This window comes from Mustela putorius, unplaced genomic scaffold (assembly GCF_011764305.1).
Source record: "Mustela putorius furo isolate JIRA1106 unplaced genomic scaffold, ASM1176430v1.1 tig00000407_pilon_pilon_pilon, whole genome shotgun sequence".
Classification (NCBI taxonomy): Eukaryota; Metazoa; Chordata; class Mammalia; order Carnivora; family Mustelidae; genus Mustela; species Mustela putorius.
The window spans coordinates 20,356,358-20,918,302 of NW_025421373.1; the positions used below are offsets into that span (position 1 = coordinate 20,356,358).

Sequence of the window (561,945 nt, forward strand, 5' to 3'; positions counted from 1 at the left end):
CTAAGACTTCTGTCTCAGTCTGCACAAAACTGTAAAGATACTTGATGTCAAGTAGGATTATACCCATTTCACAGATAATGAAAGGGGTCAGTAAGTTTCTCGACATCTAGCAGGTCAATCAAAAATGTCCAGAGGGGTGTCCTTCGCCAGCCCATGTAAGGACTTTGCTCTCAATAGCATCTGTGATCCGGAATTTCAAAATTTATTAAAATACAAACCTTTAAATAGCAAAGCTGTGCTAATCCAAAAAAATTAGTGGGAAAGGAAATGTTGCTGTCAGAGCCTGCAGAAAATTTCCAAACTTTCCTGCAGGACACTGTTTTTCAATGAACTGTGTCTTTTTATTCCGAGTTAGATTTTCTATGGCAGTGTTCTGGGCTGCATATCAAATAATAAACATTTCCTCCAAAAATTAACTAAAAATGGATCACAGATCTAAATGTTAGAGCTAAAAGTATAAACTTTCTGGAAGAAAATAAAGGAGAAAAATCCTTATGACCTTGGATTAGGCAAAAAAAATAAATAAATAAATAAGGAAAGGAAGGCAGAGGGTAGAAAAGAAAATGTTGATAAACTGGACTTCAACAAAATTTAAAATTTCTGCTCTTTAAAACATATTATGGAATAAATGAAAAGAGAAGCCACAGACTGGGAGAAAATATTTATAAACCACAGTTGGTAAAGGACGTATCTAGAATGTATAAAAAATATGCATACGTATATATTATATTGCATATTATATTCATTATATTATATACTTATTAACATATTATATAATATGTAAACGTATTTTATATTTACTATGGATATAAAAGAGAAAGAGAGAGATGGGGGGGAGAGAGCCCCCCACAAATAATAATAAGAAAATAAAATATAATTATAAGAAAAACCCAATGTTTAAAAATGTGTAAAAGAACTGGACACTTCACCAAGGACATACTAATGGCAAATTAGCATAGTAAGACATGCTGAATGTTTGTAGGAAGAGAAATGCAAATTTAAATTAAAATGAGATACTACCATATATCTACTGGAATTAAATTTAAATGATTGATAATATCAAGTTCTGGCAAGGATGCTAAGCACCCAGAAATCTCTTACTTTGTTGGTGGGAATGCCAAAATGATACAGCTACTCTGGGAAACAATTTGCTAGTTTCTTATAAAGTTAAACATATACTTACCATACAACCCAACAGTCCTACTCCTAGGTATTTACCCAAGAGAAGTGAAACATGTGTCCACATGAAGACCTGTATGTGGACATTTATAGTAAAGACCTGGTCATGAATGTTCATGTTAGCCTTATTTATAACAGTTCCAAGTTAGAAATGCCCACCCACTAGTGAATGGATAAACAGACCATGGGATAACACACATAGGAACAGATTACTGATTCATACAACAATATAGATGAATCCTGCAACCATCATGCTATGTGAAAGAAGCCAGACACAAAAGACTGTATATGGTTTGACTGCATTTAGATGACATTCTGGAAAAGCCAAAACTATAAGGGCAGAAATCAGATCAGCTGTTGCCAGTGGTAGGTTCCTCTATGTAGGGGTAGAGGAAGAAATTGACTGTAGAAGGGCACAAGGGAACCTTCTGAGGTGAAGGTCATGTTCCAGATCTTGATTGTGGTGGCAATTACACAACTAGATGCATTTGCAAATACCACTTTGAATGGTACAATCAAAAGAGTGAATATTAAAATATGTAAATTATTCCTCCATAAACATCACCAAAGAAAAGCACTTGTTAAACATCAAATGCAGTGTACTATGTAAGGTACAAGAGAAAAGTCAATCAATTAGAGAAGTGACCTTGTGAACTGAGGGATCAGTGGTTTTGGTAGGAGTATACAAATAATGTTTAAAAAATACTGAGCACTGCCAAGCTCAGGAGAATGAGCAGTAAGTGCTGGGGTGGTATATTTGTTTTGTGTGGCTGCTGTAACAAATGACCACAAACAACAGAAATGTATTCTCTCACAGTTCCAGAAGCCAGAAGTTCAACACCAGATTCACTGGGCCAACCCCCACCCCCACCCCCATGCTGGCAAGGCCATGACCCTTCCAAAGGCTCTGGTTAGACTCCCCTCCTTGCTCCTCAGCTGCCGGTGGCTGCATCCGTCCAGTCTGCCCCTGTGTTTATCATGCCGTCTCCTACGTGTGGAATCTCTCTCTGCCTCTCTCCCATGAAGATACTTTCTGGACTAAGGGTCCACCTGGCTAATCCCTTGTCAGAATTCTTCACCTAGTTACATCTGCAAAGATCCTCTTTCCATATTAGGCAATATTTACAGGCTCCTGGGAACAGAACTTGGTTTCACGGGGTGGCCATTATCCAGACATCTACAAACAGTTACAATGACATTACTGTGGGTTGGGGTGGTCAAGAGTGTTTCATGGGAGAGGTAAACTCTGGCTTTGAGGATTGGACTGGAGTTCAACAGAGGCTGGATTCTTGACACAGGGAGTAGTTTTGGAAAACTGTTGGTATTAGCAAGCTTTTTGGCAATACCTTGGCTTGGCTTGACTGGATGAATCGGGATGGAGGTCAAGGGTACGGGAGGAAAGAAAGTTAACAAGTTAGCTTAAGGTCGGAATGTGGAAGGCACTGAGTTTTGTGATAAAGAATTTGAGCCTATAAGCAGTGAGGCACCACAGAAGAACTAAAGCAGTGGGCGGTGTGGAAGTATTGCTTTAGGGAAATGAAACTGGCAACAATTTATAGGATGGGTTAGAAGAGAAGAAAGCTAGAGTCAGGAAACCAGTTTTGAAACCCATCAATCTCTGAATTGTGAGGTAAGGAGAGTTGGAATTAGAGTAGTGGCTGAGGGAGTGGAAAGCAAGGGACAGAGTCAGCAACAGGGCTGGCTTCATGGGTGTGTGAACTCCATGGTCACATGGGGCCCGACAATCCGAAGAGTCCTACATTTGGTTTATGCTCTTCTATCTCTGTCTTGAAAATTTTAATAATTTTTTTAAAAGATTTTATTTATTTATTTGACAGAGAGAAGCAGGCAGAGAGAGAGAGAGGGAAGGAAGCAGGCTCCCTGCTCAGGGAGCCTGCTGAGCAGGGAGCCTGATGTGGGGCTTGATCCCAGGACCCTAAGATCATGGCCTAAGCCGAAGGCAGAGGCTTTAACTCACTGAGCCATCCAGGTGCCCCCAAAATTTTAATAATTTTATCTTCAAACTGTGTTTCATAAGTCAAGTCCAGTTGGACAATGGACCATATGCAGGAACATAGCACACAGGCACAATATCCACCATTCTTACCACTCTTGTGTCCTCATGTGCATAGAACATTCGAGACGAGCTATGAGCACAGACTTCCAGTAGACACAAAATGCATATGAGTTCAGTGAGATGCAAACTGAGTATAAGGCAAGTGGATTACCTCGGTAACTGGGCAACCAGAGGCCTTAACGACCCCAAGAGGCCATGCTTCTTTGTTTAAATTTAGTTAGAACACAGAAAGAGGGCAATCACATTCTAAGAAACACAAGCAACCAAGAAATCCTGTTACATACTTTCTGCCTGTGTTACTCCCCTGTATGTGCAGAGTGTTCGCTGTTCTAGTGACAATGACATGGAAGTGCACATGTGAGCTATGAAACATGAACTCTCATATTGGCAATTCAGCATACAAGGTAAATGTTCCAATATTTGCATTTAAAGCTGGTATGGCAGGGATGCCTGGGTGTCTCAGTCGGTTTAGCAACTGTATTCGGCTCAGGTCCTGATGTCAGGTCCTAGGATCGAGCCCTGTGTCTGGCTCCCTACTCAGTGGGGAGCCTGCTTCTCCCTCTCCTTCTGTTGCTCTCTCCATCTACCTCTCAAATAAATAAAAGAAATCTCAAAACAAAACAAAACAAACAAAAAACCCCCTGTTATGGCACAATATAAAAATGAATGGATATATTTTGAATTTTAACTTTTCTTTAGAATGATCATAAATAGCAAATAAAAAACCATCATGACAAATTAAGAGAGTCCACAGAAGAAAGGAAAAGCTTCACCAACAGCACTCCTCTTTGAATAGGCGGCCCTTCATCAGTATTTTTTAAATTAATTTATTTATTTTCAGAAAAACAGTATTCATTATTTTTTCACCACACCCAGTGCTCCATGCAATCCATGCCCTCTATAATACCCACCACCTGGTACCCCAACCTCCCACCCCCCCGCCACTTCAAACTCCTCAGATTGTTTTTCAGAGTCCATAGTCTCTCATGATTCACCTCCCCTTCCAATTTGCCCCAACTCCCTTCTCCTCTCTAACACCCCTTGTCCTCCATGATATTTGTTATGCTCCACAAATAAGTGAAAGCATATGATAATTGACTCTCTCTGCTTGACTTATTTCACTCAGCATAATCTCTTCCAGTTCCGTCCATGTTGCTACAAAAGTTGGGTATTCATCCTTTCTGATGGAGGCACAATACTCCATAGTGTATATGGACCACATCTTCCTTATCCATTCATCCATTGAAGGGCATCTTGGTTCTTTCCATAGTTTGGCGACCGTGGCCATTGCTGTTATAAACATTGGGGTTGCACTAGATTGCACTGACTACATAGCCAGTCACGGTCAAAAGGCACCATGCAGGACGAACCAATGCAAAAAGCAGTTTAAGCAGTTCAAGCAATCTATCCTCCACACCTGACCACAGCATCAGCATGTCAGCCAACACCATAAACAAAGCTTCTGTTCAGAGTAAATAATCTCACTTTCAGTAAAAAGGGTTCTATTAAAAAATTGTGGTAAATACATAAAACATAATATTTACCATCTTAACTAGTTTTTAATATATAGTTCAGTAGCATTAAGTATATTCACATTGTGCACAGCCAATTTCCAGAACTTTTTCATCTTGGAAAAGTATAACTTCCCACTTTCTCTTTCCTACCAACCCCTGGCAACCACCATTCTACTCTGTCTCTGTGACTTGAAATACTTGATATAAGTAGAACCAGACAGTATTTATCTTTTCCTGCCTAGCTTATTTCACTTAACACAAGGTCTTCAAGGTCCATCCATATTGTAGCACGAGACAGGATTTCCTTCTTTTTTAAGGCTCAGTAACATTTCCTTGTGCATATATATTAAGATTTTGTTTTTCCATTTATCCATTAATGGACATTCCTCCTAACCACACTTATTTTAATTGCAGTCAAAATCTGCCTCAATTCCTTTTGACTTTGGTAGTTTATCTTCCACCTATTCATCTTTGACTCACTCCACAAAGTGGAGGTCATTCAGAGACAACTCCAAGAAAGAAAGAGAAAGAGAGAGAGAAAGAAAGAAAGGGAAAAAAGAAAGAGAGAAAGACAAGACAAGAAAAGAAGAGATATTCAGGAAAAGGGGAAATGCAGGGGAGAAAATAGTAAATCAGGGTCCATTAGAAAATGGCTTACAATGTTTTCTAAAAACTATGCTCCCATAAAGTTTCTAGATTGATCTGGAACCACTGCTTCTCACCCAGGGCTTCTCTTTTTCAGGCCATGGAACATGTAGGACACAATAATATTTGTATGTCATTCAGGGGTAAACTGATGAAGTTGCTCTCTACCAAAGGGGGCTGCCCCCAGCCCACACTCCAACCCCAAGGACGGAAGAAATCAGAATCTTGGGCCCAAGTGGGATCTACTCCTGGTAGGTCAGGCGCTGTCCACACCCTGCAAGAGCTGCACTGCCAGCTTACTGCCTTGTAGGGGCCCTGCTCTGACACAAGCTGCATGTTTCAATTGTCTGTAAATGACCCAAGCTGTAATTCCTCCAGCAAAAAAAATCTGTGAAGCAGAGGAGAGCACCTGGGCTTGGGAGTTAGTACAAGCGTAGCTTTTTCTGTTTCCATTACTTACTAATTCTGTGACTGGGCGAGATACTAAGACTAAAAATACGTGCCTTGTAGGAATGCATGATAAGTAGACAGAATGCTCCTTAGGCACCTAACACATGCCAGACCCACAGTTGATGCCACAAGATACTTGTGTTCACAGTAATGGAAGTACTAAACTAGATACTATGCCATAGAGCTAAGTAGCTCAAGGGAACTGTCAGTCTGCGCCTCCTTCCTTCATTGCTTTATTCATATGAACAAATACAGATTGAGAACTAAGTTTGTGCCAGACACTACCGGGTTCCAGGGAGACAACCAGTAAGCTAAAGCGTAGAAGAAAACTTCCAATGGGGATATTTGGAATGGAGCCCAGGGTTTGTAACAAAGGGTCCATGTGACTTTGGGTGAATCACTTCCACTTCTCGAGTCACTGTATTAGTCTGCTCTCACAAGCAACTCTAATACTTAAGGAATTTAGAAAACCATTTCTTGCTCTTCTTAGAGAGGAATATAAATTGGCTACTGTTCTGCTTTGCTCCAAAAGTCAGAGTCAAGTTGCAGCCAGGATGTGCTGTTATGGGGAAGGGCTGAAACAAGAAGACCCCAGCCAAACTAAGCACTGCATTTAATGGTTCTGCTCTGAAGCAAATGCTGCATCCACCCATATCCCATTGGCCAGGGCAGGTCACCTGGCCGAGCCCATGGGGCATGGTGATGGTGGGGAGGAAAAAATAATCAGAAGCAAAGAACACAATCTACCACTACCAGTTTTCTTACTTCTGGATTGAAGATACCAGGCTAGAGCTCTCTATTCCTTCAATTCTATATTTAGTAATTCTATGATGCAACAGAGGAGAGAAGTAGAATTGCTAATTACTGTTATGTAATTGAAACCAAGAGAGCCACACTGCCATACTGCCACATGAAACACAGAATGTTCTGGACAGGGACCTACACTATCTGAGAATCCCAATTCATCTTCTACAGGGAAACAAAAGGATAAAAGTAATTTTACTAAATATGCTGTTGAAACTGTTTTTCATTTTGAACCCTGAGGTCTTCGTGAACTTCACTATACTCCTTGGTGTTAGTTTTGAGTTTGAGACAACAGGTGTATGCTAAGAACTGGGCCCTGACTTTGTCTCAATAAACTAATATTAAAATTGTAAGGCACTAGAGGAGGGGCTTGCTACTTCAAAAACCCTCTTTAGTGAATCTTTTAGGGAGGTACAGAATTGTTTTTAACAATTGAGCTTCCATAATCGGTTGTTTGCAAATGTAGATTTTAATTTACTGTCAATCTGAAAAAAGGGCTGGAATGAGATAACCCTCCTCAAATACACTGGCCATTAGGCCAATCAGATTCTGTGTTACGGATCCTGTGTCAGCCTGCAAATATAGCTTCTAGATGTTCAGATTCCTACAGGCTCATTAATGACTAGCTTCGTGTATTGTGTACTGAACTAGAAGGAAAAAATGATTTCCTTTAAGCTCTTACAAATGGCTATCAACTTGGAGGACCTATTTACATGCCAAGTATTACACTGTGGCTTTTCGTTTGTGATCTTTGCTCTCATCGTATCTCTGCAAGGTTGAGTATTACTCCAGTTTTGCGGAAGATGAAACCAAATTTTCTAGAGGTTCAATAACTTGCCTAAATACTTAACAAAGCCTATTGTCAACCAATGCTACTGTGATGCCAAAGTTCAGTCCATCCTGCTGAAGACGAAGACCAGAAAACTCTTTTACTACCTTATCTGCAAGAAGATGGAAGGCTAAAGAGCTCTTTCTCATGTTTTTATTTCCAATTGTCATTTTCCTCCCTGGAGTTCGAGAGCTATTGTGCTCTAAGATTGCCGTATGCAGGATGTGACAGGATAAACTATATAGTTCACTGTAAGGAACATGGGTGCCTTGCTCTGTGTGCCTGGGAGGAAAGTTTGATTAAACAGGTTAATTGCAATATAGTCTTCTATACATGAACAGCATGCACTGTACAAGAACAGCCTCTAGCTCTCCTTGGCATTAGCTTTATTTTGACTCCACTGGGGCTCCTGGCTACATGCTCAATGGATAGGAATGAGAGCCCCAGACCCCAGTTTCAAGTGCTGATATATGCTAATTATATGGTCTTCTTGAAGTGGGAATGAACTAAGGACTCAACAGAAGAAGATAGCTTTTCCTTCTGGCTAATAGATGAGAAGAGTCACCCCATCACTTCAAAGGTACCCATGTTCATCCGCCTACCATGGACTGTGGCCATCCATCTGCAATGTCACTGACTCGGCAGCCCTTCCAGCCACATCTGGAAAAGTTAAGTGAATTACAGAGTTGACATGTGTTGGGGAATGCTTTCAGCACAGCATACTGACAATAGGCTAACACACTTTTCCTCCCCCGGTTTACATCAAACCTAGTATGTTACGTGAAAGTTAAAGCTTCAAGGTTTCAGGTAAGTCAGTGAAAACATGTATAGTCTGATATGTACTACAACCAATGGCAAGTCTTTGGAAAGTAAGATGCGATGGACCCAGAAGGGCTAATGAGATCTATAAAAAGGGTGACCTGTCCAGGGGAAGCTAGCGGGACCCATGACAGACCCAGGAGTTGCACCCTCAGAGGACAGGTGTGTTTTGGTGCCCCTCACACACACTACACAACTGTCTCTTTTCCACAGAGTCTGAGAACCCTCTGAAGAATGGAGCACGCACTCTGTCTGAAGGACCTCACAGCTCCCCTAAAGATGGCTCAGCAGCTTTGTGGACTGCCTTGGATGGTTTCAGTTTTCTATGTGTAAATTCCCAACAAGCCCCTCAAATCAGGAGCTATGTCTTAAGTTTTTATTTATTTTTTTTTTTGAAGCTTGACAGCCTTGAGCTCAGCCACATGGAAGACACTTCATAGCAAATCCCTCTTGTCCTAATTTGGCACGAGATATGGCAGCCCAGTACAGGGACACCGGAAGTAGTAGGATAATCTTGTGGATCTTTTAATCATTCTCTTCTACAAGCTCCTCAGCTAAGGAGAAAATTCTCCTTATTTCTAAACATTTTAAAATGGTGTTCTCACTCACCATACATCCATATAGGCTTTCTATTGAAATACTGATTTTTATCTTTTCTCCAAAGTCCATGGCATCTCCTTCCTGATATAGCTTCTTGGAGAATTTGAGGAAAAGAAGAGGAGGTGTGTGGCTGGGGAAAGTGGGCAAAGAAATTCCTTAGCCTTGTGACAGATGCTTTGGACTGTAGGGGTGGTTCCACGGTGGATCTGGATCTTGTACTGGCTCCCCTTAAGTTCCTGATTTCCCCAGTTTCTCACTGCTGCTCCAGATCTCCATTAGAAAGAGTCATTTGGAGAATCTTTGCCATGGCCTCCCTCATTGCCATTGAGATTCAGAGAGGCCATTTTCAGAGATGAAAACTCATCTTGAGGATTGGCTGTTTACACCAACTCAAGACAGGGATGTGTGGTGAGAAGTCCGGTAAGGCAAGGCTTTCTGCTTTGTACAAATGGACTGCGAGAATATTCCTTTTAGGAAAGCTCAATAGAATCCACTTTAATTTTCTAGAGAACTTGGGGGGAAGCACAGCTACCTGACAGGAGCAGTGACTACATGAAGGTTTGGTGGAGCTCACGTTGAGTGCAAGGGGCAGAAGGAGAATTCAAATTTGGATCTCCTAACACAGCTCACCAGGAGCTCCACAATACTCTGAGTGCCCAATGGGCTGTGTGTGGTGTCTTAGGGCCACAGACACCCCAGAGATGGATGAGCTCGTGGAGGTCAGAGCAGTTCACCTTTGAATATTTATTATATATATTTTAAAGAATTTATTTATTTATTTATTTGAGAGAGAAAGAGAGAAAGAGAAAGAGATCACAAGTAGGCAGAGAGGCGGGGGGGGGGGGGGGGGCAGGCTCCCTGCTGAGCACAGAGCCTGATGCAGGGCTCCATGCCAGGACCCTGAGATCATGTCCTGAGCCGAAGGCAGAGGCTTAACACACTGAGCCACCCAGGTGCCCTCATAGAGACATTCTTATCTAAAATGTATTACGGTAATACCGTATTAGTGAACCTTAACATTTGGGTCGAACACACACACACACTCACACACACTCTCTCTCTCTCCGCCCCCCCCCCCCCCCCGCCCCGGCACCCTGAATTACGGAAGACATTCCAACTCACCATTTTGCTACTTCTGATGAACACCACCGAGGTGTTAGTACTGCTTCTCCACAAGAACAGCGGAGGGGTTCTAAGCGCGAGCTCTCGTCAGGCGGCCTTATTATGTAACCTTGGACAACTGGAAAAACAGAAAACAAAAACAGAACAAAACCAAAAACCCTTTATGGCACACGGGGTCGAAGAGTAAGATGACGTATTTGGAGCCCATAGTAAGTACTCAGTAAATATTGGCTATTATTATTACTATTATTATTACTGTTGTTGTTGTTGTGACGTGAGGGACCCACGGTGAGGCCTGGCACCAGCTTCCGGACACCACAAACGCCCTCAGCCTCCTAAAGGAAACGCTTTAAATTCTTGGCAGAGATGAATAAGCTGTTACCTTAAAAAAGGCTGTTTGGGCAGAGCAGACCCCGCAGTGGAATTAAGGGGGGTCTTCACCTCTGGAGAGGAGGAAGGGGTCCCGGAGCTCCCGCGCCCCGGGCTGGGGGTGGGGCGCATCATGGCCGCCAGCCGCCCTCTTCTCCAACCACCAGGAAACCGCAGTCTTTGGATCTGTTGGCTCAGCCCAAACCCACACTTCCAATTTTCACACTATCTGTAAACGTTGAATTCTAAAGTCTTTCCTATTTAATATCAAACAAGTGAGGGAGGGAAAAAAAAAAATCTCATCCTCTCATTAGCGCGGTGCCAGACTCGCGCGGGGACAGGGCGGCGACCGGGGCTCCGCGGCGCCGAGACCGCAGGAGCGTTTCTCAAATGGCCGAACGGAGAGCCATGCATCAGCCTACCGAAACCTCCCGTGCCATTTGGTTTAAATATTCAAGTTCCTTTGAGGTGAAGTAGGGATTAGAACCAGAAGGAAGGCAGTTTACAGTCTGTTAGCCTGGGCTCCACATGCTGCAAGTGTCACACACGTACCTCCTTTCGGCAAGAGGGGTCACGTCAGCCCCGAACCCGCCCAGCTCGGTTTATTGTTCGGAACTGGACTTCCGCCTTCCCCTCAGCCTCTGCCCAAGGCTGCTCGGCCCTCGGTCTGCACCGACAGACCAACAGAAATACAGTGCAGGCCACAAAAACGGAGCGCGCATGTCATTTTAAAATTTTCTAGTAGCCACGCTAAAAAAAAACACCCCAAAAAACAAAAAACAAACAAAAAAACCCCATAAACCAGGGAGATGAATTCTAATAATATATTTCGTCTAACCCAGTATATCCCAAATTGTAGAATTTCAACACGTAATCCCTATAAAAGTTGTCAAGGAGATATTTGACATTTTTTCTGGTACCAGGTCTTCGTTGAAATCGGGTGTGTATTTTATACTTACAACACACCTCGATTGGACCTGCCACCTTCCAAAGGCTAAATTGCTACAGCATTGGACAGCACAGGTCTAGACGAATTCCACACACTGCACTGCATCCTAAAGCAGCAGGCTGGTGGTGAAAACACGCAGCAGAGTCTGAGGAAGGTTCTCGGGAGCCGAAGAATTGGAACGACCCTGTGAAACAGAATCTGTCACCACAGCTCCTTTTGAAGTGCATTTGTTTGCAATAACTTCTATAAACATCACCAGTTCCCTCTCCTTTGTTTCACAGTTTGGGGACCCAATTTATCTCTGATGGAGGAGAGTATTATTTTCTCAGCTGCAAATCATGTTAATTGGGCAGCAAATACATAGGAATGTGGAGTAAACACTCCTAATACCTTTAACGCTTTGATGACTTTTCCAGCCCCATACTGTAGGTACTGTATTGAAGGGGGGTAGCAGCCCGTGTTCCTTCTAAGGACAAGCCGCTGCATACTGCAGGGAAAGGGGCTCCTGGACAAGTTAGAAAGGGGACGCATTTCAAAGTTCTGGTCTCGGGTTACTTGCCTTTGTTTGACACTCAGCTCATATCATTTGACCACAGTAAGTGCAAAAAGGCAAGTTATCAGGGGTCTTCTGACAAGTTTGGGAGGGTGTTGCAGGGTCTAGAGGCATTTGTTTAAAGCACTGATGTCTTTCTGGGGCAGGGGGACGGTGTCCCAGATGCTTTTGCTTCTCTAACACTGCCCTTCTCTCAGCTCATGGGTCAGTGCATGCCTAACCAACTCTACTGGACCACGAGGGGTCTGCCTTCCTATCCTGAAGTGGGAGGAGCAGTTGTGGAACAGAGAAAAGCAGCAGAATGGAGAAGCAGAATGCTGACCTAATCTTGGGCAGATGAGTTGTAGTGATGAATGTATATGTCAGCTGAAGATCTAGACGTTGGTTTCCATAAAACCATCCAACTTGTGCCCACTGGAACGTCTTGCTGTTTGACACCTGCGGACTTGGAGCACACAAAAACCTCAGGCAAATCTTCAAATGCTTTTTCTTCAGAGTCCTCAATATGACCCTGTTTCTCTTTCTCAGATCCCAATCCTCGTTCTGCTTCCCATGGGTCCCTTTATATCTCAACAGGGATGACATACCACTTGGTACTCAGAGCCCCAACACCACAGAGGACCTGTAGGCTCGCACGTCTTTGCCCAACCACAACTTCAGGAAGAACATGGCTGATGTAGGTTAAGTTTAACAGCTCCTGGAAAAATGAACTTCCTCATTCCTAATTTATCTTCATCATTGTTCACCCACAAATGCCTAGATGGATATGGTTAGAATCACCTGGGCAGCCTACTAAAATACAGATTTCTGGGCCTTCCACTTATAGATAATCTGATTCAGTAGCTCTAGGAGCAAGGCCTGGGAATCTACATTCACAGCTGTACTCTGGGTTCCTTTTATGCCATCTACAGCCCATACCCTCGGGAGCCCTGCCGGATATCTGTGGGAGTAATGCTTTCAATGGCAAGAGTTCATGTCAATATCAATGTATAATTCTTTCCTCTGCATTCAAAAGATAGGATGATGATTTCAGCATTGCATTCTGCCAAAGGAAATGTACTTATGCATCTTTCTGATCCCTCCTGGACAACCAAATCATTAAAAAGACCTATTCCCCCCCCCCCCCCGACCCCCTTAGTTTCAGAGAATACCTTATAGGGCAGCCAGACTTTGTTCCTAAGGGGAAACACAAGGTGCCTACTCATTACATTGCCACAACCTGCGAAGCATCAAAGGGGTTACCATACCCCATGGCCTCCTATTGGGAGTCTCTTATGCTTTTTAACATGTGATCCTGTTATCCTGGCCATAGGTAATGAGACTAAGGATGGGGGCCCCATTTGGAGTCAGCCATCCATATGACGGCAGTGACTTATGAGTGACAACATCACGGAAGTGCCCCCACACTGAAGGACAGGCATAGCTCCCCAGATGAGCTTGCTTATGCCACTGAGAGAGAGACTAAGAGGAAGGCAAGTGGATAGAGTAAAGCACACACAGCAATGCTGTGGTAGCATCACCACTTGCGTGGGACACTAGTGCCCGTGATTGCAGTAACTAACAATTTACCCCCTGAAAGAACTAAGTTACACTGACTGTAAGAGCTAATATTTATGAAGCATGTGCTCTGCCGCAGACAAGGTACTACTTACATGTAATAGCTCATGTAATCCTTACAAGAGACTTTATGGTTAAATGATATGAGCTGTTAATATCCTGATTTTACATTTGAGTAAATTGAGCTTTGGAAAGGACAATTTGCCCAAGATCAGCAAGTGCTAATGCTGGAAATCAAACCCAGTTAATTTGTCTCGGAGCGCATATGTGTCTTGTGGGTAGGGATAGCTCCATAATTTGCAGGGGCCCAGTGCAAGACAAAAATATGGAGCCCCTTGTCCACGAAAAAGAAAAAAGAAATGCCATTAATATAAAGCTTTTTCTTTTATTGCACGATCTTCTTGGTGATTTGGATTTATTTTTTTAATGACAGTTTAAGTAAAAAAATTTTTTTAAAAAATCGCCGTTCAGGGACGCCTGGGTGGCTCAGTGGGTTAAGCCACTGCCTTCGGCTCGGGTCATGATCTCAGGGTCCTGGGATCGAGCCCCACATCGGGCTCTTTGCTCAGCGGGGAGCCTGCTTCCTCCTCTCTCTCTGCCTGCCTCTCTGCCTGCTTGTGATCTCTCTCTGTCAAATAAATAAATAAAATCTTAAAAAAATCGCCGTTCATCTTTGTATTGTGCAATGCCAGTTTACTTCATATGCAGAATCACTGAAGTTCTACAATTCATATTTTGTACTTTGTACAATGCACACAAAATGAACTCATCTGTTTTTATTTCACTTCTTGATGCGTTCACATTCACCAACTCACTACCTTTGGCTACTGAAGTGTAAGGATGGACAGAAAAGATCTGGAACTATGGGTTCCTCTTCCTTTCCCCTCTTTTTCCTTGTTTTAGATGTGAGTGGTTGGCTAAAACAGAGAAGGAACACACATAAGAAAGAATATGATACAGTTCCTTGCTTGTTGGTGTTTCTTAGAATACCATTTGCCTTTTCCTTGCATTTGATGCAAAGTCAGTTTTGGACGCAATGCATGGCCTCAGGCAGATACCAGGGCTCCCTCTTACCTAGTCATCAACCAAAAACGATTACCTTCCGGTTCGTTTGAAACCACCTGCACCGTGGGTTCACCAGGGATGTGTGCTGAGGGGGCATCTGAGGTGCTATGTATGACAGGTGGGCAGAGACACACATACTTTGGCAGTCCCTCTAGTCATATGCAGCCTCCATCATCCCATCGGACTTCACTCACAAAACGTAAGTGGAAGGGTAGAATTATTAAGAATTTCAAGACGGTGCCAGCAGAGCATTAAATCAAGAACAGGGCTCTTTTGAGTGTGGCCTGCCGTGTGAATGCACTGGTTGCATTGTCTGTGAAGGTAGGCCTGAATGGAGGAACAATCTGTAGTTTTTGTCTTTAAGCGGTTGTTGGATGATGTAGAGCGCTACAGCATCTGGAAAAATGTTCCAGCCATGCAGCCTCAGAAGTGGATTCCTGCCTTGGAGATTTGTTAAAACTGCTTGTGTTGGTGAGATTTGTTAAAACTGCTTGTGTTCAATGAAGCCCTTTCTGGGGGGCCTGTGGGACTTCTTGGACCTTTGGAATTCTTCCACAGGCAGCAGGTGGGAGAGGAGCAGCAGCCTACAGAACCTCCACTCACCCACCTGGATCATGGGAGTTCACCCAGTCCATCTTTGGAGGCAGTCCAATCCTGTCTTCATTGTTCTGGACAGTGGGGCTCTGGAGTGACAGGCAGGTAATAAAGGTAAGGAGGCTGGTTTCAAACTTCTCATTACCTCAAGTCCCTCAGTTGGCCCTAACTGCTGTTTCCACTAAAATGTTTTCCTGCTAAGTCACCACATTTATTTTCTTTTGTTACCTCCAACCACCCTATAGCTCCCCTCTTCCAACCCATCCCCTTCCCAGGTTCCTTGTCCTAAATAACTGTTTTGATTATACTACTCTTCTTAAAAATATTCATTGGCTCCCCACTGACCACTGGATTTCATCCAATTTCTTTGTCTTGTCATTCAAGGCCCTCCCCAATCTGACCTCAACTTACCTTTCCATCTGTGTTCTCATTCTTTCCTTCCGGGCAAAAGAGCAGGAGCACATGTGATCCTTGCCTTCTTTGTGCCTTAACTATGTCTTTCCAACTTCCCATCCTTTCACACTTACCATCTACACAGTGTACTCATCACAAGTGCATGGTGTTTATTTATAAATCTTTCCTCCCCAGAGAAACATATATGGTTGACCCTTGAATGACATGGGTTTGAACTGTGAGGGTCCACCTAGACATGGATTTTTTTTTTTAAATACAGTACTGTAAATATATTTTCTTTTCTTCATGATTTTTATAACATTCTTTAGCTTATTTTATTGTTAAGGATATAGTTTATAACACATATAATATTCAAAAATTTCTAGTCTTTTTTATTGAAAGAATAGTTTATAATACATTTAACGTACAGAATGTAATACATACTACATATACAAGCTTATGTTATGGGTAAGACTTCCAGCCAACACTAGGTTATGAGTAGTTAAGTTTTGGGGGATACAAAACCTGGGGAGTCATGAATTTTTGACTGTGAAGGGGTTGGTACCACTAAACTCCACATTGTTCAAGGGTCAACTGTACAAATATATTGTGTATCTATGCTGTGGTCAACACCATGTAAGAAAAAATGGGAAGTGTTTGAGTTCTGCAATTTAGCACATAGAATTAAATATGGTCACTTCTTCTACTTCTGCAGAAGATGATTGACCAAAGCTGTTCTCTTTGTTTAAAGTCTAGCTACAATGTAAATTATCACACAAGCAAATTGAAACAGGATTTCATCTTCTAACTATTAAGCCAGGGTAGATTAAAATCATTCAATAGCCTGGGTTCACGAGATAATGGGCAAGTAGGAACCGGCCTCTAGTCACTGGTGGGAGCTGTGAATCAGTACAGCTTGGGAGGGCAAGTGGAGAATATGTTTTAAAAACCTTAAAAGTGTTTATGTCTTTTGACCCTGTAATTCCACTTCGAACCCTGTAATTCTATGTTAGTATTTATTTTATGGAAATCATCAAGAAATGTGCACAAATATTCTTCTACAAAGACTTTTAAAACAGAAATCCAAATAAACAACAGGGAACAAGTTAGATTAGCCCTGGGCAGCCATTAACAATTAAGTTTTAGGAAGAAATCCAACAACATAGAAAAATGCTAATATATTAGTAATATAAACGCATGTTCTAAAACAGTGTGCATGGGGCACCTGGGTGGCTCAGTTGGTTCAGCGTCTGCCTTAAGCTCAGGTCATGATCCCAGGATCCTTGGATGGAGCCCCACATGGGGAAATCCCTGCTCAGCGGGGAGTCTGCTTCTCCCTTTTTCTCTGCCCTTTAGCCTGCTCCTGCATGCTCATTCTCTCTTGCTTTCTCTCTCAAATAAATAAATAAAATCTTAAAAAAAAAAAAAAAGTGTGCACAGCATGACCCCAGTTCTGTAAAATTATATATGAAAAGACATTAAAAGGACAGACATCAGTTAATGTGATTCTTTTTAGGATACAGTTATTTTCTATTTTCTCCTTTATATAATTTTTACAATTTCTGCAATGAATGTGAATCACTTTTATGATCCTTGGTGACAAAGCTCATCTTTATGCACTCCCAGCCCTATGAAAAAGATGTTAGGCTTGAAACCCATGTCCCCAACTTGAAGTTGTTAGCCAATCAGCAATATTCAGGAAATATCCTGTATTAAGGGCTATAAAGATTTAAAAAGGCAACAGAGGTCATAAGTGCTGCCTTTCTGTGATTTATAAACTAATGATGATATGGAAAGTACTAGAAAGAATGATCGACTTTAGAAATAAACATAAAATTAGTTAAATAGCAAATATTTAGTCTTGAGCACTTTATCAGTTTATATTTTTAATTGGTTTTTCACTTTCTCTGAGATATATATATGGCCTGATGCCTTGCACCTAATACATATTCAATGTTGAATGAATACATAAATGGATGGATGGTTGAATGACAAAAGACAGACACTATGGAGGTCACAGGAACTGTGTTATCAAATCTAGAAAAGCTCCATGACCAGGTGAGAACAGGCTTCCCAGACTGATGTCCTAGTCATTATGTAACTTCATTGGTTATAAAACCTCACCATTTGTGCCCTTCGACCTGCCTAGCTCTGGTAGAGCTTTCTACCTAAGAAATGCAAAAGGAGAGTTGCTTCAAACATTACTGGAATCATCGTTGTCACCCTTAATTGTATGTTTCCTGTGTGCTGAGTGTGAGAAGCAGTTTACATGCATGATTTTTTTCAAACCCTCTTGGTAAATTTTTGAAGTGGATGTATTGTCTCCACCATGGACAGGAAACTAAAACACAATTAAATGATTTGTCCAGCGTGATGTGACTAGCAAAGCATGGAGCCAAACTCTAAACCAGTTCTGGTTTGCCTCTGAAACTGTGGGACCAGCCATCGTGCGACACACTTTCTCCTTAGAATTAGGTCACCGGTTTTTAGTGGTGATGAATATGCCAGACTGATACTGCTTTTCTCTTATTTCTTCTTCTTGGTATTGTCTTGAATTTTAGCTCTTCCAGTGAGTGTGGAGTGCTTGTCTCATAGTAGCGCCTCACTAGTTACGTGCACCTGTTAAAAAGTTATTTAAATTGAAGTTATTGGCCACTTGGAGATGATCTTCCTTGGTGCAGTGCCTGTTCAAGGTTCTTGCTAATTGTTCCATTCAGTTGATTGCTTTTCTCTTTTTACAGATTCGAGCAACTCTAAATCTATTCTGGCAACAGACTTGGTTTTTCTTGCAGTTATCTCTTATTCCATGGCTTTCCACCAAGCTCCCCTCACTTTTACTTCATTCTCTCTTTCAAAACCTTCTTCCTGGGGGGAAAATGTCAGTTATACATACAGAGGCAGACCACAAGATATTGTGAACCTACACATCACCATCATTGGCCTTGGCAGTTGTCACCTGTGGCCAATCTCGTTTCAATAACATCCCCAAGTACTTATCCCCAAGTTCCTTTCTCTACCTCATTAATTTGAACTAAATCTCAAGCATCATAATATTTCATCCATAAATACCTCTGTGTCAGCAACAGGTAAGGGCTCCTTTAAAAAATACACAACGACAATTCTACAATCACACCTAGGATAAAGTTGCCTGGCTAGCAATGACTATTTAATTCATAAAACGTTCATTAAGTGCTTAGATTTCTTCAGTTATCTCAATTTTTTTTCTTTTCATTGGTAGTTTGAATCAGAATACAAATAAGGTCCACACTTTGCATTTGTTTGATAGAGCTTTTAAGACTTTTTTGCTAAGTGGGCTCTATGCCCATCTCTGGGCTTGCTCTCACAACCCTAAGAGCAAGAGTCACATGCTCCACTGACCGAACCAGCCCAGGAGTTCTTTAGAGCTCTTTAAGACTTTACAATGTATAGGCTTCCTTGCTCTATTTCTTCTTTCCTTCCTGCCATCTAAGAAACCAGCTCTAGGGGCTCCTGAGTGCTGCAGTTAAGTGTCTGACTCTTGGTTGTTGGCTCAGGTAGTGATCTCAGGGTCGTGAGTCAAGCCCTGCGTGGGACTCTGTGCTAGGCATGAAGTTTGCTGGAGATTCTTCTCTCTCTCTCTCTGTAACCTCCTGCTCGTGCTCTCTATCCAAAATGGAAAAATCTTAAAAAAAAAAAACCCAACTCATTTGTCCAGTCGAGTCTCCCATAATCTGGATTTTATATTCTGCATCATCCCGTATCATTTACATATACCTCTATTCTTGTACTTCCTGCAAATCAGTACTTAGAGCCAGAGGCTTGATCAGACTCAGAGTCAATTTTTTTTTTTTTTGGCAAGAAGAATACTTCATAGGTTGTATTTCACACTTCTGTCAGGAAGCATTTGATGCCTGGTTGTTTCTCTCTTTGTGACATTAGCAGATGCTGATGATCATTGCTCAGATCCATTATTTCATTAGGGGCAGAACTTCAAAGTATAAACCACACAACCGGCCTCTGGTATTATGTGACTTTTCATTGGATCCTGCTATTTTACCTAAAAATTAGGAATGACTTGAAATTAACAAACTGAACAGAAGTAGCGAAGTTTACTTCAGTTTATTTTGTGATATTTTATGATCCTACTGGAGCCCAGGCCAGTAAACTGTAGAGGGCTATGTTGTGGTTCTGAGAGACACATCCATTGTGGGGTTTGGGGCTGGTGAGGAGAAGAGTCCAGACTTGAGCTGTTCAGGAAATGAGAATGGCACTGGTATAAATTCTGCAGAAGTGTTCTAAAACCTAAAATGCATTAACTCCTGCTAGAAGAACAACTCCAACCAAGTACTCTCTTGGATCTCTTGGACTAGATAATGGGCTTAAGAGGGTCTCTCTAAGTTTCCAACCTTCAGTGAGGGTAAAAATAAAGCAGCCTCCTGCAACCCCGTTGAAACTCACAGCTCTGACTTGATTAAAACCAAAATCAATCAATCAATCAATCAACCCAGGGGGTTATATAGCTTACAGGTTACTGCCTCTGTCTGGGCATGTGAACTGTGGCATGCCTTTTTACATAGCAGCCTTCACTGTTTGGTGGAATAAATCAAGAGACGGCCACAGAATTAGAATGTTGCTCTTAGAGAATCAAAATTCAACATTTCAAATATAGATCATTTGTTGGATCCACGGACAGAAAGATGAGACCAAACTAATTCCAGAGAAGAAGGAGGTAAATCCCTGTGAATCCAGAGAAGATGGAAAGAACAGCAGGTGACTGACAGAGTTTGATTTTGCACTTTGGAAGCACTTTTGTGTGCTAGACACATGCTTCATTGTTGCCACAGTTAAAAAAAAAAAAAAAGAAAGAAAAGAAAAACAAAACCCAAAAAACCCCCAAACACGACCAAATAAAAGGTGCTATCTCCAGAGAGTTCTATTTAGAAAGATGCTAAAAAGAGTGATTAGCCATGTCTGTCTCATTTGTTTAGATTTCTAGTTTTATTAATGGTCTCAAAAGAAACTAAACTGCACTCAAAGACAATCTGAAATTAGGAGGGCTGAAAACCAAGACTTAGGACCAAGAAATAATATTTTAAAATCTAGAGACTCACACTGGAATTTTAACATACCCAAATCCACCCTCACCCCATACCGCAGTACAAAAATTGTCTAGGATCATAGAAAGAATCCAACATAACCAATGTTCCAGGGATTAAAGTCCTACAGAGACAGGGGCCGAGTTTGTCCTATTTACTCTGTGTCCCAAGCATCTAACACAGTGCCTGGTACAGAATAGGTGTCCACAAAAACATGCCAAATTAATGAGGAGATGAAACCCCTTAAAACTATTGAAACCGAAAGTTCCAAATGTGACGTTAAACCTGAACCTGTAAAAAGGACAACGGTTAAGTTAACTCTTGACAAGCAGTCATCTGAAAATCCTGTCAAGATTGCTTAAGAAAAGCGTTGGGTTGATACACGCCATGTCTAGAAAGTTGTAAAACAACTGGAGAAGGTCCAGAGCCGAGCCTGACTTGCTCCAGATTAGAGAGAATGACAGCCAGACTTACTGTTTGCATTCCTGTCTCTGCCTTTTGCTGAGTAGTTTCCGTTCCAACCAAATCTTCTTATTTTTAATTTACTCTGATATTTATATGTCTACTGACTTAACATCATATCGTACCAGTCTGGGCTTCAAGGTGCCCTTGACATGCATTTTTCTAACTGATCTTCACATACATTATGCACAGACCGGCCAGGAATCTTTCTTCTTGACGTGAGCCTCTCAGGTGAGAATCGTGGCTTCACTTGTCTCCAGAAACAGCTTTCTTCACAGACTCCATTTAGAAACAGCTCCCCTGCCCCCTCCCCACCACCTATGTCTTCTGTAAGCTTGTCCAGACATGGAGTACCTCATCAGGCCAGGCCTTCCAGTCATTCCATTGCTTGCAAAGCAATCATTTATAGGCATTTGGTGTTTTGTCTTGACATCTGTTTGATGCTGGAGCTCCAGCCTTTGTCTCAATGAATCACTTGTCAGAAAAGGTTGTGGCATTTTAGGCTGAATTTCACACCTACAAAGAAGGGTTGCCTGGGATGTAAGTGATCTGAGGCTTTTTTGAGACAACCATCTTGTCTACCTCCCACGAGGAAGATCCCATGAGGACACAGTGACATCAGGGAGCTGGGGAGCATGATGCTTATTAAAGGCTTATTTTCATTGTCAGTGTGTGCCCTGTCCCCATGCCCTTAAGCCAGGCTTTCCTCTCTGGGGACAAGCCTGCCAACTGACCTCCATGGTTGGAATGTCACGCCTGGAAAGACCCGTGCTGAAATATCTGGGTAGAATATTCTAAGAGCATCAGAATAAGAGGGAGTGACTTCTAAACGAGAAAAGGGAAAAAAGGAATTAATCATTCTTTGCAGTTTACAGAAGACCCTATCCATAGCTGTTCTCAAGTCGGTGCACGGATGTGGGAATGTCTGCCTCAGCAGCGGGTGACTGGGGGTCACTCTGGGTCCTAAGCCAGGTTGATCTTAGCAAGGCACAAAATCAATGAGTCCCTTTCCTTATTCTCCAAACAGGGTACCAGTGACCTCACAACACTGTACATGGTAAACGAGGTTACTTTAAACCACCAAGCCTGAACTATTTCCTTGTAAAAAGTCATCATTCATACAAAGTATCCCATGACAACTCCCATTAGATCCGAGGACCAGAGGGGAACGTGAAAGGGTGGGGCAAGCCAAGCCCCAGAATACCACAGGTGGCCTTCCTAAACCTGCATCCAGTGACTAGAGCACGCGGAGAGCAGAGATGGATGGCAGTATGGGAAGACAGTGAAAATCCGATTGAAAAGTCATGCACTTTTTCCTTCACTTCGTTCTGTAAGGAAAGAAGGACGCGAGGCAAGGCCTATGTTGGAGATTCTTCTTGGTGCCTTTAAAACTCTTTGGTTTCACAGAAAGTCACTTCATGAAGAGTCTGTCACAAACAGATGAACCCCCCAGGATGAGAGGTCAGAATTTCTAGCTTCGATGAAACAGTAGGTGGAAGGCCAGTTTTTCGTTTAGGTTTTAATTTAAAGAGAATGGGGAAGGGGAGCAGAAACTGATACCCCATCTGAGGCTTCTGGGTCTCACAGGGGATCCTTTTCATGTTCCTGTATCAGTGTGAGGGGGGTGGGGTAGGGTGCCAAAACACTAGCCCATCAGTCACCTCATGCATCCGAATTGGAAAACATTTAACCCTGAGATGCAAATCATTTAATCATGCTGAGTCAGTGGTGACCACAAGTTGTGAACTCTTGGGAGTCAGGAATTCCTAACACGATGTGATAATGCATTTCACAGCACGGACTTCAGATCTCCAGAATCCGGGGTAGGGTAAAAGCAAGGCAGGGAGTGCATCTATATTCTCCTAAAGTTTCTGCATAACAAAGACAGATCCTCCTTCCCAAATTCAATGAAAATGAGGGCTCCCAAAGGGTAGTTCCCACTCCCCCCATCCCCCTCCACATACTTTCGCTTTTCTGTTTGCACCATTAGGTCAGAAGGTTAATGAAAATGCACTCAAAAATGATAAAGAAGATGAAGCCAGGCATGAATATGAGATTTCCACTTGAGTTTGAATATTCCATCTGGACGTTAGGCAAACCCACTTGCTTCAAAAGTCATACAGTTCTGTCCACGTTTGCCTGGATGGGTCTGAGATGCTGAGGAACTTGATACCTACTAACTGCCTACCTTGGAAATAAAACTAGGAATGCAGCTTGGATCCCAGCTTAGAAGGGAAGGGTTGCGAGCTTTCGGTGTGATCAAACGATGTGTCAGGATAATGCTGCATCTGGGACCAAACAAGAGCTGGGATTTGAATTTTGCATCTTTTTCTGTTTCTTTTTCTTCTTCCATCCATCTATCCCTTTAGTTTTTTTTTTTCTCACTTTTTCTCTTTTACAGAATACTCTCCTTCTTTAGAGTTGGACCTGTAAATACACAGCATTTCCTTGAGTCACTTAAAAATCTTTACTTCCTTGGCGTTGATCACCACTGAAGGAGACAGCTCATTGCACCAGTTACTCTTAGAACATTGCTTTTACGGCAGATATTAAAAGATGCTGCTTTGACTGAAAGGTGACATTTTACATTAACATCTCGACTCTGCTCACTCATTCTGAAGGAACAGCTCCAGTGAAAGTAAATTGCTGGTGAGGACAAACCAACTGGAAAAGATACCAGCTCTTTTTTTTTTTTTTTTTTGGTCTTTTAAGTTTTCACAATGGCCTTAAAGGAAATGTGAATTAATCATTTGTTTTGACCCAAGAGCAGCAGAACTTATTTTGAAGACTTAAACAGGCAACACAAATGTAAACAGAAATCTGGGACTCCCAAATGCTAAAAAGCTTGAAAGGAGTAAGTCCGAAAACATCAATTCTACTCAGCGTTTATTTTCATTTGAAGATAGGGAAATCATATATAAATCACGGACAATACAAGTTCTTCTTGTCTGGCAATTGTCCACATAAATCTGTTACCCTTTAAGTATAGATACAGATTTTTTTTTTTAATAGAAAGACAGGGCAAGATGGCAGTTAATTAGCAACCAATAACTATAAACTACAGTAGGTACAAAGTTTTGTCATATAAATTAATTGCCATTACAAAAAGGCAACTGCTTTAGCTAAGAAGGTACAAAATGGGTAACTTCCATAAATATAACAAGAAACTAAGTGGAGAAATACATAACAGACTGTTTTTCCTACATAATATTTGAATATGCAAACTAAGACACCTGTGGCACTTTACATGGAAGTAGGAAGAGCGGTACACACACACCACCCACCCGCCACCCACCCACACTGGCCCATCCAAGCCCCCTCCCCGCCCCCCCCAAGTGGATTTCCAAAACTAGGGTTACAAGGACAGGATGCTGCTCGCTCGGAAGCAGCAAGACTGCGAGCTCCGAACTGCCAGACAAAGAAGGAGCCTTATTGACAGTTGTAAAGCATTAGGCGTCAGACAGAAACTTGTCAAAAACAGCTGTTGTTGGGTACTGATTGATAATGTTTTCATTCTGACGGCTGAGACACTGCAGACAGTCGTGGGTCTGAGAAGAAGCCCATCACTGGCGCACACATGAACACACACACACACAGACAACGGGAAGTCATTTAACAGATGGCCTAGGAGCACTCAGCCACAGTATCTTAAAAAGACAACATTCTCCATTTAATGAACTTGCAGAGAAAGCAATGCCTAAGAATCATTTATTTTTCACAGAAGATGAGCACAGCAAAACAAAAATGCAAGCAGGGACTGTGTAACTGGTCATCGGAATAAAAGTTTTGTGCTGCTCACGGATTACGCAGTGAAAAATATTCAAGGACACTGGAGACAAGATTGAATACGAATCTTTTTGGATCCATTCCATCGGGGGCGGGGGAAGCTTAAAGAAGTGGTCGATGTTTCAAAGGTAATGATTTCATTAAAATCCACCTACAAGATGAAACCACAAAAGCTATATCTGAATGATGTATATCTTCTGGAGAATTACAAGGTATTACATCACTGTGTAATACAGTGCGAGTCTGTGGTATCTGAGAACCAGTCTGTGCTACCTAAAAATTACAAACATGTTTTTATTGCTCAGGTGAAAGGAGCAGTTTTCTAACCTTTGGCCATTTTGTGTTTGAAGCGGTCAAAAATCTACAAAATGTGCCAAAGAGGATTACATCCATAAACTTCAATATCTATAGATTATTCTTGATTTAAAAAAGGTCAAAGGTGCCAAACCTTAGTAAAACTGCACATTAATCTCTACATAATTTTATCATTTAAATTAAATGGAAAAAAAAAAAAAAAGAGTTCCAAAGACTGAATCTAGGCCCTAAAATGATTTGCTGCAGCCCCAGCACATTTTTTTTTTAAGGGCACACTGAAACCCCTGAAAATAGAGGTTTATAATAGGAATACTGACAGACCTTTAATTACTCGTCGGAGACAATCAGCGACTCCGTTAAACTCCATTAGCACTTAATGAATGAATATCCAGATGATTTTGTCTTTGTTTTCTTTGTCAAATCCATGCCAGCTTAAACCCTAGCCAGTATAAACTATACTTCATTTGGCTCTTTTTAAAATTTTTATCTATTATTTAAAAAATTATCTTCTCTCTTTCAATCAGACACTTTTAAGATTTTTAGAGAAAGATACCTCTGTCATGTTGCAGCTTGACTTTATGCAGGGGACTCTTTCCATTAAAAAAATATTGGAGGACTCGATGAAATAGTCATCAGTGAGGCACACCCGCATTGTGCCTACATTCTCGCTCGTCTCAAAAGCGGAAAGTTTCTGCTCTTAAGACAGGGGAGTGAGACTTCAGATGGAATCAAGGAAATTCTGGATCTTGTCTTTAAAGTTCTTCCACGTTAATTTTATCTTGGTAGGATATTCCTCTCTGATAAGGTGATTCATTGAAGTTTTTGGTGCTCATTTTTTTCTCATAATCTATGAGGCCCATATACAAAAAAACTCAAGAATAAAATATGATAAAATAAAATAAACACCCCAAGAGATCTTGGAAACAATAGACATAAAATGAGGAGCCCCAGTCGTTTCACGCTCCACCCCCAAACCCAGGGAAAAGGAGTCAAGGTTCTGAGTCTCCCTGAGTCCTTCGTAAGGGATTTGATTTCTGTGAGCCACGAATTCCATCCATTTTAACACAGAGTACAGAAGAGCTGCTTAGAACAACAGAAGGAAGAGACATGCGGCGAAGATAATTAGTGGTAAACAGAGAATAAATTCTCTCTCAGTAGTGTGTACTTGACATTAATGCCGATGATGATTCACCCGATTTACAGAATATTCACTTTAATAGAGAGATGAGAGTCGGGAGATAACTAGAGGAAAAGAGACACTGAAGCCACAAAAGTCTTGATACCAAAATAAAATTAAAATGAGAAACTAACATGATAGGTTCAAGGCCTTTGGGAACCCGTGTTCTTTGCCAGATTTCACATTCTTACAGCTTCATGGTCTTTCTCTTCTAACAAATTTATCAGTTGAGAGAAGCTGTCTTTCAGTGCCTCCATGTCGTCCAGTGAGCAGGGCTGCAGAATCCAGCGTTTCCCACGTGCAAGGGGTTCAAGTTCAAAATATTTTTTGACCTTAAGGGGGGGGAGAAGATAAATATGTTATTAGTTATATCAGGACCTCTCTAAGTCCAGAAGTTTGTGAGTGACGAAATAGGGGGGATTTCAAGGAGAACGCTTATACTGTGATGCCTAGGACTTTCTAGAATTCCATCCACTGCTGCTGTTATAATGTGGGTCCTACGTTGTGACCCAGGACTGTTTTCTTTAGGGGTGAGTGACCTGCTTACAAACCCACACACTTATCTGCATGGGAGGTGACGGAGTATAAGAAAGAATTACGTGCACCGGGGCACCTGGGTGGCTCAGTGGGTTACGCCACTGCCTTCGGCTCAGGTCCTGGGATGGAGTCCCACATGGGGCTCTCTGCTCAGTGGGGGCCCTGCTTCCCTCTCTCTCTCTGCGCCTGCCTCTCTGTCTACTTGTGATCTCTGTCTGTCAAATAAACAAATAAAATCTTAAAAAAAAAAAAAAAAGAATTACATGTACCAGCACACAGTGCAGAGTACACTGCAGGCACCAGGAAGATTCAGTTCCATCAAAACCACCAGCAGAGCAGCTTTTGCTACACCCCCTTGCTAACATACTCAATTGGTGGCAAACTACAGTACGTACTGGATCAATTACTCAAAATTATTTTGACTACCAAGTGCATATTTTGACTACCAAATGCATATATGACAAAAACTGGTAGTTTAAATAATCTTTTTTCTCTCTCCCCCTTAAACTTCTAGTATCCATTTTTGAGACCTGGGAAAGCACTTTTTAGGAAAGAGGTTAGAAACTGAGTATGCGTGTGTATATGCATATTTAAACTGTTATACAGATACATATATATACAAAGCACCCTGTTTGTTTCTCCTAGTCCTGAATTTTCAGGGAGGCAAAAATCATGACCTTTAAACTGGTATGTGAGTGGAGAATTTGCTATCTTAAGAACCTGTTTGGTAAATATTCAGTCACAAGTCATTCTTAGCACAGAGGCTAATAGGTTACTGACTAATAGTGTCCAAGATTACCAACTCAAGACCGAGAGGAAACATCAAATTGTGACATCTTCTGGAAGTACTGATGACCTCTCAAAGGGTATGATAAAACACAAAGCTTGCAAAGCTATGGTCCTGCCCACACTCCGTCACATAAGAACTGAACACCGTATGTACAGCCTAGTGAGGTTTTAATAACATAAAATACAGTGAGTAGCAACACCAGAAGAACCACTGTTTGAAGACATTCTTGGTCAACAGATTTCATTAAATCCCATGTGCCAGGGCAAATTCTAAGGTCTTACCTTAGTCAATACTCGAGACCTAGAAAAAAAAAAGGGTCTCAACCACATGCCATTCCCAATGTGGTTTCATTTTGTCTCTATCACGGCAAGGACCAGAGTACAGCAGAGGTACATCATCCAAAAGTGGCATTAAAATATGTGTACATTATTTTCATGTGAGCAAGTAGACATAAGAAATACTAAGGCTTTATGCTAGTGTAGGAACCACAATTACGCTAACATTCTAGAGTTCAAGTGTGTCTCCAAAATCCTTCTGTAAATGTCTGCAAATTAGCAATAAATACTACTACTTTAAAAAAAAAGCCTGTGAAAATGGAAGGACGCTCATCAGCTGATTCTGGAAAGTAATGAAAATCTCCTTTCAGATCAGAAAGCGGGTATACAACTTCAGAACAGTGTTTGCCCAAGGTATTTTATAAATCACGTTGTTAAGAGAATTCTCCCTTATGGAAAATGTAAACTCCCTTCTTTTAGTTTCTTTTCTTTAGAGCACTGAAAGCAACCCACTTCCAAGAGAAACTGAAATCTGCTTGTGCAACAACCGGCACTAGACGGGCTCTGCCCCACCAAGGGAGGCCAGCAGCCAGCAGGGGGAGAGCAGAGCTGGCAGGGGGGACAGGTGGGGACTGTGTTTAAGGCCACAGCTTGGCGGAGGAGCTGGCTGCTCTGGAGAGTATAAAATCAGAGATGTCAGGCTCCTTGCTTCTCCCACAAAGTGGGGCTTCAGAATGCACAAACAGAATCTGGTATTTGATCAATAATGCCTCCCACCAAGAGGGGATGGCACGGAACGCCCAAAATCTGGTACATGAAGGAAGTTTTACCCTTGCCCCATTTCACAACCTCACATCATTTTAAGTCTTGCCGATAACAGAAGAGGACTGGTGGCAAGAAATTCAGGAATATTAGGATAAAGAGAAAGACTAACACAGTAAGTGCACGTTACCAACAATACCTTCAAACGGTTGACTTAAAAATTCACAGAATTGATCCTGGTGGCATACTGACAGCTAATTTGAAAACGAAGTTAGATTTAAGCAATCACAGAATAGAACTTGTGATATTTTACAATATGGACCAGACACAGAAAGCCAGGTTTTAAGTACCCATTAGGTTGGTCTCTAGGCAACTGAAAATACAGACTATCGCGTGGACACACTTGGAAGATAATAAAGATGTCTGAAGGTAGTTTCTGAAGTTGTTCCTGCTGAATATGAAACCTGAGGAGGAAATGGAAGGTTCCATTACAGGGTGGTCACCAGATAAAGGAGCCTAATGGTGTTAAGCTGACAACTATGGCTGCGTAACCCGAGATTTTCCGATCTGCAACCTAAGTAGGTATCTCCCTCACCCTGCTATACTCCCCCAACTGTATCCAAATGATTCCACACCATCCTTCATTTATAACATCAACTGTAAAACTAGTCTGGCGTTTCAGTGAGTTTCAAGTACAGTGAGTGACCGGTTGTTGCCAGAACACAGCTTTTCATTACCCAGAGTTTCATGTTTCTAAAAACAAAGCAGGTAATACAAGAGAGGGGACGATGGAGACCTCATGCTCTGACTTGAACTTCTCCCATTGGGTTAACATTTTCATTTGGTTTGCTTTAATATATTTTTATTTACTTATTCGAAAGAGACAGCATGAGTGTGAGAACACACGAGAAACTGTGGGGTCAAGGAAGGAGAGAGAGTGAAATCTCAGGTAGACTCTGCACCTAGTGTGGAGCCCCACGTGGGGCTCGATCCCACGACCCTGAGACCAGACCTGAGACAAAACCAAGAGTCAGATGCCTAACCGACTGTGCCACCCAGGCGTTCCTTCGTTTAGTTTTCTGTCAACTTGAACTTCAAATTTCACCTCCTCTGTATTATTAAGATACAAATTACAGTCACATTTGACTTGTTCACTTTATCTTTTTTTTTTGTCCTTTCATAATGCTGCTGTATAATTTTAAAGAACAAGGCGTTTAAGTTTGACCAACATAAATCACATGTTTTGAATACTTAATCAGCCACTTAAATACTATGCCTCAATGGAAGCTGCAGGGATGAGGAGGAGGGGACTGCTTCTCACTGGCTTCGGGAGACGGCACTTGGGGCAGTGACGTCAGATTCCAGCTGCCTGGCAACCTGTAGTCAGCTGGCTATTTATGGGTTAGCCGCAGAGAGTGGGCATTTGTTAGTGGCCATGTGTCCACCCTAGAGATGGGAAAACAAAGCTGCCGTAAGCAGCCAACTTATTTTAGCTATGCTGTCAGAGCCCTCCTTCATTCACGCCACTGTGGGGTGACGCACATGACTGCATTCTGTTGATTCCCACCACGCACTTACTGTAGAGTCCTAACGGACAACTCGGCTCACGTTTGTAACAGCTGCGAAATCGGGTAGGAGATGTCCTCTATGTTTCTTTGAGAAGAGGAATAATCACCCTTTCCAACTTGCAGGACCTCTAACAAGGTTATGTAATAATACCGACTTCCCTATCTTGCCCTCACTTCACGAGCAAAAATTTCTTTTTAATTCTTGCAAACCCGCTGTGACTACATTTCTGGAAGTCATGTAAATAGTTTCTGAACTGCAATAATAGGTCTTCCGTTTTAAAAGCCTGCAAATCTCATTTTATTTATAACAATAACTGCTTGTTTCTCCTATTTTTGTTATTAGAGCATGTAAGGACTGTGTGCCCAGAGTTGGCCTCATTTTCCTTTAAACACTCTGGGGAGCAGGGGAGAGAACAGTCCAAAAGGGATGACTTAGTGTTTTTATGTGACATCGAATTAAGTTCTAAGCTCAGATACTTATAAACAGTGCTTTGACCCACATGAATGTGTTGTAAGACATTGAAAAGGGGGTTAGTTCTTTACTCCATGGGACTGTGCTGTGCATCTTTCAGGAGGTCACCCCTAGTCCTAGTGAACTCAATGCCATTACCCTGTACCAGTCACAGCAGTAACTAAAAATCCCTCCCCTGTCTCATGTGCAGAATGCCACCTGGGGTGGTACTGTAGGTATTTCTCCACCTGTCTGGGGCAATTTAGCTTGCTTTCTCAGTGGAGATAGAAGCTGGATATCTTTTCTGCACGTTACTTCTCTAGATCCCCACCTACCCACGACACACCTATTCCCTCTGAGGAAAAAAACTAGCCGGTTATAATGGACCTTTCTTAACTTGAGGGTGGTTGTGGTGCATTGTCATAGGGTGAAGATTAGTACGAGAAGCTTTGAACACGTGGGTCCTGAAAGTTCACTCCCTGTAACTTCATTCATTCGACCACCACTTTCTGAACAAGACTGGCGAGTGTGTGAAGGCGGTGTGAGTGTGCCCTGTGCCAGCGCTCCACCGGCTAATGTGTGGGATTCCAATGCTGAGAGCGGAACACTAGAAAACAAAAAACAGACAACAGCCGGAAGAGGAGGCTGTCCTCATCATCTGTATTAAAAGATTACAAGCCCCATTGCCCCTGGCTTTTCAGTGACCATAAAAGACAGTTTAATACCGCACAGTTTACTAAAGGCTTTTTCACTCATTTATGGCACCCTGATTATACAACTGGAAGAAAAGCAATGGATTCAAATCGAGAGAGGGAGGAATATTAAAATAATTCAAGTCAAAGTGAAAAAGAAATATCTTGGTAGAAGACTGCCCAGAGAAACTTTCGAAATATAGGCTCATTCCTTCTTCATCTCTGGCACAGGAATCAGAGATTCAGCTCCTTCAATGCAACAGTAATCAGTCAGCAGGTAAGACAAGACAACAGGGATGCTGGGTGAGGAACACAAGCAAAACACAGAAAGCCAGCAAAGAGAGCTGCGGCTGGGGGTCTGGTAGGCAGAGCTCAGGTCAGATGCACAATGCATCTTGCAAGAACCCACGACTCAGTAACCACCTTGAGCCAGTTATGGGTTTCTTGTCATTTTAAGTCCACAGCGTGTCCATCGCATGCCTGTATTTTTCCAACAACTAGATGAATAATGTTTTCTGACATAGGTTCATATGGGTCTTGAACTCTTTGGTAGAACTATGGTCTACATGATACATGTACTCCAGGGCTCCAATTAATAGGCTGTTAAGAGAGCCTCAGCGATGAGTGAAACTTGTAGGATATTGACCGTGACTGTCCGAAAGGGAGCAGAACTTGCCTCATCCTCACCTACTCCTTACTTTCATCATTAGAGGAGATGCCCCGTTATAGTCCCTTATCAAAGTGGGGGAAACATTCGTACTGAAATGCTGGTTGTGAGCCTTCTCTTTCCGCCCCCAGACAAGGACATCAAATTCTAGGAGCCACAAAACTGCTCAGGGTCTGAATTATTTAAGCCATGGAAATCTGCAAGTGCAACAAACCAAGACTTCCTTCTTTCTAGAGAGTCGGGTGCCAAGCACTCACCGGCACGCACAGTATGTACATCTCGCCTGGGAGTATGCCAAGGGCCTTCCAGCCTTGTGGTCTTAACTGCAGAAACTCACGGAGCAGGCTTCGCTTGGTAACCTTCACCAAAGTCAGAGAGAACTTTGCCCACACCGTGGCTCCAGGATGGGGTCTGGAGATAAAGTGGCAGGGCATCATTAAGATTCTTCAGAGTGCATTCTTGGCAGCTTGTTCAAAGAAGTTTAGTCCAGAGAGAGCAGCACCAGCTGTTCCCCTTTTCATTGTGCTGCTTGCAGGATTTTGAAATCCTTAGAAAGGTACTAAATATGTCATTAAAGGCAGAAATAAAGAATATAAGCAAAATCAATTTACCATAGTCCCAAAGATACTACAACACAGAACAGGTATCGTTTACTTTTTACTGTATTAAGAGGGACCAGAAAACAACACCTTGATATTAACCAAGACCACAATATTACTTTGGGAGCGCAGATTTATAATGGATGATTGGTTTCAAGAATGTTAGGTGTAACATAAAAGTGTAGTTTCGGTAAGATCGCTTCTTTCTTAAGCAAAGTGCAGCCCACCTGACTTTGGGATAATTAAAAAGCTAGACGAATGCCAGCAGGTTATGACCGGTGACTGAGCCCCACCTTTATTAGAAGTCTTCCTGCCTGATCAGTAATCTCTGAAGTGTGGCGAATGTTATATATTGTGACAATAATTATATAGAAACCCCATCTTCCACTGCACAGGAGAAGTCAGTGTGTTCCAGAAGAGCTAAATAAAATGATCCCACTGCTTTGGTGGTAGGAGCTAGAATCTGAAAAGCATTCCTGTTTTTTTGCTTACTCTGCTAACCTAGAATTACAGAACAGATTACATCTATTTTCTCTTTTTGATATACCTAGAAGGTTTGTTTTATTCACCTATCCAAAAAGCCTGTGAATCAGACAACCACTGTGAGAGGCAGAAATGAGGTATGGATGCTTCCTGTCTTCAAGGAACAATGAAAGTTACCCAGGACTCCTGCAGAAGATCTCTTCTACTCTGGGGATTCCACCTGACCCTCCCGAGCCTGGAGTGATTCCCACATGTAGGTCTTTGCTCCAACTTCTGCATCCAAACTAAGGTGTCTCCCTCTACAAGTAGAAAGAATCGGCTTAAAAATATTCATATTTTTAGACCCAGCTGACGTCCTCCTATCATCTCAAGAGGAAGCCTTAATGTAGAAGAAATGTTAAAAGTAGAAGGGACATTAATCACAGTAGCCACTGTTGGTTACCTCCCAGCACCCAGGCAAATAAAGTTTTATTGGAACACAGCCATACTTACTCACGTGTCTATGGCTACTTTCATGCTTCAATCAATGAGACAAAATCTAGAATTACTGTTTAGACCTTTAAAAACAAACAACCAAACAAACAAAATTGCCAATCCCCGGCTAACGCTGTTTGCAGCTTCCCACTTTGTCCAGCAGGGACACAAGCAGTGCCCTGGAGGTGTCTGGGGAGCTAGCCTCTCTTGCTAGACCAGCTCGTCCCCACTCATACTGTAGGGGGCCAGAGAAGTTGGCTTTTCCAACCTCTCCAGGCTCCACTTATAATTTCAGAGGCTCTGGATTGTGGTCTAGCAGGCAGAAGGGTCATAAAGCCATATTTTGACCCCTCTATGTTCAGCCTGGGTTTCTTTTATGTGGAGACTACCTAACAGCAGTGAGAACTAGCCAAGGCACAGGGTCCATGTCCTGTCTGTTTAAAGCTTATGTTGTCCTTAAGGATGGTTCTTAGTGCAGAGCAATACTAGTTATTGTTACTTTGCAGTTTTAAAAAGGAACATACAATTTACTAAATATACTGTGTCTAAAACCCAGTTTTCCCTGAAGCTATTATATTCAATTTAAAAATCTTACCATTCTGTCTATATATCTGGTAAGTTTTAACAACACATTCAGGAAGTTGGATACAGTTTAGGTCCTTTTATAAACTTAGTTTAATTAACCACTTTTAAACATTTCAAAACTCCATTTATAAATTTAATATATTCAATCTTCTTTTTCAGCATTTAGACTGTAATAATCAAAATATCCTCAAGTAGTTAAGAAGTCTTTTCTTCCCTAGCAAGAATTTGTGAGCATTTCTTCAATTAAATTTATAAATTCAATGACTCTCAAGCTCTGGTATTTCTTCTTCTTATTTTTTAAAAAAGATTTATTTATCTGAGAGGAGGAGGAGGAGAGAGAGAGAGCGCGAGCATGAGTGCACGTGCACAGGAGTGGGAGGGGCAGAGGGAGAGAATCTTCAAGCAGCCTCCCTGCTGGGCGTGGAGCCCCATACAGGGCTTGATCTCATGACCCACGAGATAAGGACCTGAGCTGAGGTGGAGAGTCAGTTGCTTACTGACTGAGCCACCCGGGTGCCCCCTCCTGCATTTCTATATAGGGAATCATTTCTGAAATAATTTATACATCTTAAATGATAATTACAAAGTGACTCTACCAGGTTGACCTAAATGTAATATATACTTGAAATGAAAGTATTAATATTGTAGATGTTATTTTATCATTTTTATACTATTAATGTTAAATTTTCCAGGTTTAAAAAGACTTTCCCACTAAGGAAACAACTTTTCATCCCCAACAAAAAGAGTTATCATTCCATACGTGGTTCTCACCTCACTGAACTTGAGTTGCTTTTCAAAAAGAGTTTTTAGACTGAAACAGAATTGGAGCCACAGATGTCCAGGGCAAAATTTTTGGGGTCACTCATGGTCAGGTTAGGGTCTTTATAAGAATAGTTGCCACAACAAAAAGAAACTCCTGGCCTTTAAAGGGGATTGTTTGCTCCTGGATTTAAGTTATCACTACCTATTCCACAGGTCTACTCTCAGAAGCAGACACTCCCTCCTAAGATTCTAAAGAATTTTCTTTACTGTTTGCCTGGATTTCCCATTTCTCTAGCACACACTTTAACATCTTTTCATTTGGCTCTATAGACATTACTTTTCATTTTTTGAGCTATAATTTGCAGACTGTAAAATTCACCCTTCTAAAAATGTACATGTTAGGGATATTTAGTATATTCAGGGACACCTGCAATTATCACGGCTATCGAACTTCAGGACATTTGCACCACTCCAGAAAGAAACTCCCCACCCATTAGCAGTCACACCCCATCTGCCCTTTCCTCCAGCCCTCGGCACTCACTAATTTACTTTCTGTCTCTAAGGATTTGCCTATTCTGGACATTTCATATAAATGGAATTATATAATACATAGCCTTTAGTACCTGGTTTCTCTCACTTAGCATAAAGTTCTGTGTAAGTACTTCTTTTTATGGCCAAGTGATATTCTGCTGTACGGACCTAACACAATTTGTCCACTCATGTTCATCAGTTGCTGGATGTTTGGGCTGTTTCCACTTTTCGGCTATTATGAATTCGGTTGTATAAGCCATGACTGTCTCCTTCAAACAGGCTTTATAAATAATCATTGTATAAGTTAATGAGTTAGAGGATATCAAGACTCAATGGGAATGAAGCATCTTCACAAGCCTGGGGTGAACTCTTTTCATTCAGATTTATGAGGATATCCTCGTTTCACTTGAGGAAATTCAGAGATTTGGATAATTAGCCTTAATTTTTTCATGTGTAAGAGACCTCAGTTCCTGGAAGGCATAGACGATGAAAAAAATTCTTTTGTATTCCCTGATGTACCCAATTCCAGACACAAAGAGGATACTCATTATTTTTAAACAAATGTAAAGAGCTGAAACTATAATGAAAAGGGCAACAAAGTATGTACCGTATTTCATCTCAGATTAAAATGTTAGGAAAGGAAGGAAATTGAATATTGGAGAGTAGTTGCCACTCCTTTTAATTAAGCAGGCCAAGGTTTCATGCAGGAGGTGGGATTTCATGAACAGTTTCAAAACCATAGGTCTAATTGGCTTAAACTCTATTATACATATGCCTACAGGCAGCTGCAATGGATTGTTTTGCAAACAGAAAAGTAAGCAACTCCTCATGGAAAATAGACCCACTCCAGAAATCTCAAGACCCAAAGGACACATATGTTTTGAGCTATTCCTTTAATCTGTGTCCAAACAAAGCATCTAATTCTTATCTCAGAGAATGGAAAGCATTGACATATGTAAAAAAGAGAAGCATCGGCACACTTGTCTTTGCATGCAGGTGCAGGCCTCAGACTTTTCAATAACATCTATAACATAGTCATTAATTACACAGGCAGCCAGGTTTCAAAAGCCTATCATTTTCTTTTGCCCTCCTCTCTTTCCCTTCAGTAATCAATTCTATTCCATGCCTTCCAAAGGGCTTTCATTTATGGTACCAATATGTTTTGGGTGTTACACTTGATTCTGCACCTTCCACGTCTGCGGTAATACTAGGTTATGATTTACCTTTATTTCAAAAAAGCAAACGTTGTAAGCAGGAAGAGGCTTATCTATGAAAAACTTCTTCCTGGCAATAGAATATGGCTGTTTAAACAGTTCTACCTTTATGTACGAGAGCCAGTCAAGTATGTACTAGACAGGAAGGAGAGTTAATGAGTGAAAGCCCCAAACACATCAGAGACAACCAATTAGCTTGTCTGAAACACAGGCTTGTAAAGCTATCAGTAACTTATAAAATGGTCTGCTACACACGAGTAAAATGTTGTTTAAATGGCTTGCTTAACTAGATGCATTCACCATGAAATTGATTCTTTTAAGGTTATCTTTTTAAACTCAATACTCATTAACTGTGCATATGGAAATGGCTGGCTGGGTGGAAGCGTGGGTAGATATCTTGGTACTGTCAAGTTCAGGCTGAAGATATGAATTCCATACTTTTTGAGGTTAGCAGGTATTGGAGAAGAAATCCCATCAATTACCAACAGTTGTATCTGCCTCAGTCACTGAAAAGGATCAACACACTTAGATCATTCCTCCCCTGCCTTGTGAAATGCTTAGCTTGGGGTTGGTAGATGGGCTCCAAGGACCTTCCAGTGTTGAGAACACATGCTTTTGTATTACAGAACAGCACCGGTTTTCACCACAGCCTGTGATTCTGCAAAATGGCATGACAGCAAGAAGACCCAGAGCCTGGTAGTTTTCAAATCCAACATTTGTCTCAACAGTGATTGGCTTTCATCCCCCAAAGACTTACTTTACTAAAACATTTAAGGTAACTTGATGTTAGCTAACACATGAACAACAATCATGATACTATTTCCTATTCTGATTTATCTTTTGTTGTTGTTGTTGTTCTTTTAGAGATAGAGAGAGACCACAAGTAGGCATAGCAGCAGGCAGAAGAAGAGGGAGAAGCAGGCTCTCCGCTGAGCAGGGAGCCCAATGTGGGGCTCGATCCCAGGATTCCGGGATCATGACCTGAGCCGAAGGCAGCCACTTAACCAAATGAGCCATCCAGGTGCCCCCTATTCTGAGTTATCTTAAAACACTACTGTATATTTTGGAAAAAAAATTTTTTTTTTTGGCTGTGTCTCATATTAGCCTTTTTCTGTTACACAAGGCTCCCTGCCACAGATACACTTTAGTAAGTTGCAACCTGATCAGATAATCAGAAGAGCGAGCTTTGATTTTGACGTGATTAACTCTTCTTGCGTGCTCATTCAATGTTGGTACCCTTCATGGAACCACTATGAGCTGGTCAACTCAAGGGAGTCTTTGACTTAACAAAATACTAGGAAAAAAATAACTTGCAACAATGTGTTAAAGCTGGTTAAAAACAACAACAAAAAAAATCTGTTAAAAATAGTTTATATATTCCAGCTTATTTGGCTTTTGTAATGCACTATATGTCCCCTCTCTCAGTCTTGCAGCTGGAAGGTGTGGGGAAGGCAGCAGGGGCCGTAACAAATCAAAATATGAATATATGGAACCCAAATAAACATGTTTAATACTCGCTAGTGGTACTATGGCAGCACTCTGTCCTAACAACGACAACATTTAGATGTTGGGGCGGATTCAAATTCTTGGGCCTTGAACAGGAGACAAATATGGCAAGCCACGCGTTGCTGAGCCGCCAATGGACGGTGCCAATGGCCCTGTCCAGATGCAGAGATATTCAAGGGATGTTCCTGTCAGCAGTTTGTCCTCTGGCTCCAGCAAGGAGCCACCACCATGGAAACACGGGGAGGAAAAGGAAAAACAGCAAGGCGTGGAGGGAAGCGGGTAGGGGGGGAAAGGCAGAAAAAACTGACAGCCACCTCAGTAACACATCTGAGCAAGGGGAACAGGTAACAAATGGCCTTCGGACAAACTGCCATGCTGTTAGTCACAGGGAGAGAATTTCTTTTCCTACTGGCAATACGGCCAGGAGCCTAATATCCTGGCAACTGAGAAATAATGAGCTTGGAAGAGGCTTGCAGGCAGTCTGAGAAAAGAAAAGCTGAGTGGTAATCCGTCCTGCGGAATTTTAGCCAAAAAACCCCACACAGGACTAGTTGAACTCAGAATAAAGCCCGTGAAAGACAAGTCTGGAGAACATTACAATCAGACATAAAGAGAACACCAGAAATGAAGGTTCCAAAAGCCACTGACTGGATTTAGCACAGCACTGTTAGTGTGGCCTTGCGTCCTAGCTGTCCAACCGGGACTAGTCCGCAGCATTAGTTCTCCGCGGAGGGCAAAGGTGACCATACCCCTCAGGGGACATTTGGCAATGTCTGGAGATATTTCCGGTTGTCAGAGTTGGGGGGCAGGGGGCACAGTGTCTGCCGCAGGTATCTTGTGGGTAATGGTCAGGGATGCTGCCAAACATCCTACAAGGCACAGGATAGCTCCCCCGCGCGCCCCACCCCCAACAAAGAACCGTCTAGCCTGAAAGGTGAATAATGCTGAGGTTGAGAAACTGTTCTGAACTGATCTTTTAAGGCAAAACCAAAGAACAAAGGTCCCCATTAATGCTTCAGTCTATGGTTTATCAGCGTGAACCATCAGGCTCCCTCGCTGAAATCAGGAGATTTAGAAACCGGATTAACAAAGTAGACCAGGAGCTTTGTCAGGGTACAACTATGTCCTCTCTTCTTTCTCAAAGCAGAAATCATTTGTTCTTGGTGGGGATGAATCAAAACATTCAACTGGGCTGAAACAAGTGCACCTGATAAATAGCCACCTTTTCCTCTTTCTACTGTTATCTCTATTCATTGTCTCAGACTCTGGGGATACGCAGGTGAACCTAAGTCCCAGTCCTCACGAGCTTACTTGGAAAAGACTGACAGGTTATCAAGTAGGTGTGTCAGTGACTAAATGAAGTCAAATGGAGTAAGCACAGTGAAAAATTAGACGGTACCACGGCACTAATAACATTTGCCATTGAGGTGATCCGAAGATGGACTGAGGGCATGATGGGAATTAAGTATCAAGGAGTGGCAGGTAAGGACAACTCTTTAGCTGGTTTCAAAACCAAATTTCATACAGTGACAACAAAGTCTCCTTCAATTCACCTCCACTTAGTCACCTAGGCTTCATGACCCGGTTCAAGATAATGATGGACGATTGCCTGCCCTATGAATGCCCAGGACCTGCGGGGACAAGCCCCGGATGAAGCTAGCCGCTCACCTGATGCTCACACCATGGCACCAATCTCTGGCACGTCTGCTCACTCTGCCACAGGCTCTTTCACAATTCTCACTCAGGCAACCACACTTGTTACTACAGCAAGTCATTCAATTAAATATGGCATCAACGGATGAAACAGGAATTGGAGAAGACAATTTCTACTACTATGAAAAACTGAGTGGAATGTGTTCAAAGAACTCAATAAAGGTAAGTCATTAAAACAACTGCTGTCGAATCAGATTTAGGGGAGACAACTATCAAGAACTATCGTGTGAACTGCTTTAATGTCTTTACACACGTCTTTAACTTACCCCCTTATTTTATCTTATAGTGCTATTTTAAAGAAATGGGAACTGAAAATCATGGATGATGCCTGTATTTTGTGCTAAAAATATGACATAGAACTCTGATAAGTGGCCATGTACTCAGAGAAAAGCCACTGGCCCAGTATCAAAAGATTAGCACCATTTTAATGTTTTAAGTTAAATGACTTAAGGTATACATTTATTTTATGTTTTTAATGACAAGACACTAGCCAGCTCTTCATGAACTGTTCAACTACCAGTTCAGATCAGGTTAGATAAGTGGGCTTCTAACAGTCTCCAATCCCACTTTTTATTCTGCCTGAATCGAAAGCCTTCTCAGGGGGACGTCATTAACACCTACTTCAGTCGGAAGTTGAGAGTGTTACATAAAATCATGTCCACTGTCAGAATCAATACTAGTGTCTATCACCTCAAATCCTGCTGTGAAAGAAAGCAGAGTATAAATAAAGAAAACACTCAAATCCATATTGATACCCACAACCCTGCAGTCTCAGGTAGAGAATATGCACTGTTCACATCATGGTAAAAACTGGATACTTTTTTGTTAAATACCATGTCCTTTAACAAAATAAACATTACATTATTTTGAATGTATTTGTGAAATATTTTCTAAGTAGAACTTATTCCTACTTTCTAGACTCAGGAACACAAACAGAATCATACAATACTTTTCTTAGTGGATGCGCTCAAGTTCTACTTCCCTGCACTTACATCTCTCAAAGAACACTCTGATTTTACCTTGAAGTTATTATCTGTTTCTTTATACCTTTATCACATATCCATGAGTGAGATGGCAATTCTATCAGAGTACTTAAAAATAAAAATTATATAATGCCAAGACCTGACAAATGATTGCTTGGGCTGTCTATTTTTAACTACAGTGTCAATAATAAAATAAAATGATGTCTGTAAATGGTGTTTACCTCTGTATGCCATAGATTTATATTAGTGAATGAAGTACCCGATACCCTTGTTTTTACCGTTTAACATAAGAGGATCTAGACTTCAAAGCCCTTGAACAGGGTTTGTAAATTTTAGGTGTGAGTTCATGACATCTAATCTTTCACACAGAAAGATGTGGTCCTAGAGAAGAAAAAAAAAGGATAGGAAAAATAAATTCTTGCTTATTTGACTCCAGCTTCTCATTCAGACATACAACATATATAACCTGTGCACTTCTTAGCAGGTTAAATACAGCACACGGTTTTCGTAAAACATTCGGGGGAGCTCAAATCTCTTACAGCTGCTGAAATATTCGAATCCTGACTTCTTATAGGAAGTCACAGACACCCAGTTTGTAGTAACCTGGTCACAGGTTGAACTGCTTTTTGGTGCTATCAGAAGGGGCAAGCTGGTGTGATCAACTGTAGGGATGTCTAGAATGACCTATGGGCTGCAAGGCTTGGATCGGTAACCAGGAGCGTTGTGTTCTGGAGTGGAATTCGCCTGGTTTTGATGTGATCACTGACCCTGTGAGGCACAAAGACACAGGATATTTCCTGTACAACCTGAGGAAAGAGAAGGAAATGGAACAAGTGTGAACAGTATAATGGGCAGAAGTTCTGAACAGGAGACTGGAGACAGAAGTGAATGGACTAGCTGTTCTAGGTTCTTAAGCCAAAGACTTATTTAAAGCACTGAGCGATGTAATTTCTTACCTAACACTCATGGAGGAACTAAGAGAGTTCTCTCAATGAGCAGACCATCGTCCTCTTGCAGGCAAGAATCTGGAATGGCTTGGATCACTCTCTTAATGGTTTTTAGATTCTTATGAAATATTGTAAATTAAGACTCTTACGGTTCAGGTTTAAGAAATTCATTTGCGCTGTATCATAGATGTTTAAAAATATTCCTGTATCTGCACAAAGCATTAAAAAAAAAAAAAGCTCTCTGGAAAATGATGTACCCCTTGCACACCCAATATTCCCCTCCCCACTCCCTCCAACCCCCAGAATCCTTCCCATCTGCCAGCTGGGTTTCATTTTAAGAATTTCACACTGAATATAAAGTGCTATTTTGGCCATGTGGCTCCAGAAATGTGAATTTATAGTCTATTCAGATTGTACGCCAATGATTGACAGAGAGGGGATTAACCAACTGGATGCGATGAAGCCGTTGCCTCTTCCTTCAGGTTGCTTTAAGTTTCCAGGAAAGGATGGTCACCCTCACACTGCTTCACGGAGGCTGGCAAGAAGTTGTCTCCTTAGCAGGGCACTTGTTTCTCACTTTGCTAGTCGATGGCTGCTCTACCTTGGAATTCCACTCCCCCACCCATACCCCCCTCCCCCACCCCGTGTTCCCAAATTCCGTCCATTTCCCCACATGGAAAATGCGAACACTAAAGCTGGCTTTCTTAGACATTCCTTGCAACAGTGTTCTGTTTATTCACACTTAACACATATTTATAATCACCGGTCTTCAGGAACAAGAGTCAAATATTGGAAAAGTACGTGTGTGTATCTGTATCTGCTTTTTTTAGGTAAGGGCTCGCAATGCCCAAGAAATTACACATGGGGAAGACTCTCTCCATGTTTTTAGTATTTCAGAGATTGTTGGCAAGTCCTGGCCATCTAGAAATGTTTCAAATACCATCGCTATTTAAGTTTTTCCAAAAGTAGTTCTGTTTTTTCAATGGTGTTCCATCTTGTTTCACACTTACCATCCTCAAGTATTGTCCTAGGCATGAAAGTGTAACTATATATTCAGATTTTCTAAATCTTTCTTTTTGCAACTTGAGGATCATGCTGTTCCTAGGACTCCGTACACTCAATGCATAGTAACACTATAAAAGAGATGACTTCTCTGTTTAACAGATGATCAATGAAAGGGTATGTAAGTGCTGAATTTCGAGAAGGCTGTGCAGAACGTATTTAGATCTGATACTGTGATACTGAAGCCAGCCTCAAAATGAATGAGCATATCCACACTTGTATTACACATACACATAAAAGTTGATGTCAGAGGGGAGGTCGACATCATCAGAAAAGCACATCAGGTCCTGTTCAGAACAGGAAAGGCTGCGCTCAAGATGGGGGCTTTAGTCTCTAAGTTATTTGAGAGAGGTAACAGTGCCTTGCTCCCTTCCTTCAAGACAAAATAAACAAGAACACTACAGAACATGGATTAGAGTTAAGGGAAAATTTCTCCTCCCTGACAGCATAATAAATACACCTCCACTAAAAACAAAACAAACCCCGAAACACCTACCAATCTTGCACATTTAAGTTTTAGACATATTATCTGACAGTTAAGAAAGTGATCTGAGAACGGAGGAAAGCACCGAGGGAGCCACATCACACTGGTAACCACGAATGGTAACACAGGGGCTGGGGTGTGGGAAGAAGGGCAGATTTTAAATTGTCTTTAATGTGCTTCTGAATTACTGGACTTGAAATGATAAGCTCCTGTAGTCTTTACACTTCAGAACATGGACAAAACCATACATATGTACAAATCAAAGAGCAGAAATTTAGAAAGAAATTAAAAAGATGCCTATATGTAGAGACACATAAAAGAAGGTAAGTGGCTCACAGGAGGGCTCAGTAAACAGTTGCTATATGACTGTGAAACAACACTAAAAATTATCCTTATATGGTACTATCGACTTCAAGCCTATAAGCGTGCTCACTTCAGGCAGGCGGGGGGACGAGACGACCACTCAGGACTAACTTTCACAACTGAAAATCTGACCCCCTCTCACCAGCCTGTGAAGTTCCTGTGTGGGTCTTGTAGTCAGCAGGACCAGAACTTCAGGTTCCGGGTGGGAAACCAGTCTGCTTCTTCATCAGGCCCCCTTCAGAGAGCAGATCGAAGCCTTCCTCCACTGGATGTCTGATGCTATTTTTGAATGAACTATACCCTGAGGAAGGCTATCAAATCTCCTCCTCAATTTTCTTTTAAGATTTTATTTATTTGACAGATAGAGAGAGCGACAGAGGGAACACAAGCAGGGGGAGTGGGAGAGGGAGAAGCAGGGGTCCCGCTGAGCAGGGAGCCCGATTCCAGGCTTGATCCCAGGACCTGGGATCGTGACCTGAGCTGAAGGCAGACGCTTAATGACTGAGCCACCCAGGTGCCCCTCTTCCTCAATTTTAATACTAGGGTCTTAATTTGATGCCGGCACAAGAAAAAGCCACAAAAAATTGCAAACCACATTTACCTTAAAAGTGCTGTCAGGGGTTATTCATTAATTCATTTGGTATCTATCTTATCAAGTCTTTTAGAACTGTGGAAGACAGTTCATTCCTTTGGAAGACATAGCCTCCTCTTTTCCAATAACAAGAAATACATCACAGATCACGATTCTGCCACTTTTTTTCAGAAACTCAGAATGCTAAATATGAAACCAAATCCCAGCACTGATTCAACCCACAGGATCGATGTTCTTCTACTCTCTTCCTCTTTGTCCTTATCTCCTGCTTTAATTTTTTATTATTATTTTCATGTGAGTCACTTTAAATTGACAAATGAAAATACAGAAATATCTCCATCTGGAGTGAATAATGACACTCCGTCTCTTTGCTCGGCATTATTACTTAACAGAACACACCAAGCTTCATTGAAAGTCACCGGGTCTTGAGTCATTCTTACTATTTTAGGGGTTCTTAAAAGTGCTTGTCAACACTATTACCAAGGAGTATGGGCTCCGATCTTTCAGAATTGTCTCAGTAGAAGAAGCTTCAGCTGAAGTTAATTCATTTTAAGAATGGATTTCTGGTACTACGGGAGGAAGAAATTCTTCAGTACATCAGATCCCTGACAGAGAAATCCAAGGGACTGTTTTACTGTATAGAACACATGATGCTTAAAATGTAATTTTTCTGATTTTTTTCCTCTCCTTTTTTAGGTAGTACTAGTAGTGTTTACCTAGAATCCCCCCCCCCCAACCCCGTGGTGTTTCTGGGTGAATTCTCTGGTTTAATTCTCTGCTTTACCACTGTCCACCACTTACTATCTTCTAGGGCAGATATCAGATGTCATATGGCATTTTTAAATGCCACGTGATCAAACCTAACAACATCCTCCAAAATAATCTTCCAGGGACCGGGTGGGGGTGGAGTGGCAGCAGCATCTAAAATCAGCAAAAATTACCTTTAGCTACAGGACTTTGGCCAAACTCTGTGAGATAAATAAAATCTGCCTTTATTCTTCTTTTTCCACCTTCCTTTCTAGTAAATCCTTTCTGCAATCCTAGGGACCCCAGGCCTCTGTGTATCTTACTATGTGTCAGGTACTCTTTAAATAATTTTTTTAAAAATAGGGGCGTCTGGGTGGCTCAGTCATTTAAGCCTTTGCCTTTGACTCCGGTCATGATCTTGGGGTCCTAGGATGGAGCCCTGCATTGGGCTTTCTGCTCAACAGGGAGTCTGCTTCTCCCTCTCCTGCCTGCCAGTCTGCCTGCTTGCACTCTCTCTATCAAGTAATAAATAAATTAAAAAAAAATTTTTTTAAATATACTACCTCATTAACCCTTGTGTCAACCCACTGAGGGAGGTACTCTGAGGACACTGAGACCGGAGAGGTTAAGCAGTGTGTCTGGGCCTTGGGGGCAGGATGTGAGGGTGGTGGTCGGTAAGCACAATGCAGCAGAACTCTGCCGCCTAGAAGACAGCACCTCCGCTGACGAGGGGGGACTGTGTGAAAGACCAGTGACCATGAAAGGAAATGCAATCCAATAGAATGTCACTTCAGGCACCCCAAGTAAGGCTAGGATAAGACCTGGTTATGGTGCCTCCTGATGCTCCTTAAAAATCAGTCCACGTAGGGACGCCTGGGTGGCTCAGTTGGTTAAGCAGCTGCCTTCGGCTCAGGTCATGATCCCAGGATCCTGGGATAGAGTCTCACATCGGGCTCCTTGCTCGGCAGGGAGCCTGCTTCTCCCTCTGCCTCTGCCTGCCTCTGTATCTGCCTGTGCTCACTCGCTCTCTCTCCCTCTGTCTCTGGCAAATAAATAAATAAAATCCTAAAAAAAAAAAAAAAATCAGTCCACGTAGATAGCCACTCTTCCATATAAACTGACTCTTGAGTCCCCAAGTTAACTAGCCAAACTGGGCTTACAGTCACTCCCTAAATCTGTGTAGCCCTTCCCATCGATAAGCCCTTTGCTCAAGGCATGACTTTCTCCTAGAAGGCTCTGTCTCCACATGGGTGGTAACTTCCTGTCAGAGTTCACTCGACTGGACTCAGAACTATGGAGGTTTAATTCTCTGCTTTACCACTTACTTGGTGTTTTAGGAAATGAGTGTAATAATTTTAATAATACCTCCATCACAGGAAGGCCCCACTGAACTAGGCGACAGGAAACACAAAGAGGAGTGTCCAGCACTATTTCATGACCATTTCCAACACCCCTCCGATTCTGCTTTCCCTTGTGCTCAGTACCCAATTCCAATGCCTTTCTTTTGAGATTCTCCTCCTCTGAGATCCTGTAGTCCCTTGGTTTTATCATTTCAGTGGTATTTACCCTGTATCACTGCAAGTATTCACATGGTCTTGAAGTGCGATTATTTATATGTATGTTTATAAACAAGCCCTCCCCTGATGAAATCATAACCCCAGAGGTTTAGACTAAACAAACTTTTCTTCTTTCTCTTTATCTCCTTCTCTTCCCTTCTGCTGAGTGTTTTAATCAGTTCATTATTCATATACCCCAGAGAGTGGGTCGAACAAGGAAATGGGAGAGAAATGAGAACACACACTATTTATAGTTCCCTATTAGATCATTTAATTTCAATCTACCAACATTCCTGATCTCCTTCTCTGAGCAAAGCTTTCCTGGGCTGCAGGGAAGGTGGAATATGGTCCCTGTCCTCTTAGGACTCACAGTCTAGCTCAGGTGAGAAAACATGCCTCTAACTATACAACCTGAATCCCAATACTACTTAAACCTATGTCTCGTAGTGCTGGCTCCTGCTCTAAAGACATCAGATACCAATCTTCACTTCTCAGGGCTGCTACGTATCAACTCATCCATTTTGGAACCTCCATCCCCTTATCTGGTCACCTCTCTGTTTCTTGTTGTTGTTGTTGTTTGTTTGTTTATTTGTTTTGGGATGCCTCCTCCCCCAAGAATTGACTGCTCCCTCAGCAATATATTCATTCATTCATTGACTGAATATTTAAGGTCTTCATCTCTCCTGCTAGAGAACAAATTCTCCAGGAAGAAGACATGACTCAGGGCACTTGGCCCAAGCAGGCCCTATGGCTCATCTTGGTGAATCCCACATCCAGAGCAGTGTCTGTTGGGGACAGATGCTCGGGAAACATTCCTTTCTCACCCTTGCCTTCTGGGCAGAGATGCTGCGGCAGGGAACGGCTGGAGAGAGGGAAGAACCACCAACACTTCGCAGACATGGCAGCCAGGATTACCTGTAGCTCATATGTATTCATTTGGTAGGGGGCTCTACTGTGGGACAGAGAGACAAGCCAGGTGGGCTCCAGGGAGAGAAAGACAACAATTAGGAGGTGTTTCCGTGTGTAAAAATGGCAGTGTGCAGAGAGGAGGGTGTGAAGGTCACTTGTCTTGACAGTTGCTAACCCATTTGAGACTTTATCGTATTTATAAATTATGTGAAAATAACATAAAGGACCATTAAAACTAGAGTCCTCACGTCCAGCATTAAACAACATCGACATATTTTATTTTGCAGAGAATATGCTTGATGGGGTTTTTGATAGCTCCTACTTTTATAACGCAATCAATAAGAGATCCCTATTTCAGCTGCCACACTACTCATTTATTTTAGTTGTTAAATTTGAGGGAGTGAAAGGAAGACACTTTAAATATGCATCCCCATCACAGTCACTGTCTTTTTTTTTTTTTTTTTTTTTAAAGAATGACGATCCAAAAACAATAGGTTCAACCATGGCATCATATATTTTGTATTTATGCACTGAGTAAGAAAGATAAACTACTTTATTCTTAAGTTGGCTTCTGACTTGTCAGGTGACTTTATGTGGTTCACCTACTGCTTCCCAATTTGGCTTCTCCTATTCTAAAGGAGGAATTCTAAAACTTGCTCAATAAAAGAAAAAAAAAACAGATTTAATTAAGAAAATACCTTAAACTCAACTGGGGTGTATTGTACGCACAGAGTCAAAACGCAATACAGAAAGAAAAACAAAATTAGGTTCCAGAACACAGCGTACTATTTTCTCAGAAATTTTTACTATGACAGAAGTGGGATGATACATTTTTTAAGGTATCTGTACTAAGACTGCCCAGCAAATACACAGCTAAAGGAGAATGTTCCAATAAAAATATAAAGGTATATTTATATAGGAAAGGGCTATATGGTTTTGGTAAAGACCCAACATAATCTCCTCCTGAGGCTGTTAACATCACAAAGAGTGACAAAGCATTACACTGAGCAAATTAAGTCCTAACTGGTCATTAAGGAAACTCACACAGCCCAACATGGTTGGACAATGATGTCCTACCATTTCATTTTGCTCTGCACATCAAAGGGATGTGGATCCCTAACCCAAGCTTCTGATATTCAGTAATCGCCCATTTATATTTATATGACAGAGACCACTACAAAAGATATCCATAAGGCTTCAGTTTGCTCTGGATTCAACATCTAAGGGAAGAGACAACAGTTTCGTTTTCTTTTCTTTCTGGGAAACAAAAGCATCAGATAGGAAAACCTGTCCCTTTGGAAAAGGACTAGCCATTTGTTGTCTAAAAGGAAAGCAGGCAGATAAGGGAAAGCGGATATCTGGACTTGTCTGAGAAAAGCCTTTCAGGTCCAACCGCAGCAACTTCTGTGAGAGCTGTAAGTCATTAAATGTGTCTCTGATATCACTTCACGTATGAAGATTAGTGGAACATACCAAGAGATTGAATCATCGAACAATTCTCTTAGGAATTTCAACATAACTGATTTGATACAGAATTACTCCAAAGGCCCAAGCCTGGATGGGATCCTGGTAGAGATAAGATACAGACCCCTTTCAGACCAGGGCTTCATTCTTCAGAAACGGAAGCTCAAACCAAGGACTCTGCATCAACAGCATCCCCTGTGTTTATTAGGGGTCTACACATTCCCTGTGGGCACTAAGCGATCACAAAAACGTCTGAATAAAGTCTTTGCCTTCACAGAGCGTACAAAAGAAGGTGGCACCCCCATCCCCTTTCCCATTCCTGAGATCACTCTTCAGGAGACAGGTCTCCCTTAAAAAAAAAAAAGCAAGTAGTTTATATCCTCAAAGCCTTACTGATCCAGAAAATAGCGCTCTTCCAATTTCTGGCTTGAGAAGAGCAGCTACAATGAACCTCTTCTGATACAGAGAGGAGTTGCTGGATGGCTTCTCTGCATTGCCTCTAGAAGGACTTAACATTGCTCTAATCCCTCATTTATCACACTCCTTCACCAGAGGAGTGAAGGGGGGCCCTTTTGCTTCTTATTTTACGAGTCTGCCAGGAGTGAATTGGCAATCAAAACTGAAGCTAAATTCCTCAAAACACTTTTGGTAAATAGACATAAGACAGAACTGTGCTTACACATATTGCCTATTCTAAGCTATCAATCTTAAACCGAGACTGGGAAGAGGCTCTGCATTTCTCATTCTTAGAAATCACATGGCATATGCAATAAGAACATATGGCCACGAGATAGCTGAGGCTTCGATCTGTCCCACAGCCAAGAAAGCTAGATGCCCAAGTGTATCACTACTAATGAATTAGGGAATAATGCGGAGAATTTGCCGAGAGAAGGGAAATATAGACAGAGTTGGAAAAAAGCAGACATTTTAAAGGTATCTGGCAATGGGGCTATATCAAAAATATTTACATAAATGTGATAATGAGAGTGATTTAGATTGGGGGGGGGTGGATCCTGTAGAAGAGAGGTTTCTCAAACTCAGTGAAATTTCAACAAGTATCAAAAATGAGAGTAAGGTTTTTTTAAAATGCAAATGAGGGGGGCACCTGGGGGGCTCAGTGGGTTAAAGCCTCTGCCTTCAGCTCAGGTCATGATCCCAGGGTCCTGGGATCGAGCCCCACGTCGGGCTCTCTGAGCAGTGGGGAGCCTGCTTCCCTTCCTCTCTCTGCCTGCCTTTCTGCCTACTTGTGATCTCTGTCAAATAAATAAATAAAATCTAAAAAAAAAATGCAAATAGGGGGTTGCATATTAATAAATACACGAAGCTCTTAAAATCTGGTTCTAAAGTAACAACAAGCAACAGCAGCCCCTGGCAAAGGTTTAGCAAATGAAATCAAAGAGTGAGTATCTAAATGACGAGTATACCAGGCAGATGAGATTTTGAAATGCAATTTTCATTTGAGGAACCGACGGAACTCATACTTTCAAGGGTGAGAGGTATAACGTTGCGAGCCTCACAGGAAAAAAAAATTTTTTTGTATTTCTTTCGAAGGTCTGATACACTTTGAAAGTGTCAATACAAATCTATAATTGCACAGTTAAATTAGTCCAAGTACCTGTGCAATCAATTTTATAACTTTTGGATTTCTATTGGGTGTTTTATTTCTTTGGTTTTGTCCTTAGTTGGAAGGAACACTTCAGTGGTTTATCTTAAAAGTACCAGGTGTGGTGAACGCTCACTGGGCAACTGTAGAGGACATAATATGCACCCTAAAGCACCTTCCCGTCTGGGCTTTTTGTAATGGAGCACCACCAATCTCTGTGAAAACAGAAACCACATTGCCAAGATCAGCAGTCCTGTAGTTCTCTTTAACAACTTCAAGGACTAAATTGTAAGTCTGCAACATTGTGTGCAAAGGTGTTATACAATGTACTGAGTAGTAAATAGCATAAGTCCTTCCCTCACGGCTCCCTCAACTTGAAAGGAATCAGGGAAGCCACTGAAATGAACGGGGAATGGTTTGCAGAACCTTTGAGTGTCCACAGCACATTCTACAAATGTAAGGCTAGCTCCCCCTTGTAAAAAGAAGTGCACCCCTCCTGCCCCTGGGACTCACTCCAGTGGAGTGCAGAACAGCAGGAACGTATTTATTTTTCTTAGAAGGAAGAAAAGAAAAAAGAAAAAGCTAGCACTTGTACAAATGGTAACATGAGGGAGAAGAAAGCAGTGGTCGAGGGACACGAGAGGATGGGAAAGAATAGAAGGTCTGAGCAGCATACCTCTGTGCGTCGTTTTTATAAACAAGCTAAGATTTCCAGATGAAAGATCTGTGGCAGGCAGACTCCTTCACTTTTTTTTTTTTTGAAGATTTTATTTGTTTATTTGACACACAGAGAGAGAGATCACAAGCACACAGCGAGGCAGGCAGAGAGAGAGGAGGAAGCAGGCTCCCTGCTGAGCAGAGAACCCGACATGGGGCTTGATTCCAGGACCCTCAGATCATGACCTGAGCCAAAGGCAGAGGCTTAACCCTCTGAGCCACCCAGGCACCCCCAGGCAGACTACTTCTATGGAAAAGCATCAGGGAGGGGAGCAGGAGAGGCAAATGGGCTGACACTGGCCTTGGAAGCCACCTGTCTGAACCACCCCACCTGCAACAGGCATGTAAGTTACTACCTTTGTTCCCCATACCAGTGCTCTGCTCCTTGAACCAGACAGATTGCTGACCTGCTGCTTTCTAACCATGTACTCTTGGACAAGTTATTTCACTTCTTTCAATTTTAGTTTCCTAATTTTTAAAACAGATAAAGGAAACCTGTCCTTCAAGGGCTCTGGTACAGACAGGGCACAAAAACAGGTAAGGTCCTTAGCACAATGACTGCCAAGAGATGGTCCTCAAAAAGGGATACTTCTATCAACAAAATTTATATTCACTTAACTAGAAAGCTGGGATTCAAATCAAGGTTGTCTAACTCTAAAACCCCTTTCCCCCTTCCACTTAGATTTTCAGCCTCCCCCCGACCCCCAAGCAGAATTTAAAAATAAATAAATCTCATGCCAAAGCCCCACAACATCTTGACTTTCCTGTAAGTTCTTATCATTAAGATTTTTTGGGGCTATTTTACCAAAAATAGCCCACCTTGATAAACCTTTCCCTCCTTCTATATTCAAAGTTGGAATGCAGCTGTGAACATGATGAAATGTCTCACATCTTGTTTTGTGTTCTTAGCTTCAACTCCGTGTGTACCTCTGCCTGGTTGGCTTCCTGAATTTAGGTTTTTGTCATTGTACGCAGAAATGGCTCTCTGAAACAAAGCAGGTGTTTCTAGGGGCTTGTGCTCATTTGCATACGTCTCTGAGCAACTGACAAAATGGTGGGCAGCATTGTAGCATACCCTGGGTGCTCCTGGAATTAAAAAAAATACTGGGGCGCCTGGGTGGCTCAGTGGGTTAAGCCTCTGCCTTTGGCTCAGGTCATGATCCCAGGGTCCTGGGATTGAGCCCCACATCGGGCTCTCTGCTCAGCAGGGAGCCTGCTCCCACCTCTCTCTCTCTGCCTGCCTCTCTGCCTACTTATGATCTCTGTCTGTCAAATAAATAAATAAAATCTTTAAAAAAAAAATACTACCAGACGACTTACTACACACCAGGCACTGTGGTAAGTGCCTTAGATGTGGTGGCAATTGCTCGTGCACAAGTTTCCGAGCGCTCGTCCCAGTGCCAGGGGCCAGACAACACAGTAAGGCCTCTCCCGTGGCTGGGTGATGAGTGGAGCACATCCCTGCCCCTGCCCGGAAGAAACAAGACCTTTGTGATCCTCCCTTCTATTGTGGACCATCCTTGCTGTCTTTCTCTGTGAGATGTTGAACAAAGTAGTCCTGAGGACCTAGAGGGCAGAGATGGAAGGCATCAAGATCCTTGATTAATTACAAGGAGCAGTGTGTCCCCTTTGACCCGTTCAGGACTGTGAGGTGACGGAGAAATAAACAAGCCACTGAGACCTAATAAAGCAGTTCACAGTACTTTCCCCATCCAATACAGAGACGATCTCATTTACTCTCCTTATAACTCTGTCAGGTAGTAGTATCACCTACGTGAAATTCCGATGGAACAGTGGCTCAGAGAGGTTAAGTAACTGGTCTAAGGGCAAACAGCAAACAAGTGATAAAGCTGACATTCACCCCTGGGTCAGATTAATTTCTTCCAAGTTCTTACCCATGGAAGTCTACTACCTCCCTCATAGCTATCATAAATATGAAAGTAGAGACCCACGTTATCACGTTTCCAGTTTTAACCTTGATCTTATGTTCCATAACAGAAGCATTTTATTTTCTCATTAATTACAACAGAGACTAGTAAAAGTTAACATGGACTAAATTTTGTAGGTGATCTCACTCAGGGAGTGTCTGATTAATGTACATAAAACATTAAAAGCAGGACTTCTTTAATGAAGCAAGGGTAGGGCAGTCCTTTGAAAACCACTACATCACGTCATACTGCTTCTCAATACTGTCCTATTAGGTTTCTTTCTTTCTTTCTTTTTTTTAATATTTTGTTTATTTGACCAGAGGGAGAGAGAGTGCACGTGAGCACACCAGCAGGTAGAGGCAGAGGGAGAGGGAGAGGCAGACTCCTCGTGGAGTGGAGAGCCTGATGTGGGCTTAATCCCTGGATCATGACCTGAGCCAAAGACAAAGGTTTCACAAAGGCTGAGGGAGAGACAGACTCTCAAGCACGCTCCATGCTGAGCACAGAGCGCAGTGCCACCTCGATCCCATAACCCTGACTGAGACCATGACCTGAGCCACCTAGGCATCCTACTTTTTTTTTTTTTTAAAGATTTTACTGATTTATTTTAGAGAGAGAACTAGCACACTCATGTGTACAAGTGTGGGGAGGGACAAAGGGGGAAGGAGAAGAAGAGGGAAAGAATTTCAAGCAGGCTCCCTCCGGGCTGAGCACTGAGCATGACGGGGGCTCGATCTCATGTCCCTGAGATTACACCTTAAACTGAAACCAAGGATCTGAGCTGAAACCAAGAGTTAGATGCTTAACAGGTTGAGCCATCCAGGTGCCCCGAACCACTTTCTGTTTTACTTAACTGTAGAGGAGAAACATTTGGTGTCACAGCTAGCCACTTCTCTAACTAAGAAGACTAATTCTTCTAATGTGTTGTCATAGCTTGAGTTTCCGTATGGCTTTCTCCAAATTTTAGTCTTTTCCTTCTTTAAGTCTGAAGTCTACAACAGCTCTGTTTAGTACCATTAATGTTTTCTGGTATCTTGCCTGTATTTTGTAACAAGGATGGAACATGGTTCACACCTCATCCCTGCCCTAGAATCAGGAGAAGAATCTGATATGGTACTATAAAGGGATCATTGTTCTGTACTAGTTCATGGATTGTTGTTGTTGTTTCGTTTTGTTTTCTTAAGACTTTATTTTACTGAGAGAGAGAGACGGAGGACAGGGAGAAAGAGAGAGAAGGTGGCGAGTACGAGCAGGTGAGGGGCAGGGGCGGAGGGAGAGAAGCAGAGTACGAGCAGGTGAGGGGCAGGGGCGGAGGGAGAGAAGCAGAGGCTGAGGGAGAGACAGACTCTCAAGCACGCTCCATGTTGAGCACAGAGCGCAGTGCCACCTCGATCCCATAACCCTGACTGAGACCATGACCTGAGCCGAAACCAAGAGTCACACACTTAACCAACTGAGCCATCCAGATGTCTTTTTTTTTTTTTTTTTTAGTGACAACAACTATAATAACTTCGAGCAATCATTCTTGAATGTTCCCTTTCTGTACAAGGGGAATATCTGAAATAGTCAGGAAGGGGTATGGCATGGACACTCACCAAGGAGCTGGTGGTAGTGCTATATGGTAGAGCTAGAGGCTCCCAGCTGAACCAGGCTTTCTCCCCTTGGTTATGGAATTGGGGGACAGCTCCAGAGGTCGTGAGGGAAGGACCAATGCACTTACTTATAGGGATGGGACAGTACTTGACTATTTTAACTGGCTCCTGTGTAGTGATGCATACTGACAGAATATGGCCTTGACCCAGAAAAGGTGATGGAAACTCATACTTGTAAACACCAACTCCGTAGGACAGTTACTTTTCCAATTGTGTTGACAATGGAGCTGCACAGGTTCTGAGCCAGACATACCAGAGAAAGACAACCTGAAAACTACTCCCTTGAGTAGTTCATTTTCCTTTATAAGCATCTGAAGTCGGGCAGCACCCAATAAATGTTACTGACTGACTGACATTTATTGAATGCCCAGTGTATACAGAGCATGTCCTGGGAAATTTATAGGAAGAAAATACAAATGACCTAAATTAAACCTGCTGTTATTGTAATGATTGATGGAAAGAGCAGCCTTTTGGAAAAGTGTATATAATCATAACTATACCCTAATGAAGTCTTGTGAAGAGATAGGTAACCCAAACTTAGGATCAAATATGTTTTACAGAGTGCTTCCCTCCTTCATTATTCAAGTTCTGGTCTTCGTCAGCTGCCACTGGTAAGGGTCAGGAAGAATGAAACTCCTGTAACTCAAAACAAACAAATAACCATCCCCACACCTAAACAAACAAACAAACAAAAATCCCTCACATGTCCCCAGCTTAAAACTCAAGTTTGCATTCCTGATCTGATTTTGACAATCACTGAACTTCACATTTGCATAAAATACGATGCAGCTGCTTTTCAGGGCTGAGATGCTTCCCTCAAAGGGTACTTGGTAAAATGATCTTTGAGTGCTAGGGATGAATTATACACCCTAAAAGTTGTTAAATGCACAAAGCTGCCTTCAGTAGGGATGACTGACCTAAAAGCAACTCATTTACTAGTAGCTTAGGCCATGACATTCCTTCATTTTTCATATTTGCTTGAGCAAGTAAAAAAAAAAAAAAGGTCTTGCACTATCCAAAAGTTGATTTGAGTTTTATTGTTTAAACAATATTTTAAAAATTGGATTATCAGAAACCAGGTAAACACAGAATTAAAATGACATAAACACTTGCAACTAAAGCTTAAGATCTTACTTGGGGGGAAAAATGCATGAATGAAAATTTTCAATTAGAAAGCAGGGCGTTGGAGATAAATGAGACACAATGATGAGTTCTCTTCCTGGTGTTAGATTATGACTTTCAGGAAAAGGCAGTAATAAAAGTGTCGGGAGAAAGGTATTTGTCTGACATTGTGTCAGATTTCGTAAGGCCCAGGAGCACCTTGAGAAGTACAGCTGGAAGGAGCAGACTGAGAGCTTTAGCAGGATTTGGAAAGTTGCCATTACGTCTCCTTAGCTTTCTTAAAAAGCATTCATTTGGTATTTGTCTCTTACTTTTATTAGCTTAAAAAATTTTAGCAGATTGTCACACAAATGACATTATGGGAGATATTCACAATTTTGTTGATTACTTTTCAAGCCGTTCTTAGTGTTACTTTAATTATTCTAAACAGCATTTTGAAACTGTTTAGATGAATTGAAAATAAGATTCATTCCAAAGAAGTGATTTGGAAAAGATATTCTTAGAGTCAGAATTTTAGAGCCAGAAGGGGACCTACAAATCTTCTAATTCAGTCCTCTCATTTTACAGATAAGGAGACCAAGACCCAGTTGGGGGAAAGGGCTAAAACCAGAGTCAGCTGAGGTGATTCTGGGCCTGGACCAGGCTTTCTTCCTACTAATGGCCAAGTCCACACGGCTTGTCCTCTTCTCATTCCCACTCAAGGCTGCTCATGTAACTGGCCCACTCGTCTTCCCTGACAGAGGACAGCAACCAAACTGTCTGGCTGATGGCCACACGTGGCAGGCAGCAAGGAACTTTATCTGAGAGAGAGAACGAGCAGTGGAGAGAGGCAGAGGGAGGGGCAGAGAGAGAAGATGCAGGCCTTGATCCCAGGACCCCGAGATGGTGACCTGAGCCGAAGGCAGACACTTAACAGACTGAGCCACCCAGGCACCTTACTTGCCTCTCCTTCCCCTTTGTCTGCTGCTTTTCTTTCTTCCAATTCTTACCAAATCCGATATACCTTGTGAGCACCCAAACGAATGTTCATGAAATCTGTGGAGAAGACAGTCGATCTATTCAAGTCAGGAAACTGATAGACACGATAAAGAATTCGAATCATTCAAAAAATGCTTCTAAATGCCTTTTAGTATTTGCACACAAGTCTTCTGCAGCCTTTAATCCGTTTCTTCTCTCAGGCACTGGTTTTGAAGATTTTTCTGGTCTTAGTCTCTCAACGACTTATCTGCCAGACATGACAGATGCTTCCACTTTTTTCTGGAACCTTTTGTTTGGTTCTTGAGCTTACTGATGTTGGGACTTCAGGCAAGTCACTGAACCAGCTGCTCTGAGGGGAAGTGACGGCATGGGTTCTTCTGAACATCAGTAAGCACTGACCACACACGGTTTAGGTGCCCAGAACCACGTGTCGCTCCTGGAAACTGAGCAGGGACAAGGAGCTTTGGGTCTTGCTGGTTGCATTTGGAAGCTCAAAATCAAAAGCATGTAACAGAGAGAGCACGTAGGACCAAGCAGAGGAGGCGAAAGCTGAGCAGGGGCGAACCTCCCACCCCTACCCCCAATTTGTGATTTGGATGAGGCTGTCGCAACTCAAGATGGCCTCTGGAACCTGACAGCCTGGGTCTTTGCCCTTTACTAACCACCTGACGTGGGATACATCTCTTCAACTACCTGAGCTGCAGTGCCCTCATTTGTAAGGTAGTGAGAAGAGCACGCCTTCAGGCTCTCCTGCGGACTGGGTGAAAGCACTCAGCTCAGTGCCCGGTGCCCGGCGCCGCAGAAACGTCAGCTGGTAACAGCGTGCGCCCTGCTCACTGTCCGCACCGACACAGGCTGATGTGGTTCACACTCCCTGTGTCTTAATGGAGGAGGCAGGGTTTGAGAGGCGCTCTGATTACAGCTGAGATATGAATAGAGGACCCTGACTGCCGGGAAAGTTTTCAGGAGACAGAGAGCCATCTATGGTTCCTTGAGTATATACATCAGATAATGAGATATAAATGAGAGCAGTAGTTTAGGATCAGCACTGGGTTTTTGTTTTGTTTTTTTGAAGATTTAAAATTTTTTCCTAAAAGATTTTACTTATTTATTTGACCCAGAAAGAGCACGCACAAGCAGGGGAAGTGGGAGAGGGAGAAGCAGGCTTCCTGCTGAGCAAGGAACCTGATGCAGGACTCCATCCCAGGACCCTGGGATCATGACCTGAGCTGAAGACAGACACTTAACTGACTGAACCACCCAGGTGCCCTGAAGATTCTTCATTTTTAACTTATCTCTATGTACCAACATGGGGCTTAAACTTACAAACCCAAGATCAAGAGTTGCACGTTCCACTGCATGAGCCAGCCGGATGCCTCTAATTTTTTTTTTTTTTTTTTTAAGTAGCAAAGTAAACGTAAACATTTAGGTAGAAAAGCAATGTTTCTCTTCTGACCATGATCTTTCTTTCTGTAAAGGATCCCTTGGCTCCTCAGATCTTTTTTCTTCACTTCGAATGCTCCAAGCTCATTAAGAAGTATAGATAAAGGATTAATATCCAGCAAATCATTTCGGATTAAAGGAAGGAAGAGGCTTTGCTAAATTCCCTTTATAAATGTGAGACATAAATTGACGCTCAGCTTGGAGGACTTTCTAAACAAATACAGCCAGGTACCCCAATTCTATAAAATTTCACTGGAATTCATCTGTATATTCTTGCTCTTTGTAAATGTATGGATGTAATTATGCGCCAAATATGAAACAACTATCCCAAGGACCTTGTTATTCCAGGAAATGCCAGCATGACTGGTTAAAGAAGAACATCATAGAATGCTCAGTGCAGTTCACGCAAAGCTCTGCACTGCTTCTCCCCTCGCTCGAAGTATCTACATCACATAGAACTCACTGCCGAACCAAAGCCCAGCGCACATGCAGAATGAAAGGATAGCGTACTTGAAACACCCACAAGAGCTTGGATGTCTGCTTTAAGACTAACGAATTCTCCAGTTTGGATAGCGCCACATACTTATACTTTAGCAAAAGCACTATAGTTTTATTTCTGAAATTTTGTTCCCCCCTAAACAGAAATACTGAGTACCCATGGAAGATCATCTTTGAAGTTTTTATTCAGTTAAAGGGAAGCAATTCTCTTCATCTTACTTAGCCGGGTTATCTAATTCTTTATTTAACCAAGCGTTACAGATAGGGGAAGAAGTTAAAAAAAAAAAAACCCCTAAAACAGCATGCAGATTAGTTAGACAGAAGGGAAGAGGGACGGAAGAAGGAAGTAGTGGTAGATATTATTGTTCCTTTGATGGCAGTATTCCCCCATTCCACCCTTGGGAGTATTTTTTTTTTTAAAGGTACTTTAAAAATGCCTTGCCTTGGAAAGTCAGGAGTCATGTAAAATATTGGTGGCTGTAATCAATTAGGAAAAGCAGAACCAAAACGCAGACTTCTTTTTTGGGTCAAACAGAAGTCAAGATAATTGTGAGTGCCCTTTACATCACTCAGAAGTTTGTTATAAAAAAGGAACACGATGAAAAGTATAAAACTGTAATATGGAGACACCTGGCTGGCTCAGAGGGTCAAGCATGTGACTCTTAATCTCAGGGTCGTGAGTTTGAGCCCCACACTGGGTGTGGAGATTACCTTCTCTCTCTTTTTTTTTTTTTTTAAAGATTTTATTTATTTGTCAGAGAGAGAGAGGGAGAGAGAGCGAGCACAGGCAGACAGAATGGCAGGCAGAGGCAGAGGGAGAAGCAGGCTCCCTGCTGAGCAAGGAGCCCGAATGGAGATACCTTCTTAAAGAAGAAAATCTTAAGGATAATTCTCTTCTTGAGAGTACTCCATACACATTTTATGGAGAGCAGAGTTGAGGAACCTGATTATGGGAGGTGGGGTGGAAGACACAGCAGGCTACGGTAAGCGGGTGGGGTGTAAGCGGACAGACCCCACCATCAGGAGCTGATACACATGCTGGTTTGGCTTCTGGATCAAAGTGCGCCTATGATGCACGCATGTGACAGCGGCAAATGGAAGAGAAAGGCACAGCAGACTCACTCTCCCACTGCAGAAAAGGAAAAAAGCACAGGAGAGTTGGGCATGGGCACAGTTGCTGCTAACCCAAAACGTTCTTTTTCTTTACACCCCAATCTTAGGACAGGCTGATGCATGCACTTTGAATTCTTCTTACATTAAACATTAATGGGTCGCCTAATAGTTTCACAGGGAATTTCAGATGAAAGCCCAAGGGTATTCAAAACCTTGAGAACCTGGCCCAAGGAAAAGATGGGAGTACCAGCACTGCTCAAATTAAATTTTTAATAATAAAATAAACAATAAAATGTTTTCATAATGAATCTAAACATCTCAGAGCCATACAGGCTGCCTCTCACCACCCAAGGTATACTGTGTCGGCTGCTAGGGAAAAAGAAAAAAGGAAAAAAAACAAGGCAAGGGGTAGGGGGAGAAAGAGAGAGAGACAGAGAGACATCTTTGATTGGTACAGCTCTTAAAACTTGAACATTATCTAGAGACCTCCATCTTAATCAAGCAGCCATGGTATCTCTTCCTGTTACTAAAAAAGCCTGTTGATGTTGCCTGGTCAACTGAGAGATATCTTCAGGGCTGCTTGGATTTGGCCTCCCCAAAGAGCCTGAGAAGGAAAGGGTCACTTGAGATGGAATCCACCATCCTTTGGTAAATCTTTTCGATGAGCCTAATTAATATTCCATAAAAATGGACATTATTTCTTCTAAATGCCAGAGATACATGTTAGAAAAGAGGCAAAAGATGCTGCTTTTGGAATTAAAGAATTCATTTCAAAACTAAGGAAAACACACATTCTAAGTTGCTGAACCTTTCAGAGGAAATATTTTTGTAGGTCAATGAATGCACATGCTGACCACAAAAGACATTTCTGTGAATACAGCAACTATGGAAGAAACCACGGTCTCCTTTAAATTACGCAGAATCATGCAGTATCATGCAAACTTCTAACATTCAAGCGGTTTCCCCATAGAAAAGACACAAATTGGTCTGGGAAATTAAGCCGTATTTATGCCAGTTTAATTCAATGAAAGCCGCTTGAAATACCAGCAATTTAAGGATGTGGAAAGACTGTGTCACAGATTCCTTCAGGAATTCTGGGCACGAGTTTTGCCCTCCATGTGTTTATTTATTTCCACCTAAACAGGATTCCATGAGAAAAAATGATGACTGCCTAAAACTAAAAATGTGGACTACTTTACACCTTTTGTAAATTAATGATGCCATAAATCATAAATTGTGACTATGAATGTCTCAAAATGAAGTCCTTATGAAGTATAAGTATATAGAGTCCCAGGTTTATTTGGTTTACGTAGAGGAAGAAAAATTTATGCTCGCTATATGCTATTAATCTGCGCTACAGACAAACAGGCATACATTAAAATGAAAAACTTGGGGGGATATTTCTCCCAAATCAATCCTTTCTCCAACTAGAGTTGCTGCTTCCAGCCCAGCAGACCTTGCACTGGGTGAAGCCAGGATGCCGCTCACACCAGTCAGCACGTCAACGCTGCTCCCCCCATGGCAACAAAGCACACACTGTATATGCTTTGTTCTGTTGAAAGAAATGATTTAAGATTTAATGAAAAAACTGAATAATTTCATCCAGGTAGATGATACGTTTGATGTAATCCCTTACTAGTCTTTAGGGGGTTTACTTTTTTTTTGTAAGATATTTATCTATCTATCAATCAGCTAGAGGAGAGAGAGAGATAGAGAGACAGACAGACAGAAAGCACACAAACAGCAGGCAGAGGAAGCAGCAGGCTTGCCACTGAGTAGGGAGCCCGATTCGGGACTTAATCCCAGGACCCTGGGATCATGACCTGCGCTGAAGGTAGACACTTAACCGACTGAACCACCCAGGTGTCCCACTTTTGCTTTTATATTATATTTTAGCTCTGAGAGCAGTTTCAGCATTAGGCAGGCATGCTCAAACTGGCTCTTCATTTCTTCTAACTGTAGCCCACCACCTGTTCTTTTTTTCAACTACACTAGGTGCGCTTTGCTTCTTTCTTCTTAATAAACCTGCAGGCTGGAAGACTGGGATCCCGACACTGTCTGTACACTGCACACTTGGTGCAGTAGCTACCGAGCTGAAAAAATACTATTTGATGGGTGAGGCTTACCTAAAGCACCAACTGGCTTTAGGTCGCCACTCAGTGTTATGATTATTTTACGTAAAGCACATGGTTTTTGGAGATCAGTCTACACTTTGCTGGATCTCAAAATTTAGTTCTGTAAATTGGTGTTTATATTCACTTGATAAACTATCATTGGGGCCCGGGTATTGCTATGTTACAAAAAAAAAATTTATAACCATGAACATTTTCAAACAAATCTAAACCTTATAAGGAAGGGAACGTCCACTTATTAAGAGAGTATCAGGATAAAAAAGGCAGAAAACACATGCTTTGAGGGAGGGAGAAAGGAGGCAGCAGAAAAGTAAACTTAAAATGCTTTGGGTACAAGTTCCTCTAAGCGAGTATAAACCAAACGGAACTGCCCCTGGCCCTGCAAACAGCTCCTCCTTCTTTGAAGAGCTTTGCCAGTGGCTTTTATCTCTGGCACAGAGAGCAGTTACAGAATGGACCCACTATTCCTAATCCCAGGCTTCCTAAATAACAAATAAGCAAGGAAGAAAAACCTTCATAAGCAGATCACCATCTGGGTTGAGGAACGAATTTACGCCAATGAAGTGGTGCTGCAAAATTATAAACATTCTGGAAGACTCTGTGCCTTGATCAAAAGTACTGGGTGAGAGCCAAATCTGGAAGCTGAAAGCGGGATGCAGCCAATGTTTGTGGTCTTTATCATTCACTGTTATATTGGTTATAGATAATGCTGGACACAGTGTCAACGTGAAGTTAATGAAGACTCTGCAAGATTTACTGTCTAAATGTGAGATTTTCAAAGATGAAGGAGCTCAAGGAATGGCATTTCAAATGCCACCTTGCTGGGGCAAAGGACCAGTAAAGCCCTATTGGAAGATCCATTTCTAGCAGAGAGAGCCCATTCTCTAAGAATGTCGCTCACCTCCCAAATGTCTCCAAGTTTGGATACGGTTGGATTTATTTGAAAGGATTTCTGTAAAGCACAGAAAACTAAGGTCATAGTCATCACAGGGTCAATGCTGTAGGCTGTAACAAAAAAGCAACTGAAAAACTTCTATGACATTACTTCTTGGTACAAACTTCAGAGCCTTTTCCAAAAACAATAACCTACCTTTGCTTCATGTTCTCCAAGAATCTTGCCCTGAGTAGAGTTACCCTGAGAAAAGGGGCTAACTGACTCTAAAAGGAAAAGACATAGGGCATAGGTAGGCTATAGCTTGTATTCCTCCTCACAGGTCTTGAACATCAGAAGAAAGCTTTCCTTTTATCAGTAAAGATTAAGAAAAGGCATTCAAACATATTAGGATAAACCCTTGAAAAGGTTGTCTCAACAGACATCAAATTTAGGAATTTCTCCCAATTAGAATCCATTCTGTTTTCTAAGTTGCTTAGTTCAGTCTTAAAGATGATGGTTCACCTAGCATGTTTTCACAATAACATTTGCAGGATACTTCCAGTATCTGGCTTAAAAAGCAAAGCCAAAGGCAGACTTGAGATCTTGAAGATTCCCGAAGTTATGAAAATGAGTGTTGTGTGGGCAGAACCTCTAAAACTCTAACTCAAAATCCATCAGGTTTGGTAAAATGATTTCACTTTCTTTTACTCTGACAATTTTCATGAAAGAAAATCATTCAAGATTTCACCTGGGGTTCTAAATAAACACTGAAATTATTATAGGTATTTAATTAAAGCCTCTTTGATAGACACTCATACGTATGGTTCCTCCAATCTGTATGCGCACTCAGTTGATCTATGAAAATATTTCCTCTGGAGTGTCGCCGGACCCTCCTCCGTTAGATCTTTAGTTATTTGTTACAACAGGAGAGACGGAGACGAGCCGCTTTTAGACGCCACCGCACCTGGCAGTGGACATGTCTGCAGACTCTATAAAGACAAATGCAGAATTCCTGGAAGCCGGGGAAGCTGCCATTTAGCTCAAGGCTTTCTTACTGTCATTCCATGAGACATCTCAAGTATGCAACCGCACATCGACTTAAAAGTATAATTATTTATTGTTTGACTGAAATTCCAGGGAGGACAGCATATATAAATGGAGAAAAAAAAAAAAAAAGGAAACCTGGCTGCACAGAGCTCTTAAATAAATTTAACAGCTGCCCAAAGACAGGAGACTTAAATACATGTATAGTAAACTCTCACTACTCGACACATACATCTTTTCCCTCTCGTTTGTAGGAAGCCCAGTTCCAACAGAAGAAGGCCTTGAAGGATGTCATTCCCCATTCCCCATCTATTAATAGAATAATGCGGTAGTCAAAAGACTTTCAAAAGATAAAAGCATCATTCTCTCTAAAGTTGCTGGCCTCCTGCCGAAATCACAGTCATATTTTCATATTTGTCAGCTCAAAGAGACTCTTTTATAATAGCAAATAAAAATTAAGTGTTCGCACTGGGCTTCAAAGCAAAATTCTTTCAGCAATGATGCATGAAGCACAGTATACATCTTTCTTTAGGAAGGTTTAGTGCCTCAAATTCAATATTCAAACTGGTAACATTGCAGAGTTAAAACATACTGGGACAATGACTGCTATGATCCGATAGAAAAAAAAAATTAGACTAATTATGCAGAAAAGAGTTCTCACATGGGGGAATCCAGAGCCCTTTCCCAGAGGTGGCATTTTCCAGAAGTGTCTTGAATAAAGACAAGAAATTAAAGAATGAACGGGGATAAATGGAGAGAGTGGCTCACAGTTAGGACTCGAATTACCACTTAGTGGGTACAGAGCAGTGTCTGGGTAGAGAAAGAAACTATTTACTACATGAATGTAAAAAAAAAGAAAAGAAAGAAATAAAAAGCTATTGAATACTAGTTAGCCCCTTGGGTGTTGTTTGTTTCTTGGTAAACATACTCACGTTCTAACACTTTTTCTTGGATTACTTTCCCACTTAACCAAAGGAGTTGTTTTCTTTACACCTACTCCCAACCAGGAATGGTGTCTGCTAAAAAGCCGATCCACGTTTGTGTGGAAAAGAAAGTGGTGATAAGTTGTCGATTTAAACAGTTTCAAGGTATTGATAAAGAAGATAAATACTGGATGAATCCTTTTCAGCTACTAGCCACCTTGAGAGTACAAAGCAAGCCTGCCTGTTTAGAGGCTTCTAAGCACACACTATTCCTTTGGGTTAGCACAGTTGGTGGATTTTTATATTGGAAATAGCCAAAATGTCAGCTCCTGGGATAGTGCCCAGCACATAGAAACGCTCAACAACAGTGCAGGGAATTTATTCATGTCTGATTTGCACTTTGATAGCCACATTCCTCCAAAGCAAATACCAACACCACCACAGATTCTAGATAATCGCAGTCATTCACATGGCATCTCAAAGAGAAAGAAAAGGAATATATAAGAAATCTTCTATGAAAGAATTAGCGTATAGAAAGGGGTGCATTTAGAGACCCAACAAAAGAATCTTTCTTGATATTTATTTAAAATACAAATGATCACACCCCAAATTTCTTGGTGTAACTGTCTTCATGTTAGGCCTCTTAGAAATAATGATCATAAGCATCGGGGGCAAAAGCTATGATTTGCTTCCCAGCCCTGTTTAGTGCTTTACTTGGTTGTGTGTATTTGCCCGTGGCAACTTTGAGGATTTCAATCTGATTTTGCTCCTGTTATGGTGTAGCAATGCTCACAGAAAGGGTAAACAGTTGGCCCAAGGTCACACAGTCAGAAAGCCGGAAAACCTGGCTTTGATCCCAGAACTGATTGCAGAACTCCTATGCGTGACTACTACACTAGTGTCTAGCCTGGCAAGCCAGGGCATCAGGGCTACTGCAGGGGGTTGGACCAACCTGAGTTGCAATCTTGGTTGTGCCATTTGCTGCCTGTAGGATACCAAACTGTGTATCCTTACCTGAATATAGACCTATCTTTCAGGACTGCTGCTGGAGTTACAATGTCTATAAAATACTGGATAGCTGCTACTGCTGCTGTTACTACCATCCCAGCATTCTGAAATTCACGCGAGGCTGAACACCCAGTGCTCTCAATGGTGGGTGCGTTTTATCTGCCTAGAACCTGACACTGGAACTCAGTTCAGCCATCAGAGTTCCTCTGCCAGGGGTAGTTAGTGGAAAAGCTGGGCCCAGAGCTCTGCTTCCTTGCTCAGTGCTATTTCCACCACCCTCTGCTACCTCTCACTTGTTTTACTTTAAAAAGACTAAACGAATCCCAAACATTGCTAATCAAATCCAAACCAAATAAGGAAAGAAACTGTTCCTCCTTAGCGGGGGAGCCATAAAATAGGAATGCAGAAAACACAGGCTTTTGGAAAAAAAATCAACAGAATAAACTCAATACTCTTTGGGTACAAATTCCCCCAAGGGAACACAGACCTGACAGAACTGAAAAAAACACCCACTGAAAACACCCTGCCAAGAGTTCTCCTTCCCCAGAGGCCCAGTGTCAATGGCTTTCACCTCTGGCATGGTGACCAGTTACAAAATGGGCCTTCTATGCCTAACCACAGATGTCCTAAATGACAAATTAAGTGTCTAGGAGATAAAAGGTTATCATGGAATAAGTACTGCTCGAGAGTGTGTACACACACACAGCTTGACACAGGCTTGAAAAAAAGTCTCATTTGGTTTTTAGCACATTTACACTGGTTTTTGTTTTGTTTTTGTTTTTTTTGTTTTTGTTTTTTTCTTCTCTAGGATAACTCCTGGGTCAAGAATTTAAACAACTTTTAATACTTAAGAGAAAAGTCCCTCATGGAAGTGCAAAGAAAGTATCAAAATATCCAGGACCCCAACAACGATGGGCGCAGTCTGCTCAGTCAGGGCTGGCTCAAGTCTATAAGGGCAAAGAGAGCAGAGGAGCTGGAAGGACCTTCCCAGTACCACCAGTGCACAACAGGGACAAGAGGAGTATCACCACTACGGAGGGTAAACATCCCAGGGCTGTTCATTTCAAGGTCAGTCCTGTGCCTGTGTTTGAGTTCATGAACGTAGAGGTAATGTCAGTGCTCATGATCAGAGATACACGTCATACTAAAAAGTGCTAAAATAATTTTCTCTTGATCCAGAGGACTGTTAAACACCCTCTAATCATATGGCATTAGGAATTTAGGAGCCTAGAAACACGCAAAATGTCTTATTTTTCTGGCATTTGTACATCTCTTCTAACTTTTTTCCTTTTCTTTTAGTTACAAAAGGCAGTTTATTCATATTTCCTCTTGGTTAACAGTCTGCAAAAAAAATAAATAAAAATTTTAGGCCGGTGTATGATGCCTAGGACACTGAGAACATGTGGTGAGCAACAGAACTACAATACCACGTCCTGACTTTTGGAGATGTCCCTACTACACTCATGGGTCAATACTCTTACTTTCTTGTAAAAAGGATTACAAAATCAAATCCTATTCCAAAGTAGCCTGCATGTATTTTCTTCTGGCTAATCATCACATTATTTTGTATACATTAATCTTTTGTCTAAGATGTCCCAACCATTCTGAACATTTTCTTAACCAGGTTGTTTAAACATTTAAAAAAAGTTCTTATTGGTGTTTGTAGTATTCATCACTATCTGGTCTGACCACATAAGCCTCAGGTTACCATTTGTATTTAATCAGAATGAATTAGAATTATTTGTTTTACGGTTACAAGACTCTTTCCTGTTTATCCACACAGGTTTCTCAGCATCATAAAACTACACAAAAATTCTTTAAGGTATTAGAGATTTCCTCTAGGCCACTCACTGTGATGACTCTTAGACTCCCACCCAAATGCTATCTTCGTTGCATTTCTTCTAGAATATACTTCCCTCAACTACCTAAATCAAGTGTATTTCAAGCATCATTAATTGGATTAGGTTTAGGAAGCGCTCCAAATGCATTCATTGTCATGGTGAATAAAAAGGCAATTGTTATTTTTCTTCAAGTACCTTGACCCTTCCTTTCACTTAGAGAACTACTGTTTTCCAGTAATTTCCTTATGAAGGTATTTCCTATCTTCTGTATCTTCCCATAATCTCATATTTCATGTTAGTGCTTGTATTTCAGATTCCATCTTACTGACATTACAGTTAGTAATGTCATTAAGGTTCTTCTCTTGTGTAAAGTTGCCTTCCTTCCTGTGTTTTCTTGTGTTATAAGTTATATTGGATGAAATAGTGCATATATTTACCTTAGAAAATTTACAATGCATTACTTGATCTTTGCAATTTTTTCTTTTTGTATTATGGACAATATTCTGCTTAAAAGTTATGAGAATGGACTACTTAAATATATTTACTTCCTACCAATATCCTGTCTCTCACAGTCATTTATGCAAAGATAAAACGCCTTTGGGAAATTAATATTGGCTGGATAGAGATCATCCCAACTAAAGACATCTCAGCCCTTTAAGATTCTAGTTCTCTCAAAGATTAAGAAAAATACCAACTGCATTTTGAGATATTTTAAATGTGAACTGAGGGTTTCTTAGGATGTCTATCTTCTGTATCACTTAATTTTCTTTCTAGAATATGTGTTGGCTATACTGCAGGTAATAAGGGTTTTCTACAACATAAATGATGGAAAGGAAGCCAGCATGGCATTTGGACTAAGAAAAATATTCATTCATAATACTTCAGTTTTGCAAATAAAAAGTTTGAATCCTAGTGTTCCTTCCATTTGAAGTCTGTGGGTTAATAATCATAAAAGACTAGAATTAAGCACTATAGGATTCTAATGAATATGCACAAAAATCTGTAATTTAAATGTGTTACCCAGAGATTTAACCAGAAAAAAACCAAGAAACATTTGCGCTTTGCTTGAAAGTAAAACAAAGGCCTGAATTTTTTAAAACCAGACCATCCAATGCTATAGTAGTGCTTAATTCCACAGGGACACAGCAGATTTGCATTTTCTTAACTTGTTTAAAGAAAAACAAAATCCATAAACTTTTCTCTCTACCTTTGAGCAATTTAACAAAATCAAACTTTGAAAGAGATCAAGAGTAGAAATCAAAGTGCCAAAGATGGTTAAGAAAAAGTCAGCTACTCTGGTGGGAGTTACTTATACATATCTGAAGAATTTTTCCTCAACACCAAATGAAATTAACAGGAATTCACTCATTATGCATGGTCTAGTATAATATTAAAGGCCCATAGGTTATTTCTCAACTTTTACAGACACAGAAGTTAGACGTCATGTTTTTACATTTAACAGAGAACAATTTAAGGATTAAAACAAAACAAAACAAAATGGAAAGAAAGAGACATGCCCACTTCACCTATGCCCATAACTTCTGGAACTTTTATGTTTAATATGAAAAATAGAAAAACCATTTCTAATGTGATGTCAATTCTTTTGAACTTCCAATAATTTGAATGTACATTTAACAGCAAATAGTTTAATAATCACATCACGCAGCTGACTTAATTCTCAAAATGTCTTTGTAGTTTTATTGTTCTGTAAAAGCAAACTGTTTCATCGAAAACTGTACTAGGTTGGGTTTTTACAAGAGAAGTTTATTATATTGCTCATTAAAGCTTACTGATTAATTACCAAGTTTAGTCAATGAGGTTCCTTTGAACTGCCTGTGAGATGAATATTTTATTACTTATTTTCATAATAATGAGTAGATTTGACAGATTTTCACCTTACTAAACCTCAATGGCTTATTTCACAATGTTATTTTTTTGTTTGACCAAAGTATTAGTCATTCTTTTCCTCTCCTCCTCATTCTCCTTTCTCTTTACTTCTGTATGGTTTTTTAAAAGTATGAAGAAATCTAACATTACACATCGTTACACAATAAAATGTGCCTGCAATCCTTAAATAAAGGATTATGTATACAGAAATACATGAAAACTTGCTGTTCTTAGAAAAGAACGGAATGGAACAGATAAATAAATTTCCACATCTGAGGAAGAATTTTCTTTTTTAAGGAGGTTGGGTAACTTCATGCAGAAAAACCCTACCAAAGTGGCTTGTCATTAAAAATAAATGAAGCAAGGATTATTGGGTTTAAATTGCTTTCCTATGAGTTAAAGTTTTTCAAGGTTTTGGCCAAGTACATGAAGGTAAGTGATGCCTTCTGGTTTTGCCAAAGAACACCAGAACCTACAAACTTGAATGGCTCTAGAAGGATGAATCTTGAACTGGGTCAATTCTCCGTAACAGGCAACCAGAGAATATTTGCCAGTCCAAGTCCACTTGACGTAAACTATTAGGTAACAGCAGGCCAGATGCATGTTCCCGATGAGGCATAGGTTATGTGTTTGGTGGTTTCTTCCTCTCTTTCGTCCCTCCCTTTCTTAGCTCCCCTGCACCCAGCAACAGCCTCTTAGTGCCTAACTGTGGCTGATGCTGAAGAGAGAATTGTACAGATACCATCCGTAGCTTGAACAGGCATATAAATAATACATGCAGGGGTGCTGGGATACAGTAAATGGTCAAAGAAGTTAGAATATTCTTGGTTGCCCAGAGATCAGTTTAGGAATAAGAAGTGGAAGTTGTGGTAACTTCACACAAAGAAATCACTTATGTAACATTTCAGAAGTGTGAACTAAGGGCACCTGGCTGTCTCAGTCCCTTAAGTATCAGACTCTTGGGTTCATCTTGGGTCATGGGTCTCAGGGTTGTGGGGTAGAGACCTGCGTTGGGCCCCTCACTCCGTACTGCCCTCTCTCCCCCCTCCCCTCCCCCACTCGAGGTCTTTCTCACTCTCTAAAATAAATAAAATCTTTAAAAAAAAAAAAAGAAAAGGAAAAGAAATATATAAAAATAATCACTGAGTTTATATCCAGATTAGATGGTAATGAATTCCCCCCCCCCTTTAGATTTCAAAATTTTTCACAGTACGATCGTAGTTGTCAATCCCTGAAATTTCTATGGAAGTGTGCTGCCCTGTGCCCTGCAGTTAGCTGGGACCACGTGCCGAGTACTGAAGAAATTGTGAATGGAGGTGAAAAGTGGAGGGTTTAATCGCCAGGGCAAAACCCCATCCCCACCCTAGCTCTCTTTTCCCTCTGCCATTGCAAATGGCCATGTTCAAGATGGTGGTCATCCTCTGGGCCTGAGTCTGTGATTACAGACCAACAAAGGGCCTCTCCCATTTGGCCTGTAATGGGAAGGTAGCATGAATGAGAAAGAAACCTTTGTTGCTTTAAGACGTGAGTTTTGGGGGTTTGTGATTACAGTGTATTTCTGCCTAAATATGCGTGTGTGTGTGTGTGTGTGTGTATTTTTTTTTTTTAAACCTTTCAAGTGGGAGAAGACAGAATTACTAATTCTCTAAGCAAAGATTTCTTGAGACCCAACTGTGTGGCCAGAATAGAAGATGCGCGGCGGGCCTGGAGTTAACATTCTAATGGCCTGACCGAATGAATGTATGCAAACAGATCAACCTTGAAAAGGAATATATATAAAATATCATTTCAGATGATGGAAAGTGCCCCGAAGAAAATTAAAGCACAGTGAGAAAGCAGAGCATTTTTGGAGGCAGGAAGGGTGGGGACAGCTATTTTTGATAGGGTATCAAGGAAGCCTTCTCTGCGTAGGAGTGAGCAAGAGTCTCACAGGAAGATTTGGTTAAGAGCGTTCCTTTTAAGTCAGTTTTTCTTCTTTATTACAATGAAATTTTATCTATCAAAGCATTCTGACCAAAATATGTTAGAGTCAATGCAACTAGAAGCTAGCAAACGATGCAGAAAGCAGAAGAAAAGGAAGTCAAGGAGTTAAGGAAGGGCTACATCATTGAAGGCTGAATCAAGGGAGCTTTTTATTTTTCTTCTACTGAAGGTTCCCAGAAAGGAAGTGGCAAGATCTAATTTCATATTGTAAGATCACGGGCTTCTGTGTTTAGAATACAGGCCAGCAGGAGTGGGGACAAAGAACGGGTAGGAAGTAGTCACAAGGGTCCAGGTGGGAATGGTGGCAATTCTGTAGACAGGTTTAAGATACATCTGAGATAAAGCCCAGTGGTCTTGCTCCTGTGGAGGGATGAGGAAGACTAGTGTCCAGGAATTGGGTAACAGGGGTGGGGCGTGGAAAGTACGCTACTTTTACTGAAATAGAAAACACTGGAAGAGGAGTTGGGCTGGATTAGGAGAGACGGTGGAGAGGGAAGACCAGAAATCTTTTGGCCTTAAATGTAAGATGCCACCAGACATACGCTGGGAAGTTGAGGAAAGATGGGAATAGTGTGGAGGGTGTGGCTAGAGATATAAATGTATGAGTCATCAGCGCATTTCAAACCACTGGAAAGGGATCACCCTAGGATATGCATGTGGATGGAGAAGAGGTCTAAGAAATGAGGCCGCCCAACATTTAGAGGTAGAGAAAGTGCTTCAGGAAAGGATGGGTCTGCTATGGACTGCTCAGGAGTCCACTCACAGGATGCCTGCCTGCTGTGGCTTGAAGAGAAAATGAAGGCAACATATCAACAGTAAGTTCTCTCTCCATGAGTCTTACTGTAGAGGCTGCCTGCAGAGTCAAGAAAGGAGCTGGCTGGAGTAAGGACAGAGGGGTGGAAAAGACAGACTTTAAAAAAAAAGTTTTTTTTGAAATAGGTCACATAATAGCATCTTGTATCCTGACTGGAACAATCCACTAGTGAGAAGCAAAAACTGACGGGGCAGGTAAATGAAGCAATTAGGTTTGGTCACAGGAAGATGAAGGTTCTTTTCTGATGGTGTCTATTTTCTCAGGGAGATAGGCAGCAAGGTCATCCACTGAGAAAGGGGAGGGTTGTGGGAGGTCTGTGGTAGGAGGGAAGGTATGACCTGGTTCTCCTCTGAGCACCCACCAGGGAAATGCAGTAGGATTGCCGGGAAATTCTGGGCTCCTGGGGCCTTATGGTTGTCAGTCAGGAATGCGGTCCATTCTTCCTCCAGTCATGTTCAGCTATTCTGATGCAGGTGTGGAGGGAGTTGGAAAATGGAATGTGGTTGTCAAAGTTATAGGGATTGAAAATGAGGTGTTACAGGTGGAGCGGCTACTCTTACTGACAGGGGCTAGTGGACAGTGGCCTCAGAGAGAATGGCTGAGGAAGAAGGCAGTAAAGAGCACATGGAACTGAGAGGCCGGGGAGCTGGATGAATTTTCTACCTGGAGGCTACAGTCTCCCAGAAGGACTGACTAAGCCACGGGAAGAAGAGGGAAACCCAGTGCTTACAAGTATCAGTGAATGATGGGAGGACTCAAGAGGAGGTTATAGAGAATGTACGAGGCCAGGAAGGTGGCAGGTACAATGGTATGTGGGCTTATGACACAAAGGAACTGGGATTTTTTAATTGGAAGAGAAATGGTCTGCATGTGGCAGCAGAGCAAGAGGGTAGCACAACTACCCTGGCTCCTGGTCCTGGGTATGTGGGCTACTGGAGGGAAGAGCCATGAAGACAGAAGCGCAGTAAGTGAAGGTCAATGAACTTGGGTCTCTGCGATGACCTTATGGAGTCTCTGATCTACGTGGGAACCACCACCGTGCCTGGCACAGAGCCAAACATACAACAGGGTTTCAACGAATACTTGGGTTTTAACTAAAAGGAGTTTGAAAACATTATCAATTCCACAGACAGCCTAGATATGAGGCTTTAGGAAAAGTCCAGAAGGGAGTAGTCAAAGAATTTGAGCAAGAGACTTGGAACATAGGAGGAAAGGGCTGAAGCAGAGGAATGACCTGATCCCCTCGTGGCCGGCTCCCCACCGTACCCTCAGCCAGTAGATGTGCTGGCACCAGAGCCTTGATTTTCGTGTGTAATACTTGTATTGCTTTCTAGGCTTTCAAATTCTCTCATCCACTCACTAGAAATTCATCTGCTTCAGTACCACTGCTTTTGTTCATCATTGCATACCTAAGGCCTAGCGAAGCATCTGGCAGAGAGAAGGTACTCAAACAACAGAGAATGAAAACAGAGAGGAGAAAAGCATGGTTAGGAGCCCAATGATGCTGCATTCCCCAGAGGAAGGCTGGGGTGTGTTCAATACCCATGGATCCTTTCTTTGGGACGGACCTGATACTCAGGAAAGGAGTGGTGAGGAAGGACTGTTGAGTGTTGACAGCTGGGCCCCATTGAGGGAGGCGGCAGGGCCCCAGTGAGGGAGGCGGCAGGCCCGTGGCCCCAGGGCTAAGCAGCACTTGACTGTGGGTGAGGTCAGGAGATGTGGGGGCAGCTCTCTCTTTTCTACTCAGCCAGCTTTGAATTCTTTCCTCAAGCCCAGACGACCTGGGACCTTCTCTCTAAGGAACTCCATTTTGTCCCTTGTGTCGCCCCCATGTTCTCCACTACCTTATTCCAATAGACCACTACTGTGTCCGCTCTAATCCTCACTTCAGCGCTGCTATTACTTTGCAGCTGTGAACATGGACATATGCACTGTTTACTGAGTATGCACATGTAAGTCAGACGTACACTGACATCAGTCAGTTTATCTTTTAGATGATAAACTCTTAGAACCGGGGATTTGCAGTCTCCTTAGTGTAATCTTTGGCTAGCTAACTCAGTTTGTTTAGGTCAAGGTTAAGGATTTAACCTCCAAATGGATTATTTAATTTTGCTTTGCTTCTCTGCCTCAGACTACCCCCGATTCAAGCATTGCCAGCACACTGAGAAGTGTTAAACAGAGAGAAAATAATATAGGGGAAAAAAAATTAACATTTGAATACAAATTTCCCACTTTACTATGGCAAACACCATAAGTTAAAAAGAACAGCAGTGAAATTCCAAAGCACCTGAAAAATGAGTTGAGAAAACAAAAAGGTTTACATAATCTAAAATTCCTGACTGCAGAAATATGTAAATATATATTTAAACTTGAAATATATGGCCATTCCTATTAAATGTAAAGTCAAATAAATTTATGTTAAAGTAAAATGTAGTCTCCTCATTCCACTAACCATAAACACAGAAAAACTTCAGATCTGGGAAGGCCCTTGCAGGCCAACCCCCTCATTTTGTAGGTGAAGTAACAAAAGCCCTGGGAGAGGTTACCGATGTACTCGGCATCAGACAGCCACGTGAGGAGGCACCGGGAAGCAGGCACACCGGAGGCTTTTGGCACACACAAGTCTGCATTTGACCCTGACCTTGCACTCTTTTAACTGCATGACATTGGGAGACTGTACTGTGTCAAAGATGGGAAAATTTGTGGACAAAATCCTTAAAACTATCATTGGCAGTGCCCAATTTTGGAAAACTGGATCTGAGGTAGTATTCAGGCAACCTAGGGAAAAGATGGAAAGACCCATCCACAGTATAAGCCCCTGAGCCCCTCCCAGTTACCACAGGATCTCCTCAGACATAGAAAAGCAAATCGGGGTTCACCATTTTGGTTTTCCATGCCTGGGAGAAAAGGAGAAGAGGACTATGAGTCATAATCAAGCAAAGCTAATTAACTACCGCCCAACTTCATTACAACACTACATACAGAAGTCTAACAAATTCAATCATGTATGTGGGATCTCATTACTGTGAGGTTAATGAAATAAGGACAAAGGTTGGGATGAAGGAAAGAGGACATGCAGTGTTAAACCGGACTTTGGGTTAACATCGGTGCACTAGTCTCTATCAGAGTTTACTGTATCTTAAGCAGTAAGCCAGGGCTTAGCCAAAGAAAAGAAGAAAAAAAATAGGAATATGTGTGTGTGTGTGTGTGTGTGTGAGTGTCTGAACTGATAATGGGGAGAGAATGGGAATGAGGTGTAAAGCAGCACAGGTAAAACTCCCTCTTTTTCATGGATTAAGGAGACCATTGCTAAAGCACACCGGTTTCCTGTTTTCTCCGCTAGTTGAGAAAGGACAGAAACACCTTCTGGAAAGAAGCAGAATTTTGTAAGGGAAGGAAACACCAGGGGCTGGTCTTCTTGGTAATAAAAAACTAAAAAATAACAATAAAAAAAATACTTGCTATCACCTCCTTTTTTTTTTTCCCCAAGATTTTATTTATTTATTTAACAGAGGGAGAGAGAGAGATCACAAGTAGGTAGAGAGGCAGGCGGGGTGGGGGGGGTGGGAAGCAGGCTCCCTGCTGAGGAGAGAGCCCAATGCGGGGCTCGATCTCAGGACGCTGAACCGAAGGCAGAGGCTTAACCCACTGAACCACCCAGGTGCCCCTTGCTATCATCTCCTTAAGTTGGAGGGATAATCAAAAGTCAGAAAGAAGACCCCCGCCCCCAATATCCTCGTTTCCTCAAAGAGAGAGAACACCTAGATCAAAACCTGCTGCAGAGGGGCACCTGGGTGGCTCAGTGGGTTAAAGCCACTGCCTTCGGCTCAGCGAAGGCAGAACTCAGAACTCCTCGCGTTCTTTGCTCGGCAGGAAGCCTGCTTCCTTCTATCTCTCTGCCTACTTGTGATCTCTGTCTGTCAAATAAATAAATAAAATCTTTAAAACAAAACAAAAAAAACCCTGCTGCAGAGCATTTCAACAACGACTGAGGGAGAGCGAAGGCCAAATCCCGCACCCAACCGTACAAGCCCCAGCTCAACTCAGTGCACCCCTCCCCTAGCATGTGGCCTCAGGTCCTCAAATCCCAAAGAATCAAGTGCCAAGGACAAGGCATGAAGATCTCATCAGAGAAGGCAAAAGGAAATCAAGACCAATCCACCAACTCTATAGAGCAAAGACATTCTTAACTGGGTTGTTCAAATTAAATAAAGTCAAAAAAAGAGAAGAGTACGACAATGAAGCAGGATGGCCAGAACAAAGGCATACTGAAAGACGGTAAGAAGAGTGGGAAGGAAACAGGAAGCCATTTTGGAAGAAACTATAAGCCCCACACTCCACCCCCATCTCTGTGAGTGCCTTACACTGCAGGCTAAAGAAAATATGCATTAAATGAGACATCAGTAATATGTTAAAAATGAGATAAAAAGCAAGACTGCAGAAGGAAATGATAAATGAACACAAAACCATCACAAAATTAAAAAACTAGAAAAGCAACAGAAAAAGTGCAAGTGAAAGAATTATTGATGTACCACAAAATCCTGGAAAGCCAAGATAAGGACGGAGAATGCACAAGATAATGATGGAGAGATTAAGACAGTTCAGGAATGGAGGACAGATTTTGACAAACCAGTGACAGTGTCCTATATACAAGCAGAATTTAATAGGAGATCCCTTAGCAAATATTAGTGAGCTTTTCCCCACCTAATTCCTAACACTATTTATGTAAAAACAATGTTTTATGGTTCTTTTGGTCTTACAGTAAAAACAAATAAACCATAGGTTTTGTAAAATTTGCTCTGATATCTATTTCGTACACAAATAAGATCTGGTATTTGCCTAGTAGCGGCTCTCCTGGAAGAAGACTGGAAATGCAGTCCTATACACTATTTCCATTCAGTGAATAGAAAAGAGAAATCTGGAAGCAATCCGGTAACATAAAACTATTAGTTTATCTGTAGGAGCCTTCATCTAATAGATTTCCAAAGCAGCTGTAGTGATCAAGACAGAGTAGTTCTTATTTCCAAGTGGACATATTTTTACTAAGACAATACTTAAGATAGTTCATTTGTTTGTATACATTTTCACTTTTTAAAAAATTACCTAAGGGTCACATGCTTGTTAAAATACTTTCCTACGAGCACAGAGTAGGTAATAGTCAGATCAAATGAGCCACAATTATGCCCATTCATTATTCTCTTACATTGATCAGAACTCAATTCATTGAGAAGCATGGACTAAAGGCTTGACTGAGCTGTGTTACCAGAATATAAATGCACAGAGCCTGGAATTCAAGGACTTTAACAACAACAACAACAACAATAACACATACACACACACAGTTACCTTTTACCACCACTCAGAAGATGACAGGCTCTTTTAAAGTTCTCCTTTAAATTAAGAACTGTCTCTGACTACAAATAATACTCAAATGAAAAAACATTTTTTCATCTGCAAAAACTTTGCTAAATGAAATAAAAGCTACAGAACGCCTGCCACACAGAAGACGCTCAGTAAACATCGGTTGGAAGGATAACCCTCCACGCAGGCAAAGCAACAATAATCTGAGTCCCACTGGAATAAAGTCCACCTCATGGTGGTTACAGACTTACCTCTATTCAATATACAGATTTCTAAAGAACAAGGCATTTTATCCATGAACACATTAAAATGATAAGGAAAAAGGGCATTATGTGATTCAATGTGATTAATGATGAAAGTACTTATAACAAGTCTGATTTTCGGGAGAAATAGGAAGTTGCCTATTTAAAAAGCTGCTGTGTTTGGAAATAGAACTTTTTATGGATTTATAATACAATCAGGGAACCAACTTTTGCAGCCTGTTCTCAAAGAACAGGAGGTAGAGTCTCTTCCTCTCTTAAAATGCTGACATGGAAGACAGCATGCAAGACAGCATGCATTTGATCAAACATACTTTACTCAAAATCCAGCTTTAATGGGCTTGCTTGTATTCCAAGGATATGTCTCCTTGAGCGCTGGTTTGTTTCACAGTTCTCACTTTTTTGGAGGACTCGACTTAGTCCAGAAATGCCGTAGCACACATACAAAAGTTAACCTCTTATATTGTGAAACAGAACAACAACAAAAAAAGTACATAGTTTCTGACAGGAGATTCTACCATATTAGCTCAGAACACTGAACTTTATCAACTTGATGAAAGGTTTCCCCAAGTCTGAAAAACTATAAGGAACTCTCTTTCCAAAAGAGAGTTTCCCGCTGCATATGGGAAGACGGGAAAAAAAAAAAAGACCCAAAATCTTAAGTTAGGGCTTAAGACTAAAAAAACAAATAATAAAGAAGGTTAGTGCATTTGCTCAACACTGACATGCTCATGGAGTGCAGAGTTCATGGGCAGAATGCGATGGTGAACTCTGTTCAAAATGGAGAAAAGGTGCTACATTTTGAAAAATTAAGTAAAGGCAAAACCCATCGCAAACATTAATATTATAGTTGGATAGTTGTGTGAAAGGTCAACCAAGTAACAAAATGATATAGTACTCAAACATATAAAAGTATGTAGCACTCAAGATAGTGAGAAACGAACCACTTCTCATAAGCCAAATATGGAGAAATCTGATGGCCTCAGGATGGTTGGTGAGCTGTGGGAGCAGCTAGGGGCTGGGGTTCTCTTAACAGTGGGAGAGGCAAAGGGCCTCAGGGAGACCCGAGGACTCTGAGCAATTCCCCATTCTGGATGTTAAGCTCACATCTACTTACAGCTTTTTGTAATTTGATTATCATCCAAACAGATTACTTCTCCATTTCAGGATAAGAACTGTGCAGGATTTCAACCTATGCTCTATCATCACCTATTCCAAGCAACAAATTAAAAAAAAAAAACACTACTATGCTAAATGCACCCGATAAAGGGATCTTCCATCCCACTCTTGTCAGATTTATTATTATTTTTTTAAGCAAAGTTCATGGAAGCCAGTAGGTCATACAGAATCCTAAAATTTATTCCCACAGTGATACTTGGAACATTTTCCTTCTGGACTTTATTAAACATAATGTTCTAAGCATTATGAGTGCTCTAAGGTATTCCTGAATAATAACCCAAACTGCAGAGTGAAAGTAAGTGGCAATTAAAATTGCAGAGAAGGAGGGGAGCGCAGATACAAGAAAATAGCCTCCGTTACTGAAGATTGCTGCTCTGGTCATCTAGCTCTGGGGTCAGCAAGCTGGACCTGAGGCCCAAATCCAGCCCACCGCTTGTTTTAGTGAAGCCTGCATGAGCTAAGAACGGTTTTTATGCTTTTCAATGGTTGAGGGGAAAAAACCCAAATCGTATTTTGTGGTGTGTAAAAATTCGATGAACTTCAAGTTTCAATGTCTCTAACTAACATTTAATTGGCACAGAGCCACACTTACTTGTTTAATGTGCTCTGTGGCCCTGGTGTGCTGCGCAGTTGCAGAGCTGAAACTTTGCGGATGGTCCCGAAAGTCTGAAATATTCACTATCTGACTCTTGACGTAAAAAGTCTGTGGCTCCAGGCTATCTCAGAGCTTCTAAAACCCCAAGTCACGAAGGATCTGGTTTTGTATTTGATTTTTAATCCATCATGGATCGAGCTATGCTTTTGTAGAACATGAAACTATGCACTTGGATGTTGCAGCAATGTCAAATTGCTATCAGTTTCTTAAATGCTTTTTCTCACTTTTCTGTAATCATCTTGCTGCAGACTGGTGCAAACATTTTGGGGACTAGTACCAGTCTATGGTCTGTATTCTGAGCAGCACTGGTCTAGAAAATGAAAGAATATCTTAATACAACTTTTGGAAAACCTCACGCCTTACTTACATACTTTTGAACACTAGAAAGATCAGTACATAAATATACATGCACCTGGATAAAATCAGTGTTTCCATGGATCATTTCCCTGTGAGTGTTAGGCTTTAAAATTCTAACAACTGTTTCTCCCCTACCCATTGCCCCACGATATAAAATTTTACTATTCTAAAAGAAAAAAAAAAATTCATTTGCATTTCATGCTTTTGGGAATGATAACTCACATTTCATAAGCAAAACAATTAGTACAAATGTTTTTTGAACAATCTGTGCTGTGATTTTGGAAACTGTGTGAAAGAACCAGAGTCCTTGCACAGATAAAAACAGTTTCTTATGTTTAAATTTTTAGAAGGTTGAAGAGATATTTTTTTCTTATGCTTGCTTTATAATAGCAGCCCCTTGATATGTCAAAGGCCACAAAAGTAATTTTTAGTTTAGGTACAAAAAGTGCTTTGGGCTTGTTTTATATGACACTCCCTGGTTTTAGTATTACACTTAAAAAAAAAAAAAAAAGAACACGAAAAATCATCTCCATGAAACTTTTTTTATTGGCCCAAAGTTAGCAGTAATTTACTTTTAAATTTCAATCTTTATCTCCTGAGGGAAATGCTTATTTAATTCTACTGTGATTTTTGTTTAAGAAAGGAAATAACTTCTAAATGTTTTTAAACATGAAGAAAGATGAAGCTCCATTATAGGACCAATGAATTTTTTATTATTAGGTGTCAGATGATCAAGTATTCAAATAAGCAGCAGTATCTTCACGGTGAGTTCATGGTGTAAGGAGAAAAGAAAGTCTACAAAAATTAACTCCAGGTGTGTTAACCACGTGAGAAGAGCATTTAGATGACAACAGGAAAATGTTTTCTTCATTGTCACAGAAGTATGTTGTTGCTAGCAAAAGATGAAAATTTCAAAGCAGAGGGAATATAAAACTGCTGTAGACTGAACTTCTGCAAATGTCCATCCACTTTGTTACAACAGCTCCAGTCATAAAACAGTCAAAACAGTAAGATGTACTAGTTCAGAACAATGACATAAGGTTTATAAATATTTAAGTGTACACTGAGCTAGAACCTTCCCAGGAGATGCAGCTGTGATAGGGAAAGAAAATTGGGACTCCACTAGAGCCCCCATTCTGTCCATTACTGGGCTCCAAGATCCTGTGCAAGTTGCTCAACTTCCCCAAGCCTTGGTTTCTTATCTGTACAATAAAAGAGATATTACCCATTTCAGAGGAATGAAGGAAGCTAACATCATCTTGCAAATGATGAGGCACTATAAAATGAAAGTGGTTATTATTATTGATTAGAGAGCTAAAAGAACTTTATATATGTACTTAAAATTTGCTTAAATAAAATGAGATTTTCATATAAGAAGGACTCTGGGTTGCTTGTATACTATAATGCCCTTTTCTCATGATTTCACTACTTCCTGAAGCAGAATATAGTGAGGGATACCCTTATTAGACAAATTACTACATGAACTTTAATTAGGTATTAGTCACGGTCAGTGCCTTTGGTATCAAGGAGCTTCGACAGCGTGAAACTTTTATAGTATGAGAGAGGGTGAGGTGTGAGAAGTGGGCATGGACAGGGGGAACTTTTTTTCCCTTCACACTGACAACCTGAAGGAAGGGGAGACACCGGCCAAGGGAAGGTGAAAGCAAAGTTAATATCCCACATATTATTATATTTTCCTCATTTAAAGAGATAGCCAGCTTATATAATCAGTTAATATGGACATGTCCAAAGTCTCGGTCCATCATAATATGCCTATTTATGGATTCAAAAGCCACGAGCAACACTTATTACTATGCATGTGTCTTATGCTTTAATGTGTTATCTATGAACCCTTGGAAACACTATGTTTTTTTTCTAGGGCTGAAATTAAGTCATGAGATGGTATTGGACTTTTTGTACCTTATTGTATATGCACGTTAAACATATGAAAATAGCATTCTACTTTCAAAATGTAAGATAATTTACTTTCAGATCTTTAGTACTAGCTCAGAGACATCTCTGCTCTACATGAGGTATTTCTCATCCTCCATTTTTTTCAAAATGCCAAAAGACAGGAGAGCTGTAGTTAAGATTTCCAAGTGGTAGAATTATCCTGATGTTAAGGAAACCAGTGCTGGGATTTTTTAGAGTTTGGATTTAAGGGAGTTAAAGGATGATGGTATGAAAAGAGTTGAGGAAGACTCAGTTACTTCAGAAATGTCCGTATATATATTCTTTACACCTGTCATCTTGTAATACATTAAGTAAATTCTTCTCTCTTGGGACCCAAGCTGTCTGCTACAGGCATAGAACTGTACACTAATTTCATTATTTATACACTATATTCCATTTATTGTACACTATATTTAATTATTACAAAGTGAGTAAGTTGATTCTTCAATGATAGGAAAAGAATAAGGTAATTATTTTCTAATAAATTGGTCCATAAGCCTAATTTCAGGGCACCTAGGTGGCTCAGTTGGTTAAGCAACTGCCTTCAGCTCAGGTCATGATCCTGGAGACCTCTCTCCTTTCATACTCTCTCTCTCTCTCTCTCACATAAATAAATAAATAAAATATTTAAAAAACCAAAAAAATAAAAACCAAAGAACCTCCCAAAAGAATAAAAACCATAAGCATAAGCCAAATTCCACACCAGATCACTGACCACTCCTTACATATCATGTCCTGCTTCCCCTACTTCCCAACTATTACACTTTTGTCCCAGAATAGCTTTCCAATCATACCAAACACTGGTATCCTGGAAAGTGAGGATAAACTCATCATCCCCTTTAAGGACCCAGTTAAAGAGGTTGTGTGATTGAGAATCTACACTGTGCTAGACTTTCAGGTCAAGATTTTCACATACATGGCCTTGTTTAATACTCAAGAAGGTCAGGCAATGTAGGCATTGTTATTTGAAGTTTGCCTCCCACATACTGTCGCCCCACTCATCATTCCTTGGATAGGATACAATGTATGTCTTTTTAAAAGGATTGTTTGTGAAGTGGTTAACTATTTTATAGAAAGACTGTCAGTCTAATTTCTGACTACGCTCCATCATTTCTTTTTTTTTTTTTTTTAAAGATTTTATTTATTTATTTGACAGAGATCACAAGTAGGCAGAGAGGCAGGCAGAGAGAGTGAGAGGGAAGCAGGCTCCCTGCTGAGCAGAGAGCCTGATGCGGGACTCGATCCCAGGACCCTGAGATCATGACCTGAGCTGAAGGCAGCGGCTTAACCCACTGAGCCACCCAGGCACCCCACTCCATCATTTCCACTGTACCTATTCTTGGGTAACACTCCAAATGGAGCATACCTATGAAATAGTTCTTTGGGTGAAAGTCTCTATATTCCCTTCCAGCAAGGAAATGCTTATCTCTTGCCTGTGTTCAACACAGTGGCAATGTCTGAGGTAACCTGAAGTGCATCTAATAAATATTTATTGAGCGCATCTCATTTGACACAATGGGCCAGGGTCTGAATACAGACCCCGAAGAACCTGTCTTCAACTGGGGATTATAATACAAAGGGAGATATCAGCAAAGCTGGAGAAGAGTCTATAGCCCTGTATTCTGTCCTAATATCCCAATGATTTCCTTTATTGAACAATTAGGTTACTTCTAAAAAGGATGAAATTTTTTGTCTAATCATTTCAGTGCCAAGCTAATATACTGTGATTCACCATTTCCCCTTTAAAGAGCTTTATAAAATATGTAAATGCTTTGCAAGGCCTCCTTTGTGAGCCTACAGCAATATTCTATGATATTAGGATTAAAGCTGCAATTAAAATTTCTAATACTGGAAAGTATTTTACAGTTTAAGAAAGACTGTTCTTTTTTTTTTTTTAAAGATTTTATTTATTTATTTGACAGACAGAGATCACAAGTAGGCAGAGAGGCAGGCAGAGAGAGAGGAGAAAGCAGGCTCCCCACGGAGCAGAGAGCCTGATGTGGGGCTCCATCCCAGGACCCCGGGATCATGACCTTAGCTGAAGGCAGAGACTTTAACCCACTGAACCACCAGGTGCCCCAAGAAAGACTGTTCTAATAAAACACCTATCTAAAACTTACATTTTAAAGTGGGGCAGGAAAATGGCATCAGCAAAAATGGTAGAGTAGACAGCTCCAAGGTCCCTGTCTCCCAAGGAAACATTGACAAATCAAGTAAAAATCAAGCAAAAATGTCAGAATTAACTTTGTCAGCACTTTGGAAAACAAAGCTTTATATCAACCAAGCGAACAATGAATGAGCAGAAAGGCAATTGGTAAGTGAGGTACGCATTGTGGTTTTGCATGTCCTGGGCCAATGTTTCTCCCTGGCTCAGCAGTGGTCTTGAGAATGACAGTCCATGTTATCAGCAGGGGACCCTGGTTTCAGTTTTGGATGGAGCAGAGTGGACCTTATTTGTAAAGAATTATGTTGGTCTGTTCTAATCTATCTGGTGTCCACCTGAAGGATTGACAGAAGATGCCTGTCTTTTTTCACCTAATTCAGAACTGACTCTGGCTGGAACTCCTGAAAAACCAAACAAAAACCCTGCAGTCATCTGGGGCAGAAGTTGATGTTGAAGCATATGATAGACTGCCAAAAGTGTACAAGAAAAGATAAAGAGAGTTTCTATAAAAAATCAGGGAATTCAAAAGCACTTGTATATACAGGGGAATGCAGAGAGTCATACTTGTGCTCAGGGCAGAATATAAGCTAAGCAAAGACAGGAGAGGGGTCCCTCCTGCACCCCCACCATCACTCTCCTATCTTTTTTCTCTCTCATTTGGCTCCTGGCATTCAAAGAAATCTCTGTCAAAAGAGTAGCTGACCACAAACCAAAGGAACAGAAAATTCAGAGACCACATATGACTAAGAACACAGACCTTACAAGAATAGTTTAGAAAAGTTATCTAACAAACATCTATAGCCTACAAAAAAACACAAAAACAAACCTGAGAAGGAGGGAGCCTCTGGTTTCCAGAGTTACCACATATAATATTCAAAATATCCAGATTTCAACTAACGATTACAAAGCATGTAATGAAACAGTAAAGTATGACCCTTTCACAGTTGAGTTAAAAAAACTCACTCTGAGAAACAGACACTGAACTTACTAGGCAAAGACTTTAAGTTACCTGTCCTAAACATACAGAGCTAAAGGAAATCATGGACAAATTGCTAGGGGAAACCAGGAGAATGATGTATGAACAAATAATATCAATAAAGAGACAAATTATAGAAAGAAATCACACAGAATTTGGTAGCTGAGAAGTACAGCAATAGAAATGAAAACCTTACTAGAGGGTTTCAATATCACATCTGAACAGGCTAAGAAAAGGAACCAGTGAACTTGAAGACAGGTCAATATGAAATCTAGTCTGAGGAACAGAAAGAAAACAGAATGATGAAAAAATGAGCAGAAGCTAAGAGACCTGTGTATCATACAGGTCCATACACCATAGTAGTGTATCAACATACACAATGGGAAGAAGAGGGGAGTGAAGAGAAGAAAATTTGAAGAAAAAATACTTGAAATAATGTTTGAAAACTCCAGAATATGAGAAAAGATATGAATCTATACAGTCAAGAAGTGAAACAAACTCCAGGAAAGATCAATATGCACACAATAATCAAATAATGGGAAGCCAAGAACAAAGAGAAAATCCTAAGAGAAGCAAGGGAAAAAGCAACTTGTCACATACAAGAGATCTTCAATAAGATTAACAGAAAATTTCTCATTAGAAACTATAAAGACCACAAAGGAGTGAGATGCCATTTTTAAAGTGCTGAAAAGAAAACTACAACCAAAAATTTTATACCTGATAAAATGATCCTTCACAAATGAAGGTGAAGTATGATGTTCCTCAGATAAACCCTGAGGAGGTGTGTTGTCAGTAAGACTTGCCCTATAAGAAATGCTAAAGGAAGTCCTTCAGGCTGTAATGAAAGGTTACTAGATAGTAACTCGAAGCCTTTACAGAAAAATAAAGAATTTTGGTAAAAGTAACTACATACATGACTATAAAAGTGAGTGTTGTACTTTTGGATCGTAACTCCTTCTTTTTATCTCCTATGTGATTTAAAAGACAACTGCGTAAAAGAATAATTTAAAATCTCTGTTAATGGTCACACCATGTATAAATGTATTGTGAGAACAACATCATAACTGGGGAGAGGACAGAGCTGCATAGGAGCAGATTTTTTATGTGTTATTGAGACTAAGTTGGTATCAATTCAAAGATTATTAAAAATGTAGGATCCCAATTATAATCCCCATGGTAACCACGAAGAAAATACCTAAAAACTACACATAAAAGGAAGCATAATGTATTTTACTTCATCTTGTTTACTATCTGTCTCTGTTAAGACACTGAAAGTTCAAGAGGTAAGGAATTCAACTTGTCTTGTTCCTCACTGCATCCCTCATGCCTGGAGTAGTGCCTGACACATTACATGCTTGGTAAATTTCTGCAGGGGGGTGGGGGAGGAAAGAAGGAACGTAAGTAGGTAGATATGAAATACACGAGTGGTGGGATGAATTTAGAATTTAAGGAAAAGGGCCTGAAGTGGAGACATAAGTCTGAAGTAAAAGTAGATTACAATGTGTGGAAATTGGTTCAGACAGGATAAAATGAGAATATGTAAAGTACACACCATCTTCTCATTATCTCATAAGCTTAAGTGAACCTAGCTGGCAGGAAAGATAAACATTTTCCTGGTGCAAATTCTAAAGGGAATTTACTATCTGGACACTTCTTAGAAAGCACACTGAAAAATGTTGAAATGATATACCCTTAACAATGATTTTCTTATTGTGGTCCTTGCTGACAGCTCAAGGTCAATACAAAAGTCAATGTACTTCAACAAAAGCATTTTTTAGTCCAAAACAATGAGGCTGGGACACAAAGATTTCTCATGATCTAACTCAATCGAAGGATAGAATCTGGAATACCTAATGAAAAAGAAATAGCTTGTTCTTTCTTCTGTTTGGACCAGAGCATTAGTGCAAGGTTGACCTCTCTTGTAGCAATTTTATATTGCTGAATGAAGGGAGAGCAAGATGATTTTTACACGAGGCGATAAATTGCAAGGCCTGAACTGTTTCATAAATATCACTATATTTGATTTATTTTATCACCAAGATACGTGATACCACGATACAAGATACCACCCTACCTCTTCATAGGGGTGAGACTGAAGTGACTTGTCCAAGGTCAAAAGGCTAGTGGTAGAGTTGGAACTTAACCACAAGCCTCCAAACACCCAGCTCAGAGAGTATTCCACTGTTTCCAATCCTCTTTGCCTTTTATGCACATAATAAAAGATGTCAGGTTACATTTTAAGAAATGTGTATATAGGATCCTAGAGGTCTTTTGAACCTCCCTGAAAACACACATGATTGCAGGAATTAGAGGAGGCTTGCTCTCGTTAGGGTCCCTTGTATTTTGTCATGTACCATTTGGCCTAAATGTTAGGGCTTTAGGCATCTGCCCTATGCTCATTCTCCATCTACATCGAGTCAAGGACTGGGGATTATCAAAGACAGGCAATAAGATAATTGCCTTTATATAAAATAACATTTTGGACAGGCTTGAAATTTTTTCAATTAATGTTTGGACTAGGGGAAAATAGCAATGAGTAGAGTCAGACTTCAGCAATCATTGTATCTTCAAGGATCAAGTATGATCTTCAAAACAACAAAAAAAATCCTTTCATTGATTTTACCACATATTAAATAACATTTACTAATACTATGTAAAGCACAAAAGATTAGAAGAGAAAAATATTGTGCCCAGATCCATTATCCAAATGACTGAAAGAAAACATACGCACAAGTTGAGAAAACTCCAACGGTACGAAAGGCAGGAAACAGAAAGTAAAATCCTCATGATCATTTACCATCCCCATCCCACTCTGCCAAATCAGTGACTCTTAATTTATTTCTGTGTATCCTTCTGGAAAAAAAAATTTTTTTATGAGTCTGTGTGTGTGTGTGTGTGTTAATTTAATGTGTGTACATTTTCAGAAAACTATCCACAGACCAGCATATACTGTTCAGTCTTCTCAAACTTGCTTTCTCATTTAATTTGTCCTGAAGGTCTTTCAACAGCAGCATATAGATAGTGACCACATTTTTTTCAGGACTCATAGGGTGTTCTATTGCAGAGAAGAAATGGGATTCATTTAAGCAGTTCCCTCCTGATGGATATTGAGGTCGTACGCAGTTTATTAATATTATCAACAACACTTCAACAAACATCTTTGTATACATAGCTCAGCGTACTTTTATAAGTCTATCTCTGGGGAAAATTGCTGGTGAGGGTATGAAGTCAAAGGGAATATGCATGTATAATTTTGATAGGTATTACCACATTGTCTCCTAATTATGCTTGTGTAATTTGTATTGTGGCAAATAATCTGGGGACCAAGACATCCATAATATTTTTCATCAAAAGATACAAGAAAAGCCATGATGTAGACAACCTATACTTTTTATAGGTTTGTATAGACTATGTATTCTAGTCCATGGACCTAGTCTTTGGAGAGACCTCTACGATCTACATAACCACCATTAACTACAACACAATAAATTTGGAATTCCATGTTATGAAACATTAATTCACTGAGAAAGCAAGTCATACTCTTCACTATAGAACCCTCCATAAGAATGATCCTGGCGGTTGGAGACCAGCCCAGTATCCATAATTGGAACCATACAAGAGTGTGTTGCATATGTCAGTTTTTAAATAGTAGGTTTCATTTTGGAATCCATCTGAATCAGCTTATAGAAATCTCAAAAACCAAAACATCCATGTATTGTCTCCATGCAAGGGCTGATCAGAAAGAAATGGATCTTAAACGTATATTTTGTTTTCCTCAAAAGTAATGAGAGAGAGTTCACGGAAGTGTTCAAGTTAAGCAAAGTGAAGAGATTCCATCATTTACCTTTGGTTCATTTAAACCGGATCAAAGCTCAAAATGATAAATTAAAGTTTTAAGATAAATTATAAGTTATGAATTAAATAACTGCCCTAGGGTTATCATAAGAGAGGATACAACAGAAGGTGATGAGTGGTTGAGAGAAAGTTATCAAAGTGAAGTTAAAAAACAGATAGAGGACCAGAGAGGCCCGTGAGGCTGCATTACAGTTTCTTTTTTTTGGAAGTCGTGTGACTTTAGACAAATTACTTAACTCTATATTTTAAAGGCAATAATATAAAGAAAGCTTCAGCCAATGTCCGGTGCTTAGAGAGTGTTCCACACATGTGGGCGGTTACTAACCTATAGCCACTATTACCCAAGTAATAGTGGGGGCATATTGGGGTATTACCAAGTAATAGTGGGGGTGCTGGGGTGGCTCAGATGGTTAAATGGCTGACTTCTGCTCAGGTCATGATCCCAGGGTCCTGGGATCGACTCTATGCTCAGACTCTATGCTCAGCTGAGAGCCTGCTTCTCCCTCTCCCTCTGCCTGCTGCTCTGCCTACTTGTGCTCTTTCTCCATCTCTCCAATAAAATAAATAAAATCTTTTTAAAAAATTAAAAAATTAGATCTTAAATATAGGAAGGAGCACTACTTCTCTTGGGGTTTAGAGGGGGAAAAGGTAATAAAATGATGGTAAGAATCTAACAGTGGAAATTCGTGACCTAATTAGCACATTTATCCCCTCCCTCGAATGAAAAATGAACATGTTATCTCCAAAGAAGCAGATCACAGTGCAAGCTTGTCAGATTTCCACATTATGGTTTTGGTTTTCCAAGACTTTTGCAGACTTTGGCATGGTAAAAATACATCTTGAAACCCTTATTCTAGAACTGAAGTATTGAAGTTAACCTTTTTGCTTTGGGTGAAAAATTGAATTTTCCCATAGGAGCCAGAACAGAAACTCATAGGGGTTTCTAGACATGAGAGGCAAGATTCAGCTTTATTTCTTCCCCCAATTATGTAAATTTCACAGAAAGAAACTTAAAAAAAAAAAAAAGGAAAATTCAAGGACATAAAATTGACTCTAAACTGTAACCGGAATTTTTCACATCCTTGATAACTGATTGCCAGGTAAATTCTAGACATAGATGGTTATTTCTTCGTAACCAGACAGTTGCTTTATTTTTTAAAGTTTCTAACAACTAGCCTCCTCCAGATTTGATCATGCAATTTCTCTTATTATCTGAAGATTGCAGATGAGGGTGGAAGAGCACAGGAGCCGCATGTTATGACAGCCGGAGCCAACTCTGCAGAGGCCTTCTTCCCCAACAAGCCTGGCTGTGCCCTTAGAATCCCACCACTTGGACAAGAGTTGAAACTTACTTGTGTCTTCTATAGTTGTTCATTTCACAAGGCCCCTACCAAAATCAATTAGTATTCCATTGTAAAGTCATTTTCTGCTTTCCTTAAAAAAATACACACACACACACAATTTGTATATGTGTGTGTGTGTATGTATATATATATATATATATAATTGTATATATATATATATATATGTTATATTTTTCTCCTTGAGATAGCTGCCTAAAGGTATTTCTAAACTGTTTTTTTTTTAAATTTTTATTTATTTGGCAGAGAGAGAAAGATCACAGGTAGGCAGAGGCCCAGGCAGAGAGAGAGGGGGAAGCAGGCTCCCCGCTCAGCAGAAAGCCTGATGCAGGGCTCAATTCCAGGATGCTGAGGTCATGACCTGAGCCGAAGTCAGCCACTTAACCCACTGAGCCACCTAGGTGCCCCCCTATACTGGTTTTAAACAGTCACTTAAAACAAAACTAATGGGATCTATGAATTAGTAGGGATTTCCATGGTCCTCTAATCTTACTTCTTCCTAATGCAGAAATCCTTTCTACAACACCTTTGACAAGGAGACTGAACACTCCAGCAATGTACAACTTGCTGTGAGGGGCACCTTGTTCTCGTAAGAAAACAAACACTGCATGCAAAGCTGGGAGTCAGGGATGCACTCCACTCACTGCAGTGAGCCCGTAACCCCATATTGGGAGTTTTGGGTTTTTTTTTTAATCTATAAAACATGGGGGATTGTTATTTATAAATCACTGCGATTCCTTTGAGGTCTAACAGTCTGTCAAACCTAAGAAAAACTCTGATGGAATTAAAAAGTCCTAATTGTTAGAAGTCTGCCTTCCTTTAACTTCTGCCAATGCCATCCACTCTCTAGATACAAGTAAGTATATTTTCCCATGGCAGTTCCTTAAAACTGAAAGCAGAGTATCAGGTCTGCCAGAAGCATTCTCCTCTTCACGCTGGGAAGATTCCTTAGAATATATTTCTTGTTTACATATTATTAGCGTATCCTTCAGTGTTTTAGCAAATGACCTAATGGTTAAAAAGACAAAACTTAGCTAGTGTATTTCAGTGGAAGAGTTTAAGTGGAGAGTCGCAATTTTGCAACTGATAGTGCAAGCATTTTAAAAGCTTTATTTTTGTAGGAGGCTAAACACAGAATATTATTTTAGCAATCTGCAACTGATTGACAACAGTTGACATTTAATTAATTACTATTGCTATGAGCCAAGACTTTACTGTCTTTGTAGGATTTCAAAATGCTGAGATGGGGGACATTGTGTTGAAATATGGTGAAAGCCTTAGAGACCACAGAGGGGCGTTGGGCTGTTGGGCCTTGAAGTAAATGGGCCATGCACTGTGCAGTTTGGGATTCTAGTTCTGTTTTTTTTTTTTCCCTCCCAGTCTTCTTGTATCCGTCCTCACTGTTCGTCTGTCTGCTATTACTTCACACTGCTGCCAATGCATCTGACTATAGCAACTCATCATTCTTCTTCCAATTTCCTGCTTCTGATCTATTGTGGGTTTGGCAACCAGATAACCAAACATTGTAGATATTTGTCTAAAATTAGAGTAAATGGCCTGGAGTATCATTTTTCATTTATCAAATCAGTTAAAAATATAAAAGAAGAACTATAGTGGGTGTGGGGAATATAGACAAACTCATGCTCTAAGGACAGTATATACATTAGTATAAGCCCACTGTACAGCTATCTAATGAACTGTTTTAAAAGATCTAAAACAGTGCATTTCCTGAATCTCACAAATCTCACTAGCAGGAATCTGTCCTCAGAAAATAGGCAAGACAATAAGAGAAGGATGTATGAGTAAAGCTTTATTTATAATAAAGTTAGAAATGCGCTATACATCTACCAGTAGAGCACTGGCTCAAGAAGCCATGCTGCTGTCATAGAATAATGCCATGAAAAAATGATATTATAGATCTGTAATCACCTAGAGAGAAGTATGCGATGCTGTGTTGGAATAATATAAATCAATTTGTATAATATCATCTCCTTTAAAAAAAGATTATTATATATATTCAAATGGAAGGGTCTGCAACGTTATAGACAAATTATTAACAAGCTGTCTTCAGTACATAATTTCAATTTATTTGGTTTTAAAATTTTGCTTATTTATTTTTCAAAAGATTAATAATTTAAAAGTTGGCTTGGATTGTTGCTTAAATATGATTCACTACACGAGCTTTATGCTAGATATCACATTAGTAAGAGAAAGGATAAAACCATATGATCATTTCAATAGATGCAGAAAAAGCATTTGACAAAGCATTAACATCTATTCATGATAAAAACCCTCAAGAAAGTACATTTAGAGGGAATATACCTTAGCACAACAAAGTCCTCATATGAAAAGCCCACAGCTAATATACTCAAGGGGAAAAAATAACAAACTCAAGGGGAAAAAAATCAGAGCTTTTCCCCTAAAAAGAAATAAGACAGTGATGACCACTCTCACCACTTTTATTCAACATAGTATTGGAAGTCTTAGCCACAGTAATTAGATAACAAAAGAAATAAAAGGCATCCAAGTTGATAAGGAAGAAGTAAAACTTTCACTACCTCCAGATGATATGATACTATATACAGAAATCCCTAAAGACCACCAAAAAATTGCTAGAACTGATAAAGGAATTCGGCAAATGCATAGGACACAAAATAAACATAAAGAAATCTGTTGGATTTCTATACATTAATAATGAAGCAGCAGAAAGGGTTAGTATCCAAAATATATAAAGAACTTCTATAACTCATCACCAAAAAACCCAAATAATCCAATTAAAACATGGGCAGAAGACATGAACAGATGCTTCTCCAAAGAAGAAAGACACCCAGATGGCCAATACACACATGAAAAGATGCTCAACATCACTTGTCATTAGGGAAATGCAAATCAAAACTACAATGGGATATCACCTCACACGTGCTAAAAACACAAGAAGTAACAAGTGCAGGTGACGATGTGGAGAAAAAGGAGCCACTGTGCACTGCTCGTGGGCAAGCAAACTGGTGCAGCCACTGTGGAAGACAGTATGGAGGCTCCTCAAAAAACTAAAAATAGAACTACTGTATGATCCAATAATCATATTACTGAGTATTTATCCAAAAAATACTAAAATACTAATCCAAAAGGATACATATAGTTCACTGCAGCATTATTCATCATAACCAAATTATGGAAGCAGCCCAAGTATCCACCAATAGGAGAAGAAGATGTGGTAAACACACACACACACACACACACACACACACACACACACACACAGAGGAATATTATTCAGGCATAAAAAAGAATGAAATCTTGCCATTTGCAACAACATGGTTGGAGGTAGAGAGTAGATGATAAACGAAACAAGTCAGAGAAAAACAAATACTTCACTCATATGTGGAATTTAAGAAACAAAACAAGTGAGCAGAGGAAAAGAAAATAACAGAGGGCCAACCAAGAAGCAGATTCTTTTTTTTTTTTTAAAAAAAAAAAAGCAGATTCTTAACTACAGAAAATAAACTGGTGTTGTCAGAGAGAAGAGAGGTGGGGGGGATGGGTGAAATCGGTCATGAGGATTAAGGAATGCACTTGTTATGATGAGCACTGAGTATAGAAGTCTTGACCACTATACTGTACACCTGAAACTAACATAAAACTGTATGTTAACTCTACTGGAATTAGAATACTTAAGAAAGAAATTTAAAATACTCCCCTTTCTGAAAGATTGTCAGGTAACATTGTGTATACAATAAATCCTGCACATTAAAAAAAAAAAAAGATGGGAGATATAGAACGATAAGGTCAAACCAAGTGACCTCATCAAACAAATCAGGGAGAGTTCAGAAATGAAAATGGAGAGAAAAGTGGTTAGTTTGAGGATATTAAGGCTATAGGTGACTTGGTAAGATTTAGTAGCTGGATATAGAGGGAGACAAAGGTATCCAGAATCAAAGAGAGTTTGGGTTGGTGCGTTCCTGAAGGTGTTCACAGAATCTGTTAAGAGAATTAGGTAGAACAACAGTAGAAAAAATATTCAGCCTTGTGTATCTACCTTTGAGAAACCAGTGAGATCCACAGGCACTGGATATACATACCCACCAAGCAGAAAACTGATCTGAGGATCCTCTGCATGAGGGACAACTGATGCCAGGATAGACCATGTGGTCAGGTGGTGAAACTGGCCTAGTGATAAGAAGCCAAGGGATGCAAACCTGGGGAACGACAACATGTAAGAAACACTGAAGAAGAACGAGCCTTGGAGGAGACCCAAAGCAAGTAACCAGGGAGGCTGTGGAACACGGTGTCTCACAGAAGCCAAAAAAGGAGAATAGGGAAGTAGGGATTTAACAATGACAAAAAAGGAACAAAAGATTAAAAAAACAACAACAACCACGAAACAAAAATATAAGCACTAGCAAGTGCCACTGAATCTGGTAACAAAGAAGTGAGCCTGTAAAAAGCACTTACTGGGCAGTGGTTGGGATGGAGGTGAAGTGAGGATGTGATAAAGGAGTTAAGAAGCTGGGTTAGAGGCAGCCAGCATAGACCGTGTTTTCCAGAAGTTTGGCTATGACTAGAGAAATGAGAGATATGAGTGCCTAGTTGGGGACCGAGGTCAGCATTCCAGTTTTATCTCTTTGAGAAGGGACAGAATCAAGCACACGGTGGTAGGATGACAGGTCATAGGAGATGAACGCTGACTTTCCAAAAAGAAATCTAGTTGTCCGAAGGAATAAATGCAACTCTCAAGTTATTACTTAACATCTCAATAAAACAGCAGCAAAACCTGCCATATCTGATCTTCTGCTCTTATTTCTATCTTATGATGATCTAAAATCTCACATATTAAAACACAGAAGTTTGTTTATTTATTTATTTATTTAAAGAGAGAAAGTGACTTTTTTTTTTTTAAAGATTTTATTTATTTGCCAGAGAGAGAGAGAGAGAGAGAGAGAGAGAACACACAAGCAGGCAGAGAGGCAGGCAGAAGCATCGAGAGAAGCAGGCTCCCTGCCGAGCAAGGAGCCCCATGTGGGACTCGATCCCAGGATCCTGGGATCAAGACGTGAGTCGAAGGCAGTGGCCTAACCAACCAAGCCACCCAGGCATCCCAAAACACAGAAGTTTAAAATACCAAGCCAATTTTGAACATTTTAGGGAAGACAGGGGCAAAAAACAAATCCAAATTACAAAAATATCTTCGCTGAGACTAGTTATACACCTTAAAATGCAATGATATAATTTCATAGCCAAATCAAACAGACACTTATTATCTTGACAAATTAGACAGAATTTAACTGTAGTAAGAAAGTACCCAGAAGTCAGTCACTAAGGCAGGCTGCTGTGTCTTACTCCACTTCCAGCATCCCACCGACCTGAAGGAGTCTGCAGTTTTCAAAGGGCCTAACCTCTTGATATGGAACATTTAAACATGCTTCAATTTTGTTATCCAAGTACATGTTATGTCTTTTAAAATACTCACATATGTCCCAGTGTCTGTAGTAACTATATGTTTACATAACAGTCATGCTTTGTCCACCACAGCATATTTTTTGAAAACTGAAATCCTTACAAAAGCACTATTAGGTATTCAACAATTTGAATTCCCTAGCTAGGGAGATGAGGCCAAATAGTATCATACTTTTCTTCTTCTTCTTCGTCTTCTTCTTCTTCTTCTTTTTTTTTTTTTTTTGGTAACTATTCATGGCAGAACTTCAACTACTTTCCTCTTAATGTGGTGTTCTGTGCAGTTAGCTTTTCTTTCCACGTCTATCTCAGAAAGATGGATTTTCAAAAATTAAAACCATGTGACAACAGTGATTCCAGCACATTTTGCCAGGAGCAAATACAACGTGAACAAAGAGAAAGATTAATTAATTTAGGTACACAGATCAGGTAGAATTATCAAGCAGATAAGAGCAGGCCCGTTCCTATTTCCAGTCATCTCCTTTATACTTGATCTGATTTTTAAATAATGACTTTTGCTTTGACAGTAATCATCTGAAAACTCACAATGAAACACAAAATGGGAGGATGATCTTTGAATTTTGAGTTGACACGTTTCCTCAAGTGCCGAAAATATTCTAGAATAAAAAAACAGAAGAACTTCCTTTTGTTCCGGTAATAAAAAATATGAAAGTTTAAACGTTATTGTTAGAAATGATTCATATTTGTTCACCAAGTTGTGATGGTAACGCGGGCTGAGACATTTAAAACACCGTAAGTTAAGATAAACTTTGCATGTATTACACAAGCATGTGGAAATGAAAATGGGGTTTGCTGTCCCAAACTCGTGGTGCATCTCCTGGCATAATTACAGGTGGCTGCACGCTAGAGACGAGGGAGAACCTGGGAAGAGGGAGGTCCAAGTGTGGTACATGACCAACGGTGCATCTACTGTGCCATGTCACAGGCAACAGAGGCAGCTTGAGGGGAAATGCCCTCCAAACGCTCTGAAATGTGTCAAAAATTCTGAAATACATTTCCATTTTTAAGTTCAAAAGGAAAAAGACAAAAGAGAATGAAAACAAAATGAACGGTTAAACGCAAGTCATGGAGTTTTGACTTTAACAACCACTGAAATGTTTCATTGTATTTTGAATGGTTTTCTGGCACCATGATCTTTGTGCCAGTTTCAGGTGGGTACACAGGTGGGTGTAAATGTCCACATAACTCAGCTTCCAGGACACATTTAAAATGGAAATCACTTTCCTTTTGAATGGCAGCTTGAACAAAGTGCCAGGTTTTCTATAGCTGACTTCTGTGCCCCCACTCCTTATGGATGAAATAGCATGATGTCTGGGACTGGGTTCAGAATAATCCAGGGAGGGGTAGGGAATTATGTGGGAGGACAGATGAAAGGAGACTGTGGGTTGTTGACCACTGAGCCTTGGGTGTTTGGTACATGGGGTTCATTATACTGTTCTCTCTCCTTTTGCAAATGCTTGAAATTTTCTATATGTTTTAAACTTGACAACAGGGTGTGTGTGTGTGTGTGTGTGTGTGTGCACGTGCACACATTTGCTGAAATTTGGTCTGTGACTCTGGAATCCATTCTTATTGACACAGTTGCTTTGTTTCTACCTTCTTGCCCTGACCTACTCATCAAATGTTATTAACGGTTATAAAGACAACTCAAAGCAACAGATGATTTCGTGTAGATAGGCTGGAGGACAAGTTGACTTTTGTTAATTGGGTCCTGAAAGTTTTCCATCCCACCCTGGGCAGTTTATTGCACAGCTTGCCAAACTTTAAAGTTATTATAACTAGTTTCACACAAAGGCCAGGCAAAACAGACAAGGGATTAATTGGAATGATCACAAATGCATTCCTTCTGAATAAATTGAAACACACTGGTCAGTGCCAAAAGACATTTAAAATAGAAAACCCGAAACTAATCAATCAAACCAAGTTTAGTTCTTTTTGATGTTATAGTTGGGAGATATTTTATGCTATAAATAATAGAAAAATTACCCAGGGAGAAAAAAAAAGGAGAGAAGTTTGATAGCAGTAGTAAGAAGGAATTTTGTATTGTCAAAGAGAAATACCTAGGGAGACAAGATCTCTTGCTGCTTTTTTTTTTTTTTTAAAACATCTTATTGTTATTTTTTTTAAGTGATAAGAGTTAAAAGTCTTAAAGAAAGAAGTGAAGACTCACACTATTGGCTCAGTTTTAAAATTATAACATTGAACAAATCAAAGTGTAAAAGCCCAGAACAATGCTGGGAGATGAGGATTTTGGTCAGATGTTAGACAGACTATCCAAACAGCTGGAAAAGATGTTGATTCTCCTTGGGAAATTTGTAATGTATTTGACTCATGTTTTCATGGAGCTGTGGACTGTCCTAGGGGGTTTGAAAGAGAGAAAACTTGCCAAGAACTTTATCTGGACAATGATAGTATTTTACCAGTTTTCCAATTAGACAACAAAAGAATTTAAAGAACTATAACAAATATTCATAATTGATGAACGCTATCTCCATAGCAAGACTGTTAGGTTATACACCCAGAAGCCACCAAGGAAACTAATTCATTTGTGCATTTTTTTTCTTTAAAATGCATTCACACACAAATAAAACATGAAATGATTAAAAAAAAAACAAAACCAAAAGCCTTTCATTCTTGAGTTGGAGGACAGGTCAGATCTCATGTTCGGTACGCACACTTTCTAAACAACGTGTTCAATGACAAGTCTCCTTATGCATGCCTTGGCATACCTACAGCTAGTATCTGAGGCAGAGAGGCCAGAAAGGGAAGATTTGGTAACTGAATTCTTGCTGATGTGATGCAATTTTAAGTTCCAAACAACCCTTGCATGGGCTCTGCTCAATTCCGTAAAGGTTTTTAATTGTTTGCTTATCAACAATTATGATATTCATTTCCCCAAATCAGCCTCCAAGATGGACTGTGAATTATTTATTATATAATACTGAAATATTTATAGAAGAAATAGCATGATGTTTGGAACTGGCTTCAAAAATAATCCAGTGTAGGGGAGGAAAGTATGTGCAAGGACAGAGGGAAGGAGGCTGGGAGTGGTTGACTGTCGAGCCTGCGGGATGGGTATGTGGGCTTCATTATATTGTTCCCTCAACTTTTGTCAATACCTGAAGTCTTCTATATGTATTATTTTAAAGTTAAAAGAAAAAAGTGGAAACATAAAAAAAAAAAAATGACCACTTGGCTTGCAAATGTAAATAATCAGATGAAGCACTCTTCTCCCTTACTAATTTCCCAGTGATTAATTGCCTGAGTATATTGACAGTCTTGTTCTTGTTTTTTTACTTTTTATGCCCCCCACCCCCGCCCCGAAGAAACGCAGCTCACTTATTTTGGATCACACTTTCAATACCGCTATTGTTCTGGTCATTTTAACTCATTCCCCAGATGCACAGCATGGAATAGTAGAAAGTATACTGAACTGGGAGTCAGAAAACTCAAGTTCTCAAATCCCTGTTGTATTTTTTTTCCAGTCACATTACCCAGAACAAGTCATTCACTACCCAGAACAAGTCATTTCATCTTTGCTTGTTTCACAAAGTGTTATGCAAAGACTAGGTTGAACCAGAACATGTTTCATCTTTTATAATGTCACAAACAGTTGAACTGTGGCAATCTTCTATGGGTTCAATCTGCTGTCAGCCATCCTAATTATAATTTATTTCTTCTAGAGATGTTAGAACCAAGGATCAATGCTAGATAACTCATTATAAATGAGAATTGGTCATGTTCTCTAATATCAGGATTATATTGGTATTTCAAAGGCAAAAGGGTACGTAGGAATGAAAGCTATATGAAGGTGTGTGTCCCCTTCTTAGCTGGGACCTACCGAAACTAATTTCAATGACCATTCCACATGACCACTTTTCCTTGTTATTTTTACTTTGTGACGACCTGAAAATAGTTGAAGTAAAATATTTAGAAATATTAATTGCTTTTTAATTGATCACATTCAGCTTGCTTGGGCAATTGTGATGTTACTGGGAGAACAGCTATAGAAAAAGCAAGTGTGCACTCAATAAATATTATTTACTAGTGATGAAAATGACAGTGATGGCTAAGGAACTGAAATTTACAAGCACAGCCGAGTGCAAAAAACGAAGCATAAAGATTGAAGAGATAAATAGAATATGAAAATTTATAGTGAATATAAACTTGCTTTTAAAAATGTTAGTATCAAAAAATACTCATGGACTTAAGTTAACTGATGTTTAATTATGTTTTAGTTTCTATGAGGGGGCATTTTTAATTTTTTTTTTTGAGGGGGCATATTTTAAAAAGGCAATAAAATTGAAAGAACATAGTCATTTATAATATGAATAAACAACTAAGGAATGATTTCTCCTTTCTGTATTTATGAACAAATAACAAATTCTTGACATTTTAGGATGATTTTGAAATTTTAAGTTAAGCTTCAATTTTCTGAATAAGCCACAGTTACTTCCCCAATGCCACAAACTGCTTTACTTTGAAACATGCTATATAATTCTAAGGTTAAACAGAACACACTTCCATTCCTCCAAAAAGCATCCTCTAGGGGATTATTAATGGAAAAGAAGCATAGTTTAAAAGATATGGCTGAAAATAGAAGTTCAAAATGCCCCTCACTGTCCAAATTTTAACAGCAAAAGAAATATTCTGATAATTCCAAAGCTACTGAGACAATTCTTAAAAACAATCACAGCCTTGACACCGATAAAACTGTACAGAAGACTCAATTTTTGAGTCTAACTCTTTCTCTTTGTAAATTTCCTAAACCGCTCAATTTTTAAATTAAAACCATGCATTCCTCTTTATGCTATGAGCTGGGGCTGAACTTGAGAGCCCCATTTTCAATATAAAATGCAAATATTTAGAGAAAATACACTGTGTATAAGGAATGAATTATATCTTCACTCCTTAGAAAGTTCATTATTTTCCAGAATTAATAAAATTAGTTCAGAAGCCAGACTCATCAGGTAACACGGAACTATTTAGTGTTCGTAGTGAAGTTAACAATTCGCAATCCAACACAAGTTATTTTAGCCGTCTTCCTGACAGACATGACACTAACAGAAAGAAGAATTTGGGCTCTAAAATATCCGGTCACTTACTCCATTCGTGATGAGATTGTTATAAGGCATTTTTCAGTCAGTAAAGTCATCTAATATCTTAACATAAAACTGAGTCATAATTATTTACATACTCTAGCTCAGCTTTGTCCAAATACACATTCAAGTATTCTGATAGCAATGAGAACAGAAGCCAAAGTGCCCTCATATGTCCTGTGAAGCCCCGTTCCCCCTCCCCTTACCTCCCACACATGCTCTCCTACCCTCCCCTGTGCACTCTTCCCAGCCATGGTGGCCTTGTCGTTCTTCAAACACTTCAGGCACACTAGCACCTCACGGTTTGGCAACTGACTCTCATGTTTCTTGACAAGCGTCCCCTCAGCCCTCCATCACTGAGATTCCTGTCCTATCATCCTTGCTTTCTTGAACCATCTCCTTCTGACTTATGTGATGTCATTAAAAAAAAAAAAAGTTTTTATTTATTTGAGAGAGAGAGAGATTGAGAGAATGAGTGGGAAGAGGGCAGAGGGAGAAGCAGACTCCCTGCAGAGCAGGGAGCCCGATGCGGGACTCGATCCCAGGACGCTGGGATCCTGACCTGAGCTGAAGGCAAACACTTAACCCATTGAGCCACCCAGGGGCCTGTGATCAACCCTGAGATCAAGACCTGAGCAGAGATGGAGTCAGATGCTTAACTGAATGAGCCACCCAGGTGCCCCTAGACATAAATAATTTTCAAAGGAAACAAAAGTTCTTCTTTTTTTTTGGCTTGGAAATAAGATATCTATGAGCAGATGTCAAAGAAGACATGGTAGAGAAAACGGCAGCATTGTGAAGGGCACTGTATCAGGCACCAGACATATTAAGCCCATCCTCTTGCCTACACTTGTCTTAGCAGAATAAGTTACAAAGTAGTAGATTTTATGCATTTGAGTATTCACTTATAAATTTAATTACCTAACAAATACTTAAGTGAATAAACATGACAGATATTGTTCTGATAATGAACAAAATAACAAACAAAATGCTATGTCTTTACGGACCGTGAGTGTCCAGTTTAGTAATGGATTTAATGACTTAGTCTTTGCCTTCTCACACAGAATTTGAGGCAACTATAATTCTACCATGGGTGAAAGTCTGATTGAACCCGAGAGAGCTCTTCACAATCACTGGGCATGCATTCTAGATTCAGGAGAAAAAAAGCTCTTCTGCCCTCTTTATTGAAATGAAGCCCTCCCCTAGTTTCCTTCCATCTATGTGATGGTAACGAGCCACAAGAAGATGAGAGGCAACTGCGAGGACAGTCATCTGGTTCTGCGTACCTCAGAGAGGACAGAGGCAGAGGCGCTGTGAAGGAGGCATCAGGGGAGCCTTGGGGTTTGCCTGGCTTGGGAAAGGGAACTGTATGGGCCTGATGCCCAGAGAGGCAAAATCCTCTCCGCCAACCTGAAAATGTAATTTTTTCCCTTCTTCTTCCTACAATGTCAGCCTTTCCTCCTTCCCACTCTGTATTTCCTTCTCCTTCTCTAACTTGTCTCCCATACGAATTCATCAGAGAAGAATAAGAAACAAGGCAGGCAGAAATGCTGCGCCGGTAGCTAGCTTCCAGTTTACCTAGTCACTAAGAACACCTCTAGCCTCAGCCAGCTAGGGTTTGATCTGGTGACTGCCCAAGGGCCAGCAGCTCTTACACAAAGCTCACCTACAGAACACCCTACAAAGTTTCCTGTGGAATTTCTCAAGGATCTTGTCCTTTGTGGCACCCTAAGTCTCCGGTTAGTGTCTGACATGGTCATGATGGAGGGCTGTAAGAATAAGCATGCTAAGGACTGTGAAATATTTACCATCTAGTTCTGTGCCCTCCCATGGCAATACTGACAAGTGACTTTATAATACTGAACAGAAGGACATCAGGGGCAACCAGGCTCATGAAGCATGGCAAAGAAAAGGGTCCTAATAACAAAGAGTTTAAATGGAATTAAAGAAAAAGTGTCCATGTCACTTCTCTGGGGAAGGACCAAAGCCAGATGAGACAAAACTACCACAGGGCTTGCAAGTGGGTGGGTGAGGAGAGTAGACCTCGCCTGTCTAAGGCTGCAGATAGGTCTAGGAATATCAGTACAGCTGTTTGGTCACAAGCCCTGACTCTGCACAGGTCATCTGGTTGTGGAGCTGTAACAATAAAGATGGCAAAAGGAAAATTAGAAGTTAAACCATTCTATCAAGGAAAGCTACCTACCGTCACAGACGCATGATTCCCTTTGGCATTAAATATTCAGATGTCCTGGCCCTACCCTGGGTACCATCAAGGTTCTGTTTAATAGAAACTTCCTTTGTTCACTCATCCATTCATAAACATTATTTGAACACCTTTCACATCTCAGGTACTGGGCTAATACAGAGGTAAGAGAAATAAGACATAATGCCTTCCTGGAGGGTCTCCTGGGATAGAATGGCAGAGGAGATAGACAAAGCCAAGAGCAACAAAGAAGCTGGAGTCCATGTTAAAGGTACCCCTGAGCTGAATGTAGGTTATTAAGGGAGAATTTGCAAATGCTCCAAGAGCAGAGTGGTGACATGACCCATTTAGGAAACTATATACATCATAGGAAACTGTCCCACATTATCAGATAGACTGGCCAAAAACAGGTGAGAAGAGGGCTGAGGGCCCTATGTGCTGTGTCAAAGAATGCGAACTTTGATACTGATGAAGAGGAGGAGCCATCGAACTGTTCCAAGTGGAAGACTGATCTGATCGCCTTTCCATATTGAGAGGAATGAGTTGGGCAAATGTGAAGGGGCCAAGACTATCAAGCCACCCCAAAGAATACACTGGCAACTGTCCCAAGTGACCAGCTGGCAGGCTGAAGTGTCATTGGCTGAAATGGAACAAATAGGAAAAGAAAGGCAGAGCAGAGGAGGTCAATTTTTCGCATATTAAGTTTGAAGTAGTGATGGCGCTTCAGAAATGTCGGCATCCAGAAAGAAAGTTATACATGTAGGTACAGAGCTGATGGGAGATGCATGTGGGGATCCTCATCATATGGGTACTGCTCAGTTAGGAAGAAGCCTGACAGCCCCGTTTAGATGATGGATTTCAATAACGATTAACTATGGGGATTTTTTTTTCCTCCTCCGGGAATATTCCTACCCAGCAGGAAGTTGATTGATCTCTGGTCTATAGTATTTCATTTGTTCTTGTTTCTATCTATCTGTCTGTCTACCTATCTACCTATCTATCTATAACTTTTTAAGTAAGCTCCATGCCCAGCATGGGGCTTGAACTCATGACCTCAGTATCAAGTCTCATGCTCTACCAGCTTAGCCAGCCAGGTACCCTTCATTTGTCCTTCTAACAAATACAAACTAATTAGCAAGAGATTTACAAAAGAATTTTGGCATTTTTTAAAAAGATTTTATTTATTTATTTATTTATTTATTTATTTATTTATTTGACAGGCAGAGGTTGCAAGTGGGCAGAGAGGCAGGGAGAGAGAGAGAGAGAGAGAGAGGTGGAAGCAGGCTCCCTCTATGCAGAGAGTCCGATGAGGGGCTTGATCCCAGGACCCTGGGATCATTTACCTGAGCCGAAGGCAGAGGCTTTAACCCACTGGGCCACTCAGGCGCCCCAAGTTTTCCCAGCGTGAATATTGGGAAATTTTGAGATATAGGCAAGGAAATACTTCATAGTAGCTGTTGTTAATTTGGAATAGGATTCTTTTGCATAGTGATTTTTTCCCACTTGAGAAACTAAAAAGCTGTCAGTAATAACTTCACTTTTAAGGTTAATTCCTATTTAACCTGAAAGTTTCTCCATCAAATCTGTGTCATGAATACCTGGTGTGAGTTTATGGAATATAGATCAATATAACCTCAGACCTTCAGTGCACACAATTTTGCCAAAATAAACTAACCCAAATGATTGACCCCACTGATAGAAGATATCATATTTTGAAAGATACCAGCGCAAAATATAAGTATTTCAAACTCAACTTTGTTGACGAAATTAGAGCAGAGAAGTCTTATCAAGTCTCTGGAAACAGGGTCTGAGAACAATGAATCTAAGTCAGGAGAATCTAGTTCTCTCTACCCAGTGCTTCCACCGGTGCCCTGTGTGACCTTGGGCAGGGCTCTCCCACACCCCTCCCTCTCATTTTCTTCCCCTATCACCATGTGGAATTTTAAAAAGTATTTTATGCTCTTTAGATGAAAGATACAAGGTACCACTTAAGTGGAAAGTCTGGGGCTTTTTACTCAGAATAGGTGTAAAGACTCACTAGCATATAACCATCCCACAGACAAAAACTACCCAGCTAACCCTTAAATCAACAAAGCCTAGGTCATGAGTTCCCAAACATTTTAATGTGAAGGGGGGGCTAAAGAAACCTAGTGAACTATCACATCTTATGATAAGCTGCTAAGTATCTATGACCCGGGCATTCTACAGAATGTTCAAAAGTTACTGCCCTTTCAATTCAGGAATGCTTGCAAATAAATTTCCATTTTTTGTGCATGCTATTCACTTAGGAAAAAAATTAGAATGTTACTTTTTTAGAGCAGTTTTTTTCACAACAAAACTAAGGGTAAGGTACAGAGATTTCCCATATACCCACTGTGCCCACACACATACAGTTTCTTCCACGATCAATATCCCCCACCAGAGTGGTACACTGGTTACAGCTGGTGAACCTACACCAACACATCATAACCAAAGTCCAGAGTTCACAGTAGACTTACTCTTGGTCTTGTATATTCTATTTAGATAAATGTATAGTAATGTGTATTCATCACAATGGTATCAGAATATTTGCACTACCATAAAAATCCGATTCATCCTACCTCTCTACTCTCAACTCCTAACCTTTTTACTGTCTTCATAATTTTACCTTTCCAGAATGTCATATAGTTATAAACAAATAGTAAGTAGCCCTTTCAGATTGGCTTCTTTCACTGAGTAATAGGCATTTAAGATTCCTCCTATCTTTTCACAGTTTATAGCTCATTTCTTTTTAGCCCTGAATAATATTCCGTTAACTGATGTACTACACTTTATCCATTCATCTACGGAAGGGCATCTTGGTTGCTTTCAAATTTTGGAAATTATGAATTAAGTGGCTATAAACATCCCTATGCAGGTTTCTGTGTGCACATAAGTAAATATCAAAGAATTATGTACTCCACTCTACAACTGTTGGATCATATGTTACAAGTACGTTTAGTTTTGTAAGAAATCATCAAACTGTCCTCTTAAATGGCCATACCACTTTACATTCCCATCAGCAATGAATGAAAATTTCCATTGTTCCATGACTTGCCCTCATGAGGTATTGTTAGTGTTCTGGATTTTGGCCATTGTAATAGGTATTTAGCGGTATTTTGTGGCTGTTTCAATTTGCATTTCCCTGATGACACAGGATGTGGACCATCTTCTCATATGCTATTTGCCATTTGTATATCTTCCTTGGTGAGGTGTCTACTAAGATATTTGGCCTATTTTTTATTGGATTGTTTTCTCGTTGTTGAGTTTAAAGAGCCCTTTGTACAATCTGGGTGACAGTATTGTACCAAATGTGTCTTTTGCAAATATTTTCTCCCATGAGAATTAATAATCACATGGTATTTACATATATTTGAAAAATAGTGGCATAACATGTGAGACCTAATTTTTCTCAGTGACAGGCAACCACTTGGTTTGCAATAACAATAAGAAATTCCTGTCATTAAATCTTTTTTTTTTTTTTTTTAAGATCTTATTTGACAGACAGAGATCACAAGTAGGCAGAGGCAGGCAGAGACAGAAGCGGGGGTGGGGGGTGGGGCGGGGAGAAGGAGAAGCAGGCTCCCTGCTGAGCAGAGAGCCTGATGCACGGCTCAATCCCAGGACCCTGAGATCATGACCTGAACCGAAGTCAGAGGCTTAACACTGAGCCACCCAGGCACCCCTCCTGACATTGAATCTTAACACCCACCCTACCTGGTGTTCTATAGACTGAAGACTGGAAATATGTCCAAAGCTTCACAAAAACTTGGGTTTTACTATTTTCTATTTTATCCATGCACTGCAGCAATTAAAAGAAAAATCTCAGGCATGAGGAGTGTTAAAGTCCAGTATTCAAACACGAATTTCCATGCAAGAAAATAGATCCCACAGAAAGAAAGGAACAAAGTAACCCAAGATACAAATCATGTAGAAAATGGACTGAGGCAGAAGCACAATGAATTGCGGTGAAGTTTTTATACTTCCCTCAAAAGGAATAAACAAGTGTTTTCATATCAATTTTTCTCTTAAATCCCTATAGAAGTAGTAAGTTGTTAATCTTTGTAGGGGGAGAATGTTAATTTCCAGGATTACAGAGGCATGGTTGTGTTAAGAGTTTTCGCCTCCCTATTAAGGGAATCAGGAATCTCACTTTCCTGTGGGGTCAGGTCAGCCCTTAACACTGTCATTCTGAGTCCAGACTTTCAGAAAATCTATAACATCTAGAGGTGGGCAGACCTGCCCTGTCAACAGAGGAAGAGAACACGGGTGATTTCACGTAACAACTGTTACGACTCACTGATCACTTCCGGGGAGCCAGGCATTGTTCCAGAACTTAGTATACATGACGGCCAAGCCTCACAGTGCAACCTACCTCTTTTCATGTCTATTTTTAGCAGGGGAGCCTCTGAGAGCACAGAGAACAAGGGAGAATTCTGGTTGGCCTGATTCCAAAGCCCACTCCCTTACTATACCAACACTGCCTCTGAGGAAGTTATATGCACATAAAGGTGGAGAAGTATCCCCAGCGAGAGATGCTAAAATTATCTGTTCAGTATCCACCTGGCAAGTCCACCTCTGCACCATAGTTTTACGGCTTGATTCTAGTTTAACTGCTGTTTAGAACCTACAAGCCACCCTTTGGGCACTACTGATTTCATTAGTTAATAAATACAGAATTCCTAAATTATCCTACATACTGCCTTTCCCTGTTTAACTTCTCTAACACCCATTTTGCAAAAATAAAAAAACAAGAGGTGCCTGGGTGGCTCAGTGGGTTAAGCCTCTGCCTTCGGCTCAGGTTATGATCTCAGGGTCTTGGAATGGAGCCCTGAATCGGGCTCTCTGCTCAGCGGGAAGCCTGCTTCTCCCCCTCTCTCTGCCTGCCTTTCTGCCTACTTGTGATCTCTGACAAATAAATAATAAATAAAAATCTTTAAAAACAAGAAACAAAAAAACTACATAAGCAACTTATATACAAGCTATGACATCTTCCACTTCTCTCCATTTTCTAGTAGTTTGAAAGCAATCTGCAGCCATTTTATTTTTTATTTAAATTCAATTAATGGACATATAATGTATTATTAGTTTCAGAGGCGGGGGTCACTGATTCATCCGTCTTTTATAATACCCAGTGCTCATTACATCACGTGCCCTCAATAATGTCCATCACCCAGCTACCTCATCCCCCCACATCACTCCCTTCCGGCAAGCCTCAGTTTATCTCCTGTGATTAAGAGTTTCTTATGGTTTGTCTCCCTCTCTGGCTTTGTCTTGTCTTATTTGTTCCTCTCTTCTCCTATGATCCTCTATTTCGTTTCTTAAATTCCATATTTGAGTGAGATAGTATGATACTTGTCTTTCTCTGACTGACTTATTTCACTTGGCATAACACCCTCCAGTTCCATCCATGTCACTGCAAATGGTAATATTTCATTTTTTTGATGGCTGAGTAGTATTCCATCATATACATATACCACATCTTCTTAATCCATCTGTCAATGGACATCTGGGTTCGTTCCACAGTCTGCCTATTGTGGATATTGCTGCTATGAGCATTGGTGTGCAGGTGCCCCTTCAGATCACTACATTTGTTTCTTTGGGGTAAATACAAAGTAGTACAATTGCTGGGTTGCAGGGTAGCTCTATTTTCAACTTTCTGAGGAACCTTCATACTATTTTCCAGAGTGGCTGCACCAGCTTGCATTCTCACCAATAATGTAGGAGGGTTCCCCTTTCTCCGCAACCTCGCCAACACTTGTTGTTTCCTGAATTGTTAATTTTAGACATTTTTACTAGTGTGAGGTGGTATCTCACTGTGGTCTTGATTTGTATTTCCCTGGTGACCAGTGATGTTGAGCACTTTTTCATGTGTTTGTTGGCCATTTTGATGTGTTCTTTGGAGAAATGTCTGTTCATATCTTCTGCCCATTTTTTGACTGGATTATTTCTTCTTTGGGTGTTGAGTTTGACAAGATCTTTGAAGATTTTGGATACTAGCCCTTTATCTGATAAGACATTTGCAAATATCTTCTTCCATTCTGTTGGCTGTCTTTTGATTTTGTCGACTTGTTTCCTTTGCAAAAGCTTTTTATCTTGGTGAAGTCCCAACATCTCATTTTTGCCTTTGTTTCCCTTGCCTTTGAAGACATATCTAGCAAGAAGTTGCTGCGGCTGAGATCAAAGAAGTTACTGCCTGTGTTCTCCTCTGGGGTTTTGATGGATTCCTGACTCATATTTATGTCTTTCATCCATTTTGAGTCTATTTTTTGTGTATGGCATAAGGAAATGGTTCAGTTCATCCTTCTTCATGTGTCTGTCCAATTTTCCCAAAACCATTTCTTAAAGAGACTGTCTTTTCTCCACTGGATATTCTCTCTTGCTTTGTTGAAGATTAGTTGATCATATAGTCGAGGGTCCATTTCTGGGTTCTCTACTCTGTTCCATTGATCTATGAGTCTGTTTTTTTGTGCCCATACCATACCGTCTTGATGATGACAGCTTTGTAATAGAGCCCAAAGTCAGGATTAGTGATGCCACCAGCTTTGGTTTTCTTTTTCACCATTTCTTTGGCTATTCGGGGTCTTTCTGGTTTCATATAAATTGTAAATTCATATACTTGTTCCAATTCTGTGAAAAAAAGTTGCTGGTATTTTGATAGGGATTGCATTGAATGTGTAGATTGTTCTAGGCAGTGGATTTTCACAACATTTGTTCTTCCCATCCATGTGCATGGAATGTTTTTCCATTTCTTTGTGTCTTCCTCAATTACTTTCATGAGTGTTCTATAGTTTTCTGAGCACAGATCCCTTGCCTCTTTGGTTAGGTTTATTCCTAGTTGTCTTACCTTGGCTGCAATTGTAAATGGGATTGACTCCTTAATTTCTTTCTTCTGTCTCATTGTTAGTGTACAGAAATGCAATTGATTTCTGTGCACTGATTTTTATATCCCGCCACATTGCTGAATTCCTGTATGAGTTCAAGCAATTTTGGGGTGGAGTTTTGGGTTTTCCACATAGAATATCATGTCATCTGCAAAGAGTGAGTTTGACTTCTTTGCTCATTCAGATGCTTTTACTTCTTTTTGTTGTCTGACAACTGAGGCCAGGACTTCTAGTACTATGTTGAATAGCAGTGGTGAGAATGGACATCCCTGCTCTGTTCCTGACTTTAAGAGAAAAGCTCTCAGTTTTTCCTCATTGAGAACGACATTCACTGTGCGTTTTTCATAGATGGCTTTTATGATATTGAGATATGTACCCTCTATTGCTACACTGTTAAGAGTAGTTTTTTTTTTTAAGATTTTATTTATTTATTTATTTGACAGGCAGAGATTGAAAGTGGGCAGAGAGGCAGGCAGAGAGAGTGGGGGGAAGCAGGCTCCCTGCTGAGCAGAGAGCCCAATGTGGGGCTCTATCCCAGGACCCTGAGGTCATGACTTGAGCCGAAGGCAGAGGCTTAACTCACTGAGCCACCCAGGTGCCCCACGCTGTTAAGAGTTTTAATCAAGAAAGCATGGTGTACTGGGTGCCTGGGTCATGATCTCAGGGTCCTGGGATTGAGTCCCGCATCGGGCTCTCTGCTCAGCAGGGGGCCTGCTTCCCTCTCTCTCTCTACCTGCCTCTCAGTCTACTTGTGATCTCTCTGTCAAATAAATAAATAAAATCTTTAAAAAAAAATAAATAAAGAAAGCATGGTGTACTTTTGTAAAGACTTTTTCTGCATCTATTGAGAGGATCAGATGGTTCTCGTCCTTTCTTTTACTAATGTAGTGTATCATGTCAATTGGCTTGCGGATGTTGAACCACCCTTGCGGCCCAGGAGTAAATCCCACTTGGTCATGGTGAATAATCCTTTTAATGTACTGTTGGATCCTGTTGGCTAGTATCTTGGTGAAAATTTTGGCATTTGTGTTCATCAGGGATAATGATCTGTTATTCTTTTTGGTAAGGTGTTAGTCTGGTTTGGGGATCAAGGTAATGCTGGCTTCATAGAAAGGATTTGGAAGTGTTCCTTGCATTTCTATTTTCTTGAAACAGATTCAGAAGACTAGGTATTAATAGAATTCCCCCAGGAAATGATCCAGCCCTGGGCTCTTGTTTTTTGGGAGATTTTTGTTTACTTCTTCAATTTCCTTTCTGGTTATGGGTCTGCTCAGGTTTTCTCTTTCTTCCTATTTCAGTTTTGGTAGTTTATACAGCTCTAGGAATGCATCCATTTCTTCCAGATTGCTTAGTTAGTTGGCATACAGTTGCTCATAATATGTTCTTATACTTGTCTGCATCTTTTTCAGTGTTGGTTGGGATCCCTCCTCTTTCATTCATGATTTTATTTATTTGGAGCCTTTTTGTTTTCTTTTTGGTAAGTCTGGCCAGGGGTTTATCAATCTTATTAATTCTTTCAAAAATGAGCTCTTGGTTTCATTGATTTGCACTACTGTTCTTTTGGTTTCTATCTCATTGATTTCTGCTCTAATCTTTCTTACTCCTCTTCTTCTGCTGGATTTAGGTTTTATTTGTCCTTTCTCCAGTTCCTTTAGGTCTAAGGTTAGGTCATGTATTTGAGACCTTTCTTGTTTCTTGAGAAAGACTTGTATTGCTATATACTTTCCTCTTAGGACTGCCTTTGCTGTGCCCCAAAGGTTTTGAACAGTTGTTTTCATCTTCACTTGTTTCCATGAATTTTAATTCTTTAATTTCCTGCTTGAACCATTCCTTCTTTAGTAGGATGCTCTTTAGCCTGCATGTATTCGAGTTCTTTCCAAATTTCCTTTCCTGATTGAGTTCCAGTTTCAAGGCATTGTGGTCCAAAAATATGCAGGGAATGATCCCAATCTTTTGGTACTGATTGAGACCTGATTTGCGACCGAGTAGGTGATCTATTCTGGAGAATGTTCCATGTGCACTTGAGAAGAATGTGTTTTCTGTTGCTTTAGGATGGAATGCTCTGAATATATCTGTGAAGTCCATCTGGTCCAGTGTATCATTCAAAGCCCTTGTTTCCTTGTTGATCTTCTGCTTAGATGATCTGTCCATTGCAGTGAGGGAGATGTTAAAGTCCCCTACTATTACTGTATTTCTATCAATGTGTTTCTTTAATATTGTTATTAATTGGTTTATGTAATTGGTTGCTCTCACTTCAGGGGCATAAATATTTACAACTGTTAGATCTTCTTGTTGGATAGACCCTTTAATTATGATAGTGTCCTTCCGCATCTCTTATTACAGTCTTTGGTTTCAAATCTAATTTGTCTGATGTAAGCAGTGCCATCCCAGCTTTCTTCTGATGTCCATTAGCATGATAAATGGATTTCCATCCCCTCATTTTCAACCTGAAGGTATCTTTGGGTCTAAAATGAGTCCATTGCAAGCAGCATATTGAAGGGTCTTGTGTTTTTTTTTTTTTTTTAATCCAATCTGATATCCTGTGTGTTTTGATTGGGGCATTTAGTCCATTTACATTCAGAATAACTACTGAAAGATATGAATTTAGTGCCATTGTATTACCTGTAAAGTACCTGTTTCTGTAGATTGTCTCTCTTCCCTTCTCATCTATGTTACTTTTGGGCTCTTTGCTTAAAGGATCCCTTTTAATATTTCTCGTAGGGCTGGTTTGGTGATCACAAATTCTTTCAGATTCCTTTTGTCCTGGAAGCCTTTTATCACTCTTATTCTGAATGACATCCTAGCTAGTCTTCCTGGCTGCATATATTTCTCATTGAGCTCCCTGAATGTGTATCATGCCTGTCCTTTCTAATCTGCTAGGTCTCTGTGGATAGGTCTGCTGCCAATCTAATTTTTCTACCATTGTAGGTTACAGACCTCTTGTCCGGAGCTGCTTTCAGGATTTTCTCATTGTCTCTGAGATTTGCAAGTTTCACTGTTATATGTTGGGGTGTTGACCTATTTTTATTGATTTTGAGGGGGGACTCTCTCCCTCCTAGACTTGGATGCCTGTTTCCTGCCCCAGTTTAGGGATGTTCTCCACTATAATTTGCTCCAATACACTTTCTGTCCCCCCCCCCCAACTTCCTCTTCCTCTGGGATCCCAATAATTCTAATACTGTTTCACTTTATGGTATCACTTAATCTCTCAAATTCTCCTCTCGTGGTCCACTAGTTATTTCTCTCTTTTTCTCAGTTTCTTTATTCTCCATCATTTTGTCTGCTGTATCACTAATGCTCTCCCACCACATTTATCCTAGCAGTCAGAACCTCCTTTTTTAATTGCATCTCATTAATAGTCTTTCTGATTTCAACTTGGTTAGATTTTAGTTTTTATTTCTCCAGAAAGATATTCTCTAGTGTCTTCTATGCTTTTTTCAAGCCCCTGCTAGTATCTTCATAATAATTATTCTGAACTCTAGTTCTAATATCTTACTTATGTCCATACTGATTACGTTCCTGGCAGCCAGTACCACCCCTTTTCTCTTTTTTGAAGTGAGATTTTCTGTCTTGTCATTCTTGCAGAAAGCGGTGGCTTTTCTATTTGTAGAGTTGCAGCTATTCTTTTCTTAGATCTCTAGCTGAGTTCACAGGTGTTGACAAAGATTTGAATAGCTATCTAGCTGAATTCCCAGGACCAGACAAAAACTAAAGTCTCCAACTCCTCAGCCATCTTGAACTATGTTCTGTTGCAGTCACTTTTTCAACTGGCATCTAAGCACTGCCAGCCATATTACTTTTTTTTATTCCTTATGACAAAGCTATTAAGTTATTGCCGGGTCTGCATTTCCTGGATGAGGAGAAAGTTCTAAGGTGGGGTTCAAATGAAGGTTTGTTAGATGCTTAAACCCTGGTTTTAAGCCCCAATTTTAAGTACCATGCCATGCTTCCCTGGAACACATTTTTTTTCTTGTCAGAAGAAATTAATGGTTAAGATAAAGGAGCTGGATGCAGAGATATAAGAATTTATCAGAATTTGCTGCTCTACAGCTGCTCAACTCCAGGTGTCTTCACTTGAATTCACTTTCAATTCCACGGTATAAAGAATTTAAGAATTGGGAGTTACTCATAAAGCCTTCAGACTTAAGGAAGAAGCAATAACAATGAACTAAGACAAGAGCAGTGGATCTCCTTTCCTAAAACAAAGGTATGTTTGCTTCCAATGTTTAAGGAAAAGAAAGCTCCAAATCAAGGCACTGATTTGGCATCAAAATCACTTCCCCTGCTAACACATTGAAAGGCTTCCCCCAAAGCACCCTGCATCCTTGGCCAGAAGGAATGAATGAAGGGAATGAGCTGCTTGGAGGAGTGGTCTAGACTCCAGTGGACCTCTGCTCACAGCCCAAAGATGACCCTTGCTGGGTGACAGTGACAGAGGAGAATCTCATAGACCAAGAACCTGGAGATTTAATGGCTGTATCCACAGAGGAAAAAAAAAAAAAAAAGTACCCCTATGGCTGGTCCTTGCACAAGGCTGAGAACAAGTGGAAATTCTACTGCCTGAATCTTTCTGGGGCACTCTGATAACACCGTCTCCAAGCAACAGATGCTCTATGAGAAGTGGTCCATCTATTTCAGTACAACCCTGATGAAAACCATCACTCTGTACTCAGGACTCCTTCCTAGTTTAAAAACTCAAACAACATTAATTTGTCCTATGTATAAGAACTCTCGGAAGAAAAATAGAATTTTCAAAGCTAGGCTAGAAGCTTGAACTTACCCTGTAGGAAAGAAGAAACAACTTGAGGTACATGAGTTGGATGGAGTTTTGAAGGGGAATCTTGGAACCAGGGAAGCTGAGAGGAGGTGAGGATATGCCAAAGGCAGCAGAACTGGAACAAGAGTTAGGTGAACACTGGATGCTCTTAGGGTAAGGGTCTTACCCACTGCTTTATGTCCCCAGGTTTTCAAACACTCCTTTTTTTTTTTTTTTTTTTTTTTAATGGGACCAGATGGTCAGTGGGCAAAAACATTTTAATGAGCCGGGGCTATTTCACATGGAGTGCATAAGAGCTATGTTTGAGGGATATCTGAGATATATGAGTGGGGCAGGAGCAAGAGTAGGATCCTCTGAAAAGAGGACCTCATTTTGTAGGATTGCTGGCAAATATGGCCAAGCTATTACAAACGAAGGACTTAATAACTCCTAATTGGTCTCTGCAGATAATAATGCATCTCCCTGAGTTCTCAGTTTCTTCTTCTATAAACTGCCAGTTTTAAAATTGGTTGGCTCTTACTCTTTTCGGGATGGTACGGCATGTGGTGGACAGTATTTCTTAAGATAGAGACTTCCGTAAACATTTGTTAATTCAGTGTTGATTATGCAATTTTTAATGTTCTTAGAAGAGAAACTTCTAAACTGGCCTTGAGTTTTTGGGGTGTCTTACTGGATTTAAGTATATTTCAAAAATAAATCCTTTTAAAAAGATCATTTATCAACTAAACCTTTTCACCTTCAAGGAATACAATAACTCATTGTTTAGATCCACACTCCAAATTTATGTCTCAGATTTACAAATTGACTTCTGAATTTTCAGTCTGATGACTCTGGTCTCTACAGCAGACAAAGGAAAACTGCTTAAATCAGCGTTCCAGAAACTTCCCTTTTGGGGACATGTCTTTCTCTCGAAAGAATGCCAGGATGTGCTCTGGTACACTCCTGTTTTCCTACAATGGCCCAATTTCGACAATTTGCATTTTATTTTGGGCCAGGGCAACTGTAACTGTAAATTGGTCCTTCTTTAATCTGGGACTAGCAGCAAATCATTTTTAATAGCCTTTAATTCCCCCTTTTAATGAGATATCTGAGTTCAGGAATGACTCAACCATGTACTGCTGCAGGCTAAGGGGGGTGATTCACAGAAAACAGACGGAAGAGACCCATTAGTTAACCTCACACAGCTCTCTGCCAGACTTAGGATGATTCCCAACAATTAACTTCTAGGACCAGTTCAGCACACTTTTTATTTGCCCCCAAGGATGGAACTGCTAACAATTGCACTATCGGCTGTTCTAGAATTCAGACAGCCCACACTCCGACAGTGGTCCCCCTGCTGTTCTACTTAAAACCAACCCCTCATCCTCACTTCTCTTCACCTCACTAGAAAACTCTGGGTCCACCCCTTATGGGCACAAACTTTCCTTCCTGTCTGTTTGCAAGCACTCACATACTTGGAGAATGACTATCTTGCCTATCAAGGGGAAACTGAACTATACAGTAAAGAACTTCTGATACTTCTTAACCCTTGCCATAAAAATTAGAAAAAGGATTCCTACCAAGGACCTCATTCGCAAAGGCTGCCTTTTATATGCTTTCCAGTTCTTTGTTCCGTCTAAGTCTTTTCTCACTGCTTTCCTCTGAACTGTCTCCAGCTGTTCCACATCTGGAATCGAGCTGCTCATATTGAACAAACTGTCTTTGGTGTGGTCTTACTTCAGGAAGATCAACTCTGGGTCTTATTTTCCTACGTTCTCTTTACCCTGCATCTTCCTTTTCCTTCTCTTTTTCTCTCATTCTGTAAACTCATCTTTGGACATGATGTTCTGCAGAGCGGTCATTCAGGTTAGTGGCCTCAGGAATAATGGCAATGACAAAAAGCTCTTGTGAGGGCCCAAAGCCTATTTTAGTTCACTTAGCGATGCCTTTTAGGATTTCTGTTTCCCAGTTCTCAACAACTAACATTATCATCCTCTAACACCATCTCCACCTTTTTGTTTTTCCCTTAAGGCCAATAGATTATATTCTTTCTAATTAGTCCACATAGCTACCATGGGTTAACTGGCTTTTTCCCATTTCCAGCCAAATGCATTATTTTACCTACCTTTCAATTATGACTAATTGCCTATGTATTAACTTATATTTCCTTCCCTTTGCTAAAGTTATATTATTCTTCCTTCAGTTTACTGAGAAAGCTTATTTAGATCTTCAGTCTAACCTCCCTAAACAGTTATTTCTTCATTGTCAAAGTGATTCTTGCATTCTCTGCAAGATCCAGCACTGGAAAGGACTGAATTCAAAGCTAGGCCACTTCCTTTGACCTTTAATTATGGCTACTCGTCCTGCCAGTTTTCCCGCGCACGTGGAAATCCAGCTTCCTTTATAGTGGGCCCCGGGTAAGGAAACCTCCTTTTAAATATAAGACTTTTTACTTATTTACGTTAAAAACTCCCTAAGTTACTGGCAAGACTGGAACAACTATGTGGCCAGATTTTAGCCCATCTGTTTACACAGGGTGTGTGTGACACGCAAATATCACCCTCACAATAAGCAAGGGTGCTCCCAATGCTGCATGAATCAACCCTCTCCACCCCTCCCCTCCTCCGAGAACAGCAGGTCTTCCCCTACATCCACCCCTCAGCCCCAATCTCTAATTAGGCTGGGCTCAGATCATTCTTTTTTATGGTATTTTCAAACATATACAAAAGTAGAGTAATTGGTACAATTGACCCCCCATATACTCCACAAGATCAATCTTTTACATGTCATCCCCTGATCCAAAGAAACCCAGATTTCAATTTCTCTTCTTCAGAGATTCAAAGGCAGTCCCTGGTGTCTGTCATAGGAATTTTCCAGTGTGCCTTGGGGATGACCCCCAGCGTGACGAGTCTTTGGATCTCATCACCACTAATCCCCTGTAACCGCAGAACTAAGAGAACACATGTCCTCATCCAATTTGCCTGTGTTTTCTTTTTCCTCTCCCCTCATTTAAAATTCCGCCAGAGTTCCAAATAAAAAGATTAGAATACCTACCTTCTTTCAAGCGCAACTCTAAAACAGTTATTTTTACCTTGAATGATTTTTTTTTTTTCTTGGCCCATGTTCTGGAATTCTTACAAGTGGTCATGACTTCAACTTCCAAATGGTTTGAGGCAAGATTTGGAACAAACAAACAAACAAGATACTGCTAGGGAGAAAATGAAAACCAGCAAAAATAAACAAAAAAGGTAACTAATAATTATTTGGGGAGAGAACATTTTTCTATTTTGACAATCATTTGCTATTTTACTTCTTCATCAGCACTTCTAAGAGAGCTAAGAGCACAGTTCAGAGGTCTTCAAATTTTCATGTCCACTACAATGAGTGCTAAAACTGTGGACTGCCAGGCCCCACTCTGGAGATTTTGATTCCGCAGGTCTGGAGTGGAGCCTGGGAACCTGCATTTTGTCAAGCGCGCCAGAGGTTTCTAATGCAGGTGGTCTCTAACTGCGTTTCGAGAAACACTGAAGGCTTACATGAGGAACACAAAGTTCTTACGGGAGTTCTGACGAGAGTGTGCTGTTTGTATTTGAGGGTAAGGAGGAAACAGCTTCATAGAGCTGGAATTTGACCTTCCTTTTGTAATTTTCATCTAACTGTTTGATTACTATAAAACAATGATTAGGCATTTGCTATGTACCAAGTTCTGCTTTGGGTCCTAGAGCTATAGTGGTGACCAAGTCTGACAAAGGCCTGCCTCACTGGGGTGGAAAGTCGACATGAGCAGGATTTCAAAAGCAAAAGGAGGGGCCATCATACTCTGGAGAGATGATAATAAGGAATCCAGTTCAATGTCCATTTCAATGCTGGGCACCATGTTGAACACAAAATAAGTTTACAGAGTCTTGTCCAAAAAACTATTTCCGTGATTACCTGCAGATTTTCTTTAGACAGACTTGTGTCACTGACTGAACTCTCAACATGAATAGGAAGACAACACATGAGAACCAATAATGAATTACTGAGTGTATAAAATCTTAATTGCGGACTCCAGACTAAAAGGCCCATGCAAGTGAATTTTATCTTGAGGTTCGTGTAACTTAAAAGGGCTTCTTGAAAAAGGTAGACCTTGACATTCTGGGATGCGAACAGAGAAGCTGAGAAAGGAACCTTCCTGTGGTCATTTTCAGACACATAAATGCTACCTTGCTACCCCAGATGTGGTTCGTGGATCAACATCAGTGGTAGCATGTGGCAGTACCACTGTGGGAAAAATGCAGGATCTCGGGCCTCGATGTCCAGAATGAGAATCTCTATTTTAACGAAACCACCAGATAATTCCCATGTACGGTAATATGTGGCAAGCACTGTGCTGTAACAGATCTGAAATGAGATGGGCTACACATAGTAAAGAACGGAGTTGGAGGGATAGAGTGGAGAGACTAGAGCTGGTGATACGGCTGTGAGGTAAGCCCACAGAGACAATAACCTTTACCACAAAAGTGGAAGAGCTTATGGAGCATAAAGAAAAAAGAAATCATACGAAACCAGGGCCTACAGCCTGGGCATCTCTCATAGTAACAGCAGTGCACACCCAGTACTGAGGAGGAGAAAGAACCAGATCAGACAAAAAAAAAAAAAAAGAGATCAGAAGGGACAGAGACTATAACAGAAATTAGTGAAAGGCGGAATGGCCAAGTCTTCAGTGACAGACACACCGAAGAGGGGAACAAAGAATGAACACTGGAGAGGACCAGAAAAAAAGTCAGCAGTTATCCCCAGGGAGGCCTTCTACGGTGTTTAAGCAAGAATAGGACACAATTCCAAGATATGATCCAAAACACAGATTACAGGGTCTTTTTCTCAAAAGGTAGGTTAAAAGTGAACTCTACTAGAGATTACGTGTAAAACTCTAAATGTAGAAATGGACACTGAAAGTTTCCAGAACTATGTGGTCAGGCTGGCAATTTTTTAATTAAGTCCATCTGGTGTGAGCTACTTGTATCCCTGTCTTCCCTTCATTTAGATCTAGCCTCTTCCTGACATCCAATCTGAGGAAAAGGTGGGTACACACACACACACACACACACACACACACACACACCATATTCCTTTCAGACCCAGTGCTTCTAGGCTTTATTTGGGCTCCTAACTCAACACTTTTTTTCACTTATCTTCTGAGAACCCACTCCTAACCTCTGGATCTTTTTGAGCATCTTACCGTCTTTAAAGAGAATAAGAAAATGAAAGATTTTGTGGCTAATGAATCTTTTAAGAAGAAAGTTTGCTCACAGCTGGTCGAAGTCAAGTTTACTTCCATTTAGAAGACAGCTTTGTACCGTTTCACAAATTATTTAACTTCTCTGAGCCCAAGTTTTTTTCAAATATAAAACTGAAGACCTAAGAGCTACCACTTCATGTTCTCAGAATATCTACATGAGTATTAGTTTGCTTTGCTGTAGTGCCTGATGCATGATAGTTGCTCAGTTAACGTTAGCTCCTAAAGGATTAGGAATACACACATCAGAAATAGGAGGAAAAGGGGCACCTGGGTGACTCAGTGGTTGAGCCTCTGCCTTTGGCTCGGGTTGTGATCCCAGGGTGCTGGGATCGAGCCCCACATCGGGCTCTCTGCTGAGCGGGGAGCCTGCTTCCTCCTCTCTCTTTGCCTGCCTCTCTGCCTGCTTGTGATCTCTCTGTCCAATAAATAAATAAAATCTTTAAAGAAATAGGAGGAAAAGAATGAAGAAATAATTAAATTTTTACTTGGTGGTAACTTACACTTAGTACTGAACCAAGATTCTAAGTTTATTAACAGATGCATTCTGCACACCTCAACCAGGATAATCTTCCCAAAGACAGTTTTATAGTGCTAATACCCTGTCGCTGTGGATTTGGGTTTTAATGGTAGACTGTAGCAGGGACATGAAGTCAAAATTGAAGAGAAGTGAGTAAGGATAAAGAGGTTGAGAGAGAATCCCGATGTCAACCCTGAGGTGCTACTTGATAGATGAATTTCCTAGAATTCCAGAAATACTGCCAAATATAATGGTTGGCATCTCAGCCTTTGGGAGGAGTAGTTGATTTTTGAAAGGCTCCAATCAGCTGAGATAAATATGGAATGTTTACTGAACATGGTTCAAGGTTATTTAGAAGTATCAACAAGAACTGAATACAAGGTGACCTTGTACAAGTTACTTGTCTCTCTAAATTTTAGTTTGCTTGTCCCCAAAGTTGATGGGCTAGATAACCTTTAAATGGCCCTTGCAGCTCTAACAAGATCTGCGAAGGGGAAGGGATGACTGAAAGAGAGCCCAGGCTGTACAATGAGTCAGACCTGGACTGGAATTCTGGTTCTATTGCCTGCCAGGCAAGGCACTTAACACTCTTGGTTCTCACTCTCCCCTGTAAAATGGGGAATATAAAACATACATTGCAGAACTACTGAAGGATGAAAGAAAATGTTTCTAAATGACCTGGCACATAATAATTAATAAAATACTCCGATCCGACTCTGTGTGTTAAATATATCTATTGCCAAGCTTTGCCAAACTTAAGGTATCACTATCCCACAACCCGCTGAAAGGCAATTCTTCTGATTTCAAAAATGATTTTGTTTTACAAAAAAGATTCCTCCGGGCACCTCTCAGAATGTGAGTCAAGTTCATCCTAGTCTTCTAGAACACTTAGACCTATCTACCGACTACTGAAAATGAAGTGGGACATCTTCATCTTCCACAAAATCTCACTGAAGAAATGTGTGTGTGTGTGTGTGTATTCCCTATTGTTTACAAAGCGGGACGGTGTGTAATGTGGGGTTTACAAAGTTGTATGTGGCTAGATTCTCCGCTTCCGAAAAACCAGTAATAACGTGTCTCTGTAGGAAGAGAGGCACACAATGGCCAAAGATCAAAAGTGTTATTTTTGAGAAGGAAAATGAGATCGACTCCTTTCACAGAAGTATATAAATTAATTAATGTTTATAAGGAACTTTCATATACTCGTACCAAGGACACTGTACATGTAAATGTTTTTAAAGGCTCTTGGCTGTGTAAGACTACATCAGGAACAGGGCGTGATTAGTATGCTGAGAGGCAAGGAAGGATGTTAAAGAAAGCAAAAATAGAGACATACTCTACTAAAAAGCCAATACAGATGACCCACTGCAATCACTATGTAAAAGGATGCTTTTAGGGGACATTTTCTGTACAGATAAGCCAGGTGAAATCTGGAAATAAATTTTTTAGCTCAAGGAAAGCCAAGTTTTTCAGTATAAGTAAGTTTTGAATAAGCTTTTAAAAATACCAAATCAATTTAAAGTGCTAACAGCCTTACCAGGACGTAAATTCTTAAACAATTAGCCTCATTCCCAACAGGATCAAACATAAGCAAGCAGCCAAGACAGTTTAGCTCCTAAGCTTGGTGTGTTCAAAGAGATTCTTGATTTGAGCCGAGTGTGATCTCCAGATGCAGTACAAGCCTTTCACACACAGCTCCATGGGAAAGCATTTTCTGGACACAGATGCACCTTGTTTAAAACCAATGTTTTGTTTCTGAAAAAATTGGGTACAAATAGAATTTTTAAAAATTGAATCATATTTCAAATGCCCGGGGGAGGCTCATATCACAGGGAACTCTGTCATGAATGTTTTTGCAAGTGAAGAATTAGTTTCTGAATTGAAAAAGCACCTCTAATTTATATGCCGCATTGATTTCTTGGTTTTGTTTTATAATTACGTGCTTGCTTTTTGTGGCTTATTTTGAACAACTTTTTGAAAAACAAAACCATTTTTTCTCTTTGAATATTTAACCTTGTGATATTTTCTTTTCTTTCTAAGTGTAACTTTTAACAAATTCTGGGATTAATGCCCTTCACCTCCACCCCTGAACCCCACTCCCATCCTATGAACATAACTCCATTTTTGAAATGGAAGCCAGTGGAGTAATATAACTGAATTTACTGAAACTTATTTTAATGTCAAGTTTTAGGAACTCAATCTGTTTCTGGGGCATGGCGTTCCTACTTGCTGTTTGACAGCGGATTTAAAAGGAACTGAAGTGAAGGGATAGAAACAGCCTGGCTTTGTAGCTCACCCTTGATCAACGCCAAGAAATGCAGTAATGATTCAGTTGAGCAGAGGTTCCCAAACTTTGATGAAGGAATCCTTTTGTTTCTTAGTATTTTTTTTTTTTAAATACTGCCACTCAGCCAAAAGAAATACCTGACAGTTCATTTATTAAGTAGTTAGACTCAAATAACCTATTAAGTATGTATGTCTTAACAACGTAGTAGCAGCTTGAAAAAGAAATGGTACTCATAAACTGGAAGAAGCAAGGTCTATTTTTATTTCATCCTTTAATAACCAAACTTTCTTACTTAAGGGCATATACACCTGTTGGGAACTATATACTTTCTCAAGTCCTGGAATTAACTGTATACTGCTACATTCATCCACTTTAACTGCCACACAGCATTCACTTTCCTCACCTGTCTCCAAAAACCAAGCTTTAGAAAGATATGACATCATCAAAAGGAATGTAGCGCCATCTAATGTTAAAACTGAACTACTTCAGCTAGTAGCTCATTGGGTGTCTGACAGATCAAATATTACTGTTTTCCTCAAAAATAAGGAATACCCCCCAAAATATCTTCTATAAGTTGACTGTGTGGCACCCTGGGGTGCCTTGACACACAGTTTGGGAACCACAAATTCACCACCAAGATGGAAGCTATTTCCTTTTTTTTGAAATGACTGAACCGCATCTCAAGGTTTCACTACCTTTTTCAACACACATACATACCTGAGACCTGAAATCTGTAGTTGTTTCTATGCACATCTTATCCCCAGTTAAAGATACTGCCATCCCAGGCAGGTCACATTTAATACCTTCATGGCAATACCTACCCCAATTCATTTAAAGAAAATATACTATTAAATTTCAGCTTTACTTCCACGAATTTGTATCTGGCTAGTGATTTAATTTAGCTTATACTAGGGGAGGAAAAAAAAGGGCGATTTTCCTCATATAACTAAAGTTTTGTGTTGTAGTATAACCTAATATTGAGTGTCAAAAATGTTTCTGAACCTACTGCTACGGGTGCCCATCCTTCTCTAAGATGGAAGATATTACATATTCAGGTATAATGGCTGAAAGGCGTGGCTACATCATATGAAAAGGTTGCAAAAGGGGTCAACTGCTTTGTGAAGATGGTGTTAAAAGCATGAATTCAGGATGATAAGTCGAAATCTTCCATGTCAGCTGAGACGCATTTTTCTGCAGTAAACCCAAGTACAAGTTAATGACAAAATGATGTCATTTCTGGTCTACTCCTGGAACCAAAATGTTGACCCTCTTCCATCCTTTGCATACAGCCCACTGACTTCCATTTGCTGCTGAGGATAAACCACTGATTCAATCATGTCCTGCTACTGCTGCTGTCATCACACGACGATGCCTTTGCAATCAAACTCCGTCCTTACATTCGACGGCCACCCTGCCTGGTTCAGCCCTCAGCCCTGCCACTTCAGACTGCTTCTGCCCTGAGATTGCCCTCTCTCCTGTGAATTTTATCTGTCTGTGCCCTTCCTTTCCTCTCTCTGCTACTTTGCAAAAGCCTCCCACACAATCCTGGGTAAAAGCAGTTTAAAAGAATGCCCTTGGGTGGAATAATCAGCCCCCGTGATTAGTTAGTTAGGTCCTGGCTGAATCTGAACTTTAGTGATGGCTGACTCAGGACCCAGGCAGTCTGCAGCCTCTGAAGAGCCAATTTGAAGGAAAACTCCATTCAGTTTTGTTAAGTGTGGCATTTTTTGATCGGCAAGGCATAGAACCTTAGTAACCAAAGTGGATTGAAACTAACTGGATTCTAATGGCTGTGTGTCCACCGTGGAGATACCTATGCTTCTCTGAGGCAAGGAATTTCACAGATCTTAAGCTGGGGCGGGGCTGGGGTGGGGGGACTAAAGTGTGCTGAAGAAGTCAGGAATAATCACACAGCTAAGGACACCCCAGTATGTCACCGAGAAGACTGTGGCTTAGAGGCCCTTACTCCTTTCTTCAGCAAGATTTGTGTTTTGTTGGGGCAGTGGCTCAGTGGGTTAAGCCTCTGCCTTCAGCTCAGGTCATGATCTCAGGGTCCTGGGATGGAGGCCCACATCGGGCTCCCTGCTCGGCAGGGAGCCTGCTTCCCCCCCATCCCTGCCTTCCTCACTACCTACTTGTGATCTCTCTGTCAAATAAATAAATAAAATCTTTAAAAAACAAAACTGTATTTTGTTCCTTCTTAATGTTTGGTCATACAGCATTCTATCTCAGAAATACTTTAGCTCATATAATGACATTTAAGAAAAAAAAAATAGCAAAAAACCTAGAAGCCTTTTCCAGTGCCAGGCTCATTTAGAAAGTTTAGCTTCTGACTAAGGCAATGATGCAATGTAACAATACCAAATTCTTTCATAATATTTAGGAGTAAGTGATTACTTGTGGAAACTGTAATGTTTCCTAACAAACCAAGGGTTTCAGGGACAGACCACCCAAATGTATTATTATATAAAGATGTCAGTTACATAATTACATGAGAAAACAACACATTTTCCTTTTTTGTTTTTTAACAACAATTATCCTCTCTAGGGAAGATGGGCTGAATTAGCTGCTTAGCAAAGTGCCTCCTAGGAGCTCCAATTATCCTGGACATATTTAAACTGGAACCTTGATAATGTACATTTAACATGAGGAAAAAGAAATGTCTTTTCTTCCCTCCATCCCCCACTCCTGTCATGTCTGAAGTGACTTTCTGGAGACCACCAACAGTGAAGATGCATTTAAAAACTCTAACTCAAATTTAAACACAGACCATACACCAGTTCCCTTGTTGTAGAAATTTTTAGAATTACCTACTGAAAAGGTATCATTCTTTAAAAATAAGCAGAAGTATTTTTAAAATGAGTATTCATTTGCATTTAATTCAAATGGTATTCATCAACACCTGTGTACAATGGGGGTGTCCAATAAATGGTTTTTAAAATGAGGATATTCTTTATGTATAAAACAAAAATATTTGCTTTAAATATTTAATGCTTCATTATTCATATTTTTAGTATTTTGGCAGGCATGCCAGCTGAGTGTCTAATGGCAGAGCAAGGGCTCTGTTGGTGATGTCTATGTTAGCAAAATAGCTACGGTCCACATCTTCGAGAGTAGTTTGTCATAGCTTACTAACAAAGATGGCAAAGGAATAGGATGTTTTCATCAAAAAGCTCAGTGGTTCTCAAAGGTGATACTGGTCTTTCAGATAGAATATTCTTCCCTGTATGGAAGGACTCCTGTGTTTTCTGGCTGGTACCCCAGCCCCTCCCCATGAAACACCAGTAGGGCTGCCGGGTCACAGTGATCACCAAAACATCCCCAGACATTTCCAGAAGTCCCCTAGGCAGCACAAGTAGGACCTCCCGTTGGAAACCACTGATCCAGAGTCCCCACTCACCACAGAAACAGAGTCACCGTGAAGTCTACTAAAAACCTCCTTCATGCAGTTAACAGGGAGACAGGGTGGTTCCCTATTAACTGTGTGTAACTTCACTTCCTCGTCCTTCAGTGTATTTCTCAGGGGCTCACACATTATGAATGATTCTCATAAACTTCCTCAGACGAGAACCTTCAGGTCAGTGGGCTGTTGTGAGAATACACCTACAGGAATGTGCCAAGAACCCACTTCACTTATACTCTTGGTTGACCTCAGCCCTGCCTGCTAGCTGAGGGACTGGGCCGGGGAGATGGGATTAGAGAAGACTCTCTTGAGACTAATTTTGCCATCTACGAGAGGAAGCCTCGGGGTGAAGAAACCTAAGTACCCTCACAGAGCTGACGCATGTGTGAGCAGAGCTGATCCAACACGGCAGCACTCCATCCGCTTGTGACTGGCAGCTAGATCTAGGTCTGTCCTGCCGAGACTAGAAATGGCAGGTTGGCCTTCCGGGAAAGAGGCTGGGGAAGCACAAGCCCAACTTCTCGAACACAACTAATTTCATACTCAACTCTTGACCTTTCTGCACTACTTTCTTCACACTGAACCCTCTCCCAGGACTCAGACACCTCGTGTAGCCAACTGGCTACCCAATGTCCCTTGTAGTGGTATCCCACCCAGGACACCCTGGGTGGGTAGAGTCACAAGAGAGACTCCATCTCTAAAGGTACCCCTCGTTTCTAATCTTGTCCCACTAATGTTTCTGTTGCAGGTTAAATATTAGAAAAGCAATCCGATTAAGTCAAATCATATATTCTGAAAACTTGGTATTTCCCTTGCTTCCATCCTCCCTTTGGTATTTTTCATTGACCCTAAACAATTTCTACTGCATGTACTTTCAAGGCAGGGTGGATGCTAAGAAGATGGAAAGGAAAACACTTAGAATTTTCTATGTTAGGTATAGGTAAATGTACCTTGGGGAAAAGAAAGATAAAGAACCATTTGTAGTACCCAGTATTTACCTTCAACAAAAGAAAGTCAAGGATCAACTAATAGATTGGACTGGAAGGAAAAAAATTTCTGCAGCCTTTCCAAAAATTGCTATATAAGCCAAGGACACCAAAATAGCTAAACTATCGATTTCCGTGTCCTAGAGATAATCCCGGTGAAGGATACGTATTAAAGGATATGCAAATGATGCTTTGGCTCTTACAAGTTTTCTGCACACTCCTATCTCATGTAGTCCTTACCGCAGTGAAGCAACAAACATTACTATCCCTTGAGCACAGTGGAGGAAAACAAAACTCAAAAAGCCTGAACTAGTAGTAAACAGTTGGCAAACTTCAATGAAACAGAAGAGCTTATTTTATCAAGGACTTCTGGAATCACACTCTCATCTTTCCCCACTGCCCAGGAAAAAGCAGGTGGCAGGATGGGTCACCTGACTTAATGCAGAGTCGTCCCTTTAATGGTTGCTGATGGTGGGGAGGCAAAGCAGACAGTAATGGACACTTGCCCAAGGAGGGTGGGGATCGCACGTGGCCACATTAGTGTCACTGACTTCTATTGGAGTCTCAACTCAACTCTTCATTTAGTGAGGTCTCTCGATCATTACCTTGCTTGGGAATTTGTAAATAACTTCTTCAGAAACTTTCCTGATCTGCCTCATTCCTCTTTCCTTACCTACCTGGCTGATTCCAGAAGTGTATGATTTTATTGTATAAGAGGGATGTTAATGAACTGCTTGCCATTTGTGCCCAAAAGGTGTCTTATGTGAATGCACAGCTTTCCCACCTAAGAATCGCCTTCAGATGAAAAAAAAAAAAAAAAAATTCCAGACACCATTCTGGGGGCTAAGGGCATCTACAGGTACGCAACCCAAGGTTCCTATCCTTAACAAGGATATCCTAGCCCTTGGGATAACTATAACCTGGTGAGACAGGCAGACAGCTTTTAATCTTCTCATTTTTGCAGGTGGAAATGTTGAGTGATTTGCACATATTCTGTGCAGTTCAACCAACATTTATTAAGCACCGGCTACGTGTCAGACACCTGTCCTAGGTGCTGGGGGAAAAGGCAAGCAAACAGATCATTTTACAACTGTGCTGCAAATGCTATAGACCACAGAGTGTCCAGAGATCTCTGGGGTACAGGGAAGTCTGATCTCAGGGTCTAAGAAAGGCCCCCCGTGAGAGAAGGCACTTGAAAAGAGTTGAGGTTGAATATATGTGTCAGATTAACTTTGCTATACATTTTATTTAGTTGTAATACAAAATTTATACCAATAACTTAACATTTACTAGAAGACCTTACACTTACTACAATGATTTAGGAAGAAATTTTGGCTATTCAAAAAGCCCTCAAATAAACCAAACTTTTAAACCAACCGAGATTTTCATTCTCCTGAATGTACAACAAGCTCTCTTTCCAATATAACCACCTTGATGTGGTGAACAATAAACCTCTCTTCTACTATTTAGCCAATTTCTGTTATAATACAATTATTTTTGTACACTCGGAAGCCGAGTGTACAAAATTCTGCCTTTTACACTGGAAAGCCCTTTCACAAACTCCTTCCTCCAAATAATCTGCCCCCCACCCGGCCCGTCGAGCTCAGAAGATCTCCTTAATTTGGGCTCCCCAAGTCTGGCACCTCATTCCTCAACTCTCGCTATGTCCCCATTGCCAACGGTCATCTTACCACTCTGGCCACCGCATTCAAAGATCTCCAGATGCTGCCGCATCAGCCTTTGCCTCTTCAAAGTTCCCTCCCCTGATGATCTCTTCAGAACCAAACAGCAGGTGCTATTTCCTTCCAGACAACTAGCATGCCTTCCCACACCACTTCTGTTTCTCTCTCTCAACCTTCTTTGCCGTAGGATTTTCGGTGAAGATCCAAATGGCACCAGACTACATACAATCATAGCACGGCAGCCTGTGAGAAGCTGAAGGGACAGTGGATCATCTAAGCCAACAGCTCTTCAGATTCTTCCGCCATCCTTTGTAGGTGGAAGGAGGCTGATGGAGAAGGGGGCAACAGGCAGGACCTACCACTCATCCTCCTCACCTCCAGCTTAACCATTATAATTCATGTCAATCTCGTTTCCTAGTTATGTACAGTACAATTAAAAAAATGGGAGGGGGGGAGAAAAACACAAATGGTGTGCAAATAAATCTCCGCTTAAAAAAGGCAATGTAAAACCACCAGTCTATTTCCAAACACGCTGAATCACTTTTACAGAGAGTATGCATGATGTGAACCTTGCAAATATCTGTGATTAACAAGGGTCTCTAAATGCCTAGCCCCTTACGAAGTCTAATCCTTCACTTTAAAAACTGGCCTGAACTACCCAGAAAAGAGGAAATGTGATTTATTGATGGATGTGCTTGAAGAATAAAGGGACTGGCATTTTACGGCTGTTTTTCCCATTAGCTAGCTGATAAGCCACTTCGCTTTCCTGTGCCTCAGTTTCCTTGTCTGTAGAATGACAACTTTCGTCTATGAAGGCATTTTCTGGCTTCAAAGTTCTGTTCTATAAAGAAGACTTTGTAAGTATTTGCAAGTGGGGGACTGAGCCACTTTTTCCCTTCGTTCCCCATGTCTTGAATAATGTAGCTTTCTTTTCCAAAGGGTTGGGGGAAGTGTCCCGGGACGTGGGCAACAAAACACCAGCTTTCATTCAGTCTAACACCAAGACTAATGGAATGTTTACAGACAGACTGGCTGGCCTCGGCCCTTCAGTTTCTCCCCTTTCATCTTTCTAATCCTCCTTTCAATCTGTCACCCCCTCACATCTCTTTCCTTCCTTCTTATCTCTGCTCCAGTTAAGTTGAACATACCTTTAAGTGGCTACTGTGTACAAGGCACTGTGGGTCAGCACTCAGCTTACGTGAAGACATGGGACCCACAGCCCCGTGTGGCAACGCCTTCTGTCCTAGGAGAGCAGCTCTGGTGCAGCACAAAGGACAGATTACAGATGCAAAGATCAGATTGGCACACTGACCTAAGAGATGAGGCATGAAATTCTTTGACTTCAAGTCAGTTAAGCTGGAGACCTAACTGGCAAGTGAGAGAGCAGCTGCCCATTCATTATTAAGTAACTAAGCCCACAAGCACACACTGAGTCACCGGTGGTCCAGGCACTGTACTAGACACCACAGCTAGGAAATGGAAAGACTTCATGCCTGCACGTGCTCCGAAAGGAGAGACAGACTTGGGGAGTGGGTCTGGTGCCTAAGAGGACACAAGGAGAGGGGGTTTTTGTTAGAAACACCCGGCATGGGGTGGGGGTGGGATAGAATGATTGAACTCCAGCTGGAATCATGAATATTTAAGAGGATGATGTTAAGGGGATGTTGGGAGCAAAGGGTTCCTGGGCAGTTCCTGTAAGCACCTGGATCCGGGGTCGGGAGAGAGTGAGCGACACGGAGAGGTGGACATCTTCATGGGTGGAGTCACGAAGGGGAAGCATGTTCCTGGGGAAACACAGGGAGCGAAACGCTGATGGAAGGGACAACATCTGACGTGGGTCTACATTCAAGGGGTCGAGAGGCCAAGAAAACTCAGTGAAGAGGACAGTGAACGGAATCAGGAAAAGAAACGTAAGGGCCAACGTAAGGGCGGAGAGAGCTCAGGAGGAGGTACTCAAACACGACCGGGAGCAGGGTAGTCAAGTAGGATAGGAAGAGGAAAGTTGCCGTGGGATTTGGGCATCAGTTAATGAAGACCTTTGAGAGAAGAGCATCGTTTCCTATCTTCACAGAGTTGTTGAGATTCTCCTTCCAGCAAATCGGCACTTGAGGGAATGAAGAACTGCACAGTAGACTGAAGTACAGACTCAAAAATGCCATTCTTTTTTCTTTCCTTTGGAGTCTGGAGGGGGCCGGAGCAGGCTCATGGGCCAAGGGAAAAAAAGGAGCCTTCTAGAAGGTCTCCTCATTGTGTCTATCTCCCCAACAAAAAATGATGAGGTCAACTGTAAGGTAAGGGTTTCTGATCTTTTGCATAACTTTCCCCTGGTCACTGAGCTACCTGTGGTGGTGGTGGTGACGGCAACAGTGATCTAGATCAACCCGATAGGGCCTCCTGGATGGACCGTCCCCACAACTGGGACACATCTGGGATGATTAGTCAGGCTGTGGCTGAAAGAGGAAAATAGCTGTCTTCTAGGACAGCTAGACCCCAGGGAGAGGCAATGGGACTGTCAATGGAGAAAAATGTACAATAATAGGAACACACCTCAGGTTAAAAAAAAAACAAACAAACAGCAGATCGGTTTCAAATGTGTGCCTTGAATCCAAGTCTTAAGCGCAGATGAGTGGTGATAGAGACAAAGCTGCTTCTCAAATGAACAACTCGGGGTCATAGGCTACAAGTTACTCTGAGGCAGGAATTTGTGCAGAGATAAATATTGCTAAGTACTGGTGGGAAAGCAAGCTAACAGTGGCAGTAGTAGTAAGCAGAAGGGAATAAACAGCATTGTTTCCAAAACCTGCAGTAAAGGTTAAGACACAAATATGTGTATTTCTATGTATGTATATATCTAGAGTGATGTAGTCACTCATTTTCCATGTCTTAGTTCCTTTTCCATGTACTAATTCATTTAATCCCAACTCTAGGTGGCAAGGCCAGCAATTATTTCTATTTTACACAGAAAGGGAGACAGACCCAGAGAGAGGTAGAGTAACACCCACCAGATCATCCAGCCAGTGAATGGGACAACAGGGACGTAAAACCAGTTCTGCCCCCTCCCTGGTCCACACCGAACTGCAGGCAAGATACTGTGCCAGGACGTGGACACGGCTCTGATCTATACCCCACTTGGGAGAGACCCAGATGGGAGCTGACTGGCCATTTCGTCCCTCTCCTTAGTTCTTCTCTCAAGCAAAAGCAGAGAGAGCACACTTTCTATAACATGTTTAACATATTTTTAAAATAAATCAAGCCATTAGTGGGGGGGTGGGGTGGGGGGAGAAGTCCTCCTAAAAATGGCTGACCATGTTCCTATGTGTGAAGATTCCAGATGGCAAGCCCTGCGGCTCAAGTCTAGCCAATGAGCTGGGTCTCCCTGCAGGGTACACACTCTGATCACTGTATTTCCAAGGCTACTTCCTCTGTGTCTCTTACAGCCTGTTCTCTGTTCTCCCATAAGGGAAACAAAACCTCCTCTGCCCCATCCTAACAACAAAACCCCAAACACACATCCATCTTGATTTGTCCAAACTTACTCAGACTTCTCCACATAAACCCTTCCTTGAAAACAGGTTTAGTCCCGATATGCTAGATTTCACAGTACTCACACTGCACCCAGGTCCGCTTCACAGACGTGTGACCCGGGGCCGTGGCCCAGGGCCTGGCTTATGACAGGGGCCCAGGCTCAGAAGGGTTCTGTGCTTCAAGCTTAATGCCCTGTGGCCACCATGTTGACATATTCAACAATTTTATCTCTGAACTTGTGTTACGTAAGTGAAGTCTAACAGAACTATGACACACGTGCAGGAGCAGAGGGGACACACGGATGAGAGGAAATAGCTCTGTATTTTAGTGCTTCGAGGGTACCATTTTGCTTGCTTTTTGAACGAGAAGAGATTTTCGTTTCCACTGGGCCCCACAGCCCATGTGGGCAGCCTTCCCGGTCACCTTCCCCTCCCCTGCCCCCATGCAGTTTGTGTGCTTGGGTCCTTTACTCACTTCTGCACCATCCCCATTATTTATTTCCTTGTATTTGGGCCTTAATAGATTATATGCACGTCTGAAGGGAGAGTCACTATCTTCTCCCTCTCTCTCACAAGCTGCGCATGTCCAAGGGCCTAATGAAGTTCTAAGGGCACAGAGGTAGTTGGCAAGTATTTGCACAGTCAACACACCACTCCAGTGAGATAATTCTTCAATTTTCCATGATGAGCACAACTGCATCTTTTCTAAATTATAGACTCTGGTTCCCAGAACATGATAAAGTGAGCAAGCCCCACTTTCCAGAGAGGGCTGCGAAAAGAATGACTTCTTCCCTATTTGTTTGCAAGAAAAAACACTTCATATTAATAAAACAATGATAAGTGGCTGGGTATTAGGTTTGTTTTTTAAGGGCTTTATTTCCTTTTAACTTTTTGCTAAATCTGAGCATCAAAGCATTTTTGAAAGTTTACTGTTCCAGCATCTAAGATTCCAAAACATGGCAACTGACTTTTCCTAAGGGTTGAGTGCTGCTTCATGCAATGCTTAATTTGAATCAACAAATGGCTGAGGGAACATCCCCAGTGCTTATCTCTTGGAGAGAGTAAATGTAACCACCAGCCTCTGGCGGTCCAGAGGCAAATAACTGAGGTCAAGTTTCCATCTCAGATTCCCAGCATCGTTACACCTTGTACTACTGCTAGATTCTCATGTTGGCCCAGTTAAGGCACTTTATGAGAATATGATTTCTATCCAACATTTCCAGTTCATTACAGATAACTATGCTCAACATAAATGTCACAAGGAGCAAACTACTCTTCACACACTCCACAGTGCCCATGGTTGGGAGTCGCTAGATGAGAAAAAGTCATTTACATGAAAACTATGGATTAAACTGGTTAATATCTCACAAGACTCCAGGTTCAACATTTTTCTCTTTCCCATCTTGGCAAGCATAGAGATAAAGAGCTCAGAAATGTGTCCTTGGCTACTAAGAGGGGAGGGAGATCCAGGACACACATGGAATAAAGCAAAAGCCAACTTAATAATGATGTCCTTTATCCAAAAATGTAGGGGAGACATCGGTCGTCCTCCAAATATTAACGGAGGGACACAAAGCTGAATGGCAATATTGAGGGACAAAAGAAGTGAGCCAGGAAGAACAGCATGGGTACTGGGGCATTCAGAAGAACAGGGGAGAAGCGACAGATGAGCTGGAGTTTAGGGGGTGTCATAAGTGTACTGAGAGGCTACGTTACAACGTTTCATTAGCAAAAAGAAGTTGTTGATGTTTAATGTTAGTTGTGATAATCAAAAAAGGACTAAACGTATACTGTGTTGAGATATTTTAGGCAGAGTAATCAAGACAAGGGGCGCATACTTTATTCACACTGTGACTAAACCTAGCACACTGCCAAAAAAATAGATTTGGAACAAATTTTGGAATAAAAACTACTCATCTGTTTTGCAAAAAGAAATCAGAAGCACATCAGCGTAATCAGTAATTTTAAACTTGCCTATTAAGTCAGGACATTGATCGCTAACAGATGCATATATTTGCAAATTTCTTCAACAAAGTTGACAAGCTGTGCATCACAGGTCTCTTCTTCCTGGCCTGGAATACAGGTTTCTGAATTTCTAACTATGCTCATTACGAATGATTCTGGGTCTCTTTGTCAGTTTCTACTGACCAGGTACTGGTCTGTACAAAAGCCCCAAGACTGGCCTTGATAGTCATTTTCCAGATTCAGGGTAAACTGAGGAAAATGGATGGATAGTAGTTGCCCTGCTTTTGAAATGCCCTTGATCTGTCAACACTCTGGGCTTGCACGGGAAGCACTGGACAGCCGGCATGAGTTTTAAAACATACCCTGAACGTGTGAATGGGCTTCCAGACTAACTCAGAACCATCCATCAGATGAGAGCCTTCCAGAGACCTCCAGGCACAGCCGGCCACATTCTCAAACTGGTTACATTCCTCAGCCAGACCTTTCTCAGGAGTGCACACTTCTACATGGGAGTCATAAAAAGAATATGCATATAATGAAGGTCCACAATCACGCTGAGAGTCTTGTCTAAGAATTTTGAAAATCCCCTTCCAAATCAAACTGTTTTCCCCCAACATGCCTGAGCTGTGGAAACAGGTGTAAGGTAATCACACCTTACCTTACCTGACCCTACCTTACCTGTGTAAGGTAACAGGTGTAACGGAAATCACCGGAGAGGTTTGTATCCTGTTCTAAGGAGACTGGGATGTCAGTCAGGACATATGTCCTGCCCTTGGCCTGAACTGTAAAATTCAAAGACATTTTTGTTGTTCCCCTCCCCTTAAAAAAGAAAACGACAGGAAAAAAAAAAAAAAGAAGAAGAAGAAGAAGAAGAGCTAGTGAGACTGTTGCAGGAAAAGCCATAACCAAAAGCAAATATAAAAACACTGCCCAACTGAAGGGTGTCAGTCAGGAACTTTAAACACAAGAAACATACAGGGTTCTGGACCTAAAAATGAAAAGGAGCTATCAAAATGAATCCATAAACAATACAGCCTGAATCTGAATAAAACAATCTCTCCTTTTCTGCCAGTCTCTTTTTAGCCCCACTGCGAATCTTATCAAAAAAGCCTTACTTTTGTACCTGTGCAGATATCTTTCTCCGGTAACCAACTGACCACTCCTCCCTGTCATCCCTTTGGCATTCTTAAGTGATTCAAAAGAACTCTGTATATTATATAATTACATACATTAACTTCGTATGTATTCACTCATTTTAAACTCACTGACAGAAAAACCTGTAAAGGTAGTTCTTTCACTATCACTGCCTTAGAGACAAAGAAACTGAGGACCAGTGAGGCTGAGTGACTTGCCCAGTGGTCAGGATGAAAGACCTCCAAGGCCCAAGCTGTTAACTACTCAAGTATCATGGTCTCTCCTTTGCAGTCACTTGCATTTACTGATACACTTTTTTCAACTTACAAAAAATTTTTTATTTATTTGAGAGAGAGCAAGTGGGACAAGGGGCACCAGGAGAGGAACAGGGGGAATATCTCAAGCAGATTCCCTGCTGAGCTCAGAGTCTGATGAGGGGCTCAGCTCGCAACCCTGAGATCATGACCTTCATGACATGAGCTGCAACCTGAGAGTTGGAGGCTTCACTGAGTCACCCAGGTGCTCCAATAAACTGTTTTTTAAAAATAAAGTTTTATGTAAGTAATCTCTACCCCCAACATGGACCTCAATGAGCCAGCCAGGAGCCCTTACTGATAAACTATTTTGAAAGTTTCATGGTTCTTTATTTAGAGGACATTCAATCAATGTTGCTGGGTGATTAAGATAATTCTGTTAGTGGGTGGGTATGTGTGCCTCTGAGTGTGTGTATAGTACAGGTTCTACCAGAAGCTTCTTTCAATGAGTTTATGCATGGGGGGAAGAAATTCCCACCTAATGAAGGCCTACAATGTGCTTGTCAGACTGCAAGGTCATCTGTAACCTAACCTTCACAATGCCCCTGAGACACAGGTGTTCTTATTCTAGTTTTTATTTCTAAAGTAGGATTGTTTTAAGAATAGCTATGGGAACTGAGGCTCAGCAAGGCTAAATGACCACAGGTAGGGACCAGAGGTAGGCTAAGTGACCACAGGCAGAAGACAAAATTCTGCTGCTCTGGTCATTCATTTGGCTACCTAACACTAGTTGTCCTTTTGTCATCTTCTTTAGTTTCCAAAGACTCAGAGAACTCAACTATCCTCATGGTCCACAATGATCCCAGATTGTTTTCTGCCCAAGACTTCCCACGGTAGAGCATGTAACAGACTTTCCTTGTGTTTTATCACTTTTAAGAACACTTCATTGGTTGTTTTAGACCGTATCTCCCAAGTACAGACAACCCCTCTAAATTTAGAGGCTAATGAATCCAGAAGCCTGGTGCCATCAATGGGCTTCATGTCCATGCTCTTTCATAACTGTGGCCACAGCTGTTTCTGGGCTAGAACTGAAGGGACAAGTCACACATCAGGCCCTAGATATGAATCTCTAAATAGTTTTACACTCAAACTGAAGAGCTATTTCAGAGAGACTGAAATAAAAGTAAAGTCATGAATTTCAAACTTTGATCATGACTCACTCTAAGTACTTTTGATACTGAGACTCAATACACATGTACACATGTGAGTGAATACATCTGCACCAGAAAAAAAATTTTACAGAACGTGTTCTCTTACCACAACACATTGTGATAGTTTCTATCAATTCATTTTTTTTTTAAAACACAAAACCACAAAAGTCTTTACACGTCTCCCTAATCACATTGCAACCAACAGCTTGAAAAACAGAGCCTGAGAACACACTGTTCCAATTTTAATTAATATTTTGTGCATAACTGAATCAAAAAGATTTGTTCAGGCAAAATGAATAGCATTTATTGATTTCATAAAATGAAATCATTTATGTCGCCTAAACTTCCCTAAAAGGAGACTGTCATTGTTGTCTATGAGGTGGGGAGCAGACAGGTTCCCAAGTCTGCCCTTTTGTGCTTTTTAAATTGTGTACCAGCTGAGTACATCACCCATTTGAAAGTTAAATGAAATGAAATGAAATTTTACCCCTTCTGAAAATCAGATTTCTAATTAGGGCTGTTTTTTGCTCTGCATGATTTCTTTTGTTCTGAGTGTTGTAAGGCTGATTTCTTAAAAATAGGTTTTTTTCTGGTTCTCCCCCCTCCCCACCCTCGGTAGAGAAGCTCAACTTCTCAGGTCTCTTTCTAGGTCATAATTCTCCCTCTTAATATATTGGTCCACTTTGGGCTCTGGTCTAATCTTTCATACTTCTGTCACCTTCCCGTAGTTTTCAAACTAGATAACCAAGGTGTTTCAAGAAACTTGGCCAACTTCTTTACTACCCTGGAATGTAAGTAACAGGACCTTCTAGATTGGAATAGATTAATCTTATTCATACAGTTTTCAATCAACTTTTCCCCTACTTCATTGTAGATTTCCATACCCTCTAAAATGACATTTGATCTTGGCCTCAGAGGAAGAATTTTTCACCTTTATATCTTAAAAGAAAAAAAAAGGTAAAGCTCATCTTTTTTTGGTTTGTTATCAATTTTACTTTTAAAAACAGGGATAACGCAACTAGGTTTCTCCTTAGATGTGTTACACTCAGTTTCTTCCTTTTAATGTTTAGTCTTTAGAAATATGAAAAAAAGAAATCAGGAACATGTTTTAGCGTAGAAACAAGATACCGCGCTTTATAGATAACCCTTCTGAGAAACATCTATGAACTAAAAGAACATAGAAGAGTCAGGGGCCTCTATTCACATTTCTTTAAAGCAAAAGCAAAAGCAGCTAGCTCACAGTGCTGGGGATCTTATCTGCCTTCACCATTTGAAAGGGAAAATGCAGGTTACATGGAAATATGTTGTCCTGCTCGGGAGACTGAGGGTTAAATTCTGTAGGAGACCTAGCTTTCAGTACCCCAGTGAGTCACAGAAAAGCTGACCCTGGCTCCTGCTTTCCTTCTGCTGTCTCCCAAACCAGCTATATTTGGTTGTCCTGCCACTGATGTAGCCCTTATGTGTCAGAGGAACTAAAGAACTTCCGTAACTCAGCAATGGGTTTTTTTTTTGTTTTTTTTTTAATGTTGAAAAGCTAGTTTAAATGTCAAACGACCTCTGGACAAAGATGCAAAATTTTAGAAACACTTCTTTTAAGAGTGAGGAGGAATGAGTAACCTAAAATAGAAACAGTGAGAAAAGGTATCTAAGGAAAGGAAGGTGTGTCCTAGTAAGCATCCAGTACGCAGCGAAATGTGTAAGTAAGCAGACTGCATTTTTAAATTCGCTCAGTTAGAAGCTAATGTACTGCTGCTAGTATGTGCCTTCTTAAAACTGTGCTGCTGGTTCAAACTTCTGTACCCCTGTACAAGCATGGGGCTAGCTCATCCTAAATTTTAAAAAAAGAAAACAAACCCCCTTCGTAACGAAAGTTCTCTCGGACTTTTGGACCTCTGCTTCTGGCTTCGTGCAAACCCCTAGAACTTGTTTTAGGGGTTTGGGGAATGTGGCCTCTGATCACTCACCAGGGTTTTCTCTTTATACTGTCTTGTCTACTCCTTTCTTCACCGAAGCCAGAGATCATCTCTTCAGCTACTGCAGCATTTCTACCAGATGCAACAAATCACAAGGGTGTATTTTGACTTTAGCTCTGTCATGTGAACAAGAGTAACACTGAAACCTTTTACCAGTCCCTGTGCTCCATCTTTTTTTTCTGTTTCGCCCAATGTTTGTAACCTGCTCCCAAGAGTTCCTCTTTTAATATTTTAAGTCTTTCCTCCTCCTAGATGAAAACGTTAAAGCTTATGTTAATAAAGTGATGTCATCATGAATTAGGAGTCATTTGCCACAACTTATTCTAACACTGTCCTTTCAGTATTGTGGCTGGTTGGAGGTCTGAGGGACTCTTCTAACATAAGAGGACGAAACAGAAGACATGATTTCTACCGAAGGTATTTTAAGGTTCTGAAAATGACCTGGTCATTCTCATTAGTGTAGCCTTACAATAGCACTCCTCTTTCATTATAAATAAAACTTGTATCAGAAATTGTGAAGTATCAACAGAAGGTACTTCATACATGTACACATCTCAATTCCCACAAACCTTAGCTGAAATTCAAGTTCTCGTTATACTTCTCTGTTCACCATCACTGTTAAATTACTTGATCACAAGCCTCAGACACTTGGCAGAAGACAGCAGTACCAGTGTGAAGTTCAGACCAAGTGACTTATAAACTGATCTCATTTTCCTCCACTGATCAACCTAAAAGTACCAGTCATCAGCTTTCCATAGAAACTGTAAATTTAATAGTCACTTCAAACATAGATTTGCAGGTTAAAAAAAAAAAAATTATACTATTTCCCCACTACCGATCTGTTTAGTTATGCAATGTCCCACATTCGAAAGCCAGTAACAGTTAAGGCTCTGTATTATATTTGCTGGATAACGGTTTCAGGTCAAAAAAGATAGCCTTCAGCTTTCTCGGCACTACTGCTTACAACTCAATGGGGCTGTGGACCTTCAGCACAGACGGCTCTGTATGCAGCCCAAGAGATGGAATTCAGCATGCACGAAGTTGACTTTGGCTATAAGAACAATAATTGCATTACTACTAAATCTTGCAACTTTTATATTAAGTAAAACTTGATGAAAAATGGGTCAAAATTTGAGGCTCAATATCAGCCTTGTTTGGCAGAAGAGCCAATGCTCAGTAATCCGTGGAGATGGCAGGCAAGGAGCATGGGGAAGCTATCCAAAACTCATTTTAGCAATGTTCCAACAGTTTTCGTCATCAGAACTCCTAACAAAGGGCAGGGCTGAAGGTTTCCTCCTTAGTTCTCAGCCCACCCTCCACCATAGGGAGAGAAAGGGAGGGCGGGCTGCTCTTCTCTTTATTCTCCCTTAACAGAGGGGGGAAAGACAAAAACAAAAAGGGAGGGGGAGATTAGGACAAAAACACAGAACCACAAAGGGGAGGGAGAGTGATGACTGTTTTGAAATGATCTGCATCCTTGTTGAGGACCTGGAGTAAATGGGAAAGCCCTCCAGAAAAGCACAGAACACTGTCCCACCTCATTTCTTCCTGAAGGATCGACTAACTAACCATGACGGAAAACTAGCCTGAAAAGGAGACTTCTCGTTAAACAATCCATGCAGAATCATAATAATCATCACCTCGAATTTAACAATTACCCTGAGTGTCAAAGCATATATTTCTAAAATACAAGATGGATTTTTCAAAAAACGAGCTGCAAATTTAAGACATCAAAAATACGGCCTTTAAAAACTGTCAAAAAGTTTCAAGAAAAGCCTATTTCAATTGATACTGTCATGGCTAAACATTTTTATTTTCTATTAAAAAATATTCTTCACTGTAAATACCTACAGGGTTAGTCTGTAAGACACACAAGAAAATCAGCCTCAGGCGCACCTCCTTTGGCTCAGGTCATGATCTCAGGGTCCTGGGATCAAGCCCCACATCGCTCAGCAGGGAGCCTGCTCCCTCCCTCCTGCCTACTTTTGATCTCTCTGTCAAATCAATAAATAAAATCTTACAAAAAAAAAAAAAAAAAAAGAAAGGATATCAGCCTCAATACCTGATAGATTTGGTCTCATTTCTAACTCATTCTGGAAGGGATCCCACATAATTCAATGTCTTCACCCAAGTTAGAGCTGAATAACCTCAGGCTAATAAAAACTAATACCTGCTATGTAAGGCCCAAGACTGTCCAATACTAAGGAAACCAAAAGATGATGCTGGCTTCTGTAAGAGTTCTCTCAGTCACTATTTTATTGATCTCTAAAATGACTCCATGGAATCGGTAAAATAATTTTTAAAATTACCTTTAACAAAAACTGTAGTTAATATAAAAAAAAAATCTCAGAGACAGGCCAGCTCATAAGACAAATATCTATATAAAGAGTTGAAAAAGCCCTCTGTGGGCACAGCAAATGGTACAAGATCAGGTCTCTGGCTCTTAAAGAAATGTGGTCCTGTCAGAAGTTGCCATATAAAATATTCAATCTCTAGAAATAAAGACTGTGAATTTGGTACCCCCAGAGTACTGTTGCTTTATAGATTATAAAATGTTTCCCCAAACTCCACCATCATTACCTCTGGGAAGTCAGATCACAGAGAACTTCCGTTTCCTATGTTCCCTATCTCTGTAACGAGTACATTTAAAAAATAAGCACATTTCTTTTGTTGTCAGAAAAGAGTTGTGTGTGTGTGTGTGTGTGTGTGTCTTTTTAAATAAAGAACAACAACAACAACAAAAGTGTAGTTTTGAGAAACATTCTTCTTCTTGAGTGGAAGAAAATGGATCTGGTGATTAGAATGAGGAAGAAATTCCAGGAGCTCCATTTTCAACTTCACTTCTAAGAAACCAACCATTTAACCGTTGTCTTAACAACCTAAGATGCAGATGGTAACTGACTTGCCCAGTTAGAGCACCAGGGAAGCGAAGCTTGAGCAGTCACTCCACCAAAGGCAGGGAGGGTAATGGTGCTGCCTCTGCTGTGCCCTGGAAGGAGCAGCTACAGACCAGACTAACCTCTCCTCTTCCTGTAATTATACATACATGATCTATGTGTGTGCCTGAAAGGACATGCATATATGACAAGATCCTTACCTGTAATATTTCAGTGCGAATTAGAGCTCTGGAAGACATACAAGGGAAGATGTTGTCCATTCCTTTATATAAGTAAATACCAAAGAGGCACCTGGGTCTTTCAATAGGTTAAGCATCTGCCTTTGGCTCAGGTCATGATCCCAGAGTCCTGGGATCGAGTCCTGCATCAGGCTCCTTGCTCAGCGGGGAACCTGCTTCTCCCTCTCCCTCTGCCCCCTCCCTGCTTGTGCTCTGTCTCTACCCAGTAAATACAATTTTTTTAAAAGAGGAAATATTGAAATCTTCCAGAAATAAAGATTCTATAACTTGTCCATATACCTTGTCATAGTATTTTGTTTTGTAGGCTCCCTAATTCTAAAGACCCAGCAGAAGTCTCTCTTGCTTTGTTTCAGTTCATCGACTCATTTGGCCACTCTCTGTCAGAACACATCAGAGCACTGGGATTGTCATTAAGTCTTGCCTTAAATGGTTGCGGACATGTATTAATACTCACTTGGTGGCACTGACCCCCAGGATATAAGTAAAAAAGTAAAATAAAATAAAAGCTAACATCTTTCTTTTGAATGGTTGAGGACTGACATTAATACTCACTGGTGGTACTGACCCCAGGCTGTAAGTTCTAAAAAAAAAAAAAAACCCAACAAAGCAATAATAATAAAAGCTAAGATTTTTCTTTTTCTTACTTTCTTTTATTCAATTTTAAAACATTTCTGTTCGTTCTGAAAACTGACTCTAGAAAGCCAACTCATTCCATCTTCATTTTCTCAAATACATATACGCAAGCCACAAAATTCAAAAGTGTTATCTAATACTAATTGGTTTAAGCATCCCCGTCACATCCATGTGGGTTACTTTTATTAAAACATTATTTTCTGTTATATATTATTTTATTAAAATGAAACATTAGCTAGGATTTTAAATTATGTCTTCATATACATGACTATGCATGTTGTTAGAATCAGAGAACATTAGAGTTGGGAGAATTTTTATTAATGTTGCATGAGTCCTTTTACAGTTGACATGGTCAAGTTCGCGATGTATTTCGTTTTCCTTCCACTTGGACCCAGATCTTCACTTTACTAATTTAGAGAATTACGTGTATTTGAAGAAAAAACAAAAAAAAGCTTGGTGTGTATATGCATAGAAATCTTGCTTTCATCAAGCTTCTTCCAAGGATACGATAAGCCGTCAGTGGATGAGGAGGTGAGGTGCTTAAGTAAGGAGCCAAGCACAGAGCTGTTTGGCTTCACGGGTGTGCCACGTGTGCAGCTGTACAGGGCTGGCAAGCGGAAGGGTTGCAAGCTTGGTTTAATGACTGGCTGCTGCGGTCTTGAAATTTTTAAATTTCTGAATAAGAGGGCCCCCACTTTCATGTTGCCCTGGCCAGCAAATGACGCAGCCATTCCACCACCTATCCATACGCGCTCCCACCGTTTCCACGTCAATTAATCCCTAGAAGCGCTGCAAACACAATAAAATCAGGGCCCTAGGTCCTTCCTCAGGCCTCTTTTCACTGACTGCTGCTTGCTGGGAAGCTTATCACAGCCCACTCCAGACCCCACTCAACGGCACTCTGATTTCCTCATGTCATTATTTTTCGTGTGACCTACACTTTTCAGGTAGATTATCTTCTCCCTGCTTTTCTGATGAGTCAAATGCCTTTTATTATCTCTTAAAGTAGCTTATCAAAATATATTCCACAATGTTTTGCATTTTTTGCCACCAACCTCTCCCTATTCTGTTTAAAACAAGTTATTTAGAAGGAAGAGTTCTGTTTTATGGTTGAAAGAGCCAGCCCTTTCAATGACTATAGACCAAAGAAAAACAAAGATGACAGCAAAGGGTGAACTTGCCAGCACCTCAGTCCCGCTATGTCTCCCCTACTTTTGCCCTGAAGTCTAGCATTTGATCTGATGAGTCTCTGTCCCACTGCCCCATCTTGCCTCTAGCTCTCTGCTAGGACCAAAACAACATCACAACAGCGAAGGTAGTAACTACAGGGAATTTTCAACCACGCATTTGACCTTAGAATCACACCCTTGAGGGTAAGGGAGAGCTTAGGTTTGATATATTTTTCCCAAACGGTGTGTGGGCACTCACTCACATGCAAGCTTGCACACCCCCAACCAGTTTTGTTTTGTGGGGTTTTTTTTCCCCCCAATTAACTTAAAGTGAACCGAAATTAAGTGAGATCTGGGTGTGCCTCAATGTTTTCAGTCTGGTACACATCCGCAGGGCTCTCCTTCTGGTGAGAAGCACTGGGGAAGCAGCGGGATAACCTCCCGGACAGCAGGCACTGCTCCTCAGAATCATGGGGGGCAGTGGCGCCGGGACTCCCTCTGCTATTAAGATGATAGCTTCACTACCTGCTGCACTGTCACCAGCCCAGGGTGACATTCTCACACTACTACCCAGAAGGAACAAGTCCTCTCAGAGTTTAAGGGGGACTCAGCGCCTCTGTGAAAGAAACCCTCCTGAAGGGAAGGCTGGAAAAACAAGCGAGAAGCAGTAACTGGGGTCTTTAGAAAACTAGTTTTTTAAAAGGCTTCCTTTTCCTTCCCATTCCATCTGTTCTCTCACCCTTCCATTAACCCCCGGAGCCTCTTGTTCTTGCTCCCTTCCCCTAAGCAAGAGACAAAAGACACTCTCTTACTTTCTTACAAGTCAAGAAAATTGGAATGGGCTTGAGTACGGTGAGGCAAACCTGAGGAAGGAAATTAATAAATCACCACATCAGCCAGGCAGACTGATACCGTCAATGAGCATATGATGTTCAGAGTAATTCCTAAATGAGAAAAGGACACAGATATTTATCAACTGGGCAGAATTTAGCAATGCTCAAATACCACAGAATAACTAGGCCCGTTACCTACTGAAGAAGCACATTTCCCGTGTTTATCACTGTGTTTTTAAAATCTAGATTCGAACCCAACTGTAACACTAAGTTTACCTCTTGCCCAATTGCCAAAATGCTCAACTACACACACACACACACACACACACACACGCGCGCGCGCGTGCGCGCGATAGATGGGTATCTATCTATCTATCTATCTATCACAAATTTTTCCCTGTGAATTTCACTTTAGAGGTTTAGTGGACTGATTTCTAATTGTCATCTTTTGTCTTTTTCAGCAGTGTGTCATTAAGTCTTTAATTTGGTGTTTCCTGTGGTCTGCAGTAGGATATGTGTTATTTTAAATCCAAGGATTGCAGACATAGATGGTGGGTAAGATCTGTGAACCATAAGTAAATTCTTATAAGGAACATACAAAAAAGATTGTTCTTCAGTCAGACTTAAGCCATTACTTTTTTCTAAAGAAGAAAAGGCACAAGTTAAGAAAAAGGCACCGTCAAAGACCTTCTGCCCAAATGTGCGTCTCCATGAAGTTTCCTGCTGAGTGCGTGTGAATGCACCGTGATCTGGGAAAAGGATCCAAATAGGATTTCAAACATCCAAAAATTTTAACTCAAACATTTAGGTATTTCACCATGCTGCTATTCATTCATTCACTGATTTTTTTTGTCTTAGTTTAAAGAGATGCTAAACAAAAGGAGGCAAGCTCTACATGTATTTACATTCCAAAACTAAGCCCCCTCCCCCTCCCCCCAAGTCTGTCATCCCTTCACAGCTAAACAAACCGTAAAGTCTAGCCCTAAGTTGGCAAAGAGAAACAACAAACATGCTAAGAAAGTTTCTCTCTTTTCTCTAACAAAACACAACTAAACACCCAGTGTGATTAACCCATTCCAGTGCCCGATGTTATTATTTTTTTTTTCTATGATTAACCCACTTCTCAGCTCATGTACGTATGCTGAATTAAGAAATGAGATCAGATTCTTTACTATTTTGGCACTACTGCATCCTTTCATCTTTAACAGTTTTGGGCCAATGAAATGCTTCTGGCATCTTTGCTATGAAAGTTAATTGTAAATGTGTATATCACCTTAACTTAATAAAATAATTAATATTATTAATAAAATTAATTTATGAGTATAAACAATAAAACACATTCTGAAACTCTCTTGAAAGGATAAACATTTTTAGTTTTTGAAGCTATAACCCAATGGAGAAATACATAAATTTGTCATCTAACAACGATTTTACATTGAGCAAGTAATTTTATTTATGACTGCATCCATTTTTGTGAAACATGGGTAAATTAAGTACTGTGTAAGCACACTTGCATTGGCTTAGAGGCAGGGTGAAACTAATTCCCAGGTTTTCCTTGTTTTTCAGAGGCTCTGTAGTTATTTCTAGAAGCTTTATCTCAGCAATTTATTTGAGAATCTTTAAAGCAACAAGAAGTACTGTTGAGTTAATCTGCCAAAGACTATACCTATTATCTACTATTTTGGGGGAAGGATTTCTTCATACACCCTCAATTAATATCATATTGAACGACTGTTGAGTATATTGGGGCCAGAAAACCACTAAATTATCTAAATCCATGAGAGTATTTACAAATTCTTAAACTTCAAATTCAGATATTCCATATACACAGAATTCTGGAAATACAATAATCTTTATCTAAAATGTGAAAAAGATTTGAATATTAGGACATTCCACAGCTCATGCCAGCACATTCTTAAATAAATATATACACTTAATTCTGTCATAAATCCAGAACAAAAACTAATACTTCTAGTAAGACTGTCATAAACTGAAGAATAAAGAATTTAAGCACTATCCGCCTCGTTTAAAAAAATACTTAATACTTCCCGGTTTTCCACAAAATACCTAGAAAAGCATTAAACTCTCTCATCTACAGCACACTTTGCAATTATTCTCTTCTTCTCACATCTGAAAAGCAAATTAGCAGTTCTCAAATGTGATGCTACAACACCAGTTAAAAATGTAAGCTTTAAGCTTTGTTAAAACCAGTCTGACAAAAACTAAATATATACTGATCTTTAGATCTAAAAGAAACATAAAAGAAAAAAAATCTTAAGCAAATATAGGAATTATTCAAGTTACTTAGAATCATGCATCTTTAAAAAGATCCGTGGTGCCTCCTCTTCCATCCAGGTCAGTAGAGACTGCATGGGGTATCTGGACTTCCACCAGATGTAATGAGGAGCCCCTCCCCCCATCACTGGAGTCAGAACTTTCACCCCCACCCAGCAGTGACAGGGTCAACCCCCTGCAATGGAGACCACACGCTGAGCAGGAAGAAGCAATCCCCACCTCTCTCAGCCAGGGTGGTATCAGCAGAGGTCTCCCAGGAAGCCTGAACTCCCACCCTTGCCAAGCAATAATGAGGCATTCATACCTCTAGGTGACAATGAAACCCTAGTAGTGAAACTGGATTTCTAACATCTAGCAGTGAAGAGGCACAATAGTATCAGAGGATGTCTACTAAACGGAAATTTAATAAAATCCAGAGTCTCACATGATAATAGATAAAATGTCAAACATCCATGGAAAACCACTTGTCCTACCAAGAACCAGGAAAAGTATCAACTGGAATGAGAAAAAAACCAAGAATCTCTAACACCAAGATGATACAGATGTTAGTTAGAATTACCTGAATTACCTGTACTTTATTTATTTATATTATTTATTTGAGAGAGAGTGCACATGTAAGCATGTGAGTGGGGGGAGAGGAAAAGAGAGAATCTTAAGCAGTCGTCACACAGGACGGAGCCCGACATCGGGCTGGATCTCAGGACCCTGAGATCATGACCTGAGCAGAAAGCAGAGATGCTTCCTCGACTGAGCCACCTAGGTGTCCCACCTGACAAGTATGTTAAATCAGCTACTGTGAAAATGCATTAATAAGCAATTATAAAGATGCTTGAAACAAATGAAAAAATAGAAATTATCATTGAATATAAGCTAGAAGAACCAATCAGAGATTTTAGATCTGAAAATTATAATAACTGAAGTTAAAAACCTCAGTAGATTCAACAGAATAAAGAGAACAGAGAAAAGAAACTATAAACTCAAAGAGAACAACAGAAATTTGCCAACCAGGAAAACAAAGAACATGGGCTGAAAGCAATGAATAGAAATCTCAGGGAAGCCGGAGACAGTAACAGAACAATCTCATTTGTGTCACTACCATTTCATAGGAAAAAAAGAGGACGGGGCTGGATGGTCTTTTTTTCTAAGAATGGTTTTTTCCCTAAGACATAATGGCTGAAATTTCCCCAATCAGGCAAAAGACAGATTCAAGAAGCTGAGAGAACCCCAAACAATTGATAAACACAAAGAAATTCATGCCAAGACACAACATAATCGAACTTCTGAAAAATAAAGATGAAGTTGAAAGCAGTGAGAGAAATGAGACCTTAACTAAAGGAGCAAAGTAAATGGCAAAAGGCAGCAGATTTATCATGGGAAACCAGGGAGGCCAGAAGAAAGTGACGCAACATTTTCAAAGTGCTTGAAAGGTAAGATCTGTGAAGCCAGAATCTTCTACCTAGCAAAAAGATCCCTTAGAAATGAAAGGGAAATCAAGATAGTCTCAAAAAAGGAAAACTAAGAGAATCTGAAGACTCAACAACAGAAATTACTAAGTTTGAACAACAAAGAAATTAGACAAAGTAGGTAATTATGTTATCAATGGGGAGAGTAAAGGGACACAGGGGGACAGTATCTACAGTGGACTAATAAAATGCTGACGCCAGGGCAACGGCCTATGGATACAGGATGTAACACTTAGAGCAACCACTAAGAAGTGCACACTTAAAAACACTACAGAAAAATCAAAATGGAATTGTAAACAATGCTCAAATAACCCACAAGAAGACAGGAAAAACAAAACAGTGAGTTTTAAATGGCAGACTTAAACCCCTAACACATCAAAGGTGGGAAATTGGGGGTGACCCTAAAGGGGCAGCATCAGGGTGATCTTAGTCGTGATGGAATAGTTCACAATCTTGACTGAGGTGGTGGTTAACATAAATTTACACGTGTGTGTGTGTGGGGGGTGACAGAAGTATATACACACGTAATGCTAATGTCAACTTCTTAATTTTGCTGCTAAACTAAATTTTATAAAACATAACCATCAGGGGTAACTGGGTGAAGGGTACACAGGACCTCTCGGTCCCATAATCTGTATTCAATTATTTTGAAATAAAATTCAATAGGAAGGGACGCCTGGGTGGCTCAGTCAGTTAAGCAGTTGTGTTGGGCTAAGGTCATGATCCCAGGGTCCTGGGATTGAGTCCTGCATCAAGCTCCTTGCTCAGCAGGAAGTCTGCTTCTCTCTCCACCTCTGCCTGCCACTCTGCCTGCTTGTGCTCTCTTTCTGTCTCTGACAAATAAATAAATAAAATCTTAAAAAAAAAAATCAATGGGAAATACACAATATCATGCTTTAAGAAGGTCACGGTACCCTTGTAGATACATGAAGAAAAAGCCACGCATGACTAACATGTAAAGTTGGATGTACCCAGAATTTATGACTTTGAATTCTGTAAGACATTAAAATGATACATTTTTAAAATATTTGATATAGAGGAAGGCTGGCTGGCTCTGTCGGTAGAGCATGCCACTCTTGAACTCGGGGTTGTGAGTTTGAGCCCCATGGTGAGTGCAGAGATTATTTAAAAAAGAAATAAAATCTTTTTTTAAAAAAGTCTGCTATAATTATTATGTCTCCATGTATAAAATATAATAGGAATTCCTAAGCCAGTTCTATGAGTTACTTTGTAAATATTAAAAAATGTATTTATGTTCACTGAAACATTTTGCCATATCTGAACAATATATCGTTACTCATATTTAACTAGAACAGCCAACAATAACACTCCATTACGCAATCTGGATAGAGTTTGCAGTCTCAAGAAAAAAAAAACTATAAACACACACATATTTACATCTATAGCAAATATAAACACGGTTGATCCTTAAACAATGCAGGGTTCAGTGGCACCAACCTCTTGCATAGTTGAAAATCTGTACCTTTTGACTCCCCCAAAACATAACAGCCTAGCATTGACCAGAAGCCTTACCGAAAAGTTAATACATATTTTATACGTTATATTACATACTGTATTCTAAAAATAAAGTATCCTAGAGAAAAGAAAATGTTATTAAGAAAAATCACAAGGAAAATACATATACTGTACTTTAGCAAAAACAAAACAAAACAAAAAAACACAACCCTCCATGTATTAGTAGACTGGTGGGGTTCAAACCCATATTGTTCAATGGTCAGTTATACTCCATAAAGTATAACATTAATTCCAGAGCCTTCTGAGAAGTCCATTTAAGAGGGAAAAACTATTTTTATATGTATTTATTAAATAAATAGACGAACTAACATTTCCTGAAGGGCTCAACATGAAGTTATAGAGAAACTGAAAAAGGTAGATTATACACGCAAATTTGTAGCAAGCATGTAGGTTACATATACATGTTCTTGAAAGCAAATTTTTGTTTTCCTCCCTGTTCCCCCAACTCACCTCCCCCCCCCTTTTTTTTTAAAACTTAGAACCAATAAAGATAAAGGGAAAAGAAAGGCTAAGTCCCAGGCTGATTTAATATCTACAGAAAAACATGATAGCACTTTCCTGCCACTAAATGGAAATGATCCTTGGATGAAAGAATCCTTTCTTTGTGAAGTAAATGGAAATTAAGGCTAGCAACTGAAAACTTAAGTTCACCTTCACCTGAGTTTTCTCATATCTGCTAGCTGAATACACACATATGAGATGATTATAGAGAGACAATTGGGGCAAAAAGAACAAACAATAGTCATGTATTGAAAGCATTCCCCCTGCCAAGAACAGCAAACCTAATACCATGGCTTATGAAGAAGGAGATTCTGTAAGGAAAGAGAATTTAATTCAATTTCTTAAAATTAATTGGAACCTTGAACATAAGATGTTAAGTTGATATAGAACCTGAGGCAAATTTCTAATATAGCATGATCACATTTTCATGAACAAGGACTGAGAAATTGGAAAGTGCTATGTACCATATCACATGGGGTTCTTTTTGGATAAAAGCAATGCAAAGTGATAATCACTCTTTTTCTTTCCTCATGTTAGTGTGAAAAAGATCCTACACTCCAGGCAGGTTTTTTGTTTGGGTAATTACAAACTCAGATCACATCAGTAAGAAAGCCATTTCCCAAGGATAAACTGACAAGGATGAGAGTTTTGAATATTTTAAGCTAACTGGTGCCATCTTCTAAGAGTAATTCATTTCTAGGAATATTTTACTTGCCCTAAAAACTAGAATAGTGTGAATCTTCTTGGCACTTTTTCTTAGAAATATTTTTAGAAGTTTTCAAACTATAGGTCTGTTTGTTTCTTAACATCCTTTTTTTTTGGCAAGAATATATTAGAAATGCCATCTTCTGATGATATCTCAGCATCTACCAAGAAGCGGGGAGCCTGATAGGATAATTTCCCCAAAACATAAGAAAACCCCAGGTAAACAAAATTAATACCTGGGTTACAGCCATTTATCAGACAAGCCATTAGTTTTCTAGATTAAATAATTTACTTACACTTTTTATTGGTTACAGAGCCATGCTGAATTTTTGGATTCACTAACTGGTTCCAAGTTGGCTTGATACATAGAAGGTGCTCAGCAAGTAATTACAGAGTAAATAAAAGGGTCATATTCAGCAAATGCTACACATCGCAGTCTATCTAATAAATATTACCTTAAGTTGTAATGTCATTCTCTTTGGAATATACACCTGTTCTTCAAGAACTAGGAGACAGACACAAATGTCTATGCCATCTTGGAGGAAAAAACTGGGTTGTGACCACACATGGCCTGTGTTACCAGAAGATTACCCAAAAGAATCTTCTGAAGTTCCTACTGACAGATTTATCTTACCACTGGATGCAACAGGCCATATAAACCATAAGCTATGGAAGGCACAGAAATCAAATTGGACGTTTTTCTTCTGGATATATTAGATGACCTCACTTGTGACTAAAGCGCATTTTATTATTATTCTTTGCTTCCTATTCAGTTCATACAAATTGGTTTGTGGTATTTTAAAAAATTCTCTTGAGTACCTTTGGCTTGTGGCACTCTAAACTGGAAACAGGAGGGATGGATAAAGAAAACGGGTCATCCCATATTTACAGACAGCAGGATCATTGTTGAAAGTCAATAGGACCACATATTTTGCCATTAAAAAATAAGCAATAAAGCTGTGGTTCTAGGAAGTTTGGGAAAAAACCGTATCTCATCTTGTCTCAACCAGTTGAAGGCAATTGTGAATGGTGAGATTCCTCTGTATATTAATTAAACTTCCTTAATGAAATTCAGGTGTAATCCCTGAGGCTCTGCAGCTCAGTTAACTAACCTGCAGAATACAGTATTTGCCAAAGGGAAATCAATTATGTTGAGAGAGGTCGACCATGACTACCAGGAAGTCTAAATTCACTGTCTCCTGGTTAGAAAAGTTAAATGCTTAAGTAGAATTGCAGAATACTGTCAACTACCAAAGCATGGCTCATCACTGGAGAGCATGACATTTTTTAGTTTGCTTCGTTTTTGCTTTTACCGATTTGATCTAAGCTTGTGCCAGCTGCCATATCTAATTCGACTATCTGTAGCAAAAGGGGCAATTCCTATCCTCTGCCCATCCCAATGTTCTACATGACCTATTTCTTGATCAGAGCACCAAATACTAGCCCCTTAGGTTAAACAAGAACAAACATCCTCTGCATTGTGGACTGAACATTTTGAGAAAAGAACAAGCCATTTTTCATATCCATATTAAAAATACATTCATTCCAATATTAACCCATTAGTAATAACCAGTGTGTCTATTTTAGGGGCACAATAGTAATTTATATAAATGATGACGAATCATTCCAAATTTCACAACTGTCCTCAGCCAAAAATTAAATTATTTGCAATTTATCTCTTAGACATGTGTATTCTAATTTCAGTCCTTTTCTAATACTAAGCCCCAAGACAAGCCCAGTGTCTTAAAGTCTCTTTCACTCAGTTGGGTATGTTTTCTCTTTTCCAATTAGAAATTTGCCTCTTCAATTCACTCTCATGAGAACAGACTGGATTGAGGGGCCTCTTCTTTCTTAGTAGTTTAAATACATAAATAAACATTAAATGCATTAATGTTTTCCAGGTTCCTAATAAATTATCAGTTTGCTTCTTTAGATTTTCAGAAATGTGCCAAGTTGATTTTTAAGTATTTGGTACTACTCAATGCTTAGTTGGCTCTCAGTCCATTGGAAGCAAAGAGCAGGACTGGATGCCTCTCTATAGATACACTGATAGAGCCAGTGAAAATTACTAAGAATTTATAGGGCATGGAGTCGGTTGTATCAAATAGTTGTTTTATAATGTAAGCTTCCAAGCCAACTGCATGGATTCAAGTCTCAGCTCTGTCTCTTACTTGCTGTATAACCTTGGACAATTTCCTTAAGGAATTTTCTTGGATGTAAAATGGAGATAATAAAAGTAACTAGTTCATTGTGTTGTCAGGATTAAATGAGATCATGTTTGTTAAGCAACTGGCACAATGCCTAGAAAAAAGTTAATTTATAAAAATAGTTACTACCAAACTCAGAGGAGTCATAGTCCAGTTCTCAAGTAGCTAACAATGTCACTCTGGCTGCACTGAAAGCCCCCAGCCATCAGAAACATGGGGTGACACAGAAGCACATACAGCATATGGGACTGACATACATACAAAGGATTTTTAAATCACACATTCAGTAACATGAGCAATAGAGTACTCCCTTTTTTTTTTTTTTAAGATTTTATTTATTTGACGGAGACAGAAAGAGGAAGAGAGAGGAGAACACAAGCAGAGAGGAAGGGCAGAGGGAGAGGGAGAAGCAGGCTCCCCACTGTGCAGGGATCCTGATGTAGGGCTCAATCCCAGGACCCTGGGAACATGACCTGAGCCAAAGGCAGACACTTAACCGACTGGCCACATGGGCACCCCAATGGAGTACTCCTATTAAAAAAGATTTTGGAAAATGGTAAAGAATATAACTGGAAAAGCACATCAATGCAGAAAGGAAGGCTGAAAAGGTAGGTATACATCAGACACATAAGGGCTTCAGCACTTCTTTTTCTGAGGGGAATATCACTTTTTGAAGTCAGAAGAAAATTTAAAAGTTGGGGACTGACTCAGAGACACAACGGATTACCACATATAACTACTATTTCAGAGAAAGGACTTCAACAAAAACTTTGGGAGGGCAGAAACTTCAAATAAAAACAGCATCTCAAGTTGCCCGTCTTTGGTTTTTTTCATCTTGAAAACATACAAAAAGAGTGGTGTGATAGGAACTGACCGTTACATGGGAGAAGCGACCTGAGAGATGAAGCAGACATACTACATATCTGAGGAAAGACAAGTCCAAGAAGAATTGTCAGCAAACTCAAAATCCTGATGCAACGAGCTTGACTTCTGTGAGGAACGGAGGGGGAGCCAGTGCGATGGGGAACAGGGGGGTGGGGTGGGGGTGGGGAGCCGGGGTGGGGATAACACACGAGTGGGAATAAGTTATATAAAACTGGTAAGAACTTTGGAATGGACTCCAAGGACAATATGAAGTCTTGAGATAGGCTTAAGCAGGGATACGATAGGCTATCAGGACAAGAATTAGAATTACCAGGATAATCTGCCTGGGAAAAGGGAAAGAACACTAAGACAGAAGTAAAATCAATTCAGATCTCTGAACCACAGTAAGTGGTTGAAAGTGCGATTCAAGGTAATGAGAAAAGTAGGAAGTGTTGAAAATTAGAATGATTTGAGACATTTTAAATTTAAGACGAGAGTGTGACACAAAAGGGCAGCCATCCAGAAATTATGTGAACTGCAAATGGGGGCTACAGAGAAACAGCATCAGTCTATAGCTAGGGAAGCTACCGTGTCACCTGATGTGATGAGATGAAGTCCCTGGAACAAGGGTACAGAATCAGTCTGGGACCGTGGTAAGAAGAAATGACCCATCTTATGATAACAAGGGTTTAAGCTTTATTATAAAGGCACTCATAATAATAATAATAATAATAATAATAAAGCTTTTGTGCCACACAAAGAATTTTTCAATAATCATGAGTCACTGAAACAGACATTTAAGACTATCTAGCCTAAAATTAATGTCTGTGAAGCTCTTTTATGCACCACGTGGGAAAGATAACCTCACGCTGAGACCATTAAGGTAATACCATCTAGTTCCTGAAACTGCCAGCTCAAATGTCCTCTTGGCCATTCATTCAAAGGAGATGAATAGACGACATTCTATTTCATGATGGGAAGATCTGGGAAGAGGTCTTAAAGAAAACACTGAAGGAACATTGTAGGTAGAATACATGGCATTTGTGAGAAAAGAGGATTGTCCTTCCATCCTTAATAACATTCGCCAAGCTCTACAGGCTATGTTCCAGGGAGAATATATCACGTAACTTGTTGCTTTGGTGATATTACTCATTCAAGAAAAAATTATTTTATGGAAAGCTTATTTAAGAGCTATAACATTTCAAAGCCCATGTGAATTCCCCATTTCTCCACAAAACAAACTCCAAAATATGCCACCATTCATGGAAACAGTGATTGACATGCTCTTGAGGTCATAGATGTTTAAGAAATAACAGTTTTCCCCTCCAGACTTTGAAGAATGCAAAAGTAAAAGGAATTTTCCCTATTATGCATTTACTTCCTCCACCACTGTCTGCAACACACATAACAGATTTACAACACCAATGACAGAGCTTTTCTTGGGCTAGTCATATTAGAGGGAAGAAGAAGTTTGGAGAATTTCAAAGTTGTGAAACGTAATTTCTAAAGAAATCTATAAATCAAAATTCCATCACTTATCATTTGAGTTATAGAATATATGACTGGCATTACTAAGGTAGAAGGGTCTTTCTGCTTGCTAAGAGCAAAGACACTGTCCACATTACACTGATTATATATGAATAGACAAGTGCTAGAATTTACTACTCTTTCCTTCATAAGTCTGGGGACTGATCATGTGAAAATGGAAGAAATTTAAAAGGCAATATCCTGGCTTTTAATTTTTTTTAGGGATTATTAAGCACTGTTTATTCTTTACTTCTTTATTCCTTTTTTTAATTTTGGGGGAAGTATTTATTTATTTATTTATTTGTCAGAGAGAGAGAGAGAGAGAGAGCGCGAGCGTGCACAAGCAGGACAAAGAGCAGGCAGAGGGAGAAGCAGGCTCCCTGCTGAGCAAAGAACCCAATGTGGGACTCGACCCCATGACCCAGGATCATGACCCAAGCCCAAGGCAGGTGCTTAACTGACTGAGCCGCCCAGGGATCCCTATTCCTTATTTCTTTTGGTATTATCTATATTGAACAAGAAATACGAGGATTAGGGACAAAAATTAAAAAAAAAAAAAAAAAAGGACGAACTGATACACAACAGAAAAATTTCTAACAATTCATATAAGACCACAGGATAAAAGAAAAAAATCGCTTAAATTGGGTAATAATTAATGTTTCACTAAAATTCAACTTAAGGGATGTAGAAGTGTATTATTATTACTTTAATCAGACACAATGAGCTATTCAAATTATTCTTGACCCTTAAGTTAAAATTAAAGTAAAACTGGGGCACCTGGGTGGCTCAGTGGGTTAAGCCTCTGCCTTTGGTTCAGGCCATGATCCCAGGGTCCTGGGATCAAGCCCCGCATCAGGCTCTCTGCTCAGCGGGGAGCCTGCTTCCCTAGTCCTACTGCCCACCTCCCTGCCTACTTGTGATCTCTGTATGACAAATAAATAAATAAAATCCTTAAAAAAAATAGAATAACTCTTGTAGCTCTTTACTTTTTTTGGATGGTCAATATTTTCAATTCTTTTTTTTTTTTTTTTTTTATTGTACTCTCTTTCTGGGTTGACTGGGTAAACTGAATGAATTATTTTGGTTAACATTTTACTTGACCACCTTATTTTGATTCGGATATGTAGGTTTGTTACATGCCTACATTGGTGTGTGTTTTTTATGTATGTGGAAGTTGAAATCTACATCATTACAGGTAAGAGAGTCTGTACTAACAGTGCTCAGAAAACACCTAACAATTGAAAAAAAGTACTTTAAACTTGTATTGGGCTTGTTGAATAATTTATTAAAATATCTTAGAGATAATAGTTTAGAGCAGTATCTTGGAGCAGTTATCCTAATTACGGTATTCTATTTTTATAGACAAATAGGTTTGACGTCTATTTTTGCTTGTTTTGGCATTATTCTCCCAGAATATTGCGATAAAGGGAAGGAAAATGAAGTCAGTGCTTTATTAATAGTGAAGATATCCTGATATTCATTAAAGCTGGAGGACTGATACATTTCATTTGCTCCCAGGATGAGTGTGACAAAGAATAAGTCAGTATTATAAGAAATGTCTATATCATGTATAACTCCTGCTATAACAAATTAATGGGTTACAAAAATAATACCCAAACTAAAGACCTGTTAAGGTCTTTCGTTTAATCTCTTAACCTCTACTAATCTTCAAACTGACTACAGACCAAGAGAGCAAATATTAAACTATTTAGAGTCAGTCCCTTCTATCACCATGAAAAAGATCTATTATTCAAACCAAAGTTATTTGTTCAAGTAAAAAGTGGTCTAAGAAACTGCTACCTAAAATAATCTTGAAAATTATTCTATTCTGTAGGCAGGTATAACAAATTTCTTAAGTGAAACATAATTTGGTGGGCCTCAAAATATACTACTTTATAAAAAGCAACTTGTGGAGTAATGTACTTTTTGAATGATTTAACCTAAATACTAAAATTCTAATAAGTCAAAACATATGATTCCTTAAAAGAAAACAAATTTATATACCAAATGAAACAGATGAATTAAAAAGAAAAAATGCCATATCAATTTTAAAGCATGTATTTTAAATTCTGAGACCTACTGAATCATATGTTCCTCGGTTATGAGCAAGTGCTTTTGATAGCTTTATAAAATCAGTTCACAGTTTTGTTAAATTCACAATGGCAAAACATTAAGAATTCAATCCCAGATGAGTAGTTACATATCCAATAAAGGAACTGTCTGGAGGAAAAACTGTACAGACATAGTAATCAAATTCCCATATAGGATTAATGGATGACATGTAAGCCAAAAGATGATTCATTTTATCTTAAAATTAATTACAAAAGCCCTTGATTATTTTAGAATGAATTACATATCCTTATAGTGTGTCTCCTTAGGCAATAGCAAAATTAATTAAAATATAACTATGATATACTTGGTCATCAGAAATGTAACAGAAGGGAAAACATGAAAACATGACTCTTTTGAAGGGTATATACCTGATTTTCTCCTCAACAAGATAAGTCTAATGAAATTTGCATTCATTTTGTAAATAAAGGAATATCCAGAATCTACCACATCATTAATAAACTTGTATATCTTTAAGAAATATGTTAAGACAATGGAACAATAAAGCCCATTTTTAAATATTTGTGAGATGATGTCTAGTCCCAATAAATTTGCTTATTTAAGAAAGGCATCATAAGTCCATTAAATGTTGAATAAAGAAAAATTACTTGAAAAAAATTAACTGGATGGAGTCCCTCCAACCTATTACCTATAGAGAAATAAAAATAATACTGATCAAGTAAAAGATTCTAAGAATCAAAGAACATCAAATTATTCAAAATGAAATATGCCCTGTGTAAATTACACATTTTGAAGTGATGACACATTACATGCAACATTTTTAAATAAAATTCAACCAATAAATTACTTTACAGTCTTATATCTGGCATTAGAAAATTTCTACTGCCACTTTTTCACATACTCCAATACTGACTGAAGACAGACATTTTTTTCCTGATTTTCTCCCACTGTTTACCCAGATATGAGAGCTCTGAAGGTATACCCAAGTGTAGAATTCTGTTTTCAAATCTATACTTTGTGGAAGCTGAGTAAGAAGCACCTGTTAAAGTTCTCATATGATTTATGTGACAGATGGGTAAAAGATTGGGATGAGCTCTATTTTCAGGCTAATAAAAACCTAATTATTTCAGAATCAGAAATTTTTTACTATTTTTTAAAGTAGTCCAAAAAATGTAATGGCACTATGCCATTACAAATTTCAGTCTCAAAATTAAAAATGAATTTAATGTTTGACTTTATGAGCAGAATACTTATAAAAAAGGATTTTAGATGGGATTTTATAGATAATTACAGCACATCCTAATAGATTAAAAGACACAAAGTTCAAAGTGACAATTTTATATTTAAATGGAAATTTATACAAAAGATTTCATCATATATAAAAATATATTTTCTTATTATGCCTCTTATAATTAAAACTGGAAGTAAAACCATAAGGAATGTAAATGCCTTGTACATAACTATTTTCATTTGGCAGAAAATGAAATGGTCCACTCTTAAGTTACTGAATTTCTAAATCTAAAACGACACTGAGCCTACAATATAATAAAAAAAGATGTGCAAACACAGTATTATCCAAGTTTTTATTCTTGACATAAAACACATTAGTTTTGCAATTGCAAATAAAGTACTAAATGTGTATTTCTCTCAATCACCTTAAAGTAATAAAATTTCACATAAAAGTATACATTTATTAAGTTTCAAGGAAGTTGAAACTTATCCTTTCTACTTTTTATTTTTCTATTTAAAATACACTGAACTTGGAAGTATCTCCCAAAATAAAGAAAAAGTTTACACAATATTTTATGAAGAATGATGATCAATTAGAGAAATTTAGTTAATACTTCTGTGAATGAAATGTAGAATATAACAATCCATTTTTAACATCTACACAGATTAAGTCGCTTTATCTCTCTGGACACTAAAAACTAACTTCTGAACGAAAAAAGAGACTACCTGGAAATAACCTATATGATGTCTAATGCCTCCACTCTAATTGTCATTAGGTTTCACCTGTCAAGTAAAAATAGTATACACTCCAGGAGATACTTAAAAGATTTTAGCATATCTGAACCAGGAATCTTGGCAGCCATTGTGAGCTTAAGGACAATAATGGTATTTAATATTGAGAAGCTAAAGTAGACTTTTAATATGGATGACAGATACTTAAAACACTACATTTATACTTACCTCCAAATCATCACAGCTGTTACAGTCTTTGCAGTTCAAGGGGACATCATAGTATGGCAACAAACTAAAATAAACCTATCATTTCTCCCCATGGCTTTTTGGTAGCAATGCAAACATTTTTATTAGAGGTTTTTCATACATCATAAATATTATATACCATTCATCAAGGGATTAAATTATCTACCATAATCCTTCAACTTATGTATCTTAGAAATACATTTTTTAAAACAATCTATTTTATTTAATCAATGTCTCAAAATGCAAATAATCAGACTTTAGTAGCCAACTCAACATGTAATATCTATGTAATTAATACCAAGCAATTTGTGGCTGATTATAGCAATGGATATTTTGATGAGACCATGTATGAGGCTCTCATGTGAAAGTAATGAAATTGATACCATTCCTGAAGTTATGTTTATTTATAACTTGCTTAGCGATATCAGGAATATTTTATTTTATCCAAATACTATGTACTGCAAATAATGGCATAATCAAGATATAGGACTCTCCTGGCCTAATGTCATTCTCAGCAGAGCAGATGTAGTTCGTACTTAGTAGTCTAGACAAAATACAAGGAGATTTATTTAAAGTCTATCTTTGCCAATACTCCTGTGATGGCTTGGCAAAGGATTTACAAATTGACAACTGAAATGTCCCAAGCTGAACTCAAGTTTACTTGATTATAATAACAAACCATTAAAACATACATAAAATCCCTGACAGAAGTACTACCAAATCCATCAAGAGCCTATCAAATTCAAGTAAAAACCAATATAGTCATTGAAGAAAACCAACAAAATACTTACAGGCAATTGAATTATTAAACTATTGAGTAAACCAAAATGAAAATCACATAAACAAGACTTCTATTTTTTTTTTTTGTCTCACGCCATGAATTTATACACAAGATTAGTGCTAAACTAATATTTATAATTATCACCTTTGTTAAACAAAATAGATTGGTTTATGAAAAAAAAATGTAAATCATAGCCAAAGGGACATTTGTTGTCTCTGCAGAAATCATTACTACTGCCATAAAGTCACACCCCATTACTAAATTATAACTTCATTTGGGAAAAATCAAAGACTTTCTATTGACGCAAATTAACAGTACTAGTCTAAGTTTCATTAGTATTTCTTTTATGATGTTAAAATATTCCAGATTCTTCCTCCATGCCCTGTAGTTTCAAAACATACTCCAAGTGGCAATAAACTTCTTTGAGAACCCCCTGAAGATCCAAGATTGTCACAGATTATAGACCAACCATTAGGTCTCTAGGATTCCAGTAATTATGGTAGTAGGGAAGAGGTGCCACCTGTCTACTCTCCAATCCATTCATTTACCTACCCACTTACTCATCCATGGGGTCTATTACCCACCTACCTACCTAATCAAACACATTCAACTGTATCCTGTGATATGTGATGGGGATAGTAAGATAGACCTAGTCTCTAAAGTTCACACTTTTGAGTCTGGGAGAAATACCTGGCAGATTTGTTGTTCATTCTTATACATATTATATTTCCATTTTTCATTCAAGTCTTGTACATGAGGAACCTACTAGACAAAATATGAAATGATGTGGGTTTTTTTTTTAAAGGATAGCATTACTTTAGGAGAATTGTAAAATTGTTTGAGAGTAAATAAATTAGTAAATATAATTAGGAATGGATAGAAACTTATTTTGAAAGTCTATTTTCTAACTTTTGCATTTTACCATTCACAAGGCTATTCTCCACTGGATAGGAAACCACAACAGGGTATAAACCACAATAGGGTATAAAACGTAATAGGGTATAAACACAATAGGGTATAGGTTTATACCACAATAGGGTATAAACCATGCAACCATATTATAGGATAATATGGTTGAGACTGTAACCCATTTATTCCAACTTCAAACAAGAAATACAAGTTATTAAAGTAGAGGCTTAACTCATTGGTAAAACATCAGCTTTAGCCCTCTTTGTATTTATTCTCCTGTGATTCACAGAAAAGTTTTGACAAAATTTTAATTTTTTTAATATTTCTTATCTGTAAATTTCATCTTAAATCAAAATCTTATTTAGGCTTATCAGGCAATAATGGCACATTTTTCATGGCTAATGGCATTATGCAGATACTAATCATGTTTTAGAAGTGGCCAAGCATGGTAGATTAGTAATACACTTTGTTCTCTTAAGCAAAGTTCATACTTGACCAAATGAAACACCGAAAATCCCAGTGAGAGGAGGAAATCGAGAAAATCAGGTCCGTCAACAGAGAAGAAATAACAGGATCTTAAAACCATTGCCATAATTTTCAGAAAGTACCTATAACTTTTGTCAGAGAATCACATGTTTCTTATTTTATGATAAGAAATTATAGCTAACAACTTGGATTCTATGTCCATTGTCCTCCTAATGTATGAGGACACAAGAAACAGGGTTTGGCTGAGGTTGATCACAGAAGAGCCGATGACTGTAGGTGCCATGGTTTTGAAGTCCCAGAGCCACACAGTTTACCAACATCCAACGGAGAGAGCTTAGATGTTATGATTAGCTTAGGAACTGCTTTAGACTAACTGTGAAGGATACAATGTAGCTTCTAAAAGCTTTTGGATGTCACTGATATAATACAAAGTGGGGAGGGTCTTATCTGAAGCAGGGAGGGAGACTGTTCCGTTTTAGAAAATGCACCAGCATGTGATTGTGAGAGCGATCAGCTCCAAGCATGTAAGGGCTAACAGTAAGGATCTGTGTTTGTTTTTACCTTGTAACTCCTATTGTCTGAGCCAGATTCTCCCAGAGACCTTACTTTATTCCGATAACTGCAACATCACTGCCAATGAATGTAGAGCTGACTTGGTCACTCCTCTGCTCAAGTCAGCCAAGAGAATATTCTGTTGCAGAAAGCAGCATTTGCCTCAAAGGCATGGAAGCCAAGGGAAAAACTGAGACACATACAAGACAATAATATATAAACCAATTAACTTGGCCTCTCAGGAAAAGCATCTTCACTCTCATCAGATTGTGTATCATCTGGCAATATAAATTGAAAATCTATTTATAGAGTAGTCCAGCTAAATGTTTTATTGCTAAAACAGAAGTAGTAAGGGTCACAGAATGCAAAATCCTAGGAAACACGTCTTTTTTTTTTTTTTTCCTGGGGGCCGTTTAGTATGCTCTTGACATAGATTACTTTCTTGTCAATGGTTCTTTTGTCTTTCTTAAAACTACATCTGTACAACAACTAGGTCACCTTGAATTTCAAGTACAACACTGCCTGTAAATTTAATTTTACATCATATTATCCATAATTACCATAAACAGGAGGCAGGTGTGACCCTACTGTCATGCTGGAGGGCTTGAGGACTGGATGGGCTAAGACTCGCTGAAGGCTACAGAGTCTGAGTTGACAAGAGGCTGTAAGAATAACCTGGCTATTAAAATATTATTGCAATCACATGCTTCTTTAAGAAGTAGTACTTCCAAATCAAGAGGAGGAATAGCCCATTCCTCTGAAGAACTTACTTCATCTCCAGATTCCATCTTTCACAGCACACAGAATACAGACTATGTACAGAGGGCACACAAGAAAGCAAGCAACCAATCTGAAATTTATGTCCCATGAATTCTGGAATGACTTCCTTGGAGAACAAATGCCATAGAAAGGCTTACAGTCTGTGTATAAATATTCAAAGGTCATCTAGTAAAATCTCCAACAGAAGACTTGCTCTAGGTAAAAGGGAAAAGGTTTTTGGTTTTGGTTTTTTAGGTTTTTAAATATCATTGGGGTTACCAAGAAAGAATGGGATTCTTTCTAATGTAGTGTGATTCATATCATGTCAGTGGTCTAGGCTACACAATGGCCTCATCATTTACCAGTTGCATTGTTAAAGGGACATCCTCCCTGTTTCTAAAAGCCATCTTTGTTTTCATCTTTTTTCCATGTGGCATTCCATGTAAGAGTTTCATTTTAAAAAGGTGTCGCTTTAAAACACCACCCTTCTAGATACACATGACCCTGACCATGTGGTTTAACATCACTATTTCTAGTGCTTCCAGGCCTGACTGCCTTTACATGCCACCCACCCTCATCTTCCCCGTACCCCCTCCTGGCAATTGCCAGTTCACCTTTCATGGCTCTCCAACAACTGCATCCTTCTTCCATGAGGGCGTCTTCAATTCCTAAGGCTGTATCATTTGCTCTCTACGTGCTCCCATTCTATCAATGCCTCTCTTCTAGCACTTATACCTCTAAAATAGTTAACACTCAACAAGCCGCCCCATATATGGTGAGCTCCCCAGGGCCAGGTGTATCCTGCTTTATCTTTCTAACTCCTGCACTGAGCGCAGTCTCAACTCAAAAGTTGGAGTGAATGAAGCCACTGGTTTTCGATTTGTAATCTATACCTTCTAGTATTGTATTCAAGACTCAGGAGAATTCTGTAATAGTAACCATGTCTGATATTGTCCCTATGTTTCTGAGCACATTTTTTCATGACTCTTCAATTAGAAATATCAGTTTTTGTGATCAAGGAGAGAATTAAAAGGAGGGAAATTTTCTTTAGGAAGTGATCACTACAGACATGATGATAAAAGTCATGGAATAAGGAATTGCCAATTAGACGGGCCGCTCCAAATGTCTGACAGCAAAGAGACTCTTATTATTATTTTTTTAAATTAAGACTACATTTTGGGGGCACCTGGCTGGCTCAGTTGAAGACCATGCAATTCTTGATCTTTGGGGTGCGAGTTTGAGCCTCATGTTGGGTGTAAAGATTACATAAATAAACTTCTAAAAAAAGATGACATTTTCATCATAAAGAAAAGGTACCATGGGCAATGCACTGTATACTGTGTGTACTGCTGCATTTAATATGACACTGCAAATTAAGGTTGATCTATTATTTCCACTTCACAAACAATGACTGAAAAGTGGAAATATTAAAATCACTGAGTCTCTCAGGACCAGTAAATCTGATAGTCACCCCTGTTGCATCTTGACTGGTCCATTCATTCTTTTTTTCTTTACCTTCTATTTACTGATTTGCTTGTATCAGCATACAGTATATGCCTTTAACATACAAAAGTTTCCTGCATGTTCCTAACTTGGACAAACTGCGGATATGCAATTTCTAATTCCAAGATGTTTGGATTTTGAATTTAGAAACAAGTCACCTTAGATCAAGCCACATTTTGACTTCAAAAGAAGATAGAATTGCATTTGGAAAAAACATCCTATCCCTCCTGATTGTGTTAAATACAATGTGCCCACAACAGGAGGCGTACTCAAATCATTTTCTTGGGCTATTTTAAATAACATTATTGTAATATATTTTAAAATATTGGTTTATATTTTGGTTGCAAAATCTTTAAGTTCTGAAAAATCTCCAAAAACATTAACCGATATCACGTAATAAAATGTGACAATTTCAAATTTCTATTCTTTTTAGTTTGATATAATTTTATTTCAAACTACTTCTAACACATTTAAGGCAATTTTGGATTTCAAATTTCCTTTTTGGTTTTGTTTGTTTTAAAATGTACCTCTCTAGCCAAGATTTTGGTAAGCCAAATTTCAGACTAAGAACACATTTTAGAAGTTTCCTCAATAATTCAGAATGACTGCAGTAACCCCAGTAATATCACTACTTGTTAGCTCAAGGATTTGGCTATACCGCAAGTTACATCATGTTCCTGGAAACGTAATTGCTGGGAAACAGTCAAACCTGGGTCACTACAGCTTTGCCTGCACCGATGATGGTATTGCTACCCCCAACACTGGTTCTATAAAGTAGTTCCTTGGACACAGAACGGGAAGTAGATCGTTATTAATTACAATTGCCTAACAAAACAAATTGCTTGAAAGGTTCGCTAGGAAGAATGTTGTGGCTAGAAACCATCCCCACCTCTCTTGACAACATTTATCTAAATTTGTCAAACCAAACTCCAACATTCTCCCGAAGTTTGCAATTCTGTGTCCTCTTCATTTACTCCAGGTGTTCAACTGCGATTTGCACATTCTATCAGATACAGATTAGGGCAATATATCATGGCAACTTTATTCTACATCATCAAATACAGGTTATTTAACTTTAGAGTAAGTAGGTTAGGAGCCAAGGAGGAAAAAAACCACCATAACTAGGTCATTATTTCTGTTCTGGGTAGTCTTCACATTGCAGAAGTAATAATATGGGAGCTGAGCAGAACCTGCCAAGGTTGTACGTTCAGAAAGTGTTCTCCATCTGCCTCTTGGACAGGGAGAGAGAGACTGAGTCACTGTTTCTCTGTAATTCCTCACTGGGATACAGAGGACCAGCTCACCTGAAGGAAATGTTCAAATCAGAATAAAAGAAGAGTCATCTCTCCAAGTCCAAACGATTTCTACAGTTCTTTCCGTCCTATTTGATTGATATTTCCTGCATAACGTAGGACGGACTCACACAGAGGCGCATATGAGACCACGATTACATGTGTCATAAAAACAACAGTTCAAAATATCTACATTTTCACATAGTTCATGGTTTCCATGGGGACTGAGAATAAACAAGCCTATAAAGAAGGACTAACTCCAGTATTCTTATTGTGTAACCATTCGGTAGTAAGCACTCCGAGACCAAAAAAAATAAAAGTAGCGCTCGCCCACATGGAACATACAATTACATTAAAAATAGCATAAAAACGTTTGATCACAAAAGGCAACGTGAAATATACGGCAGTTTGAATGAAAAACAGGAAAGACCCCGACACAGGACTAATTGCTAGATAAAAGAAAGACACGGGCAATAGGATGTTTTAGCGATTTGGAGAAGGAAGTGATCACTTTAGACCAGTTAGTCAAAAATAAAACAAAACAAAAGTCAAAGAACAGATGAGAGATGGGATGGGTTTTAGTGATTTTTGAAAAACAGGCTAAATTTGCATAGACGGATAAACAGCAGGAAGCAAACAGGAGCTAAACGTGCAGTTTACTGGAGAACGACAAGTAAGCCAGGCTGATACGACAGCTGAGTGAGGAGAGGAGTGGACAGGGAGGCCGCAAGGCTGGCAGCCTACCTGCGGGAGGGCCTGGACAGCCACGCGGCACAGGAGGCTGAACCCGGTCAGGGCCGCAGGTTGGCTCCGGGGCTTCACGTTTCTATGAACTCAACCCAGAGAACTAGGTATTTGGATCGGGACACTCAGAGGTGAGGAGACCTGCTTATTAGTGGAGGCACCACAACCGCTGGCTCTTGCCGAGTAAAGTCACTGCTATTGCCAGTTGGGGGTTCGGAACAGGGATTTTTTAAAGAAGGGAGTGATGTAAATGATTTAGTATCATGGGAAGCATCGTGGAGCCAGCTGGTGTTGAGATACTGACAACTGGCCTTTTATTAGGGTGACTGTGTAATGGGGAAAAGGAAATATGAGGCCTTTCAGAGATTACTGGACTGTGGCTCTGAGCTAACACTAGTTGTAAGACATCGAAACCATCTCTGTAGCCCACTGGAGACTTTGGGGGGGGGGGTCAGGCAATCAATGGAATTTTACCTCAAGCTGTTTTACACATGGTATAATGGGTCTCCAAACCCAATCTGAAGTTATTTTCCCATTTCTAGAATACATAACTGGAATAAACATATTTAGTAAATGGCAGAATCCCCATATTGGTTGGGATATAAAATCTATTTGGTGTTCTTACCTTTTCTTGCCTTCCATTTTGAGTGACAGACGTTCTGTATCTGTATATTCAGAAGAGTCTTTGATTTTACAGGTAAGTGCCTATGTCTACATGCACATCTAGAGATACAGACATAAAGAAGCAAATGCTGTGCTGCTTCAACAATAAGGATCTTAGAGGCGCCTGGGTGGCTCAGTGGGTTAAAGCCTCTGCCTTTGGCTCGGGTCATGATCCCACAGTCATGGGATCAAGTCCCGCATCAGGCTCTCTGCTTGGTGGGGAGCCTGCCTCCTCCTCTCTCTCCTTCTCTCTGCCTGCCTCTCTGCCTACTTGTGATCTCTGTCAAATAAATAAATAAATAAAATCTTAAAAAAAAAAAGGATCTTAAATAATATTGTAATACTAGAGATACCAAGAAACCAGGTATTCCATGTTTTCCTAAGCTTATTTCATAAGCGAATGGAGGCTAATTTGATTGAAGCAGCAGCAAGTATTTTGAGATTCTATAATGGCAGATAAACTGTTCGATAAAATACAGTTCCTATTTTTATTTTTATTTATTTTTTTAATTTAAAATACAGTTTTTAAACTGTGGCTTGAATACTGCCCTTGTGAACAACTTGATCCCAATAAGAATGAGGAGACAAGTTGAAGCCAGCGATTACCGAAACGGACCCCTCACTGGTGTGTTCAGACAGCACTGTACTACCTTTTCTCTTCCCCTCTGCCCCTCCAGCCATGTGTGGGCAATTTTCTCCTTGTGTCGGTTAACACTCTTCCTCATCTGGATTGCCTTCAACTATGTGACAACAAAGAACTCCAGCACTGAAATAGCAGCAGCTACATATCCTCTGCATGACAGTGTAATTTCTTCTGCCTTAAGGCTGTGTCTAGCACTGAAATCAGAGTCTGTTTACTTCGATCTGGTGCTACATTACACTGGGAGGGATTTAACTCTTCCTTATAAACACACAGGGGAATTATCTCTCAGCTCTGTTTAGCTTAGAACTGGAGATGAAATTGTGCAGTTCTTTCTGCTGCTGAGCCAGTCATGCCATTGAAAAAAACTTACCTTCCTACTTCATTAGACAAGCAAGAATACTGTGCTGTCTCTTAAAATGCTCAGCAACCCAATTATGAGAACCAGCGCAGAACATTTTTGGTGGCAATGAGTCCAGGAAATGAGTCTTGCAGGTTTCCCATTTGACTTGGGTGTTTAGTTCTCTCTTCAGATGTTTCTGCTAGGGAATCAGCACTTCTGAATTAAAGAGTTTTACCAAAGAAAAGTTGGCTAGGGACAGTATGTATGTGTAAAGCTGTGTTGATTATCAAAACATTCTAAGTGACTCTGCTCCTTTATAAACCAGTGTTCTATAATCTCCCATTCAGAAGAAGCCAGTCATCTTTAACACCACTTTCCGTCTTACCCATAATCAGCTAGTAATCTCTGTGTCTACTGGATTCTGCCTCTGAGACCTTCTCTCAGCTGTCCCGTCCTCTCCATGCCCAGTTCTAACTTTTAGTTTCTTATAATCTCTTGCCCAAATCTTTAGAAGAGTCTACTAATTTAATTCTCAACTTCCGTTCCCCCCCACCCAAGTTCATTTTCTAAATTATGAGTAAATATCACAATCCGGTTTTAAAGACTTCTATAAATCCCACCACACAGAGGCTCACGGATATATTCCCCACACAGAGAACAGCTCCTGGCACAGAATAGGTACCTAATGTTTGTTTAATGAATGAGTACACTCTCCATTGTTGGGGATATGAGAAGCCACTATTTATTGAGTATCTCTAATGGGGTACACATGTGAAGTCTTCAGCACCTGCTTGATCTCTACCTACCCCTGTTGTTTAATTCTCATAAAAACAAGTTAGAGATTAACATTCTCATTTTAAGTATGAAGAAATTGAGGCTCTGAGCAATGATATAACTTTCCCAAAGTCACAAGACTAGTAAATAGCAAGGCTGAAGTCTGAAGCCTGAATTTTTTTTTTAGCCTGAACTCTTAATCTAATCTACCCTGAAACCTACAGCATGAAGTTTAAAGTTTTTTTCTTGCCCCCTTGAACTGTTTTAGTGTTTTACAATATTATTTGATATAAACAAAAGAATACAAGCAACATCTAAATTACAGAGTTGGAAGGCTGGAAGGAAGGTAGGAAGAAAGGGAGTGAGCAGGGAAGGGAAGCAAAGGTGAGAGAAGGAGGAAGGAAAGAAATGAACGAACAAGCAAGCAACACGGTTTTAAAAGTAGGGGGAGGTCCTGTATGGACACCTTACAAATAGGAAATAGGAAAATAAACATAGTAAAAATGTTCAACATCATTTGACATTAGAGAATTGCAAATTAAAACAACAAGGAGATGGGACGCCTGGGTGGCTCAGTTGGTTGGACGACTGCTTTCGGCTCAGGTCATGATCCCGGAGTCCCGGGATCGAGTCCCACATCAGGCTCTCAGCTCCATGGGGAGTCTGCTTCGCTCTCTGACCTTCTCCTCGCTCATGCTCTCTCTCACTGTCTCTCTCTCAAATAAATAAATAAATAAATCTTTAAAAATAAATAAATAAATAAATAAAACAAGGAGGTATCACTACGCATTTAATAAAATGCCTAAAGTCCAAAACACCACCACCACCAATTCCTGGTAAGGATGCGAAACAACAGGAACTCTCATTCATTGCTGGTGAGAATGTAAAAGTGGTACAACCACTTTGGAAGACAGTTTGGCAATTTGTTACAGAACTAAATACAGTCTTAACATAGGACCCAGCAGTCATGCTTCTAGGTAATTACTCAAGTGATGTGACAACTTGTGTTCTTAGTAGAGCCTACACCTACATGCGAATGTTTACAGCAACTTTATGTATTATTGTAAAAACTGGAAGCAACCAAGATGCCCTTCAATAGGTGAACTGATAACAGATATGGCCATACAGTGGGCTATCACTGAGCGATAAAAAGAAATGAGAGCTATCAAACCATTAAAAAACATGGACCCATCTTAAATGCATAGTGCTTAGTAAAATAAGCCAGTCTGAAAAAGCTACATATTGTAGGATTCCAATTAGGTAATATTTTGGAGAAGGTAAAAATCCATAGGCAGCAAAGATCAGTGGTTGTCTCCTTCAGAGTGGGAGGATTAAGGAAAACATGGGGATTTTTTAAGGAGGTGAAATTATTCTGGAGGATATTATAAAGGTAGATATAAGATATTAGGCATTTGTCAAAATCCATAGAGCTTTACAGCACAGAGTAAAATTCTGATATATGCAAATAAAAAAAACAACCAGAAGATTGAGGGTCCCAGGATGGAATACAGAAAGTGAGTCTGTGACTCACTTTTGATTTATCTGTCAAACTGTACTAAAAGTATATGAAACAACCTCACCAAAGGGTGTAAAGGCGTAAGATGTTGACCTAAGTGACTTTGGAAATAAGCAGTTTGGAAGACCAAAACCAGTTAATTACATTGTTTCTCACAGGGTATAGAGGAACAACTGTGAAAACACTATAATACATGTATACTGAAACTGAACAATTATATCAATGGGTGGGGAGAGCCAGGTCTCACTGCTGGAAAACGAAGTTACAATACAAGCAAGGGTAAAAGGCTAAAATGATTCATAGAGAAATGAATTAGAGCTGAATTAGTGTGAACTCATATCTAGCTTAACAGAGATATCAAAGGTTATATATAAAAATATTTACAGATATATGTATATATATGTTGGTTAGTATATATACAAGTATTTCCTCACTCTGTCAAGAGAGAGGACCTAGCAGCAACTATGTTTCGATAGCAAGGAGCACAACAACCCCAGAATCCAGTGTCCTCACATCTACTCTCCAATAAAAGGAACCAGGGCTCCTTCGAGAAATGGTTCATTCTAGGGCTGGGTAGGAATTATACCAGATGAGTCTGGAGCACCTTGGAGTGCCAGACATTTAGGAAGTGCCCCTCTAAAAAAGCCCTAAATTATAAAAAGTACTGCAACCCCCAAAACCTGACAATGACAAGGGTATGTTGAAAGAACATCCTACCAACTAAAAACTATAACAAATCAAGCAACAAAATAGGGTTATATTATAATCCAAAGTATGAAATAAATATCCAAGTCCATATTCATATAACTGAATAGATAAAATAAAAGGGGGCGGGGAGAAATGTTCCATGCAAAAGAATTCCAAATAAATTATGCAGATACTCCCTTCTTAAGATGCTTCTCCTTAAGGAGGTAGAGCGTGACTCCTCACTCTTACAGCATGGCTCTGCACAGTGATGTCCTTCCAAAGAGGAGAGTATGAAAAGGGGAAAGAGAGTAACTACCATGGAAAAACCTGACAAACACTACCTCCGGCGGTCGGTGGATCAAAGTCAGTACCAACAGTGATAAGACATGTTGATAGGATATGGCCTTGATAGGATGAGATGTGGCCCTTCTGCCACTGTGATGGTTGGTCCTCCTAAGTCTAATCATGAAATAAAAACATCAGACGAGTTCCTACTAAAGGACATTCTATAAAATACCTGGCCATATAAAGACTGTCAAGGTCATCAAAAACAAGGAAAAAAAAACCAACATAAAACAAAAAGAAGAGGCACCTGGGTGGCCCAGGGGGTTAAAGCCTCTGCCTTCAGCTTAGGTCAGGATCCCAGGAGGATCAAGCCCCACATCAGGCTCTCTGCTCAGAGGGGAGCCTGCTTCCTCCTCTGTCTCTCTCTCTCTGCCTACCTCTCTGTCTACTTGTGATCTCTGTCAAATAAATAAATAAAATCTTTGAAAAAAAAACACACAAGAAGAAAACAAGAGTGAGAAGCTTTTACAGAGGAAAGAAGTCTAAGGAGAAATGATAAATAAACATAATATGGGATCTTGAGTGATCCCCAATAACAAATATTAGGTAATAAAAGAAAGGAAGCCTGTCTGAATAAACTATGAACTTTAGTTAATAACAATGTATCAGTATTAGTTCATTCATTGTGACAAATGTAGCACACTAAGATTATAGGGGAAACAGGATATGGGAGACACAGAACTTTCTGTAATATGTCTATGATAATTTTGCCCTTTTAAATCATTCTAAATTATAAAATTTAAATAAATACCTATGTATTTACGAAAGCACCTATAAATGTACCACCCGATCAAGAACTAGAACATTATCTATAACCTTGCCTCCAGCCTCTGCTCCTTCCCTCTCCCTGCCTACCTGCTTCTCCATGGCCTTTAACAAAGTCATGATGCTGAATTTTGTGATTATTACTTCTTTCCTTGTTTTGTTATGGTCTTACCATACAAGCATACTGGCATGCCTTTAAAACTTTTGCTCATTTTTGAGCTTTATAAAAATAGCACTGTACTTTTACACTGTCTTCTGAGACTTACATAAGTAGATTATGAGAAAGTTTATTACAGTACTGTTTATAAGAGCAAAATCTAGAAACAGAACAACCATCTCAGAGCAGATGCATGAGTAAGTAAATCATGGTATATTTATAAAATGACACAGAGATACTACACAAAAGTGAAATATATGAACTATAGATGACCATGTGGGTAACTTTATGACAACGTTGGGTGGAAACACGTACAAGCTTTCATCTGATGCAGAAGGCCCTTGCCAAAGGGCTATAATCTACACTAACCTCATTTCCTTGAAACCCATATTCCAGTCACACCAAACTTCCCGGTTATCTAAACATACACTCTCTATACTCACTTGCCTTCTTTTTATAAAAGCTGTTTTGAGATAGGATTCACCCACATAAGGTATACAGTTCAACAGCTTGTTTATTCAATAGAGATGTGCAACCACTAGCATACTCAGTTTTAGAGTACTTTTCATCACACCACAAAAAATCCCTCAGCCTTTAGTAGTCATGTCCCATATCCTTCGACCCTATCTCCAGCCCTAAGCAACCAATAATTTACTTTCTGTCTCTCTAGATTCTGGACATTTCATTTAAATGGTATCCTAGAACATGTGGCCTTTGAACAGGGTTCCTGCACTCAGTATTACGTTTTCGTGGTTTGTCTACATTGTAGGATGTATCAGTACTCATTACTTTTCATTGCCAAATATGATTCTGTTGTATGGATACACACACTTGCTTTTGCATACCCAGTTTCTTCTGCCATTAGTGTCTTCGTCCTGCTCGCCACCTGCCAAGTTCCTACTTACTCACTCCTGAAAGCCCATGTTGGAGACCACTTCCCCAATTCCCATGCTCTCCATTTAAGCATTATTATTGTACTTTTCACACTGTATCATAATCCATGTGTATCCCTCCTCCCCCATGCACTAGTGAACTCTGGGTTCCCTAGGCACAGGGAGAGAACTTTATTCATCTTTGGGTTTGTAGGACCTGCAAAGTTTGATCAACTGTAACAACTGAACAAATATTTTTTGAATCAGTGGATGAGTAGATTTGTCCTACATTCATCCAGTTTACACTTATTACACAAAAGGAGCAGGTAATAGTGTGGAAAGAGTATATACTAATCCAGTGTTATTATGACCCCAAACATGGGTTGACAAAGGATTTCTGTATTTCAAAACTTGATGGCCTAGGACAAGTTGCTTAACCACTCCAAATCCCATCTGAGACTTGAGGGTGACGCTATCACACTCATTCAGTTACTGACTCTATAAAGTTACTTTTGTAAAGAATTTAAAACAATGGCAATAGCCATTACCAATAATAAAGTCTATGATCAGAGGGGTGGAGGAGGGAAGAGGGACCTTGAAGAACATCTGGTCCTAATACCTCATTTTCCAAATGAAGAAATAGACAAATGGAGATATTAGGGGAGTTTCTAGAGGCCACCTGGCCTCTTGAGGTGTGATGGGATAGAAGGACCCCCCCTGTGCGGCAGGACAGCATGCTCCAGGTTGCAGACTCCTGGATCCGCCTCTTAGTAAAATGTCCTTGGGCAAATTACTAAATGATCTGAACTCCAGTTTCCTGTGAGCATAAGAGGACATTAAATACCTCGCTTACAGACTTTTGAGAATTAAATGAGAAAGGGCTTCTGGACGTTTTTGAGAATGGTGGTGGTGAGGAGCACACAAGTGATTGACACAATGACAAATTAAATGACCTGGCAGACAAAGTTCTAGAATGAAGGAATTTAGTTAAGTCCCACAAAAAAGAAGCTAGAAATTTTAAAGGGGAGATTTTAGGAAAAGAGCTCTACATTTCAGGAAAAGTGCTCTACAGTCAGTCAGGCCGAAGTTGGAAGAGTACCTTGTAAACAACAGTGGGTAAAATAATGTGGGGTCTTTAGGAATAGATGTTTATGAAACTAAAAATTACTATTCATCTTGCCGTCTCTTCAAACTGGCTGGTCTTTAAACTTCCCAGTGTTTTCTTTCTGATATTCCTGGAGCAGATCGGAAACAAATGTTCCATCTGAAGCCTCTGAAAGACTATCAACATGGTTTCCCTTCAAAAATGAACACCTTAAGGTTGGCAACAAACTTCAAGGTGAGGAAGCAGGTGTTAACACAGAACCATGCCATTGTTTAAAAAGAACATTCTGTTCCCATCATGTCCTCCTGATGATGTGTTTGGCTATTTACTAAACAGGGGCTCAAGCCTCATCATTAATGAAATAGTAGCATTTTCAAATTGTAATGGGCCCGACAGCAGTTGTAGGTTACCATCTAAAGCACAGGCAGTCTCTCGGTCCCTATAACTGGATAATGCATGAAGATGACAGAAACTCTAAAGATAATACACTGGCATTTTACCTCCCTCTCCTCTTATTTACTGGCTCCCTTAGTTCTATCCAAGATGGATTTTCAAAAAGATTCCTTATACCTCATTTTTTCCATTCAGTTTTTAGCCTGGCTGGTTTACATGGATTCTTTGTTAATTAAACAAGTATTTATCGAACTCTATTTTACACTGGGCAGCCTTCTGGCTTTTTCTTGAGAACGTAGATTCTCACGAGATGGGATAAGGAATAAATCAATGAGTAACGTGTGAGAAGGTGCAATGGAGAAAAAATAAAATGGTAAAGGAGTAAAGAGTGGTTGAGGGCAGGGACATGGGGGTAGGCCTCTTTAATAAGGAGACAGCTGAGAAAATTCCTCAAGAAGTGGCGGAGTGAGGGGTGCCTGGGTGGCTCAGTGGGTTAGAGCCTCTGCCTTCGACTCAGGTTATGATTCAGGGTAGAGAAATCTAGGCCTTACATACTCATGGTTTCTAGGAATCTATAGTTTCTAGAAGGTTGTTTAAATTCCCAGCTGTTCCATCTTCCATCCTTCGCTCTTCACGGTAGACTCATTTTATCACTTCTGAAGGAAATTCGTCCTACACGAGGCAGAGGATGTAAGGACAGAGAGATGAAGAAATGATAGTTCTGTATCAGGCAAGGCATCACGAGGAGGCAGCTTTTGGCACATCCAGCTGACTAATGCCTGGAGGGCTGGGGCTGGTCACCAGTCCGCGAGCCTGTGGGGTGACAGGCTCCTAGTTCCTAGAAACGACGAAGAATGTGCATCCGTTTTTATTGTGTGGTTCAACTGTGCTGGGAAACACCAAGCAGGCGTGGAGGTACCAGCGAACTTCCTTGGCCCGTGCTTGCCCGTGTCCACCATGGGCCACGCTCATTCTGCTGTCCTGACTGGTCGGCTGACAGGCAGCCCTAAGGCAGCACACCTGAAGCTGGAATCCGAGTGTGAGAGCAAAGCTCTAACTCGAGATGCAACGTTCTCACACAGGACGATGACAAGCAAGGAGGTCGCAGAACCTGCCTTCGGCTTCCTTCAGGACCCTGATGGCCGCCGAGGCGTGCAGACACACGGGGCACCCTCCCAGGGCTACCACGGGAACTCATTTCATGTTCCCATGTTTCACTCAGAACTGTCTAAGCGAGTTAGTAGAACTCATTATTTTGTCACCCAAAGGGTTTGCCTGCGACTTCTTGTTTTTATCTCAATTAATTTTGTGTCTGCCGGACTAACACGAATTACCACTTCCATGTCTTGCACTTTTGATTTAAAAATAAAGCTAATTTGGGAGGTGTTTAAAGCTTTATTAATATTTATACGGCCATTAACAGTGGCTAGGAGGTTAGCAAGCTTCGTTTTTAAAATTAGAAATTCTCCTTCCAAGACGGTCTCTTGGCTGCAGCTCTCCCAACTCTGACCACATCATTTTTAACATTTTTCTTAGGGCACAAAGCAGAATTTCATTGAAGGTCATAGGAAAGTTGGTTTTGGTTTTCCCACCATTTATCTTGCCCATTCTGCTGAGTGAGTCAGACTCACATAATACATTTCTTTCTCTGACTTTCTTCAGAAATCCAGAGGCAGCTCTTCCCCCCTGCAGAAGTGCAAGGGTGCTGAGTAACAACCAAGCACTGTTCTTCACCATCTGTGTCGCCTCCCTCCAGGCTGAACTCACACTGGGCAAGTGAGAGAAGAAATGCCACGGTATTCCAGTCTGATACCGCAGTACTGACCAAGGGATCATTCCTCTACAGAAAGATACAAAGGGCACGATTCCTTCCGAGTGTGGCCTGTGACCCCCATACACTCTTCTGCCAGTTTCCCGACATCCACAACAAACAAACAAACAAAACCAATGCTCTTAGCATTTTAGCGCAGCTGTAGAAATCTCAGCAGGAGATGTGACCATCTACGGGGAGTAACAAGTCCTGGCCACGTATTACGATGAGACAAATAAACAGAATTGGATCGTGTTGAGACAAACAAGCTTGGAGAACAAGCCGGTACGGCTGCACCTTTGTAAGGGCACGAAGCTCTACAGTGGCTCTCTTGAGTTCTTATCCCAACTCTGCCACTTCCTACATGTGTCATCTCAGGCCTGGGATCCGGGCACTCTGCCTTAATTTCTTTGTTTGGAAAGTGGGGATAATATGACCCCTGCCCATGGAAGTTGCCCAAATACCGAAGAGTCAACAGAAGAGAATATGCCAGTGCCCACTTGGGGCGCCACAGATTTGCTGAATGGGAATGTCTGCACGAAGTCAAACACTAAACTGAACAGCAAATCAGATACAATCCGCATTAAGATGGTAGTACCTGTAAGCTCTCTCTATAAACCATAGAACTAAACAAAATGGAGAAGTGCAGTTTGAAACATAGGAGTTTTAAATTTTCTCTCCTGCTTTAAGAAAAAAGGCAGTGGGCACCTGGGTGGCTCAGTGGGTTAAGCCACTGCCTTCGGCTCAGGTCATGATCTCAGGGTCCTGGGATGGAGTCCCGCATCGGGCTCTCTGCTCAGTGGGGGGGCCTGCTTCCCTTCCTCTCTCTTTGCCTGCCTCTCTGCCTACTTGTGATCTCTCTTTGTCACATAAATAAATAAAATCTTAAAAAAAAAAAAAAAAGAAAAAGAAAAAGAAAAAAGGCAGTAGGGGTAGAACACCTGGGTGGCTCAGTCAGTTGAGCATCTGACCTGTGATTTTAGCTGGGATCATGATCTTGATTGGGCTAGTGGGATCGAGTCCTGTAGTGGGCTCCACATTCAGCGGGGAGTCCGGGGCAGATGCTCTCTCTCTTCCTCTGGCCTTCCCCTGCTTGTGTGCTCACTTTCTCTCTCAAATAAATAAAATCTTAAAAAAAAAAAAAGGCAATTTCAAAGGTAACTAAAACTACTTGATCTCTAAGGGAGACATGGCTATTGTGTTTAATAACTTATTTGCCAATAATACACATGTTAACCTGACATCTTGCAAATATTGCTAAGGGCAATGTTAGCCAATACCCTGCTCCTAAAATGTGGCTGGTCCAAGCCAGGTTGTGCTGTTAAGTACAAAATCACATTTCCTATCACAATGCATGTCACATTTCAAAGACTTTGAAAATAAAACATCTCATTAAGAATTTTTAATACTGGGGGCGCCTGGGTGGCTCAGTGGGTTCAAGCCTCTGCTTTCCGCTCAGGTCGTGATCCTAGGGTCCTGAGATAGAGTCCCACATCAGGCTCTCTGCTCGGCAGGGAGCCTGCTTCCCCCTCTCTCTTGTCTGCCTCTCTGCCTACTTGTGATCTCTGTCTGTCAAATAAATAAATAAAATCTTCAAAAAAAAAAAGAAGTTTTAATACTGATTACATGCAGAAATTACAATGTTTGGAAATACTGAGCTAACTAAAATGGATTATTAAAATGTTACCTATTCTTTGTTTATTTAAATGTGGCTACTAGAAAATTTAAACTACTTCTATGACTCACATTTGTGGTCTGCATCTATTTTGGGACCATGCTGTTTTAGATCAAGAAAAGGAAGCCACGCTGTTCTTACTATTACAACCTTGAACCATCAGTTATTGAGGACTTATTATGCTAGATGTTTTAAAACATTATTCTTAAGAATCACAATACTTCTGTGTAATAACCTGTTTCCTCTCTTCTTATAGATGAGGAGAGGGTTGCAGAGTGTATCCTGCTTCAAATCACAAAGCTAGTAGTGTTCAGAGCATGAAAGAATCCACATCTCTGATTCCAAAGCCTGCTCTTTCCCGTACCAGGGGACACATGGAACTGGAGGCACAGGCGCGGAAAGGGGGCCTTTCCAGGGGCAAAGGGGAGCCCAGCCCTTCCCTAGCAGGTCACCTTGCAGGATGTGCAAACTCTCTAGTCTTACAAGGACACAGACTTTCACAGAGTTTAAAGATAACTGAGTAGAGCTTTATCTCCCAGGAACAGAGCCACTCTTGGTTCCACTTTACCCAAGCTGAAGCTCCATATAGTAACAGAAAAATCAGGAAAAGAATTCACTGTCAATACAGCACACACTTTAAAAGGAAATTTTCAAGTGGAAAATATGCACAAAGATGTTATTAGCCATGTTATTCATAACAAATTCAATAGGGGGCTAATTAAAAAGTGATAATTTGGATACCTAGTTAACAGGACAGAATGCTTAGAGGTTCTAGGACATAAAAATTAGAATATGGCATCCTGCGTATCCTTTACATCGAAAAACTGACAGGAACACTTTAATTGATAATAGCTTCATATTAGCACAATTCTCAAAAGGTGGAGAGGCAGTTTTATCCCCAGGGGACGGCTGGCAAATTGGGAGGTATTTTCAGTTTGCCAAGACTACAGGTCTACCTCCAAACATGCTACAATATCCAAGATGACCCTCAAAAGAAAGACTTCTCCAAGCCCAAATGTCAACAGTGCAGAAACTGCAAAACCTCTTATTAGGATAATGGGATTGTAAATTTGTTTCTATTCTACTTTCTGCATTTTTATGCTATGTTGTTTTACAACATAAATGAAAAAGATTACTGAAAAAGAGCAACAAAGAAATGACCCCATAACCACCAACATAGATGGCTTTGATGAACATGGGGGATGGTTACGGGATACTGAAGTAGGGGTGCCTGGGTGGCTCAGTGGGTTAAGCCTCTGCCTTTGGCTCAGGTCATGATCTCAGGATCCTGGGATTGAGCCCTGCATCGGGCTCTCTGCTCAGGAGGGAGCCTACTTCCCCCTCTCTCTGTCTGCCTCTCTGCCTATTTGTGATCTCTCTCTGTCAAATAAATAAATAAAATCTTAAAAAAAAAAAAAGAGAGAGATTCCTTTTAAATATTTTAGATGTATTAAAAACTACAACCAAAAAGAATATATGTAAATTACTTATAGATTAAAATTTGATGTTTGCTCAATCGCTACATGCAGTGGGAAAAACTGATGCAACATCTAACAGGAAATTGGCAGTCCCTCCAGTGTTGGGATAGCATTTGCTAAACATCAAAATATTTTTCTCACTCCTCTGAGGAAGTAGTATTTCATGGGTGTTATTATTACTAAGATTTGACAATATATGCTATTGACACTGCATTTTAGGAAGAGATGAGGAGAGAGATTTTTCCTGATAATTTTCTCTAGTATTTGCCTCATTGCAGTGAAAAATAGAAGCATGAAACTTACACTTGTGTAACAGCTGTTTAAAAACGACGCATTATTTGTGAACTGAACTACTTGTACTAACAGATGATCTGATTAAAGATTTCACAAAAGCAGGGATATACGTCTTGCTCGCAGGCATGAGAGAGTGCATCTGCAAGCTGTTTATACACTCACCTTTTTCTTAGTTCATGTGCATCAAAATGGAGATTTTAAAATAAAAAGCTACCAAGTTAATACCTATTTAAATGCATTTATTGAGGCTAGGAAGGTCTAATCACGGTGCATCCAATGTTTATGCCACAGCATCTGCCCACAAAAACTCAACTGCTTCTACTTAATGTTCAGAGCAATGGACAATTCAGTGTTTTCCTGGAGCAGTACCCGTGGCCTCTGTCATCTCCAGCAAATTGCACAAGGTTGGCCCAGCAATAGAAGTCAATTAATAAATGAACATTTAGAAAATCACCCCCTGTGCTGACCAGGGCACATCTCACAAGAGGCCTTCTACACTTGAGTTGCCCCACTTTTTTTTTTTCTAAATTTAAGATTATTTATTTATTTATTTGACAGACAAAGATCACAAGTAGGCAGAGAAGCAGGCAGAGAGAGAGGAGGAAGCAGGCTCTCCGCGGAGCAGAGAGCCCGATGCGGGGCTTGATCCCCAAACCCCGGGATCATGACCTGAGCCGAAGACAGAGGCTTTAACCTGCTGAGCCACCCAGGCGCCCACTGAGTTCCCTTTCTTAAGTGTCACTCAGTCACTCACCAAAACTCAGGACTCACCTCTACGCCCTTGGAGCAGGTGGCTCATACCACTGCCATAGTACCTAATCACTTGCTGGGAACTTTTATATCTAGCTCTTCCTCTAAAGTGTCAGCATTTCAAGGCTGTGTCTTGACATTGTTCTCTGATGGTATCTTCAGTATAGGCCAGGAGGATAAGGAAATGATGGCTCCGAGAACTTGCCCACCACCCCTCTAGTGAAAGGGCAGTAGACTTAAGATCTGAGCCAAGACATCTCACTCCATAGTATCTTATTTCCATTTATCAAACTCTAGTGAAAACAAGAGTGCAGGTAGAGTAAGGGAAGAGAAATTTATGAAGTAAAACAAGGAGGAGCTTAGATGTTCAGCATCTGGAGATAAGATGCAACTAGCACTGACACTGAGAAAAAGAAAAATATAATTCAAAAAATTGATAGGGACAATTCCACATACTTCCAAAATACTCTCTAGAAAGTCAATTCTTCCCTACATTTCTAGAAAATCAGCCACTCTCATATGGGCCACTCTATGTGAACTTGATGAGGAAACAGATTAGGTCTTCTGTATGTATCTCTAATTTCTAACTTGTTGGAAGAATGAACGATTATATAACATTGGTCCCAGGTTTACAGAGTGACTTCAACAGGTGGGCCAAGCAAGATACACCCTTAACAGGCAGCAAACTAGCAGACAGGGGCATCAGCCTTAACAAAATAGACGATATCCCGAGGTTTGTTTGTTTGTTTGTTTATCTATCTATTTATTTATTTATTTTTAAAGATTTTATTTATTTATTTGACAGAGAGAGATCACAGGTAGGTAGAGAGGCTGGCAGAGTGAGAGAGAGAGAGAGGGAAGCAGGCTCCCTGCTGAGCAGAGAGCCCGATGTGGGACTTGATCCCAGGACCCCAAGATCATGACCTGAGCTGAAGGCAGCGGCTTAACCCACTGAGCCTCCCAGGCACTCCCTGAGGTATATTTATCTTAATTGCAACTTCCCAAGGATAAAAGGTGGAAATTTTATCAGGATCATGTCATCTCATTGCTATGACATCTTGCACAGGCTCTTTTTAAGACTGACATGTTAATATTGGTATTGTTGGAGACGGTAATGGGGAAATGGGGTCCTGGAGCTATACCCCTCCGGTGTCTAGCTCCGCTGTGCCACTTCCTAGTTGTGTGACTTTAGGTAACTTACCACCCTCATCCGTAAAGTTAGGCCAGTAATGACGCTCACCTCATCTTTTTGTTAAAGTATCAAAGTAATGCAAACCAAGTAAAGCAGTCAGGACACTACCAAGCACAATACACAGGCTTAATACGTATTTGTTATAATTGCTGTTCTCATTGTTATTTCCAAAATGTTGTATTAATATATAATTTATTTTAAAGAATCATGGGCTTCTGTGAGATAACATAGCATTCACAAAATTACTGAAAGTAAAAAAAAAAAGTTCTCTAAATGTGGATGAATCTAGTGATTTGGGAAATTTTTATTAATTCAGAATTGATAAGAAAAGCCAAAAATAGATGATGATAGTAATAATGATAGTCATAATAAATCTTCTAAAAATTTAATTGTATGATTATATACATTTATGTGTGTTAAAAAAATCTGTGGATATACCAATAAATGTTTTAATCATAAAAAATTATTGGCAGCTTGCAGAAGACAGAGCTTGAACATTCCAATTTGTAGAGAAGAACTGCAAATCATTCATAGAAGATTCCAAGTTGACAAGTGAGCTCAGGCAGGGTAAATAACAGTTACAGTTTAGTCTAAGTCAGATTATTATTTTTTTTCCAAATGCATATTCTGTTTTCAAAACCAGACTCAAGCTGCAGCACTCAAGAGAGAAACGTGCAATTCTTATGGGCCTCTGTGCTTTTTTGGTGCACTCGCGTTCAGAACCTCCTGTTGAACTGCGCAGGGGAAAGTGGCAGCTGACTAGAGGACAAGAGCTCCACGTTGCCTGCGATGATAATAAAGAAGAGATCCCCCTGCAAGAATGCCACTGATCCCTATCATCTTGGTCAGGATATCCGAACTTAACTATGAGCCAGTTTTCGTCCTAATATTGTAGGTTGCAGGATATATCTTTTTATTTATTTTTATTTTATTATCTGTCTCTCTCTCTCTCTCTTTTTTTTTTTTTTTTTAAGGATACATCTTTTAAAATCATACTGCAGACGGGATAGGCTGGCTAGGAGCAGTCTGGTCACTAGCATTGCGGTTCTCCATCATCTGTCCTACCATCTGTGCTCTGAGTTCTCTCCACACATGGGCTTAAACAGACTTTGAACTGGCCAAGGTCACTGCGCAGCCAGCGCAGATGGGGACAGTGTGAAAAACTTAATTGCAGCTGTGAACAAATACAAACAAGGACACACATGGTCGACAACACCCCTGTCTAGACATGATAGTGGCTCAGTGTCACCGAGTACACAAAACAAGGACATGGTTTCAAGGTAACTATCTCTCAGGGATAGTTACAATCAAGTGCTTTGTCATGTGGTCTAAATTTCTCCACAGTGATTTTTAAGTATCAATAACAAGTGGTAGTAGAGAAGTAGTATTTCCTATGATACATACATTTTCTCCAGAAAATTTCTCTATTGATTTCTCTGGAAATGAATGCCTTTCTTCAACAAAAAGATAGGGCTTGGCAATCACTACAGCTCCGTAACTCATGTGAAGAAAAGTCACAGATGTCACCAGCACTTAGCACAAAAGATACTGAGTTAGTGAATGAAATAAAAGCATCCTCTTTTCTTATATTTATTTCATCCTGTATCAGGATTTCTTTTTTGCACTTGTTTACTCACTAAAATGAATTACTTCATTAGAGATGTTACTCATGGTGGCTTTGAGGACATTTACTGGCTATATATACTTTCCGTTCCCTGCTTGTAAGAAGCTCAGCAAAACAGAATCACACACTGAACCTGGTATCCTAGATTTTCCACAGGGCCACAGAGAACTGGGGTTGTCAATGTCTTTTCTGGATACTCAACACGTCTGGTCACTCAGGTTTAAAGCCAAACGGGATGTGCATTACTTTTTGAGAAGTTGTTAAATTTAAAATAAGTTATTAAGCCAGTGCTATTTCAAAAGATTGTTGATAAAAAAGAACATTTAACTGTAACCATACTGAACAGACAGTTGATTATAGAAAGACATGTCAGTGCACATATGGCAGCCGGGTAAATTATGCACATCTGGATTACTTTTGGCAAGAAACATAGCTAAGTGTCTAAAGCCAAGTTTAGCAATCTGTCACTAACAATATGTACATTTATTTTAAAATGTCAAGGGCTCAAAGTCATATTTTCTATTTCTTCATAAACTTTCCAGCTCTTCGTAAGACAGCAAACAGGTGACAAAATGCATTGCCCAAACTGCCAAAGGCTGTATAAATAAAGGGTAATTTTGAACTTCTCACACCATATACAAGAAGACTCCAACTCTGGAACAAACTCCCGTGTTGTGCAATGCATTAAATCCACAGCAAGTAAAAGCGCTAACATTTTCCTTCAGGAGAGGACTGGAAGATGCCTTCATATAGAAACATGGGCAAGCCCTACATGCAGTCAACAAAGTCACGTCCTGGGTAAAGCAAATGGGAACAGTCTGATGGTGTCAGTATAAGTATATGTAAGTAGATGAAAGGAAAAGGCCAATGACTCTGTGATCCTCCCAGATTAAATTTCCTTTTCCCTATTGCCAATTACTGACATCATTTAAGCCCTAAAGAAATGTTTCCCACCTTCTCATCTCCCTTGATTAAAAGAAAAGCCAAGAGACATGAAGGTGGCTCCAGCTAGCAGGAACAAGTAACCGTTGCATCAGCAAGGTGGGAATGTAGCACTGCCGGCAAGCACGGCAAGCACAGCACGCATGTCGACGACCAAGTCTCTCCTGAGTTTCTCTAACATTCCAGCTTCTCAAGAGCTTCAGTAGGAATGCCAAGATATATCATGGAGACTGGGTGGGGCCCCGCCATTCTGGGTTTTGCCTGCCAGTCTCCAACATGCTGGCCACAGAGAGTGGAACTCTTTGATTCATCAGGTGCTAGTATGAATAGTCACACTCTGTGTTAGCCTCTCTTCCACTTCACAAATCTGGAAATTTTACTGTTCATTAGGACCTTTACTATATGCCCGATCTCCATGTAAAAAAAAAAAAATCCCATGTCTGAACAAATACTGGTATTCAAACACCACATCAACTGCTTGCCACCTGAGCCTCATCTATGGAATGAGAACGGTGATGACACTTAACTCACTGTGTGGTGTTTTGCTGATAAGATCATTATCATTCTTTTTCTCCTCCTCAACATGGTGGAGGAGGAATAACACAGTTCATAAATCACAGATTGCCCCCCCCAAAGTGCTGGGGATTCAACAGAAAGTTTAAAAACAACCAAGAAGAAGGGGAGAATAATACAGAAGGTAAGGATTGAAATGACATTCTGTCAACTTTTAATTTGCATTTACTTTTGTAAAGTTTGATGCCTGAAAGCACTGAAATCTGTATGAACTTCAATGTCCTTCTGCAATCGGAGAGATAAGACAAATTGCTATGGTGTTAAGGCACAAGTTTTCAGAGCTGTCAGTTTTGACCATTCGCCAATTCAAGGGGATTTTAATTTGATGGTATTAGGGGTATGGAGTAAAATCTATGTTCTTCTTCATTGTGATCTTCCCTATTTGACTGTATAGCTTTATTTTAAAATTAGACCTGGTACAATAACTCTCAAATAAAAGATATGTATAAGTAGATAAAAGGTAAAAAGAATTTTAAATTAACAGAGTCCATTTGCCCATAATCACCATCCAATGTCTCAATGATAGCAATCCTCACAATGTCTCCATGTTTTTAGTTTCTTATTCCTTACATCCCCAGGGTTTTATGTCCTCGTGGGACACAAAAGGTCTAGAAATACAAATTCAGCACATCAGAGAAGTAGAACTTTAAGTACCAGAAGATTCTAAGACCTACCAAGCTGAAGAGAAACACGGACAAAAACCCAACATGGACCTGACAGAATGGTTCTCAGCGCTGTAAACAGGAGGACAAGAAAAGCCATGGGTTGCCCTACCATCCTTTTGCTTTAAATGAATTCAAGTCTTCTGGCCCAGAGAAGCTCTTAATTTAGATGACCAAGATCAACGCTCACGATCTTTGCCAAGTTAGAGAGAATAAATAAAGAAAATTCTTCCAAACCTAAGAGTCTGTTACCGTCACCAGCCAAACAAGGAACCTGAGAAAACTGATGGGTTCTTCCCCAAGCAGACATGAAGCTTCTTCATATGGACTTCTATGAGGTTTTAACTAACACTGCTTTTCTTAAAAAATATAGTTGGCATAAATGTTACATCAGTTTAAGGTATAAAACAAAGTGATCCCACAAATCTATATATTATGCTATGCTCATCAGAATTATAGACACCATGTATCACCATATAATGCTATTCTAACACCAATGACTATATAGTCCCTATGCTGTATCTTTGATCGCCGTGACTTATTCATTCCATAACTAAAGCCTGTATCTCCCACTCCCCTTCACACCTTTTTGAGCACCCCCCCACCTCTCTTTCTGGCAACCCTCGGTTTGTCCTCTGTATTATGGATTTGCTTCTGTTTTTTATTTTTATAGATTGAACATATAAGTGAAATCACACTATTTGTCTCTTTGACTTATTTCACTTATCAGGATAACCTCTAGGTCCATCCACGTTCACAAATGGCAAGATCTCATTCTTTTTCATGACTACTATTCCACTGTGTGTATATGTATGTATGTGTACACACAACACCTCATCTTCTTTATCCCTTCATCTATCAATGGACATTTGGGTTGCTTCCGTAACTTGGCTACTGCAAATAATACTACAATAAACAGAGAGGTGCATATTATCTTTTTCTAATTTAATACTATTTTTCTTGAATCCTCTATAATGGTCATTTAACATCTTATTCACAAGACAGCCAAGATGAAAAACAAAAAACAGAAGTTAGAACAAAATAATGCCTTGGTTAAATATATATGCATTTAGTTTCAAAGGAACTATAATATATTTTATATGGGGCTTTAAAGCCAAAAATATTTAGCCTTATATTTAAAGTATAAGCTTAAGGTCAGGTAAAGCCTTCATTACCATACACCATACACAATGTGGTAAAATGAAGCCTATGGCCCTAGTAAGAGTATGAGATCTGGAATCAGACAGACATGGATTTCCATACTGACTTTGCAGTCTGTCTTTTAATATACTAGCTTTCTGATATCTATCCATAATAAATAATATATCTGGGTAAGTGTATGTAGCACTTCCACACAGACCACTTAATTGGTATGAGGATTAAATGAGCACCTCACATAGTCCCTGGCAGATCCTCAGGCAAAGGAAGAAATCAGGGCAGTATATACGGTAATGGGATAGAAAGTTACTGATGCAGTTTGTAAAATATATTAAAGGTTTTGTGACAAGTTCCTTCAAATAATGACCAAAAATACACATAAACTATCTCTGAGAAGGTGATGCTCACCAGAGAATTAAACCATACTGAAAAAAAAGAATCTTGTAAAAATCATCTTCCTGAAGCCAAAACATTACATTTTTAGTTGACACCTTTGTTACAAGGTAGTAAGTTCTAATATATCCTGGAGGTATGTAACTGCAACACATATGAGATGAAACTGAATGAACTAATAAAATTCTTAATTTTAATTGGTTCCCATGTAGGAGTGGTCTTTTGTAAATTCTCCAGACTATGAACAAAAACATCCATGGAGGCAGACATCACTTATGACTCCACTCATGAAAAGGCTAACCACTGGACCATTTTGGTGCCACGTGATACGTGGGTTGGCAAGACTCTTCCGCTCAGCAGAAACTCCCTCTGCTCTTATGGACGTTTCAAAGTAACCTCAAAGATAATTTGGTTATGCTTCATCATCAAAAATACAGACTCAGTAGAGAGAAATTAAGACTACTGATAAACTTCTCTTTACCGTCAACTCGTTTATGCGGATTGAAGTCTTCAAATGTTGCACTTGTTTTGAGTGGAATGCAAGGCCCAGTTTGAGAAACTGGGAGGAGGAGGTCTGCTGCGGATCAAAGAATGTGGTAGGAATGCCTTCAAGTAACAGAACACGTGGCTGCAAAACAGCAACTTAAAAAGTTGCCCAAAGAGAAATTCACCCTGATAGACAGTTCATCAAGGATTTCAAAGGTTTGTCACTTAATCAGAGACCAGAGTGGTGGCGGTGGACTCCATGGAAGAATTCCTCAGAAAAAGTGTACTAAGAAACTGAGTCCATGTAAAGACTCAGCACAGAGCAACCCACCTTTCAAACAATAAGGCATAAAGGATTAAAAGGGTCTGAAGGAATTTAGTATCCCCATGTTAGACATTCTGTAGGAAAAATGCACTGTTCTAAGGGAAAAAATGTTCAATCCTTTATGCTAAGTGTTCCTGTGGGGTTCTCATTACTTAATTTACATGAATAAATAGAGCCTTGGATCTATAAAACACAACTGATAAAACTGTTAGACTTACCAGTGTGTAAGTACCTTCAGACTTATCCAGCATTCTCTTTTAAATTGTCAACCTCAATCCATGTAAGCTGTCCTCTGTTACTCGGCAAAGTTGTGAGGTTTTTACTCCACGGTGGTGGCAGGGGGGTGCGGGGGAGAGGTTGTGTAGAGGGGCCTATCATGACCTCAGACTTTTAACTACATTTCAAAGAATACTTTACAATGCATTTGTGAACATTTTCGTGGATTCTGGAATCTGAGAAACCATTCCTTTCAAAAGATGTAATTAATAAAGGATTATGGGAAGAACACATGACTTTCTTGAATTATGTGTCTTTCTTGAATTACGTTAATTTGATTACAATGAATCTAAATTCTAAACTAATTATTTCTTTCAAACAATAGAATTTACAGTATTTAAAGGGCCTGCCCACATTATATTCTTTCGAATTTAATTTTATTTGTCCATTATTTATATGCCCTTTTAAGGTCAATATTATAAGGGGAAAAAACCCCAAAAAACAAAAGCAAACACAGTGAGTTATTCCTCATTCCCAAACTGTCGATTTGTTTTCTTTTGATGCTGAACCCCATTTGCTCCTAAGCATGAATGTGTCACATTCAACTCAAAATCCTCAAAACACCTTTTGCTTAGAATATATATAGTGCTTACTCCATAGGCTGATTTGAGTAACAGTAACGTTTACAACATAGGAGGAACCAGGCAGCAGAAGCAGCTGCACACCCTCTATGTAACTCACTGTCAACACAGTAAGAAAAACATGAATATACACTCATCCTTCAAATCACCAAACGACATATGCTAAGAGCTCAATCACTCTCCTTCAGGAATGAGTTTTATTTTAAACTTCTATTTAGATATACAGTTGACCCTTGTACAACAAAGATTTGAAGTGTGTAGGCCTGCTTATACATGGATTATTTTTTTAAAGATTTTATTTATTTATTTGACAGAGAGAGAGATCATAAGTAGGCAGAGGGGAAGGCAGAGAGAAAGGGGGAAGCAGGCCCCCTGGTGAGGAGAGAGCCTGATGCAGGGCTCGATCCCAGGACCCTGAGATCATGACCTGAGCTGAAGTCAGAGGCTTAACCCACTGAGCCACCCAGGTCCCCCTACGTGGATTATTTTTGATAAACACAGTGAAGTACTAAATGTATTTCCCCTTATGATTTTCTTAGTAACATTTTCTTTTCTCTAGGTTACTTTATTATAAAAAGCAGTATGTAAAAATATGTGCATTAATCAACTGTTGATGTTATTGGCAAGGCTTCTAGTCAACAGTAGGCTATAAGGGTTTTGGAGAATCAAAAGTTCTAAGCAGATTCTTGTTGGCATGGGAGTAGGGGCTCCTATCCCATGGGTAGTTCAAGGGTCAACTGTCCAGAAGAAGGCATTACTAGTGCCCCGTATACTAGTTTTAAGAGCACTAGCCCGCTGTAAATATCCAACTTCCTCACACAAGTATGTGAAACAGAAGCTTCCTCCAAAATTACTATCTCCCTAAGACTGTTAAAATGACTACACTCACTAAAATAAAACGTAGGGCACAATTCCTAAACAATTAGAATGAGCATCATTTTCAACTACCAAAAATTCTTTGCTAATGTAAACTATTAAATCTTAAGAAGCATGACTATAGCCCTGCTAGTATGAAAATCAGTGTAACATAACTTTAAATTGTTACTGTAATTAAATGTTACTGTAAATTAACAAAACTGACAAGGGAAAAGTGATTTTTAAATGAATTGCTACAATACCTTATTTAATACAAAAGACTCAGTAGTTCATGAATTTCATTAAAATATCAAACTTAGTGCTTTGAAAAAAGCAAGTGAAAAGATGAACAGCAAGCAATATTTCAACAATTAGTAACTACATTTTAATTTATATAAACATGTAAAATGATCAGGATAAAGTCAGATGATAGAATATTCATGTATGAATTAATGCCTATATTATAGCATTATTTTTAGTTCCTGGAGATAAGTTGGCTTTTTGTCATCTCATCACTTCGCTATGATTTCACTGGATAATTATGCATTGAAGTTTGTTACTCAAAGCATCCATTGTTGAACAGAACCAAAACCATCCAACCCAATAACCATAGAATAAAGAACTGAAAGAAAATCGAATATAACCATGGATCTTAAAAGGGAACCAAGCAACAAGCAAATAGGTGCCAACATTAAGTGCTAATGCAAAATTCTACTGCCTGACAAGTATTCTTTTCACTTGCAAACCTCCATAATAGTACTTTCTGAAACTCAAGTTGAATATCTCCTTCCTTTTATTTTTAAATGTAGGAAAATCATAAAATGTTGATGAGGGAAGGAAAAAAAATTTACATCTCCTCTTCTAGATATTCATTCTAAATCAAGTAGATAATCTGTGGAAAATTGGGCACAGGGTATAGGCAGTGTTGTAAGCTGTTAGAACACCAAAAAATGTAAGTGAACTCGATTTTTAAAACATTGATTAATTTAAACCTTTGAAAGATAACCTTTCTAGGAGCAACGAACAGGGCCCTAAACTAGGTACACTAGAATCACAACATACAAGCCAGGAGGTATGCTCACTTTCAGTAAAATACATGACACAGAAAAGTACAGGATACAGAAATTCTACAGTTGGGACAAGTTTAGGCACTCTTTAAAAGAGTAATACTCCTGAAGATTAAATATTTTTAAACATTTTGGAAAAGCTAGGTGGAAAGCTGAGAGGGATAGTGAAGGAAACACAGGTCATGGAACCAAACACATAATGCATTCAGGGCTGCTGGTTATAATGGGCAGTCTGTGTGGGGTACTTAAGTCAAGCTTTTCTTTCTTTTTTTTTAAGATTTTATTTGTTTATTAATTCGACAGGCAGAGATCACAAGTAGGCAGAGAGGCAGGCAGAGAGAGAGAGAGAGGTGGAAGCAGGCTCCCCGCTGAGCAGCAAGCCCAATGTGGGGCTCGATCCCAGGACCCTGGGATCATGACCCGAGCCAAAGGAAGAGGCTTTAACCCACTGCGCCACTCAGGCGCCCCAAGCTTTTCTTCATTTTTATGCACAATTCTTCGAAGATGTCTTGGGGAGTTGGATAATTTCAGTCTACCAGTGATTTTTTTTTTAAGTAGGCATTTAGATATGGCTATAAAGTTATTTTTGTTTGAATCATGTCCTTACCACCTCCAAGAAAAAAACCAGAGGTCTGAAGTTTTGTATTTTTTCCCCTCAACTTCACTTGAAATAATTACGAAAACATGTTAAAACCAAGTATTGAAATATTAATTTCAAATAAATATTCATGTTCAAAATAGTTCAAAATTCATAAAATATAAATATCAAACAGGGAGTTGAAAAAAAATCCTGAGAAGTATATTCACTGGAGCAATTCAGCTGAGTGCTGGAGAAGCACCAGGTCCCTCAGATATCACACTGTAGCAGCGAAGATGAACAATTCTCTTTTCATTTACTGGAAGAAGGTGGTGATAAGAAGCTTTTGAAATTTCAGGTTTATAAGCTGCTCTAGTCTGCTTGGGCTGCCATCACAAATTACTACAGACTAGATGGCTTAAACACAAATTTCTCTCTCAGAGTTCTGGGGGAGGAAAAGTTCAAAATCAGGGCGCCACCATGGTCAGTTTCTGGTGAAGGCTTTCTTCCTGGCTTGCAGATGGCTACCTTCCTGAGGTGTCACACAGGGCTATGAGGAGGGAACACAGGAGGGAGATGGCCTCTCTTCCTCTTAAAAGGCCACCAACTCTACTGCATTAGTACCCCACCCCTACCCCCCATCACTTTAACCTTAATTACCTCATAAAATCCTTATCTCCAAATATAGTCACATTAAGCATGAGGACTTCAACACAGGAATTTTGAGGGCATACAATTCAGCCCCTAGCTTAAGTAAAAAAATATAAACCTGATGTCATTTATGAAAAGATATGTATCATATAAAGTTTTATTTTTAGTCAGTGGTTTTTTTGTGATTTCCACTTAGTCTTGATACAAGGTTTTTAAACAAAAAAATGGTTAAAAGTATTTAGTTTTATTTGTTTGAAATAACTACACCTACGGGTGCCCTACTAATTAACCAGGGAGCAATGAATTTGTATCATATTTGTATCATATATAATCAACCAGAATAGTAACTAACAGTCATTCTATGTGATGCATTTATGGTTCCAGAGAAGGAAGACATGATCCCGTCAACAGGTCTCAGTTCTCCAGAACTTCTGCGTGTGAGTGTATCTACTCCTGTGTGTGATTCTAATATGAAAGTTGAATGTTTCTTACCCAACCTGACCCTTGAAAGCAAACCAACTACTGCATCTTGTGCACCATGGAAGAAACAGGGAAACACTTCGATGTTAGATACAAATCGACGGTTACAAAAATCCTAAAAGATGTTCAGAAATAAGTTCGATCCTTGAGGATTTTCTCCTTTATAGATGGACTTCATTTTTTTTAAATATTTTATTTATTTATTTGACAGAGAGATAAACAGCACAAGTAAGTAGAGCAGCAGGCAGAGGGAGAGAGAGAGAAGCAGGCTCTCCGCCGAGCAGGGAGCCCAATGTGTGGCTCAATCCCAGGACTATGGAATCACAACCCAAGCTGAAGGAGGCCGCCTAACCAACTGAGCCACCCAGGCGACCCTACAGGTGGACTTCAAAACTTAACTTTGGAATGAGGAGAGAAGCAATATTTACTATACTGCTAAACTACATTCTTTTGAAAAGACTGGTATGTATATATTCATTTGAAAGGAAAACAAATTCTTCTAAAGAAGGATAAAAATTATATTATGAAGCATCTCTTCTAATTGCAACTGCTGTTCGAGGCTGAGTCTATGGCCTTCCACTGATACACTAAAGAAATACCGTCTACTCCTCTCTGAGCCTCCACCTCTCTCCTCCTGTTAGCTCTCAGCTTCTGTTTCTCTGACTCTGATAGCATGTGACTCTTACACACCTAATACTCTGAGAAGCTCCTCCTTCTTAGGGCCAATATATAGAGGGGGAAAACATGCTATGAGCAAATACCACCTTTCAAATCTATTCAAATCTAGGCAAACCCTTCCATTAACTAGTATCTTAAGAAAATAGGAGTTGCTGAACAATGGGGCATGTTAAAAGACCTGGATTCAAACTAATCTTGCCATTTCACTTCTCACTCTGGATGAGTGGTCACCTTTCTTGAGAATATGGGAAAAGCAAAGAGACGGATGAAGGCCTATATACCTTCATAACGGCATGTGAAACTCTGAAGGAAGCACAGGACATTGTGTAAGCCTGTGCAGCAGGCCTAAAAGTCAGGATTTCGCACAGTACCTTTTGTTTTCTCAGTAGTTGTTTGACATTAAGACTTCATTTATTGAGGAAGAAATGACCATGCTGTTTTGCCCATCAAGAGAACAAATCAAAGAATTGCAATTCACAAGCAATGCCTTCCAATTCAGCAAGAAGGAGGAAAGAGAAAAGCTCGTGTTTTCTGCCAGGTGTTCGTGTAAGCAAGTACATAGTGCCACTGTGGTGACTTAAACAACTGGGACTCATGGAACAAGGGAGAACTCCTAATGCAATTGGAATGGATCCAATGGTACAGATTAATCTTTAAATAATTTTCTTGAATATTCTATGTTACGGGGATTGAGTACTCATTTGATTAACTTATTGTAGCAGTGGTTGTGCAAGAATTAAATGCACTCTGGAAGGACACTGAAAATGAAATAAAAAATGCAACACATATTGCTGCTTCAGGTCAAAAGTTTTTCCATGAGAAAATATCTCAAATTACAACTAAAAGCAAGGCGAAGATATCTTTTCTCTGTATTTAGCAGCTTTTATAAAATCTTTTATAAATATTAACAGGTAATATGGTGAACAGTGGATCCCCGAGTTGCTACACTTGTTCAGCTCAAAATTTCCTAATCATTGGTTACAGTTGTAATACAGGACTATCATCACAGAGAACTAGGAGTTCTGCACAATTTTGGGCTCTATTTAGTAGGGGAGGGTTTTTTCCCCCCTGTTTCAAAGGGGCAACACCACCACTTCAGAAAAGGTTAACTACACTGATCAGTTGTTCATTATTCAACAGATTTATTAAGCATGTGCAACAGTTTAATGCAGTAGAGTGGGGGTTGTGGAAATTAATTATATAGACAACAGGATGATTGAGTAATCTATGTGGGGCAATAATCCCCACACTGTCCATTTTTATCCCATAGGCCAGGGGCCATGGGAAGGCCACGGGAAGGACTCAACCCTAGGTGCTGAGCCCCCTAGTCTTTGGGAGGAGTCCTATATCAGAAGAAATCAAGAAGTCTTCCGGAAGGACCTCTGGAAATTAACCAACCCAGGACTTAAGGGCACTGCAGGGCCTTGGAACACTCTTGTACCATGAGCCTTAGTGAGTAGATCTGGCACTCAGCTTGTGTGACCAAACCCACAAGAGGTCTATGAGGCCTTTCAGGACACCGTAATACTTGTAAATGGGAGCTGAGTCTCAGCCCACAGATGGCTGCTGATAGACTGACTGGGTGGGGTAAGACTATTCTTGGGCTCATCTAATCTTAGAGATCTGGAGACTCCCAGAGGGGTGGAGGAGTAAGATAGTTTCAGGGCCACCACAGTGGTGTTGACTTTCTTTGGAAAAGATCCAGGGGCTGTAACTTAAAGTGGTCTTTTTTTTTTTTTTTTTGAGAAAAGGTCCAACAGAAAGAACCACCACCACATCCCTCATTCTATCTCAATACCACTCACATCGCCATCTCCCTGGGAGAGACCGTAGGACCACCATTGTTTTGGAACCCTGCTTGCACGAACCTGGGGGGAGCCCCAACACTGCCATTCCCCCTCCAGAGCCAGCTCTGTCTGTGGCATTACTGCACGGTAAGCTGAGGGGGCAGGGCTGGGTGCTCTCTGGAGAATGAAGTGCTAATGCTCAGTAATTCTGCAAACACATGAAGACAACATCGCCTACCTGCCAAGGGTGTGGCACCATGTTCTGGCAAGGAGGACTGCAACTGATTTCACTCATCCAAGCAAATTTTTAGGGTGTAATGGGAGTTGAAAAACATCATCTGCAATGCTGCTACAGGGACAAACATGATCCGAAAATGATTGGGTGGGAGAGGTCATATTTATGAACCCTTAGTGAGGCTGTTTTATGGTTCAGATATTATTGATTTGGCTAATGTCTGAGTGTATGTATACACAGATTTTAATAAAAACCACCATGAAATTTGAGAAACCACTCATTGAAATTATAGAACAAATGTATCTTGGAAACTCTGGGCAAGGCTGAATGCATTCACTTTGGGTGAAAGGAGAGGACACTCCTATCTTGTCTATTCAATACAGAATGTGAGAACAGCAAAAAAGAATGGATTGTTTTAACCCTGTCATCTTCACATTGCTTGGCAAACTATCAGGGATCAGAACAGGTCCAGAATAATCTTTGGTTTTACTTAACATTTTACCAGTCTCACAGGTGTATTCACCATATCTGTTATCCTTCCATTTTATTCCTGTTGATTTCATTTCCTTATCCTTTGCTGTAGTTTGGAGCAATGCTATTCTAAGTGTGATCTGAGAACAAGACCAGTCCACATATGAAGTAAGCAGAGAAACCGAGGATACTGAGAAATATTTGAAGGAATTTAACATGGCTATGACTTCGGTCTTATCTCACTGAACGAATAGATGAAAAGTACTGGTCCATATTAGATTGGGCGTGGAGGTGGGAATTAGTCTTTCACCACAAACATTTTGAATAGTATTGGTTTAAAACATTTGGCAATTGCATGTAAAATATTTTAAAATTCCTTCCAGCTACTCCCACGAAAAATTGCTTCAGAATTCATTAGATCAACACTTTATAACTTGTACTCTTAGATATAAAGATGTCCTTGGCATTTGGAATGTTCCTGTTGCCTCTATTTTCTGTGGAAGGTTTTCAGTAGGAGAATGGTCAGTGCTAGTAGTGGTCACCATGGCTATGAAGAAAAGAGAAGCAGCCAATGGATCTTGGGGCAGACAGGCTTACAAATAATGGTACTCATCCCTGAGTGGCCTGAGGCTCAAGATATCACACATACACCTTATCATCTGGACACTTCATAGTAATATGTGTCAGGTCTAATTAATACTTGGACACATGATCACTTCAGAAGTTACACACTTTTTTAAAAAAAAAATCCCCCCGTGGCTCTTTAGTTCTAAAATTCCATAAATGCAAATAGCTCACCCTGCTCACAGGAGCTTTAGGGAGAGGTTTCATGACCTAAGAGGAGTGTTAAGGACAATTAGGCAATGAAGAAGCTACTACAGAAATGAAATTCATACATGTATGTATTTTGTAGGAACTTATGTACACACTCATTAAATGTAAATTTCATCAAGCTTTTAGTTGAAGAGATTTCTTGAAGTGATGACTGTTGACTCGGGACTATAGTGCATCTTACAACCTCCCTGGACAGAATGGAGAAGCAAAGAATATTACCCCCACACACACACATATTACTTAAAATTAGTTAATCCTAACACTCTATTAAATATGTAAGCTAACTGGCCATAAAAGTACACACTACTCCACTGAACTAGGAACAAAAGTCAGAATGGCTTAAGTAAAATAAGTAAAAATGGCCTAATGATAAGTACAATGAATTGGGCCTTCATTTTCTGGGCTTTCGGTTTACTTTCTGCAAAAATTGGACTCAGGTTCCTATAAGTAGAAGACAATGATTTGAAAACAGTAGACAAAACAAAGATATAAGGGAGGGATGAGAAATTTATATAGGCAAACTCAATACATTTTATGGCCGACTATTTTTGTAGTTTGAATACTGTTTTATGAACTTTTTATAGTTTTAAAACTTCTAATGAACTTCATTCAAGGCTGGATGAAGAGATTATTTTTATTTTAAAACTGGGTAGGCACAAGAAAGGTGTTGAACTCTGACTCATAGAGCCTTTGATGGTACTGCTGACAATTGGAGGTTCAATCTCCATTTCTAAACTAAACCAGGAATGTTATGTTACTTTAGCAATCCGTAGTCCCAGATCTCCTTAATAGCGAAAACCAAAAGCACGTTATGGTTGGATTCTTTGAATTCTCTACTTGCAGGAAGTAGCACCTCTGGTTTGGACAGCTACAAAGAATGGCAGAGACACTGGGCCACAACTATTTCAGTCTGCTAAAACATCAACATGGGACTGGCTGCTGTTAGCATTGCTCACATGTACAGTGCCAACAATGGAAGGAGCCAGAAACACTGTTACCGCATCTACACCCACCAGAAATGAAATTAAGTGGCTTCAAATATTAATAAGCATAATCATGGCACTGTGTTTTGGATATCTGCTGACTGTACAGCCACAGAAATATGATGCATCCTGGGCACCATCCACTAAAACTCTCATGTTAATATGGCAAGATTCACTGCCAACCAATACGGCCATTTCCAGAAAACCTATGGAAAAGTGACAAACAATGAGATAATGGAGCAATACACAGGAAGAACAAACAAATGAAGAACACAATTCACTTTAAAACTGCAGACTGTGGGGCTCCAGGGTGGCTCAGTGGGTTAAGCCTCTGCCTTTGGCTCAGGTCATGGTCTCAGGTGCCTAGGATCGAGCCCCGCATCAGGCACTCTGCTCAGCAGGAGCCTGTACTCCCATCCCCAAATCCCACCTACTTGTGATCTCTCTCTCTCTCTCTCTCTGCCAAATAAATAAATAAATAAATAAAATCTTTAAAAACAACAACAACAACAACTGAGGAGTTGACAGGACAGGGATGTAAATAAGGCAAAAGAATGTGAAGAAAGTGGGACTGACTGAAGAGATTCTTATAGGACTGTCAAAACGTGTGTGTGTGTATACACATACACACACACACGACTAAAATGGCAGAAAATGTGGAGTAAATAATTGTAAAAAACAAACAAAACACCAAATAACAGAATCAGCTTAACAAAAACACCTGCAGGACTAAGCTAAATAAAACAGAAGATTCGTGTACACACAGAACTTGAAGACAAAATAATGAAAAATAATCTATTTTGGCCATTGAAAAGTAAGCATCCTCCAGTCCTTGCCTTGAAAATGCTGTTCTTGCCTTGAAATGATGTTCTCCGCCTTCTTGGCGGCAGAGTAATCCTCTTGAAACCACTGACACAAAAGTCATTCCCGGTGAGAAAAACAATTAGAGCTTTAGTTAGGTTATGTTCACTGTGCACAGGACAATCTCCCTGAACTCTAAGCTCTCTTGTAATAGGCAGGAAGCTTCTAGAGGGCAAGGGTGATTAGTAATTTACACAGGGGCCTAGCAGACTCCTTTTCAAATTGAAGGTGCCTTATGAATATTTGATGAATTAAATTGTTCTTAATTAGTCTTCTTTCCCAATCGGTCCCAAGAATCAAATAGTTTATTAAGCAAAAAAGAAGTCCAAATATTTATGAAGCTTATTTTGTGGCAGCAAATTCAGGTTGGGATGAATGACCTAAAGAGTGGGCAGCAGCAAAACATCTGCTAGGAATGGAGGAGATCTAAGGGTGGTTTTTCAGACAAAATTCAGTAATGCAATACGACCCCATATGAACAATTACTTGAAATCAATGTTATGGGGGGGCGGGCCTGGGTGGCTCAGTTAAGTGTCTGCCCTCAGCTCAGGTTATGAACCCAGGGTCCTGGGATGGAGCTGCATAGTGGGCTCCTGTTTAGCACGGAGTCTTCTCCCTTCACCACTCCCCCTGCTTGTGCTTGCTCTCTCCCTCTCTCCCTCTCTCTCTGTGTGTCAAATAAATAAATAAAATCTTCAAAAGAAAAAAAAAATAAGGAAATCAGTGTTGAAACCCCCAAAAGCAGGTAATTTGGTAACCAAAATAACGCTATTCAAAGTGTTATAAAAAGATCAACAGCCATTCTTCCAGTGTCAGCTCCAGAACCCCCTCCAGGAAGCTGGCTCGGCCCACTATAGCCCGCAACGGTTTTTGCCAACTGAACTCAAAGCCCCATTAATGTGGCAAATTACAATATACCCTTGTGGCATCTATTAACTTTTCTTTAATCATGTTTTGTCTCTTCAATTAGACTGTAAGTTAATTAAGGATAGAGAACTTCTGACATTTCTTCTGTAGCCATCATATCTAATACCATGCAAAGGTGATTAAATAGTCGATAATAAATTTAGGTAATTTACCACACTAATAGGTTACTATTAATAGGGGGGAGAAAAAGCACATAATCCTGCCAGTAATTATGAAAAAGCATTTGACAAATTTCCACCTCCATTCATACTAAAACCCACTTCACAATAGAAAAGGACATCTTTTACAAGAATGCCCTTCATCCTTCACTGAATTTAAGGCATTTATCTAAATAAATGCACAAATAAATCAGCAGCCCGAGGCAAACACCATACCTAAATGAAAAATGCTTTAAAGCCACATCTTTATAAGCCAGAAGGAGATAAGAAAATCTGTTGTCACCAAATCCTCTTCAAAATTGTCCTGGAGACCCAAGCCAGTGCAGGAAAATAAGAAAAAGGAATAAAAGAGAGATACAGAAAATAAGAAACAAAAGCTTATTTGCTGATGAAATTAGTGCATGCAGAAAAACTCCAGAATATACAGGTAAGTCATCACGACTAACAGTCTAGCAAGTTTGCCAGATACAAAAATCAATACACAAATGTAAATTTCTCATATTTAACAGGTACCACTGTGGATTATATAGAGTGATCCATATATGACAGAAGCATAAAAAGGAAACAGGCAGCAGAACATTTAAGACAGTGACAACCTGTGGGTGGAGAGACAGGGGGACAAGTACAAATGAAAAGCAGAGGAACACAAAGGCCCTGGTGGTGGTCTGCTCTTCGATGTGGCCAGCGAGGACACCAGGATTTGCTGTTCTTTAAAACTACATGTGTATGTCCTATACAGTTTTTCATTTTTCATGGATTGCACAATAGGGAAGGAAAGAAGAATGATGGACAGAAACGATAAACTCCTTCAAATGCGGAGATAAAAAGTCTACCATGGTACCCTCCCTAGGAGGAGGACGTTAACTCCGCAGGTGACATCCGCAGTACATCTGTAAGAGTCTGTAACAGGACGGCATACGTAGAGACTCCTGTTGCTAAAACTGATGAGTCATTGGTCACAATGCAGATGGTTTATGGCTGAAAGGCAGGACTGAAAACACTAGTATTTTCTTATTTGAAAAACAAGAGTTTCACAAGATTAAATTTCCTCTAAAATTTTTAAGTACTAGGTTGGAAAGCAGAGGAATCCACTTTCACATTTCTTCAATTATTTGCAATAAAACAAGGAAATGTATCAAACCACAAAGGAACTTCTTCTTCCACACTTTGAAAATCTGGAAGGTACTACTTTTATGTATGACCATCTACCGTAAATACATTGAAATCCAAATTGTGCTATCGAGAAGTGAAAAAGCCAATTAAAGTGTCAACACTCCCAACATCAGCCAAACCACCTCTTGGCAAATGTGGACATAAATGTTTCCATAACCTATGTTTTTTAAGGTCACTAATTCTATAGTTCTACTCATCTCTGTTTTTAGAGCTGACTTTCTCAAGTTTGGAAGGGGCTGGAGATGGTTACTCAAACATGAGGGACAGTAGAGAAATTTTAAGTTTGGAAACTGGTCATGCTACGGAGCTCGGCTCGTGTCCACAAACACAGTGAGGGAAGGCGGAGCCGGAGGAGGATGAGGAAAACGGAGATCCAGAGACTGTCTGCAGAGCATCTGTTCCAACAACCCAGTTGTGGGCCTTCTCCGGGACCGGCAAACCTCCATCTGCTGTGGGAAGTTAACTGTTCCCCAGGTGGTAGGCCCACCTGTCAACTGACAGTTGGGCATGTGCCACGGAGAAGAAGGGCAGACACATTTTGGCACAGGCCTTTGGAGCATTTCTCTAACTTAATGGCTGAACAAGACTTGAGATGAAGAGATGAGGAAACAGGAGGGGGGAAGGAAAAAAAAAAAAAGCCATGGGCCCTGCTGGACCCAGGCATCAGCTAGGGAATCTAGGTCACGCCTAGAACAGGCGTCTGATGGGGGATGCCATGGAGGGCGGGGAGCGACAGGGAACGGTGCCAGCCTCTGCCTTTCTGGGCTTGCCAGCCCTTGGCAGGAATTCTGGAAAACGAGACATCCCGAGTCAGACACATTTCCGTACATTCCTCTCCCTCCCCTGCCTCCAGCTACTTACGTGTGTGGCTGATGGACAGACTGCCGAAGCTTTAAAACAAACAACTCTAGGATATGGAATCTATACCTACTGACCCCAGAATTTTTAGGGCTAGAATACACATACAAAAATAATCTCCTTTCAAAGCTCGATGCTGTAGATTTATTCCAAGTGATGCCCAAAACCTACTTGGAATTCTTTTGGTATTTGGCTCTAGAATCCTTGGGATATTCTTGTCAGTACCTTGGGTGAAGAAGACGTTTGGTTTAAAAGAATAAAATTCATTTGCCTCAATTACGTAAGCAGGTGCTCAGTAAATACATGTTAGTGAATAAACGAGCAAATGGATGAATGAAACACACACATATGACACTTGCACAAATTCATAATTAAATAGTGATAGGTGACAGGAAAGCAAAAAAATAATAAAACAAACAAACAACAACAACAACAAACACAAAAACACATATAAAGGTTTTTGTGTCTGGCTCATATACCAGAGGCCCAATTCAATGGGAAAAGAGGCACGGCTTGAAATGAGACCTAGTAACAGAGCCTTTCATGGTAATCTTAAACATGGGGAATACAACCTCTTTGGCTTTGTGTTATTCCTGAAAGTGTTCATCTCTATTTCCCCTAAGTTCTCCCCTGTCCTCTAGTCCTAATGTCATTAAAGCACCAGACTTCAGCAAGCTTTCCTCTCCCTTACTGGGCTGGCTTCCAGAAAGATCTCTGACCAGGTCTCAGTCATAACCCCAACAAAGAAGATCCTCAGGCTGTTCTTTGCTCTGTTAAATCTTATAAATGGCACAAATCTTGAAATCCAGATATATTTTAATTAGAAAAATAGATCCAAATTATACCACTTATCATTTTTTTCCTGCAACACAGTAGGTCATAAATTTTAAAAGTCTGTGCTTAGCAGACAGCATTCATACACACTGAGGTATTTTTTTTTTAAGTCTAACTGCTTCATAATTATATCCCATACACATACATACACTTTATAGGCACATTTCAATGCAGACATAAAGGAAGTATTCATAAAGGATGAGTGATGGACAAACACAAAGCCATGCTTTGATGTTAAAGATGCAGCCCTTTAGTATGGAAAAGGACATGTAATTGAATTCTTGGTAATCGCTTAGAATAGTGTCTATTGTTGAACGCTCACAGAAGTCTCATCTAGGGAGTTTGCTCTGTTCTAAGGTGTGCGCTCCATGGCTCGACTCAAACATGAAAGACATCCTGGCACTGGGCCAAAAGCTTAAGCCAGGGTGTTCTCTGGATCCCGATGGGCTCCCTTTGAGACCAAAGCAGCACCCCAAACCTGGCCTAACATGAACTGAAAAGACTTGGGCAGCCTTTGGGCCGAGGGTGAGGATGCTCCAAGGGCCTCCTGACTCTCTCCACACACTTCGCACATGTTTAGCAACTCTGATCGCCTTCTTTCCTCAATAAAGAGCTAGCATTTCCTTTAGTGGCTCTTCAGATTCTCATAATCCAAAAGGCAGAAGGTATTGTAAAAGGTCTCCAGTGCAATTGTGCTTCCTATACATATTCTATCCATTAAAAGACGGACGGGTTGTCAAACCTCTTCTGAAATATTAATTATGGAAGTAATTTCTGAAAAATGTGCAGAAAGAACTTTAACTTACTCTTTCCTCTCTTAAGGATCAATGTTATACATTATTTAAGTGACTCCTCTAGGAGGGAAGTTTAGAATATACTCTGATAGGTATCAAGGGTCTGCTATAGAAACAGACTGATTTAAGTACTAGTTTATGTGAATACATATACACATTTTTTTTTAATCTGTACCTTTAAACATAGATGTATTTTCAGTGTGGTCTCCATGTGGAGGTTTCTCAACAGGGTTTAGTCTGTGTAACAATTAGTGAAACAGATGAAAGGCATTTCAGATGATTACCCCAGAGACACAACGGTTCTCAAGGCTGGACGCATATATGCCATACAGGGCCAGTAGATACATTTTTGACATTTACCACCTGCCTTAGCAAATGTCATACCAGTTAATCTTGATGTTCACCAAATTTCTGAGGTCTACCGTGACTTGTTTCCTAAGGCTTTTGATTTAGAGCTTCTTAGAAATGGCCACATGTCTCCAATACAGTAAATGTGCTTCCATTTCTTAAAGTGTACAGAAAAAAAGAATTCTACAAAATCTTGTCAGAAATGTCTGGATTTTGTCTTCATAGGACATCATGAAAGAATTTTAACTCAAGAGTCACACACGGAAAGTCGAAACAAATAAAAACAACCGTAACAAAAAAGGTAACAGGGTACATACTTCAGATAGGTATTTTAAGTGACCTGCCGTTTTCTCTGAATATGCTCCTAAAGATTTTTAAAGGGTTTTTAGAAATGCTACCTTAATCTGTATCTTTTATTTCATCCATCTTTATAAGCCACTGTTAGCTTACTATGAAGACAACAGTTTTGAAAACCGCCCCCTTGGAATAGTGCACCAAGGAAGGGAGCTGGTCCGTCGTGATCACTACAGCCAGGCCGACCGCAGGCATGGAGTCATTTATCTGGCAGTATTTACGGAGCACCTACTATGTTTGAGGAGCTATACCAGGTATCTATGCATACACCAGTCATCGAGACAGATCCCTTTCCCCAGGGAATTATCTGCCAACGCAATAAAAGGCAGATCGGCAGCCTCTTAACAAGAACATCAGCTACGTCTGGAGTAGAGATACGGTGCCATTCTAGTATGCAGAGAAAGCGGTGATATAGTTAAGACTCGGAATTCTTTTGCGAGTGAAGAGATACTCTCTAATGTGTTCTATCCCTCAGTGGGCCTGCAGCGTTTTATAGGGAGGGAGAATTTAAGGAATCCACTGGCACTTTGAGGTGAGCGGAGTTGACCTAAAATGCCAGTCTGCCTTGTCCTCTCCATCACACTACAGGGGGGTGGGGGGGGACGTATTTCATAACAGGTACTAAAAAAGGGAACTATTATCTGATGCAAAAGTACATTTTAAACTCTGTGAAGGGGGTGCCTGGATAGCTCAGTGGGTTAAGCCTCTGCCTGGGCCTAGGTCATGATCTCAGGGTCCTGGGATAGAGCCCCGCATTGGGCTCTCTGCTCAGCGGGGAGCCTGCTTCTCCCCCAGCCACCCCCCTTGCCTCTCTGCCTACTTGTGATCTCTCTGTCAAATAAATAAATAAAATCTTAAAAAAAAAAAAAAAAAAAACCAACTCTCTGAAGGGTGATTCCCGATCAAGAACATCAAGGGTTACATTCAGAAAATTTGTTGTTCTCTTTAGAATGGTTAATTCCCCAAATATGACCTATTGTTTTAGATCTCCACTCTTTTTCTTAACTTGTTCTGTTTGTCTCCAAAGACTCTTTTCCACCTTCCCTTCTTGTGTCTCATTTGTAAAAATCGAAGAACAGAAACATATAAATGGAGCCTAAAAGCTGCTGGAAGTGGGTTACAGCCAGGAAAACTTAGGGAGGAGGTCTGCTGTTTACAGAAATTGCTTTTGGTGTCCTCGACTCTCTAATTCAGTCTTGTGTTCTTTCTAAAAGCCAAGATGAACTGGATGTAAGTTAAGCCCAAATCAGCAGAATCTCCCCCAAGTACTGGGATACAATAGTCATTCTGTTTCACAAATATATAAAAACATATTTGGCTTAGTTTCTACAATATATTACTTTCATTTTAATGGAGCTCATTAAAAAAAAAAAGGCTCATTTGCAAATTGGTAGCTAGGGCCTGTCCAAATAGCAAGAAACATTCAAAAGAAGAATTTAAGACTTCAAGAATAAAAAAAGAAAGGAAGGAAGGAAGGAAGAAAAAGAAAAAAAAAGAAAATCAAGTTACATATTTTTTTTTTAATTTTATTTATTTATTTATTTATTTTAATTCAGCGACAAGAGATCATTGTAGTATAGTCAAAGGAGGAAATGCCTTTAAGTCCAAAGACATGGATTCAGGTCACTAGTTGAATCCCGGGTGATTTATTATTTCATAAGGAAATAATTCCCATTTCCCAGGACAATCGAGAATTACCAGATACACCGTAGGTGAAACACACAGTGCCCTACACACATTACTTTTTATTCCTTTCAGTCTCTCCTGTGTTTCCACAGTACTCTGAACCTACTTTTATTGGCTCATACCATAATATACTGTGATCATCGGTTACATGTACGTGACTGGAGGGAAGGTCACATTTTATCCATCTCTGTGTCTCTTTACACATGGCAAGTGTACAGAAAAAATATTGGTTGAAATAATGAACAGTTGTTTTATTAGATAATAATTTTAGAAAAGACTAAAGTATGCTTAAATTTCTGAAGCAAGGTCATTGTTCTTTGTGAAACTTCCCTTTGCCAATAGACAGATACAAAGGCCTATCTGTAAGGAGGAGTTTCTACAGATGAGTCTTCATATAAAGTCACTACACAAAGCTTAAATTCCGTCGGCCTGATGTACCTTTACTCCACTGAGCAATTCTCCTTAGCACAGTCACAGCACCTGAACCAGGACTGAAAGAGCAGGCCAATCCGCCTTCTGTGGACTCTTAGGACACAAAGAATACACTGGAGTCCACATCCATTCTCTGCCCCAAGGCAAGAAGCAATCAAGTGTCCCACTGTCCGCCACTTGCAGGGGCTTCCATTTGGATCTCAGACACAGGTTTTAAATATTCTCTCTCTACATATCAAATAAAAAAGGTGGCAATAGCAACTGCTCTTTTATCCCACAGGGAGATGTCTTTTAGTGACAAGCCTCGCGGAAACAGCTGTCAAACAAAAGCTGTATTATGATCAATAACTATACTTTTTTGAGGTAATATGCAGACTTTTGAATGTGAAGAAAAAACCATCATAAATTTAAGAAAACCATGTTTAGGTTGCTGTAATAACATTTAAAAGCTGGGCAACACGTTCCAGGAACCTGGGGGACTTATTGGTAAGTTATCTATTTGCTTCCATGTAAAAGGCCTAAACAACAGTGAGATGTGAAATATACCAGTTTAAGCTTAAGGTGGAGAAGGGAGGATCCTGAAACCTAACTTGGTTTTCTCAATGACTCTGAATGTACCCTGTGGGGCCAAACTACGAACACGTGCACACTTACACAGACTTCTATCAGAGTCCATCAGCATAGACGCACGGGACAAATTTAAGAGCCTCCTTCAATGATCAGGATAGAAATTCACAAAAGCACTCCTGCAACATTTCTAAATGGAAAGCGTGGGTCCCTCATTAAGGGTTGAACACACATCAGGCATTTAAAAAAAAAAAAAAAAAAAGGTGCGATGACTCGCTCAGTGTTTGCCTTCTCTTTCACATCCAAGCTCATGGGAGAACGGCCCAACCATGACAGATGTTTAAAGTGTGCAGTGTGCAGCATTCAACAAGAATCAAGGGTTCCAAAATTATTTCATAAATCTATGGAGAGACCGAAGAGAAGTCTGACACCACCCTGTGTGTTGCAACTCAAAGGTGAGTTAAAACCAAGTCTGGAATTAGTAACTCTGATATCTCAAAGCTTTCTAATACCAGGATTTTCAACTTTGCAATTTAACGACAACCCTGCTGCTGGCCTTTCCTGACCTGTTGTGAAGTAAATCAGGCAAACTAATGTGGGCTAACAAGTCTTTTTCACACTGTTCGATCACCCTGCCTCTCTTTTTCTCCGCAGACATCGCCTTCCTCCCACTCTGTCTAGCCATCCTCCTCAAAGCACACAAAATGGCCACTGTAACCCCGCATTACTGCTCATTAGATCACAGGTTAGTCAAGTGGAACTGCCCGGGGTTCCCAAAGGAGAGCTATACTTCAAAAATCTGTCCATGTCAAATGAAGAAAAAAAACCCTGAGCGTGGGGTCACCCAGATCAATGATCAAAAGAAACAGAGAATGAAGGGGGAAAAAAAGCACACCCTCGTTTTTGTTAAAAACACACACAGGTCTGATTTATTATAAGGAATACAGAGATGCGATGGGGGTTTTCTCTTATGCCTGGTTTTCTTTTTCTTTCTTTTTTTTTCTTCTTCTAATTAAGTAATTTCTTTGAATCAGGTCCTTTTGGTTAACTTTTGAGCTTTCAGAAAGTCTAGGACTAATCCTTAAAATTTCCCCCAAAAGAAAACACACTCCAGGAAAACCCAGTTTTTATTAGGACCCTTAAATATTTCCAAAAACACTTGAAGAGCAATAAAAGTAATGCAGAGTAATCCACCTTTAAGGCCTGAGATTCTATTCCAATCTCAACGTAAGAATCGGTGCGACGACACTCTCAAATAATCCGAGTAACCTCTTGGGCTTTCAAAGAGAGGGAACAACGAGCCTGTCAATCACATCATGAGAACACACCAAGTGACACGCTCTAAAAAGGAGATTTCTGGGCATCTGTGGGGCCTCATAGAAACCTAGAAATCTGCAGGTAGGTTCTCGGCTTGTCAAGCATCTCCCTCATTTCCATGCACCAGCAAAGCACAGGCTTCTACATTTGCTTTTGTATTTTTTCCCTGAGGTAGAGCTACTAACACTATTGCAAAATTGACAAATTTAAAAATTAATGCAGAATGATCTGGAACACCATAAAGAACAAACTTTAGAATCAGTTTCACTGGTAAAAATCTCCAGAAGATGTGATTTTCCTGGTTTCCTCACAACAGCAGAAGAAAGTACATTTTGTCAGCATAGTGATAAAAAACCAGTTTGATAAGAACTCAGTCCATATGAATAGTAGTTAAAATAAACTGATTGCTTCTTTTTTAATCTAACCAAAGTAAGAGTTAAGGTCTTCATTGCTTTTGAAAAATATTTTTTGGTATTTAGAATTTAGTCTTTAAGCACTCTCCAAAGTATAAAAGCATACAGTCACTAAAACTGCATTTTCTGTCCTATTTCTCTGTACTTAAAACACTCACAACACTATGCCAGGCACAGATAGAAGGGCCATTTAATCCTCTTAACACCTCTGGCCAGAGGCAGGCGTCAGGCCCTGGGGAGCACACAGTTAATCCTAAGCACTCTATGTGCTTGATCCTTACTTAACCCTCACTATTTGAGGTAGGTTCTAGGATTATCCCCATTTTACAGATGAGGAAACGGATTTACGTTTTTGCTCAATATTATTGCAGCTTGTCAAAGTAAGAGGGATTTAAACCCAGATGGTCTGACCTCAGAGTCTTACTGCCTGTCACCTCTACGCCCAGAGTGCGAAGTTAAATACCCATCAAATTAAATGTCTGTATATCCTAAGCGCCAGCAATTCCAATCTGACATCTAGACACTTGAGAAATGCTTGCATATATACACAAGGAAATGCATATGGAGATATTCGTCAACAGCTTTGTTCGTAATCACAAAAACCCAGAAACAACCTAAAAGTTTATCAGTAGGAATAAATAAATAAAATTATGGCATAGTCATGCCTTGGAACATAATATATCAGTGAAAATAAATAAGTTAGATTTACATGTATTATATAATCTTAAAAAATGTAATAAAAAAGCATGACAAAGTATACACTCTAAGACACCACTTATGCAAATTTTGACCACACAAAACATTACTGTATATTACTTAGAAATACATGCATATGTATTAGAAGTATAAGAATGTATGTTGGGAAAGATACTAACTTCAAGATACACTCACTTCTGAAGAAGCAAGGGGGACTTTGAAAATGCATTTTTATAGACTTGTTTCTTTAAGGAAAAACTGTGAATAAAAATGGTAAAGCGTTAAAATTTGCTGAATCTGGATAATGGGTGGATGGATTTCACTGTTATATCATTTTTTTTTGTACTTATCTGTATCTTTGAAATTTTTCATACTTAAAGTCATTCAAGTATGATTCCTCAGATACATATCCTCATATACTTCCAAATACATCCTCCTAAAATCAGAGTTGGGAGTTCCCTATAAATTCTCCCCCCCCCATAAAAGGCGTAAAACTCAAGGTAACAATCTAGAGAATAAAGTATTAAAATTAACTTACCCGAAATTATTACAGTATCTTACTGCACCTGTCTTAGAAGTACCATCTCAAAGATAATTACGTTCATTAATATACAGTCCATATTTCATTATATTCTTAAGCAAAATTCGTTAAATTGGTGTTTCTAACCTTTTGACAAAGTCTGGTAATCAAGTAGCCTGGCTGAAGGTGGAGAGTTTTAAGATACAGCAGACCAGGGCACATGGGGAGAACAGGGAATAGTTTTCACTGTATACTTTTTTGTTATAAAGTATACAGTGCTTAAAATTGTACCATGTGGGGGCATGTAGGCGATTCCGTCGGTTAGAAGTCCGACTCTTGATTTCAGCTCAGGTCAACAACTCATGGTCAAGAGATGGAGCCCCGTGTCCAGACTTCCTGCTCAACAAGGAGTCTGCTTGGGATTCTCTCTCTCCTTCTGCCCCGCCCACGTACCTCATTAAAATAAATAAGTAAATCTTTTTAAAAAAATTGTACCATGTGGTTTTATTAGTCATTTAGAGTAATTTAAATGAGATGGATTTTTAAAATTGAAATGAATGGATTTTTAAAGATTATGTAATATTCCATGGAGATCCAAATGCAAATGACAGGCACACGCTTTATGTGTAGGACGGCAGTCATATAATCTTAACTGACAGAGAATGGATCAAATAATGTCAACCACAATTCATTACAAACTCGTACATATTTGTGAGCAGAGTTGGAGAAGAGATGTTATTCCAAAAATAATTTCAGTGAAAGTAAACCCAGCAATTATAGCCATCTCTTGCTTTAACATCTTAGAAATATGACATTTTTAATAGCACATATTTTTCAATTCAGCTTTACTATGGCTAAAGAACCAGATGGCAAAATCTTGACTAACTAGAATCCAAATAAGAACAAGTACTAAAGGAATTACAATTTTTCTATTCCATCTTTAACAGCTAAAACTACAAAAACACAGATTCATCTCAAGTGTTTTACCAAAAAAAGCAATGTCTAGGGCCTTCTATGAAGTTAGTACAAATTCAACAAAATATCCCATACTTTCTACATCTACACTGCTAGAACCAAATGTTCTGAATAATTAAAGGGGCACTGTGCACTAGAATCATTAAAGACTATATTTCCCTAGAGCAGAAAACTGTGCTGATGTAGTTTAAAAGGCTCATAAGAGAGAAAAAGAAAAGCTTCTCGTAAAGTATAAAACAGAGAACTATATTAACAAATAATTGCTATTAACTATAACAGGCTCAAGCAATCTGGTGATCTTACGTTTTACCTTAAAGTCTGTTTTCCCATTTTCAGCTAAAAAACAAGCTTAATTTGCTTGTTAATATAAAAGTCATTAAAAAGCCATTATTAATTAAGGAAAAACAGAAAGATGTCCAAACTTGAGCTTTAATTAAAGAAAAACATCAAAGTCCATATACAAATGTGGGAAATTGACATCTCTCTTCATTGCTCAAACATGTAGACACATGCATTTTAACACTTAATGAATCTCTTCCCACTCATTTAAATAATTCAGATATTTGGGATTATCTTTTCAGTAAGTATTGCAAATAACATTTTAAAGGAAACTATTCTAGAAGAGAGTAAAATGTAAATATTCTTATATATAATAAGAAAAATTCTTTCTTAAGAATTTATGTTTTGGAAAATTAGGGCATCTGCCTGGGCACAATGATTTGCTTCTCTATAATGACAATAACCGTAATAGCGATACTACTTAGTGCATATAAATTATGCCTCTATCTCAAGATCATCTTTGGTCTATTTTTTAGGATCTCTCTAATGATTATTCAGTCTTTTCTTCAATGCAATATATGAAAGCATCATGAGAGAATCTCTTGCATAGCACCATTAAGAACTGTAACTCTTCAACTAGCTCTTCTCTAAGGATTCCTCTGCCAAGCTCTTATTTTCATTTAATTATTTCTTTGTTCTCCTTGTCTAAACTATACACGAGTTACCCAGATTTTCCACTCTGGCCCCTTTCAATAAAGACTCGTTTTGGCTCGACAGATTATTAGTCATCACCACAGTCTAAAAATAAATCGTATTTTACAAATTCTACATGTTAAAATTATGATGTTCTATGGAACCTCCAAATTATTTCACGGGTCATATGCAGAACCTTCTTCCCGTAGGGTTTAGTGGATCTCACTTATCATTGATGAAAACAATTCCAGTTATTTTATGGGACTGTTTACTACCTAAGCATTCTTTACAGAGCATTCTTATTTCAGTAAGCTCAATCTACGCACAGCACGTTTGACACAATGAATCCAGACCCTGTAATGTGTCACATTCTAAGCCTAAATAAAACAAAATAAAACCCTACTGTACTCATCCTTTATAACACAGAATACTTGTCATTTTATTTTGTCAGGGATTTATGGGTGCAAATTTCGATTTCAGAATTTCTAGCCACAAAGGTAATTTCCATTTCACTATTGGATACAGTGACATAAAACACAGCAAAGATCTTAACAGGCCAGTCAGGGGAGAACTATGTGGTATCTTCAAAGTGAGATGCCACTTCTGTGCAGTAAACTTGCGTTGACACCTTCTCGTTTGTACTGGAAGTCTGTACTGTACCTTCATTCAAAAATACTAGATAGCCCATTTCTCCAAGGTCTTACATAAATACTTAAACAGAGTTGTGGCTGAACATGGATGTCTACATCAAGAGATATTACTAAAGAAAGAAAAAGAGATGATTCTGGATTATCCATCAACAAAAGAGGAAAGAGGTTCTATAGCTTAAGTACTCCGGCGTGGGTTAGTGCATATCTACCAGTGTCGCCCGAGAACACAGGAAGAGCATCTACTTCTGAGCGGCAGTCTGTCGTCTGTGCCATGACACACGGCTACTCACTGTTTGCAGCAAAGGCACATCTGATTTACAGGTAAAGGGGAAAAGAAAGCAGCAAGGAGAAAATTTCAGTTTCTAAGTAGCAGAGTATTCTGTTCATCTCAAAAGATGAAAGCAGGTATCTTGCATTGCACATTTTTGGTCTTAGAGGAAAGAAGGCCAAAAATATGTGATTTTCATATTTGTGTTAATACAGCAAAGTTTTTCAAAGCCACTGCCAAAACTGGACTGGTTTTCTTACCTGCTTTTTCCATGCTTTAAGTTAAGGATGTCTGCCTCATTATAAACCTTGCTGGCTCCCTAGACTTTCTGTAGTCTGGCTTTGCTGTGATTAGTGGTCAAAACCTTTAATTACAGTATATAGTTTGTGCAGCTGCCTGGAAATTGGTCTCGGGGTCAGTGGCTCTTCCCGTTCCCCTCTTTCCATTCTTTTGAAGCAATATTGCTGAACTGAAGGCATTGTTCCAGCTTTCTGGTGTGCTCTGTCTGCTGCACACTATGAATAGCTTTGCAATCACTCCAGCAATTGGTTCTTCAACTGCCTTTAGGTTGTCAATTGTAATTCATTGGCTCCAGGAACCTTTTCTCTTTTCATTCTCTTGAGGTCTTTTCTTATTTAATTTGCAATAATATTAGGGAATGTCTTCTTCAGACATGTCACTAATGTCTTCCTGATTATGAGGCTGGATGTACAGTTGACTTTCATATAAATGCCTGTTAAAATGTTTCGATATTTCCTTTATCTCTGACTTGGGATGACAATTGCTGTAGTGTCCTATAAGGAATTTGGCTTAACCTTAGAGTCTTCTTTCTAAAGAATAATCCTCCTGGAAATATTCTCACTGGAGTTAATTCATGTAATTAGCTACATTTTGATAACTTCCCCAAAATATAATTTTTCATTTTTCTGATAATTAAGTTTTCACATTTTCTTCCCATAATTATGCCCTCTTCTTAGTTTATAAATTTGAGCTCTATACAACTTCTGTAATTAGTTAACTAAGAAATAAAGGGTTCCGACTAGTTAGAAACCAATGTCTATGATTTCAGAGCCCTTTGGAGGACCCGGAGTTATTCCTCAAATATTGTTTTTCGAGATTATAGAACATTCCAACTATTCAAAATGAGTTCCAATGCTTCTGCATTACAGGATTTTGTTTTATTTTTAGGAAAAAAAACAACCATCTCTTGATTTAGTAAGAAAAAACAAAACCTCAGTGCCTTATGTCTCAACTCCTTACTTCTGGATAAAACCCAGCAGGGTAACCCCTTTCATTAGCCTCAGCCATCCCGGAGTAACCAAAGGTATTTTTAAGCAGACACTATGTAATAATAATAATGAAAATAATTATCATAATGATAATAACTAACGCTTATTGTGCTTTTTATCTTCAAAGCACCTGACTGACATTAACCATGTGTCTATTTTCAAATTCATTTAACTCGACAAATGTTTTATTAACTCTGTACACTATGCAATGTGTAGTAAACTGAGTTTTCTTTTGCAAATGAAATAAGTAAATAAATAAGTGGAACTAGGGCCAAGGAAATGATTCTGTAAACTTTTGCCTCAGAGTCATTTGTTGGCTTTTTTGAATAAGAGTTTGTGAAAATTAATCTTTACAAAATACAAAATTGAAAAAAGGGTGAGGTTCACCACTACGACCACTCAAATACCTAGTGCTTCAAAAAAAGACCCAGAAAGGAAAAAGTCAAAGTCTAACTGTGTAGTTATGATGCATTACTGTAAAATACCTGCATATGTACAGGAAGAAAAATGTTAAGTGTAAGAAATGAAAAAATCCTTTAAGTTTCATTAATGTAAAGCACTTTTATGATAAAACTAGATTTGTTCTTAATAAATTGAATGTACTGCTTTAAAACCATTTCAATTAGGTGCCCCACTGAGCTTTAGCAAAAGTAAAGTTTGCTTTGCTAGCAACTGAAAATAAGCTCTATTTACTTAAAATACAGGTAATTAATAAAAACATATTAAAGGAATACTATTCAGTTGAGCTGTCCTGCCACTTTATAGGAGGGATTTGGGGAAGGAGACAGCAACCTTGTATAAGCCAGGTCCTCAAGTGGACAAACACAAGTACATAAAAATACAAGAAAGCAAAGATGTGTAAATCTGGTAGCCAGAAGATTGAACTTTTGAGAACTATTACCATGGGCAGAGTGGTGAAATTTCACAGAAGATGCGATTTAGGAGTAATAGTCAAAGGTCAGGTTTGGTGTGGAGGAACAGGAGGCAGACTGGGTAGTTAAGGAATCTGGATGAAGCTGATGACGTTCAAGCCAGGAGGGAAGCACAGGCATGTACGTGAAGACTCCAACGCTGTACTCATTCCAACAACATATAATTAAGCATAGAGACTTATACAAGCCAGAATTCCTGTCCTTCAAAGAGCTTCCAATCTTGAGGGATAGACAGAACAGTTACAGGTAATTAATGCTGGTATTATGATTTGGTTATGCCCAGGATACCTTTGGGAGTCAAAAGGAAGACATGCAGCTCAGCCTTCAATATTCAGGGAAACCTTTTTTTTTTTTTTTTTTTTTAAGATTTTATTTATTTATTTGACAGAGAGATTACAAGTAGGCAGACAGGCAGGCAGAGAGAGAAGGGGAAGCAGGCTCCATGCTAAGCAGAGAGCCCGATCCAGGGCTCGATCCCAGGACCCTGAGATCATGACCTGAGCTGAAGGCTTAATCCACTAAGCCACCCAGGCACCCCCCACGGCAACTTCTTGATGTCACCTGTAATTGTTAGGTGGTTTTCCCAGGGAAAGAGAAATAGCAGCAGCAGATAAACGTGAGTGAGAAAAGAGAAGGGAATTTAATTATCAAGCACAGAACATAAGAGATAAGTGGTATTTCATCTGCTTCTAGAAGTAATTAGAAGATAGTACTGGTTTTTAACATGAATTTCATGGAAGATAGGAAATCTGTTTTTTTTTTTTTTCAAAGATTTTATTTATTTATTTGACAGACAGAGATCACAAGTAGGCAGAGAGGCAGGCAGAGAGAGAGAGAGAGAGAGAAGCAGGCTTCCTGTGGAGCAGAGAGCCCAATGCGGGGCTCGATCCCAGGACCCTGAGATCATGACCTGAGCCGAAGGCAGCAGCCCAAACCACTGAGCCACCCAGGCGCCCCGGAAATCTGGTTCTTAATTGTCTTTTTTGAGGAACAGGGGGAAAGAGTCAGGAAACGGAGAGGCATGGCAGAGGTGGGAGAACTGTGCAGCGAAACATGTGGAGGTAGACAGTAAATATGAGTAAGAATGGAAAGAGGTACCAAAATTTGCCAGCCCTACATGAAACAAAGATACGCATGTGGCCAACTAAAGAGGAATGGAGGTTTTAAAAGAGAACGTAATGAATTAATTCTTGTTTTATTTTTTAAACGTATTATACTTTGTTATCCAACCTAAATAATTTTCTCAATAGGATGGACCTTCCTGATGTAACTCTCATTAAAGGGAATTTTATTAGTTTTCAGTAAGCAGGGCACATTCTCATGATTACTGCTTGGTGGGTGCAAGAAATACAGGTCCACAAGATCCCTTGAATGGTAAGATCAAAGCAGCCAGGTTTAGAATCCATGAAGTCAAATATACAAAATCATTTTTTCAAGGAGTGCATATTTAGTAAATACACGAATGTACAATGGAATATTGTTTTGGTATTCTGCTAAAAGTTGCTCTTTAAAATATAAAAGCATCATTTTTATAAATGTATCTAACTACCGAAATGATGATTATTTTCAGCTTCTCTTGCACGTTAGTCAACATTTTCAGGAGACCACAGAGTCATTCCCTGGAAAACAGACTTCCAAACCCTCTCATTGTTTCCCCAAGACTAAACTGTAACAGAGAAAAGTACATCTGTAAGGAATGCACAAAAAACAATTTGTATCTCATATCATTTTAGAATAAGTATACGTCCCACAAGGGAATTTTCAGACTGCTCACACAATAGGTATGTACACTGCTCTATGTGAAATCAAATCAGTATTCTAAAATGCTGCCAAGACACAGGTCAAGATACTTGGAAGACTCCTAAGATTTAAAGTATATGACACTTTACAATCATTATTGTACGAAAACACACACACACGCGTTCCTCTCTGTATACACAGTAATAATAAACCAAGCTAAGTATGTTATGTGACTTAAATGCTGCTTCGTATTTTCCAGTAAAAAATTTGTCATGTAAAAGCAGAGATGATATTCGCTACTTCATAGAAATACCAAAACAAAACAAAACCAAAAACACCGCTCCACTGTTAAGCAGTATGAATATAGAATGAAAATTTTAAATTAGAGTCTTACTATTTACAGACAGTGTCCAAACATTTCAATCCTTCAAAATTCTCTGACCCTTTGTAGGAAGGAAAACAAGTATACAATTTAGAAATAATTACCTTTAAATACAAATTATACGTAAATGTAGAGGTCAAATAATATGAAATACATACTAGCAGTCTCTTCCAGAAGAGGTCTATAGACTAAGAAGGGAGAACTAGATAAAGTATTCCTGATACACTGAATATTGAAAAGTATTTTTCAAAAAACTATGAATATGTATAATCAAAACAAAACATGGGCTAAAAAAGCAATGTTTGTATCATCGTAAAAATACTCGCAAATGCTCTTCTCGCATTTACATTTTGTTCTTTTCCACTTTCTATGTACATCATAGAAATGAACTTTTCCACCACTTTCTATGTACATCACAGTAATGAACTGAATGACAATTTTAAGAAAACCTAGAAATGCCTGATCACAAATTTTAACCTTAATGTTGACATCCTAATTGAAAAGCTGGATTTTCCTGTGCTATAATTAATGAGCCATGGAACCAAGAGAGTCATTTGACCCTATAATTGCACCTCAAAAATCTTTATTTCACAGTTTCCACATTCTTTAATATTTGACAGAGTTCAAAAATATTTGACAGTTGACTCATTATTTGATGTACTATTTATAAAATAATGAAATACTTTCGAAATAAGGACAAGGATGAATATCCAATCAGACCAGATGCTGGAAGGTTAAACAATTTCTTTCACATTAACAAAATGTGTCATTTTATAAGACACGGTAATGCCCAATGAAACAAAAATAAGATTTCAAAAGCTAGGAAGTAAAAGAGTCCCAATCGACAACGTGTAGAGGGAAAACAGGATTACATTTATTGGCTACTATATCAACTTAACTTCTCATGAAATCCTCCTGATGTATTAAATAACTTCAGAACTGAAGTATGCTCTCCTATGGGAGTTGTAAAACAAATTAGATACAATTACAATTCAATACAAATAAAAAGCCAACCTATTTACCCTTAAGATGATTCTTGGTTTAGGGCTTTATTATTTAAATTGGACTAGAATTTTCCCTAAGGAAACACGTGGGCGCCTTGACTTAATTGTAGATTTTTATATTATACTTTCTATAGAGAAACATTGTTGATAGGAGTAAATTCTGGAAAACTGTGGTAACTACACCTCCCCAAAGTGAATACAACAAACATCTGTTGCAAGAACTGCTTGGCTTTCAGACAGTACGTAAAGGGTGTTCTTTTTCCCAGTGTTTTGCTATGTTTTAAAAAAAGATGATTTGTTAAGAAACATGTTTCTACTATCAATTCTCAAAACGTAAAATCTTAAAATTCTAAGTGAAACACAGGTCATTACCAGGTTTATTACAGAAGGCAAACTATGCAATGTACAAGACTCCACTTGCATTCTAAAAGAGTAACAAAATAATTGGGCATGTTGCCCTCTGTCTGTGGGTTACAAAGTAATTTTAGCCATTGTCTTCCTTTCTTAACTCCTTCTCTACACAAACATGGCAACACTTAGGGCAGAGGAGGGGACTAAATACACAATCTCCTGAGATTTTTATCCTCCGTTGCAATTCTAGTGATAACTCAGGTTTCTCCTTGGGAATCTCACCAGCTTCTAAACTCAACAATATCCTGTTATCCTCATAAAGCGATAAATGAATTCTTAAAGTTTTACTCAAGTGACAGGATAAATAATTGCAAATTTTTTGCATAATGTATTAAGCACAAAATGTAATAATTTCCATGGGAGGGGGGGAAATCAATAAGCCCTTATGACTCCTTGTCTTTTCTTCACTGCATCAAAGACTGGTTCAGTGCTTTTGGTAAAGTGAATACATTTTCCTTGATTCCAAGAGAACAAAATTTTGCCTCAGAATCACAGGAATTTTGCAAAGTACAACCCCATCTCTTTTAGCACTTGGAAATTACACGGCATGCACACAAATTAGGTACAAATGAATAAAAATGTTTATAAGCAATAAGCATAGGGCATGTAATACCATTATAATAAGGAAAGGAGGAGCAGTAAATAGATGACAAACTCTAAACTTATTTCTAATAACATGTAAGTTTGTTCATTTTTTAATCTCCTACCCCCTCTTCTACCCATGCCTCCTCCCAACAATTATGAGATTACCATTCATTAAAAGTTTAAGATTCAGTTTTTACAATTCCACTTTTATGCTAACTTATTAATAAGGTACTGATTTAATCCCTAAAACATTTCTGGGGGTACTTCAACAAGGCACCATAACAGTACTGTACTGAGGAAATCTCTTGGTCTTTCAAGCAATGAGTAAAAAGAGGAAGCTTCCATTTCTTTTTCTGCCAAATCCCAAGTATAAGCACTTCATTATGTTTCGACAAATGTCAAGATCTGTAATCAAATTTGCCGGTGTCTTCAGTTAAAGCCTAAAATGTTAACATGCACCTGTATAGTATGTGTTTATATAAATAACCATAGGGAAAATGCCTTAAATAATTCTCAAAATGGCATTTGCAAATTCCATTACCAGCAAAAATTTTGAGGAAAATTCACTTAAAGTTGATATAAATAGAAAGTCAAAGTCATCCATGTACCAGTATATACAGTTTTCAATAATTTTCAAATCATTTTCTACATTTACAGCCTCTGTCTCAATAAAAGATGAATCATAAAAAGATATCTGCCTGTTTCCTATAAAAGGTAGCTAGCAAACACACACAAAGCATATTCCAGAGCAATTAACTGTTAAAAGCTTCCTTTCTTTGCCATGACATTCAATTTTTATGGAGGATTACCCTGAACTGCGAATTTGATTTTAAGAAAACATCAGTTTCAATTTTATGATGTCTAAGAAAAAATAGTTTCTTAAATTTAAAAGCAAATAATAATAATAATAATTATTCAGCTCTTCTACATAACTTGAATAAAGGAATTTTAAGTTACAAGGTCACTTGTATATGTATCTCATATGTTTTATTACAGAGATATTCCATATTACTTACATATAAAACGTTATAGTCTATTTGTATTTCTAATACATACCAGTATTTTCTACAATGAATCTCAGAACAATGCATTTTCAGCAAGTACCTTGTAATTACAAACTAATGTAACACTCATAACTACCCATCATTAGATACTATTACCTCCATTCTAGAGACAGAAAAACTGGTGCTGAGAAGTTAAAAGATTTACCCAAAGCCTTAAGAACAGATCAAGAAGGCACCACAACCCCAATGCCGAAGATCTGTGCATTAATGACTCTGAATAGATTTGCATTGCTTTGTTTTTATCTTAATCACTTAATATTATCTAGATTTCACAAAATCTAAAAGGAAAAAGGTGCTTGCTGACCACTTAATACTGAAAGAAGCAACAGAGGATAGACGTGAGTTCTATTTAAGAAGAAACCCTTGCCTTCTTTACTATTTTCCTAAAACTTAAATGAAAATTCTCTACATAGTACCCCTCTACTGCTTAGTACTGTCAACTCTGAAGTGAATTATCCAAAAATCATCCCACTCACTTAGTAAAAAACAAAACAAAACAAAACAGAAAACTGCCTTATTGCCATCTTACTGATGAGAAGACAAGCGAAGGAACAAAACTCTTTGCAAGGGTCCCACATTAAGTGTGAGAGAAGTCTGGAGTTAGAACATCTTACATCCTGAACTCCTTGTCCAATTTTTCAGACTACAGGGCAACATTGTTCCTCTTACTCATCTTATTAGGAGTCACTTAAGGAAGCACACAATTTTCTGAAGGAGGGGAGAGAAACCTATTCTGAAAGTTACAGGTGTAAAGGACACATGAAAAGTTTTGATTTCACTGCACTTAGGTTAAAATTCCCCCCAATTCAAATTTTAAAAATTATTCACCTATCTTATCCGTTTAGTATCCACGAATCAGAAACTCTGCTGGGTGAGACACTGAATTCCTCTCCCATCCCCCAGTACTAGACTCATGCTTTTATAGGTGAGATACAAGTTTAAAAAATAAAATTAAATGGGGAAAGATAAACAATGGGTCCATATTAAAGTGTATTTGGTGGCACAGAACTTGCAAGATAAGACATCAATTTTCAGCCTGGCTGGTTACAGAATAGGACTCATTGCTTCTAGTCAACAGTGAGCATTTCAAGGGACAAGAACATGACATCTGAGGGCAAGTGATGCATGGTAATACGCATGATGCATTCCTTGAAAAGCTGGAGAAAAGAATGAACTAAGGAAGCGGGCAGAGTAAAAAAGTGTTCAATAACCAGGCCTTCACATGAGAAAATAGATGAGAAAAATATTCAGATAAGTCCTCTAACTTTCGCTAAGCAATTTAAAAACACACACACACACGAGAAAACAAAAAACAAAAACTATGCTTTCCAGGTGGAGAAAGATATATAAACAATAATTTCTATAGATTGATACAGTCTTTCTACTTTCTCAGAAAATCACGGTTTCATGTGGAAAAACAATATAACCAGCATATCCGAATTATAGGCAAGTTTTCAGATTCCAAGGCGGCGGCGAAAGTGCAGCAAACAAGACAAAGAGTTGTCAAGTTAATGAGACATACCTCTTGGACTGATCGAGCAGCTGGCTTGTCTTGATGATTGGCCAATATTAAAAAGGGTAAAGTGCATAACTGTGGGTGCTGAAGAGCTGAGTGCAGTTCATTTCTAGCAGTTTCTAAATCATCTTCTGAAGAGGCACTGTCTAATACAAATATTACCCCTTGAGATCCTTGGTAGTAGCGACTCCAATATTTTCGGATATTATCAGCCCCTGTCAAAAACAAAACAAATTCTGTTTTTAAAAAATGGGTTTCGGTCATGCTTAGCGAAATAAGTCAATTGGAGAAAGACAACTATCATATGATCTCTCTGATATGAGGAAGTGAAGATGCAACACGGGGGGTTAAGGAGGTAGGAGAAGAATGAATGAAACAAGATGGGATTGGGAGGGAGACAACCCGTAAGTGACTCTTAATCTCACAAAACAAACTGAGGGTTGCTGGGGGGAGGGGGGTTGGGAGAAGTGGGGTGGGGTTATGGACATTGGGGGAGGGTATGTGCTATGGTGAGTGCTGTGAAGTGTGTAAACCTGGCGATTCACAGACCTGTACCCCTGGGGATAAAAATATATTATATGTTTATAAAAAATAAAAAAAATTTAAAAAAAAATAGGTTTTGGAAACTGAGAGAACACTGAACAGTACTGTTGGACACACCCAACAGTGATTCCTACTGGACACCAGTGTAGCTTTTAAAAAATTAAGTGCAGAAAACATAGCTGATGAGAAAAAGGCATGAGAGCCAACAGGTGGATATGGCCTTGAAGAATACCACCAAATTTGAGGAGTCATCCTTCATACTTTTCTTATCAAAATATGGGAGAAAAGCCAGGACACTTTCTAGATCAAAACTCAAAATGTTTTCAGCTTTTGCTTACTAGCCGTAAATAAACTCCACTCTTTATAAATTGAGTTTGAGCCTAACTCAGAGGGCAGTGTAACCTAGCTGTTCAGAGAGGCTTTTCTTTCCCCCAGACAACGAAAATTAGCTTGATATTTTCTAAAAGAACTACCTGCTGATCAGAGCAGCCTTGTTTAATTCCATCTAGAAAGTGAAAACTACTAGCACAATACCTTCATGTACCAAAGTGTTGCAATTTGTGATGAATTAAAATCTCGATACATTTGCATAAACCGATTTGGCAATGAGCATCCTCATGGCCCTGGTATCATGGAGGTGTTTACAAAAAAACAAAAACTGAGATTCTCATCAGAGGGCCACATCTTATTCTTCTCTGGATTCCCAATATCCAGCATAATACATAACTTGAAGCTCAGTACAGGAATGAGGGAAATGAGGGAAGGAGGAAGTGAAGTTATACACTAATTAGGCTTCATGGATTTTGAGACTAAAAGACTTGGAGAGACAGTCCAGTCCAACTGTCTTGAGGAAATTGGGGCCAAGAGAGGTGAAGTGAGTAATCCCCATTCACGTGTCTAGTCAATCACGAAACTGAGATTTGCATCTGAGTAGACAACCTCTCTAGCATTCCCCACTACATCATGATGACTGCTTCCTTTACTTTTGATTCATGAATAGCATCGGCAATGTGTATGGATGGGGTGGGAAATGGGGAGTTTAGGCTTATTGGTTATACAACGAAAATCAGATGAAGATATTTTATCATTTTAGTGCATATGATCAAGTCTTAGCCAGTCAGTAACTACATGCTGGCCATCCATTGAATATTTAGCTCCTAGGTTGAATATACTGTGCTAAGTGCTAGGGGTACAGAGATTAAGGACTGGAGCCAGCATGTACTAACTGGCAAGGGCCAAATGTGTGCATCTCTTTCCAACTCTGTGTTCAAGGATATCATACTGGAAGCTCGAAACTGGACAGGCTGGGAGTATTTTCACCATCAAAATCAACAACAGCTATCATCAGGTCTTTTCTTCCCCTGAAGGCCAACACACCACTAGCTGACACATTAAGAAGCCCACATTTTTCTGAAAGAATAGGAAAAATATAATAATAAAGGAATAAAGCACTGTGATAGAGGTAGTCCTTAAGCGGGATGAGAGGACCTCAACGGGACTGGGTGATTGTCTTCAAAAACAGCACTTACCAAACACCTACCATTTACTAAGCACTTTCTACATTCAGGCACAGTGCTAGGTGTTTCCAAAAGAAGAGTGCGTATAATTCTTACAACTACCCTAAGAGGGAGGTATAAATGACTCAGGGTTTAGAACTAATTTTCAGGTTTTTAAATCCAAGGTATTTGTTATAATACCTTGTTGAAACAACCAGCTATGTCATAAGACCAAGGACACTTAATGCTGAGTAACCTTCAGTATGTAAAGATATGGGATGTGAATAGGGGTGATGCAGATCAGGTAACATCCAACCAAGAAAGCAGAACAAAACAAATCCCAAGGAAGAAAAAAATTAAGCCAGAGATTATTTAAGATAGGTAGGTAGTTGCATAAGTGATGGCTGAACTAAGAAAACAGAGGCACCGAAATTAGCAACACCTTAGTCCAGGTTCCCTAGGAACAGAGTCTGAGATGGCATTTCTTGAATGCCTAATTACAGACAGTACTATCAGGAGAAACCAGAAGTGAAAAAAGCAAGCTAGAATTGGGAAGAAGCTAGGCAAAGATATGGTTTCAAAAAAGTCTAAACTCAGCTTGATCCAATGAGGAGCTCTAGAGTAGGGACTGAACCACAGAAGTTGTCCAGTCCAAAGGCAGTGGTGCTGGGCTGCTATACCCCTGTATAGTCATTGGCTATGAGCCACCCCTAGGGAACAGGAGGGGGTAGGGGTGTGATCTCATACTCTCCCAGACATATCTGGTTGAGGCAATTACGGTCAGCCAAGGGCAGGCCTCTGGAGAAGGGTACAGGTGTGAGTCATTAGCAGCCAATACTCGCAGCAGCTGGGAGATGGATGCACTGGCCCAGTAAAGGAGATCTGGGTAGGATACCAACAGCATCTGCTACAAGCTACATCCAGACATTATCCATATGCTAGAGAACCATCCATAAGCTTGAGGAGCAAAAGGAGCAGCAGTGTTACCTGATGGTAAATGTTTAAAACAAAAACACTGTGCGTGAACATATCTGTACATAATTTATTAAAAGTTTTACTAAAGGATGTGTAGCACACAATTTCTATCTAATATATGCAACATGCTTTACTGTAAATTCCATAGAGCTCATTAATGCTCACAAAATGGTTCCGTGATTTTGCTCCTCTTGTATCCACAGTCAACCAACAGTTGTAATTGACCAAGTACAGTTCTAAAATAAATGTTGATTGTGCTAAGTGTTTTACATGTATCAACTCATTTACCCTTGACAATCTTAAGAGGCAGATAATCTTATGGCTCTCATTTTATCAATAATAAAACTAAGACATGAAGCAATTACATAATACAACCAAGGTTACACACCTAAAATATATATTTAGGTCTAACGGGATTGAAATAGAAGGATCATTGACTGGGAAGGTGACAGAACTGAACAAAGAACTATTACACATAAGCCAAGGGCAGGGGGGAGGAGGGTGGGAAGCAACCTATTAGAATAAAAGGTACTAAGTGCATATGTATATTAATTCTCAGAGTAGGAACATGTCCAAGAACATTTCCAGCCAATTAAATTCAGTGAATAGTATTATGAATTACTATTCTATACAAATCACTGAGCAGGAACCTGTAAGAAATATTTAAAAATCCCTTATTCCCTTTAGATCAAATCCTCAAATTCTGTCAAGTAGTAAGAACTACAACAAGGCCTGTAAATACAGTAGAGGACATCAACGCGGCCATAGCATTAAGACGGTGTGCAGAGAATCAAGAATAAAGAGAAGAACAGTGGTTGCAGGTTTCAATGGAAGTTTTCCATTGGAAACAGGTGGGACATATTCAAAATCCAACTCATGGGGTCCATCTCTTTCACCAAGAAACTATTTCCACTTGCCACATTTAGGAGCACATAAGACACCTGAATAGGTGTCTCAAAGAGACAAAATGATGGTGAGTCCAATGACTCTGTTGGTGGAAACACACCCAAAGAGAAGTGTCACAATTTTTTTTAAAGACTTTATTTATCTGACAGAGAGAGAGCTCAGTCAGGGGCAGTGGCAGACAGAGGAAGAGGGAGAGGGAGAGGCAGGCTCCCAGCTAAGCAAGGAACCAGATGCCGGGCTCGATCCCAGGAACTGACCTGGGATCATGACTTGAGCTGAAGATAGCAGCACAACCAGTTGAGTCACCCAGGCACTAGTAAATCTCATAATTTCTTAAAATGTCCCATCTTTGACATAGTATGTGAATAATAAATTATTAATAGCGCAAAGACCCTTTTCTTTAGTCTGCTACCACACAGCTATCTGTCCAATCTTAGCATGTCTAATGTTCATCACAAACAATTGGGCTTGGAATGCAGCATTCCAGCCTTTTGCCCAGTGGCTTTGGTCAGCAGTAGCCTGAACCCAGATTAGGACCCAGGAAACCAGCAGTCGAGTAAAGGGTTACATAAAGTTGGTCTGTCTGGCCAAGCGGATCTTAGTTAAGCCACCAGATTAAAATGAGAGATGAACAGGTCATTAACTTAGTTGTCAAATGCTTTGAGAAGTGAGCCTAACTGGGAAAATTTGGAACTCCCATTTGATGTCCACATCCCAATATTCCTCATCTATAAACCAAGTCCAAAGGGAATAACATAATGCAGTATATCACAACTAACAGTGGTCTGGGGCCACTCATTTTAATGACTGAAGAGTGCACGTGTTCTGTCACTTAAACTGTTAAATAAAGAGGTTAAACACTCAACTCAAACCTGGCCTATATTTTGTACACTGATTAAAAAATAAACGGTATCTTAAGAGTAGAGAGGGTTTGACGCTGCCTTACTAAACGTTGTAAGGAGCCGGTAATCTAAGAGATCATTCTGAGAGCCAATCAACCAGGAGAACCTGGTTTAAGCCACTACAAGAGGAAGGAAAGAAGACAGGAGCACAATGTATCTTCATTATGCAAGGTTCTTTTTAAAGGCACACTACAGCAACTAGGGACAATTTTTCTGTGGTACATTATGGACAACTATGGAACATTCTCTTAGTATTCATTAACTCATCTAACAGACAATTATTGAGCACCTGGTACCATCCCAGGTGCTGGGGACATAGTAGCAAACAAAAGAGACAAAAACTTCCGTCTTCATAGTGTTTACATTCTTCATCAGCAGGGCTGGCCTGGCATTATAGAGGTTAAAAATGCCAAGTATTTGTTTCCCAAGTTCTCTCTTACAGCATGGACATATTATTTGGTTCTAGTAAACTGGGACTCAACTAAGGTCTGCTGGGAGCTTCTGGAAAAAAAATGTGTCCCTCAACAAAAAGAGAGATGCCCAAAGACAGCCACCTCTCTCTCGTTTTTGATTTCATTAGGTGATAAGATGATGCTCTATACTGTGTTAAACTTCTAGCAGTCCTGAAGGAGACACTCCAAAACACTGAGGACGTCAGAATGCGTTAACAACAGAAAGAGCTTGGGTCTTTCAGAACACTGCTAAGCAGCAGTACCAACTACCAACAGTGTAAGAACCCCTTAGTCTGGAGTATAGTAAATGCCTATTATTTAAGGCAATTTTAGAAGACTATTGTTATTTTTCAGCCCAAAAAAGGGCTTAGTTTCCTTGAGTTTTAAAAAACCAAAAACCAACCAATGAACAAAAAACAAAACAGGGATATACAGAAGTCAACAATAAACACAGTCATTCAAAGTTGTCCCTATGGGGAAGTGGGCAGGAGGAAGGCTGTTCTTATGGAAAATCTCATCTCCAGACCAGTGATATCTAACTAAACTTTTTGTGATAAAGTAATTTCTTATCTATGCTTTTCAAACAGTAGTCACCAGCCACAGTGGCTTCTGAGTACATAAAATGGCGGCCAGTGCAACCGAAGAACTGAATTTTATTTAAATTTTCTTAAATCTGAAGTTCAGATGCCACATATGGCTGATGGCTACTGTACTGGACAGTACATTCTAGATAATTCTCTCACTTCTTGCTGACTGCTAGACACCCCTAAGGCAAGCCAGTTAGAGATCTAATCCTATCTCTGAGAAGAAAATCAGGTAGCTCTGCTGCTGGAGGAGCTGGTGTGGTCAGGCCAATCCAGAGATGGTTTGCTGAGGGGCTCTGTGCAGCTAACCAGGCTCAACGAGGGCATCCACGGTGCTCAGTCACCCTGTTGTGACACACAGAGTGAGGCTGAGGACTCAAGACTGTCTTGTCTTTCCATCCTCTTACCACAGTCTTAAGAAAATGAAGGAGAATAAGATTATTTTCCCTCTGGAAAACTGAATGAGATTGGAGAACCCATAAAGGGTGCTAATTTTGGAGAATTTTAATTGCAAATTAATGCTTCAAATCTTAGTGAAGGAGGACATTTCCTCCGAAGGAAAGTCACCTCAGCAGTATTATTTTAAGAAGAATGGTTTCCAGCATGGGGAGAAGATGTGCAAAGAGGAGGACAGGAGATGTGACAGAAAAGTAATACTTCCAAATTCTTTTCTGACCCGTCCCCTCTGCGGAGTCTCAGGTCTTTCTGAAGGGTGATTCCTTTCAATCTTTTCATTTTCTCTACATCAAACTCACTCAATCTGCTTTTAAAAACTGAAATACGAAGAGTTTGGGAGAACTAAAACATATATATCTAAATTCAAACTTTTGTTATGGACCTCCCCCCCACACACACACCAAAAAGCCAAAATATTTTAAATTAAGCCCTCTTTAAATGGTCAATACAAAGTATAAAAATGTGAAGATTCAAAGTCAAGTTCTCCTAAGGGAGATGTATTGTCCTCTAGGTAATAAAAAAAAAATTTTAGAAAAATGTATGAAAACCAAAAATGTGGTCTGCCTGATGGGAGGAGAACCACTACCAAACAGGATGAACCGTTGAGCTGAGGGAGACCACAGTCCTCAGGCTCACAGGCAGATGCGCTGAGAACACCCACGTAGAATATAAAAGACCATCAACACACAGTCGTCACCCACCCCCGCCTCACCGACGTATTACATCACATCTAACCTTGTAAAGGTGTTTATATCCATCACCTCACTTAACTTTTTAGGAGTTATTATCCTTATTTAATGGATGAAGAAACTGGGACAGAAAGTTGAAGCATTTTCCTCCATACCCAGCTAATAAACGGCAGATCCAGGACTCAAATTCTGGACTCACTCCAAAGACCATGTATTGTTCTCTACTACACGGTGCTGTTTCCCAGAGAGTGTAAGAGGCTCCAGGGAAAGGGAGAGAAGAGGAGCAAAGGTATTCCCGTGAGGAGGGCATGGCTGGGAGCACAAGCTAAGAGGAAAACTAGGAGTGGGTGGGTGGGGCACAGTGCAGAGAAGGAGCAGGAGACAGACTCAGCTATGACAAGTATGGCCAGTGTGAAGACAATATGGATGGCTTTGCAAGCCAGGCAGTGTCTGGGCATGGGGCAGCAGTAAATGGAGAATTACTACAGGGCCCGGGAGACACTACTGGGGTAGTCTTGTCTTGCTTATGGGCCTTGTTGATTGCCCATTAGCTGTTAGTACTTAGGGCAGACAGTACTCCGTACCTACCAATAGCTGGGCTTCTTCCAGTCCTAAAGTGCCAAGCCTCTAGATTTCATAAACCTTAAAAATGAATACACTCAAATTAACAAAAAAAAAGGGGGGGGGCACGCCTGGGTGGCTCAATCATTAAGCGGCTGCCTTCGGCTCAGGTCATGATCCCAGAATTCTGGGACTGAGTGCTGCGCTGGGGTCCCTGCTTGATGGAGAGCCTGCTTCTCCCTCTGCCTGCTGCTTCCCGACCCATGTCAAATTAATTAATTAATTATTTTTTTAAAATCCAAAAAAACTTTAAAAAAAATTTTTATTAACATATAATGTATTATTAGCCCCAGAGGTACAGGTCTGTGAATTGCCAGGTTGACACACTTCATAGCACTCACCGTTTTTAAAAAAAATAAAAAAAATTTTTTTAAATGAATACTCTTCACACTCCTGGGCATATAGCTAACTGAATTGCTTGAAAAAGAGTCGCTTATGAAGGTATTCCTGTATTTATCAGCAATACAATGTCTCAGGGAGAGGTAAAAATAATGTGGGCTAGAAAGAAAAAGAGTTCTTCCTTCTCCCAAAGGATCTAAGAGAGTCCGTAAAGGAAACAGGTCAACAAATAGTTTCTGCCCTATTTTGGGTTCCCCCAGTGCAAAGGGTTTATTCAAGTGGTGACTACAGAAAATACTAGTGGCAGAGTGAGGAAGTGGGAGAGGGAGAGAGACAGCCCACAAAAAGGAGCTATCCAGACAGCAGGACTGTGGGTAGCCTGAACTGACTCAGGCTAGAACTGGGAGCCAGGCACTGGTGGCAAAGCATTTGGGGACTTGTACCTACCTCCCATTAGTGGTCGCTTGAGGAGGACTGCACATTATTTTCCTAGCCACCTCTAGCTTTGCCAAGACACCAAGGTCTCAATAATTCTTGAGAGCAAAGGGCCTAAGACCCCACCGGGATTTTAGAGCTGTACATGCTTGTTATCTTTAATATGCAAAAGGGACCACTGGGATCCACTAAAACTGAGGCATATTTGGAGCTGTTTTCCAGCAGAAATAAACGTGTTACACTGAACTATCTTTATGCTCACCCTATCTCCTGTCCAAAGACAGGTCAGCCAGAGTTGGGAGCACAGTCGCAAAATTGAGAGCTCTAAAGGACTAAAGGACTAAACTCCTTGGTCTCATTATGTTGGAACGCTAACCCAGTGGTCACGTGCTTTAGGACCTAGAAAGGTTATTACAACACGTGCAGCCTTGGAATCCGAACTTCAAATAGCACATCCCCAGGAAATTCAGAAGCGGGTGCTCCTCAGTCTATCTTTTATAAAACAAGATGCCCCACACTATACCAAAGCCGATACACCAACTGCCGTCTTCTCAACAAGGACTCTGAATGTCCGGAAAGCACAACGGTACACCCTTACATTCACCGGCAAGTTCTAAGTCTTGTAGATGAGGACTCCGCCGCCACCTGATCCCTTGTTCTCCTCGACGTTTTCACTCTGCTCCACACCCTCAACCACTTTCCATGTGCATCACCAGAACGGCCTTCTACCTGGTCTCCGTGCTTCTGTCCTTGCAGTGCTCTGATGACATTACTAACTGAACCAGGACACCAGCTCAGGCTCTATCACTACTCTGGCCAAAAACATCAAATGCCTATAAAACTTGGGACTTCCCAAAGACACAAGTTAGCATTTACAGTTCTCTGCGATCTGGCTCCAAGGGCCATTCCTACCCTGTCTCTCGGTTCCTCTCCTTGTACTCTCTGGGAATGCGACTCGCTCCCTCCCAGACCAGACCAGGTTTCCCCTGCCGCACCTTTGGTTGGGTTATCCGCCACCCCCGCCCCAGCTTGGAGTTCCTGCCCTGTTCGTTCTCCCCTTGGCTCCTGTATAGGCAAATCACCACCCACCCTGCATGGGCCAGGTCACTGATTCTACCAAGCCTCCCAACAGTCTGGGAGCCATAAAGAAGGTCTCAGAAACTTTTAATCTCTTTCTCTCGGTGCTTTTCATAAAACATTCTGCCCTGCAGTGGAGTTATCTGAATACACATTTCGTCTTTCCGGTTAGACCCAAAGAGCCACCTGGGAGTTGGGTGCCTTTGGGTGCCTGCCTCATTCATTCTCACACTTTCGATGCCTTTAATAGTCTTACACAATCACTACTTTTTCCACGAGTTAATCTTTTGTACAATGTTTACTTAGTTTTCTCACATGCAGAATGTACTATTCGCCCCACAAAGCATTTTATGGTACAGAAATAAAGGGTCTTCTTGGTGGACAGTGGTTGTTCATTGGCGTGGTTGTTACATTTCTGGCACATAGTTCTGCAAGGAATTGCTCACCTGACATTTTCGGTGTAAAAAATCTTTAACTCCTCATACTCAAGAAAATTACACTCTATTCACAGCTTTTTGCCCTTCTCAGAGCTCTGTTTTAGTACTGGGAAATGTGCAGCCCTAGTGTGTGTTGAGCATTGCACTAAAACACAACGGACAGCATAACCCCACACTCTTTGGGATCGGTCAGCCTGTCCTGATGCCCCTCAGAACAAGCAGCTCTGAGAAACTGCCATCGTAGGGGGAAAAAAGCTCTGGGAAGAGTTGTGGGAAAATGTTCCCTCTGTACTCCCATAAAAGCCAAGGGCCTACTGCCTAGAAGACCCACAAAACCAAGGTGATCACTATGTGCATGGCTCCAAATGTTTACGAAGCAGCAAATTCCTGGGCTATTGGACTAACACAAAGAGCAAAAGGCACATTTTGTAGTATTCTGGAAAATCTGGTGCCCAGAGTAGGAAAGCTAGTCTGGGAACAATTTTGCTGCAATTGCCATTGACTAAAGCAACAAATTGGGAAGAGCCACAATGAGAATTTTCTGGCTGAAATGAAAAGCGTTCATTCCATACTTGGGGTGAAATACAATCTTTTAATACTGTGGAAAGGCTATGCCATTCTAGCATAGCTTACCAACCGCCACTACCCCCCGCCCCAGTACCTTTTTTTGTGTGTTTTTTTAAGATTTTATTTATTTATTTGACAGAGAGAGAGATCACAAGTGGGCAGAGAGGGGGAAGCAGGCTCCCTGCTGAGCAGAGAGCCCAATGCGGGGCTCAATCCCAGGATCCTGAGATCATGACCTAAGTTGAAGGCAGAGGCTTAACTCACTGAGCCACCCAGGTGCCTTATCCCCCCAGTACTTTTTATTGTAAAGTTTGACAACAACCATGTGACAAAACTGACAAATAATATAAAGCTCTAGATGAACATAAATTCACAGCCTACAGAAAAAGTTTACAACCATCTAATGTCTCATCCTACATAGCAATAAAGAATAATTAGGACAATAGATTACAAGCTTTGACCTTCAAAGGTAGGCTCTTACTCTAACTGTAATTTCTATTCTGTGATTAATTTGACCTCAAAACATTACTAATAACCTACTCATGTAATAAAACCCTAAGGGAATTCTGCTTGGTCCACATTTATTTGATCCCACTCATATTTACTTTTTTGTCTTTTAATACAGTCTTTTTTTTTTTTTTTAAATAGATTTGTCTATTTGAGAGAGGTGGGGAGAGAGTGTGTGCACATGAGCAGGGGAAGGGAGAGGCAGAGGGCTAAACAGGGAGCCCAATGGGTGGCTCGACCTGAGGACCCTGAGATCATGACCTGAGCAGAAGGCAGACACTTAACCAACTGAGCCACCCAGGTGCCCCAATACTCTGTCATTTTTGATGGAAATGCTTATCATAACTCATAAAGGGAGATTTAAGTTTTCTATCATGGACTCCTCCCTTCTGTTCTATTTGTTGCCACCCTATGGATTATACAAGTTCAGCAAGGGTCCATGTTTAGGTTTTTTGTTTTTGTTTTAATATTTTATTTATTTATTTGACAGACAGAGATCACAAATAGGCAGAGAGGCAGGCAGAGAGAGAGGAGGAAGCAGGCTCCCCGCTGAGCAGAGAGCCCGATGTGGGCTCAATCCCAGGACCCTGGGATCATGACCTGAGCAGAAGGCAGAGGCTTTAACCCACTGAGCCACCCAGGCACCCCCATGTTTAGGTTTAAACATAAAAGAATAAGTGGGGGGAAAATGCTAATATACATTATAATCTGAATTGTATAATTAGATAAGTCAATGTACTTTACAAATCATAAATAGGGGCAGTTGTCAGTCTAGGAATCACATGCTCCAAAACTTCTGGAAGGCTCCAATTTTTTTCAGAATTTGGCACACACAATTTTCTTTGAAAATAAGGCAAGCACTGGAGTTGGGTTCAGTCATGAGAGGAAGGTTTGCTGGGATAGAGGGTAGGACAGTGGAATGATTAGCATGGACCCTGAAGTCAGACTCACGGGGTTCAAAATCTAGTTCCACTATGTCATCTTAGTAAACCTCAGATAATTGGCTTAGTTGTTCTAAGCCTTGGGGATTCCTTTTGATAAAAGGGAAAAATAACAATGTACCCAATAACATTGTTGGGATTAAATGAGATAACTCATTTAGCACAGTGTTTGACATATTCTATCTATTCATTAAGTGTAGTTATTTTGTTACTGTTTCTATTATCTCTGGGCCACCATTTAGCCTAGAACTTACTGAACCACACCTGGTTCTAACCTGGGTTCTAAGGCCTGGAAGGAAAAGCCCAGAAACCAGGCAAAGGAGAGGACATTCCTCTGCAATTTCCAGGACAGCCAATGCTGTAAAAAATAAAACACGTTTTTATTTGAGGTGGACCTTTTCTTCTTTAGCCTGTATCTCCCATAGCCTTTAGTACCTTATATTCCCCAATTTCTTCCTCCCCCATTGTTGCTGTTTGAGGAGGAGGAGGAATCCAAATGTCAGAAAGACTTCCCCCCCTTCCTTTAGATGAGTACGCACGTTCCTTTATTACCAGCGATCATCAGCTAGATTTCTAAGGAAGCAGTGCGATTTATCAATTTACATTAAGATGACACTCTCGGGCGCCTGGGTGGCTCAGTGGGTTGAAGCCTCTGCCTTCGACTCAGGTCATGATCTCAGGGTCCTGGGATGGAGCCCCGCATCGGGCTCTCTGCTCAGCAGGGAGACTGCTTCCTCCTCTCTATCTCTCTGCCTGCCTCTCTGCCTACTTGTGATCTCTGTCAAATAAATTTTAAAAATCTTTAAAAAAAAAAAAAAAGATGGCACTCTCGTTTTAAAGGATGAGAAAATCCCAAATGGTCACTACTACAAACTGATCTCACGTGTGTCTGTGTACCTTTAGGAATGGCTGTTACCCAGAAGGCTGATATTCGATGGGGGGAATATCAGGGGGAAGCCACACAGCTACTTCTACACTTTACATTCCCCTCCATTTTGTTATGAAGTCGTGGATCATCAAAATTGGGGCATTTATTCAGCAACTCCTACGACCCCACTAGCAAGAGCTCAAGAAGCATAGGTTAGGGCAGGGTTGCCATTTTGGGGCAAGTGTTTTTGTTTTTGTTGTGATTCTAAGAGACTACTTTTAAATAAAACATACATGCATTATGAGTAGGAAAAAGCAAAGGTACAAAATGAGCTCCTTTTCTCAGGAATTTCCGCATCTGTTTATAACCCAATTCCTCACACTCACACCACACTCTTTTTCGTAGCTTTTATGTAAACAAGCCGTTTTCATCAGGTCTCTATCAAGCAACTCTGCTAAGTATACTCAAGATCTTCCATGCTCAGTGGGTTCAGTCCCCTGTCTCCAGGTGTCTCTGCAGACTCGGGCACAGGGCAGCCTCTTGTGCTGATGGAGCAGCTATTTGCTGATGGAGTTAAGGAGGAAATGAAAGGATGAATACATGCATTATTTGTCCATGAACTATAGTATAAGCAGTCCCATTTTTATATAGTCTAAAATACCCTCTATTGCTCTCTTTAAAAAAAAAAAAAGTTTTTATTATTTTAGAGTGAGACCATGTGTAGGGGAAAGGGAACAGAGAATCCCAAGCAGGTTCCCCATTGAGTGTGGAGGGTCTCATGATCCTGAGATCATGACTTGACCAGAAATCAAGAGTCTGGCTGCTTAACCGACTGAGCCACCCAGGCATCCCTCTCTCACTTCCTTTTAGAATTCTTATCTGAAATACTCTTCTGAGCTTCTTTCTGAAGCAGGCCAGTTCCTGCTTCTGAGGCCAGTCCTCAGAAGTTTTCCCTCTGTCCTTCAAAACTGCCGTTATAAAACGAATACTAGCGATAAGCTCACTCCACTTCAGACAATTCTGAATGAGTAAACTCCACAATCTGGCTGGATGAATGACCCACTAAAATGTCCTTAAGGTAATCGGCCTTCCCTGTTTACACACTTACTATATATTTAAATGAGATTAGCCCACTACAGCACACATACCATTAAACAGATTTCTTCATGTGGAACTACATCACTAAATCCATAATCGCCTCTGCGAGGTCTCTGATTATCCCAAGAGGCAAATGAACTCTCAAAATGAAATTAATTTTAATTAACTTTAAAGTATAAGTATGTATGCATTACCCAGCACTTGGGGACACAGGGCTACACAAAACAGAGTGTCACAGCATAAAAAGATTAGGAATCAGTGCACTGGCCAAAGAGAAGACAAATGAATTTGAAACACTGCCTGAGGTTAAGCACTTCAATTCCAAATACAGTTTCCCATGAAGAACACACTCAAAAGAAAAGAGACAGTGCAATTTAAATGATGCTAAGCCTACTGTCTAAGTTTTATTTAGACTGGGTTAAAGAATATATTTGCTCGAGGATAAAGCAGAGATTATATGAAAAGAGACATTTATTAGGTATCCCATAGGGTTCCATAATGCTAAGTTTTCTTAAAGCTCTGATATTAGGACTTACTTTCAGAGCTGACTAAAGAGGACATGTCATACCATTCATGTCCTCCTTATTTTAGGTAAGTGAAACAACTAAACGGTAGACATGTATAAGTATGCCAATCTAAGATTGGAGTCCTTTTATTTTTTTAATTTAAGCGAGCATTTTTTCAAAGATTTTATTTGTTTGACCTAGAGAGAAAGAGAGAGACAGCAAGAGAGCAACTACAAGTAGGGAGAGTGGGAGAGGGAGAAGCAGGCCTCCCAATGAGCAGGGAGCCTGATGTGGGGCTCAATCCCAGAACCCTGGGATCATGACCTGAGCCAAAGGCAGATGCTTAACAACTGAGCCACCCAGGTGCCCCTGGAGTCCTTTTTAAAAAAAACTTATTTTCAACAACTTATCTATACTCGTTGCTATTTTGAATAGTATCTCTCATATACACATGGCTAAACCATGCAGCCATTGGGAGAGGAAAACACTCTCCACTGCACCCCCTTTCTTTGGTTTGTATCCTTCAAATCTAGCCCTTAGTTAGAAAAACATGGTCTTGCTGTGTCCTCAAGAATCAGATCATTTCATTCAGTACATACACATAACTGCATTCGCATATGAAAACAGTCTTAGTATACAAATCAATCTAAGGATCTATGCCCTTGTAAATAACCAATGGCTAAGAAATAACTTCTGCAAAAAAAGTAGAAAATAGTTAAAGAATGATCCACATTTTATATTTTCATAAAGCCAGGAACCACATCTCCTTGTTCTTCACACCTGCCATAATGGAATCGCAGGTACTCAAATGATCTTTGAGTTTACATGAGGAAGGTTCTGTCAAGAAAAGCATACGATCATCCTAATGGAAATAATCAAAAGCCTCACAGAGACATTAACAGTAAAAGCTATCCATTTTGGGAGGCAGCCTCCAAAATGGTCCTCAGTGATCCCCACTTCTCAGTATTAAGTCCTTCGTGTAATCTCTTCGCCCTGAGTGTGGGTAGGTCTAGTGACTTACTTCTAACCAACAGAATGGGCAAAGGTGGGATGCCTGGGTGGCTCAGTCAGTTAAGTATCTGCCTTTGGCTCAGGTCATGATCCCAGGGTACTGGGATGGAACCCCATGTTGTAATCCCTGATTGGTGGGGAGCTTGTGTCTCTGCTTCCCCCCCTCCCTCTCCCCCCTACTCATGCTCTCAAATAAATAAAATCTTAAAAAGAAAAAAAAATGTGGCAAAAGAGATGGGATGTCACTTCCATGATTAGGTTACAAAAGATTGTAATTTCCATTTTAACCATAAATTAGCTCTGTTGTCTTCTCAGTCAGGATACTTTTATAAAGCCAACTGCCATATTACAACAGTACATGAGGCCAGGAATGGAGGACACCTCTGACAGGTAGCCAGGAATGGAGGCCCTAAGTCTAACCATCCCTGAGGAACTGAAATCCACTCCCAACCCCAAAAAAATGTGACTGTGGAAAGGAACCCTTTTATGACTAAATATTTCTGTACAGATACACTACATTCTGTCTGTCCAACTGCTGATGGACATGCTGGTTGTTTCTATCTTTTGTCTACTATGAATAGAGCTGCTATAGATATTGGTATATAAGTTTTTGTTTGAACACCTATTTTCAATTCTTGAGTATATAACTAAGAATACAAGAATTGCTGGCTCACATCTTAACTCACATTCTATATTTAACTTAAAAAAAAAAAACACTATACATTTTTCCTTGCTAAGTCTCTAAGCTTGTAGCACATTGTTATAGAAGAATAGGAAACAAAGTTAAGGAACCTGCCGCTATGTAGCAACTTGAAAATGTGAGCTAATGAACTAAACGTGGGGGGAAAAAAACTTACCTTAAGTCAAAGTGGCAACTCGTTATTGCTCTAAGGAAATAGCATCTACTGACTTTTCAAATTTTTCTTTCAAAGGCAATATTTAAAAAACAAATTGAGTGTCATGTACTACACTCTACTGTACATGAAAGAGACGTAGAATGCACAGATCTCCAGACTCTGATTTTCCCCAGAATTCTCTCTCCTCACTTTACATGTCCTCCTTGGGAATGTCTTTACTCCTATTGTTTCAGCTACTTCTAATACCCTGAAGACAGTTCAAATGCTCTTACCTAATTTTCTCCAAAGCCCCAATATTCTTATTCCTTACCATCTATCATATATTCCCTTCAAGAGGTCTCCCAGGTATTTTAAACTCAACTTGTCCCCATATGAACTCATCTTGCCATGACGTCTTTTCTAAACCAGTCTCCTGGATTCCCTGTCTGGGGACTGACAGCCACCCAAACTACGAATCTTAAGAGTCATTCTTAACCCCTTATCCCTTTTTCCTAGTAGTTAATCATCAATCACCCAACGTTACCATCTGTGTAACTGCCAAGCCCTTGGACACTTTGAAACTCCACCATACATTTTTCCACTGTCTGTTTTTCCCTTGCTCCACTCATGTCTTACCAAAAAAAACCCTGTACACATTTCAAGTCTTACATCCAAACTCTAGTAAGGCTTCTTTAATTTTTACAAAACTGCTGTCTTCATCCTTTGTTATTCTTGAGCAAACTGAAGTGTTTTTAGTATGTCCAGTTCCTTATGACTGCCCTGACCTGACAACCTCTACTTGTGCCTTGAGACCAATTCTTTTGCATATTTCAAGGACCTAGCATAGGGACAGGCACCGAGTCCTCAATTAATTTAGACTGCTGAATTAAAAATAGTCTCTGATTTATATTACTCATTCAGTGAATCAACTAACAAGTATTTGTTGAGTGGCTTCTATGTATTAGACCAAGCTCTGAGCACCTGGAAAACAGTGGCCAAGTAAGTACATGTGGCCCCTGCCTGACTCATGGCCTCATGATCTAGCAGGTCACTGAACTGATAATATCTTTATGACACTATGTCATTTAGGCTTCAATTTACACGTGCTGCAAAGTAGTTCCCATAACTGTGTATTTATTCTTCTGATCCTTAAAGTAGTAACAACTGGAAAGTTAAGTTTCTTTTGGATGAGTTGTAAATAAAATAATTTCACTTCCAATGTCATCATCATTGCATTAAAAAAAAATTAAAACCCCTCCTTGCAGTCTCAAGGCACAGGACTGTACAGTGTATCTAAACATCTATGGGATACCTCAACTATCCAGAACACAGCCAAAAACTAGGAGCCATGGGGCAGCCAACAGAAAGGGCTCCAAATTAACATTCTAAAGCTCACATGCTTAACCACTCTAAAAAGTCCCTCAGGCCCACACAAAAATCTTGCCTAGAAAAAAAAAAAATGTGATCACACTTAGTTTCTTGGCTCTTTGCTCAGAGCATATTAGAAGTAGTAAATCATTATGTGGGAGACAGAGAAGAAACAGAAACCACCAGAGACAGGCATGTGGACAGTAGCAAGAAGAGACAGCCACAAAAGAAACCAAATAAAAAAATTAGAACATCTTAAAACAAAAAGAGAGGCAAGATCAACAACCATGAGAGAGAGAGAGAAAAAAAAAAAAAAAAAAAAGACAAAGACCAGAAATAAAAAGCCCAACCGTTCAGATTTAATGCAGCAGGGAAAAGTTATCCACTGCCCTCTTGACAGTATTATAGGGTTTTTAATGTTCATCAAATACACGATATATTGTACTCCTGCTACTTTCATTATTATGGAGAATCTTAAACATATATAAGTAACGAAAGCATATGATGAACACCACCACTCAGCCTTGACAACCATCAATTACGGCCAATCCCTCCTTAACCTATTCCTCTGTTGTATTATTTTGAAGCAAATCTCAGATATCATATAGTTTCATCTATAAATACTTCAGTCTAGGTTTCTTAAAAAAAAAAAAAAGATTTTTAAAGACATAACCAAAATATCATTACATCTAAAAGAAATTAACAAATCCTTAAAATCCTCAAATATCCAGTCGTTCAAATAACATTTTGGTACTAAAAGTATATCCTAGCTGTTTCCAAAATGTCCAATTGAGATGTTACTGTGGAAAGTAAAACATGCAAGAATTTCAAAGTCTTAAAATCAAACAGTAGGGTTTTCAATCCATTCTTGGTATTAAAATGTTTAATATTTTATCAAAATCTATTTTTATACTCTTAATTAGTTTAACTGGTTAAATGTCAAGTGAGATAGGGCGCCTGGGTGGCTCAGTGGGTTAAGCCACTGCCTTCGGCTCAGGTCATGATCCCAGGGTCCTGGGATCGAGTCCCGCATCGGGCTCTCTGCTCAGCAGGGAGCCTGCTTCCTTCTCTCTCTCTGCCTACTTGTAATCTCTCTCTGTCAAATAAATAAATAAAATCTTTAAAAAAAAAAAATAAATGTCAAGTGAGATAGATTAAGTGTTCTAAGAAACACCTTCTTTGCTAATGCCAACAGCTAAAGGAAATATAACATTGTCAAATTATGGCACTGTAGTATTTTAAACTTGTTTAATTAAGGTAAGACCTTTTATAGAAAAGCCATTTATTAAAATAATTTTGTTTGTAATCCACAATAGTTCTTACAGATTTGAAGTATAACAGTTTGATTCATTATTATTTCAAAGCTATATACTAGTTCCCTGAAATCATCAGGGGTGGTCTGTTCACTAATTGGGGAAAACAGGTAACCTTGAGAAAATTTCATGTCACATTCCAGCTGCCCAAATACTGAGTTGTAATTATCCTTCGAAAGTAAATAGGATGGGGGCACCTGGGTGGCAGAGTCAGTTGAGTGTCTGGGTCTTAAATACTGGCTCAGGTGATGATCTCAGAGTCATGAGACTGAGCCCTGCCTTGTTCTCCCCGCTCAGAGCGGTCTGCTCAAGACTCTCTCTCCCTCTCCCTCTGCCCCTACTCCTTCCCCCAATTCTCTAAAACCTTTTCTTAAAAAGTGAGTAGGATGAATCAATCATAATGATACACACCTAAGAAATCTAAAATGTATCTCTGTTAACCACAGTCTGGATAGGAAGCGAAAAGAACATGGAACAAAGGGAAATTGGTATTCTCTTCTTACAATCAGAAGCCATGGTTGTGAAGGGAAAGTATATAAATAGGATTGTCCGTCCTTGAACTGGGAAGTGGAAACATGTGGTACATGTGAGGAAGAGTGTGTGTATGTGTGTGTGTGTGTATAGGTGAAGAGATACTTTGCTCAGCAGAAAGTTCAAAACAGCTTCAAATTGAAATCAGAAAGTATCCTTTGATAAAAATCTCACCTCCCGAACATATATGTACCTTGGAAGGATTACAGATGTACCACAACTCCTGCAGCAGTGAGGGTGTCCAGCAGGGCCCAGGGCACAACCCTCCCATTTCTCATCATCACCTCTCACAATAAGCAGTTTGTTTATTCCAGTATGTCCTAAAAATACCACTTTGCATGAGTCTGATGTGAAAAATCTTGGGAAGCATTGGTCAAAATAGCTTAGCCTGCCATTCGAGGCTCCTGATGGTCTGACCCAAGTGACCCTTCTATCCTCAAATCCTTCCACATCCCATATGAAACCTTTGCAGTGTCCAAAACGAACTGCTCACATTTTCATCTGATATCCGTCAAGTTCCCCAAATGCCACCACCTCTGCTTATGACTTTTCCCTTGGCTGGGCATCTCCTCTCTCCCTAACCTTTCTATATTCAAGCACAATCTATTCCCAAGTCCTGCATTAAATGCTACCTGCGCCACAACCATTCCTTTTCCTACACTTGTACATCACCTTTTTTTCTCCACTAAAGAGTAGTTTTCTGTAGTTTCTTTAAGGTCATGGGTACCTTTCTATCTTGTACTATTTTTGTTTTTGCACAGTTTCTAGTTTGCCAACAAGAATCATAGCTCTGACAGCTGAACTCAACTCACTCCAAACATTTTCTGATGCTGAACATCTTTTATAAACTATGTGCAGAGGAATAAAAATGAATGTGGCCCTATTATAACCAGAATTATTTAGCATTGTTCCGAAAGTTCTAGCCAATACAATAAGTCAAGAAACCAATGTAAGAGGAATAACTGTTGGAAAGGAGACAAAATGATACATGATGACTATATACCTACAAACCCAGGAGAATTAATTAGAAAACTTCAGAATAATAATATAGTACCATAAGGTGATTAGAAATGAAATTAAAAGGTTTTAAAATCTTTTTACTACTACTTAAAATTTAAAAACATGCAGTAACAGTAACATGCTAATATGGAAAAATCCCAATATTTGTAATGAATGACACCAACAATGCCCACATGAATAAAGCACTGTAATGTTTTTAGATGAAAGACCAAATATATTAAGTATTTCAATTCTTTCCAAATTTACTAGTGAGTTTCAAGCATTGCTGATCAAAATCTCACAGAAATCTTCCAACCTAAAAATTCACCTGGAATAACTAGTATATAAAACTAGCCATATTTTTTAATAACAACGTGGTAGGAGACAGTAACAAAGGTGACAAACTTAACCTTGGTTATCAAAAGAATTCAAGCTGAAGTTATACGGCATCATTTTTCAAGTATCAAATTGCTTAAAAAATCTAAATGATGGTCTGCAACAATTGTTAAGATGCAGTACGATAACAGAATCGATTCTTATACAGAATGTAAATCCAGGCAAGTTTTCTATAGAGCCATTTTGTACTATATATCAAGAGCCTTAAAATATTTTGATACTGAGTTCTCTTTTCAATATCTAAAAAATATTCAGTAACTCAAAAATACATGCTTTTACAAAGTAATCAGAATAGATATAAGTTAGATCTTTAGCAAAATACATGTGATAATAGATATATAAGGGATTTGGGAAGTTCTACCAAGGACACAGAAACAGAGTTAAATTATCATTAATCACTAGAAATACTCAAGCCACGTTAAGGAATCAAAATTACACACAGATCAGACTCAATCAGGAATACTGACAATGGTATTGAGGAAAATGAGAAGGGGGGTGGTTAGTAACAGAACCTCAAGGAAACGGAGCAGTAAATGTTGGCAGTACCGTAAGAACACTGTTCACATGACATGTCCCGTTCTCCGTTGCAGCCCACTATCAGAGCCAGATGCCATTCAGCGCGGCTGCTAAAAAGTCCTCAGTTCTGATAAATATCTATCTTACTCACTCCGCAATCTCATGGCAAAGAAGGGTGCGCAAGCAACAGAATTCAAATGTCTGGATTGTGATCATCAAAGAAGAAATGGCGGATATGTTATCTAGAGACCATAATCGCAATGATGGCCATTTATGCTAGACTTCAGGGTTTCAACATAGTAATTAGGTGATGAGGAGGAGGAAAACTAGTGCACGACCTTAAAGGAAGATGAAACTGTAAGAAAGGGAGAGAATAGAGGCCAAAATGAATTCAAACTTACAAAAATATTATGAAGAACATATAAGAAGAAAAACAGAGTAGGCATAAAAAGAATGACTCCTATCTGGAAAGAGTTAAGAGAGGTAAATTTGAAGTGAGGAGAAAACGCATATCAAGCTTCTTTAAATTAATGCAAGTCTCCAGATCCAGACAGATTACATACCAAGATAGCAGAAAAACTCAGACATCCTCACAAAACTCCTCCAAGCATGTGATATAACTGTGAAGAATGGGAAGGTTACCAGGAGACTGAGGATAGGCAAATACCAACTCAGATTTTTGAAATGGGATCATCATGAGCCTTCATGGAGTCACTAAGAAGTCTTTCAAAATTATTCTCAGTTCCTTTTGTACTGGCTCACCAGGCTGGTACATTTTGGGAATAGTCTAGTATGAGATCATTTCAGCAAAACATTTAACAATTCTCTTGCTGTGTCCTTGGGCAAGAAGGAAAAAGTAAATCAGATGACAGTAGTTCGGCAGCATTAAAAGCGATTTAACAGTCATATCCAGAAATTCATGGAACTGTGCCATGGAAGGTGTTGGGCCTTCTATGATTTGTAACCAACCTTGGTTCTTCTAGCACTTTACACATAATTATTATTACAGAATTATCACAGGGCACTATAGTTATATAATTACAGGTCTATTATTCTCCACAGCCTGTGAGCTCCCTAAAGGAATGATTACATGCTAGACTTCTTGTTATCCCTAGCAGAGTGCATGAGACTGGCACAAAGTAGGCAATTTGATACATGTTTATACATTTTAATTGAGTAAAAACTTTAAAGGTATCATTTCAAGATTTACAGATGGCACAAGGCTGAAAGAAATTGCTAATATGTTGGATGACAGAATAAAAAAAGTCAAAAAGTTCTTGACAAGCTGGAACAATGAGCCAGTGCTTACATAATGAAATTTAATAGAGATATAAGTAATGTCTGGAACTTGGAATTAAAAAAAAAAAAATCAACTGTGCAAGAACCGAAGAGCTCTGACTTAAAACAGCTGGGTGTTTTGACAGCACATCCAACGTGAACCAACGGGGTGGGTGTTGTGGCTCAGACTGCTGGCTTTAAGAGAAATTTAAGTATTCGAAAGAAAAGAGGAGAGTATCAGTGATGAGAACACATCTAGAACATCATGCTTCTGGATACACGTTTTACAAGGGACCACCACAAAAGATGGCAACAAGGATGGTAATGAACCTGGACACCATGTAATATGAAAAAATGGTTGAAGAAATGAAAGATATTTAGCTTGAAAAACGATCTCCCAGAACATACGATAACAAGTTTCATGTTTCTGAATTACTGTCTAGGGAAGACATTTTATGTGTTGAGCATGCTCCGCAAAGCAGAACTGGATTCATTTTAGCAAAGAAGCAGAAAGTTCCATTTTGGCAAATGATAATGAATTGTAACAATTCAAACTCTTCCAACATGGCATGTAAACACATACTTTCCGAAATGTGGACTTCCTCACCATGGAAGCATTCAATCTGAGACTATACGGCCACACCTGGGGCCTCGGAAAAGAGCTCAGTCCTACCTAGTATAACCAGTTTGACTGAGGAACATCTGATTTAACATGCATGGTTTCATGTCATCTTACATGATAAAAGAACTGGAGAGTAGATTGCTGTAACCGGCCTCAAATGACTTGTGGGACTCATTTCTTGAAGGAAATTGCACCCACAACTTTTCTGACATTGCTTTTGAGAAGGATGGCTTGGGTCACAGCAGCAAATACACTCAAACCCAGAGTGATGGCGGAGGGGCAGTAAGATGCTGCCATATCTTGTGTGGCCGGAAATCTGCACATGCCAGCAGGCATGGGAAACCAGGAGCTGCCCTCTATGATGTAGATACACTACCAAAATATATAAAAATACATAGACAATCGAAAAAAACAAATTTGTCTATTCTATAACCATACCCTCCATCTTCCCCCCACACTCCCATGGACTCCCAGACTTGTTGACTATTTTGAAACAATTTTCCCAGCAAAAAAGCTTTGGCTATTTGATGAACTATATGTTATATAAAGAAGACATGAGCAAACAAAAGAGTTCATCTGTAAGTATATAAAATATGCAATTTTTCAAGCCACCTTTCAAATACCTTCAATAAGGGGGCACCTGAGTGGCTCAGTGGGTTAAGGCCTCTGCCTTCGGCTGGGGCCCTGATCCCAGGGTCCTGGAATGGATCCCCGCATTGGGCTCTCTGCTGGGCAGGGAGCCTGCTTTCTCCTCTCTCTCTGCCTGCCTCTCTGCCTACTTCTGATCTCTGTCTGTCAAATAAACAAATACCTTCAATAGCCAGTTGTATCACCAGAGATACATATCTACTTGTTTCAGAAGAATTCAAATCACACGAATTCAAAAGTGAATTCAAATTGATTTACATCCAGCGTAATATAAGCAATTTTTCAACGCATCTTGACTAAATGTAAAATATCATCTGTTTTTGTGACAAACAAGTCTGTGCCATTAATCATATGCTTCCAGCTGCAACAACTCACACTCAAATTAAAACCATGAAATAATATCCCAGTGTCAAGATTCACACAAACTGATCTTTTAACAGATTGGGGAGGGGGGGAGGACATACATCGAAAGAAGAATCTGGAGACAATGTTACACAATAAAAACATCTGAAAGAGTTTAAGTGCACAAGCAAATAGAACTCTGGTTTTTGAACTGCGAAGGAATAACTGTTCAACAAAATTCACTGCCTGCTCTTAAACTACGAATATATCATAAAAAAGACTTCTTTTTATAGCCACAGGGCCAAGAGTTTTGCCGTTTCTATCTGTCCCAGCATACACATCCACAGTACTGCCAGGACTGTCCCCTCTGACTTTACTGGGAAGCAAGACAGGAGACTGTCCTGCCCAGGGTTCCTTTTTGTTGATTCCATTTGTGTCCAAAAAGGCCCCAGAATCCTCTCTTCTTCAGAGGCTACACTCCTGCCTGCCAGTTACAAAGTTCCAAACGCTTCCCTTCCAGCTACAGATCTTACAAGGCTGTGCTTTAAGACTCGATTTAGAACTGCCACGGACAGCCTGTTTGGTGTTCCGGCTCCCCCAGGTCAGCAAGCCGCCGCGGCGCACGAACAGCGCCCAGGCATCCGCCGCGCATTCTAAACAAGGACAGTGCCGGGAACCAGCCAAGTGATATGATATATTCTAGGTGAGCCACATTAGGCATTTTCCAATCCCAGAGGTTTCATATGGTCAGCACATGGGCCAAAGGATGCACATGGCTGTCCTGTACTTGTCCCCGTTGTGTCCTCCTCTGGTGAGCCGCCCCACTGAACTCCCCGCACACGTTTCCCAGTGAGGGACACTATGCAAGGAGGGCACGGTCCTCGCACAGTCTTTTCCTCCTGCCTCAGGGCTCACATGTTCAGCTGTGGGGCTCGACATGTATTGCTGTGGGGCTTGACACTTCGGGGTAGAATCTGGCAAACTGCAGATTTTGCTCTGTTCTTAGGTGACTTCTCTTTAAAATGGTACCCCGGCCCTAGACTGCCTAAGGGCCAGACGAAACTTTGAAAACCAACAGTACAAATAAAAATTTTAATAGCCATGCTGCCCGACAAGGTTAACAGTTCAGCTTTTCCAACTAACAAATCAGGATGAGACTAGGGTAGTTAAGATAGGAGATATAAAAATAAAGAATCAGGGCTTCACCTCAAAAGGCTGTATGCTCTAACTAGATTTCCTTATCTTGTACTCATTCGTTTTTTTGCTCCTCTTGTCTGCTTTCACAGAGACACTCTGTCCCAGATGATGAAGGAAGGAATATGTAAGGTTTTAATATCATAACAGCTCATGGAGAATTTTCCCAAAACAATTTAACCTGAAGGTAAAGTTGTATGTGATGGTTGCACACGGCAGATCGCAGTGATTTTCAAACTCAAACAGACCAGCATCTTCTCAAGACAGGATGCTTTTTTTTTTTTAAGATACTATTTATTTATTTGACAGAGAGAGAGAGCAAGCACAAGCAGAGAAGCAGCAGGCAGTGGGAGAGGGAGAAAGAGGCTCCCCCTGAGCAGGGAGCCTGATGTGGGCTCGATCGCAGGACCCTGGGATTATGACCTGAGTCAAAGGCAGGCACTTACCTGACTGAGCCACCCAGGTGCTTCAAGAGGTTGCTTTTTTTTTTTTTTTTTAATTAAGATTTTATTTATTTATTTGACAGACAGAGATCAGAATTAGGCAGAGAGGCAGGCAGAGAAAGAGGGGGAAGCAGGCTCCCTGCTGAGCAGAGAGCCCGATGCGGGGCTCAATCCCAGGACCCTGAGACCATGACATGAGCCGAAGGCAGAGGCTTAACTCACTGAGCCACCCAGATGCCCCAAGAGAGGTTGCTTTTTAAAGAAAAATAGCAAGAGGGACACCTGGGTGGCTCAGTGGGTTAAAGCCTCTGCTTTGGGCTCAGGTCATGATCCCAGGGTCCTGGGCTCAAGCCCCGCATTGGGCTCTCTGCTCATTGGGGAGCCTGCTTCCCCCTCTCTCTCTGCCTGCCTCTCTACCTACTTGTGATCTCTCTCTCTCTCTCTCTGTCAAATAAATAAATAAATAAATAAATAAGATTAAAAAAAAAAGAAAAAGAAAAATAGCACGAGGAAATGAGTAAAACACTGCAGTAACTAAGATTTATAAAAGAGAATTTCAGAGTCAATTTATGCCTTAGAAATGATTTGATAATATTTACCCAAATAATTTAAGATGTACTTGGACTTCAATACCTTCAAGAAAACTTGGAGTGAAATCTTTACAAAACCAGTAATTTAGGGTGCCTGGGTGGCTCAGTTGGTTGGATAACTGCCTTCAGCTCAGGGCATGATCCTGGAGTGACCTGGGATCAAATCCCGCATCAGGCTCCCTGCTGGGCGGGGAGTCTGCTTCTCCTTCTGGCCTCTCTCCTCTTATGTTCTCTCTCTCTCAAATAAATAATACCCTTAAAAAAATAATTTTTTCACAATACTACATATTATTTAATAAAACCTCCTAACGTGTATGTTTATATTTTTGTATATGAGGTTTTCTTAAAGCAAAGTACAATTGTACACAAAACAGAAAAATCTCAGTCATGTTGTAAATGAAAAGGACAACTAGCATTCTATCGATTTTGACAAAATCTCAGCATCGGGGGATGATAATGGTGGTGAGGTGTCATGGTGGTATAAAAAAATCACATTAACCTTAAATCCCAGCACCATGTTAAAAAAGGATTCTTTTCCACAGTGTACTCCATGCATAATGAAGTAAACTAGTTAGATTATTTACATCTGGGCAGCACTCAATGCTTTTTTGCATAAAGCAAAGTATAAAACTAAATATAATAACATATATATATATATAATATATATATATAATACATCACTTTGTTCTCAAATTGTCTCATTTTGTTAAACCCTGACGTGAAGTATTAGGGAAGGATGTTGCCCATTAGTCTCAGACAAAAGACTTGGTAGATAAAACCTTACAAGATTCATTAAATTCATACCCTTATTCCCCAGTGCAAATAAAAAAATACCTTTACACTCAAATTGTGACCAGTTTAGAGAAAGGAAGAATTAGATGGAACAGAAAACCCCAAAGTAATTATATTACAACCTCTCTCAAATTACAATGGGGAAAAAAAAATCAGGGAAAACTAACACATATATGGTCCCTTGATATTTTTTCCTTTTTCCCTCCGCTGATCAGAGGGGAACCGCAGTTTAGAAATCTGAAAGAAAGGAAGACATGGTGGAAAGATTCCTCCAAGCAGAAAGCTGTATGTTGTTTTAGATCCGGGAAGTAACAGGACAAAGGAACAGTCTGGGTCCTACGTACAAGTCAAGAAAATATTTAATACCTAAAACACAAACCACTATGAAGACGTTCCAAGGCTCAGAAAACCAAAATATCAAGCCTACCTAGAACAGGGCTAGGAAAAGGCATTTGACCTTAAAAAGAGGAAAGACGAAGTTGCTTGAAAAACCAAAACACATGAGCCATGGCAAAGGCTGATAACAAATATTTAGAAAAAAGGATCTTTCATCTGGGTAACTGGACTTCATCTGTATTTGTTCTTCTCATTTATTTTGCCCTGAATTGTTACTCTTTCATTTTAGGCAGAAACATGGGATTGGATCTGGCATCTTTCCTCTTAGCTCTCCTGCAAACATAGACTATTTCGAGGATTTGAAAAAACAAAGTAACCTCCAAGAAATTTAAAAAAGTAACCGCTAATAAAACGATCCTATTATTCACAGTACAATTCCTGATACACCTCTGTCAAAATTCCCCAGCATAAATGATTTTTCTTTAAGTCCTCATCCAAATCTATAGCAAGAGTTTAAAATTCATAGTGGTAACCCACATAATAAACTCAAAAAGGGAAAACAAACTTTTGATGGAACTTTGAGAAAATGAATTTATATTCACTAATTTTGGAGGATGGGGAGCAGCAAGATTAAGCAGATTTTTCACCTGCCCAAGGAGATCTAATGTCCTACAACTTGATAAATAATTGTAAAAACAGATGATCATATATTAAAGAGTACCAGCATCAAAGACCACCCATACTGAAAAGAATACCACCGGGCTTATCTATTCTATTGTAACACCCCATACACAACTGACAATTAAATCAAGCCTCTGCATTTTTAACTTAGCAGTTTATATTAGGTCCATCCTTACTTACTGAGATACAATCTAATTAGTAAGAGGAAAAATTCACTGACACCTAAAACTATTTAGGAGGATTTTGGAAGAAAAAGAAAACCAAAATAAGAGAAAGAGGCTTTATATTTATACCCCCAATTTAAAAAATATCATCACATTAAAGAACATGGCAGACCCCAAAAGAACTTGTTGGGATTGCTAATGGCAAAGTACAAAGAGAGAAAATATGTTATGTTCTACCCTCTTAGCTTATTACATATAGAATATTATAAAAAACTTTATCTATAACAATCTTGACCAGGCATTTTGGAGGCTTACAAAAATGAAACAGAGAAATGCAAATGAAAAATACATTACTTTTTAATGCCAAAATAAGGTCTGCTTGGAGGTACAATCTGGATAGCCTAGGATCAGGTCAAGCAGATAATTTAAAGCTGTAAGGATTCCTGAATGAAAAAGGGTATTTCACCCCCCACACACATACAAAATGTGTTCTTAAAATATGACCTATTCAAATGTGGGTTGGAATCAGAGGCTTTCTAATATACTGGTTTGCTTTAGTGTTACTGTTGTCCCCTCCTCCAACCTCCAACTTCGTGTAAGACCTGGGTCTTACCCCACAGCATGATCACCAACAGGAATATTTTTCATAAATATAACTGCAAAGGTTGGAAAGAGAATATTGTATCACTATGGTTTTGAGTATCCCTCTGGAATGAGCCACCATGGTTTATTCTGAGAAATCTCTCACTCTTTGTATAATGAGTCTGTCATATGAATTTCTTTGATTAATTGACGCTGCTGTGCACAGACAGATCAATCTGTCTTCTTTTATTAGCAATGAGATTTTTAAAATCCACACATTAAATTGATAGATTTGATAACATCTTAATATTAGTTTTAACTGCTTACATATTTAATTTTAACAATTAAGCTACATATGATCATCCAGAAATTGATATTTTCCTTTGTGAAGTCTTTCCCCAGTCACATTTATTTATTTTTTAAACCAGGGATATTAATAGCCTATTTAAAATAACTCTTTACTGGAAAACAATCCAAGAAAAGGACTTCTTGGAAGTTCTTCACAAAACATTATTTTCAATTCTTTCGACCAGAGATATTTCTAACAGTACAGAATATTTTTAATAGTTTTACTGTGGTATAACTGACATATAATAAATTGCACATATTAAAATACACAATGTGATAAGTTTTGATACATATGCATCTGCGTAACCATGACCATAATCATTATAGTAAGTGTATCTATTAACTCCAAAATTGTCTCGTAACCCTTCAAATTCCTCCACTCCACACCCTCCAAGCCTCCTGTCCCTATTCCTCAGGCAATCCCTGAAACACTTTGTCACTAATTATTAGTTTGCATTTTCTAGTACTTCCTATAAATGGGAGAGAAGTTTACCGCAATATGGGAATACTACCTTATGGGTTCTATTTTGTCCCACTTCTTTCAATTAGCATAATTACTTTGAGATTCATCCATATTATGGCATGTTCCTATAGTTCTTTCTTTTTTTATTGCTGAATACTATTTCCTTATATGGATGTCATATATGTTTATCCATTCACCATTAAGACATTTGCATTGTTTCTATTTTTCTTATTATAAAGTTGCCATGAACACTTAAGTACAGTATTTTGTGTAAACATAGGTTTTTGTTTCTCCAAGAGTGGAATGGCTTGATCCTAAGATTGGTTTGCATTTATCTTAAAAGGCTGCCAAACTGTTTTTCCAAGTGTTGTACCCATTTTACATTTCTACTGGCAGTGAATGAGATTCTAGTTCTTCCGTACTCTTTGCAGAATACTTGGTATATTGAGGCTTTTAAAATTTAGACATTGTGTGTGTGTGGGGGGGTTAATTTCTATTTCCCTAATAACTAATGATGGAGAGCATTTTTTGCATGGGCTTTATTTATCTTCTTTGATAAAGGATATGTTCAAAGCTTTTGCCCATTTTTGAAATGTTTTTCTTATTATTGAATGTTCTTTATATATTTTGGATACAAGTTCTTTATCAGATACATGATTTCCAAACAACATTTACTGAGCCAATAAATGGCCTTTTCATTCTCCAGTAGTGTCTTTCCAAAAGCAGAAGTATTATGAAATCCAATTAACCAATTTATTCATGGGTCATACTTTTGGTGTCTTATCTAAGAAATCTTTGCCTAACCCCAGGTCACAGATCACCTTAAGTTTTCTTCTACAAGTTTTACAGTTTTAGGCTTTATATTTAGGTCTAGAATCTTTTTTTTAAACATGGTATAAAGGTCAGGGTAAATTTTTTTTTTTTTTTAATTTAAAGGTTTGAGAGAGAGAGCATAAGCGAGCACAAGTGGGATGTGGGGGCAGAGGGTAAAAGGAGACCCAGACTCCCCACTGAACAGGGAACCCAAAGCAGGGCTTGATCATGTCCTGAGCTGAAGCAGACATTTAACTGACTGAGCCACCAAAGCACCCAGTATTAGGGTAATTTTAAATCTCATTTCATGTAGGGGTTTTGTTTTGTTTTGTTTTGTTTTTTTGTTTTGTTTTGTTTTGTTTTGTCTCTCTGCCACTGATTCCTAATTTTGTTGGATTTTAGTCAGAAAACATACATGGTCATATATAAATTTTAGGGGTATTTTAAAAGAACATAACTTTTCTATTTGAGTGTAAAATTCTGTAATGATCAACTAGATCCAGTTTGTTAATTGGCTACTTAAATCCTTAATATAATTTTATCTATTTGATCTACTGTCTTATAAAGAATTATGGATAAATTCTTCTGATTGTGGATCTTTGTTGGCTTTTTCTTACATTTTTCTATTTTAATTTTGTAGAGTTCAGAATTATGTAGATAAATATATAAAGTTTCCTGATTACTCAGTTATCCTAATAGATCAACATGGAAAACTCTCTATTCTTAATGTTCTTTGTTTTGAATTTTGTCTCCCAGTACGTTCTTTTCAGTGGTTTTCAAGGATTTCATTTCTATCCCTTTATTTCTACCTTGCTGTGTTTTATTGTTGCAGAAGTATCTCTTAGAACCGATATAGTTGAATAGGTTTATAATCAGTTTTTATATCACTCATTTAAAAGGGGAATTTAATCTACTTGCATTTATTTTGATTACTGATGTATAGATGTTTTCTAGGTCTCATGACTATTAATTTTGCTATTTTTCCATTTTTGCATTTTGTTGAATGTATCAAATATCCTTAGCTTTCTATCTTTATAGTGTATTTTCTTAAATTTTATTTCTTAAAGAAAAATTCTCTTTGGGCACCTTGGTGTCTCAGTTTGTTAAGCAACTGCCTTCGGCTCAGGTCATGGTCCTAGAGTCCCGGGATAGAGTCCCGCATCAGGCTCCCAGCTCCATGGGGAGTCTGCTTTTCCCTCTGACCTTCTCGCCTCTCATGCTCTCTCTTACTGTCTCTCTCACAAGTTTAAAAAAAAAAAAAAAAAAAAAATCTCATGGGGCACCTAGTGGCTCAGTCAGTTAAGTGTCTGACTTAAGCTTAGGTCATGATCTCAGGGTCCTGGGATCTAGCTCCATGTTGGGCTCCCTGCTCAGCAGGAAATCTGCTTTTCCCTTTCCCTATAACCCTCCGTGCACTCACTCTCTCTCACTTTCAAATAAAATCTTTAAAAAAAAATTCTTATGAACAAAGTTCACACGAGAAAAAAAAATTCTACTTGATCCCAATGAACTCACTCCATTCCCTAAGATAATTATTTTTTCTATTAGCTGAATGTGTAAGTTTTCAGATTTTTAAAAAATTCTTTCATGGAGAGATCATCCTACTTTCACTGTTTTAGTATTTGCCCTTAATTTTTATTTTTTTAAAATTCTTTTTTAGGATTTTATTTATTTATTTGACAGAGATCACAAGTAGGCAGAGAGGCAGGCCGAGAGAGAGCGGGAAGGAGGCTCCCTGTCTGGTGGAGAGCCTGATGCGGGGCTCCATCCCAGGACCCTGAAACCATGACCTGAGCTGAAGGCAGAGGCTTTAACCCACTGAGCCACCCAGGTGCCCCTACCCTTAATTTTTAAAGATACATATTTAAATTTCAATCTTTCTTTTCATTATAATCTACAATCTAAAGAAAATAGACTTTGATTCTCTCTACCTGACATCTCTCATGCTAAAATCAGAAATAACTCACTTGTGTGTTCCTGTGGTTAGAATTAATAATTTCTTTTTCTTCACAATATGCCTAGATTTACGACTTTTCTTGGCCTCAGAAGACCCATTAAATTTGAATAGTCCTTTTGAGGTTTTTCTATTTTCTTTGGTTACTTTAATCTCTACAGTTTCTCTTTACTCTCCCTTTCCACCTCTTCGAGGAATGTTAGAAGTTCTATGAACTATTCCTTTGGTCTTCTCAAATTTCTCTCATACTTTCAGAGCTGTCCTTTAGCAGGGTATTCTGAGGAAATCCCCTAGTTCAGTCCTTGGTTTTATTAATTTACATCTGAGATGTGTCAACAGATATGTCACTTTAAATTTTCATTTCCCTAGTTCCATTAGATTACTTTTCATGAATACAAAACCCATGTCTCTGAATGTCTTCTTCTGATCACTCTATTACCTCTAGGTCCTTAGATACTTTTTCTTTTGATGGGGTAAGCTTTGTTTGATGCTGCTGATTTCCCTCATATTGTGGTATGCTGTGATTATATACTTATCTTTTGCTTGAGAATCTATGTCTGCCAGCTCTTCTGTTTACCATTGCCTACTTCCAGTGATTAATAGGGACAGACAAGTGGCTTCTCTCCCGTATGTGTGGGCTTCCTAACCCACCTGGCAGTCAGTATATTACTAGGACACTGCCTTGGCCTGAATCTAGCACACACTTCCAAGATTTAGTTTGTGGGTAAACACAGCTGTTATCCACTACTTAACACAAGGGGAGAAGAAAAATAAAAGAAAGGCATGGCTCCAGATGTAAAGCCCCAATTAATAACTCTGATAAACTCTCTGATTAATAATCCTGATATATTTTCCTTCTACTTCATGTTTCCATGGCCTATATCTCAGTCTTTGTCATATTTCCTTTCTTCATTGTAGATTAAATCTGTATTATAGATTTAACTTAAAAGCGTTGTCTGATTTTTGCCATTTTGTGAGATATTGGCAAAGAAGGGGAATACACATTTAAAAAACCAACCTTCAATTTTCAGTCATAAGTATTATGTATTAGTGTATGTATTAAGAAGTGAACTTTATATGATAAATTCTTTACATTACTTCTCACAATGATGCCATAAAATATCAGTGAATTTCAAGTTTAAAATTTTCAAGCATTTTCAGTACAGAGCTTTTGGTAATACTTTGGACCTTAAGAAATTAAAACTAACACATTTACAATGCCTCAAAACAAATTTAACCAGTTCTATTTCGTTCAGTTCTAGGATAGGTCAGAGCAGCTACAAATATATTACCTCTTGAACAATTGTCAAGCTGTCATTCTAACTATAGAAATCTAGTAAAGCTGTTTAATCTTTTCTATGAACTTTCATAATCTTTATGGCCAATATTACTCATCTATCAAAATAATGGGCTCATGACTGTATGCATGCACATGTGGGAATTATATGTTTAGGGGATGGCACCCAGTATCTATTAAGTATTCACTGAAATGAATTTAATACAAAACACCATTGCGCTTCTGAAGGGTTTAGCCTTACTCTAGTATCTTATAGCATAACTTGGCAAATCTCTCTCCAACCTGGAACTGCAGGAATGTTTTATATCACAACATGATAAACTCTTAAGATTACAGTGTGTTTTTTCAATTATTTCTAACTTTATGGACTGGTATGTTAAACACTGTTAATAGGATTGAGTACAGGATGCAATTAAGATCATACTGAAAGGAGAAAGAGATATTACAGAGGAAAAGAATCTAGAAAAAAAAAACAGATGAGACAAGTCAAGGAGTTGACAGTGGATATGGTTTATGGATGAAACGAAATTAGACCAAACCCACTGCCACTTCCATGACTTTTGTCCCAGATTGTTCCTAAACTGTCTTATCCTGTGCGAGGTTTCCTTTGTCCTTTCTAGATGATCCTAACAGCATCTCACACTCAATCCTATTATAGTATTTCCCACACCAGACTGTAATGCCAGCACAATGACAAGTGACTATTAGTTCATATTAGTAAATACCAACAATTTAATATTAGTTGGTATGTATAGCTGTTTCACACAAACACAAAAAGAAAACAGATTTACTGAAATGTCTACTTTACCAAAAAAAAAAAAACAAAACACCGAAGTCCAGGTTAAATGAAAATAGAAAAATAAAGCATTATAATCATGCACAGTTGTTAAAGATGGGCTCTATGGTTCTTTGGGGCCACAGTGAAGTAGATACTATGGGTTTCAAGATAAAAATAAACTAGTTCTATTGTATCAAACAGGAGAATGGTTATCAGCATCCTCAGCTGCTAGAAAAGCAAGCAGCCCTGGAAAAGTTAAGAGGCTTGCCCAGTGTGCCATGGCTTATTTTGATAGAGAAAAATACTGGTTTCTTGACTTGCAGTATTGTTGCTGCAATACCACGCTGAAACCAAATACACAATGAAAATTCGTTGCTATTATGACAAACCCCTGGGAGAAACAGAACTATCTATTCTCTTCTAAAGGTTAGGAAGCTCAGAACCCAGCATGAACGTTCTGTGAGGAAGTTCGGTAGAGTTGGAAGATATGATATGACCTGACTACCCCAAACAGGAATCAATGGGTGAGGGAGCTACACTAGAGGCACATGAAACCCCTCTTTTCAAGGCACATGAAACCCCTCTTTTCAAGGTGGGGGTGGTCAAAAGGCCAGGACACTAGTTTCTTGAACATTGTGTGTGTGTATGTGTGGTATATGTATTACAACTGTGTGTGTGTGTGTGTGTGTGTGTGTGTGTGTGTGTATTTGTATATTGTCTTAGAAGAATGAATTGTTAAGTATTATACAAAACTATGACTGGGAAGTCAAATTTTTAAAAAATTTCCTAGGGCATTTTTCCAGAAGAAAACAAAAATTAAGGTCAGGTCTACATCAGCCAGTAACAGACTTCTGGGCCCCCAGATTCATTTATTTGGCTCGGCTGACTATTTGGCTCAGTTTTCCCTTAGCAAGTGTAAAAAACGCTTGAACACCACCACCCTGGGATTCTGTTCAACCAATTCAGATAGCTGTGGCCTTTCAACTCCCATCCAAGTGACTTGGCTTTATCCCAATATCATTTCCCCTAGTACAGCCTAAGCCTAAGTGAGAAAGTACACAGCTCAGAGAGCCAGGAGTTAACTGGCTGTTCCCATTCCAGAAAGGTCTGGTTCTTCTCCTAGATAAGGAAACAATACTATATCAAGAAGTTTCTATATTCAATGTATCACACTGGAACCAAACTATAAAAACAGAATTAGTGGAAATACCACTGTCTATCTTAAAGCATCTCTCGAGGAGCTTTAGGCAACTGCAGTTTTCTTTTCCAGCCCCAATCCCTTGGGAAATAAGTAGTGATGATTTATTAAAACTTACATTTTGCAGATAAGAAAACAACAACAAGAAGTTCAAATGCACAGAGGGACAGAGCGCCTTGAGGCCACACTCTACTTGCTGAACCTCATTTCTCCGTTATAATTCTATACATCAAATATGGAATATGTACACTTAACTTGTGTGTGGCTGACTATGATTTAGCAGACAGCATGATTGTAAGGGATACAGTGGACCTGGCCTTCTTCAGGCCCCCACTCTGTAATGTCATGTTCCCTTGCCAGTGTCATGGTTTCTTGCCACCTTAATCCAGAGAATTCCATGTTTGGAGACATCTAAACGAGTTTCTGAATGGCAAGCTGTTCTCTCCTACACCACCAAGCAGTATTTTAACTCCACTTGTCCCTTAAAGCAATGTGGCAATAATGTCTTCCAGCCTACCTATACTGTTTCTAATATTCAACCAATTTATTGGTACAGTCTTCATTCCTCCCTCTGTCTGTTGGACGGTATGACTCTCAGAGGCAGTGACAGTAAATTTCAAGGTATTTAGCTGGATTTTTTTTTCTTAAACAGGAGGTGGTAGTGGGGCTATGGAGGCAATAATCATAGTATATGTAGGAGAGGGAGAACACATCAAGTGAAAGAGCTACTTTTCCTTCTGAATTAAGTTTTAATGTAAGATTCTAAAGGAAGAAAGCTTTATTTTGGTGAAAGACATCAAATGGCCTGGGTATAGAAAGCAGAAATTAAAATGATGAAGGCAGCAGTGCCCCCTGGGTTGCCTGTCAAGAAATTTGCCCTGTACAGTTTCCGGAGAAATTAAGAAATGCAAATAACCTGGACAGATTAACAGCACCCGAAGATAACTAGCAGGATACAAAGAAACAGCACCTTTCACTATGAGGAGGCGGTGTACTCCTTCAGGCAAACAAAGAAACAGGACAGAGTCAACATCTGTTTCATATAACAGCTTGGCTGCTGAAAGAAGCAACCTTTAAAAAAAATGGCTTAGCTGACAATCCTCAGAAATCATTCAATCACTATTGCAGGGGTTGAAGTAAATGGGTAAGGGAACACAACTTGCACTTTTCCACACGACCCTCACCATCTTCTGAAGAAGAAAAGTTGTCTTGTCTTTAGAGAGAAAAAAAAGTGCAAACAAAAATCTTCATGAACTTTCTTTCTGATTGACAACTAGCAGCAAATACTGAAGTATAGAAGACAACTTACTGCTTTTTAGCTTTTGCCTTTCTGAGTGTCAACGGGGAAGACAAGACTGCCAAAGAGTTGACTGGGTGGGGAAACGACTCAGACATAACTCATTAGAATATCAGAGGGAGAAAACAAGTCATTTGACAAAACCAATTGTGGTTCCAGAATCCAGTCAAGGAAAGAAAACAGAATATTATGACGTCTGGATCCTCATCGATTCATGGTAACAAACCAAATGTGTTAAGAAATGAAAATTTCTTCTCTGGGCTCTATCGGTGTGCAAAGGCCATTTCAAAAGCAAGAGAAAACTATCTCCGAGTGCATCTGTAGATTTAAGAACTGGAAATTTCGGGACGCCTGGGTGGCTCAGTGGGTTAAAGCCTCTGCCTTCGGCTCAGGTCCTGATTCCAGGGTCCTGGGATCGAGTCCCGCGTCAGCCTCTCTGCTCAGCAGGGAGCCTGCTTCCTCCTCTCTCTCTCCCTGCCTCTCTGCCTCCTTGTGATTTCTGTCTGTCAAATAAATAAATAAATCTTTAAAAAAAAAAAAAAGAACTGGAAATTTCTAAAATGAAAAAATGACTAGAGCTGGAAGGTCACTGCAGTGGGACTGGTGCTTTCAACTCAGCTACATGGCAGATGCTTCATTCACCTTAGTACTGTGGTTACAATACATAAAGCCAAACAGAATGACAGCAATTAGGAGGCTTTATGATAGAAGAGATTTTTCAGGTGGAAACTGAAACCAGAGGGAAAGGTGATAAGGTACATGAGACAAAAACACTTAATATTAACACGTGTGTACTGCCAAAAACTATGCAAGGCTGCTAATCAGAAGACTCCAAGGAGGTCCCTTCCCTGAGACTTCTCAGTTTAAACAGGTTCGGGGCAGGGGGAGATCACCTTTTCCATAAGGAAGCAAGGCATGACCGCAAAGAGAAAAAGCAATCAATATGTGACTTGGGTTATTTCGAGACACCTTGGGGAAAAGGCTTTATTGAAAGGTGTTTTTTGATGGGGTGGGGGATGGAGAAGGGGAAGGGTGTGATTACAACAGAAATCTTCCAAAAATGTTAGCTACGGGTCACGTGATCTCTCAGTAGCTGCCTTAGGTTAATTTAGTCTTCACAATGGTTATATAATGCAGGAATTATTATGGCTACATTTTACAGATAAGGAAGCAGAGACACAGGAAAATGGACTTGCCTAGAATCCTACGGAATGGTTGGGCATCCTCTAATAGGAAGAAGGGAAATTTGCTGAAAGATTCATCCTTCTGTCTGGTCAGGATCCTGCTAGGTGTCTTGTAGGACATCCAGAATAATAAACAGCACAAGACAAACAGAGTAATTAATTAAAACTAAAAAAGGATTTAGATTAGTTTCAACAAAAACCTCCCAAATGAAAGAATTTACAAGAAAAACAAATCCACTGAGCAATACTACAGAATGTCCTTTGAAGAGATCAGAAAAGCCCTGATGGATGGTATTAAAAATCCCTTCAAGTATTGAGGGGATTAACCTAGGAATTCGTTCTAGGCCTGTAAATAGTAGTATTTGGCTTTCCTCAAGGAGAGAAGCACACAAGAGTCGCCCCTTGTGTCCAACAGCTCGCCTATGCAAGGACTGGGCGTCTACCTGCCACTATAACCACTTCCTAGAACTCAGCCTCGGGATATGATACATACTTAATAAATATCTGTTGAATAAATGAAATAAAAAGAATAAAAATATGAAAATGATGTGTTCGTGCAAGCCTTGAGATAGACTGAAAAGTTGAGGTTCCAAGTGATTCAGAAGCCAGGCTGGAAGAGATCGGAAGGGAAACAGGACTCTAGCAGGGAGGGGAGTCAGAGACCAAAGTGAACAAGAGTCTGACTTGAAAGTCAAAGAGAGAAAATGAATGACAGAGGCAGCAGCAGGTAGCACGTGGAAGCACCTCTCTTGCGCCAGGCATGGAATAAAGTGTTCCACATGGAGAGTAACTGGTTAAGTGCTCAGATGCACACCGACCTCCTCCCAACAGCCTTGATCAAGTCACTCAGTGCCTGGCTGTCCTGTGTCTCATCACCTGTGAGACAGTCATAGCACCTACTCATTAGGCACAAAGCTGCGAAAGTGAAATGAGAACTTCACTGGAGGGAGAGAAATGGGAATAAGCAAAAAGAGAAAAACATTTAGAGTTTCAATTTCATGTAAATATAGGCGTCATCAGTGCAGCCTGGTGGGTGTGAGAGCTCAGTCGAGGACAGCAAGTCATTCTCAAAATAGTGAAAATGGACCCTGAACATATACCATCAGGCTGGGCTGATTAGGTCTATGTCTGTGTCATGTCTTACCTTGACCTCACAATTTCATTTTCCAAAATTTCATTGATTTCAAATGTTTGTTTTCATGAATGTCTCCATAACAAATAATAAAAAAAAATCACAAGTTTCTTCAAGGCAAGGGATATATTTTAGGTATCTTTCATTCTCAGCTCCTAGAATCTTGCTTGATATACAATTGTGCTAGAACAACTGCATGAATGGTAGGAAAAGACCACCTGAGAAAATCTGAGTGAAAATCTTAAGAGTTTTTGAGTTTTGGAAACACTCTCCTAAGATAAAGTTGAGAACACAGAACTATGTATGTATATGCTATGCATACAAGTTTTATATATGCACATACACAAACATCTATCAGCTGTGTATGTAAACAAACTTTCTTAAGATCTCCCAATAGTGATTTTCATTTAACTCCACTGGTCAATGTTAATTCATTTCATTCCGTTTCTTACTAGATAAGGAATACAAGTTCATGCCTTGTATTTTGAACGAGTGAGATGTTTAACTTAAGGTTTAGAAGCAGGATGATGGGGAACCTTGGAACCAGCTGAAAGGGTTCCTCCTCCTGGCAGGGAGGTGCAGGGGTCATACCAATCTCCTGAATTAACCCTACCATAAACAGACCCATCTGGGCAACCCCTAAGCCAGCGACATCATGGCACTCAGTACTGCTAACTACCGTCTATCATCTTAAATTGCTCCCTTGATTTCAAGATTTTTCCCTGGATCACACAACCTGACTGGACTTCTGAGAAACCCTCTATTGTTACACAAAGGGTTCGTATCTTCACACATTGATCCTAAAACACTCCACTTTTTCCTCTTGAAATTTTCACTCAACCTACCTCCTCTCAAGCAACTGGACTTCAGCTGGTTACAAATCTCCCTAAATGCCACGTACGTGTGTATTATGTTCGGAAGAGTTTCTTACCACGTAAGAGATACCCTGAATCCTAGGAAAGCTACACTCTTCCCATGGGTTAGCCTACTTTCCCTGCCTTCTTAGGTGAGACAGAGCCTAGTGTGCAATCCTCTTCCAGGCAGAGAAAGCCCTCAAAAAGTATTTATTAAATAAAGGACTTCGTGAAGGCACAATCAAGGAATCAACTCCCTCCATAGCTTGCCTTTGAGCATTCAGCACAGGACACACAATGAGATTCTGCTCAGACAAATCACTTTCTCCTTGAAACAGTCTCTTGATGGAAAACAGAACGATTAAAAGCGAAAGGGTAGAATACCACATGCCAAACACATTCTCGTTAGCCTGGAACTCGTGTACCTGTCCCAACCCTGGAAGTTTTAGCTTTTACCTGTATCTCAAACTATCACAGAATAACCATCACAGGAACCAAGATATTACCACCAAACTTTATGGTACCCTCTTTATTATAAAGGCCATTACTGCAATTGTTAGGGCAGAGGTTTTTCAGCAGAATTAAACCTTGTCTGGGATTAGACAGAACGCCTCCGTCCTGTAATTTTTCTTTTATTGTATTGAATTTCAGTGTAACAGTGGCACACAGTCCAGGCTACAAAAATTCCCTGAAGCCTTCACTTCAGTTGTCCAGACACATTCACTACCTGTATCATCTACCATCTATAATAAATGCCTTATCAACTAATCAACAGTTTCTTACACCTGGAGGGGGTTCAACAAAAGTATCTAGCCTAGTAGTAAAATCCTTATGAAGTATCAACCACATTGAAAACCAGTAAAATTCTCAAACCATACATTTCAATTCCATGGACTTTTACAATATATTCTCTGTAATTCTATGGTCACTGAGAAGCAGAGTCACTGGAAACCACAAAGTTGTATTAAAATATTCAACCTAAAAGAGCAGTCTTTTGAAAATTTTAATGCAGAAAAATTATTCCATGACAAGAACACTCATGCTTTAGAATTTTTATAGTCATTTGACAAAATCAAATGCCTTAAAGGATAAACCAGAATTTTTCAACCATGGTTGATTTAAATATTAATGCTACGAAAGTCAAAGGTAGCTATAAAAAAAGACTGATAGGAGTAAACTTGTCCTAGATATAACTCTCTAAAACACCTAAGAAGATGAGCTAATACATAAGGGGAGATAAAAATAAGGTGGCATCAAACACTATTAAAATGGCATAAAGTTTGTGTTTCAATTGCATCAAGTTAAAAATAGGTCACTTAGAATGAACTTAGAAAAAAGTGGGGGAGGGGAGAGGTCAATATCACAAAGTGATTAAAGAGATGGAAGAGAACTTTCTTCTAAGTCATTAAACTCACCAATATGATCCTGAACTTCACAGCACTTACCATTTTCCTGTGCCATTAGAGAATTTAGTAGGTTCACTGAATTGACTGATTTCTTTGTTAACCTATTTACATGGGTTAAGACCCTGACTGACATAAAACACAACCAAAAAATCCCAGACAGAGAGTGTAATGAAAGACTGAGTGATGTATAGTTTGGGGTACAGCCTATCCAATAAATGTGCTTGACCAGCAAAGAACCCATTGGCAAAGATTTATTATCGGAACAAATACATTCTAAAAAGATCTAATACAACGGTATGAATACAAACTACTCTAAAATACAGTTCTTTGCCCTCCATAATGCATGGCTTATCTTTCTGTTATATGAAAACTCTCTTCCCAACTTCTCGATCAGGAATAAATTTTTTGAACAGATAAAACCAAAGAATATGTAGCATATGAAACAGAACCAACAGCATGGTTCTCTAATTAAAAAGAAAAGAAAAGAAAAGAAAAGGCTTATTACTTAGAAGTCTTCAACAAACTTTAAAACATATAAGGAGAAAGACATATCTCTATTACCAAAGGAAAAGGTAAAAACGAATCACCCGCTAGAAGAACAATTTTTAAATTACATGTAACATTAATACCAAATTAGCGCAAATTTAAGCCAGACACAGAAAGGATTTTAAATGTTATACCTCCAAGTTCCTTTACATTCAAGATGGCATTCTGGAATGGCACTGCTTTTATACTAAAACCTAAAATTAAAAAACAAAAACATAAAAAAGGAATTAGCATCTTTTCTTTTAAAAATACATAAAATGCTCAAAGCCTTTTTAAGGCTGATTAAGAGCCACTTTTTATAGCCTGTATTTATGCCAGAAATAATTCAAGATACATTGATAACACATCATCCTCTTCAAATTCTCAAAACACTGTTGTTTGTTACAGCAAAATCTAACTCTTTTTCAAAATACTGCCCTATTCTTTAATATGTTATGTCACCTGTAAATTTTATCAGTTGTAAGAAAGACATCTGGAAGTACAGAGAAACTTCAAAGAAAATATTAGATCTGTGAGGACCTTTGCATCTAATTCCTAAAGTTAATTGTTTCTCACATAGAACTCAGCAACTCTAGAGATTAAGGTACCTAAATTATAACACATTATATTAGAATTACATTGGATTTATGTCAGAATTTTAAGAACATGGTTAATATCATACATATATTTTTCTTAAAAGTTAATCGTAATTGTCTACTTATGCATAATCATTTTATAATATGCACAGTAAATGATTTCTATTAAAATATACTCAGAGTATAGTTTTTTAAAATTACATATTTAGGACTTAACTATTATCATTCAAGTCATGATTGACTTCAACATATCTGGTTCACAGGTTTTAGTATAAAAGCTTAGCAGGTGGAACATACATACTTATATACCAACAAATACACTATTTCTGGAAGAATCCACAAGAAACAAACTAGTGAGGATCCCTGGGACAGATGGGGATGTGGAGGTCTTTAAGTTTCCTTTTATTTCATTTGAATGTTTTTGCTATCTACAAGGACTTTTTAAACTAAAAGCCATAATTTTTAAAAGTTAATTTATTCGGTAATTTCTAACCACTCGTTCTAAGGTATTACACATCAGTATGTGCAATTTGAAGATAATTTCTTAGAAAAGAGATAATGACTTAACAGTATCAGATACAGAACTACTTTAATTTGAAAGAAGTCATAAAACTATGATAGGTGCCTGGAAAGGTAAAAATGATACACGGTTTGCTGTGGATAAGAGCAATTCTTTTGCATGGTTCTGCGTTACTGTATAAAAACAGAAGTCAATATGTATCTTTTTCTATCCTGCCCCATTATTACCACTCTTTTGCTATATGTTGTCCTAGCACTTTAAAATTATATATAGTATCTTCCACTTAAGGCCGTGAATATCACCTAATGGTTAAAAAGGGACTTTGGAGTCAGAACCAGGTTCAAATCAGCTCTGTGACTGTAGGCAACCTACTAGCCTTGGCTTTCATCATCTTTAAAATGGGAATGATAAGAATCTGATAGCTTCTACCTCATGTAGTTATAAAAATGATAAAAAATATATATATATTATGTTTATCACAGTGCCTGACACAAATAAGCATACAATATGTGATTGTTAGCATTCTCTATCCACTGGTTAGTGGATAATTGATGATTTCATCATTATCTATTAGCTATTGATGATTTCATCATTAGCTATGCATGTCTCCTGCCTGCCTCAATAGTATATAGTACATAGATACACATATAGATACATATATGTATCTATATAGGGTATATAGTATATATTTCTCTTAAGAGAAATCCTGGGGGCTTATTTACTAATCTACTTAACTAGAGCTACAGATATTACCACTGAATGAAAAGTACCATTATTAGAGTGGCGAAAGTGTGAAGAGTCGAAATTTCTGGTCTAGGATGTGAATGTTCACTGGGCCCTCTATGGCTCATCCCAAACACAGCCCTCCCATGTGGGTTTTATGCAGACTGACACAGTTGCCACAACGTTACAGTTAATGGTGTGTGCGGTCACTGAATCTTAGTAAAACAGCAGAAGCAATGAGGAGGCAGTCCCCTGTGGGTGAAGCACTGGCATGTACGCGGGCCTGCAGAAAAGCCTCTCCAGGTGTCTGGCCTCTGGGAGATTAAGGAAAGTCAGTGCCAATCACAATGTTCCTGCTGGCACCGAAATCTGCCTGCAGGAGACGTGGATGTCTAGAATGTATCTACCTACCTCATAGGGGTATCATGTGAATTAAAAGGCAATGATTGTGAAATTCTGAAAACGAAAAGCTCTACGCAAATGCTCAGTAGTCTATCAGTGGCTATGTTCAGGATAACTCAAGTATGGATTTTCCAGAGAGATGAGACAGGCCCCAATTTTGAAAAAGACACAGTTATGGAGCACACCAGCAATATTTAATTTGCTGTGAATCTTAAAAGCTGACAATATGCAGGTGCCCAAGGAAAGGAACAGCCTTTCAGAAATTGCTGCACCCATATGCAAAACACGTCTTTCGAAATTTATAATCCAACAAGCAGATTATATCATTGTTACCCTCTTTAATCCTCAGAGATATAATAAATTGACTGCAATAATGTCCTCAAATGTTCACGCTAAGCAAAGTAACCTAGCAATGTTATTTATGGGCATATAAATGTTTCTGCAGAATACGCATGTTTTCTCTCCAAATAGAACATGTGTGGCTAGATTTATACTGCAAACGTATATACAGTCTTCCATTTTGCTGTCTTCGTATTTTTACAGTATAGCTGTGGTAATGAATGTTCAGAGGACAAAGCCTACATAATCAGTCCAGAAAATAAGAAAAGATGTACTACACATGGAAGAGAAACAATTTAAAAAAAATTTTTTTCTTAGTTATTCTAAATGTTTGCAAGGATTAAGAAGATTTAAAATTTAAAGCCACACTTTCAGTTCACCAAAAGGGTAACCAAGAAGAATGACTATCAGATCAACCCTATTTATTCTTTTACATTGGGTTGGATGAAGTCAAAGGGTAGGGGGAATATTAATATTTAGTAGAGATATAAAGGTCAAACCATCAAAATACTTTGAGGAATAAAAATCACCAGGAGAGCATGAGCTCCAAAGAAAGAAAACCTGGGTTCCAATTCTGGCTCTACCATTATCAACTAAACAAGTTACTTAACCCCTCTATGCCTCAGTTTCCTCATCTGTAAATGAGAACAGATGGTACCCAGTGCTATCAAGCGTTTAGTAAATAAAACTACGATTTCAAAATATGAACAGTCCCCAATTGACTACTAGAGGCTTTAAATTTCTCCCAGTCAAGATCACAGGTGGTCTCAAGGTCTGTTACATCACAAAAGCAGTGGTAAAAATTAAACATACAGAACTGGAAACATCTGAGGACTACTATAAACTACACATCTGGTGCCTTCCAGAGCATTTCCATTCCCTCTTTCCTCTCTCCTAATTCCAGTCAACAAAGCTTGTTGATTCCATCTACAAAACAGTCCTCAAATAGGTCCACTTCTCTCCATAACCTTGACCAAGCTGCCACCACCATCTGGACACCTTTAAGAGCCTCCTAACTCAATGGTTTGCATCTACCGTTGGCCTTCTCAGTCACCTCGACACATCAGCAGAAGTGATCACCTTGAAATTCACATCTGTTCATATCACTCCCCCCAGCTAAAACCTTCAGGTAGCATCTCACTACTCAGGCTATAGTTCAAAACACCTACTGAGGCTCGACCTGTCTGGTTCTTCTTTCCTTTTCCAGGTTTGTTTGGATCATTTCCCCTCATTTTCATCTTTGGTTCCTAAAACAAGCTACGTCCTTTCTAGCTCAGGGCCTCTGTGCGTTCTGTTCCATTAGTACCCTTTGCCCCTCTGGCAAACTCTTCATCCTTCAGCTGTGGTTTTAACTTCACTTCATCAGGCAAGCCTTCCACGGTGTTCTTGAAATAGGCTGATTTGGCAGCATCCATGTTCTTTCAGTATTCAGTACTTCTATGTAATTTTCTATGTAATTATCTATCAGTTTCTTTGTTTTAGGCCTGTTCCTCAGTTAGAGGCACATTAACATGATCTCAGTATTTCTTTAAAGATCTTTGCTAAGGGTTTTTATTTATTTCCTGATTTAACTGTCAGAACAATCCTAACACCAGTACTACTATTGAGGAGGAAAGTGAGCCAGAAGGCCTAGGTGCCCTGCCAAGACTACTAAGTACTATCTTCAAAACTTCACCCCAGGCCTTGTCACCAAAGCTCTACACCTCCTCTGGATACCAACAGCCTGACTGACTCACAGGTCTCTGTCCAATTTTGAACTAAATACTGGTGAAACTGATGGTCAAAATACAACCCTCTATTCTGCCTTGTTATAAATAAAGCAATAGGAAGAACCAAAGTTAAGTGTTCTTGGGGCCACACTACAATGCCTTATTAATGGAAAATAATAAAAATAGCTTGAGTTCAGAAAGTACTTTTTCATCAGCATTAACAAAACCAGGAACTTAGGAGGGGAGAGAAAAGGTCCAACTTGGCCGTGACACTAGGCTTGATCACTCTTCCTTGTCCGCAAAGCAGGCAAGCTCTGATACTCGGCAAAGGTGGTCACTGTGCTGATGTCCTTGAAGTCCTAGCCACAGCTCTCAGATTCACCAGCCCCATTTTTCCTTGACCTTGAATCCCTTCCATCTGCAAAATGAGTGGACTAGATAAGCTCCTTGAGGTTTCCTCTAGCATTAGTATTCCATTATTTATATTAAACAAGAAAGAGGAAATAACAGTTACAACGGAGTCAATCATCAATGGCCTCTAGTATTTGGCTGAAAGCCTTGTGGGCAGGTCTCCCCAGACCCCACTCAAACAAGTTGATGGCTGAAGCCTAAGTTACGCAGTCATTTTTTCCTGGCCTCTCTAAGCTATATTAGTAAGACTGAAACCTCCCCTAAGATTTAACCCCACAAATTTTAATAAATATATGACTTAGTAATTCTTTGGGGAAATAATTGTTTGCATAGACTTTCAGTTTTTGTCTTTTAGTCCTTAAATGCAGAAAAACCTGTGATACGAGGGAGATGGATGGGACTTTTTTTTTATGCAGGGAAAGCATTCCCGGAATTGTAACAAAATTAGTTTGGGGAGTGAGGCTGGTCTATTTTTACTCATTGTGTGGAACACATGAGTATCTTATTTGGATCTACAGCCCAACTACCCCCCCAACCCGCCAACACACAGGTCTGCACACTTGCACATGGACACTTAGTGTGTACTTCTGAAATTCTTGGATCACTTTAACAACTGCTAAAGGCAAAGGCATTCCACAGATCTGGTGGCTTTGACCTAGACCAGGGCATGATTTACACCATGGTAATTTTGTGACATTTGGACAATTCTTCCAATATAGTGAGATTCTTCTAAATGTGATTTCGGTCTCTTAAAAACAAATTTAATCCACTGGCATTGATTAAACAATCCTTTAGCAGATAAGAAAATTGGATTTTCTAACTTGTTTCTCTTGGTGACTTAACACATATGCAGCAAATACTTAAGTTTCTAAAAATACTTCATTCAATTTTTCATGGACGTTTTCCACATTTCTGTCAAATTTTCGTGATCTTTTTCTATTTTAACTACCACTCGACTGTTTACAAGTGAAGTAGTAAGTATCAGTAGAAGAGATCTTCAACCTTTTTCAATTCCAGGTGCTAAGCTTTCTCCAGGTTACACCGCTGTATTATCTCAAGCCTTTAAACTCTATTCCTCCAGTTCAGAGTCTCTTTGTAATCAACAGGTTAACAACCCTTTTATCAACAAATTCCTCATGCATCTCCAGTCAAGGAATTCACTCAGGACAGAGATCACTTTTGTTTCTCGACCAAGGTGCAAGCTTTCCAATCGCTCTCTGGAGGGTTTCTTGGCCCTTTAAGTTTTGACAACTTAAGTACCTTCTAAAAATTATGTCAAAGGTAAAAGATCTTGAAGTTAACCATCCAATAAAGTTTGGACTCCCTTTGCTTCTGAAGAAAGAGAAGACATTTCTGTCTTGCTAAAATTGGATGGACATAATCTTTCTTGTTATGCTTTTATTTTAAGAAACAAATTCTCAAAGGTAGATTCTCTTTTCAGCCATTCCCAACTCTTCCAAAAAATATTTTACTTTTAATTGGCTTGCTATCAAAGCATTATAGAGAAACAATTTAAAATAACAAAATTTCACATATAATTCAGCCATATCAGAGCACAGCTATTTTTACATGTTCTTTTCTTGCTTTTCATTCAAAGGCACAGTTCAATTTTAAAACAAACATAATTTTTTTTTTCAACAGAAGACTTTTTCTCTAATCTATAATCTTTTCAGTGGAGGTACTACAATTTAATTAATAAACTCCCTTGCTATAGGAAGTTTAGAGTTTTAGTTCTACAAGTGTTATAAAGAATCACTTTGTGAGTATGGTTTCTTTGATATTACATACTTAAATTCTCAGTGGCATAATTGCTAGGTGGAAAGATGTTAATCTTTTGGCAACCTTTGATTTATATGAATAATTGCTTTTCAAGAAAAAGGACAATCCCAATCCCAATCCCACCACTCATGCATACTACCACAATCTTACCAAGCGCTGGGTCTCATCAGAAAGCAAAACCAATACTGGTAGATTCGAGTTTAAAATTAACATGTTTCTGGTTTATTCTCTAGTCAAATTGAATTTCTGGCCAAGTGGAACCTTTCCCACTTACTTCTTTGCCATTAATTCTTTTTATGAAATTATCTTTTAATTCATTTATCGATTGCCTTCTAGGTACTATTTGTAAATACAATTTAATTCCCCAAGTGGGCCAGCCATAAACTCTAATACTTGTTACAAATATTTCTCAACAGCATTGTTTCCTTTTTTTTTTTTTCCTTATAAACATTGTCTTGTTTATAAACATTTAGAGTTGCTGGAAAACGGAGTTGGTGCCCTTGGTCTCTTCTTCGTGCGTCATCCCCCTCAGCCTCCTGCAGCTGTTCTTCCATCTTCCACATTAAATGTTCACATGCACAGGGGCTTTCTCACTTCATTTTTTCCTCTAGTTATCTTCTCCTACTGTTAGGCTCTGTCATTTATCTTAGGACCTTCCTTCCACCTCCTCTGTTCTTCAATTACACACACACACACACACACACACACACACACACACACATACCCTGATCTAAACAAACACACAGAGACCCAGGAAGTAGGTCTGAACACACCAGTTATGCTTATCTGGAACTCCAGGGGGGACTGGTTTTTTCGGGTCCACTGAACTTACAATCAGCCTGTTGGGCTCTTCTCTGCTGCCTTTCTTCCCCCCCTTCCTTTGTCATCACTAATTATTTTCTCCAACCTCTTACCCACCTTCATTAGCTATAGTGAACACACCAGACTCAACCCATAAGCATCTACCCCTTCCCTCCTCTACCCTTCCTCAGGCCTCTCTTTCCCAAGCCAGTCCTTCCTCTATCATGATGGAGCCCCTTCACTTAGTCATGTGGAACCTCAGCTTTGTTAAGAAAGTCTTCTCTAGGCGCCAACATTTTCTTGTACTTTTCCATTCTCCTTAAGCTAGCCAACAGAACTTTTCCTTTCCCTAACAGCGCCAACCAGGACAAGCATGTGTTCCTTATAATGCTTTTGGACCATGTTACCATAGCCTTAATAATTTCCCACCTGAGGTTGTGGCATCTGCTTACACACGGACCTCTGCATTTCCATTTATCAATTTTCAGAGAGTCCGGTAATCAAGCTTAATGAATTCAATTCTTGGCTGACGTTTGTCCATCACACTCTTCCTGCTTCTATTCTTACAAATGTTCTCCACATTAATGATCAAGGTATCCTCCAAATCTTCAGATCTCCAAGATTACCAGGTCTAATTCACATCTGAGAATTAGAGAATTCTGAGAACACATTTTAAAAAATTTAAAAAAACCTTACTGGTCTTAGAAGTTTTCCCACCTCTTCAATTTTCTGGGAGGTATTATGTAGCATTGGCATTATTTTTTCATTAAAATTTAATAGAATTTACCAGTGCAGCTGACTAGATTTCAAGTTTTCTTTTTAACTATGACTTCATTTCCATTAAACACAGATCTGAGTTTTCTATATCTTCTTAAATGAGCTTTGATGGTTTGTCTTTCAAGGAATTTTTCCATTTAAATTGCCAAATTTATTGGTAAAACATGGTTTATAATACTCTATTACCCTTTTAACTTTTTTAAAAAGATTTCATTTATTTGACAGACAGAGATCACAAGTAGGCAGAGAGGCAGGCAGGAGAGGAAGAGAGAGAGAGAGAGAAGCATGTTCCCCGCTGAGCAGAAAGCCCAATGCGGGGCTCGATCCCAGGACCCTGAGATCATGACCTGAGCCGAAGGCAGAGGCTTTAACCCACTGAGCCACTCAGGTGTCCCATACCCTTTTAATCTTTATAAAACCTCTATTTATATAACTCCTCTTCATTCCTGATACAAGTGTCTCAATATTTTTTCCTGATCTATTTGAGTAGAATTGAAAATTTCATTCATATTCTCAAAGAACCAGGGTTTGGTTTCAATTATTTTCTCTGTTCCTCTTTTTCACTGAGTTCCCACGTTACTTTGGTCTTTAGTATTTCTTTTCTTCTGCTTTACTTTGTTTTTAATACATTCTTCTCTTTTAGTTCATTAAGGTAGTAACTGAGATCACTGGTTTGAGGCTCTTCTTTTCTAACATAGGTGTTTAGTGCTGTAAGTTTCCTCTAAAGTCCTGCTTCAGAGGCATCCCCCAAATTCTGCTGTGTTCTATGTTCACTCACTGAAAAATGTTTTATAATTTCCCTTTGGGTTCTTCTTTGATCCATGGGTTATTTAGAAGTCACTTGGTATCTAAATATTTGGGGATTTCCTGAGTAATCCTCCTGTTACATTGATTTCTAATTCAATTCTGCTGTGATCTGAGAACATATTTAGTATGACTTGAATCTCTTTAAATTTATTGAGACTTGTTGTATATCCTCAAATACGGTCTAATTTTCCACTTGCACTTGAGAAGAATGCCTTCTACTGTCAGAGTGTTTTATAAATGTTAATCAAGTCAAGTTGGCTGATAACACTTTTCAAGTCTACTCTATCTTGGCTAATTTTCTTCTTACATGTTGTCAGTAATTGAGAGTATTAAAATCTGACATGTGGGTTTGTCTATTTCCCTTTAAAGTTCCATCAGTTTTTACTTTGTGTATTTAAAGCTGTTAACAGTTATGTAAATGTTTAGTACTTCTATGTTCTCTTGATTAAATGATCCCATTATAAAATGAACTTCTTTATTCCCAGCATTATCCTTTGCTCTAATATCTACCTCTTCTGAGAACATAGCCACTCCAACTTTCCTTTGTAGCCTGAGACTTCTTTTCCCAACCTATTTGTGTCTTTATAGATTTGTTTCAAGTCAGCATAGAATTGGGTCCTATTTGTTATTTAGTTTTGTTTATTTAATCTGTTATTACTCTCAGTCCCTTAATTGAGTCTAGACCATTTACATTTAATTTGCTTTTTGATGGTTAGGTTTGAGTGTATCACCCTAGTACCTGTTTTCTATGTAGTCCATCTATTCTTGTTCTTTCTCTTTCTGCCATTTTTGGATAATTTTTGGTAATTCCATCTTACCTCATTTGTTGCCTTACTGGCTATCACTCTATTATTTTAGTAGTTGCTTTAGGGTTATAGCACATCTCTTATCACAGTCTATTGTATCTTCAAGCGTTATTATAACCACTCCACATATAAGAACCCTACAATAGTATACTTCTTTTTCCAATATGACTTTTATGCCATTGTTTTCTTACATTTTACTTTATGTATGGTATAAACCCCTATTTTTTAAAACAATTATAAAGAGATTTAAATAAGAACTAAATCTTGTATAATTACCCCTCTAGTCACCATTTCTGTACTTTCCATTTCTTTGTGTAAATCCAGATTCCCATCTGGAATCAATTTTCTTCTGCCTGAAGGACTTCTTTTAACACTTCTTTTAATGCTGGAAACAGTACAACAAAAGTATAATAAAAAGGTATAATAAAAAGTCTTTAATTATCTTTTTCCAAGATATTTTTGCTGGGTATAGGTTGATAATTTTTTTCCCCTTAGAATTTTAATGATGTTGCTCCACAGTCTTGTTTGTACTGTTTCCAGGGAAAAAACCGGAATCTGATGTCATTCTTACTATGGTTCCTTTGTAACATTCATTATCTGCTTTCTAAGATTTTCTTTGTTTTATCCAAAGTTCTTTAGAGAAACAGACCAATAAGAAATATAAATATATATATATTTTTTTCATATATATGTATGAAATTGTTCACAGCCTATATAGAGAGAAGATAGATAGATAGATAGACAGATTTATTTTAAGGAGTTGACTCAGTTACGGAGGCTGGCAAAGTCTAAAATCTACAGGGTAGGCCTGGCAGGCTAAGGAAGCAGGAAACAGTTGATGCTGCATGTCAAGTCCAAAGGCCACCCTGACACAGATTTCCTCCTTGCTGGCAAGTGGAGTGGTGGTCATCTTTCATTCTATTCAGGACTTCAACTGATTGGAGGGGACCCACCCACATTATAGAGGGCTGTCTGCTTCACTCAAAGTCCATTGATTTAAATATTCTCATCCCAAAACACAAACACCCAGGATAATTTTTGACCACATCCCTGAGCACCTTGGCCCAGCCAGGTTGACAGTATAAAATTAATCATCACACTTTATCACTGGTTTTGAGAAACTTTATTATATAACTTTTTAGTATGTCTTTGTTGTAGTTTTTTGTTCTTTTTTCATTCTTACGGTTTAATGAGCTTCTTGGATTTGTTGACAAGTTTTAAGTTTAAATACATTTTAGACCTTATTTCTTCGAATATTTTTTCCTGTCCCTTTCTCCATCCTTTACCTTCACGGACTCCAATGACCCATGTCTGGGGACTTGAAATTGTCCCACAGTTCATGCTGCTCTTTGCACTTTCCACTTTCTTCTCCCTCCCTCAACACTTTGGATAGTCTCTAATACTAATGGCCTTCAAGGTTATTACTCTTCACTTCTGCAAGGTGTAATCTGCCCTGAATCTTATCTGGTGCGTATTTCCACCTCAGAATTGTAGTATTCAGCACAGAAATTTTATATGGGTCTTTTAAAAATTTTCCATGTCTCTACTTAACTGTATGAACAGAAAGAATTCAGTTATAGTAACAGTTCTAAGTCTTTCTTTGCGAATTCCTTTGGGTCAGTTCTGAGTCAGATTCAATTGATTCTTCTTTTCATTATAAATCATGTTTTCCTGCCTTTTTCATGGCTGGTAATATTTTAATGTCCAACACTTGAATTCTGCCCTAAGTGCTGGGTAATTTTGTTTTCTGTTATCTCCTATAGCTATGTTCTAGGATGTATTAAAGTTAGTAGGAAACTGTTTGAGATTTTTGTTTTGTTCATACGATTTCCTAGGTGAGTCTAGAGCACTGCTCAGCTTTGGGCTGATAACTAAGGCAAGACCCTCTTGAGAGCTCTGCCCAGTACCTTGTGAAGTATGACTTAACTAACCTGGCTAGTGGGAATAGCCACAACTTTTAGCCTTGTGTGAACATGGCTAACCAAGGGTACCTTGGATACTCAAGGGAGACCCTCTGTAGATCTCCAGGGCTCTCTCTCTGTATAACTCTTTCCTCTCCATTACTGTCTCCCATGAACCCTAGCTGCCCTGGTCTCCCCAACTCTTGCTCCATCTCAATGTAGGGAGTCCACTGAATCCCACCTCAGTTCCCCCTGGAAGTATGCCATGGCCAAGAAACTCAAGGCAGCAAGCTGGGGCAAATCCAGGGCTCAGCTCATTTATTTCTCATCTCTCAGGGATGACCATGCTTTGTTGTTTCGTATTTGTGTTCATGAAGTTGGTTTCCTATTTTGTCTGTCCCCCAACCCCCTCCCCAACTAGCATGTCCCCATAGCATCTATCGTTGTAAAAACAGATTTCCAGAATACTGCTTCCTCTACTGCTGTCTGACTTGTTGAAAGAATAGTCTATGTTCAGTCTTAGCTAAAAGGGCCAAAGAGTGAAAAGGACAGTTTATACACTGTAATTTCCTCCACTTGTACACCACTCCCTCATCGCTCAGGCCGGTTTTGACTCTAATACGCTGCGCTGAAATTGTTCACTAATGACTGTAATGTCACCACACCCTATAGCCCTTTCTCAGACTTAAGACTGATGATTATTTAACTCTGGTTCTTTTGGCCTCTTATTCGTATTTGACTGTATGATACTATAGAGAACAGCCTGGCTTAGATTCCCTGCCTAATGCAGATGCTAGAATGTAAGCTCCAATGTCTGTCTGTTAATGCATGCTCAGTGCCTAATCAGTGGCAGTCATGTAATAGGTATTCAACTAACACGGGAAGAAGGAATGAAACACAGTTGTGGCTTACTTAGCACCCTTCTTTCTTCTACCACCCATCATCCCTCAACCACCTCCAAAACCCACAATTCAGTTGTCTCTCAAATCCAGATCCAAACTTTCTCTAGTCAGCTCATCTGTTGGCATTTGGATCACTGCCAATACCTCAAAATTAGCATGTCCAAAGCCAAATTCATCATTTATCTTCAAATTGCCTGTCATGTTCTTCCTACTTTTTATAATTCACTCAGTCACTAGGCTAGAAACTGAAGGCCCACTTGACTCTGATCTCTTCCCTTTCTCTATATGATGCAATGCGACTGTCACTGTTACGGAATCCATCATACCTGCCCCTAACCTTCTATCCCCACAATTACAGTCCCTACTGGATCTGCTCTCCATGCTGCAGGCCTCTCTCGGAAGCTCCTTCAGTGTCAGGTCACAACACACCCTAACCTCTGTATCCCCGGCCTCAACCCTATAAGATCTCTGTTCTCTGAATGCTTCCTACTCCCTCCTCTCCTCACTCCATTCCCCTCTGCTCAGGTACTTGTCATCATGAGGCCCTTCCCAAATAGAACATCCTCTATGCCTTCTTCAACTTCTCACATCAGAAATGGATGGTCCTTTTTAGCTTTCTCATGTTTATCATCAAGTACAGCACATATCATGCTGTCATAGCACCTGTCCTATATTAATATTAAACATGCACCAAGTATCAACTGTTTGTCACTAGAAAACTTATCTTTCAGGGCGCCCAGGTGGCTCAGTGGGTTAAGCCTCTGCCTTCAGCTCAGGTCATGGTCCCAGGGTCCTGGGATCAAGCCCTGCATTGGGCTCTCTGCTCAGCAGGGAGCCTGCTTCCCCCTCTTTCTCTGCCTGCCTCTCTGCCAACTTGTGAACTTTCTCTCTCTCTCTCTCTCTCTCTCTCTCTCTTTCTCTGTCAAATAATAAATAAAATCTTAAAAGAAAAGAAAAGAAAACTTATCTTTCTAACCTGACTGTAAACTTCTTGCGGTCAGAGACCTTCAAAAAGGCCTCCAAAAAAGTCACTGTACCTGGTTCAGAAGAATGACAACTCATAGACGCTTGATATCCAAAATGTCAGGCAACTTCACTTCTAACGCAACAGAAAAATCAACTAGCACACAATGATACTGTTAGTTCCAGTAAAGGAACACATTAAAAATTTAATAAAGATATAAAACTTACAATTTACAAAAAATTACAGTATTATTTACAGATGATTTTTTTTATATTACAATTCAAAACTGCTTTTTCTAGCAATAGTGTTTCTGATTTATGCCTCTAGTAAGTGAAAAAGAGTACATTTTTTTATTACTTTCACACATTGTAAGGAAAGGTATTTTGTTTGAAAAGAATTACTAAATTAGTAAGGCTTGTATCATTTCATAACCCATTTCTCCAAAAATATCCACAACTTTACCAACAATCAGCAAATACTATTCTCATCGCAAATCCTAAGCCTTAGGTACCACTAAACTTCACTTGGACTTGAACTGGCCCCCTACCTCTATCACAAGCTGTGTAACGATAGCCACGTCACCATACCTTTGAGCTTCAGGTGACTTAAAGACAGAATCTGGGGCGAGGGGATGGGGAGGGGAGAACTTACCTGCCATGCAAGGCCATTATAAGGCTCAAAGAAGTATGATACTTTATGCAAAAACAGAATTCAAGTTACTATTGCCTCTTATGCTCTCAAAAAAATCTGGAGCTACGCCCAAACTCTATGCTACGTCTGTGCTATCTCTGCCCTTAGAAGCTCACACCCCAGGCTGAGGGACAGAAATGCAGACAGCAGTGTAGCAGGCACTCAGTGACAGAAATACGGACGATATAGAGTGGAGGAGGAGTGCTCAGTTCTGTCTTAGGGAAAAGGAAACTGGAAATGGCTTTACATGGTCCATCTTGAGCTCTGCTCACCCTCTGTTGTTTCACCAATTAGCATGAACCCCTTTTTCTTTTCTTCATCCTTCAATGACGCTATGTCTCTATTGATTTGCAAGTCCACAGTTTCTCATCTACAATTCTAAAATCTGAAGAGCTCTAAAAACCTAACTTACTTGATGGCAAATCCTTATCCTAATAGCGGTAAGGCTCTTCTTGGTCATCAGTACTTTTTCTACTTGATAGGAAATCCTAGTTAATGATTCCACCACTCACCTATTTCCTAAAGCAGGACTGGAGCCATCTTTGACTTCGTTCTTGCTCACCTTCCAAATCCAAAGAGCCACTAAGTGCGCTCTCACTCCCTCTTCCTTGTGGCAACAGCCTCTCTTGCTCACTGTGGGATGTCTGGCAGCGTCCCTGGCACCCACCCAACAGAAGCCAGTAGCCGCCTCCCTTAGCTGTGACAACGCGAAGTCTCTCCTGATTGAGAACCACTGCCTAGACTGACTTCTTGGCCTTATCTAGAAACAACATAACCTGGTCAATGGTTCCTGCACTGACTCTCCTCCAGATGGGAGCTCTGAGGAAGCAAGATTCAGCCCATGAGCTGAACTGTTGAGGGAGTGTATGACCGACACGAGCAGGCCAGAGTGGCTCCCCCAGGGGACTAGTGCTCAGTGAGCCTGAGATGAAGCTATTTTGTTACAGTACTAGAACTCCAAGTTTCACCATTAGTTTGTACTAATATTCTCCTGAGCCTGACTTGTCCAGTGGCACTGAAATATCCAACTAGAGAGATACAGGGTACAGATATTTAATGCCACTAAACCTTTCACACTCTATTTTGAAAAAGAGAACACCCAAACATAAATAAACTGACTGAAACATTAACCACAAACAGAAGGGAGGGGTCCCGCAAACAGCATAGGAGCCTAGAACATTTTGGGGGTAAGAAAGAGAAAGCGGTAGAACCCTGCACAGTACCCACCTGTGGTCGACACGACGTTCTCGGCGCTTTCACTGCAGAGCTTTGACAACAGACTGGTCTTGCCAGAGCCCGTGAGGCCTATGCAAACCAGGTCATATTCAGGTCTTGCAGGCGGTGGTCCCTTGCAGCAGAGTGCTCTAAAACACTGCCAAGAGAGGGGGGAAATGGGGCTCTTTTAAATAAGACTGGACACAAAGCTTAGTAACATTTACAATGACTAAGTATGAAGAAGTAATTAAATAACCTATTCACTGTAAGTTGGAAAGGTAACTTCAGGATGGAGAAACCCAGAAGATACCACCAAACCAAGTGATCAAAGTTACCATCCCCAGGAACAAGACCTATGTGGACCTCATGGCTCATCTGCTGCTGCCAACAGGGACCCTGCGAGGGGCACGACATCCTTGCTCAGCTTCCCCACCAAAAATGCACAGCCGCAATCTAAGCACGAGACACTCTGAGGAGCGTTCCACAAGATAGCTGGCCCATTCTCTAATATCTCAGTGTCTTAAAAATCAAAGAAATGCTGAGGAACTGTTCTACGGCAGAGAAGACTAGAAACAGGATAACCAAATGCAATGCCTTCTGAATCGGACCAGAGCAACAGGCAGAGGAAAATGGCAGAAGTCACACTTGGACAACAGGTGAGGGCTGACTGGAGACACATACTAGACAACACTGTGGCCTGTGGTCATGTTTCCTGAATTTAATCACTGTACTGTGCTTTATAAAAGGAAAATCCTTGTTCTGAGAAAACACACACTAATCAAGTATTTAGAGATGAAGGGTCTTGATGCCCATGACTAATAGCTTAAGAAAATTTCTTTTCTTTTCTTTTCTTTTTATTTTTTAAGAAAACTTCTAAATCTGTGTCTATCCTCAGCTCTATATGGTGAGGAGTAGATAAGGCCAACACAATACAATGTTAATGACCAGTGAAACGGAGAGTCACAGCGAAATTCTTTGTATTCGCCTTTTAACTCTGGTATCTGAAAATAAAAAGCCTTCACACATCAGTCACTGGAGTCTCTGTATATATTACTGCTATCTTGAGCCATGCCAAATTCTCTTTCAGGTCAACTGACCTCAGGGGGCTATGAACCGTTGTGCAGTCTGGGCATGGCAAGGACCTGTTTGCTCTCCAAGAGTTATTAAAGGGAGGGAGATTTAGGAGAGCAGAAATTAGGTAGTTTGCGATCTTTCTGCCTACTTTACATTCATTTATTAGGGGCCAATTCTGTGCCGACTTACAGAGCCTGAAATATTCAGGTCCTCAATCGTTCAGGAGAGAAACAGAGGGAGAGGGAGGGAGACCTACGGACTGCTAGATGATCTGGAGATCCTGAGAGAAGAGACCTATAACAAGTCTGTGCTAATTCTCATTCAGATAAAATCTGAGGCCTAACTGGCTATTTCATAAGTCAAGCTTGACTAGTTTTCTCTCCTCTTTTTCCTACCTAGTTGGTCAGCAAGTCCATACCTCCTTCGAAATAGCTCTAGAACTTGTCCGCTTCTCTGCAGTCCAAGCCACCATCACCTGGACAACATCAACACTCTCCTGCTGGTCCCCATATACTCACTCTTGCCCTCTCTGTTCTCCATGGTGGCCATCATGAAGGTTTGTAAAAACAAAATCTGATCTTGTCTGTTTAACTCCCTGCAGGGAGCTCCCACTGTTCTAGGGTCCAAACCCTTATGATCTACAGGGTCTTCCAAAATCTGAATAATCTGCTCCAGCAACCCCCACCCTCCCACCTTTGCCCAGCCCCTTCTGCCATCCCTTTCCACTCACTCCTCCCTCTACTCTGCCCCCAGTCACACAGGTACTCTACACGTAACTCCAGGCACTCCCAGATGCCATTCCCTCTTCCCCTAGCTCTTGGCTGAGTGAACTCGCCAGCTTTCAGATCCCAGCTTCAGCACCGTTCTCCAGGGGCCCGTGATCAGATCCTTGGAGAATGTTAGCAATTTGTGTCAGGGTCTCCCAGCTTATCTGTCAAGTCATCATCTGACACTACAGATGCCCAGGGGCTGGGCAGTTCCTATTTACCACTAAACCATCTCTTTCCATCTTTATCCCAGTGTCCCCAGGGCTTAGCAGAAGACAGCATAGAATCTACCTTCAATGAATAAATGTTGAATGAAGAACCCACGACACTGACATTTCACTGAAGAAAAAAGAAAATGTAAAAACTACTAGGAAGCTTCATCTGGTCTCTCCTGAACGCCTCATATTTCAAGAAAATGGTATCAAAATAAGAGTAAACCTTGACCCTTTCACTTCCCTTCAATGCCAGAAGTTAGTTCAGTTCTCAAGAGTAATTTTGCTGTACAGGGTCTACTTTCCCAGTATAATAGACCTTTTTTTGTCCTCAGTTCACTTCTCAGCTTTTAAGAGGCTCTGCCTACTTCTGGTAAACAATTCTGTGATCATCTAATCCATATTCTTCACAAATTTATTAAACTCTAATCCTATTTCCGCTCCGTCTTTTCAAGACTGAGGAGCCCTAATTACTTCAGTCTGCGTGCATACAGCAACCCCTCCTGCTCTCTTATATTAGTTGCTGTTCTTTGGCATTAAACTTGAGTTCAATTATCCCTTCTCCTACAAGATTAATGACCACAACTCTGAAGAGCACCCTAGATGCCAACGCATCATATCCTGGATTCCCATGAAGGTTGGTTGATAGTGGGACTTTCTGCAAACTCTATCCCTGAGTCTCCTGGATTAGTGATGAGTTTTTCGAAGAAGCAGATGTATATATGCATGTGCATGTACACGCACAGATACATGTGCTCCCCCAAAGAGGACCACCGGCTAGCAGCTATTCTCTTGGGAGAGTTCTGCCACGTTCAACTACGTCAGGCAACACCACTAATCACACTGTGGTTTCTTTCATTGGGCTACTTTGATCTTCACTAGGGAAAAAGGGAGAGACCCTATTCCTGCTCCCGACTGTCCATTTCTTGTTCATCTCCTCCCCCAGAATTCCCTCAGTCCATCTCCTGGAGGGAGACTGACACAACTAACCTGGTCCAAACAATCAAATCTTAAATAGAAAACAAAATTGTAGGTGACTGCTGTATTGCCCTGTTTATGTTGTTCACATACCGGTATTACTCAATATACTTTGAAATTCCAAATTTCACCTTCATGCTCTTTTTAAAACCCGAATATAGGGGGCGCCTGGGTGGCTCAGTGGGTTAAGCCACTGCCTTCGGCTCAGGTCATGATCTCAGGTCCTGGGATCGAGTCCCGCATCGGGCTCTCTGTTCAGCAGGGAGCCTGCTTCCCTCTCTCTCTCTCTGCCTGCCTCTCCGTCTACTTGTGATCTCTATCAAATAAATAAATAAAATCTTTTAAAAAAATCCAAATATAAAAGTATTTATGGCCAAACTCATTAATATCTAAGATCACCTGTTAATTTTCTCTAGGTTGCTAAGGCATTTTGGACATGAAAAGACATTTAGCAGTGATGCTGTAATCCACACGTGTGTTTCATCTTTCTTTAGATTCTCCACAGTGATGTTTAAGACACCTTATAGGACATCTCTCCTCTCCCCCTCAGTCTCTTTCCTGAATTCCAGGCTCTATATTTTCAACTGTTCTGGAAGAACCCAAACTTAAATCTGAATAAAACAAAAGCCTTCCCCCACCCCCCACCTCCAAAAACACAGTCTATGGAAATCAGGTATTTTGGAGGATAAAAGGCATAAAGGTTAGATTGACAATCATTACAAGACAGAATCTTTGAAATAAATCACAGAACCTTTGAATATTTATTTGAAATAAATAAATCCTATGCTTGGCAGGAATTGTGTCAGATTTTGAGCCAACAAAATAAGGCTTTTAAAAATATTCTATTTCAAAATGGGAAAAGAATGTTCATGTTTTTTTGAGTCAGTTCCTAAAAACTGTACAGTCTTCACTTGTTTTTCATTTTAAAACTTAATGAAGCTTTGGATCTCATAGTCAATTTACTTAAAATTACTCATTTTGGCCTCTAGACTATACTGTACCAAAGTTCATTGTGTCTGTCTCCTACAGCAGCTCTCGCATTGTTAAAAGTAAGCCCCTTTCACTGTTGTACAATGCTAAACACAATGCCGTCGGCAGTCCTGACAGCGAGTGGCAAACTCAGGCTTCATTCCCAGGCCAGACACTAAGGCATTGTGTGACTCTGTTCAGGCTCCATAAACCTATCCATGCTTCAGTTTCCCCATGATTAACCAGTAACGTTTTAACACTATCTGCCACTTCCTTTCTTTAGGAGGATGTTCTGAGGCATCAGTTCAATGCATTTTGCTACAAGAAAGGCACCATACAAATAAATAACCGTTCGTCGGGATGCTTATTTATCCTAATGTATCCTAGGTGATAGTTTCCTTGGGCAAGGGTCTGGCAGCCCACATGCTGGTGCTTTCCTTTACCAAACCAGCGGCTTCCACAGGCTCTGTCCCCTTCCACTCCAACCCAAGACACTAAAGACACACAATCCTAGGCCCTCACTTGCAGCATGGACTAGAGAACATGGTGAGTCTGTGTTATAACTACGGGATGGCGGTGGGGGTGGTGGGGGTGGTGGGGGGCGTTGCGCACGCGTGTGCAACCAAGGTCATGGTCTCTTGTCTAGACTGCTTCAGTTCACAGGTCTTTTCACACAGGGTCTGTTATGACTTGTTCCTTTTCAAAACTACCTAGTGTATCTGGGCTGCAGGATATTTCCCTTAGCGTGGGTCTATAAGCTTCTACTGATGTTATACACGAGGAAACCACAGCGTGCCAAGGTCTTGAGAGAGGGCAGAGACCGGAATCACCAGAAATCTGTGTCACAGACTTCAGACAAATCATACAATCTTTAGCTGAAAGGTGGACTAACTAAAAAGACAAACAAAAGCCTCAGCAATATTTGCTTAAAGGAGAACGATCGCGTGTACTGGGGTTAAGGGGAAGCCAAAGATTAAATTGTGAAGCTCAAATGAGAACTTGCATCTCAGATGGGTGACCTAGCACTGAGGCAGCAAGATGACCTTTAAATGTCCCCATTTCCATGGGGGACAGTGGCAGATGTCTTGCTATGTCTGGGAGAGCACCAGACATGATAGGTACACAGAGAATAAGGGCTCCACAAACTGGCACTATCAAGCACTCAGTAAGCACTTCCCCGAGATCTCGTTTCCCTCTCCATCTCCCACTTGATGGCCCCGGCTACCCTCCCGCTCACTCACTAGTTCCTCCAGCAGCCTGGGCACTTCAGGCTCAGACCATGTGCCCGAGGAAGGGAAGGCTCTTCCCACTCTTTCTACTTGGCAAATTCCTAGTCAAAGTTCTGTTCCCAGGACACCTCCTCTGGAAAGTCTTCTCTAGTTCCCATAGAGAATTAATCCCTTCTTTCACTCCCTGGTTTGTTATACACACTTCTGGTGCTGCAGTAAGTATCAGGCCACATGTACTTTGTTTTGTTTTTTCCTAATTGTAAGAATTAGTAGATGACAGAATTACATGCATCAACCCAAAGACCTATTCATCCTGGATTCATAAAGTCTGATTTTACAGTCACCAAGGTTGGCCAGGCAGCAAAGCGGAGAAGCAGACCCATCTTACCACTTCTCGACTCTGGATCGGGTCTGCCTCAAAATCCTCCCCCCTCCCGCCATGGCCCTGCATTGTCGGGATTTCCTACCATCCCATGTCCCTGAATCCCTAGCCTTTGGGAACATGGCATTTGTTTCAATCGATGCTCTGTTTTTCATCATGAATACATGATTTTATTCTAAGCGTGATTTCAATTTGATTGAAGCTCTGTATAGTTGCTGGAAAATGTTCTTCAGCAGCTCTGGGAGTTCCCCAGGGCCACACAGTCACTGCCTGAACTCCACACTATCTCCTCCGTATTTAAATACGGGTCTCACTAACTCAAAACCAGAGATTTCCAATAGCAAATGACCAACCCTTTCGGTAGAGTCCCAGGACGGGTCCTGCCACGATACTCCATAAATACTTGCCAGATGCACACAACACCAATTAGCTGGAATCTAAAACCAAGAGACAATTTGCCTGTAACTTGAAGTGGATTTATTTCTTAGACTGGTTTTAAAACCAAAAAGTCACCTGTACATTCTGATGCTCACTCTCACGATGGAAGCAGCTTTTAAAAGGAAGTCAACTTCTAGAAGTATTTTCTAACACTAACCATTTAATAAATAAAAATAAAAGTCCAATTAATAAAATACTTAGTATCTAAATATCTAAAATTGTAGGATTTAAAATAAAATATTTTCTAAGTCCATAATAGTCAAATGTGGGTCTGTCCTTGGAAGCTACAACCAAAATGGGTCATAAGGTTTATAAAGCTACTTAAACTCCTGGAAAAGACACGAGAAAGGACAGGTACCCCCAAAACTTAAAAACAAGGCCAAATGTCGCTAATACTACTCAGCACCCAATAGAAGTGACGCATGTACTAATTCACTTACTCCTTGAACAACCCATTGAGAAGGGCACTATGTGCTTCCCATTTTCAGATAAGGAAACCGAGGCCCAGAGGTGGCAAATGACTTGCCTCAGTGGAACCAGGACCGGAAGCCGCTAAAGTCTGAGGGGGTGCCATGCGGAGGAGACATGACCAGCACCCAGTATAGAGGGAACACAGACACACAACAATGTGACAGACTCAGAAGTGACAGAGTGGAGCTCCAACCAGGGCTGCTTGGTTCTAGAGCACCTACCTACTCACGTCCTCTCAGCCTTGGTGCCACCGAGGCCAGACTCCAGGATCAGAGCCCCAGAACACGGGTGTTTCCATGGTTTTGAGGGAATGAGAGCATGTTAAGGAAGTCTGCCTACATGAGAGAACAGACACTTGGCAGGAGAAGGAAGCGTTGACACTGCTTGCTTTCCTGCACTGTTAAGTTTATGGCTCAAGGACCCCACATCTTCCTCCCAGTAGAGCTGGAGGAACTGCTTCCTGCCGGGCTGAGTTAGGGAGCAGGGAAGGAGGCGAGGGGATAGGCTGAGAAAAAGCGGGGGGGGCGGCTGAAGAGCTGCTGGCTTCTCTGCCCTGCTGTCTGCTGCTTTCACTTAACCATTTTTTTCCTCTGGCAAGGACAAAGCTTGTCTATTAAGAGAAGCCCACGCAGGCTGCAGAGATTTCTGATTCTAAGCACAGTAGCAAGGGGGAGAAAAAGCTCTAAACAGTCCTCAATTTTTTCCCTTAAAATACAGGTATATGTAAATTAACCCTCAGTAAAGTAAATACATCAGCAAATACTAACCCAAATAAACTGTACTGGGGGAGCGTATGGAGAAAATACATGAATAAACCGAGATGTGCGGAAATACACAGGAAGGAGACAATGTATGATAAACATGCCATCTCTCAGCTAATTCTTTCCTTCCACCTTCAAGAAAAATGAATTTCAAATCTGCCCCAATGTCTTGGAATAAACCAGTGGGTCTTGCAAAGAAGCGAAGAGAAGGGACATTCAAGTGGCACCTATAGCAACAGAAGGAAGGAGCAAGGAGTCAGCGCAGACCATGACGAGGCCCCTGGCCACCAGGCAGATCCCAGCAGAAGACTCTTCCTCATGTCACCAGAGTAATCCACTTTTCAAGGTGAAAAATCCTGCGGCCCTTTAAGACCCTACTGGGAAAAACAATAAATTGTTTTTACAGAAGATGGGTCAAACCTTTCGGCCATGTGGGCTGCTCCAAGCTCACTGATGAAGGCTTTGGCCCGGAATTGTCCCAGGGCTGAGGCTTCTGGCCAATACATCACACTGCCTTGGGACACTAAGTCTGTCTTTGCCTTACCCTTTGTATTTCTCAATCCACATTCCTTTTTGGGGTGAAATACTCCATTATTTCTGCTTTGTTCTGGGCTGTCTCCTGTCTCTGTCCCTATTAACTCGTGGCAACAAAAGAAACAAACAGAAGCAGGGGATTTCATGCTTAGCAGCTATAGACACTGGCCTCCCGGCTTTGCAGAGGAGCAGACATCTGAGACCCTGAATGGAAGAGAGTGCCGCTGCACTGAGCCAGACCAGGGACCCACGTGGCTCCCAGCCTGTGCATCGGTCATCCCTGATGGGCGGCATTCACCAGCCCTGGTACGAGCATCTCACGATGAACCAAAAGTGCGGTTTTAAAAGTTAGGGCCTTCATCTGATAATCAGATTCAAAGAGACTCTAATTCAAGACATTCCTATATTCCTAGCTCTCCACAATTTCAGGACTTCTCACACTAAAACTCAAAAAGGCAGCTAAGTGGAAGATAAAGCTCTCATTTTTACTATGTAATGCTTCTCTTATAATGGCTAGATGAAATATTTCTACCGATATTTAAAATAACAGAATTATCCAATAAAATCAGCAGAAAATTCCCAGCATGACTGTGGATAATAAGATTCAAGCTTCATGTGCATATTCACACACGTACTCAAAGTAGGGCTTCACCTGAGTCAATTTCAGACCATGTATTTTTTTTCCCCCTAAAGAGCCAAGAAATATAAAATTTAGCTAAAGATGAATGATTAATGCATTTTGTATCAAACCTCATTTTTGGTCACTAACTGAACACAACATTTCACAATGGGAAGTGGGGGATAAAAATATATAAACAGTTTTAATATTCATTACCAAAGACATCTTCTTATACTTTGTATACTTAGGAAGAGTGAGGGAGTGGAGACATTTAAAAAGAGCTAGGATCCCGGGCGCCTGGGTGGCTCAGTGGGTTAAGCCGCTGCCTTCGGCTCGGGTCATGATCTCAGGGTCCTGGGATCAAGTCCCGCATCAGGCTCTCTGCTCAGCAGGGAGCCTGCTTCCTCCTCTCTCTCTCTGCCTGCCTCTCTGCCTACTTGTGATCTCTCTGTGTCAAATAAATAAATAAAATCTTTAAAAAAAAAAAAAAAAAGAGCTAGGCTCCCTAAGTAGACCTTCAGGTGGATTTAAGTATCCTAGAAGAGATCCTAACAAAGCAAATTCTCTCTGCTCTTGGTGCTTTGGAGCTGGGGAGCACTGTAACAGAAGACAGCAAAAACAAACCAAACTCATGTTGGCTTTCTGGTAGCCCCTAACAGTGGAAATCCTATCCCCAGATTTCAGGAAAAAACAGAGCATTCTTTCACTTAACAATCTTGGGCTCCATGAAGATGGACCTGAGGCCTACATATTCCATCAGTCACCAACTCTGTCACACTCGGTCTCTCAGATCCCCCGGCTCTTCTCAGCCCTAAAGCCTTGTTCAAAACATCTCCACTATCTTCTAGATAAAAGTCTGTTCTCACAACTGGTCTCCTTACCTCAGGTTTACCAGACTCTGATTCAGTCTCCAAAATGCTAACAATGACCTCTTAAACACATCAAGTCATTCCCAAGATTTCAAATCTTTCCATGACCATCTAGAACTGTCAGAATAAAGTCCAAGCTCCTTTTCTAAGCAGAGAGGCTCCTTATGATCTGGACTTCACCTTTATTTGTGGTCTCCAAGAGCTGCTCGAGGGATCCTATGAGATAATGGTTGTAAAGTCTGTAAAGCACTTAAACCACTCAAGACACGAAATTTAAAATTGTATTTTCAGTTTATGATATATAGGAGATGACTTTCCACCATATTCATGACCCCCATGGCAGCTATATGTGTACAGGTCCTGTTCCAGTCTCTTTCATGCTCCAAGTGCAAGGACCTGGCCCTCTGCCCATACATCATGCTCATGGTCTTCCTCTAGCTGGCTCCTAGTCACCCTTCGAAACTCAGTTCCATGATCTTTTTTTCCCCCAGAAAGACTTCTGTGCCCACGGTCTGATTTAGATGATCTTCTTTAACTCCCTTAGCACCTTTTCTATTCCACCGTCCCACCACTTCTCATTTTGTGAAGTTCATTTCCAGTCCATACTCCCCCCCCCCCCCGCCCAACCAGATTTGGAGCCCTGAATGTAGGCACCACTTCTAATTCAACTTTGGAACTTCAGTGGCTGACACAACATCCACCACTTGGCTGATAAGCTCCCCAAGGATTAATTAAGTACACGGCTTTATTAAGTGCATGGTCAGACAAGCCCAAAACAGAGTCGCACTGGGATCTGGAGAAGTTATTTCACCGATACCTGTTTCCTAATTCAGAAACAGGATCATCTCACAGATTGGTGCACACAGTCAACGCGGTACAAGGTACAAATGCTCTCAATAGTGCTCCATTAGTAGGTTATTACCATGATGACTTACGAGATTTCTCACCTAGGGCTGTTTTCCTAAAGGGAACAGATTTTTCTGACCAATCGGCATTCTTCTCAGGGTAGATAATTAAGGAATTAATTCAGGGTTTGGATTTATTATCCATTTGGTCAAAGTTATGATTTTTTTATATGTGTGTGTGTATGTATATATATATGATATACCAAATGCCAGTGGTCACTAAGACATGTAGACAGTCCTTTGGTTTGCTATAACAGCCATTAAAAGGGAGCACGACATGATGTATAGTGGGACCATCACTGGATTTTTTTTTCACCTGAGAGGAGAAAACTCCTATGAAACAGCTTTTAAACATCACTGGTATATCTTAACAGCTAACCCAACTCTCTGCATGTGAATCTCCTATGTGGATGTGGACCTAGACAAAGGCGTAATAGGGAGTAAAGGGTCTGTAACCCGTGTGTATCCCCCAATCTCGTTGCTGTTAACTGCTGACAAAGATGAATGTTCACTACAGTCTAGCGCTGAAGAACCAATACAGTGAACGAGACGTGATCTCGCCTCACACATCATCCCACGTGTCAGACAGATTCTGACTGCGGAGTCTGCACTGGTGAGGAGGGAGGAGGGGAGGGCACAGCTGGATAGTTCAGAGCCGCAGCTGAGCTGGCAGCAGTGGTAGTTCAAGCCATCTTCTCACTTTTGAAGCTGGAATTAATCGGAGAGAGTTATTTAAAGGTGTGTCTCATTAAAGAGGCACTTTCCAGCCACTGTCGAACTTCACAGAGGCTCACCACCTGAGGTCATCGGAGGTATCACGAGGCTTCTGTCAGCAACCACACACCTCACTGATCAAAAATGAAATACCAACAAAAACAATCTTCTGTTCCCTCAGAATATTCAAAGTAGCACATGGACTTTATATTAAGAACATTTTTATTATTTGCTCTATTTAATTCCCTGGAATACAGCACAAATGCCTTAAATTATGTTCCCCTATAAATTATATAAACAATACAGGTTCCATTTAATGGGCTGGCGAAGCTATCAGAGGGATCTGTGGTCCTGACCTATTTTTCTGGGGTCTTACTATAATCAAACATGATCAACTTTTCTTTTCTTTTTTTCGTGGCGGGGGGGAGAGTTAAATAAGCACCGATTCCCATCAAAGGAGTTCTCAAGCTACCAAGAAAATATGATAATTGAACATCCTAAGTGGTTTTTTTCAAAAGAGTGTCCTTTTTCTTTTATACCAGACAGGAGTCTGGTTGTAAATGTCAACGTACGGGGATAATCCCCAGAACGGATGAGAAGCTCAAGAACAGCCAGAACCACCGCAGCCCATGGTGACATGGCAGCAACCACTAGTTTAGGAGTCGCCATTTGTACTAACTAGTTGGCACTCTGCACCCAAGTCCACCGCGGTGTAAGGATGACCTCTGACTGCACCAGCCAGGTGCCAATGGGCATCAGGATGGACCATCCAACTGGATGAACCCTGGCTTCATGCTGGGGTCCTGGCTGCCAGGGAGCAGAGAACAAAAATGGCTGTCCCCTACCTCCAGCAACAAAAGGAGGGAGCCCTGACGCCAAGCTCCTGCGGGACTACAAATAGAGCACTCATTTGTAGGGCAGCCAAAAACAATACCAACTACACATTTTGTCCTTTGGCCCAACAGACAACAGACTTTTTCTATTATTACCATTTAAAGAACATAAAATACAACAGCATTTGTTGATCTTCCAATTCCACGGATTTAATCTGAAAGAATATGCCAGACTCTTAGGAATGGCCAAGAAGAGTCCAGCTGACTCAAGGCAGAGGGTAGGATGGAAGCTAAGAGAAAATCTGGCTGGGATTTTCCTGCGTGAACACATCTGCCCTCTTAATGTCCCGTGTGTACACTCACAGCTCTCCTAGCCTACACGCATTCTCTGCTTTCTCTCCATCGTCTTACCGCTCTGTTCTTATATATACAACGGTGGGGGCTGGCTGGGTAAGTACAGAAGGCTAACGCCTGGCACCTCTGATGTCCACACTCACATATTCTCACTTCCCTTTCACTTTAGTCTCTTGGTGGAAAATAGGACAGGGCAGACTTGGAGATGTGTGCTGCGCGTAACTTTTGTTAGTTAAAAACAAAAATTCAATCAGGGAGTTGTCCGTGCTATAGCTTGTCACTAGAAACACAAATCCCCTAAGGTTGTGTGACTGGGCCGTTTTTAGTTTTTGTTCTTTAATAGATCATTCTGGTGTTCAACATATTTGTCTAATGTATAATCCTTCCAGTCTCCCTTTTCTGGCTTGCAAATCATAGCATAATCGTGGAGCAACTGTTACAACAAAAAACTACTCATCTGGAAAACACACACACACACAAAATGAGCAATCATATTTATGGTTTGCAAAAAAAAAAAAAAATTAAAAATCTTAAAAACCATGGTCTTTGGCTGACAAACTCAGCTTTCCCGAAAGGATAAAATCTGAATGCCTGCAGTAAACAGGCATGTTAAAGAACAACCAACAATATGGAGAAGGAGGTTGGAAGGAAAAGCATTTGATAAAATGTGTTTTTGGTTTTGTTTTTTGTTTTTTGTTTTTTGTTTTTTTTTGACACATTTTGTCTCATTTGGTCAATCTGTGGAAGTAATTTATGGCATCTGTGTGAGGAATTATGACTCCACCTGAATGGACTCTGTAGTTCCCCTGGCTCTCCATAAGCAGGAGAGGCTATATTCACGACTCTTCAGATCTAGTGTTAGAATCGATTTCATGATTACAATAATAGTGGATACAAAGGTCCTCAAGGGAATTGTTCATGGACAAATTAGAGACAGTGTTGGCAGAGATAAAATATTCATCAGCGAAAGAGTACATTAAAATGTATCTGAGAGGATCAGGGCCCATCTGGGAATCACAAGGGGAGGAAGACATCACCAGAAAAATGCAAGTGTTCGCTGCTACGTAAAAATCTGAAACTAAGAATTTCAGTCTTATCTAAGTCTGTATATACTAAAGTAAGACCTCACTGTCGCATAATCTGGTGATAGTCAGACATGGTAGGGAATACAAAATTGCCCTGAGATTTTCTTAACTAGGAAGACTCCCAAATCAAGTATACACAAACACCACAGCTCTCTGCAATCCTATTAATTTGCTGTAATTTATAATTTCCTAAAATCTGTACCTTTCTATTCACCCTCCAAAAAGTACAGAAGATAAGAAATCTTAAGCCATGAGATTTTTGAAATGCTACATTACAGAATGGTAAATCATGTATTTTATATGCTTTCTTAGATTTTTTTTTATTTTAAGCCATATCTAGCCCTTCTTTGAAAGAAGTGAGAAGTGAATGAGGTAATAAAAAGAGATCCAATAAAATCGAATCAAATAGTAGCAAAAGATACACTCTAAATCCCCTCCAATTCAGGTTAAAGTAGGGATTTCAAATGTTCACAGACCAAGGATGGGAAGACAAGAGGAGCCAAAAGGGGGGTCACACCGAGAGGAATAAGTAACTTGACTTCATACAGGACATGCTTCCGTGGCAGTTGGAACCTCCACCTCTAATAGTCTCCTTGATCTCTGCTTGAGAATTGCCTACACTTTCATTAAAAGACTCAGTATTTATTTTACTACAACAATTAACAAGATTTCAAAAAAGGCTGAAGATTCAGAAAACAAAGCACACAATACTAAAATGTCAGTGGCTAATAATTACACTTTACATATGTTCATTTGGGTTTAAGATGATTTCTAACAACTTAACATTCAAGTTACCTTGCTATAAAAAGCATACTAGTTAACAAAATTTCTGGCTACCCTTCTAGACCTCTGCTGGACTATGAGTATTTCAGGAAACAGTGGTACCCTAAGGTGTGGTGGGGGTAATGATACTTGGGGGAGGGGGGTAGTTAAAAAAATGGGATGCCTGGGTGGCTCAGTGGGTTAAAGCCTCTGCCTTCGGCTCAGGTCATAATCTCAGGGTCCTGGGATCAAGTCCCGCATCAGGCTCCAGGCTTAGCGGGGAGCCTGCTTCCTCCTCTCTCTCTCTTTCTCTCTCTCTCCCTCTCTCTCTTCCTGCCTCTCTGCCTGCTTGTGATCTCTGTCAAATAAATACATAAAAATTCTTATTTAAAAAAAAAATAGAGGGTCATAAATCACCAAGAAAAGTAGAGTTCAGTCCTTACTAGCCTCTGTGCTTGGTGCCTTCTGTGTGTGCATCCCTGGCCTGCCTCCACCCTCTCCGTCACGCTCCCTGGACCCGAAAGGCTGACCAAAGGGACTGCACAGCTGAGCACCCCAGCCCTGGCTTCTCGTCAGACTGCACAGAGTGGAGGCATCAGTAAGAGAAGGGAGAAAGAATGAAATTGGATGTTCATTCCCTCAGCTCCCTCCACGCCAGGCCAGTGGGGGCTGGCTGCATCCTGAGGGTGAGACCCACAGCTTCAGTCAGACAGTCCCTCCACTCAGCCCTCTCTGCCTCCGGATTCCCATAAGCTTCCCTTACTTTGCTCCTTTGGGACTACGGATGGTTTTCTTCATACACTGTCCACACCTTTGCATATTCTCATTAGTTAGAGCTCCTCAAATAACCCAATTTGAATAGACCATTTTTTTTCCATTCCAGGACCCTGACAGCAACTTTTTAGCAAATGAAATCAAGAATGACACCAAGATTTTTTGGCTTTAACAACTAAGGAATTAAGGTTTGGGGGTACTGGATGGGAAAGAAATGGAAGAATTTGGTTTTAGTTACCTTTGAGATGCCTACTAGTTTGAGGTTCTGAAGAGGGGTCAGTGTTAATAAAAATCTGAGTATCGCGGGGTAGTTTTTAAGCCATGGATAAGGTCACCTACAGCGTCTGTATATACCGAGGGGAGTGTGAGTTTTCATGGTATTCTTGTAGGAAATGACTCCTTTTGCAAAGTGATGTTGAAATTCCTAAAGCCAAAATGTAAAAACTTCACTGTTCCTTACACTTTTGTCTTATAAATCCCATTACTGTACTTTAACACTTGGTCTCATTAACAAACTTAATTCATTAAATTCCCTTTAATTTTAACTTGTATTTATAAATTTAATATAGCTACTTTTCTTTTTAAAGCCCTTCAATTGCTTAACACAATTGTTTTCAAGTACTAAATTCTTTGTAACACCAATAAATCAAACATAAAGCTTGGTAGACCTTAATTCCTCAAACATTTCAATTCTGAATACAAAAACATGCCAAAATCACAAGTCTAAATTACTCAATTTGATGCCTTTAATCAGAATCACAATTAAATCATGATTATAGGAAAAATCTTTTAATTACAAAAATTAAAATGTTATTTCAAACCTACCACGAAAATACCAATAATTAAAGTTTGATTTGATTTACTTCACTTTACTTTACCTAATTCTAAAGTTCTGACAGCAAGTCATGATTTGGATTCTTCCACGAAATATCAGTCATGTATAGAATTCTTTTCCAAGTCCCTATAATGCAAATGCCAGGCCCTAAAAATGGTTTTGTTAAGGAGCAAGGACCCCAGAGTCAAGCTGATATCACACAATTCTTCCCTGAGATCTGCATCAGCAACATTCCCCTTAGGTTGTACCTAAGTTATTTCATTAGTTCATTCACTAGAGTTGCATTTCTTTGCATTTTAATGTCTTCCTATCTAGCTCTAAGGACACATTAAGGCCAATATTGCGGGGTGCTATATTGAGAGAGAGTGCATGCCTGAGTGGTGGGAAGGAACAGAGGGAGAGGGAAAGAGAAACCCAAACATACTCTGAGCTGAACACAGAGCTAAACACAGGGCTCAATCTCATGACCCTAAAACTAACATCATACCTGAGCCTAAACCAAGAGTGGGAGTCTCAACCAACGAAGCCACCCAGGTGTTCCTCCCCAAACAATAAATATTTTTAAACTGATTTGTTGAATGGTTTCCAAAGATCCCTTACAAGCATACTGGATTATTTCCTAACCTCTCATTAGATTGAGGTCAATGGAGTTTTGTACTCTATACATCTTTTCCTTGAACATAAAACTTATATCCTCTTACAATCACATCTTCTTGGTTTTGTTATATCTTACACCTTTATCTTAGGAAGTTTTGTCCTACTCTAGAACTACAACACTAATATCATGCAATGACAAAGAGGGGGAAGGCTTAGGCAGACTCCTGGAGCTGTCCAACCTCCATAAGTTGGCTACAAGAGGGGAAACCAAGCAGTCTAGTATGTGGAGGGAGTGCGAAGCAACTAGAAAACAGGGTCATAAAAGTCAAGGAAAGTAAGTGCTTTAACAAGAGGAAGGAGAAGGTGATCAACTAAGATAAATGTTTCTAAATAGTAACTTAAGATCAGATCACACAGACAACCATTATATTTGGGAATATGCAGGATGTTGGTGATCTTGATAATCTTAGGGCAATAGTAGAAATGGAAATCCATGGTGTATCTTTAAGTCCAAATATGCTCTTTTTCACTTGAGGTGTTTTACCTGGGCCATTCCCCTCAATTATTATTGCTTCGACTATATTGAGGACTTCTAGACTCTATCTATAGACTTCAATCTTTTTCTGTAGAGTCAAGCCAGTGTTTTTGTTTCCTGTTAGACATCTGTATCTAGTTATCCCTTAGGTACTCAAAAACTCAAATTCATCATTAATCCTCCCACCCATTTGTTCCTCCTTCCTGTATGTCCTACTTTAGCAGGGCACCATCCAACCCACCATCTAAAGCTAGAAACCACTTAAACATCCTTACTCCTTTCTCTTTCACACTGTTCACAATTCATGAAGGCTCCCACTTGTGTTGATTCTACCTTTTAAATATTTCTTCAATATATGTATGTTCTATCCCTACTGTTTTATAATAGAGCCTTCATTGTTTATTGACAGAACTGTAACTACTTCAAAATATGTACTGTGTCTAGCACATCACAGCTGCTGAATCAACTTGTTGATTCACTGAAGTAGCGCATATCGCTCTATTAATAGCTGCTCAGATTTATGGTTATAAAATCAGCTTGAGATATGGTTGGTGAGATCTAATTGACGATACTACCACAAATAAAGCACCAAACAGAAAGTACCATCTGGATTTGAGTGTTCACTGGGAGATAATGGCCGTGAACACTGTAGAATCCTGACTGTGAATGTCCCTCACTGGAATTATTCCCACTATTACTTTCCATTGTTGTTCCTTGTCCACTCAACCTTCCACAGTGTATTTGCCCATCCTAACTTACTCTCCATTGTCTATAAATTGTAACTCCAATGAAAGAACCTGAGCATTGCTAAGGCAGACAAAATAGGTAACACATTATTAGTTTCTCTTTGTTGAGACATGGACCCAACGAGATGTTTGTCTTGAACAAGAAATGACAGGTCAAGACTGGGAGAACATAAGCAAGGATAGGAGATGATGTAAGCCTAAGACTCCTGACGGCTCACTGAGACCCAGCAATATAGTCGTGACCTTGATAACCTTCAGAAGGCCTCACCAGGAGAGGACAGAAAAGACCTCATAATTATTTTGGCCCCAAAACATTTTTGAAGCAAGTTAGAAAAGTTATGAAACTCTCAGTTGTCATACTTGACTTGAATCCAGAAACACAACTCAAATGAAGCATGTAGTCTAAATGGTTGATGGTTTTCAGCTGGATGTACTTTCCAGCCACCTAAAATGAAATATCTCTCTCTAGTCTCACTCTAAAAAAAATCTTTGACCTGGCAATGGGAGGGGGAAGAAAAAAAGCATTATCTACCTTTTCATATCTAGCGATATGCGATATGCGCTACTTCAGTGAAGAGAGGGGTTGGGTGATTGAAGATACAATGACTTTACATAGTATTAAGTACTGTTATTTATAGGTTAAACACAGTCTCGAAGGTCAAAGCCTGCAAGGAATCTACTTCAACATACCTGATACATCATACACAAAAAATGAATCCTCTGTTATCTAACTCCTACTATGGAAGAGTTTTACTTTCAGCCGTACACACTTACCAAGGGGACCTCTAGGCATGCTATTTGGATTCCCAAAGAAAGGGCTGGCCTGGAGTGGGCTGTCCCACACAGGAGGGTGTCCCACCTCTATAGGAGATGAAAACGATATGCAGACCTCCCAGACACTAGGGATGATTATTAGTCAGAAAGTAAATCCACATCCCTTTTGTCCAAGAGACATTACTGTTCTCATTTCTCATGGCCCACTAACCCCTCCTAATTCCTCCTCCCTGCTCTAGGCTCACACTACACTCTCTATACTCATTATTTCATGTTGCTCATCATCTACTTACTCCATTGAATTAGAGTCAATATATGACTGAATGTCTATCTCTCCCACCAGATGTACGTTTTAACTCAATCATTTATTCAACTTTGCATCATTATGTCTGACAGGGTGTTTGTGAAAAGCATCAATGGATATTCTATTAATCATGATTAATCTCAAGCAAATTGAATAGCTCCACTAAAATAGCCTAGAATCAAGATTACATTGGATTAACAGAAAATATGAAGGTTTTAGTCTCACTTTTTGAGGTAGATTCTCTATTCACTACCCATATTCTAATTGGTAATTTACTTGCAAGCTCAGAAAGATCCAAAAAAGGTATTCCTTGTCTCAGACTTTGAAAATTATCTTGTAAGAATAACAGATGCAGGGGAGTTCACTTTAAAGTATATTTTAAGAACAATAATTTAAATGAGATATGAACACTTACATACTAACTGCTCTTTGGGTAAGAATGAAAACAACTGTCTGAATCATTTGATTTATATAAGGAAAAGGATAAAGATGATTGAAAGCTTCTAGAACCAGGAGTTTTGAGTCAGAGCTGTACATTTCTTATAACCACCCCATCCCCGTAATTGGGGTGTCCCTCTCAAAATCAAGCAACCTATGGTCAATATACACCGAGGCAACAAGACTCAAGGGGGTTACTTTCAACAAAGAGAAAGTAAAATTTTGTGTTCAGACAATCAATAAAAATGTGGAATAAAATGAATCCAACCCTTACCTTGAAATTTTTATTCATAAGGAATCCTGCAAAGAGGATTTTACCACGATACAAAAGAGGATGATTTAAATAGCTACAAAAACAAATGGGAGGCCATAAAATTCTTCCACAGGCTAGAGAAGGAAATAATTTGCTGTCTCCATTAATCTAAAGGTTGGCCCAACCCCTCATGTTTCAGGAAAACTTCTGTTATGTCTAGACCAGTTATAGGCACACACAGATGTATATTTGACTTTTTTCTATTTTTTCTGATGTTTAAAGTACTTGTAAAAAATAATTGAATCAATCAAATGTATAAGGGAGAAAAGTAAAAGTCCCTCTATACTCTAACCCCCTCAAAGATTATGGGTGTTTGGTTCTTCAACTTTTTTATGCATATTTACTACTGTCTGTACAGCATTTTTTCTTTTAACGCAAAAACAGGATCACTGTATTTATAGTTGTATCAATAATTCATTGTTTCTCTGACTTCTCATAGACAATCCTCTGTTGATTCCTGTTAATGTCAGCACACAGTTTCACTGTATGATCATCCCAAAATGGATTTAACCAGTCCCCAACTGGCTAATACATGGTTGATTTTCAACAACACAGAATTTAGGTTTTAGAGCTAGAAAAGACCTTATAGAGTACAAGGTTGTCATTTCATAGATGAAATTACTGAACCCTCAAAATACGAAAGCATATTAATCAAGAAGATTGCAGACATGCTTGGAGGGAAACGGGGAATAGGACTGCAGCTTCTTCTGTTACTTAGAAGTTGAGAGCTCAAGGGACGCCTGGGTGGCTCAGTTGGTTAAGCGGCTGCCTTCGGCTCAGGTCATGATCCCGGCGTCCTGGGATCGAGTCCCACATCAGGCTCCTTGCTTGGCAGGGAGCCTGCTTCTCCTTCTCCCTCTGCCTCTGCCTGCCACTCTGTCTGCCTGTGCTTGCTCTCGCTTCTCTCTCTATGACAAATAAATAAATAAAATCTTTAAAAAAAAAAAAAAAAAGAAGTTGAGAGCTCAAATGCTAGCATTCTGGGTCTGACTCAGCCAGCTACACTGTTTACTAGCTGAGCCACCTTTGCTAATCCTTTAACCTCTCCGGGACTATTTTCTTATCTCAATAATGGGGATAATTATATAGCTTTTGTCAAGTTTGTTCTAATACAAAGTGCTCAGAATATTACATGGGCAATGAAGCAGTAAGTGCTAATTACTATGTTGTGGGCTAAATGTTTATGTCTCCCCATTCAAATTCATTATTTGAAATGCTAACCCCTCCCTCCATAGGACAGTATTAGGAAGTAGGGCCTTTGGGAGGTCATCAGGTCTTAAGGGTGAAGCCTTCATGAGGGGGATTAGTGCCCTTAAGAGATGCCAGAGAACAGTTCTATCCCTCCCATCATGTGAAAATGCAGCAAAAAGTGTGGGCTGTCTATGAACCTCAGGAAGCAGGTCCTTATCAGACACTGGCTCTGCCAGCTCTTTCACCTGGACTCTGGAGGCTCTTGAACTATTTAAAAAAAAAAAAAAAAGTCTGTTGTGTAAGGCACTCATTCTATGGTACGTTGGTATAGCACCCTGTACTAAGACAATTACTGTTGTACTACCTCAAGCTTATTTTACACAATTACTAAAATTTCTCTTTTTGGTATGGATAGACTAGAAAGCACAAGATTCTGGTTGTTACTCAAAATTTTGGTATTTTACGTTCATTGGTATTATGGTATTGTTATACCATAATAATTGGTATATGGTATTAGCATAATTAGTATATGTTCACTTTGGTATTATACGTTCATGTTCTCTCCATCATTCCTTATTAAAACATGAAATTAGGGGCACCTGGGTGTTTCAGTAGGTTAAGACCTCTGCCTTCGGCTGGGGTCATGATTTCAGGGTTCTGGGCTCAAACCCCACATCGGGCTCTCTACTCAGTAGGGAGCCTGCTTCCCCCTCTCTCTCTGCCTGCCTCTGTCTGCTTGTGATCTCTGTCAAATAAATAAATAAAATTCTTTTTTAAAAAATGGAATTATGTAACAGCTGTTATGAGATATACTAAATTATGAGATTTAAGTATATCCAACTGAAATAGAACTCTCATAAATGTGAACAAACATTTATTTATGTTAGAGTTACCAGTTACCCAAATAAGCCCCCTTGGAATGAGGATTGGAGGAAAAAAGAAAATCAAAACCAACAGTCCTAGTATACTTTCATTCATGTGAATTTTACAGCAAAGGGCAAAAATTTTAAGCTCCAAAGAACACACCAGTAAATATACTGTATTGATTCTTGAGTAGTAGAGACACCTGGCTCCAGTGGTAGGCTAGCTAACATTTGCAGGAAACAGATGTGTTGGTTTTACCTCTTTGTGACTGGTAAATTTTGTACTTCCTTTAATATTGGCGGTATTATTGGCTTTCTGTTTTATTCTTTATTTTTTACCTCAAACACATTAGACTGAAGTTTATTAGCATAGTCCAAATTGTTTGAACACCTTTCAACAGCAAGAACAAAACTCCGTATACCTGTGAGGCAAAGCCCAATAAACCCACTGGGACCACAGTGTTCTCATTGTAATGCTCCTCTCTTCCATATCCCCACCAGCTACATGATACATTTTTCTTTATGGGTCATAATCACGAAATTTTAGGTCACGGAATACTTTTCACTTTTATGTGATCTAATAGCTTTTACTTAAAAAAAAAAAAAAAAAAGCAGAGTTCATTTCAAAATTTAACAGATTGACTATGCAGCTCTCTAGAATGGCCCAAGAGAGTCAGCATGTGGAACACAAATTACTTGCTGAAGTTAAAATTTATAGACCATTTTGGTTGGTCCAAGATGAAACTTTAGGTCAAGTAGGTATCTAAAGGAACCTTATTTTGACTGAACTCATCACTATTCTACTTAAAGTCACTTTAGCCATTTAAAATTTAAATTTGAATATTTAAGAATACGGGGACATTTTCATCACTTTTTCAAAAGGACTCTTTGGCAATAAAAAGTCAAGCAGGACTCAGATCAAAGGTTAAAATCTCTCAGACCAGATTTCTTTCTCAGGCCTGCACCCCCTAATCAGGTAAACGAGCCTCAACTGTTAAAATTATATAGCTTGGACCCTAAAGAAAAAGCAATTAAACATTCTCGTGACATCATGGGAAATTCTACTTTGAATATAGATCAACAGCTAAAAGAAATAATAAAGTAGTCGATTAGCACACACTTGCTGGCCCAGCTCTGCAACATACAAGCTCTTTAAAATGTTCATGTACAGTCTTTTTAATGATAGAAAATGGAAAGAAAACAAGCATGAAATTGGAAAAGATCAAGTCTGGGTCTCACCCCATCCCACTTTCAAAGACCTGAATGTGGTCTGTGACCCCCAGAGACCAGCACACAGACAAGAAACCAAGAGTGGAAGGCCACTCCCAGGTCCTGAGTGGATTCCTGCTTTAGGGGACGAAGTCCTCCTCTCTCTGTCTGTTACTGCACAGATCCCATCTGTGCCTCACGTGAGAAGACCACTCTGAAAACAGGCTGACAGAAGAATCAGGAATTGGAAGGGTAAGACAGAAGGAAAAGGGGAGTGTCATCGTGAAAAGGCAGCATGAACTTGTCTGCGTATCTTCCAGGTAACGAGAAACATCTCACAAAAGCCAAAGAAAGAACTTTTAAGTGACTGCTCTTTTAACCCACCTTTCAGGGCAAGTCTTAAGGCTGGTGTCACAGAAAAGCACCTAATTTGGGGGGGGGGGAGTGCGGCTGCTTCATGATCACACTAGCTCTCCACATAATTAAAACTAATCCTTTTACCTGACTACATTTCTTACAAGCAATCTGTCTAGCGCAGTACATAAAAAAGGTCTGGATGCTTTGCACGGACAAGATTCAATCAGTACTTCGACGTTTGGGGGAGAAACATGCAAGTCCCAACAGCGGTGGCTCATTCACTTATTGAAAACATTCAGCTATTTTAAAAGGCTTAGAACATGCAGAACATAATAGTGTAGCAAAATGACAAGCCCTCATCAGAGGCCCTGCATCCAAAATTCGCTTACCTCAAGCTTTGAGGCACAGCCAAGACATGAAAACCCTGGAGAAGGAAAAACTTATGCCATGACTTGCATTAAGAAACAGCCCATAGAATCAACAGATGTTTACAAACCAGTTTTGGGTGCCGGAAGTTACACAGGGAGGATGGGGGGGAAAAGTCCCCTTTCGCGGAACAGTTGATACAATTATAAACCAACTCTCTAGAAGGGTGAGCTTGTGCTAGGGTGAGGTGAGGGAGAGGTCAGTCCTGCTCTGTCCTCGGGTCCCCCTCCCGGTAGAACCGCAGGGAAAACACAGGGACTACCTTGACGGAGGGGCTGTGGGAAAGATATTTCACTCCTGCGACACACAATTTGACCGCTCAAGACAAACTTTCTATGCAGTTCTCTTCCTCTCTGCATTCTGACAGAGACAGGGGCCCAACAACAGCTAAATAACCTGAGCCATAATTACCCCCCTACGGTGATTACTGTCACAGGGTTCTTTTACCTGGGTGGCTCAGTGGGTTAAAGCCTCTGCCTTTGGCTCAGGTCATGATCCCAGGGTCCTGGGATCGAGGCTTGCATTGGGCTCTCTGCTCTGTGCTTCCCCCTCTCTCTCTGCTTGCCTCTGCCTACTTGTGATCTCTGTCTGTCAAATAAATAAATAAAATCTTTTAAAAACATAAATAAATAAATAAATGTTACTTATTAGAATGTAAAAAATCCTGCCCTTCCAAACTGGATTTACTTTCACCCCTTGTCACACAGCTCAGGTGCCTGTCCTGCGCCCGGGTCTCCACTTCAAGGTCTCCAAGTCAGCAGAGGAGGCAAACAGTGCTGGGGATTCTCATCACCCCCACAGCTTTCCTTGGTTTCCTCTTCCATTTGCATCGACAGCTTTCCAGAAACAAGAGAGTGAGGTCACCCAAAGTCCCTGACCTTCTCAATTAATGATGGGGGCTCCTTAGAAATTTTCAAGACATAAATATAAAGTCACTTGGATTATAAACAGACAAGCAAGATATGTGACTGGTGAAAAATTCAAAGCAAGAAGGGATTCCCTCACAGCCCAATCCATTGGTACCAGCCAGAGGAGATACAAGTGGATTTTAATTTTTAAAGTCCCATGAATGAGTTCTCCTTTGCCCCAGCTTAACGACTACCACCCCCTTAAAGGTTTAATGTTTAACTTATTTTTTTTTTAAGCAGGTGCAATAAAGGGGCATTCTCCTACACTGTAGAACCATCAAGGCAGAAAAACGATGTTTGTATGACAGAGAGGTGTGCAGGGCAGAAGGACGGCTTGCCCCCAGGATGCCCACATCCTAATCCCGGGGCCCATAAATGTGTTATATTACATGGTAAGAGGGTGAATTGAGGTTGCTAATCAGCTGACCTCTAAGAGAATACACTGGATTGATCCAGGCGGACCCGGTGCCATTACAGTGGTCCTTAAACAGGAAAGGAGAGTCAGAGCACTGTGAGAAAGAAGGGGTAGTCATTGCTGGCTGTGAGGATGGAAAAGGGCCAGAAACCAAGGCAATCAGCCTCCAGACACTAGAAAAGGTTGGACAACGGCTTCTCCCCTACAGCTTCCAGAAAAGCATGCAATCCCACCAACACACTGATTTTATCCTGGTGAGACTCATTTCAGACTTCTCACCTCTGGAACCATTGAGTAATTAATGTGTTATTTTTAAATGTATTTGAGAGAGAGAGAACGTGAGTGCAGAAGCAGGAGTAGCAGCAGGCAGAGAGAGAAGCAGGCTCCCCACTGAGCAGGGAGCCCTATGCGGGGCTGGATCCCAGGACCCTGGGATCATGACCTGAGCTGAAGGCAGACGCTTAACCAACTGAGCCACCCAGGACCCCCTAATGTATGTTGTTTTAATTACAGCAGCCACAGAAAACTCGAGTGAGCTGCTTGAAGAATGGCCCAGATCTTCTAAATTATACAGATCATTCTTGAAGTATTTGCAAAAAAGGATGTTATATTTTTGTTTTCATTTTCCTTATGAGGGTTTTTCTGAGGTCAGAGTAATATCTGGCATATCAATTTCCATGAATGAAATGAAGAGAAAAGAAGTTGTGACAAACCTCTGAATTCAAAAGCAATGTACTGAAGTCCTCGAGCAGCACTGGCTGTCCATCCTGAGAGCCAGAAAAGTTAATGTGACTCCCCATTCTCTGTCACCGTTTCAGGAGGCTCCCTATCATCCAGGGACATTCACCTGACATGGGAACACTCTGTCCAAACATCTTTAAAGGAAAAAGAAAGAAAGAAAGAAAGAAAAAAAAACCTGTAGGTTGTTTCCTCCCTGTCACTTGCCTCATCTTACTCTCCTGAATCCTCAACCCTTCACACATAACCAACTCTACCTACACACCTCTCACTTGTTGGTATAAACCTCAGGGGAAACAGATTTAATATCAACCAAGAGAAAACATAATTATTCCCAAGTAGATATAAAAGGTTAGTATATTTTAAAACCAAAGGGTGAAAAACAGTAAGAGATTAGGGACAGACACCTTAAAAAAAAAGAAAAGTGGGGCAGGCAACATTCATTTACTGAGTACTTACAAATGCTAGCCCTGTATGGAGAGCACTTCGAACACCTGGTCTGACACAGAAGAAAAAGCTTTGCTCTCCCTGGAGCTGAATGAATGGCCCAGAATTAGAAAAAAGGGGATATATATATATATATATATATATATATATATATATATGAAGAGAATTCAATCTTTTCTCCATCTGATTCATAAATGAACTTTTTTCCCACTAAACTGTATCACCTCAACATCAACAACACTGCTTCCTGACAGTAAGGGTCTGAAAAATGGGTCAAAACACAAACTCAAGATCTTAGCAAGAGCGCCACTGTGGAGGGTCAGGTAAACACTGAAAAAACACTCAGGCATTACTAAAAATCTCTTAACGGCATCCCTAGATAAACAGACTTTTCAAAAAAGGTAAAATCATGACTCCTACAGTATAAATAAAATATGTATGAAAAGTTCCATTCAAGTCATTAATTAATTAATTGAGGGAACATAAAGAGATACCACAGCCAGTTCAAAAGAGCAGCCAAAGGACCACAGACTTAATGTAGCAGAGGAATGCTGAATCGCATGTGCAAACACTGGTCAAATGCATTCCCCAGGATATAATTAATTTGCATCTCTATGGACAAGAATTATCTGTACTGGTTTCAATTTTTACAACTTCTAGTTCTACAGAGTTATAAGACAGTCTAGTCAAAGACAAAAACTCAAGCCCTTATGTAGAGAAATCCTCCTAGACAGGGTTGGAAGTACATCCTGGCATTGAAGTCTTTTTTGCCCATTTTAAAGTACTCTGTTTTTCTTCTATCAACATTGCACCATAGCACAGTAACTGATAACTACACTATCTTCAGTATATTCTTGCAAAGACTAAATATGTGATAAATACTTGAAAAATTTTCCATCTAACTGATTACCTATGTAGCTCTGCCAACACCAATAATGCTGGATAAATTTTTTATTGCTGTGTAAATTACTGGCAAAGTACTTGATAACTGACTAGAAGGCGGGGGGGGGGGTGGTCCTCAAGGATGACCTTCCCAAGTGTTTCCTAGTTATCATAACTACCCTTCTTTACTAGAATAGACCTGAACAACAAACTATTCAACACATTTGATTTCTCTTCTTAAAGCACAAGTCCAATATCTTGTTCTTATTTGCATCATAAAAGTCTGTGAAAGTATAAGTCAACATCCAGTGATTTTCATAGTTAATTCTACAGTATTTTTTGATGATCTACAGGTCATATACACAAGCTTCTACATCCAACTCAGTAACATTAATTTTAAGACTCATGCAGACATGGGGCACCTGGGTGGCTCAGTGGGTTAAAGCCTCTGCCTGGGATCAGGCCCCGCATCAGGTTCTCTGCTCGGCGGGGAGCCTGCTTCCTTCTCTCTCTGCCTGCTTGTGATCTCTGCCTGTCAAGTAAATAGATGAAATCTTTAAAAAAAAAAAAGACTCATGCAGACAACTTTAATCATGGCAATTCATTGGTATGCATGGAGCCATCAACTGGGACCATTCCATACACAAATGAATGATCCCCAGAACTGCTGTGTTAACTAAGAAGTTCCATGATCCACAGTGAACTGAGAAAGTTAATATAGGGCTTTTCTTTCTATAAAAAGTTACCTTTATAAACTTGCTAGTGAAGCCATAGGGTAGAGGGAATGAAAGTTTTCTCTGTCATGAAATGAACTTGGTGACAGTACGTAAGTATTGTTTTTCTAATATCTTTATGGCAAAGTAAAGCCATATATCCAGGCTTTTGTCTTTGTTATGTTCCATAAAAATCCCTAAATCTGGAAGCTACTATGTAAAAATCTTTGGAAAGCTGAGTAATAAGGGATATTTAAGTTATATACAGTTTTCATTTTGAGAAGGAAATCGGTGTATTTGTTATACGTTAATCAAACCAAAAACTGTCCTTTGTGATCATTAAAGACAACTTTTCAACCACAGTTATGAGCACCAATTAAAAAAAAACAAAAAAATCACATGTGACCATCATCTATGCCAGACTCCATTGTATTTCCTACAGGAGACGTGCAGAAATTCCACACTGCCCATATCTGTAAGAATTAAGACTTTCACTTTTCTTTCTCTCCCAACACCACTTCTAAGAACTTGTCTTAAAAACTGTCATAAATGAGCTCAGATTTTTGACAGATGTACATTACTTTCAATTGCCCACCAGTACCTACGATACCTGAATATGAATTTCTCTTATACCCTTTTAAACTGATTTCAGACTATGGTCTTTTTTTTTTTTTAACTTATTTTTATTTGACAGAGAGAGCACAAGTAGAGCAGCAGGCAGAGGAAGAGGGAGAAGCAGGCTCGATGCTGAGCAGGGAGCCCAATGCAGGGCGAGATCCCAGGACCCTGGCATCATGACCTGAGCTGATGGCAGCCACTTAACCAACTGAGCCACCCAGGTGCCCCAGACTGTGGCCTTCTTAAAGTCCCCGACAAATTACCCATTACCCGATCTTCCTCTGAGAAATCAATGACAATGCACACACCCTAAAATTTTGATAATGGTAAAGAAGTTTCAAGACAAGTTTGTACTTTTTTCCTGCCTTTATTTATATGGTAGTGCAGACACAGTAAGATTTGTAAAGTTACAGTTTAACACTTAAAATTTCTCAGCATTGGGGACCCAAAGTCAAAATTAAAGCAGTGATTCTGAACATTTCTGCCTAAATTCAGAACCAGCAAACTCATTTAGTAGTTAGCACTCCAAATCCATGTATTTATATGTTGTTGGTGAAATATTTTTCATGAAACACCCAGAGAAATGTTGAGTTCATTTACTAATGATTATCTTTGCTACTGATTCCCTTGCACATTTCCAGCTCCCCTGACTGCACACCCCCTGAAAATTCTAGTAGCTGCTATGGTGTGGAGAGCCCTCCCTCTGGGTGAAGTGCCTCCCAGGCACTCTAGGAGGATTATCACACTTAATCCTCACAACTCCACTGGGAGGTATGCACTTGAATCAGCCCCTGTGACCCTGCAGGAAACTGCAGTTTAGAGAAAACACTGGCCCAAGATTACACAGATAACACAATTTGGAATTTGAACACAGGTCTAATCTGCTTTCAAAAAAAAAAAAAAAACTAACTACTGCACTGTATTGCCTCTCCGGGAAAAGACAGAAGGTAACAAAGTTATTCTACGTTGTTTCTTCTCAGCAGAAGGTTAGGGACTGGCCCTGGATCCCCAAATACCAGACATCCCAGAATTACTGTCCATCTTCACTGGCTGATCCATCTAACATACTGAAGATCTGTTCTTTGACTACAGGTGTAATCTTCTAGGAGCTGAGGGACATGCCACTTAACCTATTATTAGACCCAGGACACAGTGAGGAACTCAAACTGGTATCTTACCTATGATTAACTGTTCAACAAACCTTATGTGAGCACTGCCATACTGAGGTAACTGTTAAAGTAAATGAAATTTTGCAACAGAGAAACAAGTATGTGAAAGATACATTCCTGTCCTCTAGCAACATCCAGACAAAGGCATGAAGAAAACCATCTCCGGCAACAGCCACTAGAGATACCTGATGATCACTACTTTTTTTTTTTTTTTTAAGATTTTCATTTATTTATTCGACAGAGAGAGATCACAAGTAGACGGAGAGAGAGGTAGGCAGAGAGAGAGAGAGGGAAGCAGGCTCCCTGCCAAGCAGAGAGCCCGATGCGGGACTCGATCCCAGGACCCTGAGATCGTGACCTGAGCCAAAGGCAGCAGCTTAACCCACTGAGCCACCCAGGCGCCCCTGATCACTACTTTTTAATAATTTTTTTTAAAGATTTTATTTCTTGGGGCACCTGGGTGGCTCAGTGGGTTAAGCCTCTGCCTTTAGCTCAGGTCATGATCTCAGGGTCCTGGGATCAAGCCCCCTCATCAGGCTCCCTGCTCAGCAGGGAGCCTGCTTCCCCGCTCTCTCCGCCTGCCTGTCTACTTGTGATCTCTCTCTCTCTTCTGTCTAATAAATAAATAAAATCTTTAAAAAAAAAAAAAGATTTTATTTATTTATTTGACAGAGAACACAAGCAAGGGAAGCAGCAGGAAGAGGGAGAAGTGGGCTCCCCACTGAGCAGAGAGCCTGATGTGGGGCTCGATCCCAGGACCCTGGTATTATGACCTGAGCTGACGGCAGATGCTTAACTGACTGAACCACCCAGGTGCCCTTTAATAGCACCAAATAAGAGACCTCACTAGGAAAAAGAAAAGGAACAGAACAGAGGGAGTAACAGACAATGAGTTTTACAATGAACTGGCTAAAAGTCTAAGCCCACTTAATCCCAGCAATTTTACCATTTATGTACAGCTGTAAGACTTACCCTGGCAGAAAAAACAAACCCCAGCACCTCAAACACAGTAATTAGGACTCCCCAAAGTATGAGCTTTCAGAAGCTCATGGGTGCCAAAAGGTGAACAAGAAGTCCTGTTCCCTGCCTTCAATGACGTTCTAGTCCAGAGAGAAACTTAAATACGAAACAAAGAGAAACACAAGCATTTTAATACTGACTGTGAGAAATACCATGAAGGAAAGAACAGGGTGCTTTTTAAAGATTTTGTTTATTTATTTGAGAAAGAAAGAAAGAGAGTGCACATGCAGGCAGTGGGTGGGGTAGGGAACAGAGAGGGAAGGGAGAGGGAAGAGAAGGGGAAAGAATTTCAAGCAGATTCTGCACTGAGCCTGGAGCTCAATGAGGGGCTCACTCTCCGATCATGACCGGACCCCAAACAAACAGTTGGCTGCTTAACCAACTGAGCTACCCAAGTGCCCCAATAGGGCGCTTTTTAAAAGTTTACCAGAGGGGCGCCTGGGTGGCTCAGTCATTAAGCATCTGCCTTCGTCTTAGGTGATGATGGGATCAAGCCCCACGCTGGGCTGGCTTCCCGCTCAGCCAGAAGCCTGCTTCTCCCTCTCCCACTTCTTGTGCCTGGGTTCACGCTCTCCCTGTCTCTTTGTCAAATGAAAACATATAATCTTAAAAAAAAAAAAAAAAGTTAACTTAAATGGAGTTAGGAAGACATACCTGGGGTACCAAGGAAGGGGGTGGAGGGAGACCATCTTAGCTGACAGAGAGAAGTTAGCCAGACCAAAAATGAGGAAAAGAATGGAGGCGCTGTGGTTGTGTAAGTCTTGAGGAAGAAAATAGTTTAACTTGTTATGTTAACTGAACAGGCCCATGTGGTAGTGAAGTAGCCACTGGGGAAAGCAAGAAAGAGGCCCAAGAGAAGGTAAGGGGCAGCCAAACTATGAACAAACCTGACCAAAAGTCTTCCAATTACTCCTGAAGATAGGCTACAAGTGTCTATATCCAACATCTCAGATGATGACAAACGATGAATATCCAAATCCCACATCTGAGAAAATGAGCAACAGTAAATAATATAAACTGACTTTCAAAAATCTTAATTAATGGCCAATTTGGAACTGGAAAGGCTCATCTAATCCAACAAACCCTCTGAATGAGTGAAGAGAGGAGGGTCCATGCATCAGATGCTGTTATGTTTTCTTGCCCTTTTTATGAGAAACCATGCCCCTCTCCTGGGCTCTTCGCTGCCCTGTACCACGGGATTAGAACACGCAGCCCACACACGGACTCTAAGCCGCCGCTGTGTGGGTGCAGAGGCCGCAGCACACTCCCGGATGTCGGGTGGGGATGTCCTATGCGCAGGGAGGGGAAGGAACAGCCCCCATGCACTGAACACCCTTCTCAAAGAGACAGTTCACTGTAGCCCCATGTCACCAGTCTCTAAAAAAGTGAAAGGCACAGGGGTGCCTGGGTGGCGCAGCCGGTTAAGCATCCGACTCTTGGCTTCTGCTCAGGTCATGATCTCAGTCAGGATCCTGGGATCCAGCCCCAGGTTGGGCTCTGCGCCGGCTGAGTTCGCTTGGGATTCTCTCTCCCTCTGCACCCCCCCTCCCCGCTCATGTGCACTCTCACTCTAATAAATCTCTTAAAAAAAAAAAAAAAGGCGAAAGGCAAAGTTATCTAAATGCGGGCAGAGTACGCCTGCACTCGGTCTTACTTCCGCCCGCGGCTGCGACTGCAGAGACGTCCTGACCAAGGGGTCTGTTGAGAAGGCAATCCGCATGGTAAGAAAAATGAGGAGAAACTTCTGATTCAAGTGGCAGATAAAACGTGATCACTAAGCTCTACCTGCAACTGTACTGAAATGATCAAAAGATCTTTTTCAAACAACAACCACACCTGGACAAAAAAAAGAACTACAACATTCAGGAAAGCAGACGGCAGGAGTGGTTAACTGTGACCCAGCAGAACAGAAGAATTCCACCTGAACAAGCAGGGAGGGACAGGTCAGACAACACGCTTAGCTTCAACGACTCCAGAGCACCCCAGGATTTGGTGGAATCTGAGATCCCTTGTAAGAGAGAGTGAAGGTGCGGCTGAAAAGAAAGGGGCTGGTTTCAAGTCCTTTAAGGACTTGGCAATTCTAGATCCATTTCCCCATTTCACCAGTTGGGCAACTGCCCTGCCCCTGCCTACCCTAGTAAAAGACTAGACACTTCTTCCCTGGAAGGGATGAACACAGTATCTGAACTGAGGAGAGCCGGGCACAGCTTACTGCAGGGGTGTGTACAGAAAAGGGGAATCAGGCAAAACGGTTTCTTTCTTTCTTTCTTTCTTTCTTTCTTTCTTTCTTTCTTTCTCTCTCTCTCTCTCTCTCTCTCTCTTTCTTTCTTTTTTGTTTTTTTAAAAGTAGATTCTACACCCAGTGTGGAGCCCAATGCACAATCCTGAGATCAAGACCTGAACTGAGATCAAGAGTAGGATGCTTAGGGGTGCCTGGGTGGCTCAGGGGCTAAAGCCTCTGCCTTCAGCTCAGGTCATGATCCCAGGGTCCTGGGATCGAGCCCTGCATCGGGCTCTCTGCTCAGCAGAAAGCCTGCTACCTTCTCTCTCTCTGCCTGCTTCTCTGTGATCTCCGCCTGTCAAATAAATAAATAAAATCTTAAAAAAAAAAAAAAGAGAAGGATGCTTAACTGCCTGAGCCACCCAAGTGCCCTACAGAACCAAGGAAAACTTTAATAAAATGGTGAATTCTCAGATCACTGGACCCTCTGGCCTACAGGCTTCCCTGAGCACTGAGAACTAAGTTTACATTCTCCAGGTGGGCCCTTGAAAGGCTCCTGTTCAGGGTATCTAAGCAGCCCAGGAGAGAAAACCTAAAGGAATGATTACTGGAGCCTCCTGGGTAAAACCACCAAGTACTCCTGGGGTCAAACTCAGAGCAGACCAGTCTACCTGGGCACAGAGAACTGAATTAGCTTTATATGCTCTACTTTTAAAGATACAAACAGGGAAAAATTGCTGAGGCTCTAAGAAAAAAGTCATTAATACAAGACAGAAGCCTAACTAACAGAAAAGGCAACTTGAGCTGTGTAGGGAGATGAAAACGTACCTATGTTATTAATGTCAAAAAAGCCTCAAGTAGGAAGATAATGTGTTCTTGAAAGAAGAGCAACAGGATACTACAAAACAAAACAACAACAACAAAAAAAAATGGTTGAAATGGGGGGGAACGGGTGAGCAAAAATTTGGAACTCAATAAGAGACTTCAGATAAATTTAAGGAAACTCTCCCAGGAAACAGAGCAAAAGAACAACAAAGAGATAAAAAATGCAAGTCACAAAGATTAGAGGATCATTCCAGGAGAGCAAATCAAGAAAAAAAAATATCAAGAAAGTTTCACAGAACTAAAGGATTTGAGTTTTTGAGTGGAAAGGACCTAACACATCTGGCTATGAAAACAGTCACACTGATTTCAGGCACCATGAAATTTCAGAAGACTGGAGTTTCCAAACCAGATTCTGAAACAAACAAAAAACAACAACAACAAAAGCACCATCATCGCTACAAAAAAAAAAAAAAGATCAGATACAAAGAGTTCAGGATCAAAATGACACTGGTCCTCTAGAGAGCAAAACTGGAAGCTTAAAACAAATGGAGCAATACTTTCAAAACCATAAGGGAAAAATTATTCCCAACCTAGAATTCTACACCAACTAAACCATCAATCATGAGTTTGATAAGCAAAAAGTCAAAAAAAAAAAAAAAAAAACCCTGACCTCCAGTGCACCCAGGAGGAAGCCAAGAAAGGCAAAGACTTGGAGGCCAGCAGGGATCCTACACGAGAAGACAGGGGGGCTCCCCAGCAGGATAATCCAGGGAGCTGGGGAGGGTCAGCCATGCAGCAGCCTGGACAGCAACCAGTCCAGATGGGAGCAGACTGGGAGCTCTGGGAGAAAGGCCATCAAGAAGACCAGACAGACTTGCACAGCATACCTGTTTGAAATTATTAATGGGAGAAAAGGGGAATGAATTGATGAGGACACAGCTTAAAAGTGACAAGACAGGCCAATCAGTAACTCCAGGGAGAAGACCTAAACAAGAAGAAAAAGTAATCCTAATATATGTCACAAGAGCCATGAATAGCATTTACAAGAGAGGTTACCAGAAACTTAAAAATCCAGAAGCAGCCATGTAAGCACACCGTTTAGAATGACAGAGGTAAACACACACACAGACAACATAAAAAGCTAAACGGTTGAAAGTACAGAAAACTAGAGAAAAGTTAGAGGGAACGGGAAGGGGAGAAAAAAGTCACCACTTGTTTTCATAATATACTTTCAAAAAATTATTTGGCCCTTTTAAGATTATTTTTTATCAGGGCCCTATAGGAACAAAAACTAAATAAAAAAGCAAGAGATACAGAACAGAACTCAATATTCACTTCTACATCCCTTATCATACTAGAAAAATACATGTGCCTCTATTTTACAGCACAGATAATGCCATTCTTTTTAAGTGTCAATTCTGAGGCCTTTTCTCAAAAGCATATTTTGCGAGGGGAAAAAAAAAATCACCTCCAATGGATCATTTGTTAGTACACAGACACTGACCAGACACACTGCATAAATAATGGCTAATTTGTGAACAGTTATTTGCAAAGTCAACATTCTTTCAGAGTCTTTCAAACTAGCAGCCTTTCTTATTTTTTAACTTTTAGGTATTCATAACCCACCTTTTCCTCAAAGGAGTCAAACAGTTAACTTTTTCTAACATCATAAATTTCTCTTAAAAGTATAAAGATACACAGTGAATTAGGGCATTGCAGAGTGTTAATTAGAACATACTTTCCAGAACAACTAAGAGACAATTCTCTGAAAAAGGAAAAAAAGGAAGCAGAAATAATTTTTTTCTTTCTTAATGTTTAGATTGACAAGCCAAATGCTTGTCCCTTTAGGTTTTCCATGCAAATTGAAAAGTCAAAGTAAAACAAGCATTAATTCACAAAAAAAGCTTTTTCTTTGTATCAAACAATTCTTATTTAAAAAAGCAAGAAATGTCTCAACATACCTACTTTAAAATAGTAGTAAGATTCTTTTTTTTTTTTTAAGATTTTATTTATTTGATAGAGATACAGCAAGAGAGGGAACCCAAGCAGGGGGAGTGGGTGAGGGAGAAGCTGGCTTCCCACTGAGCAGGGAGCAGGGCTCCATCCTAGGACCCTGGGATCATGACCTAAGCTAAAAGCAGACTCCCAAGGACTGAGCCACCCAGGCACCCTGTAGTAAGATTCTGTGACACAAGTATTGTAATCATAAAAGTACCCAAATTATAATTGTCATTCATGAACTGTCATTTCTTAAGCAAGGCAAGAGAATTTTGACTGAAGTAATCATGTATTGGTATTACCCATTTTTACTGGATTCCCTGGACTTTCCAACTGACTATTTCCATTATTTTCTTGAAAATATATACTTTCAAGACAGTAGGGTTTGAAGGAACTCAATGTGTTATTTCAAAAAATAAATTTATTGTGAAATATATATTTGATTGTCAAAATACAGCACTGCAAATCGCCTTTAGGGAACCCAAATTCACCCAGAAATTTCCATTTCCAGAAAATTCCTCTGATGCTGATGGATACCTGAGCAATGGCAAAATCTGAGGCACCTGGGCCTCAAAATTAGAAGGTCATTCTGAATAAAGTACCTTGATCTTCCCAAGACTTTTTTTTATTATTGTTTTGTTGTTTGAATTGACTCAAGTAGGTTCCAACCACTCTGAAGAATTTTCAAAAGTATAACCATCTTAGAATTGGAAGAGACCTTAAATACCTTAGTGTCCCATCTCTTCCTTATCGATATAAAACTGTGGCACAGAAATGTTAACTCAGTTGACAAGACTCTTGGTTAATTCACTCTCCTAGAACCCAATCTAGTACTCTTTCTACAACACAACATGATACAACCAGCAAAATGAATACAGTTACTACCTGATAATTTTTAGCAACCAGCAGGAAAATACTTTTTTTTAAAAGATTTTATTTATTTATTAGAGAGAGAAAGAGAGACGGCATGAGGGAATGAGAGGAGAGAGGTCACTGGGAGAAAGAGCCTCCCTGCTCAGCAGGGAGCACGATGTGGGACTCGATCCTGGGACTCCAGGATCATGAACTGAGCTGAAGGCAGTTATTTAACCAACTGACCACCCAGGCACCCAGGAAAATATTTTTTATTAGGTAACTTTTATCTTTGTATTCACACATACAGGATGTTCTACCTTCATGCAAAATCAAGGTAGCATTCTGTTTATTGCTCAAAAGACACAGCTGTTATTGAAACCAGACCTTTATTTCCAGGTTATCTTCCTGTATCAGGTTAGTGACTTGCTTGATGTGCATGGAAGTACGACACATGGTCTCAGGCTGGGTGTCACTGCCAGTTTTCTCTGGTCCTACTAGGTTACAGAAGGCAACAAGTTGTGTGTGTTGGGAGTGGGGGAGCAGGGTGGCTGGCAGGGAGCCGTCATAGCAGTTAAGACTTTAAGATCCATCAACAGGCCATATTTGCTGTGTGAAAAACCGGGGCAATCTTCCTTAACTGTGCTCCAGAAAGCAATTTTTGGACAATTACACTACTGGAACACCAGGGAGCTGATGTGAATTTTAGGTTGCACTTAAGTGAAATGTGTTTACATTCTCACCTTACTTTAAAAAATAAAATATAAAGACAACCAAAGTTAAGGAAGGAAGGAGAGATTAGTGGACAAAACCCATGCTCATCTGGAGCAGACCTGCTTAACCAGACAAGATTCATGTCAACAGGTGGAAATGCTGAGTCACAAATGTGTTCAAGGCTCTCTGGTTACTGGTTGATTCCACCAGGAATGTGTTGGGCTGCAAGTAACCGAAATCTCACTTTATGATGCTTTAAACCAAGGGTCAACAACTTAAAAGGTCCAGAGAGTAGCCTTTTAGGCTTGGAGCCAAAGAGTCTCTGTGGTAACTACTCAACTCTGCCCTGTAGCCTGGGAGCAGCCACTAACAATACCTAATCAATGGGTGTGGTTGTGTTCTAATAACACCTCAGTTTAAAAAAGGCCATCGGCCCACAGGTCCTAATTTGCCAACCACCAGTTTAATCAGCACGTCAAACCCTGGTTTAAAGAGACAGAACTAAAACAAACAAACCGAAAAACCACTCTAAGGTAGCAAGAAACCTGCACAGCAGCTCCAGATGTCCTATCCATGTTCAATGTCAGAGGAAGACCAATGGGGGTAAGGGAAAGGGGGGGCTGAGGCAACCACATCCGTCCTTTCACAAAAAAGCAAAAGTTTTCCCAAAAGCACCTCAAGCAGAGAGTAAACCTCCCCCCCAGCCCCCATCACTGGTCAGAACAAAGCAATGGAGATGAATACAACCCAAGAGTCGTAAGCATCTCAGACAAATCATGATCCATTGCCCAGGTCTAGACACATGGCTCCCTCAAAGAAAAGTAAGTTTCTTATACCAGAAATGGATAAACTGTTACTGGGTATACAATTAACAGTACCTGTCCTATTGGACTTTATTTTTTGTATTTTCTCTATTGGTGTAATCCACTTCAAGAAAATTAAATGTGCTTGCTTAGCTCTGAACTAATTAGTTGAATGGAAATTAATGATTCAGCATGTCTGATGGGGGAAGAAAAAAAAAAGTAAATCCATCTGTGGCTCCCTAAAAGTAGTGAGTTAATGGGGAAGCAGGGACTGAGTCACCTGATTGACAGTCCTGTGGGCTGGCTTTCCAACCTGGGCAAAAACACTTCCCCTAGGCACACCACCATCGCCAGATAGAAAAAAGAGACTGCTCAATGAATGCTCTCTAATTCCTTAACATCCTATGAAGTCTTTATGTTATTTGATCAAGCAAATACAGCATGAAGTACAGAGTCAAAAATCTCATTTGAAAATAGCAAAGCCCAAATCACAAATATGAAGGATTCCCAGAGAGAGTAAAGTCTTACAAAAGAAAAACACTTTTATTCAACTAATGTTTCACACATTGCAAAAAGATTGGCATTCCCTTCAGCCCTCCCAATTTCCAAGAAAACACACGTGTAAGAAGGGTAGTTAACTTTTTAAAAACACTATAAATGTGTCTTGTAAAAGTTATACTGTTTCTTACAACAACCTTAAAATGGTTCAAGTCCAGGATGGTAACTGTTCTAGATACACAACTAACATAGGATGGCCCCCAGGAAACCCCTCACCTGTTGCCCTAACTCCAGGGAAGCATTGTGGAAGAGAAGGCAGTAATCAAATTTATTTTGGATGCACCACTCAAATGCTCGTCCTTTTACCAATAAATTGGAAATTAATCAAAACAGTAAAAACCACCAAGAGTCCTTAAGAAATGTGCTTTGCAAAGTGGAATCCAAATGAGTTAACTTTCAGCAATTTGAGCAAAACAGGAAAGAAAAGAAGAGGAGACAAGAATGGATGGAGAGAGGAAGTTTTGGAGAAAAATTCTGTTTAGCAAACATGTTCCCATGTTTTTCTGAGACATCTAGTTTTATATTTATGTGACAGAGATAAATTCTCTTCAATAAGTTGGTCATAACTTCATTAAAAATACACCCCAAACTAAGTGAATGCCGTAACACTTTTTTTTTCATTTATTTATTTTCAGCATAACAGTATCATTATTTTTTCACCACACCCAGTGCTCCATGCAATCCGTGCCCTCTATAATACCCACCACCTGGTACCTCGACCTCCCACCCCACTTTTTTTTTTTAATTACAGAAAACTATTCTTACCTAGCGCACTTCGTTCACTACTTAAAGACCTGAAGAATGGGAAGAACTGAAAACCCATCCATCGCCTCATATTGGAGAGAACGTGATTTGTAAGTGATGCTCCAAACAAAACACCAATTGTTTTTTGTCGTCGTTACGGTGGTAAAAATACACTTATCACTAAATTTGAGCACACGCCAGTGTGAAGCTTTTACCAAGATCCCAAAAGAGTTCTCCCAAAAGAGTCTCCTGTGTAAGGCACAGGAGCAAAAGGACAGACGGACAGGCGGATGGGAGGTAAAAGCACTCGGACTAGGGGGCTACTGGAGGTTAGCAGGGAGCCTTCGGTCCCGGGCAGGTTGAACAGAGAGCACTTTCTCCAGGAACGGAGATCACTTTGCACCAGACACTGGGCGAGATAAGAGATACCCCGAGAGTGAGAATTCTGTGAGGATTCTGCCCTGTAAGAGAACAGGCAGCAGTTCTCAATCCTGACATACCAAAGGAGTTAACAGGGGTTTCCCCAAATGCCCATTCTCAGTCAGATGAAAGAGCTTCCTTTGAAAAATGCTGGAGCTTTTCACCTCTGCAAGGCCGGTTTCCCTATATATTGTCTGCCATGGCCGTCTGGGAGTTTTAATCAAGCCCCAGCCTCTTCACCATTTGTCATGCACACCAACATACAAGAGGCAAACAACATTTTCAGACATGCCTCAGTGTGCCAGGGATGGGAGGGACCCTCACCACTCAGACCACTTCGGACAAAATGTGCAAAATACATGCAAAATACATACACGTGTATGCAAAAAGACACACACAGGTTTAACCTGAAATGTCCCGAATGCTCCATGTGGGCATTTTCCACACTTCCAGTTTTATCCCGCCAATGACTGAGAATTCAAGAGGGTTTGGGTCATATTTATTTATTTATTCTAAACCCTCACGTCTCTCACTTTCCACGCAGGAACCGGTGACTCCCGCATAGCATAGTAGCTGTGACCCCACGCTGGAAGGAGGCATGATCAAAGGCAGCCTGGCCAGACTTGGGAAAACATTTCCACTGAAAATGGACATACTGCCTGTCAAAAGGTTATTCCCACCGCGTTGGGGCAACAGATCACGTTACCCCAGAGTAACAACATGAAAGGGCAGAATCTGGCCACAGTCACCCACATACATGTTTTTCTTTCCAACAAGGGCAAATGGGAGACACTGACCTGAACAGAACATCCTTCTTATCACTTGAGGGTGGGTGGGGGTGGGCAGGGCGCCTTTCCCTGATCAATACAGCCCCTGAGCCACAGCCACTGCCTAATTCCTTTTATATTTTTCTTTTCATTCAGAAACAGCTCACATTCAGCAAGACTTTTCTGTCTTAAACTTTTTTTTTTTTTTTTAAATCTAAGCAATCACAAGCTATATTCTGTGGAAGACAAAATAACTTCGGAGGCGTAAATCTTAATGTCAATGACAGGAAGGCTTTGGTGAACCATTACCATAAATCTGACAAACGCTAATTTGATGGGTGGCTGTATCTGTCTGCTGCGCGGCCAGTCTAGACAGCCTATTGAGAAATCCTAAAACACAACTGTTTGTTCCCTGTAACACCATCTGGATATGGCAATAAGCGCCGACCCAGCGCCATTCACACATGGATCAAAGCACATGCTAATGCTATCATGAAGTCATACACATAAAAAATTCAATCTGAGAACTCGAAGCAATTTTCCTAAGTCTTCAGTGAAGAAACCCCAGACTTAGTGTGACTCAAGCTAAGTGCATGAAGGGGGGAGAGGGGGGAAAAAAAGGAACCGAATATTTAATGAGCTTGGGCTTCCAGAGGAATGTTAGGCCACCCATTGTATTGGAAAAGGCTCATGTCACACTTCAGTCATGGTACCCGTCAGGGTGCCCCTTTACAAAAATTGATCTGAGGACCTTTGTAATTACCTGTTTCAGCCGGGGAGGGGTGGAGTGGGGGGGCATGGCGGATTCATGACAAGAAATAAAAGAAGGGATCCAAGGTGTAAATCTAACATTATATTATATTGGTCTGAGCTGGCAGAAATTTTCAATATTGCACACAATATTAAAAACCTTTCTCATTAAACAGCACTGTGGCATTAGATCAAAGAATCAAGGGCCTCCTATTGAACTCCTTTAAATATTACAAACATAAGAGCAAGTCTGGCTGTGCATAAAATAGAAACAAAGCCAATTCTTTTTTTTTTTTCTGGGTCCACTCTCATCCTATAGCTGGCTGGAGAGAAACACTGCTGCAGAAATCTCTCTTGCTAGTCAAATGGGAAGAATCCTGACTTGTCCCAAGGTACTTAACAAGGCAGAAATGAATACGGGTCTTTATGAACTCACTCTGACAGGAAATTTTCAGTCAATATGTTACTCCTTCAAAACTTTAAGCTACTCTTTCAAAATGTATCACTCAACAGCACCACTTCAACTGCAAACCATACAAGCACTGTTTAATCCTCACCAGCCTGTGAAACAAACTTCCCAGGGAGAAAGGAAGTTCTTCCTACACCCAATATTTTGCTCCACTGTGAACAACTCTAAGAAACTTTGATTTACTTGCTTCTTGGCTGGCTCCTATCTGGTGGAAGGACATAATGAAAACGGATCTCATGAATTTGTTATTAGTACATTTGTCCGTTTGCTGGGAGACACTAAATAGGGTGTCTCCAGTTTTTATATATCCTAAGCATAAGCTACACAAAGTCCTTCTCAACGTATTTTATGACAGCAGTTAATAGTGGTTTCCCCATCGCATGTCTATGTAGATGCATACACACACACGCATACACTCATACACACACACGTAAGTAAAATTTTTTACATGTATTAATCATGTCATGGGGTTTAAAAAGACAATGACAGAACTGGTCGGGAATGACAGGCTTTATCACAAATTGTGGCTTATGTTGCAAATTTCAAGGTTATATGGTGGTTACGACTCCTGGAATATCCATACAAATGAAGCGAACGATGAGGACTTTAATATCACTTGGCAGCACACAGATGTCTGAGCCATTTCTATGCTACCTGCTAAACCCTTTAAAGGTAAGAAAGAAGACAACATTACATTCCAGTTTTTAAAATGTCTTGAACTAGAAAAGGAAAAGCTCAACTATACAATTAGTCATTTTACCATTCCAGATAGAAATGCAGTCAACAGAAAACGAAAGGTAAACAGTTAAGCCACAGTTTTCCTAAAATTCAGTTCAATTTGAAAGACTTCTCACCAAGTGTTTCACAAAATCCATTTTATCTTCTTCTCACATGGAGTATTAGTAGTGATGCTTTTGTTTCTTAAAAAGGAAAACACACCAATTTCACTGTCCCATAGTATGAAATCTTCCCTAGAAAGATCTTAAAATTCTAAAAATTCAGGAAATGTATTCTACCAATCGACCATGCAAGTTTCCATTTAAATGATGATCATAGATTGTTATTTTATATTCAACCTAAAATAGAGCTCATTATTATTACGTATTACAACATAATCTGGATCACAAAGAAAAATAGAACAGCCTTTTTTTTCTGTACTGCAGGCTTCCATAAAGGAACTGCAAGAAAACTTCAAGAAGGTTTTAGCCTTCCCCAAAGATAGCCTTATACCCTGAACTTCCAAATAAACAAACTGTAAAGATATTTGCCATTTTGGTATACAAGTTAGTTAATATACACCAAGACATCTTAACAGGATTAAAAATATTTCATTTGCAAAGCATATGTGCAGACCCACAGGCATAAAAAGAAGTAACATTTACACACAAATGCGTATCTCAGATAATCCACCATAATGATCAGATGTTACTCTAAATAGAATTAAGGGAAAACAGTTGAGACAAAATAAGTGAGAAATCATAATCACGCTTGTTAACCATTTTATACATTTATATAGACTTTTTACAAATATAGTTGAAAACTTTTATGACATTCCCACGTTGGACTGACTACATTACAACTGATAATCGTGCTGTCTAGTAGGAATGGCGTTCTTTCAGGCAGTGGCTATAATTCTGTAAGTTTAAAGGTGTGTGTGGGGGGGATCACCCAAACATTGCTTAATGTAGCTAGCTAATCAGGCTTTTTCAAAATTAGGCTGGGGATTTCTTGTCAGGCAGCATTTGAAGGCCCTAAGAAATGCTGTAGTGGAACAGTACTGCCATCTACTGGTAGCTGTTGAACGGTGCCTAGGAAGTGTCTGCGCCAGCAGCCTCCCATATAGCAGCTGACCAGGGGGAGCCTTCACTTCACTTTGCACAGGGAACCAAAAAGAAAACAGCAGTCGGATGGCTTACAGTTTTACCTGACTTTAAACAAAAAGACAGCCTCTTTTTCCTTTCAACATGTACACAGCAGTGGTCATTACTTTTGGAAAATTTAAATATAGTGACACACAGATTAAACTAACCTAATAACGAATATCCAGCCAAGAAAAGAGTCACACCTGTACCTACGGAATGCTCATGGCTTCTACAGATAATTCTTTTCAACGCCACAAAATATTCTATCTCCTTTTGCAAAAGGGACACCTCTTCTGAAGAATGCAGAACACACACCCGCATAAGCAGGCCGGGATACTGGCATTCACAGGCCAATCAACAAAAGTGTTCCTTCCGTATTACCACGAAGGAAATCACTTTACTTGGGGTCACGGTGGATCCAAGTCTGGCTCTGGATTCCTGTTGCACCACTCAAGTCCCCCTGGGAAGGAGCAACGATGCACACTGAAATCCTAGATTTGATGGACGCAAATAAAAATCCATATATCAGACAGGCCTAGAGACGTCACCAGCGTGGAAGAACATTTGCACACTCTTTTAATGCTCAAACATACACAGTGGAGGCATGATACAAGTTCTACAGTCGGATGGCCCACAGGACGAGTGCTACCAGTTTTTTAGTAGTTTATAAGTATATGTCAAGTGGGGAAACACACAATATGAGGGTTCTTTAAAGTAACTTGGATCTGCATATTGTAACAACTCAAGAGAGGCTAGGTCTTCGATCTGTGGACAAGGATGCTGCATTCCATTAGTTGCATTAGATGCTAAAATATCTACAAGAATGGGCTACAGATTTTAACATTTTAGAGAGAAACTGCTACTGCTGGGTTTTCTTCTTCTTTTCTTAAAGATAGTAATCCAAAAACATAGGATACAGACACAAAACATGTAAATGACAGATTTTTAAAAGGATTTAGTTTCCACTAGCATAGCCGTTTCAGGCCACATAATTGCAGAACTCTAAAGAACCACGAAATAAACTGAAAACCCCAGACATAAAGAGATCCACTTATTAATTAAAAGCAGCTCTCTTGCGCTATTAAAATAAGGTTGGCCATGCATACTTCATTGCTGCCACGGTCTCAGATGAGGCAGTATTCAAAACACATAAAAGTAAAGTTGAATAGTTCTCTATGTAGGGAATAGAGTTAAGTCATGTCTGCTTGCACAAAACTGTTTTGCAAAGAAGCCACATATAGAGGATCAGCGTGGAAGGAAAACAAAAAAAGAGTAAAAGCATCAAATCTCAAATTCAATGCTCCTCTTTGGTAGGGAGAGTGAGGTATGCAGCAGACAACAGAGTTGAACCAAGAAGGTCTAAAACTTTCCCTGTTTAAAAAACAGGAACCAGGAACCAAGACAGTCTGCAAAAGAAAGAGGTGGGCAGCTCATTTTTAAATTACATATTAATTGAAAACAAGTTATTTGGGGAGACCCTTTTATAAGCCTGGGTTTTGTTTTTAACCAATATGATACAGACTGTACTGGTTGCTCTGCAAAAAAAAAAAAAAAAGGCAATCGTCACAAAAAGAGAGCAATAGAGAGAGGAGGGACAGGAAGAGAAAAGAAGCGGGGAGAACAGAATGATAACAGTAACTACTAATATTGTCATAATGTGATTTTTAGGAATTTCTAAACAATTACTAAACTCACTTTCTAAAGAACTGACTGTTCTTTCAAAGCTATGGGTGACTAGCTAGCAAAAATCAAAAACTTCACACAAAAGTAGTCCTTCTATATTCCATATGAATGTCTTCAGGAAGAGACTACCTTAACAGGTCTCTTGAAGGAATAACCATCTTTCTTTGCAGCGCTCTCCCCGAATGGGCCGAGCATACCAAAATTATTTATGATCTTTAAAAATAGGGAAAGAAATTCCTATAACAGATTATAAAAACAAGACTCTATCACGTTATTTTATGGGGTACTAATAACCATGTAACTACTCCAACTGTATGGTAACTGCCATATAATTACAATGCCTAGTTATTTAGATCTTGCAGATTACATGGTACAAAAGCAAGTTACCTGTTACCGTATGTAGACATCTGTGGTCGGCAGGTGTGGAAAACAGTTTGCTATAAAGGTCAAAATTGGCTTCAAAACTGATCTAAGACATCACAATGATGCTCTTCCCCTCTCCTCCATTTTGTTTGTTTTTGCTCTAGATGAAAGGAGGAAACACAGATGCTTCTACAGGAGATAGATAGCTTTTCAGAGTCCACGGTTTATCTAAGTGGAATCTGCTACCAAACTTTATTCAGCTGGTCCCTGCCCCCTCCTTCTCCCCTGCCCCCCACCACCCCTCGCCCCAGCGTGTCCTCACTTAAGTGTCTGCTCACAAGTTTCATTACCTGGAAATATTCTGGCGTGGAATTCAGATACCAGTGGCCTTAGGTTGGAAATGTGCTTATTTCTTAATGGTAATAATACAATAACCAGCGCCTTAACCCCTGTCCCATGTTTCAAGGCACTCTAGGAACTAGGAGACCTTAAAAAGCAGCGATTTGGGAACTGTGCTACTTCCTTCCACTTTGCCACGTTTACTAGTGTGATTAAATGGGGCTTATTCTGGAATTACACACAAGAGTAAACCCCATTTATTTTCCCTCTGAAATTATCAACGGACTCCAGCAAGAGATAAGAAACAATGCACTCCATGTCATTTATTACTCTTTGTTTAGTTTGGGAAACTAATGGTGGCCACTAGGCTGTGCGGTCTGGCTGGGTCACCCGCCCTGCTTTGGTGAGACCCACGGCCCCCACTCCAGCCTCGGCGCTAAGATTGATAAGTCCTAGGAGTAAAATCATAGGCACTTGTCCTTTTTTCCCCCCTCTTTAATTCTGAATAAAATTCCAGAATTGAGAGCAGTAAAAAGCAGCCCCCCCCCCACTGCAAATCTGACATTATCTTGCTGCTGAAAGCCTTAATTTCTCTCCCCAAATTGCTTCACCATATGGAAGGAAAGAATCACTACCTTCTATCTGCATTTTGTATCAGTCTGGGCATCTATGAAAATTTGTGTTCCCTTTTCATTTTCTTGTTTTATAAGATTAAGACCCAAAATACACACCTCAAGAGTTGTGGTACACTTCACGTGGATCAGAAGACAAGCATTACAAAAATGAAATGATTTTATAATGGCTTTGCTTTAAAAGGGGTTTTACACAGGGGGTTTCCTGGGAAGATGGCCAGGCAAATGGTGTCCAAAGCCCAGAATGAAGGGAAAATTCACCTTGATGCAACATAGTTGAAGAGGGATTTGCTGATTTGTCATTTTAAATGAAACACAAACTTCAATTCCAGCTCAGAGAGGAGAGCATTCCTTTGTCCTCCTGCTTCGGCAATCTTTTTCTTTCTTTTGAATCTTACAACTGAAAAACCACTCAAGAAGCTGGCATGTGTATACACATTCTCCCCCTGCCCCATACACATAAAAATACACACACACACACATCTTCAAACAAGAGTTAATAGGAGTCCAGCTGGTTTAAGAGAAAATATATCCCAAACAATCTCCTTCTTCTTAAGCATGAATTTCACACAAAGAACTAGATATAAACAAACCACATTTCAGAGTAAGTCTCAGTCAGGCTTATAACAGGATGCCCCCAAAAGTCATGAAGGCCCAAATAAGTAATTTTCAGGTTATCTGGCCAGAGACATGCACACACACGCGCGCGCGTGTGTGTGTGTGCGCGCGCACGTACATGTGCCTCCCCGGTAATGGTTTTTGTTTAGAAGTTTGGAACAATTCTGAACAATGAAAAGGCAGGAGAAATTCAAGTGATTTGGAAAATACTCCTTCGCACCAAATAAGAATAAACAAAATAAATTCTAAAAGCAGATTTTATATACTAGTGGATGGGAAGTAAATATGAACCCAGCAAAACTGAAAGCTCAATTCTGAAAGGAAAAATAAGTAAGTTTCTCTTGAACCCAAATGACTCTCACACTTATAAGAGGCACCACTCAGCCCTTAAGGTGTCCTGTAGGCAAAAACTTAAAGAGACAGCACAATTAAGTCAGTTCCTTGGTATTTTCTTGAAAACAAAAACAAAAACAGAAGACTGATTATTTCCACATAAAAATTTTAGGAGTAGAAGAGTATGGCAATGAAGTGGCACTACGTTTCAAAAAAAACCAAAACAAAACAAAACAAAAACCTGAACCCTGAAATCTGATGTCCAGCTTACAAATGATTTGGCTAGGGCTCACCCCGTAAACAAAACAAAACCAAAACAATATTTAAGCCACCAATCTGGACACTATGGTGCTTTTTCTATAAAAGTCGACATGGTGTTCTAGGAGCTTCTCATCTAAGTTAACACCGACACAGCCAGTCAGCAATAAATCAAAACTATGTTTGTCTTACAAGCACGTAAAATCATCACCTTTAAAGGTATTAATGTACCAGTACTGTCTGAAGGTAGGGAATGGGAGGTGGGGGCGAGCAGGGACAGATATTCCTTCTTTCACCTTCCACCGAATGCTCTCGTACCTTCCCAAAGAAGGGGATTGGTAAGAAACTTTTCATCTACCTATTGAGCTAAAATTGGAGGGTACTAGTGAAATATGGGAAAACCCTTCCTATTCTTTTACTTCAAGGCCTGGACTAAGTATAATTCATGAAAGGAGACATGTCCTCTGGGAGAGAGGTTGGGCCTTGAAATTACCATGCATCATTATCTAAAGACATTTGGGTGAGAGATGAATGGCTTCATCCTTTTTTCACGAGAACAGGAAACCATCCTCCTAGCATTTTTAAAAACTACATTTTTTAAGTTAGAACTTAAATCATTGTAAAAAATTTAAGATTTATTTATCTGAGAGAGAGAGAGAGAGAGAGAGCACAAGTGGGAAGGGAAGAAGGAGACAAAATCTCAGACTCCTCACTGGGCTCAGAGCCCGACTCAGGGCTCCAACCCACCACCCTGAGATTAGGACCTGAGCCGAAATCCAAAGAGTCAGATGCTTAATCTACTGCACCACCCAAGCACCCCCATTTGAAAATTTTATATTCAAATGGCTTGGTTAAAAAGAGATGTAGGAAATGTTTATGTTAGGATTAAAAGTTGAAATTCAGAATATTCCTAACACCTTAATGGTACCTTTCTTCTGGCATTTGGGAGTTCACACAGTAGACATGGTAGGCTGAATCCTATTAAAATTCTAAAATATTTTACCTAAGTAATTCCAGAGACAGAAAACGGTCTATAGGTTGACTGATAATTAACAGGAACTTATTTAGACCACCTGACACAGACTTCCATTTTTTAGATTGAGACTTTCAGAGATAAGCTTGCTGAACTGCATTATCTAAATGTGAAAATAACAGATTTGATCCATTTTAAGTAAGGTCTCAAAGTTTCAAGAAAACAAGTCCAAATAAAACTGAGCTGAGAGGGGTGCCTGGATGGCTCAGTGGGTTAAAGCCTCTGCTTTCAGCTCAGGTAGTGATCCCAGGGTCCTGGGATCGAGCCCCACATTGGGTTCTCTGCTCTGCAGGGAGCCTGCTTCTCCCTCCCTCTCTCTGCCTGCCTCTCTGCCTACTTGTGATCTGTCTGTCAAATAAATAAATAAAATCTTAAAAAAAAAAAAAGCTGAGAAATTAAGTACAAACAAAACATCCATTTAACTGCAACAGAGTCCTTTCAAAAAATTTTACTGTTTAATGAGGCAACAGATCTAGATTACAAACTTCCCACCAGGAAAAACAGATCAAGCTAAGACTGAGAAGAAATATCAATTCCGACAGCATGAGGGACAGCAAGAGCTTCTCTGGACTGGAGAACTGGAGCCATTTCAGGAGGAGACTGGCACAACACTATTGCATTTGAGCAGTACCTTGAATGCTGGGTGCGTTTTGAGCAAAGATGAAAGCTTAAGTACAAGTAGATGAATACAAATTCAGGGCAGAGTCCAGAAACAAATGTGGCTGGAGTTTAAATTATACCAGGATAAAGTGTGCTTGTGGCAATGCAATGAGGAGACACGATGACCATTATGTTTTAGGAAGAAGCTTCATCTCAGCAGAGTGGCGTTTGGAGAGCAAGGTGATTGTGAGGGGGCCACGAAAGTCTAAGTGTCCAAGTCGGAAGAGGTGTGGCTGAACTCCAACGGTGGGAGTGGGAATGCACTGTGGTGATCCCTCCCCGGCCCCGCCCCCACCCCCATACCATGGAAGGACCTGCCATTGCACTGAAGGACCATATGAAGAGGGTTGAGAAATGAATGACAGGAAAGTGGCATTGCAATTGACTAAGGCACAGGAAATGGAACTGAAGGATTCGAGAATGAAAAGGAGTTTAATTTTGAAGAGTATGAGAAGAGATTAACCGGTTGATGGAATGGTTTCACATCTGTCGCTACCCAAACAATTTCAAATGGTTTGAACATAGGAGTACAGACAATTATATGGAAACAATATAAATAGCCATAAATCGGCATCTGGGCTCAGCAGTTAGAGATTAGATTGTGAAACTCAAGAGGAATCCAGAGACTGAAATTGAAAACTTGGACTTCGATGTAAAAAGGATAGTTGTCACCGCCCCTTGAGACTAGGAGGGGTGAAGAGGGGAGAGAATGAATTTTTTTTCCCTCTTTTTCTTTTAACTTTATAACATGCTTTTATTTGTATTTTTATCAAGCACATACTACTTTTTTGAGGCGGTATTTTTTAAAGAAAAAAATAAAACGCAAGAAGACTGAAGCCATGGTGACAAACAATATCATAGATTTACTCCTCAAATGTTTAATGGACATTTCATAAATATGAGGACTAGGCCAGGCAATGTGTCAAGCAGGAAGGTGACCCCCACCGAGCCCTGTGAGAGTTTCATGGGAAAAGCACAGGCACTGGAATCAAACAGTATTCAAACCTCTGCTCTTCCACAGACTAGTAACAACATGGGATTTCTTAAATTCTCTCGTTTAGCTACTCTTATAAAAATGGGACTGGAAAAAAAAAAAAACTTATAGGACTGTTGAGAAGATTCGAAAGTCAGTGTAGTTAAAAAGTATCTGAAGGGGACGCCTGGGTGGCTCAGATGGTTGGACGACTGCCTTCGACTCAGGTCATGATCCCGGAGTCCCGGGATCGACTCCCACATCAGGCGCCCAGCTCCATAGCTGACCTTCTCCTTGCTCATGCTCTCTCTCACTGTCTCTCTCTCAAATAAATAAATAAAATCTTTAAAAAAAAAAAAAGTATCTGAAGGCCAGCATTTGGCACATAGTACTTACTCAGTTAAGAGTCCCTTAATGTCAATCATTCTGCCAAGCTGGGGAAACCCAAAATATAAGAGTTAAGCAGACCAAAAAAAAAAAAAGACCAAAAAAGACATGGTCAGAGCCTGCAAGTGAAAGAGGAAGGTACCAAGAGAAGAAACAAACTAAGGAGAAAAGTTCCTTCATTCATCAACCCAGGAGAAACCAACCACCTGAGAGGGACTGGAGTGGACCACGATGTGAAAGGCGGGAGAAGGGCTGACGAGGATTCTTCAACAACTAGGAAAGTGGTCCTTGGTGACAGAACAGATCAGTGGAACAGGTAAGGATGCCACTTGGCCAGAGGGCTAAGGTGGTGAAAAGCCGAGAAGGGAGCCGAGGCAGTCTCCTGAGAAATGTGTGACTGACTGGGTGAGAGGTAAAAAATAAGGCTTCAGCAAAGTTAAGTGGTTCACGGATGAAGAAAGGAGAGTCTATGAAGAGAGAAAGTATGGAGAGGGAAGAGAGGACAGAGTTAACTGTGAGTTCCTGAAGGAGATGAAAGGGTGCCCAAGTAGGGAGGCTGACCTCAGGACTAAGGCACACTGTCGGGAAAAGGTGAGAAATGTGTGGAAAATGTGGATAAATAGTGACTTGTAAAGGACAAGGAAATTCCATTTGATCAACATCCACACTAGAAGCTTTCGGCCCATAAATGGGATTTCCTCCAGGGACTCTCAAGGGCCTAGTAGGTAACAACAGGGGTGGTGAGGAGGATGGGAAAGGACGGAACAGTGGTAGAGAAGAAGTCAGAAGGGCAAGGAGATATATACATTATACCTCGGGAGGTGGGGGAAGTACAGCCATAAAGGGGGGGGGGCAGGCAAGGGATTCCAGGCATGCCAATGAGCAAACAGCTGAGCTGGTGGGCTCCCGAGTTCAGGCCTCAGAGACTAGCAAGAGAAGGATGGGACAGATGGAAGAAAGAGACAGTCAAATGGCCATTTCCTAGACTGACTATGAAGAACAGGTGGGTTTACAGGCAGTAAAGGACAGGAGGCTGTGAGCAGGACGAGAGCTCAGGATTTGGACTGCTGGGAATAAGGCAAGTCTAGGCCACACACACGCAGAGGCTGGCTGATTTAAGAGGAATGGAGACACTGAGGATTGAGAGGCCAGGCAGTTAGCCAGTCATGAAAAGAGGAGGGGAAGTTACCCACAATAATGCCGGAAGACCAGATGGAGCCAACAGGAACAAATCCACAGGAGACAATAAGGGACAAAGACATGAAATCTTCTGAATTTAAAAGCTATTTAAAATTGTTCTTCTAGATAATACTTTGTTTCAAAGGTTTTTTAAGAAGTTAACGTGAATGAAATCTAATTCAAATCAAAGCCACATTTGGGAAAGCCATTCCACCATTTATACACCCTCAACGGAGGCGAGACATTGAAGGATCTAAACTTTTTCTTCTACGCCACAACCCATCTCAAGTGACGTGGCAAAAGTGCTCATAATAACTGAGTGAAAGAACACGGACTCTGTCAGCACTGAGGCCAAGTTATTGGAGCTCATCCTTCATGCACGGGGGAAGAGAGAGGATAACAGGATCCTCAGGGCCTCCTAAACCCAAAATGTCTTCACACGTCATTTCACCCCCAGGAAGGCAGCGTCACTAACATAGACCTTCTCTCTCCATTGGGCTGACACAGCTCTTCCACATCTACTACCTCTCTTAATCCTCACAGGCACTCTGCAAGGCCAGTATTATATGAGCAGGTTTCTAAGGGAGGCTTCTGGGGCAAGAACACTTACTCAAAGATATGGAGTCTTCCAGAGTCCAGCACTTTCCAATAAATCATGCTGTCACTTCAAGGGCCCAGATGGATGAGGGAGAGCTCAGGGGAACAACAGAAGAGCAGTCCCTTAGGCATGATGGCCTCCACCTTCCCTGCTCATGTATATAGGGGCTGGGCAGAGGTCTGCTATGCCCTATAAATCTTCGGTGTCAAATGTCACCCTCTGCTCCAGAAGTGGGACAACAGAGAGGTCTGAATGCTCTGGGGTCACTCTCAAGGTCACACGAAGCAGCTACAGGCACCAGAAGGGCCATGAAGTCCTCCTCAGGGATACATCACTTCAGATACCTACACAGAGTGCACCAACAACTGTCATGTGGTCATATCAGTGACAGGACAAGAAAACCCAGAGACAACACAGAAATCTAGAATAACAGCATTACCACTTCAAAGCTGTAGGCACAAAACAGGGAATGTAGTCCCTGGGTATGTTAGGAGATAAACTTTTCCTCAGAGTAACACTTCCCTGAGAAGGAACATAGGAAAAAGAGATAGAGGGCAGGCTATGAAAAGCAAATGACATCTTTTCTAGCCAAGAGAGACAAGACAGAGGTAGAGAGGTGAATTTGGGATTCCAGCGCCAACTCACGTAATTCCCTCACATGAGAATTAGCACAAAGAGAAAATTATCAGAGAGCTCATTTCTAAAGGGCATCTGGTTCCAAATACATTCTGCTTCCAGTCTTTGCTTCATACAATCTTTGAACCACTTCCCCCCCAAAAAAGAGGGAAAAATATCCACGGAAACCACTCCAGTGTTGGCAAACCATATTGTGACAGGACAAATTCTAGCACAGAACACACTATCTGGCAAGGTGTTCTGAGACACACTGCTGATCTGCAGAAGTGCTGATCCCAAACCACAACTGAATTCTGCACAAAGCACAGGACAGAGTATGTTTCACATTCAGAGTGAGCTCTAACAGGTTAATTTACTCAGACAAGCGGGGCAGGCAAATCTCATCTTTTGTGACTAGTAAAAAGGTGGCAGATAGCCGAGTTAAGGCATTGTGTAATGCAGCAGTGTCTCAGCAGAGGAGGACCACACAACCCTGAGCATACTAAAGACTTATGAATAAATTGGATGGTAGATGCATTTAAAAAAAAAAAAAAAAAAAAGTGCATACCCCCCAGAGACTGCAGTTGATCTCTCAAAGACAATCTTTTTTAGCAGAATTTTTTGGTTTCATTTTATTTTCATCTGTTTTGGTTGACGGTTTGGAACACGTGGGTCTCCTCTGCTGGTGCTGTCTCTCCATTCTGCCTGCTCTCGTACACATCTGGAAAACTTCTTTCCTTTATGTACCCACCGTTACGAGTGTTACTTTATTTATAAACACAGTGTGAGGAAAGTCACCCATTTAAATTTCCTCTTCCAATACTCAGATTGTGAGTTATTAGAAACTGAACGCCCAGCTTCTGTTCAGGGAACTCTTACTCAACTGTAATTTGTCCTCTTAACAGGTAGATCCTTTCTACTTCCTGGGGACAATTCCAGCTTTGCCTCCATCAGTGAAAGGCATGAGCACGAGAATATGTGTGATTAGAAAGTTAGCACACAGCTATTTTAAGAAGAACCCATAACAAAGAGACACAGAATCAGGACCAGTTCAAGCGCTAACCTTGTTGAGAGGGTTGTCCGAATACCAGACACCACACTCATTTTGACGAAGAATGTCACGTGAAGAGGGTGTTCCAAAGGGACCGGAGAACTGAAAACGCAGGACATTTGGGCTGCAGATGACTTAGCCACGGGGATCTGGGGAGCACTCAGGAGCGGCACTGCTGGGCTGGTGCTGGTCCCTCAGCGGCCTGGAGTGCGTCCCCGTGGAGCTCGCAGCGGGGGTGGGGGTTAGATGTCTGAGGAAGGGGCCCTGCCCTGCTAGCTGGGGACAAGACCTCTGATGGGGCACATACTACGATTAGTTCTGGAAGTGTGTAAGAAAAGCTGGACTTCAACCAACTAAGGGAAAGGGCCACTGCTGGGGTGACAGAGTCGAACAGTAAGAAAACAGGAAGAAGAACAAGTCCCTCCTTCTGCCTCTTTCCTCTCTCCTCCGGCCTTGCAGTCAGTCTCCCCGAAGCGAGGCGAGCTGAAGGGCAGAATCTACCAGGAAGCCCCGGGCAGAGAGACGCTTGCTCCATTCAGAAGGGTAGATGCAGGGGAAAGAGCTTGGTTAACCAACAGCTCAGAAACAGGAACAAAAAATGCATTCCTGATACCCAAGGGAAGCTCCTCATGTTCAAGGACCCCAAACACCACAGGAACTCCACCCCAAGATAACAACCAAAGTCAATGAAGGAAGAGCAAGTGTCCTTCTCACCTCCTCTATTACTGTATCTTGATGTCTCTAACAGATTTTACAATAAAAAGCATGTAGGTATCAGAAATCGTGGGGCACCTGGGTGGCTCAGTGGGTTAAAGCCTCTGCCTTCAGCTCAGGTCATGATCCCAGATTCCTGGGATGGAGCCCTGCATCTGACTCTCTGCTCAGTGAGAAGCCTGCTTCCCTTCCTCTCTCTCTGCCTGCCTCTCTGCCTACGTGTGATCTCTGTCTGTCAAATAAATAAATAAAAATCTTTTAAAAAAAAAGAAAACGTTCTCTTCCAGAAACTGTTCGTTTGTTCATTCTCTTCCTCCAGCCCATGTAAATACCAATGCAACCTTCACGTTAGTAATAAGACAACTATTTCCATTTAATAAATTTCTGAATCAGGAAGAAAACTGATGTCACAGATTCCATTTTTAAAGATTCTAAGAGCTCTTCAATTAGAGGTCTGTCTTCCTTATCCCTCAGCTCCTTGAAACTAACTGTATCTTAGAAAAAGGATGCTACGGTCTTACTCTGAAGCACCAAATATACCATCCCTAAAATAACTTTACTGTTGGGAAAAAGCACTTGTGAGGAGCTTTTTCTCCCCAGTTTGGGAGGGGGTAAAGGGAAGGTGGAGATATAGCAGGCATGCGTGACACTCTTGCAAAGCAAGGATCCCTCTTGTCACCTTGGTCGTCAGTGATCACACATTTTACTACTCTTCACTGCTCCAAGGAATCGTCTCGATTCATTAAACAGTCCTTGAGCTACGGGCAAGACTTCAACCACAGGGACACAACCTTTAGCCTCACATACCCAACTATTGCCTTCCTAGAAAGAAAATCCTTGGGCAGCAGCAAAAATCCGTCACCAGCTAAGGAGCTCAGGTCATAATAGGATCTCTTTAAATAGGTTGGCTTTTCCATTCTTTAGTATTTTTTTTTCCTTGCCAGCTACAACCTTCACAACAGTAACATCCCAAGCATTTGAGTGTGCCTGCCCCCTGGTGGGTGGCAAGGTAAAGGACACTCTGTAGGAGATCCTCTGGGTGTACCCAACACTCTGAGACAATGAATTAAGAAGTGATGGAAGAAAGCTCATAAACCAAAAATCCTAATGACGAAATATGAAGACCTATTACAAAATGGAAGGAAACATAATAAGAAAAAAAAAATGTGCTAGGACAGTTTCAGAGACAAAGCACTGAGATCTTGTCTTGAGATGTACTGACCTGGGTCCCTCATGCTAAATTATTCATGCGCCTACTGTTACCTTCAGTAATTAAATCACAATTTTAAGGATAGAACCCAGGCACTGGTACTTTCTTAAAGCTCCCCGGTGATCGCCATATGTGCAGCCTGGGGTAAGAACCACTGCTCTAGGGCAAAGTTTCTAAGAATATGTTCAGAAACCATGTGGATCAGAATCAGACTCTGAACTAGGCCTATGAAATTAAAATCTCTGGACATGGGCCCTATACCCTGCCTTTTCCCAATCTTCCCAAGGAATCCTTAAGCAACTACACTGCGGTAATGACTATTACACGGAAAGGGGTTGGGGCTAGGTAACTCCTAGTGAAGAAGGTACAAGTTGCCTCAAGACAAAGTGACCTTGGAAACTAATGCTTCTTCTCAGCGGGGTCTAGGGTCACATTAACAAAGGTCTAATGGAACAAAGACCTAAAGGAGAAGGCTTCAGAACAAACCAGATAGACTCAACAGAAGTGATAGGAAAGCATCCCTGCCCACCCCCACCTATGTTGCTATTTAGAAGAGATTTTCTTAGTGAGAAGCCCTCTCTAGTCTACCCTCTTCAGCCTTACATACCCTACCCCCTCAAAACCAGGAGCTATAAAGCAGCATCTGACAGTTTCATTTTCACTCACTTATCCTTATTGTTCCAAATAATTATTTGGAAAATACCCTTCTTGGAGCACTTTCATAAAATACTAAAATGGTCTGGTTCCCCTTCCCCTCCAACACACACATACACAAAAGTAAAACAGACATCCAGGCCCTCTCTTTTGGTAGAATAGTCTTGGAAAAGAATCCCTGAGCTAGAGCAGAGGTTGGGATGGAGTGTAGGACTTTGTTTTTCTTTTTAAGATTTATTTATTTACTTGTCTAAGAGAGAGAGCGCACACACAAGCAGGGCAAGCAGCAGGCAGCAGGAGAAGCAGGCTTCCTGCCAAGCAAGGAGTCCGATGCAGGACTTGATCCCAGGACCCTGGGATCATGACCTGAGCTGAAGGCAGATGCTTAACTGACTGAGCACCCAGGAGCCCCTGGAGTGTAGAACTTCTAAGGCCATATGAGTTGAGTGGCTTTAACAAAAGACCCAGGGGCAGTGGACAGTGCTTATCAATCAATCGATCACTCGCACTGATAAGAGTTCTAGAACATTGTCCTAGCTTTGCCCTTTGGAAATATCTTCATGGTATTTGGTCAAGACTTACAAAAGCCAAGTGCTGGATAAGTACTATTTAGTAAGCGCATGCCACACAACTTGTAAATGACTGTATAAATATAAACAGTCTGCCTTAGAGACAAAACATAAAAACCAAGGAGCCTTGCTAACTCCTGACAATCCCACATGAATTACTAGATTATTTCAAAATCTCAACCTCACATTCCAATCAAAATCGCCCAGAGACGTGCCAGCATTTGCTGGTGGCATACCGGCCATACAGAGTGCTGGCCTTTCCCTCCGTCCTTGGGTTCCCACAGCAACCCCGAAGGATGTGCATTTCACTGGTGAGGAACTAAATCCCTCGTACGATAGGCGGCTTGCCCCCACATCCTGCAGCTCTCAAGGGGAGAGAGAAGCTTAAATCCATTCTCAGCGGACCTCAGGGATCATTCCCCCACACCAGGGGGGCTCCCTCTCATTCCCTGAACTGGCTCGGATTCTGACCCGAATCCTCACGCCCGCCTCACCATTCTCCCCTCTCCAGCCAAGCAGTGTCACACACTTGTACACGTGGGTCCATAAATGCACGGACCTGCAGGGCGGGCTCCAAAAGCCCTCTGTGAAGCAGCACTATAAGGGGCAACCGAGAGGCCTATGGTGATGAGAAAGCCTGAGGCAGCTGTGTATAAATGCTACAGAAAATGAAAGGTGAACGGCATGTCCCGACCACCCTGTGGACACCTGCACCCAGAGGTCTCGGAACCACCTCAAAGGCAATGTTTTCCGGAAGAGGTTACCTTCCCAACAAACCGGCTCCTTCTGCTGATGTTCGTACTTCTCCTGAGGAAATGATCCCCTCCCCTGCCAGATGAGCTGGGAAAAGGGGCCAGGACCCTCCCTTCCCTGTGTGGGAGCCCCAAGTCCTCCCTTTGCCCCCACCCCCTCCCTCGGTCCTACCATGGTCCAGGCCCTCAGTCCCCTCACTCACCAGCCCCTCTTCCGCGCTCTCCAGGGTCCAGCATCGTCCTCATTCATCCCCGTGTGGTAACTGTCCTTACCGATCCCTGTGTCATAATTACTCAAGTCCAGACTGTCCTCTGCAGGTGTGTGCTTTTGCTAACATTTTCTTAATTTAGTTCTGAGTGACACCACAGCTTGGTGAGGTAGGCAAGGAAAATACGGTTTCTACTAGACAAGAGATGAAAGATTCTGGTCTAAGTGATTTGGCCAGACGCACTAGAATAACCCTGCCAACCCTTTTACCTACCATCAGCAACCTGGCCCTCTCTCGCCCGCCCTTCAACCTCCCTGCCTCCTCATCTCCAGAGCTGTGGAAAGCACCTGCTCGGGCAACATGTCTACCTGGATATCCCACAGACACGTTAAACTCAGGGTCTCCCAAACCACATGTATCCTTCTCCCATCTGAACATGCCACTCCCCTGGGTTCTCCAGTTCAGTGAACAAATGTCACCCACCATCCATCTGCTGCCTGTGCCCGCAACCTCAAGTCCCTGACTCCGTAATTTCCTTCACCCGCACAGTTGGCAGTTTCTGTCTATATGACTATTACACTACTTCCGGAAACCAGTTTCTCTCAACCCCACCGCCCAAGGCTGCTAGCCTTGTCTAGCTCACTAAGGACCCATTCTCTCTCTCACACTCACCTGCTCCCCCAAGCCCACTTCATTACTCCTCTTCCAATGTTTCCAGGTCTCTTAGGAACCCTCAGTCAAAACCAAGCTCCTGAACAAGGCAGACAGGGCCCCTTCCAGTTCTCTGGCCAGTGACTCCCCATCTTAGCCAGCACAGGCTGCTCGAACAGAATACCGCGGACCCTCAGCACTCTGCACTCCAGCCACACCAACTACCCCTGTGCTGCCTCTTACCAACGTGCCTTTGCATAGTTTCCTCCCACACTGGAAACCCTCTCCTGCTCTCCCTGTTCCTTAACCTCTTCCTTTGCTTGCCTACCTCCTTCTCATTCTTTAAGCTTCAACCTACACAACCTTAGTTCCCCCGGGAAGTCTGCCCTGACCTACAACCCTGTTCCCCACGCTGGGATTAGAGGTCCCCATTGTGGGTTCCCAGAATTCAGATGACATGTGATGCTATTCCTTACTAGATTCCATGAAGGCAGGTACTGAGGACATCTTGCTCAGTGCTGTATCCTTAACATTTACATGATTTAGTGTCATTGTCAAGCGCCATTCTCAACAAGGGACAGAGAGAGGGAGGACGAGAGTAAGCAGGGGCTCCTTACTGGCTACAGTGCAGGTCCAACCCCTCGCGTGGTACTGGAACCCAAGACCTTAATGTTCATATTTTAAGGCCTATAAAGAGGAAAACAGAGCCCTGTGTTCCTTCAGGGTTAAAAAAAAAACAAAAAGCAAAACAAAACAAAACCCAGAAGAACAGAGGGGCAGAAGAGAAACAGGGTGAAGTGGGAAGACAGGAAAGTGTTACAGATGTATGCCCTCCTACCAGGAAAACCTCAAGACAGCCTCGATACCTCTGCCTGCTCCACCTTCAGGACACATTGTCTTGTACTGATTTCCCTCTATCCCCCACAAGACCCCACACATGCAGCTCACTCTCCCGTCCCTGCTCAGCTCACTCCTGCTCTCCCACTTTCGTCAGACACGGTCCTTGTTTGCAGCGGCTTCCACAACACCCAGTTCTACTCTTTTAAACCAGCCCAGTCATTGTCATTGTGCAGACCAGTGACTCCTGAGGGCCTCCCAAGACCCTTGCAAAGGACCTGCAAGGTCAAAACTATTTTCGCGTTAGTACCGGATCAGTACTTAACCTCTCACACTGTGTTGACATTTGCACTGATGACTCCAAAGCATAAGTGAATAAAACTACTGGCTCCTTGGCACAAGTCACGGCAACGGCATCAAATTCTAACAGCCACTGTGATTGTCACTGCCATGCACTGGCAAAAGGAGGTCAGTTTCACTTAAGAATGGCCTTGATGAAGCAGTAAACATAATGGATTTTATTGAATTCATTATTCTATCTTAGATTTTGAAAGGATCTTTTACCCACACATGATTTCTTATTATTTTTTATTATTATCATAGCATATTTTTATTAAATGTTATTTTTATTACTTTATTATTCTGTGTGATAAAGTGCAAACAACACATACAGCATTTTTGCCATATACCAAAGCATGAGTACTGTCTCAAGGAAAAGAATGCAGTCAAATGACCTAGCACCGTTTTTCACAGAATGCTATTTTGACTTGAAAGAATGCCTAACAGACAAACTACAATTATTCAAAATTGGGTATTTTATAAACATTTTCTCAAAAATAAATGACACGGGGCACCTGGGTGGCTCAGTGGATTAAGCCTCCGCCTTCCACTCAGGTCATGATCTCAGGGACCTGGGATCCAGCCCCGCATCCAGCTCTCTGTTCAGCAGGGAGCCTGCTTCCCCCACCCTGCCTACTTGTGATCTCCCTCTCTCTGTCAAATGAATAAATAAAGTCTTTTTAAAAAATAAATAAATGACACAAGCCAGTCAATTCAAGAAAAACTTTGCATTTTTTACCAGTGATAAAATTTAAACTTTCAAATGAAAGTAAGTTTTTGGAAAACCTGTATCTACCATCATGAACTGGATGAAGTCCCAATATTTAAAGCCCTTTCTGAAGAGATTAATAGTGATATTAACAAATGTGATTTTTCTTATACTATGTCAACATTTGGAAGATATATGTAACTAAATGAACCAGTATTTTACAAGGTCAATACTTGTTACAAAACCATACATGGGTAAAGATCCTTTTAAAACCCAAGATAGACTTATGGATTTTTAACAAAACAGACTGAGTTTCCTGAGATGGTCTCAGATTCCACACTGTAGTTAACCTTTAAAAACTGGCCACGTGAAAGCTAGTGTAGAGCCATAGAATGATCCTCAGTTATTAGAAAAGGCTATTAAGAGGCGCCTGGGTGGCTCAGTGAGTTAAGCCGCTGCCTTCGGCTCAGGTCATGATCTCAGGGTCCTGGGATCGAGCCCCACATCGGGCTCTCTGTTCAGCGGGGAGCCTGCTTCCCCCTCTCTCTCTGCCTACTTGTGATCTCTATCAAATAAATAAAATCTTAAAAAAAAAAAAAAAAGGCTATTAAAATACCCACCCCTGGGGCACCTGGGTGGCTCAGTGGGTTAAGTCTCTGCCTTCGGCTCAGGTCATGATCACCAGGTCCTGGGTTCAAGCTCCACATAGGGCTCTCTGCTCAGCAGGAAGCCTGCTTCCCCCTCTCTCTCTGCCTGCCTCTCTGCCTATTTGTGATCTCTCTCTGTCAAATAAATAAATAAAATCTTAAAAAAAATAAATAAATACCCATCCCTTTTCCAACTTCATTTCTGCATGGGGCTGAATCTTCTTGACATACTTCACCTAAAGCAACCCACTGCAGACCATAGATGCAGAAGCAGATAGGAGAATCTAGCTGTCTTCTACTAAGCCAAACATTAAAGAGACATTTATGCAAATGTAAAACAATGCCATTCTTCAAACTAATTTTTGTTTTGGAAAATACATTTTTCATTGAAAAAATGTTAATCATATGAATAGGCAATAGCTTAGTTTTCAATGAATTGGCAAGTATTTTCAAGGTATCTTTTATTTGCTTAGCTTTAAATATAGAGAGCTATAACCCACACAAACAGAAACTCCTCGGGGCTGTAATTTTTAGTCAAGAGGTCCTGACACTACAAACTTTGAGAACCACTGTACTACCCTCTCCGACCTTAGCTGGTCTTTCGATGCTACATCAAGTTCTAGCTTGCCCATGAGGTTCCCCTAACCATCCCTTGCTGACCCCTCCTGGCGCTCCCCTAAAGCATTCGCGGCCAAGCCATTACTTTAATAGTGATATGTTTTTATATTAATGAGTTTTATTTTTATAAGACAGACTCCTAATGCCTATATTTAATAATTTTGGGGAATTTGCTTTCTGATGGTTGACAGAGGCAGCTCCATGAAATCAAAAACAAAATTATAGATTTAAACTTCTTATCTTGTGTTAAAAAAGAGTAAAATGCACCCTCTAGTGGACATGTAAGCTCAGGACACAAGAGAAATTCAGACTGCCAGAATTCTGCCTGCCTTATCCCCAACAATTCAGGTAATAAAATAAGTAATCTATGAGCACAGAAAAATTCTAAGCTTTCAATTTTTGGTGGCATATTTTTTTAAAATACAATGTGAAAACAAATCTCATCTGGTCAATAACTAAATGCAAACATGGACCTTAAGTAACATTTCTACACACTTAGTGAACACTAAGTTCTTTTTTTTGAACACTAAGTTCTTATGAGCTGACCATACATCAGATATACAAAATGCTATGTTTAAATATGTTTTTTTAATTAATAGTAACTTAAAATATTTAGAGACATTAACACTGCTGGATAAAATTGGCATTTTTAAAATTTGTTCCATCTCCAGATACTAAAAAACCTCCCCTCAATTCACAAACCCAGAATTCTAATGATCTGCCAAAAATCTGAAAAGGGCTTGGTGAAGGAGAAGAACCAATACTTGGAGTGTACCTTTGTATGTTCATGTTAAAAGAATTCTCTACGTCCTCCTCTAGAATGACCTAAGAGAACAGAAGTAAAAATATGTACAACTTTATTCTTCGGTTAATAACATAAAGACATGGAAAGATGTCTGAAATAGTTGTTTTTAAAATGAAGGTACAGAATAATGGGTGGTTTGGTCGAATTTATGTTCTTAAAAATGTATATATGTGCACCTATGTTTATGAACACAGATGTATGTTAATATGATAAACTGACATGTGATTTTTAAGAATATGCATTAATGGCAAAAGTAAGGGGAGAGCTTTCTACTATACTTCTATACTGTTTAAATGTTATGAGCATTCTTTTTTTTTTTAAAGATTTTATTTATTTATTTGATAGGGAGAGATCACAAGTAGGCAGAAAGGCAGGCAGAGAGAGAGGAGGAAGCAGGCTCCCTGCTGAGCAGAGAGCCCGATGTGGGGCTCGATCCCAGAACCCTGGGATCATGACCTGAGCCGAAGGAAGAGGCTTTAACCCACTGAGCCACCCAGGCGCCCCTGTTATGAGCATTCTTAATGCAGAATAATCAGATGGGCTTTTTTATGAAATTACAGGGATAATAGCTGATTCAAAGCATCTCATGAACCGTAAAAAAGTTATTTCATCAACTAGGGCATTATTAGAAAGTTTATGTAATAACGCACTTGATCTGTTTGGATTTTAAATGATGAGGCTTATTTGCAAAAGGAATTTTTTAATGCATTCATCAACAGAACGCATAAGGCCTGATTCCTTCAGTGAAAACACAATGCTGTTAAGGGCATATACGATCCTCTTGGTTATTTTCCCAATTCTGGCAGGGGCAGTAAGTCCTTTCCAATTGATACCTAACTAAATGATGATGATGATCCTTTTTTAACTCTCGAATTCCAGGACCTATGAAGCGCTGAAAGGCCATCCTGGGCATGGCACCATTTTCCAGCTGTGAGTTTTTGTAGAGCTGGCCTGGGTCACAGCAGCCTGGTACAGATCATGCTTAGGCAAAAAAAATGGCATCATTCACCTCAACTCGAAGTGGGAGAGCTGACTGAAAACTGGAAATTCAGTGGTGTTATCAGATGACAGTCATTAAGGAACACACATCTCCAATTATAATTTGAACAACAGGTACAAAATAAAAGATATGTTTGATCCACAGTCATTCTTACCTGAACACACAACACTTCCAAGTCAGTAACTTACACAGATGGAATATACTAGCCAAGAAGAAATCTGTTGCCAACACTCACGTGAAATTCTGATCCTCGTGAGGTGCCAGTATTTCTCTCTCTCATATACTGCCACTGGATAGATCCATCTAAACAAAACCACTCTTCTCTTCTCCCCCCGCCCCGGGGGGGGGGCGGGGAAGCACACCCTTTAATTCTCATCTATTATTTCCCCCAACCCCACCCACCTCTCCTCTGGTAACCATCAGTTTGTTCTCTTAAGGGTCTGTTTCTTGGGGTTTTTTTCCTCCTTTTGCTCATGTGTTTGGTTTCTTAAATTCCATGTATGAGTGAGATCATATTTTTGTCTTTGTCTTATTTCTCTTAGCATTATACCCTATAGCTCTATCCATGTTGCTGCACATGGCAAGATTTCGGTTTTTTATAGCTGAAATAATCCATTGTACATATACGCCCTATCTTTATCCATTCTTCTATCGATGGGCTGCTTTCATATTGTGGCTATTGTAAATAATGCTACAATCAACATAGGGGTGCATGTGTCCCTCTGAATTCATGCTTTTGTATTCTTTAGGTAACTACCCAGTAGTGTGATTCCTGGATTACAGGATAGTTCTTTTTTTTTTTTTTTTTTTTTTTTTTTTTTTTGAGGAAACTCCACTCAGTTTTTCACAATGGCTGTACCCGTCTGCATTCCCACCAATAGCGCAAGAGGGCTCCTTTCTCTCCATATCCTCACCGACACCTGTTGCTATTGTTGATTTTAGCCATTCTAACAGATGTCATGTGATCTCTCATTGTAGCTTTGATTTGCATTTCCCTGAGTATCAGTGATGTTGAACATCTTTTCGTGCATCTGTTGGCCAGCTGTAGGTCTTCTATGGAGAAATGTTTGTTCATTTCTTCCATCCATTTTTTAGTTGTATTATGTTTTTTGGGTATCATGTCAGTTCTTTATATTTTTTTAGATATTATAACCTTATCAAATATATTCTTTGCAAATATCCTCTCCCATTCATTGCCTCTTAGTTTTTGATTGTTCCCTTTGCTGTGCAGAATATTTATTTTGATACAGTCCCAACTGTTAATTTTTGCTATTATTTCCTTTGCCTCAGGAAACCTATCAGGAAAAATGTTGCTATGGCCAATGTCAGAGACGACATTGCCTCTGCTATCTTAAAGGATTTTTATGATTTCAGGTCTTATGTTTAGGTCTTTCACCCATTTTGAATTTATTTTTGTGTATGGTGGGGGAAAGTGGTCTAGTTTCATTTTTTCCCCCATGTTTCAGTCCAGTTTTCCCAACACCGTTTGTTAAAGATACAATCTTTTTCCCATTGTATATTCATTCCTCCTTGGTCAAAGATTAATTGAACATATAATTGTAGGTTTCTGGGTTTTCTGTTCTGTTTATCTATATGTCTATTTTTATGCCAGTATCATATTGTTTTAAATATTACCACTCGTAATATAACTTGAAATATGAAACTGTGATACCTCCTGTCTGGTTTTTCTTTTTCAAGATTGCTTTGCCTACTCCAGGTCTTTTGTCATTCCATACTAATTTTAGGAACATTCTAGTTCTGTGAAAAATGCTGTTGGTATTTTGACAGAGATTGAATTAAATCTCTACCCAAAAATCTACCCAAGTAGATTACTTGGGTAACTCATACATTTTAACAGTATTTGTTCTTCCAACTCATGAGCATAGAATGTCTTTCCATTTCTTTGTGACTTCTTATATTTCTTTCATCGGTGTCTTATAGTTTTAAGAGTACAGGTCTTTTGGGGCACCTGGGTGGCTCAGTGGGTTGGGCCTCTGCCTTTGGCTCGGGTCGTAATCCCAGGGTCCTGGGATCGGGCCCCACATCGGGCTCTCTGCTCGGCGGGGAGCCTGCTTCCTCCTCTCTCTGACTGCTTCTCTGCCTACTTGTGATCTCTCCCTCTCTGTCAGGTAAATAAATAAAAATCTTAAAAAAAAAAAAAAAGAGTACAGGTCTTTCACCTCTGGTTAAGTTTATTCCTAAGTATTTTATTGTTCTTGGTACAGCTATAATTTCACTTTCTGCTGCTTAATTACTAGTGTATAGGAATGCAACAGATCTCTGTAAATTCGTTTTGTGTCCTGTGACTATACTGAACTCACTGACCAGTTCTAGTAGTTTTTTGGTAGAGTTTTTAAAGTTTTCTGTATGTGGTATCATGTCATCTGCAAACAAGAGTTTTACTTCTTCCTTACCAATATGGATGCCTTGTCTTTATGTTATCTGACTGCTGTGGCTAGGACTTTCAGTACAATATTAAATAAAAGCAGTTAAGAGTGGACATCCTGGTCTTATTCCTGACTTAGAGGGAAAGCTTGCATTTTTTCACCATTGAGTAGGATACTGGCTATGGGAAAAACCCCTTTTCTTCAAGTAATTAAACTCTCATCCCCTATACCATTCTTTAAAAACCTACTCCAACAACTTTTTAGCCATTTGTCTTGTTTCTCTAAAATCTTGTCTGTGCTCAAAGAATTACAACCTCCTCCATTAGTCAACTAAAATTGCCTCACATTTAAATGTTGTCTCTTTTGAGCACAGGCAGGGCAAGTCTAAAAAAATTAAATATAGGGACGCCTCGGTGCCTCAGTTGGTTAAGCATCTGCCTTCGACTCAGGTCCTGAGGTTCTGGGATCGAGTCCCACGTGGGGCTCCTTGCTCAGCAGGGAGCCTGCTTCTCGCTCTACCTGTTGTGCCTGCAGTTCTCTGTGCTCCTGCTCTCTCTGACAAATAAACAAATAAAAAGTCTTTTTTTTTTCTTAGATTTATTTATTTGTTTGACAGAGAGACAGATCACAAGTAGGCAGAGCAGCAGGCAGAGAGAGAAGAGGAAGCAGGCTTCCCACCCCGAGCAGAGAGCCCGATGTGGGGTTCCATCCTAGGACCCTGAGATCATGACCAGGGCCAAAGGCAGAGGTTTAACCCACTAAGCCATGCAGGTGCCTCCAAATAAAAAAATCTTTTAAAATAATTAAATATATACAAGTATCAAATCATTATGTTGTGTATCTGAAGCTAGTATATGTCAGTTTTACTTCAATAAAAAGGTTAACGAGTGAGTGGTCAACAGATGAACCATGATTCAATTTTCAATCCTTCCCCAACTGTGTTCAAAGTTATATGAGAAAATTGCTTGTTTATAACGCTTCCTTATCATTGGTCTGGAGTTCACTACGATATAAACACTGGTGCTCCCAATATGTCAGGCGGAAAAAGGAATAAGAGATAAAGGAAAATAATCTTCACTAAACATTTCTCAGTTGTCACCAGTTATCACAGTAAGACACATTCTTATTACTTTTGAAATTACTTCTTAACCTCTGAATCTGAGATCTAAGAATGTCTCTTACAAGTTTTGGCATGCCAGCATTACTTTTTAAAAACATGGCCTAGGAATACCTGGGTGGCTCAGTCAGTTAAGCCTGTGACTTTTGGTTTCAGCTCAGGTCATGTTCTCAAGGGTTGTGGAATGGAGCCCTACATCAGGTTTTGAGCTCAGTGCAGAGTCTGCTTGAGAATCTGTCTCTCCCTCTGCCCCTCCCATCTCACGAGCTCTAAAATAAGTAAGTAAATCTTAAAAAAAAAAACAAAAAAACAAAAAAACCAGGGTCTAACAATGCAGTATTATATACTGCAAAGTGTTAAAGGAATCATGTGAGGGCACAGATATGTTAACCACATTAATCACTTCCTATATCCATAGGTGTATCAAGAACTTAAAACTTATAACCAATGTTATATGTCAATTATATCTCAAAGATGGAAAAATTTAAAACATGAAAATTACATGAAACTATGCCAAAATAAGAATAAAGACTCACAAAGTAGGACAGTCAAGTAAGACAGGCTTACAAATGTGCTCTATGTGAAAATAACCAAAAAGCCTCCAAAAATAGCAAAAAAGGAGAAGGGTCAGGAAACAAAGAATTCATCAAAACTAAAGCTAAGGCTGGGGGACCAATGAAAGGACCCTGGTGGTTGACACAGATTACCTTGGTCAAGAGTGGTATTTGTGATAAGTACAGAAAATTCTGTCACCCCCCAGTACAAAGGCAGCAAAAATTATGGAAGGTCTCCTCCGTTTGAAGCACTTTCCTAAGCACAGACGAAAAGCACTCGGAGGCGGAAATACTAAGACTGAGGTCAAAAAAGCAGGGCCATTGCTAACTAGTTTTCCCTGAAGGCTTACCACACACCTAACTAGTTTTCCCTGAATTACTACCCAGACCACTCTGATACACATATACACACACACATCACCACCACCACCCCCATCCCGGAGAAGTGAGATCCTGAATCACACCAGTCGTGGCTAGCATGTTGGGAGAGCTGCAACAAACAAGTGTAACTTGTTTGTCACAAGTCACAAGTGTTTGTGTTTGCTGCAAGTGTAACTTGACTTCACCAGACTTTCAGGAAGTCCTCGAACTGAAAAGTGCCCACCAGAGCATGCTGAACCCTAGCATTCTCCCTACTAATAGGATTTAGCTGGGTTCATGGCTCCTCAACTATGGAGCAGTTTCCAGCCTCTTTTTCTGTCCAATGCGGCCACACAACGCTAGTTGTGTGAGTGGAAGTGATGTGTGCAACTTCTGTGTCACTTGCTCGTAAAGAAATTTGTTGTTTGCCTCCTTTTCCATGGGTTACTTTCTCTAGCAGCCTAGAAGTATCCTACAATATTAAAACATATAATTATCAAAATTAAAGCAGTATACTGATGGCACATTAGATCAATAAATAGCGAAAAAATAATAGTAATTGGAGGGGATCCTCTGCAAGATACCTGAAATACACTGAGGCTTCAAAAACACATTTTTAAGCAGGAATAGCCCCTGTTCCACCTGTGGTTAACTTCGCATCTGAAACAGTGGGAACACGTGGAATATTCAGCAAATGGGACTGAGCAATGACTAACCAAATGGGGAAAGCAGGTCAAGTTGCAGGCCTGCTTTCATATTACTCCAAAATAAAGTCCAAATTGGTCTAAATTTTCAGGGTAAAACAAACAAACAAACAAACCAGATAAACACAGGAACACCAGAGGACATTAATAACAGTATCTTTATATTCTTAGAGGTGTGGAAGAACATTTGAAGAATGAAAGGCAAGCAACTAGCCATTCTCTCCCCTTGACTCTCCAACATCCCTCCTGTGGATATGGTTACCTCACTCTTAAGTTTAACAAAGTGGAAAACCAAAATAGGAATCAAAAAAGATGGAGCAATGTGGTCACTCATCTTTCAGCCAAGAGTAAGCCCCAGTTTGGGGATGGGCAACCCTTTGTGTCCATGAACAACTTACGTGTCTACTTCCCCAGTGCCCAGCACAGCCAGCCCCAAATACTGAGCCTCAGATATTACCCCAAACCTGGCCTTCAAACAAACAACAAAAACAGTAACAAAGAATCCAGAAGCTGTTAGAACATTAAGGAAGCTGACTGTGAGTGTCCCCTTCCTGACTTCTAAAAGCAGCCTGTAACACATGAATTCAAGACACAAAGGATGCCCCATTCTTCCCATGTTACGCCACCAAAGAATATTTTTCAGGAACACGGGCCACTAGAATAAGTGGTTATCTTAACAGTAATCTTAAGGTTATTTTCTTCACCAGTTCTGACTCAAGAAATTGACCTTGACATTAAGCCAACTTCATAGATCAACTGTCACTTCAAAAAAACAAAACAAAACAAAAAAAACAAGAAAAACCCTGAGTAAAGGTTAAATGGCAAGTGTTTTCCAAATCACCCTCAAATAAAACAAATCATGTTACTATAATAAGGAATACTGCAATCAACACATTTCGTGAGCCAAAAAGGTATTCTTAGAGATAAGTACACTGGACCCAAGATCAACTGAATATAAGTGGCAAAGGTTTTTGGTCTTGATGTGTGTGTCTGACAAAGGACAGACAAAATTTTAAAATGCAAATGTTAATCTAATCTATGCAACAATCCTGAAGTTAAATACTGTGGTGCTTTTATAGATGGGAAAGTAGGCCATAGGTGAGTCTTCTAAGATGAGGTTAGTAAGCAGTTGAATCATAACTCAATTCCTGGTCTTTTGACTCCCGAGAACAGAGGCCCTCCATTCCATCTTACAGCACCCTCAGTGGTCACTTTGTAACATATGAAGACTGAGCACTAGATACACAACTGTTACTAGGTAAGAAACCATTATCCTGAGACAGTAGCAAGGGAAAAGACTTTTAATAATGGCATCTTTTTCTGAGAATTTCTTTCATATCCTACCTAGAAGCAACTTGCTCCATCACCAAAGACATAAAACTTTATGATTAAAATAAATGGCACGTATAAAGTACACTTCAAATATCCCTCTTACAGTAAAATATTGGTAAGTATCAGCTGAAAACTTCTCTTTTCTATCCTAAATGTGTATGCCGCTATGGTGAGCCACATGGTAAGATGACTTATGTGAGTAAAGAATTACCCAAGAAAAATAGTTTCTTGAAGTCCTTGATTTCCGTGAGGCATAGGGCATCTGTCCCTCTGGCAGAGATTGTCAAGGGCTCCCTCTCCTTCCTGAATGAGAGATCGGAGTGCTCGGCCCTGTGGGGAAAACTCTGTATTTCCCAATCTCCCCTGTATGATCATGTGACAAACTTCTGAAACATGAGAAGCAAAGCTGAGATGAAACTCTAGTTTGCTTCCTTAAAGGAAGGGGACACACTATTCTTTGCCCTTCTTCCTACCCACTGTCTGAAAACATGGGCAAAATGGACTGTGCTCAAGTAGCCATTTTGTACACAGAGGTTTACACCACGCTCTGTAGATGAAGCAACAAGATAGGAGGCTGGCTCTTGGAAGATAATGGCCAGGGGTGCCTGGGTGGCTCAGTGGGTTAAAGCCTCTGCCTTCGGCTCAGGTCATGATCCCAGGGTCCTAGGATCGAGCCCCACATCGGGCTCTCTGCTCAGCAGGGAGCCTGCTTCCTCCTCTCTCTGCCTGCCTCTCTGCCTACTTGTGATCTCTCTGTCAAATAAATAAATAAAATCTTAAAAAAAAAGAAGAAGATGATGATGATGATGATGGTGGCCACCAGATGAGCACCCCTCCCTAGACTATTCACCTCCAATTCTGTTTACAGAAATAACTTAACTTGGTTAAGCCCCTATACATTGGAGAGAACGTAACTGTAACAGATATAGCACCCACGATTCTTACTACCTTGCAACATTCAAGCATCTCTATTCTCTCAAAAGATGGCATCAAATTATCAAACTTTTCATTTCCTTTAAATCCAAAAATAAGTGTTTTCCAAAAGCACATGTATCAAGAATGGGGGTGGGCGGCTCTGTTGAAAAATTATACTGCATCAAAAATCCCCACCTCATCCATGCTCCAAAAACCTTATCCATATCCTTTTCACAACATGTGGAGCACTGTACTTTAACTATTTGTTTGGGAGTTTGCCAAGACCACCACACCCCTCTCTCTCTGCCAACTAGACTAGAAACTCTCTAGTTCGGTCAAAGCCCTAATGCCTAGCATCACGCCAGGCACGGAACAGACACTCAGACAACATCTGTGTGATAAAAGAACATGTCAAAGACTGCCCTTCACAATGGGGGTCCCAGTCATGATTCGAAGTCCACTCCAAGTACTAGTTAGACAGAATACGGAATTTTGAGTTCACTCTAGTGGCTCCCAACCACAGACAGTGTTTAGGAATGACAGACCTCTAGATCACATCTGCCCCCAAAAATCACTGAATGAGATCCACCTGGGATGGATTCTAGACACATGTAGTGTACACAAATAAGACCTTCATAGTATTTGTAACAACTAACATTTTCAAGGAAGGAGGAGGAGGAGAACAGAATAGTAACTTTAAAATCCTATGGGTTTTGATTTCGCAAAGGGGATAGAGAGAAATGCTGTTCTCTGGAATCAGAGTGAAAAACTGCCTATTATCTTTTTTTTTTTTGCCTATTGTCTTTTATCAATGGGAGTCCTGCTCCTATAAAATACTGTGACCCTTCTGTGTATTTGTCTAAATACAGCCCAACTTCTACCTTTCCCAGTCTCTCCCCTTGATTATCTTTTCTTTCTTTTCTTTTTTTTTTTTTTTTTTTTTACATTACCCAACCACTCTGTTTTGTCAAAGTGTTCTTAAATCCCTCCTTATATCCTTTGTTTACAACATGTATTCCTAAAATAAAAATGCTAATAAGGAACATTTAGTTCCCCTGGAATTGTTAAAATTTTAAGATTTTTCACATTAAGACTTCATCCTACAATTCAAAGCAATATTACTAAAGTTCATTTTTTCTTAATATTCAAAATTTCATCAATTATTAGTTACCACTCTTAAAACCCCACACTTATAATAAATGCCAGCTTTGAAGTGTTTTGTAAAGGCATATTTTATTTTACCCATGTTAACTGTAATCAGTTTCGTCAATGTTGTCTATAGTCATTTAACATTTTACTGGACTTCTTACAGGTTCAGAAAGCTGTTATGGTCTTTTCTCTACTGCAGGCTATCTGGGGTAGCACTTTAAGGTAGACCTTATAGGAAGTTACAGTGTTTCTCTCGGAAAACTTAACAAAGATTATAATAACACAATTAAGAATTATCAGGCTAAACAGGTAGACACTGGTTTTTCGGAACTAGTTAGAAACTACCCAGTTCCATCAGTAATAAAAGAGCCTTCAAACTTTGAATTATTGGTCATACTTAATACTATCAGTGATACTCAAAAGCCTCCCAATCCTTAATTATTCTATTCAGAATAAGGCTGTAAGAAATGCAAATCAAAACCACAATGAGATTACCTCATACCAGTGGGAATGGCTAGTATCAAAAAATAACAAGTGTTAGTGTGAATGTGGAGAATGGGGAACTCTCATGCACTGTTGGGGTTAATGTAAATGGTGCAGCCATTGAAAAACAGTATGGAGATTCCTCAAAAAATTAAAAATAGAACTACCATATTATCCAGTAATGCCACTGCTGGGTATTTACTCAAAGAACACAAACACACTAGTTTGGAAAGATACATGTTCCCCCATGTTTATCACAGCATGGATAATAGCCAAGATACGGAAGGAACCCAAGCGTCTATTCATAGACGAAAATTTGGTTAATACATACAGTACAGTATTACTCATCCATAAGAAAAAAGTAATCTTGCCATTTGCAACAAACATGGATGTACTAGAGGGTATTATGCTAAGTGAAGTAAGTAAGAGAAAGACAAATGCCATGATTTCACTTATATGTTGAGTCTAAAAAAAGAGCAAACCAAAACAGTCTCTTAAATTCAGAGAACAAACTGGTGGTTGTCAGAGGAGATGCAGGTGGGGGGGATGGGAGAAATAGATAAATGGGATTAAGAGGTACAAAATTCCAGTCATAAAATAAGTCATGCAGATAAAGACTATAGCATAGGAGTACAGTCAGTAATATTGTAGTAACACTGTATGGTGACTACACTTATCATGGTGAACACTGAGTAATGTACAGAATTGTTGAATCACTAAGTTGTACACATGAAACTAATATAACATTGCATGTTAATTATACTTCAATAAAAAAATTTTTTAACAATAAGCCTGTAAAACTACAACAGTGTCTGGCAATCTAAATATAATTCATTCAGGGGCACCTGGGTGGCTCAGTGGGTTAAAGCCTCTGCCTTCAGCTCAGGCCATGATCCCAGGGTCCTGGAATCGAGCCCCACATTGGGCCCTCTGCTCAGCAGGGCGCCTGCTTCCTCCTCTCTCTCTGCCTGCCTCTCTGCCTACTTGTGATCTCTGTCAAATATATAAAATCTTTTATTTATATATATGATAATACATATAATTCATTCAATGGTTTTATTAATTAAAAAAACCCTACATTATTCAGAATCAAAAAAAGGAACCACTCTAGATATTTAGACACTCTTTCTAAATGTATTTTACTTGGCTTTATTTCTTCATGTATAGAATGAAGATAATTACACTTACATCACAGGTTGGTTTTTTCCAAGGTCTTTTTTTTTTTTTTTTTTAATTCCTGACCCTCCAACCAGCCCTCTCCAGACTCATTTTTTAATTTAGATATAATTATCACAGTGTTATGTTAATTTTAAGTGTATAATGATTCAACAATTCTATACATTACTCAGTGATCAAGTGTACTCTTGGTTTCCTTTATCGACTTCATTCTTCCCCCCACTTATCCCCTCCCAACAACCAGTTTCTTCTCTATTCAAGAGACTGTTTTGTCTTTGCTTCGTTTCTCAAATTCTACATGTAAATGAAATTATACGTATTTGTCTTTCTCTGACTTATTTCACTTAGCATTATACCTTCTAGGGTCCACTCATGTTACAAATGGCAAGACTGCATTTTTTATTGCTGAGTAATATTCCTTTATGTATATACACAGCACATCTTTATCTATTGATGGTTATTTGGGTTGCTTCCAGATCTTGGTTCTTCTAAATAACACTGTGATAAACATGGGGTACATAGGTATTTTTGAATTACTATGTTCATTTTCTTTGGGTAAGTACCCAGTAGGGGAATTAATGGGTCATATGATAGTTCTTTTAATTTTCTGAGGAGCCTCTGTATTAGTTTCCCACAGTGGCTGCTCCAATTTACATTCCCACCAACAGTGCACAAGGGTTCCTTTTTCTCCATAGCCTTGACAACACTTGTTATTTCTTGTGGTTTTAATTTTAGCCATTCTTACTAGTACGAAGTGATAGCCCACTGTGGTTTTGTTTTGCATTCCCCTGTTCATCAGTAATGTTGAACATCACTAAAAATGTCCACACTCCCCAAAGCAATCTGCAGATTTAATGCAATCCCCATCAAAATACCAGTATTTTTCACAGAACTAAAACACTAAATTTTTAAGAAATCACAAAAGGTCAGGACTAGTCAAAGCTGTCTTGAGAAAACCGAACAAAGCTGGAGGTATCTCAATCCCAAATTTCAAGATGTACCACAAAGCTTTCATCATAAAGGCAGTATGGCAGACACACAGATCAATGAACAGAGTAGAGTCCGAAGTAAACCCATGCTTATATGGTCAATTAATCTACAACAAAGGGGGCAAGAATATCCAATGGGGAAAAGAGAGTCTCTAACAAAATGGTGCTGGGAAAGCTGGACCAGTTACATGCACAAGAATGAAACAGGACCATTGCCTTTCACCATAAACATAGACTCAAAATGGACTAGAGACCTAAATGTGAGAACTGAAACCACAAAACCCCTAGAAGGAGATATAGGCAGTCATTTACTTGACATTAGTTTGTAGAAACGTTTTTCTACAAATGTCTCCTCTGGCAAGGGAAACAAAAACAAAGCTTTTGGGACTATACCAAATAAAAAGCTTTTGCACAGTGCAGGAAACCAACAAAAAGGTAACCTACTGAATGGGAGAATATATTTGCAAATGATATACCCAGTAAGGGTTAAAATCCAAAATATATAAAGAACTTCAACCCAACACCAAACAAAGAAAAAAAAAATTGAAAATGGGCAGAGGACCTAACAGACATTTTTCTAAAGATGGCATACAGGGGCACCTGGGTGACTCAGTGGGTTAAAGCCTCTGCCTTCGGCTTGGGTAATGATCCCAGGGTCCTGGGATCGAGCCCCGCATCGGGCTCTCTGCTCAGCAGGAAGCCTGCTTCCCCCTCTCTCTCTGCCTGTCTCTCTGCCTACTTGTGACCTCTCTCTGTCAAATAAATAAAAAATATCTTAAAAAAAAAAAAAGATGGCATACAAACTACCAACAGACACATGAAAAGATACCCAGAATTACATGATTTTTTAAGTATGCTTCTCAAAGAATTATCTCCCAAATGGCAGGATAATCGTATTATATAATCTGCTGCCTTCTTTAGTACATTACCAACTTGGCCTCATCCCAATATACATGAGTGCATGCGCTCACGCAAGCATACACACACAACTTTTGCAACCCAGCACTTACAAACAGAACTGTCTTTTGCCTGGACCTTATATTCTTTCCTGTAACCCTTTTCTATAACCTGTATTCTGAAAGGTGAAAATGAATTACCTCAACTATTATCTTGAACTGCGTTCTGTTATTGGATGTACACCATTTCCTAAAACCAAACAGGCTAACAGCCAAAGATATGTTCCTCAAATATGAATTTCCAGTCCCCCACCTCTCATCTTTCTATCAGTCCTCTACCAAGCCCAAAAGGTTGGGGGGGTGGGGATAAATCTCTCAAGAAAATGTTCGGGCTCAGGGTCCACAATAGGAGGACTTCCTTTTGTGGTAGCTGGGCCTCCTTCCCTCTGTCCGTTCTGCATACTGTGGCATGTGTTGCATTCTCAAGGGCACTGCAAACCCTGATGGCTGCGACAGGTTCAGAACACCCAGCCAGGCGGTCCCTGCAGGAGGATGGAGGGGTGTGCCCTGTCACCATGCCCCCACTTCAAGCCTCCAGGTTTTACAGTACAGAAGGTGGCCAAAGAAAGGAGTATGGCGTCCTCCTCAGGACTCCACCACCACACGAGGACAGAGTCCTCTACCATCAGCCGTGTAGCACAGAGTGCCAACACCTTCCAAATCTCAATGAGAAGGCAGCTTCTGATTCCTACCCCTTTCCTTCCTCGCTTCTCCATCTGCACAGATCCTCCTCGGGGCATGCTTAGACAACTGTCCCCAACTCATCTGTCATTTGGGTCTTAGACTTCCCACCCATACTTTTTGACCAACTGATCTGCTGAGTTGCAGCCAATGATAAAATAGGTCTCTAGAAATCCAAACTTAGGAAACAGAGGACTTTTTATTATTTTTGGCTTCTTACCAAAGGCATCTTGGACCTTAGAAAAGAATGTATTATTTGGTTCTTTAATCAATCAATTCATGAACAGGCTTCAGTCGTGTTGTCACAAAAACTAGAACTGCGTGTAAGTCCCAACACTTGCATTAATGAGACCTAGTCCTTGAGCAAGTCAAGAGTCCTTTCAAAGATTTGGCTTCCTTATCTGCATATTAAAGCTGTTGGGCTTGAAATGGTACTTATCAGGGAAGTAACAGATATCTTTCAATTCTAAAATTCTATTGAGTTGAAACATTTACTGAATTACCTGAATTCAGGAATTACTGAACTACCTGAATCCCTATTGTATGTTAGAAAGGCAGATGGAAGAAGATTTAAAAGACCTGCTCTTAAGGAACACACAATCTAACTGGGGAAATACCACAGAAAATTGAGTTCTAAATGACTTGTTAAATCCAGATAAATTAAAGGGCTAAATGATAAAATAATTTTAATAACAGTAACAAGTATTTGGGGAATATATAGGGGAAATTTTTGCAATCCTACATTAAGAAAGGCCTTCCATACCTTGATTTGTTATGCACAACACCACTTCCCCCACCACGTCCCTATGGTTTGGGTAAAGATGAGCCCATCTTCAGCTCCAGAGATGGGCACAGAAGCAGGCCTGGCCAATCACATTCCCATACCTTGTGTCACATTAGCTGGCTCATGGTTGAACACAACCTAAGCCAGAACAATCAAAGGAAATGAGAATCTAGCACAGGATTTTTGCTGGACCTATTAGGAACAAGTGTTTTCTTGGAAGAGATTGTGTGGAGTCCAGGGCGCAAATGCAGAGCTTCTGGTAGCCATATTGTCACCAGGAGAGGAGGCCCTGCTTGAAGATGGGAGTCAACACCAAGTAAAAGCAGAGCTGAAAAGGGAGGTAAAGCAAGTCACCTCTCATGACTGTGCCTCTGAACCCAGAAATGCCTGAAGCTACGGTTACCTGTTTCTCAGATCAATTTGTAATCAAGAATTCTAATACATTCTCCTCAGGACTTTCCAATAATGTTAAGACTGTGATCCTCCCAGAGGGGGAACAAGCTGCCTATACCTCTTCAATACAATGACTACATAAATGAAGCTCTAGATCCACACGTCTAGATATATAGTTTTATGAACTCAGAAATCTGAGTACCCCTCACAGTATGAAAATACTGTGAAAAACATCCTCCTTCAAACATGGCTGCAGAGATATTTTTAGTACTTTTAATCCTTTTAAGAACAGGCCAAGTATTAACAATGGTAGGCTATTACCTGCTCAGGGAAAGGTTCAGAAAGATTTAAAAAAAAGCAGGGGGCAGGCCAAGGAGACAACAGGACAACTCACATATTTAAAACCATTAGTACCATTAAATTGTCCTGGTAGTGTCTTGAGAAAATGGGTGTCACAGAATTTCTGAAAATATGCAGTTTAATCTAGACTTAATATTAACATTAAGTTAATATTAATATTACATTTAATACTAATATGTATTGCAGCTAAGAAGCTGAAATTATCCATCCTTCCTTATTCTCCTCACCGGCAGAGAGACGGTTGTCCACAAATTCTTGCTAGCGTAGGCAGCAATTGAGATTCATAAAAATGGGGGATACTGTAAAGGCTTGACAGTAAATATGCAGTATAAATAGAAAAATACGTGGTAACTGAAAGTGTTAATGTTTTCTTATAATACTAAAATTCCATGGCAGTGGTCATTCAACTCTAGTCCCTAGGCCAGATCTGGCCTGCTATTTTTATAAATAAAGTTTTATTGGACCCAAGCCCAATAAAAAATATCCTTTTTTTCCCCCTTTTTCAACATAAGCGTTGAAGGATTGCAAGAGACCAGGTAGCCTGCAAAAACTAAAATATTTAGTATCTGGCTCATTTACAGAAAAATCTAAGGTCCTTTGTTCTATGGTCTATGGTTCTAAGCATTTGTCGATCACTGACTATGCTCTAGGCTCTGGAAGTACAGTGAGTGGGCCACTGCGGCAACAGAGAGAGGAAAAAGAATGCCTCTATGCACAGACACAAAATTTCAAAGGAGATATAATACACACTGGAACCCATACGAGGCAGGAAATAATCAGAAACCAGATCCCGTTAGAACTAGGGGAGGTTTCAAATTCAAATACCTGCAGAGTCACCCAAACAAAGAGGGGCAACAAAGTGATCACGGAGGACCAAGTGAGGAAGCGGAAGGTACCAGTCCCATCCAAAGGGGGCAGCACTCACTCATGAATGGAGACCCAACCTTGCCCAACCTCCCAATACTCATTTTTCCAAGAAGCCAGAGAGCTGAAGTTTTGTGTGAAATCCTCTCAAATGCTGGTGGCAAATTCTGAGAAACTGTAAAAAATATGTGGATCAAGGGTGAAGCAAACTATGTTACAGGCCTTTGGGCCCCATGTTTTTGAAGAGACAGGAAGTGAGGACTGACAAGTGTGGGCTGGAGCTCAAGTAATGGTCAAAAAGCAGATCTCCGGGAAGTTCGGTACAATGCTCTCACTTTCAGAGCTTGGACAAGTCATCTTCCCTCTCCAGGCCTTAGTCTCCACCAAATGACAACAGGAATAAATGGTCTGGGAGATGCCTGGATGGCTCAGTTGGTTAAGCACCTGCCTTCGGCTCAGGTCATGATCCCAGGGTCTTGGAATCAAGTCCCGCATGGGGCTCCTTACTCAGCAGGGAGCCTGCTTCTCCCTCTGCCTGCTGTTCCCCCTGCTTATATGCTTTCTCTCTGACAAATAAATAAAATCTTTAAAAGGGGAGGGGGGAATGGTCTGAAAGTTCCCTTCAAGCAATACAAATTCATCTTTCCATAACAATTCCCTAAATATTATCCTTAGAAGGGAAAGAACTCTAGATAACTAATTCACAAAAAACTGGGGCATCTGGGTGGCTCAGTGGGTTTAAAGCCTCTGCCTTCAGCTCAGGTCATGATCCCAGGGTCCTGGGATCGAGCCCCACATCGGGCTCTCTGCTCTGCAGGGAGCCTGCTTCCTCCTCTCTCTCTGCCTGCCTCTCTGCCTACTTGCGATCTTTGTCAAATAAATAAATAAAATCTTTAAAAAAAATAAAATAATTCACAAAAAGCTGGGCAAAAGGAAAATACTTACCCACCTACCTGCACGCTGTTCATATGGGAAACAAGACTGGCCTGCATAGAAACAGACACCTATGTACTTTGTGGACCTATGTCATGAGTAGTTTCATGAATTTTTATGAAGCTTTTTAGGTCAAATATCATCAGAGCAAGACATACCCAAACTCAACACTCTCACAACCAAATAGAAAGAAAGGGTCTTTATCTGTACGGAAGCATGAAACAGAACTACTGAACAAAATCAGTGTGTTTTAATACCACTCCCTGCAACAGCGAAAGGAATTCTCTCCAGTCGACACCCAAACGTTTAAAAAAAAAAAAAAAAGTTGGGATCACAAAAATCAAACACAATAAAGGTCAAGATAAGAAATAATCTACACTGGCAGCAATACCATCACTTCCTGTTGTATAGAATAAAGGGCTTTTAAATCAGAACTGTGATTTGATCCGAACACCCTCCTGCCAGTCTTTGGGAACTGAGTTCAGGGTGGGTACTATCTGCCTCCATCCAGCACTGTCCCTCCCCATCATTTCCCCCCATTAATGATTTCCTTAATCCCACACAATTAAACAAAGAAAAAGGTAACCATAAAAATATCAGGTTAACCAATGGTTACAGCATTATGGCAGTTTCAGGATTTTAGAAATTTTCCAATTTTGAAGCAAAAAATGAGATTTCAGTAAATGCTACCAATCTCAATATTAATTTACGAAGCACTACATTTCTAAAATGAACAAATAATATACTCCAATATAATAATAATGATTCCAAATAAATTTTCTGTATGATGCCAGATTGAACTCAAGGGTAGAGAAATTGCCTTTTGCCTAGCTGTAATTGTGTTTGAGGCTGCCTTTCATCAACTTCTATCTTCCCGCCTGCTATCCTTCTATAAATACACTTGAAGATAGTGTTCCATCCCTTTACTCAGTCTCTCTCAAATAAGGTTTCAAAAAAATCTTTAAGCATGTTTGATGATATTCAAAGGAAAAGAGTCATTCAGGACACGTAACGAGCAGCCAATCTCCAGAACAGATTGTGGTCAAACAGACAGACATAACTTTCTTGCCTTTTGGAATCAGGCAGAAGTTAGACTAAATGAAAAAGAATCTTTAAACTTCTTGAGATTGAATGAGCAAAGAAATGTCAAATAGACAAAATCCTGGATTTTAAAATCAGTTCAAAGACACAAGGGATCTTCTAACACCTTTGTCTCTTGACAACAGAACAGAGCATGGCAATCTGGACTTTAGATACTGATGTTGCCGTATGGCTATCCAGCAGCCCAGGCAAGTTCTCAAAGCCTCCTGGGTCCTGACCAAGAAAGAGGAGAAGGTCTGGATTTCTACAGTCCATTTATAACGATTCCGTTAATTCTACAGCAAGACCTTTTTTGATAACCCTGTATCTAATTCATGTGGTATTTAAAACAGATCAAATGGATTATCAATATCACACACCTTTGTCAGTTTACTTTTCTATCTCTACCCAGGGGAAGTAGAATTGATAGACCGGGAAGTCTTAATCTCTTAAATCATAACAATGTCACAGAGACATTAGGTGTATCCTAGAAAGTTGCTGGATTCTTTGAGGGAACATTTCCTGAACCAAGTGTCCTTTTACACTCAAATTTAACAGGTATATAAGATCTACAAAGATCTTCACTCCCTGTTTTGAAACTAACAAAACTATCTTCTCTTAATCCTGCTCTTTTTCACTGCCAAATTAGAATACTTTCTCCAGATAAACTTCACAAACCGTACTTCCCCTTATTGTGAGTTCTGTTCTTTAATCTGAAACTGGCCTCCTTAAAGGTCATTAATGATCTACAAATCCTCAAATCCCAAAGTTGTCTTCCTCAGTCTCCATTTTCTTGGATTTGCCTGATCCATAGGACCCTGACCATTCATCCAATGATGCATTCACACGTCTAACAAATTCTCAAGTGCTAGCAGGACAGACAGCATGCTAGGTAGACACTGCTTCTACATGTGCAGTAGGACAGGAAACCAGTCTCTGGAACTAAAAACCCTGAGACAGATATAAACAGATAATTATCCAGAACACCCTGGAGAGATGAATAGACCATTCCCTCCTTGAAATTTTGTAAGTCACCAGGCCGGCTGGCCAATCAGATATTGATCCTGGGTGTTGAACAGATGTTGAATCAAGTAACCTCAGCACATTTCTGATTGAAGAGTTGTAAGTAATAGTTAATAACCATATCATTCATCCAGTTACCTATTTCTAGAACTTCAGCCATTGCTGATCTAGGATCCAGCCTGTCCTTTCAACCCTGCCTCCCCTTCCCTAGATTACTGGTCCCAGAATCACCTGCGTGGAGAATCTTCTCACAAGCACATGCTCTCCAGGGAGCTCATCCACTTCTGATATTTAACCATGGCCTTGACACTGTCACTCCCTGATCTCTGGCTCTAGCCACAACCTCTACCCACAAGCTTGACTCTCACCACACACTGTCTACTGCACACACCCACACACAGCTCAGTATGTGCAAAACTCGCCCCCTCAACCATGTTCCCCCTCCTGTATTCATCTCCATCTACAGCACCCAATCACCACTGGTGTCACCAAGCCACAGTGCAGAAATCTCCCTTTCCACTTCTTCACCTCCCTTACTCACACAGAATGAACAAGGCTGGCCAACTGAACCTCATTAGGGTTTTTTAAATAGAACCCCTTTGTCTCCAGCCCTGCCCCCACTGCCAAATTCCGGTCAGTTTTCTTTCATCCAGTTACCATCCACTTCAGGAGCTTGCCACCTCTTGCTTGGCAATTGTTTTCTCACTGGCCTCCTGGCTCCCGGTCCCTTCCCACTCCAGTTGTTCTACACACCATGGCCTTAAGAATCCTCTTAAAGCATCAGGCTCCCCCAAGGAATACAGCCTAATGTTCAAATTCTTTTGCCTGAATCCCTGAGTTCAGAGTGGCTACCAGAGTCCTCTGGGTACTACACAACCAGCGGACCCAGAGAGAGAGATGTGGCACCACTTGAATGACTTACAACCATCTTCATGGAAAATACTTGGCTGATGTGGAAAAATAAGTTTTGCAGATACTAGAGATACTCATACTGATACTGGAGATACTCAGACAGACAAGTCTGTGGGCATATTTTGGTAATATGCTCTTCTGGATTCCCCTGTGCCGCCTCCTAATCATGATTCCACCCAACAGCCCCTCCAGCCCAGCTCTCTTCTTCAGTTAAGAGCTTCATGGACCACTCTACCTAGAACATCTCATCCTTCTCTGAAGAACCACACCACTTACCTTGCTACTAATTCTCATTTGGCAACCACCTATTCCCAGGGCTCCTTCACTACTATTCAAACTCTGATAATTTCCCTTGGCTGTGTTCATTTTGTTCAATAAGGTCACAGGGTTCTGGAATCAGGCAGGTATTAAATACCTTTTAGCATCTTTACAGTCAAGCCTAGCATGTGCCTTGTATATAGAATATATCTGATATAAGCCAGTCAATGTTGAAAACCAACAGATAAAAGCTAGAACAATCACCCTACAAAGGCTCTCTGGGTTAAAAATCGAGGTCGTCCTATCATCGATTAGTCAAATTCTTGCCATTCTGGAAGTGAGAGGAAATCTGTGTCTGAGAAAGGAGAGGACAGTCGTGAAAGAAAAACCTTTCAGTAATATTGGTCTTATAAATGGATTCAAGCAACTTACATGCGGTTTAGATATAACCAAAAGGCCTCAGCATTGAAACATGTTTTCTCTGTGGTTTAAGTCACACATTTTCAACAGAGTAATAATGCCCACATGGGGGGTAAAACAGGTTCTTGGGAAGAAAAAAAAAAACTTATGTGTAGAGCAGATATACATACAATACATATACACTATCTTGTGTGGAATTAAGATGCCACTGGGAGGGGAGGGAGGTAAAGAGATGTCTCAAGAGGCTCTTGGGGTGGGAGGGTGCATAATGAAAGTTGAGAAATGCAGTTTTAAACCAAATAGACTGTCTGCTAAATCTGTTAAAGCTCTATAGCTCCTTATTAGCATTCCAAGATCATATAAATGCACATCAACAAAACCTAGAAGATAATTCAAATGAAAGTTATTTTTGCATTCTCAAAAATTTTTATATTGTGGTGGTTAAGGGATTAAATGTTTATATCCCCCCTCCCCCGCTAAAGGGAGGGTATCATTGGACAAACATTAAAGTAAAGCATTTCCCATCAAAAATGACTTAGATATTTAAAAATTAAAAAGGTTTTGTTTTAAAAGAGGAAATAGTTTTTTAAAATATATTATAAAAGATGTGTGAGAAAGTAGCTAGGAGTGAATTAAGATTGAATAGTTATTTATATCTGTTTCCTGTTTAGCCTTTTGACAAAGTTCAGTCCTGTATTTTATAGTCAGCTTTGGATAAGATTTCCCAGAATAACCCTGATGTGGGGTCTGCTGGTAGGGAGGACCCCAGAACTACATCCTGCAATTCACACCCTGTGAACACCGTCTGCTAAACTCAACAACTGCAAACCAGAAAACAAAACGTCACTGTCCCATTTCCTCTGCCCAACCCTATTTTGAAACTCCCAAACACAAAGAGGAGGAAAGAAAGAAAAAAAAAAGAAAAAAAGCAAAAAAAAAGTCAAGAAAACCCAACACTGAATGTGTTTAGAAACAGACAGCATTAGTCTTTTCCTTTTTTTTTTTTTTTTTTTAAACTAAACCGTAAGTTCCTTTGAACTATCAGAAAAATGGACTAAGTGAGATGATGAGAGAAATAACCCATCTGTAACAATTTTGGTGTGGAGAGAACGCCTTTATATTGCTAGTATCAATACATGACTCAAGGGGCTCATGTTGTCAGGTTAGGCAACTACGAAAACGAAGAGCTCAAATCAGAGGCAAAGGTACATCAAGTCAAATGAAACAAAAGAAAAACCTAACAGCAGCAGGGGTTGCTGTGAGTGGAGCACTGACAGTTAATAATGTGACACAGAAAAGAAAAGATGACGGGGCTTACAGGTTGGAGGCAAGGTTCCTGGCTTTGGAAGTGAGCCCAGGAAACACTGCGGCACACTTGTCAAAAGGATGGGGATGGAGAGCTGGTGGTGAGGAGCAAGTGATACTCTATGGCTATGCCATCAAAAATGGAGGGTCTCGGGGAACTCTAGAGGAAAAGATCATTTCTGATCCATCTCTGTACTGCCAACTCCAACAGCCTGAAAATTTTCACTCCTTATCTTACTGGACGCTCTTCTGCATTTCCACACTGAAGCGACTCCCTGTTTCTTAAAACAGATCTCCATTTCTTCCAAGCCATTATGTACAATCTCTTAATTCCCTGGCCACTCCTTTCCCATCTTTTTCATGATCCCCGATTATTACTGGTCCAAAAGTCTCTTCTGAGTCTCTGCTCATCTAAACACTCCCTCCAGCAAACTCACCCACTTCCTATTTTAACCATGACCTTGTAAGTTCCCCCAGTCTCTTACTCTAGCCTTGACCTCTCCTCCAAACCTCAGGTTCTCATCGCACACATTCACTACACACATCTACAATGACTTCCCCTAGATACTTCAAAAACTTGACATGCCCAGGACCAACCTTCCCCAAACACATCCCTCCTTGTGTTTTCTGCATTTAAGTTCGTAGCGCCTCACAACCACTGTCTGTCATCAAGCCAGAATCAGGAAATCCTGCTTAATATTCTCATTTTCACACACTTTACATCATTTTCACCTCTTAAATATTTCTTGACTCCATGTTCCCTTGCTCTCTACTAGCAATGTCCTACAAAATCCCCCCTGCTGTGTGCCTTTGCTTAGGATGGTGCTCTCAGGAGTGAGCTTTCCAGTGGCTTTCACCAGGCTGCCCGAACACACATACCTGTTCCATCAGCAGCCTCCCCCAGAAGCCAGTCTTTAGCCTCAGGCCTCAGTGCCCAGTTCCCTCTCTCCCCGCACCCCACCCCGACCCATACCTCTAGCTCACCATTTCCTACATTCTCTTGATACTATGTGTCTTCGCTCCCAGAAACCACCACCCAGAATCTCCACAGGTCCAATATGCAGGTGTATTAAAAAACCTGTTCAAACTCTAACAACCGCAGTGCAATGAAACTAGAGAGTTTACGGATTAAGACTGGTCTTGAAAGAAAACCCCCGGTACCTCTGCTTTTCAGCACTTCGCAGTTTGCCAGTCATTTCAACATTTCAACTCATTTCAACATTTCCTAATAAACATGGATACCTCCGCTCTCAGAAGGTTAACTTGCTCATTTGAAAATCCTACAGATGACCTCCTACCCCTGGTCATCAACAGCTTCCCACTACCGGGGTCCAAGCAACACCCGTTGGTAACAAGAACTGTCAGAGCACATGCCCAGCTGCCCTGGGACCCTCCGCACCGCTGACCTGCTTGCCAGGGCTGCACGAGTCGTGAAAACAAATGGGATCTGGTTATAAGCCTCCATCGTCGCACTGATGGAACCCAGAGATCATCTAGATCTTTGTTTGTCTCTTCACAGCCCAGCAAGAAACCGCAGTCCAAAGAAATGGTCCTGGTTCCACATAGTTTGCTAGTCCCCAAGTCCAGGTAAAAATCTTCCCTCCTTCATACTCAGTCCAGATTCTAACTGTGTAATTATTTAATTCTCAGGACATTCTGACTTATTAAAACTGTTAAGAATGTCTTAACTAGGGCTCTCCCAATCAAGAAAAACCAGCCAAGCTATAACTCGTTTTTCTTAGAGCACATAGGCAATGTGAGAAACAATGCATAGTTTTCAAAATGATTTAAGATTTTTCATTTTGAAGTGTTTCCATCCTGAGACAAAATATGAACCCTAATTACAGGGAAGAGATGGTGGGAACACAGAGTAAGAGGAAGTAGAAGTACTCAAGAAACCTTGAGAACGGAGTCTAATGGCCAGAACACTTCCAATCTCCCCTTTTAAAGGGGAAACACACGCATGCACACACACGTACACACACACACACGAATGTTTATGTCCTGAATAATCTCACGCTCATGTGAGATTTTTTGGATGTATAAGACATTAAGATTACTGATCCTGCTTCAAGAAAGATAGTTAAATGTTTCATATCAAAAACTCTAAAACATTTAGAAAGCATCGAAGGCTAACAATTCTGCCTTTCAATCAACTCCTATAATTACTTTCATTTCTTACACCTTCTTAAAGTCAAATTCCTGATACATCTTTTCTATTAATTTTCACCAAGTACTCACTGGCCCTGCTGAGTTTGAGAAGTGGAAGACATACTGACAGAAGTAGGGGTGAGGCAGAGGGAAGACAGAAGCTACCACAGGGAGGATGTCGTATGAAGTATTTTGCGTGGATAGGATCTCCTAATCCCCAAAACACTCCTGTGGAGGTAGGTGTGCTATTCTTTCCATTTTATGGATGAGGAAACAGACACAGATTAAATAACATGCTTCCTTGATTGCTACATGGCTGACTCCTGCATCTTCACATTTCTTATTAACAGAGAATTTCTTTCATGACTCCCATGCCTTATGTACTCTTTTGCTCACTGCCTTATAATTATCATAGCTTTTATCGCCAAATGATATTCTTTGCATTTACTCATTGCTAACTGTGGGTTTCCCCCAACTAGAATGTAAGCCGCATGAAGCCAGGGACTTTGTGTGATTCATTACAACAGTGTCTGGTGGGGCACCTGGTGACTCAATCCTTTAAGCATCTGACTCTTGGTTATGGCTCAGGTCACGATCTCAGGGTCGTGGGACTAAGCCCCACATCAGGCTTCATGCTCAGAGGGGAGCTTGTTTGAGATTCATATTCTCTCTCTCTCTCTCTCTGCCCCTATCCCTCTTACACTTAACACTCTGAAAAATAAATCTTAAAGCAAAAAAAAAAAAAAAAAGTCTGGCATGTACTGCGTGCTTTATAAATGCTGACCTCCTCAAAGGAAATGAATTTGCCTTGTTCATCTCTGACTACATAGTTCCTGGTACTTGTTGGGTACACGTTCAACTTAATGAGTGTTCAAAGGAAGCAAGTCATGGGAATGGATGAATTCCTATCCCAAGCTAAAAATAAGGAAAAAGGGCCAAGCACGGAACACTGAGGAACTGGTTATACTTAAAGAATGAGTAATAGCAAAGAAGCCATCTCCAAAAAAGCAGTCCAAGAATTAAGAAAACAAAAAGTTGTATTATGGAACCCAGAGGAAAAAGTGTCAAAAGTTGGCAAAAAGGGGGGGGGGGAGACTGAAAACAAGTGAATGTATGTAAGAGTTGAACTGGAATGGTAAAGCTATGGTCCAGTTGCACTTGGCTGAAAGAGAAACAGGAGTAGAACTCGCAATAGACTACTCATTTAGGAAGTCTTGTCAATAAAAGGGAGAGTGACTAAGGCAACTGCAGAGAAACCAAGTAGGGTATATGTTACACTAGGAGACTAGAGTCAATGGAAAAGCAAAGACTCAAGAACATGTACGAGGAAGTAAAGATAACAGAAAAAAAATTCAAGAGAGAACCAGAGGAGCACAGTTGGCCAATCAACCTTGGAAGGGAATAGCGAAGAGGAGAGATAAGCAATGCACAGACACTTTTGAGGAAAGGAAGCAAGGAAGAGTTTCTGGCTCTAGGTTCTCAGTGAAAGAGTTAGTAAGGCCACTTCAGGAGCCTATAAAGGAGGAAGGCCTGTGGTTGAAGTTCACAGATAAGAAAAGATCTTTATCAGGTGTTGGGATCAAGTAGAAGAGCCCTCGCTGTCTAAGGGGTAAAGAGGATTGCTAAGGAGCCACAGAGGGCTCTGAAGGGCTTGTAAATCAATGTGTACCAAAGCCAGTCCCAGGGGCTGGAGTGGAGTCCGGCACGCTGCCATGAGGAACTGATTTGGAGTACAGGACTGGGGACTGGATCTCTAGGGAATACATTCAATGATGGCCATAAGGATCCAAACTCATCAGGGTAGAAAAGGTGTGTGGATAGGGGTGATAAAATTGCATAAGAGACCAGATATTTGAAATCATCAAAAGGAAGAGGAGCAAGTTGGATTACATTAAGAGAAGTAAATCCCGATTTTGTCAGCTTTCAAGGGAAAGATCAAAGTCTAGTGACTTCTGAGCAGGAGGCATGAGGGTCACTAAACCAGAAAAGGGCCTGCAACCCTGGGGGTGTTGAGGAGAGAAACACAGTGTCAAGGGGGCAAATGTAGGGACACGAGTAGTAGAGAAGAGCCCTAAGAGATTGCAGATGAATTGCTTGCTAGGGTGACAGAGGGACCAGTGGAGATAAAGTAGAGTTCAGAGGTACTGGGGAGAGCACCATGTTGGCTATGGAGTGGACCTGAAGTTCCTCCCTTTTTGGCATCTGCTCCCAGAACAAACTGGCTGTGGAGAGCTCTAGAATTACAAATGGGCCCACAAAAGGTCACTAGGGCCACTATTTTAGTCCAGCTAAAACCGTTGACTCTGAAATTATACAACACAAGGTCTACCTCTCAACAGTGACGAAATTAGTTTTACTCCACTTTGTAATCTAACTTCAAACATATTCAATCAAATGCTGTATTAAACTACTTTTTCCCCCCAAATTAAGCACAGTTTGCAAAAGTTAAAAAAAAAACTAACACTGCCAATTTGTACAGAGGCCTAAAAAGTGATTCACTTAAAACCCCCTCCCAATTTAGGCAAGAAGAGAAAAGCAAACAATGATGTAGGATTTAATTAGTGTCTCATACTTTTTATGATAAAACACATACACCAAAAGTTCTAAGGTAGCCAAAAATACTCAAGCATGTTCTGAACTGAAGCAAAGAAGATAAACATCTATAGGTTTCTGAAAGACATTTAAGTATTTTGATTTAATTATCTCATTCTTCCTTAAGGATGCTTTTCCATATATATATGTAAACTAAGGAAAGCTAGACTTTTTAAAAACAAACGAATACTAATGCTAGCACTGAAAAGTCTGATGTGATATTTTCCCTATAGCTCTCAGGGGTGGCAAACCAGAACCGAGACCTCTGATCAACTTTACTGTCAGAATTCCTATGGAATCCTATCTGCACCCTTACTTAGGAACTTTTCCTTTTCCTACTACTAGACCTACTGATTCAGAGTCTGCAGGGACAGGACTCCAACAAGTAGATCTTTTATCTTAAGTTCCTCCAAGTTTACCATGCTTTTCTATTTAAGAACACCTGTAGCGTAAAGTAAACCCAGACTCTTCCCAGTTATTAATGCAATCAATTTTAAAGCAGTGGTTCTCTACCTTGTCTGCACACTGGAATCACAGGGGAGAAGATTTTTAAAACCCCCAATGCCTAACCCACACGGCAGACCTATTACAACAGAATTCTCTGAGGATAAATCTAGCCACCAGCTTTTTTTCTTTTCCCCCACCAGCCTTTTTTGAAACTACTACCCATCCAATTCCAATAGCCAGTCAATGTCAACAACTGCCAAGGCAGAGGGTAACTTGTATACGGTTTTATTTAAGTGCATGCTAAAGCCTGATAATTTCATGTACGCAAGGAGTCGGCCCATGCAACTATTGAATGTATAAATGAAAACCAGTAACTTCTAATTCTCTGAATTTCTCCGTATTTGAACAAAGCAACTGTTATTCCACACTATTATCAAGACACAGGACACAGTGCTGAAGCTATAGCCCTTGGAATAACCAGAGCCACTCTCTGAACTGTCAAAAGAGCTCAGAAACAAAACCAAGCAGGTGACAATGCATTTGGAAACTCTAGAATGCTCTGAAACGTCAGTGAAAGGGTTTCAATACACGAAGCAGAAGATGCAGTGATGTAGCAGTTAAAGGCATCTTTACAGAAGAGACTGTCTCAGTAGGTCGGTTTGGGCAAAAAACAGAAACAACCCCCCAACACCCTCCCCCCCCCCCAAAAATCGAAAGAGACAATTCATTTCTTCAAATCCTTTCAGTTGCAAAAGAGTATCAAGGAAGTTCTAAAGTCCAGGTTCCTAGATGCTTGTGCTGTTCCTTAGAGGAAATATGTTTGCTGCCTAGAAGCCCCACCTATATTTTTAATACATGAACCTACTTCAGTTTCAGTAAGTCTTCAGTAAAGACAAATCCATGTAACTAAGGACAAGCCTTCAGCAGCTTAGCCACCGCGAGGCTCTGTGTCATGGGAGAAAGATCAGTCAGGATGGATCAGGATGACGTGACAGATCATGAAGCTGGACCACATCACTCCTACTGGCCACTAAGAGCGATGCCTAAGTAATCAACATGTCATCAACGGGCGGGGGGTGGGGGGGTGGCTAGAAGGTTGAAGACCTGATTAAAGCTTCACAAAATGAAAATATAAGATCATACAACTCAATAAGGCGGATGCTTTGCCAAGCCATAGAGAAAAGTGAAGTAGGTTAATTTTTAAATGTATGGTTAACTGTATAACTGAGGGAGAGGTTTGGTTAATTTAAAATGACATAAGTAACTGTAACCCCCACAGAAATTATCGCAGTCTTCCAAGGTAAAAGAATTTCCCAAATCTCAGCCATCTTTCAAGATCAACAAGTTGGGAGATGGAGGCTGGGGTGACAAATACAGTCAGAAAAACTGGGATGATCACAAATGAAGTTTCTATTTTTTTTTTAAAAAAAAAAGGGCTCCTGTGGATTAAACTAGGGATTGTCAAATTTTTCTCATGGAGCACTGATATGCTGTTTCTTCAACAGAAGCTGTTCTACTACCCAAAACCAGAAAACGAAGAGCCTTTGCCAAAGGGGGGCAGGATAGTTAACAAGACCTTTCTCAATTTCAAGATGTGCTCACATTTAACCTTGGGTACTTGCAATATAGCATGCCTACACAAGCCACTATTATATAATGAATCTGATTTAACAATTATCTGAAGCTTAGGCTTTCAACATTTTGGGGTGTCCCAGAAAGAATGTGGTAACTTCTGGGGACCCACTACCACTAGAATTTGAAGCCCAATTAGACAATAGTTGGGGGTCTGTATTTACTTTTTTTAGGTGATCTAAATACTTAAGTCATAAAAGGACTTAACAGGAGTAAAGAAATAGCTTCTTTGGGTTCAATGGTTCCAGATCACAAAGGCCCTCATGTTAACTTTTACATAAAAGATCCCTGCAAAATATTACTGACTCCCAGTTCCTAGCCTGGTGTTTGGCACATAGTGTAGGGGCCCAGGGCAAGCCACCCCAAGATGTACTACAATGGCATCTTTATTTTGAATCATAGTTCCTTGGGAAACCAATACAAGGACAGTCAGACCCTCCTTCTGTCCCTCTGAGAGCAGGAAACCAATCTCCCTGATGAAAAACACCCTCCCCGTGCAGAAAAGAAAAAAGACATCCTTATCACCAGAGATAGGGACTTTAGTAAAGAAAGCTATAAAAACAAAAACAAAACAAAGAAAAAAGCTAAAGAAACAAACCTTGTGTGTACACACACTGTTCTCCTAATCTATTACCTCAACCTAAACCCTGCTCAGAAGGCTTTACTGATGTTAAAGCTCCCGACACTTGTTCTCTTTATCCTGTCAATTCCTCACAAATTAGTCTCTGTCTAAAATTTATAAAACTGCCTGCCTTGGTCATTTCTTTGGATCTGTTTCATTAATGGCCCTCAGTACACAAATAAAGCGTTTCTGTTTTTCTCCTATTGATCTGTCTCATGTCATTTTAATTCCTAAACCAGCTAGAAGAACTCCAGGTGGAGGAAACAAGAAAATTTCTCCCTCCCTTATAGTAGGCACTTAGTAAAATGTTTTTTCCTGAAGATCGAGACATAGGAACCTCTATGCCCTTCAGTTACTGGCCTTCCTGGCCTTGCTTTCCTTATCTGGAAAAGATCGGGGGTGGGGGGAGGTTGGGGGCAGCTTGAAACTGTTGATACAAAATGTAATAGGAAGTTACCATTTGCAAATCACAACAGTACAGATTGCTTTGCATTAGAGCACACTGTGCTCTTCTATTTTGGACACCAACAATGCTCAGTTGCTTTCCAGTCTTCCCAGCTCCTTGTGGGCCTTTCAAAAATCCTCACCCCCACCCCCACCCTGCCCTATTGTGATCCACCTATATTTCTATCCTGTCAGTTTAGAGACATTGTCTGGAGAGAAAAGCAAATATGACCTTGAGCCAGTTAATGGCCATGACCTTGTAACCTTGATTCCACTACCTGAATTCTTCACTTCTAGGAATTTATGTTCCCAGGAAAGGCTGGTTATGGATATGGACACATACAGAATTACTTTACATGATTTCCCAAACTAATACAAATCATTTCTTATTCTTGTACTTACTCTATCTTAGAATGGCTGGGAAGGGAAGTGTTCAACTTATTAAACAAGGCCATTAGATAAAGGTGGCTTTAATGCCTTAGCAGCCCAAAACCTGAACCTGAAATGCTTCAAGGTTAAGAAATCAAAAACCTAAGGTCAACCTATTCCAAACCACCAACTAGGCTTTCCCAAATAATGCAACTACTTAAGCTGTAGCCTATCAAATAATTTCTTGCTTCGCTACCTCTCCTTCTCCCTAAACATCTTTGGTGCTTCCTGATTCAAATTGATTTTTGCTCAAATAAACTCAAATCTTAATATGCTTCAGTTTATCTTTCCACAGACATTAAAAAAGAATGTAAAAGAAACAGAGGGGAAGAATTTAAAACACACAAATCACTCTATAAACATGAAAAAAAAATCACTAGTAAAAAGAGGCAAAATAAAAATCACTACTAACTCGAAAACTATATAAAATCAACATGATACTGATAATACCTTAAGTGGTAAAGGTTTTGTTTCGCTTTATATCCAGAGCTGAAATGAGGTATACAAGAGGGTAGTCACTCTCACACCTAGCTAGCAGAAGTAGAAAGTAGGAAGGATACAAATAATACATATTGGGGAGAAAAAAACACACACACACAACTTAAAATGATATACTTTATACTCAATGTCACACCTGGGAACTTATTTTAAGGAAATAATTATATATATTTATATTAGAAATGAATTACCACCTATCCTGCCTACACCCTCCACTAGGACAATGCCACCCCAGCAGACTGATCCAGAAGCAACACTTCACCCAAGAGGGACTCTGCCATTGGCTGAACACCTCACTTGTGGCCTGTGCTGCTGAAAGATCAACTGGGCCAAATCCCTCTCTGCTGGAGATTCCTTTCTGGAAAACAAACCATGCTTGCAGGCTTTGGGTCTAAGGGGCTATGAGTCAGGGCCTGTAAACACATGGAACCAACTTCAACATAAAGAAGCACCTAAGTTGTCTGATGCATTTTTATCATCATGCATTATTTCTGAAATTAAATATTTTTTGGTAAGAAATAACCCAAGTTTCTGGTTGCTTGTCAGAGAAAAGGCTACTGGTTTCCTGTTGGGAAAAACCTGACTCCTTTGTAAGCCCACACAAAGAAAGCACCTCCAGGAAAACCGGGATAGGTACTTGTTTTCTAACCACAATTACTGGTTTCTTCTCTCTTGTTGGTTTCCTTTCAGAGCCAAATATATAAACACAGGAGTACTGACTTACATTATTTGCTGCCATAACAATAACACCTTGTATTTGCAAAACATACTTAAGTGGAGGTAGGGGAACTGTTTGTAGATACCAGCTAAGTCAGCTAGACCATCAGAACCACAGGCTGCTGGTACTTAAAGCACATCAGAAATCAACCCACCCTCTTACTACAGATGGAGGTTCACAGAAGGATAGTGGGTCTTTACTTATTCGTGTACTATTTCCAATTAGCCCCATTTAAAAAGAAGAAAAAAAAAGGGATCTGAAGCAGTTTATAATTAAAAAGAAAACTGCAGTGTTGAGAAAGAAACAATTACCAATCCTTGATGAGCTATACACTAAGAGCATCTATCTTCTCTTCTTGCCAGTTCTGGATCATAAGCCGAACCTAAATCCAGAAATAATTCCCACACTGTCCCTAGAATAGCTCCAGAACGTATATACTTCCCAGGGTACCCAAACTCTGTCTTGAGCCAAAGTTCCCAAGGCAGCTCAAGATGATCAGGGACAATGGAAGCCGCCCAGATCAGGAGAGGGGTTTGGGAGGGAAAGCCCAGGTTCTCCCTAAGAGTCTGGTGAAGCCAGATCTGCTAAATAACATCAGGACAGCAGGCCCACAGAAGCCCCTGGAGCCCCCTGACCCAAGAGGAGGTGGGAGAAGAAGGCGCTACAGAACGAGAAAGTCACGATTCCAGAGGTCATCATGGACTCTGCAGGGCAAACACATCTTTTGAGACACTGATCTGCTGCCTGCTGCTTCTGAGTCTGGTCTCTGACCTTTGGTACCCCAGAAACTAAGTAAAACTCAACAAGTCCTAGTCCTAGAGGTCCCACTCATACTAACCCAACTCAAAGACCGCAATGTCCGCCTGAAGTAGACACTAACACCAAGAGAACATAGGGCTCTGATTAAGCTGATATACGACTTTAGAAATAAAAAGCCTCCCGATTTCAAACCCTTATTTGAGAACATTCTTTACAAAATGCACAGCTTATCTTTTCCTGTCTTACGGGGAAGGATTATCTAAACAGGATGAAACTCAGGTTGGTATCAAACTGGGGTCATTGAATCACAGAGCTAGAAGACTTGGGGTCATTGAATCACAGAGCTAGAATAAACTTTCTGAGACCATAGTCCAAACCCTTTGTTCTACAGATGATGCCCAGGATCAGGAGGGAGAAGGAAATGTGCCCAAAGTCATAGAATGAAGACTTTTTACTGTAGTCCCAATCTATGTCATCAACTCATGACACATCCACCCCCGCCCCCAAGCTACTCAAGCTCAGAATTTAGAATGTAGCCTGGTCAACAAGTAAGCCCCATGTTTCTCTGGATAGACCTTAGCAGTGTTGAGCCACAGAAACAAGCTTCCTCTGCTTCTGATCTCATCTTCTGGAGGGAGACAGCCCACAAGAAGCAATTCCTATTCTCATTTGCAAGGAGCAAGAGTCTACAGAGGAACAGTGTCTCCCAAGTCAGAAGGTAACTCCAACATGACTTCCTTACAGACTTGACAGGATCAAGCCAGTCTAACTGGGTCATTAACAGCACAGTCCTGCCAGCCATATCCACCTTGTGGGAAACTGCCTGGACCACGATACCCTACAGGAGGGAACACTTTCTTCCTTGCCAACCACACCCATTAACAGACTTCATTTTGTTTTTAATGCTTGGAATTTATGCTTCACAATTTTGGACCGTATGACTTAACGAGGTAGATCTTTGATAAAACGTCTTACCATGCTCCAGTTTATTAAGCCAACTCAGAAAGGCCTTCTAGAACCATCAATAGATTCTTCCATGGTCAGGATGTTCTCTTACCTCTAGAGCATAGCACTTTGACACAGATACTCAATAGGTATTTTTCAAAATGAACTGGGCATTTGCTGACTATAGAAATGTTGGGACTGAAATTGGCCATAAAGCCAGAGAGCTTCAGAAGCCTGAATTTTATTACCTTTTTAATCATACAACACATGCACTGAAAATATCCTTAGAAGCTATCTAGTCTAGTCTAGTTCTCTTGCATAGAGCAGAAACCTGAGGTTCAGGACAGGTAGGTGAATTATTCTATACCTACCTGTTATACAGGCTACAGAACTGAATCTCTCTCTCTCTCTCTCTTTCTCTCTCTCTCTCACACACACACACACACATACACACACACACACAATCTCTTCTGGAGGGAGCTGGGGTTGGAGGATGTCTCTTGCTCTTACCACCTAGGAATGAACAAGCAAAACCTCCAACAGACTCCAGTAAATCAGGTTCCTATCAAAATGGAGTTTCACATTCATGTGTCTCAGAAGATAGTTTAATAAATTCTTAATGTTAAATATTGGGGCGCCTGGGTGGCTCAGTGGGTTAAGCCACTGCCTTCGGCTCAGGTCATGATCTCAGGGTCCTGGGATCGAGTCCCGCATCGGGCTCTCTGCTCGGCAGGGAGCCTGCTTCCCTCTCTCTCTCTCTCTCTCTGCCTCTCTGTCTACTTGTGATCTCTCTCTGTCAAATAAATAAATAAAATCTTAAAAAAAAAAAATAAAAATAAAAATAAATTCTTAATGTTTCATGTTAATCTGGGGTAATACATGTTTTCAATATAAGGCCTCCCCCAAAATCACTTAAGTCAGTAGAATAAGTAATGAAATAAATATACAACATACATAAAACGTCTCCCACGCCAAGTCCTAAATTCTAATGGATATTCCTGCTTCCCTTCAACAACTTTTTTCCTAAGATTCAAGCCACCACCTAAAGCCTCTAGTTTAAATGCTGCTTTATAGCCAAAGCTAGACCCACCAAAAGCAGAACTGGGGGTGAATCCAGTGAGGATTTCATTCAAACTCATTTTCAGACAAGAAAAAGGCCCAAATTATAAAATATCTTGCCCAAATCATTTGACTAAATGGCAGGACCTGAATCAGAACCTTCCTTGGCGCTCCACAAATCTGCCTGCCTTCATGGAATTTTTAGACAACTGAGGACCTCGTGCTGAGAAATTCCTCTTCCCTAAAAAAAAGACCAAACTCCAATTATCTGTTTTCCCCCTTCATAACTATATTCCTATGTCATATCCTATATCTTTAGTTGGCAGTCATGGGAAGAACAAACTAAACCCAGCAGACAACTTTTTTTCCTGTCTCTAACAAATGGTAAGGTATACTGACCTTTCTTTCTGCCAAGCAGAGCTGACAGCCCCTTCGTGAGCTCTTCATGTGATCATGAAAATGAACATTTTTTTCACTTCTAAATCTGTTAAAAGTTTTACCTAAATTCCTACATTAGCTTACTCTCCCCCCAACCCCCATACACAAAAATTCAGTTTGTGTTCTCTTCAAATTAGAAGTTTAGACAGAAAATGACATGATGAAATTCAGTGAAATGAACAGGCAGGCACTTCAATTCCTTTTGCCAGGTCCTGGCAACAAAGAACATTCGGTAACATAATGGGCATTAATGGGGCCAATGGGCAATAAAACTTCTGGCTTATCTTCTCATCCAGGTTGAAATCATGTGGATGGAATGGGAAAGCAGGATAACAATATAGCAAGTTTTCCAGTCACTGCTCTTGATGGTTGGGGAAACAGTAAAGCAGAGATTACAGGGTCAATAGCAGAGCCCTTTTTTTGTTTTGTTTTGCTTTGTTTTTTAACATTAATCATAGGCTGAAATGAATTTTGCATTTTAAAAAAAATTGCAAAAAAAACGAGCACTTCTGTTGTTATTTGCATCATCATACTATCATCATTTGCATTTTGAACCTGTACCAAATAAAGCTGAAGAATGGCAGGTCAAATGTCCTGGCTAAACCATCACGGTCACTGTGAAATTTAAAACAACAACAACAACAACAACACAGACTTTTAAAATACAATGAAGCGATTTTGTTTGAAGATTTTTCTACCTCCACCGCGTAAACAGCAAAAAAGAATCACACCGGTAAGAGATAAGAATTAAAAGGGAAAAGGCAGCATTTTGGTCACGGAATATATATAAAGCAAATGCATGGACATATGCTTCCTAGCCCATGGTCCATAACCCTATGGCCCCATGGAGAAAGGAAACAGGAAACTGAAGGAACGCGCCTAATGAACCAATGGGGCCAAAGAGTAAAACAGCAATTCTTTCTATTTGGAAGACTTCCAAAATTATATCCATCCATCCGACAAATTAATGAATGCTTACTCCGGGTCAGGCAATGTTCTGAGCACCAGGGGTAGTGCAGTGAACCAAACAGAGCCCCTTTCCTTACAAATCTGTAATACTAACATTGTCTTTAGACTCTAAGAGTGTATTTCCACATGGGACCTCCACCTCACACCTAAAGCCATGATCGTCTTTGCTCTCCAACTATTCCTTCCAGGTGTTTCCTATCACAGGTGAAGGCACACCATCCATGCATTTCTCCTGGCCACTAACTGGCAAGTCATGTTCAAAACCTGTTTCCAGGTTTTAAATGTTTTTTAGAAAAATTTTCTTATGAATTGAATCATAAAATTATAACCAGTCTACAATTGGTCAAAACAAATATGTAATAAAGGCTGGTAAGCCCACTGTAATAGAAAACAGCTTTCTGGAAATATATCTCTTAACGAGATAGATAAGCTATATTTTATTTCATTTTTTTACAGAGCATGGATGATTCTTATCACTAGAATGAGATATGGTTCAATATCAATTCTACTTCTGCACTTTCATACTTTCTTATTTAGACATAAGCCCCGAGAAACTTGTTCTTATAAATAGGTGGGAATAGGAATCTTTGCTATAGTGGGATCACTCAGTTCTTTCAACTTCCTTTTAATTATATGACAAATCACATCATGACTTATCAATGCTATTTTTAATGATCAGTTGACAATCTGAGTTTGCCTTCCATTCTGTTGAAAGCAAAGAACTGAAAATAATTGATCTGGCCACATTAGAGTCGTTCGCTTCCTCAACACTGACACAGTTTTCAGTTTTTCCTTCGTTTTGTGCCCTGGAGGTTTTTTTTTTTTTTACCCAAGGCTAATGCACTGTGATAAACTTGAAAAGTGAAAGCAGTGACTTTCCCTCCTAACTGGAAAAGCTGGGTAACTGTGAAATGAGTCTCCACAGAAGGGACACTGATCTCCTTAGTCATACCAGGCCCAAAGAACTCTTGGAGAGTCTTCTGTTTCCCAAGGACAGATATAGCAGTTTCAACACACCGAATGGAGCTCTATTCCTTCATTCCACAAATATTTAGGGAGCACCTACAGCGTGCCAAACACTTATCTAGGTCCTGCAGACGTGGCAGTGAGCAAAACAAGCAGCACTCCCTGCCTTCACGAACATTCCAAGTGCAAGTGCACGATCTGTGAGACCTGAGCCCGGCACCCCTGGCAGAACCGCTCGAGGCTGTTGGGAGTCTGGGCAAGGCACTCCGTTTCCCCAGCCCAAACAACTGCATACCCACCCGGTCAGGAACAGTGACTGAGCACCTACTGCATGCCAGAGCCTAGCTAAACCCCAAGGAACAACAGAGGACACAGATCGACTCTCCAGAATGCTACCCGCAGAGAAAAGCCTTTTGTTCAGATTCACTTTCTGTATTATTTAAGTCTGTGTTTAAGTAAATTTGAGTTCTACAAAGCAAAGGCCAGTCACTGGGCTGCCAGTTATGTTCTCCTTTATAGGCACGATATTCATCTATTGGCACTGCTTAAGAAGTCTAAAGCACCATTTTGTCCCCAAGTTATGAATGTGGGTAAAGCACATCCTGGATAGTGACCGCGTTCTCAAGTAATTTTTAATCATTGACAAAAATAAGTTACTCCCCTTATCAAGAGAAAAGTACTCGTCCTGAGGACTAACCACTAAACCTTGCTCAAGATAATGAAGTCAACCACCCATGAAAAGAGACAACATAAAAATGCACTCTCCGAGGGTGGAAATTTCCATCAAGTAGATACAGTTTTGTTAAGGGTCACCATGTCATTTAATTTGGAAAATGAAAAACATTTTCAGTTCCCAAGTTCAGTGACTCTAAATGTCTCTTATCAAGAAAAGAGCCTCTCCACCCAACCATACAGCTAGAGTTGATAATTACCGAAAGAAATGTCACAAAGGCCCTTTGTAAAACATGACCCTCATACTGTAACTAGCCCACTTCTCATCGCTTCTTTGTTTTTAAAAGTTAAGATACCTTTGTTTTTAAAAGTTAAGATACCTACAGATGAGAATGGTTCTACTTCACATGTAAATTTAGTTAATACAGAATATATAATTAGAATTGCCTCTCTGCCACTGATAATATACTTGCAGTTACAACCACTACTTCACACCAAGTCTTGAAAGGCAGCTAGCTGAAGAGGACCATAGACAGTGAAATGGAACAAACAGGAAAGCTGAACTCTTAACTCCTTCAACTGGAAAAAACCACCCGGGATACAATGCATTGTATATTAACACCGTAATAATGAGGCATTATTAAACCCAAGCAAGGGGAAATACTAAGATCCATCTAGATATTTTTTGCAAAACTTGAGCAAGCCATTATGAACTTAGTCCCTTACTTGACCTCAAAATATGCTACAAAATTATCATCCAAAGATACAGATCATGCATTATGCGTATAAAAGATACTATAGGCTCTAAACAGGATGCCGTTTGAATTTGGGGTAATCATGAACTTAATGTCAGTCATCAAGAAGGAGAAAATGAGCATCAGGGATCCTGATGAGCTACACAGAGCACACACCTCAGGTCCTACCAGAAATGTTTAACGTGAATCTAATCATGAAGAAACAATTACAGATCTAAAAGACATTATACAAAATAACTAGCCTGGTCTTTTAAAAAATGTCACTGATTTTTTTTTTTTTAAATGCTGGCAGACTTTCTTAGTTAAATTCAACAAACTCATAGAGTATCTGCTATCTGGAAGACAGGAAAGTGTGAGGACTCAGGGTTTAGGACTCAGCATAAATCAGCTGAACTCCAGCTCCACATCCCGTCTCCACCACATGGAAAAAAACTTTTAACCACACTGTGCCCCAATTTCTGCAACTATATGGATAACTGTACCTTCTTCACCAGATTGTGAAGTCAAAGGAGTTAGGGCCTTGACACACTTAGTGTCCGGTAAATGTCAGTGGTGCTAAGGACGGTAAAGTGCCATCAGACGCTGGGGGGCAGGGAACAGAGAAACTGGGACATGGGCACTGTCCTCGCTGAGCTTACAGCTAGAGAAAAAGTAGCAGCAATTCAAAGACAGTGTGATACAAGCACCTTGGCTGGCGAAAGCCTCTGGAGTACAAAGAAAGGGGAGACCTAGAAAGAGCTATGAATCCAGGTGCTGAGGTCATATAGGGCTTCCCAGAAGAGTTGACAGACAGCAGGTCATTCCAAGATGAGAGGAGAGCATGTGAAGAGTGCTGGAAGTTAAAAAGAACAGACCAGCAGCTGAGCGGAGAGGACTATGCCCCGGATCCAGAATGCTGGAGGCAGAAGAGAGGCAGAGAGAAGCCCACGGGGACAGCAGAGCCAGCTCCTGCAAGGCCCCTTCGAAACTAGGTTAAAGATTCTGGGCTTTCACTTCAGGAACAACAGGAGACTACCGAGAAGTTTCTAGCAAAAGCACACCTGCATTTCACAGACTATGCTGCTGCAGAGTGGAGAAATGGATTGAGAGGGGGCAAGACTGGAAAGGGAAGCCCAGCTTGGGGGCAGCTGCTAGGGTTTTCCAGCAGCGGGGCTAGAAGCCAGGGAACAGCAAGCAGCAGAGAAACGAGGTCGGAATCTGAGACGATGGGAGGAAGCGCAGAGGTGTGGGCCTGATGCAGAACAGTCCCTGGAAAGGCAACGGGATGGGCAGTTGTGCTGGTCACTGAGGAAGGAAGCACAGATCTAGGGTGGTTTTAGGGGAGGAAAGATGCGTTCAGTCTAGGTGGGACTCAATGGGAAGGATCACTTATTTCAGAGTCAGGCTGGGGCAGGTCAGTCTTTCAGGTCTGCGGCAGACCAGTCTCTATCTTGAGAGGGGTGAAAAATGCATTCTTCATTCCCCAAATTAGAACACCTAAACCAAACAGATTTTATCTTGCTCTTATCTGGGCTCCAACTGCAAAAGATGTTTTAAAAAAAAATTTTTTAAAGGCAGTCCTGTCCATCTCACACATTCCATGGTGTAACTCTTTCTATATAAACAGATTTTAAGATGGATATTTGTGGCTCTCAACAAGTTCATTTTAAGGAACACTTTAAATTCTCCTGCCTGGGAAGTTAGCAACATTAGCCAGAGATTCTTACTTTACTTGAGAATATTACTCTATTGAAGAAAACAATCCTAAACCCTCATTTCCTAGGTTTTAAAGCATATAAACCCCCACTTACACCCTTCGAAATAAAATTGCTGGGAACAACACTAACCATATGTGTGCATGTGTCTGGACAAAAAAACCTATGTTGATATTTATAAATAAAACATGAGATTCAATCTTGGCCCAAAAAGTATCAATGATCAATCCAACCGGAAGCTACACTCATCACAAACACAAGATCACTCTCGCTGCCACACCATGTGCTCATTCAATGTATGTAGAGATAATGGTTACAGGCAATAGTGACTGTACTACACACTTTCCTGAAGGTATACTGCACTGGTCTACACTCCAGCCATCGAACAGTCTGCCTTATCTCATTTCCTCATGAAGAGCCTGCAAATTGTCCCCCAATGCCCATTCTTTTCTACATTTCAAGAACAGAATCCCCAGAGTCTTCCATCCTTGAGTCCCCATCGCCAAGCCTCCTTTGTAGTGATGTAGACCTGTGACTCAAGTTCCAATACTCAGGAGGTGAGGGGAAGTGATGTGTGCAGCTCCCAGGTCATGCCCATAAAAGGAACTGCTTGTCCTCTGCTTCTCTTTCCCACAGTCTAACAAAGACGCAGGAGCAGTGAGCTGTCTACAGCCAGCACCTGAGCAGAACCTGGGCAATGAAAGAACAAGCCAGAAGGAGTCCAAGTCTCTAGATTTTTCCATGAAATAAAAATTTGCTGTCTAAGTCACGGTTACTATTTTATTAAAAGAGCCAAGCCAGTATCTTCATTCACTTCTGTTCAATTACACAGAGTGTCTTCAGGGAAGGAGTGCCTCATTTGGTCGTGGAGCTTTTCATTTCTTTATCATTATCGCACGTATCACTGCAGCCCACACAGTTTACAACACGTATTTAGGCTGCAGTCTTCAGGAGACCATACCTGTTGTGCCAACACCAGTCTTCTCCATCTGGTCACATATTCAACCTGTTCCTGAGTTTGTTGCTCAGGAACAAATATTTGGGGGCAAATATTGTCCCCAATATTTGAAGAGCCCACAAACAGGACTTTCAGTCCATCCCACAAGTATTTAACCTTGGTTAACACATGATGAGGACCTCCTAATGCCAGCATCAGGACTTGCCTACGGTTGTTGACTTGCTTTCCCTCCAAGAACGAGCAACAGTTGTACAGAATGCTCTGTACTTCTCCCTTTGGTGCCTGTGGGAGGCAGAACACTCCTTCCCCTCCCCCACAGGAGGGGCACATCACAGTCCCCAAAACCTGCACACATGTTCTGTTCTGTGGCAAAAGGGCCCTCTGCAGATGTGACTCCTGATTCAGCCAAAGGTTAGCCTGGATTATGACCCACAAGAACCCAACTGAATCCCTAAGGATCCTTACAAAGAGGGAGACTAGAGGGTCAGGAGTGACCAAGAAGCATATGTGACAACTGAAGCAGAGTTGGGAGTGCTGTCATTACTGGAAGGGGGCCCTGAGCTAACGAATACAGGCAGCCACCAGGAGCCCAAAAAGCCAAAGATGAGTTGCTCTTCTCAGGAAAGAACCCGGCCCTGCCAACATCGTGTTCTGAGCCCAGTGAAACCTACTTCAGACTTCCGACCTCCAGAATAATAAAATTTATGTTCTTTCAAGCCACCAAATTTGTAGTCATCTGCCTGAGCAGCAATAGAATATAAATGCAGGACCCTTACATGTGGCACTGTACATTATAAGAACTCAATCGAAGTTTAGGGGAATCTTTATGCAGGCCTAAAAAGCCAGATGGAAATTAGCAGTTTTATAAATGAGAGTTGGGGGGAGGAGCTAATTGGGTGATGGGCATTAAAGAGGGCACTTGATGGGATGTGCACTGGGTGTTCTATGCAACTGATGGATCATTAAATTCTACCCCTGAAACTAGTAACACACTATATGTTAACTTGAATTTAAATAAGATTTAAAAAAGTGTTTTCCCATTTTATTGTACTAGCATAGGTAGCTCTCCCTGTCCCCTCCTGGGGGGAAAAGTCACAGAAGTTGCATAGGAGCAGTTTGGCAGGGTCAAGCAAATGTCCTAGCTCAGTAAGGATAACCATTACCCACTGCTGAATGAACTGATCTCAGGATGAATGTGGATCCCTTTTTTTTTTTTTTTTAAACAAACTGATTGTTCTAAACGATGAATGCTTGCTGGTAAAATAATAGCATTTGACACTTCCTGTGAAGTCAGACAAATCTAGAGTTTTCACAGCTCTATTACTAAGCAAAAGCTCTAACCATGCATGTTATGTTACTGGTATTTAGATCAAATATCATTCATCACTAGACTGAATTAGTTCCTGCAGGTGTTGGATCCAGAGAGGCAACAACAGGCCAGTGGGGTCATGTGCTTTAATCAATACCATCCTGGGGGACTGATTAACTGCCCTGACTTCATTCCCTTCAGGCCTTGTCATTTAGTTTTGATCCAAGGGGTTCACCATCCATCAGAAAGGTGGCTCCATGCTCAGACTACAGCTCCACACTGCTTCCGGCCACCACCAGCTGCTGTGCTGTGGGTGTGATGGTTCTTGTTCCCAGCTCAGAAGTCCCTAGAGCTGGATCCAGTTTCCTGGGAGGGCAAGCACACTGACATTCCAAAGGAAAGTCCTAAACTATGCCCCCAACATGCCCTTTAGCCCAGAGTTAATCTGCAAGTGGCCACAGAAGATTCATTTCAAAATCATATTCTCATGTATGGTGGGTTTCCACTGCCAGGATTTCATAAAATCATAGACCCACAATTGTAATGTAAACTCCTGGACTGAACTTACTTCCCCTCCTTCCTCCTGACCAGAGCCCAGTGAATGTTGTTTAATATCCAAAATAGTTTAGATCCATGTAACAGGACTCCTTTTGTTTCAAAAACTAAATTACTTCTTTGTAATACATCAGGACATCACATTCCGGAGAACACACATTATCTCCTGCGCTACTCAGCACAGGACGAGGAGCTTAACTTCTGGTTTTAAAGGCTCTCCTGCTACACTACTGCAGTTTGTTCTAGGCCGTGGTAGCCATTAGAACCACTGCGGAAGTGTCAGTTTCTCCACCTGTGGCTTAAGTCTCCTGCCTGCAAGATTTATTTTCTTCAATCTCCCGACTTAGGGCACTCAAAGCATTTTCTTTCAATTCCTATAGAAAGCTCTGTCTATGCCAAATGTTGGAGAAGAATGGATAGCAAGCACAGGATAGCCTTTGTCGTCTCAGGAATGATTTTTATTCAAGTTTTTAATGTTTAAGGTTCAGTATGCATTCACTGTATACAACACATTTGTACCTTGGAAGTGTTCGATGTGTAAGTCCTGTATATATTCCATTTCGGTCTTGCTCATTTCACATTACAGATTCTTAAAATGTAAAAAATTGGCCTTTATTTCCTTTTTTTTTTTTTTTCTTCCTTTTAGGGGCTTAATCAGCTGCTATTTGTCCATGTTAGAAACACATAGAAATAAAAAGTCACCTAAGACCATTTCTCACCCCATAAACTCAACCATACCTTTTTTTTTTTTTTTAGAACTTTTTATTTCCAGCAGGTGCCAAGATTTCAGGTTTATATTATTTACAATCCACAAGATTTTTCCTCCTCTTTGTTGCAGTCTGTTTGGGCTGCCATAACAAAATACCATAGATTGGGTGGCTTAAATTTTATGCCTTCATTCATCTAGAAGTCTGAGATCAGGGTGCCAACATGGTCCAGTTCTAGCAAGAGCTCTCTTCCTGGCTCTTAGAAAGCCACCTTACAGCCCCAAAAGAGCAAACTTTCCAGTCTTTACAACGGGCTAATCCCATCATGAAGACCTCACCCTCACGACTGGATCTAAACCTAATAATCTCCCAAAAGCCACATCTCCAAATACCCTCTAGTTGAGGATTAGAGAGCTTTAACATATGAAATGGGGGAGGGGAATACCTCAGTCCATAGCCCCCTCCTTCGAGGGACAATTTTTATCAGCCTTAGAATTCGTCCACAGCCACAGATTCTTCATTAATAAGCAGAGGCCCAGGTCTGTGGCCCAGGCTAAGCACTAGGTATTCCAGAAGAACTAAACAATGCCTGCCATCAACAGTGCCAGGATTCACAGGTACCAGTTGTCCATATCATATTGTGTGGACTCCCTGGGGTGGCCATGCTCAGAGCTTTTGTCCAGAGAGGCACAGATGACCGAGTCTCCAGCTGCCACAACTCTACGTCCACCATGGGAGGCTCTGCTTCTCCTAGGCCGCTGCCAGCCAATGCCTAGGTATGCAGAGGTCCCAGAGTCAGACCTTTCCTGCCCATCCCAGGGCTCCTCCAACAAGCAGTTTCACTCAGGGAGGCCGCCACCTGCCCCAAAACTTCCTCCGGAGCTCCCTGCTGTCTAAACGTCCTTCCTTCTTCCCATTCTCCATGCAAGGGAGTCAACCCAGCAGCATGGCCTTAAGGCTCTCTCTCTTCTGTTCCCTCCCCCTTATCCTTCACAGACATTGCCCTGAGTCTACTCTTGCATAGCTAAACCCAATTTAGCATCTGCTCCTCCAAAGATTAAAAAAAAGTCATGCTCACAAAGTAACTTTACATAAAATAAACATGTCTAATTCCCAAATAACCTATGTATCTAATTGCCAACAAATGCCACCCAATTTTGTTTTGAGCCTGTAAAGGTTATGTATGAAATCCAGCATCCTGAATGAACACATAAAACACATGAAGAGATATTCAGCAAGACAAGCAGCTAAAACAAGTAATATAATAAAAATCTGGGGCGCCTGGGTGGCTAGTGGGTTAAAGCCTCTGCCTTCGGCTCTGGGATCAAGCCCAGCATCATGGCTCTGATCAGCAGGGAGCCTGCTTCCTCCTCTCTCTCTGCCTGCCTGTGATCTCTGTCAAATAAATAAATAAAATCTTAAAAAAAAAAAGAATAAAAATCTGATTCTTCTTAAATTCAACTTATGGCTGACAACTGCTCCTTTTAATGGAAGTAAGGGGACGTAGAGCTACTGAGCACGTGCCACATCCCAGCCAGTGTAGGAGTTACAGGGGAGGATCCAAGGACAATCGCAAGCTAGGCTCGCTGCCCTCAACCCTACAACCTGTGGTCATATCATTTACCTCGAATTCTTGCTTTAACCATTTGATAAGTTCCTTAAACTTGTGTGCACACCTGTGAAGGATTCTTTTGTACACGATGGGAAACAAAATCATCAAGTTTTTAAATTCTTCCTTGGGAAATAATTTGGTCTTCAGAAGTAAGTATCATTGTATTTCCTGTCCACAGTCTCAGAAACCCCTCCGCCTAAGCCTTCAAAGGGAGAAGACAACACTTTTGTTGCTGAGTCTCAAGACTGGAAAAGTCCTCTTTCATGCTCTTCCACAGAGATAACACTCCAGGTTTCTGAATTAAGAAATTGGCTCAGGGCATTTGAGTCAACTGGTAACAGACGGATGTGGGGAGAGAAAAAAAAAATGCTACAGTGGGTTGGGATTTTCTTTTTCTGCTGCAAAATACATCCTACGTACAATAAAGTATATAAAGGAATTATGTAGTTCAAAGAATGACTATAAAGCAAACACCACAAATATGCCGTTCAAGTTAAGGAGACTATTAGTGAAGCATTTAAGACTTTTTTTCCCCCTTCCTTCTAATCTCTTAGGGCAGAGTTTCTCAACCTCAACACTATCAGCATGTTGAGCCAGATAATCCTTACCTGCTTAACCAGTGTGTGGTTGGACGCTTAGCAATAGCCCCGGCCTCCATCAGCTAGCTGCCAATAGTACCACTACACCTTACCCACCCACCCACCCCCAGCTCAGCTGTGGCAACCAAAAGGCCATTGCCACGTATCTTCTGGGAGCAAAATTCACTCACTGCTGACAACCACCACTGCCCTGAAAGGTAACCTCTAAAATTCTGCGTGTCTTTATAATGCATCTTTATATATGCAGTCCTACAACAATGCATTGCTCAGTTTTGCTATTTTTGAACTTTGTAGAAATGAAATCAAACTGCATGTATTTTCCTGTGACTTGTCTTTTTTCATTCAAAATTATGACAGTAAAATGTATTGTCAATTGTACAGCTGGAGTTCATGTACATTTCTTAAGTCAACTATTTCTGTGGCTGTATAGCATACTAGGAAATTAAAACTCCACAATTAATCCAGTCCATTACTAATAGACATTCCTAACACTGTATTTTTATGAATACTTCTAGGGCCAGTCACTGCAGAAGTCGTCTTATAATTATAGAACAATTTCCTCTGAGGCATATACCTAGGAGTAGATTTGCTTGTATCACAGAATATGCTGGCATTCAACTTTATTGTTTTCCAAAGTGGGTGTAGAAATCTACACGCCCACCAGCAGTGGAGGGCAAATCCCGTGGTTCCACGTGCTCTCCAACACTCAGTTCTTCATATATACTTTCACAACATTTGGTACTGCAGAAATACACAGCGCTTACCGTGTGAATGCCAATTCTACAAACAGCAAATGAGATCTGGATACATTCAGACATTCTCTACGAGATTAAGAATAAGAAATTACAACTAAATGTTTGTCCCATGGAACGGACTTCTCCCCCCTTGACTTGCTTCCCTCTTTAAAGAAAATCTGCTGTATTCTGACATCTGCTTTGTGAACAAGTAGCAGAATTTTTTCCCTCCTGTTTGTTCTAGGCCAGCTCACGTTAAGACCTTGTCGATAACAAAGTGTGTGGCACAGGGCTTTAATCACGGACTAGAAAGCAGGGCCTTCAATCGCAGTAACAACTCAATTCAGTGTCATATAAGAAATGGGATTTGTTGTAATGGCTTGATTTCATTTCAATTCTGCTCCAATATCCAATTTTTCATTCTTTGTTAGCAGTAGTTTTATAAGCACTTATGTAGTTCAATTCTTTGGCTATAAATGTCTACAGTCCTTATGGAAAAGTTAACTTCGTAGGGGCGCCGGGATGGCTCAGACAGTTCAGAAACCAACTCTTGATTTTGGCTCAGGTCGTGCTCTCAAGGCTGTGAGACTGGGCCCCACATGGGCTCTGGACTGGGTGTGGAGCATCCTTGAGATTGTCTCCCCCCTCCTCCCTCTGCCCCTCCCTAAAAAAAGAAAAGTAACTTTGTAGAAATGAAAACCTCCTAGTTAAATATTGAACTTTTTGAAAGGGCTGCATTTAGAGAAGACTGAGGTTCTCAGTCTCTGAGTATCACTGCAGTATTCCCTTTAGAATTTACCACTTCTCCCAAATCAAGTTCAGATTCCTAAAACTCATGCCCACTTGCAAAACCATGCATACCAACACAAATATGATTTTAACTGGAGAAACGTCTGCACATTAAGTTGGTAGATAGTCAAAGTAACTCTGTACAATTTGACACTGTTTTCATGGTTATTGTAAAGTAAAGAACTTCTACATAAATATTTACAATACCACAAATCTCAGTCACGGTTGTCATCCGTTGTGCCAAGGAAGCAGAGCTACAGGATTCCTGATTCCCATGGTAGCCAAAATGCTTTTAAAGATATATTCCTTCTGAAGGTCAAGAAGTCCTACTAGATTGATTCTTCAAAAAAGTCTGACTCTAAGAAATTAAACTCTGGAATACTGGTAAGGAAAAGATTGAAAGCCAAAGGCGCTGTATACATGAACATCCAAATAAAAAATAACACTGGGGGGAAAAAATCAAACTCAGAAGATAATTTGTTGGGTGCAGTTTTTAAGCTAAACTTCCAGAAGGTTCCATTCACTGGTGCTACTGGTTCAGAACAAGTGACTGATGACTTAATCTAGGGGAATGTTTCATTAAGCTATCAACACTACTAGGTTTCTTTATTTTGAATGAAAAGCCTTACTGAAAATACCCTGGGGCAAGGCTAGAGGCTCCCCCCATCAGCTGGGAGACAGAAGACTCACTACCCCTAGGTCCCACATTCACTCTTCCCTTCCACCTTTGAAAGTCACACCAATTTGTTCTTTATACAAATTGATTTAACAACCCTCAGTAAGCTGAAAAGGTTATCCCCCGCCCCCAACTTGGAATAAAAAATTCTATTTTCCAGCCATCCCTTGAGCTAGGAATGGTCCTGTAACTCAATTCTCCATAACAAGATTTAAGTGAAGGGTGAACATAGGGTACAGACTCTAAGAGGGACCCTTCTCACTCTTCTGTCTTTCCGAGCTTTCTCCACTCTGTAGAAACAGCTTGTTGTAGTCTGTGAGACTGGCTGTAGCTCCAGAGGCTTCCTCAGCGGGAGTGCACCCTGAGAAAGACGGGCCCATGAAGAGGAGCCCAAGCAGGAGTGAGCCTGGGGACACGTGTGACAGTGGAGCTGCCATACCAACCCCTCCACACTCAGTACATGGAACAGAGACCAACTCTGAACTTGTTTAAAAATGGTTTTGTGTCTCTCAGCCTCCTAATCCTAACTGCTACTGAGCACTATTTGTAAGTAGATGTCCCAGGGGCCATAAAGGAGTCCTAAACTTTGTCATTAGAGAAGGACTCTGTGAGAGCTTTACCTTTCAAAAGGGAGATGTTCACTGCTTAGTTATTTAAAAACCCATTTCCACTCCTTTTTTACACTCCCAAAACATAAAAGTACTGTTTTGGGATTGCCAAAGCCATTACCCTGAAAATCCTGAACTTAACTGCATTTTCTTCTAACTAGCCTTATTATCTCATTCCTTCCTCCCCTTACCAATACACAGTGACTTCACGTGGCATCCCACCGCTGGCCCAGCAGCAGGACCACCATCCAGCTCTAGCAGCCTTCTGCACTACGGTTCTCACCAATGGCGTCTCTCCTCTAATTAGAGGGAGTCAGATAAAGAGGGCTGAAAGCATAATAAACTTCCTCTGGCCATGGCAGAAGAACCAGTAGATACTTAAAATGGATTAGCTCATATTCTCTCCCTGTACAGATGCTCTATTTGCAAGAACTCATTTTAATGGTAAACCCATGGGACATAATACACAGCTGAGAATGAAAAATGAGTAATTATTTCCAATTAAAGAATGAAGCTCTACCCTAGATAAACTCTGACCCAGTAGCCTCTAAATCAGCATCTATAAATCTACATGCAGACGTGCCTAAGAACTAAAGAATGTTCTTCACAATAGCCTTCAGAACAATCTCCTCTTTGCGGTCTGACAAAAGTGCAAGACAGATGCTGTCAAAATTAAGATCTGTTAAGATATGTCTCTAGAACAACATGGGTAATCCAGAAGAAAAATATTCAAGTTGAAATAGGATTACTTACAGTTTACTGTTGTTTTCCCTAAGAAAATTCAAAGGTGAGCATGAAAATAAAGGAGAAAAAAAAAAATCTTCAACAAGATGGCAGCAAATGTTATTTACTACAACAGTCCAAAATGAATTTCAAGGTATAACAAATTTTCAGTTCCAGAGGGTGTAAAAACACTCCATTTCTCTTCTTCTAAAAGCTATTTTAATAGCCTGATGTGTTATGCAACCCATCCTGATGTAAAGATGGTCATGTTTCCTTATTTTCTCCTCTGTAATTCTGCGTGTGGGAAGATTAAGAGGTTTATCTAGCCAAGGCCAATTCTGTGGAGTAGTACGAGTAACATCAGAACTGGGGCAACAGGAGAGGAGGAGGGAGAGCAGTTAGAAGCCCTTCGAAGGAGGCCCATACCTGGCTCATCTCTTGCCAAAGAAAGCAACGCTCTAGCAGGTTCTCTTGACAGCATCCCAAAACAAATGCGCTAGAGGCAAAGATGCAAGATTTGGGGAACTGTGGACAGAGAAGACCCGTTCTAGTGCATTCCACTGTGCATGTGAGCCTCAAAGTGCTGGGTGGGTGGAATCCTCCCTCAGTAAAGGTCATGCCAGTCGCCATGCTTTAGTCATTCCACCAGACTGACAGAAACAAAGCCCTGGGAATGCCACTTACTTCGGAACCCAGTATTTCTCTTCTGTGAGTGTTGACACTGAAAACATTAACAGTGAATTATTTAACAATTCCCTCAGTATGCTCTAAAGGTTACTTTCCCCAAATAAGAAATAACTTTTTTTTAAAGTCCTAAGTGTTTATTTATAAAATACAATTTGTTTACAAAACGTAGAGGATTTTGTTCCTCAGCATCTATTTTATAGCTTCATCAGAGTGTGATCATGAACCTAGAAAGAAACATTTACACCTAAAGCAAAGCTAACAAAATTGGCCTCTCGACATTTTCTACAACATTTTCCGGCGTCTAAGTGCCGCCATCATCCCAAGAGCACCTATACCTCCCAAGGGACCACCAGCTGTCTGGCCGTGGGATACAGGAGTTCACCTAGTAATTTAAAAAGAAATCCTTGCCCTCACCTGTTAAACAGAGACACAGACACACACACACACACCCTATGCAAGAGCTTTCTGTGAAATTTAGTCACAAAGATCTGAAAAGCCATCTAGCAGAAATAACCTCAGAGACTGGTGAAGTCATGTAGCAGAAATAATCCAACACATGCATAAATCATCCTACCAAAGTTTATTGGTTTCATCACAGCAACGTTTTGGCCAATCTTCTGCAAACAGCACTGAAAGTCACAGGTAAGATCCACACAGATGATTTTGGCTCAATGTTGAAGAACAATTCTCTTTTTGAAAATTCTAACTTAAATAGTACAACAAGGAATGAAACGCTCTTATTTACCAGATTAAAAATTAATACCACTTGCCTTGGGGAGTTTATGCCTTCACTTTTTATGAGGCAGTGAAGATAAATTCAATCCAAACAAACAAACAAAAACCCCTTATTATACTGAGTGAAGGAAGTCCATCAGAGAAAGACAATTATTATACAATCTCTCTGATATGAGAAATTGGCGAGGGTCCTGAGGGGTAGGGAGGGAAAAAAATGAAACAAGATGGGACCAGGGAGGGAGACAAACCATCAGAGGCTCTTAATCTCAGGAAACAAACTGAGGGTTGCTGGGGGGTTGGGGAGTGGGAGAGATGGGGTGCCTGGGTGATGGACATTGGGGAGGTATGTGCTATGGTGAGCACTGTGAATTATAAAACTGATGATTCACAGACCTGTACCTCTGAAACAAATAATACATTCTATGTTTAAAAAAACAAAACAAAACCTTGCTAAGCATCATTAACGTGACAGGCATTGCTTGGCAAATATTACGTATACAAAGATAAAGCAGACCAAACCCTGGCATCAGTGGTCTTCTAATGCAGGAGAGTGATTTAACAGACTTGTGACAGACAACGGCAACAGAAAGAAATGTGTTCAGCATAATGAGAGGTATGTACAAAGGGGTTTAGGGAGACATGGTGGGAGTGCTGAACCCACTGAAGACTTTCTAGAGGGGAAAACCTCCTTAACAGAGTTCTAAAAGATTAGGAGTTAGCTAGGTGAAAGGAAGTACAGAAGAGAGTTCCAGCTGAGCGTGACCCGAGTAGAATCATGAACCATCAGAGGATGGGCAAGCATCCGAGGGCTACTGGTACAGGCCTTAAAAATCCTATTTTTAAATAATCACTTCTCAATCTGTTATTGGTCCTTACTGTCTACATACTATCTATGATGCATATTAATATACAAAACATGGTCCGTTTAAGACTTAACCTCTAACTGCCTGCACTAAAGGAAGCTCCATTTGTCCAGGATTTTATCAAGGATTAAGCAGCCTGTCAAGCTACAAAGCCCGCTCTGCCTCTAGACTGCTGCAGACGGAAAAGGCTCACCCCCAAGCTTCCTACAGCTGATTAAACTAGAAGGCCGTCCATCTTCAAGCTGGCCAACAACCACGGTGTGGCCCAGCAGGGAGAGCTGGGCTAGACCAATCATTCTTGCTCTCCAAAATATGAATGGAAAAACACCAAGAAGATGAAGCAGTTAGCGGAGGGAAGTGAAGCTGAGAGAATACAAAAAGCAAAGCTATTAAGTAACTTCATGACCATGAAGAATCACAGCAGCCTACATTTAGGAGGAAGCCAAAAGTAGGACTAAAAAGAAACTACACAGAAAAGAGATCTACAAAACAGAGAAGAACAACTCAGTTATCTCAAGAAGTAGATATAGGGGCGCCTGGGTGGCTCAGTGGATTAAGCCTATGCCTTCGGCTCAGGTCATGATCCCATCCTGGGTCGAGCCCCACATTGGGCTCTCTGCTCAGCGGGGAGCCTGCTTTCCCACTTCTCTCTACCTGCATCTCTGCCTACTTGTGATCTCTCTGTTAAATATATAAATAAAAAAAATTTTTTTTAAGATTTTTATTTATTTATTTGACAGAGATCACAAGTAGGCAGAAAGGTAGGCAGAGAGAGAGGAAGGGAAGCAGGCTCCCTACGGAGCAGAGAGCCAGATGCGGGGCTCGATCCCAGGACCCCGGGATCATGACCTGAGCCGAAGGCAGAGGCTTAACCTACTGAGCCACCCAGGCACCCCAATAAATAAAATCTTAAAAAAAAAAAAAAAAGTAGATATAGAGAGATACAGCTAGGTGAAGAATAACTGAATAGAGCTACAGAGAAGTCGGTTTCTAAGTGAAAAAGTTTTATGTCCTCCAGCTTCTTCTGCAACTATATATGGCAATGTGACCAAGTTCTGGTCAATGAGATTATCAGAAAGTCTGAAGTCTTACAGAGGGAGGTACGCTCTTCCACACTGTCTCCACTCTGCAGCTTGGAATGCAGAAGTGATGGCAGGTGCTCTGGCAGCACTCTGAACAAGGAGTTTAAAGTCCACATGCTGAGCAGTAGCATCATAGGGACCGTCCCTAACAACTTCCAGACTTACCTGAGAAGAAAGACAAGTATCTACCTGTTGAAGCCACTACTTTCCAAACAATTCCAACCCTAACAGATTAAGTTGTAGAGACCATGTAATCTCAACAAGAAGGATAGTCCCATAAGACAGTTAAATGGAAGTGTGATGCATTCCACTTTACCCTAGTATCTTCTTCAATGTAGAGGTGGGGAAACCACAGTCAGCACATGACAGAACTAGGATTTGGGAACCCAAATCTTTCCGACTTGGGAGTCCAAAGTCATTAATCATTGAAAACAAATGAATGCAAATGAAGTCAAAGAGAGAATAGCAAGTTCACAAGTATTTGATGGTTCCGATTCTTGGACTACCAAAGCCTATTTTAAAAAGCTGAATGCAGTGGAACTTACCAACCACAGTCAACACTTCTGACAAATCTCCATGACCTTCTAAACTATCTAGACATAAAGACTTCTCCCAACACAAGTATTCTACTCTCAGTACCTAGGGAAAAGGCGCATGGCCACCAGAAACTGAATATAGGCACCAGCCCCTTGTCCATGGCAGAACTCTGCCAAATTCTGATTTTAAGGAGTGGAATGGACTTCTAAGAGCACGGAGGATTACTGAAGAGACCTGCAGTGCATATTTTGTTTAAGGTGGCAAAGAAGTCTTTCTCATTAACTGTAAGGAAAAGAATGGCCCAGACACAGTGACAAATGGAAGAGCTCAGTATTAATATTTCAATCCCCAGGCAATGGCTGGCCCTGGGATGCTTCACTGCTACAGCGTGGTAACATGGTCATCCTTTTGAAAGGCTTGGGAGTTTAGATGACCAAGTTGAGGGCCATGTTCATGGCATTAATCCTCCTCATTAAGTAAATACACATTAGTACCAAGCACCTATTTTGTGCCCAGCAGTGTCCTCTGTGCAGTAGACTAAAGCAGTGCACAGAGCCCCTGCTCTCATGAAGTCTACACTCTAGTTGCTGTGCCAGCAAAACCAAGTAAGTTAGGGGGCGCCTGAGTGGTGCAGTCGGTTGAGCATCCAACTCTTGGTTTCAGCTCAGGTTGTGATCCTAGGGTTGTGGGATCAAGCCCTTTAAAGAGTCAAAAATCAGGGTGCCTGGGTGGCACAGTTGGTTAAGCATCTATCTGGTTAAGCCCCCACATCAGACTCTCTGCTCAGCGAGGAGTCTGCTTTTCCCTCTCCCTCTGCTGCCCCTGCTTGTGTGCTCTTACTCTCTGCCAAATGAATAAAATCTTTAAAAAAAAAAAAAAATGAAGAGTCAAAAAGCTTATTGGTTTATGAATTAGACTGTCTGGACTTCGTTTTTCTGATTGTGGAAAGGGAAGAAAGCTAAGTATGACCTTTGAGTTTAGACAGACCTGTGTTCAAATAATTCAGGGCATGACCCCAGAAAACTTACATGTTCTGAGCCTTAGAAACCAGTCCTCAAGCATTAGAAAAGACGACTACTAACCTTAGTGGACCAAGTACAAAAGCATCAGGTGCTTGGCGAAGAAGAGACACTCTCTCAAACTCACTGAAGCCCAGGCCAAGCAGTCCCCATCTGCCGCTGGACAGTGTCCCTGACAGGTCCCCCAGCCACCACCACCCCTCACCTCTGAATAATCCAGTGTCCATGCTGCTGTGGAAAGAGCAAGATTTCAACATGCAAATCAGGTCCCATTGCTTCCTGCTTAAAACCACTTATTAGTTTAAGCATAATCTTAAATGAAACTCAAATCCCTAGGATAACCTCCTGGCCCCAGAGGATCCTGTCCAGCTTCCCTCTGGAATCTGGCTTCAAGACCAGTTTCTTTGGGCCACTCTTCAATAACAGATACCCACCAAATTCATGACGTCTATGAACAGAAATACCACTTTTCCACATTTGCTGAAGACAAATGACCCCAATATCAAGGCACTTGGGGGAACTACTTGGGATCTTCTGTGAAGTCCCAGGGCTGCCTGTGCCCCGCTCAGGTGGCTAGAATCTACCTACTTGTGGTCCCCAGGAACTCCACATAGTTCCCTTTTTTCCCCAAGGGACACTACTTTTTGTCTTGTAGGTTTTATCCCCGTCCCTAAAGTCTGACTGCTGGGTAGCACAGGCCCTCTCTCCTTGCAGTTCACATCCTTGTCGCCCACCTTCTCCCCAAGGTGTGCAATCTGGCCCTTCTTACTGCATGGCTTCCACTGCTAAAAAGAAACAGGCAGATACAGGGCAGTGGACAAAAGAAAAAAAAAATTCCTTGTAAGTGAGGTCTCCATACTCCTTTTCCTTGTTTCTAATTGTGTGAATAAGCAAGCCTCTTAAACTCCTATCCTCTGCCTCTGGGAGGGTTGGTCTCCCCCAAGCCCCGTTCCTCACTCTCTGGCCAGACAATGGATTCACAACCCACAAATAGGGTGGCCTACAGCCCCTTGCAAGCCACTCCCTTCAGGTGAGTCATTATCATTTCTGAGGGCAGAGCTCTTAATCAAGGATTCCTTCAAGATGATTAATAAAGAAAAAAAAAGACGGTTAATAAAGGCTAATGAAACACTATTACTGAAACTGTACGGAGCCATATACAATTTAAAACCATGACCCTGATTATCTTAAAGTGAGACTTCCTTAAAATTAAGAGACTACTACACGCTGGATGTTTTGCAAGGTCATCTCTGTCCTCACAACTAGAGCCACAGGGACATTTCTTGGCCTGTCAGATGAAACGCTGAGAAGGTGTTACCAGCACATGGCAGCAAAGGGACAGAACTTCGATTTCCACCTAGGTCTGATTCTCAACGAGTGGTTTTCTAACTACATCCCAGGCAGGGTTCCAAAGAGACAGCTGGATATTTAAGAAATGTTTTTTATAAAGAGAACTGAATTTTTATTAGAGACAGAAATGAAGAAAAGCATACTCCAAAGCACTGTACGTGAACTTCTAACACACCGGAGACCGCCCACGCACCCCCCACGCCCCATCCCTGTGTGCAGCCAAAGTAAGGAGTTTTTGTTGGGGGGGAGGGTCAAGCCTCAGAATAAAACCTGTATTCTGCCTTCTGGTGGATGATTTAAAATGAAGCTACTTTAAAATCTGCAAACTTTGCAACTGTGATTCCATTATGATCTTATTTTCCGCTTAATGTTACAAAAAAGACACGACCCAATGAACCGGGAAGATAATCCCTCAGTTCTCATTCATCTAAATGGCTAAAGTTTAAAATCCTCTAAATCTAGGGGCACCTGGGCAGCTCAGTGGGTTAAAGCCTCTGCTTTCGGCTCAGGTCATGGTCCCAGGGTCTGGAATCCAGCCCCACATCGGGCTCTCTGCTCTGCAGGGAGCCTGCTTCCTCCTCTCTCTCTCTCTGCCTGCGTCTCTGCCTACTTGTGATCTCTATCTGTTAAATAAATAAATAAATAAATAAAAATCTTTTTAAAAAAATCCTCTAAATCTATATTGAGTTTTGTGTTTATCAAAACAGCTGCATTGTCCTCACTGATCTAGAACACTTCACAACAAAAGAGGAATTGTAAGTTTGTAAAAATCATCTACACTAAAATAGAATTTGTTTAGATATCTGAGTTCTGCATAAGATGGGTTGGAAAGAATTTCACTGTTTAAATTAAAAGAAACATTTAAAATCCGCCCCTATACCGCAGTGATTTTTAAGTAACTCATGGTAAGCGGAGAGATGGTCTCACATTAGGGCCAACCGATAAGCAGGGGGAGAAACTGAAAGAAATCTTGCCATCTACTTTACCTTCTCACTCAATCCATGAAGCCCTTCTAAAATGTCCTTAACAGGTTGGAAGCAGCCCCTGCTATCATTTCCTGTTCACAGCCAACGGTAGGCAAACGATCATCCATGGCCTAAATGTGGCCCGCTGCCTGATTTCGTAAATAGCATTTTACTGGACTACAGCCACATCCATCTATTTATGTATTGTGTCGGGCTGCTTTAGTGACACAATGGCAGAGCTGTGTAGTTACGAGACAGACTGTATAGCCTACAAAGCCTAAAATTTTTACTAGCTGGCCCTTTACAAAAAAAGTTTGACTACCTGTTCTAGCCCACCAGCTGGAGTCTCCAAGCAAAGAACTGTATTATAGTCATTGTTTCAGGTGCTAGTTCAGTAGATACTGGGTTACCCTTGTCTTATCTATGGTGCCCAAGGGCCTACCAAACATTAGGCTCTCAATAAGTATTGGAGTAAGGAATGTTAGATAAGAAGGGAGAGGCAGGGAAGAAAGATGTATAGGGCTTTTCTTCTCCCAAACTAATTTGACATTTATCCTTCATGGAATATTTAAAAAACTAATAGATCCCTTTTCTTGTTATTTGAGCACAGGGTTGTACATCTGAATTAAAATCCAGGATGTGAAGTCAGTATTCCATTCCAAGCAAATAAACACAGATTAAAACACTGTTTTATGGAAGTCGTTAATTTTGAACACCCAGGAAAAGGCTACCCATACCAACTCAGAATATTCATTTGTTGCTGTGGTTTTAATATCACTCACCACAATAATATAAAGCAATTGGGCTAAATTATCTTTGCCTCCGACATGAACTCAGCACTCTGGATTTGGGAAATGGAAGAGAATTGCTTTAAAAAAGAGGAGTGAATCAAGCCCTCAATGAGCTTGTTAGATCTTTTTTCATCTCCATCATTTCTTCCTAATCATACATTTTTATGTTGGTTTTCAAGATTTCTGTATGAATAATTAAAATATGCATCAATTCCTACACAGCTCTCTATAATTTTGACTTTTTAAGCAACTCACTTCATTATACTTGTGTTCTCCTATGTAACAAAGAATCTGATTTCAAGAGTTTTAAAATTAGCAACTGAAAATCTATTCTTGTCATGGAATCAAAAGAGAAAAACGTTACTCAGTCTGCTTTCTGCAACTATTTAAATTCCCGAGCACATGTAATTCCTGATAAAACGATGAGGACTGAGAAGACAAGGAATGGAATATTGAAATACTGGATAATGAAATATTGATGATTTCACTGAAATATTAATATTTAATTAATGCAATTTAATTAATTTAATTAATTAATATGAACTACTATTTCATTGAAAATATTCTTGAATAATGAAATATTCATCTATGGGTACTTCCAAGGATAACCAATGCAGTTAGATGTTCTCAAATCAAGATATATTTGGGGAACATTAAAGCATCACTCACACAGGACAAAATTGCCTACACACTCAGGATACAGAAAAACGGCAGTCTGAGTCCACAGAAATAGAGAATGGTTCCACTTCAGGCTCAAGAAGTAATCCTGCCCACAGCGCAAGGTCAGGGCTGTAGGAGTCCTGAAAAAGTCAGTCAATGCAAAGGAAATCCAGGAAGGATCAAATAATCCTATCTAAAGGACCCAGTCTTTTAAAAATGCAACCTGAAAACCCCAACAAGTCATGGGGAGATTTAGGTTACACTAAGAAATTTTACTGGTGAACTGTAGGATGTACAATATCTATACAAAATAGAACAGAAATTCAACAGTTCCAAGAGGCTTCCTACACCTCGCACAGGGACTTGAACCAAGAACTAGCTGCAGGCAAGAAAAATTACAAATGACAAAAACCTGCAACAGTATCCAATAAATGAGCCCAGTACTCCATCTTCTCCAACTTGGGGCCTCTCTGAAAACATCTCTAAGGAAGGAGGCTAAGAGAGCTGGCCAACCAAGCACATACGAGGGGGACAAGGTCTCAAAAGAAGAAACGACTTTTGTTGGAACAGTAAGTCTGGGGAACGACCTCAGAAAAGGGGCTTGCTGAGTTTAAAGAGAGTAGTCTTGGGGTGCCTGGGTGGCTCAGTGGGTTAAAGCCTCTGCCTTCGGCTCAGGTCATGATCCCAGTGTCCTGGGATCGAGCCCCGCATCTGGCTCTCTGTTCAGCAGGGGGCCTGCTTCCCTTCCTCTCTCTCTCCCTGAGTCCCTGCCTACCTGTGATCTCTGTCAAATAAATAAATAAAATATTTTAAATAAATAGATAGATAGGTAGATAGATAGATAGAGGGAGTAGTCTCGTTTGGCCAAACAACTCAGGTTGCAGCTCCAAGCAGAGCTGGCCTACAGACAGGTGCAGGCCACTGTGGGCCATGCCAGGACCTTTCACCCCCAGAAATCAGAAATAGCGGCCACTTGGAGCACTAACTCAGCAGCTGCAGTATCTTTAAGCCAATTACTCTGCACTGCGTTTATCAGATGGAGGTAGGAAGGTTTTTGAAAAGCTGGCACTGGGAAAATGAATTGGACTAGAATTTTTTCAGTGACCAGCATACCCTAAGTCCTTATTTCATACAGAAAGTCCCAGTCCAGGGGTGCCTGGGTGGCTCAGTCAGTTAAGCGTTGGGTCATGATCCTTGTGCTCCCTGATCAGCAGGGAGTCTGCTTCTCCCTCTCCCCCGCTTGCACTGTCAAATTTTAAATAGAGGGGCGCCTGGGTGGCTCAGTGGGTTAAAGCCTCTGCCTTCGGCTCAGGTCATGATCCCAGGATCCTGGGATCGAGCCCCACATCGGACTCTCTGCTCAGCAGGGAGTCTGCTTCCTCCTCTCTCTCTCTCTGCCTGACTCTCTGCCTACTTGTGATCTCTGTCTGTCAAATAAATAAATAAAATCTTTAAAAAATATATTTTTTAAATAGAATCTTTAATTTTAAAAAAATCATACAAAAAACAAAAACACAAAAAAAGAAAGTCCCAGTCCAATAACCGCAGGAGAGTAGTTCAATAATAGCACTTTAAAAGTGCTCAGGATACTAGGGGTGCCTGGGTAGCTCAGTGGGTCAAAGCCTCTGCCTTGGGCTCTGGTAGTGATCCCAGAGTCCTGGGATCAAGCCCCACATCATTCTCTCTGCTCAGCGGGGAGCCTGCTTTCCCTCTTTCTCTCTCTGCCTGCCTCTCTGCCTGCTTGTGATCTCTGTCAGTCAAATAAATAAATAAAATCTTAAAACACACACACACACACACACACACACACAGAGTTCTCTAGTCTTAAAATAAATAAATAAATAAATAAATGGGTAAATAAATAAATAAATAAATAAAGTGAAAGTGCTTAGGATACTAAACTCCTTTAAATGCTTTCTGCATTTTAACTCTGATGAAAGTACTATTATCATGACCATTTTGCATACAAGGAATGTGGGGCACAGCAGGTAAAAACCAGAGAATGCCAAAGCAGGCAGAATGGACCCCAAGGTCTAGGTCCTTTACCATTCTCTGTGCAGCCTCTTGGCCCAATCACCGACTTTGCAGCCATCCCGTGTTCCTATGCCAGGCTCTGGCAACAATGAGGCCCACAACCCAGCCCTGCCAGGCGACATACCATGCTTGGTCAGGCAAAAGATCCAGGAACTGAGGCCTGAGGTGGGGCGGGGCAGGCCCATTAGCACCTCTGAGCCAAAGCACAATGGACACCTTAGCCAGGCAAGCAGGAGCTGGATTTCTGCCACACTGATCCCCTAGGCCAGGCATCCCTGCAGCGTTCTAAGGCAGCTCTAAGGGCAGCCCTGGAGGGAGCCTCAATTCAGTATTGGTAGTCAAAGCCTGGGCGAAGATGACTTAAATGAGACTAGGAGGGAAAAGGGGGACTTACCAAGTTCTAGCTCTGATCATTTGAAATAGGTAGAAGTCAGGGGTCGGGGTAGGACAGATCATGCAGGCCATTTCGGCTTTACGAACACATCCAGATTATCACACAATGGTTCCCGAACACAGCGTGCCAGACTACTTCCCAGGCTGCCCTAGCAGAATGGCCCCAAGCAGTTCTGCCTTCAGAAAAATTGGCCCTACAAGCTACCTAAGACCAGCTTTCACCAGCTTCAACAGTTTCTGGACTCAGCACTTCAAACTACCAGTTCTCTGCCCTGGAGTCTGGTGCCAGCCGGGACCCCAACCCTGGGAGCCCCTCTGTGGCTTGTGCCAGGGCAACCAAGTCCCCCAAGAGTCCAGTCTCCTCCCTCTCTAGGGACCAGGACACCCTTAGAAGCTTGACTCCTCTTAGCAGAAAAGTATAGGCAGAAGGTGTGAAGATCTGAGCTGTGGGTTTATTTATCTGAACTAGGACCCTCCCCGCCCCATAACACTACTAACTTGGACTTAACCTTCTCCCAAACACGTAACCAAAGAACTGCCAGCTCAAATTCTTTTGGAAGCACCCACCTGACTCCATCTTTCACGTTACAGTTACCCTGACCTCACACTCCTTGATGCTTCCTCTCCAACAAGCCCACCTCACAAGAGTCCCCCTCCCCAGCCTTTCCAGAGAGCCCTCTGGCAGGGTGTATGTCCTCAAGTAAGTTGATTAACTTTTCAAAGTCTCAGTTTTTACACCTGAAAAATGGAGCTGATACTAGTTATCTGCTTCACAGGGCCCTTAGAAAGTGACTGCCAACCTTGAGGGCATTCTGCTAAGTGAAGCAAGTCAGAGAAAAACAACTCTGACAGGACCTCGAGGCACAAACCAGCGCACAGATAGAACAGAAAGGTAGTTGCCTGAGGCAGAGTTTGGAGAGTGGCAAAAATGGGTGAAATGAGTCAAAAACTATAAACTTTTAGTTACAAAATTTAAAAAGTCCTAGGGAGGAATGTGCAGCATGGTAACTTTAGTGAAAGATACTGTATTGCATATTTGATGGTAGATCTACAAAGTTACAAGGAAAAAAAAACTGTAACTATGAATGGTGAAGGATATTAATTCATTGCGGTGTTCATTCTGCAATCTATACAAACATCAAATCATTGTGTTGTACACCTCAGTTATACCTCACTTAAATACCTTCATTGTTGATATTGGCAGGTATTTTCTGCTCTGACGATGAGCAAGAGGAAGCATCAGAGAGGGGATCTGGCACTGTTCTGGAGTACAAGTATTATTTCAGTGACTCCTCACCAAACCCAAGGGGGGATTAAGAGTAATTCTCCCCCACTGAGCAGAGGAATAAAGCACTGAGCAGTCACTTGCCAAAGACACAGTGAAGGTGAAGCAGGGCATCTTACCCCGGCAGGTGGAGGGTAGGTGAACCATGAAACCCCTCCACACCCAGAAGCGCTTTGCAAAGTATCCCATCCACGGGTGGCCAACCTCAATTCCTTTGAGATCTTCGAGGCTCTCCAGACCAATCCTACTCCTCTCAAGACTCAGGAAAAGGAGGGGCACCTGGGTAGCTCAAGCATCTGACTCTTGGTTTGGGCTCAGATCATGATCTCAGGGTCTGGAGATCTAGCCCAGTGTGAGGCTCCACACTCAGCAGAGGGACTGCTTCTTTCCCTCTCCCTCCGCCCCTCCGCACCCCCCACACTCATGGTCCTTTTCTCTATGATAAATCTTAAGCGGGGAGACAAAGGACAAGGAGTTCTAATACCCAGCGCTCTCAACCTCTCCTTCTCAAGGACACTGACTGACCTTCACCTCATTCACTGAGAATATATCTGAACCTGGCTCAGCCTCTCTCGTGGAGTCCTGCCATGGTCCCAGCAGCTTTGCCGTCCATAAGCATGCTCCATCCAATGCCTTGGCTGTATTTCTTCTTCTCCTAACCTCCCATCTTTTCCATTGCCAACCGTGGCCACACTAGAGCTTCCCCTCAGAGAACAGCTCTACCTCTGCGATCTTAAGTTCAAATACCCTTTGGTCTAACCACATTGAACTCTCCTTCCCTCCAGTTTTCTTAACACTCCCGAGGATGCCTATCACTCAGCCTCATCAAGACCACCAGTCCCTTGTGCATCCTTTACCTTGTTTGCCCTTCCAGTAAGTCAGCTCACTGTCTGTCGCTTCAACCATGGTCTTGCCATTGTCCTAAATGTCTGGAAGAAAAAAATAATTCACAACCCCACCAGATTCAGGCCATTGTTCAGTCATGGCTTCTGAACTTCACACCAAACAGCAACCAACGCTTCCGGTTCCCCGGTCATTACTCGCCATCGCTCTTTAGCTTCAAGCCCACTCAGCCAAGCCCATACTCCACATTTCAGTCACCATCAGCCAAGGGACTTCTCGGTCTACTTCATCAGCATTTATCCATCTTCAGTTTGGCCCCATGTAAAGTGGAAAGGTGCCCCTCACTGTTCCCGGCCCCTCCAGCTCTGGCTCCTTCCTCTTCCCCTTCATGGAGCAATTCCCTGACATGGAGCAACTTCCTGACAGACGTCACTGCAGCAGCGTCAACACCTCACCTCCCACCAGGCCTGAGCGCACCCTGGCCCACCCAGGTCAATGCAGACTCAAATCCAGTGGCCACTTTTCCGTCTTTATTTTCATGATCTCTGGGCAACTGGCCACTTCCTCATTCTGGAAAGATCTCCCTTCTCAGCCTGCTTGACTCCACACTCCCTGGGGTTTTCTTCCCAATCTTTCACTTCTCTCTCAGCCTCTGTTTTGGCTCTTTTCCTTTTTTCCAATCCCACAAAAACTGCTTGCCTACTATAGGCCTGCATGAACCTACTATATGCCTGCATGAACTGAGGGACTGGGCTTCCTGGGGATTCTTCTCCCTATTCTGCATGACCCTCCCAGATGGCAAGCTCATTCATGGCTTCAGGTATCACCTAAGTGGTGAAGACTGGGAGTGGAGACATTAGCCCAACCGGAGTTCAAGTTCTAACTCCCACACCACAGCCAGGACACTCCATTTCTCTAGACGATAGTTTTCTAATCTCGAAGATAACAGTAATGAACAATACATGAGAAACACTTAACACTGTGGCTCCCACATGATAATATAATAGTCTATGGCAAGGAACAACAAAGGCACCTACTGTTTCTTACTTCATCTCCAGGAGTCCTCTCTGAGCTCCACCAACCTACATGAAACCTCAACTCGGATTTTGCACAAGCAGCAAAAACTCAACAACACCAAGATTAAATTCCTCATTTTTCTCTATCATGCCGTTCCTTCAAGGGTGACCTACCCCAGTACATGATCCCACTAGCCACCCCAAAACTTACGGTGGTTTTAAAAGATGCCCACAAATTCTTCGACTTCCTCCTACCAAGAGGTGGTGTCCATCTCCTGCTCTGGACCCTGAGCTCACCCATGGGACTGCCTTGATGAACAAGATAACAGTCCACTTGGTACCACGAGGCTGCTGAGGCTCAGTCAGAAAAGACTGGCAGCTTCCACCAGTCTCCTTTGGCACATTCACAGTGAGACTTCCGCCTGGACGTGAGAAGTACAATCCCTCTGATACAGCATGGAGACAGACCATGCAGAGAGATGGCCCCAGGAGTCCACACTCTTCAAGCCCCCAGCTGTTTGGCTGTTCCCAACCCCAAATGCAAGACAAGTGCATGAAGAAGACTTGAGATGAGCCCTGTCACCATTTGACTGTAGCTTCCTGAGGGATCCTGAGCAAGACCAGACTTGCTGGCCCTAATCTACCTCCAGATTCATGAGTCAACGAGTTCTTGTGCACGGCCACTCTTTGAAGGTGATTCATTAACACGACAGAGAACCAGAATAACGCTCAAGCCAAAAATCTAAGGATTCCCTAAAATCGTTCTCACCTCCTACATCCAATTGCGGAATTGAAGCAATTCTTTAAAGCATCTACTTCTGCAGATCGGTCCTACTCCTGACTGGTGGTGAATACCATCACTCCATTCCTGAACCAGGAAAACCGCTCCCGGTCTTCTTGGTCCCATCTGGCCTCCCTTCCTATCCCTCACAGTGCAGCCCGATCAGCCCAAGGCAGTCCAGGCAAACTTCGGAGGTTCCCATGACGTGACCCTCGCTGGGCTGTGCAGCTCCAGGCACATCCACTGCTCTTGACTCTGCTCCAGGCACACTGAGTCCTGGAAGGTCCTTGAAGTGTGGGGTCACTTACCCCCGAGGCTCTGCACAAGCTGTTCCTTCTGCCTGGCTCGGCCGGTCACTGGGCCAACTCAAGTCCAACATTACAGATTAAAAAGGACTCCTCTTGGAAGCTCTCTTGGGCCCTCAAGTCTAAGTTAAGTTTCCTCTCAGACACTCCCTCAGTAACTTTTACTTCACTCTAAATGGAATGAGCCACTCCAAAATGTAACTGCCTATTTTTCATCTCTCAGAGTGTAAATTCCCTGACAATAGGCCAATGGCTCATGCACTTGTATCTCTGTAGAGCCAGGACATCAGAACCTAAAAGGATCAAAAAATTAGAGTTGTTTCAGTGAATGACTGATAAATTATATCAAGGCAACTCCATCACTTAATAAATAAAACTGGAAGAATGCAAGACAGCTAACTCTTCCCGAAAGTATACAAAAAAGGACTAAAATTTTTTTGAAATGAAATGAACACTTGAGATTACCTAATTAATCCCATCTTTTTACAGATGAAGAAACAAGTTAATGAGACTGACGGGCTTGCCCAAACCTCCACACCTGGTTGGTGGCAAAGACAGGAACAAAAATCAGGTCAATTAACTCCCATGGTATCATTGTGACATGTCCGAATCTGAGTAAACCACACAGCTGAATAGCACAGGAATTTCAGAATATGGCCAGTAAATTCTCAAGATTAAGAATCTGTTTTATAGGGGCGCCTGGGTGGCTCAGTGGTTTGGGCTGCTGCCTTCGGCTCGGGTCATGATCTCAGGGTCCTGGGATCGAGCCCCGCATCGGGCTCCCTGCTCCGCAGGAAGCCTGCTTCTCTCTCTCTCTCTCTCTCTCTCTCTCTCTCTGCCTGCCTCTCTGCCTACTTGTGATCTCTGTCAAATAAATAAATAAAATCTTTAAAAAAAAAAAAAAAGAATCTGTTTTATAATCCTCTTGTATTATATTATTCTCATGACTGAACATACAGAGTAGCTTTGGGCAACTTTTGGGCAACTCCAATTTCTTTGGAGTACACACCCATCAGAATGGGTAGTGAGAAGGACTGATAATACAAGTAGTATTGGTGAGGATATGAAATAAGTGTAACTCTTACACTGGGAGTGGTCCAATTGGTTGGTACAGCTGCTTCGGGAAAAAATGTTTGCCAGTATTTAGTAAACCTGAACATACATGTACCCAATGAGCCTGAAATTCCATTCTAACCAACGAAGTTAGTATCTCCACCAAAAATATGCACTAGAAAGTTTGTAGCAGATTCCAAATATCCTCAAAGTGAAAACAGTCTAAATGCCCAACAACAGAATGGATGGATTAGTAATGATATATTCATAATTACACTGCAACAAAAAAAAACAAATTATTGATTCATCCAGTATGGATGAATTACACAAGCATGCTGAGTGAAAGAAATCCTAAGCCTATCTGTGATTCCATTTTTGGGACATTCAAAATCAGGCAAACCTAATCTAGTTCAGTACTACCTGTGAAGGGACAGAGAGAGCCTTCTGGAGTGTTTGAAAGGTTTTATATCTCCGTTTTGGGGGTGATAACATGATGCAGGTACATATAAACTTAGCTTTACTTTTAAGACTTGAAGTACAACTTCAAGTGCACAATTAAAATTGAGTGAAAGTGAATGAAAAATCAAAAAAGATAGGAGCACATCAGCTTTATAGAACCTATGTTCAATGTAATACAATATAATTTCATTTAACCCTCAAAAGAGCCCTTAAGTTTTGTAAATATTATTTACTAGTCATGGTTGAGTTCAAAAAAATCTCTGAATCACAAGAGAAAGAAAGAGGGAATAAAAAATGATAGCTTAAAAAAAATCAACTTTAACATTCTTTTGGGGACTTTTCTTTTTGTAGAACAGACCAAAAAGTGTGTTTTATCCAAGGTCAAGGGCAACTTTAATGTCCAGCTCTTAAAAGGTACATGAAAGAATGTGTTCCTACATGATGTTTACTTAACTCCACAAAGATTGTACACTGCCAGTTTTGAAGAGGAAAAAAATCCCTAAAATGTCACTGACGCAGGTCAGGAGACAGGGGAAATCAAGGACATAGAGACTCACTTTGTCTACACTTCTACTGATACCATTATATTGAGTCATATGGACTCATACCAATCAGTACAGAAAAATCTAATGTGATTTTTTTAAGTACAGCTTATTATGTTTTTATCAGTGCTAATCATCACAGCAACCTCTGATGCTGTCTCAGTTTAGCACAAGAGAAAATTGTGATTCAGAGTGATTTGTCTTAGACCAGGTTCCCAGGATTTGACATTTTAGAAATAAGTGCATTCTAAATATATATATATATATACCTTCATCCAAATGAACTTGAGGACTAATACAGGTATGTCATGTTTTTATTCTGCTAGGAAATAAAACACTGAGAGAGACACTATCATTCACTATCATTTCAGAGTAGACCATATAATCTAACATCTACAAAAAGTTGCAATATTTTAAGTCTCTAAATGTATGATTACTTTGCAAGACTTTCCTGATTTTTCCATTTTGCTATGGACAGATATTTGGACAATACCTTAGATCACACAGGTAATAGGTGGAATACCCAGGAATCAAATACAGAATGTCAAAGTTCTTTTCTTCTCTGCTGCAATAGTGGGTACAGATTAAGATCATGGACATGTCACCAACCCTTATGACAACCAAGGCAGCTGTGAGGACTCCACTCTGCCTAACCCTCGGTTTCCTCAACAGCAAGACAGGAATAAATACTCCAACACTACTCAGGGTTGGCAAAAGGGCTAAAGGAACAGCAGAATCCCATATTAAACACTTCCTGCAGAATCAGAGAACAAATTCTCAAGGGTTAATCAGCAGCAGCACAAACTTTATTATGTGACTTTGACTTAAACACTGGTTGATTCTATGGAGCACTGTTTAAGTGCATTACTAATATTAATTTATTTAATATCAAAAGCTTTAAAATGCAGGTACCTTTGGACCCTACAACTCTACTTCTAGAATTTGATCATAAGCAGAAACACCCCAAATGATTAGAAACACTGTATGCAATAATCCCTCTTTTAGAGATTCACCATGTAATCTGCATATTAAAGGCTGTACAATATAGAAACTTGTTTTACTTTGATCCAATTTTTAAAGTTACTTGGCACTGGAATTGCTTTTTGGCACAAGACTCATTTAAGTACCACTCTTGGGGCGGCTGGGTGGCTGAGTCTCTTAAGTGTCTGCCTTCGGCTCAGGTCATGATCCCAGAGTCCTGGGATCAAACCCTGCATCCTGCTCTCTACTCCACGGGGAGCCTACTTCTCCCTCTCCCACTCCCCCTGCTTGTGTTCCCTCTCTCACGGTATCTCTATCAAATAAATAAATAAAATCTTTAAAAAAAAAAAAAAAAGAATTACCACTCCTTATAATACACTAGCATATAATATCCAGAATTTATGCAGAATATTCATTTCAGTGTTATTTATAACAGCCAAAATTGGAATAGAAAATATTCAATGGAAAGGTGATTAGTTAAAAAAAAAAAATTATGGTTTGTCAGTATATAATGCAGGAAACTAATGAAGAGAAACTTAAATTTTAAGTATTCATACAAGAAAAAAAGCAGGTTATGAAACTATCTTCATTATGATGAAAATGTTAACTGGTTCTTTCTGGTTACTGAATTACAATTTCCCCCCACTGTGCTTTCCAAATTTTCTTTTACTTTAATAATATGTTACCAAAATAATCTGGCCTTTCACTGGCAAGAACAGGTGTACACATGCAGAGATGTTAATAGGATTACAAAATGATTGTTATCAACTGTAAGACAGGAAGCATAATACTGAAATGCAAATGAAATTTCATTTATAGGACTCACTGTGTAGTACTAACAAGTAAACATCTACAAAGCATGCCTCAAAACCAACACCTATGCTCTTCTGAGCTGCTCACAAAATGCAAATAAGATCTACATACAAAAGCGTAAATGGTATTATCCAAACCAAAAACAAAAAACAAGTATCTATAGATGAGTAACATTTATTGATCTCAAAACAAAAAATTTTCAAGAAGGGTGGCAGGTTACAATTTCTGTAAAATTATATTTAATCTATTGTTAGTATATTCTTTATACATACATGCAAATGTAAAAATGCAAAAACAATGCATGAGAATGACACCCACTAACTTCAGTACAGAAAAGGGGGAGCAGCAGGCTTTAGCTCTAGCCTTAAAGGTTTTTTTGTTTTTTTTTTTAAAGCAGTTTTGAGCTAAAATGGTAAGATGTTAACAACTGTTCATCAGAGAGGTAGGCAGGTACACAGAAGTAGGTTTTATTATTTTCTGTACTTTTCTGAATATTAAAAATAAAACTTTGAAAGAGCTATATTTTGTTGTAGGCTCCTGACTCCATGATTAGGAACCAGTACAGTCCTTTGGTGCCTCAATCAGTGGCCCTGGGAGGACTCCAGGTGGTCATCCACTTCTCCAAGAGTAAGGCCAGGGAAGCAGCTACCCGCTCAAAAAACACCCAAGAATCCCTCTCAAGGAGACAGGGACACAATTCCGTGAGATAATTCCTCAACCCTGAGCAGCAGTCCAGAGGTCAGACCAGTGCCCAGCAAATCTAGGTACAAAGAAACCTGATAAATGAGACTGGCCGGCAAATCCGACTTTCCAAATGGGTCCTCCCAAAACCATGTAGGTGTGTTTGGCTGTGAGCCAAAAAGCAGAGCACCAATGTTTATGCAAAAAAAGAGTGGAGAAAGGTAGTTATACAAATGAAAGCAGAATTCCTGAGTCAGCTGCTCACCTGAAGGCACAAAGCCACGCCACTGCCCCCAGCAGGAACTGGGGTGTCTCTACACTCCTGCCAGGGTTTCTCCCAAAAAGCCACAGGACAAGAGACCTGTCAGTTCCCAGTATTGGGTCTGTGATTCAGGCTGCCCCTCTCATGTCCTCTCAGCTATCACCACGTAGCCAGGACCACACTTTTCCGGGAATGGGCTTGGAATTCACCAAGCTGGGCTCACCCTCTAGCCCCCACACTCCAATCTCACTGAACCTCAAGTTCCCTCTTTTCTAAGGCCGCGTATTGTAAGTCGGTAGTCTCTGGTTAACAGGACCGATGGGAGGACGAAGTTAGGTGACAGGAGTAAGACACTTTGCACCATACTTGTTACACAGTCCCCTCTGATCCTGGTGGTGATGATCAAGGTGGTCAGGGACCCTGCCCTGATCTGATGAAGGAAACAGACTCCAAGGACAGCCACCACCCTGGGGCCATTCAAGGGCTATCCATACGTCTTGATGTCAGCACTAGAAGTCAGAACTGGCTACATAATTTGTGAGGCCCAGGGCAAAATGAAAATGTTTTGCAAAGCATCAAAGATTCAGAGGCTGGTCGAGCCCAGAGCATTAAACCAAATGTAGGGTCCTTCAAAGCCTGGTCTCCCACAGCCACGTGCCCCTGAAGGCAGCCCTGCTGGAAATAAATGTGCTCACTCACTCACTCTGTAGACACTGGAAATGAAGGTCAACAAGAGCTCAGCTTTCTAGACTCACCCAAACACTGGAAGCATTAGGGCAGATAGATGCGGGGGCGGGGGTACGGGGTGGGGGTGGGGAACTACAGCATAACTAAAGGGGGCTGTAGACCTGAAAATAAATAATTCCATTTGTGAGAAGTTATCAAGAGGAAACTGCTGTTTCCTTGTTCTCTGCCATGCACTTACCAGAACTTCCCCAAAAGTCTTTCCTTCTTCCCAGTCTACCTCAAAAACGAATTATTTATAGTGAGTATCAGGGGAGTGTGCCCAACTGAAATCCATAAGCAACACTGCTAGGGGCCTCGTGTCTGCTGGGACAGCCTCACTTCCCAGGCAGCACGTGGCGGGAGCACAGCAGGCCTCAGACAAATGGACAACTAGGTCGGACAACTAGGTCCTCAGTCTCAGTGACCTCTTCAGAAAAGAACTGTAACTTGTGACAGGCAAGAGGGTGCCCCTGCAGTGACAGAAGAGGGCTAACAGAGTGGCTGAGAAATCCATTTGTGGTCACTTGATGAATCATTAGATGGTGACAGTCAGTCACCTCAGTGACCAGAGTCAGTATATTGTGAGACAAGCAGCTCAGGACACAATGCAGTTGTTCATATTCAGCCTTCTCCTTAACAGTCACTTAGCAAAGCCAAGTTCTTGAGAACAAGGGAACCCTGGTTAGCCTCCTCAAGACCCCTGGTTTGGTTTGTTTTTTTTCCTTTTACCCTTTACTTAAGCAGCCGCACAGTAATTACATGAAATACACTGTAAAAATTTCAATGGTCTCCCAACAGCTTCAACACCAGGCTGAAGGAAGTCTACAAATCCAGCTCTATTCCTTAGCTGTGTGAACTTGGGGAAAGGACACCACCTTTCTGAGCCCTGTTTTAATGCCATTACGTGGGAAAGCATTCATTTACAAGTTATCTGGCACACAGTAAGCGCTCTATAAGTGAACTCCCTCCACCCCAAGCATGCCAACAAGCACATGGCTTAGGCTCCCAGAGACCGTGAATCATTCCTCCTGTGGGACTTTCCTTAGGACTCCCACTTCCAGACTTCTAAGATTGCAGCAACAGAAGCTGGAGAAACAGAGCAAATGCCTCCAAGTCGAAGGTCCTGCTTAATGGTACAGATGTTCTTCAATTTGTTTTGCCATTCCAAGTCCAGATGGTAGATCTAATCCTTGCATTAATCTTATGATTCAAAGAATATTTACATACAGTTAAGAATAAAACTTGTTTGGCCTCTATATTATAGTCAATTTGACCAGAGTCAGAACATACAATTTATAATGTTCATTCAGGGTTAAACACACACTTCAAATTTAACCAAGCACCAAATAAAATCCAAATGTGCCTTTACTCCTCTTTTCAAATAGGCACATTTACAACTTACTAGTACCTATAGGCTCTGTTGTTCCAAGCAGATCATGAGTTTCTGTTCTTGATCAGTTGGTTTTTATTCTGTAGATGGTGATGTACTTGTGCTGACTTTCTCACCCAATCTTCTCCCCTGACACCCTAGTCTTTATAATGGCAGGTACAGCCTTGGACCAAGAAACTAGGCCAGGTTCACCAATCTATATGGGAAATCTAAAACGCTGGCCTTAAATTCTAAACACAATATATAAATGCAATGATCCTAAGTTGACAATTAGCATCCAAGACTCATCAACCATTTTCAGTTGCCACATTTTCAACTCTAACCCTGCATTTTAGTTCACAATAAAACAAAAACATGTAAAACAAGAAACCTACCAGAAAGCCAGGGAGCACATCAGAAGCTACCTTCTCTCTGATCCACCTTTGACATCCTGTCCTGCCATGGACTCTCCTAGAGCCACAGGCCTGGCCGTCCTACCGCCAAGGGGACCTCAGCAGGGAGCTCATTCTCCCAGGACTTTCAGGGCCATGCACAAAGCAGGGAGTTCCATGAATATTTGCTGAATGGATGAAATAATATTAAAATAACAAGGGTCTTATGACATCCTACTTGCTGATTACTACTCCAAATCTTTCCATATACTAGCACTAGTTTAAAAGTTAGCCCAATATGGACATTGGGGAGGGTATGTGCTATATGGTGAATGCTGTGAAATGCGTAAACCTGGTGATTCACAGACCTGAACCCTGGGGATAAAAATACATTATATGTTTATAAAAAAATTTAAAAATTAAAAAAAAAAAACAGCATTTACCAGTAAGAAATCATTAAGGTCTTAAAAATAAGCGATGTAATCACAATACAATAACATTCTATATGGGGGGGGTGGGGGGAGAAAGGTGCTGCTTATAAATCCCTTTCTTTCCCTCCATGATCTCATTTAATTATCATAAGCAGAATGCATTTTACTATTTTGATGGCAGAAGGGGGGTGAAAGGTAAAATTCTAACCAGTCAACAAGAGCTAGGATAGAAAGAAAATATGAAACTGAATCTAGAAGTTGATCTTGTCCAACCCACCGGGAAAACCTGGTAGATATGTTTCTCTTTCGTTACAACTAGATTTTCTCCTACCTTACTCCCTGGCTGGTTCTACCTGTCAAGGGAGAGTAAGATGCCAGTACTGCCTGTTGGAACAATACCAAATTTTTATCCACAGACCCAGGTATGACCATGGCCTTTCAAGTCCAAGGTGAAGGTGGAGAAAAGGTATGTGGCCTTCTAAGCCAATTTCCTTAACCAAAAACATGAGGTTTTTATATTTAAATTATCACCCAGGCCAAACAAAGTATCTTGATAATCTTGAAGTGTAAAGGATACATTCTGCATTCCCCAGAACAAAACACCTAATCCAAACAGATTTTATCTTGTCTCAGTTTAGAAGCTGGTGAGAAAAGTAGGGCTGTCCCTCCATCTCAGTGATTCAATTCAACAAATACTGGCACTGGGTGATATTTATTTAGAATTAGCAAATTACCACTATATCCCTGAACTGAATTTAAAAACTCCATCTTGAATATTACAGCATGATCCCTGTCCCTTACCTTACTGGTCACCTCTAATTGAGAATATTTATTTTTAAGAAAATCAACAACCTCAAAGATCAGACAGCTACATCACTTGCTTCAATACCCACAGTACTATTATTATAAGCTATTAAAATAGCACCTACCTTTCTCCCATTTCTCTTCCTTTCTAATCTCGAAGTAAAAAAGGTTAAGTGATGACATTCCATCCAAAGAACAATGGACAATACATACACAGAGCTCCCTCTTCCAGCTTCCAATAGCAGCAACAAGAAAAGTCAAGCACCGATTAAAAAAGAAAAGCTAGCATACACCAGTATTCTTGTCAAGTGGACAGGGAGCTGTACTCCACAAGCCCAGCAAAACCTGAAGAGCCAATCTTGTCAAGAAAGGAGCATTTTTTTCTGGAAGTCAAAGAACTTGAGTATTGATTTTAAAAATAAAATGCCAGATGCAGTCAACAGAATTGATTTTTTTCTAGAAATTGTTTTTTAATAGACACCATATAAAGATTACATATAAGCAAATGAATCAATTTGAAAGACAAGAAGAGTGGAATGTGTGGCACGTCATTTTCTGTGTTGGTAAGAAGTAAATACAAAAGCATGACTCTGAAGAGTTGTATCTTTTAACTGAAACTGGACTGAAAAATTGGACTTCACGTTTAAGGACTGTCTTAAATGTTTTCACAGGGGATGCTTGGCACACTCATACAAAATGACTTATTTCCTTTAAGTTTTTATTTAACAGCTTCACTGCAGTTGTGATTTTTTAAGCTTGAAGTCACAAAATTATATTTTTTAGTACCAGTGCAATAGGGTGTGTGGGGGCATGGCAGGTGAAACCAAAAGGCTGTGTCAAATTTGGGGCCCACTGATTTTAACACAAGCCTGTTAATAAACTGCCAAACAAATTAATCTGCTTTTTAGGTACCCTGAAGCCCCACTAACAAATCATTCACAACCTTTAGATAATCCACCTAGAAATTAACCTGAGTAATCACCAATTTTCAATCCCCGAACCCCAAGTGGTTTGGTGGTTTTGACACCTTGGTTTTGTGATGCTATTTGTAAACTTAAAACTCATCCACTAAAGAAATACAATGATCAGAACCACCAGACTTCCTTTATAGGAATTACTTAAGTATATAAAATTAGCTTTTAGTAGTACAGGTAATGTAACCCTTTCCTATTTGGAATTGTTCTCAACAAACTTTGGCTTTGAGTGGACTACAAAACAAAACCATAGTATTGTATTTTACCTGGCAAGCTACAAAATAATCAGTTACTTGATTTAGAAAATCTAAAACACTTGGCAACTTTTAACCTACAGGGCACTCTGAATTTTAAAGGACATGGATAATCAGATAACCTCTATAACTGGCTCCAGGTGTAGGTGGATAATGTCCCTTTATCACAAAGATAACTGACATCAACAAATGAACAAAACAGAATTTGAACTCAATTTTTTTCTCTCTGCTCCATTCACAAGGTCGTGCATTAACTTCAATCACCACCCTTCCCCAGAAGACAAAAACAAGCCATTAAGCTTTAGGGGAAACATTTACTTCACATAAACTAGAGTTAAGTCCAAAGACAAGAAAACAGTACAAAACCCGTCCTTATCCAGCATTTCTTGATCATGAAAGCTTCACACAGTCTTTCTTAGAAGAGCATTAAGTTTAATTCCTAGAAGGCAACGGCAAATCTCTGCCAGGGCAATCCATAGTAAAATCCACTGCATGTGTCCAACAAGATCACAGAAGGGTCAATGTTTTTAGCCAGCTACTGCAACTCTACGTAACTGCGGTCTGAGCTAACAAGGTAAACCTGGTAATTGTATAGGATCGAACACAGCCAATGTCAGTGAGGTTCCCCTTGAACACACACATGCAGCTCCGGGGAAAGAGAATTTCTGGAACAATACAGGATGCTTGCATAATTCCACAAAAACACGAGTGCATTATTAAAATACTGCTCAGCCCCAGCATTGTGCTGACACTTCCCACCTAAACTTCTCAGCACAAGCCCGGCCTAAAAAGCAGCTGCGATCCAGGGTAAAAGCCACATGCACCCCCAAGAGGTACAGTGGGACAATGCCTGCCCTACCCAGTCCCGACCAGGCTGCGATGTAGTTTAGTCCCGTCTACTTTACGGTAATGTGCTTTTAAACCCTCGCCACGACCGAGGTCATAGCTTTAGAGATCTAATAACAACCAAATGACCGGGGCTGCCGGGCACTTAGTAAGCCATTCTGGTTATGGCTCTTTAATAGTACCTGGAGTTCTGCTAAAGAGACAGCACAAAACTCCTGCCTCCCCGGAAAGAAAGTCCTTTTCGGGGAGCGCAGAGGGAAGCAAAGAACCTGATCGCGGGCAGAGGACGCCCCGCCGCCGCGGCCCCATCTCTCCGGCACCCCCAGCACGCCCCTCTCCCCGCAGCGCGGTGACCGGGGCCGCACCTTTACCTGTCAGCTCCACCACCCCCTCCGCCCCGCCGGCCGCCCCTCGGAGTCCCAGCACAGCTCCAGAGCAGGCTGCAGGAGAAAGAACCCCAAAGGCATCCCATCCCAAAGAAAGCTAGCAAAAAGGCTGTTCCTCCAGGCGGAGGGACATCGGGCACGTCGGGTTCCGAGAGACGACACTCCACCCCTGTCCCTCACCTACCAGATAATCCATGTACAGAAACGCCTCAGTTATCCGGAGATCAGACATCCGGCAGCCTAAAGCATCCGGAACGGCTCCGAACCCGGAAAAAAAAGCAGCTTCTCTGGCTGCGAGCGAGCAGCCCCTGAAAAAGCCAGCAACAACGAAAATAGCCGAGAGCAGCCGAACAGCCGAAGATTACACAAGGGGCGCGGCGATTGGCCGGGCGGGCGGGCAGAAGGAAAGGAGAGCGCTCATTGGCTGCGGTGCCTATAAAAGGCAGGCCACTGCGGGTGGCAGGCGAGAAGCGCGGGAGCGGCAAGGGCGCTGGTTCCTGTGAGCCGGGCGGAGGGCGGGGGCTGGGGCGGCGCAGGCGGAAGAGCGAGCGGGGAAGAGCGAACAGTCTGCCGGTGCTGCAACTGCCCGAGTTCTGCGTGCTCCCGTAGCCGCCTCTTCGGGCGGAGCGGAGCAGAACTGTGCTCCAGTGCCGGAGAGCCGTAGTGTCCCCTCCCGCCCTCAGTAGGAAGCGAGCCCTGAAGCGGGAGGCGTGGTGGCCACCGACACCTAACGCCGCTCTCCCGAGTGATTTCCTGCGGGCTCCGCGGCCTCGACGCAGCACTGAGGGGGCGCCTAAGGAATGTACTCTCCGCAGGCGGGCCTGTGACGCGGTAACCCCAACCTCCCACCTTGAGGATGTGAATCTGCGAAGCGGACAGCTCCAGCCTGAGGTCCTTCAGGGTACACAGAAGCTTAGGACACAGCCAGGGGTAACCCACGGGGCTCCCTTAGAACACCAGGTTACCCTCAGATTTCACTGTCCACCACGTGAAAGGAGAGAAAAAAAGAAAGTCGAGGGACAAGGTAGACCTCAAAGACCGGAAAAGTAGCGGTCAGGTCTTCACAGGCTTGGCGTCCAATTGCACTGAGCACAAGTCCTTCATCGCTAAAGAAAATGAGCGATTGGGGCGTCTGGGTGGCTCAGTGGGTTAAAGCCTCTGCCTTCGGCTCGGGTCATGATCCCAAGGTTCTGGGATCGAGCCCCACATTGGGCTCTCTGCTCAGCAGGGAACCTGCTTCCCCCTCTCTCTCTCTGCCTGCCTCTCTGCCTACTTATGATCTCTGTCAAAAAAAAAAAAAAATCTTTAAAGAAAATGAGCGATAGAACAAGCAGCTGTCTGGCAATGTCATGTACTATCGTGACCCGCTATCCTGGTTAAGAGGTAAGAGTATAAGCAGGTGCATTTGAGGTTTGTGCATTTCCTGGTAAATAACTGGGGGAGGGTCTCAATCAGTCAAGAAGCTAAGTAAGGGGGCGCCTGGGTGGCTCAGTGGGTTAAGCCGCTGCCTTCAGCTCAGGTCGTGATCTGAGGGTCTTGGGATCCAGTCCCTCAGCAGGGAGCCTGCTTCCTCCTCTCTCTCTCTCTCTCTGCCTGCCTCTCTGCCTACTTGTGATCTCTGTCAAATAAATAAATAAAATATTAAAAAAAAAAAAAAAAGCTAAGTAAGAACACAAGAACACTTAGGTGTTGGTTTTTGTTTAAGATTCAGGCTGAAGGGGGCGCCTGGGTGGCTCAGTGGGTTAAGCCGCTGTCTTTGGCTCAGGTCATGATCCCAGGGTCCTGGGATCAAGCTCCACATCGGGCTCTCTGCTCAGCGGGGAGCCTGATTCCTCCTCTCTCTCTGCCTGCCTCTCTGCCTGCTTGTCATCTCTCTCTCTGTCAAATAAATAAATAAATAATCTTAAAAAAAAAAAAAAAAAGATTCAGGCTGAAGAAAGACACAATGCCGGACATACCAACTTAGGCTCCCATGATTGAAGTACTGCAGCCACTGCCACCCCCGCCCCCCACGCTGTTGGAGACCGGAAAACATCGTTCTTACCTGTATTATTAGGGCTTCCCTACGAAAACGTTTTAATAGTAAAACTTCAGCTGGACTTTTCCTGAAGAGACTCCCTGACTGTATAAAAGTTTGAAGGGTTGGATTTTTATTTTCCACCTAACTTGACACCTTCCCTTTTTGCGTCCTCCAGAATGCATTTCCTTACTGTAAGTTTACCTGCAGCTGCCAAACAATGGAATTCACCATCAATGTGCAGGAAAGGGAATGCAGCCCCTTACAGGGACCTTCAGGTGAGTGGACCATGTGATTTGGCGTTTTCGGTCTCTTCTCTCTGAACGAACCTGTTTCCGCAACTAAATATTGAGAATTCCTGTGCCCGGAGGGTTTTGTGTTTTTTTTTTTTTTAAAGGAACTGAAGGACAAATATACACTTAGTATAGAACTTGACTTTGTTGATTAGATTTACACACAAAGTTGTATAAATTAAACTTCTGCAGAAATTTCAACGACTTTTGCCTATTCAGGGGCTAGCTTGCCTCAATTGCACTAAATCAGTAGATCCAATTTTGATTGATTTATCAGAATGCCAAGAACACATAGTTTTAGAAGAGATTTTTTTTTTTTTTAAGATTTTATTTATTTATTTGACAGAGAGATCACAAGTAGGGAGGGAGAGGCAGGGAGAGGCAGGGAAGCAGGCTCCCGGCCTAGCAGAGAGCCTGATGTAGGGCTCGATCCCAGGACCTGATCATGACCTGAGCTGAAGGCAGAGGCTTTAAGCCACTGAGCCACGGTGCCCTAAAAGAGATTTTGACCTGGATTCTAAAGTGATGAGCTTCACTAAACCTACAGCACAATTGGTTGAATTTGACAGAAGTCACAGTCCTCTCACATTTGCTGGCAAAAATAATTCAAATAGACCAGAAACCTTTTGGATTTGTTTGTTTGTTGTTGTTGTTGTTTTCTTTCCATGAATAAGCATACTACAAATAGGATAAAGGGCTGAGTTAGCAAAAGAGACAGTCTGTTCCATTGTCTTAGTGAAAATTGAGGTCTTGACTACTGCCAAGTCAGACTTTTGAAAAGCCTATCCGTTTCTATGCAGGGGAAGATAACAGCTCAGGAGCAACTGCCTTCCTTTAAAAGATAACCTTAAAATGCTCCTCAACAGAAGGTCATTACTCTAAACATGGTTCATCCAGTTTCTAGGAATGAGTAAATGGGCTCAAAGATGGGACTCTTGCAACTAGAAACTTTTAAGTCTAAAACATCTCCATGTCAGCTTAAACTTTTGTCTCCAGTAAGCTGATATCAAAGTCCCACATGTCTAATTTTTAAGGATTAGTGGCCTGGCAATCACGAACATTTGCCACTACTTAGCTAGATGAGCTTGTTTGGGTTACTTGTTTCTTCCAGGCTTCTGTTGACTCAACTATAAGATAGAGTTGAACTAATCACTAGATTATTAAGGACCGTTTGATATCTAAAAATCCATACTCCTAGTTGGGGAACATGGACTTGTTCTAAACAGATCACTTCCCTCTTCCAAAAGAATTTGCTGGGTCTTGAAGTATGAAAACAAGACAAGACATTTCAAATGAAGACTCACCACTTCAAGGGGTAAATATAGAAGACAGAACTAGACCTGGCAAGCAAACACCACCCCAGCACCACGTTTTAAGAAGCTGTCAATCCCCCTTGATACCTCCCCAGGATCATTTAATCTTAGTAGTGCATTGCTGATTAGTTTCCTATTGGCGCTATGACAAATTACCACACACTTGGTGACGTAAGATACAAACTTATTCTCTTACACTTCTGTAGGCTAGAAGTCCTGAGACTTATGGGGCTTTAAAAAAAAAAAAGAACAGATCAAGTAGTTGGCAGGACTGGTTTCTTCTAGAGATCCCAAGGAGAGAGTTCTTTAGCTGTGCTCCCACTCATGTTCGTTCTCTTTTAAAATCTTTTTAAAAATCGGGGCGCCTGGGTGGCTCAGTGGGTTAAGCCACTGCCTTCGGCTCAGGTCGTGATCTCGGGGTCCTGGGATAGAGTCCCGCATCGGGCTCTCTGCTCAGCGGGGAGCCTGCTTCCCTCTCTCTCTCTGCCTGCCTCTCTGTCTACTTGTGATCTCTCTCTGTCAAATAAATAAAATCTTTTAAAAAATAAATAAAATATAAAATCTTTAAAAATCCTAAAAATGGTGATAGTTGTACAAATCTGTAAATACACAAAAACTGTACACTTTAAATGGGTGAATTGTATGTGAATTCTCAAGGTTACTATGAATAGGGGAAGAAAAACTCAAATGCCAGATGAGAAGTAAACAGAATTATAAACTGTTTGAATACAATTAGAGTACCCTGGGGCTGCATCACCAAATCTTAATTCTTTCTAGAACTGGGAGTTTATCTCCTTCCTTAGGCATGGGTAAATTATGCTTGTCACTTTGGATTTCCATGGAAGTATTTGCTTTCCCTGTATATCATAAGATCAAGGTGTTAGATTAGATAATGGCTCCAAAGATATCCAATCTTAATTTGTAGAACCTGTGAATGGTACCTTGGAAGGCAAAAGTGACTTTGTAAGTGTGATAAATTGAGAATTTTGAGATGGGGAGATTATCCTGGATTATCTGGCCCTAAATACAATCACAACTGCCCTTATTAGGGGGAGGCATGCAGAGGTTAGACTATAGGAGAGAAAACAATGTGACCACAGATGCAGAGACTGGAGTGATATGCTCAAAAGCCAAGGAAGAAAAACTGCTGGAAAGCTGGAAGAGCGTGGAGCAGACTCCGTGCTCAGCAAGGAGACTGATGCCAGGTGGGATCTCAGGACCCTGAGATTGTGATCTGAGCCAAAAACCAAGAGTTGGACACTTAACTAACTGTACCACCCAGCCACCCCTAGGATATTTTTAATCACTTCTAAAAGAAACCCTGAACCTTTGAGCTATCACCCTCCACCCCTTACCTCTACCCTCAGCGCTTGGAAACCACTAGTCCACTTTGTCTCTACAGATTTATTTTCTGGACTTTCATATGAATGGAATCCTATGATATGTGGTTTTTGGGGACTGACATTTCCACTCTGCATAGTATTTAAGTTTCATCCATGTCATAGCATGTACGTTCTTTCCTATGGCCAGATAATATTCCATTGTATGGACATACTGCATTTTGTTCATCCATCATCCATTGATGTACCTTTGGATGGTTTCTACCTTTAATTTTGAATCCTGTTGTCCCTCTACTTTTTCTCTCCTTTTCTTTTGCTCATGACAAGATTTTCTTCAAATCTCTTCCTCATTTCTCTTCCTTTATTGTCCATAGCTAAACTTTCTTAGTATTAATATTGTTCTAGAGCAGTTTGTTTAAATATGGTGGTATTTCTTTCAATATTTAACCTAGTTCTTTTAAAAATTTGTTTTTCACAGTCTGATTAGTCCTTCACTCTCCAAATTCTTGAACATAAGCTTTTTCTATTATATTCTCATTTCTACTCTAGGACCTAGAAGGATAAATTTCTGAACTTATTTTAACTGTATTATATCCATGGTGGTTTTGAACCTTCTTGGAGATGAAAGGTCTGAACTGCTTTATCCTATGCAACAGGAAATAGTACATTAAGTTCCTTCGAAGTCTTTGAATAACCAAGAACCTAAGCCCTACTTGATAACCAGATTGTAAAAAAAGATCAGGATGGTAAACCAGAATCAGCCATATACTTTTAATTGTCAGGAACAATAAGCACTTTACAGGGATTTATTTCAAGAAGTGGAGGGAAAAGGCCATGTTGAAAATACAGGTGCTTTGAAGACTGAGAGGAACTATATATGGTCAGTCGCTTATTCATATTAAAAATCAGTTTTGACTGATGGGTGGGTAGAAGATATTCTCTACTTGAGAGAAGAGGGGTGTTTGAGCCCAAAGTGTAGTATGTGAGCAAGATGTTTAAAATGTGGGGGGGGGGGGGGGGGAGTATAATTTGAGAGTTAAGATTCACCCAGGATCTTCTCTGAGGATTATTGCCTCTTAACCCACCATGTGTGTTAGTGACATGTCAGCTTGCAGCTGCATTCTGTGTATCTGTAACCTGCTCAATTGTTCTGGTACCGAAAACTAACATAACTATGTTACCTGCATATCTGAGCATGTCTTAAGAAGTAGACTTTGCTTTCTTGTCAGGTTTTTATGAGATCACCATATACTAGAGCAATTTTTACACGTTGCTTTCTTATAGGTATTTAACTAAAAATTGGACACTTTGCTTATTTACAACTTGGTCTCTTTGAAGGCTTACATGTAAATATCGTAATTCAAAGTTAGCACACACACAAAAAGAAATTAACATTTGGGGCATCTGGGTGGCTCAGTCATTAAGTGTCTGCCTTTGGCTCAGGTCATGATCCTAGGGTCCTGGTATCAAACCCCACACTCGGCTCCCTGCTCAGGGAGAAGCAGGCTTTCTCCTTCTCCCACTCCCCCTGCTTAGGTTCCCTCTCTAACTGTCTCTTTCTCTCTGTCAAATAAATAAAATCTTTAAAAAAATTAGCACTTGACTCAAAACAGCTTGCAAGGGGTTGGGAAACTGAAAGAATATGAAGCTACAATATAAAGTCAGTGAAAAGCATGGCAATAGTGCCACCAAGAATGATCTTGTCCCAACTTGAGAATCTAAGTCTATGTAGTTTAAACTAAGGAAGACCAGCATCTAGGCACCTTGGACAGGCACTTTGGACAGTTATTTATTCTAACTAACCTATGTAGCACCTGCTGTATGTTAAGAATGCTAGGAAAACAAGGTCCCTACTCAGAGGGAACTTAATCTCTAGGGATAGGGACAAGTATCAACTAGTGATAAATGCCAGATAGAATTAAAGAGATGTACCCTCCAGTAACAAGAATGATACCATAGACTAGGTAGTCATAGATGACATCTCTGGATTGTGTTAAGCAGTGCTGTCCAATAAAGTTTTCTGTAAGATGAAAGTGTTCTCTATCTACACTGTCCTATATGGTACCATTAGCCACTACGTTCACGTCAATCCTTTACTCATTTTGTTTTCCAAGATGGGGAACCCATCTTGGAAAACAAAATGAGTAAAGGATTGACAGTGAACATAGTGGAAGAAAGCTGAAGCCTAAGTCCTGGAATCGGGAAAGCCTTCAAGAAGTGAGCCAATTCCTACCGCAGAACTCCCATCAGCTCAGGAATAAGACAAACCTGGTCCTCAGAGCTAGGGAAGACTGAAAACACGAAATAGCTGGGAATCTTTAAAATGCACACCTGAGGGGCGCCTGGGTGGCTCAGTGGGTTAAAGCCTCTGCCTTCCGCTCCGGTCATGATCCCAGGGTCCTGGGATCGAGCCCCACATCGGGCTCTTTGCTCCGTGGGGAGCCTGCTTTCTCCTCTCTCTCTGCCTGCTTGTAATCTCTGTCTGTCAAATAAATAAATAAATAAAAATCTTAAAAAAAAATGCACACCTCAGCCTGCTGATATGTCTCATTCCATGAAGGGACTACCCGAGAGAAGACCAAAGTGAAAATTCAACCGTGAGATTAAACTAAAGACTTGACCTCAGGGACACCAGATAAAGGCAAAGAGTAAATTCAATAGAGCTGGACTAAAGCTGAGGAAAACACCCCAAAAGATAAAGAAGCCGTTGAGCAAAGACCATTAGAGTATCAGTCCAGAAGTCTAACACCCAATTAGATGTTTCAAGACAAAGAGAAATGACAGCCATGGTGAGAAGTTACCAAGTAATTTTAGCAAACATTCCACAAACCAAAACTATGCATTTCCAGGCCAAAAAAAGACCACAAATGTCCAGAACAATGACACGTTAGCATTAAAGAAACAACCATTTAAAAACCTTCCTACAGGGGCGCCTGGGTAGCTCAGAGGGTTGGGCCTCTGCCTTCAGCTTGGGTTATGATCTCAGGGTCCTCGGATGGAGCCCCGCATTGGGCTCTCTGTTCAGTGGGGAGCTGGCTTCACCCTCTCTCTGCCTGCCTCACTCTACTTGTGATCTCTGGCAAGTAAATAAATAAAATAATAAAAAAATAAAAACCTTCTACACAAGCACCACTCTGGACAGATTCACTATCAAATTTTATTGAACCCTAAAGGAACAACAAAAAATACCACCTTAGGGACCTGGGTGGCTCAGTTGGTTGGACGACTGCCTTTGGCTCAGGTCATGATCCTGGAGTCGATGCGGGATGGAGTCCTGCATCAGGCTCCCAGCTCCATGGGGAGTCTGCTTCTCTCTCTGACCTTCTCCTCACTCATGTTCTCTCTCACTGTCTCTCTCTCAAATAAATAAATAAAATCTTAAAAAAAAAAAAATACAACCTTAAAAGTACTCCAGAGTTGGTTTCTTCTGAGACCTGTGTTGTTAGCTTGCAGATGGCTTCCTCTCTCTCTGTCCTCAGGTGGTTTCTCCTCTGGGCACCCCCCAACCTTGCTATCTCTTCACATCTCTTCTCCTTAAAAAGGCTCCAGTCAGATTAGCCTGGGGCCTGCCCTAACAGCCTCATTTTCACATAATTACCTCTTTAAAGGACCCACCTCCATATACACTTTCAGAAGTACCGGGAGTTAGGGCTTGAATAAACTTTGCAAGTGGGAAGACGAAACTCACCCCATAACAACACTCATGGGAGAGGGGGGCAATCTAAGAATAAAAAGAACTTTATTTAGATTGATGAAGGATATCAACAAAAAAACAGACAGCAAACCTATACAGTGACAAAACATTTAAAAACTTTTGGTCATAATCCCTTTAAAACAAATTCTTCCCCCACAAATGGAATCAATCACACTATAGGGACTTATTTTGTGTCTGTCTCCTTTTACTTTTAAGATCTTATCACTTTTGAGATATACCAATGTTATTGCACAGATACATAACGTTTCTCTTACTGCTAAGTACTATTCCATTGTATAGATGCGTCACAATTATTATACCCAGCATTTATTGGTGGCCATTTGTTTCAATTCCAGGTTTTGGCTATTTTGAGTAAAGTTGCAATAAACATTAAAAAAAAGAAAAAAAAAAAAAGGGCACCTGGGTGGCTCAGTGGGTTAAGCCGCTGCCTTCGGCTCAGGTCATGATCTCAGGGTCCTGGGATCGAGTCCCGCATCAGGCTCTCTGCTCAGCAGGGAGCCTGCTTCCTCATCTCTCTCTGCCTGCCTCTCTGCTTACTTGTGATCTCTCTCTGTCAAATAAATAAATAAAATCTTTAAAAAAAAAAAAAAAAGCCTTTGGTCAGAGAATAAACTGATGGTTGCCAGAAGGGAGGGGAGGTGAAGGAGTGGGAGAAATAGGAGAGTAAGAGGTACAAACTTCAGTTATAGAATAAATAAGTCACAAGTATGGCATAGGGAATACATCAATAATATCCTTATTTTCTATGGTCATAGATGGTAGCTAGACCTATCCTAGTGATCACTTCACAATGTGTAAGAAAACTGAATCACCATTTTATACACCCGACACTAATATAATAGTGTATGTCAGTTGTAATTCCATTTTTTTAAACCTTTTGCTTTAAAGTCAAGGGGTCCAAAGGACAATGGCTAACTTATAACACCACAATTGCATGCCGGGAGACAGTATTTTATAGAGTTCCGATCCAGTCAATTGAACACTTAAGATCAAGCTTTGGCAACATACAGACCTAAGTCTCAATCCCAGGTGCTTTATTCGCTGCGTAACCTTGAGAAGGATACTTAACCTCTAGAACTCAGTTTCCCCACTTTTAAAATGGAGCTAAAATATCGGTAACTCTCTACAAGTTATGAGGATGAAATGCCAATACAGGGGGCTCTCGGGTGCTGAAAGCTTTGTCAGGGCGCTGCTGTGTATTTCAAAGACCATGCCTTGAACTTAGTTTGGAGAAGTGGAAGAATTCTGCTTCCACCACCAACCCTACCTAAGATTTCAGGAAAATTACTCAGCTTTGGAATTACAGTGTCATTTTTTAAATGTTGATGAAATGAAATTAAGCAAAAGGCTAAGTCAAAGAGCAGTGAAAAGATGAGATGTCGATTTTTCTTTGGCTTTCACCAGTGTGGCTCAAAAATAGAATCAAAAGAATTCGTAGGGGCACCTGGGTGGCTCAGTGGGTTAAAGCCTCTGCCTTCGGCTCGGGTCATGATCCCAGGGTCCTGGGATCGAGCCCCGCGTCGGGATCTCTGCTCCGAGGGGAACCTGCTTTCTGCCTGCCTCTCTGCCTAATTGTGATTTCTCTCTCTCTGTCAGATAGGTAGAATCTTAAAAAAAAAAAAAAAAAAGAAAGAAAGAAAAGAAAAAGAATTCGTAAGCTGGGCAGTCCAGCAAAAGTAGGCTGGCTTTGTGAGCCACTAAGCTCTACATTTGTGCCATCTACGTGAAAGCAGTCAAGAGTATCAGGAAACTCCGCTGCTGCAACTAAATTGAGTGATTAACCATTAAATTTCTCCGACACATTTCATTTGGCTGTGTGACTCATTGGCCCACTTCTGCTGGTGAAAACCACATCTGCAACCCCTTCCGGTGAACAAAAGCCTGAAGGTATAGAGTAGAATGTGAACATCACATCCGGAGTGAACACAGACTGTGTTTTTATGTGACAGATGACCACGCACAGAAGGACAGGGTCACTACGCTTTGCAGCAGAAACAGTTGCTACTGAGCACACAGCTGTTGTGAGGTACAGCTCACATTCTGTCCAAATAACTGGTAAGTTATTATAGAAAAGAGCTGTGTTAGAAGAACTACTCTCGATTTTAAACTCATGGTCACTTGTTTGGATAAATGTTCTCCATATAACATATTATTACCTTAATAATGTCTAGACCTCTAGATTAAATGTTCCCCAACACATACAAAGTATCAAGACGATTGACTTGATTTATCAAGGAAAAATATCCCTTTGTTTCCTATCAGTAAGCTCACTGGTCCCAAATTTTTACAACAAATTTAGGAAGAAAGGAAGAAAAGTAGTAAATGTTGCCTGCTCCATAATAGTGCAGAATCTTATTCACTAATTTTAAGTGAGAATTCAGTTTGTATACCCGTTTAAAAAGTATTAGATCCTAGATGTGATAACTCTTTGACAAGAAGGCTGAAGGCATGGGGTGCCTGGATGGCTCAGTGGGTTAAATCCTCTGCATTCGGCTCAGGTCATGATCCCAGGGTCCTGGGATCTCTGCTCAACAGTGAGCCTGCTTCTTTCTCTCTCTCTGCCTGCCTCTCTGCCTACTTGTAATCTCTGTCTGTCAAATAAATAAATAAAATCTTAAAAAAAAAAAAAAAGGCCGAAGGCTCAGATAACTCAGTCATGTCATAGCATGATTAACAATTTTATTTTCCCACAGAGGTGGACTTCAACAAATCAACCATCTATTTATGATAAAGAAGGAAATTATAATAATAGTGAAACCATATGAAACTCTTATTCAAAATTAAGAATTTAAGTATTGCATTGTTTCTCTCAGCCTCAAAAGTCTTCTGAGAAATAATTAAAAGTTATTGAATGATTGGTTATTATGACTGGTGGGAGAAAAAGTGGGTCTCTGTTTCTTTCCTCAAATCTCTCAAGAAAAGACTACAGTTACTGAGTGTATAGAGGAATGTCAATCCCAGGTATCAGTGATATTGTTTGTAGGGTATTTTACAGCACAAAGCAATAACAAAGTATTTAGTTCTCAGGTTATGAAAGGTCATTTTGTGAAAATGATTTGACATAACACAATCCTAAATTTGATAAACTACTCTCAAAATATTTAAGAAGTAAATGAAGCAATGAAATACACTGGACAACAATGTGTTGTATAAAACAAACTAGTTTGGGGGCACCTGGGTGGCTCAGTGGGTTAAAGCCTCTGCCTTCAGCTCAGGTCATGATCCCAGGGTTCTGGGATCGAGCCCCACGTCCGGCTCTCTGCTCTGCAGGGAACCTGCTTTCTCCCCTCTCTCTGCCTGCCTCTCTGCCTACTTGTGATTTCTCTCTCTCTGTCAAATAAATAAAATCTTTTTAAAAAATAAATAAATAAATAAAACAGCCTAGTTTTATACAGGAAAGCTTCTATTGAGGAATATTCTTATTACAGACAAAGGCCTTTGTTTTGAATCTAGGATGAGATAGTTGGTCATTTGAAGGTATGTTTATTTATATTTTATAGGAACGAGAGAGTGGTAGTCATCTCCTGAAGTCTTACTTTTCCTTTGGTAGTTCTGCTTGAGTTACTAAAATTTCCTGTTATTTTGTGTAGAATGCACCATAGGCTGCCAGTAAACAAAACTTTGTGTCATTGTCTGAAATTCTAAAACAGAAATGGGGACCCAGATGGAGGAAATACTGTTTTGTATCACATCAAAAGCGATAAGCTAAATTTTACAAAGGACTAAAACATCCCTTGCACTGAGAAAACAAAGAAGGACAAGAACCACTTGTTTAAACATGCAAATTGGTAATGAGTGATGTCCCAGCCTTCAGAGATCACGGATGTAACCTTTGAGAAAGAAACTGAAATCTGTTTACAGATGAACTAGATCCTGCTTTGGTAAGGGACAATTCAGGCCATGGTACATTTTTAGTAAATTAACAGATGTTTCTGATAAATCTGTAACTCAGAAGGATTCATCATGCTCATTGTGTTTGACAAGCCAAAATTAAGCAAGTTAAATCAGTCTCAAGGAAAGAAAAATGCTATGTAGACAATCCATCAGATGACCAAAATCTAGAGTAATCTCTTCAGGAGGCAAGAGCTTAGACTACTTGAATGTACTTTTTACTCAGAAAAGATTTCACTTGGAAGACCCACAGATATAATATTTTCTATGAAACTGTGAACAGTTTCAATCCCATACCTCCTAAAATAGGGTGGCTTAATACTGGATGCATAAATTTGCATCTGATTCATAGCATCAACTAATTAGGAGAAAACAGTAATTAAATATTAAGATGTGCTATGTGATTCATGCTCTGTCTTGCTGTGGGCGCACAAAAAGTCCTCTGTTTCTAAAGGGATGCAGAATGTCTTAGATTCTGGAGACAAATATCATGTGAGTTCAAACTCACATTCCACCTTTAACTGGCAGATTTTGGACAAGTTATTGAATTTCTCCATGTCTTAATTTCCTTATCTGTAGAATGTTGATAATAGCACCCACCTCAGTAAAATTGCTTGGATTAATAGCTAATACATGCAAAGCTGTACAGCACTGAGAATGGCAGCTGGCACATGATTAGCCCTTCAGGCAATTTTTATACCTATAACTGTTAAGGATTACTTGGGTCCCAGCAGGAGGGCAGTTAAGGTCTAGACTGCACAATAAAAATGAAACACTATTAAGTCCTAAAATCCAAACTTCGGGAAAGGGGGAGGGTAGGAAGAAGGCTTTGAGATAGAGGACTTGGTTTAAACGAGGGTATGGGACATCCTAAGTGCCTGAGAAAGATAGGACTGAGCATGGCCTTTAAGGAAGAACAAGCCTGACCCCAAAAATAAGGTTGTGAGAACACCCTGACCAGATAAGATATGGCAGGTTGATAAGGCTTAAATTCCATTGCCGAGGAAATCAAACTCTGACAGGGGCCTATTATAGTTTCCTCAGGAATTGTTGTTGAAATAGTATTGGTTTTTAGGAAACAGGACAGAATGTAGGGGGAAAGTCTAGAATCAGATAGCTCGGTTTAAAGGTATCGAGGCCTACCTAGGAATAAGTAGGTGAGGTTCTGGACCAGGGATAGGCATGAGTAGAGGAGGAAGGCAACTACCAAGGCAAAACCAAGAAGTGGATAAGTAATTAGATGTTCAGGCAATGGACAAGGCAGGCAAAAATGGCTCTAGAATTCTGAGGATGCCTCCATGGGCTACTATTGTATTGGTAACATAAGGCAGTATTAGGTAGATGATGGTAGGACATATTCTTTTTTTTTTTTTTTTTTTTTTTTTAAGTAGGACATATTCTTATAAAATACAAAGGGAGTTTAGGAGCTGACCTTGCCCTATGTATCTAAAGGTTTCTAAAGGTTTTTATTATTTATATTATTATTACATATTTGAGAGAGAGAGTAAGAGAGAACACAAAAGGGAGGAGGGGCGGAGGGAAAAGCAGACTCCTGGCTCAGCAGGGATGAGGAACTCAATCCTGGAATTCTGAGCAGAAGGCAATTGCTTAACTGACTGAGCCACCCAGCTGCTCTCTCCGATGGTTTCTGAATGCCACTGAGGATGAGCAAAGAGGGTCAAGACTTCTGAGTGTTGCAAGAGCATCTCCTGTGCAATGGAGTGCTATTCAACAGAGCTGTAAGTCCTTAGAACCACCTGAAGGCCTCACAGCTCATGAATGCTCACACGAGGCAGGGCAAGAGCTTCAAATGGTGACTGCTTGGAAGCTCTACTCCCATAGCTTTCAAGTATACAAGACAGTATTGTTAACTACTACTAGCATCAAAAAAACTCACACTGAGTTTGGTTAGACTCACTGTTGAAGGATCTCTGGGTGTGGAGCAGAGCTGGGGTTTTCTCAGAGCTTCTCAGCTGATCATCTGTCTGCCATAGGAGGTCAAAAATGCAGGATCTTGGGTTTGCGAGGGGTAGGATTGGAGTGGGAGGCAGTGAGGCAGGTGAGCATGTGGACGCCTCTGCTCTTAGATCGCTATCAGGGCTGGCCCCAGAGAGTCCGCGGACAGTGGCAGAGCCACCGTACACATTTCCTGGACGCAGAGTCTTCCCATCCAATCTCTATTCTCTTTGGACCTGCTAAGTCAATCTCTGTCTGCACTGCACAATTTTCTGAGAAAAGTTATTAAAAAGGACTAGTAATCTAAACAGAGGGCATAGACATGATGGCTGTCTCTGGGTGTGATTTCTAATTAAAATAAATTTTTAAAATAGCTTCTTGCTATCTTCCAAATTTCTGCAATGAATATATATTACTTTTGTAACTTCTCCAGGGAGATCTAATTTCAGTCAGGGCTATAGTTTAGGCCACAATCAGCTGCTCAGTATCAAACTGGTGGCTTATTTATCTTAAAAAAAAAGAGAGAGAGAGAGAGAATGAGAGAGAGGGAAGAGTTCTCCATATTCATGGTTCCTACACCCTCTAAGTTCTGAATTCTCCCCAGGATTCTTGGCTGGTGCATTCTTCTCAGTTTGTTCTGCCATCGAACAGATGCTTCCATATTAAGTCCTGTCCCTCTCATTCTGCATGTTTTAGCCCCAAAGGTGACTTTAAAAGCAAACCAAACTAAGCCTAAATAATACAATCCAGGAAACAGGGATGGGCGAATCCTTTATTCCATTCACTGTGATTAAATAATATCTAGACCACAATCTCCCCCCAGCATTTTTAGCACAAAGAATGAAAATACTTCAGACATGACGAGGAGCTAGAGGAAAATCCCATACATTGAAGTTATCTCAACAATTTTACAGAAGAGACTAGCCTAAGGGTATATTACATCTCTCTTTAAAGTTTATGGAAAAATTCTTGTTGAATATGTGTTATGGTAAAGCAAAATGCAGGCATGGAAAAATAAATGACTTTAAAAATAACAACATCCTTACAAGTCCAGCTTGCAGTCATTAGAGGTAGTACAGCTGGGGTCAGTTTATAGACTTCTGTTTTTAATTTGCATAAATAGCCCAGTGCTTGGCCAGAGCAGGCACGCAGCTGCCTCACCCGGCTCATTGATTTTGTTAGTCACCCCACAGACACCCAGAAGGTGCTGAGACACGGGTCAGGCGAGTACTAAGAATCCGTGTGAGGCTGTACCGTGAGAGTCCTTCTCCACTCCCACAGCAAGGAAAACCCAGAACTTTTTTTTTTAAACCCAGAACCTCTGACAATGTTTTCTCAACTTTGAACTAGCATTTTTTTGAGTTCTGCTAATGAAGAAGAAACTCCCAGCCCCACCTCAAGAACATCAAACATCATGCAATGATACTTCCATTGCCCAGACTGACACATCGCTAAGCCCTGAAATGGAAAAACCAAAGCAGTTGGTTTTACCTTATGGTAAGTCACATCGTAAGAGCTTGCTAAAGATTGGATGGTTGTGTCCCTCCTGAATTTATATGTTGAAATCCTAACCCCGGTGTGATGGTGTTAGGAGGTGAGGCCTTTGAGAGGTGATTAGGTCATGAGGATGGAACCCTCATGAATGGGATTAGAGCCCTTATAAAAGGGGTCCCTTGTCCCTTCTGCCATATGAGGGCACAGCCTTCAGAACTGTGAGAAATAAATGCTTGCTGTTTAGAGCCCCCACCCCCCACCTCCGATCTCATGGTACTTTGTTCCAGCAGCCCAGAAAGACAAAGCCAGTGTTCAATGCCCTTGCAGGTGAAGGAGTCATCGTTCTACGGCAGAGGGCCAACCATTTATTCAATAAACATAGGACACTTCTGAAGTCTAGTTTCTGATATTGTTGTGAACAGGATGCAGGTTTCCTAGAGAATCTGTGTCTTGCTTTACAGAAAGAAGATTATGCATTTGAAAGTTTAACTTCATAGAATGAAAAATTAAGAGGAAACCTAAGATTAAAAGTCAAGTAACTGATAGAAAATTTCAGGAAAAAACAGAGCAGATCAGAGTAGTTGGGGATGGCATCATAGAAGTGGGACTTAACCCATCAAATGTTCATTTAACGTTCAGATTCCATGAATTATACCTTCCAAGGACTCAAAGATATAAAGGACTTAAAATAGGGCCTGATTCCAGCATCCTGATGCTTACCTTTGCCTGGTGTCTCGTTGAACACAGCAGGAATGTAGAGAGTGACGAGTGTGATAGTAACAAACATGATAATGAGACACTTTCAGTCATAGAACTTCATATCTGGAAGAAATATTCCAACCCAGTCTCCTCCTTTTATAGATAAGGAAATTGAATTTGTCACTGGTCTACCTTATACTGTTAAGTTTGAAACTGAGCTGGGATTCGGATCCTGGTATAGACCCTGAAGGATAGGCACATTCCAGTTGAGGGAACAGTAAGGGCTCAGGCAAGGTTGATACTCAGGCAGTAGACACCAGTCAGTTTCACTTGCACCTTGCCTCACCCTATATTGTCTGTTCTGATTGATGGGTGCCCCTGCTAACTCATTAACTATTCTGAATGTCACCCCCCCGGGGAAAGGCACATCTCATTTCCTGCTCCGCTAAATCAGTGTAACAGAAGGAGAGAGAGTTTTTAATAATGAAGTACTAGGAAGCAATTAATCTCTTAGTGCTGCACAATGCTTGATATGGCACACCTTTCTCCGAAGATCTCACTGACGGAGTATGAATGTACAAAACAGTTCTATGTGTTAAAAACAAGGTAAAGGACAGGGCTAAAGAACAAGCTGAATCTAACGTCATGATTCCATTTATAAAGTTGAAAATTTATGTTAGGTGAAGTACTCACAGGTGTAAAATTAAAAAGGACAAAGCAGGTTTGTTTTTGGGTTTTGTTTGGTTTGGTTTAATTTGGTTTTATGGTATTAAGTCTTTACTCTGGGGACAAGGAAGTTAGGAAGGTGTAGCAACTCACAAGGTCTTCTGGGGCATGGCAATTTTCTATTTTTTCAATACTGGTATTCATTTTGTAACTAGTCATTACCCTACACATCTGTTTTGTGCACTTTTCCATATGTTATATTTAACAACAAAAAATGATCACTATAGCAGACTGAAGTTTGGTTTCTTTTTTGAAGGCTGGGAAAGTAATGTGGACAGATCATCAGGTTCAAGGAACAGTTGCTTGAAGACGAAACAAAGGAGCGCGGAGGAGAGCCCTTCCCGTCCTCTCACTCCCACAGGGAGCGGTGGCTGTCATAAGCATTCTTGATTAACAGCGTTGTATTTCGAACACTTTCAGGAGATATGGCCAGCCAGACTTCCAGGAAAAACATACAATACAGATCTTGATAGTAAATGTGCTGAGAAAGTAAAAAGAGTAGAATGAATCATTGATTTCTGAATCATTGATTTTTTTTTCTTTTTTTTTTTGCTCACTGTCTCATTTATCGGTGTTCTATTCAATGGCATTAAGTACGTTCCCAATGTTGTGCAACTATCACCACTATCCATTTGCAGAAGAGTCATTGATTTTTAAGCAGTAAAAAATGGGCACAGGATCTCAAGTCTCATATCCTTTTTGGACAGATGACGGAAGGAGGGAAGTTTTGTCTGTACGCATGGGGAGGGAGACCGTAGTCTTGCGGGGGGTGTGTTTTCATAAGGGGGCAGTGACAGTAAGTGTCCCCTGCTGCGCATTGGCTTGCACGCAGAGTAGCCAAGCAAGGACACTATGTGATCACCACGTGCAGCCTTTCTGCAGTGGTGCTATTGGACCCTAAGCACCGGGACTTGCTGTGCTGGTCCCAAAGAGAGGCTGCCTGCAGCGGGACCATGGGAAGAACTGACATGCCTGAAGGTGGGTCTAACCTTCGCCAGAGCTGCAGTTCTTTGTGTTTTGGTTTGATTCTACAAAAGTATTCTCTTGCTGCATGATATGCAAAATTAGTGTAATTTTGGAGGTGGAAGGGACCCTAGAAATGATTTATTCAAACCCTCTCACTGTCCAGTTGCAGAATCAAGGATGATAAGAAGCCCGAGGAGAGTGATACCACCGGGGGAGCTAGGCGCTGCAAAATCCTGCAGCTGCTGCACTCATTTTAAAATTAAAGGGACTGAATTCTTAAAACCTTTTTCTTTTGCTTTATTTTGAATAGCCAGAACCTCCCAGGAATAATAAAAGCACAGCTAGAAATCTCTAATCTGGTGGGGTTTCTTTCCCTTTAATTTTACCACATGTGGACCCTGAAATTGTAATAAGGAACAGGACCAAACATAGTAACTCACCATATAATGCAATCTAACCCAGATGTTGACGGCAGGCTGATTTCTGAAGCACAGGCTGAGAGCTTGTTTCAGAAGTGGGGAAACACTGGGATTCTAGAATAGCAATCATAACCCTCAGCTAAATGTCCCTGTAGAGCTTGTAACCAAGGCCATTCCTGATACACAGAAATGTTTTATATTTATGCCCTTGGTCCATTCTCAGCTTCTTCCCTCCTCTTTCTTTCCTTCTGTGAGGAAGGAAAGAAATTCCCACATTCCTATTATTTCCTCCTCTCTCAGTTCCCAGGAGCATCTTGCTTGCCCTTGGGTTTTCGGGACCTCCCGTTAGAACATCCTGGCTAGAACTGCGTTTCTAAAAAAGTTTATGACTCATAAGACTATTTTCCTGAATTTTCCTCCATTATCAAAATCCCTTACTATCATTCTCAATTCCAAAGTGTGCTAAGGGGAGCCTGGGTGGTTCAATCAGTTAAGCGTCTGCCTTTGGCTCAGGTCATGATCTGAAGGTCCTGGGATAGAGGCCGGCATCTGGCTCCTTGCTTAGCAGGAAGCCTGCTTCTCTCTCTGCCTGCCCACTCCCCCTGCTTGTTCTCTCTCTCTGTCTGACGAATAAATAAATAAAATCTTAAAAAAAAAAGACAACAACCCCAAAACACCCTAAGTGTCCTATGCTGACTTCCCAAGGTAATTTTATAATTTAATCAGGGTTTATGGAGGAAGGACCAAATTATGACTGACTGACTAACATACATATGTTTATTTATTTATTTATGTATTTACTTATTTATTTTAGAGAGCAAGCACAAGAGCCAAGGGAAAGGGAAAGAAGCAGACGTCCTGCTGTGTGCGGAGTCTGCCTCCGGGCTTCATCCCAGGAACTCAAGATCATGAGCTGAGTCAAAACCAAGCCAGACACTTGAGTGAGCCACCCAGGCACACCCCAAATCATGACTTTGGAAAGCCATAGGCACTTTTACTTTTAATGGGCCCCTTACTCCATTAAAAAAATATGAAAAATCATATTGTACAACTGCTTTGGAAGAAAAATAAATACAATCCAGACTGGATTCATTATTATTTTCCCATATAATCTTTTAAAAAGTAAAAACGAAAAAATATCGTAGGCCCTAAGCATTGTACCTACCAAGCCTCCAGCGTACTGTCTGTGCCTGTTAGTGCTTCCCGAAGACTGGCAGGTTACATTAGCGTATCAGACTGTGTTGAGTTATCACTACGATGCTTTTGGTTGTAAATAATGGAACAAAACTCAAATGGGCTTAAACAACAAGGGGAATTTATAGGCTCACAGAGCTGGTCAAGTTCAGAGACTGCTATGGCTTAGAGTCAGGTACCTTCCCTTGTGAAACTTCCATTCTTCAGGTAAAGACAGAGACAGACCAGTCATAGACCTCACTTTTGACCTGCCCCATTGGCCACTGCTCTCCCTGCCTACCTTCTTATCAGAGCTCACCTCCATGACGAAAGGAGCTGAAAAAGTCAGACATGCTTTCTCAGTCTCTCGGGGGGGGCTACGCTTTAGACACATAGCCACATTCTGGCCATTGCAACTTCAGTGAAAGTATGCTTCCAGGTTTCCTCCCCCTTAGCTGTACAGGAAGTTCCCATTCCTTCTGTCCTGCTTTGGGATATGCACAGGCTTCTGCAACAGTCTTGATTTCATGAGAGGCCACGTGGACCACACTTTGAAGGTGGCAGAGCACAAAGACCCAGTTTCGGGTTCTTGATGACCTTGCTGAATTACCCAACCAGCCCCGAAACTCGTACCTCTGAACACTTTCATTAAGTAAGATAACAAATTTTTAGCTGGATATTCTATTACTTGCAGCTTCCTACAGATAATGAGAAAACAAGGGAATGAACCCCAGATTTTCAGATATTGATACATGCTATTAGAACAATAAATATGATGCAGGACTGCTTCAAACTGGAGGATTATAGAAAGGCTCTCTAAAGTGATATTTGAGCCTGATGGAGCCAGCCAGCCAGAGATCTGGAGGCAAGGTGCTTTAGACCGAGCAAACGGTAACTCTAAAAGTTCTAAGTGGCAATTACTAGAGTGAATTTGAAGAACAGAAAGGAGTCCCTTGATTGCAGTACAGCGAATAAGGGGAGGGAGTAGAATGTGAAGTCAGACAAGTTATAGGTCATTTTGCTTTTTTTTTCTCAGAATGCCTTGGCACAATGGTATATTCTGGAAAACTGGGTGGAGGGGACATTTTAAGGATATCAAGTGGCAAAATCTCATTTTGTAAGCAGCTGCTTAGTGTGCATATTCAATGTGGTAGCACTATCTGCCCCTCTCCTTCATAAGTAGCGTCGTCCAGCTCCTAAGCTCCTTTTCAGAGAACTGTACTCCTCTCACATATGGTTGCCACAGAAGCAGCTCTATTTTATGAAAGGACCTGACTATAGTTTACTGGACCAGAGATGGGTATCTAATCTAAAAAGGCTTTTCCCCTAGGGGTTTTGGCATTGGGGGCAAGGGATCAAGTTAATGCCTTGCACATGGCTAAAGATGTAAGATATAAAGCTTGGAAAATGTAGTCATATCGTGATCATATGAAAAATCAATTGGTTGTCTATCCTGAGAGGAGGAGTAAGGGAAGGACAGCCCTAATGGAATTCAAGTCCCTGGTTCCTGTAGGTTCCCAAAGCCCAGCCCCACTTTTCCCTTTTTGGGTTTGGTGATTCCATTTTTATACCATGGTTTATTTCAGGGACCTTTTAGGGGAAAGGGGAGATGTCAATAATTGGAATCAAGGGTGAAATGTTAAAATAACAAATCTTAAAATATAGAATTAGCTGAGTAAAACTGAGGTGGGGAGCAGTAATGATTCAGAGGTCCTGAGCTGAATGCCTATATTCCTAGTTATGTAATAGCAAAGCAGTTGATTACTATTGTCTCTTGAGGACCATGAGCCTATAAAGATTTCAGTAGTGGAGCACCTGGCTGGCTCAGTCAGTGGAGCATGAAACTCTTGATCCTGGGGTTGTGAGTCTGAGCCCCATGTTGGGTGTAGAGACTACTTAAAAATAAAATCTTTAAAAAAAAAAAAAGATTTCAGTAGAAGTCGATATATCCACCATGTATTTATTTATTTTGTTCTATCTTTAGGAAAACTAATTTCTAGTTAAAGCTGGCTTACCTCTAAGTATATAGAGAACAACAGAGTGTGCTTTAAGAAAACAATTTTTTTGCTCATAACCAGTGATCTGTGACTGCTCTTGCTTCGATAATTGTCTTGCTAAATTGTACGAGCCAAATTCTTTTTTCTTTTTTAAAGATTTCATGTTTTATCTGAGAGAGAGAGAGAGAGAGAGCATGAGCAAGGTGAGAGGGCAGAGGGAGAAGCAGATTTCCTGCTGAGCAGGGAGCCCAAATCAGACTCTATCCCGGGACTCCAGGATCATGACCTGAGCCAAAGGCAGACACTTCACTGTCGGAGCCACCCAGGTGCCCCTGTACCGGCCAAATTCTTAACAGCACTCTAAGATCTGTGCATTAATTTGGAAATTTGAGAGAACCTAAAATCTTATTACTCTCCTTCTCTTGCTCCAACCCATCTTTAACTTTTGCAAATTAGTACCAGGGCTTGGTACATTCTTTTCTACTAGGCAGAAAAGTTCCCTTTCCTCTACTAACTTTACCATGACTCCAGTTCTCCCCCACCTCTCTATTTGAGCTTGCATCCTGAAACTTCCTGAGAATTCAGATCTGGATTAGGTACTCTTGCTAGGAACTCTTATAACACTGTGTTCCTACTATCACCTCGTTTTACAACTGCTTTCTTGTCTTTCTGCACCACTGAACTATAAGTTGAAAGCTGGGCACACAGTACGGTTTTATTTTTTATTTTTTTAATTTTTTTTTAAGATTTTTTCTTTATTTATCTGACAGAGATCACAAGTAGGCAGAGAGGCAGGCAGAGAGAAAGGAGGAAGCAGGCTCCCTGCAGAGCAGAAAGCCCGATGTGGGGCTCGATCCCAGGACCCTGGGATCATGACCTGAGCTGAAGGCAGAGGCTTAACCCACTGAGCCACCCAGGTGCCCCACAGTACGGTTTTAATAAAGAGTGTTGCATGAATGAATCGAAAGTTATAATGAATACTAAAATAATATATGCAAAGTATTTGGCATATAAACAATCAATACTTTTTTCTTGTTTCCTTTTATGATTCATAAAAAAAACCCTAGAACCTGAGAACAGTAAGGCATACTGAATATTGCCCTACAGTGGGAACAGCTATGCAGATGAAACCGGGGTGATGCGAAAATTTAACTGTTTGGCCAACCGTCATAGCAGATGCCCAATAATTAGAACAGAAGAGCCTGGCCTTCTACTTAGAAGAGATGACTGGCCTTCCCCCAACAACAGAACATAAATTCACTTATTAATAAACTGAACATATGGTGACTATATCTAAGAAGAATTGAAGTTAAATTGATGGAAAGTTATTGTGATACTTTGAAAGACAATCCAAGTAGTTAAATTGACACTACTTGTACTGATAAGAACTTACTTATAAAATAATCAATATCTCTTTTATATATTAGTGACAGTCATTAAAAAACAATATTTCCAAGCATATAAAGCATAATAAAATCTAAGAATAAATTTAAGGTATACCAAGCATGATTTAAAACTATACAGCTTTACTAAGGATCATAAAAATACTTGAATAAGAGGGGAAAGAGCATGTGCTTTTAAAGATTCTTCGATATTAAAAGATGATAATTCTCCCCAAATCGTTTTACAAACACTGAAATTTCAAATAAAACACCAAAGTTTTTTTGGTAAAGTTCTTGTTGAAAGATAACATACATATAAAAAGTACATGTATAGCGCATCTCAACACATGTGTAATTATTTTTAAATGGGGTTAAGTTCAAAGGCTCTCTGAAGTAAAATGGAGCAAAATAGCCCATAAAATTTCAATTTAAAAAACTAAAATTTGGGGGGCGCATGGGTGGCTCAGTGGGTTAAGCCTCTGCCTTTGGCTCAGGTCATAGAGTCCTGCATCAGGATCTCTGCTCAGCAAGAAACCTGCTTCCCCAGCCTCCCACCTGCTTCTCTGCCTACTTGTGACCCCTCTCTCTCTGTCAAATAAATAAATAAAATTTTTTAAAAAGTTAAAAAAAAATAAAATTTTGGAGCTGGTACTCTAACATAGAAATTGACAGAAAAGGATAAAAAGCCCCCTCCCCCCCAAAAAGCTCACGAGAACATGTATAAATAAATATGGTTAATGTAGCATTTCAGACTGTGAGTTAATCATAGAATCTTTAATGGTGCTAGGAAGATTGTGATATCAGTATTTAACTGAATATTGGATTTAAAAAAGAAATATAAATAAAATCAGAAAAGATCCAGAATAATATATAGCTTAAAATTTATTATTTGTAAGCATGCCATTAAAAATTGACATCATAATAAAGAAGATTGATAGACTTGTCTGCATACATTTAATACTTCTCTGTGGTGAACATCCTAACGTTAAAAGGCAAATGACAAATTAGGAGACAGTGTTTGCTATCTTCATTAGGTCCCAGGCAGTGTCTGATAAGATCAAGGTGTGCTTTATTCTAGTGAGTTTATGTACAGATCCTGGAGTCAGATTGCTTGGATTTGAATGTGAAACGGCCCACTTACCAGCTGTCTTAGGTCAGGTTTCCTAGAAGCCATGGCTGAGATGAAGATTTCTATACAATTGACTTATCAAAGATGTTCTCTTCAGTGAAATCTAAAGAAGGCAGGAAATAGGCTAAGACAGCGGGATAACCTAGTAAAGACAAGGGTTCAAATGAAGCTTTACCTCAGCCTGACCTCACTGGAAGATGTAGAGCAAACATGGTACCATGAAGTCTTCTGGCCTTGAAGCAAGCAGGCTGGGCCTCTGTATCCTCACTGCATCCGTCAGTCATTGTTCGTTGGCCATCCAAATACTTGGGACAAACTGAGGACTATTTTCCTGAGAAGGGTGCAACTCTGAGTTGTTAGCCACCAACCATCATGGCGGCTAGATGATGGCTGGATGCACTAGATGGACAAGGGGATTGGGAGATAGCACTAGCAGCATCTTCCAAAATAACTAAAATCAGTCATCCTGATTGAGTTTCTTAACTCTTTGAAGCTTTCATTTCCTCATTTACAATGAAAACATATCAATGCCATTGGGTTGTAGGAGTTATGGTAAGGAATAGTATGTCAGGAAAGAGTAACAAAAATACTCAAAAGTTAGCATTTAGTAGAGTTTTAGAAGTATAAATGTTCACTAATAGTAGAATGGGAAAACTGCAAAGACTGGCAAAGCATAAGTGAAGAAACAGAATTGTCCAAAATATCAGAATATTTTCTTTCACTGTAACTATAGAAATGCAAACTTAAAGCAAATAACTATTTATTTCTTATTTAAGAGACAAAATCAAAGATGATACTCAGTGTTAGCAAGGTGTCTGTGTGGGAATAGAGCAATCTCTTACATTCCTAGCAAGAGTATAAAATGATCGGGGTGCCTGGGTGGCTCAGTGGGTTAAAACCTCTGTCTTCGGCTCAGGTCATGAACCTGGTGTTTTGGTGTCCTGGGGTCCAGCCCTGCATCGGGCTCCCTGCTCAGCAAGGACCCTGTTTCCCCCCTCTCTCTGCCTACCTCTCTGCTTATTTGTGATCTCTGTCTGTCAAATAAATAAATAAAATCTTTAAAAAAAAAGTATAAAATGATCGATTATTTTCTGGAGGGCATATTGAAAATCTGTCTGAAGTTTTTAAATCATGTATACTTTCTTAAATGTGCATTCCCATTTCCAATAATTTATTTGCAGAGAATTTGGCATAGGAATTGGTAAATACTTAAAAATACAAAGAAGTGCATACGTAGTGTTATTCAAATATTGGAAAATTGGCACGAGCTGATAATTAAGAAGGGATAATAATGACAATGCAGTTACTATGAAGAGAAATGGTATAAAAATATACTTACTGATAAGAAATTAAGTCCAAATTTGAGTCAAAAACACAAATTAAAAAATTGTATCCTGGGGAGCCTGGGTGGCTCAGTTGGTTAAACAACTGCCTTCGGCTCAGGTCATGATCCTTGAGTCCCGGGATCGAGTCCCACATCGGGCTCCCAGCTCCATGGGGAGTCTGCTTCTCCCTTTGACCTTCTTCCCTCCCATGCTTTCTCACTCTCTCTCTCTCAGATAAATAAAATCTTTTTAAAAATTGTATTCTGATAATAAGACACAATTTCTAAAAACATTTGGAGGTAACATACACTAGTGGTGATTATCTTTGTGAGATGAATTATTTTTATCTTCTTTGTGCTTATTTGTAGCTTTCTGATCTTTCTGCAGTGAAGAAGTGACACGACAGTAACTCACAAGCTTCGGGCTTCTCAGGAACTCAAGCTGGTAGGTACAAAATGTGAGGGTGGCCTTCAGCCACAGTTTAGTTCTTTTTGATTTCCTGCTATTTCTGCCAAACCTAAATTTGTAAGCAAATGCTTGGACCATATTTAAAGATAGAATGAAGATCAGTTTCAAGCAAACAGATCTCTTCAACACACAGACACAAATCACTATGAACAATGAGTGCACATCTTTTTACCTAAGGAAGAAAAAGAAAATCTTTCCTGTAAGAGCGACTGGTGAGAGAACTACCTTAGGTTGTTGCTTTGAAACTTGATTCACACTCATTTGAGGAATCATTTCTTCAGTGTACTCATTTTATTCTGTCTTTAGGCTCATTGACTATTTGGGCAAGATAGCAAACTGTATCAATCAGAATTACAACAGAAAACAGATGGCACAAAGGGGTAAGTGAAGAGAGAACAAAGGGATAGTTTACAATGCTGTGCGCAGGGCTCAGAAAAGGCATGACATCAGGGCTCCCTAGCAATATCAGAGAGGTTGAAAGAATGAGAAGGAGGAGCTGTTGTTTGAACCTTGAGAAGCCAACTGAGAGATGCAGGGACTCGGTAGAACACAGGTCACCATACCAATCACATCCGGCTCCTGTCCTCCAAGGGCTGGCTCAGCACTTCAAGCAGCTTCCATGTCCGGGCACCTCCACACCAACAGAAGTGTCCACAATCCTCACAGCAGGGGCAGAGAAAAGAGAAGCCCCCACACCAGCTCTTCAGTGCAGCTAACTGGAGGTGATGGGTCATTTCTGTGTACGTCTCATTGGCTAAAGCAAGTCATGTGGTCTTGCCCAACCACAAGGGGCTGGGGAAGAATCCTTATATGCACCTGAAAGGAAAAGAGAACTAGAAACACTGGTGAAAAACACGGACAGAGAGTAACCCCTGTTCTTTTGTATTACGCTGCATTCCTTTGTATGAGAGACAAATTCTCACCCAACCTTGGGACATACTCTATGCTGTGCCGTGTCACAGTTGCCACTAACCACACTGAGCACCTGAATGTGACTTGAGATGTGCTGTGCAGGTAACATAAACCTCAGAGTTTTCAAAGACTTAGTATAAAAAGTAGAATGCAAGATAGCCTATTAATGGTTTTCATTATTGATTATATGTGGAATGGTAATGTTTTTGAAATACCAAGTCAAATAAAAATACATCATTATTTATTAATTTTATCTATTTTTATTTTTTAAATGTGCTTTCTAGAAAACGTTGTGGGTGTCTTGTGTTGTGGCTCGCACTATATTGCTATTGAACAGTGCTGTTCTAGAGAGTTCTCTTGGTTCCTAAGAGAGTTTCTAATAGGAAAAGATAGGGCACATGGGTGGCTCAGTGGGTGAAGCCTCTGCCTTCGGCTCAGGTCATGATCTCAGGGTTCTGGGATCCAGCCCCGCATCGGGCTCTCTGCTACGCAGGGAGCCTGCTTCCTCCTCTCTCTCTGCCTGCCTCTCTGCCTACTTGTGATCTCTGTCAAATAAATGAATAAAACCTTAAAAAAAAAAAAAGATAAAGAATTACCAATTTCTCTTAGAATTCTCCACAGGATGAATCATTACTTTAATTGCTCCTGTAGGCAAGCAGCTACACAAGCGTGAAGGTTTTCTTCTTTTATTTTAGTGTCTAATTTAAAATTCTTTATTAAAATTCAGGATCAGTCTTTTTTTTTTTTTAACTCTCCTCCATAAAGGCAAAGCACAGGTGGCTTGTAGAGACCATTATTCCATGGAGAGTCTTTTTTATAAAACGTGTTTAAATGTCACTCAGTTCCATTAAAACAAAGGAGCCATTCAGTAAATGTGTTGCATTTTAGTTTTTTACCTTCTTGTAGAAACTCATTTCAAAGACTTTGACTGCTTTCTTATTAGGAAAGGGTACACAGAAAGTCATTAACTTTACCTTTTCCTGCATACTGAGAGCTGAAGTTGTAGGAAGTTCTTGAGATTTCTTGGAAATATGGTCTAACAGTAGCTATTTTTAAAAAAATATTTTATTTATTTATTTGACAGAGAGAGAGAGAGATCACAAGTAGGCAGAGAGGCAGGCAGAGAGAGAAGGGGGAAGCAGGCTCCCTGTTGGGCAGAGAGCCCCATGTGGGGCTCGATCCCAGGACCCTGAGATCATGACCTGAGCCGAAGGCAGAGGCCTAACCCACTGAGCCACCCAGGTGCCCCTAACAGTAGCTATTTGATGGCCTGTGCCAGAGATGCCCCCTTTGGCCCTTCAGTCCCCTCCCTTCCCATAGACCCAGCTCTTTGCCCTAGAGGCTGACCTGCAGCTCTGTACTACGAGGTCTGGAATGGAGATTTCTAGTAGAGACTAGAAGCAGGGAGTAGATCAGGGTCAGGGTATTTACTTACCTGCAAGGTAGCCTGGGGCTGTCTGTTTAGGGTTGAGTCAGAAAAGGGCATCATTCTAAACAAAAGAGTTCAATACGGAAATTAGAGTACTGACTGAGTACCACTGCTTTTTGTCATGATGGCAAGTTCCAGCACTGGCTCACTCTGCTCATCCTTGTGGGTCTAGGAGTGGTGACAACTTTGCTGCTCCTACCCTCAGATGGCTGCCCTAGCCCTCGTGATTCCCTAATACTCCCTTGAGTGCTCCTGAAGTAAGTGTGCCATCTGCATTCGACTGTGACCCGGACACCGTGCCCGCTGTCATCTGGTGGGAGGGCTACCTCAAAACAGGGGCTGTTGAGTGTCCTGGCCAAAAATGAAGGACAGAGGAGCCGCAGTTTGAAGATATTTGCTTAAGTCTAGGAACATAAGACATATATTTCTGCCTGATATTTTGAAAAGCTCTTATAATGTCTTAGGACAACAAACCCTGTAATATGACTAAGATAAGAAAGAAAGGTATCAGGATGCATCTTATATGCTGTAGTTTTCTCTCTGGAAAAGAAATGTCAGTAATGGCACTACACATTAAGCTCTATACTCCACAACTGTTGGTCTTCTAAGAAGATACTCGCACTTCTTTTAGATGGGAACTTCAGAAACGTCCTTTGTTCCCCACTGGTACAATGAAGAGTTTAGACAGGATTATCTTACATATCCCTGTGCCCTAACATTCTGTAAGTCTGTGGTGTTTCAGTCAAATTTGAGAAATATGGCTTTGGGGCCTTCAGCTTGGTGGAGGCGAAAGTGCAGCTGCCTTCGGTTGTCCTGAATCTGGGTTTATCCGACACCAGCCCCTCCACCACGCCCCCTAAGCTCTACCCCAGTGAGATCCAAGTTGTGTACCTAAGGTGCACCGGTAGGGAAGTCTGTCCTGGTCCAGAAGATCGGCCCCCTGGATCTGTCTCCAAAAAAGGTTGGTGATGACAGCGACAAGGCAGCTGGTGATTTGAAGGGCCTGAGGACTGCAGTGAAACTGACCATTCAGAACACACAGGCGCAGACTGAAGTGGAACCTTCTGCCTCTGCCCTGATTACCAAAGCCCTCAAGGAACTGCCAAGAGACAGAAAGGAGCAAAAACACATTAAGCGCAGTGGAAATGTCACTGTCGATGAGATTGTCAACATTGCCTGACAGATGTGGCTCCGATCTTTAGCCAGAGAACTCTCTGAAACCCTTAAAGACATTCCGGGGACTGCCCAGTCCGTGAGCTGCAATGTGAAATCATAGATGATATCAATAGTGGTGTGGTACAATGCCCAGCTAGTTACAAACTACAAAGGAAAATATTTCAATAAGGGATCATTTGATAACTTAAAAAAAAATCATGGAATAACATAGTGAAGTAAATGTGTGGACTTCTCTGAAGTAACGGGATGAATATTTTGCAAAACAAACTTCACCTTCCCACCTAAGAAATCAGACATAACTATTTTCGCTATGCCCTTGAAAGCACCTTGTAAGAGTACATGGTCCTAATAGCACCAAGCTGGGTCAGAGGTCAATGAACAATGGCCCATGGACCAAATGCAACCTGCTGCCTGTTTTGTGAAGTTTTCTTGAAACACAAGCCATGCTGATTTGTTGATCTGTTGTCTATGTCTGTTTTCTCACTACCATAGCAGAGTTGAATTGTTGCAACAGAATTTTTATCAGTCCACAAAATCTAAAATGTTTACCATCTAGCCCTTTACAGAAAAAGTCTGCCAACCCCTGGCTAAAGATGTATAAGCAGCTGGGGCCCTGGGTGACTGAGTGGGTTAAAGCCTCTGCCTTCGGCTCCAGTCACGATCCCAGGGTCGAGCCCTGTGGGATCGAGCCCCACATCGGGGCCCCCTGCCTGCCTCTCTGCCTACTTGTGATCTGTCTGTCAAATAAATAAATAAAATCTTTAAAAAAAAAAAAAAAAGATGTGTAAGCAGCTGACATACCCCAGATCCTGATAGTGGGTGATTAAAGGTACAAATAAAGGTCACATTTTGAAAGTACCAGAATTAAGTGCTCACCTCTGCAGCACAATTAGTGAAAGCAGCAAAATTATAACACTTGGTATGTATGACGCTTAAAAGACAGTCTGGTAATCCGAGGATCTGAGCTCACTTCCATTCTTGACCAGCTTAATCTTGTGAGAGTTACCTAATTTTTCTTAATTGTAAAATCACATGAGAGAATACATGGAAGGCCTTAAATTTCCATCCGAAAGTAAAGAGTTATTAAATATTAATTTTGACACTGCAGAAAAGTCTAGGTCTTTGAAGTTAGAAGGTTGGAAAATTCATCATATGGCCATAAAGCTTAACATGCAATGTTCAGTAAATTACTGAATAACCATCTTCCTCCCATTGCCCTCATAAAGCCACTCCTCAGGAAAAAAAAAAACACACACACACACAACAACAACCTTGAATCTCATAGGCAGGTGACATACTGGGAACAATGCAGGGGAGTGAGAAGTCCAACAGAAGAATTTGGAATGAAGGCCTCCTAGCAACTGTGTGCACTAGGACTCTGGCAAGGAGGATACTGGGGTTTCATAGCTCTCAATCTATAAAAGCTTCTGCAGTTGGCTCCACGAAGAGGCTCTGCAATGGAACCTTCCAGCTATGCATTTACAGCGGACTTGAGTTCTGAATAAGGAACAGACGACCTGCCAGGAATACCTGTCAAAGGTCAAAGTTGGAGCAAAAGGGGTTTAGAGATGTCGTGCAAGGAAATCCTCAGGAACAGACTGAGGTTTAACAGGATCATCCTTCCGTTCTTATTTTCAGAACAATAGGGGATTTTTTTTTTTTTTTTAAAGATCATTATAAAGAAAGCTAATTCTTCTCTTCTGGCAGCACAGGGTTTAAAGTCCAACAATTCACTCCTGTTTCTCTGCCTGAGCTGGAATTCAACAGATAAGAAGAGAGTCTTAATGATTAATCAGCCCAAACACTGCTCTGAGCAAGAAAGGGAATTTATTTTCATTTTACAGATGAAGAAACTGAGGCCCTGAGGGATCAAAATACCTATTTGGTCGTATAGTTCTTTTGTGCAGGGTGAAAATGAGTCCCTGAGTCTCTGATTTCTGCTCTACTCTTTTTTTTTTTTTTTTTTTTTTTTTGTCTAAAGCAGCCTGCTTCTCCAGAACCCAGAACTTGGGTAGATGACACTGGTCAAGCCTCTGATCTACTGAATGATGTTGGAGGATCTCTCTGTGGCTTTGTTTTCTCCTCTGTAAAATGGTCAGAAGGCCCAACTATCCTTCCTCATGAGGATGATGAAACTCAACTGTGATCAAAGATGTGACATTGCGATTCAGTGGATAGGGCAGATGCTTATTTCTCTCTATAAAATTCATTCCCTTCTCCCTGGTGAACCTCACTTTACTCCAGCAGCCGTACACCCAGTCACAGAGAGTAAGTCACGCTTAAACCATGGCAGCCAATGGTGGTCCCATCCCCTTTGCCAGTGATTGTGCTAGAGATTGTCATGTGACCCAGAACTGGTCCAGATGATAGACAAGAAAGCCTGGAGAAGGGTGTGGAAAACCTTAAGGAAGTTCTTTTCTACCTGATAAAAGACACAAGTGGTAACTTGAAAAGTTTAAGTGTTTGCAAAGGATGCTCTGGTATTACAGGGAGGACATAATGGGTGGAACAAAGATAAGTAGCATTTAGAAGCTCATTTTCTCAGCAAATATTCATGGTGGGCTCACCATGTGTTAGGCACCGAGAATACAGCAGAGAAAAAGCAGATCTAAATTCCTGTCCCATGAAGGTTACATTCTAGTGAGGGGAGACAAGATAAATGAGCACAGTATGTAGTATACAGGGGAGAAGTGTAAAAGAAACAGGAAAGCAGAAATGAGAACACAAATGATTAGGGACTGAAAGTTTTAGACAGGATGGTGACGGATGCCCTCAGGGAGAAAGTAGCTTTTGAATAAAAGCCTGAAGGAAGTGAGGGAGCGAGCCTGGGTGGAGTCTGCAGTTAGAATCACTCAGAGGGCACAGTGAGGTGGCTGGTGTGTTTGCGGTGGAGTGAGCAACATGGGGAGGGATAGAAAGTGTGATCAGTGGTATGGACGGAGCCTTTAAGCCACCATGGGTCTTTGTTTCTTACTCTGAGTCACAGTGGAATCCTCTTTGGAAGGTTTTGAACAGAGATGACTTGATCAGACCTCCATTTTAGCAGGATCATTCTGGCAGCTTTGTGCAAATAGACTGAAGAGGGACAAGGCAGAAACGAACCACTTAGGAGGAGGATATTTGATAATACAAGTGAGAGTCACTGGTTGTCTTGGCCAGAGTGTTAGTGGAAATATAAAAGGTTGTCCAGATTCTGAATAGATTTTGAAGATGGAATTGTCAGGACTTGTTAAAGGTCAGAGTGGGGTTTGAGGGAGTTGAGGACAACTGAGGTTTTGGGTTTTAGCCCCTGGCATAGTGGAGTTGTCATTTATTGAGGGGGGAAGACTGGGAAAGGTATGCTTTGGGAGCAACATCAGAAACTTGCTTTTCATCTTGTCTGAGATGCTGAAAATTAGTCATCAAAATGGATATGTCACCTATACAGTTGGATAACAAGTCCAATAAATTAGGCATTAATCAAATGAAAGGAACACCAGAAATGAGTCACAGGGAAGTATCTAACTTTTACATTGTGTCAAAAGGAGGGTGATTTCTTCAAGCCTGTTTCCTCATACTGAAATGGGAGTAACAGCCAATGTTGTGTAGGTTTAATAAGATAAAAGTACCTAGCACCGTGTTTTAAGCAACAAAAAGTGAGTAATATTCTTTCATTCTCCTGCCTAACCGTAATCTTCAAGAAATTAAGTCACATGACCTACTAGTTAATTTCCTTGGTCTAAGAATCAAAGAATACCTGAATATTTATGATGGGCTTGGTGACTTACAATTCCTTAGAGCCATCGCATGGTCCTGGGGTAAAGATCTAATTTCTATTTTATAGAGGAGGAAACAGATTCAGAAATAAAGTAACGTTCCCAAAGTTACACTACTAGTTCCACCTTCAAGATCAATTTTTCCATTATTTCCAACCTAACAATTACATTTTTAAGGAATTCTTAACTATCTTTACTCCTTTTTTAAGGTTTCATTTATTTGAGATTGAGCAGCAGCAGCAGCAGCAGCAGCAGAGGGAGAAGGAAAAGCAGGCTCCTCGCTGAGCAAGGAGCTTAATATGGGGCTTGATCCCAGGACCCTGGGATGATGACCTGGGCCACTGACCTACCCAGGTGCCCCTATTTTGTAAAAAAAAATTTTAAAGAGTGCCTGCCAGGGGTGCATGAGTGGCTCAGTTGTTAAATGTCTGCCTTTGGCTCAGGTCATGTCCCAGGGTTCTGGGATCTAGCCCCGCATCGGTCTCCCTGCTCAAGGCGGGAAGCCTTCTTCTTCTTCTCACACTCCCTCCTGCTTATGTTCCCTCTCTTGCTGACTCTCTCTTTCTGTCAAGTGAATAAATAAAATCTTAAAAAAAAAAAAAAAAAGGATGCCTGACACATAGTAGGATATACAAAGACCTAGGGTTCCTAGGATTGTAGGAAGGAATTCCTAGAAAGGAATGTGGGAAAAGAGGAATAAAGGCAGATTTTACATATCTCACCAACTGAGCCACACAGGTACCCTCAACTGTCTTTACTATTTACTAACACCAGTTCCAAAAAGTGACCATTTCCCTTCCACATTAACATATCATTTTGGGGAAAAGGTTCTCAAGATGTTTTTAGAGAACACAGGTCTGGAGGGGGAATTCTTACCTCTGCTAGCAACCAGTGCAGCAAGTAGGGATGTGTCATAATGAATGATGGTAACCGCCTGGGTTTCTGCCGATGGAATATAGCCATGTGACAAATTCCTGAGTGATCATCTGACATTTCCAGTCTTCAGTTGATCTAGAGTGACAGTATTAAAGTTTTTTTTTAGCAATCTGCTGTTAATCAGAGAGATATTACTGAACTGTGATTTAATCTTTTGGTGTTAGGAGCCCAGCTCAAGGACAAATTTAATGTGAGAACAATGTTACCACAATGCTTGGACTTCAGTTTAATCCTGAGTCAGTCCTGAGATCCAGAGGGCTCTTGGAACTAATAGCTAGAATAGGAAGCGGTTGTTGAACCATGCATGACAGCTAAGTTGTGACTAAGAAGGTGACAGTTGTGTTTGGGTCCATATATGGACTTATTCACCTGCACTGAATTATGAAGCAGGTAAGAACATGGTGTTCTCTCTTTCCCTCCACGCTGTCCATGTGTCTATCTCTGAATCTTCCACAAATCTGCTTTACAAAGTGAACTTTATGAGTGTCTAAAACTCCAACTCATTATTAGTAAAATTAAACAGAACTAAGCAGTCTGGGAAAAAAATACAACAAAGGATAGTTGAAGTCCTCCATGGACTATTCATATAAGTCGACCAGAAAGAACGAAATCCTTAATGATGAACAGGCACAGAGAACATGAGCCAACAATTCACGGAAATAAAACATGCCTCATAAGCTCACGGAATGTGTGAAGACTCACTAGTAATCAACCACAGAGACTTCAACTGAAAGAAACAACATCATTTTTCACCTATCAAATTAGCAGGTTTGAAAGTGGTATTCAGTGTCCCTGTAGGATGAAACTGGGATTCCATACGGTGTTGGTGGCTGTATAAATGGCAAAAATTTTCCAGGAAATGATTTGGTGACACGCAACAGCAGCACTAACCATGGGTTGTGCTGAGATCCTATCGTTCTTTTTGTGCTTTTTTTTTTTAAAGCTTTTATTCAAATTCCAATTAGTTAACATACAGTATAATAGTAGTTTCAGGTGTACGATATAAAGATTCACTTTCATACATCACCCAGTGCTCATGGCAGCAAGTGCCCCTCCTTGTATTTCAAGTGCCCCCATCATGTATTTCACCCATCCCCCACCCACCTTCCCTCTGGTAACCATCTTTGTTCTCTACGGTTAAGAGTCTCTTTCTCGGTTTGCCTTGCTCTCTCACCCTTTTTTTTCCCTTTGCTCAATTTGTTTTGTTTCTTAAATTCCACATTTGACTAAAATCAAACAGTATTTATCTTCCTCTTAGTTTTATTCTTATACTTATTTCACTTAGCATAATACTCTTTAGCTCCAACCATGTCACTGAAAATGGCAAGATTTATCCTTTTTGATAGCTCAGTACTATTCCATGAATTTCGTTGATTGTTTCCTTTGCAGAAGCTTTTTCTTTGGATGAAGTCCCAATAGTCTGTTTTTGCATTTGTTTCCCTTGACTCAAAAGACATTATCTAGAAAGAAGTTACTATGGCTGACATCAAAGAGGTACTGCCTGTGGTCTCCTCTAGGATTTTGATGGTATCCTATCTCAAATTTAGGTCTTTCATCCATTTTTAATTTATGTTTGTATATGGTGTAAGAACATGGTCCAATTTCATTCTTCTGCAATTTTGCTGTCCAGTTTTTCCAACACCATTTGTTGAAGAGACTGTCTTTTCCTCATTGGATATTTTTTCCTGCTTTGTTATAAATTAATTGAGCATATGGTTGGAGATTCATTTCCAGGTTTTCTAGTCTGTTCCAATGATCTATATGTCTATCTTTGTGCCAATACTATACTATTCTGATAACCACAACTTTGTAATATAACTTGAAGTTCAGAATTGTGATGCCTCTAGCTTTGTTTTTCTTTTCAAAAGAAAAGAATGGAAGTATAATAGAATTGGTTACTGGGGGTCTTTGCGGTTCCATACAAATTTTAGGATTGTTTGTTCTAACTCTGTGAGAAATACTGTTGGTATTTTGATGGGGATTGCATTAAATGTGTAAATTGCTTTGGGTGGTATAGATATTTTAACAATATTTGTTCTTCCAATCTATGAGCATGGAATGTCTTTACATTTCTTTGTGTCATCTTCAATTTCTTTCATGAGTGGTCTATAGTTTTCAGGGTACAGGTCTTTCATTTCTTTGGTTAGGTTATTTCCAGGGTATCCTGTTTTTGGTGCAATTGTAAATGAGATTGATGTCTTAATTTCTCTTTCTGCTGCTTCATTCTTGGTGTATAGGAATGCAACGGATTTCTGTACATTGATTTTGTATGCTGAAATTTTACTCAACTTTTTTTACTCTTTCCATGAATACCTTAAGACATAAGGGAAAAGATTTTCATTTAGTTTATAAAGCAAAGTTTAAAAAAAACTAATATCCATCAACAAATGTTTAAATTACGTTTAGCCACACGGTATACTCCATGTGATCATGGGATGACTAAGAAGACTTAAATAATGTAGAAAAGATGATAAGTAAAGATAAGAAACAGGACTTACACAAGATTGTCTGACTTATATGAAAAATGCATCCATAGAAAAATGTATTTCATCATATTTCCTGTTACTATTTACAGTCGCTGATATTTAGCAGGTATAATTCCAGGCAATTGCTCAAGCATCCCCATGTGCCAGACCCTGAACTTTTTATAGAGCATTCTACGGATATCCTCTTTTAAACAGTAAATATAGATGAGATTATATCTTTTTTCCTAACCTTTACCACTAAAGCTTTTATTTTTTAGCACAGACCACTCCAAGTGGGATGTTCCCAACCTTAAAACAGACGTTTATGGAAGTATATTTTATGTATCATAGAATTTATCCATTTTGAGTATACAATTCAGTGATTCCTAGGAACCTTACTGAGTGGCGCAATCATCACCATAACCCAGTTTTAGAACAGTTTTATTCCCACAATAAGAGTCCTCTTGCTCATTTATATTTAATCTTCAGTCCCACTTCCAGCCCCAGGCAACTATTAATCTACTTTCTATCTCTATAAATTTGCCTTTTTTGGATATTTCATATGAATGGAGTCATATAACATGTAGTCCTTTGGCCTTTTGTATCTGACTTCTTTCACTTAGCAAAATGTTTTGGAGTTTCATCCATGCCATAGGCTATGTTGGCAGTTTATTGCTAAATAAATTTTCCATTGTGCAGATACAGCCCCTTTTGTCTATTCATGCACCATATTGAGGACATTTATTTTGCTTCCCAACTTGGGGATGTTATGAATATACCCATTTTTAAAAGATTTTTTTAATTATTTTATTTATTTGACAGAGATCACAAGCAGGCAGAGAGGCAGGCAGAGAGAGAGGAGGAAGCAGGCTCCCTGATGAGCAGAGAGCCTGATGCGGGGTTCGATCCCAGGACCCTGAGATCATGACCTGCACCAAAAGCAGAGGTTTAACCCACTGAGCCACCCAGGCGCCCCTGAAGATACCCATTTTTCAGATGAAGAAACTGACTCCTACAGACTCAGTAACTCCCCCTAAGATTGCACAGCTACTCAATGTCAGAGCCAAGGTTTGCCTCCAAGCTTACCCAACTCCAGAGCCCAACCACTCAGTTGATTGCTGGACAATAAAATCAGGTGATTGTATCCTATCTCACATTTTTCAATCAGGTGATTGATGCTTTCCCTTTACATTTTTGTTTCTCTGTGTTCTACAACTCATGTTTTGTCACTTAAAACTTTGAAAGAAGTCTTTAAATACCTTTAAACTGTGAGCAATGAAACGGTGACATGCTGTCTCTTCAGGAAGCAAGTGTAATTTAGAGACAGGACATTAGCTTTATTCCTTCAGTAAAACTGTCCAATTTCAGTCCTCAACAAAAGGTCAACCAAAGATGGAACCATGGCAGCAGGCTACCCAGAAATGCTTTGGAAGTTCATCTCCAGCCCCCACGGAAGCTTCCTGGATTCCACATGCTCACCACCACTGGAGTTGCTGTTTCAAGCTGACTACTGATGATGGGGCCATAAGCCAGCTGAGCGACAGTAGTAAAATGCCCCTCAATGAAAATATTTTCTAACCAATTGGTTCTTTCTGAAGTCAGACAGTAGTTGAATAAATCCTGATATTTTTACAGGCCCTTTTGTCTTTTAATGCTTCAACATGTTTTACAGGCTACCTGTATGCCTTTTATGTCCCAAAGATACACATTTTAATTAAATACATGAAAATACATAAAATACATGAAAAGGTTCTTGACATCACTCATCAGCTGGGAAATGCAAACCAAAACCATAACTAGGTATCACCTCACACCTGTCAGAATGGCTGTCATCAAAAAAGACAAGAAATAAAAGTGTTGGCAAAGATGTGGAGAAAAGGGAACCCTGGCACACTGGTGGTAGGAATGGAAACTGGTGCAGCCACTATGGGAAACAGTACAGAAGGTCCTCAACGTATTAAAAATAGAACTACGCTATAATCCAGCAATCCCATTTCTGGGTGATGAAGATCACCATCTTATGTGCGCTCCCATGTTCATTGCAGCATTATTCATGATAGCTAAGATAATGGAAACAATTTAAGTGCCCACAACAGATAAATGGATAAGGATGTTTTAGTTACATAATAAGCCCACAGTGGGATAGTATTTAGCCATGAGAAAGAAGGAAATTCTGCCATTTGTGACAGCTTGGATAAACTTTGAGACCATCAGGTTAAGTGAAGTAAGAAAGAGAAAAACTGTATGATATCACTTATATGTGGAAACTCATTTTAGGCCAACTCAGAGGAACAGAAAGTAAAGTTGTGGTTACCAGGGGCTGGGAAGATGACAGACATGGGGAGATAGTGGTCAAAGGGTACAAAATTCCAGTTATGAGATTAATAAATTCTGGGGATCTAATGTCCAACATGGTGATTTTAGCTAATAATACTGTATTGTACACTTGAATGTTGCTAAGAGAGGATCTTAAAAGTTCTAACCACAATAAAAAATGGTAATTATGGGACATGATGGAAATGTTAGCTAATGCAATGGTGGTAATCATTTTGTGGTATATTAATGTATCAAATAAACACGTCATATACCTTAAATTCCCTATATGTCAATTATAATCTCAAAAACATTGGGGCAGAGGAAGAAAATACAGATTATTAGGATATGGCAGCCAGCTTCCAAGATGACCCCCGCTTCCAGATATTCATACCTTGAATCGTCCCTCACCACTTTATACCAGAATGGGTCTTGTGTGTACAACAAAATGTGCAAAAGTGACACGTAACTGCAGAGACTAGCAGAGACTTTGCTGCTTCTGCCTTAGCATCTCCCTTATACTCCCTCTCTCATCACTGGTTCTGAAGGAAGCCATGTCATAGTCAGCTTTATGGAGAAGCTTGTGTGGTGAAAATCTAAAGACTCTTGCCAACAGGCATAGGACGGAGACTTGGAAGAGATCCCCCGAACCCCAATTCAGTTTTCAGAGACTGCGGCCCTCGCTGCCATGTTTACCACAACCTCTGTGGAGATCCTGAGTTAGTTCCAACCAGCTCAGTGCCTCCACATTCCCGGCCCTCAAAAACTGCCAAAGATTATTAATGCTTATAGTTTCTAGAGCTAAATTTAGGGGAAATTTGTTATTTATCAATGCGTAACTAATACCTAGCGGAAATCAGCCCAGCATTTCACACCCCAGAAATTACTGCTAACATCTTGGTATGTAATCTTTGTCTCTCTTTTTCTGTATTTTATTAATAGTTATAAAATGTGAATAGAAGCTTGTGTGGAAAACATTATGGCATTTCTTCAAAAAATTAAATAGAATTACCATATGATTCGACAATTCCTCTTCTAGGTATATACCCAAAGGAATTAAAATCAGGGATTCAAATGGTTATCTGTAGATCCATGTTCATAGAAGCCTTATTCACAATAGCTAAAAGTGGAAACAGCCCAAGTGTTCAAAGATGGAAGAATGGATCAACAAAATGTAGACTACATATACAATGGAGAATTACTCAGACTTAAGAAGGAAAGAGATTCTGATCTCCATCTGCATTATAACACAAATGAAACTTGAAGACCTTATGCTAAATGAAATAATCCAAATGCAAAAAAACAAATACTGCATGATTCTACTTCTACAAGGTATCTAAAATAGTCAACTTCCTAGGGACAGAAGTGGAAAAATGGTTACCAGAAACTGAGGGAGGAGGTGAAGGGGAGTCATTGTTTAAGTGGGTACAGAGTTTGGGATGATGTAAAATTTCTGGAGGTGAATATTGGTGATGGTTGCACAAAAATGTGAATTTATTTAATGTCATTGATTGTACACTTAAAAATGGCTAAAATGGTAGATTTTATGCCATGAATATACAATGAAAGTATATTAACATAAAATGATATCAATTTAATACATACCTTTATGGAGTTTCCTCAAAAAGCAGAAAATAGAACTACTCAACAATCCAGCAATCATGCTATTGGGTATTTACCTAAAGCGCACAAAAATACTAATTCAAAGGAATACAGGCACCTCAATGTTTATAGCAACATTATCTACAATAGCTACAATAGCCAAACTATACAAAGAGCCTTAGTGCCCATCACCTGATAAGATAAAGAAGATGTGAGATAGATAAATAAATAGATAGATATTACAATGGAATATAAGCAATAAAAAATAATCAAATCTTGCATTTGCAATAGCATGGGTGGACCTAGAGGATATTAGGCTAAGCGAAAGAAGGCAGAGAAAGTTAAATACCAAATAATTTAACTCATATGTGGAATTTAAGAAACAAAACAAATGAGCAAAGGGAAAGAAAGAGAGAGGCAAACGAAGAAACAGACTCCTGTTACCAGAGGGATGGTGGATGGAGGATGGGTGAAATAGCCGATGGGGATTAGGGAGCACACTTGTGATGAACACCGGGTGATGTATGAAAGTGATAAATCACTGTATTGTATACCTGAAACTAATATAGCACTGTATGTTACCCAACTAAATTAAATAGAAACTGAAACTTAAAAAAACTTTAGAAAATCATCATCAACCTTTCTATTCAATATCATGGCAATCCTTCCATGTCAAGTAGACTACATTCTTCTTCTTCTTTTTTTTTTTTTTTAAGATTTTATTTATTTATTTATTTATTTGTCAGAGAGAGAGAGAGAGAGAGAGAGAGAGCGCGCGTGTGCACAAGCAGGCAGAGTGGCAGGCAGAGGTGGAAAGAGAAGCCGGCTCCTTGCCGAGCAAGGAGCCGGATATGGGACTTGATCCCAGGACCCTGGGATCATGACGTGAGCCGAAGGTAGCGGCCTAAGCGACTGAGCCACCCAACTGTCCCTAGCATACATTATTCTTAATGCCTGGATAGGAATGCATTTGATGGACATATTCTCACTTGGTTTTGAGGAAGTCATAGAACTTTGATTTACAGACCCACTGACTTCTCCAATTATGTCTTTTAGTGTGGTTGCTTGTATAAGGGCCTGCTTAGCCAGAGCGAGCCATTTTGTTGTTTATGCAGTAAACTTAGATTGACCTTGCCCTCCCCCCCCCCCCCGAGAAACTTACTTAGAAACAAGTCTGGGAAACCAGAAAAATATGACTGACCAGCCCCTGATAACAGAGCCCATGTATCAGGAAGTGTCAGGTCAGGGGGAGGTAACAGAGCCCAGAATACAAGGATGACCCAAGCCAGGTGGAGACATCTAATCAGGAAAGCACCTCCCTAACCACCCAAGAATGTGGGCCCTGCCTTTTAGGTTCCAATTCTGACCAGACTGATAGGCTAGTTCAAATAACTACTATAGGGTGAATTGTAATTCAATTGGCCACCTGTGTGTGGCCAGGCTCAACCACATGGCCTTTACTCTATAAAAGTTAGTCTGTGAGGCTGGGAGGGGTCTCCTCTTTGCAAGAGACGGCCCTGGCCCGTCAGTTTGATTCTCCATGCTTGTCGCGAAATAAAGCTTTGCTTGACCTTTGCTTTGTATCAGTCTCGCTCCTTTGACCATGGACCCAACAGCTTGTCCCTGTCTCTGTCCCTATCTCTGTCTCTCAGGTTTTTTACTGCAGACTTTGAGTTTCTCTCTCTAAAAGGTCAGGCGTTGGGTGCCTGGGTGGCTCAGTGGACTAAGCCACTGCCTTCGGCTCAGGTCATGATCTCAGGGTCCTGGGATCGAGTCCCACATCGTGCTCTCTGCTCAGCAGAGAGCCTGCCTCCTCCTCTCTCTCTCTCTGCCTACTTGTGATCTTTCTCTGTCAAATATATAAATTCTTAAAATAAATAAATAAATAAAAATTTAAAAAAGTAAAAGGTCAGGCGTTGCTCAATAAATAAATAACCAAATAAATAAAGTGGGGGATGGGAGGACTCATTTAAATTCTCTTTCTCACAGATTTGTTCTTTCTTGCCTTGCTTCCTGCATCCCTCATCTAAAACGTATTGTGAAACAGAAGCCCATAAACCATGAGAAGGCATTAAATAAATCTATTTGTTATCTAGTTGTTTCTTTAGTCTTCTTTTTATTATAGGATGGTTGCTCAACTTTATCCGTGTTAGCAAATTTCCCTTATTGATAATTTTATCCCCTTCTCTGGCTAATTGAGACGCTTTCATTTATTTCTCCTTAATTAGCTTGGGATTTTCTTGCCAATAAAGTGCGCCCTGCTGCTGTTCAGAATCTTACCACACTTGTAAGGCTCATTCGGAGCACAATCTTTCTGTGCTGACATGTGATTACGGGTTAGAAGGAAGACACGCTAATGGACTCCCGAGAGACCTGGACGACAGAGGCACCCTGGCAGGACGACCGGCTGCGAGCTCTGCTGAGCGGCGGGAGGGGAACAGGTTCGCGACTGCACGTTGAAAGCTGCTCCTATCCGCAGAGAAGAGCTTTCAAAGAGATTTTTCTGAAACTTCGTTTTGGGTTTGTGAATGTGCTCTACGGGTAAGGTGACCACATGTTTGGGGCTGTGCCTCCCGGGAGGCGCAACTTTCCAACACACCTCATTTTGCAGGTTCAGAAATCTGATTTTATCAGAGGTGTGTAACATGACTTGTTCACCTTCTGAACTTGTAGAAGGCTGGTTTGACAGAAAGAAAGAGAGAGAGAGAGAGAGAGGGAGGGAGGGAGGGAAGGAGTGAGGACGGAAGAGGGAGAAAAGAAAGGAAAGGATAATAAAAAGTCAACCTGAGAATTTCCACCTAACAGTACCTATCAGGTGGGTCAAGTCAATATTTTCCTTTCTCAATAGGGAACTTTTGCCCCCTCCTGAGTTCAGATTTTGGGTTTTGGTGTCAGACCACCAAAGGTACAATAGTTCGTGATGTTGGGGAAGCTACCTGAACTTCAATTTCCTCCATCAAGTGGAAAACAAGTAACTATATTGTAAGACTGTGAGGAATAGGTATAAAACAGTACATAAAACACCTAGCACAGTTACTAGTCGTGTTCACAGTAAGCTCCTCATCCCTTTTTCCTCCTCCTAGGTGGCAGGAAGGAATTTATAATCAAGTCATAAACCCCCAGGGCACCCACTCAACAAGCTGGCCCACTGTTGCCTGGACAGTTGGGCAGATGTGTGGGCCTGTACTGTGGTAAGTACAGAGGAGGACACACACGACTCGGCACAGTGCCTGCCCTCCGAAGACACGTGCTCGCTCACACACACACACACACACACACACACACACACGCCCACAGAACCCGTGTTCATCAAGATTAAAGTCTTACCGGAGTGTGAGTCCTGGGCCTCTGACAGCCTGTCGGGAAGTGACTGCACTTTCCCCGACCGCTGGCAGGCATTGTAGGTAGACAGAAAAAATCTCTTACATATACATTATATGCATATATATATGCACATATGCATATATATATATTAAGGCCTTATTTATTCATATATAAAGTTTTAAGGAAAACTTTATAGCATATAGTTTAAGGAAAAAAGAGTAAAATTCAAATAGAAGCTTCTCCATTTGTACTTTTGGCCTTAATAAAGAAAACAGAAAAGAAAAAGTAAAGAAAACAGATGAATGAGAAAAGCTACCATGGGGGGATAGGAAGTTTACTGATAAAAATGATGGGGGTGATCTCTTCTTTTGGGGGGTATCTGGGGTGGGAACACTGGCCCTCAGCATATGAATTGTAAGGCGTGTGTAATGATTATAAACAAGGGGTTTTTTGCTTTATGAAATCTTTTTTAAAAAGTATTTATTTATTTTAGTAATCTTTACACCCAATGTGGGGCTTGAACTCATGACCCTGAGATCCAGAGTTGCATACTCCCCCAGCAGAGCTAGCCAGGAGTGCCACTTGATGAAATCTCAAAGTAGCTGAGCACGCGCTCAGTTAGCTAGCTGCCTCCCGGTCTCAGCATCAGCCTTGCTGCTCCCTGAACGACTTCTATGATTCACATGGGTTCTGGTTAGCTTAGAGATGGTATCTCTTGCTGACTGATCTGTATCCCAGGAATATTTCTGTTTGTCCTGAGGCCTGTACCCCAATATGAATGGCCAAGGAGGCAGACCATACTGTCCGCCGAGGTATTTTGGTTGAGGGATTTGGTGTTCTTAGATCTAAATTCACTGCTCTTAAGCAGTGCTCATGTTCGCTATGTGTTACACGGTATCACCACTTCATTTTCTGCCCGATCTCCTAAAAGCATTTGAGGTTTTCATCCTAGCTTTAGAGTAAGCAAAGCCTTTAGAGTTTAGCTGAATCCTACCTCTCTAGGTAGCCCCATCAGTAACAAAATTCCTACCCTAGTAACACTTGATAGATGATATTCCCTAAGGAATGTCCCAAGGTCTCTGTGACTTTGTCGGGCCTGTCCTGGTAGAATGCTTCTCCTGCCTTTGTTTTCAACCTGACCAATCTCTACTGCTCCCTCGGGTCTCTGTGAGGCTTTCCTCCCTGAGTCTGCCCTGCCCCCTCCCTAGAATTAGTCAAACCTCCCTCGGAAGAGCTTGTCTCTCCTCCAAGCACAGTGTGTTTATTGGAAAACAAATATGTCACAACCATTTCAGAAGTTCCTTAAAGGCAAAAACCAGGTGGTCTCTGGTTTTTGTAGGATCCTTTGTGGCACTGAATCCTTTCTCAAGCATCTGCTATGTATGGAGTCTCCAAAGATAACAGGTGATGAGTTTCCTTATCTCGGACCAGGTCCGGGTGCAAGGCCAGTGAGCAGAATCTCTCTGGGTTCTCAACCTGTTCCAACACAGCCCTTTGTCACTGCTGATGGGGCACTTCTGATGATACTCCTCACTGTGCTGGGGCCCCTGACATCCTCTGCTAGGGGAAGGCAGACAAAGCAGAAAATCTGCTCTTTAGTCTTTATGCTTTCTTTTCTTTGATACCGAAGAATTGGCAGGAGCAGGTCTGACCTTCCGATGTTAGACTTGGGGGAGCCTCCTGCATCTACTTAGTACCAAACACTCTCTTTTATCTGGCTGTTGCCCAAGCTGTTCTTGCCCAGGTGCACATAACCACTTGGGTGGGTGGCCACCCCTGGTGATTTTAAGTTATAGGAGAGTAGAAATATGTGAATCTTGTTGCTCCAGGAAATCCAGTTATCCTTCTAGTTCTAAAATAAAATCTAGCGGATGTTTGTTAGAGACTCCATAATTCGTTCTTCAAAGGAAGGAAGAAAGATTAAATGTTATTTACATACCTACAACTAGGATAGGCAGACATTTGGGCTTTGGGATAAGCAATGGTCTGGGGAATTTTGAAGGAGAGACAATCAAGGAAATTGCAACTCTTTCAGCTCAAACGGAAGCATCAATTAGAGAAGAAACCAGAAATGGAGAGAATGTCTATTGTCTAATTCAAGGCTGATGGACTTCCTAAGTGTTTTAGACTAGAACAAGCTCACATTTGGAAAGTGCTCTGAGCTCTTTAAATAGTAGTTCAGATATATTAGATATAATCAAATATGTAGTCACGTAAGGATGTTAAAACCTTTTTTTCTCTCTCAAAATTCTCTGTGTTAGGTTTTAAAAATACAAGTGATGGCAGGGTCCTTGCAAAAGGATTGCCATTCCTTTCTCTCTGTAATAGTCTGTAAAAGTTCTGCATCTAAATAAAATTATGTGCAATCTTAACACTTTGCCCAGCTTAGATTCTGGCTATGTTGGGATATTTGAACCCAATACCCCATAAGAGATGGCTGCAGTTCTCCTGTTCACTTCCTACTGTGGGTATTTTCCCCTGTTTTGAAATCAGAAAAAGGAAATCCAATCCTGAGGGTTCCATTCCTGGCATATTTATGCCCCAGGCAGATTGAGGGTGTAAAATAGACTTTTCACAAATGAAGAGACAACACGCTTTTCAGCCCAGGACAGGAAACTTCAGCTGTTGCCAAGACAACTGTAGGATTCTGGCTCCTGGACTGGCTGCCTGAGGAGTATCTCAGAGCCCCAGCCTCCTGGGCTGTCACTCACTGTCAGACCAAATGCAAAAGCCTTGGTAGTGAATTCACAGTGAGAATAGAGAATTACTCTATAGGCTTTCCAGAAACAATGAGACCATCTCGGAGTCTCCCAGGAACAAAGTATATACATCATATTCTTCAAAAGTTAGTAACTGAATGATATGATAGTGGCAGGTACATGCCATTATACATTTGTCAAAATTCATAAATTAATGTACGAAAACCCTAATGTAATCTATGGGGCTCGGGTTGTTAGGAGGTGACAGTGAATGCTCGTTAGTCGTAGTGTGTGTACCTCTCTGGTGAGGACACTGATAATGGCTGTATGTTGTGGCGGGAGAGCAAGGGTATACGGGAACTCTTTGTACTTTCTGCTCAATTTTGCTGTGAATCTAAAACTGCTTCAAATAATAACATTATATATGAATAAACAAACAAATACATAAGTGGAATCACTGGGGGTGGGTGGGAGGGACAAATCTGAAAGGCTCAAAGTGGGACTGCAGAATCAGTCTGTGCTTCAGCACAGAAACCCAATGGGTATGAAAGACCCAAAGAACACTCTGCTGCCTATAAGAACATCACGCTGCTCTCTGAGTGGGAAAATAATTTGGTTCACGTGGGCTGGGAAACTAGTCACCCTGGGATTAGACCGTGTTTCTTGTTTATACTCATGGCTGCAATGTAGAAACATGCTGAGATTTGTAAAGGTTCCAAAGGAGAGAATATGGCCTTAAGAAAGGTGATGTTTTATATAATGGCCTAATTAATGCTGATATCTCTCCATCTCGGCCCCCTGCCTTGAGCCAGGAAACCTTACTCCCTTACTCCCCCATGTCTATCCAGGGCCCAGACACTAGGGACTATTGTGTAACCTCTCGAGGTGCATCTGTATTTCTGCTGTTTGCTGTGGGCCCCTTCCTTCTCTTTCCCAGTCCCTCGTAGTAGTTTTTGTTGCAGCTACTACAGTCACCCTTGCAAAGAAAGTGGGGTGTGTAGTGCCAGGGAGTGGAGGAGATGGGTGTCAAAGTGAAGATGATGGGTTTCCCCCACCCCAAGAAAACAATCTTTGGGACTAATCCCAAACCTGGGATCAAGGGAGTACATGTTCACACCCACACCTTGCCACCCTGGGGAACTTTTTCCCACCCAAGTGGACCAGTCCAATCCAATGTCTGATTTTGACCTTGACAGGCCAAAAATATGACATTGGTATGAAAGTATGTACATGTTGAAAAGAGAAGAGCATTTAAGAGGCTGGGCTCTGGAGTCAGACCAGCAGGGGTTGAAGTTCTGTTCTATCACTTACAGCTAGATGGCCTTGGGCAAATTCCTTAACTTCTTGTCCCTCAGGTTCTTCATCTGTAAAATGAGGGTAATAATAGCACTCACCTCATTGTGAGAACTGAATGATGTCACCCATGTAAACCACTCAGGACAGCACCTTGCACGTTGCGGTCCTCCAAGTTGGCTTATTGATTTTTCTGGCCTCCTCTTGTTTAGACCCAGGCACGGCTATCTCACCGCTTGATATAATGCACTTGGGAACACGAAACTTAAGCCCCAACACAAGGAACAATGTATTCTGGTACAGTGGTATTAAGTTTCAATTTCATAACACAACTGAAAAAACAAACTTAATAAAATGTTGAGACTTTTCTAGAGGCTTGCAGTGACAAAAGTACAACCAACACAAATTGATCTGAATCCCTTTAAAGGCACCAAGGCCACTTTATGAAATCTGTTCCATGGCATGTTTACTTTAAGAGGCGAAGAAGTTTTAGATGATAAAATCCTTCTTATAATTAAAAACAAAAAGACTGTGGTAGTAAGGAATCCTATTATAGAGGTTACATTAGCTTAGTTCTTGTACTGTGTCTTGTTTTCAATCCATAAGGAGGAGGAGATTGTCCTCTATCAACTTCTTTTATGATCTCCGTGGGCCAAGATTGTGCCTAGACACACTTATGAGTTGGCTCTAAGCCTCATGGACCAGTCACTGGGGAAGTAAAGTTCTCCCTTCCCGCTTCCTCCATGTGTCCTCTTTACCAATCAAAGAAAAAAACTGGCCTCCTGGATTATTACCCATTGAGCTGTGTGGAAGCAGAATTGGGGGTACCTCTTGGACTTGAGTCACAACTTTACTTGTCCAAGGGGCTGTTGCTTTTATTGTAGTATTGGTGCTTTACAGATAAACACCCTAATGTTGAGTTGTGCTTGTATAAATTCTTTTATTATATTGATCATCCTGTGATAATAATTTAAAATGCTTCTGATGTTACCAATGCTTCTGATGTTACTAGAGAGATATCAAACCCAGTGCATAGGAAGGTAAAGGTGGTCTTCTGCCATGTTTCAAATAAAGACTTAAAAAATACATGTGGGATTATTTCTGTTACAGCAATGACCAAAAGAACTTTCTGTGATGGAAGATATGTCTGTTTTCCATGCTGCCCAACATGGTAGCTACTAGCCACATGTGAATATTGAGCTTCTGAAAAGTGGCTAGTGTGACTGAGGAACTCAATTTTTAATTTTATTTAATTCTAATGAGTTTAACATTTAAAAGTCACAAGTGGCCATGCCTACCAATTGGATGGTACAAGTTTAGAACTTGATTAAAAGTGATTTAACTTCTCAATCTCATTTTACTAATGTGCTAAAGGCTTGAACTGAGCCACTGGTTCTCAACACTGGCTATACAGTGAAATCCCCTGAGCAGCTTTGAAAAATACCAGTGTTTGGTCTCTCTTCCCAGTGCTATTTAGCGTATGGCCTGGGTGTTAAGGTTTTTTTAAGTCATTCAGATAATTTAAAGTATAGTCAAGATTGGGAACCCACACTGAAGTACGTTATCTTTAAGTTCTTTTCCAGTTGTAGATTTAGCTGCAAATTATACTGAATTTAGAATTCTTTAGGCATATAGAGCACTTGTTACTTTAGTGTCTCAGTAGAAAGTCAACTATGGGTATAAGCTTTTTGCAAAAGCTGTTCATCCTAAAACTTATCTAAAACTTAATTATTTGAAAACAGTTAAGCCAGGCTGACCTGATACACTTTTCTTTGGAGTTTTCCTAATTGATACAGACCATGGGTTCAGGCTATAGACAGGAGGCTATGTGTATGTACTTGTTTGGGGATCTGACTGAAGCCTTGTGTCAGGGTTTGGCCATCTGCCTGTGAAACAGCAGGGGGTGACCTCACTAAGTTATCCAAGCTGCAAGTTCATGGAGATCTCAGTGGGAGGTCCTTGGGCAAATCACTTGGAGCGCCATACAGCAACTGCTGAGTTTGTATCTTCCCTGAGATTAGAAAAACAGAGTTTTTGGCTAAGCCATTCTCTCCAAAGCTACCACAGACATGGTTCCAGAAAGTGTCAGGACAGTTGTTCCCAGAACTTCTAGGGCCTCAAACAAATGTACAATTCTTCTAGCTAATAAATGCCTCACATGATGAGTGAAATAGGTATGAGTATACAGTTTTTTAAAAACCTCAGTTTTAAAAGACTGTTTGACTCATAACTAGGGTTTTGTTTTTGTTTTTGCTTTTGAGGACCCTGATATTATATTTACATTTAAGAGTAAAGAACTATATATAGTCAAAATGTTAGAGATCACTGAGAAGGGAGAGAGACAGGATGACTTTACTAGATTGCTTTGTTTGCCATCATTTTAAAATAAGAGAATAGACATGGACCAATGGAACAAAACAGAGCCTGACACCAGACTTCACATATCACTACACATTTGGTATGATAGACACAGGGCTACAGATCACTGAGGACAAGACTGTTTAGTAAATCTCACTAGGGAAATGTTATGTATACATAAAAATAAAATAAAACTGGATCCCTACCTTACTCTAATAGGCTAGCCAATTCCAGGAAGAGTAAAGATCTAAATGTGGAAAGTATAACTTTTAGAAAAATTGTAGGATGCAAATTACTCTCCATTCCTTAAATCACGAAGATAAGACAATGGAAAAGACTGAAATTAGCCCTGCACAAAACTTAAAACTTCTACATATTAAGATAACAAAAAACAAAATTAAAAGAAGAAAATGCAGACCAGGAAAATAAACTTGTAATACACAGTTGATAACATTGAAGGTTCTTACAAAGCAAGAAGACCAAAAGAAAATTGGGCAAACAATCCAAACAAGCTATTCACAGACAAAGGCATTATATTTTCCTATAAAATTACCTGTCCACTGGGGCGCCTGGGTGGCTCAGTGGGTTAAGCCGCTGCCTTTGGCTCAGGTCATGATCTCAGGGTCCTGGGATCGAGTCCCGCATCGGGCTCTCTGCTCAGCAGGAAGCCTGCTTCCTTCTCTCTCTCTCTCTCTGCCTGCCTCTCAGTGTACTTGTGATTTCTGTCAAATAAATAAATAAAATCTTTAAAAAAAAAATTACCTGTCCACTAATTAGGTAAATCCAATTTCTTTCTTTCTTTCTTTCTTTCTTTCTTCTTCTTCTTCTTTTTTTTTTTTTTTTAATTTTAAGCAGTTTCCACACCCAATGTGGGCTTGAACTCATGACCCTGAGTTCAAGAGTCACATGCTCTACCAACTGAGCCAGCTGGGTGCCTCAAGGTAAATCCAATTTTAAAATAATATACCCATCAAACTGTCAAAATGTATAAAGAATGACAATGTCAAGAGTTGGTGAGGAAGTGGAACAACAGGAACCATCAAACACCGCTTTGAGAGTCAAATGGGCACAACCATTTTGGAAAGCATCCTGACAATACCTAGGAAAGTTAGAAGGCGTGCATATCCTATAGCTCAGCAATATCACTTGGAGCATGTATTCTAAAGAAATTTTTGCACATGATATTGAAGAAATTAATTAATGAAAGAGATATTAAATAAATAGACATTTAATATTCTTTATAAAAGCAAATAATTAAACAAAACTGCTATCAATCAGAAAAGTGTTAAGTTGTGGTACAAGTCTACAAATGAGTGAGTTAGCACTGTGAGTGTCAGTATGGAAATGTCTCAAATAAGACTGAGAGAAAACTAGTTGCAGAAGGATATTCCATATGCTATTTAAAAGATTTTATTTATTTATTTGACAAAGAGCGAGATCTCAAGTAGGTAGAGAGGCAGGTAGAGAGAGAGGGAAGCAGGCCCCCCGCTGAGCAGAGAGCCCGATTCGGGGCTCAATCCCAGGACCCTGAGATCATGACCTGAGCTGAAGGCAGAGGCTTAACCCACTGAGTCACCCAGGTGCCCCTCCATATGCTATTTATATAAAGCTTAAAACAAAATAATTTATTGTTTTTACATAAAAGTATCTACATATATGTGGTTGGTGGTCCTACATATGTAAATAGTTATTAAAAACATTCATGGTTTCATTTACTTTATGGAAGAAGGATGAGATTTGGGAGAAAAACACAAAGAGTTTTAAATATATCTAAAATGTTGTATTTATCAAGCAGAATGGTGGATTTGCAGATATTCATTATATATAGTTTGGATCTCCAAATGCCTCAGCAAGAAATAAAAAGCAGTAGGTTGCTGATCATCCAAAGAATATTTATTTATTTATTTCTAAAATATTTATTTATTTATTTCAGAGAAAGAGGTGGGGGCGGTGTGTGTGTGTGTATGCACGTGCACATGTGCAGCAGGAGAAGCAGAGGGAGCGGAAGAAAGAGAATCTCAAGCAGACTTGCTGCTGAGCATGGAGCCCAACATGGGTCTTGATCCTAGACCTGAGATCATGACCCTGAGCCAAAAACAAGAGTCAGATGCTTAGCCTACTAAGCCACCCAGGCGCCCCCAAAGATTATTTAATGATAAGATTTTGGTGATAAGGAACAACAACAACCACCACCAAGTTACAACTTGAGAACTCTTGGACTCCAATTTAGGAACTCTCAGATAGCCAACAATATAACTAACAGTTATTAAGCTTCGATGGGTGGTGCGTGTGTAGCTGGGTCTAAAACACAGGTGTACAGGCAATAACACTTAATTTTAATAAAGATCAACATCTTTTCTATTTCTGGCTACCATTTGGGTCTTGTCATTAGTGACAAAGAGGAAGCTGGTTTGGGGTGTAATCTATCCTGGAGATCCTTCTCTGGCTTCACTGTCCTGACTGGCTTTTTGTCACTGACTGTTGCAAAATGTGCCCTCCACTTGGGTAGCTCTCTATGCTCTTCCCCAGACATGCTTTGGGTGCAGAAATCCTTCTGGGAAAATGCCTGACCTGGCCTTGACTACATGGGCAGATGTGGAGTGGAAGCATTAATTGAATACCCTGTTATATACTTACATTTTGTCAGTAAGCTTACAGACTAGAAAGTGAAGGGAATTAGAACACTACCACAAAATATGCCACTTTGCCATAAGGATGATTTTGAGCTCTAAGTAACTGAAAAACAGCAGACATAGGAAAAGCTCTCTACCCTCTCACTTCTGTCTGAAAGTAGGGTATAAATTTCCCTTTGTAAAGCTGTCCCCTTCCTTTCTCTTGTACCCAGAAAAGAAGATGATTCTTGTCATTGAAGATAGCACCAACTTGAATCTGCATAAACAAGCCTATTAAAATGATCCTTATCTCTTCTGCTCATTTCTCTCATATATTTACCTTCCCTAAATTTATCGCTCCTAGAAGTCCAAACCCCTTTTTTTGGTCTTGTTGTAGCTCCACGATTTATAGCTCTGTGTTATAATGGTATATAAAATCTCAGGTCTAATTGCTACTTGGGATTTTCACTTCTTTCCTATGTAGCCCTCCATGCCACATAAAAGTATTGACATAAAATACAATTTATATGCCTTTTTTCTTGTTAATCAGTTTTTCCTTGATTTTCTTAGCAGGGCCTCAGTGATTGAACCTAAAAGCCTAGAGGAAAAAAAAAATTTCTTTCTCTACAAAAGGAAAATGGCATGTGGGAGATGGAAGGAAAGGTAACTGCTTAGGTAAACATGGCAGGAGTTGAAGACATATCTGATCACTAATGTTTTTTTAAAGATTTTATTTATTTATTTATTTGAGACAGAGAGAGAGAACAAGTGGTAGGGAGGAGCAGAGGGAGAGACAGAGAGAGAAGCTGGCTCACTGCTGAGCAGGAAGCTCATCATGGGGCTCGATCTCAGGACCTGGAGATCATGAGCTGAGCTGAAGGCAATGTTTAACAACTGAGCCACCCAGATGCCCCTGGTCAGTTATTTTTAAGAGTTCACTTATTTAAGAAAAAGTACACATATTTCAAGATAGCTAAAAAACATTGTATTTCAACTCCACATCTTGTCTGAAACATTTTTCCTACTAGACAATAGGTAATAAATGCTAACTATTAACTAAATAATATGTTTAAAAAAATTTTTAAAAAGATTTCATTCTCTTATTTGACAGAGAGAGAGTACAAGCACAAGCACAAGGAGGGGGAGCAGCAGGCAGAGGGAGAGGGAGAAGCAGGCTCTCTGCTGAGCAAGGAACCCAGTGTGGGGTTCAATCCCAGGACCTTGGGATCATGACCTGAGCTGAAGGCAGGCTCTTAACTGACTGAGCCACCCAGGCAGCACAATAACACATGTGTTCAAAAATAGATTTCTATAGACTGAATGCTGTTTGCCTGCCCCACGAATTTCATGTACTAAATCCTAACACCCAGTGTGATGGTATTAGGAGATGCGATCTTCAGAAGAGCTCAGCCCTCATGAATGGGATTAGTGTCTTTATGAAAGAAGTTCCAGAGAGCATCGTTGTCCCTTCCATCATATGAGTTTACAGAAAGAAGATGGCCATCTATGAATCAGGACACTGGCTCATCAGATCCCGAATCTGCCAGCACCTTGATCTTGGACTTCTCAGACTCCAGAACTGTGAGAAAGAAATTTCTGTTGTTGATAAGCCACCTGGTCTATGGTACTTTGTTATAACAGCCCAAACAGATTAAGGCGCAGATGCACTGGAATATCTTCAGATTCTGCTAAGGCTGTTAGAATTGTGAACTCCTCATTCAATTGAAGCAGGGTTAAGAGGTGGGTGTGGTTGTGTGGGCAGACGTCCAGGGAGATGGTGGGGGCCTCAGGTCTAGAAAGTTTTACTGGATCATCATCCTCTGCCTTGCCAGGTCTCAGCTTGGCCGCTCCATGGGAAGTGGCCTTCTGATTCTCTTTCACCTCTTCTCAGGCTTACCCCAAAGGTCAGAATCAGGTTTATCTTAAGGACTTTAGAATATTTTCAGGAGCCTGTTTGTACTCCATATTCTCTCTACCTACTTCCTGATGTCTACAACTCTTTTGCAACTATAGACAAATTTTTTAAAAAATTCAAAATTGGAGACATCTTTAAGTTCTGTTGCTGGGATAACAGTGGCTGGAACTTCGTGCTCAGTCAGTGATCCTCAAAAGATGGTCTTCAGATCTGTAGCACCAGTGAGACCTGTGGCCATGTTAGCAAAGAAAATTACTGACCCCCATCTAGACCTCCTGAATGAGAAACTCTGAAGGCAGGCCCAACATGCTGAAATCTGAGAACCACTGTGCTAAACTGAACAAACAAATGACTAAGAGCGGAGCTTTCCACACCTCCGAGTTACAACTTAATTGGAAGTGAAGTTGAGAGACCAAACAGAAGAGCCTTAGGGCCTTGGAGGAGCAGGTGTAGAAAGCACAGACGCTGCATCAGTTGGTGGTCAATGGGAACCAGACCTGAAGGTTCGTCTTGCTCTTGGCTGCCTGGTAGGCTGGTATAAGAGCCAACACTGACATTTGGCAGCTTGTTAAGTGCTTAATTACCTTGTTGAATGACTGGCTAAGCACTGATGACCTACTATGTGTGCGGCGTGAGGGACAATAATGGATAGGCTTTGATCCCTGCCCACACATAGCATGAAGTCTAGTGGGAAAAGCAATTAAGTAACCTAACAGCTGCCCTCATTGTGACACCTGTGACAATGTGGAAGCTGATGAAGGATGCTTATGCGTGACTTGGGAGGTCGGGAAAGGTCTTGAAACTTAGAGCATGAATAGGAGTATGTCAGGTGGAGGGAGTGGGCATTGGGATAGAGCATTCACCGAGTTTTCTTTCGTAATAAGGGAGTTCTGTCTCCAGATGATTTATCAATCTCTACCATCCCACACAGTATATAAAAATGCCCAAGATGTTGCCTAACTTGTTGAGAAGTGAAATATAATGTACATAATAAATAAGACAGCTTCTGATTTATTTGGGCCCTCGAGGCCCTCATTTTGGCCTGATAATGCTTCACTAGGTTACTCACACTACAGATTTAGAGTAGACCTTATATAGGAAATTATACCCATCAAAATTGGAAAATGTGATAAAAAGTATTACAGGATCTTTTTGCATGGGCCTTACAAATTGTTGTTTGACCAGTGTTTCAGGAAATAAATGGTAGTATCCTTAATTTATCAAAGGAGATTTTTTGTTGAGTGCCTCTTTTTGACATTTTCACTGAGCATCTACTAGATGACGATAGTGGGAGATGAAACAAGTTGGTAGTTAAAAATAAATAGTATTATCAGTAAGGAATTAGGCCTAGTATTCCTTCTAGTTCACTCCACATAGCTTCTTTCAGGGTAAGTTACCCTGAAGAGAGGTTTCCTTCAGTGTACATCCTCCAAGGCCATAATCTCAGCCATCGGAACACTTCACTCTAGATCTGTGGTTTCAAATCTATCAGACCTAACAACCATTTCTATTGTAAATACTTTGGTTATTCCTAAATAAACATTTATAACATATAAATATATAATGACTTTCTTTATATCTGTCTTTTATATTTTCATTAGTATATTATATTATGTTGATTATTATAATCACATGTAGGGAGATTATCTTGATAAATGTCAGTATGTGCAGTAAGGCTCAATTGCACTAGAAGACATAATGAAATCATCCGTAAGAATATTTCTGTAGAATCATCTTGTATGCTACAAGTACAAATGCAGATTGGTAGTTATGTTACTTTTTCATATTATGACCAACTTAGTAAAATCCAAACAAAACAATATGTAATAGTTCCTTAACTTATGTGGTAGTTGCATTCTCGGAAATTTTATGAATATTAAAACCACACACAAATTTTCTATCCCTTCCTTCCTCCTTCCTTCCTTTTCTCCTATTCGTTTCTCTCTTTCTTTTTCTTTCTTTCTTTCTTTCTTTCTTTCTTTCTTTCTTCTTATAAAAGAAAACACAAGTCCTTTGCCTGGATCATTTTTAAATAGTTTTTTTTTTTTAGCAACATGAATGTTCTTGGCACATTAAAGTTCTTGGGGTTTATTCTCTGTTGTGTGACACCATCCCTTTCACTACAGGCAAGTTAGTATCTCTGGACCATGACCCATAACAGACGACTCCCCTCATGTTCCAAAATGCCTTCCAAGAGACAATATAAACTTTGTTCCCCACGCACCTTGAGAACCATTATTCTAGAATCTATGGCCTTGTTGAATTTTGTCTACTCCTTTCTCAAACCAGGTTTTACTACTAGCTGCCAAAATAGAAAACACCTGAAATGCAACATAAATGTCTTCGCCAACTTTACCTCTATCTTTCTTCTGGAGATAATTTGCCTTTTGTTGGAATTAATGACTCATCTAAGGGACAAAACTGGAGTTCTGAGGTGTAGCAACAATTTTGGTGACAGGAATTTTGCCAGCAGATCCTTCCAAGTTGCCTCTTGCCATTTGGTATACCTACAGAGCAGGACATATGAGGGCCAGAAGGAGGTGTTTTGCACCCTTAAACCAAAGTAGTGGGGTGAGCCTGACCATCTGGACAGCAGCAAGATTCCAAAAGGTTACTGGCTTTTAGGAGGATGCCCCAAGCCCCAAGCAACGTCACCTGGGCCAGCTCTGGAAAAGCAAACCTGTAAACTGTGCCTAAACAGGTGTGTACTCAGGGTCCCAGCAGGAAGTGGTACACTCATGTTAGGATAATTTCAAGGAGGTGGTGCTAAGGGATTGTTTACAAATATGTGGACAGGGTGAAGCCAACCAAATGGATAGTGCAGGACTCTGAGAGCTATTCCTGCCCCTAGGTCTGGAAGGGACAAGCAAGGGGAGAACTCCTGTAAGCTGTAAAAAAAATGTCCTTAGGGCAGCTGCTTGGCAGGACCAGGGCTTTTTGTGAAAGAATGTAGTCAGCCTAGGTGACCCTACAGGAAGGGAGCTGGGAAAATTGCCTTCCTCCTCTGCTTGCTTCTGGGGAGGATGAACCCCAATGGAAAGCCTGAGGGCCAGGGAGCCTGTTGTAGCTCATGGAGATCTACTTCCTGGACAGTGAGAGGGTAAAGAGTGGGCCTGGAGGACAAGCAGCCGGAAAGTTGGTGAGCTGGACGTTATCTAACTTCATTGATGGAATTTTTAGAATGCTGGTACATCGTAAATTGATAATCTTACTCTTTCTCCTTAAGTGTAAACATATTAGCCTGCCTCTAAAACGCATACACGTGCACATGAGACCAAGCTGAACGTATGGTACGTAGAGTATAATTAATGTTGACAAGTGAAAATGGAGAAAATCATGCTTGTGACCACAGGTCAAGAAGATGGGGGTGAAGTTAGTGGGAAGAAATTGCAGAAACTTACTATTTAGTTTCAGGCTACACCTTGGGTCTTACCAATATTCAGTCCTTATTAAGTGATGGTAATCTCATGTAAAGAAAAGACCACAGGGTTTGGACTCAAATCTGGGTTTGAATGTTGGCTTTGGTTAACTAGGATGATGTAAACCTGGCCAAACAACTTCACTTCTGAGCCTTAGTCTCTTTGTGTAACGGAGGGAAGGGACTAATGAAATCTAGCTTACAGTGTTAAATTAAGAAGACTAATAAAACTGTGAATGAAAAATGAGACACAAAGAGACCCCTGGCTGCCTCAATTGGAAGAGCATGTGATTCTTGATTTTGGATTTGTGAGTATGAGCCATGTTGGGGATAGAGTTTACTAAAAAAAAAATTTTTTTTAACATTAAAAAAAATTTTTAGGGGTGTCTGGGTGGCTCAGTGGGTTAAGGCCTCTGCGTTTTTTTTTTTTTTAATGAGATACGTATGAAGCGCCTATGCATCACAGGTACTGGGCCAGTGTTAGGTCAGTGGTTCTCAAAGTGTGTTCTCAGGTCAGCAGCTTTCTGTACTATCTAGGAACTTACCAAGAGAAAAGCAAATTCTCCAGGGGTGGGGCCTAGCAATCTGCTTGCTCAAGTTTGAAAACAGTTGTGTTAGACCTTCTCGTGCAGACGAAGAAGAGGCAGCACAGATTTTGGTAGATGTGTTGCATAAGGGACACCTGGAACTGCTCTCTGAGCTCCCCAGAGAAATCCATGATGGGTTCGCCCGTTTCTTATCCTCTCGTCTGTGTGGAAGAACTACAGTTAGAGGAAGCTTGCTGTCCCACTCTTCTCTTTCATTGATAGCACTTCGCCCTGTACTTTTGTTTTGCTGTTTATGTGGTAGGCCGATCTGGGAAGGCAAGCTATTGTCCTATTCATTTTTTTTTTTTTTAAAGACTTTATTTATTTGACAGACAGAGATCACAAGCAGGCAGAGAGGCAGAGGCGGGTGGGGGGGGAAGCAGGCTCCCCGCCGAGCAGAGAGCCCGATGTGGGGCTTGATCCCAGGACCCTGAGATCACGACCTGAGCCGAAGGCAGAGGCTTAACCCACTGAGCCACCCAGGCACCCCTATTGTCCTATTCTTTCCATGACTGGGTGGGTTGGTCTAATTCTGAAGTCAAATATTAAATCTTCCTATGGCCATATAGTTAAGCCACCTCCTCTATTTAGCTTCTATCAATAATAAAGTTAGTATTTTGATCCTGCTTAATTCTTCATAGTTTCTACTTTTCAATTGGTTCTGGGAAGGGTATATAAAGGTATGTTTTTTCAAATTATATCCTGTAATAGTTAGCCTCTAAAATCCCCCCAGTGATCCAAAACTTCAAGTATTCACACCCTCCCACACAGTTTCAGAACTGGTGTGTCCAATACCATACATCGGATATGATGGTATGTCGTTTCCAAGATTAGGTTATAAGAGACTCCGTGACTTCCATCTCTCTCTCTCTCTCCTCTCTCTCTCATAGATCATTTACTCTGGGTGTTACCAGCTGTCATGTAATTAGCAGTTTGATTGAGAGACCTACATGACAAACACCCATATGAGGGAGACTGTTAAGTGGGACCATCTGCCCCAGTCAAGCCTCCAGGAGATGGCCATCCTGCCCGACAGTTTGACCACAACCTTATGAGAGACTCTGAGCCAGAATAACTCAACTAAGCTGCTTCTGGATTCCCGCTCCTCAGAAATTATGAGATGGTGCATATTTGTTGCTTTAAGCTGCTAAATTTGGGGCTTAATTTGTTACACAGCAATATATAGCTAGGATAGATTGTAGTACCTGGAAGTGGGGTGCTACCAAACAAATGCCTAAAATTAAAAAGTGGCTTTGGAACTGGAAAGTGGCAGGGGAGGGCAGCTGGTAGGATTTTAGAGTGCCTGAGTGAAAGCCTAAATATTCTTCAACAGACTGTTGGTTGAATTTTGGACTTTGAGTAGGTTGCTGGTTGGGGTTTAAAAGAAAGTGAAGAACTTCTTATTGAAAAAGGAAGACAGAGGTGCCTGGGTAGCATAGTTGATTGAGCATCCAACCCTTGGTTTCAGCTCAGATCCTGATCTCAGGGTCCTGGGATGGAGTCCTGCTCCAGGCTCTGAGCTTAGTTTTAGGATTCTCTCTCCCTCTCGCTCTGCCCTTCCCTGTGCTTGAACTTACTCTATCAAATAAATAAATAAATCTTAAAAAAAAAAAAAAAAGAAAAAAGAAAAGAAAAAGAAAAAGCTAAAGGAGGTCTGAGAATCCTTCTTACTCAGGGGCAGAGAGTTTAGCAACATTGTTATCTTCAGTAATGTGGAAGATAGAAAATGTACCTAAAGAAGAGGATGATCTAGCCAAGGAGATTTCCGGCCAGAGTGCTGAAGGTGCCACCGGTTTCTTCCAGCTCTTTGTAACAACATGCATGAAGAGAGCAATACACTTCAGGAAGAAATGTTAGCAAAAGGAACCAGGACTTATTAGTTGTAAGAATGTCAGTCTCTACCTATGACAAACAGTGCTAAAATGAAGAAAATGTCTTTAGAGCAAAGGTTGAACATGGTCTAAAGATGAAGCTGAGGGTGTGACTATAAAATCCTTTGTTAGGATCCCAGGAAGATCAAAAGTGGTGCCCTGGAGTACCAGTTCAGTCACATGAAGTTCCTCTAATGTTGTTAAGGGTGTAGCTCGTGGATCCTCTCAAGCAAACAACTGGGCTTCTGGGAAGCAGAATAGCACTGCTCCTCAGCAGAATCCATAAGTGGAAAAGAGGTTATCTCAAGGAGATTTGTGGGTGTGACTTTTGTCTAATAGAATGGATCTGATAAAATTTGTGAGAGATTCACAAAATTTCTAAAAGGAATAATACCAGCAGAAACATTGCCAATTAGAACTCAAACGGACAGAAAAAGTATAAAATGAAAAGAGGCCTCTGTACCCACCTCCCCCACACAACCCTCACCACACACATTTTACTGTAGGTTTGGAAAATTATTCACCCATTTACAGGTACTAATTTTCGGGGTCGGGGGGGAGAAAGGAGGTGTAGACAGGAACCCTGGAGAATAACTCCTGGGTAGGCACAGCACTGAGTTTCTAAGGAACTTCCAACATCTCCCTGGCTGGATTTCAGAGCAGCTATGACTCCTGTGTGCCTCCCACTTCCTCCCTTTGGAATAGTATAAAATGCCTGTGTTGTTTACCCTACATCTGTCCTACCCTTGTATGTTGGCTGCGTGGAGGCCAGCGAACTTTTTTCTTTCATTTACTGGTTTTTAGATTAAGCGGGACCATACTAAAGGAACTCTACCAGAGGAGCCTTCCTCTAGACCTGACTTAGATGACAAGATTCTGGATTTTGAGTTGATGCTGTAATGGAATGAGGACTTTAGAAGTTTTGGGATCGGGTGAGTATACTTTATAAGTGGTGGCGGGGGAGAGAAATCACTGGGGCCTGGAGGGCAGATGGTGGTAGCCAGTGTCCAAGGCAGCCTCCTGCTGGTATCCTGCTAGACCTTGGCAGAGTCTCCTTCCACACTGTGCCAGGATTCACCTGCAACCTACCACTACCTCCAAGATTAGGTTATAAAAGACACTGTGGCTTCTCTCTCTCTCCCTCTCTCCTTCATTACTCACTCTAGAGGAAGACAACCACTGGGTAGTGACCATTACCCCATATAATTAACACCCCAAGGGACAGAAATGGAAGCCTGTCGTCAACCACACAAATAAGCTTAGAAGCAGCTCCAGTCAAGCCTTCAGAAGACTGTAACCCCAGCTGACAGCTTGACTCTAATCTCATGAGTCAGAACTACCCAACTTAGCCATTCCTGGATTCCTGACACTAGAAACTGTGTAAGATAATAAATGTTAAGTTCCTAACTTTGGGGGTAATTTAAAATGCAACAAAAGATAACTAATATTCACCTCCAATGCGTTCATCATACTTATATCACATACCATAAGCTCTCACAGAAGATCAGTTTTTAAGTTTGGGTGGATAGTTTATATTTTCAGAACAAGTCCTTAATGCATGAAGGAGCAAAGAAGGTTCTTCTTTTCCTTCAGTATAATCATTTTGATAGGAGTGAAAACTTGAATCTGCCAGAAGTCCTAATAGTCACACTTTTCCTTTATCTCTGACAATTCTAAATGGATGAAATCAACCTGAGAATGTTCTTGGATTTAATTTAGGATCAATACCAGTTGAATTTTCATGGAACTTTTAAATTGGGCTGGCTTTAATCTTAGGAATCTGAATACACTTGGAATTCATCTAAATCTCTAAGCAATAATCTTACTCCATTTCCTTTCGTTTATTGAAAGAAGACTGTGGTAAGTTGGTGGAAATTCTATTCTTTTAAGGCTTAGCTTTTATGGGGGTATCTCTAAAACACACATAGTGGCTCCAGAGACAGTCAGGAAAGGACAGTGTCACTCATAACTTCTATTTGTCTATGTTTTACCTATTTTTTGAAGTTCTTATGTGAATTTTAATAATGTATTTTGATCCTTACTCTCGTAGAGAGTGGTGGTGAATGCAATGGTCCGGCTCTTACATTCGCATTCTCCTTCCACAGAGCCCAGACATAGAGATCAAAATCCACCTTCATCTCACAAGTGATGTTCACCTTCAAGTTCCTACACATTTCACATACTTCTTCTACCTACAGCTAGTTTATCCAATCAACTGGACATCTGCTTTTCTTCTCCCTTTTTGGAAAACGGGCTGCTCCTATGTTTTCAAGCCGTCCTTTCTGGAACATGTGAGAGCTTGTTCATAGACTCCTTGCAGACAAGACACTCTCTCTGAGGATCCAAGTCTGGAAGCACTTTATGAGCAACAATTGGAGATCTGTCTGTTCTGTTTGCGCATTCCATGGGAGTGTTACACTGGAAAGAAAAGCTCTGTGCGGGCCACTTTCACATGGACAACATACACGGAACTAAATGTCATTCATTTATAAACATTAAATGCCTGATGACCAACTGTATTTGGAAAATAAGGACAGGTGAGGAAAAACCTCACTTAGGTTTGATTAACAATGTAAATGACTTTAAAGATCCCTTACTTGGTCAAAAACTTTTCTCCCTCACAGTTCATACATTTTCATGTGTGAACCCCCTCAGGGTCAGACTTCAACAACAAAACTATGAATCCTTTCAGGATAGAATCCTGTAAATTCTCTCCTGTTGGCAACTTCCAAATACAGAATGCAGCACTGTTGACTATAGTCCACATGCTGGACTTCACATCTCCAGGACTTATAACAGGAAGTTTGTACCTTTGACCTCCTTCAAGTCATTCCCCCTACTTACTAGTACCCTCTTGCAATCTGTTCCTGAGTTTTTTTAGATTTTTTTAAAAAATTAAAATATGGCAATATATGATGATAAAGTCAGTATGTGACACTCCCAGGCATAAATAAGTCCTTTGCCATTTCTTAATATTTGAGACTCATTCCTGCCTTTATTTTCTTTTTCCTACTTTCTTCATCCTATACACTTCTCTTATTTTCCTATCTTTTCCAGACTAGATTGCACTCCTGAAAAGGACCCTCGGTGAGACTGGGCACAGGGTGCAGTCTGCGGGATGCCTTGGGTCAGAGGGGGCTGAGCAGGAAGCGAGGTATCACGAAACGGGCAATTCATTTCTTACGCATCCAGCAGGGACAGACAGGGTGTGAAACTGACAAGTCCCACAGTGGAAGCCCTGGGCCCTTGTTCCCAGCAGCTTGCTCTTGAGTCTTAGAGCTGCCATGAGCTGCCACGAGGGGAGATCCAGGTCTACTGTCAGTTCAACTATTTTTTTTTATTTTATTTCATTTTATTTTTAAAAGATTTTTATTTATTTATTTGACAGAAATCACAAGCAGGCAGAGAGGCAGGCAGAGAGAGAGAGGAGGAAGCAGGCTCCCCGATGAGCAGAGAGTCCAATGCGGGGCTCGATCCCAGGATCCTGAGATCATGACCTGAGCCAAAGGCAAAGGCTTTAATCCACTGAGCCACCCAGGCGCCCCTCAACTGTGTTTGTTAAAAATTGTGTTTTTAAACTCCCCTCAAGTCTGACTACATATATATATAAAAGCCATATTGGGTAGAGACGAAAAGACTTTTAAAGTTTCTGACTAGGTCCCCTGCATACCCGTTTCCTCCGCCAGAAGAATTTGCTGTGCAAACCCCTTTTGGGTTGCCCTCGACCAAGCTTCTGCAACCAAAAGCCCTGAGGAGGGCACAGGGCTGACGGGATGGATACTGAGGCCCTGGCCCCTGGACGCTGAAGTTGGAGTTCCTCTGAGGAGGTATGTCAGGGGTGGGGTGGGATGCCTGGAAAAGCCACTGGTGGGCCCCCGGCACTACTTCTCAACATACCAGATATTCCACTTTCCTGAACTTAGCTCAGTTCGGTGGTAATCCTCAAGACAGTGGGTCAGGGTGTGGCTCCATCTGGGGTTTGAGCAGCAGACCGGAGGAAGGAACAATGAAAGACTGCTTGTGTTTCTGTGGTTTGGCTCAGCTGGAGAGGAGCCTGTGGGATAACGGCTGAGAGCTCCTGTCAGAATCTCTGCCATGGGCCTGGTTACTTCTGAAGCTGCCCGACTGAACAGTGGTGGGTAGACAATGGAAGCTGGCCCTTGGACAATAATAGCCACTGTTTATTCAGTGCCTCTCGTGTGCCAGACGACATTAGGTGCACAGTCTCAACAATCTAGAGAGTCAGGTGGCATTCCCATTTGTGAAATAAAACGTCGAGCAGTCCAGAGAAACTCAGTGGCTTGTTCAACATCAGGTTTCTACTAAGAGGTCAACGTTTCAACCCTAGTATACAGTTATTTTTGCTACCATGTCATATGCATCCCTAAAAAAACCCTTGCAACATAGAGAACGAAAAATAATAGGGTTTATGGGAGAAATGGGGTTGGTGCTAGAAAACTTTATTATCCGAAACTCTAACCCCAATAACAAGACAAACAGAAATACTAGCCCATCTGCATGCCCTTCGGTGTTTGCAACTAGCGTCACAGTGATCCTTTTACAGCCTCTCATCCTATGGCTCAGGCTTCTTCCTGCCTTGACCTCAGGGCATTCACTGCCAGTAGAGAATGTCTGCATCAGCCCTGGAAATCCGATCCGGGTTTGAATACAGAGGGTTGCATCTCTGAGGCCTCTTCAGCTGCACCTGTGACTCTACCAAGGACTTCTCTATAAGCAAAAACTTAGATGGCTGGTCTAGTGGCTTCAAGAACCACTACTTCATTGAAGGGCCTCATATGTAGACACACAGGTTTTTTCCTAAAGTCTTCATATATTTCTAAGACCTTCTCCCTAAATGTAAGAAAGCTTACCCTGACTGCAAAAATCATGTATTCAGCAACATAACTTTTTCTTCTTCTTTTTTTTTTTAAGATTTTATTTATTTATCAGAGAGAGAGGGGGGCAGAGAGCAAGCACAGGCAGACAGAATGGCAGGCAGAGGCAGAGGGAGAAGCAGGCTCCCTGCCGAGCAAGGAGCCCGATGTGGGACTCGATCCCAGGACGCTGGGATCATAACCTGAGCCGAAGGCAGCTGCTTAACCAACTGAGCCACCCAGGCGTCCCAGCAACATAACTTCTGAATCACATTTCTCACTCTCCCAAATTGCTGGTCCCTTCAAGGGACATTGCATCAAAGGAAACAAGTGTTGTTTTGGATCAGAAAATCCTATTTCAAAGCCCATGCCAATTTATCCCCTGTTTTAGAGAGAGGGCCTTTGGACTTGAGGAAAGTTTATACAGGTTGGAGCATTTCTAACTGATAAGGTCTGTTTTTTTTCTCTTCATATAATCACAACATCATGATCAGACTTAACAAAATTAACAGTGATTTCTTCATTTCACCTAATATCCAGCCCATATTAAATGTTTTTGACGGTCGCAAATGCTCTTTATAGCTGGTTTGTTCAGAGTAGGATCCAAACAAGGCCCATTGATTGCATTTGTTTGTTACATCTACTATGTCTTTTGTTCCTTACTCTCCTGCCCCCTTCAAATACAATTCATTTGTTCGAGAGACCAGTCCTTTGTATTATGGAGAATTCCACATTTTGAATTTGGTGGATTGTTTTTTCATGCTATTTGGGTAGTTCCTCTATTCTCCATTTTTATTACCTGTAAACTGGTTGTTAGATCATGAAGCCTGCTTTAGATTTGGGTTCCATTTATTTGGTAAAAATATTTCAAAAATGGGTCTTTTTTGCTCCCGTTGCCTTGTATCTTGAAGTGCAATGCTGAGGCCTAAGTCAGTACTGCTAAGCTAGACCAATGTATTAGAAGGTAGCATCTAGATCTCTCTGTTGTAAAGTCTCCAGCAACTTGGCATGTAATGACTGATCAGCCAGTGATCATTTCTTAGATCCAGGGTTTCCCTGAGATTGAAAAAATGGGGATTTTCTAGGTCTGTTATTCCTTCTATATTAATTAGCTGGAGTTCTTTTCATGAAAAACTTGGCCTCCTCAACTCTCGGATAAGCTGAAACATAGGATGCTTTGGGAGAGGTGGAGTCTTAGTTCTTTTTTTGTATCAGTTTTCGGTGTCGAGTCAGTACCCTAGCAGAGTCCAGATGGTGAAGAGTTTTTCCCTGAGAGTCATCATAAATTACTGAATTTTTGTATATTGATGTTTTAAACACTGATGTCATTCCTTTTTTGCTCAAATTGCCCCAACTTTGCCAGCAGACATCTTTTCAGCTTAGTTACTGTGTACTGTTGACGTGACCTCTTTAGCGTCTGATTGTTTCCTTGCTTTCTGGCACAAAAACATGTCTGACTCATTTTGTAAATTTCCTCATGTGGACCTGAAATCGACTATTTCTCAAAAGGAACAACCTTTAGTGGAAAATAGTACTTAAAGATCACAATTTGGTCATTAAAGAGAATTTTACTATTGAACAAGACCTGAATGCAATCAGACATAAGGTTTCTAATTATGCACTAACATTGATAAAACTTTGTATTGTAGTTTCTTTAAGAGAAAATAGCCTTATTGCAAATTTAAACTTGGTCATTTGACTCCATTTGCATTATGAAAAAAATTTTTCTGCTCTTTGATAACATGAGTCTTAGGAATACAATTCGGTTTAGCCAAATTGATAGAGAAATGGATTCATAGTAAATATTAGGAAATTACCCCAACCATTTCAAAATGTCCAATTACAAAGTTTTGGACTCAGAAGTTACATTTTAAATTTTATTTTGTTTTTGAATTTAAAAGAGTAAACCTTAACACACATTTGCTCAGGTTTTGGTTGGGACATTGATATATTTTCCATTTTATAGATTATTGTAGTTTAAGAATATTTTGTTTTTGTCCTTGGTTGAAAAATCTGTTCATTTTATTTGTGGCAGTCATTTGCAATTCTTCAAATTAGCACATGAAAAAAATCCAACTCCAACTTTATTAGGAACCAAATGATATGCAAATTAAAACAAGAGCATTTTTGTTATAACAAATTAACAAAGACTTAAAAAATTATGTTTTGTTCCAGAGAGATTTAAATGACAGTCTCACTTTTTAGCTGGCTCTGCTATCATGATTCCAAGATTTGGTTCTTTTCTACTAGGAGTGTGTTCTATCTCCTCTCCCAGGTATCAGAGCTGCCTGCTCCCTGACACCTCCCTAAGCCCTCTCTTCTGACCTATGAGACTTGTAGAGACAACAAATATACTCTGCACAGAATTCAAATTCCACTAATTCAGTCTGTAAAGGGCTAGACAGTAAATATTTTTGCCTTTGTGTGCTAGGCAACAAAATAATCAAGACGTTAAGAAGTTACTTATATAATCATTTGAAATGTAAACATAAAACTATAAAAACCATTTTTAGTTTGTAGGACTCTATGAAAACAGGTTGCAGTTCAGATCTGGCCCATGGGCCACAGTTTGCCAACCCCTGGCTAGATCTTCCTGTAAGAAAGAAAGTGCTTCCCAGTTGTGGGGAATATTCTCTAATGGCCTTGAGCTTCAACCCAGTCCCCCTCAACTCGGAGCCCAGATTGTACTATTCGTGGGCAGCCCCCAGTCAATGACTGAGCAAGGTTTAGTCTCCCATTGGCAGCCAGCAAGGGAAAGGGACCTACCTGCGAAGAATGGAGGTCTGCCAACAACCTGAAAGAGTTAGGAAGTGGATCCTTCTGAGGGTCTGCAAATTAAGAGCCCAGCTGCCACCTTGAGGGGGACCTTATGAGATCTGGAGCAGAGAACCAGCTGAACTCACCCAGACTTCTGAATTACAGAACTATGTGATAATAATTGGGTGCTATTTTAAGCCATAAGATTTGTGGTAATTTTGTTATCCAACAATAGAAAATGAATACACTGGGAATTTTTGTTTGCAGGGGACAACAACCTGTGTGACACAGAGCAGATGGGAAAGGGAGAAGGAATCTGAGAGCAAAAAAGCCAGTGACTGGACAAACCATACCGCCATTTTTTTTTTTTTTTTTTTTTTTTTTAGTACCTCCTGTAGCTTAGAGGCTTTTGGCAAATATGTATTATTCTGTTTTCTCAATAACTGTGAAGATTTCATTAACATTGAATGAGGTTTTATTTGTGATGACAACAGGAATGCTAGAATGCTAGACATCTCACTTGATTATTCTTAGTCTTATTGGGGAGGGACTCAATTAACTGATGATGGCCATGGAAGACTTTTTCCCCCCAAGCTGTTTTTCTCCATTTGCTCTCACGTCTGTAATTGAGAAACAGTTACTAAGAGGTGGGGGCTGTGCAGAAAAGTCCAGGGGCATGCAGATGAACAGCACTGAGCATTCCCTACAGGAAACCTGGTGACTGCAAATACCTGTGACAGCACAGAGGGAGCAAAGGAGACAACCAGAGATGCATTTAAGTATAACAAAAGGCCAGCCCCCAAATGATTGCTTATAAAAATCCGAACAGAACCTAGAAGTCTCACCGCCTAGCTTTTAAAAATCCATTATTTCTTCCAGACAGAAGCACTTAGGGGAGCAAAATGGCTTATTTCAGTATATATGTAGAGAAAGCAATGTAACAATAGAGCAAAGCTTCAAGATCTTCTGATCAAAGACTTGTGAAACTAATAGCTAACACAGAAAAGTGATAATAATTCTTTTGAATGCATTTTGAGTGCTCCTATGAGATGTGCAATCTAATTGGGTTGTAATTGCCAGCTTCTGATAGTGGTTTTTTCCCTCTGGTTCATGCTACCTGAAGTCTGCACCTCTTAGGGCTAGAACTGTATGCGTGATCAGGGCTAGCCAGGATACCCCTGCAACAGTAACTGAAGGTAAGAAGGCAGGTTGTGTAGCATTCAGTGTCCCTGATAGCCAGTTCGAGCTTAATTATACAGAATACTAAGGCCTCATTAATGAAACACAATATGGAGAATTTATAATAGAAATGGTATTACATCGATCGTTTGATTTCAGAGTAAGGAACTGAAGGGGGGGGGATATGTCGAGTATATTCTGCTTTTATTGTAGCAACTGTCGTCAGGAAAAAGAAATAGCCCTTGTCATCAAAGTAAAGCTTTTATTTACAGAAGAACATTAGCAATGAATGTAAAAGTAATGATAGAAATAGAAAATAGTGAGTTTACAAAGACATAATGAAATAATTAATCCAGACAAGGATCAATAATGAATGCTAAAACTGCTAGCAGAGCAGGTGACAGAGCCCTACATATTCCCTCGGTACCAAAATATCACCCCCCACAGATTACCTGCTAATAGCAAATGTGGGGGGAAAAACCATTTTGAAATAGAGAAATATGAATATCATCACTTGGTAATTAAACTTAGTATCCAATTTTCCCATGATTAATAATGATAATGCCTTATAAATTATACGGTGTTTATGATGGAATTTGGATCTGAAGTCTTGATTAGATTCAAGTTAAAGGAAATACAATGCAGAGAAGAACAAATTAAATAACACCATAGGGAAACAATTAGACACATTCAGAATGCGGGACTTCTATGACAACTGGTCTCCAAAAAAAGTCAATGGCAAGAAATAAAGGAGGACTTACTGGATTGAGAGACTAATGAGGAAAAACCAAGTCCAATGTGGGAATCCTTGATTGGATTTTTTTTTTTAAAAGCTTTAAAAATACTTTGGACCAGTGGTGAACATTTGAATATGGGTCATTCAATACAGGCAGGATCTTCACAGGAAACAGATGACAAGCTCAAAAGAACTTAATCATGGGTATTTAATGGTGGTACTATTGAGAAGTGCGGTCAGGACCAAACCAACCTACAAAGGATGCTGATGTACCTGGGGTTAATAGGGAAGCCTGATGTGATGCAGCCAAGGCCAGACCAGCAACTTTGCAGGGAGGAGCAGGGTAAAAGCGTCCCCACTGCCCTCACCCATCAACCCTTTCTGGTGCTTCTTATTGGTCCCTAATACTTGTGGGTGCTTGTTCTTGGCTGAACCCAGCTGGGAGCCTGGCGATGACAGTCTCTCTCTGGGCTCAGAGCCCAAAAGAGAAGGTGGATAACACCTCTGCAGGTGGGGAGCAAAGGGGCAATAAAGTACAGTTGGCTGGTAGAGTAGATTAGAGAATTTGTGTTAATTGTTAGGTGTGGTGTTGATAATGGTGTTGTGGTTATATAAGAGAATGTCCTTAGGTTTTTTTCTTTTTTGACATGCATGTTAAAGTATTAAGGGATGAGATGTCATGAAGTCTTATTTATTCTGAAATGGTTCAGCTAAACAGCTAGATAGGTAGATGGATGGGTGAACAGATGGATAGATAGATGACAGATAGATAGAGAGATAGATAGATGGAAAGAAAGGAAGAATAGATACTTGAAGCACATATGGAAATGAGCTTATAGGATTTTCTTCTTTATTGCTACCTGCTTTGTGTACTCAGGTGTCAATTTTGTCACTCCTGAAGAAAAAGCCTTTCCCCGCCTTTTTTAAACCCAGGATCTGGCACGCGAAGGATGACAGAAATCCAACTGTGACCCATACGTCCCTTTCTCAGTGATAATTGTATTTGCCGGCTACCCTATACATACTATTACAAATTAATTGATGATGTTGTTATAGTTGGTCTCTCTTGCAAGTTGTGAGTCCTCTGATAGTAAGGGCTTTGTCTTAGTCATTCTTGAGCACTACTGTGTGTCTCATAATATCCTAAAAATACGTCACAATTCAGTTGTATTCCTCACCGAAGAAATGCTGCAAGAGATGGCAAGACTGAGAGATTAGAAAAAGCAGGAACAAAAGTTATATCAGGTGGTAGATCCTTGCTATGGACTTTGTTGTGTCTTCCCCAAAGTGACAAGTTGAAACCCCAGGCCCCAGTGTGATGCTAATATGAAGTTTGGGCCTTCGGGAGGTGATTAAGTCATGAAGGTAGTGCCTCATAGTGGGGTGAGTGCCCTTATGGGAAGAAACACAAGAGATGACCTCTCTCTCTCTTTGCTATATAAGGAAACAGCAAGAAGATAGCCATCTGAAAACCATGAAGAGGGTCTTCACCAGACATGTAATCAGTCAGCACCTTGATCTTGGACTTCCGAGTCTCCAGAACAGTGAGAAATGTGTGTTTGTTGTTTAAAAGTCTATGTATTTTGTTATAGCAGCCTAAACTAAGGCAAGCCTCACTGAAGTGTCACACATGGTCTTCGGAGGGTGAAGGGAAAGAAAAGGACAGGCTTTGGAGGAGGAAGAAATGGCAGACCTCAGTCCAGGGTGAAGGGGAATACAAATTGCAGTAAGGAATCTAGGGAGGAACTAAGGTCTTTGGGAGGTCTGGCATGTCCACAAGTAAGACGGAGCCAGGGGGTACTAAGCCACTCAGATCAGCTAGCTCACAGGCAGAAGTGAGGTCCAGATGTGGTCAGGCCTTGGGATCCAGGAATCAAAACAAGCAGATAGAAAGAGAGTATAAACTCCAGACAGGAAAGCTGACAACATGATGTGAGATTCTATACAGGCAGATTTGAGAGGAGGCAAACTTGGATTGATGTAGATTATAGTTTCTGGAAATTCTAGTTTGTGACTCACTCTAAACTTGTATAGCGTGGTTTCATTTGAAAGGCACATATGCTATAATTATATACACTCATAATTAGGGCTAATATTTATTGAGCTCTTAGCATGCACAAGCTACTCTTTTATGCATACTATATGTAAACCATTTGAACTCACACCAAGGCCATGAGGGTAGCTGCTAATTATGCCAATGATACAGATGAAGAAAGTGAGAGATAAGAGTAATTTGTCTGAGACTGATCCTTGATAGGCTGACGTGGAAGAAAGGAGCTGGCTTACTGCAAATTTCCTTGGAAACTGATCAGGACTTACTGTCTTAAACTGTGGACCGTCCCCAAACACAAGGCTGGCACTCTGTACCAATGCTTTCCCAACCATCAATGCTAAGGTGATGGGTCCTGCCACTGGCATGTACCCTAGTTCCGTGATCCTGCAGACAGAATGGCTGGTTCTACCTTCAACTACCAGTGCTGAACTAGAAAAATAGAGCTAGAGGCAAAACCTACCCCACCATATTGCTCCTGCAGTCCAGCCTCTGATGACAGTAGAGAGGAGCTTGAGCTTTCCTAATTATCTAGCTTGAAAGCTCCACAACCCAAGGGCAGAAGGCCCCTCTCCGGAAATCCAATGTCCAGATCTGTCAGATTGTTGTGTGCTGTCCTAGAATATGTAACTGGAGACTCATACGCCTAGCTGTTTTCCTGTCTACATTAGTCTAGTGATGTGGCTTCAGATGGCCATTTGCTCTTATTTGCATGATAACCTAAAGCATGAAGAGGAATTTCAAAAGTCACATAGTCAGTAAGTGGTACAACTGAGATTTTTTAACTCAGGCAGTCCAGACTCTACCATCTCTTGTGCATGATTTCTAGTGAGTAGGTATTTCTCTGCATCTCCCCCTGATGTGTAGCATCGAGACTTATAATACATTCTCACTAAATATTTGAATGACTGTGAAGATGATCTGAAATAGCAAGGAAGGGACGAAGCACTGATTTAGTCAGAAATCTTTTATAAAAGCAGTCCAGCAAATTCTCTTACACACAGTAGACAAATGTGTATTTAATTGCTAAAAGTGTTTTGAAGTTGAATTCAAATTAATAAATACTACTGCATCTGTCAATTAAATGAAAGAACCAATACACAACCAATGTTATTTTCTAATCGAGAGGGAATGGTCCCGTAAGGAATACAGAGAGCTTAAAAGAATATACGATCACTGTTAAATAGTGTGATAGACTTTAAAAGTCTAAGAGCCAAGAGATAAAGGGAAGAGATAAAGGTGAAAATGGAGTAGTTGGCACAAGGCTTCTCACAAATGGGTCTCTAAGTGAGTTTAGGAGGAGGGGCAAGATTTGAAGAGAAAAAGAAGAGGAACATTGCCTCCAGGTATAATAAGAAGCATAGATACAGAAATGCTCACATAAGTTATTGCTGGTCTGTGGAGAAGGGTCGTGCTCTAAATTAGGGAAGCATGTAATGTTTGGCAAAAGTGAGAGAAGGCAGAAAAAATATGATGTGACATATTATATGTTTTCAAACATTATCAGTAGACACTTGAGCTAGAAAGTAATACAGAGTTCACAGGGTGTAGCAAGGTGTAATGAAAGAAAGCTGTGCTGTGCAAAAATTAATCAGATAGTAATGTTTAGATGGACTTGAAGGAAAACCCATTAGAAGGTTATTTGCAGACTCCCAGCAGCATAATAAACGGAGCTGATGCACACAGATGCTTCCTCCCACCACTCAGAAATGTGAGATCAAATATTAACGGATGATGGACAATGATGGTGAAAAAGAACAATACGACAGATGACGTGAAGAATGGGAATTGGGAAGATTAGGTTTAAGATTCTAAGGTCTTTAAATGTAATATGTACACTGGTTTGAAAATATAGTTCTAAAAGAATAAGAAGAAACATATTTTTTATTTTTTTCTTTAAATTTTAAAAAGATTTTATTTATTTGACACACAGAGAGAGAAATCACAAGTAGGCAGAGAAGCAGGCAGAGAGAGAGAGAGAAGCAGGCTCTCCACTTGAGGAGAGAGCCCGACTCGGGGCTCCATCTCAGGACCCTGGGATCATGACCCGAGCCGAAGGCAGAGGCTTAACCCACTGAGCCACCCAGGCGCCCCAGAAACATATTTTTTTAATCTAGCAGCAGGAATAAAGAAAACAATGCTAGGGAAAGGAAGGAATAGCGCCCACTGGAACACAGCAATAGGCTATAGTATGAATGGTGCTTCCTTATATGGGATAAAAGCATTGCACATGTGTTGGAACAGCCCCTATTGATGACAGAATAGTGGTCTCTTCTGGAATTGTTTAACACAGGGAGGGAAGCAAATGGAGCTGGGACAGGGTTCAAAAAGGCTTCAACTCTATCTGTACTGTTTTTGGTTTCTTGAAAATATCTGAAGCAAGTATTTTATCTCCTTACTAAACCTTGGGATAAGGTATATGATCACTGTTAAATAGTGTGATAGACTTTAAAAGTCTAAGAGCCAAGAGATAAAGGTGAAAATACTTTATACTTGGGATAAGTATAAAGATGTGTATGTTCTTTAATTTGATGTTGTATAATATTTTAAAAACTGTTGAAGTAAATAAAGCCTGAGGTGAAAGGTCAAACGAGACGGTAGGCAAGAGGAACCGTCTAATACTACTCTAGACATCTCTACACAGGAATCCCCTAAGTACTATCCATGAAGCTGGTATGGCAATGAGATATGAAGGTACCAATCCACCAAGTCTCAGATGCACCTTCTCACTCTTGTTACCAACAGTTTAAGATTCTGTGAGACAAATGCTGCAGTCAGCTCTGCGCAGAACCACAGGAACTGGGGGTTTCTTCTGTAATCTGTTTATAGTGCCCTCTAGTGGTGGCTCAGCGCGATTCTCTAACGCATGTGTGGGTTAACTTCGTATTATTTTCTAACATGTTAATGAAAACCTTCAGAGTGGTTCTTTGTCTGATGTTGTAAGTCGACAGCATGATAGGGTTATCAGTCATAATTTCATTTTTTATTTAAAACTTGGCTACGACCTGACTTTTTAAAATTGGAATCTAGCAACTTCTTGGCCCGTGGTTTTTACTTGGAGATGTATGTTAGACTTACGTCTCAAGTTTTACTAAAGTGTAGTGTTTAGGACTTGCTCCAGACTTACCGACTCACTTTACTTGTATCCTTGGTATATTCTTAGTATATAACACCACAAATTCTGATAAATATAGAAAATCTCATCAGAACGATTTCATATTTTTTCTGTGCTTTCCCTGTGCTTCCACATATTATTGAAAAATTAGCATACTGACATACCTTTTGGGACTGCCCACAAAGTACAAAACTTCTAAAGTATTGTACTGATAACATTTTACCCATACAAATTTAACAGATTTAACCTACAGTTAAAAAGAAAAGCATGATTCTTGGGGCGCCTGGATGGCTCAGTGGGTCAAAGCCTCTGCCTTCAGCTCAGGTCATGATCTCAGGGTCTTGGGATCGAGCCCCACATCGGGCTCTCTGCTCAGCGGGGAGCCTGCTTCCTCCTGTCTCTCTGCCTGCCTCTCTGCCTACTTATGATCTGTCTGTCAAATAAATAAATAAAATCTTAACAACAAAAAAAGAAAAGCATGATTCTTTCACTTTAGGAGATGAATGAACAATAAAATTAAATAGCTGAATATTCTGGAATTTCTCATATTTGCTTAATAATAAAAACAAGGACTGCCTTAGAACCCCACAGAAGGACTTTTCCAGGTGCTTTGGACTAATGACACTTCAAGGAATAGGGACTCTCGGGTACAGGCTTCTGATGGCATTGCTTGGACAGATTTTAATCTGTCCCTGAAGATTGAGTCAGGATTTCCAGAATTCTGTAGTTGAGAAGCAGATGGCTTCATAAAGCTGCTAACCCAAGATATGACAGAGCAAGAACTGATCACAGGGAACTGAAAGAACTGATGAGGCATGACTGTAGTTGTGCATTTGGAATATTATTGATGCTGTTTTAATGCTATATTTTCTGGATATAAAAGGAAGTCTTTTCCTTCAGCTTATCTGTACTCCAGTACAGTTTAGTTGCCTTTACTCTACAAACTGAAATAGAGTATTTTTAAAGGATATATTTTTCTCACTGACTTCTTCCCCACCTCCTGTCTCCTGAATTCAGAAACTATTATTGAGTATTTCTGCTTTTCACAACAATATAGTTATTTGCAGAAGTTCAATAAGAATCTGTTGGTTTTTTTTTTTTTTAAACCAGGTCATAACTGGGAAAATTGATTGAGCAAGCACAGCTTTGCCTAGAATGTCATATTTGGGAAAGATGCTCATTTAATCAGATATGACCAGACATTTTTGAGGAGATAAGGGAGCCTCCCAGAAAAACTGTCCTGGTACCTGGCTTACAGAGTCTAGCCCTACAACTGAGCAAGGAAGATCACGTCTGGGCAGGCCAGGAAGCCTGGGGGAGTGGGTGTTGTGGTTAAATATGCTACTAATATGGTCTCTAGTTCTTTCTTTTTTTAGGTCATAAACTGATGCTTCGTTCAATCAGATCTGGTTCTTTCTTTATAAATCAATTTCTTGGTTCACTCTTGACTAGGAAGGAGATGGAAAGAAGAATGCAATCTTTCATTTTTCACCAATTCACCTCTCCCTTGTGGTAGGGGAAGGGTGCAAAAGGCAGAAGGAAAGAGAGAGGCTGGTGAAGGGGATGGAGTCGAAGAGACTAAAGAATGAAAACAGAGAAGTTCGAGTTAGGTTTCAGGACAAGCACGCAGGGCTCTTGACAGAAAGCCACTATCCTTTTTCTCTTCTGCCACAATCGAGAGAAAGAGACATTTGCAATTTTACCCCTAATTTTGAGAAAATAGTATTGTTGCCCTGAAGGCATGTTTGACCCCTAATAATAATGAGTTGAGGTACATTTAGATTTTTATTTACACAAAATATCTAGTATTAATTTCTTACTCCTTTTGCTGTTTTCTTTCAAATTAAAAAAAAAAAAAAGGAGAACTGGAGAAAACCTGCTTAAACAGCTTTGATTTTGCTCACTTTCCCTCGCAGCACTCTTCTGGCCACAGCACAGATGTAAGTTATTTTCACACCCTTTTTTGTGTTTCCCCCTTCTCTGAATTTCACTGATTACTGTTGATTTCTTTTCTTTTCTTTTTTTTTTAAGATTTTATTTATGTATTATTTGAGAGAGAGAGAGAGAATGCAAGAGAGCACAAGTGGTGGAGAGGGAGAAGGCGGCTCCCCACTGAGCAGAGAGCTCCATGTGGGGCTCCATCTCAGGACTCTATCCCACTGCCCTGGGATCATGACCCGAGTCAAAGGCAGCCACTTAAACAACTGAGCCACCCAGGCACTCTGATCACTGTTGATTTCAATGACTTGTTCACTAGTTCATACTGTGTGCTGCACTAAATGGTGTAAATATATTGTGTTCAAGAAAAAACGAATGAAATGACATTGAGAGCAGAAATGACAAGTTCTAGATGGCATCTGCTCTAGTGGGCTTTTCTTCCCCCAGAGTCACCGTTGCTATTCTGGACTTCCAAGTGCAGAGGTCATAATGAGGGTTCTTCTAGATTTCAAAATAGCCCTTATTAGAGTAAATAGGTTTTGTGCATCTTTTTTTTTTTTTAAGATTTTATTTATTTATTTGACAGACAGAGATCACAAGTAGAGAGGCAGGCAGAGAGTGAGAGGGGAAAGCAGGCTCCCTGCTGAGCAGAGAGCCCAATGTGGGGCTCGATCCCAGGGCCCTGGGATCATGACCTGAGCCGAGGGCAGAGGCTTTAACCCACTGAGCCACCCAGGCGCCGGTGTGTATGCATCTTTTAATTATTTTTTTGTTAAAGATTTTACTTATTGAGATAGAGAGAGAGCATGAGTGGGGTGAAGTGCAGAGGGAGAAGCAGACTTCCCACTGAGCAGGAAGCCCAATGTGGGGCTTGATCCCAAGACTCCAGGATCATGACCTGAGCCAAAGGCAGCCACTTAACAGACTGAGACACCAAGACACACTTTGTGTATCCATCCTAAGAATACATTCTCCCTTATTTTATTTCCAACAGTTTTCATGAAATGTGTGTGCCAGTGCCAGGCATCTCCCTTCCCTTCCCCTCATTATCAAAGCTCTTTCTGACCTCATATGAGATGCATGGGGTGTGGGAAGCAAACAGCCACCTCCAGGGTACAGCCCATTGGTTAAAAGCTTGGACTTCAGGGCTCTGCTCCTTATATCCCAGCTCCCTACTGAAAGCCATCTATTTATAGTCCCTGTGCCTCAGTTTTCAAATCTGGAAAATGGGCTTGGTCATAGTACTTAGGCCATAGGGTTGTTGGACAGACGAAAGAAGAGAGCAATAAGCAAAATGTACAGCTAACACAGTGTTATTTTCAGCCACTCAGAAGACCTCATTCTCCCACGGAGCTCCTGCAGAAGTGTCATCGTAATAGGAAACTACAAGACAAGACAACAAAACAATGGCAGGTAAACTTCTGATTTGGAGGTCAGTTATACTAGCTGTGTATTGATAGAAGTCTTCTGTAAAGTTTTAGAAAAATGAACTTCTGCTTATAGCATTAACCAGAGAGCAGGTAACTGAGTCACTTGCTTTCTACTCTTCAGTGTGAGTGGAGGCTGGGCACTTGACAGCTGGAGCCGGCGTCTCTGAAGCCCTTGAGGAGCTTTTCATAATGAGAATCTGAGGAAGTCTGACGGCTTCTCGGCAGCCCATGAAAGGGGCTTTCCCCTAGGCCCCCACTCACATCAGACACCATTAGAAAAGACTGCGGTTATTACTGTGTATTTCTCTTCCATTATGCCTTTTCTCTAGTTCTTTTCTCTCCATGCCAACGTACTGGAGGGGAGAACACCTTTCTCATTTGGCACTTCTGTGTAGCGTCATCCCACGGGAACAGGTTTTGTTAGCATCTGAACCCAACATTTGTTGGCTTGTTATCCTTACTGCTCACTTAGGGAGACACTTTAATCCTCCTACAGAAGATCTTCTCTATCATACCTTTCTAGGGAACCCCAGGCAGGGTCTCATTTGTGCTCCAGTCAGCCTGTGCCTGCTGTGCCCCTTGTGTAGGTCAAGTTTCTCCTGTTTGTCATGTGACACCTCCTGGAGCCTCTATCCTGCCTAGAGTGCTGAGTCTTGGCCTGTAAGGGCTTCCGGACGCCAAGTGGAAAATGATGCCTGTCAGTCCTTTATGCATCAGAAGTGGGCCCAACCGCAGCACTTCTAAGGAGTTCAGAGCTGTTCTGTGAGTCTGAGCTGGGTGCCTGCTACCGGATTGAGCCTACCACCATCCTACCTCTCTCTCCCTTGGTTCCTCTCTCAGCACATCCCTCCCTGCCTCTCATGCAAAATATCCACCTGGGGAGATGCTCCACAGCCTCTCCTCCCTTTCCTCACCTGCTATGTTGTCTTGCCAGTCAGTCCTTATTTTCCCTATGATATTTCCTGCCCTCCACCTGGGTCTCTCGTCAGAGGACAAATAGGTGAATAGTCCATAACCAGGGCAAGGTGCTTCTCCTGGGCTAGACATGGTCAGCAGCTAGCAGGCTCTCAAAGACTCTAAGAACAACAAAATGAGTTTGGCTTCTGAGGAGAGTTCAGATCTTCCCCAGTGAGAAGCTGACCCCCGTCTGTTGCCTCTTCCATTCCTGCACGGAATTCCATTCCATTCCATTCCATTCCATTCCATTCCATTCCATTCCATTCCATTCCATTCCATTCCTTCCACCTTCATAGGTGCTCCTGATCCTGGGGAAGCTTCTGGTGTGTGTGTGTGTGTGTGTGTGCAAGAGGTAGGTCTGGCAAGAAAGGGATGAGTTTGCTGTCTCAAATGAACAGCATATTTGGAGCCGACACTGCCACATAGCTGGGTTCATTCTTCCATTCTCATCTTCAGACCCAACCTGTTTATCCTCAGGTTTGCATGTTACTCTTGGCTCTCCTCAACATAGTTGTGTAGACATGTGTAGACATTCTGCTTTGGACCTTGTTCCAGGTTCTTGCTTTGGGGCTGATATGGAGTTGTCTATCTACTCTTTCTAAGGTCTGTGAAGAGCTTTGGTGTTGACAAGGTGACCCTTCTCTCTACCCTGCTCCGACCACTGTTCACCCCCTCCCTACCATCATGCAACGTAGGAGCTAGGGCTCTAAAGGGAAGCAAATGGTCTATTTAAACTGGGATGATTTAAACATGGTTTATTTACAAAAGGACTAAATATAAAGGAGTGGACAGGATATAGAGGTTCACAGGGAGAGGCACCAGAGTTGTTACCTTAAAAAACAAGTAAGGGAGAGATGAGTCAAACTTGGAAGGAGGGAGACCTGTAGAGCAGGTGCCCTTGAGAGAAGTAGTGATCTCCCATGAGGTACAGAGCCAGCTTGGGGGGACCTTGCGGAGAGGAAGCCAGGGAAATAAATACCCTAGCCTTCCTCTCTGCTTTCTCTCTGATATCTTGGCAGAGACTCTCACTGGCCAAACCCAAGTGGGAGCCAAAGATCCTGAAAGCCTGTCGATGTAATCCCTGCCATTCAGCCCCCTGGCCAGGAGAAGAATGGAAGGGCTAGACGAAGATATTTGGCAAACTCAGGGCCCTCACAGTTCATGAGAAAGAAAAAACAACAGAAACTTATTCAACATTGAGGAGGTGGCTGTGTATTGGCCTCACCTGGTATTCTTCACTCCCGAGAAGATCCTGGGGGCAGGATCACTCATTTCCCCACTTAAAAGTCTTCCTCTCCATGAATGATAGTTAAAATATAACTATGGCCAGGGGGACTGCACCAGATCTTGGAGCTTTCCCCTTCTTCTGAACTTTCTGGCCCCCTTCTAGATTTTTAGGCCCTCACACACAGAGCAAGCTCTCTACTGTGGCTTCTGACTCCCTTGCAAGTGTGGTTCCAACACTGCCCGCTGGAGTGCTGGAGTTCTTTCCAGAAGAGCCCCATCTCAGCTGTGGTGCCTTTAAAACCTAAAAGCCACTCACCTAGCAGCTAGGGTTGATGTTCTTAGGCCCATCTTCCCAGTTCTGGTAGCAAAATATTGACGCCTAGGTCCCTTTACAATGGCCTCTCCTTCCAAAGACGCCTTTCCGTGTTCCACTGCATAGTGAGAAGTCTGCTCTCTCAGGCAGAGTGAGATCCTGGGGTGCCTGTAAGGGGCACCTCCAACTTTCCTCCCTCATGACTGGTTTGTCAGACCCCTTTCTAATGCTCCCTCCTGCACTGCCTTCTGCAAGAGGCTTGCAAAAGCTTGCTCCCCTCTCCTTTTAATGCACACTTCATGATTTTCCTATATCTTTCAGTGATGTGAAATAGTTGTCCATGATTCTCAGACATTACCCCAGTTGGAGCCAATTATAAGGACTAGCAGAAGACCCAGGCTCCTGCCCTAGCAAGCCCCCTCCAGGGTTCTAACGTGCCTAACCAAAGTGCATTCAACCTCCTTCCTCTCTTGACAGTGCTTTCTAAGCTTTTCTATCTTGCTCCCTGCTGTGAGAGGAAATATGATGAGGGAGTGGGCAAGTGACACAGAAAAGGACAAACTAAAGTTTGCGTTAAAAAGGTTACTACCGTGGCTGCTGGAGTAAATGTTTCTGAGCAACTTCGGGGAATACCACTCAGAATTGCCCCACAGGAAGGTGAGGGGCTTGGGATATTTACAAGCTCTGGCCCCTCTTTGGTTGAAGGTGCATCCCTGGGTGGGGATCATTCCTTTCCCCCTCCTGCCAGCCTTACATATGGAAGCTCCCTTGCCCAGCGATCACCCTCGCTGGAGACCAGCAGGAGCCTTCAGTACTTGAGGGAGCTGTTGGCTGAGTTCTAGGCTGGGCACCATCAACTTTAGTTCTATGTTTGTTTGTTTGTTTGTTTCTTTCTTTCTTTTAAAAGTTTTATTTATTTATTTGACAGACAGAGATCACAAGTAGGCAGAGAGGCAGAGAGAGATGGAGGAAGCTCAGATCATGATCCCAGGACCCTGGGATCATGATCTAAGCTGAAGGCTTTAACCCACTGAGCCACCCAGGTGTCCCTCTATGCTTCTTTTTAAGAAGCATAAACACATATCCTTTCCTAATGTGCAGTTTTAAAAATGTAACATGTTAATCTTTGGAAACTTTGGAAATTAAACCTGTTTCCCCCCACCAGCTGCTTCTCAAGGTTCACATAATGGGAAGGAAGATATAAGCAGGAAATGCTGAATGACTGTCACACGTATGAGTTTGTAACCTCTTCCGTAGTAAACTCATAAGCCCCTAAGTGTCCAATGTTCGTCATCGACAGATGCAGAAGAACGGCATCTGCAGAGTGGACAAGCCCACAGAAGATCCCACTTTCTCCCACTGATAATGGAAATGACTCCCTCGAGTCTTTGGAAAGAAAAAAAATTTTAATTTTCCTTCCCACTGAGAAGAAAGTCTGCTTTCTCAAAAAACAAAATTGTATATATTTAAGGTGTACAGATGACGATTTAACATATGCATATGCAGTGAAATGATTACACAGTCAAGCTGATTAACATATCCTCTCAGTTACATGTGTGCAGTGAGAGGACCTAAAATCTACTCTCCTAGCACATTTCCAGTGTGCAATACCATGTTAATGGCTGCAGTTATCATGCTGTACATCAGATTTCTAGTCTTATCATCTTACATCGTTACAACTTCATGCCCTTTGACTGACATCGTTCTATTGCCCCCACTCCCCAGCCACTGGTAAGCACCATTCTACTCTCTGCTTCTACATACTATATACCACAGTTTCTTTATCCATCCCTCCATGGAGACTTAGATGTTTCCAGATCTTGGGTAATGTGAATAATGCTGCAATGAACATGAGAATGCAGACGAGACAGACTACATTTCCTTTGGGTACAGACCCAAAGAGGGGATGCTGGATCTTATGGTGGAAAAACTCTTTTTGAACCATTTAAGCAGGGGTACAATCTCCCCACTATGTTTGTTGGGGCTACTGCTGGTCCCGTAGCCTCAAATTATGAGTGACTTGCATGGAGAAAGAAAAAAGGGAAGATGTTTCTCTCTGGGGAAAAAGGGCAACGGGGAGAGATTCCTACTTTCTTTTTTCCTAGCCCACCATCAGGGACTAGGTCTGGTTCCTGTTTTGGGGTATTAAGTGACAGTAGAAGGAGATTCTGATGCAAGGATTTTGAGACTTGGACTTGGGGTTCACAGCAGCAGGATCTCCAGATCTGAAGGGCCAAGTGTGACTCAGACAGAGAAATATTTTTTCTATTTCTGTGCTGTGCTTTTTACAGTGTTTGGGAGAAATAAGGACCAGGAGCCATGCATCCCCTTCAGCATGTGGAGTAATTTGCAGCTTTGGGAACCCAGGAATGATTTGGCAGTGGGGGCAGCCTCCCTGAAGTAGCCAGAAGCAATGAATACTGAGGATAGCACTAGCAGGAGACCTGCCCACCACCATGCGGTATCTCCAAGACTGTATTTGGGAGAGTCCAAGGGGTGCTGGGTTTGCCCAAGACTCAAATCCTGTAGGAGAAGATGGAGGCAAAGAACCAGCAAAGTGGGAAGAAAGGGAAGCTCAACAGCGTAGGGATGAGGTTTGAATGTAGGAGGCCCAGAACATTTGGGAGACAATCAGAAAATTAACATGTCTTTAGCAACTTCACTAAATGAAAATCACAAAATCTGTTTCCCTTTCTGTTGACTTCTGTTCTTTGCTGCTTTTAGTTACTCTCCAGATATAGATCAGAGGCACAAAAGAAATCAACTTCCAGCGTGCCTGAAAAAATGGTCTCTAGGGATTAGCTTCCCTCTAATCCTTAAGCCAAAATCAGTGGGTATCATGAGTGCATATGAATATCCTGTGTGAAACTGGTTCATTTGTGTGGGTTTAGGCGGCTCAGTGGAGAAGCTCTACTGAGCATCCGATTTATTTTCATGGGGCCTTTCTTTTATGAGCTCCAGGTTTTACGCAGTAGCTCTAATTATGATGATTAGTTATAGAAAGTGGTTGTTAACCAACTTGTTTTATTTTACTACCACTTTACTTAAAAGCAATTGAAGAAGGAAAAAAATACAAGCCATACTTATCTTTAGAGGTTGAGAGAATATATAAACAAACCTTTGATGTTCTTCCCCACCAGACACATATTTCCATTATCAAAAATAATTGAATCTTCTATCTAAAACAGTTGAGGGGCGCCTGGGTGGCTCAGTGGGTTAAGCATCTGCCTTTGGCTCCGGTCATGATCTTAGGGTTCTGGGATCGAGTCCCACATCAGACTTTCTGCTCAGCAGGGAGCTTGCTTCCTCCTCCTCTCTCTCTCTGCCTGCTTGTGATCTCTCTCTTTCAAATAAATAAATAAATTCTTAAAAAAAAAAACAAAAACAGCTGAGATAAATGATACTCGACAGCATTTTTTCTTTTGGTGTTTCAAGAATTGTCATTAGTTTCCCCAAAAGTATTCTATGGCTAAACGAGTGACTCAATGAGTCAATGCCAAACAGGTTTGGTTACTGCAAGATTACCTCTCAGGGACTTTGATGTGCTCATGAATGTAGCCTGGCTTCCCCAGTCGGGGAGTATGAATTGGGTACACCATGGACAAATAACTTTGGGATACTGCCAGGACACCCTGCAGAAGGCTGGTGCTCCAGAACATAATTTTTAAAATGCCATATACGATGGACATGGAACAGCATCACCCAGATCTCCCTTCAAGATAGGACTTGCTGCCAAGGAATGGGGAAATAGTACAACAGACCGTCTTCATCTGTCTGCTTCTTCAGAATCTACCTCAGCTGAAAAAAGCCTCCTTGCCCTTCCGTGAGCAAATCATCTGGTGGCTGGGCAAAGTGTGTATAAGGGACCATCGTCTTGTCTAACTCTGACAACACATGCTTGTCGGAGAGCTGCTGAGCAGACTGGCCCAGGCTTTGTCAGCTCTGCCTTGCTGTTTGACTTCTCCCTCCATCCAATCTTGCTTCATCACTTTTCATCGGCACTGACCCCCAGCAAATATCTTGCACCCCAGAATCTGTCTCATCATCTGCTTCTATAAAGCCCAATGAGGTATATTACTTATATTAAACTACGTGAGATTACTGTAGTTTTCAAATGAGGATCTTAGTGCAATGGACTGAATGTTTACACCCCTCATATATTGAAAACTAATCTCCAACTTCATCCCCCCCAGTTGGGATAATAGTAATCTAGCTTCATAGGATTTGGGTGAGGATTAAATGAGATGTTATAAATTCCTAAGAACTGTCGGGGACATTCTGAGGGCTATAAGCCATTAGATGTTATTGTTGCTGAGGCAAAGTATATGAATCTGGTACATTTTATTTTTAATTTAATTTATTTTTTTCTAAGGTTTTATTTATTTATTTGAGAGAGAGAGAGAGGTCACAAGTAGGCAGAGAGGCAGGCAGAGAGAGGGGAAGAAGCAGGCTCCCCACTGAACAGAGAGCCCAATGCGGGACTCAATCCCAAGACCCTGAGATCATGACCTGAGCCGAAGGCAGAGGCTTAACCCACTGAGCCACCCAGGTGCCTAAATCTGGTACATTTTAAGTAGATGGTCTTGGAGAGGTAGTCAGGGGCAGACCATGCAGGCTTTGTCCGGCCCTCTCAGAACAAAGAATTCCCTCTCACGACATACAGGATGTGAGAGGAGAGGTGGTGGATTTATTTGAACAATAATAATGTGATCCCATTCACTCTGCAACCTCCATCATGCCACCTTGGGAGGAAACACTCAGCTAAGCCACTACTGAATTTTTGACCCACAGAAACTAGGAGAGTAAGTGTTTATGGTTTTAGACCTGTAGGTGTTAGAACAATTTGTTTCATAGCAATTAAAAATTACAGGAGTCTGGGTTGTTTAGCTTTGTATGATCCTTACTCCTTCTTTCTTTCTATCCACCGAGTATATTGTAACACAAATATTTTTAGAAGTCATTCTTCATACAATACTGGAAAGGTCTATTCTTTTAGTTGTGAGATCACACAAAGCATTTTTCTATTCATGTTTGCCTCAAGAAGATTAGAAAGCCACAGTAGGTAAATGGAAAGTCCACAGAGGGACTCTTTTTCTCCCCCTGTACATTTACTTTAAAATTTTTTTTAATTTAAATTCAATTTAATTAACATAGACTGCTTTATTGCTTTCAGAGATAGAATTCAGTGATTCATCAGTTCCCTATATCACCCAGCTCTCATTACTTCTAGTGTCCTTCTTAATGCCCAGCACGCAGTTACCCCATCCCCCCACCTCCCCTCCAGCAATTCTCAATTTGTTTCCTACAGGTAAGAGTCTCTTAGGGTTTGCCTCCCTCTCTGTTTTCCTCTCATTTTATTTTTCCTGCCCCTCCCCTATGTTCATCTGTTTTGTTTCTTAAATTCCACACATGAGTGCAATCATACGGTATTTGTCTTTCCCTGACTGACTTATTTTGCTTAACATAATACCCTCTAGTTCTATCAATGTCATTGCAAATGGCAAGATTTCATTCTTTTTTGATGGCTGAGTAATATTCTATTGTACATACATATACCACCTCTTCTTTATCCATTTATCTGTTGATGGACACCTGGGCTATTTCCATAGTTTGGCTATTGTAGACATTGCTGCTATAAACATTGGGGTGCAGGTGCCCCTTTGGATCACTATGTTTGTATCCTTTGGATAAATACCTAGTAGTGCAATTGTTGGGTTGTAGGGGAGCTTGATTTTTAATTTTTGGAGGAACCTCCATACTGTTTTCCAGAGTGGCTTCATCAGCTTGCATGCCCATCGACAGTGTAAGAGGGTCACAGAAGGACTTTTAAATGACCGAAGAGAAGTGACAGCCAGAGCCGAGCGCAGTTCATCCCAGCCACCTGGAAGAAGAGAACCTAACTACCTCAGTCAAGGCCACTCTGCAGCAAAGTGAGATTCGCTGCTTTAAGAGAATCCCATTTCCAGGTTTCCAGGTTTCTCTACACCACCCAGAAAGAAGCAGACTAGGTTCTCCCAGGTTCTCTCAGGTTCTCCCATGAGGTTGCAGTTCAAATGTTGCCAGGGCTCAGTCATCTAAAGACTTCAATGGGGCTGGAGGATCCTTCTGCAAAATGGACCCTTCACGTGGTGCTGGTTGTTGGAAAGAGTCCTCAGTTCCTCACAGTGTGCGATGATGGTGACTTGATTCCCTCACAGGGAATAATTAGAGAGAGAGTAAGGTGAAAGCCTCAATGTCCCTTGTAACCAACCTCAGAAATCACACATTGTCATTTCTGCAATATCCTATTAGTTGCACAGGTCAGCTCTATTTAATGTGGCAGAATACAACCAACTGTGTGGAACCAAGGATCTTTGGGAGCCATCTTGGTAAATGACTACTACCGTCCAAAGAAATTGAGATGGAATTTAAATGGAGTTGAGGAAGGTAGACCATGGTGGCTAGACTGTGGTCTCCATCTGTAAGATTGAAGAAAACTGATATGAAATTGTCCATGGAGGGCTTAGTTTCTAGGGGACTTCTCACGTTGGTGTAGCCCATGTAAACCTCTCAGGAGGAATTCAGGCAGCATAGGCTCAAGGCAATTTCCTGTTGACATTGGTGTGGGATCTTTCATTCTTCTCTTGGTATATCTTTGTAGTTACATTTGGTATGTTATTCCTTTTACTCATTTCAAAATGTGCCTGATTTTCAAAGAATTCCCATTTTAAAAAATGATGTATTTTATTATTGCTCCAATGCTTCAGTAACTCTTTGGAAAACTTCTCTTGTCCCTGCCTTTCTTTACTAATAAGAATACAACCTAAGTAAAGGAAATTTCCTTCTGAGGGTTTATCTCCAGACTTCTTTTTCATTTATTTGCTCCTGCATGCTTCTGAGCTTTTAAGGGATCAGTCTTTCATCTTTGTGTAACCAATGCTTTTTCCAGACCTGGTACATAGTAGGTACTGAATTAATGTATGCTGCTAAAATATATTTAAATATTAAAGGTCACTGAACATAGAAATATATTCTGTATCTTATCCCCTCTGCTGCCTGCAGAACCAGCAAATTCATTTCTTAAAATAGCTTATTTTTAATTGCTTCAGTTACACATTTATGTTTTTTCTTTTTGATTAAGTTAGCTGAAAATGCCCCTTTATTCCATAGTATAAGATGATTATCACAATTAGTGTTAATGATCTCCTTCCCCATGTCCCTTCTTCCACTCTGTCTTGGAGGAATTTTCTTGGTGATTTTCCATCTGTTTCAGACTGATGATATGGATGGTAGGTGGGCTCGGGGTGAATATTAATAGAGCTATGTAAGGGGTATAATTAGGATGGTGGTTTTGTGACCCTAACTCTCCCCCACCTTTAAAAAAATATTTTATTTATTTATTTGTCAGAAAGAGAGGGAGCACAAGTAGGGGGAGCCGGCAGGCAGAGGGAGAAGCAGACTCCCCCCTGAGCAAGGAGTGGGATGCGGGACTCGACTCAAGGACCATGGGATCATGACCTGAGCTGAAGGCAGACGCCCAACCAACTGAGCCACCCAGGTATCCCTCTCCTTTCTTTTTTGAAAAGGGTGTCAAAAACACATCAGTTAGTTATCCTTATGACAAAAGAGTAAAAACCTAACTCAATTTATTAATAGTGTCTCATGGAAATCATGGATGAAAAAGGCATTCAGATCTCTGGAAGGAAGTGGAAACAGGTATTGGGAAGCTAACAGTACTCAGCTTCCTCTCTTTTTATTTACATACAGATTGGTTTCCTCTTCTCTTCAATCCTAAGGCTATGGCTACTGAATTAGCTGGGTCCTCTGTGATGGGACCTTGAGATGGAGTTAGGAGCATAAGAGGTTTGTTGATATTTAAGTCCCGTGAAAGAGAAAAGGAAGAGGAAGGTAGACTGGGCCAGGGAAGTTTTCACACCAGGATGCAGACCTGACAGGAGAGTGGGGAGGAATCAGGATCAGGCAGGAAGAGCCTCAGACCATGATATAGACCTGAGGGGAGCTCCAGAGGGAAGATTATCTGTTAGAGGTATTCTGTGTTGGCAGAAATGTCCAGGTGTCAGTGCCCTCTAGTGCACAGTCATTAGGTAAGGGTGACCTGGAACCAGGCTGGCCTGGGCTCAAAAGTTTGATTCTGCAGGTGTTAGCCACTGGAAGCTGTCAGTGGACTGTTCTTGCACTTCCTGATTCCAGGCCTTTCTTGAGAAGTGAACAGTATACTTCCATGGCTGCCATGGTCACCAAGAAATCAAAGTTTCCTTGTTGTGAGCATTTATGTAGAGAGTTTACTTGTGGGAGGGCCTGTAGGTATCTGCTCCCCAAATTACCAAGGGAGGGTTTGGGCCTAGGAGGGCGGGCTCATCTTTTACAAAATGGCCTCTGGGGCTCACTGCTGTGGTTAAGAAGAGGAGGGGCTGGGAATTTCCTCCACAAGGTATTGTCCTTGTAAAGCCGGTTAAAATTTGAAGGTTGGAGGTCACCAAATAGAGGAACATGTTCATTACTTTATCCAGTTGGTGCCAAAAGGCATGATGAAGCATATTTTTGAAAAATAACCTATTTTTTCCTTTTTGTAACCTCATTAGAAGAAAGCATACTTCTCTTCAAATATGTTACTTTGAGATAATAATCTTACGGAAAATTATCTTTGACTTTTTTGCTTAATTGCTTCAATCATAAACATAGAAACTATAAATAGTACATAGGTAGATAATCTGTGGTTCTGTTTCTCTGGAGAACCCTAAGTAAGGAACTAGAAGGATGGGTATTAGGACTCTCTGGTTGAAATAAAATTAACCATTGTTAATTAACTCAAGTAGAAAGTCATGATTTCTCAAAGTGCCAAACTATGTTTTGTTTTGTTTTTTTAAACCCAGTAATACACTAGTGGTGTATTAGTTATCTATTGCTGTGTTACGAACTGCCACAACCTTGATGGCCTGAACAACACAAGTTAATACTCTCACAGTTTCTGTGGGTCAAGATTCTGGTTTCAGATGAGCTGGGGCTCACGGGCTACAATCAATAAGTCAGCTGGGGCTGTCACTCAAAGCTCAGGGCCTTCCTCCATCCCCATGTGGCTGTTTATTGGCAGAATTCAGTTCTTTATAGTTGTAGGACTGAAGTCTCAGCTCCTATGGGAAGTTCACTGTGTGATGTTTGCTGTCTTCTGTGAGCCAGCAGGAGCATTTCCCTGCTGTTTTTAAGGCTTTTTCACCCATTTAAGCCAGGCCCACCAGAAATAATGTCCATTTTAACTCAAAATAAACTGATTAAGGGCCTTAATTACATCTGTACAATGCCTTTTGCTATATAACAACAACAACAACAACAAAAAAAAAAATCACAGGAGAGACATTTCATATTCATGAGTCCTTCTCAAGGAGGAAGGGGTTAAACAGGTAGACACCAGGGACAGCAATTTTAGGAACCACTTAAGAATTCTGTCCACCACAAATGGATCCAGTGTGAGTGCTAGAAAACTGACAAAACCCCCCTTCCTTCTATCTTATCTCTTCTCTGTGAAAATCTACTCCCCTCAGATTCTCTGAATTATCAAGAAAGGGCTCTGGCCTAGCTGGGTAGGATGTCCAATTCTGGTTCTACCAGCTGTGGCCAGGGGCACGGTTTCATGTGTTAAATGGCTCCTGAGGGCCCACTGGTGTGGCAGGGAACCCAGGGGTGGTGGGCTAGGTTTACTTCCTGCTTGCCTCTTATTCCAAAAGAGAACTTTCTTCTGGAAGGTAGGGTAGAGCAGAGAGTGAAAATGACCCTGGGTAGGAATGGGAGTGTTGTGATCTCTTTTATGGCACTCCAGAGTTTTCCCAGGAAGAAACGCCTCCTAAAACTAGGCTGTGTTCTTGCATGCCACATTCAACAAATCTAAACAGTGCGAAACTGAAATAAAAATGTATCTAGAGTAATAGTGGGGGGATGGGGAGTGATTGTTGATGGGTACAAGGTTTTCTTTTAGGATGATGAAAATGTTCTAAAACTAGTTTATGTATATTCCAGCACAGACTATAGAAATGGCCTGGAAATGGTGAGCACCCTTAGCCCCAGACCCAGATCTCTTAATACTGTTACTCCATTAAAGATGGGCGCCTGGGTGGCTCAGGAGGTTAAAGCCTCTGCCTTTGGCTCAGGTCATGATACCAGTGTCCTGGGATCAAGTCCCCCATCGGGCTCTCTGCTCAGCAGAGAGCCTGCTTCCTTTCCTCTCTCTCTGCCTGCCTCTCTGCCTACTTGTGATCTCTGTCAAATAAATAAATAAAATCTTAAAAAAAAAAGATGGGCTCTTTGAGTAATGGCTTATTTCAAGTTTGAGTCATGGAAAGTATCAGATGTCTGTGTCACAGAGCAAGAATTCATGAATTAATGGAATCATGTGATAGGTTTGGCCAGTTTTAGCCTCTTCACATTGGCCACAGAGTTGTGGGTTCTGGCTTGGTGATATATGATCTTATTCTAGAGAGTAAAACAGAGGAAAGCTTTATTACTTAGGTCCCTAGAAGTCCTGCAGATGATGCTGGAGGCTGGGGTTGGAAATGTTGCTTATGTCTGCTGGGTCACTGCAGAGGCTTTGCAGTTATACTGGAACTTTTCAGGGGGTGGTGTGTGCCTTTTGTGCTATATTTTCCCCTAATTCTGTTCTTCACATTCCCCACTTCATGGAGTTTTACTATGTCAGATACACTGTACATCTGTTTGTGTGATATGGCCCTTTGAAGGGTCACACACCATAGTAATATCTAAGACTTTTTCACCCTCCCCCACCCCAAAAGAATCATTTTTTGCCTTCCAGGGGTTGATATCATACATGCTGTTCATACTCTAGTCCACTTGCGCTGGCAAGTATGGAGAATGTACACATTTCCATTGGGAATCAAAGCTGAAGCTTCTCTGCTTGAGACCTTGGGCCACTGTGACAAAGGAACAAGACAGATTTCAGGCCTTTTTCTCCCGTGGGTGCTGATGTTCAGAGGTCTTGAACCACAGGTGCTGACCCTGAATGTATCTCCTGCACACTGATGCCATGTCAGGGTCGGCTTCCTGGGAACACATGGGTCCCAACTTGAGTGTGTGGTTGACTTATTATTGCTGGGCATTTCAGTAGACGGTGAAACCTCATGACCATGAACACCTGCTAGCTCTCCTTCATTGCCCTCCAGAGCCACCCTCCCCTGCTCTGCGCTCAGGGACACTGACCACATGGATTACATCAATGGGCCCCTCACCTCTGGCTTCCTGAGAGGCCTGGTCAATGCGAGGCAATGTGGTGTGTTTGGGGGGTGAGGTTAGGTAGTTCTTCTCCCAGCTCCTCCCCTCTCAGGTCACAGTAGTCTGCCCATGTGTCTGTAGTAAGGGCCTCCCTCCTGTCTGCTGGACCTGTCAAAAGCTCTCACTCTCGGTTCCAGCAGCTACCTCCTCTCCTTGGCTTCTCCAGACCTAATGCTTATAATAACTTCCTTCTCTTGCCTGTCCTAGGGGCATCTCATGATCTCTGCGCTTCTCCCCAGTTCTGCCCACCTCTGTAGTAGTCCATTTTTTGAACTCTCCTAAAATTACTCAGCTTGCAGATGACCTATTTCCTGCTGGGAACCTGGCTGACACACCTAATGCAGTGACCTGAATTAGGAACAGTGTTTTGAAATCTGGGGAAACAGTTCAGTGGGTAAAGGTCAAGTGGGATGTGTGTGTTTGCAGGAAGGGTAGGAAGGAGGAGATTCAGGTGATGGATGTGTAAAGACAGGTTTTGGGGGTACAGTCTTGAGGTAGTAGAATATAAAAGTCTACATCTTTCAGGAGTTGGAGAAGTACTGTACAGTGCTGTGAGAAATGAATGTAATGCAGTTCATAAAAGCACATGCTGCAAGACCAAGATGTTATCACAAGGAGATGCTTAAGAGATGGCTAGATTGTTGCAATGCTTCGAGGTGGCGGTGTGGTAGTTAATGTTTTGTAGAAGAAATGAACACTTGAGAGTTTACTCTGTGCTAAAGTGCTGATATGACACTGCTCTTAAGGAGAGAGGTCTGCTGATTTTGTATCCTTCAGTCTATGAAGCCCATGAATTTACCATGAGATGGTGCATTTTGCTTTGGGACTTAAGAAAAAAGCATCATCAGCAGAGTCCACCGTGAGGATTCCTGTCTGAATGTATCTCTCACATGCTAATACAAACCACTGGGGTTTGTCCTGCCCTTTGATTATTGCTGACAAGTTCTTGTAGGTGGTAAATTTCTAATAAAAATTTTTATTAATCCCCAGTGGTTATTACCATTAAAGGACTAAGCAGGGGTTCCACACATGTGGACTTAGTGGTCTCTTTAATTCTTAGTTTCTTAGTGGTCTCTCTAATTCTTTCTGTGATCAATAAGCTAATGCATATCACCTTGAGTTTGAATTATTTTTTCCATCTACGAGATCTAAGATCTTGGTTATACTCTCTGCTTTGCAAACGACATAGACAGCTTAGCCAAAAATGTTCCTCTAGAATTCCCACCAAGGCCAGGAAGATGGCCCAGGAAGTTGCTTACAAATTTCAGGGACCCCAAGAAGATCCTTCTGCCCCCAAATACATCTCTAATAGCTTATATTTTGTCTGAAGTACTCTCTATTAAAGTTAGTCCTTCAAGTCATGGACTGATTAGGGTCTTGAGCCCCAGAATAAATTCCTCAAAGCTCTTTTGCCAGTAAGTATTTGCTTTTTAAAGGCTAACAGAAACCTACTCATACTAGCTCTAGAACTAAAGACAATTTTATCCAAATGATACAAATGTTTCACAGAGCACAGTATACAAAGTAGCTTGGGAAATTGGTTTTCTATAGCATTCCTAACTCCAAAGCAACTATTCTCTGAGGCTGTGTACATTCTCATTTCTGCTATTTCCTACTGAGAAAAAAGAGTGAGGCAGACACACAGATGGACCTTCTCTGCCTTGGCCCTCTCATGAAGGAAATGGCCACTTCAACTCTGTGCACACTTCAGTCCAAGGGTCAAGAAGGTCCTAATGTCTCAGAATCTCAATTCCATACCCCCAAGAGAACACAGTTGGCTCAGCTCTGGTCAATGGTCCACCCTGGGTCCAGTCACCTGGACTGGGGATAAGACCACATGGTAGTTGTGCAGCCATGAGTGCCATTGGATTAGGCATTCAGAGAAGGGGACATGCAAGGCAGGTCTTCCAAGAGTATAGGGGAATAGTGTAGAAACATGGGAATCTCTTTCAAAATATTGAGGACAGACACCTATTTATCAACTCCTATCTGATGGCAGGGGCCTCAGATACGACACGTGCTTTTGAGGCACCTGCTCCTTTGCCAGCCTTCAGTGCTGCAGATAAGGCAACCCTAGATGGTACCGTGAAATGGACAGGAAAGGAGTTGCTGGGGTTGAGAAATGGGTGTGCACAAGGAGGAAAATTATCACGTTTTGGAAAGCACTCGGGCGGACTGTATATAACCAGTACAATACCTAAGTCTTTGCTTTTTCCTTTCTTCTCCCCGCCTTTTTCTTAAACTTAAAAGAGACCTTATAAATTCAGTCCAGTCCATTTTTTTTCCCCCAGCTGAAAATGAGGTTCATGGAGGCTATAATGATCTGCCTGGGGTTACAAAGCTAGTTGGGATCCTGGTTTTTATCTCTGCCCCTGACTGCTGGTCCTTCATGCTACTTTCCGCCTTCCTATCTCCAATCCTGCATTTTATTTAACTTGGCATCCTTATCTGGCTTTTCAGTTAAATTATGTTGTGGAAGAAATCACTCACAAACCCCCAAGAACCATTTGTAAGCAAGCTACAGTAAATATTTCTTGGGAATTACCCTCAGGTTAAAAAAGCAGCCTCGAGTTTCTCAAGCTTAGTAGCTCAGCAACTAAAAAGTAATGTTAATACCACCAAAGGGCTTAAAAGCAAATTGTGGAAAAGGGGAAAAAATCATTTGATCATAGTTGATAAAGACAGTCCTGGTGTGATAGGGAAGCTTTAGTACATTCCTCCTGGGGTCTGGCTTGGTTTGAACCTTGTCTGTACAGAATTAGTGACTTGTAGAGTTACCCAGTAACATCTTATATTTGCCAAGACCTTGATTAATGTTTAAAGAAATGCTACATGCTGTTCTTTGCAAAATAGCTGCTACTGAGTGAAGTGGGTCAGCTTTCCCCTCAAAGAGCTTCATTCCTCCTGTGTGTTACCAATAATAACATCTAACATTTAGCGAACACTTCTTATGTGCTGGGTTCTATTCTAAATGGTATCTCTTCTAATCCTCAAAATAACCTTAAAAGGTATAGGTATTCTTCCCATTTTCCTGGCTAAGAAAAAATTAAATCTTAGAAATTGTCATGACTTAGCAGAGAAGATCAATTATCATAAGGTTTCACTTACTTGTGGAACATAAGGAATAACATGGAGGACATTAGGAGAAGGAGAGGCAAAGTGAAGCGGGGGGGAATCAGAGGGAGAGACGAACCATAGAAGACTGTGGACTCTGAGGAACCAATTGAGGATTTTAGAGGAGTAGGGGTGGGAAGATGGGTGAGGTTGGTGATGGGTATTAAGAAGGGCACGTAGTGCATGGAGCACGGGGTGTTATACGTACACAATGAATCTTGGAACAATACATCATAAACTAATAATGTGTTGTATGGTGACTAACATAACACAATTAAAAAAAAAGAAAGAAAAAAGAAAGGTTGTGACTTGCTCTGGAACAAGCAGAAAATAAAGAGCAGAGTGAGGATTCAATATAGGTCTTTATGTCTCTAAAAACTGTTCCTTCCTTTACTCACGTTACTATGATGCCTCTTTAGGTATATTTATGTAGAACCAGCATAGTTTACACTTGGTAGTTTTCTTTCTTTTCTTTTTTAAAAAATGTATTTTATTTATTTTTTTAATAATTTTTTAAAAAGTTTATTTATTTATTTACTTGACAGACAGAGATCACAAGTAGGCAGAGAGGCAGGCGGCGGTGGGGGGGGGGGGAGCAGAGCAGAGCAGAGAACCTGATGTGGGGCTCGATCCCAGGACCCTGGGATAATGACCTGAGTGGAAGGCAGAGGCTCAACCCGCTGAGCCACCCAGGCACCCCTTATTTATTTATTTGACAGAGAGAGAGATCACAAGCAGGCAGAGAGGCAGGCAGAGAGGCAGGCAGAGAAAGAGGGGGAAGCAGGCTCCCTGCTGAGCAGAGATCCCAATGCGGGGCTTGATCCCAGGACCCTGAGATCATGACCTGAGCCAAAGGCAAATGCTTAACGAATTGAGCCACCCAGGCACCCCAGAACTTGGTAGTTTTAAACTGGAAAGCAAGGGTTAAACATTTATTCTTCAAAAATTTCCCAATCTTCATCCTGCACTGCCCTCCCAATAAGAATGACCTAAAAGCTGCAAAGTTTTGACCAAATTATGAAATGGGCTTAGTGTGTGAGGACTTTTATTTGGAACATAAAGTCAAAAAACAAGAGGAATAAGAATTGCTCATTTGGAATTTCAGATACTAATCTCTCTCTTTTTTTTTAATAAAGATTTTATTCATTTGACAGAGATCACAAGTAGATGGAGAGGCAGGCAGAGAGAGAGGGGGAAGCAGGCTCCCCGCTGAGCAGAGAGCCCGATGTGGGGCTCGATTCCAGGACCCTGGGATCATGACCTGAGCTGAAGGCAGAGGCTTAACCCACTGAGCCACCCAGGTGCCCCAGGTACTAATCTCTTATCAGTGTAATTCTAGTCACTCCCACCAGAGGGCAGTTATCACATAAAAATATGAAACCCCTCCTGGCTTCAGTTTCAGACCACCAAGTCACATCACATCTGGATTTAGTTTTACAGCTCAGTACAGATCCTGAGAAGATCTCTGCTGATTTCAAGTCTGAAACTTGATATGAAACTTAATATGTCATGCCTACCCCCCCTTTTTTTTTTGCCTTGCAACTGAAAGGAACTTCTGGTATCTTAGAAACCATCTTTTTAAATGGGGATGTTAATATGGGCCATTTTGAAGGTATATGTCTTATTTTGGAGGTAAAATCTTGCACCAAACACTCAGTGACACTCAAAAGCATTCTTCTGTATCCAAGAGTTTATATTTTATTTAAATACCATCTGGATTTCAGTAAGCTGTATCACTCTAGAAAACTGGATTTTCATGAGGATTCTAAAGATTAGCGGAGAAAAAAGATTGAAGTTTTTGATAGACAACAAATAACTTTCCAAGTGTCCAGGCTTACGGATCTAGAGAGGCAGTTAAAAACATTTCTATTTATTGATCACTTAGCACAATGCCTTATAGGGAAAATGCTTTATGGCCAGAATCAAATCCAATCTTCCCAACATCTCTGGAATGAATGTTTTGTTATTATACCCATAGTAAAGATGAAGAAATTGCAATATACTCAGGAGAAGTAACATGCCAAAGGATACACCCTTGTTCCATATTCTTAATCACCATGAATAGTAGATCTGTAAGAGATGAGATGGGTCCAAGTACAGATACTTGTTTCAAGATCAAGGTCCACTGGTGCTCAAAAAAAAAAATCAATGTCAGGAAAAGAAGCATGAGGTGGAGTGGGTAGCCTATCTGTCTGCTCTCACTGGCTACACTGAAGGTTCCACTAAGTCCAAGGGCGTAGCTGCTTCAGCGATGGTTACTGACCCTCATTCCATGTCAGGTCATGATCCCAGGTGTTGTGTTAACTCAGAAGGCAGACAGTCTGGCAGGATCCTGGCTAGCAGGTGGAGGACATAGAAATTAGGATCTGGACCCACAGAAAGAACAGATGGGCTCTAGAGGAGTACCTTGGCCCCAGCCATGGGTTAAGATTCAGGACAGGATCCAGGCCTGAAGAAGGACTGTGGAAGCTGTCAGGAAGATAGCAACGAGAGGAGAAAATCTTGGCCAATGTTCAGCTTGACAAATTGGGCTAACTCTAAGAGTAGGAAGGGCTATGATTTGGAATCTGGCTAAAGATTCAAGAGGGCAGACAGATACCCAGCTGTGTGGCTATGTCACAGGGTCTAGGGAAGTTGGCTTCACTGTAGCAGTGGGGTGAGGTTGTTGATGCGTCATCTGCCTTCCTTACAGTGGATTCAGGGCAGGAGCAGGGATGAACCTGAGAGTGGGCGCCTTGGTGAACCCAGCAAGAAGGACTTGGCAAAGGCAGAGTAAACATAGTGGGAGTTCGTTCTAGATCTGAACTCCTGCCCCTAACATGCCCATTCCTGAGCAGAGCCATATGAACCTGATTCTAGGATGGCAACATCCTCATTGGAAGACATAGGTGGTCTCTTCAGGCTTGGGGACCTGAAGGGTCAAGAGCACAACTGAATGAGCAGAATCTTTCAAAGCTTTTCTCCTTCACTAGTTCTTGAACACCTGCTCTATGTCCCATGATTCCTAGCATAGTACCTAGCTTAATAATGTGTAAAATTAGACCCAGGAGTTTAGAACTAAGGTTCCAGGTAAACCTCATCCCCAGCAAGTACAGGACAATCATTTTCATCTGAAGATACATGGGCACTCTGTAGGGAGAAGGAGGATAGACTCTTAAAGGAAGACCATCAGAGCATCAGCGGTAAGATGAAGTTGAGGGCATCTGTATAGTTTCCTGTGACTGCTGCAGCAAATTACCACAAACTGCCTAGTTTACCAACAGGTGTTTATCTTCCCCCAGTCCTGGAGGCCAGTAGTCCAATGGCAGAGCTGCCTCCCTCCAGAGGCTCCAGGGGAGAATCCATTCCTTACTTCTTCCAGTGTCTAGTGGCTGCTGGGATTCCTTGACTAGTGATCCCAACACTCTAACCTCCAAGACCAGCATCTGCAATGTCTCTCTGCTCCATTTTCTCTGTGCTCCGCCTTCCTGCATGTGTGTGGGCGCGCGCGCACACGTGTGTGTGTATGTGTGTGTGTGTGTGTGAAATCTCTCTCTGCCTCTCTCTTATAAAGGCACCTGTGGTGGCATTTGGGCCCTAGGGTAATCTCCTCATATCAACACCCTTAACTTAATCACATCTATAACATCTTTACCAAATAAGGGAACATTTACAGATTCCAGGGAGTATGACATGGGCATATTTTGGAGGGTCATTATTCAGCATTCCATTATTATATTATTATAATGTCTAAGTTGAAAGAAATAGCATGGGATGGGGTGGGGGCCAGAGGCGAAGCAGAAGGAGTGTTTGGAGGACAGCAGAGAAGTTAGTCGGAAGATAGGGACCTTGCAGAGCAACATTCTCTTTTTAAAATTTTTGCCTTATTGGTGGAGGTCTTGAACCCCAGACTTAAGAGTTTGGAATATTTGATGGAGGAAATTCTATAAATGTGGAATTAGACAATTCTGTCTAAATTTACATTTATGTAACAGCAATAGTTTTCATATGAGAGAGCCTAAAACCACCCGGGTACTTGATCAAAGGAAGGACCCCGTGATCCAATCAGTGTCTTAGGAAGACTGTTCTCCAGCCTCTCAAACCCTGTTCAAATGTATTTGTGCTTATTACTGCTCCTATCTAGTATAATTCTTAATAGTCATAAGGCTAACATTGCAGAGCTGACTCTACCCTACGGATTGCAGTAACGTTTAATCAAATCTCCCTTTAAATATCTTGGGGTCCCTGTGGGCAAGGATGCATATTGCAACTTGGCTGTCACTGTACCTCCTTCTAGATGCTGCTACAGTCTGTTGTCATTTCACGAATGTCTCTCTGGGTAGCAGAGGCCCTTGACTCTTGTTTACGCAAAGCATGCGTATAGTCCCTTTCTTAATTCTCCCAAAGCCTAGTAGACTCTAGGCTGTAATGTGGAACAAGACGTAATTTATGTCTTCAGGATGACAGAAGGAAAATTCTTTAAAAGAAATGTTTAGGGATGCCTGGGTGGCTCATTCGGTTGAGTCATGATCCCAGGGTCCTGGGACCAAGCCCCACATTGGGTGACCCGCTCAATGGGGACTCTGCTTCTGTGCTCTCTCACTCATTCTCTCTCTCAAATAAATAAATAAAATTTTAAAATGTTTTATTTATTTTTTAATATTTTTATTAACATATAATGTATTATTAGCTCCAGGGGTACAGGTCTGTGAATCGTCGGGCTTACACACTTCACAGCACTCCCCATAGCACACACCCTCCCCAATGTCCATAACCCCACCACCCTCTCCCCGCCCCCCACCACTGCAACCCTCAGTTTGTTTTGTGAGATTAAAAGTCTCTTATAGTTTGTCTCCCTCCCAATCCCATCTTGTTTCATTTTCTCTTTCCTACCCTCTAACCCCCCCATGTTGCCTCTCAAATTCCTTATATCAGGGAGATCATATGAAAATTGTCTTTCTCTGATTGATTTATTTCGCTCAGCATGATACCCTCTAGTTCGATCCACATTATTACAAGCAAATGGCCAGATTTCATTTCTTTTGATGGCTGCATAGTATTCCATTATTCACACACACACACACACACCCCCCTCACATCTTCTCTATATATTCATCTGTTGATGGATATCTAGGCTTTTCCCATAGTTTGGCTATTGTGGACATTGCTGCTATAAACATTCGGGTGCATGTGCCCCTTTGGATCACTACGTTTGTATCTTTAGGGTAAATACCCAGTAGTGCAATTGCTGGGTCATAGGGTAGCTCTATTTTCAACATTTTGAGGAACCTCCATGCTGTTTTCCAGAGTGGTTGCACCAGCTCGCATTCCCACCAACAGTGTAGGAGGGTTCCCCTTTCTCTGCATCCTCGCCAGCATCTGTCATTTCCTGACTTGTTAATTTTACCCATTCTGACTGGGGTGAGGTGGTATTTCATTGTGGTTTTGATTTGTATTTCCCTGATGCTGAGTGGTGTGGAGCATTTTTTCATGTGTCTGTTGGCCATCTGGATGTCTTCTTTGCAGAAATGTCAGTTCATGCCCTCTGCCCATTTCTTGATTGAAAAAAAAATGTTTAAAACAGGATATGGGCCATCCAGTTCTCAGCACTATCAGCTGTGCCCCCCTCAGAAACACTTGCTAACCAGTTCTCTCCTTTCCATCAGACTAACAGTCAATTTTCTTAAAAGCATCTAATTAAAACCAAACAAACCTTTCAGATCTTATGTCAGGCTCTAGGGAATTCTTTCCATCCCCACCCACCTGGCTCCTCAAAATTGTAGTCTGTATGTGATATTCACTCCTCAACCAGCTGCAGTTTAACTTCTGCCCCTGCCTTGCCTCTGATTCTCCCCTTAGTTAAATCAAAGACACCCTTGCTGCTAAATCTATGCTCCATTCTTGTCTACCTTAACCTCATCATGTTTGACTGAAGCTGTGCTGTTTGTCTTGTTGCACTTCTCACTTCCTGCATTACTCAATGTCTTACCACCGGCACAGAAGGGAAACCAGTTTGGACCATTACAATCTCTCTGCAGAAAAGTAATTCACCCCACAAAGATGGCACATGACCTTGCTTAATAACGTAAAACGTTAACTGTTTTCCAGACTGTGGGTTGTGACCGATTTGGGGGTTGTGAAATAAACTTAGTGAGTTGCAAGGCTCACTGTTAAGCTCAGTGGAATTGACTAGAGACCATCAGAGTAGATCACATGTAGTAAAGCTAAGTGTTTCGTGCCTAGAATGTGCATAGGTTTGCACACTCTATGGGGAGGCTAACCAAATTTCTTTTTGTGGGTCTTATCAGAAAAGTAAAAAGTAAAAAAGGCACTGACTTGGGTCTTCATAAAGGTAACTCCAATATTTCAGAATAGAACCTACACTTTAATTTGGAAACATAGAACAAAAATCTTCAGCAAAAATCTTTCACAAAAATCTTGATTTTGAAGAGATAAAAAAATAGTATTAACTTTAAAATAGGATTCTGGTTCATTCCTAGAGCAACTGGTAAAAATTGAGACAGCTTTGACAATGTCCTGTTGTCCCAACAAAAATGACACACGAGGCTCTCCACAAGCTGGCTCCTGCTCACCTCTCAGCCTCATGTCCCCACTTCTTACTTTGTAATCTACACAGCAGCCACACCAAGTCCTCTGCGTCCTGCAATCACACAGTTTTGGCTCCAGGCCCTGCAACATGCCATTCCAGGACAGGGAACACTCCAAGTCCCTCGCCTCCTTACCTTCCCTGCCTAAAGCTTCATCTGCCCCACTCTGTGGCCCATCTCATCCCTCAGAGATCACTCCTCCTAGGGAAACTTCTCAGACTCCAAGCCTAATTGTTACTGAAATCCCCAAATAAGCCCCTTTCCATGAGGGTCCAGGAGAGCAAGTCATGAGGCCAACTAGAGCAGTTCTTCCCACCTGTTTTATTATTGCACTGTGCTGCTCACCCCAAGAAGTCTTTTGAGACCTTTTTTACCTAATGCTCCTCCCTGTCCCCTGTGAAATTTTAATACCACAGATACATGACATGTCTGTTTGTGTTGTGAGTGTGTACATGTCTGTTTGTATACTGTGGCCCTTTGGAGGGCCACAAACCATTATCTAATAGTTAAGATTTTATATAATCTTAAATTACATGCATTTTTTTCTCTATAAGGACCAATTTTTGTCCCCTTGTGGGTGATCGTCCCCACTGAGAATTCATAGAATAAAATAAAACTCTGCTAGCCCTCTCAAGGGAGCTAGGAATAAAACACTTCATGTTCTTTCCTGATGAGAAGCTTAGGTCAAATGCTGAAGGTGCAGGAAGATGAAGTATAGACTTAACAATGAGGCTGACTTCGACCTAACCCAGGTGGAGTTGGCAGTAGGGCAAAAGTTATTCTGCAGCAGGGTGGAGAGTGACCACTGAATCTGGGCTACAGATCCAAGGAGTGGGGCTGGAAGGGGATGAGAGTCACTAGCTTGAAGGTGACAGCAGATCTAGGAAGTCTTGTTCTAAGAAGATGGGACATACTTGACCTTAGGCTGATGGAGTGTGGATACTGAAAGACTGGAGAATACCCAGGAAGGGGTAAGTGGCTGGATGAAAGTCCAGAGGAGGAGGGAGGGGACAAGGGAATCACAGGCCAGGGATAAAAGGGTAGAGGAAGCTTCTTTTCCTCTGCAATGTCTGGGTGTGAATGTACAAGGCCTCAGGGAAGTCAGTTCATTGGGAGAGTGAGATCAGGCCACAAGGGAAGGCCAAAGGAGTGGAAGACATCTATAGCATCCCCTTTGGAGAAACTGCAGAAGCTGATTGAAGTACACGGAAGGATGGCCAAACGGCATCAAGGACCCAGTGAAATAAGAAGTACAAAATCTATAGCAGTGTGACGTCTTTTTCCCTATCACTTTCCAGGTGCTGTCTTGGGCGCAGGGACGCAACAGCGAGGCCCAAGTTTCTGACCTCAGACTGCCATTGTCTGCCTTGCCCAACTGGAGTGTAAAGTCATGAGTAAGATGGCTTTCCATACTGGTCATGGTGAAGAAGAGAAAACAGAGTACTGTAATGGAGTGACAGGTGGGCGACTTCGCTGGATGGTCAGGAAAGGCCTGCCTGAAGAGATGACATTTGATCTGAAGCCTGGATGGTACAAAAAGGGCAACCTTGAGACATTCTGAGAGTGGAACTTTCAAAACAAGAGGGTCTCTAGTACAACGGGAACAAGGAAGAAATATGCTTGTCTTCAAGGGCAGACAGTGTGGCTGGATCATAGGATCAAGAGAAGAGGTGGGGAAGAGGCCAGCAGGGACTGAGTACTGTTGACCTTTGACCGTGGCAGCTTAGGGGTACCCACACCCTACATGGTCAAACATCCAAGTATAACTTTTGACTCTCCTAAAACTTAACTACGAATAGCCCTCTATTGACTGGAAGTTTTACCCATAACATGAACAGCTGATGAACACACATTTTACATGTTATATGTATTATATTGTATTCTTATAATAAGGTAAACTAGAGAGAAAAGAAAAGAAAATGTTATTAGGAAAATCACAAGGAAGAGAAAATGCATTTGAAGTATTATACTGGGTTTATGGGGAAAACAAAAACATAAACAACCCAGGGAGGAAGGACAGTAGGGCAAGAAGTGGGGCAGAAAGACCAGTTTGGAAGCCTGGTAGATTCTCCAAAGGGAGAAAGGGTCGAGGTAGTTGATGAGATGCAGGGCAGTTCCGGGGTGGGCAGGATCAAAGGGCAGTTTTGGGAAAACGAGAGACGTCTTGCGTGTTGCATCAGAAATGCTGATGCTCGATTCTAACCGCAGCAAGTCATACACACAATCCCACGTGGAAACACCTCTCACACCTGGTCCTCCTTGCCTATTTTCAAGGTTCCTGGAGGCGATAAACTGCAAGATTACTAGATACGTTTTTCTCTGCCCACCCGAATAATATCTTTGCAGGTTTTTAAAAAGTTTTATTTATTTATTTTTTCAAAGATTTTATTTATTTATTTGACAGAGAGAGATCACAAGTAGGTAGAGAGGCAGGCAGAGCGAGAGAGAGAGAGGGAAGCAGGCTCCCTGCTGAGCAGAGAGCCCGATGTGGGACTCGATCCCAGGACCTTGAGATCATGACCTGAGCCGAAGGCAGCGGCTCAATCCACTGAGGCACCCAGGCACCCCCTAAGTTTATTTTTTAGATTTTCAGTTTAAGTTCTTTAAATAGGCTTTCTTTTCTTTTTTAATTAAAAAAAATTAAAAAGATTTTATTTATTTATTTGACAGAGAGAGAGCACAAGTAGGCAGAGAGACAAGCAAAGAAAGAGAGAGAGAGAGGAGGAAGCAGGCTCCCTGATGAGCAGAGAGCCTGATGTGGGACTTGAACCCAGGACCCTGAGATCAAGCAGAGGCTTATTCCACTGAGCCACCCATGCACCCTAGGCTTCATTTCTTATAGCAATTTTTAGAGCATGGTCAGAGGAGGGAGGGATGAACAGGTAGAGCACAGAAGATTATGGTGGTGAAGCTACTCTGTATGATACTACAATAGTGAGTACATGCCTTATACATTTTTCCAAATCCACACAATGCACACCACCAAACCCTAATGGACACTGTGGGTCATCATGTCAATGCAGAGTCATTAATTGCAACAAATGTAACACTTTGGTGGGGGTACCGGCAATGGGGGATGCTATGCCTATATGGGGTGGGGGTTATATGAAAAACCTCTGTACCTGCTCAATTTTGCCTTGGCTGTTTCAAGTATTTTAAAGCCAAATCCTTAATATCTTACCTATTTCCTGCCACAGGCAGTGTGCTCTATTCTTGACTTACCCCTCAGAATAGCACTGATGAAAACAGCTCTCAATATTTTATGAGTCAGAGGACATTAAAATATCTAAAAGAGTACATGTTCCAGTGCCTGAGTGGCTCATTTGGTTGAGTGTCTGTCTGTCTTCAGCTCAGGTCATGATCCAGGGGTCCCGGGAGGGAGCACCACAGGCTCCCTGTTCAGCAGCAAGTCTCCCCCTTCTGCCCCTCCCCCTGCTTGTTCGTTTTTCTCTCTCTCTCTCTCAAATAAATAAAAAAGTCTTTAAGAAAAAAAAAAGAGTACATGTTCCTCTCTAGGGCCACCAACTTGTAAAGTGCAGGTCAAAAAAGCTGAGTGTAAACAGCATTATTAAAGCATGTTCTTTAAGTACATACCAAGATGTCTGTAGAGGTCGTTCCCTTCTGTTTTCTGACACTTACTTTTTTAGACATTTTTCTATCATTCTAAGAAAATGGATATATGATTTTAAAGAAAGGTATTCCTGACCCCACCCATTCTAGAAAATACAAATCTCCGTGGAGTGGAAGTTTTTTACATTTTAAAACTTCTTGTGCATTTGTACTTTACACACGCTGTAGGAATAAAAAGCACAAACATGCTTTACAGTAAAAAGTCAGTGTCCCTCCAGCCCCTGCCTCCCAAGTACTGATATCATCACAGGAGGCAGCCGGTGTTCCGTGGTGTTCAGCCACATATCTTCCAGAGAGGTTCTATTTATATAAGCAAATACCTACTTACTAAAAAAGCATAAATAGTAGCATATTATATGCTGTTCTGGACTTTTCTTTTTATTAAGCATGTTTTGGAAATCCTTCTCCAACAATGGACAGAGTTGCCTCATTTGTTTTTTAATGTAAGTTGAATATAAAGGGTATGATAATTAAGAAACTGCATGTCATTTATTTGCCTTTTAATAGCAGAGCTACTAGATTAATCCTTAGTTTTCTGTGCTTTACTATCAAATAGTTCAATGCTTTAACATTTTACTCTCCCCTGTGCCTTTATTTCCATTGCTAAGTTCCCCACTCTATGCCCCTGCCCACTCCCATCTGAGGTTTGACACCATTATCTAACTTAGTCATGTGATCTCATTTTTGATAAATCAGTTATAATAAGCCCAGAAGACTTGGCTCAGATGTCCCTTAAGGACACATGATGAAAAGATGAAAGAAAATAAAATGCATAGAACAGAGGGGTGAGAGTTGGTCACATGTTGGAGATTTGAGTATCTGTGTGTGTGTGTCTTAACTCCTAGTCAATTATAGCTACATTCATCCCTCCCAGCTTTGCACTTGGGGACAAGGATGAATGCAATCTTAGCTCATATTATAAGATGAGTGCACATCTTTGGACTTTTCTAAGAAGCCACAGTCCCTTAGATCACTATAGCTCAAGGACAGACACACACTCAGAGATTTTTTTTTTAAATGCTGTTTCTGATTCTGAGTCTTTTTTTTCTCTTGAGACAAGCAAAGCAGACACACTTGCCAAGGATAACTGAGAATGTAAGGACTATCCTTGCCTGGGCAGCTTGAGCGGGCTGTGTGCTAAATGTAACTTCGAACCATGCCCTATAAATAGCTGTTCATTGTCAGCGTGTGTGAAAAGACAAGAGTGGGTGTGTGGTGGTATGATTCAGGCCTAATGAAGTAGTCACGTCTGCGCAGGGTTACAACTGGTAACCTAGTCAGTAGGCAACTGGAAGGGCTCGCCTCTGACCGAACACAGACTGAAGGGAAGCTGTTCAATACCGGTTTTGCCTCCAACCATGGCAAAAATCATCCTGAGGCACCTCATTGAGACGCCAGTGCGCTACCAGGAGGAGTTTGAAGCTCGAGGCTTGGAAGACTGCAGGCTGGACCACGCTTTGTATGCACTGCCGGGGCCAACTACTGTGGACCTGAGAAAAGCCAGGGAGGCCCAGCTTCCTCCGGTGGACTCAGAGGCCAAGATGCCGGCCCAAGAAGGCAAATCCCGCTTCCAGATCCTGCTGGACGTGGTCCAGTTCCTCCCCGAAGATATCATCATTCAGACCTTCGAAGGCTGGCTGCTGATCAAGGCTCAGCATGGAACCAGAATGGATGAGCATGGTTTTATCTCAAGAAGTTTCACCCGACAGTATAAACTGCCAGATGGCATCGAAACCAAAGATTTGTCGGCCGTCCTCTGTCACGATGGAATTCTGGTGGTGGAAGTAAAGGAGCCAGCTGGAACTCAGTGAAATCTTATCAATTCCTGTTCATACGGCAGGAGGAACATTATAGTTCAGCTAATGGTACCAAGGGGTTGTTTGTATTAACCATATTTGAAATGATTTTTATAAGATTGAAAATAGAAACATAGTTCCTGGTATGTTGAGGTTGTGTTTGTTATTCTTACTCAGAGAGGAAAATTGTTAAATGTTTCTATAGATCAAAGGGATGCTAATCTAACACCTGAAACACTGACAGTTTAGGAGACAATGTGGATTCTAGTGAAGATTCAGAATTATTTCTTCATTACTCCAAAAAATGTCCCAGAAACTGCATTTGTAATACTTGATGGCAAAAGAGCCATATAAATTTCTTATCCATTTTATGAAAACTTTTTATATTGCTAAAAAAAAGTTGTGATTCCCTTCACTTGACAAGCTTTTCTTTCTTTTTCTTTTTTTTGACAAGCTTTTCAATGAATTTTAATTGAAGTGGAATCTGTAAATATAGAGTCTGAAAGTTGAAATACAGCACTTAGGAATTGGGCCTGAAATGTATTTATGATTCATTACAGCTGTTACTGCCTTAAATGTAATGCTGGAATTTTCAGATGTAAATTTTATTTAAAAAAAAAAAGTTCTAAATATGTACCTCATTTTTAAAAAGTCAAACTGAGTGCTGGATTGATGTATTTTTAACAACAGCATATGTTCTGTGGATATTTATGCAATGTTACAAACTTATATGTTGACTCATATTCTTATAATTTTGTATTAAGTTTAGGAAACCACTTTAGAAAGTATAATTACTGAATTCAAAGAGTTTTACTCTACAATCTTTGATGCTACTTAGAATTTTAGATTTTAGAAGACGGCAAAATATACTGCATCTGCTGTCTCTACATAATCCTTAGCTTTAAATAGCCTGGCAGGTAGTAGAGTTTCCCAGGCCAGAGCTTGCACAGGGGCTAAGAAGTGCTGAGACACTGATGGAGGTTAAGGATTTGCTTTAGGAATATTGCCATCAACAGCTGGTCTGTGACATTCCAAAGATTTGCTATCTCATTCTGTACATGCTAAAAATTTCTCAGGAGGAAATGGCCACTTTTACCCTGTACCCCATGTGTGCGGCCAGCGAGCCTATGCACAGTGCTGGGAATAGAAGGGACTGGGTGTGCAAAGAGCCAGGATGGATGCAGGCCACTGACGACACCCCTGTCCTCCTCCACAGCGCTTTGTTGTTTGAGTGACAATGTAAGAGACACGAAGGAAGAGAAAAAGACACCAAACAGTTCTAAAAAGTGTTTTGAAAGCAAACACAATTGGAGAGATGTTTACAATATAATTAAATTGCAAAGATTTTGAAACTGAATGTTAATGCTTATTCACTGAGGTTTGTGCAGCATAAGAAATTTTGTTTGACAAAGTAAATATCACAGACCAGCTTTGCTACATTACAAAGATGATCATAATTAATGGGACTCCATCTAATACAATTAGACCTGGGATGCCATTTGTCCCACTTTAGATTATTCTTTCTCAATGATTGGCAGGTTGGTAGGGAAACAAAGTAGTGCTTTGAGAGTAAACCAATCAATAAAAACATCCCTCTCATTTGGCCTTATCCCTACTCTAGAGAAGATCCTACTTCTGGGAAAATTCAGGAAATAAAATTATTATTATTATTTTTAAAGATTTTATTTATCTATTTGAGAGAGAGAGAGTGCCGCACGCATGAAGTGGGTGGGGAGGCAGAGGGACAGCAGACTCCCCATTGAGCCAGGAGCCTGACGTGGGGCTGATCCCAGGACCCCGAGATCATGACCAGAGCAGAAGGGAGATGCTCAACTGCACAGGCTCAACTGACTAAGCCAACCAGGTGCCCCAAGAAGTAAAATTCTTACCATGAGGAGCAACCAATAGAAACGTCTCCTTTAAGAAGGAACACTAAAATAACCACCTCATCCAATTAGCATTATTTTTTCTTAAGGTATATTTAAAAGTATTACATAACCATTTTGATTTGGAAAATATATAAAACGCTATAACAAATTTTTAAAAATTCTCTTATTACTATGAGGTTGCTACTTCAAATCTCTAGTTCCATCTTCCCCTATGCATAAATACATATATCACTTTTCACAAAGTTAGGATTATATTTGCACGGAGTTTGATGCCCCAATCATTCGGGTTACTGTCTGTTGCCAGCCTCACGTGGTGCCAACCCAAACCCATCCCTCGTCCTTGCCAGTCCCATTCTGAGCCCAAGCAGGCTGACCCCCACGAGCTGCCATCACTCTAGTTTCCAGCAGCGGGCCTCAGACAATGGAAGTGCTGACCGGAGGCCAGAGACTGGAGAGAGGATTCGTGGGCAGGAGAGGACAAAGTTCAGGGCATTTCCTTCTGTCAACCTGCTGGGATGAGGTACTGGCAGGCCTGTGTCTCTCCTTGACTACACCTCTGGAGAAGTGACTATTTCTCCAGGCCTCCTGCTTGGACTGGGCTTGGGTATCCTAATGCTGTTTCTTCCTTTTGCCCCATCAGCAGTTGGCACGATTGTGTTTTCTGCCCTTTCTTGTCCCTGGTCTTCATCATCCTCTATCGATTCCTCTTACTTGGTCTGCTTTCCCCTCAATGGTCCCTTCCTTAGATCCCCTTTCAGGTGATGGAATTCTGTTTTCCTCCAGAACTCTGACTGCTTATCTTCTTAAGTGTGTGTGTGTGTGTGTGTGTGTGTGTATGTGTATGTGTATGTGTGTATGTGTATGTGTTTAAACTGCATCTCTTGCTTTTATACCAAACAGAAGTTGATTTGTAATGGCTATGCACTATTCCAACCCATATAAAACATATTATAATTTAACCATTCCTTTTCAGTACTGGTCCTAATAGGAAACAGCAATGTCAAAATTAGAATAATTCAAATTTGAATAATTTATTTGTAAAGAGATCGATTTCACAGGAGTGGGCAGGGTGAAGAAGAGCTGTAGGGGACAGTGTATAACCTGAGCGTAGCAGTGTGCAGCTGTTCTGTTCCCTGTGTCCAAAGAGATGAGAGGAGGAAGAGGGTCTCAGGAATCAAGATTGTCAGATGGAGGAGACCACCAGCTGTGACTTTCTTTTGATGATACAAACAGCCCCAGATAACCTCTCCCTGGTGTCAGGAAAATAAATATTTATCCTTCTAATCTCCTACCAGGATGCCCCACTGGTGGGACACAAGTGGTAGCTGGAGGGCGTGGACACCCTGTTGATTTGGTTCCACAGCCTCCCAGAGCAGGGCGCAGGGTGGAAAGAAAGTGGAGAGTGACTCCTGTGGACTGAGGGGAAAATATCCAGCACTTCTGTGAAGTGAGTACTGTTGTTACAGCTCTTTTGGACAAACTTAAAATACAGCCTGAAACATGGATTGAAGTGCTGACACTTTATTTGGGAAGTGCAAGCGCAGAACAGTAAAAGTGAGGAAATAGGGGGAAAGAGGCGAGAAAAAAACGGGAAGCGAAGTGAGGTGATGTGTTACTATGCTGACCACCACGGGACGATGAGCTATGAAGAGACTCAAGCAGGCTCTTGGCAAGGATGTTGGCTTAGCACCTGGAACTTCTCCAGAAGATCTTTGGGAAGAAATAAAATCTTAAAGCAATCCACAGGGAAGAAAAAAAAAAGAGGGAACTTGCTTGCATGGTCCCTACTATTTCCTGTTTCCCCTTAGTCAAGGTTTAGCTCACAGGGAACAGACTCTCCTGCACTTCTGGGGTGTATCACCCAAACACTTCATGGCTGCTCAGAAAACCAGATGTCATACCCCACGGTGTGACGTTTCATCCAGGCTGACAGCAAAAGGAGACATGCTGACAGCATGGTTAGGGGTCATGCTGACATGGTTAGGAGACATGCTGACAGCATGGTTAGGGGTGAGCCTGTGAGAAACACAGGCTCAGGGTTTCAACGTGGCTTCCAGCCACCTTAGGAGACTTGGCAGCGGCTCTGGTGGCAGCAGCCTGGGCTGCAAGGCAGGGGAGACCCTCAGGAAGAAGAAGGCAGATGGAAAGGCACACAGGGTTTGTATCCACCACAACCCCAAATCCAGAGCTGAGGGAGGGGGGAGCCAGGCAAATCACACAGTCCTGCAGCATCAACTGCATATGTATTCCAGACTGCCTTCAAATTTTATGGATTCTAATATCATCTTATATTTTTATCTAATTTTTTATTGGCTTAAGTGCAAAGTCAGTTCTCTTAAACTTCTCCAGGATTTTTCTTTTCCTGTAGATTGTGGATCAAAGATTTCTTTTTGTTTTTGTTTAAGTATTTTATTTACTCATTTGTCAGAGAGAGAGAGAGAGAGAGCGAGCACAAGCAAAGAGAGCAGCAGGCAGAGGGAGAAGCCGACTCTCGGCTGAGCAGGGAGTCTGATGTGGGACTCGATCCCTGGACCCTGGGATCATGACCTGAGCTGAAGGCTGACGTTTAACCGGTTGAGGTTTAACGTTTAACCACCCAGGCGTCCCTGTTTTTGTTTTAAGTTGCCTAATTTTTATCCTGGAAGCCCAGAAGTCATTATGATGTGGGAAACAAAGGCAGAAGAAAAATTATTAAATTTCCTTACTACTTATAGCCCATTGACAAGTCCTTGAAACAGGCAGAGTGACATTCCTCTAGGAACTCAGCTGCCTCAATGTTAATACTTTGCTAAGGGCAAAAGGCAATCTTAGCCTGACCCTCCAGAATTCCAAAGTCTACTTTGACATATAAAAATTCCTTTGGAAACTTCCTTTATCTCTACTCCCCAAGATACACATCAGCAATCATTCCCCAAGCATATGACCCACCGATATACATCTGAAGGGCTTCATGACTAAGGTTTTATTAGACAGTAATAAATGACCTTTTCCCCAAAATAGCTAGCCCCCTCAAGGTCCTGGAAACCTTGCTTCCAAAATTCCCTTGAGATTTATATTATTCCCTAACCCCCTCCCAGCTTGAAAGTATGTAATGGGCCACTCCTCACAACTCTAGTATTAGCTCTTTCTGCCTACAGGTACTGTCCCCGTGCTTTAATAAAACCACCTTTCTGCAACAAAGGTGCCTCAAGTATTATTACTTAGCCATCAGCTTCAAACTTGAATGTCTTTCCAGTTGAAGACTTTAGTTCCACTGACCTCCTTCAGTCCAAACCGCACTGGGACCCTGAATGTGGTCTTGCCTTACTTCTCACCCACTTGTGATTGTCTGAAAATTGCTGTCAGTGGTCCTTAGCACATATTAAAAAAGAGATTTTAAAAAACACAAATGGCATACAACCTCAGGGGGAAAAAAAACACCTCATATCATTTCCTCAAGCTTAACAAATCTCTTTTTCACTAGCCACCACTGCTCTTCAGAGATTCTCAAATAATTAGTTGGAAAGAATAAAAATGTTGGTTTGGTATGCTAATTAAAACTTACATATTATATTTTAAAAATAACTCTCTGTCTTAACAATTGAGTTGATTAGATGTCCTCCTCAAGATATGAGACAGTATTTTTAATCTGAAAAGTAAATGATTCTAAGTAAATGTTTTCTTCTACATTTCCTCAGCATTGTTTAACACACAAGAGCATGCATGTATATATGTAATATAAAATACTGTATCTTAATGTCTTAATCTACTTCAGGGACAAATAAAATGAAAATTTATCATAGTACAATAAAATGGGCTATATGATCCCATTCTTTGTAATTTGTTGAGATTTTCTTCATGACCTGTTATATAGTTATTTTTAAAAAATATTCCATGTATATGTGAAAATAATTTACATGTACACTTTCTTTTGCAGTAGATGTATATATATGCATATATATAATTAATTTTGTTATTTTGTCAGTTCAAATATTCTTCTGTTTTTTTGTTTATGGCTACTAAAAATATTCAAATTGGCATTTAAAAACCTTTCAGTATTGGGGTACCCGGGTGGCTCAGTGGGTTAAAGTCTCTGTCTTTGGCTTAGGTCACGATCCCAGGGTCCTGGGATCAAGCCCTGCATCGGGCTTTCTGCTCAGAAGGGAGCCTGCTTCCCCCTTTCTCTTTGCCTGCCTCTCTGCCTACTTGCGATCTCTCTGTCAAATAAATAAATAAAATCTTAAAAAAAAAAACAAAACAAATTTCAGTATGAAAGGACAATTGAAAATTTAAAAAAAAATTCTCTTCCATATTTTTCCTTTTAGATTTCCAGGTTATGTTGTTATGTGATTATATATTTATAATTTATTTCAGTTGAATTATGTCTTATATTATATTATTATGTATTATTATGTAGACTCTATCTCCATGTAATGCTTCTTGCATTGTTATTTTGTCCGATAATATCAGTTTTTTGTTTTATGCTTTGACACATTTTTTTCTTATATATTCAGTATAGCTTTGTCTTAAGTTTGTTTCTTAGAAGCAGTTGCATGTAGCTTGATTTAAAAAATACAGTCTGATAATCTGACTTTTAATAGATAAATTTAACCCCATTACTTATTGCATGAAATATTTGGATGTGTTTCTTACTATGTGTCTTTATTTATCATGGTTTCCCTTTGCTTTTTTCCCTTTTCTGTCTTTGGATGATCAAGTTTTCTAAGCTTGCCTCCTTGTTTTTTTCTCTTGATCCTTAATGTGTTAAAATTTAAACATTGTTAGAAAATGTGTAGGTTAATATACATGTTTGAAGGAAACTAATAAAAGAATAAAAATGTGGACACTTAAAATTCTTTAACATTTCTATTCTTCTGAGCATTTGGAGAATGTTTGTGTCTTTACTACCCATTGAATCCTCCTCCCCATCTTGCTGCCATTGTTAATTTTAGTTTTACCTTTAATTATTGATTGCTAAAATCTCACAACTAAAATTTTTTTTATGCATTTGTGTGCTCCTCTTTTTTCTTATTTTCCACAGTTTTCCTTCTGGGTTTCTGTCTCTTCCTAAGGCACCTTATTATTTTTGTAAGGGTCTGTAAGTGGAAAATTCTCAGTTTTTACACTGCTTCATTCTTGGATAATATTTAGGAGAGTATAAAATTGTGGATGAACGATTATTTCACCTCAGCCCTGCTCTCTGGTTTCCGGTTGGATTCATCCAATGGTAGGCACCAGCAGGAGAGCAGCTTATAGAATGAAAAAGGTATGGGGGTAGTTTTCTCTGACTCGTGCTGCTTTGGTTCCAGGTGCTGGCAGGGGCTGCTCTGACACACAGTGGTGGTGAGGCATACCCTCCCCCAGGCTCTCCCGCACTGGGAAAGTAGTTCTATTTCCCCTTTCCTATTCCTTCAGGCTCAGCGAGGTAATGGCTTCCCACTGTTCCTGGTCTCTGGGTGCCTACAATTTGCATCAATTTTAATGTGTAGGGTATTTTTTCTAGTACCACCACGCAACACTGACACCAACTGAGTGTCCTACAATTCAACTCAATTCTAACACCCTCTACCCAGAGAGAACATCAGATCCCAAAGGTCAAGGGTTCAGTCCTACAAGACTGCCCTCCTCCCACTTCAGAAACCCAGGTTGTCACCTGTACTTCTGACCAATGGGCTACAGGTTGGAGGTTACAAAGATCCCCTCTGTGGGTTCAGTTCATTGGCTAGAGGGGCTCATAGAACTTGGAGAAACCATTCTATGTAGTTGATGAGCAGTTTATTATGAAAGGATATAACTCAGAAGAGCCAAATGGAAGAGATGCATAGGGCAAGATATGGGGAAAGGGTGTGGGGCTTCCATGACCTCTCCAGGTGCACCACTCTCCCCAAGACTCTAGGTGTTCACCAACCCAGACACTCTCTGAACCACATCCTTTTCGGTTTTTATGAGGCTTCATTACATAGGCATGCTTCATTAAATCACTGGGCATGGGTGACTGAACTCAATCTCCAGCCGCTCTCCCCTCTTTAAAGGTTCCTGGGTGGGACTGAAAGTTCCAAACCTCTAATCAGACGGTTGGCTCTCCTGGCAACAAGCCCCCATCCTTAGGTTACTTAGGGGTTTTCCAAAAGTCACATTAACATAACAAAAGCACCTCTGAAGCAGCTGACATTTTGAAAACTCCAAGGGTCTTTGGAGATCTGTGCCAGAAACTGGGATGAGGATCAAATATGTATTTCTTATCGGAAATCATAATAATCATAATACCATAATGCCTCAGCACTTTTGTTGTTTCCTCAGCTCTGCCCACATCTCTGTACATCATTTTATTTATACTTTATTATACATTTTTTAAAATCTTTAAAAAATCCAAGCTAAGCATGCCTTTTGTTTCCCTCTGGGACTCTGAATGATGTATCCACAAATGTATTCTTCTTTTGGCATGAGAAAGACCCCTTTTAAACAAACAAAGAAGAAGACAACAACAACAACAAAAAAAACCCAGGAAAACAAAAGGAAACTTTCATGAATTAAAAAAAATTTGCAACTTTTTGGATTTTGTCTAGTTTGTGTTTGAGACCAAAAAGCATGATTTTCTGTGTTGTTGAGTATGGAAAAAACAAAACAAAACTAAACTAAACTAATGGGTGCTGGTCTGTAGCATAAATTTAGCACAATCTTTCTGTTGGTAGTTTTAAGTCTCTTGATGTAATTTTTGAAGTGGAAGAGCAAGAATTAAAGAATCTACTCTGAGACAATAAAAACTTTGCACAAAAATTTGTGCATTCTTTAATCTGAAGTATTGAAAATATAAGACATTTGTTAAGCAAACTAAAGTCTATCCGTATTATAAAATCTTATACTACCAGTAAATACCATCTTCTAGAAAATATTAAATGGAGTGGAAAAATGCTTAGTAAAATTAAGGAGGGAAGGCAAGTTACAAAAGTTGTACAGATTTCCCACTTTTAATTTCAGTGGGCATATTTCTGTGTAAACATGCATTGTTTAGGACATGATTTTAATGGCAGTGTTGCACTCCATAATGTGGATATGCCATAATTTATTATATGCAGAGAAGGGAGAATGAAAGGGTAATCAAAAATATCAGAAGTGACTATATAATTGGAATTTTAGAGTCTTTATATTTCACTGAGGAAATACAGAAGACAAATTATTTCATAATTAGGAAAGAAATAGGATAAAAATTCTATAAATGTAACATTTAGTAAACGATCATCATAGTGTCTGGAAATAAAGTCCTAGCTGCACCTACATAGGATCTTATGATACTGGCAGAAAGCAAGTGTTTTACTCATTTGATGAACATATACCATCTCTAGTTATTCCAAAGAAATCAGAACCTTCAGGATCAACAGTCTCAAGACGTTATGATTCTATACAATGCAATAAGCACAAATGACTTTCCAAAAATCTAAATTTCAGTGCAGTGCAAATTATTTTTCAATTTGAACTGTAGTTGCAGCCCAGAAGTTCATGTAAGCTCAGAGAGTTTATTAGTGAGGAAAACCAAATGAGCTAGCTGTCTTGGCTGAATGGCAGGCCTGAAAGCATATCACCTTTCTTCACCTCCCCGGTGGACTTGACTAGATGACACAGCCACCATCACTTTCCTCTGTGAAATGCTACCCTGGGGTTGCTGTGCTCCTCAAAGCAGCTGTCAGGCACATACCATTCTCCTGAAACACTGCCCTTCCAGAGGGTGGAATTTCCCCGTGCTCTTGTTTTGTCTCCCCAAACCCAGTTTTCCAAGCAACATTCATAGTGTTAGAGAACTCGATGTGGCTTTAATTCTCTGCTGCTGTTGAACGTGATACAATTAATTTCTTGTGAAACTGATTTTTAATTTGCCAAGAAATTCTAAATAGGCTATTTTGTTGCTAAGTCCATAAATAAACTTTATCCCCTGGACAAGGAAGAAATAACTGAACCTCTAAGGGTTGTAGTTTCCTTGCAAAACACAGAGTAATTAGCAAAGTAGACTTTGAGAGACTTTGCTACAAATGGAGCAAAACAGTGGTTTGAGTAGCAACTCTGCAACTTTCTAGTCTGGTGATTAGGGTCAGTTTGCATAACACCCTTATACCTCAGTTTCCCCATTTGTAAAATGGGGATAATTATAGTCTCTATCACATAGGGTTGTTTTGAAGAGCAAGTGAGATGAAAATGTAGGTGACCAACACCTGGTTTGCCCAGGGCAGAGGAGTCCTTCAGATAAAGAACTCTGAATGTTAAGATTGGGACGTTCCGAGCAGACGGGGATGGTTGGTCACCCTATAAAATGTCAGGTACTTACACAATGCCTTGTATCAGTAAATAAGAGCCATTATTTTATGTATTACAAGTGTCTTTGAGAACATTCCAATGGACACGTTTTCTACATACATTAATTAAACACATCCTGACATTACCTTTTATAAAGAAACTAAAACGTACAATTAAAAAAATAAAAAGCTTCATCAGTGAATCAATATCACTTTCCAATTCTAAGGTCTACTTGGTTATTTCTAAAATTCTACAAGTATTTTTTTTCCTCACTGAAGCCAAGTCTTAGAAAACTTCACATTGCTCTGTGAATTAGTATGCAAGAGTCTATGTTGTTCAAAAAGGGCACCTATAGCAAGATAAAAAGCTTTGTCACGATAAGAAAGGAATTGTAGAATAATCTTTTTAGTATAATGAATAAAAAGTTATTTAAGGCACACAAGCTTTTGGACACAATATTCCCATCTGGAACATTTCTAGTAAGATGGTAGACTGAGCATATTTCCTTATCTGTCTTACTTGTCAATCCCATCTATTGACATAGATTTCTTTTGTCCTTATTCACTGGCATTGCAGAGACCCAGGTCAGGGCTCCTCAGTGACCTCTGACAGTACCCAAATTCTGGTTGACTAAAAGCCACTGGGGTCACATCTATAATGAAGGAAAAGGGATCCAGAGCCTAGTCCCTTATTTTCTAAATTTGTCTGTTTTTAAGAATCACCTGGGACTTTTATTTAAATATTTAGATTTCCACGTTCCTCTGATACAGATTCTGAATCAGGTGGAGGCTGGGGGAAAACTTGAATCTGTAATTGGTTGTTGTCCCCTGACATGTTTATGATGGGGCAAATTTGGAAATGGTTCTCAACCTATGCTTGGTGCCTCTCAGCCTTTAGTGCTCTGGAACCCAGGATGCTGACCACCCCACAGTGCTTGAGCCAAAACAGCACATGAAAATAAGACACTGAAAACAGGACAGCACTGTGTAGAATTTTAAATGGAACTCTATCATTTAGACACTTCATTAATGTTTGTTAACTTAACAAAATTATAGATATCCCAAGGAGCTAGACTAAATATAGGCTGACCTGGTAATTTTCCAGCAGATGATAACACCCTCTTTGAGGGACAAGGGAGAACTACTTTCATGCAAATAATTATTTTTAACTGCTCTATTCCTGCTATTATTTTCTTCAAACGTTATTCCAGTGCTATGTTTTAAATATAACTCCAGGGAAAGAGGTACATTGCTCCTTCCAGGACAGACGTTCTAAAAGAAAAGAAATAACTATGTATAGAAAGATAAGTTTTTAATAAGTTGTATTCTTCATTCTTTCCTCACTGCTCACCAGCGTGGCATACACCATGCTTGTCCTAGTTCTATCTCTATTCTCTCTGTGGTGGTTCCCAGATATTTTAAAGTAGGTGCTCAGTAAGCAGTTTTTAAATGAGCAAAGGGTGGTATTGCCATAGATCATGGTGGATGAAACTAAGGAGTTTGAGCTTTACCAGAAGGCAGTGCAGACCCAATCCCCACAGGGGAGTTTTAACCAGGGCCATGACAAGATCTGCTTTGTGTTTTTGCAAGATAACTCTGGCTGTAGTGTCAAGGATGGATGAGAGGAGGACACTGTGGAGCTGAGAAGATCACTGAGGTCCGTAGTAGTAGTTGAGGTGGGATAATGCACAGGCTAATCACCTTGTAATTTTCCATGGCCAAACCCAGACCGTTTAAATCATCTCTTAAGATGGAATCCAGGTATCAGAAGTTTCTAAATTGTCTTGGTGCTTCCAATGAGAAACCAAGGTTCAGAATGACTAGCAGAAGTTGAGATAGTTGCCGAATCAGAAAAGGGGGCACAGATACAAGGGCTGTTAGATGTAGAACAACATAATTAGCGAACAGGGCAGAAGAAATGAAGATAGGGAAGGAACTGAATTACTTACAGGTTCGGCTTGGAATCATAGAAATTGGGAGGTAGGGTGACCAAAATTTCTGTTTTGCCAAGGAGTATCATAGTTTTATACCGAATCGGGTCCCTCATCCCAGGAAAGTTGATCACACTCCAGAGAGGCATCACCACCCAGATGGGCAGTGAAGGATCAGAGTGCGGTTGGGGAAAGATGGTTAATGTTAAACATGGGTGACAGCTGCTGAGTATTGGTGACTAACACCAACCTAAAGCTCAGAACTGGAGATCATAGGGGCTAAAAACCCCACATTCCAAATTCCTAGGATGGTGGCTGTTGGGGCCTCCATCCTTCAACAGGGCCTGCTAAGAGAAACCAGGAAGCAGAACCAGCACCATCACTTCACCACTTCACTAACAGAAGATGAGGTTGAGAGGAAGAAGGCTGTTGCCTTTTGTAGAAGTACACTACTCATGTAGAACTATTTATCCCCCCAAGAAGGGTAGGGCTGGGGCTGGGTTGCCTCTCTTCCTCAGTGTCAACGTAGGGAGTTATCAAGAGGACTGCCCACAGGTTTGTGGGTCTGCTAGTCCCTATCGGGACAGTTATGAGGTGCTAAGCTCTCTGTCCAGCCCCAGTGCCAGGGTAGAGGAAAAGTACGTTGGAAGAGATGGCACAGAGGGAGACTACCGGGTGCAGCAAGGGCAAGACTACGCCTACTTAAAGTCTGAGAGATTTGGAAGATGGAGCCTACATAAACCTGAAGACCTAGGAGTTTGGCTGTGGTGAATAGATCACATTTAGAACTTTGGTTTTATCTGGGAAAGCACAGCACTGGGTGAAGAGGAATAGGACAGAGGAATACATATCAGAGGAATAGGATACCAGGCTGGAGCTGGGCCTGAAATTCAGAATGAAGCTGTCTCATAAGGACCCCCTAGCATCTTGAATTGCTGCTTGGGAACAAATTACTTGTCAGATGACATTGTAGGTCTCCATCTGTCCACCCTGAGCACAAGGACAATGCACTGTGTCCCACTAGGGTAGTTCTCCTTTCTTTATCCTTCCTCCCCAGCCATCACCAGCAACATAGTGATGGAAAGACACGGATAGGTGTGGGTGAACCAGGCCACACTACCACATCCCCATGCTGTTGCAGGGGTTGGGACTGGAGGTGGGAGAGAAGAGAGCCATTAACTGGATATTAAAACAGAGGTTTGAAATAGAATCACTGAATCGTAATGATAGGAAGTCAGTGTTTTAGTGACTGTCAATAACTATTCTAATAACTGTGACTGAAAGGTTATAACATTGGGCTAAAACATTAAGGGAGTCCACTTTCTATGGAAAAGGGTATTATTTTTTAAGATTTTATTATTTATTTGACAGAGAGAGAGATCACAAGTAGACAGAGAGGCAGGCAGAGAGAGAGGGGGAAGCAGGCTCCTGCTGAGCAGAGAGCCTGATGTGGGGCTCGATCCCAGGACCCTGAGATCATGACCTGAGCCAAGGGCAGAGGCTTAACCCACTGAACAACCTAGGTGCCCCGGAAAAGGGTGTTTTGACACAGAACTTATTGCCATGTCATGAGCAACTTTATGGAGCAGCCCAGTTGTGAGACACTGAAGCCTCCTGCCAACAACAAAGTAGATCCTCCAGGGCCTCAGATAACCATTGCTCCAGGGACAGCTTGCCCGCAACATCATGGGAAATTCTGACACACATACTGACACTTTGAGTCACCTGATCTGCTGTGACTTGGATCTTGCTTCTGTCAAGCATAACTGCTGTTGCCATGAATAAGGAAGAATACATTACAGGCCCCAGAGAGAGGCCTGAGACCTTGGAAAGCCAGGAAACAAAACAGACTATATTTGGGTCTGTCTCCTGCACATGCCTGGGTCGACTTCCTCCACCAATATACTGTGATAGATCTGCTCTACACACAGGCTGTGCTCCTAGAGACATGTAAATATCCTCACATGCTGTAGCTGTCTTTCGGAAGCTTTCAGTTAATGGAATTAACTAGCTTATTTATCATTGGAATAAGGAGTAATTTAAAAAACAAATCTTTGGGGCACTTGGGTGGCTTAGTTGGTTAAGTGTCCGACTCTTGATTTCTGCCCAGGTCATGATCTCAGGTTGGTTTTGTTTTGTTTTTGTTTTTAAGATTTTATTTATTTATTTGACAGAGAGAGAGATCAACAAGTAGGCACAGAGAGGCAGGCAGAGAGAGGGGGGGGAAGCAGGCTCCCTGCTGAGCAGAGAGCCTGATGTGAGGCCCAATCCCAAGACCCTGACATCATGACCCAAGCTGAAGACAGAGACCTAACCCACTGAGCCACCCAGGCGCCCCTGATCTCAGGGTTTTGAGATGAAGCCCCACATATGGCTCCAGCACTGAATGAGGAGTCTGTTGGAGATTCTCTCCCTTTGCTCCTCCTGCTCGTACTGGCTCTCTCTCTCATATAAATAAATAAATGTTAAAAAAAAAACCCACAACAACCCATAAAAACAAAAAATAAATCTACATTAGTAGGCTCATTTGGGGAAGACAGCTGCTCCAAGACTCCAGAGCAAAAGGGGAATTAAAAATCTGATACTGGTCTAAGACATTTCTAGATTGAAAGTTCCCTGATGTCTAACTCATGAGTTAGAAATGAGTGTTTGGAATATGTGTGAAATATATAAAGTTTCCAAATTTCCTTGTATTATTTTTTTCCAGATTTTTTTTTCTTTTCTTTCTTTCTTTCTTTCTTTTTTTTTAGCTCTATGACTTTACATTTCACAGACTGAATATAGAAATGTCTTGGTGGGCTATGGTTATAGAATAAACATGTCTTAGTCCTGAATCTCACTTTTGGATATTATGTGCTCTTTATTCCTTCCTTGGAGATGAAGATTTAAGTGGTTTCATCTTGGGGATGTGTTTCATACAGATGAATCTAGATGCCCTTTATATATATATAATTGGTGCAATTGGGACCAAAATTTAATTTTCCACTTCCTCATATGAAAATAATATAAGCAGCTTATTAAACAGCACCGAGACCAGGAAATGTATGGGCATTATAATGAATAAACCTAAGCTCATTATGATTTTAGTGAACGTGTTTAGATTCAGGCCAGTACGGGACTGATATTTACTAACTCTGATGGCATAAAGTGCATGCCCAATCAATTTCAACAGTCATTATTTAGTATATGGGATAAATTTAATGCACATCACTGCCAAATACAGTTACGTATGTGGAAAAATGAATTACAGCACAATTTCATGCCAGAAATAACACTATCAAGGTCCATCAATGTTCCATGTAAAAATGGCCCCTTTCCCAGGCATATACACTTATATCATGATCCCCTAAAAAAGAGTAGTTGCTGACAGTCACCCAGCAGTTTCACCAAGGCATAAACACAGTTCCTTTATGAAACAAACTGCCTTGTTATACCTGGCCCCTTAAATTATCACACTACATTTAAGCCAACAGGGTGGGGCAAATTAGATTAAGTGGAATTTAAAGCAAAGCTATCTAGATGGCTGTTTTGTTGGACTCTATTTAGCTATAAATGACATCTGGAGTTGTTGCTGGTATTTATCTTACATTCCTTGTAACCTCCCATCATCAAACTCAACCGCCAGATGCTCTATTAGGAAGAATAAACTCCCCTGGGCCTCCTCTCGTGTCAGAAAATCAGTGAGTGGCATTATGGAAATTTTCTTTTTTTATTCAATCCTGGTGTGGATTCCTAGCTTGAATTAAGTCCTGTTGTACAATTGTGTGACTGCGGGGGGGGGGGGGCAGGGTAGTATATGACTTTCCTGAGCTTCAATTCCCTCACCTGTGAAATGAAGGTAATGCTGTGTCCAGTAGTCGGCACTGAATCAACACTGGTCACCATCAGATGAAGTGTTTCAGCAGGTTTGCTTTGAAATTCATTTCTACTTTCCATGACTTCAGGATAATAAACCTGCAACACATTGTTCATTCTATTCCTTTCATGCCTCCTCTCTCCCTGATCAACATGGGAAACAAAGCAGAACTCTAAGGCATACAAGACTAGATAGTGTCCTCTAGTGGTAGATAGGCAAAACACAGGAAGGACAGTTATTTTTGACTTTTTAGGATTCAGACTGAAATCCATCACAGAAATAAAATGTAAAGCTATAAGATGAAACATAATTAATAGCTGGACAGGGCCTTAACTTTCACATCTTTCTGTACAACAATAAAGAAAAACTTCCTTGTCTATTATAATACAAATTGTATTCTAATTATTTGAGCAACAAAATTATTGAGACAGAAACAATTATCTTTTTCAATTGAGTGTGAGAACTTTTGATTCATTTTTGTGCTCATGATTAGATATTACACAAAGAAATTATTCAAGTCGTTCAGTGGGATGTATTAACAGAGTTCTTTCCAAATTCATATAGTAGTACATAATTTATTTCACAGGATTTCTGATAATTTAGAAAAAAGCGAATGTGCTATAGAGGCTTCTCCAGTGATTCTAAGTATTAGATGTTAGTCAATGAACTTCTCTTAACTTGACATGATCAGCGCTGTTCCTATCCAGCTTTGGTCTCTCACAATCTCCATTTCTACCAACACTGTTGCTCTTGAAATTCAATCAGGGCAGTATCAGATGGTGACTAAAAGCACGGATTCTGGGGCACCTGGGTGGCTCAGTCAGTTAAGCATCTGCCTTGGGGTCAGGTCATGGTCCCAGGTCCTGAGATCAAGCCCCACTTTGGGCTCCCTCCTCAGTGGTGAGTCAGTTTCTCCCTCTCCCTCTGCCTTTCCCCCTCTGCTGGGGTTCTGTCTCTCAATTTCTCCCTCTCTCTCTCTCAAATAAATAAATTAAGTCTTTAAAAAACAAATAAAAGCATGAATTCTGAAGTCCAGTTGATCTAAATCCAGCTTTCCCATGCATTGCTCATGCGGACTCTATGCCTCAGTTTGCTCATCTATGAAACACCAGTGTTAATACCAGCTGCTTCATAAGGTTGTTGTGAAGACTGGTTAAGCTCATACATGGAAGGAGATCAAAACACAGCCTGGACTTACTATTAGTGAATAACTTTTATGTGCCGTCCTTTTCAGTTTCATAGAGAATGCATGAAGGTCTTAAGATACAGATCTTGCCCTCAAAGAGTTTATAATTTGCATGAGAAGATCTTGTGGAATAAGTGGTAGGGGATGTTTCATCCCACTTCTTGGTTTGTAGGAGGAGGACTTTTCCTTAAACATAGCCCTGGCACTCACATTCTTGTTCTCCCTGGGAGAAGTGGAATGATTTCCCTGGAATGGAGTGACTTGGGGGCAACCACATGAGGAAGAGACACATTTTCCCACACAGTTAGAAGCCCATTTGACTCTTGCTTAGTAGTATATCTTACAATTCAGCCCAGTCAACAGTAGAGAGGATAATTTGGGCTCTACCTGCCACCCATTCTGTGTGTAGTTCTTCATTTCTTAAGAACCCATTTTGAGAGTGGAGAGCTCTTCATCGACAGACGGGACCCCCTGGAGACACCAACGGAACATACAGACTCACAGAAACAATTCAATGCTTATTTGTATGGTGTGAACCTACCATAAAAATATTTCCAGAAATGAAAGTTTGGAGTAGGCTGAAGCGATAGGAAAGAGTTTCACAGAAGTGGGACTTTGGCTAGCTCTTAAAGAAAGGGATTGAATTTGGATGAGGGGGAAGGAGGAAAAGCAATCCTTAGCAGAGAAATTTTTTTTTCTAAGACTTATAGCAGTTTGTACTTCTGTGCAATTGGCATAAAACATAAAATACTGGTTAAAATTAGAAAATCATATCTCTGCCTGATGACTACATGGTGACACAGCCAAGCTATGGTTAAGAAATAGTGACACAGTTCCTTGCTGCCTGGTTTTCCAATCACATGTGACCTAACTGCAAGGAATGTTTCAACTACTTTATACATATTAAGACACTTACTCCTTACAATAACCCTATGATAGAGATGTCACTATTTCCCCCAGCTGAGGATACCAAAGCATAGACAGGGGCAATCTGTCCAAGGTTTGTAAGAGAGAGAACTGGAGTTTGAACCCTGGACTTTATTCTCTCACATCACTCTACTTTGTGATTTCTCAGTCTAAGAGAGGGGGTTGCAGTGGGCCTTCCTTGTGAAGGAACTCAGTGAGGAGACTAGCCTGACTACAGTGAAGGTTTGGACTATGGAGGCTGTAACTTGAGCTGAAAGGTAAGTGGGCCTGGTTCAGTGGGGCAGGGGATTGGGGGGGGGGGAGGTTGAGGGAGGGCTGGAAAGTCAAGCACAGGGGTTTGGAGGTGGAAATAAAAAATAAAATGCAAGATTAATCCTATCAAGATCCTGCTCAAGGACAGTTTTGTATTGCTCAAGGTATGAAGTCCAAAGATTTCAAGGGTTTCAATTTGGGGGAATGGACACTGTGTAAACACGAAGAGATGGGAGAACAACAAGAGAACTTGATCCTCTATGCCTTGGGAGGGCCACAGATGGACAGGGCAAGGTGACACATGTTCTCATCCTTTCCAAAGGCCCTGCCTAGAGGACAAGCATGGCTGGAGGTATGAATCTGAGATTTTATACATACCTAGGAGCTGAAACTGTGAGAAGTGAAGCTACCCCACAAAAAGATACCAAAGGAGATGGAAGAGACATATCGACGGAAGAAGGAATATGGGCAACCCGGAGCTGTGGATGGTAACTGATCCCCTGCACGACTGAAGAATCTCTGGTCAGCTAGTTCAAAGAGGTTGTTGAAGATGAGAATTGGTACAAAGCCAGGGAATTTAACAATGAGCTTGGAAACAAGGAAATGAAAGTTGGCCTTTTCCATTACAGCACTCGTATCAGGTAAAGAGAAGAATGTCTGGTTAATGTCAGCCCACGCTATCATATGTGTATGCTCTTTCCCGTGCAAAGGGCATAGTTAAGTTATTGAGCAGATATTTGTATCAGGCCAGTCACCCCTACCCCAGGAAAGCAAAACCATGATGACTCCTTGAGATAGGGGATTTGTAATGCAGGTAATAGAAAAGAAAAGGACAGGGGACAGTGAGGCAACCCAGAGGTTTGGAAGCCATTTCTATTCCAAGTCTAGAGAGTCAAAAGGAAGAGGCAGCGTTGCCAGAAGTCAGAGGTGGATTTTACCTGTAGAACTTGGTAATGGTGGGCCTGTTGGGGGAAAGCTGCAAGGTGAAGGGCAGCAGCTGAATAGGGATAGGGGGACACTCTGGTTTTTCTCTCCTTCCCACTCACCAGTCTCCCTCCAGGCCCTTCAGTGACCAAGCCCAGCTGGATATTAGTTGACAGACGAGCCAGGGAAATAAAGCCAGCAGAGGTCAGGCCCAGGATACAGAGCAAAGCAGGCAAACTGGCAAGAGGGCACCTGAGGATAAACAGGTCCCAGACGTGCATGGTGCTCTTGTAACATTTGGTCTGATGTGGGGATGGTCTTCTCCTTGTCCAGAGGAGCTAAGGACCCCCTAGGTGAATTCACTGTCCATCTGGACAGTCTCCACAGTCCTGTCACCTGCCTTCTCCTACCAGAATCCAATTAGACTCATTCTTCAGCCTCAGTTACAGAAGAATCAAGGTGTCCAATGGGGGATCTCACGTAGATCACGCAGTTTCTCCTGCATGCGGAGAGGCTCCTGGGGCTGAGTGAAGGGCAAGGGACAAAGATCCTTGAGAGCCTCCCATCCCCTGCCTTTAGAAGCTGGAAGGGAGCTGCCCTGTCCTGAGACAGGTGGCAGATGGCACCCAGGCTGGGTGCTGGAGGCTTAGGAGTTGTGGTAAGAACAGAGGCCTGTACCGTATAAGCTAAAGGGTTTACGTTTCAGATACTACCTCTTTTGTTCTCTTCCAGTATTTTGGTAAATTAAAAAAGGCATTCAGAGCCCCTACGTGTGGCACTGGTGTTAAGAAGGGGATTGATGGGGTTGGGTGGTGGATTTTTGTCCAAGCTTGTGCCATAGCTCTGGAGTGGTAGTAGGTCCCTGGGGCCAGTGTTGACAGGGAGATTGTCATGACAGTGGCCCAAGAATAAAGTGAAACTCAGATCAGAACCTCCAGGCAGAGGGAGCTATGTGCCCTGACTATAACCCTAGCACACTAAAGCTTAGTGGTTTGGGGGTTTCATAGCTAGTAGTTACTGAGCACTGTCTATTGCGATGACCCATTATAAACACTTTGCCTGTATTAATTAATTTCACCCTAATAACAACCCTCTAAGGTAGGTACATGTGACAGATGTGGAAATGGAGGCTTAGAGGTTAAGCAACTTGCCCTGGGGAAACTGTAGAGCCAGGATTTGAATTCAGGCAGGGTGTCTGCAGAGCCAGCATATTTAACTATTACAGAGAAATCTGAGCACCTTGGAAAACAGAAGAGAAGATGTCTGAGGGAAGAGAGACTGAGAAGGTTCTGAAAGAGTAAAATGGAAGAGGGGAATTCTAGGAGAAGATGGGAATGACCAGAGAGGAGGACAAGCAACTGGTTAGGTGAGAGTGTGTGTGCCATTCAAGATTATATCAGCCACGCATGGAAGGGTCTGTGAGGAAATGGAAATCATGGTTGTACAGTCTGTGTCTAATGGTTCCCATACCTAGATTCCTTGTAGATTTGTCGTTTATCCTTTCTGTTGGATCTTATTCATGGTCTTGTCTCCTCATAGTTCTGGCTATCATTGAACATTGGTCTTGTACTTGAACATAGTTTATAGAAGTATTTTGAAGCAGAGAGTTCTGAAATCATCCTCAAAAATGTTTGCTTCTGAGGGGTTGCTGGCAATCTGGGATCAGCTTAACTCAAGTTCAAGCTTTAAGGTTTTGTGAACCACCAGATGATGATAAGCCAAGCCTTGCACAAGCTGGTTTATTTCTGATTTACCCTTTGTTCTGTGGCTGTGGGAGGCCTTCTGGGTCTCAGGCCAAAGCAAAGGATTATTTACCATGGGGAAAGTGTCATATAAATAATGAGAAAGCAATTAATGGATTACTTTACATTCCTAAGTTGGTTCTGCATTTCCTCTCTCAGATCTCTTCTCTCTCTGATCCTATCAGCAATGATGATTCTGGCATGTTGATTGATGCCAGTGGCACAGCAAAAGGTCAGGGTGGGAGCACAATCAGTAAACTGGAGACAGAAGTATAGAAGTAGTTGAGTGGATTTTCAGTGCTAAGCTTTTAGAAAGACCCTGAACAATTCTGCCGCACTCACTCTGTTTATAAGAAACAAAATTCATAATGACAGTGCCAAAAGCTATGCATCCTCTCATATCATGAAGAAACAATGAGCATTAAGGGAGGAGATTTAACGGGGGGGGGGGCTGCTCAAGCACAAAGGGGCCTGGGCCAAGTGGGTGCCCTCACCTTGTTTTTTCTTACATATCTATCTCTTGGCGGCTAAGGGGGCTCCCAGGATCTAATTAGGGCAAACTGAGTACCATCACTCAAAACTGTCAGGGGCAGGGATGGTCCCGGTCTAGGATATGACTTTACCTTATTTCTAAGCTAATACATTAGCCCATTAATGTTTTGTAAATGCTGGCAGAAGCTATCTACTCATACTTCAGAGAAAAAGGACCTTAATACGCATAGCACAGCAAGCAGCATCACCACCAGAACATTTGTTTGGTTCCTCTTGCCCCTACCCCTCCCGAGTCTCACAAGAACAACCCAGAGGGGCCCAGGTGGCCACCTGAACATGCAGTGAGTTGCACTATTGCAGAGGACTCTGAGTTTGGGGAACACACTGTTTTATAGCCTGCAGTGGACAGCCTTTGCTTTGTCCCAGAGGGAGACATTATCTCAGTCCTCAAGGTTCATTTTTGCAAACACACTCTGAGGCTAGGTAAAGTGTGGCCAGGGCCTTGGTTTCTTGATAGACCAAGCAAGCATGGGTAGGGATGTTCAGAGCTCATGGTAGACGACCTTTCCAACAGAGGTGATGTAGGGGGATTAGTTACAATATGCATAATCTAAAAAAACTATTGTTTTCTATTGCAGTCTCTAAATTTGGGTCACTTAGACTGGGCCAAAGCCTCAGCTGTTGGGATTCTGCTGTGTGGTCCCAGTCCATCTATGTAGCACACTACATCTACTCTTTTCTCTTGAAGTTTTTCTTCTCATTTTAATCATCTGTGCTTGCTTTCAATTATGTTTTCACATGTTCTACTTATTTCTAAAACAGCATGCACAGTGGAATGATTGCTGATTTTGGCATTAAGAAAGATGAATTTACATAAAATCTCTATGATTTGTCAAATAAGAGATCAACACACCCATCTGGCCAGTCAGGTAGTAAAGCTGGGGTACCACAAGACACTTTGTTTAGTGAAGTGTATCTTAAGATTATCATTTTGAAAGCCAAATTTCTCCTCTTCCTTCTAAAACTTATTCCTCCACCTGCACACTTTATCTTGCTTACTGACATTGTCTGTCCTTCCAGAGACTCTGTCTTCATGCCTGTGCATGAAGGTTCCCCAGTTTTACCTGCTGAGTGTTGTTATTATCCTTTTCTCTCCCTGCCGACATTGTTTACCTTGAACACGTTTCACCTGAAATCATTCAAGAGTTCCTAAGGCTTGCCACCTTCAATGGATCTGTCTTAGTATTGCCTGATCCTGTCATGTCACTCACTGCAATCACCTCCCATCCTCATACAGCCCCATTTCCTTACAGCGTATGTTCCCCTTCTCTCCCTTTACACTTTACCTCATATTATTTTACATCTTAATATTCCAGATTTTCTGTATTTCTCAGTAAACGCCATGATGTTTCACATCTTTGTGTTTTTGATGTTTTCCCTGCCTCAAATACCAGTCTTCTTTTTGACTAAGCCCTTTTCCTTTAAAACCTCGGGTCTTATAATAGCCAATGACATGATACAAGAAAAGGAAAGTAGAAGTATAATATGTAGAAAAGATATTGTGATCCAAGAACCCTCCCCTCCCCCAAAACATCAGAAAAACTACTACCAGCAGTAAGAGAATTCTATAAGGTAGCATGGTCAAGAGATTACCCAGAAATGTCCATCAAATGTGGAATGGAACATTTAAATAAATTATGTTACATCCATATAATACAATGTTGTGTTGCTGTAAGAAAGAAAGAGGACACTAGTGGAAGTATTTCTAAGATACACCATTAAATTTAAAAAAACAAGTTGCAGAACAGTGTGTATTGTGTATCTCTCTGTGTAGTGGAGGGGGAGGAATAAACATGTTTGTTTAAGGGAACTCTTGAGTAACAACAAGGAAGTACAGAAGTTTTTGCTTTTGGACAAGGATGGCGAAGATTGGAAGTAGAGAGTGGTCAGTATGGGAGCTAAACCTCCCACTGCACGCTTTAGTGTTGTTGAGTTTTTAGTCATGTGAATTTAATATCTGCACAAAAGACAGATACCTAAAACAAAATAAAACATAAGGTCTCAGGTATTACCCCTATTCTTCTATGTGTCTTTCCCATGAGAGGGAGTCCAGTGAGGTGCCTGAGAACAGAGGCTTGGCACCAGGCCCACCTGGATTTAATCCCATAACTGGACTTACCAGCTTTTTGACCTTAGGAAAGTTTTATATTCTGAGTCTACATTCTCCTCCTTTATAATCTGGGAATGACAATCCTCAAAACAACACTTTTGAGTGAATATTCAGTGTGATAATGTTTGTAATATAATTAACACAGTAATTTACATAAAATTAGTCCCTGGTATTTTATATATACATATGAGATATGTATCTATATGCATATACATACATATATACATATATACTGACCTATAACACATACATATACATTTGTCTATATAACATACTTGATTAACACACTGTATTGAAAGGATCAAGTGATTCATTTGTGTCTATTTCTCTTTGCCTTAACTTCCTGTTCCCATCCCCACAGACTTATATGATTTATTAATATTTTTATTTCCAGTACTGGCACACTTAGGTGCTTAAGAGATATTTGTTAAATTGTTGATGAACTAAGCATGGCCAGTTCTTATAACTCTGAACAGAGGGAAAAAACCCAACAGAAATATCCTGAAAATTTTCAGTCAAGTCATCTAACTCGTAAGGTGGCTATTATTGCAAGTTCCTTCTCCCCCCATAACCTTGCCCCTCTGTGAAGACCAGAAAAGTACTTATGGACCAATTAGAGCCAAAGTTGGAGATTCTTTTCCTTTCTTATCGTAGGTTCTCATTAGATACAATTGAAAGTTGAATGGAGGACAAATGTTGTCCCCACATGACCCTTCTCACGGCTCTAACCCACAAGCAGTTTCTCCAAGTATTCACACTTATACAACTGCAGATACAGAAGACCACGCTTCAATAAGCTGATCAAATTGGCTTACAATTTATGGAAGACCTGATTCCAATCAGCAGACCAAAAGGGCAATGCTAACAGCTTTCTTAGGATTCCTCTGGAAGGAAAAAATCCCACTTTAGTTAGATAAGAACATGCATTCCGTTTCCTTTAGTAGTAGTTTGACTTACCGTGGAAGCTGGGTCCCCTGGGAGTCTGCTGGGGTTGAGAAGAGCCCGATTATCTCAATGGGGCAAAATCTCTTCCTCCTGAGAGTTCAGCTTTGGTAATCAACCCGGTGGTGCAAACGCTCTTCCCTTATAGACACAGAAATGACACAGTGTGAGGTCTTCTGCCAGCTCCTAACCCACCCTGCCTCTTTGCATCAAGGCATAAAGCTTAAGCCTCTTATGTACTTCCCAGGAAAACAATGCTGTTCAAAAAAAATATGTCAGGTTTATAATTTTTCTACATGCCTGATTTAGCCATCAGACTAATCTCCAGATATTTAATATAGAAACATAAATTTATAGAATTTGTATGAATTTATATAGGAATATAAATTTATAAGGAACCTCTACATGTCTGTTTCATATGTTAAAAGGATTCTTTCCCAAGGAATTCATTCATAAGGTTTGCTAAAAAGAAAATTGTCCATGTTCACTGAACATGTTTTATTTACCTGAGCCTTAATTTTAAAAAATTTATCCAATATAAAAGCAGTGTCTCTGATATATGCATATGTATGTGTGTAATATCCTAGATTAAATGAGTCCAATATATACTTTTTCCTTTTCAAATTCTTCTCTAGGTATATTTCTTTTAAAAATTTATTTATTTATTTATTTGACACAGAGAGAGTGAGAGAAAGAGAGAGTGAGTGTGCACAAGCAGGGAGAGGGGCACAGGGAGAGAGAGAAGCAGGCTTCCCACTGAGCAGGGAGCCCAATGTGGGGCTCAATCCCAGGACCCCGGGAACAGGACGTGAGCCTAAGGCAGACGCATAACCAGCGGAGCCACCTAAGCGTTCCTCATCACAGTTCTCTAAACTGACTCAGAAATATACCTAGACAGGTCATGAGGGTTGCTCAGTCAGTTAAGCATCTACCTTTGGCTTGGGTCATGATCCCAGCATCCTGGGATGGAGCTCCACATTGGGCTCCCTGCTCAGGGGGAAGCCTTATTCTACCTCTCTCTCCGCCTGCTGCTCTGCTACTTGTGCTCTCTCTCTCTCCCCTCATCAAATAAATAAATAAATAAAATCTTTAAAAAAAGAAAAAGAAAACTGTGATGATGGCATTTAGTGGTGCTGTAGATCTTGAAGCAAATTTGTTGATGTCAGTGCTATTTCTGCCATTGAAAAGTTATCTGGGGGCACCTGGGTGGCTCAGGGGGTTAAGCCTCTGCCTTCGGCTCAGGTCATGATCTCAGGGTACTGGGATTTAGCCCCACATTGGGCTCTCTGCTCAGCGGGGAGCCTGCTTTTCCCTCTCTCTCTGCCTGCCTCTCTGCCTACTTGCAATATCTCTCTCTGTCAAATAAATAAAATCTTAAAAAAAAAAAAAAGAAAAGAAAAGTCATCTGATCCATTCCACTACTCCTCACTCCTCCTCTGATTTTTACAAACAAGTTCTATCAGTTGGGCCAATATGCATAGATGGGACAGAGAAAATGTTTCATCCCAAGCAGCCTGCCTTTTCCTGTTGTGACAGGAGACATTTGAATGACATTTGTCATCTTTTTTTTTTTTAAGATTTATTTATTTATTTATTTGACAGAGAGAAATCACAAGTAGTCGGAGAGGCAGGCAGAGAGAGAGAGAGAGAGAGGGAAGCAGGCTCCCTGCTGAGCAGAGAGCCCGATGTGGGACTCGATCCCAGGACCCTGACATCATGACCTGAGCAGCAGCTTAACCCACTGAGCCACCCAGGCGCCTGACATTTGTCATCTTAAAAGGAGCAGAGATTTTCTCTAAAGGAGGCACTGGTTCATAGCTGCTCTGGAGAAAATCAGTTCTACTACCTTGATTGGAAATGGGCAAAATCAAGTCATACGGCAACGTACAGCACATATCTAGCCTGTCACCAAGGGGCAGGGGATGAATCTCTGTCCTCTTTAGATGAGATACTCTCTCCTCAGTTTATTGCAAGCCCCAACTCCCTAACTGTTTGCACCCCTCCACCAGGCCTGGTCATGTGACTTGCCTGTACCAGGCAGGCATTTGAATTGATGACTTTTACTTAAAATGTTATTTATATCTCATATTGAAGCACCCACCCATGTTTAAATAATAGTTCTGCTCTGTACCTAGCCCATGTAGGTTAGATTGCTAGATTAGCTCATAGTGTTACCCTTACAAACTCTAATTTGTAGATAGCAATACTCTTCTACAAAGCTATGTTAAGTTCTTAGTGTGACAAATGTTCTATTATATACATATTATTTCTCTTCCAATCATTTCCTTGTCTTAGACATTAGTATGCCTCATCTCAGGGAATGACCCTCCATCTACTTGTTTTCCCAGACCCCTCTCGATTCTAATTTCCATGGGACTATTTCAGTCTTGGTTACCACTAGTTCTATGAATAGCCTGCACAGAGTAGACACTCAAACATTGGTATAATAAACGAAGGAGGCAGAATGGGCCCTTAATGTCTCTGGCTTCTATCAATGCTCTTGGAAAAAATGTCATCCTCTACCGCTCTCCCATCCCATTTTTGCCTGAGTTAATCAAATTAGCTTCGATTTGCTTCCAAAAGCCTTCCCTGACTACTCCCCAACTTCCTTCCTGGTCTGTTAAGTTCCATAGCTTCCTGCATACACCTTAACCACAGCACATACCATATGGTTCCCATGCATGCCAATTGCACCCACCAGCTACATAAGGGATAAAGCAGGTATCTTCTTTACATTCTGGTGCCTATTTTCTTGACAGAAGGAAGCAAGCAAAGAAGGAAGGACAGACTGACAGATATTCTGCGGAGAATGTCCAGAATATATGTAGAAATGAGTGTAGATCTCAGAAGAGAGCTGTGGCAGAGAGAGATTTGAATTATCCGTGCTGATGCCATAGGGTGATCGGGTGATTGTTCTCTTCCTGAAAGCTGTGTGAGGGACAAACTGTCTAGGTCTACAGGGCCTGAAATGGAAGGTAGTCTTGGTTATAAGACACCAAAGATTAGTGGGGACTGTGATAAATTAGCAGTAACAGCCCTCTGTAAAGGGGACAAGCTAATAATTGCTATGCAGAGGTGCTGGCCCAGTGTAGCCAGATCTTCTGATTTTTTTTTTTCCAAAAGAAGTAAAAAGTCCCTATTTTTTAATGAATGAGAAGTCCCCTACATTTTAAATGCCTGTCAAACTAAACAACTCAGCCAGATTCAGGCCATGGCTTGGCAATTTGTGACTTCTGGTATAAAAGATTAAGGAAAGCTGATTTATAAACTATGACATTGTGTATATACTGATGATGGGAAGAAAAACAGGTCACTATTCCAAAGGAGGACAGAAAAGTATCTATAAGAACACACTCATCAGCTACTAGCTGAGTTAATTAAGGAAACACATATTTGAGGAAAGAGAAAAATTTATAAAAGGGGCTATCAGGTAATGAATATTGGATCAGGTCCTTGGTTTGATTTTGGAGTAGGAATGAGTTATGTGTGAAAGAGGTCCAGTTTTGAAAAATGAGGGATTTCTTTAATAGCAGTGGATAATTTTTTAAAGACTTATGGTACATTCTCAGCTATACATAATACTGCAGAAATGCACATCGTAAAATCCAAATATGAAAATACATCCAAGTCAATGAGCTCTCCACTCACCTCATGACCAAATTATACAATTTGAGAAATTAATTTTAATTAATAATTCAACTATATTTTAAATTACACTAAAATTAATTTTACATTCTGAGTGTTGTGTGAACTTATGAACACTATTTGAACTTATTACATCATTAAGTCCTGCTATGACCCCCCTGAAGTGAGTTTTTTATTCCCATTTTTCAGACTGAGAAACAGGTTCAAAAAGCTTCATTTGTTCATTCATTTATTCATTCATTTGAAAAATATTCATTTGACCTAATATGCAGAGCATACAGCAGTGAACAAAGCAGATATAATCCTTGTCCTCATGTAGCTTACACTCCTGGTGAAACCAAGTAGACAAAGAGGTACAGTAAGTAGCTTTCCTTCCAGACCTAGCACTTTCTTTGAATCCAGGCCTTCTATTAATTCTAAGGTACAAAGGTTCCAGCAAGTGGTCATTACTCTTCAATAACAGCAGTTTTATGGAGCCAGAATAGGGCAGATCTATGATTCAGAAAATGAAAGTTCTCAGGACAGCTAAGTAGCCCCTGGCCTACTCCTCAGCCATGTGATGTCATAAGAGACCCCTCTGAGGTAGGGTTTCCTGCCTTGCGACAGTTGAGATAATATCTGCTCTGGCCCTGGAAGAGCTGTGGTGAAAGCACAGCGGGAAAGAAGATTTTAAGAAGTGAAAGTTCTTATGAAATACCATGTATATATTTGTGTAATGTTTGGTATATTTTACAAAGAGCTTTCAAGTAAATATAAATATAGTGTAATTTATAATACTATACAAACAGCCAAATACAAATATAAATCAACCAATGGTGAATTTCCAGCAATCTCAGGAAATCTGGAGTACGGTTCTGGATTGTTGAGTTAGCTTTAAGGATGTTGATTTGAAGAGATGTGTCATTTAATTGCCCTTAGAAGCATTTTGTTATAGCTGGAAACAGAGGGGCAGAGGCAAAAAGACCCAGACACATGAAGAGCTGCTGAGAAGAGCTGACTCCAGGGAGGAAATTCACTGAACAAATATTTGTTAGTTGCCTACCACGACTGTTTTGTTCATTTCTGTATCCTCAGTGCCCGGAACAAACTTCCTGCTCTGGAAAGGAGACAAATTAATATATACAAAGGAGACAATTAATACATATATGTGTTTATGGTAGGTAATCAGTGCTACAAAAAGAAGCACTGGATGATGGTGAGGGGTGGTGCAAAGGAAGGAGAGAGTATTACTTAAGATAATTAAAGCCAGCTGCATCAATAAACAAATCATGCAATCTCAGTGTGTTAACTAACAAAGGTTTCTCTTTTCATAAAGTCTGATGAGGGCTGGGGACCCCAGGACCCAGGCCCTCTCCATCTTACTTCGGGGTTCTCTAAGGCAGAGGAAGAAAAGAGGGATAGAGGAGCCACGGTGATTGTGAATGAAGTGGAGATACAGCATGGTGGATCTCAGGGGGAAGAAGATTCCAGATAGAAACAAAACAAAACAAAACAAAACAAAACAAACAAGCAAAAAACCAGCAAAGACAAAACCTGAGGCAAGTTGTGGTTTCTGGTCTGACATGTAAGGAGCTTGTAAGTTGCTACTCCATTCTAAGGAGAAGTAAAAAGCTAAGTAAACTGAAAAAATAAAATCTTCTTAGATCCATAAGAGATGTGAAGTCACAGGGCAAACCACTAAATCCATAATGGAGAGAATGACAGATGAATACAGAGAATCCCAATTTATCAGAGCACAAATCTCTGTAGGAAATAGTGCTATGGTAGGAAAACCTGAACTGCAATTGGTGAGTTGCTTGAGGATCAGTGTGGACAACTCAGAGTTAAAAACTTTTGGGAAACCCAGTAATTAGAGCATCCCTACACTTTTGTGAGTTTCACCCCTGGATCTCTACCAGGTCTTCACAGTGAATACTGGAGAAAAATCTTCTAGTGCTTCTGGCAGGGGAAGGAGAAAAGAAACCATTTTTAAATATGCTAGAACATTCTGTTCTTTTAACAAGGTCTGACCTCAGGAGAAACTATTTAACCCGAGCCTAGCGTGCTGGAGTTTTATTGGGGCCCAACTGACATGGAGGAAAGGGAATACCCAATTCTAGCTCACTGTAGCCATTCTGTGCTACTTATGGGCAGGGAAAAAACTGAGAAGCACATGTGAAGTTCACAGTCCTGAGGCAGAGGCTCACTATAAGACTGGAGCCTAATCATCATCATAAAATACTTCTCTTCCCCACTGTACCTTACCACACATAACAAAAGGCCTATTTACAAAAGTTCCTTTTACCTAGTACAACATGCCTGGCTGTGAAGAAAATATTACAAGACATACTAAAAGGCAAAACAAACAAACAAAAACCCACAAAACAAAACAAAACACCCCACAGTTTAAATAGAGAGGGAGAGAGCAAGTATCACAACCAGGTTCTTATATGTCAGGGATGTTGGAATTCCAAAGCCTGAGAAATTAAGACTTCTCAGACAAACAAAAATGGGAAGAATTTATTGGTAGTAGACCTGCTTTGCAAGAAATGTTAGAAGTTCTTCAGGGAGAAGGAATATGGTATAGATTAGAAACTCCAATCTACATAAAGAAAAAAAGAATATTGGAGAAGGAAGAAGGAAAGGTAGAATAAAATCTCTCCTTTTTCTTAATTGATCTAATAGATAACTGTTCAAAAAAATAATAGCAATGCTTTATTTGACTACATACACATTTATGTGTGCTTATAGATATGTGAAATGGGTGATATCAGTAAAACAAGGAACAGGAGGGAATTAGTATTATTTTGTTGTTATATTGCTATTCACACTACCCATGAAATAGTATAGTGTTTTTTTTTTTTTTTAATTTATTTTCAGCATAACAGAATTCATTGTTTTTGCACCACCCCCAGTGCTCCATGCAATCCATGCCCTCTCTAATACCCACCACCTGGTTTCCCCAACCTCCCACCCCCCGCCACTTCAAACCCCTCAGATTGTTTTTCAGAGTCCATCGTCTCTCATGGTTCACCTCCCCTATAGTGTTATTTGAAAGCAGGTTTGGATTAGTTGTAAATGCATACTGCAAACTCTAGGGGAGCTACTAAAAAAGAAGTATAATTGATATGTAAGGAAAGAGAAAAAAATGGAATCATTAAATGTTCACTTAAAGCCACAAATGGCAGGAAAAGAGTAGAAGACAAAAATGGAAACAAAGAGCAAGGGCAACAACTTGAAAGCAGTAACAAATATGGTAGATATTAACCCAATTCAATCAATAATCACTTTGAATGTAATGGTCTAAATGTACCAGTTTTAAGACAAAGATTGTCGGAATGGATTGAAGATCAAGACCCAATTATATGTTGTCTATAAAAAAATCCACTTGAAATATAAAGACATACAGATTAAAAGTAAATGGATGAAGAAACATATATCATGTTAACACTAATCAGAAGAAAGCAGGAGTAGCTATAATAATTTTGGACAGAGCAGATTTCAAAATAAGGAAAGTTATCAGGGATAGAGAAGGACATTACACAATGATAAAGAGGTCAATTCCCCCAAGAAGACATAATTTGTAACATGTATGCACAAACAACACAGTGGCAAAATACATGAGGCAAAAACTGACAAGACTTCAAAGAGAAATAGATGAATCTACTATTATAGTTGGAAATTTCAACACCTCTCTATAAGAAATGGACAATCCAAGGGCGCCTAGGTGGCTCACTTGGTTGAATGTCTGCCTTCTGTTTATGTCATGATCCTGGAGTCCCAGGATTGAGCCTCGCATGGGGCTCCCTGCTCAGTGAGGAGTTGGCTTCTCCCTCTGCCTCTCCTCTTACTTGTGCTCACTCACTCTCTCCCTCTCTCTCAAATAAATAAAATCTCAAAAAAGAAAAAAAAAAAAAGGGAAAGAAAAAGAAAGAAAAGAAATGGACAGATCCAGCAAGCAGAAAATCAGTAAGAATAGAGCTGAACTCAACAACACCCTCAATTAGCTTTATTTAATAGAAAGGTATAGACTAACTTCATCCAACAACAGCAGAATAAAGATTTTTCTCAAACTCATATAGAACATTCACCAAAATTGACCATACTTTGGGCCATAAAACACCCCTTAACAGATTTAAAAGAATAGATATCATATAATGTCTCCTCTCAAACTACAGTGAAACTAAACTAAAAATCAGTAACAGAAAAATAGCTAGAAAATACCCAAATACATGGAGATTAAACAACATACTTCTAAATAACACATGGATCAAAGAAGCAATCTCAAGAGAAATTAAATATTTTTGACTACATGAAAGTGGAAAGACAATGTAACAAAATGTGAGAGGTAGGATGCAGCGAGAAGGGTCAAAGGGAAATGTATAGCTGTGAGTGCATATATTAGAAAAGCAGAAAAATCTAAACTCAATTATCAAAGCTTCCACCTTCAGAAACTAAAACAGAAGAGCAAATTAAATAAAAAGTAAACAGAAGAAAAGAAATAATAAAAAAATAGAGCACAAATCAATGAAATTGAAAACAGAAAATCAACAGAACCAATGAAATCGAAAGCTGTTTCTTTGAAAAGATCAATAAGCCTCTAGCCAGGCTAAGAAACAGAACGCAAATTACTACTATCATTAAAGAGGAAATAGAACTACAGATCTCAAGGACATTAAAAGAGTAATGCATACGACGAAGGACTCTGTGCCTACAAATGTGATAGCCTACTCGCAATGGACGAATTCTTTAAAAGACACAATATGCCAAAATTCACATAAGAAGAAATAGACAACTGCATAGGCCCAATATAATGAAAAACCTTCCAAAACAAACAGTACTGGACCCAGGTGGGTTTGCTGGGTCCCCCAAAATTGGGTACCCCAATAATGGGTCTGTGATTAAAGGAGCGAGACTGATACAAAGTGAAGGTCAAGCAAAGCCTTATTTCGCGCCACGCATCAGGAATCAGACTGACCGTCAAACACACTGGTCGGGGCTGCCCCTACAGAGAGGGTGACCCCTCCCTGCCTCACAGACTAACTTTTATAGAGCAAAGGCCATGTGGTTGGGCCTGGCCACACACAGGTGGCCAATGAGATTGTAAAACACACAGGAAACTCCACAGTGATGCTAGGTGACCAACTGAATTACTTACCCTAGTAGACATTTGAACCAGTCTATCACACCTTGGTTAGGATTGGTGCCAAAAGGCTCCCAAAGGGCAGGGCGCATACTCCTTGGTAGCTAGGAGACAGTGTGCGCCCCCACTGATTGAATACCTCCACCTGGCCTGACCCGCCCTTGTACTTGGACTTTGTTACGTGGGACTGGTTTCCTGGACTTGTTTTTAAGTAAGTTCCCCTGGGATGGGGGGGCAAGATCAATTTAAGTTTTACAACAAAATGGCAGTTCAACCAGGGTGGGGCCGCTCTGGCTGAATAGGCCCTTACAGGTTCACTGGTGAATTCCACCAAACATTTAAGGAAGAAATTATATAAATTCCCTACAATCTCTTTCAGAAGATAGATGCAGAGGAAATACTTCCTAACTCATTCTATGAGGCCAGCATCACTCTAATACCCAAACCAAACAGATGTCACAAGAAAACTAAAGATGAATATTTCTCATGAGCATAAATACAACAAAATATTATCAAATCAAATCCAACAGCACATAAAACAAATTATATACTGTGGCCTAGTGGGATCATGTAGGTATGCCAGGCTGGGTCAACATTTGAAAATCAATTAATATAACCTATCATATCAATAAGTCAAAGAAGAAAAATCATATGATCATTTCAATAGAAGCAGAAAAATCATTTGATAAAACCCAAGACCCATTCATGATAAAAACTTTCAGTAAACTAAGAATAGACGGGAACTTCCTCAACTTGATAAAGAATATCTACAAAAAGACCTTATGCCTAACTTTGCACTTAGTGGTAAAAAGCCTGAAGCATTCTCACTAAGATCAGGAATAAGGCAAAGAAGTCTTCCTCACCAATGTTTTTCAACATCATAATGGAAGTCCTAGCTAATGCAATGAAGAAGACCATGAAATAAAAGGTATACAGATTAGGAGGAAATAAAACCATCTTTGTTTGCAGATGACATGATTGTCTATGTAAAAACCCAAGAGAATCAATTAAACCCTTCTCCCCACCCCTAGAGCTCAAAAGTGATTATAGCAAGATAGTAGGATGCACAGTTACTATGCAAAATTCAATTGTTTTCCTACACATACTAACAGTGAACAAGTGGAATTGAAATTGAAAACACGATTCCATGTACCTTAGCACCCTCTGGAAATGAAATACTTAGGTATAAATCCGACAACATATGTACAAGATCTCTATGAGGAGAAATAAAACTCTGTTGAAAGAAATTAAGTAACTAAGTAAAAGGATATTCCATGTTCTTGGATAGGAATACTCAAGATGTCAGCTCTTTCCAACTTGATCTGTAGATTCCATGTAATCCTAATCAAAATCTCAGCATTGAGATGCCTGGGTGGCTCAGCTGGTTAAGCAATTGCCTTTGGCTCAGGTCGTGACCCCAGGGTCCTGGGACTGAGTCCTGCAATGGGTGCCTTGCTCAGCAGGGAGCCTGCTTCTCCCTCTGCCTGCCAATCTCACTGTTTGTGTTCTCTCTCTCTCTCTCTCTCTCTGACAAATAAATAAAATATTTTTAAAAACTTTAAAAAATCCCAGCTTTATCTTCTAGATCAACACTCTTTATAGAGTCTACATGTAGAGGCAGAAGACTGAATCGCCAAGACAATACTAAAGTAGAAGAACAAAGAGGACTGACACTACTTTAAGTCTTCCTCTAGGCCTGCAGTAAGCAGACAGTGTGGTATTGGTCAAAGAATAGACAGACAGATCAATGGGACAGAATAGAGAGCTCAGAAACAGTTTTATATAAATATAGTCAACTGATCTTTGGCAAAGGAGCAAAGACAACACAAAGAGGCACAGATAGTCTTTTTGACAACTGGTGCCAGAGCAGCTGGACATCTGCATGGAAAAAGAAATAAACCTAGACACAGACCTTACACCTCCCACAAAAATAAATTAAAATGGATCAGAGACCTCAATGTGGAATGCAGATTATAAAACTCATAGAAGATAACATAAGAGAAAATCCAGAAGACTTTGGGCATGGCAATGACTTTTTAGACATAACTCCAAAGGCGGGATCCATGAAAGAAATAATTGATAAGCTGGACTTCATTAAAATTAAAAACTTCTGCTTCGGGAAAGACAATGCCAAGAGTATGAGAAGACAAGTCACAGACTGAGAGCAATATTTGCAAAAGATACATGTGATAAAAGATTTATTTCCAATATACAGAAAAATTCTTAAACACTCAACAATAAGGTAACAACCCTTATGGGCCAAAGATCTTAACAGACTACCTCTCTGCAGAAGATATATAGATAGCAAATCAGCACATTAAAAAATGCTCTACATCATATGTCATCAGGGAAATGCAGATTAAAACAATAAGATACCACTACACACTTTCCAGAATGGCCAAAACCCAGAACACTGACAATACCAAATGCTAACAAGGATGTGGAGTAACAGGAATTCTCATTCATGCTGGTGGTAATGTAAAGTG

The 561,945-nt window shown here is 40.6% G+C and overlaps 2 protein-coding genes and 2 long non-coding RNA genes across 7 annotated transcripts; 2 read left to right on the forward strand and 2 right to left on the reverse strand.

The window, feature by feature from the left end:
* Positions 1–23,925: 23,925 nt before the first annotated feature.
* On the reverse strand, positions 23,926–418,509 carry ARL15 (ADP ribosylation factor like GTPase 15). 3 transcript variants are annotated; one of them, XM_004737892.3, is made up of 6 exons: positions 418,354–418,509; positions 389,085–389,141; positions 280,021–280,165; positions 264,822–264,881; positions 222,383–222,591; positions 23,926–26,666 (listed from the first exon to the last, which is right to left on the reverse strand). In XM_004737892.3, exons 1-6 carry the CDS (start codon positions 418,399–418,401, stop codon positions 26,514–26,516), a joined length of 672 nt encoding a protein of 223 aa, XP_004737949.1. In that variant the 5' UTR covers positions 418,402–418,509; the 3' UTR covers positions 23,926–26,513. The 3 variants fall into 3 exon arrangements, with proteins under 3 accessions (XP_004737949.1, XP_004737950.1, XP_012906723.1); XM_013051269.2 differs by lacking the exon at positions 23,926–26,666 and adding an exon at positions 57,010–57,493; XM_004737893.3 differs by lacking the exon at positions 389,085–389,141.
* A 1,518-nt stretch (positions 418,510–420,027) lies between these two features.
* LOC123391928 lies at positions 420,028–435,958 on the forward strand. Its single transcript, XR_006606611.1, has 3 exons — positions 420,028–420,464; positions 434,045–434,191; positions 435,870–435,958. It is a non-coding gene; the product is annotated as an uncharacterized LOC123391928 (long non-coding RNA).
* LOC106004821 lies at positions 435,610–466,995 on the reverse strand. 2 transcript variants are annotated; one of them, XR_001177865.2, is made up of 8 exons: positions 466,478–466,995; positions 452,621–452,755; positions 447,705–447,912; positions 446,820–446,874; positions 445,036–445,288; positions 442,692–443,078; positions 440,187–440,338; positions 435,610–436,094 (listed from the first exon to the last, which is right to left on the reverse strand). It is a non-coding gene; the product is annotated as an uncharacterized LOC106004821 (long non-coding RNA). The 2 variants fall into 2 exon arrangements; XR_006606610.1 differs by lacking the exons at positions 452,621–452,755; positions 466,478–466,995 and adding an exon at positions 448,866–449,937.
* Positions 466,996–525,356: 58,361 nt separating this feature from the next.
* On the forward strand, positions 525,357–527,787 carry HSPB3 (heat shock protein family B (small) member 3). The gene has a single exon (XM_004737891.3). It carries the CDS (start codon positions 525,680–525,682, stop codon positions 526,130–526,132), a length of 453 nt encoding a protein of 150 aa, XP_004737948.1. The 5' UTR covers positions 525,357–525,679; the 3' UTR covers positions 526,133–527,787.
* The last annotated feature ends 34,158 nt before the right edge of the window (positions 527,788–561,945 follow it).

Coding starts and splice junctions, on each gene's coding strand:
- ARL15 (XM_004737892.3), bottom strand. CDS start 418,401: ATGTCTGATCTCCGGATAACTGAGGCGTTTCTGTACATGGATTATCTG. Junction 280,166..389,084: donor GTAGAATTGGCATTCACACG/GTAAGCGCTGTG, acceptor CTCTCTTGGCAG/TGTTTTAGAGCACTCTGCTG. Junction 26,667..222,382: donor CTGCTCGATCAGTCCAAGAG/GTATGTCTCATT, acceptor CCCCCCCTTAAG/GTCAAAAAATATTTTGAACT.
- HSPB3 (XM_004737891.3), top strand. CDS start 525,680: ATGGCAAAAATCATCCTGAGGCACCTCATTGAGACGCCAGTGCGCTAC.